Source organism: Arctopsyche grandis, chromosome 1 (assembly GCF_051622035.1).
Source record: "Arctopsyche grandis isolate Sample6627 chromosome 1, ASM5162203v2, whole genome shotgun sequence".
Lineage (NCBI taxonomy): Eukaryota > Metazoa > Arthropoda > Insecta > Trichoptera > Hydropsychidae > Arctopsyche > Arctopsyche grandis.
In genome coordinates, this window is record NC_135355.1 from 5152603 (window position 1) to 5672500 (window position 519898).

The following is a 519898-nucleotide window of genomic DNA, read 5'->3' on the forward strand; positions in this document are numbered from 1 at the left end:
TTATATTTAACAGTTTTTTAATCTTGACATTTCTGTTTTTGCGGTTCAAATCTCATCAATTTTGGACCCACTTACAACCGAGTATGACGATGAAAAATTATTTAACCCTCACCCCTTCAAAAACCTTATTTAAAATCTTAAAATCACTGTTGGATGAACAATTTGCAGACCAAATCTAATAATCGGTGACCAGCCAAGTCAACACAAACCAAATTGAACACAACATGTACAATTGTACACAAATATATCTCATAACGTAAGCAAAGCCAAATAACCAGTTGCCAGTCTAAATATTATACATCGTATTAAAACAACAGTGACTATTAACGTTTACGTGAATGTACGTGACCAACCGGGGTACGTGAACGATATGCAAAAAATATTAATAAAAACATTGTGATCGTTACTTTCATGTCCTGATAATTGGTTATTATTGTCCCTTTTCCTACATAGCCACAGTGTAGCTCACTGATAGAGTTAATGTATACCAGTAGAGGGGATTTTGAGTTTAGAGTTGAGCTTAGAATCTCCTGCTAGAGTTGCTGATTAATCCTCCTTCACCAAAGTGGGGTATACAAGTGCCCCAATTTTTCCTTTTTTCGTAATAACTATGTGGTTTTCAAAGCTATACACCCTATATTTCTTGTATTTCTATAATGAACTACAAGAAATTAATTTTAATACATTTTGTATGATTTATAAAAGGGGTACATCGTAAAAAAATACATTTATACATTTCTACGTTTCAAAGTATGGTTTAAACGCCAATAGCGATAAGTCATGTTTTTGACTGTTCGCTTGCATATTCTTGTTGATCGATGAGTCAATACGAGAGAAAGAGACAGCTTTATTTTCGTAAGCTATTGTTTTCGTCGGTTTTGGCGCGTGGCTATTGAGTCATGCAGTCGCCTGTTGGCCTTACCTATGCTTGTGCGTTTGCATGTTGATGCTTATCGTTATTTTTTAATACAAAAATAATCAAAAACATTCTATCGGAATAAAACTTTTTTTATTTTGATGTATAAAATGATTAATAAGGTATATATTGAACCCATTTGTATTAAGAAAAGCTGTATTTTGATTAAAAAATACTGGGGTCTTACTCGACCCCGGTTTGGGACACTCGTTCGATCTCGACGCTCCCTCCTTCAAAAGTTAAATGATAGATGCTTAATTATTGTGACAGATCCAATAACTCGGCATCCCTTCAGTTTCATGCAAATTTTAATTTCTAGCACTTCGAAATTGTTGATTATTTCAATTATGATATTCTTTTCAATCGAGGTCAGATAACGGGATCGAACCGATGACGTATTAACGCAACCACCGAGCCATGCTGGTGTCTAATACCAATATGTAATACAAAATGTAAAAAATTGTTTAAAAAAATGTACATTTCAATAAATAACATCCCTATAAAAATATTTAAAATTCTAATCAGTCACATTTTGACAAACTATTGCCATCATACATATATGTATAATAGCGCTATTTGTGTTTACGATAAGGCTCAATTTTTGCTTTTGCGTTTGCTACCAATATTTCCACTAGGAAAATAGTCTCACGAGCATTTAGCGCCATCTATTGAAAATTAATTTAATTAATTAATTTTTCTATTGGTTTTTTATATTTTGATATGTAAGTAGGTAGGTAGTTTTAACTTATAATACACCCTGTAATTTTTATCGGGTCTATCCAGAGAAATGTTATTATATAGAAGTGGCTTTAGGTGTCATATTGTTGTCAAGTGACGATTGTCCACAGACAATCCTAAATAATTTTAGCATCAGTCGTATTTGATGCTTGGTGCTCGACGTATGTCCGATAAAGACTTCTCTGTTTGTTTATATTACTCGCAAGATGGGCAAGCATCGGTAAAAATTGCACAATGCATTCAAAAACACACAATAAACAACATGGGATACAAGTAAATTGATCCGATTGTATTCCGTGCTTTGTAAGGGCCCTTCTATTATTATTATATTTCTCTGGGTCTATCACTTTATTACGGGTCTGTTACCGAGAGTTGGCGCGTTCTCATACTCACGCACATGCACGTGAAGGAGACAGAGCTTTTTTTTTTATTAGAACTATCACAATCTGCGACACGACCTGCAGAATTTTCACAATCTCTCACGAACGCCTCTAACTTATTTTTTTGTTTAACTATATTTTGAACAGGTATGTAAATCTGAAATATTTTCTAGGTAATAGGAAAGAAAATAATTTCACACACAAATTATTATAATTGATAATAATTAAACAAACGTATGTTTGAAGAAATCTGTCCTGAATACGCGCACTTGTTACATCTTCGATGATCAAAAGCGACTGAAAGAATTGACGCAATAGTAAAATACATTTAATGATAAGCTTGTTGTAAAAAACTAAATGTATGTAAGCTTATTGTAAATCATATTAACAATTAGACACAACATAACTTCTTATTGAATACTTATCTCGCAGATAAAACTCCGTGAAGAGATATACTTTTAGCCGTGAAATGTCAGATCTGACATATTTGGCCATAAATCAATATATATCGTGTATAACATTACATGAAGCTAGACGCCAAATTTGAAATTAATATATACATATGAGAGTTAAAACTATAAATATTTAAATATTAGAGATAACGAGAACCTATAGAGCAAATTTTATAAAATATAGAGTGAATTATAGGCGTTTAAACAATTAAAATCTGATATCGCCATATCAAGGCGAAAAGGTTGAAGATAGATTATGGTAGCTTGCCGTACCGTAATAGACGATAAAATTTGGACATTAAACGCCAAGATGTTACACAAAGTCCAATGCACTCAAATAAATCAGGAACACTGTATGCTCAGCATAACGAGGAAGGACAGGAATCGGAACACGTGGGTGAGAAGTATGAAAAGGGTATTGGATATAGTGGATAGAGTGAACAGATTGAAATGGCACTGGGCCGGCTATGTGGCTAGAAGAATGGGCGAAAAGTGGACAAAAAAAGTGCTAGAATGGTACCCGAGAGAATGCAAAAGGGTAAAAGAAAGACCGCAGGGTCAGATGGGTAGACTAAATTAGGAAAATATGTAAGGTGAGATGAATGAGAGTTGCGCAAAGCGGAAGCGTATTGGAGGGGCCTTCATCCAGCAGTGGATGGTGAACGGCTGTATTCTCGGTGATGATGATAATGATATACAATGTATTTTACTTTTACATTGTTGAGTTCTTGTCGAGTCTGGATATTTGATACGCATTGTATACGATATTTTATTTCCAACGTAATGGCAGACGATACATTAACGTATATTGATGACCAAAATGAGCAATATGGCAAAGTATGAAAACGATCGGATAAGAGATAAGAAATATAAAAAATGACCACTAACACGAAAACCATGTGAACTTAATAAGAGGTAAGTAATAATAAATCAGCTGATAACTAAAAATAATTGTATGTGATGTATGTAAGCTTATTGTAAAAAACTAAATGTATGTAAGCTTATTGTAAATCATATTAACAATTAGATACAACATAACTTATTATTGAATACTTATCACGCAGATAAAACCCAGTGAAGAGATATACTTTTAGCCGTGAAATGTCAAATCTGACATATTTGGCCAAAAATCAATATATATCGTGTATTACATTACATGAAGCTACACGCCAAATTTGAAATTTATATATACATATGAGAGTTAAAACTATAAATATTTATATATTAGAGATAACGAGAACCAATAGAGCAAATTTCATAAAATATAGAGTGAATTATAGGCGTTTAAGCAATTAAAATCTGATATTGCCATATCAAGGTGAAAAGGTTGAAGATAGATTATGGTAGCTTGCAAGACGTCACCGTAACCAAAATTGTGGATATTTGATACGCATTGTATACGATATTTTATCTCCAACGTAATGTCAGACGATACATTACCACATATATTGATGACCAAAATGAGCAATATTGCAAAGTATGAAAACGATCGGATAAGAGATATGATATATAAAAAATGACCACTAACACGAAAACCATGTGAACTTAATAAGAGGTAAGTAATAATAAAAAGGGAAGGAAAAACATTTCTGTGTGACGTCATTTGTTTCAAATAACACGCATGTTTACGGTCGCAATCAATCGGCGCGTCTCATTATCATATAAGAACAAAATTTAATTATTTTTAAATTATTAATTAATATTTTTCGAGCACGGATAATCCGCACCCGGATAGTCGAGAGTGCACTGTATATCCATTAAAATATCCACTAGTAAACATGCGTAAGATTCTCCACGGCTAATACAATAGGTAGTATTTACCGATTTCCTTGATTGTCTTATAATAACAGACGAAATAAACTGGCAGTGTTTGCACGCCAGCCGGTAATTGACTGTGAATTTGAAAATCTTTCTTCGGTAACATTTACTCTGGCACGCGCTAAAAATGAGCTATACCCGGATCTTCCACATCTTTGCATACATATATACATATATAATTTTCTTGAGTAAAAACACTCGAACTATAAAGCAAATATATTTGTCACTCTAGGTCACAATCGTCCGCGTAATATGCCTACGATTTTATTTTTTTACGACTCGAACACACTCGACGAGCCGTTTCCGCATCGGCGACTTAATCAACGGTCCGAATGCACAAAAGTGTTAACTTTAATTATCATCATTATCACGTCCGTAATCATCCTCGACTTTTGATTATAAATGTCAAATCGAATCCGATCCCGGTACGCCCAAATAATTGCCGGCTACTTCTCATATTTATAATACATGAACACATACGAGACGCCGATAAACAAATACGCCGTGTGTTTAATTAATTATTATTAAATTACTTTAACCGTTTGCTGATTTGAATATTCGTCGAAGCCGCTTGCCAGAGACGTCTCGAATGTGTTTCCAACTTCGCTAGCAAATTCTTTGGCAAATCTCGAACCGATTTGATCGCGATGACAAATTTTTACAACTGCCTTTGCCTAGGAACGAACGTTTTGGCCGAAATTTATGTTCGTTTCGGGTCATTGGTATTTCCAAAACCAGTACGAGTCAATCCGACCGCAGACCATTAAAGGCACTTTATTGATAAGACTTTGGTCGCACCTGTTCGATTCCAAAATTAATAAAGAGAAAATACGCCCGAGTATCAAAATACGCATATTAAAAGTATGACACGAGTTGAACTTCCTAAGAAAAAATCGCCATAATATTACGTTACATGAAATGATTTATAATTTTGTATTATACCATCGTTTGGACGTCTTTTTTTCGGTTCGTTTTAGTCATAAGTTTGCTGCTGTTAAATTCGAGTCACTTGATTTACGATAAGTAGAAAAGTGTCGTTGAATTATAAGCCCTACCAAACGTTAAAATTTATTTTGAATGCAAACGAGTTTATATGCAGTAACTTTATTACAAAAATGAATCACGCTCATTCTTAAATTTTAATTTATAATTAGTTCTTATATTGAAAGTTGTCGTTTTCTCATCTCCCATATGGAGGGAGGGCTTTAGCCCCCCCCCTAAATTTAAAAAATAGTAAATTTTCAGACAAAACAAAAACATACAATCAAATTTACAAATTTTAATTTTAATTCAATACCTGGGTTGAATTTTTTTTCAAAAGTAGACAGCTAAAAAAGTATAAAAACGTATGCTTGCTTTTGATAATTCGCAATATGATTAGCATATGATTAGCCAGCAGTTTGGCTTAATGGTAACGTATATTTTTAGCATAATGCGATCACTGGTTCGATCCGCCAAAACTGCTGGTAAGATTTGGGGGTTTTGTGACTCCAAATCGATCGTTTCTCTATCAGAGTTTGACAATTTTATCTGATCATTGTTGAAATGGTTCCTCAAATTGGCAAATAAATCCTTTCCTGTTGTCACAAAAAATGTTACGTATTATTGTGTATAATTTGGTAAAATTATGCACAAAATCTAAATCTATAGATTTCCCAATAACCATCTGTATTTATTCTGTATATAAATTGTAATAATTGTGCACTAAATCTAAAATCCATATGTCTCAATGGATTAATTCGGTACTTAATTAATTGTTAAAATTAATTCAATGGTCCTGGCGGCCGTATATATGCACTTATGTAAAATAAAAATGTCTGGCCGTATATTTCATGTATGGTTTCGAATTATGTAATAATTTTGTATTAAAAAATATATATAATTTCTTGATGTGTATAGTATACTCATCACATTGGAGCGATCTGTAATGACGAGTGTACAGTGATTGGTCTGTAATGACGAGTGTAGATTGATTGATTGAATAAAAAAATAAAAATAAAAAATAAAATAAACCTTTTATTTAAAACTGTATTAAAGCGCCGCAGGAGTAAAGTTTTTCAAAAAATTATAATTTGGTCCAAAAAAGTCGTAAAAAAGTCGTGAATTGAAGTTCAATACAATATTATAATCGTATGTATCATTTATATAATAGCGCTATTCTGTTTGTGTGTGTCTGCGATAACGCTAGCCGTAGTATAATAGTCGTTTCTATTCAACAGCAAAATGTACGAATCAAGAAATATATACTGTTTGCTACCAATATTTCGTCTATAAAATAGCGCTATCTATGGAAAATTAATTAATTCATTTTTCAATTGGTGTTGTATATTGTTCATATGTAGGTAGGTAGTTTTTACTTATAATACACCATGAAATTAAAAAAAAAACCAAAACCAACCGTTGAAATTTCAACGGACACAACACCAGTTCTTATATAATATTGCGGTCTCCGTGACGAGCCAGAATGTTAAATTACAGAAAACGCAAATAAACGTACATACTCACTTAATTTGCGCGAGCAGGATACAACAGAAACAAGAGGAACAGGCTTTTCCTCCCGTATTAATGTGCGCGCGCAGAATACGGGAGGAAAAGCCTGTTCCTCTTGTTCCTGTTGTACCCTGCTCGCGCAAATTAAGTGAGTATGTACCGTTTACCATGCACCCTTTTTTTTGATCTTTCGACTTAAGATCTTTGCCTTCCGATATTTGTGTTTTCTGTAATTTAACATTCTGGCTCGTCACGTGGACCCATAATATTGACATACACCGGATAATAAAAGAAATACTGGAACTCGGGATCGAAGGGCTCCCATACAAAAACTTCCGAGCAATGCCGGGCAAATGAGTTAGTCCGTTACTTAATTTGGTACCGCATCAGAACTGAAGAACATTCGATAGATAATCAATTTTGATAGAACATACATACAATGTATGTATGTAGATAATACTGTAAAGCCCTCTGAAAGTTATTTTTTTTCAACTTTCATCCGCCCGAGTAGCGCTGGGTGAAGCCCGCAAATCCCCTACAACGCCGACTAGTAATATAATGTAAATCAAATTCCGATAATAAATCGTAACCTTTCAACGATTCGGTTCATAATAATTAACAAAATCGTAAATTAAACTAAATTGGCAATATACATGTATAATTTTTTTTTTCATCTTATCTTCCTCATACGTCAGACAATAGCTAGTATTTTATTGTATATTAATTAAAAAGCATATAATTCTTTAGATACCTTGAATCTTATAATTATATAGACGCTCCATAAACGCAACAAAAATTACAGCGTGTAAATTATAAACAAGGTCATTTTTATAATTATTTATCAATAAGATAATTATTTTTTATATGATAATATGCAACGATACGCTATTTTTTGTATCACGAAAAAATCAAACTTCCCTATTCTGTGTTGAAAAATATTTTTGTTATTAAAATAGGCTAAATTTTCACAAAATCAGTTTTATCTTATCAGAAATAATGACGCGGAACCACATTTTTTTTTACACAAGTATATCCAATATTTCAACAATAGCACGACCTTTTAGCTTAATGGGTGCAGTGATTTTACAAGATGTGTTAACGCTAAGAAACACGGAATAAAAATCTCCCATTTGGTATTCATCCATTTTTTCAACATTTTATGTTACAAATTATCATACAAATCATGAGCACAATCGAATTATCGTGTTCGATTATACGCGAATCATCAGAAGATGTTATGATGGAGATCGAACAAAATAGGAAATATCACAGTCAATGTCACTCCATTGAAATTTTATGTCACTTATTTCGAATTAAAATATTCCGCGCCAAAATAAGTAGTTTTTAAACATTTATAGATTATTATTATATTGTTTATTCGACTATTACTCGAGGTATGCGTCACTGGGATGATTTAAGCATAAATTTAAATGCACAACAAGAACCGTATACAAAAATATTAACCATTCACTCCTTATTAATGTATTCTAATCGTGTTGGACAAAAATGATTATCACTGGCAATCTCTACCATTCTATGACTTCATTGAATATTATTAAACATAACCCTAAACGTTGAAGTAAGCAATACTATTTAATTAAATAGAAAATTTTATTACCTATTATGTTTTGATATACTTTCATAAATCAATATTTAAACATTTCAATTTTTTTCTTATCACGAGTTACAAAAATATCACATAAGCAACTTTTCCTATAAGCATTTATGTTCTATCTTCTATACGAACACTTCATTATATATAAATAACCACCAATAGAGTGTATGAAAGAAAAAATCTATTATATTGTATGTATATTGGAATAGATAACAATCTACACCAAAAACAATCAGTATACATAAGATTTTATATGTAAACGATTCAATTCCAATAGCATTTAAAAAAGATCTATTTTCACATAAAAATATTAGATTTAAAATTTACTTATAAACATACTTAAGATGTCTGCAGTCGCAGAGTTTGATTCTTCTTTTCCGTCATATATTCATAATAAATTATATGCATTGCCTAGACGTTTTACAAAATAATAAATAATAAATTAAGGAGGCTGTATCGTATTATTAGCCAAGGCAAAAATAAAAATATGAATATAATACGTCACATTGAAGAAATGTGTACATATACATATATAGAATACCAAATTCAAAAGGATATGTATGTACATATGTATATGAACACAGATCACCTAATGAGAACATTTAAAGAGTTTTTAGTTAAAAATAATACATGTATAAAATGTATTATTAGCATTTAAAAGAATTTTGAAAAGGTTTTTTTTTATTATTTAAAAAATAAATAAAAACAGAAGAAAATTAACGAATAATGGTAGATATGAGATATATTTGTACATAACGTATTACTAAGAATATAAATTTAAAGAAAGAGAGGCGAAAACAAAAAGGATCAATATGAATGGGAATAAGAAAAGTGAGATATATGTATGTATATAAAAAGGAATTACAGGAATAGTAGGTAGAACAGGGATTACTGTGAAATAATGAAGAATTAAAGAGGGATTTGATTGAATAGGAATAGGATCTTACTTAATAAATAACGAATATCAATTATTTAATGCAAAAAAAATCAAAAATTTTCCTCCTAAATTGTAGAGGATCATTGTGAATAAATCTGGAATTGCAGAAAGGATTCCAAACAGTACTAGCGAATTCCAGATGACTTCTTACAAATGAATTTAAAAGCAAGGCAACAGTACTATGGGATTTAAAGGGCTTGAATAGTCTAAAAATGAAACTCAAATTTCTACCTACATATGCCTTGCTTATTATTAAATCAATATGAAAACGGAAAGATAATTTATTATCGAGTTGAATGCCAAGCTTTCTCATACCATCAACCCTGAGAATTGACTTGAAAATTAAACAATATAAAGGATATACAAAAGTCTAGAGAATTTAATGTGGAAACACTTGGTAGCATTGAGAAGCAGCTGGTTATTAAGACAATAGTCAGTGAAAGAGTTCAAGTATTTTTGTAAGCTTGGACAATCTTCAATGTAAGAGATTTTTTTAATTCTATGTCAAACAGCAGAAAAGACGAGTCAAAGAAGCAGAACCTGATGTCATCAATGTAAACACGAAACAGTAAGTAGGACCTAAATGAGAACATTGAGGTACTCCCAAGGATATTTTTTTTATAAGTCGAGATATCTCCTTGAATAGTTACGACGTGAAATTAATTGTAAATATGAGAAGACATCCAATCAAAAAGCTCGCCATGAATTCCAAAATGTTTTAGTTTTTGGAATAAAACGCTGTGAGATTTTATCGAAATACTTTTCAAAAGTTAGCATATATGAGTCTGACATTTTATCTTCCATAGAACATATTACTAAATCAGTATATTTCGGAATGTCAGATTTTACTAATTTTTATATATTATAATTATAAATACTAATAGCCCTTTGATCAGTATGGACGTACATGTACGTATACACCTTTTCAATCATCTAAAATGTTCTACTTCTCTCGGTTTTGGTGTATTTGCATCGTGTTTTGTTTTATGTATAGGTGATAGTTTTCACTTACTTTTTTGTATGATTTTTTGGTTTATTTAAAGAAGGAAACATAATTTATAAGGCATAAAAATAATACATTTTTTTCAAACGTATTATTTTCCATATCTCAACATCGTAAAATATATTCCACGTGAATAATATTGAAATCTAGAGCTAAAATTATTTCAAGAGATCCTCATAAAAAAATCACCTTTTTATTTATAAACACAGTTACATACATACATATGTATGTACATATGTACTTCCCAAGCATTTCGATGAACTTTTTTCAAAGAGTCCTAAATCAATCATATAATACTGATTAAATATATCAATATTACGATTTTTTTAGATTTAGAAAAAACGAAAAGCACATACGTTTTTAAAAAAATAGGTAAAAACAACTGAATTTTAAAATTTGAATTTAAATTTGATTATACATTAATAATACAATAAATATAATTGAAATCTTCTAATTCACATAACACTCACTCCACAAAGGTTAACAAGAAAAAACTAAACATGAAATTTCAGTTCAATAAATCAAAAGGTTTCTGAGAAAAATATAAAAAAAACTCCATTCTCTAGAGAAAAAGCACTACTTCCGACTGAGGTAAAAATATTTAAAAAATATTACTGCACACAATTTATAATTTCTATTACACGTAAAAAAATTCAATCTTATCTGTAGGGAGATAATTGAATCCAAAAACTTAAAAAAAAGAGGAGATACCATTTCCGGTCAACTTAAAATTAAAAAAAAAAACTAACATCGTATCGAAATGCATTTCAGAGACCGATACTAAGTTTCAGTTCCATAGGACTATCGGTGTTCAAAAAATACCCAAAATACACAAACACACATTTTTTCAAGATCACGAAAACGAGATCAGTGATCGGGGTCTACGTGACGATACAGAATGTTAAATTACAGAAAACACAAATATCGGAAGGCAAAGATCGAAAATCGAAAGATCTTAAGTCGAAAGATCACAAAAAAAATGGTGCATGGTAAACGGTACATACTCACTTAATTTGCGCGAGCAGGATACAACAGGAACAAGAGGAACATGCTTTTCCTCCCGTATTCTGCGCGCGCACATTAATACGGGAGGAAAAGCCTGTTCCTCTTGTTCCTGTTGTACCCTGCTCGCGTAAATTAAGTGAGTATGTACCGTTTACCATGCACCCTTTTTTCGATCTTTCGACTTAAGATCTTTTATTATCTTCTGTAATTTAACATTTTGTCTCGTCACGGAGACCGCGTAAATATATAGACAATGATCAATAGCTATTATGTAGCCAAAGATGTATTTATAAATAATATAAAAAGCATTTAAATATGAAATGAAAAACTTACCTACGTATATGTAATAATCCTTTTTCGTTAACATTTTATCCAGACTTTTCCAGCTTCAAATTCGGGAGCCACTTAAATATCTATATATGTCCATTATCAAAATTTTAACCACAGTAATTTCGAATCGTACAAAACAATATAAATATATTATATAACGACCGCACAAACGTCACACGACGTGTTAATTGAACATAAATATTCGAAACAGTCGAGGAAAATTAATAAAAGTGCAAGGAACCCGCATAACGGTCAAAAGGAAATTACGTGTGTTGTGTTATTTTTTTTCTCCAGTAGCGTGCGGCCCAACACCGGTCGAATTCGAGTTTTGCCTTGTTTTTTTGTTCTTCTTCTTCTTCTTTCCTTTACACTCGTATCGATGTCTCTGCGCCAATATAAGTTAGGATCAACTATTTGCACAATCCACAATTGAACGATCGCTCGGACGCGCCACTTTGCCAAACACCTGTTTCGTTATGATGGGTGCGAATTGTGATTTCGCGTAACGCAGCCTCACGAGACGACGTGTCGACGACATTATACCCCCCTGTGATCTGTGCCATACTCTCCTAATTTTGTGATAATTATTTTGTGATTTTTTTAAGGTAGTATGATTTTTTTCTCTCTATTACTTATTCACTAATTCCCAGCTGCGACTCGTTAAAATTCACCGACATTTGATGATAGTTTATTTGCATAATCGCCCGAATGCGTGTAATTTCAAACGTGTATTTAACATGGAATGCCGAAGAATATCACGTACGCATTTTTCGGTGATTATAAAATCGATTCGCTGTACCGTTCGTGAAGATTCGGAATCGTTTGATAAATTTGTTTACATTAAATCGAGTTCTAAGTTTCGGGTCTTCGTGGCAATTTAACGGTATAATGATACATATTTGCAGTTTTGGTCAATGAGACGAGTCCAATTGAAAGTTTCTTGACATTCATAACTTGTACTAAAACATATCAAAACGATATATTTTTGTTGGTCATAATGATTCATTTTTATATTACACAAAAAATATTAATAAAATTGTGGATGTCAAAGCAATGCTTTGATTGATTTCATTTAACAAAACTATGAGTACAATCAAATCTGTATTTTTTTAACAAATTCATAACTTTCCATGTTTTATTTATTATATATAAAAAGCTAATATAAAGGTCTGTCTTTCAATGTTTAACAGTCAATATGATTATTTATAATTTGATTCATTTTATTTAAGCATTTGAAATTTTATCAAAAAATGCCATGGAAACAGTTTTATATACATACAAATGTAGATTTTAATAATTATATAATTATGACATAATTCTTTAAAAAAGAGATTTTATTTTATTACATTAAATAAAATAAAATCTCTTTTTTAAAGAATTATGATTTGTACCGAATAATAATTAAATTTAATTTTGAATAATAATTAGTAATAAATGAAGGCTTTCATCTATCAATTACAATTATTATATTGTTGTGTATTTATTTCGTATTAAACAGTATCAAAATTAAAATAATAATATGTTAGTCCTTTTGATGCTTATTTTGATTTAAATATTATTTTTATTGGCTATTATATTATACATTTTTTTATAAATGGGTTTTCTTTTCAAATGAATGCAATTAAATCGATCTTCCAAAAACAAATACAAATCAAAGATGCAGATTAAATGCCATTTTTAAATTAGGAATTAAAACAAAATGTCTCTTACAAATCGACGATCAATCTAATATATGTATATATACATATGTACATTAAAATCAGTAATACATAAATCATTTAAGCGAATTTCTTAAAAAATTAGAATTTTTGACAAATTTAATAAATAAAATTCCATAATTCCACACGAAGGCTGCGGCCTTACGTCTAATATTTTCAGACAATAGAATTTTTTAATAATTTTCTGTCTTAATATGTCAGTGCAACATTACAGATCCTTGACATATCCTAACCAATAGAATTGAATTAACGAATTTAATTTTCTTTCAAATCGAACGCATCCAAATTGTGATAATAGCAGAAAACGAGTTAATTTCAACGCACACAAAGCTCACAATAAAACGGCCGACATCAAATTTATAAAACGAAAAAGTCGTTGCACATATCTGCACCGAAAATCAACCAGTCTCTATGTGAACTGTAGTAAAAAAAAAATAGAATTAAAAAAAAAATCAAACGCTTATACGTTAAGTGCTGCTAATATACAAAGAACGCTTTCCTTGTTTACACAAAATCTAGCTCTCTTGCCTTTTTGTGTTTCGTTCTGCTTCCTTTTCGAGAAGCGTGACAATCGCTCATTTATCGGCTAATTTTCCGACACACTTTTTGTGTTTAAAATATGCACAAATTATCTGCCACATTAGGCGGCACGATAATCGTAAATAATACGCAAAATCGTATGCATCTCGTTGCCTATAATGATATGCGAGCATCGAAAATCTCAATCTAAAATTTAAATAGCGACCTCGAAACTCACCGGGAGACATTAAAAATAAAAAATAAATAAAAATTACGACAGCTTAAAATATTGACGCATTGTCTTATTTTCGTTTAGAGGCGATTTTCCCGCGTGAATCGAATGTGTTTTTCCCGATTCGAATGATGCTATAATATTTGACGCCTACGATACATTAATTTTTATAATATGAAGGTTGCAAGACGGTAGGCAATTTTTTTAAACGTCTCAATGACCGATGACCCGTCGATATCGAAAAGTGAAAAAAAAATATCTTTCAATACGAAATTAATATGAAAAGTGGACATAAATCTTTCGCCTTTGACGAACGGTACGTTTTGAATGAATAATTTAGACCAGCTGTTCTAATCCGAAATTAATAATACCCGACAAAGATATATTTAGATTGAAAAATACAAATCAAAACATTATTTATGACCTTCCTGTGATCCTAACATTGTTTATTTTCGTCTGTTTTTGTCAAACTTTTACGAGGAACTACATATTTACTGAATGGTTTAGTGAATCTCAATGCAATGCAACACAAGCAATGTTTAATGAAGAGCTTTTTACTGAACAGTTTACTGAATCTCTGAAAGGTGGTATTAAGCCAATCCAACCCAATTTATTACGTCCTTTTCAAAACTGAATATAATATTCATTTCCATATAACAATCCGTTCCAATAAAGTCAAAAAATCCACTCGAATTTAAATGAATATTTAGTATCAAATAAAATTTTAAATAATAACCGTAAAATAATTCATGTATTGAAAATTTTAATTTCATTAAATTAATTCCAATCACATGTTCAAACAATTTGTATATTTATGTAGTCACGGCCAGATTGAAATAACAGCAACTAATTAAATAACAAAAATTTTAGTGAGTGTTAAAATAAATAATAACAAAAAAATCGACCTTTTTACCAAACGTTATATTAGACAGCTTCCTATACTTACTCATTTTATGATTCAAAAATTCTTAACGCATCGAAAATTACAGTAACTGTAAAAAACTTCCCAAACTTTCTTATAAATGTTTTACGTAATGCGAAGAGGGATTGGCATGAAAGAAATATTGATGGTGCAAAAAAAGATCCCACAAAAATGTGGCGAATAATTAAAACTTTGATTTCCGGGGGAAAAAATGTTTCTTTGAATGAATTAGAAGTCGAGGGAGTAGTATATAATGATAAAGAGGATATGGTTGAAAGATTGAATGAGTTTTACATCAATAGTGTGAATGATATAGTTAATTCAATACAAACAAGGCATAATAGTGTGAATGATGATATTAATTTGGGTTTAAATAAGTTTGAAAGGTTTAAATTAGTGGAAATGGAGGGATTAAATGGTGTATTGAAGGGCATGAAATCAGTTTCTAGTATGGATGGATTGACTCTAGATATTTTAATCAACACTTGGGACATGGTTGGACCTCAGTTACTGAAATTAATAAATGAATCGTTAGAAGTGGGATCCGTCCCGGATGCATGGAAGGTGTCTACTATTGTACCGGTACCAAAGGTTACGGGCACACATAAAGCCAGTGAAATGAGGCCCATCAATATGTTACCAATTGTTGAGAAGATGCTGGAGGAAATCGTTATGATTCAATTGAAAGAGTTCATTAGTATAAATGATTGTTTGGTTGTGGAACAGTCTGGATTTAGAGTGAAACATTCAACAGAAACCGCTATCCAATTGGTGGTTTCTGATTGGATGGAGACGATGGATGAATCTAGCATGGTTGTTGGAGCAGTTTTTCTAGATTTTAAGCGAGCGTTCGAGACAGTAGATAGGAATATTTTATTACAAAAATTATATAAGTTAGGAATAAATGGTATAGTATTAAAGTGGCTTCAATCATACTTAAATAATAGAAGGCAAAGAGTAAAAATTGATAAGGTGTTATCCTCTGAATTTGTAACACCTCATGGAGTGCCGCAAGGGTCCAAATTGGGACCCTTATTATTTATATTATATATAAACGATATTGTTAAGGTAATTAAGATGTGTAAAATACATTTGTTTGCAGATGATACATTGATATATATAATTGGAAAGAATGTTGATGTAATGTCTGAGATTTTAAATATAGAATTAAATTATGTGAATGACTGGTTGTGTGAAAATAAATTAAAGTTGAATGTGAATAAAACAAAAATGATGTGGTTGAATGGTAAAAATAAAAATATATTGAATGAAATTAGAATTGATGATAAGTTAATTGAAAAAGTTGAAAATATAAAATACTTAGGTGTATACATAGATTCAGGACTAAATTTTAAAATGCACGCTGACTATATAATAAAAAAAATGGCTAGAAAAGTTGGTGTATTATGTAGATTAAGAAATATTTTAAGTAAAAAAAGTAAAATTTTAGTGTTTAATTCAATTGTCTTGCCACATGTGGTTTATTGTGCCACTGTGCTTAATTTGTTTAGTGGCCAAGATTTAGAAAAAATGCAAAAAATACAGAATAAAGCTATGAGAGCTATTTTGAATGTGAGTAGATTTAAGAGTATTGGAAGTATGTTAGATGAATTAGGATGGATGAGTATTAGAATTAGTCTAAATATTAGTACATTGTCTTTTGTTTATAAGTTAGATCATAAGTTATTACCTAAGTATTTTGATGATTATATAATAAGGAATAGAGATAAACATAGTTTTTATACTAGAAATAAGGACAAACTAGTTGTAAGTAGAGTAAGAAAGAATAAGACGGCTGGGGGTGTTTTTCACAGGGGTGTGCTCATGTATAATGCCCTCCCTGAGTGCGTCAGGTCTGCTAAAAACATGGATGCATTCCTGCGAGGTGCGAAGAGACACCTCTGTGAGGGACAGTACATATAAGTTAATTATAAATTTTAGAGTTAAGTATAATAATTAAGATGTATTTTTTTTTTTTTTTAAATTAGCTTGATAGCTAAAATATATATAAATAAATAAATAAATAAATAAAAATAAATAAAATAAAAAATAAATTCATCCCAAACTCAATCTGAAAGCATTTTTGTCAAATTTTAATAATTATAATGAAATTTAGTAGTCATTTATATAATATTAACCATTTGAAAATATAAGCAAACATTTTTCAATAGTAATATTTATAAAAATCAGTTCAAGAGGTACGCGATACAAAAAAATTCGGATGTGACCAACCCATGACTTTATCTATAATTAACTGTACAGACACATTCACACATACCGGCAGCATTATGAAATACTAATAGCTATGACAGCATTTTCGATACAAATTGAGCGCAAATGTATGGAATCTTGCACAAGACAAAAGTTCTACTTCCGGTTGTCGGATTTTGTTCAATTTTTTTTTATTACTTAAAATCACTATCAGTATTATACACAATACATATCAAGAAGATTAAAATAATTTAAATGGTCAAAATAAAATAAGGAAACATTGTTTTAAAAAAAAATACTACTTCCGGCTTACGAATTCTGACCAAAACCTTATCAGCTCTAAGTTAGCACATAAAGTATACAAATATAAAGTTTCAAATTGATACGTTTAGAGGTGTGGACAGAGTAGTGGCGACAACATTTTTGACCTTTCTAAGAGGAAAAATCCCACTTCCGGTTTATAAAATTTAATCATTTTTTTTTTATTTTCATCACATTGATACAAGAATTATACTTGAATTTTTTCGTGACGAGCATACATGTTAAAGGGGTCGAAAAAAATAGTGGAAGAAAAGGTCAGAAGCTACTAATGTGAAAAAATTTTAAACGGTCACATTTTTTAAATGCAAAATGTAATCAACAATAAATAAAATTTAAAAAAAAAATGCTTCGAAAACTAACGCCAAGTACATACATACATACAAAATGTATAATAAATAAACACATACGATTGAGAAATACAAAAAAAAATCGTTCCTCTAATCTTTTTCAAGGAAACGTCAAACGACAGACGCGAAAATATTACTCATCGTTAAAAATTTTTCACCGCAAATTAAAGGCTCAAAACTCAATTTTCCTATGCTAATTCTTTCAAATTTAATTGTATAATTAGAAACGCACATCAATAATTCATCACCACGATAATCGATTTCATTCCATCCGCGCTGATTTGATTTATGCTACAATCGGAATAAAAAAAAAGATCAATCGCCGCATCTTTCGACGCTTCGTTAAGATAACGAAAACGAACACACATGCATATATTACACATATATAACATAATAGTAATAATAACCCGCTAACTTACATACAAGATGTTGCAATAAAACGTGATTATGCCACAATATTAGTATGTCGTTAATTTATTAGACATATTATACATACAAACATGTCCTTGTTTCGTGCAATCGTGAACATTCGACGAATGCATATCACCATAAATTAAACATTTTAATTATTGATACACATACATACAATACAAACATATATACATATATAATATGAATCATCTTCAACAATTTTTCAATATAATTAATGTTTTCCTATTATCATACACATTTGATGAACGTCAATTTGCATACGAATACAAAACGATGTACTAAAATACACATTAAAATATTCAAGTCGTTAACATTGAACCCTTTATCGCTTGTGAATGTGATTTATTGAAATCGTGTATGTACTTGGAACCTTATTTTCTCTCTCGCTGTATACCTACATATATACAAAGTGTACATACGTATATATTTTTAATAAATTACAAAAAGGAAGGACTACTACATTCATTAGCGCAAACATTCGAGAATTATTCAATATTTATCCTTAATTTATTCTGATGTTTTCCTAATTTAGACTTATTGATTACACGCATAAAGGGAAATTTATAGTCAACACTTACTACTAAAACCAAAAACTAAAATAAAAATAAATAAAATACGGATATAGCAAAATCTCATTCGAAGTTCAAAATGTTCTCACAATCTGCGATCGATCGGTCCATAAAAATATCGCCTTTAAATTTACACCATCAATAATAATCACCGAAACCGGCTATTTTTATCTTCCATTGTTTACCTACTTGTAAAGGTTAAACATGTATAATTATAGGTTGAATTTAGTATCGCAAAGGTCCTTTGGTTGTGTTTATGTAAAATGTTTAAGAAAAAAATTACAATATCGAATACGTATACAATGATAAAAAAAATTTTGTTACTTCCTCTTGACCTCAGCTTCTCAAGACAATTATTGGGCAATACTGTCATTGAACCGACAGATGCTGACTGCCACTTCATAGTCAGATGACGAGTCCTTGTCGTCGTAAGGAGAGCTCGCCTAATAAATTCCGTGTTGATATAACGTGTGTGTTTTGATTTAACATTGCGTTTTTCATTAAAAAACATCATTAGTCGTCTACCGGTATTGATTTTTTCAACGTGCCTGATATATAAATATTTGACTTTGAACGACTCTATATATTATGTATATATATACATACATATATCGCTATTCAATGATGCTAACCAATGCATCATTTTTGTTTGATCCGTAAAACATGAAAGCATCAACTTGCCGGAAGAAAATAGATACAAAATTTGAGATCATTTACCTTTGACTATTTATTCAATAACAAGAAATTTTTTTTCCAATTCCATCTATGTATATATATATATATACATATTTTAGAATATTTATATAGCCATCAGTATGGCTCGATGGTTACGTTTATGTTTAACACCGAGAGGTTACCGGGATCGATCCCTTTAATACTGCTGATCAGACATGAATATTTGTGACTCCAAGTCGATCGTTTCGTATCAGAGTTTACCAATTTATCTGGTTTCATCGTTGAAACGGTTCCTCCATCAAATTGGCAAAAATCATTCTACCCGCTATGTCACAAATAACTGATTTCGTGTTCTTCAGCCTTTCGAAATTCAGCGATTTTTGTAATAAAAAGGCTGCAATGTTTGTATGTAATTGTCTAGGAAGGCGCATTGGAGTCTACCTGTTAGGCTTTCCTGGTATATATCTATATATGTAAAAATAAAAAAAATATCTGTTTCTTATTTTTTATTTATTTTATTTTATTGCTACAAATCAATATACACTCGCCATTACAGATTTGCTCCAATGCGACGGGTGTACGTTAACGAAATACAGAATACATAAACAATCAGAAATCAGAAATACAGTAATACATACATATACAATCAGAATATATAGCATATAACAATTAATCAGAAATAATAATCATAGACATCTATGGATTATTTTTTTTTTTAGATTTTTTCTTGTATACAATTTTTATAAATATGTATAATAAATACGAAATTATGTCTATAGAGATATCTATAGATTTCAGATTACTGTGTATAATTATTACAAATTATACACAGGCAGATTTTGTGACAACAGGATTAGATCCAATACCAATTTTCAGGAACCGTTTCAGCAATGATCAGATAAAATTGGCAAACACTGATAGAGAAACGATCGATTTGGAGTCACAAAACCCCCAAATCTAACCAGCAGAATGGCGAGTACTCGAACCTTTGACCTCAGTGGTGCTAAATATATACGCTACCACTAAGCCGAACTGCTGGCTAAATATGGCTTATAATAGACTTTAAACTCAATTTTTTAGAATATAAACCTTCGTGGGATTGAAATCACTGATCATTGTATTAAAATTTAATTTTTTCCCCAAACCTCGGTTTACTGCAATTTCATATGCTTATATTTATGGAAAAGATTTTGTAACCGCAAATTTTTAATTCTTCATAATTTTCTAGCTATAAATAATACTGTGTTTATTATTTTTATCGGGTCTTAAACCGCATCCGATAAATTAAAATAAAAAACAAAATATCTCGCTTATATTTTTTAATACGTACATTGTGTTATTTTATGTACAATTAATACATGAGCTATATTATAAGTAACAAAACACGATATTTAAAAGAAAAATCTTTGGATTCATCACATTTTTCCACCTTTTCCATTTACAAATTTCGCATATCAATCTACATAATATGATTTTATTTTTTTTTATTTATAAATACAATCAAGTATAGATACGTATATAAAAATGGCATCCACAGATATCTTAATTAATTCCATACAAAATATGAGAATAAAAAGATGACAATCGCCAGCATCTTTTTATATATGTAGGTAGAATGAAAAAATTGAAAGATTGGCTTCCTGTCACATAAATAGTTATAAGATTAATTTGAATATCAACACCAAGCAATCATTGTACAAAAAACATTATATACATACATATATGTACATATGTAATATTAATAAAATGCAAACGATGAGAAAACAAGTAGCGAATCTTCCTCATGACACAATTTAATCATTCTAGCGAACGCTTTAATTCGTCGTCGTGTAATTGATTAACATTTAGCGAAAATCATCGTGAAAAACAGTCGTGACACGATGAATGATTAAAACTTATTAACACGGCCATCGGAAACAGCATCAGTACGTATGTATGTATGTATATAGATAGATCCTTTCACTGCACATGACAAAACTATGTATATGTAAATCGCAAGGATTAAACGTGACGATGCATAAATACGAACTTTAACAAAACATTTAAAATTAAATAATAAATTCTTCATGTATTTTTAAATTCATGTTGATTGATTTCATATCATATTCTATTTGCGATAGCAAGTTTTATGTATAAACATACATATAATAGAAGAATGCTTCATTAAATTCGACATTTGCAATAAATTACTTTTTTGTTTGAATTTTATTTGATGATAAAATCATTTATTTTCAACCTTTAATTCATTCACGATAACAGTAATCACCATTACAGTACTCACCATTACCATTACGTGGAAAGGAGGAAGATAGCGGTGATCGGTGATTACTAATACGCCTTCCCTGCAACCCCACTCCTGTCCATTCCCACTCTCCTCATGGTCCATTATCTGATTCGGTTTGGCTTTTTTTAATGCCGCATGTATGGGTCTGGATGCGGAAGCAAACAAATCATAATATCTTAGCAGTCAACACTTATTTATTTAAGGTTAGATTATGTGAGATTAAATTGGGGTTGGTTTTTTTTTATCTAAGGTTATGTTAAATTAGGATTTGTTTTTATTTATTATACCTTTGAAAGACGGAGCGACGAGATCGAGTGTCCCGAACCGGGGTCGAGTAAGACCCCAGTATTTTTTAATCAAAATACAGCTTTTATCAATACAAATGGGTTCAATATATATCTTATTAATCATTTTATACATCAACATAAAAAAATTTCAGTCCTATAGCATGTTTTTGACTATTTTTGTATTAAAAAATAACGACAAGCATCAATATGCAAAAGCACATAGGTAAGGCCAACAGGTGACTGCATGACTCAATAGCCCCGCGCCAAAAGCGACGAAAACAATAGCTTACGAAAATATAGCTGTCTCTTTATCTCGCATTGATTCATCGATCAACAAGAATATGCAAGCGAACAGTCAAAGACATGACTTATCACTACTGCCATTAAATCACACTTTGGAACGTAGAAATGTATAAATGTATTTTTTACGATCTAACCCTTTTCTAAATCATACAAAAGCTATTAAAATATATTTCTTATAGTTCATTCTAGGAATACAAAAAATATAGGGTGTATAGCGTTGAAAACCACATAGTTATTACGAAAAATGTAAAAATTGGGGCACTTTCATACCCCACTTCGGTGAGGGATGGTTAAGATTAGGTTTTTAGGATTGGTAGTGCGTTGTAATTCAAATTCACTGACAATGAGAAGTGAAATTTCAATTCTATTTTACTCACTGGTTGAGTCAGTGAAATTATAATTTCACTGTACAATACAATAGCAGTTTCACTGTAACATACACATACAAATATGTACATACATATGTATAAGCTTTTGTTTAAATTTGAAAGATATGTGATACGGAATCGAAATCTATTTGAATTGTTTTTTTTTTTTGCCTTTCATCTTATTTCATCAAATTTGCTCGCTCAATATTAAGTATAGGATATTCGCATTGTAAATAAACAAATGTGGAACTCAAATGCGGAAATCTTATCAGTATTTTTTTTTCTCTTTATAAATTTGAACGTGCGTGGGTCAAAAATGCGTATAGTACGCGTGTGCTCGAAACCAATTAATTTAATTAAATTCATATTTATGCGGAAAAATCGAATCCTGGTCGACGGCTTCATCCTTTCTCATCAAGGTTGACATCCTGCGGCGATACCAGAAACTGGACGTGTTATAATTTAGCATTATGGGCCACCCGTGTCAAGGACTGTCGCTTTTTGAAAAAAAGTTCCTATCGTAAACAATTTTATACGGCAAAAAAAATCTAAATTTTAAAAATTAAAATCAATCTCATTAAAAATCTTTTGTATAATTTTTTTTATAAAAATAAAAATAATAATACATACATACATTCAAAAACAGAACGCACTCATTTATATGCGCTCGTATAAATTCATCCGCATCGTCCTTCGAATTGTTTTCATATTACATATCGAAAAAAAATGTTTTGTAGTGCAACCATAAAATTTTATACATTGACTGCGACGATAATAATAATTAAAAGATTTTAAAATTCGCTATTATAATACACAAATTGACATTTGAATTTTTATTACGCATCTTGTTCGCATGCCTGACATTTTGACCTTTTTCTTTATATCAACATTTCCTATTCAAAATCAACGCTCATAAGATAAACTTTTTTGATTACAAAAAGTTAAATTAAACCTCCTTTCAATAATTTGATCATAAACTTTTTATTATTATCCAAATTCCAAATCATATTTTAAAATTACCGAAACCAAAGTGGATTCGACCACTATGCATAAATATAGAACACCCTAGCTTTGACTTTCTTACTAAAAATAAAATAACAGAATTGCTGTATTACAAAAATTCTTCTATAAAATTTCCATTGTGAACATCATTAGAATATTAACAATACTTCCTATTAACACGGAACTTCATTTGATTTTTGACTTTTAAATGCTTTTTATTATTACTAAATCATGTTCACAATACATCTTATATCTATTTTAATAGCTACCGATCTACTGATCATTTTCTATTTTACAATTTTAATTTCATTTCACTAGTAATCATAGTATTATATTATTCTAATGTTAATGTACAGCATAATTGGAAAAAGAGCTCAAAAACCTATTTACAATTCTTTCGGTACGTCATTCATTTTTAGCATAGCTTGAAATCAATACAGCGGATAAGTCAACAAATTAACCAAATTACATATTATCATCTCACTCTATTCAACGATATTATTATAATTGCCATGCAGGAGATAATCTCAGATTTATAGCGATTTTAGAGGCGACACTTAACTTCTATTTTGTTCATATGCATACCGGCAAACAAACAGACGAAATGACAGCTTCATCGCGCGCGAAAATTTATTCACAAAAATTTTTATGCGTATATAAAAACACAATTTAAAATCCCAGCCGATGTGATACGACCAGAAATGTTATCATTATCCGTCATTTGCGATATTAATCAAGCATAATTTAGCATCGAATTATGCCTCCGCGTGCACGTATACAATTTTAACGATGCCCGAATGAAAAAAAAAATCAAAAGTCAATCATCGGCGATTAAATGATGTTGAAAATCATTACAGATGTCGAAACTTTTCGTGATATTTATGACCGCCTCATTTCTACTATCGTCGACCTCGGCCAAGAGCAAATACACCGACGAAACTAGACCTTACGAATTTGGCTTCAACATTGATGGACAGCAACACAGACACGAATCAAAAGGTAAATATAATAACAATCACTTATTTATTTTTATCAACAGAAACATACATTGAGATCCAAAATGTTTCTATATATTTATCTATTATATATTAACCAGCAGAATAGACTAGTGTTTAGCATATAATGCTTTGAACAACGTGGTCACGAGTTCAAATCTCACTGGTTTCTGCTGGCCAGAACTAGGATTTGTGACTCCAGGTCGATCGTTTCCTATCAGAGTTTGCCAATTTGTCTGATTTTCATAGAAACGGTTCCAACAAATTGACAACCTTATCCATTTTCTCGCAAATCTCGAGTTTTCGTCAATCTTTAATTTCGATGAATTTTGTAAAATGCTGCAGATTTGCAAATTTGACCATAAATGCCCCAGTGGATGTTAATTAGCAGAATTTCATTGAATTGCTTGAAAATTCTGCAAAGATACAAATTTGACCACACATAGATGTCTCCGTGGTAACTTTGTGTAATGCTAATAATACGTGTATGAAATGTACAATGTTTCTGGCCAGGAAGGCGCATTGGGGTTACCTGTAAGACTTTTTGGTTTAAATTAAAAAATATATATTTATATATATATTAGGTATATTAGCCCCGACTATAGGTATCACGACAGCTTGCCTAAAAGATCAAACTTTTGTACATATGTAAGTACTAAATATCATCATTAAACATAATGATTACGCACAAAACTTGTGTGGAAAACACTGCGACAACCCCCGCCACTCAACTCTTCCACTGCGGAATCCTTTATAGCAGTTCCGTCATATGTATATGCTCCTCTTCCCAATTTATAGATCAAAACTAAAAAGTCGACTGCAGTTGGCCTCAATATTACATCGTCATCGTCTTCGACTAGTCTTGCAAATATTCCATCGATGAAGTTTTTGATCTTTAAACATTGCTACATTCAGGGGCGGTTCGTGACTTTAAAAACAGGTGGGACACAAGGAGGCTAGAGCCCCCCCCCCCTGCATATATTTTTTCCAAAACAAATAAACTTTTTTTAAATTAGCATTTTATGCAAAGAAAGTTACTTTTTTTCAACAAATTATCGACCTCATTCATTATGTGCCTTGAAAAAGCAAAAATGTGTTGAAATGTCGAAAAACGTTGATGGTGTATTTTCCAAATCGTATAGAGAATGTAGACTACCGGGGCTGGCGTATTCTTCCCTAAATAGACCTTTTCGCAGCCAACTAAAAGCGACCTTCTATATATGGCAATACGGATCTTTTTTCTCTGCTTCGATTGACTATCTACACTCTACACACAGTACCACTCGCAAGTGCCAGAGTAGCGGGTTATTTGAAGCTGGCGACCACGGGACCACGGCAGATGAGCAACCGATCCTGCTAAACGCGTGGTGAGCGGGACAAACAAACATTTGAGACACCAACACTATACAAAAACGATTTTCTTGTTTGGTTAGCAGAAATATGTGTGGGGCAGTGCCCTTAAAAACGAGCCGCCACTGCCTGCGTTGTAGTTTTTAGTATTTATGTACAAGTTCGACCATAGTTGTCGCCATGGGGCAACCTGTCATGGCACCTATGATTAATATATAGAATATACAACAAAATTTATAACAACAATAACAATCATTGCCTATGTTTCAGATGAAAATGGAATCATCATGGGAGAGTTTGGCTTCATAACAGCGGATGGAGTGTACCACGTGACAGTGTATGCCACGGATGCAGACGGAAACTTCAAAATCATTTCGATGAAAAACATTCGCGTCGGAGCCAGTAATTATATTTTTAAATTAAAAACAATTTAAAATTAACATACATACATATTAGTATATATGTACGTACATATATACTCGTATGTTTACTTGTAAGCGTCTCGAGTCGGTGCATTTCAAAAGCCACACCGATATCCAATATAATATACCACAAAATATAATACACAGCTTCAGAATTGATAAGCAAATATGCTTTACCTTGATTTAACTCATCTCACACTCTTGAATTTAATTTATTTCGACTTCCGTATAATAATAACCACGTTTCACTTAGATTCGAACATTATATTATACATATTATCGATAATCCGACGAAAATAGATACCCACCACGTATTATATTTACATACACGGATTTCATTGCGAGATATGTATACATATTATATCAAAGACGACACGCTTTCAATTCGATTCGAATTCCTAAGCCTTATCTAAATATGTATTATATGTATGTATGTAAGTGCTTCTATAGTTTGTTAGCTTCTACCATGTAACGATGATTTTTAAATGCTTTTTATTATTACTAAATTATGTTCACGACACATCTTATATCTATTTTAAAAGATACTGATCTACTGATCATTTTCTATTTTACAATTTTAATTTAATTTGTTTAGTAATCATAGTATTATATTATTCTAATGTTGATGTACAGCATAATAGGAAAAAGGGCTCAAAAACCTATTTACAATTCTTATAAATACTCATAATACATCTAATACACAATATTAATTAATGACTCTCTAAAGTCAATGACCTAAAGCAAATTGTGTTTAAGTAATCTGTTTGTTATACCTGAAGGATACAGACATTTTGTTGTAATCACCGAGACTCTTTACAAGTGTGTTAGTATGGTTATTAGTGATTCTGTCATAGAATCTTCTGGTAAGTTTGTTAGTAATGTCTGTAAATATCTGAGTATTATTTATGGCATGCCGTTTTTTCAAGTTTGTATATATGGGTGTGTCAAAATGATCAAAATTAAAGTTCAATTAATTATCTAGCACCTATAGATTATAGCTCGTAGTCTATCATAGCGACTCTAACTACGATGGACTTCGTAGTCGGATACCCTATGAAAGATTTGTTAGAAAGACTTTCACCCAGTCAATTCTATAAGCGTTTAATATGTACATATGTACATACATATGTAGATGATATTGATTTTAGTATTGAGCACGCGACAAACCTTCCTAACCGTGCGAGATTAATTTTCGCACAAATCTTACGCAAACATGGTATTGTAATGCCATTTTCGTCGTCGGGCAAATTGAGACATTGCAAAAAATCAAATATTTGACTTGTAGGCCGAAAATTCAAACGTCAAACAGGACCAGTCGAATCGTCATCGAAACGGATTCTCTCCGGTGACATTTTTCGGTACCTAGAATTGACGTTTCGCAACACTCTGTTATTTTTTCAATGCCAAGTCGAAATGTCATCGGACTTGAGGTCTCCTCTCATCGTATATACATACATACATACATACAATATCTATCAGCAATATTTGAGTAAAATTTTCACGGACAATCGATCTTGTTGCAATCGTCCACTCTGCCATTACCAAATTTCACCGTTTCGTAATCACTATTGATGAATTTGTATCTATAAAAGGCGGCACCAAACGAAACGGTGTCAAATGGCTCATTTCGAACGCCACTCGATCATCTTAATTGCATCCGATGACATTCTAAAACCCATCGATGAATGAGACACTTGCAAAATTCATCGCAACCAAATAAATCACCTTTTTTCACCACATCGCATACGATTTATGTACAATATAAAAATCAAATCGTCTTTTTTTCGCACCTGCGATATGTATTTTACCGAATGCAAATCGCCAAAGCGACGAAACTACTATCGTTCTAAATTTAGTTTAAATCGCGAAGATCAAGTTCAAAGCTTGACTCGAAACAAAAAGAAACTTTATTGCATAACGCTCGTAAATTTCAAACAAACTCGTTCATTCACCGTGTTGGTTCAAGGTTTGACTAATATTTTCCGTTGAAATAGAATACATACAGTGTACTACATATATATATATATATATATATATATATATATATATATATATATATATATATATATATATATATATATATATATATATTATCCGGGTGCTGATTATCCGGTTTGTGGATTATCCGTGCTTGAAATAAATTCAATTTTTTTGTAAATTTCATTATTCTTGAATGAGATTACGTAATAATGAGTAGTTTTGGAGCATTGGTTGATCAGTGAGATTTTTTCGTTAGATACGTATGTTCAGTTATTTATTTGATTACTTTTTGCATTAAATTATAATCTCTTACAAACACGACAACATTTTACATCTATCCTGCAAAAATGCAGAAGGTCTATGTAACAAAAAGCGGAAGAAAAACTTACGTGAAAGATTCGAAAATGGGAAATCAAGGCTAACATTAAACTGTTCGAGATATATATATATATATATATATATATATATATATATATATATATATATATATATATATATATATATATATATATATATATATATATATATATATATATATATATATATATATATATATATATATATATATATATATATATATAGTAAAACAAGAAAAATAAAGTTAGAAACGTTCACAAGAGATTGTGATACTACTGCATGTCCTTCCAAACGAAATAGTACGAAATTGTCATCACACGAAGATTTGAATTCTGATTTAGAACAGCGAAACACTTTGATAATTTAAGGTGACTGAAATAAAAAATCTTCCTGTTGATTATTATAAACAAAAAGGAACATGAAATGATAGAGAGACCTTTGAAAATTGGCTCAAAACTAAATGAATTCCTGAAATGAGAGATTTTTTACATAGTAAAGGGTTGCCACTGGAAGCAATATTGTTTATAGATACATAATGCCCCTTCTCATCCGAATAAAACTGTATTAAAATTAGCGTTTTGGATGCTATTCAGAGAATAGCAAAATCTTGATCGAAATCTTTACTTATTAAAAGTAAAACAATAATAACACTGGTTTGATCATGGAGAAAGATTCTTCCTAACGTGGGAATATGTATGTGAAACATGGTATCCCGAAAAAACCGCGCGGGACAAAATCGCGGGGACAAAATCGCGGGGACAAAATCGCGCAAACCAAAATATCGCGGCGACAAAATTGCGCAACGCATATATGAACTAATATAAGCAAGAAAATAAATACAAAAACAAGTAATACGAATATGAAAAACAGGTCTAATGTATTAGAAAAAGCCGATTAAACATATTTATTATAAAATAAAAATCATTTATTTATTTTGAAAGTGTATTTCGTGAATTCGTGCTTCGAAGTAATTTTAAATTTGGGACATATAATTATGTTTAATACGTCTATTCTTGTTATTCACGTTTCGATAAAGTGTGAATAAATTCAAAAATACACTTTCAAATTTAATAAGCGGTTCTTATTTTATCATTACTGTGTTCCATCGTATTTTTCTTAAACATTAGACCTGTTTTTAATATTTATATTATTTGTTTTCTGTATTTGTTTCCTTGATAGTATTTGTTTATACATATATGCCAGCAGCATAGTTCGGTCGTTAAGCTTCTGCCTAACACCGAGAGGCACCGGGTTCGATCCCATGAGCTGCCTCGATTGAAAAGAATTTTTCTGAGTATAACTGTAGTGCTGCTGGTCAGACCTGGATATTTGTGACTCCAGGTCGATCGTTTCCTATCAGAGTTTGCCAATTTTCTCTGATTTCATTGTTTAAACGGTTCCCGATTAAAAATTGGCTAAAATCCTTCCTACCTATTATATCACCACTATTTGAGTATGATTAATGTACAATAAAATGTATGTACAATTCATAGATGTCTCGTTAATTTGCGAGTTTTCAGTGTCTCGTAATTCAGCGACTTGTATATAAAAAATGTAAGGCCTTCCTGTTATAAAATGTAATAATAAAAATAAATAAATATGCGTTGCGCGATTTTGTCGCCACGCTATATTGTTTCGCGCGACTTTGTCCCGCGCGGTTTTGTGACGACGCCGTGAAATATGCAGATTAATGGAAAATTTAAAATGTTTTGCTAAAAAATTAGAATGCTTTGCTAAAAATTTAAAATTCTAAAATGCGACGAATGGATTGATCGCGATTTGTATGAGTGTCTTGTCACTACAACAATAGAAACGATATCAAAAATCGACAGTTTGGATTATGCGTATTTTTAGATACCTCCTTTACACTTTCACTTACGATTACAATTCAGGAAAATATTTACCTCTTATCCGATCGTTTTCATACTTTGCCATATTGCTAATTTTGGTCATCAATATAATTAAATGGAGCTTCCGCCATTACGATAGAGATAAAATATCGTATAAGAAGCATTTCTGGTCCGAAGATTTTTAATCTCGGTAACAGTTGGTAGTCATTAATTTTATACATAGATGGCGGTAGTAAAAAAAAATATTGGTGTTTTTATTCAAAATAATAATTTTATATATACAAATTATACAAGAGGTATGTTTTTAAAAAACTTTTTTTTATTCCCGTTATTCATTTATCCGGTCCCGTCCTCGCTAGCATAAGCCCGGTTAATCGAGCGTACACTGTAGTTGTATCTAAAATCTATTATAGTAATTTCGAGCAGTGGCAACGACTGCTGCCATTCCCTTAATTAATCTAGACAATGTTTTTAATAATATATCTGTGTCTTTCAGCACCTGAGAAAGCACCTCCGAATGCAACACCTGTCAGCGTATTTACGACGACAACACCAGCTCCTCCACCTCCTCCTCCTCCTCCACCACCACCACCACCACCACCAACACCAGCTCCATTCTCAGGATTTACCACGAGGAAACCACTCCCAGTGGTATCCTGCTCTCATTGCAGCATCCCGGAACCGCCTGCACCACCACCACCCCCGCAACCACCAGCACAACAATACCCTCAACCCCAAACAGAGCTGCAAGTTCCTAACGACCCGTACAACCAACAACAAGCCGACCAGCCGTTCAACCAACAGAACCAATACAACCAGCAGCAGCAGCAGCAACAGTTCGGACAACAGCAACAGCAACAGTTCAATCAGCAACAGGGCTTCAATCAACAACAACAACAACAACAAGGCTTTCCTCAAGATCCCAACGCACCGTCCCAACAGCCCGGTCCATTCGACACGCCCGTCCTGATTTCAGGAAGCGTCCAGAGTGTGGATCCTTCGGCTGTTAACACTCCTCTTCGACCCGGAGAACAATTCGGCCTTCCGGCCGGTGTGACGGAAGAGAACGTGTCGGAGCTTCTGTACCGTTTCAACTACACAATCGGATTCCATGGACATCGAGAGGAGGGTTACAAGAACGGTAACAAAGTCGGCGAGTACTTCATCAACTTCCGGAACGGACTGGCGACCCGCGTCAGCTATGTGGCCAACGAAAATGGCTACTTCCCCAAGATTCAAACGGTTCGGATCAGCGAAATTGAAACCCCTCATCTGGAAACGGAGACGAATCCCGAATTCGGACTCAAAGGATACGAATTCAAGTGGTTCAACGTGCCCAGCTACAATAGATTAAACTGAAGTCGAATCTAACTATTATTATTATATAATATATTTTAGCTATACGATAACATTTATTATTTACTATTCTCAACAAACGTCTTCATATGTACATATGCAATATTATATGTAAGATGAAAGAACATTTGTAAGCCATATACTATGAGTAATTTAATTTATTATTTTTATATTGTACAAAAAATCAATAAAAATCATTAAATAATATCGAATTGCTTATTGATTTATCTATATATGTTCATATTTTTATTGTTACAAATCAATATACACTCGCCATTACAGATTTGCTCCAATGCGACGGGTGTACGTTAACGAAATACAGAATGCATAAACAATCAGAAATCACAAATACAGTAATACATACATATACAATCAGAATATATAGCATATAACAATTAATCAGAAATAATAATCATAGATTTTTTTTGTATACAATTTTTATACATATTGTTGCGTAGGGGTGGGTGGAGAATCCAAGTAAAAGGCCAACAGTCGTCTCACAGCATTTATTGATGATTAAGGAGATACACGCACTAGCAGTGCTCAGTCCAGAATGACCTGATATCGCCTACGTACCGCCTTATAAGGGATAGATCTCTCAGGACGTCTAATCTGTTTACCTACTGTATAGTCACGTATTCGGATATGTATTCCCACGGTATGAGAAGTGCAATCATTGCTTAGCTTATCTCCACTTAGCCTGTCGCTAATCCTTGAAACCACTTATACCAGTCGCACGGTGTGCACTTAGTTAATCCGTTAACAGATATCCGTTACAGATAATCCTTGAACGGTCACACAGTCTCTGGGATTCTATTCGCTTAATCGGTGGCGTACGTAACAATATAATTAATACGAAATTATAGAGATGTCTATAGAGATATCTATAGAGTTCAGATAACTGTGTATAATTATTACAAATTATACACAGGCAGATTTTGTGACAACAGGATTAGATCTAATACCAATTTTCAGGAACCGTTTCAACAATGATCAGATAAAATTGGCAAACTCTGATAGAGAAACGATCGATTTGGAGTCACAAAACCCCCAAATCTAACCAGCAGTGGCGAGGACACGAACCTTTGACCTCAGTGGTGCTAAATATATACGCTACCACTAAGCCAAACTGTTAGCTAAGGTTTGCTGTGTAGGTATATAAAATTGAATGTCTGTTTGTTTGTCTGCCTGTCTCGTACAGGCTCCTAAACCACTCAACTGATTATGATGGAACTTTCAGGATTTGTTGTATGCATTTCCGGGAAGCTTGCTGTGAAAGAAAACGGGAAAAACCTCCTAATAATAATATTCGCAATTACGATTTTACCGAGGCAAAAGTTTGAAGCACCATTGTGTAGTCGAGGAAAGTTGTTCGTTGGTAACCACGATACCAGTTGGTTTATGATGACATGGCATTGAAGAGACGTTAGTTGAGCTCCAACCATCACTTGAAACGGGAACGGGAACGGGAATTTCATGCCTTATTCTGGCATTGCAACGCATGCCGTGTTCAGCTAGTATTTTATATTTTTATGTAGGTGTATAAAATTGTGCTTTTATTTTTTTTTTTCATCAAAATAAAATGTATGGTTTGCATTAATGCTAAAATTGAAAAACAAATGTAGATACATCTAATACCACTTTTCTCGGAATTTTTTTGTGTTTCTAATGAATATTCTTTATATACAAAGTCTCTTTCCAAATTATATATTAGATATATAATATAATTTGAATATGATTTATCCTAATAAAAAACTTGACAATAAGTGAGTTTCAGCACCTTTTTAAAAAAAAAAGCCCTAGCATATTACACAGCTTTTGAGACAGTGGATCAAGGCTGTGAAGTCGGATAAAAATTTACCGACTCCGACTCCGGATTTATTTTATGATTCGACTCTGACTCCAACTTGAACGTATTTAGTAAGATGAACATTTTTCTCCAACGTATAAAATTATTGATAATAGTGATTTTCAAAAAAGGTAAATATAATATACATAATATACAGCCGTATCATAATGGTTGTGGCTATTTGCAGGTACTATATCTGCAAATTATTGGCTATTTGCAGGTAATATATCTGCGACGGGTGCAAAGCCTTCTGCGCATGCGCGTGAACTGTCACTGTCAGCGTGTTTACTGATAAATTTTTGTTTTAAACCTCGAAAAATTTAGTTCGAACTCGTAAAGTGACGTAGTATGAACGATTTATTAAACATATAATATTAAAATAATGAACGATTGATTAAACAAGTCTAGCATACATTAAATGTAAGAAATTATAATTGGATTATAAGTTCACGCGCATGCGCAGAAGGCTTTGCGCCTGTCGCAGATATAGTACCTGCAAATAGCCAATAATTCGCAGATATAGTACCTGCAAATAGCCACAACCTATCATAATTCACTGCTGGATGAAGACCTCGCCAACACGCTTCAATCCAACTCCGTATTAAACTCTCATCCATCTTACCACACACATTTTTTTTTTCTTATTTTATCCACCCAAATCGCCTATGGCCTTTCATGAACTCTTTAACATTATCTCGGATACTTCACCTCCACCTCTCATCCATTCTTCAAACTAAATCTAGTATTTTTTATTATTTAATTCCATCTAGCGTTTATCACCTGTGTACAATTGATTCTTAAATTTATCGTCAAATTTGAACAAATTTAAGCTTTTTGAATTGAACTATAGATGACACTACAAAATTTTCCAGGAAAATCAATATTTTTTTTGATTTTAAATGCTTTTTATTATTACTAAATTATGTTGACAATACGTCTTATATCTATTTTAATAGCTACTGATTTTAAATTAATTTTGTTAGTTGTCATAGTATTATCTAATCTATAATTTGGAAAGAGACTTTGTATGTATCCTTGGTCGTCGTTTTCGTCGTCGTCGTCGTCCGTAGATCGGTGACGTCATCGAACACGTGATTCGATTTTTTTTTTTTTTTCGATCCATGGGCGCCGATTTGTTTTTTTCGTTTCAATGGATTCACCCCCGCGGGGGCGCAAGGCGAGTAGTTTCATGGGGCCCCGCCAGGGGCGCCACAAGGGGCGCAGCCCCGTGGGGCCCCGAAGGGGGCCCGGGGGGCCCAGCCTCATGGGGCGCAGCCCCATGGGGCTCAAAAGGGGGCGCCACGAGGGGCGCAGCCCCGTGGGGCCCCGAAGGGGGCCCGGGGGGCCCAGCCTCATGGGGCGCAGCCCCATGGGGCTCAAAAGGGGGCGCCACGAGGGGCGCAGCCCCGTGGGGCCCCGAAGGGGGCCCGGGGGGCCCAGCCTCATGGGGCGCAGCCCCATGGGGCTCAAAAGGGGGCGCCACGAGGGGCGCCACAAGGGGCGCAGCCCCGTGGGGCCCCGAAGGGGGCCCGGGGGGCCCAGCCTCATGGGGCGCAGCCCCATGGGGCTCAAAAGGGGGCGCCACAAGGGACGCAGCCCCGTGGGGCCCCGAAGGGGGCCCGGGGGGCCCAGCCTCATGGGGCGCAGCCCCATGGGGCTCAAAAGGGGGCGCCACAAGGGGCGCAGCCCCGTGGGGCCCCGGGGGGGCCCAGCCTCATGGGGCGCAGCCCCATGGGGCTCAAAAGGGGGCGCCACATGGGGCGCAGCCCCATGGGGCTCAAAAGGGGGCGCCACAAGGGGCGCAGCCCCGTGGGGCCCCGAATGGGGGCCCGGGGGGCCCAGCCTCATGGGGCGCAGCCCCATGGGGCTCAAAAGGGGGCGCCACAAGGGGCGCAGCCCCGTGGGGCCCCGAAGGGGGCCCGGGGGGCCCAGCCTCATGGGGCGCAAGCCCTAATAGGCATTAACTAAGGGGGGCGAAGCCCTAGACGGCAATTAATCATGGGGGCGCGGATGGGCGAAGCCCTAAAAGGCAACTGATCATGGGGGCGAAGCCTTAGACGGCATTTAATCATGGGGGCGCGGAGGGGCGAAGCCCTAAAAGGCATTAACTAAGGGGGGCGAAGCCCTAAACGGCAATTAATCTTGGGGGCGCGGGGGGCGAAGCCCTAAAAGGCATTAACTAGGGGGGGCGAAGCCCTAGACGGCATTTAATCATGGGGTGCGGAGGGGCGAAGCCCTAAAAGGCATTAACTAAGGGGGGCGAAGCCCTAAACGGCAATTATGCTTGGGGGCGCGGGGGGCGAAGCCCTAAAAGGCATTAACTAAGGGGGGCGAAGCCCTAGACGGCATTTAATCATGGGGGCGCGGAGGGGCGAAGCCCTAAAAGGCAACTGATCATGGGGGCGAAGCCCTAAACGGCAATTGCTCATGGGGCGTGGAGGGGCGAAGCCCTAGAAGGCAAAGGCTCAGGGGGGTGCCGAGGGCGAAGCCCTAGAAGGCAAAAAAAAAAATTTGATTTTTTTTTTTGATTTTTTTTTTTTTTTTTATTTTATTTTTTTTTTTTTTTTTTAAATTTTTAAATTTTTTTTTTTTTTTTAATTAAATTAGCTTAGTCATGTTTAAGCGGTTTATATTATAAACACTGAGCGAAGCCGGGTAATACAGCTAGTATTATTATAATGTTAACATGTACAGCGTAATAGGAAAAATAGCTCAAAAACCTATTTACAATTCTTATAAATGCTCATAATACATCTAATACATAATATTAATTAAAGACTCTCTAAAGTCAACGATCTAAAGCAGATTGTGTTTAGGTAATCTGTGTATTATACCTGAAGGGTATAGACATTTTGTTGTAATCACCGATACTCTTTACGAGTGTGTTAGTATGGTTATTAGTGATTCTGTCATAGAATCTTCTGGTTAGTTTGTTAGTAATGTCTGTAACCAACGGAGTATTATTTATGGCATACCGTTTTTTCAAATTAGTATATTTGGGTGTGTCAAAATGATCAAAATTAAAGTTCAATTAATTAGCTAGCACCTAGTTAGTATATATGGGTGTGTTATAAATTATTTTTAGGGATTTATTTTGTACTATTTGGAGCTTGGAAAGGTATAGTATTCGAGGCTTTATTCCATACAGGTGAAGCATAGGCTAACACTGGTAATATTAGTTTAAATTTTCTTACATAGATGTCAGGACTATTTTTTTTTTTCAAATTATACATTCATCGACGCATGTGTGTAATATTGTATTATCTTCATCAGTTTTCGAAAAATACACATATGACAATTTCAAAACAATCCAAAGTGTAAAATGATTATTTTATTATTTACCATTTACATATGTAGATCCATACATATATACATACCCGCTATAACACATCGATACGAGGATAGATACCTACTGACCGACACTGACCGTTCCACTTTCTCGAGATGTGTATTTCGCGGACGCAATTTTCCTACGAAACCGTTCCATCTACGGCATCCAGGAAGCCTTAGATAGCGTTTCCCACATATTCCGAATGTTACGTAAACCCTAAAGGCCTCGATATTGGATCGGCCGGCTCGAGGTGAGGTCGGAGACCCGACGCCATCAAAACAATGGTGTCGTAGGATAGCCATCAAGGACCAGTCCGCCTGCGTGTATCGCAACTACCATTTAAGGAAGGACGAATTCAGATCTCGACGAGTCACCGTATAACTGTACTAGAAACACTCAAAATATGTACAAATGTATGTATGTATACGAGAGTTTGTGCTAATTTCGCAGTCTGCAATACGCCATGTTGGTCGACGCCGACAGTTAACCAAGCCCGTTATATGAAAATTTGAGAAAATTCGCTAGTGACGACCAGCAATTTTCCAAAGATTGAGATTTACTTCGCATTAACAGAAAGTCTTTTGAAATAGCATTTAATTTTTTTTTTGTGCAACAATTTTTAAATCAATCAAAAACCCGGTTTTCATTTTAATAACACTGAGCAATGAAAATTGACATACATACATATCTACAACTCGAACAAAAAAAGCGAATCACGAAACAGTAGTGTGTTCATTCGTAAGTCCGTTTAAAATATATGCACTAAATTGAACCAACTGATATTTATTTATTTATTTCAAGTTTAAGTTGGGACCACTATTGCATTTCAAGAGTCACAATGATCGAAAAAATACAGAGAGGTGAGAAAAATAAAAATATACACAAATATCATAACAAAAGAATAGCATTATAATAATATCAGATAAAGTAAAAATATCAAATAATAAAATAAAAAGTAGGGAATGTCTTCCACCTATAATAGCCAGCACCAATATATTATATAAGAACAAGCCGCAAATAAAAAACGTCCCTGCGAGGCCCAAATGGAAGAGCGAAGATCAAAAGTCCAATCATACGTAAGTTATGTATGAGTGGACATTCAACTGTGAAAATAATGATGAGCGCAGGCTACCAGACAAATAGGTTAAAATAATCTCCGATAACCTACGCTCACTTAGGTTATCGCTAACGATTTTATCGGATAAGTCGGATAGCTCTTGGAATGGGAGCCATTCGATAAAGAACTGTGCAAGCAGGAGGTACAACCATCAAATGATTATGTTTATCACGCACATAATTATTAGGGACAAAACTTATCACTGTATTTCGCTGAAATTAACAATCAATTAATTAACTAATCCATTGACACATCTATGGATTTTGACTTGTGCATACATTTTTACATATTGTACATAAATCAAAATCTGATATTTGTCACATCAGGTAGGATCATTTTTGCCAATTTTGAGGAACCGTTTCAACAATGAAAATCAGATAAATTGACAAAATCTGATAAGAATCGATTACAAATACCCAAGTCTAAACCAGCAGCAGGGTTGTAGAAGAGCTGGTACGGGCCGGTACGGCGCCCCGCCACCTATTATCGACATCGGCATAAAAATTTCAAAAATCAAAATACTATAAAATTTTTACCACTTTTCACCCAAGCTCGATGACAAGGAGCGCTGTCATGCATAAAAATGCCGTCAGGATCAAGGATACCACCAGACTTTATGTGAGGCACCAGAGGCACCAGATTCATGGACCCATTGACGAAATAAATGGACCCTGGACCTTTTTTTCGCTTATGACGGCTCAAACCATTGTCTATGAGGGTAGGTAGCGTTCTTGGGAGCTTCGACGACCTAACAAACGGCTTTGTGTCATGCACCGAAGGATACATTCATCACTCGAAGATTGCTTTGAGGATACACTCAATGCATTTCTTGTATAATGCAAAAAAGGTGCAAAATCGAGCGTACCGACACCTCAAAATTTAGCACTACACTGACCTGCAGTATTAAAGATTAGCACGGGATCGAACCCTGTAACCTCTAATATTTTATTTTTACATACATAGATATATACCAGGTAGGCTTTACAGGAAGACCGCAATGCGCCTTCCTGGACAATTAATTACAAACAATGCAGCATTTTATTATTACATAAATCACTGTATTTCCAGAAGCTGAAGAACACGAAATAACAATTAATTATAGAATTAATCCATTGAGACATCTATAGATTTTAGATTTGTACATAAGTTTTACAAATTGTACATACAATAAATATAGAAGATTTGTGACAGCAGGAAAGATGATTTTTTTGCCAATTTTGAGGAACCGTTTCAACAATGATTAGATAAAATTGGCAAACTCTGATAAGAAACGATCGACTTGGAGTCACAAATACCCCCAAATCTAACCAGCAGTATAGCGGATCGAACCCACTGATCACTTGGTGCTAAATATACACGCTACCATTAAGCAACAATGCTGGCTAATTTATTTATTTATTTATTTTTATTTTACATACATATTTTTACATACATATATACAAATATACCAAGAAGGCTTAGCAGGTAAACCCCAAATGCGCCTTCCTGGTCTACATAATTATTACATAGATACATTTAAATCTAAACAATATCTGACATCTATGGTCAGATATTACAAACATCGTATTAATACGATAAATAACGATGAATAACTTTCATGTAACAATACGAATTTTATATTCGATAAACAACCACAGAAATTATTAAATTTTATAAACCGGAAGTGGGATTTTTTCCTCGTAGAAAAGTCAAAAATGTTGTGCCCACTACTCTGTCCACACCCCTGAACGTATTAAGCTGAAAATTTATATTTCTATCCTTTATGTACTAACTTAGATCTGGTAGGGTTTTGGTCAGAATTCGTAAACCGGAAGTAGTATTTTTTTTTAAAACAATATTTCATTATTTCATTTTGACCTTTTAAATTGTTTTAAGCTTCTTGATATTTATTGTGTATAATAAAAATAGTGATTTTAAGTAAAAATAAAAAAAAATCACTTAATTTAATGAACCGGAAGTGGGATTTTTTTCCTCGTAGAAAGGTCAAAAATGTTGTGCCCACTACTCTGTCCACACCCCTGAACGTATTAAGCTGAAAATTTATATTTCTATCCTTTATGTACTAGCTTAGAGCTGGTAGGGTTTTGGTCAGAATTTGTAAACCGGAAGTAGTATTTTTTTTTAAAACAATATTTCATTATTTTATTTTGACCTGTAAAATTATTTTTATTTTTTTGATATTTAATGAGTATAATACTGATAGTGATTTTTAGTAATAAAAAAAATTTGAACAAAATCTGACAACCGGAAGTAGAACTTTTGTTTTGTTTCCATAAATTTCCATCAATTTGTATCGCTATCATAGTCATCAGTTCAATATCGAATTTTGTTTTGTAACCTTCTTATATTCCTCAAATACATAGATAAAGTCATGGGTTGGTCACACCCGAATTTTTTTAATTAGTGCTTAGTTCACTTCTCAGCATATGCACTTCTACACACATACATAAACATATGCATGCTAAATTCAATGAACCGTTTCTTTTTTTTTATTCTTCTTGTTTAGTTAACTTTGCCCTGTCCTTATTTGGCGCGTGGCACATAAGGATTTTACCGAAACACATTACATCATACTTTATATTATACACATGTTGTATGAACATGCATACATTCAAATTAATCAATACGAAAAGAAATGCTCACTCACTTCGCGAAAGAAAATTATATTTCCCGTTCTTATTGATTACAATGCCAACACCCAAACGAGTACAATGGCGTGTTAAGTGCACCGACAACAATTCCCACGACTAAAATATACATACATACATACATATATTGGTATTTAATAATATGGCAACAATTACGCGTTTTTGTCGTAACGCTCGTATTGTTTGGACGCTTTTTGCGCGATGCTAATCGATCGTTTTTCACCACCGCGAAATTTCAAACGACTATTCAACGTCAAAATGATTGCATTCGATGATCATTCCAACGACAAACGTTATTTTCAAGCGTCTCATTTACACTCTGGTATCGCAAAATCATCATCCAACCACATAATTGCATTCAGCGACAATTCTGCTGCATCGGAAGATTTCAATCGTACTAATACTATGAATGAATAATAATTAAATAAATACTATAGTGGAATCGCGTGTTCGGTTAATTAATTCTTATAATTATATAACTTCAGTGTCTCGCTTACTTTATTTTATTATGCATTAGATTTTTATCGAAAATTGCACTTTTTTTTGAAAAACATCCGTGACGTTCCATTTATTAATAATGCAATTTTACAATAATGATGGTCTTTTTTTGTCTTTTTGCCGACCTTCATATGAAGCATTTTGCACAACTATTATGCATGTTACGCGTTCCTAAATGAATTTTCACGTAGGAGTACAGGATATTATTTATGTATAGTGCGAAAATTATTTGAGATATCGTTTGTCTGACACATAGATTTTCCTACGCATAAAATGATTAATACAAACTTGAACGCGATTCATTCCGTAAACAAATAAAAAGCATAAAGTATAAAAAAAGTACTCGAATACAATACTCAATACATTATATTCAAAATATTAAACAAATTGTAAAAAATTGGTACTCATAATCCCAATTAACTATTCAATGTAAAAATATTGGTTTATTGCATAAATTCATGCCCTTTTTCGGCAAAAAACGTATAACGCTACCATTAAAAATCGGGAATGAACTTATATACTCCTGGAATTTGATTGAATCATATTTATTTTTATTTTATTTTATTCCAATCGGAATAAACAGATCGCTCCAAAGTGAGGAGTGTTCTTATACAGATACAACATAAAAATACTATTAATTCAAGCAGTTTTTATACAATGCGAATTTATACAAATATCATCCACAGTGACATACTATATATGGAGAATTTTTTGCAACATTTTTATTATAGAAATTGGCGAATCAGCTTCAAGACGCTGAATTACTTGAGATTTTCAAGAGAGATTGGAAAGGAAATGCCAATTTACAGGGAACGTTTCAATGAAAATCAGAAAAATTGGCTAACTCTGAAAGAAAAACGATTGACCTGGAGTCACAGACCAAGGTCTGGCCAACAGCTACTAGTGGAAATCGAGCCGTGACCACTCCGTTTGAAAGCATTAACATGCTAACCACTAGTCCACGCCGGCGTATTTTTGGACTATAGGACTCTTGAACCTTAGGCCTTTTGGAGTATAGGACTTTTGAAGCATAAGACCTTTGAACTATAGAAATGTTTGACTATAGAACTTTTGGAATATAGGAGTTTAGAACTCTAGGATTTTTGGACTACAGAACTTTTGGACTACAGAACTTTTGGACTACAGAACAGGACTTTTAGACCATATGACTTTTCAACTGTAGATCTTTTGGACTAAATATAGGACTTTTGAACCATATGACTTCAACTGTAGAACTTTTGGGCCAAATATAGGACTTTTTGGACCAAATATAGGACCATAGGAGTTTTTGACCATATGAATTTTGGACTATATGACCTTTAGACTATTGAACTTTTGGACTATATTACTTTGGAACCATAGGACTTTTGGACCATAAGACTTTTGGACTATAGGAATTGTGGACCATAGGCTTTTTGGACTATAAGACTTTTCGACTATAAAACTTTTGGACTAAATAACATTTAAACCATAGGACTTTTGAACCATAAGACTTTTGGACTATAGAAATTTTGGACCATGGGAGTTAGATTATTAGACTTTTGATCTAATATAAGGAGAAAAGTCCAAAAGTCCTATACAATTTTTTTTATTTAAAAATACGGAAGGGGAGAAGGTAGTGCAAAAATTTGTACCACAATCAATACAGGCCGAATAAAAAGAGTTATGAAAAAATTTGGTAAATTTTGTTTAAAACTTCAAAAATAATGAATGATTTTCATTTCACATAATAATATCATTGAAAAAATAATAATAAACGAAAACAAGGAATAGACTAACAAAATATTAGCATACGATAAATTAATTTCAAATATCTTTTCATATTTAATTTTCATTTTATATGAAAATTAGCCTCAAAAGCAATCTGAAGTGAATGTCTAGAAAAAAGCGTTTATAGGTATAAAAAATACACTTACAGATTAAGTATTCCGATGAATGAATATGATCTCCTACCTTTTCTGCAAAAAACAATACAATAATTTAAGAAAATTCAACAATTTTAGATAAAATAACACAAAAATCATAATACTAACCAGCTCCACATTATCTCCATAACACCAGCCTTTGTCCAAATTTCATCTTCAACTAATGTGTCACCCAAAACTAACACACACGAAGCGATACAAATACAGAATCATCACTAAAAACGCGCACACAAAAACTTTTTCTTTGTTTTGGTTGGAATCGCACTAAATTTTCGCGAAAATTAACCGTTTTGAATATTTTTTCGTTACATTTATGAATTCACACGATCTTTAATAACTAAATTTGAAGAAAAAAAACAAGTGAGTACATAAATAAATAAAAAAAAACGAATTCGATTCGATTCGATTTCAAAAGTCAATAATTAATTTAACGATTCTGGAATTTAAAAAAGATATAAACGTAGATATATTATATATGTATGTATAACAAATCCTGATGTCGTTGACCACTAATGCACAAATCCTTATAAGGAGGATACCCAATCGAAATTTTGCTAGTGTGGGCGAAACACTTGACTCCTACGTACTTTGAACGACTTTTAACATCCCTTTGCAATTTTTTAAACGCACTGTTTAAATTTGCATCACATTGGCTTATTTGCATAGAGCTGGAAATTCCAGGAACGTGAATAGCACAATGGAAAATGAATATGAAAGAAATGGATCGGCTTACATGCCAAACAATCCATCGCGAATCGTAGCACAATTTCGAAGGATTTCTATTGAAAAAAAAGGTCAATAAGGGTTTTAATATTCAATGTGCGCTTTTTCTGACATTGTCGATGCTACACGTAATCCATAAAACAAACAATATTTCGCGTAGATCAAAATGACACAACTGATTTTTTTTTATAACAGTATAACGTATGTATGTTTGTATGTGTGTATAAAGAATATGTTTCCTAACGGTGTATTATAAATCTCGGATGATTCTTTGCTTTCTGTGGGACATTCCAAAGTGACATTCATTCATCATCGGGAACTTCTTTAGTTTCTTCTTTGAGCTTATCCGGTCACTGTTCTACGAAACTGGAAAGTGAACAGTTGACAAAACTTATGTACGTCAACGACCAGCAACCAACTGCATGAGTCAGAGTTTACTCATTATACATATATACATCGTTTCTTATCAGAATTTGCCAATTTTTCTGATTTTCATTGAAACGATTCCTGTAAAATTGGCGTTTCCTTCCCAATTTTCTGTTGCGAAACTTAATTTATTGTTATATCTTAGGTTTCGCCATATTGCTCACCATATATGTCTCTGTGGTTGTTTATCGAATACAAAATTCGTATTGTTACATGAAAGTTATTCATCGTTATTTATCGTATTAATACGATGTTTGTAATATATGTATACTGACCATAGATGTCAGATATTTAGATTTACATGTATCTATGTAATAATTATGTGGACCAGGAAGGTGCATTTGGGGTTTTCCTGTTAAGCCCGCCTGGTATATTTGTATATATGTATGTAAAAATAAAAAATAATAATAAAAAAAAAAAAAATATATATATATATATATATATATATATATATATATATATATATATATATATATATATATATTTATAAAATTGTTTATAATGAAATATTAAATGGATGTTTATTTATTTTAAAACAAAAACATATTTAATAACATTTTTATTCAATATCGATACTAAAATAGTTTCCAAAACAATAAGATGAGAACTGGAGTTAATAAGATGAGAACTGGACATTCTAAAATTGGAAATAGCATAGAGTTCATACATTAAATATCTAAACAAGGGCTAAAATTTATTAAACACGTACAAATTTTATTAAATGGAGAGAAAATCTGTATAAAAAAGCTTAACAAGAAAATTTTAGATGGAATAATATATATAAAGAGACGCGAGTAAATATTTATGTATATTTGTATGTACATATATGGCAGAACGTGGGAACAGTATGGAGAACCAATCACAGCCAAGTATTCGAGACACAGGGAAGCATGGTAGTGGGGAAGTGTGTAGCGTCACTCGCATTTGTGATGTTCCGCCGACACACACACACACTTACACACGGGTGACACACGAGGGTGCCGGGGGGCAACGGCTGCGGGGGCGCTGGGGTCGCTGTAGGCGCTGGGAGCGCTGGGGGCGCTGGGGGCGCTGGGGGCGCTGGGGGCGCTGGGGGCGCTGGGGGAGCTGGGGGCGCTGGGGGCGCTGGGGGCCCTGTGGGCGCTGGGGGCGTTGGGGGCGCCGGGGGCGCTGGGGGCGCTGGGGGCGCTGGGGGCGCTGGGGGCGCTGGGGGCGCTGGGGGCGCTGGGGGCGCTGGGGGCGCTGGGGGCGCTGGGGGCGCTGGGGGCACTGAGGGGCGCCGGGGACGCCAGGGGTGGTGGGGGGGAGCGCTGAAGGCGGCGGCCCGGGAGTACCGGGGGCGATAGGGGTGGCTCCCGACTTTTGCTTCAATTCCGGTTCCCAATTTTTGCTTCAGTTCCCGATCCCAATTACTGTTTCAGTTCCGATTCCGATTAATTATTGTAACTTTATTTTAAATCATCTATCAATTTGTTTCCAAAACCACCTGTTGAAATTTCAACGGGCACAACACTAGTAATAAATAAAATAGTTACAATTATGTACATTTTAGATGATAGATTTATACTAAATAATTTTATACTAATATGTATATATTTATTTATTTATTTTTAAAAACATAAACATACAGTATTTCAATATGTTTCTACAACATTGCCACAAATAAGTTTCTATATGAGCCGTTATATTTGAAAGTGGCAGAAGTCAAATTTTTCAGTTGCAAAACACTACATATTTCTCTTTGGCTTAATTCACAAATTGCTATCACTTATAATCACTATTTATTATCACTAATTCGATGTGTCCAGAATTTCAGAAAAGCACATGAAAAGGAAGTAATGTTATATATACATCCCAAGATTTTATATTTTTATATAAAACAATTATTTTTTATACGTATAAAAAGCTTTTTTTACTATAATAATTTTTTGTTTACTATAATAATTTCCCTGCAAAACGACTCAAACTATTTTTTGTACTATATTTTTTTAAAGCCTACATATAATATATATTTTCGATTCAATGAACAAATTATCAACACGTCAAATCAATTTCCCGTTTTACAAATGCAGCGAAATTCACACAGCGAAACTACGTCGACAGTTTAGAAAATGATCCAATTCCGTCATTGCAACAGTCGTCCTTGATTTTTCACTGAGTTTTCCTGAAACGTGGGCGTTGTTACCACGATTCGATCATCGGCAAACTGGTAAGCAAGCAAGTAAGCGCCCACAGACCTCAATTACCATATGAATGTCGATCGCACGATCAAAACAAACCTATACCTTTTCCAATCCATCACACACACACACATACTGTATACAAATATAAAAAACGTATTCAATAATCTCACCTTTCCAACACAAAGCAAATGATTTAATCTATAAAAGCTTATAAAAAAACTTGGTGAAAGATCGCCCGTATCTCTGCCGCACCTGTACATGTAACAGTTGCACTTTCATTCGTGCTCGATTTGAGTAGGCATACATACGGATAGGTAAGTCCCGATAAGAATCGAAACATTGATCACATTGATTCCATTCTCACGTAGCAAAATTCCAAAACAATAACGTAAAAGGTTTTACTTTCACTGTCGATAATTTTCACATGACGTGGCATCACGTCCCATCGAATCATCGCCCAGTTTGTTAATGAAATTTTCACCGTATCCTCTTTTGTTAATATTATACATTCTTAATGCAGATGCAATCAATCACAGTGTCTGATTTCGTTCGTGTTTATCGCACAACTAATGGCATGATTGATTCGTTTCAATTTGTCTTAATGCAACACTATCTATGTAATACGTATAGCTAATCGTAACTATGTAACTGTACAATTTGTGTAGAATTCACATAAATGCATTATAATCAATCGTATAAATATAATACGTTTATAATGAAGATCAATGCAGGTGCTATTGATATACTAACTTCAAATTAAATCTTTACAAGTAGCATCAAATCAAACACTATTCGCCAAAAACTTGAACTTGCAGTCAAAACAAAATATAGGTAGAACACTTCATCGAATGATATATTACAATTTAAGCACTTTTAAATCGAGGCATTTTATTTTTCTCTCAGAAACATTAGATTGTATTAAACTGAATTTTTATATCTAGAAGCTTAAGCTTAATACTAAGTTATTTTTAATTTTATTTTACTTTATTTCATAGAACATATACACTAGCCTTTACAGATCACTCCAAAGCGATGAGTTTACTTATACGGATACAATACAATCAATTTATGTACATTAGCACTTTATACAATGCGAATCCATACAAACATCCACAGTGACATCTATGGAGAAAATTTTGCAGCATTTTATAATCAAATTGGCGAACCTCAAGACACTGAATAACTTGAGATTAGCAAGAAGAATAGGAAACGAGATTTTCAGGAACCGTTTTAATGAAAATCAGAAAAATTGGCAAACTCTGATAAGAAACGATCGACCTGGAGTCACAAACTAAGGTCTGGCCAGCAGCAAGACTCTAGTGGGACCCAAACCCGTGACCAATCTGATTGAAAGCACAATATGCTAACCACAAGTCCACGCCGCTGGTTAATATCGGTTATGTCTAATTTATTATTTTGTTTCTTGTCTTTTCTGTTATATTTTTGACCATTGTGGCGCATTAGGAATTCCTGTAATGCTACAACGGTCCAAACTTTAAATAAATAAATAAATAAATATAAAACATGTTGAATGATAGTAATGTACGAAGACCAGGTCATAAACTAATAAAATATTATTGAAAGTATGTACATAGTTTCAATGACTCAACTTCAGGTAGAGAAAACATCATAATCGCAAACCCTTTTACTTGACAACAACAAAAAAGTATTTGTAAACTCAAATATTTATACAAAATGCGTGGGAATTTCCGGAATATAATTGATTTTTCTTCGAAGGAATTGGAAGCCCTTTAAATATTGAGGCCACATACCTATGTACTTTTATTATGGTTTTGAAATGTTTGTGATATACTGTTTCTAATGAATTTGATTCCGAAATTTGCAACGGTTTGACAAGCTTTTGGATTTTTAAGCTAAAACAGATAAGTAAAAATAACTTTGAAAAAAGGAAATACTTCAACTTTGAGCCCACCTCAGAGCGAATCTCAGTAGTTCTTAATATCTTTTCACGATTCCAAAATTATAGTTTTTCTGCGAGGTTACACATTATTTGTTTAATAATATATTCTTGATAGTAGCTTATTTAAATCATTTAATTATTTGTGCGTATTTAGGATCTGCCATTTTACGGCTGTTTTATATAATACAAATTGTATTATTTGTAATAATAATATATAATAATGATCTTATGAAAGTTCTTAATGTTTATAACTCAATTTAATTTATAAAAAAACAATTTTTTTGCATAATGTAATATATATATTTTTTTTTTCGATATAAAAATTTTAAACTTAAAACAAATCTTAATTTTATAAAACCGGGGAAAGCCGGACTATCGACTTTTTATTTGTAAAAAAACCGAAAGCCGGCTTTTCCTTTGGGGCGGTTTTTTGGAACCCCTACAAATAATACATACATATGTATATATCTATGTATATATATAAAAAATAATGTCTGTGTGTATGCGTGTGTGTGTGTGTCTCGAATAGGCTGCTAAACCACTGAACCACTGAACTTTCAGGATTTGTTGTATACATGTCCGGGAAGATTACTGTGAAAAAAAAATGGGAAAAAACGGGAACGGAAACGGTAAAAACGGGAATAAGTGTCATTGCAACGCAATAATTTCAAATGTGTTCGCTACCTGCGTTTTTCCGACAAATGGGAATGGGAACGAGAACGGGAACGGGAACGAGAACGGAAATTGCATGCATTGCATTATGGCATTGCAAAGCATGCCGGGGTTCAGCTAGTCTAATATATAATTTCAAAAGAGATGTAACTATGAAACTATGGATGTAACTTTGTAACTATGTATTTAAGGTTTGATTGGGAGCATCTAAAATATACCCAATATTTAATCGCCATAGTTCTTTATCAACTCAAAATACAATAAAATTATATCGAGCGCTGATATTAACATTATCAACCTATGCTTCACCTGTATGGAATAACACCTCGAATACTAACCTTTCCAAGCTCCAAATAATACAAAATAAATCCCTAAAAATAATTAATAACACACCCATATACATAGACTAACTTGAAAAAACGGCATGCCATAAATAATAATCCGCTAGTTACAGACATTACTAACAAACTAACCAGTAGATTCTATGACAGAATCACTAATAACCATCAAGAGAATCTTGACCGATTGATTCATTTCTTCTCCTATTCTATTTTTCCAATATTTCCAATATTTTTATACTTTGGTTTGGTTATGTGGTGTGCTATTTGATCATATTATAGCTTTCATTATTTTCCTTTTCGTTTGTTTATTTTGTATTTACCTTTTTCATTTGTTTTATATTTGTAAATTTCAATTTCTTCTTATATTCTATTTTATAACCTTTTCCAAATATTTTAATACTATAGTTTAATTATGCAATGTTCTACATATTTTGTCATGCCTTTATTCTTTACTTTTTAATTTGTTTTCCTCATATTTATCTTTTTCATTTTTGTAAAAATCTATTATTGGACTCGGATGTTACATATATTATTTATTTACTATTTGTTTTTTTATACATATCTATGTACATCCTGTCTGTTGATTTTTCAATTAATAAAATAAAATAAAATAAAATAAATAAAAATACTAACACACTTGTGAAGTGTCTCGGTGATTACAACAAAATGTCTATACCCTTCAGGTATAACACACAGATTACCTAAACACAATCTGCTTTAGATCGTCGACTTTAGACAGTCTTTAATTAATATTGTGTATTAGATGTATTATGAGCATTTATAAGAATTGTAAATAGGTTTTTGAGCTCTTTTTCCTATTATGCTGTACATTAACATTAGCATAATATAATAATATGATTACTAACAAAATTAAATTAAAATTGTAAAATAGAAAATTATCAGTAGATCAGTAGCTATTAAAAAAAAAAATATATATATATATATATATATATATATATATATATGCCCTCCCTGAGTGCATCAGGTCTGCTAAAAACATGGATGCATTCCTGCGAGGTGCGAAGAGACACCTCTGTGAGGGACAGTACATATAAGTTAATTATAAATTTTAGAGTTAAGTATAATAATTAAGATATATTTTTAAATTAGCTTGATAGCTAAAATACATATAAATAAAATAATAATAAAAAGCATTAAAAAATCAAAAAAATATTACTGCGAACCTAACTGTTATAGAGCAATATTAGAGTATGCTGATTCTTAAAGGGCGAGATGTTTCTCGAATTTAAAATATAATGGCTCAATTGTTAGGAATTAAGACATATTTCAAATGTACCTTTAGAGGAATAAAAGCCTTTAAACTACCTATGTATATAGTAACGAAATAAATTCAAGTGATAATTATATGGGTGTACATATGTATAAGTAGTTAAGTAGATAGGTGTGCGAACTTAACTGTAAGGAGTATTGTTGTGCAATGAGTGATGTGTTTTAGCACTAAATCACTAATAACCATACTAACACACTCGTAAAGAGTCTCGGTGATTACAACAAAATGTCTATACCCTTCAGGTATAACACACAGATTACCTAAACACAATCTGCTTTAGATCGTCGACTTTAGACAGTCTTTAATTAATATTGTGTATTAGATGTATTATGAGCATTTATAAGAATTGTAAATAGGTTTTTGAGCTCTTTTTCCTATTATGCTGTACATTAACATTAGCATAATATAATATTATGATTACTAACAAAATTAAATTAAAATTGTAAAATAGAAAATGATCAGTAGATCGGTAGCTATTAAAATAGATATAAGATGTATTGTGAACATAATTTAGTTATAATAAAAAGTTTTTAAAAATCAAATTGTACGTAGGGTGACCACGGTTTGTAGCAGGCGATTTAGGGTGGGCGATTCGAGCGGGGGTGTCGAGATAGAATCATCGGTGAGCAGAGCAGAGTGGAGAGATCAGTCGTTGTGCAGCCGCTGCAGAAGGAGCACGCGCACCGGAACATGGTTCGGAATACGCGCCACTTCCGCCCCGGCACCCGCTACTTCCGGTCTAGTAGACCCCTGCAATGACACCGAGTGCCGCAGCCCACTGAAGCCGCCGCATCCTCGACTTCGCCCCTTCGAACGAAACCAACACCCCTCCACTTTCGGCCACTTCTACTTCTGCTTCTACCCTCGAAAGCAGCATTTGCTGAAACACATCACTCATTGCACAACAATACTCCTTACAGTTAAGTTCGCACACCTATCTACTCAACTACTTATACATATGTACACCCATATAATTATCACTTGAATTTATTTCGCTACTATATACATAGGTAGTTTAAAGGCGTTTATTCTTCTAAAGGTACATTTAAAATATGTCTTAATTCCTAACAATTGAGCCATTATATTTTAAATACGAGAAACATCTCGCCCTTTAAGAATCAGCATACTCTAATATTGCTCTATAACAGTTGATTTTTTAATGCTTTTTATTATTATTTTATTTATATATATTTTAGCTATCAAGCTAATTTAAAAATACATCTTAATTATTATACTTAACTCTAAAATTTATAGTTAACTTATATGTACTGTCCCTCACAGAGGTGTCTCTTCGCACCTCGCAGGAATGCATCCATGTTTTTAGCAGACCTGATGCACTCAGGGAGGGCATTATACATGAGCACACCCCTGTGAAAAACACCCCCAGCCGTCTTATTCTTTCTTACTCTACTTACAACTAGTTTATCTCTATTCCTTATTATATAATTATCAAAATACTTAGGTAATAAATTATGATCTAACTTATAAACAAAAGACAATTACTTATATATATTTTAATAGCTACTGATCTATTGATAATTTTCTATTTTACAATTTAATTTAATTTGGTTAGTAATCATAGTATTATATTATTCTAATGTTAATGTATGTACAGTATAATAGGAAAAAGAGCTCAAAAACCTATTTACAATTCTTATAAATGCCCATAATACATCTAATACATAATATTAATTAAAGACTGTCTAAAGTCGATGACCTAAAGCAGATTGTGTTTAGGTAATCTGTGTGTTATACCTGAAGGGTATAGACATTTTGTTGTAATCACCGAGACTCTTCACAAGTGTGTTAGTATGGTTATTAGTGATTCTGTCATAGAATCTACTGGTTAGTTTGTTAGTAATGTCTGTAACAAAGGGAATATTATAAATGGCATGCAGTTTTTTCAAGTTAGTATATATGGGTGTATTATGGAGTATGCTTCAGTCATATTACCAAACTCATATAGATCATTTAGAGAAAATTCAGAAGCGTTTTCTGCGCCATTTATCACATACGACTGGTCTTGTAAGATTATTACCAACTTATAATGACAGACTCTCTTTTTTCAAGATCGTAAGTTTGTCTCAGCGCAGAATTTCTTCATTTAGAGAAACATCTCGCCCTTTAAGAATCCGCATACTCTAATATTGCTCTGTAGCAGTTCGGTTCGCAGTAATATGGAGTATGCTTCAGTTATATTACCAAACTCATATAGATCATTTAGAGACAATTCAGAAGCGTTTTCTGCGCCATTTATCCCATAAGACTGGTCTTGTAAGATTGCTGCCAACTTATAATGACAGAAACTCTTTTTTCAAGATCGCAAGTTTGTCTCAGCGCAGATTTCTGATTTGTTACTTTTATACAATGATATCCTTAACACATCTTTTTAAACGAATTTAATTTCAACGTTAGTGCCCGATTCACCAGATTTAGAAATCTCTTCTATCCACCAATTTGTCATAACAACACTACTTTAAATAGTGCAATCGCACGTATATGCAGTCTTTACGATGGTATGGGTGATTGTCCCGACGTTTTTGCTGACTCTTTCAGTACTTTTAGGGCTAATAAGATGAAGAAGCAAATCTGTGGTTCATTTGCTTCTTCACCTTCATTGTCATTCATTGTTTATTAATTTTAATATGTTTTTGTAATTTTTCTTTTTTGTTTTCTTATATTACCATGTGGTGCTCACTCTACTTGGAATATTATATTTTCATTTATATTTTTGTCTCGCTGTAGTTTTTTCTTTTTTATATTTTATTCTGTATATATTTAAATAAGACATTAAATATATATTTTTTCGCGTTTAACAATATTTAAATATAATATTTGCCTGCAATACTTTTATTTTGCTTTTCCGAGATTCTGGACATATCGAATTAAAAGAAGTGATAATAATTTGTTAATTTAGTCAGACGGAAATAGTGTTTTTGGAACTTGGACTTTCAAGCATATACTAGTTGTTTCACCCGGCTTCGCTCAGTATTTGTAACATAAACAGCTTAAACATTCATTTGTTTTTTTATTAAATTTATTTAAAAAAAATTATATTCAACCATATCGAATCGTCGTCATAGAAACTTTGATTTGTTTTTCGATTATCAACAAACCTTACATACAAAGTCTCTTTTCAAATCATATATTAGATTCCAATGAAAATCGTCAATATATTAGTTTCATAAGTTCGTGCCCGTTAACTGCTTAGAAACGCTTAGCATTATCTATGAAAATCGGGTATGAACTTATGCAATCATACAATATATACATATTTTAATGTTTCATGTTTATTATAAGAAAAAAACTATTATTACAAGCTTTTTATTTAGTTTTATAACATCTAACATCCTTATATTGTAAGAACAATGATTTAATTTTCAATTTGACTATAAATAACGACTTATTCAGTATATCGAACTATTTAAGTTGCCCTGAAAAAAGTTATTCGACAAGAGTTTTCATATTTTTCCATTAAATTTATAGACATTTCAGTTCTAATCCAATGTTTTTTCCTTGACTATCATCATTATTATTATAATAGTGCGATTAATTTTGTTTCACAATTATTTTAACTCACTAATTTTAAGAACAACTAATTTATTCTATAAATCCATCAACAATTGCATCACGTCTAAAGTTCTTCTTTTATATTTATTACTATAGTTTTTAAAATAATTCTTCCATTCAAACTTTTCTTTGTCGATATGCGAGGAAATTTTCCGACGTTTTTAATTGAATTTTCGTAAAAGTATGTCAAAGTGAATAAAGCAATAAATTATCATGACTTTCTGATACATTTCGTAGACTCTAATGAACCTTATGTATGTTATGTAATTCAAAGGCAAATCTCAAATTGTGTCATCGTTACTCGTTTTGGACCACATTTTAGATTCATAAATTATACTTATTACAAATAATTATTAATGAATTGCACAATTTTGTATAAGACGTTGAGCATTTCATTATAAAACATAAAAGGTATGCACTTTTTGCTGTCAAAAGCATCAAATCGATTCTGTTCAATATACATACATATCAATTTTTTTTATTATTATAATACAATCCCACCAATTGTGAGTCAAAGTCGTACAAAAATTATGCTAATTCAATCGACGAAAACTTCGTCGCATTTTGCAACAAATTTCACCAAAAAAAAAAAAAGGAAAATCTTCAACGGCTATTGAAACTTTGAACTGGTTACGTTCGTTGCTAAACGATTTCGCCAATTTCATTGCCAAATGATTCAGCAAAGAAACGAATATCGGCGGCATTGAATACAATATCTTTAATTACATCACATGTGATTCGTTAAAACGCAAATAGATAATTTACCGTGGGCTCCGAACACCTACCGAAACCTACATAGGACGCCCACAGACCACGAAGGACTTTCAACACATTCTTTATTAACTTGCCAGCATTTTATCGATTCACAATAACTATTGAGTAACGACCAATTATGCATACGTGATTCACAAACAGGGAGACTTCAATTTTTTCTCATTCCCCCGTACTTTTTATCGCATTCAACACACTTCCTATTACGATTCATCATTTCCATGGCTAATAAACCGGACATGTAAACACTCCGAGCATATAATCAGTTTTTTCAGTATTCATATACAATACATATGCAAACAATATGACATGTTTTTCCCACCCTATATATTATGCATGTTCATATCACGCACCATGTGTAAGCATATATACACTGTTTCTACAATAAATAACCTCGTTTGGTAGTTCATGTTTACATTTTTTTCGTGTTTATATGTAGATATAAAAGGCACAGCCCTTGAATATGAATGAAAATCGTAGTACGTGAGCGTCAGGGTTATATTGATTCGGTTTCGAAATTCGTTCATGACTTTAAACTGGGCATTTCCATTCAGAATCTTTGGTAGATATGTAAATCTCTCGTAGGGCTTTTGACTTTTATCACAACTAAAAGGCTCTATGAATTTTTCTACATATTTTGTTCTTCGTTATAGAATTGTTTTAAAAAAAAATACATATCGCATATATAACCAATTAGCTGCTACTCAACAAGAATATTTGATCTTGAAATGTGCGCCAGCAGTTTTTAAACTAGTTGAACGTGGAATCCCGAGATAACCAAATCATCCTTTTTATTTAATTTGGAAACAAGTCTTTAAAATAACGGTGCTTTTAAAACCATTTTTAAACGGTAAATTTGTACGTTTTGGAAGAGAAATCGACGCGACTCGCCCGTGAGACGCTGGCATATAAGCAAATCAATGTGCAACTCACGGCTGAGTCGTTGGCGTAAATAGAGCTAAATAGCAAACTAGAAGCTTACTTGTGCAGTTATGATCTTGTTTTCAAGTTCTATCAAAGCACAGAATAACTATTGTTGCGTAGGGGTGGGTGGAGGATCCAAGTAAAAGGCCAACAGTAGTTTCACAGCATTTATTGATGATTAAGGAGATACACGCACTGGCAGTGCTCAGTCCAGAATGACCTGATATCGCCTACGTACCGCCTTATAAAGGGTAGATCTCTCAGGACGTCTAATCTGTTTACCTGTTGTATAGTCACGTATTCGGATATGTATTCCCACGACATTGGGTCTCCCCGTACCGATACTGAGAAAGGACTAATAACGGTCATTGTTTAGCCTAAATGCACTTAGAGTACAGATATAATCCTGGAAGTAAGTGCAAGCACTTAGTTAATCCGATAACAGATATCCGTTGGTCTAAGTGCAAGCACTTAGTTAATCCGTTAACAGATAACCCTTGAACGGTCACATAGTCTCTGGGATTCTATTCGCTTAATCCGCGGCGTACGTAACACTATTAACAAATTAATGTCCTTTTGTCAATATATTTAATTGTATGTACATATAAACGTTTTAAATTTTAATTTCTAATCACGTTACGTTCCAAAACTATGCATATGAAAAAGCATTATGAAAAATTATCATTTTTATATTTCATATACCTGATTAATTACAATTTTTGAGACTTTTCTTTAAACATCTAAACAAAAAGAATATAATTTTCGGCTATTCGATCAATTAACAAAAAAATTTTGATGTCAAAAAAAATTCGCAACGACTCACAAATTACTAGAGACTCGTCTATTACCTCCATATATGTACATATAGTATGTCAACATTTTACGTTCTATTCATATTAGCACAGCACGTACCGGCAATTGCGCGTAACCAATACTACGAAACGTATTCTTTGGTAAATAAGTGACGGCAGTAGCCCACAAAATCTATTCATACTATACAGCAGTACATGTCAACGTTACTGTGAAAATATTCACGTCATAATAGCGAGTGCACGCGTACTATTGAAAGTGCTATTAAAAGTACTATTGTGACAATATTGACTCGACGCAATATACCTATATGTATAATATGGTTAGAAACTGTCGTTCACGTGAGCTTCTGTGCTGTGCTGTAGCCGTGAACTGGTACATGGTATAAATACACCTTTATAGTCGAACCAATGTACATGCTATCGCATTCACCCCCCACTCGATCCGTAATGGCCAATTACATTTCGTTTCAATTTCCCATTGCATTTTGGTCAAGAAATACAACATTGTTCTTACGTATAGCAATCGGAAGAATTTGACTTTTATATTTTGTTAGTTTTGAGTTCGATTTTCGTATTTTAATAAAATTTTAATATAAAATACTTAAGTTGTTGATATTATTAATTTATTTATGGAATACGTATATATTTTATATTAATGGAAATTTACATTTTTAAACGATAAAAGTCAACGTCATGTTATGGTAAGCAAAAAGACCTTGCACTGAATTATATTGTAATATTCTATAGTTAAATAAGAAATAATTTAAATAATTTATTTAAAGTCCTTAAAATGTTACACGAATGTAGCAGTACCTTTCGCGCCATCGATTCTCATATACGATTTAAACAATAGTTCGTGCATTTTATTCAGCAAACAATGCAACCTTCAACGGAAAAATTTCTAATTTTTCTGTCGAATTATGCGCTGCGATTGTAAATTAATTTAATCTTTGTTGATTTTTTACAGATTCTTGAATTCGAACCGCTTCCTGCTTCTTCGCTCCGCTGCTCCTGAAGAATATATTGGAAACTATCGCCATGATTCGACACACGGTCTTCATAGCCTTAATAGTGAGTGCGAACTTCATATATTATATATTCATATACAATTTAATATCGCCAAAGTGTAAGGTCACGTTTAACGAAGCACGCTCTGAACAAACTTTCCTTTGACGCGTGACAAGCGTAACAAGCGACGAAAGCAATGTAATATACATGTACGTATGTACATATGTACACAGGTATGCACTTCTAAGAGTAATTAAACAAGTAGACTGCAATGGTCGAACCTATCCATTGCAAGATAGGAAATTAAAGTGTTGCAAAAATGTCGGTGTCGTTAATGCAACATCGGCAACGAGTTGCGCTCGTTTACTTACAAAGCGTACTGTTTGCTTTTCAACAATGGACTTTTCTCCGTGTCGAATTATCGTAAAACTGGAAATTTTGCAGACTGCATTCTTGATGTTACGTAAATTCGTTTAAAAGTGTAATCAGTCACCGGACTGCTCGACGATTTGAAAGATCAAAATATTTTGATATGATCGAAATTTCCCTTGGCGTGCAAAATTTAACCTACATTTGGTTGTAATCGCTGTCACAGTGTGGCCGTTTTGCAAAAAACTGTTAAAATATCATCGTTTTATAATGTTGAATGTTTATACTTTAAATAATTGTCAGTATAATTTTATTTGGGCGTGTCGAAAATCCGTTACAATTAATCAAACTTGTGACTCGCGATATGCAACGAAATAGATTTGTACTTGGTGCGTTTGTGACTTCCCATGTTGGAGGTCAATTGTGGTCTAATCAAAATCATTATCCATATATTTTTTAATTAAATATTACTTTAAAAGGTATGCTCTAATATATTTCATTAAAATTTTTCCAAAAATATTATTACTTTAGTAGAAATTTTGATTAGAATATCTTCTCCGTAGTTTGATATTTTTTTGTAAAAATTAAAAATTTCACGAAAGTTTTTTAAGTAGATTTTCCCTCGACTTCGCCACAATTTTATTCAATTATTAAAGTTGAACTATTCAACTATAAGAAACCAAAAAATATTCATTTTCACGTTAAACAAGCAACTTTATTTTGTCAATTGCTATACCGATAATCAAATTTTGACTTTTTTTTGTTTCAAATTTTGATCATCATTACTAAAGCCCGGACCCTGAGGGGGCTGTTTATTGTTCAAATGTTGTAAATGCATTGTGAAAGGTTTGCCGAACCTTTTTTACAAAGGATTTACAACAATTGAACAATAAACGGCACGCTTCCGGTCCTACCTCTAATCATTACACGTATGATAATTAAATATATGTCAGTTGTACTGTTTTGCAATACAAAATGCACTCTTAGAAAGTAGTGGATTAAATTTTAATTGGTGGATTTTAAAAAGTAAAGAATCTTATTTATTTATATGAGTATGAAAAACCACGTCCGATATTCCAATGATTTAGAATCAAAATTTATTATTACTATATCTATGGATTAATAATGTATATTGAAAATGAGAAAAAAATTAAAATTCAATTCTGCGTGGAAGTATACTACTTCTTCCGGTACATGGCTTTGTATTAAAATCTCACAATATTATGTATGTACTATAATTTTTGAGATACAGCATTGTTAAAACAAAATGACTAGGCATATCTGCAAATGTCCACTCTTTGCGCTGTCATCATAAAATAACCTTTATATTTACTTCTTATTAAATCTTCATTAACTAAAGTTGATTTTGATTTTTAAATGCTTTTTATTATTACGAAATTATGTTCACAATACATCTTATATCTATTTTAATAGCTACTGATCTACTGATCATTTTCTATTTTACAATTTTAATTTAATTTGGTTAGTAATCACAGTATTATATTATTCTAATGTTAATCTAAAGCATAATAGGAAAAAGAGCTCAAAAACCTATTTACAATCCTTAACTAAAGTTGATCCAGACATGCCGTACGTCGATATTTTACGATCGATACAGTTTTTATTTTATTATCACATTAACATATTCCGAAAAGTGATTAAAATCTTCAGATGGATCCGCCATTTAATATTAAATAAAAAATTTCAGAATATTATTCAGTTTTGAATCATTCAATTTAAAGAAAGACAAAAATTTCTTAAGTATATCTAGATGTTATATTAATCATTACCAAATTTTTACAATGCTTTTCATTGTTCATAAATTATGTTCACAATACATCTTAGGTCTATTCTTATATGTAGCTACTAGTCCAGTGATCTTTATCTATTTTTGTCTTGTTGGTTTATATGGTATCATCTTATTTTGATGCTAATGTATACAGCATAGTAGGAAAAAAATATGATAACCTATTTACATTATTATATTTACCTAAAATATCTTTAAAGTCAACGATCTAAAGCAAACTGTGATTAGATAATCTGTGTTTATAACTGAAACGTGTATTATATTACTTTGATTTTTAAATGCTTTTTATTATTACGAAATTATGTTCACAATACATCTTATATCTATTTTAATAGCTACTGATCTACTGATCATTTTCTATTTTACAATTTAATTTAATGTGGTTAGTAATCACAGTATTATATTATTCTAATGTTAATCTAAATCATAATAGGAAAAAGAGCTCAAAAACCTATTTACAATCCTTATAAATGTTCATAATACATCTAATACATAATAAAATTTATTATTTGAAATTTATCCATTGTATGGTAACCGAATACTTCTGAAGCGGAACAAATTCAAAAAATACCTACTTCAATTATTATTGCCAATTTGATTTTAACTGAAAATTGTTGCCATTTCAGTTGTTCTGAACTATCAATTATGAAATGTTTATATTCTATGTGAATTAACAAACAAAACCTTTAATGATTAGGTAATTCCACAATATAGAAAAATTATCTGATTTTTTACTTTATTTTGTATGTTTTTTGAAAGCCTGAACAATTACAAAAAAAAAATCTAAATCAATTAGTTCAAAATAAGAATGATTATCTGATTTTAACTAAAGGACTTTTTCATTTCCAATCATACTTTTTGATAGTCATATTATCTAATCAAACGCTGCGTTATTGAAAATGTTTTGTTAAACTTTCAGTCTCTGATTAATAATAATAATAAAAAAATATCAAAGTATAGTCAAACGAACTTGAAATGTCTTCAACGTCCGCATAGAAAAGGTTAATAAAACGCAACAATGTGTCGTAAAGTTGAGTGTTGAACTTGCGTCTTTAGATCTGAGCACAAAGCATGCCGGTAGCGTAAGTATTCAACGCGTGTTAATGAACTTACCGAAACTCTATTATTATTATATTATATATTTGTCTATTGCCGCCATTTTTCACACACTTTCATTTTCGACGGCTAAGCATACATTTTTAATAATAGTAACGAGTTGAAAATTCGCAATGCTTGTGCGACACGAAGCACGTCTTCGTTTTCCGGAAGAAATGATGCGCCATTCGTGTGCATTATGCGTTTTGAATGGATATTTAAACGTTGCCAAAAATATCATATACCAATTGCAATTTTCAATGAAAAACTTTCCAATTTTACAGTCATGCGATGAGCATGCTATTGACAAGCGTTCTATATAGAAAAATCAAATAAAAAATCATTCAAATTGCATGAAAAGACACACGAGTCCAATAGTCAAAAATATCAATATGTATATCTACCATTATTTTGTACGTTTGCGATTTCCAATATTTGGCAATACGCTTCATATCAACATTCATAAAAAGGCGTGATTCAATAATTTATCGAGTGCTAGAAAGTGATTCACACGTCGATATGCGATTATGCGAATTTTCCACAAAATTATTAAGAAATAATGACTTTCACTCATCTTGAAAAACTCGATCCTTCAGTGTTGCTTTTACAATTCGGTAATCTTTTAGCGTACGTTCAAATATACATATACATACATATAGAGTGATTAAAACCGTTGACCGCAATATCAGGAAACTGTTATCGATAACATTGTCCTTCGTAACAGGGTCATGAGATAATGTACAGCATCTCTCATTACAGAAGCGATTACATGTATTCATATCACACCGCAGAATTCCAATTAAAATTAATGCGCACTTATAAACAATATAAATGAATTTGTAGTAAACAAATAAAACTATCGGCTATGCTGTGGGTTTTACCACTTTTTTAATCAAGAACAGAGTGGGTTCCATGAAGGAACATTTGGCAAAATTTGTATATAATGACCGATTGGAAAATCCAACTTATTGCGGTCTTCCTGTAAACGATATTCGCAACTGTTTGAGTCACAACTCTCCACATAACGATCGATTTATAAACCACGTACGCTTTAATTGATCAGAAAATGTCAACCATTTATATAGAGCATAGTTTAGTCAATGATTATTATGATAAACCTTCACCAAAATGTTGCAAATTCAATATTTAAATTTATGGCATATTATATTATAAGATTTTCACTAATGATATATACATATGTAGATACGTTATTTATTATTGTAGTAAGAGTAGTTAGATATATTGTAAAGACAAAAACATTATCTCAACATATGAGTCATTCAAAAAAAGTCTCTCAAATTATATTCCATTCCTGCTTATCTTCTACAAATTATACATGACTACTGAATATCTTCTAACTTATTATAAACAATTCCAACACTTCTATTGTATAAACCTAGCCAAGTATGCGTAATTCTTTAACACTTAAACCACTATTATGATCATGCTTATCGTCCGTATACTCGTCATATTTTGAGGATATGTACATCTGTTCGCATTTTGATCATCAACTCATTCAATCTCCATTATATTTTATCTTCTATTCGTCGCAATTTGATCTTTATAATAGTTATAATTTTTCAAACTCATCAATTGACAGAAAAATAATCTGTGGATTTATTTTCCTTCTTTTGAATTGTCGGAAAGTTTCAGTCAGTAATATCATAAATACCAGTCGTGGGCCATTCCGTTGTCTGTTTGGGCTTATAAGGATAAAATTCGCGATGATGCAACAAGACATCGAATCCCTGTCATCAGTTAGTTGATGATCACTGGCCCCGAATGGTCATCGAGTGAAAGTTGAAGCCCCCAAGCCAGCAATTCCCAACCGGTTCCGGTAAAAATGTCTCACATTCAGACCCAGACGTACATAAACATATCCACACCGAGAGTACACACTCCAGTTAATTATTATTTTAAACGTCAACAGAGTCACAAGTTTAACAACCTCGTCTTTGATTTTCGGCCGTGGTCGTTGACTATCTTACATAGTGTCGGCTTCGATCTTCTGTGACGGTGACCTTAAAAAAATTGATGAAATCATTAAAAATCACCGACCGTTCAAAATTTGTACCAAGGCACTACAAAAAAGTACAAAGGTATCGCTTAGAACACTCCTCTAATATGAAATCAATATTAACACAGTAGTAAATCATCGTTTGCGAAAAGTTAAGGCTACCGAATTCGTGACTTCTTCGACCTCAAATGCGGTTAACCTTTAACGTTAACTTGTGCCCAAAAACCCTACCCTTTCTCTGTTTCTGGATCAATTCCACACCGTATAAATACCTACATACATAAATATGTATGTAAATAATATATTAGAACGCACATTCATTTCGATACTTTCTCGTTTCTATTGACGTTTACTTTCAATATGACATGTCATAGATATGTAACATTTCACCCGGTAAATAAACGACGTTTATCGAAATTAATCTCCGCGTTGTGTCATAACCGTAGTAAGATTTCATGGCTTTCTATGGGTGTCGGCTTTTTTGCGGATTATCTCTCGATTTTGTATAATTTTTGACCCACTTCTGATGGTATATATACTTACACATTATAGATAATGGAGCAACACGGTGTTTCGCAATTTAAATATTGCACTGACCAACGCCTACTCGTGACCGAGTCGGATCTACCGAGTTCACTTTCATTATCTTCAACGCAACTTTATCCAATATAAACGTATCCTATTGGAAAAATACAGTAAAATACACCATTTTCGCAATCGCCATAATGCGTATTATTTATTGACTAAAGCAAACAATGCCTATTACAATTATTGCTTCCTGGTTTTTGAATTGGGTATTATAATTTATGTGTAAGACATAAAACAATCTATAACGATTTCAAATAAGACTTTATAACATTGCATAAAATGGTATACATAAACATACAACTACTTTTGTGAAGGTTTTCGGATTTCGCGCTAGCCTACCCGTTGAGGTCTAAAAATATGTACATCAGATTATTTTTTTTATATATTTTACTTGTTCGTTGAAATCTTCGTTAAGAGGGCTGTACACTCGAAACCTTAATTTTGTTACCGTTCCTTTCTTCGATATATATATATTGAGTGTATGTATATATTGAGTGAATGCGACAATATATATCAATTTATATATTGAGTGAATGCGACAGTTGCGCTTCGACCAGATAAAACGTATTTTAAATTGAATAAATCGAGGTTTCGTATTCTCCTATTTTCTCCTCCAAAACTGGACCAACTTTTAAAAAAAATTCATCATCGGTATGAGAAAGATTCTTTCTGTGCATCTATCGGCGTATTTTTTTTTAAATCGACCGTTAAATAAGCTCGCTGCACTCGTTTCGTGGGTGTAAAAAAGAGGCGATTTTATAGATGTTTGGCGGCTTCTAGTTCCTATAAAAAAGAATTAATCAAAAAAATAAAACGATAGATGCACTCCAATGGTGGATATCCATAGCATATTAAAAAATAATTTCTCTAGTGCCATAATTGAGGAAGGGAGAAGTATAGTACGTTTGTATGGACAAGGCGCTGCGGTCCAGCCCTCTTAATATCGCTTTTAATAATGTATTGAATGAACTTTTTTATATGAATGCGCATATTATAAGCATGCAGACATTACAAGGTAGAAATTAACGGTTGAATCTTGACATAATATGTATTATTTCATAACATTTGAATCTGTTCTATATGTACTATACTATTGAATGAAAGGTTGTTACAAATATTCGCGTAATTCAAAGGCGGATTTGGACTAGATCATTGTTTGATGACAATGTGAAACTTGTAATCGTAAAAAATTAAAGATTTTAATCGCTTTTCTGGAGCCGAGCGTGATGCTCGATTTGCTGCAAGTGTTGCAACGGATTTTGCACGATCTCGACTTGAAAGATCATTAGTCTTTAGCTCGTAATGTGTACAAATCTATATATAATTTTACGAGTCCCCAAGCCGAAAAAAATGTGACAGTTTTTACTAAATGAAGTCAAGGCTTCCATCTTATTGTCGTGTCGCTTAAATGTCTTTTAAAATGTTTGTATTTTCTTTGTAAAAACGGACGCGTGCGGCCGCCTACTCGACGTTGACCTTCTTCTGCCTATTTCACTGTAAAAATGGTAATTTTTCTCGTATTTATACTTTGAAATTACATTTTCATGCCTTTGTGTACTTAAAAAGTGCCATTTTAACAACCGTATTTTTTCCACATAATTCATAAGCAGCGTCGAGCTTTTTTGCGAACGTTTATTTTATACATTATGTATGTTGAAACGTCAAGCGTTTGATTATTTTCCCATACTTAACGGAAAACATACGGCAATAAAACAATTTGTATTTTAACGCATACAATATATATACTAATGTATTGCTGACGTAAGCCGTATTCATAAAACATATAATTTTGGCTAAATTTTGCATTTAAAACACACTTTATTGATGGCACTGACCGACCTTGTTTCATTGAGGGTACCGTACGAGTTTACGCTCTTAAAGTCAATGTCTTATTAACAATCGGTGCTTCCTAGTTCACAGATATTTCTAAACAAACGGCATTGTTTGTTATAAAACACCACCAACATATCATTTTGAGGCTGCAACGACAAAAATTAATATTTCCGGATATTCACATTATCCAAATCCATCACTTTTAAACAGTCAAACGATTAAAATATGAACGTTAATTAGTTTCATTAATATATGAATTTTAAATTGAAAAAGTTGTAAATCAAATGACGCAATGATAATATTCATGTATATATCTCAGTCATAGTGGATTAGTTGTCTTTCTTTCGAATATATTCCGATACAATAGCCATGGACCAAATTATAAATTTTAATACATAAAAGTGAAGGTATAATGCTTTAGGCAAAACGTGAGTTTTTTGTTCCAAATTTGATAAAACTAATAGATATATTATAAAATATAACAATCATCTCATGATATTCATATAAAAAATCGACATTCATTCACTGATCTATAAACTACAACGCATTTACAACTACATACATATATTGATAAGAACTGGAATTATTCCTACTTACAATCTGCATACATCATAAAAATACGCTTATTGTATAATTTCATACAACATATATTTTTTTGTATCGACATATTATATTACACTTGTCACATTCGATGCAAAAACTCCAGGCCAATGCACTTGTGCCGGAAAAAGATCAAATTATAACACTCTGATACGATAGTAATAATCGGCACTTTCATCGTTGAATAACATAACACTAATCGAATTTCACGTGTGCTCAACAATAATTTCTCTCCATTTCGACAAGACAAATTCACACAAGTACAAAATTAAATAACTCAAGAGCAATCTTATGTACATCTTCAACGTCAAATTTCGTCTCGTTATATAACAACAAACGCCAACGCATCAGGAAAAATGATACTTTTTGATCATTGCATTCTCATTTTGTCTTGTTTTGACATAAAATAAATAAACGCCGATTTCAAATGGCACAATAAATTCGGATAGAATTCGCATCTATGTCACATATGTGGGTTTTATAGTCACGTAAGCGTGAAAAATTGATTTCACGCGTCAAAATCAGATCGTTCCATATCAAAATATGCTATGCATTAAGCGATAACGCTTAAATTATTACATATTCAAGTTCACCTTGATTGACTTAATTTTTGCAATAGTGTTTTGCAATTTGAATACGCGATTTTGTTGACTTTTTTTTGTTGATGCTTCTGTCAAAGTCACCTTTTTTGCTCGTGGGCGAAATTTGCTTAACATATTTAAAACCGATAAGGAAACAACGACAATTTTCAACATTATAGATGTGTCCACATTATAAAACTAATTTTGCTATTACAAAAGTTTTATTTTCTTTTTTAGAACCAAACATACATCTGTCTTGAATGATTTTAATGAGAAACTTCAGTATTGAATATATGTACATATTACAATATATGTAGATAAAAAACGTTCCTTTCGTTCTTAATATTATAAAACGTAATATCATTAGCAGAAGTATTGTAGTATTATTATTTTTTATCGATACTGCTGTTTATATAACGAGATCAATTTAAGTGATTCAATTGGCGTTGTAAATAATTTCAATTAAATGTCGTTAGTTCACCAAATTCGCTTTCATAATAGGCCAAATAGCTTGAGTAGTTATCATGAAATGTGGAAATAATTTAAGAAGCACTTTCGCTAAAGGAAAAATGGCGTGTGAAAATCTTGGTCAAAACTTTTGTACAAAAGAAATTGTCTTTTGTGTTCGCCTTGTGTATGTATGTATTCGACAAAATTCTGATTTCTCTAATTATTCCTAGAAAAAAAATCTAAATAGTTGCTTATTAACACTTTTTGTGATTTTAAATATTTTATCTATTTAATTGCACTACGTAATGACACGCCTACTGAAATAAAACTTTAAACGCTAATAACGTTTGACATAAAAACAAATTCAATCCGCTAACATTCATTACCCAACAAAATTCTTTTCCAAAGAAACTACCCATATGACCGTTAATCGAGTCACAAATCATACCAAACTTCATCTCGTTCAAAGGCTACGATTTTCACCTCTAATTACACTGTACCAAAGGTCGAAAATCGTACAATCCATCTGCCTGTACCGTATTGAAACACGCACTTCTCAACCCTCCATATAAGGCTTTACTGTATTAAGAAACAACTCGTGCAATATTACGTGGCGTTACACCATATTGGTCAACGAATGAATATTGGTAGCATAAAATTCGTATAAACCAAGCTTCAAAGTACGTATTCAACGCATACGACCAGATGTAGTATAATTAAACTGTTGTCCGTGTGGAAATGGAAATTATAAAATCGCATACAGATACATGCATGTCCGTACTTAAATACATATTGTCATTCTGCGGCATTGAAGTTGATATAATATTAATAGTTCGATGTTGAATCTTATGTATTTATACGTTCTGACAGCTGTGTGCAATGAATTTACATCAAAAATGCAATTAAATATACATCTAAACCGTCTAAAGATTAAGTCTCTCGTATAATAGGCATTGTATGTGTGTGTGTGTACATAAAAGCGAATTTTTTTTCTCACATCTAGTGAAAGTTGCGTATGCATATCGAACAACTGGACTGTTTGTAAAATAATAACGTTACAGCTATATTAATGATATTTTTAATAACACTTTTAATTGACAGTCGTATTAGAAAAATTTGTCGGGAAAAAATAATCATTCGTAGTTGAAAGTGTTCGAGTTCTAATATTTTTTTGCGATGTTGAAATTGACAATATATTTCGTAATCATTGGTCGAAATTAAATATTTAATTACAACTACACAAAAACGGTTTTTAATTATAATAATTCTTCTATTCGTCGTTTTTATTTTTATTTTTTAAAAATTAAATCGTACTTACAAATCTAAAAATACGAAAAGTAATGGACTTCGCTTCGACACCCCTCAATTCACTTACATATATAAAATTTAAATATTTCTAAACATTAGACTAATAATAAAAAAAATACTCTTAATACATATATTTAAATATAATCCATATGATATAATATAGAATGTCGTCATAGCATTCGCATATGCAATAAACAGTGCAGTTCGCGAACAACCTTAATATCATTATGCATACATTATATCACACATAAAATCTTATCGAATAAAAGTTGAAAGTAGTTAACCGAGAATCAAAATAAAAAGCCTTGACCAATTAATTATTCGATATACTTTTACACACACAAAAACCAATAGTTGCATAATTTGCTCAGTTGATTGCATTTGCAAAAAAAAAGTGCGCGGGCGTACGTGTGTGCTATTTGACAGTGGAATGAATTTCTTTCAACGAAAAGTATTTCAATACCACACATGATACATATAAAGTATTTCATTTTAAGCATAAATGCCAGTTAATTGTAACAATCTTAAATGAGCACTACGCCTACTGTTTATTTTCAAATCCACTACAAGAGTGGGCGACGGCCGTCCAAGAAAACTAAGAAAAAGCGTTGGCGTGTGATAAATTGATCTTATTTTCTTATGTAATTGACCGTCAACTACTTCATTGTCAAATCGTATATATATTATACATATATTTCTAACAAACACCAGAAGAAATCAACTAAATATTAAACAAAACGTACTTGATCGCATTGACGTTTCTACATGCATACATATGGACAATCAAATGTAATCAATTTTTGACTCATTTCAATTATACATATGTATTATACAAAAGCGAATTTTCTTCAATGGCAATATTTACAATGACAATACAATACTCTGTCAAATTTTGAAATGAATCACTCGAACAAAATTGATTCAAAAGTCTTTGAATCGTCAACGAGAATTAATATAAACTATGCTAGATAAATGGTATTTGTTTACTCGGTTGCCATATCAATTATAATCAACATTTGTCCTTGCATTTAAGTGTAAATAAATACATCGTCATATTGTTCCAATAATCAAGAAAACAAATGTATGTATGTTCACAAAGCTGTATATTCTTTTTCCCACTGTACAATCTTTTAACTGTATCTATGTACCTATAGATGAAGTGTTGTGATCATGCAAAAATTCTAACTCGAGTTTTTGACTGATTCGAACTCAGAATCGATCACAGATCACGTTTTCATAGTCTATATAAAAAATGTGTGTGTTTTTGTGTTAGTGTATTTTGGGAACTTTCGAACTGAAATTTATTATCGGTTACTGAAATGCTTATCGATACGACGTCAATTTTTAGCTTGATCGGAAATGGTACCTTTCCTTATAGGTATCCTCTTTTTTTAATGTTTGAATTCAATTATCTCCCAAATCGTGTGCTGAACTGAAACTGAGACTGATATTTTTTTTACATGTAATAGAAATTAAAAATTTTATACCCTTATATTTTTTATATTACATTTACTCTAGAGAATAGAATTTGAGTTTTTTTCAAGATCGTTCAATGTACATATTGAACCGAAATTTCAAAGCTGGAAGTTTTAGCTTAATACAAAGTAACAAATGAAATTTAGTAAAATTCCGTCAACCGAAAGTGGCAGTTTACTCTTGTTCGATTTTTTCTACTATCTTTTTTCGACCCTTTAAATATATGTGCTCTTCATGAAAAAAATCCACTATAATTATTGTATTAATGTGATTAAAATAAAATAAAAATTACTAAATTCAAAAAATAGGAAGTGGGAATATTTCCTCATAGGAAAATCAAAAATTCTGTGACCAAACGATTATTTCTACACTACTGAACGTATCAAACTGAAAATTCATATTTGTATTATTTATTGACTTAATCATATTTGGTAAGGTTTTAGTTAGAATTAATATACCGAAAGTAGTAATATTTTTTATACAATAATTCATTATTTTATTTTGAAATTTTAAATTATTTCTATCTTCTTGATATTTCATGTTTATAATATGTATATAGATGTTAAGTAATAAAACAAAAATGAACAAATTCCGACATCCGGAAGTAGAGCTTTTGTATTGTGTGAGTTTCCCTATATGAGCGCTCAATATTGTATCGAAAATCCTCTCAAAGCCTTCATTAACTTCATTATTGATTTTGTTTTTAATACTTCTTATTTTCCTCGGATACATACATATATAGTCATGGGTTGGTCACATTCGAATTTGTTTTCTTATGATCAAAGTCAAAATTTGGTTGCAATTACGAGTAGACACAAATGTATATTTAGGAAGGATACTCATAGATGTTCAATGATTCATGGTAGGTGTTGAAGTTACGAAATAAATACACTGTGTGCATACAGGTATGTTACTCATCTAATTGTGTATAATTTCGCGTAACACTTGAGGTAATACGTTACAGGCTATTGAAGTAATGAACGACATAATGGTTGTTTGCAACCTTGCGACATGACATTGAAATGAAGCCCGTGAGTAAAAAATGGGTGCGATTCTATGGAATTGTGCAAATGTTACACGCCAAATATTACGCACGAACGATCATTAGGCCTTTCAGCAATACCAAAATCCAACTCTAAGGCAATTTTGCGGTCTGTGGACCATCCATTTTATGAAAAAAAATCGGGAACCCAATATAAAAGCATAATTTTATGAAATTTCATTATTGATCCTTTGATTGTTTGATAAAAAGGATATGTTCATTGTTGATATGGTCACCAAGTAAACAGTTATTACATATATATCGAATATATTATACATATTATAGGTTCTTTTTTTATTTATTTTTTATTGTTACAAATCAATATACACTCGCCATTACAGATTTGCTCCAATGCGACGGGTGTACGTTAACGAAATACAGAATAGATAAACAATCAGAAATCAGAAATACAGTAATACATACATATACAATCATAATATATAGCATATAACAATTAATCAGAAATAATAATCATAGAGACATCTATGGATTATTTTTAGATTTTTTTTTGTATACAATTTTTATACATATAATAAATACGAAATTATAGAAATGTCTATAGAGATATCTATAGATTTCAGATTACTGTGTATAATTATTACAAATTATACACAGACAGATTTTGTGACAACAGGATTAGATCTAATACTAATTTTCAGGAAACGTTTCAGCAATGATCAGATAAAATTGGCAAACTCTGATAGAGAAACGATCGATTTGGAGTCACAAAACCCCCAAATCTAACCAGCAGATGGCGAGGACTCGAACCTTTGACCTCAGTGGTGCTAAATATATACGCTACCACTAAGCCAAACTGCTGGCTATTAATTCTAGCTTACGATTCGAATACTTTGTAAAGATCTTTTTAATGGAGTTGTTACCTCTATTGTTTTATTGCAGTAAGTTATTGTCAGTTTTTACTATAAGAAGGATAGTTTTATTTTCTTTAAATTTACATGTGTATATAGAATGTTTGTTTCAATGTTAGAAAACTTTATTTTTAGATCTAATTCTACATTCCCCTAGTTTTTGATTTTACATATAAAAAGCCTCTTCACACAAGGAAATAAAAAATGGAAATAAATTTTTATTTAAAAGCTCAGCCAAATTTTAATCAAATACAGTTTTTTCTGATATACGTATATATATATTATACCAAAATGAAGTTTCAATAATATGTCATAAAACAGATTAAATCATTACCCCAAACTTTAACCATCAATAACATTTTTTTTTCAAATCGATATCTAATTAAGTTTTTGCTAAAATAAGAACATAGAAAATAGTTTCTGAAAATTAAAACAATCAATACAAATTTTTCTTGATTCAATAGATCCTCCGAAATTGTTTCATGGACCTCAATTTAAGAAACGATGATCTAAGAAATCTGAAAATAATACGAATCATCCAGATGTAATGATAATAATAATTTTTATTCCAGACGACAGGGAGAGTAGTGCATTCCCTATTGATCATATAAACAGTATATAGATTATACAAATAAAAAAATAAATATATAGTTAATTAATCAATTGTCAAATAATTAATGGTGGTCGGTGTAACAGTTTCATCGATCGAATATATCTATACAGTGATGAATGGAAATGAGTAGTCGCGACAGCAAGAATACAAGAATTTTGACAATACAGAGACACGATAATGTAGGGAGGCCGCTCTCGTCCTGAGAATGACCCCCAAGTGAGGCACTTGCCCTTCTGCAATGCGCTTAGTATCCCAAAGAGATCACGGTAGCAGTTATTGTATTGTACTTTTATCCTCTTCATTGTCTCCTGCTTGTATTTCGTCAATAGTTCTCCATTATGATTAACCAACAGCGTGGTCTAGTAGTGAGTATTGAATTATTTCGTGCTTCATGTCACGGGTTCGATTCCCACTAAGAGTCTCGTTGTTGGCCAAACCTTGGTTTGTCGATGTCGAACGTTTCTTATCAGAATTTGCCAATTTTTCTGATTTTCATTGAAACGGTTCCAGTAAAATTGGCTTTTCCTTCCCAATTTTCTGTTGCAAACCTTGAGTTGTTGTTATGTGTCAGGTTTCGCCAGATTTCTCACCATATATGTCACTGTGGTTGTTTATCGAATGTAAAAATTCGTATTGTTATATGAAAAATGTTATTAATCGTATTTATACGATTTTAGTAATATCTGACCATAGATTTTTACGATTTTCCTAGATCAATTGCTGTGACGCATCCAATAAACTGGTAGTTTCTCGCAAATTCGAATTATTATCATGTCGAATTTGATGAATCTTATAAACTCTACCTACACAATGTATTTCTCGCAAATTTTTTGTGTATCAAATTTTTTTGATTGTCCATAGATTTCTCTATTTGCATTCTATGTACTGTTATGTTTGAAAAATTGTTAGTACTTATGTTCACAAATTAATCTATCGATATGTATCGCCTTATTTCTGTCATGGCACATGTATATGATGTATGTAAAAAATACTATAATATAATACCAATAAAATATGATGAGATCAATAGAAAAATCGTTCGGGATTGACTGGTTGACTGTTACTGTTCTATAGCAATAAATAACCCTCAACATTATAATAAATTGTAAATCTCAATAACAAACTACGCATAATCTTCATACGCTTTGATAATATTAATACTAATAGATAAGTATTCAGATCACAGATCAAACAGCTTACACACGTCAGTTCGACTTTAAAAGCGATTACAGATTAACGTCACTTTTTTATAGTATAAAATAATAAAAAAAAACCAAAAGGATACCATACATCCATCCATCCATCCATTGCTATCTTGATTGACGCTTTAGTTTAGATATTCGGAATAGATCGTGATCTGTATCATTGACGCATTTATTTACAATCGTCAGACTGTGCATTTATCTCATAATTTATTCGTAAATATGAGCAATAGAAGGCCGACCCTATAATACTTGTCACATTGTTTTCATGAGAACGTGCTAAGCTTTCTTAATCAATGTGTGTTGTATTGTTAGACGGAACATGTCAAAATATGACTACCGATACGATTGTTTGTACTTAAAAAAATAGCTATTTCTAGACGACAAATTCGTTTAATTTCACTTGACCTTTTTTTAATCGTTTTCAAATGCAATATCAGATAGAAAACATCGATCAACGAGATGCGACTTGAAAATCCAGTGCCTTATATGCATTCGCTTTCGATACGATTTAATAGAAAATCTTCAACACCATTTCGGTCACAACATTATCTGAAATCGTTTCCTTTGACATTTTTATGGGAAACTTTCAATGAAAAACACTTTCCATATACGAAAAACATGCCTGGAATTTCACAAAACAATTTCACTCGCCCTAAAGTAAAATCGTTCCGACAACCAAGACATTTCGATGAAACGCTGTTCAAAAAATTCGAATGTGACCAACCCATTTCTTTATTTATATTATGCATTTGAGGAATATTATATGTATAAAAAATAAAATTCGATAATTACGCACACATACCGGCTATGACAGCATTTTCGATACAAGTTTGAGCGCTAATGTAGGAAATCTCGCACAAGACAAAACAAATTACTTCCGGTTGTCAGATTTTGTTAAATTTTTTTTTATAACTTAAAATTACTATCAATATTATAAACATAAAATATCAAAAAGATAGAAATAATTTGAAAGGTCAAAATAAAATAATGAAATATTGTTAAATAAAATTACTACCTCCGGTGTATACATTCTAACTTAAACCTTACCAACTCTAATTTAGTACGTAAAGAAAACAAATATAAAATTTCTGTTTGATACGTTCAGTAGTGTAGAAAAAATCGTATAGTGATAATTTTTTTATTTATTTAACGTTTTTTGACCAATATGGCATTACAGGAAGAACCTAATGCGCCACAATGGCCTACATACACAATAAAATAATAAAACAAAAATAAAATAAGAGAGGAGAAAACAAAAAATAAAATAAAAAATTAATAAATACAACAAAAAGCAAAAGCAACAAATTAAGATAAAAAAATTTAAAAAAATAATACAGCATTTAACACAATCATAAAAAACATTATAGTAATTTTTGATTTTCTAGGAGGAAAAAATCCCACTTCCAGTTTATTGAATTTAGTGATTTTTATTTTATTTTAATCACATTACTACAAGAATTATAGTTGATTTTTTTCATGAAGAGCACATATGTAGGTCGAAAAAAGATAGTAAACTGCATAGATAGAATAAGAGTAAACTGCCACTTCCGGTTGATGGAACCTTACTAAATTGTATTTATTACTTTGTATTAAGCTAAAGCTTTCAGCTATGAAATTTCAGTTTGATGCGTACATTTGAACGATTTCGGAGAAAAACTCAAAAAACTTCGTTCGTACATTGAACACTTCTCTAGAGTACTACTTCCGGTCGTGCTAAAAATATTTAAAAAAAATAATACTATATTTTATTTAAATAATAATAGTTTTAGTCTTATTTGTTGAATGGCTTAGGAGATAATTAAATCCAAAAACTAAAAAAAGACAATAGGACAAAAACATTAATAAGGGGAGGTACCACTTCCGGTCAACTTAAAGACGTGAAAAAAAATTACGTCATATCGCTAAGCAATTCAGTAACCGACATTAAGTTTCAGTTCAATATGACTAACGGTATTCAAAAAATCCCCAAAACACACAGACACATTCTTTTTAGATCATGAAAACGTGATCAGTGATCGATTCTGAATTTGAATCGGTCAAAATCTCGAGTTCGAATTTTCGCATGATCCCAAAACTTTATATATAGTTACTACGTACATATATAAAGTATTATTGAATATCTTAAGCATTTTTTACCGTAATTCATTATTGAAAATATTCATTATAATCCTTTGAAACGTGACAGCGCTCGCGTTGCATTCTTATAACATCAATTTATTATTTTTTTTTCTATACATTATAAAGTGCATTGTTTGCAAGTGTCAAACTAATAGCTTTTTGCTTCAGTAACTGGCAGATTGACACAAAATATCGTAAATTAAAAACTGTGGTGTAATCTCGTGGCCGTCATGGTCACAAGGCGCATAGCACGTTGTAAAATCAAACGATGAACAATGAACGACGGAAAATTGCAATTTATATATATTTTTTTCAAAATGTACAACATAAACATTGATAAAAATGCAATTTAACACAGCTGAAACGTGTCAGCCCGATATTCTTTCCATTATACGTACATATTTGGTGAATCATTGTGTCACACTGTACTCAAATATGTGCCTTGAATCTTAACTATGTTGAATACCATTCGAAAAGTATGTGTGTTTATTCACTTTCTAGTATAGCGATGATATCATGCCTTAATTTACACTTAAAGTGATTTCAAAAAAATATATATCAGATCGTTTTTTTACTATTATTCGACTGATCATGACATTCAAATAAAACCTCAAAGCAAATTCGTGTTGTGTAACTAAAATAAATAACATTCATGGGCGATCTTTTACAATGATTCATACTAAAATGAATTATTTCATATTTTACCGAATCCTAGCAGTTGGTATATGGCTCGTAAATCACAAACGATATTTATTCAACTGTGAATTACAAATCTATATTTTTTGTTGACAAGTCATACTAAACTATTTGAGGTCATTTGAATCGTTCAACCGATGTGATAATGGGTGTCCAGTCAAAAGCGCTCGGTACATAAGCGCCCCGACATAACCGCCCCGACATTACCACGCGGCGACAAAACCGCGCCAGATTATATGAAAAAATTAAAATATCAATTTCGTTTTCGAATTATAATTCATTAGTGATTTCTCACTTTCGTACGTAAGACGTACACTCTTGTATCCTACAAGCTGTGCAACAAAAAAAAATCCACTGCACGCCACTGATACATACTGCATACATACATAGATACATTTACCAAAACAATATTTGTTTTTATTTCTCAAGCTTTTACATTAAAATAATATTGTAGAAATATAATAATATGTACATATGTATATAAACTTAATCCTATAAATTTTAAAATGTGTATTACAAAAATATTTATTTTTAATTTAACGACAAAAAATCACGTAAAATTTATGGAATCAGTGTACATATGTATGTTCACTGGGAGCAACCTATTTCTTAGAATAATATTTTATTCTGAACATTCGCACGAAACTGAAAGTCGAAATTGATTTTTTAATTTTTCCATTAATTCTGGTGTGGTTTTGTGGATGAGCGCTTTTTGCTGGGGTGGTTATATCGGCGCGCGGTTTTGTCGCCACGCGGTAATGTCGAGGCGCTTTTGTCAACTGGGCGCACAGACAACTCAGTGCACAACAACTCGGCGGATGACAATTCAGCGCACGGACTATTCAGCGCACCGACAATTCAGCGCAAAATCAAGAATAATTTTTTGCGGCCTTAGTTAAGAAATATTTCGTGGACCCCAGTGAGAAAATCATAAAGGCACAAATAGTATCAAATAAATTTATTCGTATTTTATGAAATTATTATGTAGATATGGCCGACAATTTCAATATAGTAATTAATTTCGAAAACGCATTTAAAACTTTTTAAAAAAAAATGATTTTGCGCTGAATTGTCGGTGCGCCGAGTTGTCGGCGCTTAGTTGACGTGCGCCGTGTTGTCGGGATACCAAATAATACTTTAATGTACAATTTTGACCATAGATGTCATGTTAATAAAATAAAAATGTGTACACCTGTATAAATAAATTTAAAAAAAATGACATTGCTACATTGTGATAGACTCTCCGTACGACAAATTTCTCAAAAATGTTGCATCATATTTGCATGCAACTTAACTTATAAAACAGTCCATTATTCATTAATATTTTGAGCCATTGAAAGACAGCGAACAACTCAATTAGAATCACTCGATTGATTATGTATGATGTTGCGAGCTAAAGCCCTATATTTCAACAGTTATTTTTTATTTATTTATTTTTATTTTATTCTAAACAGACCATTGTGGCATAACAGGAATTCCTAAAGTCAAAAAATATAACACAAAAAAAAACAAAATAACAATCAAACATAAATTAATACATAACGAAAATAATATACTCATCAATTATACATAAAAAAATACATTTGAACATAAACATATATACATCCATACATAAACATAAAAAATAGCATTTAATAATAACAGATTAAGTAAAAATATCAAATAAAAAATATAGCATAAGGAATGCCTTGCACCTACAGCCAGTTCCAATTAATATGTAAGAAAAAACTACAAATACAAAACATCCCTGTAAGGCCCAAATGGAAGAGAGTTAATCAAAATTTCACTCATAAATCACAATCAATCATGAAAACAATGATGAGCGCAGACTACCAGATAAATGGGTTAGAGTAATTTCCGACAATTTACGCTCACTAAGGTGGAAAATATCACATTCAGTCTCGGCAGCAACGATTTCATTAAGAAGTCGAATAGCTCATGGAATAGGAGCCATTCGAAAAAGAACTGTGCGGGCAGGAGGTACAGCCAGCAAATGATGATGTCTACCACGCACATAGTGATTAGGGACATAAAGTCCCAACTGCTCCAGCAACAACGGGCATGACGTATTACCACGTAAGAGCAGGAGAACGAAACAAATTAATGAGAAGTTTCTCCGAAGTTCAAGGGAATTATACCCAAGCATGTTATGTTGCTAGTACCTGATAAATCACTAGAAACTGCTGATATTGCTGGAAAATCAACTTCCGGCAAACTGTTGGCCACCTTTAGTATGCCAAACTTTTAATACGCGCGCTTATCAAATATTCAGTCACGTACTTGGGCATCATTGATCTGCTCCTATTTTCATTGGCACACTTAGAATCCGATGACGTAGATGACTTTGACCATCCCGAGCAATGCAAAGTGCTAGAAATAATCACGGTCGTCGCGATTATTAAGAAGCAATTATTCCACGAGCGCATCCGGTGACCATTTGTGTCAACTGCGCATTGTATTTTTCATTTTCGCTTTCTCACGAACGACACAAGCATTTTCATTTGTCAATTTTGTTTCAGGGATTCGTCCTGAATGCTGCATCCGGATCCCAGTCTAGCTGGTCCGGCAATCCCAACGGACAGTTCCACATACAGACGGATGAAGGACCTGAAAGATATTTCAAATACCAAACGGAAAGTGGACAATACCGGAAAGAGAAGAGACTTCAAGATGGAACTGTAATTGGTATGAATTGGAAAACACATATTTTTATATGATTATAATATAATATACAACACACCTGAATATCATTTCATATTTAGAGCTGTGAAATAATATCAAATACACAAACAAGTACATCAAAGGTGACCATGCGGGCTGTTTTTTGGGGGTAATTGGATTATTGGTCACATGGCGATCGCCCAAAAGACAATTTTTGCCATGAAAATCGCGAATACGGAATACGCTATCGTTAGTATGATGGACTTTTCGGCTGCCAGATGTTCCGTTATAGAGATTTTGGTGACTTTTGGGCGAGCGCTTTGTGACCAATAATCACCGAACCGTTTTTGGGCCTAGTTAATTTTTCCAATATTATTCTATTGCCCTATTTTGTCCATAGATACAGCTGACAGGGGCTTTCATTATAAAATATAATATGTATTTTAATAAAATAAATAAACAAGTACTATGTATTGTAACAAAATAAATCAATAACAATGTAAATATTTTAGATAAGATACGTCGTTTCCTTTTTCTCTTTACCAGGGAGGTCTTTATATACTTTTGTATTTGATTGGCACTTGCATTTAATGACAGCAGTAATAAATATTATTTCCTGTTTTTAATTATTCGGCTCCTTTGAGAGTATTTTAAAATAAAATGAACATCCTTTCTGGTAGCTAAATAATATTTTGCTTAGAGAAAAAAATATTTAGTTAACAGTAATTTCATACAAAAATAGTCTCAATGAACGGGCATAGCAGGTACTTATATACTTATCTAATATATAATTTCGAAAGAGACTTTGTAAGTATGTAATGTTGGTTGGTAACATTGACAAATTAAATTTTCTATGATGACGATTCGAAATGGTTTCAATTCGATATACATATGTACATATGTATATATTTGTCAATTTAAATAAAACACTGAGCGAAGCCGGGTAAAACAACTAGTATAGTATTTATATAAGTACCTGCTATGTCCGTTCATTGAGACTATATGATAATGAATAATTATAGTATATAATATATACCATAAGTATTCATTGCAGTTATTTCCTTTCAAAAGATGCGAGAATAATATCAATTTCTCGACTGGTTTTCTTCCTTGATAAGTCGAAAAAAAAGTTCACACCCAAAATTTATCCTACGGCCAAAAACAGCTCGCGTGGCCACCTCTGATGTACATGGTCTTATTTGTGAAGCTACATATGTATGTATCATACCAATTTTAACAATTGCCTTTGAGGTCGGTTTGTATCGTGCATAATAATAATACTTGGTAAAAATGTATGAAATTTTGTATGACCGTAATAAAAGACACTATTGTTGATTCCAATAATGTTCACAAAGCTAATGTACAAGACAATGGTAACAACGATGAAACAAACGAATCTTTGCAAAAAAGCAACTCCGGTTTCTTACTCTATTATATAATTCGCAAATGGCCATTTTCAGATTTGTCTCGACTTGAAATTTTAATTTCACGCTTTTCATTTCAAGGCTCACTATCAAAAATTATGTAGATTTCATAGCCAAGACTTCTTAAAACACTCTTGAAGTGAATAAATTACATATATTAGCTAGTAGTTCAGCTCGGTGGTTGCGTTGATGCCAACAACCTAGAGGTACCCGGGTTCAATCTCTAGATTGACCTCAATTGAAATAAATTTATTTAGAGTATTTCTGCAGGGCTGCTAGTCAGACTTGGATATTTGTGAATCCAAGTCGATCTTTTCCTATCAGAGTTTGCCAATTTATCTGATTTCATTGTTAAAACGGCTCCTCATCAAATTGACAAAACCATCTTACTATTTGTCACCAATATTTGAATATGATTTCAAACTTAATGTGTACAAGTTTAATTCCATATTTTTCGCTGAGAAGTAAAGCCCATGGTGAAATATCAATTTTATAAAAGATAAAATAGATGTATATATGTATGTATGTAATATGTTTTGAGATAAAAACTGAAGATATGTTCTTAAATTACTTTTATAATACATAAAAAAAAAATTATTAAATTAAAAACACAAAAAATAAAGATTCAAAATATGGAAGAACTTTCTGATACCAATACTATAGTTTCGTAATTAATTAATTCCTATGATCCTAAAGGTTCCTATGGATGGATTGATGCTGATGGATTCCTTCGTCTGAGAGACTACATTGCTGACAATGCTGGCTATAGGATACTTAAATCCAAAACGGTCTTCGTCGGTCAAAATCGTCCAATTCAGGTATTTATAGTCTGCATTGTTTTACAAACAAGTACTGTGAATCATATCATGCATTAATGGACTTTCGTTGAATGTCCGTGTTCAAAATATTCTAGCCACATCAGTCTGAGAGTGGATTATATTTTAGTTTGGAAGATTATTTCCCGCTAGATTTTTAAAAATGATATAGAAAATCAATTCTTGAAAACGTAAAAAAATATAAAACTGGCCCAATAAATTCATGGGAAAAAATGTATAAAAAATATATATTTTTGGCTTTTAAAATTCAATAAATAATCAATTATTGGTAATTTAAAGGAATAAAAAATTACAATCAATAGAAAAAAAATCCGACTATTGATTCCAGTACCCGTTTTTGCCAAATCAATACAAGATTTTGATTTACAAACTGCAAAAGCCATAAAATTTTGATTTTTGTTAGCTTCCTCTCGTTTATGAGATAGGAGCATTTTGCAGTCTTTAACTCAAAATCTAGTATTGCTGTACCAAAATTGAGTATTGGAATCAATAGTCAAATGTATTTTCTATTGATTGTGATTTATTTTTGCTTTATAATTTATATAATTAATTATATAACGAATTTTAAAATTCAAAAATATGCTTTTTTACATACCTCCTTTACGTTTCACTTACGATTACAATCCAGGAAAAAGTTTGCCTCTTATCCGATCGTGTTCATACTATTCCATATTGCTCATTTTGGTCATCAATATAAGTAAATGGATCCTCCGCCATTACGTTGGTGCAAAAATATCGTGTAAGACGCGTTTCAAATCTGCCCGGCGAGATAGTCGTTGACGTTTATCCGCCGTTTGTTTATTAGTTTTAATTACACATTTTTAGTTATTTTGTTTCTATTAGGCTAGTTTTATATTTCACTGCGTTTACAAGAACTGTTTTTCAATATCAATATTTTTATCGAAACCTACTAATTCGAGCGGTTAATGATTCGTAAATGTAAATGTTAAATGTTAAATGTTCATCTGATCCACCGCTGGTGATTGATTATGAAGACTCAAAAGTGTATATGATCTCAACGAACACTTCCATTCATTTGCTATAACAATATTTAAAATGTGATTCCAATTTAAATTTCAGGATGCAATCAAATCGAGCAAGAACGCTCCACCACAATCTGGAATTCTAGTCAAACCAGGATCATCTGCCAGACCAGCGATTGCTGTCAAAGAAGCTGTCGTCACTCCAGCACCTAACTTCGTCTCCTATCTACCTCCAACGAGCACTCCAGCTCCTGCCTCTTACTTACCACCATCAAGCACATATGCACCACCAACAAGCACCTACTTGCCACCATCTACACCGGACGTCTACGTATCCCACAACTCGATAGAAAGCAGTACTGAAACGCCACGTTTCGACTTCAGACCCACCGTAGCTCCAATTGCAGCAAATTCCATAACTCAAAGCCCTCTACCTTCATATTCTTCAACGCCTTCACCATTCTATTCCACATCGGAAGAGTCGCCATCGTCAACTCCAGCTCCGATCTACATATCCTCAACGCCAGCACCAGTCGTAGCCATAACTTCCAACGTCCTGCGAGAATTCAACAGGAAGTATTCCACACCCAAACCCGACATTCAACAATACTACGACAACAGGGATTACAGCACCAACAGTCTGAACTTGGACCCTTACAGTGCTGACAGTGCTCCAGTTGATCGCGTGGATCAGTACAGAATCAACAAATACCAATCTGTGTCTCCGAGCAGATACCGGACCAGTGTTAATCCTGCAAATTACTACGGAAACTATCTAGGCAACGGATACGATCCTCAATATCCGCAATACGACGGAGTATCAGTGACCAACAACGGCTTCAGATACTACCTGCCCAGACAGTACCACGAGGAGGAGAATTCCGGAAGTGACACCAGAACCGGAAGCTTCGGATACGTAGACCCGTTCGGAATCAGAAGAGTCATCTACTACAACACTTCGCCTGGTTCTGGATTCGTTCACAGGAAGAACAACAGATACGTGGGCTTGAATGCGACACCGTACGATCCGAGACCTTTGTAGACGTCGTCGCCTACTTGTACGAGACAAAAGTGGAATAGCTGATAGCCTCCTTGACATTGCGAAACACCGACGCAAATATTCCGCGAATGAACTCGATTTATTAAAAATTTAGTGTATCGAAAGATTGTATCTGACTGATTTAGCTCGTAGGACTGAGACCTTTAGAACGATAGCGTTTGTTTTACCAATGTGTTAATATCCGGATCACGGAGTCCAGTCTGCGAGGGTGGGCGTATAAATTGGACCAGAAAAAGACATGCATTATCAGTGAATAAAATACTCACTGACGTTTGTTTGTACGTTGGTCTATATATGGCACTCCAAGGCTAGTTCGAGTATGTGGGAGGACCAGAGAATGCTAGTCTTGGTCCAACTCCATATAAAGCTGAGGACAGTGACGCTATGACTTAATCAATCATCCTTATCAATTACTTTTAATACCATTGTTGTATATACTATTTAACGAATTGTGATTTTTTTTAAATACATTCATATTTAAATAACGTGTCTCACCATTTAAATAATTATTAGCGATGTACAATTTATAAATACTAATTTATTTTATATGATAATGATAGTGACTCGCACGAAATCATATTTTCAATACATATTACTAACTTTTCTACGTATACCTATTTTTAATTATTTATTTATTGTTCACTTTGTGCCATTTGTTTCTCTTTGTTTTTGTTCTTTCGCCATTTTTCGTTCGTGTAATGAATGTCAAATATGAATATTGTCCTCTTACACGTTCTCATGATTCATTAACAATGTTTGTAATCGACTTAATTAGGATTATATTATTTACAGTGTGATTTTGTCAATAATTTTTCATTGTTTTACATATTAAACAAAATATGAATCGATCAAAGTGTAACTTCAATGAATCCTTGTTACGAAATCTTTATTTATATACGTATAATATGTGCCCTGTTTAGTATACTGAAATAATAAATATTTTTAAAAAATTTCTCCCGTTCGCTTTATTTAAATAAATATTTATTTACAAATAACTGCTAACTTAGCGAATTGTTGTTTTAATATCAATAAGGCTCAACATACCAGTTTCATTCATTAATTGATTGATTTGACGTCTACGTGTATGTATACTTCTCAGAATGATAAATTAGTGGTATTCATTAAATTTTACGGAATTGAAATGAAAGGTTTCAAGGTTTTTCATAATTAGAATTCTCGTTAAGCGTTCGTCAATGGATGCGTTTAAGTTTTAAATACATAAGTTGACTTTTGATTAATATTATATGGCTTGAAAACTGTGAAAAAGTCAAAAACAAATTCCTAGTAGATATATGTGTATATGGGAAATGTTTTAGCATTTTTCATACTATGTACATATGCATTTAAGAGTATGTATCAGTAGCGTGCCGTCACAGGGACTAGGCTAGTCCCCTAAAATATTTTTATTAAAATTTAAAATTATCAACAATTCAATTACAATAAATTCAGATCGATGTTCATATTGTTATTTTTCACTCGGATTATCGAAGTTCAGAAACTGGAATCTTCCCTACCTGAATTAGTAGCAGTGGTGGTGAATTGTTATGGTATGGTCCGCCGCGTCGTTTACTTGCACGGACTCGCCGTCTCAATTCTGTTCCCTTCACGATACTGACGAATACAGGCGTTCCGTCGAAGACAAAGCATTTATTAATGTACTCGTATCTTCAAGCATTTACTAATAATATTTTAATTTGTGTCTATCAATCATCATTCTGAACTACTTTTTTGTTAAAATAACACATATTTAAACAGAACTTCTTGAGTACAAATGTCTCGACTCGGTTCACGAAACGATTCCCTCAGAGCATATCAGTGTGGAATGCGCGGAAACAAATATACTTGGCTTAGAATGGTGCATTCTTGATCGATTGTTTGACAAATCATTCAGAAAATTAAATTTTGAAGACAAACAATATACTATTAAGAAAGGTAGGCTACTTAGGATATTTCTGTTAGTACAAAAATGAAATGTTATACACATCGCTTTATTATAGGCAGATTATTATAATTCAAAAAATAAAATATTTATTTAATATGTATATATTTTTTATCCATACCTAGTCCCCTGTTTTAAAAGTCACGGCACGCCACTGGTATATATGCATGTGTATGACATCCAAGAATATCTTAACTGATACATATAGATCTGTCTATAGTGATAAAATTAGAAAGATTCAACGAAAATGGACTACAATAATTAATTGTACTCGGTTTTTACTACATAGACTGACAAAGTTTCCTTATAATACCAATAATGGCTTAATAAGAATTCAAAATATTTTCAGTTTTTATTTAATAATATATTAAAATTAAATGCGTAGAACTATCTGATTCAGTATTTTTTTAATTCTTTGCGAATTGATAGACATATTCCTAAAGAGAAGATTAATTTATATCTGCTTTTATTTTTAAACATATGAAAATTCAGAGAAATATCATAACCATATTACATACATACATTACCGTAAGTGAAAATTTCCAAATTTGATTTTATGATATACCTAAATATTCTTTTAAGAAAGGCTGATTTTTTTACCAACCCATTGTCAAATGTATGTACGTCAACTGGTGGTTTCGCCAACAATGGTATTCCATAATTACTATCATTAATTGATTAGAGGCTTTCGATTAGAATTCTTTACATTTTTGCATATTTTTATCTATAAAAATGTGTATAATATATATAGGTAATAAGATGAATCGACATGTATACTGCTTCTATATTTATATAATGTCAAAAGATCAAAATGCTCATAAGTATTGTAATATTGCATAAGTTCATGCCCGTTTTTATTCAACTTTTTCAATGGTACACGGGCATGAATTTTTGCATTCAATAATATATGTATGTACCTACAAACATATACGTAAATATGTACATATGTAGCTTTGCAATGAATCTAAAAGTACTGGTTAGAGACTACGCAAGAAAATCTGATTATTTTTCAATGGCCATCACTTAATGTCGGATGAACTTGTAGAAAAAACTAGATATGTAACATATGTATATACGCCATCTTTGGTTATTAGATCAAACTTTCACAGTGATAGTTTCTTTCCATCAGGTTTTCTAAATATAAGCTATTTTAAATATTTATATAGTTATATACTATAAACGTTTTCGTGAATATTACATAATAACGACATCATTATAAATTTACCATCGTCATCAAAGATACCCCACCGATGCAAGCAATTAGCGAAAATTTCATAACATACAATTAATCGTCAAAGAATACGGAAGCAGATATCGATCAAATCGATTGTCCCTTCGGGGATAGTAGTATATATATGTATATATATACGTACATTTGTGCCACAACAGCTTCATAATTCTTATTGTGAGTTTATGATCAGTCAGCAAATATGGTGAGTTTCCATAGCTTATATCATAGCATATATCTATAATATTATAGAATAGCATCCATCCATAGATGTGTTTAAAATTATTTCAGAGGGTGCTAGTTTTACTAGCACTATTGGCTGTGGCCGTTCAGGCCGCGCAGAAGGGGACGGAAGCTTCACCTAAAATCAAAGTTAGTCGTAAAACTAGAGATGCTCCTTATGCACCAGCGCTTGAACTTAAGCCAAATCTACCAACTGTTGAATTGAAGCCTTATGCCCCAGCAAAAGAATATGGTCCACCCCCAACAGTTAAGGCTGTGCCACCACCCCCTGCGCCATTAAAACCGTATCCACCGGCCCCTAAGGTAGTGCCACCACCACCACCCCCACCTCCTCCACCACCACCACCTCCTCCACCACCACCAAAACCAAAATTGGTATATGGAGCACCCCCTGTAGTATCCAAACCTTATCCTCCAGCGCCTAAAATAGCTCCTCCACCTCCACCACCACCACCCCCACCACCACCACCACCACCACCTCCACCACCACCACCACCAAAACCAAAACTGGTATATGGACCACCCCCTGTTATATCCAAACCATATCCTCCAGCGCCTAAAATAGCTCCTCCACCACCACCACCACCGCCACCGCCACCACCTCCACCACCACCCCCACCACCACCACCACCACCACCAAAACCAAAACTGGTATATGGACCACCGCCTGTTATATCCAAACCATATCCCCCAGCGCCTAAAATAGCTCCTCCACCACCACCACCACCGCCACCGCCACCACCTCCACCACCACCCCCACCACCACCACCACCACCACCAAAACCAAAACTGGTATATGGACCACCGCCTGTTATATCCAAACCATATCCCCCAGCGCCTAAAATAGCTCCACCACCACCACCATCACCACCACCACCACCTCCACCACCACCACCACCTCCACCACCACCACCACCAAAACCAAAACTGGTATATGGAGCACCCCCTGTTATATCCAAACCATATCCTCCAGCGCCTAAAATAGCTCCTCCACCACCACCACCACCACCACCTCCACCACCACCACCACCTCCACCACCACCACCACCAAAACCAAAACTGGTATATGGACCACCCCCTGTTATATCCAAACCATATCCTCCAGCGCCTAAAATAGCTCCTCCACCACCACCACCACCGCCACCACCACCACCTCCTCCACCACCACCACCACCACCACCACCACCACCACCACCACCACCACCAAAACCAAAACTGGTATATGGACCACCCCCTGTTATATCCAAACCATATCCTCCAGCGCCTAAAATAGCTCCACCACCACCTCCACCTCCACCACCACCTCCTCCACCACCACCACCAAAACCAAAACTGGTATATGGACCACCCCCTGTTATATCCAAACCATATCCTCCAGCGCCTAAAATAGCTCCACCACCACCTCCACCTCCACCACCACCTCCTCCACCACCACCACCAAAACCAAAACTAGTATATGGACCACCCCCTGTTATATCCAAACCATATCCTCCAGCGCCTAAAATAGCTCCACCACCACCTCCACCTCCACCACCACCTCCTCCACCACCACCACCAAAACCAAAATTGGTATATGGACCACCCCCTGTTATATCCAAACCATATCCTCCATCGCCTAAAATAGCTCCACCACCACCACCACCACCACCACCACCACCTCCACCACTACCTCCACCACCACCTCCACCACCAACACCTAAATTGGTAACAAAGCCCTATCCTCCACCACCTAAAATTGAGGCAAGACCGCCACCACCCCCAACACCAGTGGTATTGAAGCCATATCCTCCAGCACCAAAGCTGGTGACACCACCGCCGAAGCCATTCACTACATACGGTGAACCAAAGCCTTATCCCGCAGCATTATAAGCTAAAAATATATTGAAAATAATTCAATATTTTAGGCACGTGTACTTGTTTAATGAAACGGTACTAAAGCCATCGTTTTTAATGTATTTTATTATTATTTATATAAATATTAATAAGTCAATTTGTAATAAACATTAAATATAAATAATTGTATTTATTTTTAAATTTTTTGTATTTATAACCACACATATAGGCATTAAATTATAATTATATTCATACATGTATATTATAATAAGTGAACATAATACGGGTGATGATAAATGTGTACATACATATATAATATATCAGTGGCGTGCCATGAGTTTTAAAACAGGAGACTAAGTATCGACAGAAAAAATATTCTAATTGTGATGAGTATGATATTTCATTTCTGTGCCAACATAAATATCCTAAGAAGCCTACCTTTCTTAATAAAAACTTGTTTGTCTTCAAAATTTAATCTTCTGAATAGCTTGTCGAACAATCGATCGAGAATACAACACTCCAAGGCCCCGTTATTTGTTTCCGAGCATTCCACACTGATATGTTCTGAGGGAATCGTTTGGTGAGTCGAGTCCTTTGCCACACTTTAACTCAAAAAGTTTTAAATAGTTCCCAATGATGTTTGATAGACACAAATCAGAATATTCCTAGTAAAAATTCCATAAATACTAGAAAAGATAAATAAATTAAAAAATATTTTGTTTTCAACAAAACGCCCATACGTAACAATTCTCCAGTACCCCGAAGGGAACAGAATTGAGACGACGAGTCCATGCAAGTAAACGACGTGGCGGATCATACTATAATAATTCACTATATCAGGTAGGGCCGATTCCGGTTATCTGAACAATATCAATATGGACAATTTGAAAGATACGTTTTAAAAAAATAATCTACTATATCTTTGATATGTTCCATCACACTATAATGAGTCCAACTAATCTAAGAAAATTAATAATATTTATATAATTATGTATATCTAACGATAAGATTAAAAAAATGGGATTTTTTTTTAATTTAAAACATTGTATGCAGGAAACGGAGATTACACATATTAGTCTTTAGCGTATTGTTGCTTGACAGCGGGAGACTGTAATCTCCGTTTGTGTCCATGCTCTCCGACTGTTATTTCCGTGGACATGGATAGGTACCTAACCTTTTTTTTATACAGCAAATGCTAAAATATTCTCATCGTCTTAAGATATTTTTATTTTATTTAATATATAATATATTCTGCTTTAATAAAAAAAAATATTTTGAGTCACAGCCCTATTTATTCTAATTTAAAAACTCGAAGATCATAGCACGCCGCGATTCACAGTTTGAAAGCTAATAAACTAGATTAATTATTCAAATACAGGTTAATGAGGCATTTTCGTTTCAAAACGACATTATTTTAAAGTGATGGATAATTACATTGCATATTTGCAATCATTAATAAGGTCATCCTTTACTTCACACTTCAAAATTTTCGCTGTCGAAACATTTCTTTATACTAAATTTAATGATATAATATTGCACAATAATATATTATTATATGTAAAGTATATTATAACTTCTAGTAGTTGAATCGTAAAAGAAAAATATTATATATAATAGATATTATGAGTGCCTCTCAAACCAAACTATGTATGCAATTTTGAACACTGTTCATGTGCACTCTGACAGACTCAGGCATGTCAACCCTCTATGACCTATGATGACTTCACAGCGGGAATTAGTCGACCTTTATTCGATTCTACATACACATGCTCGTTTGTACGCAGACGGCCAGGTGATCCTGCAGGCTGTGCAGACCAAAATCATTAGCAACACTAGCGACTATAGCCTCCGGTGTGGTTCTTATATTAATTCTTTTCCAAAACCATGCGTTGAAATATCAACGGGCACAACACTAGTATCATCATCATTAGAGGTAGGATCGGATGCGTGCTTTTTCCAGGAAACAGGGCATGTTGGGTTTTTTTCCCAGGAAATGGAGCAAACTACAAAGCTAGAGTGCAAAAAAACGTTCATCATAAAAATGATCATTGCACGGCGAACAATAAACAAAGAACGGCACGCTTCCGGTCCTACCTCTAATCATCATCATCTACAACCGCTCACCATCCACTGCTGAATGAAGGCCTATCCAACATGGTTCCACTCGTCTCTGTTTTGTGCAACTCTCATCCATCTCATCCCACACACTTTCCTGATGTCGTCTACCCATCTTCCCTGCGGTCTTCCTTTTACCCTTTTGCATTGTCTGGGGTACCATTCTAGTACTTATTTTGTCCACCTTTCGTTCATTCTTCTAGCCACGTGGCCCGCCATTGATATTTCAATCTCTTCACACTATCCACTATATCTACTAATTTTGTCATACTTCTCACCCACGTATTCCGTTTCCTGGCTTTCTTCATTGTGCCAAGCATACAGCGTTCCATACTTTCTTCAACACTAGTGTATACATATATAATACGCCCATTTATACAATCCCAAAAAAATATTCTGTAAATATAGTATTTTTGAAAAACTAGCATCATAGCTTGGTGCGTGTTGTTAACCCTTTGAGTGCTGAAGGCTTTTCTGTTGAAAACCCGCCACACTGAAAACTGCGCGAACATTTCCAACTAGAATTATCTAGAAAGTCAATAGAAAGCCGGTATAAAAATTGTGGCTAATCCTAACAAACCCTAGATAACTACCCCAGATAACAACCGCTGAGGATTTCGAGTTTTGTAAAGGTGTGTTTAGACTCTCTAATATAATACATCTTGGAACAATATAAAATAAACAAAATAAGTCCAAATAAATAAAACTACATATTTCCATCTTCTTTATAGTTCTTTATGTTAAAATGTAATGCTCACAATATATGTACATAAATGCCAAGCCACAATCTAAAACACTCAGCAGTTAGGGATTTTCATCGGGAAATTCTGGTATGGATATAAATTCAAAAATTCCGGTGTAAACCAGTCTTTATACACATTAACACGGATTAAACGACCCATGTTCAATGCATTTTTTTTTCAATGCTACCTGGAAAGGCTTAGTGGGTAATATTCTTGTTTAGTTTGTATATGCTCAAAATACAACGCCTTTCGGCATTTTAAAGGCCCATGGACTTGTTGGAAAAACACCGATTGGCGTTGATCAGCATTCAAAGGGTTAATGTTTGAGTAACCTATAGTGGTTACGTCAATGCTTACCACCGAGAGCTTGCCGGGTTCGATCCCGTGAGTTGACCTCGATTTAAAATAATTTATTCCGAGTATTATCTGTAGTGCTGCTGGCCATACTTGACTATTTCCTACTTCAAGTCGATCAGAGTTTGCCAATTTATCTGATTTCATTGAAACGGTTCCAACCAATTGACATCCCTGACCTGTCTCTCTCACAAAAATTCGACTATTCAGCATCTCGATTTTCGCTGATTTGTATAAATGCTGCAAATTTATCCATACATATCTCTGTGGGTGTTAATCGTTGTTTGTAAGTATTTACCTTGTACAATACTGTTACGTACGCCGTGGATTGAGCGAATTGTACTTAGACCAACGGATATCTGTTATCGGTTAACTAAATGCATGCACTTACTTCCAAAGATTATATCTGGACTCTAAGTGCATTTAGGCTAAACAATGACCGTTATTAGTTATTTCTCAGAATCGGTACGGGAAGACCCAATGTCTTGGAAATACATATCCGAATACGTGACTATACAACAGGTAAACAGATTAGGCGTCCTGAGAGATCTACCCTTTATAAGGCGGTACGTAGGCGATATAATTCATTCTGGACTTAACACTAGCAATACGTGTAACTCCTTAATCATCAATAAATGCTGTGAAACGACTGTTGGCCTTTTACTTGGATCCTCCACCCACCCCTACGCAACAATACTTTCTGTTCAATTTTTATATAATAAATAATTATGTATATATTATCAACAATTCTTAATCTGTATAGCACACTCGTCGCATTGGAACAATCTGTTAAGACGAGTACGCATAATTGATTGAATAATATAAATTAAAAAAGAAATTTTAAACTTTCTTTAGAAAATTGTTTTAAAAATATTTCATACTAAAAATCAACTTTAACATACATATATCTATGAAGATTTACATAATAATTTAAAACCCTACGGCAATTTGTGAAATAGTTTCGTATTGCATTCAAATTATTGGTATCATACTTACTCACGTTGAATTCTTTATTTGTAACTTTGCAAAACTTACAAAGTTTCACAATAATATGACTTATATTTCTTTATATCCTCAGGCACCATATTTTAATATATAAATACCACGTATTCCAACATGACCTCATTCACAAATAGGTTGTTGTAAAATTCATCCACAATGGTAAGTAGCATTTTCATATTATATTATTAAATAATTTTAAATGTAACCTATTTCCCTTGCATAAAATGTTTTCGGATACGTATAGTATTATAAATTAGTGCCTTATTTTGAGATAATAATTCACTGTGGTATCTCTAGCTACGACAGTCGTCGTAGCTATAGAAGCTACAACAGAACATAACAAGTATCACCCAAAAGAATTTTTTGTGATCAAAAGCGTTATGTGTTGAGCCATGACATAAACTTGCTAGAGATCCCTATGTGTATGTCCACTTTAGGGCGAAAACACACAGCGATGCACGTGGCACGTGATTTTTTTTAGGTACTTTTAAACATGCGAAAAAAATGGCCCGTGCCTTGCACATATTCATGGAACGCCCAGCACGCCCCACCCCAAAATGACCCTCTGGGGTGTTTTCCGTAAAATTGTATCCTTGTATTTATCCTTACTTGACAGTGATCGATAACGGTGTATCCCATATTTGAATAAATGTAGGAGACCACCCACAGCCATGCCGTTCTTTACTGTGTGATTTCGCCCTTAAGCGTTGTAGGAAGGATACTAATATTTTCATTATTTTACAGAAAGTAATTTTGGTGCTAGCTCTGCTAGCATTAGGAGCACAAGCCATCCAAAAGGGTACCGAAGCACCACCCCCTAAGCCACCACCACCACCACCGGCGATCACATTCTTCCGTCACAGAAGGGATGCTCCATATCCTGGTGCTATCTTGAAGCCATACCCACCAGCTGTTGAAACCAAACCTTACCCTCCACATGTTGAAAGCAAACCTTACCCACCAGCACTACCTCCAGCACCACCCCCGCCACCACCACCACCACCACCACCAAAACAACCAGAAATTGTTTATGGACCACCACCAACTCAACCACCACCACCTCCACCACCACCTCCACCACCACCTCCACCACCACCACCACCACCCCCACCCCCACCACCCTCACCACCAAAAGTAATTTATGGACCACCGAAACCAGAAGTGGTTTATGGACCACCAAAAACTTACTATCCACCACCTCCACCACCACCACCTCCACCACCACCACCACCTCCACCACCACCACCACCTCCACCACCACCACCACCTCCACCACCACCACCACCGAAAGTAATCTATGGACCACCAAAACCAGAAGTAGTTTATGGACCACCAAAAACTTACTATCCACCACCTCCACCACCTCCACCTCCACCACCACCACCACCACCACCACCACCCCCACCACCACCGCCACCAAAAGTAATATATGGACCACCAAAGCCGGAGGTTGTTTATGGACCACCACAAACTTACTACCCACCACCTCCACCACCTCCACCTCCACCACCACCACCTCCACCACCACCACCTCCACCACCACCACCGCCAGTCGACACATACGGACCACCTGGACCATATCCAGCAGCAATTTAAACATAAGTTACATTATTTGTAAATAAGCTATGAATTAACAAATGTATGTGTAAAATGCAAATGCTGTTCATTTGTCATTTTGTTTATAATAAAACCACAAATACTTAATAAACTAGTTTTATAATTACACTAAACCCAGAAGACACTAAACATTGCGCAGTAAATAAAACTTTTTAGACACCGATTCGATTTTTTTTTTTACATTTTATACCAGGAAGGCCTTACAGGTAAACCCCAATGCTGCTTCCTGGCCAATTACAAACAATACAGCATTTTTATTTATTATACAAGTCGCTGACTTACGACACACTGACTTAAACTCGCAATTTAACGAGACATCTATGAATTGTACATACATTTTATTGTACAATAATCATACTCAAATAGTGGTGACATAGTAGGTAGGAAGGATTTTTAGGCAATTTTTAATCGGGAACCGTTTCAACAATGAAATCAGAGACAATTGGCAAACTCTGATAGGAAACGATCTGGTCAGCTGCATTACAGATATAGCTCATGGGATCGAACCCGGCGCCTCTTGGTGTTAAGCAGAAGCTTAACGACCGAGCTATGCTGCTGGCTATTTTATGTTTGTGTTTACTGTTTAGTGTCAACCTTTGACACTACCTCTTGCATATATAACAAACTAATGTAAAATAGTAACTTTTTTAATTTTCATTAGTATCACATGATATTTTTAGATGTCACTGTGAAGAAACCAAAATTAATTTCGAATCATAGTCTTAAACAGGAAAGAGCGCGCACCGGTGTGCGCTTGGCGATTTAGTGGTTAATCGCTTTTTGCCTGATATATGCACATGTATGTACATATGTATGTATGTAGGTCAGTGGCGGCTCGTGAGAATTCATAGGGGGGGGGCTGCAGAGATTAATCGAGCTGTAGTACCGGTGATCAAATGCAGACAAAAATAGCATGCATATGTACTATACTGGGAGGGCTGTAGCCCCGCAGCCCATATAGAGGAACCGCCACTGATTTAAATAAATATACCATTCACCATCCACTGCTGAATGAAGGCCTCTCCAACAACACGCTTCCATTCGTCTCTGTTTTGCGCAACTTTCATCCATCTCAACCAGCACATTTTCTTCTTCTCCCATCTTCCATGCGGTCTTCCTTTTACCCTTTTACATACATTCTCTCGAGTACCACTCTGGCACTTATTTTTTCCACTTTTCGTCCATTCATCTAGCTATGTGACCCACCTATTACCATTTCATTTCACTCTCTCCACTATATACACTAACCCTGTCATACTTTTCACCCAAGTATTCCACTTTCTGTCTTTACTCGTTATGCCGAGCATGCATCGTTCCATACTGTTTTGAGTGCATTGGAGTTTGTGTAACTTCTTGGCGTTCAATGTTCAAGATTCACAACCATACGTTTTCACTGGCAAAACACTTCTGTCAATTATTTAATTCATCATTCTTTATTACCGGATATGTCTATAGGTATTATTTTTACACTTTATATAATTTCATCAAAATCTAAAACATAACATTTGTTTTAATGTTGATTTAAATATTATATAATAGGTACTAAAAATTTGGCAACATTTCCTGTACAGCGCGTTCTATTCATGAAAGACTAACTACAATTAAAGGCAACGTGCACGGACTTTTGACCAAATAGATACTTGGCCGACGGACGCTTGGCCGACGGACTTTTGACCCAACGGACATTTGTTCGAACGGACATTGGGCCAACGGACTATTGACCCAACGGACATTTGTCCGGGTGGACATTAGGCCGACGGACGTTTGACCAAACGGACATTTGGCTTATTGGCTTATAATTAATCAACACTCACTGAAAGCAGGTTCATAAATCACCTCGACCTCATTTAAGTTTGATATTTTTGATACATTCAAATAATTGATAATTTCATTCGGCTAAATTTCCATCGGCCTCGTGTCCATCGGCCAAGTGTCCAATCGGTCAATAGTCCGTCAACCAAAGGCAAACAATAAATTAATTGATAAAACACTTCATTTTGGTTTTTTACTTTTTATTATACTACATACATACAATACTACGTACAATATTTATTTCAAGTTTAGACCATTATAGCATTATAGGAATTCCTAATGCGCCACAATGGTCAAAAATATAACAAAAAAGAAATGAAACACAATAATAACTTAGACTATTAATATATATTTGCAAATATACGTACAAATGTATATGTACTTTTTTAGTATTTTAAAACCACACATTATCTTCACGTCACTGATAATCTTCATAATAAATTTCAATACAATTAATCCCTCAGCTGGAACTTCAATTTAAGAGGACTATCCGGCTTATTAATCATGACAGTTTTGACACCCAAATCCCCGCCTATCCAAGATATCTTGAAATTTCTTACCAGCTGAAAAATTATCTCCATTTAAACACATGCATATACAATCACAGAAATTTCAATTCAACTGAACCAAGCAAACAAACCTTCAAAATCGTAATATGAATATTTTGTTCGGCCAATCTCCTGGCAATGCACATACGAGAACCATGCCCAAAAGGTATGCTCAAAAAGGGATGATGCTGTCTGTAATTTGCATCACCTCTCAACCACCTTTCGGGCATATATTCTGTGGACCTTTCGAAATACTTATCCAGCATGGAAACAACTTGGTTATGCGTCACGAGGCTAATCTGTAACAATTTCCAAATGAATACAATCACCTCCGACAACACCATATTGCGTTTATTTAATGATTTCTCTATACCCCTTTTGGTATTCTGTAACCAGATAAAGCAATGTCTTGAGTTAATGTGCGGCCTACACCGATTGAAACTGGATGTGTTCTGAGTGACTCCTTCAAACAGACCTTCAAATAGTTTGCCTTGGTTAAAATTTCGTCAGTGATGACTCCCTGGGGATTTGGAAGGAGTTCCAAAGCTTCCTTATACAACTTCTCTTGAACTCGAGGATTTTTCGCTATGTTGTACAAAGCGAAAGAGGTCGTAAATGAAGTCTGAAAATATTATATACATATAAAAATGGTACAAAAAATAGTATTACACAAAGTGCATAGACATAGGACATTGAGTATACGAAACATCAACATAAATATGATAAAATCAAATTATTTATTCATACCATTTACATTAATTCAATCTATTCTGAAATTAAAGGGAATAATTTAAATGCACATTAAAAATAAATAATTGTAACGCGACGTTCTCCCCATCGTCCCATAGGGCAACACTCGCCCTTTATTTCGAGTGGCCACACAGGAAAAAGCCTTATAGGCGCGCGCGCATGGAGAGCGACTCTCTCACCCGCCATCCATCGAGGAAGAAAGATCTCTCCTGTGCACGTCTCCAGGGGGAGACGGGGCCCAGAGATCCACCATCTTGCTGAAGAACCGCTGTGAGGTCGAGTGCAGCATCACTACCTCCCCTGAGTTCCAGCACAACGTCCCCTGTATTCCTCACGCCGTTTTCGGGGAAACATCAGCCGTGAGAGGACCCGACCACGAGGAATCTGTTATCAACGAGACGATTTGCAGTCAGGAACCTCCCCGACTATATATAACTGTATCCCAAGGTTAGTCCACGTTTCCATATAACCCGACCCTTGGAAGAAGAACGACGTTATCCGCCATCTGGACCTCCCACCGCGAGATCAGATAAGCGCGCGTAAAACCGTTCGTTACATAATGAAATATTGTTTTAAAAAAATACTACTTCCGGTTTACGAATTCTGACCAAAACCTTATCAGCTCTAAGTTAGTACTTAAAGAATGCAAATATAAATTTTCAGCTTGATACGTTGGGGGCTGTGGACAGAATAGTCGGCACAATATTTTTGATCCTTCTAAGAGGAAAAAATCCTACTTCCGGTTTATTAAATTTAGTGATTTTTTTTTTATTTTCATCACATTGATACAAAAATTATTCTTGATTTTTTTCGTGAAGAACACACATGTTTAAGGAGTCGAAAAAAATAGTGGAAGAAAAATCGAACAAGAGTAAACTGCCACTTCCGGTTGATGAATGCTTACCAGATTTTATACATAGTTTTTTAATAGGCTTAAACTTGTAGATATGAAATTTCAGTTCAATAAATTAAAATTTTTCTGAGAAAATCAGAAAAAACCTTGATTCTCTAGAGTAAAAGTACTACTTCCGGTTCAGATAAAAATATTTAAAAAAACATTAGGTTTAATTTAAAAATTTATAAATTTATAAACATTTAAAAATTTATAATTTATATTACATGTAAAAAAAATTCAGTCCGATTTAGTTTGCGGTTGGGGAGATAATTGAATTCAAAAACTTAAAAAAAGACGACACCTATAAGGGGAGGTACCATTTCCAGTCAACTTAAAAATTTGAAAAAAATTTACGTCGTGTCGATAAGAATTTCAGTAACTGATACTAAGTTTCAGTTTGATAGGACTAACGGTGTTTAAAAAATCCCCAAAATACACAGACACACACACATTTTTTCTAGATCATGAAAACGTGATCAGTAATCGATTCTGGGTTCGAATCAGTCAAAATCTCGAGTTCCAATTTTCGTAACATTACAAAACTTCATCTATTGTTACTACATATGTACATAGATAAAGTAAAAATAATAAATCACCGTATCAATGCCCCCCAAAATCAAATCAACACTCATTGCCGTCACGTCCTTCAAATTCATATCAGGATTTGCAAAATAAGTCTCCAACAACGATAGTTCTTCTTTTTCGAGTTGATTTTTATCCATATTTTTAAATATTTGCAATTTTTTCCATATCAAACTCATCGTTATTCTGAAAATTATTAAAATTTAATCAATATGTGGATGGTGAGTACATAGATGAACCAAAGAAAGTGTATAAATCCAGAAGAACAAGGTCGCGAAAATAGGTTGCATTTCAGACTGAAAATGATGATTATGATAGCATAACGCTGTTATATATGTATGTATGTATAATGTAATATTTTCAAAGAGAAGAATATTTCCACTGACCCTTCGAGGTATTCCAAATTTTTACGAACTCTTTTGTAGAGTGGTAGCTCTACATATTTCAATAGATTCGATACAGTATCCAGCGGTAACATTTGCTTATTTATATATTCGGTACATTTTATGGTTTTCGACGAAACCGAATCTTCCAACATTTCCTCATCGGAAAAACTATCGATCTTTTCGTCGAATGCTATGGTCAATATCACTGCAAAAATCAATAGATGTAAAAAAAAACCCACCCCGAAAATGATAATTCAAGATCAACTTATCTCACGTTGTAAATTGAGCCTTTCCAAATCGTGCAAAAAATCGATCGGGTCTTTCTGCAAGTAAATTCTCTTTATTCGATCGATAAAATCTGATGTCAGAGAATCAGTAGTTCCTAAATAAGCTCTGGCACTTTTAGGGCTTGACATTGGCTTCTGAAACTTTCTCCTGACTTCCCACCACTCAGGTCCATTTCTGAAAATAATGCAAAATTAATCTAAACAGCCCAAATAACATAGTATTTCTATACGGGTGATGATTGATTGGGTTCTGTCACAAAGCCGCAAACTTTATTGAAATTATTTAGGGGACCGAAAAGTAATCAAAATAATATTTCCAATTTCCCTGTCTATGCAATTTTCCTATACGATAAAGATGATCCTGAACTATAGACCATGGACAGCCAATATTTAACGATAATTCCTCGATGGTTTGATGAGGATCTGATTCCACCATTGACGTCATGATATCATCGTCTAATTTTTGAACTCTTCTTTTCATGCGATCTCCTTGATGTCCCTATTCCCATTTTTAAATTGCTTATACCACCGATGACACTTGTTTAGTTTCAGAATATCTCCGTAAGTATCGGTGATTTTTTTCACCGCTTCGTTTGTCTTCATTACTCGGTCTAACATAAACAACATAAAATGACGCAAGTGCCCTTCTGTATTATTGGTATCGATATTCTGCCTCGGGTAGATTTTATTTGTATTAAACAAAAAAAAATTACAACTTCAACATAATAACAAAACTTAAGTGTTTGATGGACCGTGTCTCGACACAAACTGACTGCGAAAGAGCTCGTCGAAAAAACTTTGATTACTTTTCAGTCCCCCTAATATTTATTTATTTATTTATTTATTCACACTTAATTGAAACTTGAATAACAAGAATAGACATATTAAATATATTTATATGTCCAAAATTAAAAATAATATCAAAGAATCAACACAAATTCATAAGTACACTTTCAAAATAAATAAACGATTCTTATTGTATCATAACCGTGTTCTATCGGATTTTTCTTATAGATTAGACTTGTTTTTAATATTTATATTACTTGTTTTTGTATATGTTTTCTTGCTAATATTTGTTTATATATACGTTGCGCGATTTTTTCACTGCGCGTTTCGTCCAAGCAATTTTGTCCAGCGCGGTTTTATCGGGACATCAATTAATTGTACTTGGTTGAACGAAAAATAAATTATTCAACATAAAATAAATAATATCAACATTCAACAAACAAATTACACGTGAGATTATCACTTGTATAAATTTATTTGAATTTAAAAACGGATATTTTGTAAAACATTGTAGTAAATCCGGCAGAGTTTTTGCTACAATGTTTGCTACTGCTCCTGCGATAGTAAAATGCGACATATAAAAGGTGGTTCGGTGATTACTGGTCACAAATTACTCGTCACAAAGTCACTAAAATCTCTATAACGGAACATCTGGCAGCCGAAAAGTCCATCATACTAACGATAACTATCATAGTAACGAGAACTTGAGTGCCAAATATTGTGTATTCGCGATTTTCATGGCAAAAATTGCCTTTGTGACCACCCCAATGTGACGAATAGTCATAAAAGGCTGTTTTTCTTAAGGTTTGTTTTTTGAATTGGCAACATTTTTTTCAACAACAGCTAATTTGACAGCTGATAGCTGATTTGTGCTTAATTTAATTTTCCATTTTATCACAAATAGACTTACGCTAGAACAACACTTGCAAATTGTGCAAATTTATTTCGAAAATCGTGATTCTCGAAACTTACCGTGCGCTACGTCCATTTTACAGTTGTAAATTGGCCTCCAAGATAGTATAGTTTAACACTTTTGGATTCTTTTCTGTAGGGATATGTGAAGTCGCTAGTCTACACCGATAGACCAGAGACGATGGACGACTTGGAAGCCTTCGCCACGTTATTGTCAACTGTTCGAAAAATTTGTCGAAAATTGGACTTCCAGATTGCACTGTATTCGAACCAGCCCAGCATATGCCCGATATCATATTGAAACACCAACGGCATAACATTATATTCCAATATAGCAATTACCACGATTTTTGTGTTTTATTTAATTTTAAAGTTCTGTATCCCTAAAAAACACCCTTTATTTATATTTGCTCTAAATTAATTGATTTATTTATACTGTACCATTTATAGAAGATACATATAAGATGGACAATCTACAATTATTATTCAAAAATTGAAAAGAAACATACTTCACAACTGACATACATATGCAACAGACTTAAAAAAAAAGTTACAAATATAACAAAAGCAATTTTTAAGTCGTATCTTTTTCTTTCATGATTTCCTTATAAAATTAGTCTGTAAACAATCACATGTATTTATGACCCTTAATAACTCAATTCTAAACATAAACTACATCATCTTCTCCAAAAATATCTTAAAACATTAAATTTCCAACTGAAAACTATTCAACTAAAAGTTTGTGATACTATGACAGAATTATCTATGTATGTAAGTATTGGAATTAAAGTTAAGATATTCCAAGTATAAGATATTCGAAATAAATTGAAGCTGTGCCAAGTGAATAGTATCTAATTTTAAGTGCAAAATACTCGAATTAAAGTTCAAAGTATGTGCTTAGTGAATACAATCAAAAACAAATTTCAATTATATATTCCCTTTTACATACTCATCCAGATATTATTTTAAATACGTACATATGTCAAACATACATATATATGAGTATAATTTAGAAATATTTTCTTGATTAAAAAAAAATGGTATGTACGTCTAAAGTACACATTCTATTGGAAACTCGTTGTTACGAAAATTGGATGACACCGCTGCGAGCCCCCACAGAAACTCTTGTCTTACTATTTTATTAATATTAAAAATATGTATTCATTACGTGGTCAAAACACCTCCATTGCCGTAGATCTCTCTTTTAGTATTACGGTAAAATTTCATTGCCAAGTGTGAAGACCTTTCAGGAAATTTGCCACTGTGCCTATACACAGTTTCAATGTCGTTCGGATCGTACACATGTAGTATAGTTATTTTACCAACTAGTTTCTCCTTGACGAGTGGTCCAAAACTGTTATATCTTTTCCAAGCGGCGTCCAACAGATAGTCAAAGCTATATTCACCTGAAAATAATATAGACACGTGGTTACATATGAACAATCTCAAATAACCTAACCAGTAAAGGTAAAGGTGTCATAAAAAATATACATGTTATCAATATATTGATAAAAAAAATACTATATGCCCTTCATGCAATTGAAATAATGTTCTAAAAGTAACACAAGTACATATTTCAAAAGTATTATATATAAATGAAATTACTCCATTTTTGAACCTTAAAACATAAATTTATCGACATTGTATACAAATATTATATTATAGTACATGACAAAAATATATCAACTGACCTATTTTTTAAAATTGAGATACCAATGCCATTATGTGTAATTTTCATTATTTACCAGGGATCTGGAGCGGAGCGTGGAACAGGAGAACGGAGCAGTGGAGCAACGAGTTTGGAGCACGAAAATGTGTAGTGCTCCACTGCTCCGATATTTAAAAATTAAATTAATGCTTTTTTTATTTGTTTTTCAATTTATGACAAATTCAATATTTGATGGTGTAACGTGGCGTCCTTCCAATCGTCCCGTCAGTTGGCAGCGGTTGTCAGTTTTTTCGAATGGCAACCCCAGGCAGAGAACTCCTGCCGCGGGAAAGCAGACGCGCGCCTCCCAATTCGTACTCCGACCGTCAAGGGACACAAACGTCCCCCCCCCCCCTATCTCTCCCGAGCCATCTCCATCGCAGACGCGCCCAGAGATCGTCAGCCATATTTGTTGTTGAGCCATGGGACGGTTGAGTTTATCATCACTCCCTCCCGTGTGCTCCAACCAGTTCCTCTCCTGTATCTTCCACGCAGCTTCCTAGCCACGTGCGGTTTTAATTTTCCGTGGTAGCCGCCGGCTCCGAAAAGCCCTAGAAGCATCAGCCGCTGGAAGACAGACCAGGTGACCTGATAGCCAGCTTCACAACAGCTGCACGCCATCTATAGACGACGAGGTGCGCTGACCAGGAACCTTACGACAAATACACGACAGCCGGTAAAATGGTTTAAAACATTATTTATTACTCAGAGAGTCACAATGAGCTAAGCTTTCGTTAAGCGTCACATGCACAAGATGACAACTTCACAATTCTTCAACTCATGCATGCCAACGTAATCATTCATACATGCATTCTTCTTGGCTAGAAAACCAAATCCCACATATATATAAAAAAACGGAAGGAATGTGTGTGAATGTTAATTGATATGTATTTACTGAATTATGCTGAATTGTTTAAAAATGCTGCAAATTTACAAATTTGATCATAGATGTCTCTGTGGATGTTAATTGGTATGTGTTTAGTTTGTATAATACTAAAGAGTGGACCAAGTTTGCGCCGTTCATTGTTCATTGTTCGCAGTGCATTGTTCATTTTTATGATGAACCTTTTTTTTGCACTCTAGCTTTGTAGTTTGTCCTGTTTCCTGGAAAACAGACCCAAAACGCCTTGTTTCCTGGAAAAACACGCTTCCGGTCCTACCTCTATATAATAATAATAATACTTGTATCAAATGTACAATGTTTCTGGCCAGGAAGGCGCATTAGGGTTAGCTGTTAGGCCTTCCTGGTATAAATCAAAAAAATAAATAAATAAATTCCTTTCCTAAACCACCCATTCATACATCAACGGGCACAACGCAAGTTTATACATAATACTCTTACACATATTTAGAATACAATTACTAAAAAGTTTTATTATAAAAAATATACCCGATTTTGTATCATACATACAACCATATATTTGATTTACTATGCAATAAAAAAACCGGCATAAATTCTGCTTATCAATCCACTTACGAGAACATCGCATTGAATTTCGATAACGTAGACGAATTAATACAATTCAAATATACAAACGTATATCTCGAAAATATGCTAAAATCGGCACAAATTATCATAAATGAATGACAAGTATTCTAATGCATAATTTGCTATCGCATCTAAATATTTATTATGGGCATGATTGTTGTATATGTATAATAATAATAAACATATATGTTTCATATTATAGATTATTAAAAACACAATCTAAGTATTATTATATGGTTTTAGATAACCATGGATTGTTGCAATCAATTTTCTACCCACTCAGGTCTAGTCAATTTACTTGACAATTTATTATTTTTATCAAAATATGAGAGTAATAGGAGCTACATATTATAAAAATTTTATCCCTTGGCTTGGTTACCATATCAATCAATCAACATTTAAGAAAGTATATATTTATGTGAATAGTCATGCTGTCCAATAGTTGACCATGTTTGCATTTATGTACACTCCGGCCGAGTCGGTAGCGGCTCTATATAAATACAACTACACACCCGGTCGACTCCCTCCGACCTAAAGACCATTTTCACAGCGGAAATTCCCTAACGCGTGTATCTAAATTAGTCTATAGCTTTAAGATCTGAATTATCTTTCCTATTCTAAATAAATAAATCTTTCCTCGTTCTTAGATCATTATTATTGACGTGTAAACTTCTACATGCACAATTTGGCGCGAAACTATTACGGAATTATCAACGAAACGCACGTGCTGTTTCAAGCATCTAGAAATTTCATCTGTATTTTTTGCAGTCTTTTCCCTCCGCTGACACACAAATCATCCCCCGTTTATCTTTTATCACTACAGGTATACATAGTTTAGAATAAGGGCGAAAAGAATTAAATTACGGTGTGGTTTATGCACGCTTTTTAAGTTGTGGTAGTCACCAACATTAAATCGACTCTCGACAATATTTGACATACGGAATATCTGGCACTTGAACTCTCGTTAGCGTACAAGTTCGCGTATGTGACTCTCGGTAGGTAGAGTTTTCGAGAGTCAGATATTCCGTGATCGAGATTTTAGTGACGTGTGCGAAATTGCAATGTGAGAAATAATCACCGAACCGGTCCCAACTCACAGGACCAAACCAAATCCAAACTCGACCATGACCTCTCTAGCACGATTTCATTCATCTCCGTTATGAACAAAACTCATCATTCAAACGCACATTTATTCATTTATTTATGGTTTTGGACCAATGTGGCATTACAGGAAGAACCTAATGCGCCACAATGGTCTACATAATAAAACAAGGAAAGAAAGAAAATATCAAAAGCAGAAAAACATTATAAAAAAACAAAATAAAACATAAAATACATGAAAAAAATATCAAATAAACAGAATACATAGTAGAGAATGTCTTGCATCCAGAGCTACGATATATGTATGAGGGACTCCTGTTATGCCACATGATCCAAACTTAAATAAATAAATAAATAAAAACCAACCTTAAATACAAAACATCCCCACGAGGCCCAAATGGAAGAGAAAAGATCAAAATTCCACTCATACATCACATAATTATGAAAATAATTATGAGCGTAGGCTACCAGACAAATTAGTTCAAATAATCTCCGTTAACCTACGCTCACTGAGGTGGAAAATATACGGCACCAACTTCATTAAGAAGTCGGATAGCTGTTGGAATAGGAGCCATCCGATAAAGACCTGTGCGGGCAGGAGGTACAGCCATCAAATGATGAAATCTACTACGTACATAATTAATAGAGACATAAAGTCCAGCAACGACGGATATGATGTATTACAAATGGAACTTCATACTGCATACTCATTTCAATTGAATTTTGACTGTTTGCATTTCAGCATGAACGAAAGACGAGATATTCATGAGGTTGCGCAGATGACATTTCGATGTACATACATTGATGATTGGCAATTCTTAAAATGGAGTTGGATCTTTCTGGCAAGTTTAAAATGGCAAAAGTATGAAATGAGTATGCGGCCGTATGGTTTGCAACCATTTGAGCGCAGCGATTACCACGTAGAAGTTGGAGAACAAAATACATTAATGAGAAGTTTCTCCGAAGTTCAGGAGTTATGTCAAGCATACAATGTTCTAAAGATCTCAGATCATTATTGACCAAAGATAACTCACCTCCTGAGAAATGATCGTAATGTACAGTGTTCTAGAAACGCGAAATGTTTATATTCAAAATCGACTTTAATGGGGCAAAAATACAGAAGATTGTGAATTAATCGATGGCATTGTAAAAATATGATTCGTGTTACCGAAATATGGTACATATTTATGAAGGTTTCCTATGATCGGCAACGGCTTCGGTCCAGGAATGTCCCGGAAGTCCTTCAAGGGACCATCGTCGACCTGGCCTGGGATCCTCTGGTTGGCCATCGCATCCTGGACGACAGTGCACATTCCTCTGATGTCATTGCAAGTGAACTTGCACTTGGCAATCATCGACAAGGCCTTATCGTACATGGTGAAACGCTGACACGTCTGTACCCAGTCACTGCACAGATACACTGTTTATGTAAACGCATGCAAATGCAACTCAAGCAGGGATATTCAGTTTGTTTCTCTACGGCATGAATAATTCTGATTCATTTCAAATTCGAGCAAATCACCATTCGGGAGACAGGATATTTGTCGTTTTATTGCCAGGCGTGTGTCTAGGAAGTGAGTTTCATTCTATTTTAAGATTCTAAATAATATATGTAACTTTTCCCCATTGGGTTTACTTTCGAGTACTAATATTATGGTAAACGGACTACTAATCATATGTAAACCAGTCCCAGGACAACCGGTCGCTCTAGATCGGTCACACATGATCACCCGTCATACTAAAACTGGTCACGAGAAAACTGGTCACACCCTAAAATCGGTCACAAGAAAACTGGTTGACCGATTTTAGGGTGTGACCAGTTTTATTGTGACGAGTGATCACGTGTGACCATTGATGTATAATACACATAGATGGGCCCTGACGTGTGATTTTGGTCGGAGATCTTGTCTTCACTAACTGAGGGGTGCGGGGGGTTTAACTAGCGGGGAAGTTGGGAAAAAAATGGTTTTTTTCCCTACGACGCAGAGGTACCTACCTACCTACTAAGAGAAACTGTGCATGCGCCATGTATTTTGCATGCGCCAAAAGGGAGACCAGTATAAGACGTGAGGGCGGATCTAGTGTATTATACATCAATGCGTGTGACCGATCTAGAGTGACCGGTTCACATTTGACTAGTAATCACCCAACCTAATATTATACAAGGTGCTGCATATGTGCCCATAATTATGAAAGTGGTCTAAGTCAAGAAAAAAAATTTAATCAATTACATATTACAATATAAACAATAAAATCAACTTACAAAAAAATAAATTTTTTCTTGACTTGACCACTTTCATAATTATGGGCACATATACATACATACAGTCCCTGACCAGAATATTACGCCACCCCTCTCGAGATGCGTTTGGGTAAATTTGTCACGGTCGTAAATAACTCATTATGGGAACTTTTGGCCTCATTTTTTTTGTGATCTTATCCTTAAATGCAACTCTATTCACTAGCAAAAAATATCGGCGACCCCACACTCAAGTACTGTTGACGTAGATATTTCACGTTTTCGTCCTTTAATTGTTGTTGAATATATTTTTTTGTAATAAATCGATTCTTGGGAACAAGCCTGGCGATTTTTCGATCCACACGAGGGCCAAATTTTTTTTTAGTACCACTATTAGCTCGCCGCTTGAGTGTGGGGTCGCAATCAGTCTCCAGATTTTGTTTTATTTTTCTAATAAACGCCCTACTAACACCCGCCATTGTCGCGATTTTGTTTTGAGAAAACTTTCCTGTATTTAATAATGATGTAATGCTTGCAATTTTTTCTTTAGAAAGATCTGATTTTCTACCCATCTAAAGAAATCCAATAAAAGTTTTACAAGCAATTTAAATCATAAAACAAAGTAAAATTTCGAGATATTAAATACCAACTTACCTTAGAAATATGATAAAGTTGCAGTAAAAGAGAAAAAAACAGTGCTTTTCACAAAATAATGAATGATTTTAACGGAAACGCACGTCAATATTGAACAAAATTCAGACGCAAACCGATTTCAAACATCTTTCTTTTGTTTTTGAAGACCTTTTGAGGGATAATCCACCGATATTTTTTGCTAGTGAATAGAGTTGCATTTAAGGATAAGATCACAAAAAAAATGAGGCCAAAAGCTCCCATAATGAGTTATTTACGACCGTGACAAATTTACCCAAACGCATCTCGAGAGGGGTGGCGTAATATTCTGGTCAGGGACTGTATGTACTTACATTAGGGATTCCAAAAAACCACCCGAAAGAAAAAGCCGGTTTTCGGTTTTTTACAAATAAAAAGCCGGCTGACCGGCTTTCACGGTTTTCAGAAAATTAAGGTTTTTTTTTTAAGTTTATAATTTTTATATCGAAAAAAAAATGTAAGCATATCTGATTTCATTGTTGAAACGGTTCTTCAGCCTCTCGAAATACAGCGATTTATGTAATAAAAATTGCTGCAATGTTTGTAATTAATTGTCCAGGAAGGCGCGTTGGGTTTACCTGTTGGGCCTTCTTGGTACATATCTATGTAAAATAAAATAAAAATAAAATATAATTAGCTGTAAATCATTGTCTTCAAATTAAACAATTTTTTTAATGTTATGTTATGCATTTTTTATTTATGAATGCTCAAATTTCAGTTACCGGTAAACGGAAAATAATTTCTCCCGTTACCGGTTATCCATCAAATGAAAAAAAAACAACGTGGATGATGGTTACTTTCCTAAAAACGTCAACCTCAATTGAACCGTAAATAATCAAAAATAAATCTCAAGTGAATAATGTCATATAAATACATTATGTCCATTCGTAATAAATAATGGAAATAATTATCTGATTGCATTTATTACGACTGGGCTGGTCTGTGTTGCCACTCTTAAGCATGCATCGGTGTAGCCACCCTTACGAATGCATCAGAGGTGCTACAAAACAACTGTCAGAATGACAGAAGGCTCGCTATAACTTTTTACAATGAGAAACTATTACTATGTTACCACTGTACATAAGAGAAATATGATCAGCTTACTGTCTTAAATACCTCTTATTTATGCTGCTCAAAATTACTACCTAATCCATAATACGCCATTTACATCGATTTTTAATGCAACAATATTAGGGATTGCAATACCGTTATACCGGTAAAGGTCTGTTCATACCTAGTCAGCACGTACCGACTTCAGCAGGTATCCGGCCGTACGAAAAGTATTCTTTGGTACATTTTGTATGGGTATATTCATACTAACCGTCACGTTTACGCCACAGCAGGCTTACAGCAGTACCCGACATTTCCTGCTCATACCTTACAGTCAACGTATTGTATCCGTTTTTTAGGCCATCGTGGAAATATACACGCGAATTACGTGCCATGAGTTTGCCGCTTTGCTGTTTGAAATTTACGAATTTACTTTAATGCATTTGTATGACATAATTCGCCTGAGATTTATTTTTAATTATTTATGATTCAATTTAGGTTCACGTTTTAAGGAAAGGTCGCAGCGACATACAGTTATCTAATTCCCGAAAGAAGTTATTTTTCATTTACCGGTACATTCCGGTAAATCGATAGCAGGCGAAATCATTAACCGTTTACCGGTTTATGAAATTTGACGGTAAATTGCAATCCCTAAACAACATCATATATTATATCTGCAGAAGCACCCGGTAATGCAATCCCTAGTGTGTATTCATTTAAATCCAAAAATTCAGATTTAAGTCCCAATGGAGATCAAGTAGGGTTGAATTTGGTAATTTAGCCCCTAAGATGATTTTTCACAAAATCGAGATGATATTTTCAGACCTGAAAATGGTATATCGCAAAATTTCATACAAGCTCGTTTTATAGCATAAGAAAATGCTACGATGAAAAAAATTAAAACACCCTTTTATAAATACTCAGTTCAGTTTATTTGCGTGTAAATTTAGAATTAAAAAAATTAATAATGTATTATATAATGTCGATATATACAACAAGCCATGTGAATGAGCTGTTCTTATTACATACATAATAATATGTAGATCAGAGTTTCTCAAACCGATCACCGCCAGAAAGCAATATAAATTTAAAATACAATAAAAAAAAACTGCTATAAATCTTAATTTTATAACCGTACAACTTTAAATTCTCTGATCAAAACTATTTTTATTATTATATTATACATACATAATAGGTTTAAGAAACGCTGACGCAGATGAAACACTAATAAGGGTGAAGCATTTAAAAACCAGACTGAATGCATATAGATATATATTATTATATATATGATTGAACGCTGTTGTCTGGGGAAAAACGATCGCCCACCCCTAAATCTAATCATATACACGGATGATTATGTACGATTATATAACAAATGCATAAAGTCTTATAAATTACTCTTTCATAATCAAACTCGTGAATTTAGGCCTCACTGGAATAAATTCATCGACAACCGAGACGTAGGAGAGCGCGTTAAAATAATTTCGGCAAGAGCTACGCAATTATTATTACGATTCCATACAAATATTTTAATATTATACCGTATAATATAATGTCTTAATAAAAAATCTCTCAACTAAAAACGATACGTATAACATGTCTTGATTTTTTTCTTTTATAGAATGGTTTCACAAACAAACAAACAAAAAAGAATGATGTTTCAAAAACAAATAAGACAATAACAACATTTGATGACTGTTAATTTGAACGAATACAAATTTTTTTGTAGTATTATATATATGTATATAATTAATATAAAATATAATTTTATTTTTCATCACTTTAGGTGCGCGCATAAGCAATGAAAGATGATTTACTAAGATAACAAATACTATTCTTAAGTGGAATAATACAATCAATGTGAATAATAATAAAAATGACGAATGATTCCTTGGGCAGTGGTGCAAAATAATATTACGTATATCATGCATGCAATTTCTGATTCCTTATGATAACCTACACAGTATAATTTTAAATTATCATGTGATATGCTGTTACATATAATACATATATAACGAAGACTTGGAAGCAAATTTGAGCTTTAACTTTTGTGTTGTTACTCTTTAAACAGGGACACGATTCGCAAAAATCTCATCTCAAAATGATTTACACTCGTTTACGAATTTACGACAGAGAGGAAATGTGTATATATTATTATCTTATAAAATATTTTTCAACTGATAAAGCGTCCCTTGAACATTGAGAGGGTTGGATATTGAATTTTAATCGGCGGCTTCTTGTTCGCTTCGGATGAGTTCTTCCGATGGTGTCGTATTTTTCTCTTCGTCGGCCTCTTCCTCGGCAGCCTCTCCGTCGTCGACAACTTCTTCGTCGACCGCAACTTCGGCGCCGTTCGTCTTCTTCTCCGACTCGACGGAAGGTTCTCGCGAACTCGCAATGCCATTTGTTTCGATTTTTTCCACACTGTCGTCTACATTATTTACAAGTTCATTTTCTGCAACTTGCGTCTAAACAAAACAATACAAAGTAATTAGAAATATAAACTAACCAAATTTAATCAAAAAATAATACAGCACGGCAGAAACAATTAGACAATCAACACTTTGATTAGAAAGTAATCACTTACTAGGGCAAAATAGGGCATTTTTCTTATATGTATTTCAAATGTCTCTAGCTAAAATAATATTACAGTATATATTTTTCTATGAATTAAAATACATAGGCAATGAACATATGACAACAATAAATAGTAATATAATAATTACTAGACAATCGTCTTGCTTCTATGATGGGATGGTACCTGCCGGTGTGGACAATACGACTTTTTTTAGTATGTCGTCCGAAATTTCTTCAAACCATACATTTTCAACAGTTTTTTTAACTCATAATTTGCCCCAGGGTGTTGTTTTTATTCCCTTTGCTTTTTAATAGCCCATAAATATTCGATAGGTTGTAAGTCGGGGCTATTGTCTGGTCATTTTAGTGACCCTAAGCCCTTGTTAACGGCAGTTATATGGAAAAAGCTGGTTTTACTGCGAAAAATTCCACAAAATTTGGACTTAAGATGATTGGGAGAATGTAATCTTTACTGACGAGAGCAAGTTTAATATTGGCGACTCCGACAGAATAAATTGGATGAGGAGAAAGCCGAACGAACATTTCAGTTATCAGTGTGTTACTAGAATAGTTGAAAACCGGGCGGCCAAATGATTTGGGGATGTTTTTCGTATTACGGCATGGAAGTGCTACGTTTTTTCAATGGTACAGTGAAGACTATAGACTATGAAAAAAATTTGGGAATTTATTTCCGTCTTTTATTGAACAACATCTTTCAAAGTCAACCGACTTCAAAATTTCAGGCCGATTTTGCAAATTATCATCGGGCACAAATGATATTTATTGTATTTAAAATAAGTGATTGATATCATCAAACAAATTTAATAGCATTTTATTAAGTTTGGACGGCTATTTTTTTTACAAATAAAAAAATACAAAGAGAAAGTAGATATTCATCACTAAAATGACCAGACAATAGCCCCGACTTACAACCTATCGAATATTTATGGGCTATTATAAAGCAAAGGGAATAAAAACAACACCCTGGGGCAAATTATGAGTTAAAAAAACTGTTGAAAATGTATGGTTTGAAGAAATTTCGGACGACATACTAAAAAAAGTCGTATCGTCCCCGCCGGCAGGTACCATCCCATCATAGAAGCAAGACGATTGTCTAGTAATTATTATATTACTATTTATTGTTGTCATATGTTCATTGCCTATGTATTTTAATTCATAGAAAAATATATACTGTAATATTATTTTAGCTAGAGACATTTGAAATACATATAAGAAAAATGCCCTATTTTGCATGTTTTTTTAAATTCGTATCTCGCCTTAATTTAAAAATATAAATAATCTTTTTTAATCGTAAAACATGTTAAATAGTTGAAATCAAATAATAAAACCAAAAAAACTTGTGTATAGCTTCATGTAATTAAAAAAAATCGAAAACATCGAACAATTGAAAGTGATGCGATTTCTCTGCATGTTACTGTACATGCAGGGTTGGAATTGAACGAAAGGCTGATGTATGGGCTATGGCTGAGAAAGAGTATGTTACGACTGATTGTTAGAAGGGGATGAAAAGGGGTAGAGATGTAACGGTTAGTCGCAGTTGGACCTGTGCTCCGCGCGGTTGGTCACTAAGCATCCGCACGCATCATATTAATAAACAACGTGACTGAAAACGCACGTGTTTGGTCTTCACCTCAACCACTACATCCTAACTGTGGTCCATGAACAGCGACATCTGTCAGGATTCTTTCCGATATTTTCCTCACCACTGAACCTCACGATATTTTCCTCACCACTGAACCTATCAACTTGAAATTTTATATTTGTATTATTCATGTACTAACTGAGAGTCGACAAAGTTTTGGCACGAATTCGCAAACCGGAAGTAGTGATTTTTTTTAAAACAACAATTCATTATTTTATTTGGACCTTTTAAATTATTGCCATCTTCTTGATATTTTATGTTTACAATATTTAAAGTAATGTCAAGTGAGAAAAAAAATTTAAACAAAATCCGACAACCGGAAGCAGAACTTTTGTCTTGTGTAAGTTTCCCTACATTTGCGCTCAATTTGTATTGAAAATGCTGTCATAGCCAGTATGTGTGAACGTGTATGTATGTTTAATTATCGAATTTTGTTTTGTAGCCTTCTTATATTCCTCAAATACATAGACAAAGTCATGGATTGGTTACATTCGTATTTTTATTCAATTGAAGTGTTAATTTTCCTGTTAATAATCGTCCAATTGTTTCCACCCCCTTCTGTATATTAATTCAATATAAAACAATAATAGCATGTAATATTAATTACAATAAACAGAATACCTTTGATTGTGCTTCTTGGATTACATTATTAGATTCGTCATTGTCATTTGAATTCGGTACTTCGACTCTTAAAAACTGCTCCAATTTATCAATCTCATTAGCCAGATCGAATTGGTCATAGTCCTGAAAATATTTTAAAGAACTGTCTGATAATCAAACTTCAAAGAATACATGCGCGTTTATAAGTTTAACATTTGTTAAGCCATATTGATCAGACAACGAAGAGATAAGTATTTGCTTCCCGTATAAAATTGAACGCTTGCCAAATAACATCTAAACATCACAAATATCTCTCAACAACTACGAGAGCTCTTTTGCAAGGACAAATCTTCAAATCATTAATTATTCGATTTTAATGAACCATATGCATGTGGATTAATTACCCCACAGTAGTCTCGATCGTTGAATATTTGAGGTGGCAAGGGATGTCTCGGACTAGTGTCGCTCACTGTACACCCCAAAGATGTTGAATTAGTCTGCATGAAATCCTTCTCGTCTTCTTTTCCTGGTTCGGTGATGTCGACGGCGACGAACGGCACATTTTTCGATTCCAATATCATGAACACACGCTGTTGTCTCTTTTTCACCTGAAAACAAACACGACAACGTTTTAAATATGCACATTCAACGCGAGCGAACTTAACTAGACTGTAAAATTCAAAGTAAAAATCAGAACGAAAAGATGCTTTCGAGTGTGACAAATTAATTAGTATTTTGATTCATTCGCATATTAATGTGCGCATAAAAAACTGCTCTACAATTTTTGAGACGTAGAAAAATTAATAGTGGAAGTTAGACCGGTCGGGTTGATAGATAAATTTTGATTTAATAGTTCAACATCCTCATTATCAGTGCGATGACACTCGAGCTTCATAACACCGTATATATATATTTATAAATTTAGATACATATGTATGTTAAACTATTGCAATAAGTCACTCTTTTAATTTCGCAAATAGATATAATCAATTGAAACGATGGGGGGGAGAAATGACCGATCGGCGTTTTGCCAACAAGTCCGTGACATTGAAATACGCCGATAGGCGTTGTATTTTGAGTGTGTAAAAGATAAACAAGACTACTACCCGCTAAGCCTTTCAAGGTAGCATTGAAAAATGTTTATAAAGACTGGTTTACACCGCAACTTAAAAATTTATAACCATAGCAGAATTTCTCGATGAAAATACCTAACTGCCGAGTATTTTAGATTGTGAGCATTACATTTTAACAACAGATTGAAAGAAGATGGAACTAGTTTTGGAAAAATACATACATTAACCGTTTGCCCGCGGCCGTCTTCTATGGAAGCTTTGCGCGACAAGTCTGTAGCGCGGCTGTCTTCCATAGAATTTCTGAACTTTGCACGGGATTTTGAGGCTTATATGCGCCTATTTCAACTGTTTTAAGGTTCAAATTTGGTTGAATATATTACTGAGAGTTGAATGCCATCTATTCAATTTGCTTAAAATGAATATATACCAGTCAAAAATTAGTTTTTTGTGGAACCATACTGAAGCCTCGTCTATGTGACGTCACGTCTTCATACAATTATGAAGAATAATTATTTGACAATTAATCCAAAACTACGAGACATATTATGTATTTTATTGTTTAAAATAATACTTCATGTGTTAATTAACATATCTGGTTACTTGAGTAAATATTAAAATCTGTATTTTAAGTCGAAAACTCGATTTCCAAATTCGCGAAAAAGGTGCCGCGTACAGGGCTTGTTCGCTATATTTATTGCTGTGGGCAAAGGGTTAATAGATAGGTTAATAGTTGTGGCTATTTGCAGGTAGTTTCTGCGAATTATTGGCTATTTGCAGGTACTATATCTACGACAGGCGCAAAGCCTTCTGCGCATGCGCGTGAATCCGATTATAATTTCTTACATTTAATGTATGCTAGGCTTGATTGAATTAATAATATAACTAATTTGGATTATATTTTATACTCTGCGTCACTTTACGAGTTCGAACTAAATTTTAAGAGGTTTAAAACAAAATTTTAGCAGTAAACAAGCAGAAAGCTTTGCGCCTGTCGCAGATATAGTACCTGCAAATAGCCAATAATTTGCAGATATAGTACCTACAGATAGCCACAACCTATTTTATATTGTTGCAAGATATATTAGAGTCTAAACACACCTTTACAAAACTCGGAAATCCTCAGCGGTAGTTATCTAGGGTTTGTTTGGATTAGCTACAATTTTTACACCTGCTTTCTAATGGATTTCTAAATAAATCTAGTTGGAAATGTTGGCGAAGTTTTCAGCGTGGCGGTCTTTCAACAGAACCGTCGTCACCACTCAAAGGGTTAATATGATTCAACATCATCAAAGCGTGTACATGAAATTTGAATCTGATTTGCATTAAAAGTAAGCATTTGCATTGTGAATAATGTCACTGTCACCGTCACCGTCGCGACCACAGTTTACGTATGACTAAACTTGAATTAAATTATAAATACCTACATAAATGGTTTTTAGCATTATATGTATTATTTAGTGAATGTTTTACAATTAATGATAATCAAACATTGTTTAATAATCCCTACTGTGAAAGCAAGCAGTGTGGTTTAAATTATTTTGATGAATATAATGTTTTATCAGAATAAAAGTGATTGCTTTATCTTCATTTTCTTTATTGTCATTTTCTAGATTTATCAGACTAAAGTTTTAATTTTCTGATATAATTTCAAAAACATCACCTGATATAATTTCTCTTGGTAGATTTGCTTTTAAGTAAAACACCTGAAGTTAAAAAAAAAAAACACACATGAAAACCACTTGTTGTCAGAATTAGAATCTTTTAGAATGCTGATTTGTTTAATAATTTGCAATCGAACAAAATTAAAGAGTGCAGTGCTTTTCTAAGAGAACTCTCTAGAAACTTCTCTGACGAATCACCGATTGGAAATCCAAAATCCGCTGTACATATGTAAAAATCGCTGTACACAATTAACAATCCATTAATTAATTAGTCCATAGAGACATCTAGGGATTAAGACTTGAACATAAATTTTTACATATTGTACTTAGATATCAAATTCAGATATTGGTGACATAGCAGGTAGGATGGTGTTTGCCAATTTGATAGAGGAACCGTTTCAACAATGAAATCAGATAAATTGGCAAACTCTGATAGGAAACGATTGACTCGGAGTCGCAAACATCCAAGTGTGACCAGCAGCATTAAAGATTAGCACGGGATCGAACCCGCATCCACCGAGCCATACCATTTACATATGTACATACATATATGCAGCACTTTGTATTAGTACATCAGAGATATTCGAAAGTAAACCCAATGGGGAATTTTATTTAGAAATTTATTTATTTAGAACTAGCTGAACCCGGCAAGCGTTGCAATGCCACAATATATTTGTTAACGTGGGCCATCCGCTGTGTGTTTGTGGTAAAGCCCCGATTGGTCAGTACATTCGAGTGCGAGGTAGGCGTGGCGCGATTATTGTCACGCTGGCGGCGTGATGCGTTGAAGGCGGGATAGCTTTACTTTCGCGTCAGTAAAATCGTAATTACGATTATCATTAACAGGTTTTTTCCCGTTTTTTTTTACAGTAATCTTCCCAGACATGCATACAACAAATGCTGAAAGTTCCATCGTAATCGGTTCAGTGGTTTAGGAGCCTATTCGATACACACAGACAGACATTCATTTTTATATATATAAATTTTAAATTAAAATGAAACTCACTCCAATACACGGCAATAAAACAACAAATATCCTGTCCCACGAATGGTGATTTGATCGAATTTGAAATGAATCAGAATTATTCACGCCGTAGAGCAACAAACTGAATATCTCTGCTTGAGTTGCATTTGAATGCGTTTACATAAACAGTGTTTCTGTGCAGTTACTGGGTAAAGACGTGTCAGCGTTTCGCTATGTACGATAAAGGTCTGACCGCACTATGCGTCAACCGAACGATACGACGCGACCAAATATTGATTGTATGAAATTGCATGAGACATAACGCACTACGCGACAACCGCATGACTTGCGACAATTATTAAGTTCAAAAGTAAATTAAGCTTCCTTAAGCCGTGGCAAAAGTTTATGGTATTCTCCTTCATATCGTGACTTTGAAATAGCATGTAGCCATAATCTTTTGGTTTTTCTCGACTGTTCTCCTTCCTCGCATATCAAAGATACTATAGTAGCGTCCGTTTCGTTCATCTTGCTCCGAGGTACCGAACGAATGATTGACATAATTTACTGCGTAGTGTTCAAATGCGGCACACGAAACAGTGTGCGCTAATATTGTCGCACACTGTTTCGTCGGGTCGTATCGTTGGGTTGACGCATAGTGCGGTCAGACCTTAAGAGGGCTGGACACCAGCGCCTTGTACATACAAACGTATTACACTTCTCCCTTCCTCAATTATGGCACTAGAGAATTTTTTTTAATATGCTACGGATATCCACCATTGAGATGCATCTATCGTTTTATTTTTTTGATTAGTTATTTTTTATAGGAGCTAGGAGCCGCCAAACATCTATAAAATCGCCTCTTTTTTACACCCACGAAACGAGTCCAGCGTGCTTATTTAACGGTCGATTTTAAAAATTAATTTTCTCCTCCGAAACTGGACCAATTTAAAAAAAAATTCATCATCGGTATAAGAAAGATATTTACTATGTTTGTGTGGTCGTATTTTTTTAAAAATCAACTGTTAAATAAACACGCTGAATTATTTTCGTAGGGGTAAAAAACAGACGATTTTATAGATGTTTGGCGGTTCCTAACTCATATAAAAAATAACTAATCAAAAAAATAAAACCACAGAAACATGCCAATGGTGGATATCCATAGCATATTAAAAAATAATTACTCTAGTGCCATTATTGAGGAAGAGACGTGTAATACGTTTGTATGGACAAGGCGCTGGTGTACAGCCCTCTTAAGAGGGCTGGACAGCAGCGCCTTGTCCATATAAACGTACTATACTTCTCCCTTCCTCAATTATGGCACTAGAGAAATTATTTTTTAATATGCTATGGATATCCACCATTGGGGTGCATCTATCGTTTTATTTTTTTGATTTATTATTTTTTATATGAGCTAGGAGCCGCCAAACATCTATAAAATCGCCTCTTTTTTACACCCACGAAACGAGTCCAGCGTGCTTATTTAACGGTCGATTTTAAAAAAAATATACCGATAGATGCACAAAAATTATCTTTCTCATACCGATGATGAAATTTTTTTAAAAATTGGTCCAGCTTTGGAGGTGAAAATAGTAGAATACGAAACCTCGATTTTGTCAATTTAAAATACGTTTTATCTGGTCGAAGCGCAACTGTCGCATTCACTCAATATATATATATATTAATATATATTGTCGCATTCACTCAATATATACATACACTCAATATATATATCGAAGAAAGGAACGGTAACAAAATTAAGGTTTCAGGTTTACAGCCCTCTTAAGGCCTCGCCTGACCAGCAGCATTAAATATTATCACGGGATCGAACCCGGCAACCTCTCGGTGCTAAACATAAACGCAACCACCGATCTGCTGATGCTGCTGGCTTTTGAAATCCAAACGGCCAACGAGTGTAGAAATCGCATGTGGTGAGGGGTAGAGGGGCAGACAGGACACGTAGCATAGCAGGTAGCACTGCAATAAACAAATACAAACATGGCCGCTGTCTACGGTGTTACGTCCGACACACACAATCTGACAGGAGCGGGGAGTGCAATCAATCGCACGATGATGTCAACCGAGAGGGTGTGACTCGGAAGCCTGGGAACGCGAAAGCGCGGCGGGTGGGTGGGGGGGGAGGAGATGGTAATGATGAAGATGGTGATGATGAGCAGGCAGGAAAGAGACGACGAGGAGGTGTGTCAGTTGCGAGTGACAGGTGTGTGTGGGCGTGTGCGTGTGTGTGTGTGTGTTGGGTAATGCGAGCCGGCGGTCGCGGTGTAAATCGGGAAGTGACAGCCGGAGCCCGGGTGAGGGACGAGTGCGGGGTGGGTGTGGGTGTGGGGTGGGAAACAAACCTCCTTGTTGCCGGAGATGCCGCTGACGTAGACCTTGACCCCCATATTTGCGGCGAGCCGAAGCCGGCTATTCGTGTCGCGACTCGCGACTCGCGACCTGCCGTCGTACAACCAGCACTAGCCAACTCCCTCTCGCACACTGACTCCCCGCTCCCGTCCTCGCACTTTTATCTAGCGTCTTTCGTCTCGCTCGCACTCGCGCACCGCGACGCTCTGCCCGTCTCGCTCTGTCTCGCGGTCGCAGAAGCTCTTCCGCCAGCCAGGGAATGTCAATCTACGCGTCGTCTTCGCGAATATATGAATATGTCAACACTAGTATATACAACACTAGTATCATATAATATGATACGGTCTCCGTGACAAGACAGAATGTTAAATTACAGAAAACGCAAATATCGGAAGGCAATGATTAAAAAAAAATGGTGCATGGTAAACGGTACATACTCACTTAATTTGCGCGAGCAGGATATTAATGAAATAAAAACAGCAATAGAGAAAAATGATGATGAGATTATGAAACAAAAGAACACAAAAAAATTGTTTCTTTAAATATAATATTTGTACGCTTAAAAAAATAAAATAAGAAATAAGACTAAAACCCTCTAATAAATAAAAAAAAAAAAGCTTGATCATTTGAAAAACAACAAATCCATTGTTTTAATTTGGTCAGCATTTTAATATCACATGCTGTGATAAGTTACTTTTACAACGGAGAAATATAAAGCAATCTAAATGAATGAAATATGCGCATTAACGCATTCTATATGCGCATCTCGCATATATATTCACGTCTCTCTAGCGTTATAAGGTCTGTTCATGCCTAGTCAGCACGTACCGACTTCAGCAGGTATCCGGCCGTACGAAAAGTATTCTTTGGTACATTTTGTATGGGTATATTCATACCAACCGTCACATTTACGCCACGGCAGGCTTACAGCAGTGCCCGACATTTCCCGTTTATATCTTACAGCAACATCCGTCAACGTATCGTATCCGTTTTTTGCCATCGTGGAAATATACACGCGAATTACGTGCCATGAGTCTGCCGCTTTGCTGTTTTGGACCAATTATCGATAGTGACAGTTGACAGCTGTTCAATCTTTCGACATAGTTTTGGCGCAAATATTTAAAAAAAATATATTTTTTTACGGAAATATTTAAAAAAAAAATTGTCCATCATCCACAAGCTCCTTATACAGTGTCCAAAACTCCTTCGGTTTTTCTATTTTTTAACATGGGATGCACATCAAAACGCCTCCGTGCTTTTTTATTGCCTTCTTGATCTTCTTCTTCCGATTCTCGGAAACTCGATTATACATAATTTTTCGTTCGATAAACGCCGAAACATTTTTGCTGACTTGTATTCTGACGCGTAGCTACGAATGCACGTGTATGCATTCATATTGTAAGTACTCGAAAATACGACGTAAGCAATATTGTGCCGTATCGTCATGGCCTGTAATGTATAAGTAAGCCAATTTTGCCTTGCACTCGGTCTAATTGCTGTAAGCGTGACGTGACCGCGACGTGTAGGTAGATATGAATAGAAATGTAAAAAAATGACATATTTGAAACGGAGTCGTGCAGTGCTGTTAAGTATGAACAGACCTTTAATGTGCGCGCGCAGAATACGGGAGGAAAAACATGTTCTTCTTGTTCCTGTTGTATCCTGCTCGCGCAAATTAAGTGAGTATGTACCGTTTACCATTTCTCCGTTGTTTATTGTGTGTTTTTGAATGCATTGTGCAATTTTTCTACATACCTTCGATTCCCCGCTAAGTCTCGTTGCTGGCCAGACCTTGATTTGTATAGGTCGATCGTTTCTTATCACAATTTGCCAATTTTTCTGATTTTCATTGAAACGATCCCTGTAAAATTGTCGTTTCCTTCCCAATTTTCTGTTGCGAACCTTTAGTTATTGTTATATCTTAGGTTTCGCCATATTGCTCACCATAGATGTCTCTGTGGATGTTAATCGAATATAAAATTCGTATTGTTACATGAAAGTTATTCATCGTTATTTATCGTACTAATACGATGTTGTAATATATGTATACTGACCATAGATGTCAGATATTTAGATTTACATGTATCTATGTAATAATTATGTGGACCAGGAAGGCGCATTTGGGGTTTACCTGTTAAGCCTTCCTGGTATATTTGTATATATGTATGTAAAAATAAAATAAAATAAATAAATACCTCCTTTACGTTTCACTTACGACTGCAATTCAGGAAAAAGTTTGCCTCTTATCCGATCGTTTTATACTTTGCCATATTGCTCATTTTGGTCGTCAATATAAGTAAACTAGTGAATAGATGAAATATCATCGCATGGGTATAAAATTATTATATACCCGTATAAAACTAAAAAAAAATCTGGAACCGGAACCGTTATTTTCGTAGACTCTCATAGATAGTTTTCAATTCTTTATTTGTAATAATTTTCAATTCTTACAGTTAACGTTAACAAAATGTTAATTAAAGTTAACAAAATGTAATATTTTCCGATTATACACAAACGGTCATTGACCTCGTAACGTTGAATATTATTATTACACATAACAAATTACGTGCATATACATATGATGTGTATTTACAACACGTATTCTGGGCGAGGATATGGCGTGCGGTGCGGGCTCGTGAGAACATTTCGTTTGGATCGGAGGGTCCGAGGTTCGATTCCCAGCGCCCGCGGTAAATGAAATAATTTTTTTTCTCGAATATCGTCAAAATATAAATAATTTAAATTTAAATATAAATAATTTAAATTTAATTAAAAATAAATCTATAAAAAAATAGTTCAAAACCTCGCTAAATGAAATTATTAAAATTACGTATTTTATATGGCGAGAAGGAATATTTCAATAAATGTTTAAAAAAAAAGGCGAAATGAAGAATTGGATTTGGCGTGATGTACGTGACCATTAGCTCAATTTAGACCTATATTCCGGCTATTTAGGGTGATTGGTTCGAGTCGCGACAAAGTCGTCTCGTCGAAAAATGAATTTATCGATTTTTATCGATTCGTTCATTATGTTCGGCGAGAGATAGGACACACACACACACCCACACACACAGATTACCGTCTTTATATATATGATGATGGCGCAAAAATATCGTGTAAGACGCGTTTGAAATTTGAATTTCTGAAAAGTGACTGACGTCTATCCAGTTCTTAGTTTTAAACATAGATAGCGGTATTAAAATAAAATTATTGGTATTCAAAATTATAATTTTATATTCAAATTATAGAAGAGGTATGTTTTTAAAAACTGGTTTTTTTTACCGATGTTTGCCCATCTTGCGAGTATTATAAACAAACAAATAATACATACGTCGAGTACCAAGCATCAAATACGACTGATGCTACAATTATTTAGGATTGTCTGTGGACAATCGTCACTTGACAACGATATGACGCCTAAATCCACTTCTATTAATATACTAACATTTCTCTGGTTGTACCCGATGATGGTCCGGTGATTACTGGTCACAAAGCGCTCGCCCAAAAGTCACTAAAATCTCTAACGGAACATCTGGCAGCCGAAAAGTCCATCATACTGACGATAACTAACATACTAACGAGAACTCGAGTGCCAAATATTCCGTATTCGCGATTTTCATGGCAAAAATTGTCTTTTGGCCGATCGTGATGTGACTAATAATCCAATTACCCCCGATGACATGTCATCGCATACGTGTTGGCATATTTCTGATATATAATTTCGAAAGATACTTAACTAGTCTATTTTATAAATTAACTAGTTGTTTTACCCGGCTTCGCTCAGTATTTGTAATATAAACAGCTTAAAGATGGTGAATCTAATAGTAAATATTCATTTGTTTTTTTTTTAATTTATTTTAATCGAAAAAAATAACCAAGTTAGGCAATTATTTCTTAATTTGACGTAACATAAATAAGAGCTCTTAAAAATGTATATTTTAGATCTCTACGACCAATAAACTGAACATATTACCTCTTATCTGACTGAATCAAGCAACAATTTTTATTTATTACCGTAATATACGGGTTTGGTGCAAACGATCGACAAGCGCCAGACAGACTGAACCACAGATCAACTGGATGGCTGCTTTAAACGCAATTCTCGACTTCACGAATGATAGATTGCACATCAGATGACGAGTAACCTTTCGATGTGCACAGATGCAATTATTAAAATTGAGTTGGATCTTTCTGGCGAGTTAAATAAGGCAAAATTCGGAACTAAAGTATCAGAAGCACAGAACGTATACAGGGTAGGTACGTCGGGACTTCGGGTAGATTTCGCTTAGTGTACGTGCGAGCAGTGCGCACGCATAAGGTACACGCACAGTTAATCTGTGGTTCAGTCTGTCTGGCGCTTGTCGATCGTTTATCGTCTATCAGTTTTTTTTCAGACTTGTCAGGAGTCAATAGCATTGAAGTATAATGTATAGAATAGTCATTCCTAACAAAAGTATCGCTTAAAAGCGAGCCATCGAAGAGAGAGACGGAAAGTCAGAAGAGAGACAAGAGAGTGAGGAAAAAAAATTCGTGGAAGTGATCATCCCTTACAACAACTGGACAAAACAGCTGACATCTCCGGGCACACGGATTTTTTGTGGCAACATTTTTAGGGGCTGAGAGCAATTCTATGCATACTACTTCAATGTAGATAAAGTAATAATTAAAGGGCGGATAGAGAGCGTGCTTTTTCTTGGAATCACGGCGTTTTGGGTCTATTCACAAAGCTAGAGTGCAAAAAAAAAAAGGTTCGGTGAACCTTTAACAAAGGTTCATCATAAAAATGAACAATGCACAACGAACAATAAACAAAGAACGGCACGCTTCCGGTCCTACCTCTAGTAATAATAACGTTTTTCAATGAGTGAGGCTGGTCCGAACATCTAGCACGTGCACATACAGATGTTCGGACTTTGTCGAACTAATACTACCACACAATTTCACTAGTAGAGCCTATTTCAAAGAGATCCTACTGCTACAGAGCTTAACAAACAACTGAGCAAAACAGCCGAAATCTCCGTCTGCACGGAGTTTTTGTAGCAACATTTTTGGAAGCTGAGAGCGCTTCTACCCATTCTACTTCTATGGTCAAGAGATATAAAATTAAACTTGAGTCTTTATTGTGGACCAAGTCATGAATGCCATTTGGCATTCATGACTTGAAAATGAAAACATTGAAACTGAAAGTATATTTCATAAATTTATCATTTAAAAACAAAATATTTAATCTAGAATTAAAAGTTTTGAATATAATCATTTTGATTCAGTAAAAATGTTCAAACAATACACAAATTTCTTAGAATATGTAATCGATATTTTTCCAAATTATATTAGATGAGGTAAACTAATTTTCAAACAAAATCAAACGGGGAAATCCTGTTTTGTTCGTTGATATGTTATCAAGCGCTCTTTCACAGTCACAATGAAAAATCCAATCTTTGATATACAAATACATAACATTGTATACTTAGTGTCGAACCAAACACCACATAGTACGTGACTTCTTCGCAACTACTATACGTATGAGTACTTTCTTATTATTTTATAACATTACAGTTATGTACATTCTAAGTTTGATTTGGTATTTTGGCTTATTCCTACACTAATACCAAAATAATTTAATTTTTATATATATTTGTACATACATAATAGATAAACGTCAACGTCCAGAAGCCTAGTGCCGATCCCAAAACCCAAATTAAAAATGTGGGCTATCTCATTACTGCACTCAAATCTACAAAAGAGAACGTAATTTTTCTAAATTAATTAATTTACACACTTTATAAACCGAATCCAGAGAAGAATGGCCGTGTTTTTGTTTAAATTGTTAGATTTCTCGCTAAGAGATTACCAAAGTTCCGCTTCGATCAACTGCAATTTTTTTCACCGCTCGTTAACAGCTAGTGCAATATGCGCTAAGAGGTCACCAACCTTTTTCCCTCCGTGTGATTCACCTTAGCTATAAATATTTCCAATGACATTTGTTAAGAAGTCATACAGACACGCGGCATTAAAACCAAATGCCATTTTGCAGTCATAAATAAATTGTAACCTCAAATTATCATAAACGAGAGCCAAAGATAAACTAAATTCTGGTTTTCATTGCTCGTTATCGAGCCTTATCTGTAAGCAAATTCGTGATTAATTTCACCGTTTGATAACAAACACTTGTATCACTTGATAAAAAAACATAAAAATTATGTACATTTCTTGCAGTGTTCAGATAATACTGTATATTAACCTATTAAAATAAATGTAAATATAAAAATATTTATATAATAGTATTGCAAACTTTAGATAAAAATGTGTATTATAAAATAACCAGTCCTACTTACTGGCTATCGTGTAAATAATGCAATCAAATCCTTGTGTCGGTTCTGAAATGAAAAATCGTTTATTGCACATACTGTCAACGAGCAAATATAAAAAGAGGATTATCGTTGAAATTAAAAATATATTTCGCAAACAAATAAACTCTGAGAGAAGACTTGAAGTCATTGACAATCCAACTGATTTAATATGTATATTAGAAAAAAGGAATTGTTTCACTTTTAATCATCTGAATGTGTTTGTGGATTTGATACATTTCTTCAATATTAATGATTTAGATACGGTCCATCTAACGGAACACAATGAAACTGACAATGGTAAAATTTATATTGCTGCAGGTTTTTCATTCCAAATTTACCCTTTTTATTCTTTTCAATGTCAATTTGGAATGAAAAACCTATATGAATTCATATGTACACTTAACTGTAATAATCTATTAATTGTGTTATAAAAAAATGATTTATGTTCGGACATATTCTATGTTTAGATCACAACAATCCAATTGCGAACAATACTGAAAATCCTGCAGTCAGGAATGATATGGACAAGAAGAAAAAAGTTTACGATTTGCTGAAAAACGAAATAGGCGACCATTGGAGTGAGTTCGCAAGATGTCTCTCAGTTCAAGAATCGGAAATCGATCGTTTATCGTCTCAGCATTCTAATTGTGCACACCTGATCGTTCCTGATATTATGAAGATTTACGAAGAAACTTCAGAGCCATCGAAATGGCATATAAATATAATGAAAGCTTTAGAAAAGTGTCGTAGAAATAATTTGAAATATAAAGTTAATGAGATTCTAACGTGGAATACATAAAATTAAATCGCACACACAATACAGGTGCAACTGAATATTTATTTATACTCATTCTAATATTTATAAAAAATGTTTAATTACAATTTGTTCTTCACAAAATTTCCTTTTAGAAGAAAACAGTAATAAATAAGCTTTGCAATATTTGTTAACAATTTATTTCCAATTATATTAATTCCAGATTGTATTTCTTTCCATATTGTATATACATAATCAATATCAAACCAAATTATTCAGATAACAAATACTCCAATAAATTTTACAGAGAAACATTCATGTTCCAATTTTCAAATTGAATATAAATAAAAACACATTTACTTACGGCATTAAATTTGAAATTTAAAAAGTAAAATATTTAGCTAGTTATTGCACTAAATTATTTGCAAATACTACTTACACTATTTGAATGAATTTAATTATTAATTATTATTTTGAATAAAAATACCAATAATTTTATTTTACTACCGCCATCTATGTATAAAACTAAAGACTACAAGACGTCACCCAGATTTCAAATTTGCAAACTTGAAACGCGTCTTAAATGATATTTTATCTCTATCGTAATGGCGGAGGATCCATTTACTTATATTGATGACCAAAATGAGCAATATGGCAAAGTATGAAAACGAACGGATAAGAGGCAAAAAAGGCCCGTGAGGTAGACCCGTACTTTTATTGAATAGTGGCAAATAAAAGTTCCTACACACATTATTGTTAAGCATTAATAATAATATTTTTTATTCCAGACGATAGGGAGAATAGTGCAATCCATATAAATAATATATAGATAATTCAAATGAATGATAAAATAAATAAATATAATATAATGATAATAAGTAATAAATAATAATAATAAGAAAGCCAATTTATGACAGTCGGCGGAGTAGCTTCATTCACCGAACATGCAGAGAAGAGCTGAAATAAGAAGACGCGGCAATTTGCGCGGCAAAATAATATGACGATACAAATACACGACGACGTAGGGAGCCCGCTCTCATCCTAAGAATGGCCTCAAAGTAAGGCACGTGCCCTTCTACAAACATCTGAGACACGCTGCAAGCCCTCAGTAGCCCGGTAGCAGTTATTTTATTGTACATTTTTCCAATTCAAGGCTAGTACAACAGAACATTAAGAGGGCTGGACACCAGCGCCTTGTCCATACAAACGTATTACACTTCTCCCTTCCTCAATTATGGCACTAGAGAAGTTATTTTTTAATATGCTATGGATATCCACCATTGGGTTGCATCTATCGTTTTATTTTTTTGATTATTTATTTTTTAAAGGAGCTAGGAGCCGCCAAAAATCTATAAAATCGCCTCTTTTTTACACCCACGAAAAGAGTCCAGCGTGGTTATTTAACGGTCGATTTAAAAAAAAATAAGCGCATAGTTGCACAGAAAATATCATTCTTATACCGATGATGAAGTTTTTTTAAAACGTGGTCCAGTTTCGGAGGAGAAAACAGGAGACTACGAAACCTCGATTTTGTCAATTTAAAATACGTTTTATCTGGTCGAAGCGCAACTGTCGCATTCACTCAATATATATATTGATATATATTGTCGTATTCACTCAATATATACATACATTCACTCAATATATACATATATCGAAGAAAGGAATGGCAAAAAAATTAAGGTTTCGGGTGAAAGGCCTTTTAATAATTGTCTCTTAACCTTTATACTGGAGTGGTAAAACCGTCTCGCTAGCATATTTATTCTAACATGAATTGCTCTTCTTTGCATTTCGATGACACTGTCATCGGAGATATTCTCCGCTAGCAGGTGTCCCAGGTACTTGGCATTATCCATCCAAAATTATGTTGGGAACAAAATGAGGACCTAGACCATTTTGGAGACCATTAAAATCTATCTTTTCAAAATTTGTTCCCATTTTTTTTATTATTAAAGCATTTCTTCGCCACATCAATATTATTCAAAGATATTATAAGATGCGTAATGAGTTTAAAATACGGTTCGGTGATTACTAGTCAAATGTGAACCAGTCACAGGACAACCGGTCGCTCTAGATCGGTCACACGCAATGGCGGATTATCGAACAGCAAAATTGGCGCATATTTGTGGCCTCTAAATTTAAGGGACCTCCAAATCGTTCTGAGAAAAATTATAATTCGGAAATTCCTATACATTTTTCCATAAAATAATGGAGTTTACGACTACTTTTTTTATTTTAAGTACAAAGCTTTGCGATAAATTTCACTGCTATAAAATAATTCGCTAATTAATTACATTATAAATGGCAGAAAATCGGAACAACTTGAAGAACCGAAGAGCAGCTCCCTGAAAGGAACGAAGACTAACGTCTTGAAAGGACCGAAAAGCAGCCCTATAGAAGAACTAAAGAGCAGGCTCTCTGAAAGGAATGAATATCAACTACTGAAAAGGATCGAAACGCAGCCCTGTAGAAGAACTGAGGAATAATTAATGAGCAGCATCCTACAACGTCTGAAGAACAGACTCCTGAAAGTACTGAAGAACAGTTTTCTGAAAAAGAAAATGAGGAAGAGAGTAAAGGTGAAAATGATACTGTAATGGCTCCCAATGATTTTCCTATGGATTAAGCATTGTGGCCAGAGCATATATCTGAAAAAATTATTCTTATTTTTAATAAATAAACCGTGGAATACTGGAGACGTAAAAAAATAAAAGTAGAGTATACATAGAGAAACCGAACATATTATAGAAATATCTATGAATCAAAATTAAATTGTGTAAAAGCAAATGGTAATAAAGAACTCTGACACAGGTTGATATTTTCAGAAAAAAGCAAATCCATTTATTGTTATGTATGTAAACTATTTTCACAAGCTAAAACTAAATTGTTAACAGGATTTAAAGATTGGAAAAACATAACACGTAGTTTAAAAGAACACGAATCTTTGCCAGCTCATTTCAAATCGATGTTAACTTTCCAAAAACGGTTATCAATTAATGGGCGTATAGATACAAACTTAGAAAAACAAATAGATTCAGAAAGGAGATATTGGTGATCTGTTTTTTATCTTTGTTTGTTTTCATCTGTTTTTGATCAAATTTGTATGTTTTGTTTTCATCATCGACTTGACGATGGAATATATTTTTTTAAGTAATATTTTGAATAACCGATATTTAAAAATAATAAATAGTACGCGATGAGCGTTTAGAGCAAAGGTTGTTTTTGCTTTAAAATCAAAATATTAAAGAAGCCTTATTTAAAAATCTTATGGGAAAACTGGAGGCAAAAAAATTGGCAGTTTATTTCGAATGATATGAGACTGCATTACAAATTACTTTGTGGGATAAATTGTTACAGCACATCAATGCTACAAATAAATCTTTACAAAATATGTAGCACAATTTGTTGTTAGGAACAAGATTGATAAAATCCCTTTCAGAATTTATTCAAAATACGAGAAATGAATTCAGTGAAATTGAAAAATATGCTAATACTCTTACTGAAAATCATAAATATAAAGATACTAGACGTAAAAAATGAAAATTGCAATTTGGAGAGATATGCGATCAAATATAATAAATATTCATAATATTATCTGCGATGCATTAATTTCAGAAATATCAAGAAGGGGCTCAATTTATGATAGTTTACTTAAAGATTTTCAATTATTTTTTAATTTTGAAATAAGTCAAATGTGTTGAAAGAATAATTTCAAAATATATCAATGATATTGGCACATATCAAAAGCGAAATTATTAATTGTTTCAGCGTTTCCAAATGTTGAAACAATTTTAAAAATATTTCTAACGCTTCCTTTAAGTAATGCAAGTGGCGAACGTTCGTTTTCAGTTTTAAAACGAGTTAAAAATATTTTAAGGAATTCGTTAAATCAAAACAATTTAAATAATTTATCGATGATGTTTATTGAAAGTGATGTGGTGCATTTATTAGATTTTGATAACATAATAGATAGATTTGCGGCATCAAAAGCTCGAAAATTACCAATTTAAAATGTTTTCCTTATTTTCTTGATTGTTTGTAAATAGATATTTGTTTATATAATTGTATAATATATAATTTTTTGTTTGTATAAGTGTGTAAATAGATTTATATTATTTTATAAATAATTGTAAATATAAAATAACACTCGCTTTTTTATAACGTACATACCTACAATTCACAATTGAAAAATAAAATCACTTTATGATTAGTGGGGGGGGGGGGGGCTCTAAATTACGTTGCGCATGTGGCCTCCGAAACGCTTAATCCGCCACTGGTCACACGTGATCACCCGTCAAACTAAAACTAGTCACGAGAAAACTGGTCACACCCTAAAATCGGTCACGAGAACTGGTTGACCGATTTTCGGGTGTGACCAGTTTTAAGGTGTGACCAGTTTTAGTGTGACGGGTGATCACGTGTGACCGATCTAGAGCGACCGGTTGTCCTGTGACTGGTTCACATATGACTAGTAGTCCGTTTACCGAAAACACTTATTATTTTTAAATATTACCATGGCTGTATATATCGTTGTTAGGGCATTTCGGTGTCTGTCAGTTTGACAGCTGTTTGCAATATGGTTTCAGATTTACAACGCTATGAATCGTTAAAAAATATCATACTTAACTATCTTACGACTGCCGCAAATGAAATGCAAGTAATAAATTGGATAAAAGAGAAACACAAAATGTGTATTTGTTTCGATAGAAGATCAGAAGACATAAAAACGTCTCTGTCGCTGTTACGCATTTTAGAAAAGAGAAACTGCCTCTCTGCACACTTCACCAAACCATTGGAATGTATCATAGTTTTGTTAAATAATCCCACTGAACTGTTAAATAGTATTCAAAGTTACAATGCAACCGTTTGTAGTTCTAGGAAAAATATAATGTGTAAAGGTTACTATTTTTTTTTTTTGTTATATTGTTTAATTCAATTTGATCAAATATTAATTATTACGTTATTCTTTTAGATCAACACGCTCTTCCAAATTACTCAGAATTTACAAAAAGCAAAAAGCAAAAAATCCACGAATTACTCTCGGAAGAATTGGGCAAAAGTTGGAGAAATTTAGCAAGGAGTTTGTCGATCAAAGAAGCCGATATTGATATGTTAAACGAACGACATCCCACAGATGTGAAACTGAAAATTTTAGACATGTTGAAACTATTTGAGAATCAAACAGACCCGATGAGATGGCTTAAAGTTTTATGCGACGGACTAAAGGAATCCCGCAGAACCGATTTGAAAACAAAAATAATAAACATTCACAATTCTTAAACATAAATGAGTGTGTAAAAATAAATGAATAAAAAAACAGCTGTCTTCGAATGACTTTTATTTCTTTTTTTGTAAAAACAACTTATAAAATGAAAAATATGCATGTACATATGTATATTAGCTTAATACAATTTGAAATATAGAAAGAATACTTTCAACTATGACTGTACATTTAAATAAATAAATATATATATATATATATATATATATATATATATATATATATATATATATATATATATATATATATATATATATATATATGTACATATGTATATAGTATTAAGATAAGTTACCTTACACTGAAATATAATAAATAATTAATTGGAACTATACATAAAGCTTACTTTATTTTGGCTCCATAATTTTAATGGTAAACGAAAGTTCATACATACATTTTTATTCATATTGGCATTTTTATCTTTTTATTCATTTTATTTTGGATTTCTGACATCCTTAATGATAATTAGTCATTATTTAATATAGAGAATTGAAAAAAATACTATGCAATTTCCTAACTTACATATTACATACTTGATTTTGACTCGCTTCTCATATGTTATCATATTCGGATACGATTTGTACATAAATTTGTGTGTATATACATATAAATCGATGCGGTGCAAACGATCGACAAGCGCCAGACAGACTGAAGCACAGATTAACTGTACGTGTACCTTATGCGTGCGCACTGCTCGCACTTACACTAAGCGAAATCTACCCAAAGTCCCGACATACACCTACCCTGTATACATTCTGTACTTCTGATACTTTAGTTCCGAATTTTGCCTTATTAAACTCGCCAGAAAGATCCAGCTCAATTTTAATAATTGCATCTGTGCACATCGAAAGGTTACTCGTCATCTTATGTGCAATCTATCATTCGTGAAGTCGAGAATTGCGCTTAAAGCAACCACCCAGTTAATCTGTGGTCTGCAGTCTGTCTGGCGCTTGTCGATCGTTTGCACCAAACCCATATAAATACATATGTATATATGAAACAATGGTTGTGCTACATATGTATATTAAACGGTTACCTGACAACTCGTTCACAGATTATCCGTAAACCGAGGATGCTCTCCAGGCATTACGTATACGGCCATCTCTTTCTCACCCCGTCTGTTCACCAAGATCTCGTTTACTATGCCATTACGTATGCAGCCATCTCTTTCACAGACCGTCTGCTATCAGTGAACAGACGGTCTGTGAAAAATATGGCCGCATTCGTAATGGCATAGTAAACGAGATCTTGGTGAACAGACGGGGTGAGAAAGAGATGGCCGTATACGTAATGCCTGGAGCGCATCCTCGGTTTACGGAAAATCTGTGAACGAGTTGTTGTGTCACCATATTAAACATATAGGAGAAAATCATATTGTACATGTAAAATAAAATTTGAAGTATAAATAAAATAAAACAAAAATAATATATATATATATTTTTTTTTTACTTCACCTGAACTATTTCAGTTTAGTTTTTATAATAAATAAACGTATGCACGTATGTACATAAAAACATTCTAAAAAAAATCAAATAAATCTGTATATATGTAATTGTTTTTCTTATTTTTTAAATATACTCTATTACCGTATTAACTTCAGTCTTATGAAAATTATTACAATTGCTACAGGTACCTACAGTGTCTATTAACCGTATCGTTAATCTCTTTAACCATATAAAACTATTTTAGCTGCATACAAATATACGTACAAATGTTGTTTCTTTCGTTTAATAATTATCATTGAGAAAAATATACAGACCCTACATACATCTGCATTATATAATAATTTAACGATAAATATACAAACACCTACAGTTGGCACTTGACGGTTAATACTTTCGTTCCAGCTGGAGCCCAAAATTACATCACAAAATTCGCGCAATTGAATAACAAACGAACAATTTAAGACAAGTCATTCTTTGGTATACAAAACTAGGAATCGTGCAGCCTGACTTGTAACATTTAAACTAAGACCAAATTCAACAAAACAGATGCCAATATTATTACCAAATTAAAATCTCAACAAACTAAATATAATATATGTATAAACAAGAAAATAGGAATTCTTGAAAAGAATACTATCCTAAGATAATATATTTTGTGCTGGTGTTAATTATCTTATGCGAATTATTCGACTATTCCTTTAAAAATAAAATGGAAACTAATATTTTTGTGCTGTCACAAACGAACAGAAACATTCTACAGCATTTGATCGACAAAATGCATGTCAAAAAACTAATCGAACAACCAAAATTACAGCGTAACCCTTTCCGAGCGTGAGGTTTCCCTGGTTCACCATTTCCCTTACGGTACCATATTGTACTGTTGATTTTCAACTTCAGATATGCAATACAGACAATTATGCATCTGCTTATTTTAAGCCACATTGAGACAATGGAAATTTAAAACGGTATCAAAGCGAATTTTTAATTTTCGCACACTTAACTATGTATTTATTATATTCAATGCCTAGTTTATAATCATTCATTTAATAATAATGATGAAATCCTAATTTAAGTTAACTAATTTCGTTCGGAAAGGGCTAACATAGAGTTACCATAGCTCTCTTTTCAAAATAGACATATCCTCTGTTTGTGGTCTATTTTGACTTTACGCGCTTAATTAAGGCTAAAAAAAAATGGTTGTGGTTATTTGCAGGTACTATATCCGCAAATTATTGGATATTTGCAGGTACTATATCTGTGAATTATTGGCTATTTGCAGGTACTATACCTGCGACAGGCGCAAAGCCTTGTGCGCATGAACTGTCACTGTCAGCGTGTTCACTGTTAAAATTTTGTTTTAAGCCTCTTAAAATTTAGTTCGAACTCGTAAAGTGACGTAGAGTAAAAAATATAATCCAAATTAGTTAATATTATTAATTGTTAGAAAATTATTATCATATTGTACAACGTATAGTACCTATATACGAGTACAATCCGCGAACTAGCTAAATGATATAAATCTTTTATAATAACGTGCGAAATTTATTTGCCTCGTGTATAATGAACGATTGATTAAACAAGTCTAGCATACGTTAAATGTAAGAAATCATAATTGGATTTTAAGTTCATGCGCATGCGCAGAAGGCTTTGCGCCTGTTGCAGATATAGTACCTGCAAATAGCCAATAATTCGCAGATTAAGTACCTGCAAATAGCCACAACCTAAAAAAATTGATGATTTAAATTTATTTAACAGACAAATCAATCGAATCAATTGAATTGAACCTGAAACAAATCGGTAAAAGTGAGAGTGCTCGACAGGAAAAGCGGGGCTAGATGTTGGTTGCCATTATGCCGGTGCCAGACATGAGTTCAAAGAAGTGATCACTTCTTTGAATTCTTCGCACAGTGTGGCAGGCACACAAACATTTGGACTTTTATACCTTTGATGTGCGCTAAAAAACCGACACGGAACGGCAAAGCGCACTTAAGTGATCAAAATATGTGACAAAATAGTATCGAATGCCCGTGCCACACATGTGAACACATATTTGATCACATCTTTGAACACATGTCTGGCGCCGGCATAATGGCAACCGACATCTAGCCCCGCTTTTCCTGTCGAGCGTTCTCACTTTTACCAACAAATCATGCCGTCATCAATAAAACAATTTACTACTTTTACTTTCGGCGTTGTATGGTAACTCTATTTAATATAAATATATATATATTTTTTTTAAATATGTATATACATAAGAATTTCACGTAAAAGTACATAGTAACAAAATGTAATCATGTAAACAATTGGCCCATTAAAAATAAAATATTTACTTCAGTCAAATAATAATACAAATAAAATTCCCAAAACATAATAAATAAATTAAAATAATATGCGTTACGCATTTTATAAATATAACTTTTTGCTTTCCTTAAAGCTAGTTTTTATATATGTATATATATCACTAGGAAATTTTGTCGCTTCTCTTTATTTTCGGTTATATTGAGCATCGTTAATTAACACAGTCAATCATTATTAAATAACAAATTGGCGAACTAATGTCAATCAATCGTCTTTCTTTAGCGTGTCGGCGTTCGCCGACACGTGAAACACTTTATCGAGTTGACACCCAGCATCGGTGCAATAGTGAAGGTGGTGGACCGAGTCGTCGACGGACGCTTGAACATCCTTGTCGGACGATTCGTTCCGATAGCCCTGCGTCTTCTCCATATTCGATCTGTCGGCTGCGCTTAAATTCCTCTTTAAGTTATCTAACATTCGAGCTACAGAAAAATCAACCATAGCCGCTTGTTGGCTCAAGGAATTACCTGCAAATCGTACGACGGACGTTTCGCTCAAGTCACGGAACATCTGTACGATCCACGCTTTCATCACGTACAAAAGCGTCAACGGACTTTCATACTCGTTCGGCACTATTCCGTCCACTTCGCTTTCGAAAAACGACAACAACGGAAACCATATCCGGGTCCTGAAACAGAAACACCCATTAAATATCACCACACTCTTATTACACATTACGACATCGATAGCAACAACAAACAATCTATCCATGTCAAAAAGGGCATTGGCAAAATAATAAATGCACAAACAGCTAAAATTATAACAGTACATGTTGTGATAACATTCATCTGACCTGGCGACTTGCAGTCAGTTTGAAGTATTGTGCAAAAAAATTATGAAATGTTCCATAAATGAATACTGATTTTTACTCCCCGTACTTTTATTCTAAGTATACATACATAATTTATAGTGAAGATTAACCTATACATACCTCAGAGAGTCCCCTTGCATGAGAGCTTGATTGTTGGATAAGGTGTGATAGTACAAGAACAGACGAGACGTAATGTAAAACGCGATAAACACGTCTATCGAGTAGTGCTCGTGAGCGGCCAGTATGAAAAATATGCCAAACATATTCATCAACCACGTTACTATATGCAAAACGTACAAACTCCTCGACGTATCTGAAAAATACGTTCAAATCAAATACACAATAATAACAAATAGCATCGGCAATTGTATGTCAATGTGAATAATGCATTATATAATCCTTCGATAGTCCTGTTGTACCGAAACATCAATTTCTCATCCATGATGTGCTCGACTATCTTTATGTGTAGTACAATTTTAGACGTGAAAATATGGATGATTAGGTTCAATTAAACTGAAAATCACGTTTTTCACTTACCGGAGCGGAGACCAATCAATCGTGACTAAGTTTAATCCACTTAATTCGAATATGACAATGAATTTTGTTGGTTTCCTCTCGATTATGACATGTAAGCGATTAAAAAAATGCGCAATTTTTACAGATTGTAGGCTTTTGAAGTATTTAACTCGAAATCTAGTATTGCTGTGCCAGGAGTGAGTATTGAAATCAATAGTGACATGTTTTTTTCTAATGTCTATCAATATTCAAATTTTTTATTGGTCTAAAATACGTATAATTATCCAAGTAAAAAAAACGTAGTGAGATATAAAACTGGCCCAATGGATAGATAATAGCTTGAGAAAAAAATATGTAAATAAAAAAAAAAAAATATATATATATATGTAGGGTTGGAATTGAACGAAAGGCTGATGTATGGGCTATGGCTGAGAAAGGGTATGTTACGACTGATTGTGAGAAGGGGGTGGAAAGGGGTAGAGATGTAACGGTTAGTCTCAGTTGAACCTGTGCTCCGCGCGGTTGGTCGCTAAACCTCCGCACGTATCGTCTTAATAAACAACATGACTGAAAACGCACGTGTTTGATCTTCACCTCAACCGCCACATCCCAACCGTGGTCCTGAACAGCGTCATCTGTCAGGAATCTCTACCACATATATATATTTTTTTTTTACTTAAAAAATTCGCTAGATAATTAATTATGCGTATTTTAGACCAATAAAAAATCACAATCAATAGAAAAAACATCTGACTATTGATTTCAATACTGACTTTTGGCACAGCAATACTAGATTTTGAGTTAAAGTCTGCAAAAGTCAAAATTGCGCATTTTGTTTAAACGTTCATATCTCATAAACGAGATCATTGTCATATTCGAATTCAGTGTTTCAAACTTAATAAAGATTGATTAGTCTCCGGTCTTTTTCTTGCCCAATGCTATGGGTAGTTGAATATAATAATAGAGTTTATGCAAACAATACTTTGTAGACAGCTCTATACGTACATATCAGTGGCGGGCGGTGACTTTTCAAACAAGGGATGCTGTCCCTTGTTTGAAAAAAAAAACCGACCAATTTATTTTTTAAAATTTAATTTTATTCTTCGTTCCTTTTTACAAAATTCATCGATAACCGCATCATAGAATTTTTTATTGTTTTTTAAATTTGACATTATTTTCTTTTCGATTGCAATTAAAGCAAGACCAGAGAGTCTTTCTTCACTTTGACTACTTCTGGTGAACGTTTTAATTCTTTTCATAGTCGAAAATGATCGTTCAGCCGATGCGCTCGTGGAAGGTATCGTACAAATTAATTGTATTAAACTAAATACTTGTTCCAAAACGTCTATTAGATCATCTTTCACAATTAATTCCTTTACGTCATTTATAGATTTCAAATGAAAATCTTGCGTTGAGTACATGTAAATTAATTCGCTTTTTAATTTCATAAAATCAAAGTATTTTCCATAAGTTAGGTGGAGTGATTTAAATAGGAAATCTGGAAAATTATTTTCATATTCTTTAAATTTTTTGACGTTAAAAAATTCGAGAAATTTTAAATTTTCGATATCTCGAAATCGATTGGTTGTATTTACTGAAAGAGTTTCTAAAATTTCAGAATAGTGAAGTTTATACGTTGTTTTCACATCTTCTTCACATTCAGCATATTTTCTTTTTCTATTAAAATTTTTAGTTATTACTTTGTTCCACAATGAATCAAAATCGTCTTTTTTGTTATCTAAATATTTTACAAATTTTTTAATTTCACTTACGCAATACGATATGTCAAAGGTTTTTTTTTTGTAAAATTTCAAATAAAAAATCTGCCGAATTAAATATTGCAGAAAATAAATGCAAATTGAAATTGAATTCAAACTCTTTTAAATAACGATGAAGGACTTCAGCATTTATGACAGCATCAGTATCCCATTCGTCTTCATCATTAATTATTTGATTAAATATTTCCATTAATTCTGTTTGATATTCTAATATCATATTTAAAATTTTGCTATTGTAGTTCCATCGTGTAGGGGCAGCAGTGGGAAATCGTTTTTTTATTTGACAATCGAGAAGGGAAATTCTTCTTGAAGACTTACAAAAAAAAGTTGAAAATGACAACATACGGCTGAAAAAACGTTTGCATCCGGATATATGTTTAACAGATTGCGACAAAACTAAATTCAATCTGTGAGCGTAACAATGGACAAATAAAGAATTAGGACAAATATCTCGAATTTTTCGTTGCACTCCATTATGCTCCCCGGACATTACAGCCGCTCCATCGTACGTTTGTGCAATTAATTTGTCCAAACAACCAAATTCTTCCAAGGTCTCGCGTATGTGCTGAAAAAGAGCATTAGCTGTTCTATTGGGACTAACATCGACAAATCCAACAAATCTCTCCTGAATTTCATTGTTTTCATCTACATATCTAAAAATAGTAGATAGCTGAGCTTTGCGACTGATATCTGTAGATTCGTCCACAATTATGGAAACAAATTTTGATGCACGTATTTCAGTTTTAATCTCATCTAGCAAGACTTTTGATATTGCGGATACCAAGTCATTTTGTATATGGTTCGATAGTCCAGTAAACACCGTAGAGTTATCTAAATGAGTTTTCAATTTTATGTCTGATTCACTCAACAGATACAGCAACTCAATATAATTCCCTCTATTTTCCGATTCCTGGTGTTCAAAATGTCCTCGTAAAGGTTGTTCTTGTTTTGCTAAAAAACAGATCGCGCTTATTAATTTCGACAAAATGTATCTATTTGCAGTAACTTCTTTGTTGTGCATTTCAATATTTGCTTTAAATTGAGCACTTAAAAAATTTTCTATACGAGGTCCCTTTCCAAATTTTTTAAATTGAGCAGCAGAACATATGTGAGCTTGAGAACATTCATGTCTCTTGCGCGATTTACTTAAATTGTTTAGGTCAGAAAATCCAAATTTACTCCAGACATTCACTTCTTGAGAAAATAAAATACATGGCCAACAGAATAATTTCGTTAAGTGAGCACATCCACAAATCCATGAAATTTTTTCGTATGTTTCTGTGTTAAAATACCTTTTAAATGTTTTTGTTTTAGACTGAATATTTAATATTGGTGTGGGTTTGGGGCTCTTAACAATAATCTCCTTTTCATTAAATGGGAGAGAAGCAAATCTTTTTTCAGCACATTTTCAATTAAACAATTGCAATTATTATTGATCTCGACGACAAGTCCACTCTCATTGTTATTTTCGATATCCATATTAAAGGCAATAATGAAAACTCGTAAGTAGTGGAACAGTAAACTAAAAATAAAGTTAGACGAAACTAATTTAAATGAAAACTTAATTCAAAAGTAAAAAATAACCAACTTACAGTATAAATGATTAACTTCGTCTAAAGAAATGAATCGGCTAGCTTTTTGATAAATAACTTGGGGCGTAGCGTGCGGAAATATCGATCAACAGCGGCTTCCAAGTGAAACTCAATAGATAAGCAAACAGAGAAACCGAATCCACCGTAGAGGTTAAACAAGTGTCAACGCGTCCGCGCGAATAAGACAGCCTCATAGTGCGCATGCGCAAATGGGATCGGTCGCGACTCCGAATCCATGACGCGCGCGCACTTCACTCAGCGTCTACTCGCCAGCGTCACTCGCCTGTGGCCGGCCTATGCGAATGCGGCCTATGCGAATCCTTAATAAAAATTATCAAAAGATCCTATATAATGCATCATGTAACAAAAAACACGTGATATGTGAAATATATATCATATACTACATCATAATCACGTACATCACTAAGAATACATCGAAGCGAAATTCAAATATTTATTAAAAATACTCTTGGCTTTTTAAAGTTATAGGGGATGCGCCGCATCCACCGCATCCATGGACCGCACGCCACTGGTACATATGTATAATACATAAATGATATTTGTATTATATATATATATATATATATATATATATATATATATATATATATATATATATATATGTGTGTGTGTGTATCTACGTTAAAGCACCCTAAACAAACACTGTTCATGTACTCCGATATAACTATTAAAAATTGAATGATAAGATAAATTTTTCGATATTGGCAAACCACTTATATCATTATAATCACCAATATCGTTACTTAACGGTAAAAGTTAAGATCTATGTAAATATTTACACTTAGCTCACAAAAAAAAAAAAAAACGATACCTGTTTTTATAAGCTACAAACGAAATCTATACAAAAACATAATTACATAAATGCATATTTTGCAAAATCAGCATTTGTGAAAAAAATCACTATTTCAATACTACTTTTTGTTCATAAATACAATCGAACATTGTAAATATAAAACAAACAATCTACTCAGCCTATCAACACGTGTATTTTTAGTGCCAACTAAATTGAGATTGAATATTTCTGTATTTTCAAATATTTTTTTATCATAGTGACGTATTGGGAAAGCTTGAAATGACTCAATTTAAAGACACATTCGGCACTTATAGGTTATATGGGCGAATCCGAAAAATAGACCAATAGGATCAAAAAGACCTCGCTTGCCCACCTCCGAAATACACAGTAAGTAGTTACATAAATGGCCTCTAGGTGTTGCAAACAGTTTTAGTAAAGTGACAGTATAATTATGATAAAACATCGTGGTAGGGCTCGTAAACACATGGAAAGTTATTTTGCAGATTTTATGTGGCGGCATATAATACGAAAGCAAGATCAATTGAAAAAATTCTACTTGCAATAAGACAGTACTGACCTCCACCAGAACATACATACATATGTAAAATTCATAGACTAGTGGTTAGCATATAATGCTTTGAACAAATCGGTCACGGGTTCAAATCCCACAGTTTTCTGCTGGCCAGACCTTGGATTTGTGACTCCAGGTCAATCGTTTCCTTTCAGAGTTTGCCAATTTATCTGATTTTCATTGAAACGGTCCCAACAAATTGGCAACCCATTTTCTCGCAAATCCCGAGCTTTCAGCAATCTCGAATTTCAATGAATTGTTTAAAAGGCTGCAAATTTACAAATTTGACCATAGATGTCTCTGTGGATGTTAATTGATATGTATTTATGCGTTTTCAATTTTTATCAATATTGTTCGATGTAACATCGATCATTGGTTGTGTACTGTCACTTTACTAAAACTGTTTGCGACACCTAGAGGTCATTCATCTAACTGCCGTGTATTTGTATGTCTAAGTGTGTATACTGGATGCTCGGATGCGCCCTTATAACCAATAAGTACTGTTACGTACACTCGGATTAGGCCGAGTAATTGTGCGACCGTTACAATTGGTTTCGAGGATTATCTCCCCCGAATGCACTTAGCAAGGGTAGCGGTAACTCGGGGTCACATTCCGGTAAAGTTCTCGGAACCCACAGCGGTAGCGTGGGACATCTAGTACGTGACCATAACAATAGGCAAGCAAATCGGACGTTGAAGATGCCCTGAGAGACCTATCCGATATCAAGACATTCTGGACAGAGCACTGCCAGTGCGTGTATCTCCTTAATCACCAATAAATGATGTGACACGACGTTGGCCTTTTACTTGGATCCTCCACCCACCCCTACGCAACAGTACCATAAATTCGAATACTCTTATGAGGAAAAAGTCTAAATCCATCAAGTCTTCAACTACATATTGTACATATAACAAGCTCACTATCTTGATATTACAAATGAAAAACCATATTATGAAGAAGCACTGCCAGTTCCTTGGAGTTCGACATAACCTAACTCACTCAATCTTTATCTTATTCAAATTCTTTTCACATTTCATTGCCGTAATACCTTCAGAATTGGAGTGATAACCTTCTCAAACACTAGGAGTGTTTGTTTAGCCAAAACACAATATAAATTTACATACTATTACTTATATATAAAACACTTACATTCAGTAATGAAAAAATTAAGCAACGTCAGGGCCACCGTATGGCCGGAGAACATATAATCACCGCACGTCCTCACACCACGTACAGACATCCCGGCCCCCGTCCAGATGGCGTATGCTTGGCTTAGCCGTCTGCTCCAATTCGAATACAGCTCCACGTCCGACGGATAGCTTCGCGGAGCACACTTGAGATGTCCACCAGGCACACTCAGTGATGTGATCAACATGGTGATGCACCTGAGCAGGAACACGGTACCTGACAGCGCGAAGAAACGCCTCAGCAGAATGAATCTAAAACCAAACCAAGGAAATCGAAAATGTCTTTTAGAACTACAGAATGTATTGGTCAGAGAAATGTTACTATATTAATAGAAACGCCTTTAAGAATAAATACATTGTTTCAATAGTACGCGGTACGTCTCCATAACTACGATAAAACGCAAGGAATACAATCAGGCTCATCACTTATTCACTACATAAATTAAAGTTTTATTTTGATATAGATTTATTTACAATTTAAGTTGGGCGTTGTAGGCCAATCCGTTTCTTTTCTCAGTTGGCGGATTATTTATATCCACTTTTTTTAAATGGCAGTCAGTAATAAAATACTTAGGAGTAACGTTCGATGAAAGAATGAGATGGGCGCCTCACATTGAAGGAGCGAAATGCAAGGCGATGCGGGGTATATCCTCAATATATCCAATATATAATCGCCATAGTTCTTTATCAACTCAAAATAAAATAAAATTATATCGCGCGCTCATATTACCTGTATGGAATAACGCCTCGAATACTAACCTTTCCAAGCTCCAAGTAATACAAAATAAATCCCTAAAAATAATTTATAATACACCCATATATACTAACTTGAAAAAACTGCATGCCATAAATAATATTTCATTTGTTACAGACATTACTAACAAACTAACCAGTGGATTCTATGACAGAATCACTAATAACCATACTAACTCACTTGTGAAGAGTCTCGGTGATTACAACAAAATGTCTATACCCTTCAGGTTTAAAACACAGATTACCTAAACACAAACTGCTTTAGGTCATCGACTTTAGAGAGTCTTTAATTAATATTATGTATTAGACGTATTATGAGCATTTATAAGAATTGTAAATAGGTTTTTGAGCTCTTGTTCCTATTATGCTGTACATTAACATTAGAATAATATAATACTATGATTACTAACCAAATTAAATTAAATTGTAAAATAGAAAATGATCAGTAGATCAGTAGCTATTAAAATAGATATAAGATGTATTGTGTCAAAAAAATATATATATATCCACTTTTTTGTCCATATATATATATCTGTCCTTGGGAACTCTTAAATTAACGTGTAATGTATAGTTTCAACAAAAATATGTATAATATAAAATGAACGATGTTTATATTAATTAAACTTAAATAATTGCCCATTAATACAATTGAGTATTCGACGCCACCAAGAGAAATATGTAAAAATATTTTTTAAATTTCTTTGGTGCCACCCCTGATAGTTATGTAGAATGCAGACGATCGCCATGACACTTTTAAAAACTGTCAAACTACGATGTTAATTGTACAATATGTTACTTAAATGATCAATTTACTTATAAAAATGTATCCCATGTTGTTTATTGTGTGTTTTTGAATGCATCGTGCAATTTTTAACGCTGCCCTTGCCCAGAGAATTTTTTTATCGCACATAATTCGACCACCAAGCATAAAATACGACTGATGCTAAAATTATTTAGGATTGTCTGTGGACAATCGTCACTTGACAACGATATAACGACTAAAGCCACTTCTATTATTATAACATTGATATATTTTTTTATTGAAAACCATCGCTATGGTAATCGGATGACACCACTAAATACAACAAATATAAAAAAGGGTGTAAACCTGTGTTTATGAAACAGCAAAACGACCATCCATATGGCCATGAGGATCGATCCGGTGATTTCGCACATGTCGAATGCCCACGGTATGTGGGGAACGTTGTCGAGGAAAAGATCAGGCAGCGGTGGATATTTCTTCATGTCGGGAACTTTATCGTGGACGATCACCATCACGACGGCCGTCACCCAAGTTACCAGAAACACATAGCCTGTGGAAAATATAAGCAAAAATTGACATTGGATTTTATATAAACGGTTATAATTATACAATTGGTATGATATTATACATAATAGTAATCTAATCGAACTTAACCCCGATATATGTAAGTACATGCATACATACTGATCATTTATTTAAAAAAAATATTGACGGAATACGTTCGCCCTTGATTATATAAACATGTATATCGCGAACATCACTTATTCACACTTGGAATGCAAATATGACATTATTCAGTTTGATTGAGAATTTAAAGACACAACGGTATATTTTATTTTCAAGTTAGCAACTCGGAAAGGAGTTGAAAATAAAGATGGTCAGCATTAATTGCATTTTTAATAAGAATTCAGAATTATTAATATATGTATAAAGCAATTAAATAAAAAAAAAACGTAAGCATTAAAACGGCAAATAAAGATTAGGATACATATAAACCGTAGAGGTCATTGAAATTTCAATCATTTTTAATTTAATTACTAACGTAACATATTTCTCTTAATCTCCTTTACACTATTTATCGCTTTATGTTCTTTTACAGCATAGTTAGATTTATTGTATAAATAAAAATTTACAAATAATATGGTTCATTATCTCAGAAAATTGCGAGGCCAAGAGCATTTGATATTTTTGAGCCCCCCCCCCCCCCCCCATTTTATATATTATATATATTTTAAAAATTAAAATAATTTTTTTTTATATATTTATTTTCTTAGAAAAATCATTTAACACAAAATAGCTAAAATTATATAAATAAATAAATGAAAGCTTTTCGTATTTAAGCACCAGCAAAATCAGATGTCATTTCAGAATAAACTTTTTTTTAGATATTTACATATAGCCAGCAGTTTGGCTTAGTGGTAGCGTATATATTTAGCACCACTGAGGTCAAAGGTTCGAGTCCTCGCCACTGCTGGTTAGATTTGGGGGTTTTGTGACTCCAAATCGATCGTTTCTTTATCAGAGTTTGCCAATTTTATCTGATCATTGCTGAAAGGGTTCCTGAAAATTGGTATTAGATCTAATCCTGTTGTCACAAAATCTGCCTGTGTATAATTTGTAATAATTATACACAGTAATCTGAAATCTATAGATATTTCTATAATTTCGTATTTATTATATGTATTAAAATTGTGTACAAAAAAAAATCTAAAAATAATCCATAGATGTCTCTATGATTATTATTTCTGATTAATTGTTATATGCTATATATTCTGATTGTATATGTATGTATTTCTGATTTCTGATTGTTTATGTATTCTGTATTTCGTTAACGTACATCCCTCGCATTGGAGCAAATCTGTAATGGCGAGTGTATATTGATTTGTAACAATAAAATAAAAAAATAAAATATGTACATATGTTCTACTTGCAAGTTATGTATTTTTTAGAATTTAAAATTGGTGCCCCTAAAATCGTGAAAATTGTTAGGAACTGCCCCCCCCATTTGACATGGCCTGCATCCCGGCCACTGACAGGATGTTTTAGGGGGGGGGGCTGAAGCACGTTTGAATACCCCCAAGCCTTTTTTTAAACGAAATTTTTTTAAAACATTTAAAAGAAATATTTATCTAGAGAATTAATACGACTAGAATATCAAGTTTAATAGAATAATCGGTCTTTCGTTATTTTTATAAATTTTTCGGCGTTTTAATACGAAAAAAAAATACGTTTGCGGCGCTTTAATACGGTTACTTACTTACTCAATAAAATACCTGCGTTAAATTCAAGACGCAAAGAATTCATTTACGATCGTGTGATATACATATAATTCTCTAAATTATAATGTATAATTTTTTTTATTTGGGGGGCTAGCATCTTCATAGCCCCCCTGGCTACGGCCAAATAAAATAACTTAAAATAATTCTACAGCATTCACATTTATAACCATAACCAGCAGCGTGGACTATTGGTTAGCATATTATGCTTCCGAGCGGAGTGGTCACGGTTCGATTCCCACCAGTAGTTGTCGGCCAGACCTCGTTTTGTGACTCCGGGTCGATCGTTTCCTTTCAGAGTTTGTCAATTTTTCTGATTTTCATTGAAACAGTTCCTGTAAATTGGCATTTACTTTCCAAACTCTCAAATTATCCAGCGTCTTGAGGTTCGCCAATTTCTGCAATAAAATTCTGCAAAAATTTCTACATAAATTTCACTGTGGATGATGTTTGTGTGAACTCGCATTGTATAATAATGCTCGTATTAATTGCATCGTATCTGTATTAGTACACTCGTCGCTTTGGAGCGATCTGTAAAGGCGAGTTTACATGTTGGATTGAAATAAAAAAATAATAATAATTGTCTTCTTGTCAATCGGCAACAACAACAAAAAAAAATAACAATACTCGGATGACAATTAGCGATAATTTATGTTTGGTGAATTTTATCTTTTCGTGTAAATCTATATTAAAAATAAATAAATAACGATCGAGTTCACTAATGACTTGAATTTTGACCCCCCCTCAGATTTTTTATCGCATCTCTTCCATGCAATCTCCGTTATGTAACTTTTAAACTATGCACATAATCGTCCACTTCGAAGAATAGAAATCTGCACATACAAAGCTTATAACAGTATTTGTTTACGTTTGCATTTCGATGCGAAAACAAAAACAAAACTGTGTACATAATAGATTACGTTATCGTAGTCGTCAAGTTTCCGTTTATTTTAACAAATATTTTTACTTTGAAAATATTTGCAAGAATATACTTATCAAAGTAGACCATTCAATGCTCGACAATATTATACATGTCAATGCCTAGTGACGGCATTCATATATAATATATACACATAAATGCAATGAATGTCAACATTTTCGCGCCGTTGACTATTATTTAACGTGTCATAACTAAAAGACGCCAAATTTCAATAAATCAATTTATAAAAACACCGCAACGGAACAACGGTAAATGATTATTTCGAAATAACACATAACATGAGACTGCCAATATAAGAAGTTAATCAACTGAGCGTTCAAGGTGAGTTCTATTCGATTTTAGCCGATTAAAAGTATTATTTTGAGCATAGGTTCGTCACCGGTTCTAGTTTTCCTGGAATCTATTAATAATATCCCAGGGCATTTTTACAGCGTCCATTTCCTTGACAATGGACCGTAATTTGCCTCTCATCATCATACATATAACATCGCTATTCTGTCTGTATGTGTAAGATACTATAGTCGTTTCGATTCGATGTCACAGCTAAACCACTGTCAACAATACGTATATTAATATAATAACAAAAGAAAAAAACTTCTATATATGTATACATGAAGGATTGAAATATATGTAAGCTCAAGAATAACCTTCCGCACACATTTTATGCTATTGTTACGTACGCCGCGGATTAAGCGAATAGAATCCCAGAGACTGTGTGACCGTTCAAGGGTTATCTGTTAACGGATTAACTAAGTGCTTGCACTTAGACCAACGGAAATCTGTTATCGGATTAACTAAATGCTTGCACTTACTTCTAGGATTATATCTTACTTCTAGGATTATTACTATTTAGGCTAAACAATGACCGTTATTAGTGCTTTCTCAGAATCGGTACGGGGAGACCCAATGTCGTGGAAATACATTTATTTAATTTAATTTAATTTATTATTTTAAAATAATAACAACAATAAAATGACCAGTGTGACCTGACAGGTTGCCCCAAAGCGTCACACCGGTCTTACAAAAAAAAAAAGAAAAATACAAAGAAAAAGCAATAAAAATTCCAATCATTCATCTCATTAAAATTTGAATAGTCTCGTATTGAATCTCAAGAAACTAACCAGCTCATCAACATGACAGTTGAACAGGTCAAAATGCTCACCAATCAAATTAAGGAACCGGATAGCTTCCACCAGTGACGAGTTCTTGAAAGTAGACGTTCTTGCAAAGATAGGTTGAAAGAGTCGTCGATTACGCAGCGCTCTACCGGTCTCACGAGCCCAAAACTTAAGCTCTGATAAAATCGAAGGATTGTCAACAACTCCATTTAAAACTCCAAAGAAGTATTTGGAAATGGCAACAATCCTTCTAGAAGCCAAAGAATTAAAGCCCAAGGTACCTTGCAGAAACGCTGTGGGAAATAAATACGGATAATACCCATACTTTTTCAAGTATAGGTATCGTAGAAATTTCTTCTGGACTCTCTCTATCAATAGAGATAATTTAATTTCAGTAGGACTCCAAAATACAGACCCAAACTCCAATATGCTCCGGACAAGCGAACAATAAATAAAATACATATCCGAATACGTGACTATACAACAGGTAAACAGATAAGACGTCCTGAGAGATCTACCCTTTATAAGGCGGTACGTAGGCGATATCATGTCATTCTGGACTGAGCACTGCCAGTGCGTGCATCTCCTTAATCATCAATAAATGCTGTGAAACGACTGTTGGGCTTTTACTTGGATCCTCCACCCATCCCTACGTAACACTATCATCAATTCGTACTTGGAAAATATAATTTTCCGAGTAAAACACCAGAAGGACTACTCTAAATTTCACGAGATCAAAGCTGGAGTACCACAGGGATCTGTAATGGGACCAGTACTATATACATTATGGGTGACCGTCACACCGCACCGAATGTTAAAAAGTCGAAAATGTTCGTTTACATATGAAAAGCGGTTAGTATACATATCAGTGGCGTGCGGTAAAAGTCTCTCTCCCCCCGTCGTACATCCTCACTTAATTTGCGCGAGCAGGATACAACAGGAACAGGCTTTTTCTCCCGAATCCTGCGCGCGCACACTAAACAAGGCTGTATGACAAAAAGAGAGATAATTTCACCGCATGCCACTCATACATATTATATATACATAGTACCGTTTACCATGCACCCTTTTTTTTTGATCTTTCAACTTAAGATCTTTCGATTTTCGATCTTTGCCTTCCGATATTTGCGTTTTCGGGCTTTTCACTTTCGGTCCCGTGAGGTAGACCCCAAGAAAAAACGCGACGAACTTAATCTAAGAACTAAAAATATGCACTGGCTGATAAGTGGAAACTCAATCATCATTAAACCGATATGGACCTATGGAATACAACTCTGGGGCTCTGCTAGCAGTTCCAACATTGAAATCTTACAACGGTTCCAGAATAAAACTTTGCGAACAATAGCTTGAGCCACGTGGTTCACAAAAAATACTGATATACACGAGTATCTCAATACCCCAACCATCAAGGAAGTAGCCGCGAAACTTAACATCGGTTATGGGAAGCTTCTTGCGTGCCACTCAAATCCATTGGCGTATGGTGTGCCAAAGGAGAAATCTATGAAAAGATTAAAAAGAAGCAGCCTTTGATAAATAATAATTAATTCCTTATAAAGGACGACATCTCCCATTGGATGAAATGAAGCAACATCAATCAAACAAACTAATAAAAGTCGAAGACTGATCTTAGTTATATTTAAAAATATATACATATATATATACTGTTTGCTACCAAATATTTCCTCTAGGCAAATAAATATTTTTATTATAATTCGTGTATCAATTCCTTTCCAAAACCACCCGTTGAAATGAACATTAGTATTCAATGTTGATTATTTTCATACGATAAATACGGACAATAGTTATCATATTGTTTTACAATATGTATTAAAAAAAATTGCAAAATTATCATCAGTCATCGATTATAATTAACACAAAATGTAATCATTTTAGTCAATTTTCACCGTTGACCTCATTTGTCTTTTAATTAGGAATTTTTTTTTTTTATAAATAATCATCAATGATAACATGTGTTTGTTTTTGATATAATCTGTTGAAAATTAAATTTTTAAAATGATATTATTCCAGCTTCAATGTATTCGACAATACAATACATAATTAGTCAGACAAATGTGACCTCACCGTCGGTTAATTTCTTTCTGCTACTTTTTAATGGTATATTACATGTGGTATTCCATATGCAATGTTATGAATCAGTATCATTGTACAGTTATATCTAACCGAATAAAATAAATAGCATCACCATACATGACGAACGTCAAAACCGTACAAATTAGAAAATCTCAGCAAAAGTATAACAGTCGGTGACCTCCTATGGTGGCTAAAAGTTTCTAAAAATTCCACAGTCGATTTTGCGGAAAATGTTTTTCACGATGACTATTTTTACAGAACTTAAATTACTATATTTTAATTTGATTTGTACAATTCTATGAATTTTTCGTGTGATAGGCCAAGTTCCGCTTGTCATGATTAATATATACACAAATAAAAGGAAAACTTGAGTCACCGACCAAAGTCGGGAATATTTCAAATACTTGTAAATAACGAAGAAGACAAAAAGCATACACTTTGTAAGACAACACAGAAAATTAAACTCAAAATAACCTATTATTCTTTAATATATTTTATACAACATATGTATACTTTCACTTCATATCCTGGAATTTTGTTGAATGAAGTATTTTTCAACTTTATTTACATACATATTTAGCATTGATAGATGAAAGTTTATGATTATGCGATCACTGATTGCGTTTCCATGGTTTTTAAAAAACGTGTGTTTGTATATTTCATAGATAATTCGAACACCGTTAATCCTATCACACTGAAACTTAGTATCAGTATTCATACTGAAATGTTTACCTGCTACGTTGTAAATAAAGTCAACCGGAAAGTGGTATTTCTTCTTATACGTCCTCTCTTTTTATATATGTAAGTCTTAGGATTCAGAACATAATCTCTACGTTAAAGAAATTATGAACAAAATTCAACAGCGATAAGTAAACTTTCTTCTATTGAAGATCCAAAATGAGCAAATTTTCCTACATCAGCGGTCAAATGTGTATCGAGGACGTTATATGTTTTTCGACGGTCTCCGTCACGAGCCAGAATGTTAAATTACAGAAAACACAAATATCGGAGGGCAAAGATCGAAAAATCTTAAGTCGAAAGATCAAAAAAAAAAGGGTGCATGGTAAACGGTACATCTTTCGATTTTCGATCTTTATTTTTTTTTTTTTTTATATATATTTTAGCTATCAAGCTAATTTAAAAATACATCTTAATTATTATACTTAACTCTAAAATTTATAATTAACTTATATGTACTGTCCCTCACAGAGGTGTCTCTTCGCACCTCGCAGGAATGCATCCATGTTTTTAGCAGACCTGACGCACTCAGGGAGGGCATTATACATGAGCACACCCCTGTGAAAAACACCCCCAGCCGTCTTATTCTTTCTTACTCTACTTACAACTAGTTTGTCCTTATTTCTAGTATAAAAACTATGTTTATCTCTATTCCTTATTATATAATCATCAAAATACTTAGGTAATAACTTATGATCTAACTTATAAACAAAAGACAATGTACTAATATTTAGAATAAATTCTAATACTCATCCATCCTAATTCATCTAACATACTTCCAATACTCTTAAATCTACTCACATTCAAAATAGCTCTCATAGCTTTATTCTGTATTTTTTCTAAATATTGGCCACTAAACAAATTAAGCACAGTGGCACAATAAACCACATGTGGCAAGACAATTGAATTAAACACTAAAATTATACTTTTTTTACTTAAAATATTTCTTAATCTACATAAAACACCAACTTTTCTAGCCATTTTTTTTATTATATAGTCAGCGTGCATTTTAAAATTTAGTCCTGAATCTATGTATACACCTAAGTATTTTATATTTTCAACTTTTTCAATTAACTTATCATCAATTCTAATTTCATTCAATATATTTTTATTTTTACCATTCAACCACATCATTTTTATTTTATTCACATTCAACTTTAATTTATTTTCACACAACCAGTCATTCACATAATTTAATTCTATATTTAAAATCTCAGACATTACCTCAACATTCTTTCCAATTATATATATATATATATATATATATATATATATATATATATATATATATATATATATATATATATATCAATGTATCATCTGCAAACAAATGTATTTTACACATCTTAATTACCTTAACAATATCATTTATATATAATATAAATAATAAGCCTTTGCCTTTCAATATTTGTGTTTTCTGTAATTTAACATTCTGGCTCGTCACGTAGACCCGTTTTTCGAATATGTATATCATGGCACCATTTTCGCAATAGTACAAAACTCCGTACCAACCAACAGGTGTACTTAGTAGTGAAATTATTTAAGTCGACTTACGATCTCGATTCGAAACGGTGAACGGGCTCTAAACATGCAATCACAATTAGTGGCAAATTTCTAAATATTGAGTATACTTCCGTTGTGCCGTTGGGTCGACTGGAACGAGGCCTAATTCTAAAATAGACACATGAATGAAAAGTAGGTCGCATGGCAGAATTGGCTTACAGAGGCTGAGGAACGCCTTCCAGACTTCGGGCTTGAGTCGGGAGGCCGTGCCTTCGAAGCGGGAACGCACTTCCGGTTCCGGTTCGTCCGAATGTGCGACGTGGAGGTTCGTGCGGTTGTGGTGATGGTGGTGGTGGTGGTGGTGGCGGGAAGACGAGGCTATACGAGGGCAGGAGCAGGATCTGGAACGGGAACGGGAGCGGGAATGGGAATGGGAGCAGGTGTGGGTGCGGGTGCGGGTGCGGGTGCACTCGAAGTTGAAGTTGCAGTTGCAGTTGCAGTTGCAGTCGCAGTGAAGAGTGGAGGTGGAGGTGGAGGTGCAGGTGGTGGTGGTGGTGGAGGAGGAGAGATGGTGGAGAGCGCGGAGGCTGACAGCGAGGCGCTTCCTCTCGGAGAAGGAGCAGCGCGAGAAGGGCTCGTGGCGCAGATCCGCTTCCGTGACGGCCAGCAGGGAGGCGCCCTCCAGGCCGTCCAGCATGCGAACAACCTCGGCGGAGAAGCCAGCCGAGTTGGCCCACGCGCTCACTTCACCCGCGCTCCAATCCTCCGTCGACGATGACGCTGACGCCGTCGCCATGGCTACGCGCCGACGCTAGCGACCAGTTCGCGCGTAGATCAGCACGCGACTGACAGCTCAGACTTGCACTGACACAAAGCCGAGGGCGCCCGTCGCCGAGCGGCGCGCTCCGCAACCCGCATTACTCACCGCTTTACATTGTCTCACCGCTCTTGACACGGGTCCAACTGTTACGAAATTCCAGAGGTCACCCTCGTGCGACGTTTACGGTCACCGATCGCCCGATCGCATTTCAGACGATTTCGGTCGCCTTTTTTTCGACTTCTATAAATATCGATGCGGACATGTGTATGACACGATTATTTATATCTCTAGGAATACTTTGTACGATCTATGTATGTTATTCTTAGAAATTCTCGATACAATTTGTAAGACAGGGAAGGTATGTTGACCGTATCCCGGTCTAACGAAACACGTGTTGTGTAGTTTGAAAGAGGATCGTTTATTTTTATTCAATTGGTACAATGGTTATTGTATGTACGAAGAGGTTTCTTCGGAGATGTGATCTAGTTGAACTCTAGAGGCTCACTCTGCCGGTGGAGGTTGCTGCGTTGCTTTATAAACGTTTTGGGTTCAAGTGTGTCGTGTGCACATCTTTTGTTCTTGGTACTCGCGCTGCCCTAGTTATGCTGCGAGCGTGGTTTTATGGGTTCATACGCCTGGACGTAGTTCGTGGTTTTTATGGGTTCAGTGTGTTCTTCCTTTGTTTCCCAGATACGTGTATAGAAACACGTGTCGACCTTTTGACGAGGCGAGCGTGTGCCATGCGTTAATGACTTTCCTAGATATGTGTCGCAGTGACCTGATGAGATCATTTCAGGTGTACTATATACCTACAAATTTATTCTCAAAAACGACGTACGACATCCTCAGTACTCTAGGACAGTGGTTCTTAGCCTTGTTGGAGTAGGGTTGCCAGATGGTATCCAAAAGGAGGACATGTCCTCCCGTCCTCCCTTACCTACTGTAAGTCCTCCTTTTTGCTAAACATCGGGCGGGACTAACGTAGGGTTGCCAGATGGTATCCAAAAGGAGGACATGTCCTCCTTTTCCATGTTTTGCCCTCCCGTCCTCCCTTAACTACTGTAAGTCCTCCTTTTTACTTAACATCGGGCGGGCCTGACGGGAGGCGAAAAAGGGTGTAGAGATTGACGATGTTAAGCTACACGATCAATTTTGTAACTTGATTTCATTTCTTAAATCAAAATCAGATGAAGATGAAGCATATTATGATTTGAAGTTGCACGAGCAGTGGACAATCTACTTCAAAAGTGCTAAAAATATTGAATGTCTCTCAGAACTGCTCAAGATCTGCGAGTTTTATTTTTGTATAAGCGCACATAACGCAAATGTGGAAAGAGTTTTTTCATTGATTAATACTCAGTGGAGCAAAGAGAGGAATAGACTAAGTGTGCAGTCAGTTAAATCTTTAATTCTTACTCAATACAACTTCAAAAACATGACATGGGAAATTTTTATTATACTTCTTTCCAAAATTGGCAGCTCAGCTAAATATGATTAAAATAAAGTAAAATAATATAAAAAATTCGTTTAATTTCTGAATGTCCTCCTTTTTTACAAAAAATCCTCCTTTTTAGACCCATCTGCCCTCCTTTATCAAATTATCATCTGGCAACCCTATGTTGGAGGTACTGAACCCCACCAGTTTCATATGCGCATTCACCGAACCCCTCTTAATTGGAAAAATAAAATATGTTTTTTTTTTCAAATTCAAAACATAGGTATATATTTTACTGGTGCACAAAATGAACCGTGCATCAACATCACTCTGTTCAAAGAATAATACCATTGAAACATGATTTTCACACAAAAACAAAAACATAATAATGAATATTTACTGCAAATCAGTGTGACTTCTGCTGTTGCCTTTCAGAGATCAGTTCAGAAATGCGAGGCTTTACCTTGGCAAGTGCCACTCTCATGTTATTTTCGCAACAAAATCTGTTCCTTTTCTTCGTTTTTATGTCCAGCATCCTCGAAAAAGAGTGCTCGTAAAGATATGTTGTAACAAACGGTATGAAAATCTCCAAAGCTTTCTTAGCAATAACAGGGTACGTTACCATTTTGTTAACACCAAAACGTTGAGAGCGAGCGTTGTTGTTCTGAAGAGTTGCTGTGGAACCTGACTCTGCTGAATTTCCGCCGAACCCCTGAGATTGACTCACCGAACCCCTGGAGTTCAATCGAACCCAAGTTAAGAACCACTGCTCTAGGAATATAGCACATCGCGTCATCGGCGGCTTATCATGCATTGAAAATAAGCACGTGCTTGAGGCCCCCCAAACTTGGGGGGCTCATATAGTAAGTACATATAGTAAATAAGTTTAAAAAATATGGTTTTGTAATAAATGAAAAACCATATACAAAAAAGCATGGCAAAAAATGATGATAACATTTTTTTTAGCCTCAAATTCAAAATGCGCCTGAGGCCCCCCCATTTACTTGATCCGCCACTGCATCACGTACTAGCCCGTATCAAGGTCAATGAACACATAGAGGCCGTCGACACCAACAATATTACTTACAATATTTTCCATATCCAGTTCTTATTTTCCGACCACAGGCTATGAACTGGCAAATCTCAGTAAATGCTTTTTATACGAGATTTGGGCAGTTTTGAGCAATATTTGGGCAGTTTTCCTATGCGACGAATTTTCGTGTGTCAGGAGATTCGCGCGAGCGATATTCGTAGCGGCGGTTATCCTGGTAGCCATTCACATTTGGGATGTAATCACTGAACTACATTAAACGTATATCAGCGAAATGAGATTTAAGGTCTATTCATACTTAACAGCACTGCACGGCTTCAGCACTGCACGACTCCGTTTCAAATATGTCATTTTATTACATTTATATTCATATCTACCTACACGTCACGGTCACGTCAAGTTTACAGCACTTTGGCTGAGTGCAAAGCAAAATCGGCTTACTTATACATTACAGGCCATGACGATACGGCGCAATATTGCTTAAGTCGTATTGTCGAGTACTTACAATATGAATGCATACACGTGTATTCGTAGCTACGCGTCAGAATTCAAGTCATTCAAATTGTTTCGGCGTTTATCGAACGAAAAATTATGTATAATCGCGCTGTTGTTGGAAAAAGAAGCTCAAGAAGGCAATAAAAATTGGTTGATTACACTGAGCAACAAAAAAAAATACCAGAGCGGAGACTAACCAATTTTTACTAAGTTTGACCCACTGAATTCGAATATGATATTGATTTTTGTTGGTGGGTGATCGTTTACGAGATATGAGCGTTTAAAAAAATCCGCGATTTTTACAGTTTTTTAGCTTTTGCGGTCTTTAACTCAAAATTTAGGATTGTTACGCTCAAAGTGAGTATTGGAATCAATAGTCAGATATTTTTCCTATTATTTGTTATATTTCATTGCTTTAAAATACTTCTAATTAATTGTCTAGCGAATTTTAAAAGTCAAAAATATATTTTTTTTTTACGGATTTTTTTTCCGTGCTATTTTTCATTTATTTGGCAAATTTTTTATTTCACCACGTTTATAAGGATTGGTTTTCTATCTCAATATTTTTTTTTTATCAAAACGTACTAACTCAAGCGGTAATTGCAATTTAAATGCTTTTACATGTTACACCGAATCCGTGAAATTGTCTATTACACGCATTCGGCAAGAGAATTGCCGAATGCGTGAAAATGCAAGCACGTTGCCCAGTTCACGGATTTGGCAAATTCTTTGGCGAATGCGTGTATTCGGCAAGAATTTGTCTGCTCAAAGCATGGAGTCGGCAAATAGACAGCAGCGCTCCGGTGTTGTTTTTTAGAACTGGACAGCGTGGACAAATGCCAAAGTGACGAAGCTGAATGAGGATGTTTAATTTAGTTTAATTTACATATTATTATTATGTATAATATGACTACATACATATGTTTAGATCATCTCATATGACTTATGCCATTTATAAATTAATGCCATTTTTATACATTTTGATCAATATTTTAACAGTGAAACATATGTATGTAGTCATATTATACATAATAATATGTAAATTAAACATCCTTATTCAGCTGTCATTTTGACACTTGGTTATAATATAACACGCTGTCCAGTTCACGCATTCGGCAAAGAATTTACGGAATCCGTGAACTGGGCAACGTGCTTACATTTTTCACGCATTCGGAAATTCTCTTGCCGAATGCTTGTAATAGACAATTTCATGGATTCGGTGTAACAGGCATGTAGTCCGACCGCTGTACTGTGTGAGGTGGTTTATTAGTACTGGCGATTCTACATAGCTCTATCATTCTTTAACTTTTTTTTCGTTACGCTATATATCCGTAACAATTTTTCAATTCACCTGTCGCTACAGAAATTTTGCATTTGATAAACTTAATTTTTTATACGTATCACGTACATTTGACTTTGACAAAGAATAAAAACAAAAATTTTAATATTTGATTAAATGGCCGCGAAAACTATTGTTAGGTTCTATTAAAAGTGCGATCGCGTGTCACTCGTCTGTCACTTTATCCAGAGTGAAGTCTTCGGCGTGCGAATACTCTTGTGCAAAAACAACAATAATAAAAATTGAACAAGATGGTCGCCAGCAGCGGAGGAGTGACTGCTTTATTCAGTGAATTGCACAAATATGGCCTGGCCGGCGAATACGAGCGTGCTCTTAAAACATGCAACAAAAGTATGAGCAATTCGTTCCATATGCCATCCAATTTCAAATTATACAGCACATTTTATATTTTTTCACTTTTTTAAGTATGTGTACTTCAATGTGTTAATTTTGCTCTTTTATATTGTTTTTGTTTTATACAGTAATACAATTGATACCGGATGATGCCAAAGCCTTGCACTGCAAGGTGGTGTGTTTGATTCAACTGTCCAGTTTTAAAGATGCGTTGAATTTGTTGAACAACTCCAAATATTCTTCGGTGACGTCTGTATTTCATTTTGAAAAAGCTTATGTGCAATACAGGCTGAACTTCCTGAAAGAAGCTCTGAAAACTGTCGACGCTGCACCGGAACTGTCTCCGGCTCTTAAAGAACTGAGGTATTCACCTTTTGAATTTTATTTAATAATGTGTATGTGTATTATAAATAAACAAAAACAAATGTTTCGATTTCAGAGCTCAAATATTATATCGCTTAGAGCAATATCAAGATTGTTTCAAACTATATCGCGACATCGTTAAAAATACCAACGATGAATACGAAGATGAACGGCAAACCAACATGTCAGCTGTGAATGCCTATCTTACCGAAAAAGAAATGGTAATATGATTGTTTTCATTTTGAAATGAGTTCAATATAAACTTTGTATTAGATTCGTGTGTTTTTTTTCACTAGCCTGGATCTCAATCTTGGTCCAAAGTCACAAAATATGAAATCGTTTATAATGCTGCGTGCCGTGAGGCTTTGCAAGGCCGCGTGCCGGAAGCTGCTCGCCTGCTTCAACAAGCCGAATCAGCAGCCGAGGAATATATCAAAGAAGACGGCGGCGGAGATGAAGAACTCGCCGAAGAAACTGCCATAATAAAGTATAATAATCAATTTTTTTTATTATTTACAGGTAAAAAAAATAGCTTTGCTCCATAAAACGAATCATTTGCGCATTAGAATAAAAGAAATTTCGCATTAAATATTACAAATGTTACATTGAGCAATATTTTAATATGATTAATTAATTAATTATTATTGTTTGTTATTCAATGTTACTATTGTACAACATTATTATTATTTTTGTCATTTTTTTTTTATTATTCAATATTATTAAATCATTGTATATACATATACATACATTCATACATATAAGTATATTGCATTTGATATCTGTATGTTATTTATATTGACGATGGGGATTGCACTATTCTCCCTATGTCTGGAATAAAAAAGTTATTATTATTTGTAGTATGAAATAAAAAAAATGTTTCGATCGTTTAAAAATTAAAAAGCAGTTAAAGGTCTTTAACATTGAAGTATAATGTATAGAATAGTCATTCCTAACAAAAGTATCGCTTAAAAGCGAGCCATCGAAGAGAGAGACGGAAAGTCAGAAGAGAGACAAAAGAGTGAGGAAAAAAAAATTCGTGGAAGTTATCGTCCCTTGACGTTCAGGGACGCACGGGCACATACAGATGTTCGGACTTTGTCGAACTAATACTACCACACAATTTCACTAGTAGAGCCTATTTCAAAGAGATCCTACTGCTATAGAGTTTAACAATCAACTGAGCAAAACAGCCGAAATCTCCGTTTGCACGGAGTTTTTGTTGCAACATTTTTGGAAGCTGAGAGCGCTTCTACCCATTCTACTTCAATGGTCTTTAATGATCAGCGTTAATGCGCATTTCTTTCATTTTAGGTTGCTTTATATTTTTTACATACCTCTTTTATACTACAATTCAGGAAAATATTTGCCTCTTATCCGATCGTTTTCATACTTTGCCATATTGCTCATTTTGGTCATCAATATAAGTAAATGTATCCTCCGCCATTACGATGGAGAAAAAATATCGTTTTAGACGCGTTTGAAATTTCAATTTCTGAAAAGTGCCTGCCGTTTATCCAGTTTTTAGTTTTAAACATAGATGGCGGTAGTAAAATTAAATTATCGGTATTTTTATTCAAAATAATAATTTTATATACAAATTTTTGAAGTTTTTAAAAAAGTATACAAATATCATTTTAGAGAAACATATTTTTATTTTATAATCTAATCATCATTTTTTTTATATTACTGTTTTTTCTTTAATATATTAGAAAATGTTTTTAAATTCTACATTTATATTTTTAAATGATACAATATTTTTTTTAATTCACACAAATTTTATGAAATGTTTACGATGAATGCGCATTTAAGTTGTCCCCATTAATTACATACAAAATTGTAAAAGTAACAAATTCATCTCAATTTCAGAGTACAGAGAGCGTATTGTTTGCAAATGCAAGGAAGAGAGAAAGAAGCATCGTCATTATATCAAGCCGTTTTAAAAAACAAACCTTCCGATCAAGCCTTAGTCGCCATAGCCAGTAACAATTTGGTGGTTATCAACAAGTGCGTATGATTTAATTTGCGTTACTTCTTAATTTTATCAACACACACATATGTATATGTAGGATCCTGGATGCAGAGGATTCCAAATGATACTCATGGAGTAGCTTAGACAGTGTTTGTTTATACGTCTTAACGGCAGACAAGCCTTACGGCAAGTGTCTCCATACACGCTCGTCAACCACACACTCGCAAGTTCAAAAATCTTTCCTACATATATGAATCTTATACATTTTTACAGGGAAGCAAACGTATTCGACTCGAGAAAGCGTATGAAAGCCGCTACCCAAGACGGTTTAGAACACAAATTAACATCGAGACAGAGGCGTTCCATTCTATACAATCAAGCCTTATTGTCCGTTTATTCAAATCAGGTACGTAATCCACATCATATGTTACTTGAAATACATATGTACATACCATAGATATAGAATACATAGATACTCTAAGCCGATCACCCTGTTGGTGCATGCACACACAAAAAAAAGTACAGTGCATGCACACTCTCTCTCAGTAGCTAGTTAGCTTCTAAGTCGGAAGGTCGATTGACATTTTTCGAAAATGCCAACGTATTCAGTGAAATTGTGTTACAATTCAACTCAAGAAAACATAAAAAGGCGGATGGCATCACAATATAAGAATTAATATATAATGTCTTCAATTATAGTAGTATTTTAACATATAATGAAATATCGGCTCGATGTATGTAGTGTTATATTTTATTTTATTTAAAAAAAATCAATACCACAGAGACTTGACAGGTTGCCCCAAAGTGTCAATGTGATTATAATACAAATAATAAAAAATCATAAAAATTATAAAAAAAAACATCATAAAAAAATAATAAAAATCAAGTAAAAAATATGTACACAAAATAAAAACAAAGAAATAAGATTGAAAAATTTATATCGTGCTATTTAGGATGTGTTCCACCAACTCAACATAACTGGCATTGAAGAGGTCCAAGTAATGTGCCAGTAAGTTAAGGAGTCGAACAGCTCTCGAGAGGGGGGAGTTCATGAGCACGTTTGATTTAGTCCTAATTGGCAAAAATATATCACGTTTTCTTAAAACTCTATGATTTTCCGGGGGCCAGAATTTTAGTTTCTCCAGGATAGCGGGATTGTGAATCTCTCCTCTAAGTAATTTTACGAAATGTTTCCCAAGAAATAAATCTCTTCTCTTTGCCAGGGAGTTGAAACCCAAAGATCCCAAGACAAAGGCACTTGTATGTAGAGGTCGGAATCTGAAGGGGCTGGAAACGTGCCGCCTATTGTTCAATTGTTGTAAATGCTTTGTAAAAAAGGTTCGGCAAACCTTTAACAATGCATTTACAATCTTTGAACAATAAACAGCCCCGTCAGATTCCGGGCTCTAGTTATATGCAGTGATGGAACAGCGGTCGACAACCTCTGCCACAGGTGTTTCTAAATGCCCGCGTATATCTTGTTGGCACTGAAGGAAATTCAGAAATCGACATTAAGTTTAAAACTGCAAACAATGAACTAAATATTAAAGTGTCAGCTTTAAAATTGATCCTTGTGGAAGTTACTAATGTTTAAATATTGTAATAGTTAATGATGGTTTTATTATAGTAACATACATTTGTAGTTTAATATAGTGTGTATAGCTAAATATTTTTTTATTAATATGGCTTTATTAATTTGGTTTACTGTCGCGCGGAGTGTCCAATAAAATAAAGTTATAAATAAAATAAAACTTCAGTGCATGTACATATGTACAAAAACTGGTTGCTGACCACTGCCGACCGCTGCGTTCCTTCTTTTTTTTCACCACTTCCCCGCTAGTTAAACCCCCCACATCCCTTAGTTAGTGGCGACAAGATCTCCAACGAAATTTGTATGTAAAGGCATATCTAGGTTATTCTACATCTATGGTACATATAAATTAGTAAATATGTCATTTGAACATATTTCAGGGCGAATTGTGTCGACAATTGTGCACGAAGCTTAACAAAGAATTCGGCTTGGAGAAGGAGGCTGTTCTGATCGAGTCGTCGTGTTTGGCACGAGACGGAAAACTACAGCAAGCTGTCAATCTGATCATGAAACGTCCCGAGTTGAAATTAGCAGCTGTGCATTTGCTACTTTCGCAGGTTCTAATCATTACGAAGTGTGTGTTATTTGAAATAAAAATGGCTTGTCTAGACGCTACTCACTTTGTAGGGAGACCGCAAGGGTGCCATTAAAATGCTCGAAAGTCCCGAATTGAAGTTCAAACCTGGTATTATCGGCACGCTGGTCACACTCTACCTGGCTGATAACAATCGTGAGGCCGTTACAAAGTTGTTCGAAGAAGCGATGGGTCACTTCAAAGGAAACAAAGTAGGAAATATTTCAGCCGTGTCTAATTGAAATGTGCCGAGCGTGGACTAATCGATTGCTTTGGTTTTAGGAAGGGGGATCAGTCGAAGAAGCGTGGCGTGCCAGGCATGGAGGTCCAGGTGGTCCTGCTGGAATACGAGCTCTCGCTAGACTCGTCGTCGCCAACGCTGGTACAGATCCTAGCAAAGCTCTGGAACTGGCCGCAGACTTACCGCCGATGAAACAATCTGAAGTATGACATGTGGTATTTACATACAATAACAAAGGTTCAATTAAAACGTATTTTATTATTAAACTATGTATGTATTATAGGGTGTCGTTGATGTTGATACATTAGAAACGTCAAATTGGATGATGGGAGCTAAAGTTGTCAAGAAATCGACTCGCCAAGAACAATCTCCAGGGTAAGATTAATCAGCTAGTGTGTTAAGGTGATGATTGAAGGAATTTATTTAACGGTGATTATTTTCGTAGAACACCGAGAGTGGAGAAGAAGAAGAAGAGTTCTCGGAAGCGTAAAACGAAACTGCCGGCAAATGTAGATCTTGCGGTAGCGCCCGATCCCGAAAGGTATTGCTTCAATTGGTTTGCCGTATTCGCTGGTTTGTATTGGTTTGGTTTATCGAATGTGTGAAATTTTAGATGGTTGCCGAGATATGAAAGGACAGCGTTCAGGAAGAGGCGTCAACGGGGCCCTCGTGAAGTGATCAAGGGCAGTCAGGGCATGACCACGAGCGCTACCGACCAATAGTGAGTGTTTGCGATCTGTTGTATGCACATATTTAGTCTATGATGATTTTATTCAGGGAGAAATTTAACGGCTTAAGTAGAAAAAAATAGCTTTGCTCCGTAGAAAGAATCATTTGTGCATTAGAATAAAAGAAATTGCGCATTAATAAATATATTTCTGTTTAATAAAAAGTATTACGTTGAGCAATATTTTATTTGTAGTGTGAAATAAAGAAAATGCTTCGATCATTTAACAATTGAAAAATGTGCAGTAAAAAAATATGAAATTATTAATGAAATAATGGCGCTTTATCATTATAGGTCTGTTCATACTTAACAGCACTGCACGGCTTCAGCACTGCACGACTCCGTTTCAAATATGTCATTTTATTACATTTCTATTCATATCTACCTACACGTCGCGGTCACGTCACGTTTACAGCAATTTGGCCGAGTGCAAGGCAAAATCGGCTTACTTATACATTAGAGGCCATGACGATACGGCGCAATATTGCTTACGTCGTATTGTCGAGTACTTGCAATATGAATGCATACACGTGCATTCGTAGCTACGCGTCAGAATACAAGTCAGCAAAAATGTTTCGACGTTTATCGAACGAAAAATTATGTATAATCGCGCTGTTGTTCGAAGAAGAAGCTCAAGAAGGCAATAAAAAAGCACGGAGGCGTTTTGATGTGCATCCCATGTTAAAAAATAGAAAAACCGAAGGAGAGTTTTGGACATTGTATAAGGAGCTTGTGGATTATGGACAAAATTTTTTGAAATAATTCCGTAAAAACCATATCGAAAGATTGAACGGCTGTCAACTGTCACTATCGATAATTGGTCCAAAACAGCAAAGCGGCAAACTCATGGCACGTAATTCGCGTGTATATTTCCACGATGGCCAAAAAAACGGATACAATACGTTGACGGATGATGCTGTAAGGTATGAACTGGAAATGTCGGGTACTGCTGTAAGCCTGCCGTGGCGTAAACGTGACGGTTGGTATGAATATACCCATACAAAATGTACCACAGAATACTTTTCGTACGGCCGGATACCTGCTGAAGTCGGTACGTGCTGACTAGGTATGAACAGACCTTATAACGCTAGAGAGACGTGAATGTATATATGCGAGATGCGCATATAGAATGCGTTAATGCGCATATTTCATTCATTTAGATTGCTTTATATTTCTCCGTTGTAAAAGTAACTTATCACAGCATGTGATATTAAAATGCTGACCAAATTAAAACAATGGATTTGTTTTGTTTTTCAAATGATCAAGCCTTTTTTTATTTTTTATTTATTTATTAGAGGGTTTTAATATTATATTTAAAGAAACAATTTTTTTGTGTTCTTTTGTTTTATAATCTCATCATCATTTTTCTCTATTGCTGTTTTTATTTCATTAATATATTAGAAACTTCTAAATGTATTTTTAACCGTTTGCCCGCGGCCGTCTTCTATGGAAGCTTTGGGCGACAAGTCTGTAGCGCGGCTGTCTTCCATAGAATTTATGAACTTTGCACGGGATTTTGAGCCTTATATGCGCCTATTTCAACTGTTTTAAGGTTCAAAATTGGTTGAATATATTACTGAGAGTTGAATGCCATGTATTCAATTTGCTTAAAATGAATATATACCAGTCAAAAATTAGTTTTTTGTGGAACCATACTGAAACCTCGTTTATGTGACGTCACGTCTTCATACAATTATGAAGAATGATTATTTGACAATCAATCCAAAACTACGAGATATATTATGTGTTTTATTGTTTAAAATAATACTTTATGTGTTAATTAACATATCTGGTTACTTGAGTAAATATTAAAATCTATATTTAAGGTCGAAAACTCGATTGCCAAATTCGCGAAAAAGGTGCCGCCGCGTACAGGGCTTTTTCGCTATATTTATTGCCGCGGGCAAAGGGTTAAATGATATAATATAATATATGAAACGGTTACGATAAATGCGCATTTAAATTGTCTCTTTTTATTTATTGCGTTTTATAATTTCAGCGATATGACGAAGCAACAGGGTAATCCCACTAAGAGTCCACGTGTTGTAGAAAAATTACCTCCGCAAAGTGAGCCTGGTTGGCAGAAAAATAAACAGCAGAAGAAGAAACGCAAGGGTGGAAAGTGGTAGTTGAATTTAAAATGGATTCTGTCATTGTTTTGTAAGATTACACAGAAGGTATAAAATAAAATTAATAAACAGAAATAAATAAAATTTTGCATATTATGATGAATTTTTATTTTATTCCACAATCTTTTGAAAGCCTTTCTTAATTTAACAATATATTTTCAATGAAAATATAATTAAAACTAAATCACTTAATCGTACACTTATTTCATACATCATAAGTAAGTATATTTATGAACAAGTAAATTAAAATTACCTCATTCATTTTATATATATGTATGCATACATACACATGTCTTAAATAATTTAACATATTTACGGTATACATAAATGGCAACTAGGAATTGGCCTTAAATTAAATTAAATATTGTTAAAAATTACAGTATCGTCAAAGTAAAACCAAAAAATACATTCATTGCATGAAACATTGATGATAAAAAAATTAAAATAGTCTAGTGTAATAAAATATGGAGCATTTTTCTATAATAATAATCTCGTGGTGAATAATTCTTAAATTGTAAAAATATATACATAATTTTCAACATGATTTGATAGAATTTAAATACAAACTAAAATATGCTCTACCCAAATAAAAAAAATCACTTTTTTATCCGTAACGTTAATAAGATTTCAAGCAATACATCAATTCTCACTGTATGTATGTGCGTTAATACATTTCTTTGGTATAGATGTTTTATAATCTACATAAGTATATAATCAGACAAATAAGTAAATAATTAAAGCAAAATAAGTAACACCAGGCCTGGCAAGAGAGGTGACTGGTGCCTGCTATGAAGTTAAGGCTGAAATTCGAAGAATTCATTCGACGCAGTCATATATTATCAAATGTGAGAAAGGGGGAATGATGCAACAGCCCCAGACATCAAATCAATGAATGAAATAAAAGTGTAGATTTGCTGATATAAAGAGTCTATATGTATTATATAAATTTTTTTGGGGCGTATGTACAAATGAAGAGTTGGCCCTGGGCAAAAACAATTTCTGAAGTTTAACTAATTCCGAGTATTAACGATGCAGATCTCAAACTTTCCTTGTTTGTTTTTTTTTTTGTAAGATATCTATCTATAAATATATCTATAAGATGTTTTCCTTTAGTTGGTTATAGAGCCCGGGAACATTTTTTCGCGGGGCCCCGGATTTCTCTTGGCCGGCTTGGGTATTACGAGTGTTTGTCGAGTACTTGTTGAAACTGGAAAAGTAAAACACCGGAAGGAAAACCAGAAACAGGAACATCGCCATTGAAATGATGGGTGCGTAGACCATCCACGCCGTCGAAATGATTAAGATCGTAGCGCAACTCGACATACCCAAATTGATGAAGAATCTTCCATGAGTACGGAGACGGGGAGACACCCACTTGCAGTTCAACAGCAAAGCAAACCAGTCCGGATGGAGACTCATAGCAGCGGCGAACATCTGAAACCAACCCACGGCTCTGTAACGCCACGCTATCCTTCTAGCCTCTTGGAACTCGAGGGCCAACATGTCCTCAGCCGAGTATCTTCCCTTGCGTAACAGAATTAACGGCTGGCTTGAGATTTCAGTGATGTACGGTTGAATCGTCAACTTATCCAATACTCCGATCACCGAATAATCATCGTTATTCCGGCCCGCATACGAGAAGAGAATCCTCAAATCGCCCACCTCGTGTACCAAAGGATCGGCACCGTGATAGTAAGCTCCCGAGTGCAATTTGATATCGTGCCGGTCGGGTCGTTCATCCGAAGTGATATCGCTATAGTCTGAAAATTTCCTCTTGGCTTCGATTCCCAAGAAGACGTTACCGATTTTCACGTTCTCAGCTATGTATGTCTGTCCGGATATGGACATGTCTTTAGGATTGTGGTGTCCCGGAGACATGTAAAACAAATTGGAGTCGACCAAGTAATCCAACCAATCTGTGAAATACGAGTAAGATTTGGAGTTCGAGTCAAAATCCATGCTGTTAGCGAAGTCATCTTTCTCTGTAGCTTCTTCGATCCATTGAAACATTTGGACTCGTTTCTTCAGCTTGACTGACAACACTTGAATATTATAGTCGGGCTCGGTGAGGGGTTCCATTATTTGTATCGGACCCACCAGGTGAACCAGTTGGCCTTCGAAGTCAGCATCCAAATTGGGCGAATTAGGGTTCAAGCTGACTACCAAATTGGTACCTTGTTCCATTGCTAGGGAAATGACTATCGCTTGAATCTCATTCCAAAGTAATAAATAAATAACAGAACAAAATAACAAACTACTAAACGTGGTTGTGAGCCATGTAGCTTTAAATTGGTTATACACTGTATTAGCCATTACCAAAATTTTGATACACTACTAAATATACGAAGCAATGAACAACAGCTTTAAGTCAAACGAAAAACTGTTCTAACCGTTGTGCAATTTGACAGATATCACAACGCACACATACTACAGCCATTATCTAAATATATGCAAATTCATTTCTGAAAACATTACTCACATTTTCACGTACAATATTACTACTATTTCAATGCATTTTGTGGTTTTATAAATGATATATGGAGATCTACACAAATAAATGTATTATTAACAGGGGCGTCATTTGTGGGGGGGGAGCCCCCCACTTATATTTGAACGGGACTAGAAATTTTTATTTTATTTAAGCTAATCATGCACACTCGCCTAATAGATTGCTCCAAAGTGGCGAGTGTGCTAAACCGATTAAGACTCGAGAAATTATATATTACATATACTAAATACATAATTATTACATCTATGGTCAGACATTACAAAAATCGTAAACAATACGATTGTAAGACAGGGAAGGTATGTTGACCGTATCCCGGTCTAACGAAACACATGTTGTGTAGTTTGAAAGAGGATTGTTTATTTTCGTTCAATTTGGTACAATGGTAATTGTATGTACGAAGAGGTTTCTTCGGAGAAGTGATCTGTATGAACTCCAGAGGCTCACTCTGCCAGTGGAGGTTGCTGCGTTGGTTTATAAACGTTTTGAGTTGGAGTGTGTCGTGTGCACTATCCTTTGTTCTTGGTACTCACGCTGACCTATTTATGCTGCGAGCGTGGTTTTATGAATTCATACGCCTGGACGTAGTTCGTGGTTTTTATGGGTTCAGTGTGTTCTTCCTTTGTTTCCAAGACACGTGTATAGAAACACGTGTCGACCTTTTTACGAGGCGAGCGTGTGCCATGCGTTAATGACTTTCCTAGATATGTGTCGCAGTGACCTGATGAGATCATTTCAGTTGTACTATATGCCTACAAATTTATTCTCAAAAACGACGTACGACATCCTCAGTACTCTAGGACAGTGGTTCTTAGCCTTGTTGGAGTAGGGTTGCCAGATGGTATCCTAAAGGAGGAGATGTCCTCCTTTTCCATGTTTTGCCCTCCCGTCCTCCCTTACCTACTGTAAGTCCTCCTTTTTACTTAACATCGGGCGGGCCTGACGGGAGGCGAAAAAGGGTGTAGAGATTGATGATGTTAAGCTATGCTGTATACTCGGTTAACATAAGAATTTTGTGATTTTATATCATGGAATAATAATCTAAAAAAACAATATATGAAAATAAAAAGAAAAGATGTTACGCTACCCCGATTTTTTTGTTGTTTCATTTACAAAAATTTTCACTACAAATTTTTCCCTGTCCAAAATATATTGACGCTAAAAATATTCTTGCAAATCCTTGAAACATTTTGCATAGCACTATCCAAGGTTACTTCCCATTAGTTGAAGGTTATTACAAACGCTGTTATGACAAATGTCTTAATATTAAGTGAGGTTATGTTCTGTGTTGACCGCGTGTCAGCTGTCACTCTAGTCAATTCACAACAAACAATATGTCCAGAAGACCTGAACATTCTGCTCCTCCAGAAATTGTAAGTGATCATTTTCAACATTATTTCAAGTTACGATTTACATTTTTACAAACCTCTTCTATGTTTTTAACACATTTTAATTTTGCAGTTTTATAATGAACAAGAAGCTCGAAAATATACTCAAAAGTAAGTAATTTTTAGCAAACATTTCGATGTATCTCATATCGAATTAACAGAGCTATGTATTTTTATTTTTCTTATCTATTGCTTATTTGATACATACCATATAATTAATTCTTCCAGTTCAAGAATGATTGACATACAATGTTCTATGGCAGACCGGTGCATTGAGCTTTTAGTACTGCCTGAAAATACTTCGTGCTACCTTTTAGACATTGGCTGTGGGTCTGGATTGTCCGGAAGTGTACTAGAAGACCAGGGGCATACTTGGGTAGGATTCGATATTTCGCCTGCTATGCTGTGTAAGTAATTGTCATTATATACGTCGAAGCAGTTTCGTTAATTTTTTATTTGAATTAAATGACCGTTTTAGGTGTAGCTCTAGAACGAGAAACTAAAGGAGGTTTAATTCTGTCAGACATGGGACAAGGAGTTCCGTTCAAAGCTGGCTCGTTCGACGGAGCCATTTCAGTGAGCGCCCTTCAATGGCTATGCAATGCAGATAAATCACACCATAAACCTGTCCAACGACTATATAAATTCTTCTCTACATTATTTGCTAGCTTGGTAATAATATACATACGTCCTGTATTTAAAATACTTGACTCGAAGTTGTGTATCACTCGTATATATTTAAATTCTTTTCTTTTTACTTATTAGTCAAACTTTTGTGTATTTTTAGAGTAGAAACGCCCGTGCCGTGTTTCAATTCTATCCTGAAAATTCTGAACAAATGGAGTTGGTTACTTCGCAAGCGATGAAAGCAGGATTTTATGGAGGTGTACTAGTCGACTTTCCCAACTCCACTAAAGCTAAGAAGTATTTCTTAGTATTGATGACCGGAGGGGCAATGCCCATGCCGAAAGCCTTAGGTAATCTTCTGTATAAAACTAATAATGTGTCATGTGTTGGCTGCAGTTTTATCTATCATATCCCAATCCAAGTTTAAAATGCTTAACCGTTTGCCCGCGGCCGTCTTCTATGGAAGCTTTGGGCGACAAGTCTGTAGCACGGCTGTCTTCCATAGAATTTCTGAACTTTGCACGGGATTTTGAGCCTTATATACGCCTATTTCAACTGTTTTAACGTTCAAAATTGGTTGTATATATTACTGAGAGTTGAATTCCATCTATTCAATTTGCTTAAAATGAATATATACCAGTCAAAATTAGTTTTTTGTGGAACCATACTGAAACCTCGTTTATGTGACGTCACGTCTGTTGAACAATGGCGACGATACGTCTCAATTGTATGAAGAATGATTATTTGACAATTAAGCCAAAACTACGAGATATATTATGTATTTTATTTTTTAAAATAATACTTTATGTGTTAATTAACATATCTGGTTACTTGAGTAAATATTAAAATCTGTATTTAAGGTCGAAAACTCGATTGCCAAATTCGCGAAAGAGGATCCGCGTACAGAGCTTGTTCGCTATATTTATTGCCGCGGGCAAAGAACGAGAATAAGAACGTTTAAAATAAAAACGGTTTTTTAATTATTATGTTTTATTACTGTCAAAAGTAATAGCCATCAAATTAAATAAAAATCGTCATCATCACATTATTTGATTATCGGTAAACAGTTGCAATGTATTTAAGAAATTTGACGAAAAGGTCTGGAACATTCTTGTTCTCGAAGCGCCAACAGTATTCATCTAAATGTGATTGCAGCATGTCTGGTAGAGTACCCCATCATCTTTTTCATTATCTTGATCTTGGCATCTAACCAGCGTGTAGACTGCACGCCAAATCATGGTAGATTACAAGAAGCAGGTAGACCGCATGCTAAACCAGCACCATTTGATTTATGTACAATTGTGTACAAGTCTAATTAATTGTTAATTTCGTTCGTCAGCCCCTCGAAATACAGCGATTTATGTTATAAAAAATGCTGCAATGTTTGTAATTAACAGTCCAGGAAGGCGCATTGTGGCTTACCTGTTAGACCTTCCTGGTATATCTATGTTAAATATGATAATGAGTCCGCTATAATCTTATAACTCTTCATTGCAGGTACAGATCTCACCGAAGCCGGAGACCATGTCGCGTATGCAGGAAGAGAATTCAAAAGAAAAGAAAAGAAAGTGAAACACTTAAAAAAGTCTAAAAATTGGATACTGGAAAAGAAAGCGAGGAGACGTCGACAGGGAAAAGAAACTAGAGTAGACACAAAATACACAGGAAGAAAACGAAGTGGAAGATTTTAATACAAAAACAATTGTAAATCTTACAGAAAATATATATTATTGTACTAATTACATAATCGTTTCATTCGGTAACACCACACCGTGTCAACACCCTCCCCAATAACCGCATCCGGCTCCATTTTGCTGAGGGGAAACCTGCAGGCGAGAATGCGGGCTCCGTCGGCCACTTCATTCTGCAGCTTCGTCTCGAATTGCTCCATCATTTCCTCGACTCCGAATATGGCAATTGTATTGTAGGGTCGCAGATCGAATTTCCACAGGTCGCGTCGAAAGAAAGACGTTCTGCTGTGGACTCGGTTGGCTATCGCGCTCATCCTTGAATAGTGAACTAACCAAGGATTCAGCTCCACACCGTGAGCTGTGAAATTCTTTTTAGCCGCTGCGATGACGAGTCTGCCGTCTCCCGATCCAATGTCCAGAAAAGTGCCCGAACAGGATTTCAGAGCCAGAGAGATATTCTTCACCTGGCAGTCGGTGGCTGGAACGAAGGGTAGACATACTTTCCTGAGAGCCGGAGATACGAATGGGAAGCAGACGATGGACAGGCCTACGGCTAGGCCACCAGTCAATCCTATCAGAACTTTCCCTCCACTCAATGATGGTTTTAATTGAACATCTTCGCTCGGATTCAGCGTTGCCGCCATCTGTCAGATCAGCTGGTGATCTGACGTTTCCCTCTATTATTCGAAATTCGAATTGGTCATTTACAATAATTTATATGTAGATTATATTTTTGGTAAACGGACTACTAGTCATATGTGAACCAGTCACAGGACAACCGGTCACACGTGATCACCCGTCACACTAAAACTGGTCACACCCTAAAATCGGTCACGATAAAACTGGTTAACCGATTTTAGGGTGTGACCAGTTTTAGTGTGATGGGTGATCACGTGTGACCGATCTAGAGCGACCGATTGTCCTGTGACCGGTTCACATTTGACTAGTAATCAACGAACCATATTTTTATTACATACCTCCTTTACGTTTCACTTACGATTACAATTCAGGAAAAAGTTTGCCTCTTATCCGATCGTTTTCATACTTTGCCATATTGCTCATTTTGGTCATCAATACAAATAAATGGATCCTCCGCCATTACGATAGAGATAAAATATCGCTTAAGAAGCGAAACAAGTCCGAACATTTTTAATCTCGGTGACATCTCGTAGTCATTAATTTTATACATAGATGGCGGTAGTAAAATAAAATTATTGGCATTTTTATTCAAAATAATAATTTGACGCTTCTATAGCATTAGGTTCGGCGACTATTGCGCACAAAGCGATCTCGCACACGGCACTAAAATCTCGATCGCGGAACATCTGGATCCCGAAATTCCATTCGCCGAGATTTATCCACGCGAACTATCTTACTAACGAGAACTCAAGTACCAGATATTTTGGGGCTTGGTGCATCCGCTCTAAAATCGCCAGACAAACGAACGACACATTAACAGAACGGCAGCTTTAAACGTAATTCTCGTTTTATCGAATGATCAGATGACGAGTAACCTTTCGATGTGCACAGATGCAATTATTAAAATTGAGTTGGATCTTTCTGGCGAGTTTAATAAGGCAAGATTCGGAACTTATCGAATCTTGCCTTATTAAACTCGCCTGAAAGATCCAACTCAATTTTAATAATTACCATTTTAAGAATTGCATCTGTGCACATCGAAAGGTTACCCGTTATCTGATGTGCAATATATCATTCGAGAAGACGAGAATTGCATTTAAAGCAGCCGTCCGTTAATCTTTCGTTCAATTTGTTTGGCGATTTTAGAGCGGATGCACCGCATCCAATATTTTGTTTTCGTGGTAACGATTGTCGTGTGCGTAGTCGCAATGTGCGAAATAATCCGTTTACCATAGGATTGCATCGCAACTGCCCAAACGATTGCAATGCGCCCGACTGACTGAACCAGCCATTAATTGGATTCGCCATTTGGACCCAATTCTCTGGAGGGTCTATTAATTATTAGTCAAAAGACAATTTTGCCATGGACAAATTTTGCCAAAAGACATTTGCATTTTCGTTCAGTTCGCTTGCACCAACGCTATCTTGCGTACGCTCACGGGAACTGAACCGAGTCTTTCTAACGCAATTACCGATCGAGTTAGTACGTTTAGATAAAAAAAATATTAATATAGAAAACCAATCCTTATGAACGTGGTGAAATAAAAAAACTGACCAAATAAACGCAAAATAGCACGGAGAAAAAATCCGTAAAAATATTCAATTTTGACTTTTAAAATTCGCTAGACAATCAATTATAAGTATTTTAAAACAATAAAAAATCACAATCAATAGAAAAAACATCTGACTATTGATACCAATACTCACTTTGAGCACATCAATACTAGACTTTGAGTTAAAGACCGCAAAAGTCAAAAAACGGTAAAAATCGCGCATTTTTTTAAACGCTCATATCTCGTAAACGACCACTAACCAACAAAAATCATTATCATATTCAAATTCAGTGGGTTAAACTTAGTAAAGATTGGTCAGTCTTCGCTCTGGTAATTTTTTTTGTTGCTCAGTGTAATCACATAACATAGTATGGCGAGCGTTATCTTACACAAATACACACAAAATAGCGATATTATATATACGATACTTCATTACTGCACTAGAAAATTACTAGAATAAAATCGTTGATAAATATGATTAATATGTTACTATAAATTGACCATCTACTTAAAATTTCTGAAATTAAATTTCGAAAATGCAATTATGAGTGTTAATGACAAAATTTTGCTTTAGAGTAAAATTCATTTCATCATAAGTTTCCCCAAATAAGTTTAATTTGTTTCTGATTTCTCTACATGTGTGGTTTTTAGTTAGTAAAATGGCACCCATTTCAGTTTCATTAAAATTGTTCCTAGCATTCATGACTAATTCAGAAAGATTTATTCATAATAATAACTTTTTTGCATGTTTTGTAATGATTTACTACTACCATTTATTATTAATGCCCTTTTATTTAAATTTCATATCAAATGACAATTTCTTTGCCTTCAATACTCATATGAAAACGAAAAATGTCATAACGTCTGTGCATTAATCCGCCATCGGATATATTCTGTATGGAATATATTTACATATTTAATTTTAAATCCATCATTTATAATTATTTATAGATTTTATTCACATTAAATTGAATATGTATGTACATGTAAAATATTGTAAGATTATCGTTAAATAATATTATTCATATCTTCAATTTCTAAGGCTACATCCAAAACTCTCGACCGGAACATGAGCTTTTGAGCGTTTGTGTATTCCTGTACGATCGGCAGTAATGAAACGAAAAAAGACATGTCAGCATCTTCTGGACTAGTTGAGGAACTCGGTTTATTTACAAAGTCTAATACCCGCTTCTCAAATTCCGAATCATCGTGCCTTCTCTTTTTAATTTGCTGGTTTTTAGCCGGCTTACAATCCTCCGCGTGGTCTTCATCGGAGTTATTACTTTCTTTAGACAGTGACGATTGCAATTGATCCATCGAGTCCAGATTTGTGCAATCGGTTGTTCCGTCTAAGAAGCCCATCAATTTAGAGTAGATATACACGAATGTGGACTCTGTTTTTCTAGTCTTAACGTATGCATCACGGGCACTTTTCCACCTTTGCTGTATGCCTTTCACTGAAAAATTAATAACACTTTAAACATTTTAAATAAATAATACTCAGTATTTGATAAGAAAGCGATGTAAAATATACCAAAAACTATAAATACAAATACAGCATCAACATACAATAAAAATAAATCAACTGGAATTTTATATGAATTGAGTTCAAGTGAAATAAATAGTCACGTTTATTTTTAATTTCTTAACAAGTGTTTTTTTTTCATTTGAATATAAATAATAAATGATTCAATTCAATTTCAGTTACGATTAAAAAATAAAGTAAAAAATTGAAGGCAACATGAAATGGGTTTTATTACATAGCAAATCTGATTAAAAAATCCTCACATCCCCGATATGAAAAGTTACGATGAATGTATGATGAAATGCATGTACTCAATTTTATTTTAAATCAACTAATCATGCACACTCGCCTAACAGATTGCTTCAAAGCGACGAGTGTGCTAAACAGATTAAGAACAGAAGAAAAAATACATGAATTACAGAAGAAAAAAATAGATGACATTAAAAATTCTTACAATAAATAAAAATATAACAGCCAAGTCAATAATTAAAATTGTCAACTATTAACTGCTCTAGTTGGTCGCGACCCCCGTAACCGATGAAGCGGTGCAGCGAATGAAAAGAGATATGAAGCGGTGCAGCGAATGAAGAGATGTGAATTTAAGAAACGGAGGCCTCGAGGAATGGGATAATTAAAATATGCCAAAACTCTTGCCAGACGAATATGTAATAGGGGACGATGGCACGTCCAGATCAATTTCTCCGGACCATGAAGGCCAATCTCCGCCAGAATATACTGACACGAGATAAAACCTCTAAATTTAGAAAACAAGAACTTGATGAGGGCAATATTCCTACTGTGTTCAAAAGAAGTGTAGCTGACCATAACCATGACAAATCTTGAAGGAAATAAATATGGGTAAATCCCATATTGCTCCATAAAAAGAAACCGGAGAAAGCGTCTTTGGATAAGTTCAAGTTTAAAAGATTAAGTTTTGACTGAAGGACTCCAGATCATAGAGGCGTACTCCATAATACTTCTCACCAGAGCATTGTATAACAGCCTCAGAACAATGGGATTGAGGAAATGTCAAACAGAACAAACCCTAGCATCCTTGAAGCTGAGCAACACACAGAATCAATGTGATTGGAGAACCTTAGGTCACTCTGGAAAGCAACCCCAAGATCAACAGTAAATTCAACCCAGTTCAATTCAGAGTTACCAGTAAGATAAGGAAAAGTACGACCGGGGATAGATCTAGATCTAGATTAACACATTACCTTACATTTGGAGACATTAAAAAGCAAACAGTTAGTTAACGACCAAGCATGAAGAGCATTTAAATCCCCTTGTAAAAGCTTGCAAGAATGTTCAGAATCTATACTCAATTGGAGCTTTAAATCATCCGCAAGAATTGTAAATAGGTTTTTGAGCTCTTTTTCCTATTATGCTGTACATTAACATTAGAATAATATAATACTATGATTACTAACCAAATTAAATTAAATTGTAAAATAGAAAATGAAATAGCTATTAAAATAGATATAAGATGTATTGTGAATATAATTTTGAAATAATAAAAAGCATTTGAAAATCAAAAATCAAAATCATCCACATAGTGAGAAACCATAATTGACCAAGTGCCTTTTGAATGTACCAAGTAACTTTTTTGCATATTTAATTATTAAATTAAATATGTAAAAAAAAAACACTGCAACTTGAAAGAATATTGGGAAAAATTTATATGCAAAGAAAAAAAACAGACTCAAAGTGCTATGGCATCAAAAAAGTTAGATATTTTAAATCCCAAACAATGAATTTCTTATCAATATCTACAAACATAAAATATTCAAAAAAATGATTACATGCTGACAATGGATTTTCGTTATTTGGCAACAATGTTTAAAACAAATCATATTTCCATTCATGAGTTTAAAATACAAATTTAATATCTTTAAATCCCCCTTTCATATAAAAAATAATAACATATAAAAAAAATCACCAATTTTAGACAATGTTTAAATTTTGACTCTGGAATAAAAACAAATTAAACTTCAATATTATATACATATTTTTCTCTGCTCATTTGTGTCCTTATCGTGATAATCATCAACCAACTGTTCAGCAATGTCCAGCCAGGTCTGCTTGCGGACTTCCGTATTTTTATAATCTTCGTGAAAATGATCCCATAAGTTTCGCTTTTGTCGCACAAGTCCGATTATCTTTTGAGTGTCGAGTCGGTTCATATCCGCGTCTCATCCGCTCAGACGTCAAAACGACGCGGATGAGCGGATCGACGGATCCGCACGCGGCTGTCATCTGCCAAGTGCCAAACTGTCAACGCTCATCCCTTTCAGCCTCTCACACATTTCTTCAAATATTTACTTCGATGCAAATAAATCGCCGTTATGTCTATTATAACGTGCGAATTAATTTTTGCATTATTTTTCATGTATATTGACTTGTTAATGGACTTGCGGTGAGTAATGGCTGATAATACAAACAGGGGGCTGGGGGAATGCGGTCTCCCTCACAGGACTGAAAGTGAAACGCCCGAAAACGCAAATATCGGAAGGCAAAGATCGAAAATCGAAAGATCTTAAGTCGAAAGATCAAAAAAAAGGGTGCATGGTAAACGGTACTATGTATATATAATATATATACAGTGGCGGACTGGCCATACAAGCGAACATGCCCGATGGCATGTGGGCCCCACTATCTGTTAGAAAATATGGGCCCTCAGTAAAATTAAACAACTTTTTAACTATTTATAGGATATTGCAACTTTGGGACCTAAAGTTTGGGTATTTCAACAAAACAAATTTCTTACGATATACACAAACAACTAATACCTGCTTTAACAGCCCAAGGATCGGTTAACTTTTTTTATTAGGCTCGAAATGTAAGTTTCAACATTTGCGTGGGCCCTTTTGCCGGGCCCATATCCAACGTCAATATTATGTATATACCAATACCTATGTAACAACTAACTACTGAAATAAAAATGGGAATAAACAAATTTTCGTGAATAATATAAACAGAATTGCTTAAAACAATTTTGATAGGACGATTCATCATCAACCAGCGATTTAAATTTACTTCATACTTTCAAAATAACATTTGATTATATGTACTTCAATGATATAGTAAGATTTAAATACACAATTTTAAACAGTTTCCGAATATAAAATCTATTCCTAATCTAGACACATCCATGTAAATAGAAATATAGGATAGGGCCCCCCTCCCCAAAATCCCGATTTTCGATTAACATTAATTGAAAATATTATGAATTTTTCTCAGGGACGAAATTTGGGGGGGGGGCCATAGGGGGGCACTCGCCCCCCTAAACTAAGGAATAGTGTGAATTTAGACAATTTAATGATTATGAATTTAATGATTAATGAGATACTATGGATCTATGAATGCTACGTTTATTTCTTATGTATGTATGTTACTTTTGGGTCACTAATAAAATAATTGCTGCTATGTGCTTTGAAGAAAAACAAAACAAAACTTTATCTATTGTTATTACGTACATGTACATAGATAAAGTGAAAAGACAGTTGGTAGAAATTAAGTTAATTGATAGTTTTTTGATGACTCAGTTTGATGGTCGATTAATGTTGACCATGTGAAGATTTGTGGAAAAAAAAAAAAAAAAAAAAAAAAAAAAAAATATATATATATATATATATATATATATATATATATATATACATATATATATATATATATATATATATGAGTGGCATGCGGTGAAATTATCTCTCTTTTTTTCATACAGCCTTGTTTAATGTGCGCACGCAGAATACGGGAGGAAAAGCCTGTTCCTCTTGTTCCTGTTGTATAATGCTCGCGCAAATTAAGTGAGTATGTACGGCGGGGGTTGAGACCAGTGGCGTGGCGAAGGGGGGGGTCCGGGGGGTCTGGACCCCCCCCTTGGCGGATCGCGGTCGGCAGCAAAATATCCCACTCCTGTCGCAATTGATCGTTTGTACCATTTTTGGATAGTTTTTTTCATCACAAATACATGATAGACTTTTAGGACATAAACATATATAATACTTGAAAATTTCCAATGTTTGCTTCCTGATGGAAAAAGCTCTCAACCATCAAGTGTTTTAAAAAATAAGAAAAAGACTTTTGGGGAAATTTACAACCAAGATATATTTTGTGGGCCTTGCATTCTATCTGGAGAGTTGGAAATGTGGTGACAATATATAAATACTAGTGAAAATCGACCAAAAAACGTACTAGCTGCAATTGCAATTTGTAATCCTTTAATATTCCCCAATATTTACATACTTCTAAAAATTCTAGCAACACTTCAGGTGACAACAGCCACAAGTGAACGGAGCTTTTCCAACCTACATACTTGCTTTATTAAATATTCATAGGGATATAAATTTTAGTGCAGAAAAAATATCAGATATGTTTACAATAAAGACGCGAAGATTGGATCTGTGAATTTCGTAATTTTTTAAAGTATTCATTATTTTTATTTTATTTGAATTTTGTTCATACTATATTTTTATTACGTATTTACTTTATTTTTATATGTTGTGATTTTATATTAATTAACTTATTTTGCCTTTTTCCTGTCAAACACCCCCACCCCCATTGACAAAATCCTGGCTACGCCACTGGTTGAGACCTTTTTTTTATCTTTCGACTTAAGATCTGTCGATTTTCGATCTTTGCCATCCGATATTTGCGTTTTCGGGCGTTTCACTTTCGATCCCGTGAGGTAGACCCCAATTAATCAGTACAAAAATAATAATCATAGAGACATCTATGGATTATTTTTAGATTTTTGTGTACAATTATTATTATATTTTTTATACATATAATAAACACGAAATTATAGAGATGTCTATAGAGATATCTATAGATTTCAGATTACTGTGCATAATTTTTACAAATTATACACACAGATTTTGTGACAACAGGAAATGATCTAATACCAATTTTCAGGAACCGTTTCAACAATGATCAGATAAAATTGGCAAACTCTGATAGAGAAACGATCGATTTGGAGTCACAAAACCCCCGAACCTAACCAGCAGCTCGACGAGGACTCAAACCTTCGACCTCAGTGGTGCTAAATATATACGCTACCATTAAGCCAAACTGCTGGCTATAAGTTTAAAACTATCTAAAAAAAACATCCTACGTACAACATCCCGCATCCCGCGCTGTGTGTTACCGCTCCAATGAATAGACGGTCCCATATATGTATATACCACACGATACCACGTATATGACAGCCGTCTAACATGTTTTTTTTTTGTATGTTTAAAATTATCTAAAAAATATATCCCACGTACAATATACCGCATCCCTCGCTGTGTGTTCGCGCCCTTACGCGTGCGCAAGACGCGGTCGTCGTTTGTCTTATGGTGCGTACGCACCAAGCCAACGAATGGCCCACAGGCCAACTTTTAAAACCAGTAGCGTACAAAATATCGAAATAAAAATTAAATTTAAAAATTGAAATTAAATATCAAAATTAAAACTATTATTATTATATTAAAATTAAATTCAAGTATCAAAATAAAATTATAATCATTATATTAAAATTAAAATTAAATATTGAAAGTTAAAACAGAACATGCACAATTTAAATAAATTTTCGAGATTGACCTAAAATTAGATCATCAACAATCACATACAGGTAATCCTCGACTTTTGTTTGTCGAAGATGTTTTGACTTACGAAGATACGCACTAAGATCGAAAAAAAATCAAAGAATTATTATTTTTACTTCCCCGTAATGCGCAGTTACTGAGAATATATCATGTATTAGTATGGGTGATCCAACGATTTTTGCTAACCCGGGGTGTTGTCGGTCACATCAAACGGATTTTTTTATTCTTCAATTGTTTCTCTCGTCGAAATAAATCAAGTAATTAAATCATTTCAGAGGTAAAATTTATCGGATAATGTGTGATTATTAATTTTATTTCGACGAAATAAAAAAAACCCTTTGACAAATCACCGACATCCGACACCGCGTTTTTTTATGAATTGTTTTTTTTTATCGATCATCCACGTGGAAATACAGTAACATCTCGTGACGACTTTAACAATATTTTTTTTCGCTCGTATGCAGAGAAATTATAATATTTCTCTGGTTTTAAATGCGGTATCGTCCTAATACAAAACATTGCTGTAATTCAAAACATCAACGATGATCTAATTTTAGCTCAATCTCGCTCTTTAGCTTGATTTTGATATTTAATTTCAATTTTAAAATTTAATTTTTATTTCGATATTTCGTCGTTGGTTTAGTCCGTAAGCACCATGAAACGAATTTCAATGGTGTAAAGCGTCTCATGGTGTAAAGATCGGGAGCTCAGACTGCTTCAATGCTTTCAAGCAGAGCCAATAATATGGCAGTCCAAACATAAGGACCATCAAAATAAAAATATATGGTCCATGATGCTTGGATTGAATGCAAGAAAAAAAATGAGTCGCTTATGTCCAGCTATAGAACCTATAAAAAAAAAGTGAGAGATTCCATCCACAGTGGTGCAGGCTCGAGTGAGGTCTATAAAACCATATGGTTTGCTTACGATGTGGTGGACTCATTTCTTGAGGAAGACGTACATTGCAAGGAAGTGATAAATTCTGTAGGTATATTTATCTATTTATTGCGTGTGAGTGTGTGTGTGCGTTTCGCACTACGCGGCGTTCCTCGTTTTTCGCGGGGAACGCCGTGATCCAGGGGCGTAGCTAGCATTTAGCTGAGTGAGTTGCGTAGTTAGCTAGTATTGCGCATATTAAGTTGGACTTTACGACAGAAAGAGAAAGAATTTCACCGCACGCCACTGTATAAAGCTAAGTAGGCGTGTCAATAACAAATCGGGCATGTGGTGTTGGATCGTATATATGAGAATGTGAGTAAATTACGAAATTCATACGAAGAAATAAAATCTGAAGCGAACAAACTGGTCAGGAAGTGGGGAGAAATTTTTGCATCAGGGCCCAAAATTTCTATCTACGCCACTGGCGCGAACAAAGTAAGTAAAAATATGTCACCACACTCGCTGATTCGCGGCGCGAGTTCACGCCGTGTTCGCACGCGAGTGAAGAGCCCGCTTTACACATGCGTATTCAGCTGATCGTAAAATAAATGAAATAAAAAAAATCCCTGGGTTTTCGCTCAAACGTGTATCGAAAACGCTCTCACAGCCGCTATATAATTCTGTGTCTGCATTTGTTTCATTAAATAAATATTCTTTTTTAATACTCTTTATATTCATCAAATATGTATGTATGTATGTACATGTGTAGATAAAATAATATGATATATTCGGACATTTCTATTTTTTTATGTTTTCTAAAAACTCTAGCTAAAAATTAATTATTCAAACATTTGCTTCATCCCATCTTATTTCAACAATAAACTTACAAATAAAATGGCCATGAGATATTTTATTTATAGTTCAGTAATTCATGTTCAAGCTAATTAAATAAGTATACGGTAATAAAATTAGTATATCAGCAAAAATTAGATAATTCATACATATACTAAAGCAAAAATTCACTCATACCATAATAAACAACATTTTTAAATGTAACATTGTATGTATTTATGTAGATACACATATAAAATAGATTTCCACCATATTTTGATAAGTTTATTTTAATTGATATTGGAAGCAGTAATAATTTTATGGCCTAAAATTAAATATGTAGATACAGAAGCATTTTGGACAGAGATATTATTCAAAATAATATACTGTCTGATGAGATTAGAAATTCTGGTATTATTAAAAAATGTCTTAAAGTCCTACTAGTAAAACAATATGTACATTTACATTAGTACAATACATATTATGTTGTGTTATAAGTTGGATATATGTACATATTTAAATATGTATTTTTTGCTTAACATATAATTTTTTTTGTTTTTTGTAACTTTGCAGACGTTCAAAATCACATATTATTCAGTGATTATAAAATTCAATTTGAAATGTAAAATTCAGCGTACTTTTCTCATTACAAAATTCTTATCCAAAATATAATATTTATGGATTTCACTCCCTGAAAATCTTCATGAAGTGTTCTTCATGAGAACAAAAAAATTCTATGGGAATAAATTATCCCCGTGGATCATTTTGGCCCGCGAATCTTAATTTGAAGATCCCTGGTGTACATAATAACGATGAATAATCTCCAATCAAGTGGCTATTAAACAGTCAATCAGTAATAGGAATACTAGTTGGTTGAAGACATCTTCAACAACGATTCATCACCACCACTGAAAAGATATACCTGTGTTTCAAAATGACTACAACACCTGTAGATATTAGTAAAATGACCGACATACTTCCGGATTTCCCTGATGGTCCGTTAACACCTTACCGACGGCAAGCATCATTCGATTGGAGGAAGATGAAATTGTCCATCTACGATGAAGGGTCTTTACGCTATATTGTAATATTATTTTTATTAATCTTGTAGATAAAATAATTCGAATTTATTCATCGTTAAAATAATTTTACAGCACGATGTGTGGTCTTTTATTGAACACAATGAACTATTTCACACGTCACCGTTGACTTTGAGTTTTGACGAACACCGTCATTTGACTTTCAAGAGAATGAAAGCAATGAAGGCCTCTGGACTTGTACTACCGATGGACAGAGTATGTATAAATAAATCAATTAATTAAAATTAAAATTAAAACAAACGAATAAAAAGCATTTAAAAAAGTCCCTAACAACCTAATCATAAATGAATAGGGCCAACCCTAACTTAACCTAACCTAACCGGACCCTTAAATAAATAAGTGTTGCTAAGATCTAAGATGCGCTAAGCGCTATCATACAACTGTCAAAAATTATAATTTATTTGGTTTTACTTATCATTAGAGACACGTATTTTGGGCATCTATTTTTGTCAATTTTAGCATTTTCATTTTGCATTTGCATTAAAAATGTTCAATTTAGCATGTATTTTTATGAATACTTTAAATTTAAATAATAAAAATGACGAATTTTAACAAAATTTATATATGTACATATATACATACAATTTAAAGACAACACAACAATTAAAAAATAATAGAAAAATTCAAAAATGTTTTGGAATTAAAATTACATTGAAAAAAACATGAATATAAAAATACAAAGACAAAAAATATGAATATAAAAATATTAATTATGAATTAAAATTTATTAAAACTCAACATGGAGCATATTTCTACAGTTTCTTTTTGAGATTCGTGCGACGATCGGTAACATTTTTGTATTTATGGAAATACCTTTCAGCATCCACATTTCGAAACCAAGCAGTTGCTTGGTTTCGACAGGAAAAACACCGTCTATGGTAAACTGCAAGCTCTGTTTTATCCCCTCAATTTCTTCACATAATAAATGGGATATGAAGACCATTCTAAACTTTCTATTAATTTTTAGTTGATCATTTTAGTTATTTTTAACCTACCAAATAATTAGTTCCCTAAATTTAATCCCAGACTTTGAATTCATAACTTTGACTTGATGTAGGTACTTCAAAATCCCAGAATCGCATGGGCTTGTGCCGAAACAATGTTCTTGTTTGATGCTGCCATCGGTGTGAAACTCGCTCTGTCATATTTAGCTTTCCACAATGTCATACAAAGTGTGGGAACGGAGAAACACCAAAAATACATCGAGCAATCGGAGAACGATGAGATTATAGGATGTTTTGCACTCACCGAAGTAGCTCACGGATCGAACGCAAAGAGAATGATGACAACGGCCACTTACGACGTGAAAACTAAACAATTCATAATAAATTCGTCGTCGTTCGAAGCTGCCAAGTTCTGGGTCGGGGGTTTAGGTTTGTTAGACCATTTTGTGTTCATTCAACCGGGTCCGTACTGATTTTGTTGGAAATAATGTGATGTTTTGTTGTCGACAGGTCAGATGGCCACTCACGCCATTGTCTATGCCAAGTTAATAACTGCAGATGGCAAAGATCAGGGATTGCATACATTCCTAATTCCAATAAGGTGTACAAAAACGATGCTACCTTTCGCTGGAGTCATCGTTGGAGACATCGGTGAAAAAATCGGTCTCAATGGAATTGACAATGGGTATAAACCTATTTAATTAAAAAAAAATAAAGTATTATAACGAACGGTTTGCGCGCGCTTATACTGATCTCGCGGTGGGAGATGCAGAGGGCGGATACGTCGTCGTCCTTCCAGGAATCGCGTTATTAGGAACTTGGACTTACCTGGGATACAGTATAATTATCGGGAAGGGTCCTGATTGCTGGCTCGTCTCGTCGATAACAGCTTTCCTCGAGGGCTGGAAAACTGGCTCTCGGGTCACCTGTTCAGTCCTCCCACGGCTGACGCTTCTCTGGAAGCTGCGTGAAGATGCAGGTGACGTGGTGTTGGAACTCAGGGGAGGGAGTGATGATCCACTCAACCTCACAGCGGTTCTTCAACAATGGCGGCTGATCTCTGGGCCCCGTCTTCCCTGGAGACGGACTGGAGAGGTCGCAGGGGAAAGTCCTTCCCCGGTGGTGGTCGGTGGGCGAGAGAGGAACTCGGGATTAGGGTTGCCAGATGGTATCCAAAAGGAGGACATGTCCTCCTTTTCCATGTTTTGTCCTCCCGTCCTCCCTTACCTACTGTAAGTCCTCCTTTTTGCTAAACATCGGGCGGGACTTATTTATGATGATTTAGTTTCATGCATTGAGTTCTTGAACATCAGAGGTGTAGAGATTGACGATGTTAAGCTACACGATCAATTTTGTAACTTGATTTCATGTCTTAAATCAAAATCAGATGAAGATGAAGCATATTATGATTTGAAGTTGCACGAGCAGTGGACAATCTACTTCAAAGTGTTAAAAACATTGAATGTTTCTCAGAACTGCTCAAGATCTGCGAGTTTTATTTTTGTATAAGCGCACATAATGCAAATGTGGAAAGAGTTTTTTCACTGATTAATTAATACTCAGTGGAGCAAAGAGAGGAATAGACTAAGTGTGCAGTCAGTTAAATCTTTAATTCTTACTCAATACAACTTCAAAAACATGATATGTGAAGATTTTTATAATTATTTGTTAAAAAACCAAGAACTTCTTTCCAAAATTGGCAGCTCAGCTAAATATGATTCAAATAAAGTAAAATAATTTAAAAAATTCGTTTAATTTCTGAATGTCCTCCTTTTTTACAGAAAATCCTCCTTTTTAGACCCATCTGCCCTCCTTTATCAAATTATCATCTGGCAACCATACTCGGGATCCGCTCGCCAGGGCCTACCCTTTTTGGCGCGGCAGTGTGCGAATCTGCAAATTTTTACTTGGTTTCGAATATAATATCATATTTACAACACAAATTTTTGTTTCATAATTTTAATACTCATTACCCGGTCAAACGGTTTTTTATTTGTAGAAAAGTAAAAAAACCGGCTTTTTCTTTCGGGCGGTTTTTTGGAACCCCTACTACCTCATGACACCTATAGTTAAAATATGTAATTTAAATATATATATTTTTTAATTACTAATTTCAGATTCGTGATGTTTAATTCATATCGAATATCAAAGGATTGTCTGTTGAACAAGTTAGGGGGTGTCGACGATGATGGCAAATACGCCAGTCCAATTCGCGATCCGAACAGGCGATTTGGAGCAACACTCGGTACATTGTCAACAGCCAGAATTCTAATAGTAGGGATGTCCGCCAACAATATTCTGAAAGCCGTAACAATTGCCATCCGCTATTCGGCCGTTCGCAAGCAGTTCGGTCCCGAGGATTCAAACGAAGAATTGGCCATCATCGAATACCAACAGCAAGTCAGTCTTACTCATAAAATCAATCAACCAGTAGTTATACTGTTTTCCAAAGTGGGTGATTCTTTGGGCACTGAGGGGGGGGGGGGCTTTGGAGAGAATGGGGGGGCTTTAACTATTTGAAACTTGAAAATACATACACATTATATAAATATTCTAGTGAAATTTAAAAATTACAAACTTAATTATACTTAAAATTTTATTTTTAATTGATATGGTTTTCCTGAGGGGTGTGGTGAAAAATTTTTTATCGCTCATCATCAAATTGAGAACATTAAACTTTTACATATTTTTTCAGCAATTTCGACTGATTCCGTACATTGCCGTCACATACGTAGTCCGTATATTTCACAGTTGGTTGGCACAAGTTCATATTTTAGTTTTAGCTGATATTGTTGCAGGTATTGTTGATAATCATCTGGTAAATACGTTATTTAAAAAAATTAACCATGATTGCGTTTTAAATATAGGAAATATGACGAACGAAGTTGTAGCTAAGAATTTAGAAATACATGCAATTGCATCGGCTGCGAAACCGATCACCACATGGACAGCCAGAAATGGTATTCAAGAGTGCAGGGAAGCTTGCGGTGGGCATGGTTATCTTCAAGGTATTATAAACTGCCAATAATTGTGTCCTGGATAAATAATAGTACCGTTACTGTGTATTGTATTTAAACGATTATTTTCAGCTTCTGGAATTGGAAAAATTCGCAATGACAACGACGCAAATTGTACATACGAAGGGGAAAATACTGTGCTCATACAGCAAACGAGCAATTGGCTACTTTCACTCATGAGAAAACTGGAAAAGGGAAACAAAATAAATACTCCTTATAAGTCGGCTAATTTCATCAATGATTTTGATACAATACTTAAATCCAAACGTAATGTGTCCTCGTGGCAAGAGGCCATCGATCTTAAAGGTGTGTATATATGTACATAAAGCGTTGTTTTTTAGAGCTTTGTTTTTTGAATTGGCAACACGTTTTTCAGCGACAGTCAATTTGACAGCTGACAGCTGATTTGTGCTTAATTTGATTTCCCATTTTATAACGCTTTCTGATTTTAAATTTAATTTCAAAATCATGGTTCAGTTAGCGAAACTTACCTTCCGCTACATCCATTTTACGGTCGACATATTCATCCCTCCGAGCAAGTCATTCTCGAATAACCGTGGATTGTTTTCGCACTACACATACTCTAAGGGCGAAAGACACTGAGTGGTACGTGGTTCGTGTTTTTTACTTTTAAACATGCGAAAAAACGCAGCACCCTTTGCCATATACGTATATGATACAATAGCGGGAAACCAAGGATGATGGCCCATACCACTCAGTGTGTTTTTGCCATAGATATAGAATAACATAGATGAGCCATTACGTACATTTTTGGTCGGAGATGTTGTCGCCACCAACTGAGAAGAGGGGGGGGGGGGGGTTTAACTAGCGGGGAAGTGGTGAAAAAAAGGTCGACGCAGTGGTCAGCAACCGGTTTATGTACATATGTACATGCACTTTATTTATAACTTTATTTTATAAGACACTCCGTGTGACAGTAAACCAAACTAATAAATCTATATTAAGAAAAAAATATTTAGCTATACACACTATTAAACTACAAATATATGTTACCATCATTAACTATTACAATATTTAAATATTAGTAACTTCCACAAGGATCAATTTTAAAGCTGACACTTTAATATTTAGTTCATTGTTTGTAGTTTTAAACTTAATGTCGATTTCTGAATTTCCTTCAGTGCCAACAAGATATGCGCGTGCATTTAGAGACATCTGTGGCAGAGGTTGTCGACCGCTGTTCAATCACTGCATACAAAACTACATACATCGCGCCGATATTTCATTAAATGTTAAAATACTACAATAATTGAAGACATTATATATTAATTCTTACATATGATATGTATCTTTTTATGTTTTCTTGAGTAATTGTAACACAATTTCAATGAACACATTGGCATTTTCGAAAAATGTCAATCGACCTTCCTACTTAGAAGCTAACTAGCTATTGAGAGTTGGACCATACACTACTTTGTTTGTGCATGGTTCAACAGGGTGACCGGCTTAGAGTGTAAGGGCGTTTCTATGGTTATTCTATATCTATGGTTTTTGCCCTAATTGATAATAAGCATCCGCAGACGTCCTACAGTGCGCACCCAAAAAACTGTTGCTGCTATCTAGCATAGTATTCAGAAGGATCCGAATGAGTCGATTCGCCATTGTGCACAACAATTGGAGCTGTATCCACCTTCTTCGTTGAAGATTTTGGTTTACGAGTTTGGTACGTGCAAGAATTGAAACCGATTGGCCATCGTCAGTACGCGCCATAATCAATTTATTAAAGGAAACATTCGATGAGACCTTCGACGTGAAAATTGGCCTCCAAGATCGTGCGATCTAACAGAAAATAACTTTTGGTTATTTTCTGGGGGGATATGTGAAGTCTACGCCGATAAACCAGAGACGATGAACGACTTGGAAACCAACATTCACCGCGTTATTGCCGATATACAGCCCAAGCTGCTCGAAAAAGTGGTCAAAAGCTCGACTCACAGATTTTGCTTTATTCACACTAACCACGGAGACCATAAGTCCGATATCATATTTAAACACTAATGACATAACATTATCTTGCAATCAAGTCAATACCATGGTCATTACCACGATTTTTATGTACTTTATTTCTAAAAAAACATCCTATACATTCATATGTCATTACGAATTTGTAAATTGAACTAAATGGTTATCAGCGATTGTTTAAATCAACGGTTTTCAATATAAAAAGTCGTTCCATTACATCTCTTTCGCGCTCATTGTAAAAGTCTACTCTCCTCTCATTCATGTCAATTAGGGCGCGATCACACAGCGAGGGAGCGGTATGCTGTACGCGGGATATATTTTTTTAGATAGTTTTAAACACATACAAAAAATAGGGTCATACCCGGTATGATACGCCGGATCTTGCGGGATCGTGCGGGATCGGAGTGGTCTCGTTGAAATTCTATAGAATTGTTTATACTAACTTGACGGTGATATATACCAATTCGTCGACCCTCGGACGACGCTTGACAGTGATCGATAACGGTGTATCCCATATTATACTAGATAATTAGAAACGGAAAAGTATTCCGTTTTTAGATGACAATGGAGTTTTTTTGGTAACATATGTGCATTGTTGCACTTGTTGCACGTGCACGTGCAAGAAGAAGTACGAAGAAGCATGCAACAGAGATCGATGCAACAGAGAGAGAGCTTCATTGCGAATGTTTTGGTCCTTATATTTTACGGATCTGACGTCTATTAATTTTTCTGACATTATGAACTGCGATGTACCGATATTATGAACTGCAATGTACCGAGCTCAAAAGACGAACTGTTTGTGATGTTAAACACAAAACTGCAATTGCAGTCACCACTTTCTTGAGTATAAAAAGTATAAATAAAAAATACTTTGTTCTTGATATAAAATAAAGTAAAAATGGGCTCTCTTTAAACGAACATGTTATTGTATCGACATGTACATACATTCATACGGAAATGCATTCAGTATCAATTAGTTACAGTCCATATTGAGTGCACTATAGCCCTTTACGTAAAAAACATCTTTGTTCGTTTATCTGTCAATGGTATTAGGGATTTAAGTACGTATTTAGTTTTTGTACCAAAAAACTTGAGTCCATTGTCTAGTCATTTCTGTTTATTTAGTAACAATTGGTTTCGGTAAACAATTAGTGTACTACATAAAACCCTTTATGCTGAATACATCTTTGTCCGTGATCGCAGAGTTTGTTTATGAATGTATCGAATGAGTATTTAATTCTTAAACCTACCCGGAAATATTAGTCAATTGTTGTTATAAACCGGACACTTGTTTGTCTATTTTTGTTAATTGTTTACTAATTAAGTTTAAAACTGAATTATTAAACAATAAAAGCTTGAAATCCTTAATGTAATTTGTATTTTCTATAATCTTATTATTCCGACAAGTTCTGCTATATTTTTTTGCAAATATGGGATACACCGTTATCGATCACTGTCAAGCGTCGTCCAAGGGTCGACGAATTGGTATATATCACCGTCAAGTTAGTATAAACAATTCTATAGAATTTCAACGAGACCGCTCCGATCCCGCACGATCCCGCAAGATCCGGCGTATCATACCGGGTATGACCCTATTTTTTGTATGTGTTTAAAACTATCTAAAAAAAAATATCCCGCGTACAGCATACCACTCCCTCGCTGTGTGATCGCGCCCTTAGTGGCGTCACTACCACCAAGAATAGTTTCACTTTTATCGTACGTACCGTCACCCATATAAAAACCAGTGGTGGCTCGTCTATGTGGTCTGCGGAGCTGCAGCCTGCCAGTATAGTAAATATGCATGATATTTTTGTCGTTCATATGGTCTGCGGGGCTGCAGCCCTACTGGTTTAATACATATACATGCAATTTTTGTTTGCATTTCATCAACGGTATTATCACGAGATACTACAGCCCGAATCATCTATGCAGCCCCCCCACTGGGAAATCTGAGAGAGCCGCCACTGATACAAACACATCCAAAAATGTGAAAATTCGACATATTACCTTATTGATATGTATATTTCAGGATTGCTAAACGCATACAAGTGGTTAGTGTGCTACATGTTGAAGTTGACTTATGATAAAACAAAACGATTATCTAAAGAAGGACTCGATAGTTTCAGTGTAAAAAACGACAGCCAAACTTATCACTCTGTAATATTATCTACCGTATTTGCCGAGGTATTCTTTATTATCTGAGATTTAAGTAATTAATCAAATTATTATATGTGTGTTGATCTTGTTTTGAATTGAAATCGATTAATTTACAGCACACCATCCTGGAAAAATGTTGCGATTTTTTGTTGGAAGTTCAAGATAGAAATTGCAAAGAAGTTTTGACGAAGCTCGCTTCTTTGTATGGAGCGTGGAGTCTGGAGAAACACTTGACCAATTTATACGTGGTATTGTTTTAAAATATACGTAACTAGTTTTTTGCCCGTTCAAATGAATGGTTTAGGAAAATATTTGTTTAACACATATGGATACGTACGTGTTAAACAAATATTACTTTCTGCGTGAGTATACCGATGTATGTCTTATATGTATTGTTTACATTACATTTATATGTAACATTTGAGTACTGAGCGCTCTATCTTCTGAGTTGTACAGACGTACTGTTGCGTAGAGGTGAGTTCAGGATCCAAATGAAAGACCACAGCATTTATTCAACGATTCAGGAGGTCCACACGGAACCACCAATCACTCCAGAATCTCTCATCTACCTCGCGTACCTCCTTATAAAGTCCAAGTTGCACAGAATAGCTTCTCCGATTTGTTAGTTTGTATATTATCTAGGCACTTAAAGGTCTATCCTGGCGTATCTATTGTTTCCACGCACGAACTCGCCCATATCTGTGAGAACTCCAACGTATCCTTTGTTCGGGCACTTACTGAGTTCCCTTAGCCTGATGCGGGGTATCTATTGTCCTATTGTATATTGTCCTCTCTTATGTTCCCACATTGCAGTACATTGTACACTGTACAGTATACATAATTGTAAATCATATCCTTTTGAGACGACAATAAATGATGATTTTGCAGGGAGGTTACTTTATTGGCGAAGCCGGGCAGTTGCTTAGAGATGGAATCATAAACTTGTGTAAAACATTGAAGCCGGAAGCCGTTGCACTGGTGGACACTTTAGCTCCACCAGATTTCATACTCAACTCTGTTCTAGGAAACAGTGATGGATGTGTACGTATATTATATTTCATTTTTAATGTGTTCAATATACAAAGAAATGTAATAATAATAGAAGCGGCAAGTGTTGTAAGAATGCAGTATGGCTATCACCATACTTAATTATTTTCCGCGACATTCGTGTTTGGTTTTTGATGTTCGATATATACATATACATACATATATCTAATAAACATCTGTTCATATTACTCACAAGATTTGGAAGTGCATCGTTATAAATTGCACAGTGCACATCAAACACGACTGTCGCGAAAACTAATTAAGTATGGCGATAGCCATACCGCAATCCCACAACACCATGACGCCTAAAGGAAATTCGGCAATAATTATTTAATTTATTGTATAAAGGTTTATCAAAGAATGCAGTCCACCATATTTTCAAATCCTGGAGCTTTAACGAGACCGAATTGGTGGAAAGACATAATAACACGGAAAATCAACAAGCAATCTAAATTATAACAACATTGTAAAGAAATATATAATATTTTAAAAACAGAGTTGAGGATTATTTGAGTAACTTATTTTGAATATGGTTTTGGAAAGAATTTTTTTTGTACAAATTGAGTTTTTTTTAATTATTTATATATTAAATTAATAAATGAAAGGCATAAATGTACTCACATGTATTTGAATATTTGAAAAAAACTTATGTTTACATTATTATACACTATGTAGTGTTTATTCCCGGCTTCGCTCGGTATTTGTGATATAAACAGCTTAAATATCTAATTGTAAAAAAAATATTAAATTTATTTGAATAGTTTTATTTTATTTATTTTATTTTATTTTCTTAATAAATTTAACGACACGGATTCTACGAATCAAAACTTGCATACATACATACAAAGTCTCTTTCGAAATTATATACCGTAGCGGTCAATGAAAAAGTGTCTACCTTAAAAATGCGCATTTTTACATTTATTTGCTCTAAATAATTTATATCCAACAATTTTGAATGACAAGTGTTACATAAATATATTTTCGATGATTTGAAGTTTTTGTAAAATTGTGTTTTTTAAAAGATTTAGTTGTCTATAGAAAAAAATGTTTTTTGGCATAAAATCTATTTATTTATTAATTTTTTTTTTACTTTAATTATATCTATATATATGTATAATACTTATAACAAACACTTATATCTTATATTGTGCAACCCTTCCTTTATTTCATATCACTTCTCTCATTCTCGAAGGCATCGATTCCACCAATATTTTTAAACATTCGCCTGTAATATCATCATACCACACTTTTTCTAATGTTTGTATAAGCTGGTATTTATAAATAGGCTTATTGCTATTCACTTTTACCCCATTATGCCCCATAAGTTCTCAATCAAGCTTAAGTCATGACTATTACCCAGCCACTCCAGCGTCAAAATTCCATGGTTTTTTAAATAAAGTATCTCTCCTAAATATCATAAAATTTAATCTGTACAAAATTTTTGCATTTAAAATATTGCCTAGGATATAAAGTATTTAAAAAATATATAAACATACAGATTTAGCGCGATAAGACGGTGCAGAATTGTCCTGGAAAAGCTCTGTGTTCCATACGCGCAATGCATTTCAATAGATGGGAACAGGTTCATTGTTCATATATTTTTGTAAGCTTCTGCGTTTACCGTTCCGTCAATAAAAGCCAACTGGCCCACCCAAAAGTAAAAGAAAGACCCCAGACCATCTATCCTGCAGGATACTTCACCGTTGGCAAAAAGCATTCGTCACTTAGACGTTCCCCCGTTCTGCGTCTCACACACCGCATTTAATCGGACCCGAATAAATTTAATTTACTCTCATCCGAGAAGATCATATTCTGCCAATCACTTAGGGTCCAATTTTCATATTTTTACAAACCTATTTTTTGGCCCATTCCAGACGCTGCAGCCGCATCTTTTTTAGTGTGAAATAGATTTGTTGTTGGTCTTCTTGCAAAAAAACCCCATTTACGAAGGTAATGTCACGTAGTTTCTAGGCTTATTTCAGAACTACTAGCCGCTATAAACTCCGATCTGATATCCACGGTAGTTCTGAAGACAGGAACACTTCAAAAGTTGATCTTCAGCAATTGTGGTCTTTTTCGGTCTTCCTGGACGTTTTTATCGTTCTGGAGGTGTAGGATTTGATTTCATCTTGATATATTTGAGCACTGATGTCTTGTTGCATCCAAATTGACTAGCTATAGATCGGGAGTTGACGTGTTTGACAGCCAAAGCCGAAATTTTGAGTTTTGTTGCCCATGTAAATTTTTTTTATAGTTTTAACACTGAAAAAATATATACAAGAATAAGATAATTCTCAGTTTTATGTACGTTTTATGTAAGATAATTCTCAGTTTTAGTTAAGTCATTTTTTGAATAATCTTTTAATTTAATTTCTATGTTTTTTCTTATGTTAATTTGAAATTTTATGTATGATTACGTGTGTGTTTTAGTTTATTACTACTAGCGGAAACCTATAATTGGTCTTTTGTTATGTACTTTATTGCTTGCTCTGTTTTGAAATTAATAAATTAAAACATTCCAGGGGTGATTTTTGACCCGGATGCCATAGCATAGATCAGGCATGCTAGTATTTTTACTTTATCTATATACGTAGTAACAATAGATGAAGTTTTGTGATCATGCGAAAATTCAAACTCGAGATTTTGACGGATTCGGACTCAGAATCGATCACTGATCACGTTTTCATGATCTAGAAAAAATGCGTGTGCCTGTGTGTCTGTGTATTTGAACACCGCTAGTCCTATCAAACTGAAACTTGGTATTGATGACTGAAATTCTATTCGACACGACGTAATTTTTTTTCAAAATTTTAAATTGACCGGAAATGGTACCTCCCCTTATAGGTGTCCTCTTTTTTTTTAAGCTTTTGAATCCAATTATCTCCAAAACCGCTAACTCAATCGGACTGAAATTTTTTTATATGTAATAGAAATTATAAATTTTATTAAGTAATATATTTTTTAATATTTTTACCTGAACCGGAAGTAGTACTTTTACTCTGGAGAATGCAGGTTTTTATGTTTTTCTCAGAAACCTTTTAGTTTATTGAACTGAAATTTCATATCTACAAGTTTAAGCTTAATAACAAGTTATGTATAAAATTTGGTAGGCATCCGTCAACCGGAAGTGGCATTTTACTCAAGTTCGATTTTTCTCCCACTATTTTTTTCGACCCCTTCAACATGTGTGTTATTTACGAAAAAATTTAAGTATTGAAGAGTATTCAGAGGTAAGTGGAGTCAGGTCGAGGTACAAGAAAACACGCAGGCAGATTCCAAGTCTTTATTAGCTGCTCGTCAGGTGGAGGCCAGGATCCGAATGCCACCGTTCAAGAGCGCACCATACTTATAAATACTCAGCGCTCAGCGCATACACGTATTACATGTGTATAGTCATTGGTTAAGGAGTCTGGCGCAGCCATTGGCCGCAACGCCCGACTCCACCATTGGTTGGCGTCACCATGACGTCACCGGTCTACGGGCGTCTCTCTTAATAACTTTACAGTATAATAGTTGTATTAATGTGATGAAAATAAAAAAAATCACTTAATTCAATAGACCGGAAGTGAGATTTTTTTCCTCTTAAAAAGGTCAAAAATGTTGTGGCCACTATCCTGTCCACACCCCTAGATGTATCAAGCTGAAAGTTTATATTTCTATTCTCTATGTACTAAATTAGAGCTGATAAGTTTTTGATCAGAATTCGTAAACCGGAAGTAGTATTTTTTTTTAAAACAATATTTCATTAATTTAAGTTGACCTTTTAAATTATTTTAATCTTCTTGATATTTATTTTGTATAATACTGATAGTGATTTTAAGTAATAACAAAAATTTCAACAAAATCCGACAACCGGAAGTAGAACATTTGTCTTGTGGAAGTTTCCATACATTTGCACTCAATTTGTATCGAAAATGCTATCACAGCTATTAGTATTTCATAATGCTGCCGGTATGTGTGAATGCGTCTGTACGGTTCAATATCGAATTTTGTTTTGTGACCTTATATTCCTCATATACATACATAGATAAAGTTGTGGGCTGGTCACATCCGTTTATTTTGTAATATACATACATATGTGTAAACTATCTAAAAAAAAAACCTCTCTGTGTGTCTGTACTTTAAGCGCCAGTATTCAAAAGTAAATTTGGAAATGTGCTGTTGATCAATTTTTTATTTTAAAACGATAAATGCGTGTACTAATCATGTTCAAAATCACTTATCGTTTAAAATATCATTTAGAAATCACATATTTTACGAAATTATGTATTTCCTTTACGAAAATAGCAAAAGAATATTTAGCAACAATATTTTTTAGTGTTTCTTTCAATTGACGTTTAAAACTGATTGAACTAATCATACGTAATCTGCAATTGAGAGTCGCTCGGTATACTATGTACATATAATATCATAGTTAGTCATTGTCGGTTTCACGTAGGAATAGTACATAGCTAGAAGAGATCTCCATTATAGTTTCAGATATATCCGTGTTTCAGAATGTCATCAACATCTGTAAATACTAGAAATATAGCTGATATACTTCCTGATTTCCCTGTGGGTCCATTAACATCTTACCGACAGCAAGCATCATTCGATTGGAGGACAATGAAATTGTCGATCTACGATGAAGAATGCTTACGCTATATTGTAATACTATTTTTATTATTTACATGTGTAAATTAATTTGAATTCATTTATCGTTAAAAAAAATGTTTCAGTATGATATGTGGTCGTTCTTTGAAAACAATGAACTGTTTTGCAAGACTTCGTCTACTCTGAGTTTTGACGAACAACGACACTTGTCTGTTAAGAGAATGAAAGCGATCAAGATCTTTGGAGGTGCATTACCGATGGACAGGGTATGTCCCGAATATATTTCGAAAATCGAAAGATCTTAAGTCGAAAGATAAAAAAAGGGTCTCTCCCCCCTTCGTACATACTCACTTAATTTGCGTGAGCAGGTTACAACAAGAACAAGAGGAACAGGCTTTTCCTCCCGTATTCTACGCGCGCACATTAAGCAAGGCTGTATGACAAAAAGAGAGATAATTTCACCGCATTCCACTCATATATATATTATATATACATAGTACCGTTTACCATGCACCTTTTTTTTTTTTGATCTTTCGACTTAAGATCTTTCGATTTTCGATCTTTGCCTTCCGATATTTGCGTTTTCAGGCGTATCACTTTCGGTCCCGCGAGGGAGAACGGTTTCAAAGCCCCAGATACATTTTTTAACTTCTGCAGTAGAGTTTCTGACCCGGCTCGACCCGGGACAGACATTCCCGGGAATTTGCGGAATTTTTGTTGTCCCGTGTCCCGGGAATTTTTATCTCGAATCCCGGAAATTGGATTTAAAAAAATCTTGAAAACATACAACATTTTCACGACTACACGAAGGGAAATAATAAATCAAATACACAAGGAATCGTAAAATATTCGAAAAAGAAGCCTAAAACTGATTTTTTTAACACAAATTTTAAATAATTCTTATTTTATACCGAACAAAACATTCTTTAAATGTTGTAATAAAAGCGAATGTATGTATATCCTACGGTAAAACTATTATGAAGCGAGTATATCCTTCTTGTATTGACGATTCCACATTGGAAGAAACTCTTTTATATTCGGATGAAGATGAAACAATCGTGTGTTTGACGATGAATGAAGAATTAAATAAAGAGTTATCAAAGACGAATATACAAAATAACGTAAATAAAAATAGCCTCGACTTTAAAAAGGAAATTAAAACATACATGCTGACAGGAGAATAAACCGATAATTTAAAAGTTTTTTCCATAGCTGGAAATTTTCGTTGGATTGGAAAACTGGATTCTCATTTAAATATTTTAGTATTATTAAGAAGCTACTTTAAATAAGTTTACCTTTATAATAAATTTTTTTCGAGTTAATAGATACATATATTATGTATTGTTTTGTAAATAAATAAATATGTTTTTAATAAAAAATATATTAAATTGAAAAAAAAGTTTTTTTAAAAGTGTCCCAGGATTCCGGGAATCCCGGGAACGATCCAGGGCTCCGTCCCGTGTCCCGGGAATTGAAAAAGTCCGGGAAATCAGAAACCCTACTCTGCAGTCGGGAAATGGTATATCAACCGTTTGAGTCTTCATCAACGCAGAGTTTATGCCGCAAGGGCCACCACAATCTTTTATCTGCTCTGCTATTGTCTCGTCACATTCAGACCTGTCTCGACCAGCTCGGACAGGTTTCCACTCGTCTTGATTTGTGCAGATGTTTCGATATGATCAATAACTATTTTGACTTGTAGATATTTCAAAATCCCGGAATCATGTCGGCTTGGATCGAAGCTTTATTCTCTTTCGATGTCGACACCGGTTTGAGGATCACTTTGGCATATATGTCTTTCGGCACCGTCCTACAAAGCATGGGGACGAAGAAACACTACAAATATGTCGAGCAGTTAGAGAACGATGAGATTATAGGATGTTTTGCACTCACCGAAATAGCTCACGGATCGAATGCAAAGGGAATAATGACAACAGCAACTTACGATGTGAAATCTAAACAATTCATAATGAATTCGCCCTCTTTCGAAGCTGCAAAGTGTTGGATCGGATGTTTGGGTTAGTTCTACTTCTTTCTAGTGCATTTAACTGCGTTGGTTTTGTCTTAAATAACATATGCTGTTTTGTTATCAACAGGTCAGACAGCCACTCACGCTATTGTCTACGCCAAGTTGATCACAGCAGATGGCAAAAATCAGGGTTTGCATACGTTCATCGTTCCAATAAGGTGTACGAAAACGATACTACCTTTCGCTGGAGTCATCGTCGGAGACATGGGTGAAAAAATTGGCCTCAATGGACTCGACAATGGGTATGAATGTAAATAATATAATACATACATGTAGGATCTGGTTGTTAGAAGACATTGTTAGAAGAAGGTGGTGTGAAACGAGACTCAATGGGCGGTTTATAACATCGTTTATTTGACGGAGAGCCACAGCGAACTGATCGCTCGCTTAATTTCCGTTCGTGTTTAAAAGAAAATAAACCTCAATCAAATAATTAAAGATCGTAAGCCCCCCAAACAACTTCAGTGGTGGCAGCGTGTAAATCATACGCACAGATAGTCATCACCAGACTTCGACGGCCTAGATGCTTTAGCCCCAAAAAATGGTTCACTATTATCCTATAAAGCAAGAAAGCAAAAAAAAAGTTGACAATGGTGAACCATTTTTTGTGGGTTAAAGCATCCTAGCTGCCAAATTCTGTTCAACACACGTTTATTAAAAATAAAAAATAATATATATTTATTTTAGAGTTCTGACATTTTATTATCACTTTCAGATTTGTCATGTTCAATTCATATCGAATATCAAAGGATTGTCTGTTGAATAAGTTGGGAGATGTCAACGATGATGGCAAATACGTCAGTCCCATTCGAGATCCGAACAGGCGATTTGGAGCATCCGTCGGTTTATTGTCAGGAGGCAGAATGATAGTTATGGGGATGGCTGTCAACAACCTTCAGAAAGCTATCGCCATAGCCGTCCGCTATTCGGCCGTTCGCAAACAGTTCAGTCCTGATGATTCCAGTGAAGAACTGGCCGTCATTGAATACCAACAGCAAGTAAGTCTTACGTAAGACCGTCATTGATTACCAACAGCAAGTAACCACTGATTCCCAAAGTAATTGAAGCCGCTTCTCCATGTGTACTAGAGGGGGGCTCGGAGGATGTATCGTCCTGTTGGGATAATGGATTAGGGCCGGGCCGCACCGTGCGACTTGCGAGCGACTTGGTTGAGGGCGACCAGACCAATGCATGCAGGTAGATGGGACATGCTACACCCGTCAACTTGTTTATCGCACACATTTCCATACATTTTTTCGTGTCGGTCGACAAAGTTGCACGGTGCGGCCCGGCCCTTAGCAAATAGGAAATAACAAAACGCCATAAGCCTCCAAATTGGGGTGCTTCAGTCTGCTAAAAATAATCTGTTTTTTGCATGCTTCTGAATGAAGATTATATTTAAATCGTAATAAAATTTCCATATGAGAATATTAAAAAACAGTCAACGGCACATTTTTTTAATGCAGAGTAATATAAAGGCTAATAATTTTTAAATAATTTTAAATTAAATGATAAATAACAACTTATGTATATATATATATATATATATATATATATATATATATATATATATATATATATATATATATATATATATATATATATATATATATATATATCTTCTATTTGTAATATATTTTAACAAGTGGAAACATATTCCATTTAACCTGGCACCAACTACCGTTATAGTTGAAGTGTATTTTCAGTTTTAATATATTTTGACTAGTTGGAATATATTCCGTCTGACCCACGTAAGATGATTCATATGGCGAATTACATTCCAACTGATCAAAATATATTACAAATGAAAATGCAGTTTAACTATGAGCTGGTACCAGGTTAGATGGAGAGGTTAGGTTTTCGTGAAAACGTCACTCGACTAGTAAATTGGGTTGCAAAGTCTTTTTTTTTAACACATTCTTAAAGTTATCGTTATACGGTACTCTTTATTTGTATCTTTATTTGTAATACCTAGCAAATATTAACCCATTATTGAATTCTAAAGCATGCGTAAAAACATCAGAGCTGTCAAAACTCAACTGTTATATTACATCTGGTGCACATTTTTAAAGTACATTTGCGCTTGTAGATATATAATTTACAAATTTAATTGTAAATTTGACCTAAAACTTCGGCCAAATGTCCGTTCGGCCTAATGTCCGTTCGGCCAAGTGTCCATCCGGCCAAGTGTTCATTCGGCCAAGTCTCCATTTGGCCAATAATCCATCAACCATTTTCTATGCATTAATCGATCACATATTTTTTTAACATTAAACATATTTTTACAGCAATTCCGACTGATTCCATACATTGCCGTCGCGTACGTATTTCGGGTATTCCACATTTGGTTTGCAAAAATCCACACTTTATTTTTAGCTGATAGTTTCGCAAGTATGTCTGATTAATAATATGGTAAAAACGAAATTTAATTAAAAAAAATAAACTATGATTACGGTTTAAATATAGAAAATATGACAAACGAAGAAAGTGTAGCTAAAAGTTTGGAAATACATGCAATTGCATCGGCTTCGAAACCGATCACCACTTGGACAGTCAGAGATGGTATTCAAGAGTGCAGGGAAGCTTGCGGTGGGCATGGTTATCTTCAAGGTATTATAAACTGCCAATAATTGTGTCCTGCATAAATAATGGTACCGTTACTGTGTATTGTATTCAAATGATTGTTTTCAGCTGCTGGAATTGGAAAAATTCGCAATGAAAACGACGCAAATTGTACATACGAAGGGGAAAATACTGTGCTCATACAGCAAACGAGCAATTGGCTACTTTCACTCATGAGCCAATTGGAAAAGGGCAACAAGATTAACACTTTTTACAACTCGGCTAATTTCATCAACGATTTTGATACAATACTTAAATCCAAACGTAAAGTGTCCTCGTGGCAAGAGGCCATCGATCTTAAAGGTGTGTACTTACCAGTGGCGTGCGGTGAAATTCTCCCTGTTTTTGTCGCACAGCCTTACATACGTGTGTGCTAGCAGAATACAAGGGGACGGATCATGACGTCACCTAGTCCCCTTGTATCCTGCTCGCACTCACGTAAGTAAGACTATAAGATTTTTTTCACGGCACGCCACTACCATTTCACGATAAGAATTTGTAAATTGCACTACATGGCTAGTCAGCGAAAAGTCGTTCCATTACATCTCTTTCGCACTCCTTGTAAAAGTCTCCTCTCCTTCCATTTATGTCAATTAGTGGCGACGCACACTGATCGAAATTGACAATCTAGGTGTGCAAAAGTCTAAAACGAAGTAGATATTAATTCTAATAATTGTTGCATTTCTCAGTATAGAATTAATAAGTGGTTCCTGAGAGAGCATTATTATTGTTGTCTGCCCAATAAATAAAATACACATCGCTCACAAAAAAAGTTTTTGTATCGGCAATATTTGTCACCTGAATCTCGTCTCGTTTAAACGTTGAAGTGAACACACTGCTTTCAAAGTTCTTAAGAGAGCTGTACACCCGAAAGCTTAATTTTGTTGCCGTTCCTTTCTTCGATATATATATTGAGTTGAAAGTATATTGAGTGAATGCGATAATATATATCAATATATATATTGAGTGAATGCGACAGTTGCGTTTCGACCAGATAATACGTATTTTAAATCGACAAAATCGAGGTTTCGTAGTCTCCTGTTTTCTCCTCCGAAACTGGACCAATTTTTAAAAATATTTCATCATCGGTATGAGAAAGATACTTTATGTGCATCTATGCGCGTATTTTTTTTTAAATCGACCGTTAAATAAGCACGCTGTACTCTTTTCGTGGGGGTAAAAAAGAGGCGATTTTATAGATGTTTGGCGGCTCCTAGCTCCTTTAAAAAACAATTAATCAAAAAAATAAAACGATAAATGCACCCCAATGGTGGATATCCATAGCATATTAAAAAATAATTTCTCTAGTGCCATAATTGAGGAAGGGAGAAGTGTAATACGTTTGTATGGACAAGGCACTGGTGTCCAGCCCGTTGTTTTAAAACTATGGAATTATTATCTACAGGTATGTATAGAATCATCTACAGGTATGTATAGATTCAATGTACAGCTTAGATTCATGCGGTCATGGAAAGTTTTGGCCCAATAAAAAACAAAATATCTAAAATTATTTATAAAAATGACTAACTTTGTATTAAAAATACTACTACTAAACAGTTATTAATATTAAACTTAAGTTATGCAAAAAAATAGTACATACCTTTAGATAAAAATTCCGTAATTTTAAAACAAAATATTCACTTAAGAACTTTGAAAGCAGTGTTTTCACTTTAACATTTAAAACGAGACTAATTCAGGTGACAAATATTGCCGTAACAAAAACTTTTTTTGTGAGCGATGTGTATTTTATTTATTGAGCAGAAAACAATAATAATGATCTCTCAGGAACCACTTATTTATTCTATACTGAGAAATGCAACAATTATTACTTCGTTTTAGACTTTTGCACACCTAGATTGTCAATTTCGACTAGTGTGCGTCGCCACCAACACGAATAGTTTCACTTTTATCGTACGTAGCGTCACCTACATATATACAAGTACATCCAAAAATGTGAAAATTCGACATATTACGTTATTTATATGTATATTTCAGGATTGCTAAACGCATACGAGTGGTTAGTGTGCTCCATGTTGAAGTTGACGTATGCTAAAACAAAACGTTTGTCTAAAGAAGGACTCGATAGTTTCAGTGTAAAAAACGACAGCCAAACTTATCACTCTGTAACATTATCTACTGTATTTGCCGAGGTATTCCTTATTGTCTGAGATTGAAATTATTAATCAAATTATTATATGTTGATCTTGTTTTGAAATTAAATCGACTAATTTTCAGCACACAATACTGAAAAATTTTTGCAATTTTTTGTTGGAAGTTCAAGATAGAAATTGCAAAGAAATTTTGAAGACGCTTGCTTCTTTGTATGGAGCGTGGTCTCTGGAGAAGCACTTGACTAATTTATACATGGTATTGTTTAGTATTGTTATTATATATTTACGTATGTAACTCGTTTTATGTCTGTTCAAATTGAATTCATGGTTTAGGCAAAGGTTTGTTTAACACATATAGGTAGGTATACTTGCTGCGCGAGTATGTGGGATCTACATTTGGGGGATGTACCCATATGTGGGATTTACATCACGGCATCGAAAGGTCGAAAGATCGAAAATCGAAAGATTTTAAGTTGAAAGATCAAAAAGAATGTATGCATGGTAAACGGTACTATTTATATATAATATATACGTACGTATCAGTGGCATGCGGTGAAATTATCTATTTTTGTCATACAGCCTTTGCTTTATGTGCGCGGGCAGGATACGGGAGGAAAAGCCTGTTCCTCTTGTTCCTGTTGTATCCTGCTCACGCAAATTACATAAGTGAGTATGTACGACGGGGGGAGAGACCCTTTTTTATCTTTCGACTTGAGATCTTTCGATTTTTGATCTTTGCCTTCCGATATTTGCGTTTTCGGGCGTTTCACTTTCGGTCCCGTGAGGTAGACCCCCTTTTGAGACTACAATAAATGATGATTTTGCAGGGAGGTTACTTTATTGGCGAAGCCGGGCAGTTGCTTAGAGATGGAATCATAAACTTGTGTAAAACATTGAAGCCGGAAGCCGTTGCACTGGTGGACACTTTAGCTCCACCAGATTTCATAATCAACTCTGTTCTAGGAAAGAGTGATGGATATGTACGTATATTTTATTTCATTTTTAATGTATTCAATATACAAAGAAATGTAATAATAATAGAAGCGGCAGTGTTGTAAGAGTGCAATATGGCTATCACCATACTTATGTAATTATTTTCCGCGACAGTCGTGTTTGGTGTTTGATGTTCGATATATACTGATATACATATATCTAATAAACATCTGTTAATGTTACTCACAAGGTGGGGAAGTGCATTGTTATAAATTGCACAATTCATATCAAACACGACTGTGACGAAAAATTAATTAAGTATGGCGATAGCCATACCGCAATCCCACAAAACGATGACGCCTAAAGGGACTTCTATAATTTTTACATTTATCTGTTTAATCACGTTTACAGCATTGATTATTTTGTTTATTATCTAAAGGTATATCAAAATATGCAGTCTACCATATTTTCTCATCCTGGAGCTTTCACGAGACCGAATTGGTGGCAAGATATAATAACATGGCAATTAAACAAGCAATCTAAACTATAACAATTTAAAACATATTTTATGAACAAAGTTGGGGATTATTTTATTGTTGAAGGTGGTTATGGGAAGATGAAATTTATTGCTAAATAAAAGGATTGTTTCTAGCTATGCACTTGATTTTTGGGTAAATCTGAGTGATGATATTTTGTTGTGAAAACGCCTTATTAAATGGCAAGCAAGTTGCTAATCGTTAAAAAGGTCTTCTCCGTATATTCTTTTTGAAGTTGGTTTGGGTGAATACACTGAACAACAAAAAAAATTACCGGAGTAGAGGTTAAACATCCTCACTAAGTTTCACCCTCAAAATTCGAATATAACAATGATTTTTGTTGCTTTTTTTGTTTGTTAGATATTATCGTTTAAAAAAATGCCCAATTTTTACAGTTTTTTGGCTTTAACTCAAAATGTAGTATTGCAATGCCAAAAATGAGTATTAGAATCAATAGTCATTCGTTTTTCCTATTGATTGTGACTTTTTAAAGTCACAATCAATATTATTTTAATACTTATAATTGATTATCTAGCGAATTTTAAAAGACAAAAATTTACCTTTTTTACACATTTTTTTCGTGATGTAATGACTTTTCTAACTAACTTTTCACTTTACCACGTTAATAAAGATTGGTTTTCATTCTCAATAATTTTTTATCTAAACAAACCAATTCAAGCGGTTAGTGTCTTTTAAATTTCAATAATGTGTAATAAGTGAATTTAAAATTCTAAATTTTGTATGCTACTAGTTTATAATAAATTATATAAACTTATAAAGCATTTTTTATTTTATAAAATAATTTTTTATTTTCTCCAAAATAATATGGTCACCGTAGGTATAGTACAAGTTAAGCTGTATTCCTACAGGTGTAAATCAAATGTTATTTTTAAAGTATGAAGTAAATTTAGATCCCTGCTTGATAATGAATCGACCTATCAAAATTGTTTTAAGCAATTCTGTCGCGAATTGCTTAAAATAATTTTGATAGGATTGGCGTTTTATATTGTTTATATTGTAAAGTTATTGGCAGCGTTAACACTAGCGGTAGATACCGCGTTATTTGACGGCGTGGAAACATACAGCGTGTTCCAATTTTTCACCAATCCGCGAGCCACACGACGCCCCTCCATAACTCGGGCAGTACCCATAGGATTGCCTTGGGGGGATGTCGTCGATATTTCAGAGAGCGTGTCGCCAACATATTTACGACATTTGCTCGGCTCATTACTTTATTCAATTATCTTTCTATTTACCCGGCTTCGCTCGGTATTTGTAATATAAACCGCTTAAACATGGCCAATCTAATGTGGTAAACCAACGTGTGATACCGCTTCTTCTGTCATAACAAAATGCAGTGCATACCATCACCTCATAACCACTTTATTGTTCAATTATCGTACTCTACTCATAACTGGTCATCTAAACACGCAACTTTTATTGTTCGCAGCACACCCACACCCACACCCACACCACAGCCTTCTACCAATCGAAACTCCAAGCGAGATGACATGACGAAACTACACCGTCACTTCTCTCGCCCTTCTCCATATATATGTACATATATACATATATGGGGGTGGTATATGAGTACAAATATATATATATATATATATATATATATATATATATATATATATATATATTGATTAGGTAATATCGGACCATTTACAGAAGATAGAATATGTAAAATCAAAATTGTTTTATTTTAAAAAACGGACAGATTTATAGAATTCACAAATATCAAAATGTCAATATTGAAGTACCTACCTAGTTCGTTTTGTGACCCTCATTTATTAAAAAATGTTGCTAATTTATTGAAAAATGTGATTTTCAGGAAAGAGTTGAAAAAAATAGAGCAATCTAAAAGGTCGGGCTGCGAAGCTGATGAGATATATACATATACCATCTTCCTCGACATTTCACGAACTGAGCTTTTTGGCCAACGTAGAAAAACCCGTGCTGACTATGGTAATCATCTTGATTATATTACTACTTTTGGAAAATAATTTATTTATTAGGTACTATTCGACCACATCAACTTTAGTCTCGGCCCGATGATCAAGAAGTATATAAAGGTAAAAATAAAAACCAAAGTAATATAAAAACTTTATTTATATTACTTATTATATAGTAAACATTTTACATAAACAAAAAAACAAATTATAATGAAATACAATAATAAAGGAGGTATGTAAAAAATAAATGATGACTAGATGATTATGTTTATGTGTGATGTTGTTTGATGTTTTATAAAATTTTTTGAAGCCAACCCTTCTGTTATTCATATACCCGGATTGTATTTAATATTTTTAGGAATGTGGATAATTGGCGGACGTTTGGTAATGTGTGTTGATGGTTCCAACCCTTCTATTACTTGTATTTTGGGTGAATTGAAGCTAGTATTCTCGGGTATGTGGATAACATGTGGCGATGAGTTTGATAAAGATGTGAGAGATAATGAATTATTAATTTCAGTATAATACAAATTTTTCGTTTGAGCTTCATATATTATATTGTTTATGGCATGTGCTTTATCTAATTTTAGTTTCGGATTTAAGCCTTTTAAACTCTCAATCCAGGACGCACACATTAGATCGAAAGAAGTTTGGGGAGATTCAACAATGGGCCGAGACAGTATAGTGCATGCTTGTGCAAGCAGCTCATTTTTTTTGTTCGGCCTATTCTTTGTTATTTTCGGCACCTTCATCGTCATCATTAAGAGACGAATATATCAAAGACTCTTTTTGTACTACTTCATTTTGGTGTTGTTGAGAATAATCTTCCTGAAAAAAAAAAAAAATTAATTTAAAATTTTTCAGATGCCAACAACAGATGCAGAATGAATCGAAATCGCAAATGAATTTGGAAAACTTTACAATTTCCCCAGATGCATTGGAAGTCTAGATGGCAAACACATTGAAATTATTAAACCTCGAATTTCAGGTCCCTCATACTACAATTATAAAGGCTTTTATAGCATTGTCCTCATGGCTTTGGTTAATGCGAGAAAAGAGTTCATCATGATTGATGTAGGAACAAACGGAAAAATCTCAGATGGTGGAGTTTTATTCTATACGAAATTTTGGGAACTCTATGAACAACGCAAATTAAATTTGCCAGAGCCATGTCCATTGCCCAACACCACGACGAATTTTCCATATGTATTAGTAGCTGATGATATTGCATTAGAAGAAGACAAAGACACAATAACTAGCCTTTCCACTTCTTTTAATCGAAATGCTAAGTCAGATGCAAAAACAGTCACAGACGAGTTTCGACAGTATTTCTTCGATGAGAAAAGAAGAACAGCCTTGTAACCTTGTAGACACCGTGGTAGGTCAACCTATATAATTATCATTATTATTTACTTGTTTTTTTACTATACATATTTCTTTCTTGCTTTTTATTTTTTTACTATCTTTGTTATTCTTTTTTATGTATATTTGTATTATATTGATTTTTTTAAATAAAATAATTTCATTTGTGATCCGTAATTATTATTTACCGTAATAATTTTTCATATTGCTATGCTACATTATATTTATATACATATATTCAAAGACATGGTTATATCTAGTCACCGGACCCAGAAGGTGCCGCGTATTGTTCAAAGGTTGTAAATGCATTGTTAAAGGTTTGCGGAACCTTTTTTACAAAGGATTTACAACAATGTATAGCACTGTGACTATCCTACCTCTAGTTATATCGCACTATCATCGAAAATCACCATAAGCTAGGGTTGCCAAGTGTCATGGACAAAAAAAGAGAACATTTAACAAAAAAATGTTTATTTTACAATTTTCTTTATAATTGTGCGGGAAAAGATTATATCTATAAGGCCGGTCATACAGTGAGTATGTACCGTTTACCATGCACCCTCTTTTTTTGATATTTCGACTTAAGATCTTTCGATTTTCGATCTTTGCGTTTTCGGTAATATCAGATTCCGGCTCGTCACGTAGACCCCCATAAGGCTAAGGTATCACAATAATTTTTAAAACAAATTTACACAAAAGTCCAATTATCTCAAAGGAAATATTATATGACTTATTCCACTTTCATAATAACCGGAATATACATATGTAGTTAGGAACTTAAAAAGTGCGCTTAAAAATTAATTGTTGAATTTAATCATCTTCATTCTCACTCAATTTCATCACCTCTGTTGCTATATTTATTTATACACTGCTAATTTGATTCAAAAGTTTCTTATTTTCTTTATAAAATTCTAAACTATCCCATGTACGCGTTCGATGAATGCCACGTTTTTTCTATATGTATCTAAAAAAACCACGTCCCACATTCACCGCTGTCTGATTTCGCCCTCATGCCATCTTCATGGTGTTTAATGTTGTTTTCAGTCCATTGTCGAATTACTATCATCGGGCCGAGACTAAAGTTGATGTGGTCGAATAGTACCTAATAAATAAATTATTTTCCAAAAGTAGTAATATAATCAAGATGATTACCATAGTCAGCACGGGTTTTTCTACGTTGGCCAAAAAGCTCAGTTCGTGAAATGTCGAGGAAGATGGTATATGTATATATCTCATCAGCTCCGCAGCCCGACCTTTTAGATTGCTCTATTTTTTTCAACTCTTTCCTGAAAATCACATTTTTCAATAAATTAGCAACATTTTTTAATAAATGAGGGTCACAAAACGAACTAGGTAGGTACTTCAATATTGACATTTTGATATTTGTGAATTCTATAAATCTGTCCGTTTTTTAAAATAAAACAATTTTGATTTTACATATTCTATCTTCTGTAAATGGTCCGATATTACCTAATCAATATATATAAATATATATATATATATATATATATATATATATATATATATATATATATATATATTTGTACTCATATACCACCCCCATATATGTATATATGTACATATATATGGAGAAGGGCGAGAGAAGTGACGGTGTAGTTTCGTCATGTCATCTCGCTTGGAGTTTCGATTGGTAGAAGGCTGTGGTGTGGGTGTGCTGCGAACAATAAAAGTTGCGTGTTTAGATGACCAGTTATGAGTAGAGTACGATAATTGAACAATAAAGTGGTTATGAGGTGATGGTTATGCACTGCATTTTGTTATGACAGAAGAAGCGGTATCACACGTTGGTTTACGGCCAGTACCTGGGGAGCTGCCACATTAGATTGGCCATGTTTAAGCGGTTTATATTACAAATACCGAGCGAAGCCGGGTAAATAGAAAGATAATTGAATAAAGTAATGAGCCGAGCAAATGTCGTAAATATGTTCGCGACACGCTCTCTGAAATATCGACGACATCCCCCCAAGGCAATCCTATGGGTTCTGCCCGAGTTATGGAGGGGCGTCGTGTGGCTCGCGGATTGGTGAAAAATTGGAACACGCTGTATGTTTCCACGCCGTCAAATAACGCGGTATCTACCGCTAGTGTTAACGCTGCCATTAAGAGAGACGTCCGTAGACTAGGGTTGCCATACGTCCCAGTTTACGGTGACATGTCCCCGTTTTGAGGCTTGCGTCCCAGTGTCCCCTTCAGAAGGATATTTGTCCCAGGTTTTCCATATATATTATTTAAAAATATATATTTCCGATAATATATAATTAAGTGCGTTTGCACAATGGTAACACACGGCTAGTGGCTATATTTGTCAAATGGTAATACTGTATTCCCCATTGGTACGCCCAATGGTACGCCCATTCTTCGGACATGGATTGCATCATAATATGCCATTTTGTCAAAGTCGGACGGGAGCTCGATGTTTTCACCTATTTGCGTTGTGATTCGGGAAGACACTAGGTTTTTCCAATTTTCTCTTCGAGACACCAGGTTACCCACTTATTCATTTCATAATATAGGTGATTCATTAAACTTGAAAAATTTTTACAACCATGGGAAAATAAAGTATCATTTTTCTGACGAAAACACAAAGGAGTGGTCATGTATTAAAAAAAGGAAGGAATGAATACGAAGCACACTGTTAAATTTGCAATACTGTTATATCAATTCAATATAGTGGAAAATTCAGCATAAAAGAGCATATTAAATCCGAAACTCATAATTCAAGATTGGTATCTGTATCGTCCGCCAAAAATATTTCTTCTTATTTGATTAAGCAAAATCCCAGGAATATCTTTTGATATCTGCTTTCAATTGACACAGTAGAAAGCATAATTCAGTGCGTTTTGAATTATAAAATGTCATGCATCGAATTTTATAATTATGTAAAAGGGAAAAGGAACTCCTTCAAAAAGCGAAAAAGTCAGAAAAGTATGATTGGGCAACAAAGAGCAATGCAGATCAAGTTCAAGAAGTTGGGGAAGAGTGAAGACAAGAAAGAATGAGTAAAATTAAATTAAATTAAACATGATTCAATTACAATCTGTTAATATTATACATAATTAAACATGATTCAATTTCTTATAATTTAACTATCAAAAAATATAATAAATTATTTTTATTGGGGGGGGGGGGTGTCCCCGTGCTATGGTCCGACAATTATGGCAACCCTACCGTAGACCGATGACGTCATGGTGACGCCGACCAATGGTGGAGTCGGGCGTTGCGGCCAATCGCTGCGCCAGACTCCTCGACCTGTAATGTAATACGTGTATGCGCTGAGCGCTTTATGATATAAGTATGGTACGCTCTCGATCGGTGGCATTTGGATCCTGGCCTCCACCTGACGAGCAGCTAATAAAGACTTGGAACCTGATTGCGTGTTTTCTTGTACCTCGACCTGACTCCACTTACCTCTGTATGTAGGTGGGTAGGCAGTTTTTACAAATTTTTTTTCATACTACACAATTAAATATAAATATTAAATTTAATATATTTCAAAGGTATTTGAAAAAAATACGACCACGTGCGGATCGAACACAGGACTGACACATTTCTTTTATTTAATAACTTGATATGCCATAACCCATTCGATGATATTTTATCGGGCACATCACTAGTTTCGATAGAAAGACGAAGTATGCGAATGCGATGCAAATGAATTGGTAATTGGATTATTAGTCACATTGCGATCGCCCAAAAGACAATTTTGCCATAAAAATAGCGAATACGGAATAAATTCGCATTGAGTCAATGCCATTGACAAATGCAACACTTGAATGCATCTACACATTTTCATGTAGTGGCAGTACTGTAAATTTCCAGTTTGTGTTTGAGTCGGATGCTTTACGTAAATAGCCGATTGTTACGTTGAGGTGGGTGGAGGATCCAAGTAAAAGGCCAAAGTCGTATCACAGCATCTATTGATGATTAAGGAGATACACGCACTGGCAGTGCTCCGTCCAGAATGTCTTGATATCGCCCAAGTACCGCCTTATAAGGGGCAGGTTGCTCAAAGCATCTTCAACGTCCGGTTTGCTTGCCTATTGTTATGGTCACGTACTAGATGTCTCACGCTACCGGTGTGGGTTCTAAGAACTCCACGGGAATGCGACCGAGTACCGCTATCGCAGCTAAGTGCACTCGGGGGAGATAATCCTCGAAACCAATTATAACGGTCGCACAGTGTCAGGGATGCGCCTCGGCTTAATCCGATTGCACTTAACCGGCGGCTCTTTTTAGTATACCTAACACTATTAATTATTATCGCTTGTTCGAAATACGCGGTTTGCAAGTGGCAACTACGACGGTCTCGGAATTTAGATTCCGAGATAAAGAGTCATCTTAATTTGGATATAAAGAGTTTTCATCCAAGGTTATAAATTATTTTCAATATCATTTGGTTTCATTCGTTCAAAAATATAATTCTATTATTTATTCATATTTTCATCCCACTAGAAAATAGAACGACCAAAATCAACAGTTTGGAATCACTTTAAAAGAATCCGGAACAAGTAAGAAGTTTGTAGCTGTATGTAGATATTGTGAAACGAAATATAACTTTCCAAATGCTACAAAAATGACAAATCATTTATCTACGTGCGCTTAGTATCGAGAAAATAGAGAAAAAATTACGTAGTTGAGACGTCACTTTTAATGGATACCGATATTATTGACTTATGTAGATGCAATAGATCAGCCCACTACTTCTGAATCTTCATGCCTTGCATCTACTGCACGTTTACCTAGCATAAGACGTAGGCGAATAGAATCATATTATGACAATATTACTGGTTCTGAATGTCATCAACTTGATAGAGCATTTGCTAAAGTAATATATACACCAAACTGTCCTTTATCTATTGTTGAAATATAAAACATAAAATTTTCAATGTTAAAGAGGATTTTGTAATATATTAAATGTATTGTATGAATAAATATTATATTTGCAAACCAAATAATTTTATAAAAACTTTCTTTAATTATTACCTATGTACTAAAATATGTTGTATTATTTTGGTCAATCTCAAATACAGTTTTATGTCAAAATAAAAACTCCAATTTTCCCAGTTTCCGGTTTTTACAAACCTCCTTTATTTCCCCAATTTTTCGTTTCATTCCCAGGTTTTTTCCCGTTCGTTCAAAATTCCCATTTTTGCCCATCTCTATTTGTGACCAATAATCACCATACCAAATGCAAGGGTGACCGTCACCACACCGACAGTCAAAAGATCGAAAATGTTCGTTTACCATGCATAACTATGAAAAACGGTTAGTATATGTATATATATTAGTGGCGTGCGGTAAAACTCTCTCTCCACCCCGTCGTACATCCTCACTTAATTTGCGCGAGCAGGATACAACAGGAACAAGAGGAACAGGCTTTTCCTCCCGAATCCTGCGCGCGCACATTATACAAGGCTGTATGACATTAAGAGAGATAATTTCACCACATGCCACTCATATATATTATATATACATAGTACCGTTTACCATGCACCCTTTTTTTTTTGATCTTTCGACTTCTTATATAAATCTAACATAATACTTCTATGGTGACCAGTTATCATACGACCAATTTTTAATTTTTGGGTGAGGCCAGTTTTCTCGTGAAGGGTGATCACGTGTGACCGATCTAGAGCGACCGTTTATCCTGTGAATGGTTTACATATGACTAGTAGTCCGTTTACCCACAACTTCTTTGGTACGAGTTGTCAGTGAGCAGTTTCACATTTACCAGTAAGTTGGTATAACTAGTACCAAAATTTAGACAACAAATGTCTAAAATGGCTGTTGCTGTCAGAGTCAATGCAAGGACGATGGAGTGCAGGCTTTGTCTTGGACCAGCTCCTCCCGAGTCTTCCGTCTCCATCTTCGGCGATCCTCATCCACAGCGTCTGGAGCAACGCATTCGGACCTGCTGTCAAATTTATGTCGGTTGCTGATTACAGGTTACAATTATTGTGGACCCCATTGGTTAATTCTTCTCTTAATCCTACTCTTTCACCTGCAGGTTAAAAGAGGCGACGGGTTGCCGGATACGGTGTGTCTTTCGTGTAAGACTAATCTGGAATTGTTAATCAGCTTTCGAGAGGCTTGTTTTCGAACCAACGAAACGTCTCAACTGAGGTTAGATGATTGTTCGAAGATCAAGACTGAAGAAGTTTTTTTGGAAGATATAATATGGGACGATGAGCCTTCACTACCGACAATTCACCGAGAGAATAATGAAATTTGTTCAAAGCCATTTCGTAAACCTAGCCTCGAGGCACATAAAAAATTGCATACTGGGATACAACCGTTCAAATGTGACACTTGTTTAAAATCATTTATTCATAAAGATCAACTTGTGTTACATTTAAAATCTCACACGGGGGAAAAGCCTTACAATTGTGAAATTTGTTTAAAATCATATTCTAAAAAATTTTACCTTAGAAGACATAACAAAATGCATACTGGGATAAAATCATACAAGTGTGAAATTTGTCTAAAATCATTTACTCAACAATCTTACCTTAGAAGACATAACAAATTGCATACTGGGATAAAATCATACAAATGTGACATTTGTTTAAAATCATTTATTCATAAAATTGAACTTGTGTTACATTTAAGATCTCACACAGGGGAAAAGCCTTACAAGTGTGAAATTTGTCTAAAATCATTTTCTATACAATCTAACCTTAGAAGACATAACAAATTGCATACTGGGATAAAATCATACAAATGTGACATTTGTTTAAAATCATTTATTCAAAAAATTGAACTTGTGTCACATTTAAGATCTCACACAGGGGAAAAGCCTTACAAGTGTGAAATTTGTTTAAAATCATATTCTAAAAAATCTAGCCTTGTGACACATGCAAAACAGCATACTGGGATAAAACCACACAAAATATTGCATACTAGGATAAAAAAACTACACAAATGTGAAATTTGTTTAAAATCATTTTTTCGTAAATCTAGACTTGTGATACATCTAAGATCTCACACAGGGGAAAAGCCTTACAAGTGTGAAATTTGTTTAAAATCATATTCTAAAAAAATTTACCTTAGAAGACATAACAAAATGCATACTGGGATAAAATCATACAAGTGTGAAATTTGTCTAAAATCATTTACTCAACAATCTTACCTTAGAAGACATAACAAATTGCATACTGGGATAAAATCATACAAATGTGACATTTGTTTAAAATCATTTATTCATAAAATTGAACTTGTGTTACATTTAAGATCTCACACAGGGGAAAAGCCTTACAAGTGTGAAATTTGTCTAAAATCATTTTCTATACAATCTAACCTTAGAAGACATAACAAATTGCATACTGGGATATAATCATACAAATGTGACATTTGTTTAAAATCATTTATTCAAAAAATTGAACTTGTGTCACATTTAAGATCTCACACAGGGGAAAAGCCTTACAAGTGTGAAATTTGTTTAAAATCATATTCTAAAAAATCTAGCCTTGTGACACATGCAAAACAGCATACTGGGATAAAACCACACAAAATATTGCATACTAGGATAAAAAAACTACACAAATGTGAAATCATTTTTTCGTAAATCTAGACTTGTGATACATCTAAGATCTCACACAGGGGAAAAGCCTTAGAAGTGTGAAATTTGTCTAAAATCATTTACTCATCAATCTTACCTTAGAAGACATAACAAAATGCATACTGGGATAAAATCATACAAATGTGACATTTGTTTAAAATCATTTAGACATAAATATAAACTTGTGTTACATTTAAGATCCCACACGGGGGAAAAGCAGTGATGTGCTGTAAAAATTCTATTAACCGACTTGCACGTTGGCAAACACCCTCCCACCCCCATTTTTATACAATTTTCTTTTCAAATTGTAAATAAAAAATTTCATACATTACAAAAAAAAAGTTGTTTTTATTTTTATCATACATTACAAAATTATTTATTTACCTTAAATAAATTATACATTACATAAATTCATTCCATATAGTATTTTGATTGTCATTCGAAATTTTAACTGTGACTGGTCTTATTCGTCTATCACAGTGATGGAGAACCTATGACAAGGAGCCTTTTGAATAACCCACGTGTTGACGCGTGAAAATTAAAATAAAAAATACCAATAACGTTGAAGTGAAATGTACTAGTCTTGACATTTTTAAAGAATTCAATAATACATTTAAAGAAATGGATATCAACTTACAGAACATTGTTTCTGTGATGACGGTGCTCCCAATATGGTGGGAAAAAATATTGGTTTTATTCAGCAGCTTCAGCAAACTCTTAGACATTCTCTGATTGAATTTCATTTTATAATACATCAGCTAGTTCTATGTGCGAAGCAAGGTTTATAAACATTTTCCAATATAATGCCAGTTGTAATAATATTCATCAACTTCATAAATGCAAGAGGTCTTAATTTACATTTTTGACGTTGACCTTCATTTTTTGCTCTTCACTTGTAAAAGTACAAAAAAAAAAAAAAGTAAACGTAAACCTTTTGGAGGATCAACTGTTGAACTTTTCTGTTAACAAATTTTAGGATTTCCAAATATATTAGTATTGCTGCGTGGACGTTAGGCGGGTTTCGGGGATCGGAGAGAAAAACGCAGTTGGGTTGTAGAAGTTGTTTATTTTTGTTTTTGAGGTAAGTGAGAAGCTTTAGATGTGATGCCAAGATTTACTGATAACTCGGGACTCGTGGTGGTGACCGAGTGTCTCGAAAACCTCGACATCACTCGGGAGTTCACTTTATGTCGTACAAAGGCATTTGCGCATTACATTGGTTAATCATTACATTACATTGCAAGTTTGTCTCAGCGTAGAAGGGTTTCTGATTTGTTCATTTTATATAAGATTGCTAATGGTATTCTTGACACATCTGTTTTAAGCGAGATTAATTTTAACGTTAATGCCCGATTCACCAGATGCACAAATCTTTTTTATCCACCAATTTGTCAAAGCAACACCTCTTTCAATAGTGCAATCGTTCGTTTATGCCGTATTTACGATAGCTTAGATGATTGTCCTGACGTCTTTAGTGACTCTTTTAGTATTTTTAGGACAAAGGTGAAGAAAATAATATGTGGTTGATTTGCTTCCTCACCCTTATAGTCTTTCTTTTTTACTTTATCTGTTTCTTTTCTTTTTTTTTAAATCTTGATGTTTTTGTAATTTTACTTTTTTATATCACCATGTAAATGGAATATTATATTTTTATTTATGTTTATTATTATTTTTTGTCTCATTATACAACTTTCTTTTTATATTTTATTCTGTATGTGTGCCTATTTAAATAAAATAAAATAAAAAATCTCTAACTTTCTCTATAAGGACGTGGTCATACATCACGATGTTCAGTTTATTCAAAGTGATTTGGTTCGTGTTGCTGACCAACAACCTCTTGTTGAGCCGTCTCGGCCTCCCTTTGGTAACTCTTACTTGCCATTAAATAATGTGGCAAGATTAGTGCAGGCCTCATGGAATCAAGGTAATGGTAATATTTTCAATTCCGATTATGCAGGTATTCAATATTGTGCTATGGTGCTTGCCAATATTGTCAGAGATGCCTTTCTGCATGCTATTTTAAACAATTTAATAAATAAAACACATGAATATTCAAATAAATTTAATAAAATGTTCAACCAGATCAATAAAAACAAATTTAACTTAAAACTAACAAAAATGAGCTTATGGACATAAACGTCAATTGACACCAACAAAAACCTTAATTGTTTTTCAGAGTTCAAATAACTTTTTAAATTTAAATTTCTACGAATTTTTCTAATATATTACGTGAATGTTATAATATTTAAAATATTTATGTATGTGTATAAATCCACTAGCTTTTAAATTTGAATTCAATAGTGCAATTTGATATTTTTGCGTTGCTTTTCTGACATTTAAAGATCTGTTCATACCAGTGGCGGCTCGTCCTAATGGGCTGCCGGGCTGCAGCCCCTCCTATAAAATTCTAAGATATATATTTAATAATACATTTAATATTTTATTTATTAATGATATTTTTTTTATTAGTTGGATGGACTTAACTATTGGGGCCTTCGACAGAGTAAATATTACTTACAATATCACCCATATCCAAAAGGGTGATATTGTAAGTAATGTTGACCGTTTTGAAGACCCCACTAACTTGTATGGTGACAGATGAATTAAAATGTTGCTGTACTGGCTGTAAAGTGTTACAGCGCCGAGCTGAACGCTGCCCAGCCCGGAGTTTCGGAACGAGAAAGAGAAAGAGCTATTTGCAACTGCAGATAGCTCTTTCTCTTTCACTCACTCTTCCGTTTTGGGCTGGACAGTCGGCAGCCTTCGCCTGTTAAACGACATTCATCTGTCAGTTTGTTTAAGATTTCGCGCGCTTGATCTTACATTTGATTAGTTGAATCGCACGATCACAGCTTAATTCGTTTTCGTTACTCTTAATTGGTTGCGTACGAGCCCTCATCAAATCTTCGGTGAGTCGTTTTCATTTTGATAACAGCAAACTTTTTTCCAATCCGTTTAACTTTTTCTCGTAATTTTTATTTAAATATATTAAGATTTTTTTTCTTTTAAAAATGGAAGAACAAAAGAATTCAGTAAAATATTTACAAAATTTGCACTTTTCGCGACTAGAACTTACCGAAAAAGTCGCTATAAAAGCATTAGGCTGCCTCACGCCCAATTTAATTATTTCACAGCCTGCAACTAGTAGATCTTTTAGTTACTCGCGAAAATTTAATCCAGACATTTATAAAAAATACAATTGGTTAACGAGATGTACAGAAAAAAACGCGTTATTTTGTTATCCGTGTCTTTTGTTTGGAGGCGAGTCGCCAGGCGAAGCATCTTGGACGAAAACAGGAGTTATTGACTTAAAACATTTAAACGATAAATTTAAAAACACGAGGGAAGTGTCGAACACTTAAAAAATGTGTGTAATCTCACGATTTTGGGAAGCTTGTCGGCGGGAAATAGATAAGCATAACGAAAACGTCAAAAAAAAATCGGGATGCTTTATTTAAAATTATTGATTGCGTTAAATTTTGCGGTAACTTCTTCGGTTTTTAAAGGGACATCAAAAACTATTCAAAATTAACTTTTAGATTGTATTTTGAACGTGTGTAGGGAACAAATAAGTGCTGAAATAAAAAAAAAACAACTTATCTAGCTGTTATGGCAGATGAAACAACCGATGTATCGATGCATTGTCAACAGGTTAATGTTTTTCGTTACGAATTAGGGGGTTAAGTATTTGAAAGGTTTTGGGGTTTTTTTTAATCCGCGTCGCGAAACCAGCAAGAACGAATTTTTTTAACAATCTTACTGGAGTACCAGCGTATTTTTCGAAATCTTCATTGCGTTTGGACGCACCCCTTTAATGGGTGGTGAATTTTGCTAGTTTTTTTTTCAATAATACTTAAATCCACATGTAAGTGGTCGTACGCCAAAAATTGTGCTTATTTTGTCCTGTTATGACATGATAGAATAATTATGGTGACATTTTTTACACATATTTTCAGTGCAGCCCCGCCACTAAAAATTATCACGAGCCGCCACTGGTTCATAGCTAGTCAGCACGTACCGACTTCAGCAGGTATCCGGCCGTACGAAAAGTATTCTTTGGTACATTTTGTATGGGTATATTCATACCAACCGTCACGTTGACGCCACGGCAGGCTTACAGCAGTACCCGACATTTCCTGTTCATACCTTACAGCAACATCCGTCAACGTATCGTATCCGTTTTTTGGCCATCGTGGAAATATACACGCGAATTACGTGCCATGAGTCTGCCGCTTTGCTGTTTTGGACCAATTATCGACAGTGACAGTTGACAGCCGTTCAATCTTTCGACATGGCTTTGGTGCAAATATTTAAAAAAAAAAAAAAATTTTTTACGGAAATATTTAAAAAAAATTTGTCCATCATCCATAAGCTCCTTATACAGTGTCCAAAACTCTCCTTCGGTTTTTCTATTTTTTAACATGGGATGCACATCAAAACGCCTCCGTGCTTTTTGATTGCCTTCTTGAGCTTCTTCTTCCAACAACAACGCGATTATACATGATTTTTTCCATGCCATGTTGTTTATCATGAGAGCCGTTTTTAACAAATTCATATTTAAAATCGGCGTCGAGATAGAACAAGCCAGAAAGTTCGACGATCTTGTCTTTTTGCGAGAAGAAGGAGAAAAGCAAACCAGTCGCTGTTTGCAATTGGGAACACAATGCGACTGGGAAGAAGAAGATCGACTCGATGAGTTTACTAACTGGTGACGATAGCGATTTTAGTATCGTCAAATACTTTTTCGCTTACAAAGATATGGTAGGAGACGATTACTTCAAGGGGATAGAACAGGAAGATCTCGTCGTATACACCAACATCCCGTTAGATATGGAAAGCAGTATAGGTCTATATTAATTTTGTAAATAAGCAAAATATACCTATGTATATTTTGGCCTGATACTCATTTTATATCAACGAAAGTTGTTGGTGCTCGAAAGGTTGTGATTTGGGGTTTCCGGTCGCGATTTGGGAAAGTTTCAGGCGCGGGTTGTTTCCGCGGAGTGGTACGGAAACGGTTGATAAGATTTTGATTGCTATTCTACCTATGTTTACATATACGATACGAACGGAAATCAAGCACCTGGTTAGGTAGTGACTTGTCAAAGTCATTGACATTTTGGTTGGCTAAATATTTGGCTTCACGATATAAGTCGTCATCTGATAATTGAATGAGATTTTTACTTTGTAGGAAGGCGAACTTTGAAATAATATCGTTAAAAGATGTAAAATGAACCTTCAATTGCATCAAGGCTACGTCTAGTGCCGCATTAAAAATTGTTATTTGAAACTTTTTCAATGAATCTTGGAATCGTGTATCATTACTAAGTTCATCGAAGTGCTTTTTGACAAAAGATTGACGATTCGATGTCAATTTTGGCTCCAAACCCCATTATGTTGCAATCGTTACAAATTCTTCAAATGGATTCCTTACACGATTGAGATTGTCGTATGCATTTTTGATCATCGACTGAGCACTGATAACATCGACGTTTTTTGATTGTAGGAGCTTTGATACAAAGTTGAGAGGCTGAAGAATGTTATCAAAAAGCATCAGTAGGAGAATAAATTAGAAACTTTCCATTTTCTTTTTTAGTCCCTTTGCTTTTGATTGTTCTTCCTTTCTTTTACTTTTTAAAATTATTTCTGTAAGACATTTTAAAACATCTGTATATGAATATCGAAGTGCATTAATGGAATCTAGTCTTGAAGACCAACGATTAGGGTTCAATCTTTTTAAAGGTTCGATTACATCGGTATTGCTCAAATGAGAGCTAGGTTGTTTTTCTGATAAAACTGCTGGAGAACTTAATTCCACTATGTCACTAGAGGCTTTGAAAAATTTGTGGATTTTAGTCATTTTCGATGAACTCGCGATTTGAGTATTTTTTCGCTTTCGAGATTCTGCTCCACTGAACTTTTTCTTAAAACTACTCATATTAAAAAAATATATGTATCGCGAAAGATTTCTCAACTACGGGGATAACACAATGGTACACTTCACGTCACTTTACCCTGAGCAATGAGTTCGTTTTTATATACAATGATCAAACACGTTTCGGGAGCTAGTTTAATTATAATCAATCACGATCCGATTCCAGAGCGTGTTCAAAATCAACTGAAGAAAAGTCTGAACGAACACAATGATTTTTTGAGTAAAGTTGTAAAATTGACATATTTTGGTCGCGTTCTATGATTTATTAATGGAAAGACGTTATACTTATGTTGCAAAAAAGGTCGACCCAATATAAAACTACAAAAAATCCTACAAGAGTAGGAGAGAATTCTCAAATATATGTATATATTCATCAGAGATGCGAATAGGTTGAAAAATAAAGTAGTGTTTAAAAAATTGTCACAAAATAATTAAAAGAAAAAGTTAAAAAATCAGTGAAAAAGACACGCATTGCGGGGTCTGCGGGCGCGGTAGTTACGCCACTGTCTCAGATTAAACAAATTGTGTAATATTAAACTAGGTGAATGAAAATGAAAAAAACTACAAAATTTTTTTTCTAGAATTTATTATATTCAACAGGTAAATAAAAATAATAATCTGTAATAACATATATAGAACATTTGTTATAAACACAATTCATATTTTATTGAATTATCGAAAAAAAAAACAAATGAAACCAGCAAGTTATAAATAAAAAAGTTATTTGGAATTAATCATATTATTATAGATGTGGCGACCCCATAGAAGAGGGTGGCAGCACCGGTCGCCATGGTTACGGCAGTGGAGCTGTCATTCGACCATTCGGCCCTAACTCGTGGGGGAGGAACTACCCTGTTCCCCCGAGACCCACATATTATACAATATATGTATCCATAAAAACACAAAAAATAAAATAAAACTTATACTTACATGTAAACAATAAAAAGCAAATATCGGAAGGCAAAGATCGAAAATCGAAAGATCTTAAGTCAAAAGATCAAAAAAAAGGGTGCATGGTAAACGGTACTATGTATATATAATATATATGAGTGGCATGTGGTGAAATTATCTCTCTTTATGTCATACAGCCTTGTTAAATGTGCGCGCGCAGGCTTCGGGAGGAAAAGCCTGTTCCTCTTGTTCCTGTTGTATCCTGCTCACGCAAATAAGTGAAGATGTACGACGGGGGGGGGGGAGAGAGAATTTTAACGCACGCCACTGATATATATATATATATATATATATATATATATATATATATATATATATATATATATATATATATATATATATATATATATATATATATACTAACCGTTTTTCATATGTATGCATGGTAAATGAACATTTTTGACTTTTTAACATTCGGTGCGTGACCCGTAAAATATATACCTACATGTTTTGAATTTGAAAAAATTCTATTTTATTTTTCGAATTAAGAAGATATGAAACTGGTGGGGTTCAGTATCTCCAATAAGGTTAAGAACCACTGGTCTAGTCGATAATAATACAAATTTTGTAAATAAAAAGTATTTGCGAATTTTTTTTTTTGTGTGACCAGCATAGAAGTAGAATGCATAGAATCGCTTTTAGCCTCCAAAAATGTCGCTACAAAAACTCTGCTCGGCAGAGTTTGTTCATTGTTTGCTAAACGTCTCTCTCTCTCTCTCTCTCTCTTGTCTCTCTTCTAACTTTCCATCTCTGTCTTCGATGGCTCGCTTTTAGACGATACTTTTGTTAACAATGACCATTCTATGCATTCTACTTCTATGGTGACCAGTTATCATACGACCAATTTTTAATTTTTGGGTGTGGCCAGTTTTCTCGTGACCAGTTTTAGTGTGAAGGGTGATCACGTGTGACCGATCTAGAGCGACCGTTTATCCTGTGAATGGTTTACATATGACTAGTAGTCCGTTTACCCACAACTTCTTTGGTACGAGTTGTCAGTGAGCAGTTTCCCATTTACCTGTAAGTTGGTATAACTAGTACCAAAATTTAGACAACAAATGTCTAAAATGGCTGTTGCTGTCAGAGTCAATGCAAGGACGATGGAGTGCAGGCTTTGTCTTGGACCAGCTCCTCCCGAGTCTTCCGTCTCCATCTTCGGCGATCCTCATCCACAGCGTCTGGAGCAACGCATTCGGACCTGCTGTCAAATTTATGTCGGTTGCTGATTACAGGTTACAATTATTGTGGACCCCATTGGTTAATTCTTCTCTTAATCCTACTCTTTCACCTGCAGGTTAAAAGAGGCGACGGGTTGCCGGATACGGTGTGTCTTTCGTGTAAGACTAATCTGGAATTGTTAATCAGCTTTCGAGAGGCTTGTTTTCGAACCAACGAAACGTCTCAACTGAGGTTAGATGATTGTTCGAAGATCAAGACTGAAGAAGTTTTTTTGGAAGATATAATATGGGACGATGAGCCTTCACTACCGACAATTCACCAAGAGAATAATGAAATTTGTTCAAAGCCATTTCGTAAACCTAGCCGCGAGGCACATAAAAAATTGCATACTGGGATACAACCGTTCAAATGTGACACTTGTTTAAAATCATTTATTCATAAAGATCAACTTGTGTTACATTTAAAATCTCACACGGGGGAAAAGCCTTACAAGTGTGAAATTTGTTTAAAATCATATTCTAAAAAATCTAGCCTTGTGACACATGCAAAAAAGCGTACTGGGATAAAACCGCACAAATGCGAAATTTGTTTAAAATCATTTTTTCAAAACTATGGACTTGTGATACATTTAAGATCTCACATGGGAGAAAATCCTTACAAGTGTGAAATTTGTCTAAAATCATTTACTCAACAATCTTACCTTAGAAGACATAACAAATTGCATACTGGGATAAAATCATACAAATGTGACATTTGTTTAAAATCATTTATTCATAAAAATAAACTTGTGTTACATTTAAGATCTCACACAGGGGAAAAGCCTTACAAGTGTAAAATTTGTCTAAAATCATTTTCTATACAATCTAACCTTAGAAGACATAACAAATTGCATACTGGGATAAAATCATACAAATGTGACATTTGTTTAAAATCATTTATTCAAAAAACTGAACTTGTGTTACATTTAAGATCTCACACAGGGGAAAAGCCTTACAAGTGTGAAATTTGTTTAAAATCATATTCTAAAAAATTTTACTTTAGAAGACATAACAAAATGCATACTGGGATAAAATCATACAAGTGTGAAATTTGTCTAAAATCATTTACTCAACAATCTTACCTTAGAAGACATAACAAATTGCATACTGGGATAAAATCATACAAATGTGACATTTGTTTAAAATCATTTATTCATAAAATTGAACTTGTGGTACATTTAAGATCTCACACAGGGGAAAAGCCTTACAAGTGTGAAATTTGTCTAAAATCATTTTCTATACAATCTAACCTTAGAAGACATAACAAATTCCATAGTGGGATAAAATCATACAAGTGTGATATTTGTTTAAAGTCATTTATTCAAAAAACTGAACTTGTGTTACATTTAAGATCTCACACAGGGGAAAAGCCTTACAAGTGTGAAATTTGTTTAAAATCATATTCTAAAAAAATTTACCTTAGAAGACATAACAAAATGCATACTGGGATAAAATCATACAAGTGTGAAATTTGTCTAAAATCATTTACTCAACAATCTTACCTTAGAAGACATAACAAATTGCATACTGGGATAAAATCATACAAATGTGACATTTGTTTAAAATCATTTATTCATAAAAATCAACTTGTGTTACATTTAAAATCTCACACGGGGGAAAAGCCTTACAATTGTGAAATTTGTTTAAAATCATATTCTAAAAAATCTAGCCTTGTGACACATGCAAAAAAGCGTACTGGGATAAAACCGCACAAATGCGAAATTTGTTTAAAATCATTTACTCAACAATCTTACCTTAGAAGACATAACAAATTGCATACTGGGATAAAATCATACAAATGTGACATTTGTTTAAAATCATTTATTCATAAAATTAAACTTGTGTTACATTTAAGATCTCACACAGGGGAAAAGCCTTACAAGTGTAAAATTTGTCTAAAATCATTTTCTATACAATCTAACCTTAGAAGACATAACAAATTGCATACTGGGATAAAATCATACAAATGTGACATTTGTTTAAAATCATTTATTCAAAAAACTGAACTTGTGTTACATTTAAGATCTCACACAGGGGAAAAGCCTTACAAGTGTGAAATTTGTTTAAAATCATATTCTAAAAAATTTTACTTTAGAAGACATAACAAAATGCATACTGGGATAAAATCATACAAGTGTGAAATTTGTCTAAAATCATTTACTCAACAATCTTACCTTAGAAGACATAACAAATTGCATACTGGGATAAAATCATACAAATGTGACATTTGTTTAAAATCATTTATTCATAAAGATCAACTTGTGTTACATTTAAAATCTCACACGGGGGAAAAGCCTTACAATTGTGAAATTTGTTTAAAATCATATTCTAAAAAATCTAGCCTTGTGACACATGCAAAAAAGCGTACTGGGATAAAACCGCACAAATGCGAAATTTGTTTAAAATCATTTACTCAACAATCTTACCTTAGAAGACATAACAAATTGCATACTGGGATAAAATCATACAAATGTGACATTTGTTTAAAATCATTTATTCATAAAATTAAACTTGTGTTACATTTAAGATCTCACACAGGGGAAAAGCCTTACAAATGTAAAATTTGTCTAAAATCATTTTCTTTACAATCTAACCTTAGAAGACATAACAAATTGCATACTGGGATAAAATCATACAAATGTGACATTTGTTTAAAATCATTTATTCAAAAAACTGAACTTGTGTTACATTTAAGATCTCACACAGGGGAAAAGCCTTACAAGTGTGAAATTTGTTTAAAATCATATTCTAAAAAATTTTACTTTAGAAGACATAACAAAATGCATACTGGGATAAAATCATACAAGTGTGAAATTTGTCTAAAATCATTTACTCAACAATCTTACCTTAGAAGACATAACAAATTGCATACTGGGATAAAATCATACAAATGTGACATTTGTTTAAAATCATTTATTCATAAAATTGAACTTGTGTCACATTTAAGATCTCACACAGGGGAAAAGCCTTACAAGTGTGAAATTTGTCTAAAATCATTTTCTATACAATCTAACCTTAAAAGACATAACAAAATGCATACTGGGATAAAATCATACAAGTGTGATATTTGTTTAAAGTCATTTATTCAAAAAACTGAACTTGTGTTACATTTAAGATCTCACACAGGGGAAAAGCCTTACAAGTGTGAAATTTGTTTAAAATCATATTCTAAAAAATTTTACCTTAGAAGACATAACAAAATGCATACTGGGATAAAATCATACAAGTGTGAAATTTGTCTAAAATCATTTACTCAACAATCTTACCTTAGAAGACATAACAAATTGCATACTGGGATAAAATCATACAAATGTGACATTTGTTTAAAATCATTTAGACATAAATATAAACTTGTGTTACATTTAAGATCCCACACGGGGGAAAAGCAGTGATGTGCTGTAAAAATTCTATTAACCGACTTGCACGTTGGCGAACACCCTCCCACCCCCATTTTTATACAATTATCTAATTGTAAATAAAAAATTTTATACATTACAAAAGAAAAGTTGTTTTTTTTTTATCATACATTACAAAATTATTTATTTACCTTAAATAAATTATACATTACATAAATTCATTCCATATAGTATTTTGATTGTCATTCGAAACTTTAATTGTGACTGGTCTTATTCGTCTATCACAGTGATGGAGAACCTATGACAAGGAGCCTTTTGAATAACCCACGTGTTGACGCGTGAAAATTAAAATAAAAAATACCAATAACGTTGAAGTGAAATGTACTAGTCTTGACATTTTTAAAGAATTCAATAATACATTTAAAGAAATGGATATCAACTTACAGAACATTGTTTCTGTGATGACGGTGCTCCCAATATGGTGGGAAAAAATATTGGTTTTATTCAGCAGCTTCAGCAAACTCTTAGACATTCTCTGATTGAATCTCATTTTATAATACATCAGCTAGTTCTATGTGCGAAGCAAGGTTTATAAACATTTTCCAATATAATGCCAGTTGTAATAATAGTCATCAACTTCATAAATGCAAGAGGTCTTAATATACATTTTTGACGTTGACCTTCATTTTTTGCTCTTCACTTGTAAAAGTACAAAAAAGAAAACGTAAACCTTTTGGAGGATCAACTGTTGAACTTTTCTGTTAACAAATTTTAGGATTTCCAAATTTATTAGTATTGCTGCGTGGACGTTAAGGCGGGTTTCGGGGATCGGAGAGAAAATCGCAGTTGGGTTGTAGAAGTTGTTTATTTTTATTTTTGAGGTAAGTGAGAAGCTTTAGATGTGATGCCAAGATTTACTGATAACTCGGGACTCGTGGTGGTGACCGAGTGTCTCGAAAACCTCGACATCACTCGGGAGTTCACTATATGTCATACAAAGGCATTTGCGCATTACATTGGTTAATCATTACATTACATTGCAAGTTTGTCTCAGCGTAGAAGGGTTTCTGATTTGTTCATTTTATATAAGATTGCTAATGGTATTCTTGACACTGTGGCGGCTCGCTTATACGACATGGTCGAGTTTGGTTGCCTTCCTGCGAGTGGGGACCAACCCGGCTGGGTTCGGAGAGCTGCTACCCACTCCGTCTTCAGCTGTCATATAATAAACACGTGCATTAACATGCCAGTCGTCTCATTCGTTCATCCCCTATACTGGTGACCCCGACGTCCCAGTTATGGAGAGCAGGCGATTGATTGAAACGCGGTGTTCGGCTTCGGGAAACCATGTTTATTGGTTCAGGTACAGCGAGTGTGGGAGACGAGAGAGGTGTTGTCGGTTGCGAGGTCCGAAGGGAAGAGATAGCTTCCCGTCGCGCGCTGACCGCCCTCGGGGCGAAAACACCTCCGTTTACGGCCAGCCTTTGGGGTTGCCACAATACTCCCCCCTTAGCCTTGGCGATACCACTTAGCTGGTACCCCAGCGTTACAGACGAAATAATGTCTTACAGTTACAGAAGCAAAATAATATTAGTTACTTCCGACCTCTCTCGTGTCCTTTCTCTTGGTATCACACAAGTATATCAAAAAAATGCATGTGGACCACGAATGTACACACATAAGTAAACTAAAATACACATCAATACAACATAAGTAAATCGAATACACATCAGTACAACATAAGTAAACTAAAGTACACATCAGTACAACATAAGTAAACTAAAATACACATCAGTACAACATAAGTATATCGAATACACATCAGTGCAACATAAGTAAACTAAAATACACATCAGTACAACATAAGTAAATCGAATACCCATACTTTCCACGGAAAGGTAAACATAGAACATATGACAGCTGGATGTGGAGTCATGCGCGATCCACTACACATAGAACGGTCATCCAGCACCACAAGACATACACCACCTCAGCACCATCATCATCATCATCATCATCAAGGCCCCGTCCGTCCCCACGAGCGTCGTCACGCCGAGACGGGCGGTAGCGCTACAACACCTCCACGAGCCACAACGACTCACAGTCCAGCTCGGAGTATCATCAACCATATCGATGCCCCTGCCACCCCTGCCGCCCCCGCCGCCCCACCAACCGACATCAGCCTCGGAAGAGCGGCGCCGCCGCAGCATCGCATTGATCGGCGCGACCATCGGACCACCCACCGTCCTGCTCGCGACGTTACCGCCCTCGAATGTACCGACCATTCAGGGCGGTACACCTACATAGCGGATGACCCACGTCAACAATTTTTTTTCTCCCCACGTAATAATTTTTTCTCTTTGTGTAACAATAATTTTTTTCTTTTGTAAAATTTGTTTCTTTGTAATTTTGGTATCGCTGATGCTGGGGGGGGAGTGATGTGGCGGCTCGCTTATACGACATGGTCGAGTTTGGTTGCCTTCCTGCGAGTGGGGACCAACCCGGCTGGGTTCGGAGAGCTGCTACCCACTCCGTCTTCAGCTGTCATATAATAAACACGTGCATTAACATGCCAGTCGTCTCATTCGTTCATCCCCTATAACACATCTGTTTTAAGCGAGATTAATTTTAACGTTAATGCCCGATTTACCAGATGCACAAATCTTTTTTATCCACCAATTTGTCAAAGCAACACCTCTTTCAATAGTGCAATCGTTCGTATATGCCGTATTTACGATAGCTTATATGATTGTCCTGACGTCTTTAATGACTCTTTTAGTATTTTTAGGACAAAGGTGAAGAAAATCATATGTGGTTGATTTGCTTCCTCACCCTTATAGTCTTTCTTTTTCTTTTTTACTTTATCTGTTTCTTTTCTTTTTTTTTAAATCTTGATGTTTTTGTAATTTTACTTTTTTATATCACCATGTGGTGCTCACTGTAAATGGAATATTATATTTTTATTTATGTTTATTATTATTTTTTGTCTCATTATACAACTTTCTTTTTATATTTTATTCCGTATGTGTGCCTATTTAAATAAAATAAAATAAAAAATCTCTAACTTTCTCTATAAGGACGTGGTCATACATCACGATGTTCAGTTTCTTCAAAGTGATTTGGTTCGTGTTGCTGACCAACAACCTCTTGCTGAGCCGTCTCAGCCTCCCTTTGGTAACTCTTACTTGCCATTAAATAATGTGGCAAGATTAGTGCATGCCTCATGGAATCAAGGTAATGGTAATATTTTCAATTCCGATTTTGCAGGTATTCAATATTGTGCTATGGTGCTTGCCAATATTGTCAGAGATGCCTTTCTGCATGCTATTGTAAGACAGGGAAGGTACGTGATTCACTGTAAGTTCGCCTAATGCAATTCACCTAATTCGAGTATACCTAAGCGAGTTGGTCGAATATCAACATACCGAACGACGACCATACCTAATGTCATACATACCTAACTGCAGTTTACCTAAATACAAATTGATCGAATGAAGGTTGTTTTACGTTGACGGATAGATGGCACTTTTGCATTGATAATTTCAAGATTATTCAAATCAAAATAAAATATTAAGTTTTATTTTAAAATTTATATTTTATTAATAGATGAAGTCGATCACTGGCACGTATTTATTGTTTTTAAAAAATGTGCGTGTTTGGCTGTGTATTTTAGTGATAATTCAAACACCATTAAATATCTTTGAAACTGAATCACTGAAACTTTTTACTGCGTAATAAAATTTTAATCGTTGCGCTATAATTTTTTTTTTCATTTTCAAATCTGCCGGAAGTAGCATTATTTTTCTTTGAATTATTATATATCCTAGACCGTGTCTCGAACTGAAATTTTATATCTATAACTTGTATTAACTTGTACGCTCGAACTTACATTATTTTTTGGACTTATTAATTAAATGTCTACTCTTATCGAAAAAATATAATCCTTCAATTAATATTACATAAATAATAAATAATCATTAAGTTTTATAAACCGGAAACGAGCCTTTTATTACATCCAAATCTCAAAAATGATGCGACTGCTGCTGCCGATGCTGCTGATTTTTTCGAATTCTATTGGATACTCACATTAAACTAATAGTTGATAGTGTCATGCCGACTCGAATTGCAAGTCAAGTGCCGTTTTATCAAGTGATAAGCAATACTGTGTTACATTCATTGAAAGCCTAGGTTCTATAAATCATATTCATTAAGTAGATAGAAGAAACGGAATTCAGCGAAGAAATGTCATACGATGAACACTTACCAGTTTACATATTGACTAATTCCGATAAGTCATATTTTAAATCCATTGTCATATGAAATAATTATTATATATGGGATAGATGAAACATATTGTGACTAATCAGAATATATTACAACAGGTAAATACACTTTTACTATACATATGTACTCTGTTAATATTTTTCTTATATAGATATATACTTTTTACCCGAACACTAGTAAATACACTTTTACTATACATATGTACTCTGTTAATATTTTTCTTATATAGATATATACTTTTTACCCGAACACTAGAAAAAGTCAAAGATTTGTGGAAACATTGTGTTTCATTTGATACTTACTCTAGAGAACAGCTGACATTGTTATCATTAACAATCTTTGAGTTTTACTGAACAACATTTCAAATCTATTTTCAAACAAGAAATCGAACGGAAATAAACTAGAAAATATATATCACTCTTTATCTTCCGGCGACAATTCGTCTTAGATTGTAGATGACAAGAGTCTCCACTTGCTGAAGTTGAAAATTATAAAGAAAAAGTAAATATATATTAATTATTTAAATAATGGGAATAAAAAGTACACAGTAAAATTTTTAAAATTGAAAGAAATAGAGTCTTTTGAAATTTTTTTAATACACAATAGTTATGATAAATATTAATAAACACGAAAACACAGTATTTAATGAATGGTCTGGTACACAAATATTTAAAATATAAAAAAAACTCATAGGGTGGTGATTTATTGGCAGTCTTTTCACTACACAATAACCATGAGCGGTGACACATCACTTGCAAAACTTGATTTTAAGTGGCAGTCGTTACATAACAATTCATTCCACAATAACAACAATTCAAAACATATCAATTCGGAAATCAACGAAAACACAGTATTTAATCATTGGTCTGGTATACAAATATTTAAAATATAAAAAAAACTCATGGGGTGGCGATTTATGCAATAGTATTAAAGCTAATCAGTCTTTTCACTACACAATAACCATGAGCGGTGACACATTTAATGAAATACAAATAGAGCAGTCACTAAGTGGAATACAATCCAGCAATCACATCACTTGCAAAACTTGATTTTACCACAATAACAACAATTCAAAACAACATATCCCAACAATCAACGAAAATACAGACTAAAATGATAAATTGTGAGCAACCCCACGTAAATAATCGAGAACGCTGGAGTTGCTCCTATAATTCTCGACCAACCTCGACAGTCTCTCCGCACAATCTCGATATACTCTACGTGGGTTGCTGGATTGTATTCCACTTAGTGACTGCTCTATTTGAATTTCACTAAATCTTTGTTCCCTCTTAAGGGCAGAAACGAACTTCCAAATATTAGGATGGTCAGCCGACATCTGTGTATGAAAACGGCGATGCCAGCCTTCTAAAAAATTGTTTGTTTTTGGAAGCCCATCTTGCACACCTGCAAAGCAGTTCCACATTTCGTGTGCGAAATATGGCGGACGCCGCTGATGTCCTGATTGCGGGCGGCCGATCCACGTATCTTCGAAATAGTCGACGACACGCTGGATCTCTTCGGGGAATGTCGATATATTGACTAAATACTCGAAAGTGGGAACTACTTCGTTTGCCGGAACGAACGCCAAAGCCGGTAGCATTTTGAGAGTCAGTGCGAGCTCTGGATCTTCTCGGTATCTTATTTGTAGGCCACTTTCTTGTATCCATCGGAATATGCACTGACTGAAATGGAAGAAGCAGCCACGATGCACTGTGAGTGGTAGCTCGGTTCGGATGGCATTTATGACTGCTACTTCAAAATCAGTCATTATTGTTCTTGGTGACGGATTTGACACCGGAAGCAATTTCTTCACTTCTTTGAACAATGTGGCGTACGTCTGTTGCGTTTTATTTGGCAATAATGCATATACTAATGGTATCGCCACATTGTTTTCCATCCCGTGTATTGTGAATAACTGCTCAAAAAGTGATGGTACAACTTTAAATGTGCCATCTCCGTACCAATGTATCGACATTCCCAGCAAATTTAAATTTCTAATTGTAGAAAAGATCATTATTCTGTTTTGAACGGGCCCAGAGTCAAACATTAGGAAATTTTCCCCAGGTTCGGTGATTGTGTATTCATGTGGCAAGACAATTTCTTCTCTAGTAGCCGGGTTCGTTGGAGCAACCTTTAGAAAAAATGCAAAAAATACAGTATAAATAAATACAGTATATATAATAAATATATATAGAATAAGCAAAGATTTAGAAAAAATACAGAATAAAGCTATGGTAGGTATTTTGAATGTGAGTAGATTTAAGAGTATTGGAAGTATGTTAGATGAATTAGGATGGATGAGTATTAGAATTAGTCTAAATATTTGTACATTGTCTTTTGTTTATAAATTAGATCATAAGTTATTGCCTAAGTATTTTGATGATTATATGATAAGGAATAGAGATAAACATAGTTTTTATACTAGAAATAAGGACACACTAGTTGTAAGTAGTGTAAGAAAAAATAAGACAGCTGGAAGTGTTTTTCACAGAGGTGTGCTCATGTATAATGCCCTCCCTGAGTGCATCAGGTCTGCTAAGACCATGGATGCATTCTTGTGAGGTGCGAAGAGACACCTCTGTGAGGGATAATATATAAATAAATAAATAAACCTCTTTTCTGGTCCGCACGTTTCTAATTGTCCTTTTCATATTTGATATGGACGGCAATTGAGCTGCCACTGCATTTCCCACGCCAGAAAAAGCTTGAGACAGCAGGAAATGGGGTGGATCTCTGGTGTTGTAGCTTACAGACAAAGCGAGCTTAACAGTGAACTGAGTTTCAATTTCATGACCAGGAAGCTTTTATAGTAATCCTAATACGGCAGGGGTTCCCAAACTTTTTCTGCAATATAACACTTCGCAAAACCGGAAATTTTTACGGAAACATTTATTTTTTGGGTAATTATAATAGTAAAAAAATACGAATAAAATATGTTATTAAAACAATTATTATTTATTTTATAACTATTTTCAAAACATATTAGAATTAAAATACGAGTAAATAAAGCTCGTAATGACAAACGATTTTGAACCGTATAAAAATGATTGTATTTCATAATATTTGTTATTGTAAGTGTTATTATATAGTGCTAGTAGTTTTACCCGGCTTCGCTCGGTATTTGTAATATAAACCGCTTAAACATGGCTAATCTAATAGTAAACATTTTATTAAATGTATTTGAATAGTTTTATCTAATTTAAATTTATTTGAATATTCATTTGTTTTTTTATTAAATTGAACGTCACGGACTCTACGAACCAAACAAACATACATACATAGTACATACATATATACAAAGTCTCTTTCAAAATTATATACTATTATCTACTATTTCTTCATACTTATATTACTGATAAATGGTTTTAATAAAAATACAAAATTACAAAGTACATAAAATATATTTTCTTTGAATTAAATCTCATTACAAAATAAATTTGATGAAATTCTTGTGCTTGTTTCAAGGAACGTTTTTTAAAATTCGGTTCAAATGATGCGAGATATACCCTTAAGTCTGGAGCTGCATTCAATTATGTATTTCTATGTCTTTTATTAAACGATATCGGTTGCCGGATTTTCAATCATCGACTGTACATATTGACATCGTATATGATTAATTAAGATAATGTTTATTAATTATATAAAATATTTCTATTTATGATTCATTCAAGTGATACACGTACCACGGGTTGGGAACCGCTGCTCTAGGTTGTTAAAAAGCGCTGTTGTAAACAAAATGTCGAAAAATTTGGTTTTGAATTCCATTATTGCATCAGTGGACTCATGGGACGATGGCTCCTCGGCTCCTCGTCAATTAAATTCTCTTTTGGATCCGATTATTTGAATTGGGACTGAAATCGTCAGTTAAATCCGCATCTATTACGAGAACTTTTTTACAATTTCAATAGCTCCTTTCACTACATCAATTTATATTAGAATCTTTATACAAAATATCGATAACGTGGACTCTCATAGAAAGTTTATTTCTTATCGAACCGGGTTCTTGAATTACAAGAAGAAATATAGTACCGCAAAATCGCAAGCATTTTTTTGCCATTCTACACGTCACGGGCACGAGAAGGAGATGATGGAAATTATAAACACAATTTTGATATCCTTATATTATACTAGTGGTTTTATTTGAAACACACGTCTTTATAATTATCAACATTATTGTATGTTTTCAAGTAGTGATAATTGTCAACCCCACATGGTACTTTATTGCGAACGCATGGGTCGTTCCAGATTTAAAGTTCTTAATTTCCACTAGATACATAATGTTTTAACCCCACATATTATAACAGTAACTTGTGATTAAACTGTTATACTAGTAGTATATAACTTATAAGTTTATGGGTGTTTCGAATAAACATATGTTTGCAATATTGTACGTGGGGTTAATTGCTTGGGAGTCATTCACATAACAATCACATATATTCCAACATCTGGCACGAACGAACGCATTTAGAAAGATTTCTTCTATTATGAGAAATTGTAAACAATTTTGTCGTTCAATTCTACAAAACCTTCCAAGAAGTACATACCTATGCATATTCTGAAACATCAAATACGGACCGCGCCCTTTGTCTTGGAGCGATATAGCACAAAGACTGTGAGAACCTTTTAAAAACATTCGTACAAATTTAATGTTAATACTAAAAAAAATGCACTTTAATAGTTATCGAAATTCTGCAATACAATACAGTGCAAAAAGTGAAACTTCGAAATATTTTTAATCAGTGTTGAATACTTAAAAAAAATATCCCGAAGTATTTACAGAATTTCATTATTTCGTAATGCGATTATATTGCTGTCGGTTCCCTCATCACTGAGGATCGTGACTATGATGTGCGGTCAACCAGCTGCCTCCATTCAGTTCTAAATTCGGCCAGGCGAAGACTTGCTACCGTGGAAGCGCCCGTCGCTGCAGATACTTGGTCAGTCCAGCGTGCGGGGGATCTGCCTCTGGCTCTTCTGCCTTCGACGCTACCAACCACAACCAACCGCTCCAGGCTCTCCTCACCTCTTCGTGCAATGTGGCCGAAGAACTGCAATATACGTTTCAGGCATATTGTTGACAATCTATCCTTGATTTTCAATTCTTCAAGAATAGACACATTCGTGCGTTTGTCGGTCCAAGGCACGCGCAGTAGCCGTCTCCAGGACCACATCTCGAAGGCATCGATTCTCCGTCTATCCGCCGCCTTCATGGTCCACGTCTCGACACCATAAAGGCAGACAGAAAAAACGAGACTCTTCACGAGACGGATTTTGACAGCAGTTGTAATGGCTCTATTCTTCCAAATCTTCGTTAGTTGTGACATTGCCGATTTTGCTAATGTAATCCGGCGCCGTATTTCCAATTCGCTGCCGCCGTTGTTAGATATGAGTGACCCCAGATAGACAAAATTATCAACCACATCTATACCGTTTAAAGCTGAGTTGTTGTTTTGCAGCTGTTGGTGACGGTCAATTATCATAATTTTTGTTTTGGGGCGGTTTATCTGGAGGCCAAGCACATTACTCTCTGTCTCAACACGACGGATCAGTTCGGCCATTTCTTCATGATTATTAGCTATGAGCGTTGTGTCATCCGCATACCGAAGATTGGATAGTTTTTTTCCACCAATGGACACTCCACCCTTCCAACCATCCAGTGCTCTACGCATTATATACTCTCCATATATATTAAATAGGTCTGGAGATAATATACACCCTTGCCTTACTCCACGTTGTACTCGAAAATTTGTCGAGTTTAGCGAATTGATTCGAACTACTGCATTGTTATCATTATACAAGTTATGTATTATCTTTACAAGATGCATGGGGACTCCCATGTCCAGTAGAACTTTCCACAGATAGTCCCAGTTCACAAAGTCAAAAGCTTTTTTATAGTCTATAAAACAAAGAACGGCTGGAGTTTGAAACTCCCGACATTTTTCAATGAGTTGACGTATATTCAGTATTTGTTCCCTCGTCCCTTTGCCTTTTACAAACCCTGCTTGTTCGTTCGGTATTTGCCATCCAAGGTAACTGCTCAAACGATCTTTAATTATATACAGCAATACTTTACTAGAGTGCGATATTAAGGCTAAGGTCCTGTAATTCTCGCATTTTTTTGTAGATCCTTTCTTGTGTAAGGGAATGAATATTGAATTGACCCAATCTTTCGGCCATACTCCGTTTACCCAGATCTTGTTGCACATATTACATAGCGCCTTTATCGCAGTTTCACCAAGCTCTTTCAGAAGTTCAGCTTGTATACCATCGCTGCCAGGAGACTTTTTACATTTCAGTTTCTTTATGGCATTTACAACTTCAGATGTCAAGATGTCAGGCTCCCTGACATCATCAATTAGGGAAACAATTGAGGTCGACGAACTACCACTGTACAATTCCGAACAGTATTCTTTCCATCGGTTGAGTATCACATCAATATCTGTAAGCGTGTTTCCAAATTGATCATCTATTGTCCAAGGTTTGGGTGAAAATTTTTGAGTGACGATTTTTACTTTGTGAAAAATATCCCTTGCCTGATTCTTTAATGCGTGTTTTTCTATCTCCTCACATATGTCATTTATATATTTAGCTTTATCCCGCCTACAACTCCTTTGAATATCTTTATGTAATATTGCATACCTTTCAAGATATTCTGTCGATGTTATGCCAGTTTGTTTAAGTCTTTTACGTTCTTTTATCTTAACCCAAGTTGAATCAGAGATAAAAGACTTACGATGTTCATTTTGCGGTGTTTGATGTTTTCTGGCATACCGAATTATGAGATCTTTAAAAATTTTCCAAGACTCTTCTACATCTACATTAGGATTTATTTGGAATTCTGCATCTTTTTCTCTGATTACATTGCCAAAATTAATTACATCATCATTGGTGAGTTTAATTGCTTTATTTTGATGTCTTTTAATCATTTTCAATTTCAGTCGAAATTTAGCAACAAGTAAGTTATGGTCCGATCCGCAATCTGCACCTGGATATGTTTTGACGTTATGTATCGATGATTTCCATCTAGAATTTATTAATACATAATCGATTTGGTTGCGGTGACGATCCCCAGGAGATATCCAAGTGTACAATCGCCTAGGATGATGTTGAAACCAAGTATTCATAATGGACATTTTATTTTCAATGCAGAAACTTATAAGTTTCTCTCCTCTCTCATTTTGAATACCCAATCCATATTTACCTACTATGTTATCAATGTTGCTATTATTACCGACTTTGGCATTAAAATCACCAAGAATGATGGTCATTTCTTTGTTTGAGATATTTGACAATGTATCGAGTAGTGAAGCATAGAACGCATTTATTTTAATATCTTCGGCATCTGCAGTAGGAGCATATATTTGAAGGATGTTTAGTTTATACGGATGCGTGTTGAGTTTTAAGTGTATAAGTCTGTCACTTATGGGGTTGTAGCCAATTAGTGCACTGGTTAATTTAGATGCTAAGATCACCGCGACACCGCTATGTGACGAATCTTGGTTACCAGAAAAATATATCGTATTTCCATTTGAAGTTTTATAATGGCCGTTGTTCTTCCAGTGCGTTTCCGAGATTCCGAGTATATCTAGCCCATGACTGTACATCTCTTTCTCAACAACCAGTGTTTTCCCAGGATTCAGGAGTCCTCTAACGTTCCAAGTACCTATTTTGGATTTGTTCCGTAAAGTTTCTCCAGTCGCATATTTTCCACATGATGCCTGGTGAGTCACATGCATGTGGCCAGTAGCCAATTTCACACCGTGAGACCTGGAACCTCGAAGGCGCCGGGTGTCAGCCGGAGAGTCAGACTTCTTCACACTTTTATTTTTGTACATCATAGTTATCTTGGGAGAATACTGCAGTGGATTCCCACTTCCTTCTACAGCGCAGTAAATGTTTTGACATCTTATACTGGCAGAGCTGCTGCCCACTACCAGGGATTTATTATAGAGTTTCCTTCTCTGTCAAAGATGATACGGTACCTTCGAAAACCGGGTTGTGCTTTTGTTAAGCGGCGGCACTTACTCGCCGCTGACCTGAGACCGTCATAGTGTTGTGTGACATTTTATAGAGTGAAACTTACCACGGATTCACTCATCACCACTCTTATCTCAGCGCTCCTTGTCCAGGACCACCATGTCGCCATGGCAGTTGACTGCAAGAGTCGTTCCCCTATTTGCAACTTGGGGACCTGAGCGGTTGCATGGAGCTCTGCTCTGAGCTTATTAATTACTCCGTGCGGACGGACGTGTGTTTCCATTTATGATATATTTACATATATAGACAGTTTATTCACAATCATAATATTTATGAAATTAGTACCAAACAATAACGTTAACGTTGAGTACAAGTATCCAATATCAAATATTAAATTATCAAAACTAAATATTAAATAATTCAACACTCAATATTAAATAATCAATTATGAAATAATTCAACACTCAACATTAAATAATCAATTATGAAATAATTCAACATTAAATATCAAACCATTCACTCAATATTAAATATGAAATAATTCAACGTTAAATATTATCAATACTATCATTAATAAATCAATCGTAAAGTAAATTATTATCAAAAGAAATGTGATCGAATTAATAGTAAATTATTATCAAAAGAAATGTGATCGAAATTATGTGGGTAATTATGTAAATATGAAAATATTATAAATTTAAATTCCATTTAAAAAATATGAAATCAAGCATAGGTAATGATTCTGAATATGTACTAACTTGCGAGGCGCCAGAAGAGCTACATACTCATCCCAGCACCTCCTCTTTAGCTCCAATTTAACACAAAATTCTACATACTTATCGGGAACAACACACAAACACACGTCCGCACCGAGCTCGCTCAACCCGCGTAATGCGATTAGGTATCTCAAAAACTAAAGGTAAGAGTTAAAATAATACCTAATAAACATTTTCGTCACATCTATCATATATGGTAAGTTTCATTAAATGGTAAGAAATGAGGTCGAATTTATTAAATAGTGTACTTAGGGGGATTTTGAAAAAACCTATTGCTGAAGATGGCGGATTAAATGCATTAAGTGCTTCCGCATTCAAAATAATACATATGAACACACAATATTTAAGAACTTATGAGCTTAAAATCAAACCGCTAAGTGGATACCGAACTATATTAATTTCATTTGAATTTATATTTTTTAATTTTTAGCCCTATTTTATTACAATTCAAAATAAGATGGTTACGTATTTTCGAGGAATTTTTATATTTTACGACCCCCGTATTGTGTGTACATATGTATTGTTTTGAATGCTGGAGAAAACTTGGTATCAGCTAGTTTGGTTTGTGCGTATATCCATTTAGCGGTGCGTTTGAATCCCAGGTCATAAAGATGTCGAGCCGACATTGGGCACCCTTTAAACTTGAGCCGCCAAGTACAAATTCGCATAAATTTGAAAATGGTCAAATTAGCCCCGAGACTGTTTTTGAGTGCATATACCTACATACATATATTGATTTACAACTGCCTATTTGCGAGCTTGGAATTTGATTTTAAGCTCACGCCTGAAGGCATGTTTGTACGTGAATACGGAGCTTTGCGGATCATTTATACAAAATTCAAATGTTTTACATGATTTCATCCGAAACGAGGTTGAATCGTAACGAAGATGGCAATTTATTTTCAACTGTTTCATCAAGTAATAATATTTATGAATTTAATTATATTTAACATGATCGATTGCAAGACATTTTCAAAGAAATCAGTAGCCTCTTGCAGTTGCCTGTGCATTTGAAAAGGTTCCTATATTTCTTTTACGTATGTATGTATGTATGTTTATATTAACGGCAAATTACAGTAAAAAGTCGATGGGCGATAAGAGTGACGAATAGTAAATCTTACCTACGTTTTATCAGTGGCGTAGCTAGAAATTTTGGGCCCTGATGCAAAAATAGCGAAAAGGCCCTTGATATATTTTTTTTAAATACGAAATTAAATAAGTTTATGCACATATTTGACATAATAAATGTACTAACTTAAAGTTGGTAAGGTTTTGGTCAGAATTTGTTAACCGGAAGTAGTAACAATATTTATTTTAACTCTTTGACCTATTTAACTATTTTTATCCTATTGATATTTAATATGTATAATATTTATAGTGATTTTAATTAACAAAAAAAAAAAATTGAACAAAATCCGACGACCGGAAGTAGAACTTTTGTCTAGTGTAAGATTCCTTATACATATGTAGCTGTTTTTGTCGAACCTACGACTCTGCAATCGGACGAGGTAACATTACGAGAACTCTCCACACCGTCAACTGAATGTAACAATACTACAGTACATAAACAAACACCTGTCAGTTGCCCGTATGACGTTATAGCGGCATCCTCTACCGTTTCACCTCCGCCTTATTCAGCTTCAACTTCACTCGCGTCTGCTTTAGCTTCAGCATCTACTCCTGGGTGTGCTACTGTTTCTGCTTCTACTGTTTCTGTTTCTGCTTCTCCTCTTTCTACTATAAAACCTGCGAAATCTTACAGTCAGGTCGCAGCGCTTTCTTCTTCTACTTCACCTCTGCCATCTTCAGCTTCAGCTACACTTACATCAGCTTCTGCTTCAACATCTGATTGTGTTCCTGTCTCTTGTGCTACTGCTTTTGCTTCTACTGTAGATCCTTCAAATTCGTTCAGTCAGGTCGCTGGGACTTCTTCCGGGAGACTGCCATATACTCGTGGATCTGGTGCACCTGATAAAACTTTACAGGTGGCCACTATTCCGAAATTGAAGAATGTACATGTTTTTAATCTGGCAAATAACTGCACTTGTGATACTGTGAAACAGTTCATATTAAATAAAATTAAAAATAAAAGAATCAACGTTTCTCAGGTTGCTAAAACTGACATGTGCACGTCATTTAAAATTAGTGTAGATATTGAAACTTTTAATAAAATTATCAATCCTGAATTTTGGCCTATGGGTACTGGCATAAGAGAATGGTTATTTCTCAAAAAAATCTCTACTTCCTCGAAACCAATTGCCCAAACCCGTGACCCGTAACATTAAACTTTATTATCAAAATGTGCGGGGTTTAAATACAAAACTCAAGGAATTCTACAACAACACCGCTTCTAGATCTATTGACGTCCTTGCTATTACTGAAACATGGCTAAACTCATCTGTACATGATGCCGAAGTACTTGACAGCAGTTTCAATATATATCGCCATGATAGATCTGCCAGAGGTGGTGGTGTTCTTCTAGCAGTTAAAAATGCAAATATTATTTCGGTTGAAAGACTTAGTCATCTAGAGGACATTCATGAATGTGTATGGCTGAAACTAAGATTTGTTAACATTCCTTTTTTTATATATATATGTACTATTTATTTTCCACCAAGATCTCCACCAAATATTTATAAGCGATTTTTTGATTTAATTATATTTAATTATTCACATTTAAGTAATGGTCGCATTTTTATATCTGGAGATTTTAATCTGAATTCTTCTAACTGTTTTCCTGATGACCTTAATTTTTTTATATCTTTATTCAACTTAAAACAAATTAATACTATTCGAAACTCTTTTAATAATTCCATGTTGGATTTTCTATTAACAAATTTAGATTGTCAGAATATTATTATTTCAAATTCAGTTGATTCCTTGGTTCCTGAAGACAGCTATCATCCTGCTCTTGATATTCATTTAAATTTAACTATAACTTATTCCTCACTTCGTTTAATAAATAACTGTCTTAATACCTCTGTTCTAAATGGATGGTTATTTACAAATGTTGATTTCAAATATTTAAATGATATTCTTTGTAATTGTCAATGGGAGCGAGTTTATGAGTGCAAAGATGTTAATTTGGCCCTCTCTAATTTCTATGACATTATATATTCTATTTTTAATGATTGTTTTCGGATGAAGGGATTAGTGACGAGTAAAAGGATTTATCCGCCTTGGTTTACTAAAGAAATTATTAATCTTTTAAAAAGTAAATATCTAACACATAAACTCTGGAAGAAATCGAGCAATCCTCTTATCTTAAATAATTTCCGTATTTTACGTACGGAAATTAAGAAATTAATTAATAATGCATATAATGTTTATGTAGCTGATTGTGAAAGTTCCATAGTTAAAAACCCTAAGAAATTCTGGAACTTCATCAATTCTAAACGTGTAAATCGTGTAAAGTCGACTATTATGTACAATGATTCTGGATTGTTAGAGGGTGATCAAAACATTGCTAATGGATTTGCCGATTTTTTTAAATCAGTTTTCAATAATTCTATTGATTCCACGGAACCTACCAATGACTCGGAATTTACTTTCCCCACTTTAGCGATTAATCATCTTGACTCTTCCGATTTGAAATATGGCTTTCTAAAGTTAAAAAATATTTATTCTTCCGGTCCTGACTCCATCCCTAATTACATCCTAAAAGGATGTGAGGTTAGTCTCTTAGAACCTTTAAAATTCATTTTTAACTTAATTCTAAAGAACTCTTCATTCCCCAATTTATGGAAATGCTCTAAAGTAACTCCTATTCATAAGAAGGACGATAAATCTTGTGTAAGGAACTACAGACCAATTACTATCTTGTCAGCGCCAGCCAAAATGTTTGAGGTAATATTACACAGATACATTTTTAATCACTTTCAAAATACGCTCATTGATCAGCAGCATGGCTTTCGTCCGGCCAGATCAGCTATTACCAATTTGCTATGTTTCTCTAGTGACATAACCAGCACTTTGGATTGTAATTATCAAATGGATGTAATATATACTGATTTTGAGAAGGCGTTTGATAAAGTTGATCATAAAATTTTAGTTAGTAAATTAAGTTTTATTGGATTTACTAATAATCTTGTTAGTCTTTTTATTTCTTATTAACAGGATCGACGTCAATTCGTTAAATTTGGGAGTTGCTTTTCTTATGAGTATGTTGCCACTACTGGGATTCCCCAAGGATCAAATCTTGGCCCTTTATTATTCGTAATATTTATCAACGATATTCAATCTTCTATTCTAAATCATTCTAAATTTTTATTATATGCGGATGACTTGAAAATCTATAAGAGAATAATTGATTTACCTGACGCTCTTTATTTACAAGAGGATTTGAATTCTATTTATGAATGGGCTAATGTTAATAAACTTCCCTTCAATATCCTAAAGTGTCGGATCATTTCTTACTCTCGTTCTCGTTCTCCTATTAAATATCCGTATAAATTTCATGATTCTCTTCTTCAGAGAGAATTATTTATATCTGATCTGGGAATAGTCTTCGAAAATAGTTGGAGTTTCAACATTCACATTGAGAATATCTGTGATAGGGCAACAAAAATCCTTGGATTCGTAATCCGTAATTCGTCCGAACTAGGGCTCACTGCAATTCGTCTCTTATATTGTACATTAGTTCGCAGTGTGCTCGAGTTTGGCTCCATTATATGGTCTCCCTATCAACTTCGTTACTCTCTAATGTTGGAACGAGTCCAAAGGAAATTCCTTAGATTTTTAAATCTGAAGACATTTGGATTTTATCCATATCTGTTCCCTAGTGCCTTTGTCTTGGGATCTTTGGGTTTCAACTCCCTGGCAAAGAGAAGAGATTTATTTCTAGGGAAACATTTCGTAAAATTACTTAGAGGAGAGATTCACAATCCCGCTATCCTGGAGAAACTAAAATTCTGGGCCCCGGAAAATCATAGAGTTTTAAGAAAACATGATATATTTTTGCCAATTAGGGCTAAATCAAACGTGCTCATGAACTCCCCCCTCTCGAGAGCTGTTCGACTCCTTAACTTACTGGCACATTACTTGGACCTATTCGATGCCAGTTATGTTGAGTTAGTGGAACACATCCTAAATAGCACGATATAAATTTTTCAATCTTATTTCTTTGTTTTTTTTTTGTGTTCATATTTTTTACTTGATTTTTATTATTTTTTTATGATGTTTTTTTTTATTTATGATTTTTATTATTTTTTATGATGTTTTTTTTATAATTTTTATGATTTTTATTATTTGTATTATAATCACATTGACGCTTTGGGGCAACCTGTCAAGTCTCTGTGGTATTGATTTTTTTTAAATAAAATAAAATAAAAATAAAATATTTGCGCTCAAATTCTATCGTAAAATGATAAAAATATTAATTATAAATTCGATTATAATTAATATGTAGAGATATAGCACGACTTGTGATATCACCTATTTCCCTCATCGAACTTAATCTGTACAAATGACATCATCGTGTCCTCTTCTCGTACACGAAAGTTAGCCGTGGCCGAAATACTTCGTCCAGCTTACCCATAAAGGCGATTCGACTCGCTCCAGATACGCAATCACGAGTACACGGGAAATCCCAAGGAGCTACGCAACTACGCATCAAACATCGAACACAAAGGAAGACCTCGACCCCGTCGGAATCTTCCAGAACGTGATCTCACCAGCCCAGCTACGCGTTGCTCAAGCAACACCTTTATAAACCAGTGCATCGTCCCCAGATGCCAGTGAGCTTCAGGAACTCGACCTAGCTCGTTCCAGTGAATCCTTTACCTACTTCGCTGTACATACAAATACACCTGTATTAATCGAGTAATAAAGATCCTCTTCAAAATTCAACTGAATTTCCATAGGCTGGGAAATGGTCCAAAACCTTCAACCCCCCTATACTTACATGTAAACACTAAAAAGCAAATATCGGAAGGCAAAGATCGAAAATCGAAAGATCTTAAGTCGAAAAATCAAAAAAAAGGTGCATGGTAAACGGTACTATGTATATATAATATATATGAGTGGCATGTGGTGAAATTATCTCTCTTTATGTCATACAGCCTTGTTAAATGTGCGCGCGCAGGATTCGGGAGGAAAAGCCTGTTCCTCTTGTTCCTGTTGTATCCTGCTCGCGCAATTATGTGAATATGTACGACGGGGGGGGGAGAGAGAATTTTACCGCACGCCACTGATATAAAGATATATACTAACCGTTTTTCATATGTATGCATGGTAAATTTTCGAATTTTTAACATTCGGTGCGGTTTTTAACATCATATTTTATTTTTCGAATTGAGAAGGGTTCGGTGAATGCGCATATGAAACTGGTGGGGTTCAGTACCTCCAATAAGGTTAAGAACCACTGGTCTAGTCGATAATAATACAAATTTTGTAAATAAAAAGTATTTGCGAATAATTTTTTTTGTGTGACCAGCATAGAAATAGAATGCATAGAATCGAGCAGTTTCACATTTACCAGTAAGTTGGTATAACTAGTACCAAAATTTAGACAACAAATGTCTAAAATGGCTGTTGCTGTCAGAGTCAATGCAAGGACGATGGAGTGCAGGCTTTGTCTTGGACCAGCTCCTCCCGAGTCTTCCGTCTCCATCTTCGGCGATCCTCATCCACAGCGTCTGGAGCAACGCATTCGGACCTGCTGTCAAATTTATGTCGGTTGCTGATTACAGGTTACAATTATTGTGGACCCCATTGGTTAATTCTTCTCTTAATCCTACTCTTTCACCTGCAGGTTAAAAGAGGCGACGGGTTGCCGGATACGGTGTGTCTTTCGTGTAAGACTAATCTGGAATTGTTAATCAGCTTTCGAGAGGCTTGTTTTCGAACCAACGAAACGTCTCAACTGAGGTTAGATGATTGTTCGAAGATCAAGACTGAAGAAGTTTTTTTGGAAGATATAATATGGGACGATGAGCCTTCACTACCGACAATTCACCAAGAGAATAATGAAATTTGTTCAAAGCCATTTCGTAAACCTAGCCTCGAGGCACATAAAAAATTGCATACTGGGATACAACCGTTCAAATGTGACACTTGTTTAAAATCATTTGTTCATAAAGATCAACTTGTGTTACATTTAAAATCTCACACGGGGGAAAAGCCTTACAAGTGTGAAATTTGTTTAAAATCATATTCTAAAAAATCTAGCCTTGTGACACATGCAAGACAGCATACTGGGATAAAACCGCACAAATGCGAAATTTGTTTAAAATCATTTTCTCGTAAATCTAACCTCAGGTCACATAAAATATTGCATACTGGAATTAAACCACACAAATGTGATATTTGCTTAAAATCATTTAGTCAACAATCTAACCTTAGAAAACATAACAAATTGCATACTGGGATAAAACCATACAAATGTGACATTTGTTTAAAATCATTTATTCAAAAAATTGAACTTGTGTCACATTTAAGATCTCACACAGGGGAAAAGCCTTACAAGTGTGAAATTTGTTTAAAATCATATTCTAAAAAATCTAGCCTTGTGACACATGCAAAACAGCATGCTGGGATAAAACCACACAAATGCGAAATTTGTTCAAAATCATTTTTTCGTAAATCTAACCTCGGATTACACAAAATATTGCATACTGGGATAACAACACTTCACAAATGTGAAATTTGTTTAAAATCATTTTCTCGTAAATCTAACCTCAGGTCACATAAAATATTGCATACTGGAATTAAACCACACAAATGTGATATTTGCTTAAAATCATTTAGTCAACAATCTTACCTTAGAAAACATAACAAATTGCATACTGGGATAAAATCATATAAATGTGACATTTGTTTAAAATCATTTATTCATAAAATTGAACTTGTGTCACATTTAAGATCTCACACAGGGGAAAAGTCTTACAAGTGTGAAATTTGTTTAAAATCATATTCTAAAAAATCTAGCCTTGTGACACATGCAAAACAGCATACTGGGATAAAACCACACAAAATATTGCATACTAGGATAAAAAAACTACACAAATGTGAAATTTGTTTAAAATCATTTTTTCGTAAATCTAGACTTGTGATACATCTAAGATCTCACACAGGGGAAAAGCCTTAGAAGTGTGAAATTTGTCTAAAATCATTTACTCATCAATCTTACCTTAGAAGACATAACAAAATGCATACTGGGATAAAATCATACAAATGTGACATTTGTTTAAAATCATTTAGACATAAATATAAACTTATAAAAATATAAACTTTATAAACCAATAACGTTGAAGTGAAATGTACTAGTCTTGACATTTTTAAAGAATTCAATAATACATTTAAAGAAATGGATATCAACTTACAGAACAGTGTTTCTGTGATGACGGTGCTCCCAATATGGTGGGAAAAAATATTGGTTTTATTCAGCAGCTTCAGCAAACTCTTAGACATTCTCTGATTGAATTTCATTTTATAATACATCAGCTAGTTCTATGTGCGAAGCAAGGTTTATAAACATTTTCCAGTATAATGCCAGTTGTAATAATAGTCATCAACTTCATAAATGCAAGAGGTCTTAATATACATTTTTGACGTTGACCTTCATTTTTTGCTCTTCACTTGTAAAAGTACAAAAAAAAAAAAAAAGTAAACGTAAACCATTTGGAGGATCAACTGTTGAACTTTTCTGTTAACAAATTTTAGGATTTCCAAATTTATTAGTATTGCTGCGTGGACGTTAAGGCGGGTTTCGGGGATCGGAGAGAAAAACGCAGTTGGGTTGTAGAAGTTGTTTTTTTTTATTTTTGAGGTAAGTGAGAAGCTTTAGATATGATTCCAAGATTTACTGATAACTCGGGACTCGTGGTGGTGACCGAGTGTTTCGAAAACCTTGACATCACTCGGGAGTTCACTATATGTCGTACAAAGGCATTTAGCGCATTACATTGGTTAATCTCTAACAACTTTTTTCTATAAGGACGTGGTCATACATCACGATGTTCAGTTTATTCAAAGTGATTTGGTTCGTGTTGCTGACCAACAACCTCTTGTTGAGCCGTCTCAGCCTCCCTTTGGTAACTCTTACTTGCCATTAAATAATGTGGCAAGATTAGTGCAGGCCTCATGGAATCAAGGTAATGGTAATATTTTCAATTCCGATTTTGCAGGTATTCAATATTGTGCTATGGTGCTTGCCAATATTGTCAGAGATGCCTTTCTGCATGCTATTTTAAACAATTTAAGGGGGTATTCTAGTCTAGAAATTTGAAAATATCGATTTTTTTTTTGTTTCATATTTTCAAAGTTTAAACCTTTAAAAATATGTCCTTAAGAGGATTTTTCAAAATTCAAATTATTTTCGGAGATATAGCTGTTTTAGTGACGTGGCATCCAACCGGCGCGTAACGTTACCCGAAACTTTAAACGCGTTTTTCTCGAAACTACTTTTTCCAACGAGTTTGACATGATATCTCAAGTTCTAAAGGGCCAATTAACTTAAAATTTGGCGTGGTTCTTTTTTATATATCCCTCTATAGTCCGTACTAGAATTATGTAAAAATATTGTTTTTTAATATTTTTAAAAAATTCAAAACTGAAAAAAAAGGCCAAAAAATGACTTTTTTTTATTTTTTTCCGAGGTACGGACCATAGCGACACTCTTATTAATTAAGAATTTTTTTTTCGGATGACTAGAAGGGTTGGAATCGTGTCAAGATGGAGGCACCCTTCTTTTTACCTCCCCCACTTTACGAGCCTGTAATTTTTTCAATTTTTAATGTTTTTTTTTTTCATTTTTGTTATGTATTATTGGGTAATTGGACTATTCGTCACATTGGGGTGGTCACAAAGACAATTTTTGCCATGAAAATCGCGAATACACAATATTTGGCACTCAAGTTCTCGTTACTATGATAGTTATCGTTAGTATGATGGACTTTTCGGCTGCCAGATGTTCCGTTATAGAGATTTTAGTGACTTTGTGACGAGTAATCACCGAACCGTATTATTGAAATATTAATAAACATATTATAAAAAAATGCATATCAAAAATGTTGTTAGTTTTTGTTTTATTGAATTTTAAAAAACGCCCAAAATTTGTCCCTCTAGACTAGAATACCCCCTTAATAAATAAAACATATGAATATTCAAATAAATTTAATAAAATTGAAAAATAAAACAGCACATTGATGAATAATGGCTTAAGTACTTACGGCCGAACGTTTAAAACTTATCTCGATCAAATTAAGGAACTACAAATTAGATTGCTGAAATATTTGGTAGACAAAAAATCTAAAAATAATTGTAAGAAGGAACATGATAAACTATTTCTTCTTTGTAAAATACTACCCGTACATAGAAAAGTAATTTACTCTATAGCTATTGAACAATATTATGGTAATGACCACAAAACACTGGTTGTGCAAAATTATTTTACTCGACAGGAAGGTAAACTTTATCAGCCAAAACATAATAATTATTATGGACAAAGAATACGAAAATATGTAGTGCCTAAAATATTTAACAGGATACCATTATTAAAAGAAACCAAAAAATTAAAAGGGCTGGACAGCTGCACCTTGTCCATACAAACGTACTATACTTCTCCCTTCCTCAATTATGGCACTAGAGAAATTATTTTTTAATATGCTATGGATATCCACCATTGGGGTGCATCTATCGTTTTATTTTTTTGATTAATTATTTTTTAAAGGAGCTAGGAGCCGCCAAAAATCTATAGAAATCGCCTCTTTTTTACACCCACGAAACGAGTCCAGCGTGCTTATTTAACGGTCGATTTTTAAAAAAATACGCCGATAGATGCACAGAAAGTTTTTTTCTCATACCGATGATGAAATTTTTTTAAAAATTGGTCCAGTTTTGGAGGAGAAAATAGTAGAATACGAAACCTCGATTTTGTCAATTTAAAATACGTTTTATTTGGTCGAAGCGCAACTGTCGCATTCACTCAATATTAGGTGGGCTGAAAAGTTCGTAGGCTGACACATAGATAGCGCTACTAGTATTAAATCCATATGATTTTTAGTTAGCCCTAACCTTAAAAAGACACGTGTATAAATTTGACAGCTGTCGTACTTATAGTTTGTGAGTAATAGCATTTTGAGTGAAGCAACTTTTATTAGTTTGAAAAAATGGATAAAAAAGAATTTCGTGTGTTAATAAAGCATTGTTTTTCGGCGAAAAAAAATACTATTGAAGCCAAGGTTTGGCTTGATAAACATTATTCGGACCTTGCACCAGGAAAATCAACCGTTGAGAAGTGGTTTGCTAAGTTTTAACGAGGCGAAATGAGAACCGAGGACGATGCACGCAGTGGACGCCCCAAAGAGGCTGTTACCAACGAAAACATTAAAAAAGTCCACAAAATAATTTTGGATAACCGTAAAGTGAAATTGATTGAGATAGCTGAGATCCTAAAGATATCAAAGGAACGTGTTGGACATATCGTGAAAGAATATTTGGGTATGCGAAAGCTCTGTTCAAAGTGGGTGCCGCGCGAGCTCACAATCGACCAAAAACAACAACGAATTGATGATTTTGAGCAGTGTTTGGAGCTGTTCAATTGTAATAAACCCGAATTTTTGAGGCGATATGTGACAATGGATGAAACATGGCTCCATCATTTTACACCGGAGTCCAATCGACAGTCAGCCGAGTGGACTGCACGTGATGAAGTGACTCCAAAGCGTGGAAAGACGCAAAAGTCGGCTGGCAAGGTTATGGCATCAGTATTTTGGGATGCGCATGGTATAATATTCATCGAATATCTTAAAAAGGGAAAAACCATAAACAGCGACTTTTACGTAGCGTTATTGGAGCGTTTGAAGGACGAAATCGCGGTAAAACGGCCCCATTTGAAGAAGAAGAAAGTGCTGTTTCATCAAGACAATGCACCGTGTCACAAATCAATGAAAACGATGGTAAAATTGCATGAATCGGGCTTCGAATTGCTTCTGCATCCACCGTATTCTCCAGATATATATTGTCATATATTATTGATATATATTGTCGCATTCACTCAATATATACATACTTCTTCTTCTTTTTGTTAATGCCTTGTCCGCATCCGGACGGTGGCGACCACCTCGTCGATTATTTGAATATATCCGCATCGGTCTTCAGCGGCTCGGAACACCCTTCGGCGCTCATATCGGTCCACATGCGCATGTTTCGAAGCCAAGATAACTTTTTCCTGCCAATCCATTTTTCCTTCTATTTTCCCCCATGGTTATCAAACGGAGAAATTCGTATTTTGGACCCCGTATCATGTGTCCGAGGTACTCCATCTTTCTCCGCTTGATGACAGAAACAAGTTCCCTGCCTCTCCCCATCATGCCGAGGACAGCTTCGTTTGATATCTTTTTGGTCCACGGAATCTTCAGCATACGCCTATAGACCCACATCTCAAAAGCTTCAATGCGGCTGATCATCTTGGTTTTCAGAGTCCACGTCTCACATCCGTGTAGTAATACTGTCCAGACGTAGCTCTTCGTGAATCTCAACCGCGTATGAAGATTGAGATGCTTGTTTGTAAGCGCCGCCTTCATTTTTACAAATGCTGTTCTAGCCATCTCGATGCGGATTCTTAGATCTTCATCTGGGTCCATCTCTTCATTCAGCCAGGTACCCAGGTATTTGAATCTTTTTACTCTTTCTATCACCTCTCCATCCAAGGTTAGATTCCCGGTGTCTGTTTGCATTCTATATACTATCATAAATTTTGTCTTCTTTAGATTTATGCGCAGACCTCTTCGATTGCTTTCTTGATGTACACGGTCTAGTGATCTTTGCAGGTCTGCTAAATTTTCAGCGACTAGTGCCGTGTCATCAGCATATCTTATATTGGTGATCGTCTCGCCGCCCACCTTGATGCCCTCCGCCTCTTGGAGAGCATCGTGGAAGATGGATTCGGTGTAGGTGTTAAAAAGAGTAGGTGATAGGATGCATCCTTGCCTGACACCCCGTTCTATAGGAATCTCATCAGTGAATTGATCATCGACACGTACTACTGCAGTCTGATTCCAATAAATATTTCGTAGCAATCTGACATCTCTGTCATCCAGGCCAATATTTTTTAATGTTTCCATCAGGCGAGCGTGTTGGACACGGTCAAAGGCCTTTTCAAAGTCTATAAAGCAGATGTACACAGGTTTACGGACTTCCCTGCATCTTTGGAGTAGTGTTTTCATACAGAAAAGGGCCTCTCGGGTACCCAAGCCTTGTCTGAACCCAAACTGCTCTCTGCTAATCGCCTCTTCACACCGTGAGTAAATTCTGCCCTGTATTATCTTTAGTAGGATCTTCAATGTGTGACTCATTAGGCTAATTATTCTGAAGTCGCTACACGTCCTCGCGTTACTCTTTTTGGGCAACGGGATAAATATGTTGTATCCTGCTCGGGCAAATAAGTGTAGATGCTCGGGCAAATAAGATGCAAATAAGTATAGATGAAAAGCAAACGCACACTCACACACACACATTCACAGAATATAATATAAAAAAATAAATAAATAAATCAACACATAAATGCTTTTGCAATTAAGTGGAGTAGTAGCATCCAGGGGAACACAGCTTCCCAAAGCATTCCGCGAACTTTTAGAAAGCTCTAAACGATGCTTTACTCATTATTAGATCCCCATGATGTAGGGGGCCAATGAGAGAACCCCTGACGCTGTCCAGCAAAACTGAAACGAAAAATAAAGCGGTATAAAGCATATGTATGTAGGTAGAATATTTGTCAGTGCATCGGAAATTCCTATAACGGAGACGGTCGCGGTCGCGGTCGGTTTTATTACATTCAACAGGTTAATATAAATAATAATCTGTAATAACATATATAGAACATTTGTTATAAACACAATTCATATTTTATTGAATTATCGAATAAAATAATAACAAATGAAACCAGCATGTTTAAAATAAAAAAGTTATTTGGAAATTAATCGTATTATTATATTATACAATATATGTATCCATAAAAACACAAAACATAAAATAAAACTGTAACGCGACGTTCTCCCGAGTGTCCCTTCAGTTGGTAGCGGTATTAATCTTTAGGTTGGCACCAGTTACTTTACCGCGCCAAACACCATACCCCTCTCGAGAAGTATCGAGACGCGCTCTCTCGACCGCCAGCCGCCATCCGGGAAGGACCTGCCTCCAGCATCTCCGCCGAGCGTCTTCAGAGACGCCCAGAGATCACCATCTTGTGTCCACACGAGGCAGTACGGAGTTTGTCTCCTGCCTCCCCCCTCCCGCTGCTGTGACCCGACCAGCTGTGTTTCAACGAGAAGGCGACCGCAGAGCCAGTTTCCAGAGCCAGGAAGCTGTTATCAACGCAGACGACTTGCAGTCAGGAACCTCCCCGACTATATACTTATATATATAACCAGTGGCGGACTGGGACTGAAATCAGTGCATGCCAGGAGTCAAAGGGGGCCCCCGGGGTTACAAAAATCTTCACATGGTCAACAAAATAAATAGACCATCAAACTGAGTCACTAAAAAACTATCAATTAACTTAATTTCTACCGATTGTCTTTTCACTTTACCTATGTACATATGTACGTAATAACAACAAGCGAAAATTCGAACTCAGAATCGATCACTGATCACTAGTCACCGGAGCCAGAAGGTGCGGCGTATTGTTCAAAGGTTGTAAATGCTGTGGCGGCTCGCTTATACGACATGGTCGAGTTTGGTTAAAGGTTTGCCGAACCTTTTTTACAAAGGATTTACAACAATGGAACAATGGATAGCACTGTGACTATCCTACCTCTACTGATCACGTTTACATAATATAGAAAAATGCGGCTCTGTGTGTCTGAATGTGTGTTTCTGTATCTTTTTATTATTTTATATATGTATTCGTATATATAAAATTATTTTTATCTCAACCGGAAGTAGTACTTTTACCCTATAAGATCGAGGTATTTTTATTTTTTTCTCGGAAACTTTTCGACGTATTGAACTGACATTTCATATCTATAATTATAAACCTAATGCTTGATATATAAAATTTCGTGAACACCCGTTGACTGAAAGTGACATTTTACTCCTGTTGGCAGTTTACCGGATTTTTCTTCCACTATTTAAAATTGTGTATTTAAATCTTACTATATCGTCGAAGTATGTATAATCAAATGTTATTTTGAAAGTATGAAGTAAATTTAAATCGCTGGTTGATAATGAATTGTCCTATCAAAATTGATTTAAGCAATTCAGTTTATATTATTCACAGAAATTCGTTTATTCCCATTTTTATTTCAGTAGGTAGTCGTTACATAGATATTGGTATATACATAATCTTGAGGTTGGAAATGGGCCCGGCAAAAGGGCCCACGTAAATGTTGAAACTTACATTTCGAGCCTAATAAAAAAAGTTAACCGATCCTTGCGCTGTTAAAGCTGGTATTAGTTGTTTGTGTATGTCGTAAGACATTTGTTTTGTTGAAATACCCAAACTTTATGTCCCAAAGTGCAATATCCTATAAATTTTTACACACGTGAAGTAGTTAAAAAGTTATTTAATTTTACTGAGGGCCCATATTTTCTAAAAGATAGTGGGGCCCCCATGCCATCGGGCATGTTCGCTTGTATGGCCAGTCCGCCACTGTATATAACTATCCCAAGGTTAGTCCACGTTTCTACATAACTCGACTCTTGGAAGAATAACGACGTATAACGCCCTCTGCATCAGACGCGCGTAAATCCGTTCATTACAAAACTTATACTTACATGTAAACACTAAAAAGCAAATATCGGAAGGCAAAGATCGAAAATCGAAAGATCTTAAGTCGAAAGATCAAAAAAAAGGGTGCATGGTAAACGGTACTATGTATATATAATATATATTAGTGGCATGTGGTGAAATTATCTCTCTTTATGTCATACAGCCTTGTTAAATGTGCGCGCGCAGGATTCGGGAGGAAAAGCCTGTTCCTCTTGTTCCTGTTGTATCCTGCTCGCGCAAATAAGTAAAGATGTACGACGGGGGGGGGGGGGAGAGAGAATTTTAACGCACGCCACTGATATATAGATATATACTAACCGTTTTTCATATGTATGCATGGTAAATGAACATTTTCGAATTTTTAACATTCGGTGCGGTTTTTAACATCATATTTTATTTTTCGAATTGAGAAGGGTTCGGTGAATGCGCATATGAAACTGGTGGGGTTCAGTACCTCCAATAAGGTTAAGAGCCACTGGTCTAGTCGATAATAATACAAATTTTGTAAATAAAAAGTATTTGCGATATTTTTTTTTGTGTGACCAGCATAGAAGTAGAATGCATAGAATCGCTTTTAGCCTCCTAAAATGTTGCTACAAAAACTCTGCTCGGCAGAGTTTGTTCATTGTTTGCTAAACTTCGTCTCTCTCTCTCTCTCTTCTGACTTTCCATCTCTGTCTTCGATGGCTCGCTTTTAGACGATACTTTTGTTAACAATGACCATTCTATGCATTCTACTTCTATGGTGACCAGTTATCATACGACCAATTTTTAATTTTTGGGTGTGGCCAGTTTTCTCGTGACCAGTTTTAGTGTGAAGGGTGATCACGTGTGACCGATCTAGAGCGACCGTTTATCCTGTGAATGGTTTACATATGACTAGTAGTCCGTTTACCCACAACTTCTTTGGTACGAGTTGTCAGTGAGCAGTTTCCCATTTACCTGTAAGTTGGTATAACTAGTACCAAAATTTAGACAACAAATGTCTAAAATTGCTGTTGCTGTCAGAGTCAATGCAAGGACGATGGAGTGCAGGCTTTGTCTTGGACCAGCTCCTCCCGAGTCTTCCGTCTCCATCTTCGGCGATCCTCATCCACAGCGTCTGGAGCAACGCATTCGGACCTGCTGTCAAATTTATGTCGGTTGCTGATTACAGGTTACAATTATTGTGGACCCCATTGGTTAATTCTTCTCTTAATCCTACTCTTTCACCTGCAGGTTAAAAGAGGCGACGGGTTGCCGGATACGGTGTGTCTTTCGTGTAAGACTAATCTGGAATTGTTAATCAGCTTTCGAGAGGCTTGTTTTCGAACCAACGAAACGTCTCAACTGAGGTTAGATGATTGTTCGAAGATCAAGACTGAAGAAGTTTTTTTGGAAGATATAATATGGGACGATGAGCCTTCACTACCGACAATTCACCGAGAGAATAATGGAATTTGTTCAAAGCCATTTCGTAAACCTAGCCTCGAGGCACATAAAAAATTGCATACTGGGATACAACCGTTCAAATGTGACACTTGTTTAAAATCATTTATTCATAAAGATCAACTTGTGTTACATTTAAAATCTCACACGGGGGAAAAGCCTTACAATTGTGAAATTTGTTTAAAATCATATTCTAAAAAATTTTACCTTAGAAGACATAACAAAATGCATACTGGGATAAAATCATACAAGTGTGAAATTTGTCTAAAATCATTTACTCAACAATCTTACCTTAGAAGACATAACAAATTGCATACTGGGATAAAATCATACAAATGTGACATTTGTTTAAAATCATTTATTCATAAAATTGAACTTGTGTCACATTTAAGATCTCACACAGGGGAAAAGCCTTACAAGTGTAAAATTTGTCTAAAATCATTTTCTATACAATCTAACCTTAGAAGACATAACAAATTGCATACTGGGATAAAATCATACAAATGTGACATTTGTTTAAAATCATTTATTCAAAAAATTGAACTTGTGTCACATTTAAGATCTCACACAGGGGAAAAGCCTTACAAGTGTGAAATTTGTTTAAAATCATATTCTAAAAAATCTAGCCTTGTGACACATGCAAAACAGCATACTGGGATAAAACCACACAAAATATTGCATACTAGGATAAAAAAACTACACAAATGTGAAATCATTTTTTCGTAAATCTAGACTTGTGATACATCTAAGATCTCACACAGGGGAAAAGCCTTAGAAGTGTGAAATTTGTCTAAAATCATTTACTCATCAATCTTACCTTAGAAGACATAACAAAATGCATACTGGGATAAAATCATACAAATGTGACATTTGTTTAAAATAATTTAGACATAAATATAAACTTGTGTTACATTTAAGATCCCACACGGGGGAAAAGCAGTGATGTGCTGTAAAAATTCTATTAACCGACTTGCACGTTGGCAAACACCCTCCCACCCCCATTTTTATACAATTTTCTTTTCAAATTGTAAATAAAAAATTTCATACATTACAAAAAAAAAGTTGTTTTTATTTTTATCATACATTACAAAATTATTTATTTACCTTAAATAAATTATACATTACATAAATTCATTCCATATAGTATTTTGATTGTCATTCGAAATTTTAACTGTGACTGGTCTTATTCGTCTATCACAGTGATGGAGAACCTATGACAAGGAGCCTTTTGAATAACCCACGTGTTGACGCGTGAAAATTAAAATAAAAAATACCAATAACGTTGAAGTGAAATGTACTAGTCTTGACATTTTTAAAGAATTCAATAATACATTTAAAGAAATGGATATCAACTTACAGAACATTGTTTCTGTGATGACGGTGCTCCCAATATGGTGGGAAAAAATATTGGTTTTATTCAGCAGCTTCAGCAAACTCTTAGACATTCTCTGATTGAATTTCATTTTATAATACATCAGCTAGTTCTATGTGCGAAGCAAGGTTTATAAACATTTTCCAATATAATGCCAGTTGTAATAATATTCATCAACTTCATAAATGCAAGAGGTCTTAATTTACATTTTTGACGTTGACCTTCATTTTTTGCTCTTCACTTGTAAAAGTACAAAAAAAAAAAAAAAGTAAACGTAAACCTTTTGGAGGATCAACTGTTGAACTTTTCTGTTAACAAATTTTAGGATTTCCAAATTTATTAGTATTGCTGTGTGGACGTTAGGCGGGTTTCGGGGATCGGAGAGAAAAACGCAGTTGGGTTGTAGAAGTTGTTTATTTTTGTTTTTGAGGTAAGTGAGAAGCTTTAGATGTGATGCCAAGATTTACTGATAACTCGGGACTCGTGGTGGTGACCGAGTGTCTCGAAAACCTCGACATCACTCGGGAGTTCACTTTATGTCGTACAAAGGCATTTGCGCATTACATTGGTTAATCATTACATTACATTGCAAGTTTGTCTCAGCGTAGAAGGGTTTCTGATTTGTTCATTTTATATAAGATTGCTAATGGTATTCTTGACACATCTGTTTTAAGCGAGATTAATTTTAACGTTAATGCCCGATTCACCAGATGCACAAATCTTTTTTATCCACCAATTTGTCAAAGCAACACCTCTTTCAATAGTGCAATCGTTCGTTTATGCCGTATTTACGATAGCTTAGATGATTGTCCTGACGCCTTTAGTGACTCTTTTAGTATTTTTAGGACAAAGGTGAAGAAAATAATATGTGGTTGATTTGCTTCCTCACCCTTATAGTCTTTCTTTTTCTTTTTTACTTTATCTGTTTCTTTTCTTTTTTTTTTAAATCTTGATGTTTTTGTAATTTTACTTTTTTATATCACCATGTGGTGCTCACTGTAAATGGAATATTATATTTTTATTTATGTTTATTATTATTTTTTGTCTCATTATACAACTTTCTTTTTATATTTTATTCTGTATGTGTGCCTATTTAAATAAAATAAAATAAAAAATCTCTAACTTTCTCTATAAGGACGTGGTCATACATCACGATGTTCAGTTTCTTCAAAGTGATTTGGTTCGTGTTGCTGACCAACAACCTCTTGTTGAGCCGTCTCAGCCTCCCTTTGGTAACTCTTACTTGCCATTAAATAATGTGGCAAGATTAGTGCAGGCCTCATGGAATCAAGGTAATGGTAATATTTTCAATTCCGATTATGCAGGTATTCAATATTGTGCTATGGTGCTTGCCAATATTGTCAGAGATGCCTTTCTGCATGCTATTTTAAACAATTTAATAAATAAAACACATGAATATTCAAATAAATTTAATAAAATGTCCAACCAGTTCAATAAAAACAAATTAAACTTAAAACTAACAAAGTTTAGCTTAACAAAAATGAGCTTATGGACACAAACGTCAATTGACACTAACAAAAACCTTAATTGTTTTTCAGAGTTCAAATAACTTTTTAAATTTAAATTTCTACGTAATTTTTCTTATATATTACGTGAATGTTATAATATTTAAAATAATTATATATGTGTATAAATCCACTAGCTTTTAAATTTGAATTCAATAGTGCAATTTGATATTTTTGCGTTGCTTTTCTGACATTTAAAGGTCTGTTCATAGCTAGTCAGCACGTACCGACTTCAGCAGGTATCCGGCCGTACGAAAAGTATTCTTTGGTACATTTTGTATGGGTATATTCATACCAACCGTCACGTTGACGCCACGGCAGGCTTACAGCAGTACCCGACATTTCCTGTTCATACCTTACAGCAACATCCGTCAACGTATCGTATCCGTTTTTTGGCCATCGTGGAAATATACACGCGAATTACGTGCCATGAGTTTGCCGCTTTGCTGTTTTGGACCAATTATCGGCAGTGACAGTTGACAGCTGTTCAATCTTTCGACTTGGTTTGGCGCAAATATTTAAAAAAAAATTAAATTTTTTTCGGAAATATTTAAAAAAAATTTGTCCATCATCCACAAGCTCCTTATACAGTGTCCAAAACTCTTCTTCGGTTTTTCTATTTTTTAACATGGGATGCACATCAAAACGCCTCCGTGCTTTTTTATTGCCTTCTTGAGCTTCTTCTTCCAACAACAACGCGATTATACATGATTTTTCGTTCGATAAACGCCGAAACATTTTTGCTGACTTGTATTCTGACGCATAGCTACGAATGCACGTGTATGCATTCATATTGTAAGTACTCGAAAATACGACGTAAGCAATATTGCGCCGTATCGTCATGGCCTGTAATGTATAAGTAAGCCGATTTTGCCTTGCACTCGGCCAAAGTGACCTGACCGCGACGTGTAGGTAGATATGAATAGAAATGTAATAAAATGACATATTTGAAACGGAGTGGTGCAGTGCTGAAGCCGAGCAGTGCTGTTAAGTATGAACAGACCTTAATTGTTAATGAATTTAAGAATGATATTTTAATGTATAAAATTACATACATATGTACGTATTAATTTATAATATTTCAAAACCTATTATTTTTAAGTAGTAATAAAATATAAAATTCGGTGGTTACTTAATTAGTAAAATATAAAAATTTAAAACAAAATAAAATTTAGAACTGAGAGCACCGTGCGGGAAACTCAAATTAAGTATTAAGATTACGGAAATCTGAGATACATAAACATAAAATCATGCAATTAGCATATGTATATAACACAATGATATAATAAAAACAACAAAACGCCAAAATGAAAGCACAATAGATCAATAGGTAAATAATAATTAACAATGGAAAAATAACATGCAATACAACTTACAGATAATTAATTCTCCTTCCCAAACACTATATTATACTATTATGAAAATAAAGTCTAACAATTCAATCGAATAAAACCGAAATAAAAAAAACACGCGGGTTTCGAATTTCGACAAAGAAAATTTGCACGTGTTTGAAAAAAATTGGTCTTCAGCTTTCTTTGGGTGTTAAACGATGCATAAAATAAAATTTACGACTTTTCTAGGAAGGAAGAATGATTCCCATGATTTCTCTTTACGTGCTATGTAATCTACTCCGACTTTTTCGAAAACAATTTTCAAGATTTGTTTCACGCGTTCGGCAATTCTCTTGCCGAATGCGTGTCATAGACAATTTCACGGATTCGGTGTAACATATATATCACATTTAATTTAATTTATTTTCACACAACTAATCACCTACATAATTCAATTATTTATTTAAAAGCGGTTAAAGTATTGGACATCACATCAACATTACTACCTATGATTTACATATATTAGAATATCATCTGCAAAAAGATGATACTCTTTCGTCTCGAATGCTCGTTTATAATCCAAGAAGACTGCTCCAACAAGCTTACCCGATTTATCCATCGTCTCCATCCAATTAGAAACAACCAACTGGATAGCGGTTTCTGTTGAATGTCTGTCTCTAAATCCAGACTGTTCCACAATCGATCATTCACATAGATGAACTCATATCAACTGAATCATCACGATTTACTCCAGAATCTTCTCAACAATTTGCAATGCATTGATGGGCCTCATTTCATTGGCTTTGTGTGTACCAGGAATCTTTGGTACAGGTCATTGATGTATAATAAACTAGATGGGCCCAGACGTGTTATTTTGGTCGGAGATCTTGTCTTCACTAACTGAGGGGTGCGGGGGGTTTAACTACCGGGGAAGTTGGGCTTTTTTCCCTACGACGCAGCGGTACCTACCTACCTACTAAGATAAACTGTGCATGCGCCACGTATTTTGCATGCGCCAAAAGGGAGACCTGTATAAGACGTGATCTAGTGTATTTTACATCAATAGTATGTACCGTTTACGATGGTAATTGGACTATTCGTCAAATTGGGGTGGACACAAAGACAATTTTTGCCATAAAAATCGCGAATACACAATATTTGGCAATCAAGTTCTCGTTACTATGATAGTTATTGTTAGTATGATGGACTTTTCGGCTGCCAGATGTTCCGTTATTATAGAGATTTTAGTGACTTTGTGACGAGTAATTTGTGACCAGTAATCACCGAACCGTTTACGATGCACCCTTTTTTTTTTGACTTAAGATCTTTCAATTTTCGATATTTGCGTTTTCTGCAATTTAACATTCTGGCTCGTCACGGAGACCGGACTGGTTCACATATGACTAGTAGTCCGTTTACCAACTGGTCACAAATTACTCGTCACAAAGTCACTAAAATCTCTATAACGGAACATCTGGCAGCCGAAAAGTCCATCATACTAACGATAACTATCATAGTAACGAGAACTTGAGTGCCAAATATTGTGTATTCGCGATTTTCATGGCAAAAATTGTCTTTGTGACCGCCCCCAATGTGACGAATAGTCCAATTATTACCAACGCAACACCGTTGAAGAGTAGTGGCGTGCAGGTGTGAGGTGTGCGAGCGTGTAGCCGCGCAACATGGCGGCTTGTCGAAGTCAGAGACGTATCCAGTAGTCGGTGCTCGACGTCCGTGTCACACCGATCAGCTGTTCCGCGTCGGCTCACGGCCACGCCTCGTACATCTCCTGAAGAGTCGACGAGCCAGTGAACGGCATGGCGGCCACCAGGAGGCTGCAGAAGGTCACTTCACTCTCGCCTCTGACTCCCGTCTCCGACTCCCGACTGCCGACTACCGACTCCGACTCCGACTCTGACTCGGTTCTCCTGCCCCACCCCCACTCCCACTCCCACTCCCACCTCCTAACCTGCCGATTCTCTGCTTGTACCCAATTCCAGACCACTACAATCCGGGAACAAGCAGAACATCCGATTTTGCAATATGTCGTTCGACATTGTTCTTTCATCATGACATTGTTCTTTTTCAATACACACACATACGCACGTACCTCGCCCATTGCGACAAGTGTCACAATTCACAATGTGTCATCTTGGAAACGCTTTCCTTCAAAATATTCGGGAATTTGATTGTGTCCAATAATATATTTTCTCAAAAATTTTGACCCGTCACACTTATCGCAAATCGCAATTGACTGCAATTTCCCTATCAATTGTAAAAAAAAAATGGTATATTCTAAATATAAACGTATCGATTAATTGATCGGGATTGTTCCATTTCAATTAGCCTGTGCTTGTTCATGTCTTGTGATGAATGATTGCTGTTTATATGAAAGTTTTGCTTCTATGATTATTGCAAGGTTCCCACACAATGAAAAAGCCCTGTTTCGCGAATTTGGCAATCGAGTTTTCGACCTTAAATACAGATTTTAATATTTACTCAAGTAACCAGATATGTTAATTAACACATAAAGTATTATTTTAAACAATAAAATACATAATATATCTCGTAGTTTTGGCTTAATTGTCAAATAATCATTCTTCATACAATTGAGACGTATCGTCGCCATTGTTCAACAGACGTGACGTCACATAAACGAGGTTTCAATATGGTTCCACAAAAAACTAAATTTGACTGGTATATATTCATTTTAAGCAAATTGAATAGATGGCATTCAATTCACAGTAATATATTCAACCAATTTTGAACCTTAAAACAGTTGAAATAGGCGCATATAAGGCTCAAAATCCCATGCAAAGTTCAGAAATTCTATGGAAGACAGCCGCGCTACAGACTTGTCGCTCAAAGCTTCCATAGAAGACGGCCGCGGGCAAACGGTTAAGCATTTTAAACTTGGATTGGTATATGATAGATAAAACTGCAGCTAATACATGACACATTATTAGATTTATACAGAAGATTACTTAAGGCTTTCGGCATGGGCATTGCCCCTCCGGTCATCAATACTAAGAAATACTTATTAGCTTTAGTAGAGTTGAGAAAGTCGACTAGTACACCTCCATAAAATCCTGCTTTCATCGCTTGCGAAGTAACCAACTCTATTTGTTCAGAATTTTCAGGATAGAATTGAAACACGGCACGGGCGTTTCTACTCTAAAAATACACAAAAGTTTGACTAATAAGTAAAACGAAAAGATTTTAAATATATACGAGTTCTCAAATTCAATAAACCGAACGGAAGAATTGTGTAGTGACTAACTGCAGAAGACTTTCAATCCAATCCGCGTGATTAACTTGAGTACAAATCGGGTATATTATCTCATTTAGCCCTAGACGGATCGGGCTCGGAGCTGGGAATTGAAGTTGCCTCATTCAAAAACGTACTGATAATGCTGTAAAATACGTCTTGGTGCCGTAATTCAGATCATAAACATCTTTTTAAAGCGCTCAGAACCTGGGATCGAAGAGCTTCCATACAAAAACACCCTAGCAACATCAGACAAGTGTGTTTGTTTATCTGACATTATTCAAGCAGTTGAGAATCAATTTTCAATATGCTTCAGACTTCAGACGGTTTCGTTCTCCTCATTTTCATTCGCTTGAGTAGCATCGAGCAGCATATTTAAATAAAATAACAATTCCAATGTTCGTAATCAAGTTTGCCCTCCTTACATTTATTGTATATTATATTAAATTTTGTTGGAAAAAATTAAATCATTTTCTTCAAATTGAAATTCCACACAACACTGATTAAAATTATACTTGCATAGTAATTATCAGAAATTTTAACGTTTATGCAATCACATATTGTTCATCAAAAAGTCGTTTGGCAGGTGCATTTATTTGTTCCTGGCAAACAGAGGCAGTACTTTTTTGCTGAAGGCTTTGAATATTTCAATACATCCATTGGATCGAAAGCGTGTACTGGTTTTACCAGTACGAATGGTCACCTTAGTTAATAATAATGTACGTATAGAAAAAACCAGGACTTGTATCGATTTGATTCTTATATGTAGTGGCGTTGTTAGGGGTGGGGTCACTTATAAAATATTTTTTTATTAATCAGTAATATTAGTTCATTGTTATGACTTACGAGAGAGAGAGAAGCTAAATTCATACGTTGTTTCTAGATTTGCATCTCCGTCTGACTGAATCAGTTGACCTTCTTACCTTTAGGTACATACATGCACTGATTTCTCAGGAATTCGAGCAAAAGCAAAAAAAAACCAATTAATTATGCCTCATATTTGATGCTCTATATAGCTGCACCGGACGGATTTCGTGGTAGCTGTATAAATACAGAAAGCTGTATATATACAGAAGGTTGTATATTTATATTTATTTTATATATATACCAGGAAGGCCTTACAGGTAAATCCCAATGCGCCTTCCTGGCCAATTACAAATACAAATGCAGCATTTTTATTATAAGTCGTTGAATTGCGAGACACTGAAAAAACTCGCAAATTAACGAGACCTGTATGAATTGTACATAAATTTTTATTGTACATCAATCAAATTTCAAATAGTGGTGACATAGTAGGTAGGAAGGATTTCTAGCCAATTTTTTTTCCGGGAACCGTTTCAACAATGAAATCAGAGAAAATTGGCAAACTCTGATAGGAAACGATCAACCTGGAGTCACAAATCCAGGTCTGACCAACAGCATACTCTGAAAAATTCATTTTCATTCAGGGATAGAACCTGGCACCTTCTTGACGGTAAGCAGAATCTTAACGTCCGAGCTATGCTGCTGGCTATATATATACAGAAGGCTGTATATATACAGAAGGCTGTATATATACAGAAATTGCAATGAGGCGTTTAGCCGCTTGAAAAATATGTTGAATTATCGTTTTTCAATTTGAACCATTTGGTGTCACCCGGTGCAGACCGCAAAAAGTGCAAAAAGCATTTCTTCATTTTCTATATAAGAAATATTATGGGTACTACCCATATCTCTACCGTACTCATTTCCTTTTGGGCATGCTTGGGTATAATTATTGAGTATCCTCCCTAAAGTACTACGCAATGCTTCATGTCTCTTGTTTGCAGACGATGTTAAATTATTATTTGCTGTTAAGGATGAGAGGCAAGCCTCTCTCCTTTAAGCGGATATTAACGCCGTTTTAGAGTTCAGTTCCAGTTTAGGGCTTGAACTGAATACTAGTAAATGTGCCATTATGAGTTATGGACGTGCGAATCCGCTCTATTGTCACGGATATTCCATTGGATCCGTATTGTTGAAGCGTGTGGAATCTATGGTCGACTTGGGTATCACTTTTGATCCTCAATTCACCTTTCACAACCACACCAAGACAGTCGCCGATGTTTCCTTTCGTCGACTTGGATTTGTCTTGAGATATGCTAGGTTATTCTCCAACCCCTTGTCCTCTCGCTTGCTTTTCAACTCGCTTGTTAGATGTAAGCCAGAGTATAATGCGATTGTGTGGAATCCGCATGAAGCAAACTACTCTCTTATTATCGAAAAAGTGCAAAAAGCATTTCTTCGTTTTCTATATAAGAAAGAGTATGGGTATTACCCATATCTCTACCCTACTCCTTTCCCTTTGGGCATGCTTTGGTATAATTCCCTTGAACTTCGGAGAAACTTCTCGTTAATTCGTTTCGTTCTCCAGCTACTGCGTGGTAATACGTCATGCCCGTTGTTGCTGGAACAGTTGGGACTTTATGTCCCTAATATCTATGTGCGTGGTAGACATCATCATTTGATGGTTGTTATGTACCTCCTGCTCGTACAGTTCTTTTTCGAATGGCTCCTATTCCAAGAGCTACTCGACTTCTCAATGAAATCGTTGCTGCCGTGCCTGAATGCGATATTTTCCACCTAAGTGAGTGTAGATTATCGGACATTATATTAACATATTTATCTGGTAACCTACGCTCATCATTATTCTCTTAATTTGAATGTGATGTATGTATGTATGTGTGGAATCTTAATCTACTCTCTTCCATTTGGGATGGAAGATCCGCAGGGATGTTTTGTATTTGTAGCTTGTTCTTTTGAGTTTCAATTTCGATAATCTTACCGAATAGATTAAATTATTTATCAGATTTGTTGAAGTGCTTCTAAATTTATTTTTCTTAATGAAACTTTTGGGTTTTTGTCAGAAGCATATAGTAAAGGCTTGAAATAGTAAAAATTGTCATCGATGAGTCACTGCTACATTATGCTGAATCATGTTGATTCGTTATGTATCATTCTTTTCTTATGTTGACGGCTCAAGTGAGTGGCCATGGTATTGCAATGCAAGCTATTTTGTGCAAAAAAATAATATATGATACATTTCATTTTTTTTTCTCTATATATTATACAGAATTGTTTTGCTAATCGTTACATATTTTATAACACAGGAATTAGGAGACATTAGACAATCCGGCCTCAAGTCATTTAGAGATATCCAAGTAGACGAGACTAATATATTGACATGGCAAGGACTTATTGTACCGGTGAGTTTCCATCGACACGATAATAATGATTGTTTTTATATGACCGAATGATTTTTTTGTTGTTGTTGTTGTTGTTATTTCAGGATAATCCCCCCTATAATAAAGGTGCTTTTCGAATTGAGATAAATTTTCCTGCCGAGTATCCGTTTAAACCGCCTAAAATAAGTTTCAAAACAAAAATTTACCATCCCAACATCGATGAAAAGGGTCAAGTCTGCCTGCCGATCATTAGCACTGAAAATTGGAAACCGGCCACGCGAATAGATCAAGGTATCATTTCACACCTGAATATCGTTTTATGATAAAAAAAATCGATCTGTACATTATTTATTTACTTTCAAATGCATATCATCCGGTAAGTATCGACTGAATGTGTACATAGAAGTGTGTGAAAACATCATATTGAACAGATGTGTCGAGTTTTATATTGTGTTTTACGCGCTCTAATTTTTGATGAATTGGAAATTATGTCTTTTTTTGATGTACATAATACTACTACGTCATTTTTCGAGGATAAAAGTCACTTAAATGACCTTAATGTCCTGTCGGACCATTTCGTTGAATATATGTATGTAGACTCTGATGTTATCCTTCAATTTCTAGGTAGTCTTGAGGTGGTCATGAATATGTATTTTCTTCAAAGAATTTCTCCACCTGAAGAAATCGCAGGTCTTGTCTTAACATATAGGAGTAGCTTGCATTCTGCAGCATACTAAATACAGGCTTGAAATCAAGTTGCAAAAGTAATTCAACCCTTCAAATACGTTTCGAGACTCATTTCGTTTGAAATTTTAAACCGGTAATAGGAGCATTTAAAAGTTTCGACAAAATCGTTTGTCTAGTGTTCTTAGTTTTAGTTACAAGTTTAATAGTGTAGGATCTGTACGTATATACCAGGAAGGCCAAACAGGTAAACCCCAATGCGCCTTCCTGGCCAATTATGTACAAATAAACAGTTTATAAAGTAATTTTACAGAACGTCATAGAGACATCTATGGATGAATTTGCATTTTTCCAAGAAACAGGGCTATTTGTTGGAACGGTTTCAATGACAGCAGATAAATTGGCAAACTCGATCGATTTGGGGTCACACATCCAAGGTCTGGCCAGCAGCACAGCCACGGATCGAACCCGTGGCCACACAATTGAAAGCATTACACCATTGATGTATAATATAATAAATCCGCCCTCATGTGTTATTTTATTTTATTTATTGAAAAATCAACAGACAGGATGTATATAGATATGTATAAAAAAACAAATAGTAAATAAATAATATATGTAACATCCGAGTCCAATAATAGATTTTTACAAAAATGAAAAAGATAAATATAGGGAAAACAAATTAAAAAGTAAAGAATAAAGGCATGACAAAATATGTAGAACATTGCATAAGTAAACTATAGTATTAAAATATTTGGAAAAGGTTATAAAATAAAATATAAGAAGAAATTTAAATTTACAAATATAAAACAAATGAAAAAGGTAAATACAAAATAAACAAATGAAAAGGAAAATAATGAAAGCTATAGTATGATTAAATAGCACATTACATAACTAAACTAAAGTATAAAAATATTGGAAATATTGGAAAAATAGAATAGGAGAAGAAATGAATCAATCGGTCAAGATTCTCTTGATGTTAGACCTGAATTGATGTAGGGAAATACCAAATAGATCAACCTCGTTCAGCTCTCCGTTAAACATACGATAAACGCGCTGCAGATAAGAATATTTTTGGGAATTAGTATTGAAAGGATCAAGTGAAAAGAGTGCAACGCGTCTAGAGTACCGAACTGGGATTCTGAAATTAACCTTATTCAGTAAATCAGAACAATCAAGGAAACCATTTATGAGCTTAAATATAAGAATATAGCATCAGTATGTCGTCGCCTGACAGAAAGACTTATACTTGTCTCCCTTTTGGGGCATGCAAAATACATGGCGCATGCACAGTTTCTCTCAGTAGGTAGGTAGGTACCGCTGCGTCGTAGGGGAAAAAACCCAACGTCCCCGGTAGTTAAACCCCCAGCACCCCTCAGTTAGTGAAGACAAGATCTCCGACCAAAATAACACGTCTGGGCCCATCTAGTGTATTATACATCGATGCATTACACGCTATCCGTTGATCTATGCTGCTGGCTGATTGGTTGTCAGGAGAGGAGGATATGTAGGAGGCGGTAGAGTAAAATGAGACTCGTTGTGCGGTTTAAAACATTGTTTATTAGGCGGAGTGCCCCAACGGACTAAGAGTACGTTAGGGGCGAAAACACGTTGTACGTGTTTTTTGTTTTTTTTTTTTTTTTAGATACTGTTACACATGCGAAAAAACGCAGCACTCCTAGCCCCTATACATGGTACGGTTACGCGACAATTGGTTCAACGACAAAATGTACCCGACAATTGGTGCACTGGCAAAATGTACCCGCGACAAAATGTCCACGGACGTTCATTGTCCCCGGATTTTTTCGCGTGAACGTAATAACGTTCAAAGATAATATTGGATACGGTTGAGAACCCCTAACATTTAAACTAATTCAGTGAAATCCGCGATAGATATATATTATTAAAGAGCGGACCCAGAGCGCGCTGTTCATTGTTCACATGTTGTAAATGCATTGTAAAAGGTTTGCCGAACCTTTTTTACAAAGCATTTACAATAATGGAACAATAGACGGCGCGTTTCCGGTCCTTCCTCTATATATTATACAATAAAAAGTTACTTTTTTCATTAAAATAGGAAAATTTAGGACTTTTGAACATTTTGTCGCTTGAACGTTATTTCTGTGGCCATTTTATCGCGGGTACATTTTGTCAGTGCACTAATTGTTGGGTACATTTTGTCGTTGAACCAATTGTCGCGTCCCCACATGGTGCACAGTCCCAAAAATCACCCCCTGTAGTGTTTTTGGTGATATTTTATTCTTGTATTTATTTTTACTTGACAGTGATTTTGATTTTTAAATGCTTTTTATTATTACGAAATTATGTTCACAATACATCTTATATCTATTTTAATAGCTACTGATCTACTGATCATTTTCTATTTTACAATTTTAATTTAATTTGGTTAGTAATCACAGTATTATATTATTCTAATGTTAATCTAAAGCATAATAGGAAAAAGAGCTCAAAAACCTATTTACAATCCTTCCTTGACAGTGATCGATAATTTGTTGGTACCCATATATGTAGGGGAAACTTGTTGGTTGCATACAGGTATGCATACACGTGCCCTCTCCCAAACATATGCATTCTGCACGTGCAAGTACACTCGAATTCGGTTTGGGGAACACCCACTGTCTACGGTCACAGCGGGAAGCCAAGGACACGTGACGTTCCATACCACTCAGTGTGTTTTCGCCCTAAGCGTCACATGTACAAGATGACAACTTGACCATCCTTCAACTCAGGCATGCCAACCTTATCCTCTAAAACTAACACCCACAAAATAGTATGAGATGATGCTAAGGAAAATTTTGGATTGTGGTTTGTTTGATCTCGTTTAGGTGAAATTATCTTCGAAATATGATTGGTATACTACATATGTACATGTGTATACTTTTTTTGCTAAAAATATATTCATGTCACTCTCTGTTTATTCATGTTGTCTACGTTTTGATTGGTTTTGTATTTTGCAGTGATACAAGCTTTAGTCGCTCTGGTAAACGATCCCGAACCGGAACATCCATTGAGGGCAGAGTTAGCCGAAGAATTTTTGAAAGACCGTAAAAAATTTACGAAGAACGCTGAGGAATTTACAAAAAAGAACAGCGAGAAAAGGCCCTCGGATTAATAAAATAAATTAAATTCAACTAATAAATTCCAGCTTTTCGTAAATAAAATTATACATGTGTGTGTGTGTGTGTGTGTGTGTGTGCAGTTTTGAGCGGCGAGAAAAATCAACCCGGAAGATGTATATTTTCGTATCAGCGCGCGCGTATGTGAAAATGCAAACATAAACTGGAAAGCAGAGATCGGATTTAAAATGTAAAAAAAAAAAAAAAATGGATCAGTTAGTTGTTCCGCATACAGAATGTTTAGATTATGTCCAAAAAAATAAAATAAAAAAGCAAATTACGACAGTAATTACATTATAAAATACTACTAGCTTTTGCTCATATTTTTGTTATTTGTATTTTGCTACATTAAATGTACTGCATTCCCTATATCGGAACAATAGTTCACTTTTCATGTTGATGATTCAAGTTTGAACTTTAATTTGAAAAATTTATGATTAACTACTAGTGCAATAAAGTACTGTAAAATTTCACGATTCAATTCGGTTTAGATTTAGTCGGGTGTTAAATAATGGTTTTTTTTTTTATTTTTTATTAATTTTGCACCTTTCAATCAGTATGTTGTATGTTTGTTTCTGATTAAAAAACATTTATTTATCCAAATATGAATACTATATACATATATATATATATATATATATATATATATATATATATATATATATATATATATATATATATATATATATATACATGCTTATATTTCGCCGTGTGGGTTTTAATGCTGGCTCATTGAAAAACATTGAAAGTAATTTCAACAGTATTCCGTTTCCCGCCAATCTATAAAAATGTCAATAACGGGTAGTACATATTATACATAATATTTGCGAATCGCTTCGGTGTATTATAATATTTCGTTGCTTAAATTGTTTTCAAATTCACGCATGTGATGTTATTTATGTATGTACCTCAATTTGACCTGAAAACTGAAATTTTTTATTCACTCATTAAAATTTAAGTTATAATAATAAACAAAAATCACAGTGAAACGAATTCCTGCCGTCTTTTATTTGTGTTATTGTGTGACCTGGTTTTACATCTTCATTTTTGTATGAAGATATGTATATTTTAACCCTTTCGGTGCTGAACAAGTCCAAGGGCCTGAAGAATGCCGATGTGCTTTATACATTTTGCATGTATAAAGCACTGCTAAGCCTTTCCAGGTAGCATTGAAAAAAAATGCGTTGAACATGAGTCGTGTAATGTTTATAAAGGCTCGTTTACACCGGAATTTCTGAATTTATTACCATAGCAGACTTACCTGATGGAAATCCCTAACTGCTTAGTGTTTTAGATTGTGGGTTGGTCTTTTGTTGCACATGGGAACGATCAGATTGAACTGAAGAGGTGATTATTAGAAGAAGCAACCCTTTGCCCGCGGAAATAAATATAGCGAACAAGCCCTGTACACAGCACCTTTTTCGCGAATTTGGCATTCGAGTTTTCGACCTTATATACAGATTTTAATATTTACTCAAGTAACCAAATATGTTAATTAACACAAAGTATTATTTTAAACAATAAAATACATAATATATCTCGTATTTTTGGCTTAATTGTCAAATAATCATTCTTCATACAATTGAGACGTATCGTCGCCATTGTTCAACAGACGTGACGTCACATAAACGAGGTTTCAGTATGGTTCCACAAAAAACTAATTTTGACTGGTATATATTCATTTTAAGCAAATTGAATAGATGGCATTCAACTCTCAGTAATATATTCAACCAATTTTGAACCTTAAAACAGTTGAAATAGGCGCATATAAGGCTCAAAATCCCGTGCAAAGTTCAGAAATTCTATGGAAGACAGCCGCGCTACAGACATATTATTAGATTATTATAGACATTACAGACATTATATTATATTATTAGACATTATTACATATCTGCCAGTATTTTCTCAATACATGTCACACAATCGATTTTTATACATTTTTAGAGCATTACATTTCAACAATGAAGAAGATGGAATTAGTTTTTGGAAAGATACATTCATTAACCCTTTGAATGCTGATCAACGCCGATTGGCGATTTGCTGACAAGTTCATGAGCCTGAAATACGCCGATGGGCATTGCATTTTGAGTATGTGCAAAGTAAACAAGAATACTATCTGCTAAGCCTTTAAAGATAGCATTGGACATGGGTCGTGTAATCCCTGTCATTTATTTGTCAACGTTTATAAAGACTGGTTTACGCCGGAATTTCTGAATTTATAACCATAGCAGAACTACCTGATGGAAATCCCCAACTGTCGAGTATTTTAGATTGTGAGCATTACATTTTAACAACAATGAAGAAGATGGAACTAGTCATGGAAAAATACATTCATTAATACTTTTTTTGTTAATTTTATATTGTTGCATTTTTTGTTTATTTTATAAGATATATTAGAGAGTCTAAACACACCTTTACTAAACTCGAAATCCTCGGCAGTAGTTATCTAAGGTTTGTTTGGATCAGCTACAATTTTTATACCTGCTTTCTATCGGTTTTCTAAATAATCCTAGTTGGAAATGCTGGCGAAATTTCTAACATGACCGGCTTTCAACAGAAGTGACTTCAGCACTCAAAGGGTTAATTGTGGTAAATGTATTTAAGCTCCGTCGATTCAGAAAATGTTTGTATTCAAGTGAAATGTCCTGGACAAAACATTTTAATCAAAACTTAACACGCCTGGAGACCACTAGTATAGTATATTTATAAGTAAAAATCATATGTTATAATATGCTTACATTTTTAACATCTGGTTTTGATTAATCGTCAATTTCAACGTACACATGCTAAAAACAAGCAATAGAGAATATCAAATGATCTTGTACATACAAACCAACTCTTTTTCCTTGTCAAAATAGCATGGCGAGGTCTTGAAGCATCACCGATCGTCTAGTGGAGCGTTCAGTCGAAACGCAATCATCAATTTATCGAATGATTTTTACTTCTGTATACATAAAATCAATCTCAGATCAGTTTGGAGTATTTGTTCGCTGTTGAATCATAGTGTAAGTATATAAAATCTTTTTATAATAAGAGCAATATATCGCATGTTGGACTTGAAAATTATTTTTTAAATGCAGTATAATAATATAGCAGCTATGTTTAATGTTGTTTTGGACATTGTGTGTCAAATTTAAATTGACAAAGACGGCCTATCATTAAACTTTGCATATATTTACATATTTATTCATCTACAAGGCTTTACGGTGTGTTCTATGATACCAAATAATCTTTTTGCAAAATAAATAATATCGCTATAACAATATTATAATCGTAAAGCATCGAGAAGATACAAAAAAACAAGATGTTAAAATAGAATACTGTTACTATAGTATCTAAGAATACTACCACTTCCGACTGGCAGACCGTAACCAACGCCTAATCTACTCTAAGATAGTATGTATGAACGCCGATAAGCCATTTTAAGGTGTAAGGTGATGGCTTTAAAGGATCTTGTATTATAATATAAATATAAAACATTTTTGGATTTTTTCCTGTTTAAATCAAAACCATATAAAATTAATTTAAAATACATTAAATGAAAAATGTAATTGTTGAATATTGTATTAGATTGTTTTTTTTTTATCTTCCTCTTAAGTTTTATGCTCTTCACGAGAAAATTATGTTATAATCCTTCTACCAATTTCATGTAAATAAATAATAAAAAAAATCCTGTGGGACTTTTTCCTCAAAGATAGTAAAAAAATTATTTTTACTTTATTTACATAGATTCATACACATATGTAAGTATCAATAAATGAAAAATTATTTTCAGCATTAAGAGGGCTGGACACCAGCGCCTTGTCCATACAAACGTATTACACTTCTCCCTTCCTCAATTATGGCACTAGAGAAACTATTTTTTAATATGCTATGGATATCCACCATTGGGATGCATCTATCGTTTTATTTTTTTGATTAGTTATTGTTTATAGGAGCTGGGAGCCGCCAAACATCTATAAAATCGCCTCTTTTTTACACCCACGAAAAGAGTCCAGCGTGCTTATTTAACGGTCGATTTAAAAAAAAAATACGCGCATAGTTGCACAGAAAATATCTTTCTCATACCGATGATGAATTTTTTTTTAAATTGGTCCAGTTTCGGAGGAGAAAATAGGAGAATACGAAACCTCGATTTTGTCGATTTAAAATACGTTTTATCTGGTCGAAGCGCAACTGTCGCATTCACTCAATATATATATTGATATATATTGTCGCATTCACTCAATATATATATTGATATATATTGTCGCATTCACTCAATATATACATTCACTCATTATATATATCGAAGAAAGGAACGGCAACAAAATTAAGGTTTCGGGTGTACAGCCCTCTTAATTTCGATCTTAAATTTTTTTCCACAATGATGTCATGATTTGGTGACTTTTTATGAAGAAAAAGATCTTCGATTAATATGTTTTGCCAATGATGACGTATGGATGTGAAACTTGGTAATTGGACTATTCGTCACATTGGGGTGGTCACAAAGACAATTTTTGCCATGAAAATCGCGAATACACAATATTTGGCACTCAAGTTCTCGTTACTATGATAGTTATCGTTAGTATGATGGACTTTTCGGCTGCCAGATGTTCCGTTATAGAGATTTTAGTGACTTTGTGACGAGTAATTTGTGACCAGTAATCACCGAACCGTGAAACTTGGATATTGAACGCTAAGATGTTACACAAAGTCCAATACACAAATATGTGTAAAATTGTATGCTCGGCGTAACTAGGAGAGATAAGAAAGGGAATGCGTGGGTGAGAAGTATGACAAGAGTAGTGGATATAGTGAAGAAATTGAAATGGCAATGAGCGGGACGCGTTTCTAGAGGAATGGACAAAGAAGTGCCAGAATGGTAACCGAGAGAATGTAAAAGGGTTATAGGAAGACCGTAAATAAGATGGGTACAACGAAATTCTAAACATGTATGTGGTGAGTTGCGCAAAACAAAGACGAACGAAAGCATATTGGAGAGGTCTTCGTCCAGCAATGGATGGTGAATAGCTGTAAATGATGATGTATGAAGAAAACTAGGGGCGTCATTTCAGCTTTTCCCAGAGGGGGGGGGGGCAAAATTTTTGACCAGTAAGGAATGACTTTATAGGGGGGAGATTTCATAATAATAGAAGGGCCCTTACGAATAAATAATTATTGTCAATATTACGCGGTACGTCTCTATAAATACGCTACAACGCACGGAATACAATCTAATAAATTTACTTATAAAAATGTATCCCATGTTGTTTATTGTGTGTTTTTGAATGCATTGTGCAATTTTTACCGATGCTTGCCCATCTTGCGAGTAATATAAACAAACAGAGAAGATTTTATCGGACATTCGTCGAGCACCTCAGCATCAAATACGACTGATGCTAAAATTATTCAGGATTGTCTGTGGACAATCGTCACTTGACAACAATATGACGCCTAAAGCCACTTCTATTAATATGAAATTTCTCTGGGGGGAGGTGTATTATACTAACAAAATGAGTGTATATAAAGCACAAAATAATCTCATGAAAATCTTTCAAAGCAAGACAGACAACAAAACAAAATATATTTGGGAGTTGACATTTCTTTACTGGGAAAAGTCGACGCGTCTATACCTGACAGTGTTCTAAAGAATTTCAATGTTCTTTTTTGTCTATGTTGTATTTATGTTATTTTGATTCAAATTCATAATGACAAAGAGAAGAGATTTATTTATTGGGAAAAATTTTGTAAAATTACTTGAAGGAGAGATTCACAATCCCGCTATCCTGGAGAGACTAAAATTCTGGGCTCCGGCAAATCATAGAGTTTTGCGAAAGCATGATATGTTTTTGCCAATTAGGGCTAAATCAAATGTGCTCATGAACTCCCCCCTCTCGAGAGCTGTTCGACTCCTTAACTTACTGGCACTTTACTTAGACCTCTTCAATGCCAGTTATGTTGAGTTGATGGATCCTAAATAGCACGATATAATTTTTCAATCTTCTTTCTGTGTTTTTATTTTGTGTACATATTTCTTACTTGATTTTTATTATTTTTTATGATGTTTTTTTATGATTTTTATTATTTGTATTATAACCACATTGACGCTGTGGGGCAACCTCTCAAGTCTCTGTGGTATTGATTTTTTTTAAATAAAATAATAATATATTAAACAACGTTGATAGTCCCCTTCAAATCTAGGGGGTGGCTAAGAACCCCCCCCCCCCCCGATGAAAACAATAAATTTTCGGTTTGGTGATTACTAGTCAAATGTGAACCGGGCACAGGACAACCGGTCGCTCTAGATCGGTCACACCCTAAAACTGGTCACGAAAAAACTAGTCACACCCAAAAATTAAAAATTGGTCGAATCTCCAGTTGTCCTGTGACTGGTTCACATATGACTAGTAGTCCGTTCACCAAATTTTCAATGCGGAAGGAACACAATAAAAAAATTTTACAAAAGACCGATTCACGAATTAAACTAATACTCAAAATATGATTCAATTAAGGAACAGGGGGGGTTGAAAATTTTCTCTCGCCGTTTCCATATTTCTAAAATGTGCACCATTGTTGAAATTGTTTAGTATTTGATATGATATTTGATGTTGAGAATGTTGAGAATTTGACAAACACAAAAAATACAGAGTGGTGAGAGGCGAAAGAGTGCACTTATGTAATTGATTGTGTGCGCAAGTTCGCGGGCACCCTGTACCCGGGAAAGCTGTCGGGAAAAGTGAGTTTGCGCAGTGGAGTTCAGGCGAAGGAGACGATCAGTCGAGGGCGCAAACCCTCAAACCCAACTGCCAGGTATTCCATCACCACAGACCAGTTCTTATCGTCCATATCGTCTCCCAATCCACCCATCACATCATCCAAATCGTCTCGTCTCGAGAGCTTTCATTCAAAACAAAGCCAATCAAAAAAGTGCTTTGTTTGAGAAAATCTCATATTGACCATTTTCATACACACACACACACACACACACACACACACACACACACACCTGTAAATATTTACATTAAAAAAGGTTTTAGAGTCGATCTAAAATACACTTTATAGGAGCGGGGGCTTTTTTTAGGAAATTGGAACGTCCAAACATAGATATCTGTGACGAGTTTCGCCGAAAATACGTTGTCACATATATGTTTAATATACAAATAGTGAATATGTGTATTTGTACAGTGATTTTTAAACTTGTTTCGCCTTGACACAACCGGTATCAGTTTGAATGGCAAAAATATACATGTTTTAATTCATAATATATATGTATATGTATGTATTTTTCAAACAAATAACGTCTATCGTCAACAATCGATACATATCTACATATGGTATAAGAAACAAGGGGTTATCCGACCCTCTTGAAGCTAAGCAGATTGTAAATTCCATTCATAGTCCGGTCATAAGGAATACAAAATGAAATACGTTTGGATTTACAGCATTTTTATCTCACAAAAGCTTATAATTGAACATGTTTTATATATATAAATATAAAAACCCAAAAAACTGTACTAGTAATTAATGTTATAATTATTTAAAAACTTATACCTACAATAAGAACGTTTATGGAGACTTTTACGAAAGGAAAATTCATCTCTTTTTTTATTATTCACAAGCTTATTTTTTTATTTTTTTTAATCGTCATTACAGATCGCTCCAATGCGACGAGTGTACGATAACGGTCAGAAATACAATAATACATATACAATCAGAATACATAGCATATAACAATTAATCAGTACAGAAATAATAATCATAGAGACATCTATGGATTATTTTTAGATTTTTGTGTACAATTATCGTTACAATTTTTATACATATAATAAATATAGAGATATCTATAGATTTCAGATTACTGTGCATAATTATTACAAATTATACACACAGATTTTGTGACAACAGGAAATGATCTAATACCAATTTTCAGGAACCGTTTCAACAATGATCAGATAAAATTGATCAGACAGATAGAGAAACGATCGATTTGGAGTCACAAAACCCCCAAACCTAACCAGCAGTTTGACGAGTTATAAATCGTAAGATAAACTACGCCGATGAAAATATGTAAATTTGGTCATATTAAAAATATAAGCAACTATTTAACATTCTTCCCCTCTTCAATATTTCAAATAACACTGCTAATATACGTCCCATTATTTTTTAGGGATGATAATATACAAAAATAATAAGGACACGGAATTTTCATTACAGCGTGTAATATCGGTAGATATTAACTTAGATTGTAACAGAAAACCTCCTCACTAATTCTCTGCCTCCTCACTAATAACTTGCCACAACCTCCTCACTAATTCTCACTTACTGAATCATTAAATATTAATTTTATGTAAAAATGTCATCGTCCTTATGATAAACTTAAGCTCATAAATTTCATTTTTAAACTTGACAACATTGCAAATAAATGGTGGAAGTAAAATTGCAAAAACTACAATTTAAAAAGTAAAAGTTAGAAAACAAATACATTTTAATGAACAAAAAAAGCTGAAGATGGGGTCATGACTGTGAGTGGTACCGTTACCTTTTGTATAATCGATTTTTAATTCTCAAGTGGGTTTAACGTTCTAGTTATGTATAGTGAAATATTCAAGAACTACTAATATCAAAACGTAAAATAAAACGCATATAAAAAGATCGCTAATTTACCAAAAATATCGCTTTTATTATATACTAGTGTTTTTACCCGGCTTCGCTCGGTATTTGTAATATAAACCGCTTAAACATGGCCAATCTAATAGTAAACTTTTTTTATTAAATTTATATGAATAGTTTTATTTTATTTAAATTTATTTGAATATTCATTTGTTTTTCTACGAACCAACAATAGTTACATACAAAATCTCTTTTGAAATTATATATTAGACTAGTGTTGTACCCGATGAAATATCATCGCATGGGTTATGACATATTAAATTATTAAATAAAAAAAAATGAAAAGAAATGTGTCAGTGCTGTGTTCAATCCGCAAGCGGTCGAATTTTTTCCAAATACTTTTTAAATATATTTAATTTAATATGAAAAAAGGTAAAAACTACCTACCCACCTACACATAAACAATATAAAACATCAATAAAAAAATGAATTAAATAAATTTTCAATATAGATACTTGCCTAGAGGAAACATTGATAGTAAACAGTATATATAGAAGTTTTTTTCTTTCGATATTATATTCGTACATTTTATTGGCAGTGGTTTAGCTGTGACGTACGTACATATGTATATCGAATCGAAACGACTATTATACATAGTACGGCGAGCGTTATCTTACACAGATACACACACATATTAGCGATATTATATGTATATAGATAACCAGCAGCATAAATAAATGGTTAGCATGTACTGCTTTCAATTGTGTAGTCACAGGCTCTATTCTTGGTGTATGCTGCTGGTCAGACCTTAGATATGTGACTCAAAGTCGATAATTACCTATCAGATTTTGCTAATTTATTTGATTTGATTTAAACGGTTCCAGCCAGAGAAATGTTATATTAATAGAAGTGGCTTTAGGCGTCATATTGTTGTCAAGGGACGATTGTCCACAGACAATCCTATGTAAATAATTTTAGCATCAGTCGTATTTGATACTTGGTGCTCGGCGTATGTCCGATAAAACTTCTCTGTTTGTTTATATTACTCGCAAGATGGGCAAGCATCGGTAAAAATTGCACAATGCATTCAAAAACACACAATAAACAACATGGGATACATTTTTATAAGTAAATTGATCCGATTGTATTCCGTGCGTTGTAGCGTATTTACAGAGACGTACCGCGTAATATTTACAACAATTAATTATTCGTAAGGGTCCTTCTATTATTACTAAATTTCTTTGTTTCCAACATATTTACATCCCTGTCCTGTCTCTTGCAAAAATTCGAGTTATTCGACATCTCGATTTTCACTGATTTGTATAAAATACCGCAAATTTTTCACGTATGGATGTCATTGTGGATGTTAATCGTAATTTGTATTTGCCTTGTATAATACTTACAATACTTCTGTACAATGTTTGACGATAGATGCGTGTTTAATGAAAATTTATAATTAATAATTCTTAGTCGCATTATATGATTGATTGAATACAATAAAAATATACGAAATATTGTATGTACTAGTGGCGTGCCGTAAAAATCTCCCTGTTTTTGTCGCACAGCAAGGGGACTCGGTATGACGTCATCCAGTCCCCTGGTTTCCTGCTCGTTCACACGCAAGTAAGGCTGTGCGTTATAAAATAGAGAGATTTTCATGGCACGCCACTGGTATGTACATATATGTACATATATATTATATATATTTAGATAATTATTTGCGCGAGCAGGATACAACAGGAACAAGAGGAACATGCTTTTCCTCCCGTATTCTGCGCGCGCACATTAACACGGGAGGAAAAATTTGCTCACGCAAATTAAGTGAGTATGTACGTGAGTATGTACCGTTTACCATGCACCATTTTTTTTTGATCTTTCGACTTAAGATCTTTCGATTTTAGATCTTTGCATTCTGATATTTGCGTTTTCTGTAATTTAACATTCTGTTAAATCACGGAGACCGCATACTTATATACAGTTTCAATTTTTTTTTTTTTTTTTGGACAACACATACCAGGAAGTCATTACAGGCAACCCAATGTGCCTTCCTGGCCAATTAGAAATATTGCAGCATTTTTCATTATATAAGTTACTGAATTACGAGACACTGAAAAACTCGCAAATCAATGAGACATCTATCAAATCGTACACAAACTTATTTATTGCACATTAATCAAATACAAATTATTGGTGACATATTGTATACATATATAGGAAGGATTTTGGCCAATTTTTACCGGGAACCGTTTCAACAATGAAATCGGAGAAAATTGGCAAACTATGATAGGAAACGATCAACCTGGAGTCACAAATCCAGGTCTAACCAGCAGCATACTCTGAAAAATTCATTTTCACTCGATCCCCGACCCTGGGATCGAACCTGGCACCTCACGACGCTAAGCAGAAGCTTAACAACCGAGCTATGCTGCTGGCTTTTTTTTATTTAAATTTAAAACAGTTACCCTGAACAATTTTCCATTGAGGAGATATCGCCTTTGTGTTTCAATTCCATGATAAATAATATAATATACATAGTGACATAAAAGATATAACTATCGTACGATTATATGATATTTCCCATTAATTATGATTATCGCTTGATATTATATTACATACTACCTACCTGCTCGCAAGGAATTAGGAATCGTATTATATTGATTTGTTCATTTTTCAAACACATGACGCGAATTATATTTGTACCTACATACATATTTGTTTTTAGGGTTACGGAATATTATTACCACATGTTGAATTTCCTTATCGTTAAATTTGAATTGAACCATTGAACATGCAAACTGTTAGTTTTGTCGATAAGGCATCATACATAGAATCGGATTTCAAAAATGTTATTGTATATGGTAGTATGTATTTGCATGAAATTCGAACTTAACGATGTAGTTCCGGTGTCAGTTTAGATCTATTTAGATATTAATTGTAAAACGTACAAAGCGAGCCAAATGAATAAAACACTATGCGCCGTGTCCTTTATTCATTCCCATCATTTAATATTAATAGTTAAAAATGAACTTTGCAACATTGCTGAGAAACTTTTGTAACCTCGATTGCGTTCGTGTTATTTGCTGACTTGTGGTAATCTAATCTATAATTTGGAAAGAGACTTTGTATGTATCCTTGGTCATCGTCGTCGTCGTCGTCGTCCGTAGATCGGTGACGTCATCGAACACGTGATTCGATTTTTTTTTTTTTTTCGATCCATGGGCGCCGATTTGTTTTTTTCGATTCAATGGATTCACCCCCGCGGGGGCGCAAGGCGAGTAGCTTCATGGGGTCCCGCCAGGGGCGCCACAAGGGGCGCAGCCCCGTGGGGCCCCGAAGGGGGCCCGGGGGGCCCAGCCTCATGGGGCGCAGCCCCATGGGGCTCAAAAGGGGGCGCCACGAGGGGCGCAGCCCCGTGGGGCCCCGGGGGGGCCCAGCCTCATGGGGCGCAGCCCCATGGGGCTCAAAAGGGGGCGCCACAAGGGACGCAGCCCCGTGGGGCCCCGAAGGGGGCCCGGGGGGCCCAGCCTCATGGGGCGCAGCCCCATGGGGCTCAAAAGGGGGCGCCACAAGGGACGCAGCCCCGTGGGGCCCAGAAGGGGGCCCGGGGGGCCCAGCCTCATGGGGCGCAGCCCCATGGGGCTCAAAAGGGGGCGCCACAAGGGGCGCAGCCCCGTGGGGCCCCGGGGGGGCCCAGCCTCATGGGGCGCAGCCCCATGGGGCTCAAAAGGGGGCGCCACATGGGGCGCAGCCCCGTGGGGCCCCAGCCTCATGGGGCGCATAGGCATTAACTAAGGGGGGCGAAGCCCTAGACGGCAATTAATCATGGGGGCGCGGAGGGGCGAAGCCCTAAAAGGCAACTGATCATGGGGGCGAAGCCTTAGACGGCATTTAATCATGGGGGCGCGGAGGGGCGAAGCCCTAAAAGGCATTAACTAAGGGGGGCGAAGCCCTAAACGGCAATTAATCTTGGGGGCGCGGGGGGCGAAGCCCTAAAAGGCATTAACTAGGGGGGGCGAAGCCCTAGACGGCATTTAATCATGGGGGTGCGGAGGGGCGAAGCCCTAAAAGGCATTAACTAAGGGGGGCGAAGCCCGAAACGGCAATTAATCTTGGGGGCGCGGGGGGCGAAGCCCTAAAAGGCATTAACTAAGGGGGGCGAAGCCCTAGACGGCTTTGAATCATGGGGGCGCGGAGGGGCGAAGCCCTAAAAGGCAACTGATCATGGGGGCGAAGCCCTAAACGGCAATTGCTCATGGGGCGTGGAGGGGCGAAGCCCTAGAAGGCAAAGGCTCAGGGGGGTGCCGAGGGCGAAGCCCTAGAAGGCAAAAAAAAAATTTGATTTTTTTTTTTTGATTTTTTTAAATTTTTTTTTTATTTTTTTTTTTATTTTTTTTTTTATTTTTTTTTATTTTTTTTTTTATTTTTTTTTTAAATTTTTAATTTTTTTTTTTTTTTTTAATTAAATTAGCTTAGTCATGTTTAAGCGGTTTATATTATAAACACTGAGCGAAGCCGGGTAATACAGCTAGTTCTCAATAATGTTACTTATTGTTCGGGTTGTTGTTTCTACGCCTGAAATCTAAGTGGCCAATAACTATACACTGGCTATCAACTGAAGCGTTAAATCAAAAGAATAAGTACCTACATACGTATACAATTCTGAAATTTCGTCTCTACCATGTGTGTATTTATCCAGGGCCGCGCCTACCATATGTACAAATGTGTGCAACGCTCACAGGCGGCCCAAATATAAAGGCGGCCGAAAGAAATGAGAGTCGAAAAAATTATATTCCTTAAAAAATACGAAACGACATCGTACTTTTTACAATTAGCATTTATTATAGTTACAAGTTATGAGTAGAGGTAGGATAGTCACAGTGCTATCCATTGTTCGGCAAACATTTAACAATGCATTTACAACCTTTGAACAATACGCGGCCCCCTCAGGCTCCGGTGACTAGTTATGAGTCTAGACTGCGGATAGACACCGTGCTTTTTCCAGGGATCGGGGCGGTTTAGCTCTATTTATAAAGCTAGAGTCCAAAAATAAACGTTCGGCGAACCTTTAACAATGCATTTACAACAATTGAACAAAACGCGGCATCCTCTGGGTCTGGGCTTTAATAGAACATTAAAGAGTTGCTCTATGCGGACCGAAGCTATACCTGCTATCCCGTTATTTCCCCGAATTATAGTTCGGGTGTTTTACAAGTCATAAGTTATGACTAGACTGCGGATAGAGACCGTGCTTTTTCCAGGAATCGGGGCGGTTTAGCTCTGTTTACAAAGATAGCGTACAAAAAAAAAGGTTGGGCAAACCTTTTACAACAATTGAACAATTAACTGCGCTCCGGCCACTAGTTATGACTAGAGGTAGGATAGCCAAGGTGCCGCTCATTGTTCCATTGTTGTAAATCCTTTGTAAAAAAGGTTCGGCAAACCTTTAACAATGCATTTACAACATTTGAACAATACGCGGCACCTTCTGGGTCCGGGCTTTAGTTATGACTCGTAAAACACCCGAACTCTAATTCGGGGAAATAACGGGATGGCAGGTATAGCTTCGGTCCGCATAGAGCTAGGTATTTTATGTTCTATTATCATTGCGACTGCCAGATGTATTTCTTTAAGGATGTCGAGTATTGGTTGGTCATCGAAAGAGCAATGTCCAAGATGTGAGATTGGAGGTAAAAACACTATATTTTCATGAATGAACTTGAAAACAATCAGTCTCTCTTGTCGTCTGGTCCTGTTCAGAAGTAAACGTATTGGTTTTCTGTTAATTTTAATTGTGATTAAAACTTTCAACACCATATTTCTCACCCAATATTTATGCACTATTCGCATGCACTTCATTTAAAAAAAATTTTAATGTGATTGATACAAATGCTGATAAAATTAAAGAGCGACCGATTTAAGTTTACACACAGGCGGCCGAACTCCTAGGCGCAGCCCTGTTTTTATTTCCTTATTTTTTTATTCCAAGACATTAAACCGTGTTAAAGTTCCTTTAAAATTATGAATTCTACTCGGGGAAACACTCTTCGAAGCACACGTCATGCTAAAAAGCTATAAAAAAGTCCTGCTGACGTTCACTGGCTCATTACGTTCCTGTAATTTCTAGATAATATTTAAAACTTAATCGCTATCTATATATGTATTTGTAAAATAAAAATTTTGGTTAGTTAATAATTCATTATTTAGCTTGATCTAAACTTCTAAACTACAAAATTGACTAGAATAAATCGAAATGTAGTTTATCTACATAGGGTTGTCAGGCGTCCCGATTAATTGTGATTGTCACCAGTTTTAAGTCTCGTGTCCCAGTGTCCCGAACAAACCTCTCAAATGTCCCGGTTTACTACTTTTTAACTTCCTACAGAAGTTTTTAACTGAGAATTAACATAAACTATAAACAAAAAGTCGATGTCTGGACCAGACATCGACTGGTAATCACTGCAGAAATACATGACAATGAACTATTTGTCTCTATACTTTCTGGAGAACTGTGTGTAGAAAGGAGACAAAAAATGTGTATCAGGCATCAATCAATTTATCTTGAATCGATAATTTTCTCACACTCAGAATGATTCATCACACGCAGACGCGGAATAGACACCGTCAGAACAGAAAGACTAAAAGATTTCTGTGATTTTGTTAATATTGAATATAAAAATCTACCCTCAAATTCAAAAACTAGGTGGCTATCACTTTTACCTGCAATAGAACGCACTCTAAAGCTATTTGAAGCTTTAAAAGCTTTTTTCTTAACCGAATAAAAAGCACCAAAAACCGTATTAGATTTTTTCACTTATCCTCTCAGTGAAGTCTATCTTTAGTTTCTTCGTTGTAATTGTAGCACATTTCATTTACATATATTAAAAATAGAAAGGGAAAAAAATTATTATAGATATTCTAAATATTATCATTTGGATTGAAAATATATCTATGGAAAAGTCAAAGATATGATTGTTTTGGGGGGAGAAGGTGTCCCGGTTTGACTTGCATGAAATCTGACAACCCTATGTTTATCTCCAAATTAGAAATTTCATAAAAGCTAAAAGATAAATATTTTTATATTAAAATTTTAAGAATGTTGATTTCAAATAAATTCACTTATTTATGAAAAAAAAATACGTATAACAATTCAAAGCAGTCGACAAAATATGTATTAATTTGTGTCATTCCGGTTCGTTACTTTTTTCCATTTCGGCTCGTTACATTTGCCATTTCGAGACAAGCGAGAGCTTTTCAGCGACTGTGGCAACGTTGAATTTGAATTCAAAAGATCCTGTATAATTTAAAGACTTTGTGTGATGCGAAAACTGAAAATGAAATTCTGAAAATATTGCAATTTAAAACAATTGATAAAAAAAAAAGCTTTTTTGCTTGTTTAATAAATGTACATATTTAAAAAAAATCGTACATGGAATCACAAGATCGTTCTTCTAATAATAAATAATTTGCGTGAATTAAAATGTTATCCACCACTGTTATATTATATAAGCAATGATTTATACATACAGCAAGCTAAGAAATGAAACTTTCAGAATAAATTGGTTGTTGTATCGAGCGTACATTGTCGCGTGATTGCGTGTACACTGTTTGCAACCAGCTTCGTGTTTTGTCGATACATTCTCGACTTAAAATACTCATTTTGTGGATTTTTGGATACGAAGCTATAAAATAATAGCAAAGTCACTGCAAATATATGGGGTAAACATAAAAAAATTTCATTTAAACATTCTGCGTTAAATTTTGTAATAAAATATACAATATAATATGTCTATAGGTAATGGAGAACATATTCTAACTTGGGTACCATATCGAATAGAAATATCAATAATAAGGCTGATGCGCCAAAGTATTATTAATAATTTAATGCAATAATATATAAATTACTAGTGTTGTGCCCGATGGAATATCACTGCATTGCTATGGCATATTAAGCTATTAATTAAAAAAAAATTACAAGAAATTTGTCGGTTTTATGCTCGATCCGCACGCGGTCGTATTTTTACTATTTTTTACATACCTCCTTTACGTTTCACTTACGATTACAATTCAGGAAAAAGTTTGCCTCTTATCCGATCGCTTTCATACTTTGGTCATCAATATAAGTAAATGGATCCTCCGCCAATTACGATGGTGCAAAAATATCGTGTAAGACGCGTTTTAAATATGCCCGGCGAGATAGTCGTTGACGTTTGTTTATTAGTTTTAAACATAGATGGCGGTAGTAAAATAAAATTATTGATATTTTTATTCAAAATAGTAATTTTATATAGAAATTATAGAAGAGGTATGTTTTTAAAAAACTTTTTTTTATATATAGGTGTTTTTTTAAATACCTTTTAAATATATTTAATTGCTTAGTATGAAAAAATGATAAAAACTACCTACCTACATATAAATAATATAAAACACCAATAGAAAAATTAATTAATTAAATCAATTTTCAATAGATGGCGCTAAATGCTCAGAGATTAATTTGCCTAGAGGGAACATTGGTAGCAAACAGTATATATATAAAAGTTTTTTGTTGATCTGTAATTATGTTAGTATTATATACATACGTTTTGTTAGCAGTGTTTTAACTGTGACGTACGGGTCTACCTCACGGCACCGAAAGTGAAAAGGTCGAAAAAACAAATATTGGAAGGCAAAGATCGAAAATCGAAAGATCTTAAGCCGAAAGATAAAAAAAAAGGTTGCATGGTAAACGGTACTATGTATATATAATATATATATCAGTGGCATGCGGTGAAACTATCTCTCATTTTGTCATACAGCCTTGTTTAATGTGCGCGCGCAGGATACGGGAGGAAAAGCCTGTTCCTCTTGTTCCTGTTGTATCCTGCTCGCACAAATTAAGTGAGGATGTACGACGGGGGGAGAGACAGTTTTACGGCACGCCACTGATATATATGTATATATTATCCGTTTTTCATATGTATGCATGATAAACGAACATTTTCGACTTTTTCATTGTCGACTTCATACTTATGTGTACATATGTACATAGTTATTTCTGCGGCTTAAGCATGTTGTTTTTATGTATGAGATGACCAAATTCAGTATTTTAAATTCAACTTTACGCCCTAAGGATGCGATATACATACATTCATCTAAAAATAATGTTTGTATACTATGTAAATATTAATGTTTTTTTTGTCCACTATGCAAGTCCGCAGTTTTCAATCAAGAACCACTAGATTTGCTATGATTGTCCTGAGTAATGACGGATAATTTGGCTTGTAAATGTATACATTTTAGTTTAAAAGATAAAACCAAATTTGAAAGATATGTAGTTTGTAAAGTCTGCCGTCAAATCCTTAGGGGCTGATCCATTCCAGTCACTCTAGTGCCTCTGGATCTCTTCCAGCCCTCGAGAGGCAAAAATATAAAAGGCAACTCTCAGAGACATGCTCCATCGTCTGCATCTCAATATGCTCACAAAATAAGCTTCAGAAAACCCCCACCTGTGCATATATGAAGAATCTATACCGTGACTACATTGAAAGTTATTCAACTTGCGCAGTAGATCTCTTGGATTTTTTTTTATTTGCTACCATTCTCATCACTTTAATGAAATATTTATTAGTTATATTATCTTCTTATTTTTCTTAATGCCTTGTCCACAAGCGGACGTTGGAGACCACCTCGTCGATTATTTGCAGATATCCGCATCGGTCTTCAGCAGCTCGGAACAACTCTTCGGCGCTCATATCGGTCCACATGCGCATGTTTCGAAGACAACTTCTTCCTGTCAATCCATTTTCTACCTTCTATTTTTCCTACGGAGAAATTCGTATTTTGGACCCCGTATCTGTGTGTCTGAGGTACTCCATCTTTCTCCACTGGATGACTGAAACTTGATCCCTGCCTCCCCCTATCATGCTGAGGACAGCTTCATTTGAGACTTTTTTGGTCCATGGCCCATGGGATCTTCAGCATACGACCCACATTATCAAGTCTTCATCTGGGTCGATCTCTTCATTTAATCATGTACCCAGATATTTAAATCTTTTAACTCTTTCTAACACCTCTCCATCCAATGTTAGATCACCGGTGCTTGTTTGCATTTCGTCGACTACCATATATTTCGTCTTCTTTATATTTATGCGCCTTCGGCGTTGAAATCTCACATTACCTATATAATGTTAACATCATGCTTTTTCGTATATGTTATCAATTCTTTGATTTGTTGATAAAGTTCTTCAATTTCGTTTTCTTGTTCATCGAAAGTGGGGACATACATTTGTATTATGTTAACATTTATAGGTTTTCCTGCTAATTGCATCATCGTGACATATTCAGATAACGGAATAAAGTTTCTCACACTTTTTACTTACATATGTATATGGGATACATGAATGTGTGCGGGAGGATATTCAAAGTCAAAGTCTTTACGCAACTCGTTTAATGAGTTCGCTTCGGGCTCGACCATTGCTCGAGTGACGCGCAAAGCGACGCCAGGCCTGCCAACTTAAAATATTCTCATTCATACCAATCCCACTGTATATCGTCTTCCAGAATCATAGCAACGCCTTTCTTTTGAGTGCCGTCAAATGATCTAGAATATTAAGTCGTATTTCAATTCCTCATTTTTCCTGCTGAAGGCCATCTAGCTTCGCTTATGCCGAGCATCTGTATTTGATGTTTTTTTTATATAATATTATGCAATCCCTATTATATTTAAAATCATGGGTAAACAATTGAATGAATTACATTAAAAAGCCAAACAGTAATCGATCAAACAAAAGTTTTTCATCGTCGGCACACACATTTTCCACTATTGCTAACTTTTGCACGGTTTTTTAGCTTTAACATTGTGGGCAGCTACTATATAGCCCAGACTAATTACTGCAGTATTTCCCTAGCAGTGTAATTAGGTACTCCATTTACGGAATGAGATTTATAATATTTAACTATTATCTAAATTACAATATCAAAGTTCTTTTTGTATGGAACTGGTGTACTATACACAGATAATTCGTGTTTACAAATAATAATAATGAACGATGTAATCACACAAAGAAAAAGATCGATTGCCACATGAAATTGTAATAGCTATGTATGTAGTTGCAATGAAAGAATTAATCACCAATCGATATATGTACATATGTTAATAGTTGGAGTTGACTTAAAAAATAACTAATCAATATTAGAGCTGTATAACATGAGGTCCAAATGAAATTAAAAGACACTAATACAAAAATAAAATGATATTTTAATTTCTGATGTTGCATGTTAGTATTTTTGCATATGAAACTACTTAAAAGGAATATTATAGTATACCTACATACGTTTGTGATATGACCTTCCTCTTTAGTATGTGACCTACCTTTGAACATTAACTACATAGCTAACGTTGGCCTGTAATTTATTTTCTACCAACGTATCAGAGGTTGTTTATGATGTTTCGATATTAAAATAAACACACATTGAGATTGGCTAAAGATTAATAATAATCAACTTGGTAATTGGATCCCATGTATGTTGCAAAATCGTTTAACCTTTTGAGTGCTGACGTCTTTTCTGTTGAAAGCCCGCCACGCTGAAAATTTCGCCAACATTTCCAACTAGATTTTTTTTGAAATCTATTGGATTGGAACGCAGGTATAAACATTGTAGCTAATCCAAACGGTTCCCGGGAAGATGCACAAATTTTATTGAATAGTAGCGCAGTTTCGAGAAGTCATAATTTTCAAAGGCGCTTAAAAAGCACTTGCGCAATAGAATTCCACAAAAAAAGGTTAGCACCCTTAGGTTAGACGCTTTTTTGTGGAATTCTATTGCGTTAGTTCTCCTTGAGCATATTTGAAAGTTTGGATGTATCGAGAGTGCAAATATCTTGAGTGCATTTTTCCGGTCACCAATCCAAACAAACCTTAGATCAATACCCTAGATAACTACCGCCGAGGATTTCGAGTTTTGTAAAGGTGTGTTTAGACTCTCTAATAAATCTTCCAAAAATATAAAATAAAAAAAAGTCTATTAATGAATGTATTTTTCCAAAACTCGTTCCATCATCTTCCACTCTAGCGGGTAGTATTCTTGTTTATTTTTTACATACCTCTTTTATACTTCGATTATTACATACTCAAAATACAACGCCTATTGGCGTTTTTCAGGCTCATGGACTTGTTGGCAAAACGCCGATCGGCGTTCGTCAGCATTCAAAAGGTTAATGAATGTATATACTTCTCCAAAACTACTTCATTGTTGTTAAAATGTAATGTTCACAATCGAAATGCCAAGCCACAATCTAAAATACTTGGCTATGGTTATAAATTCGAAAATTCCGGTGTAAACCAGTCTTTATAAACGTTGACAAATGAATGACATGGATTATAAGACCTATATTTAGAGACCCGTATTTTGGGCATCTATTTTTGTCAATTTTCATTTTGCATTTTAGCGTTTTTGATCAGTAAAAATTTTTTTTTATGAAGAGTTTAATTTTAAATAATAAAATATTTCGATGAATTTTAATAAAATTTATATACATATATACAATTTAAAGACAACACAACAATTAAAAAATAATAGAAAAATTCAAAAATGTTTTGGAATTAAAATTTCAATGAAAAAAGCATAAATATAAAAATATAATACAAATTAAAATTTATTAAAACTCAACATGGAGCATGTTTCTACAGATTCTTTTTTGAGATTTGTGCGACGATCGGTAACAATTATATTGTATTTACTAAAATACCTTTCAGCATCCACACTTTTGCCTTCTACATATTTTCAGTAGTAGAGGAAAGCAGTTGCTTGCTTTCGACAGGAAAAATACCGTCTATGGTAAACTGCAAGCTCTGTTTTATCCCCTCAATTTATTCACACAATAAATGGGCAAAGGCATAAGAAGACCCTTCTAAATTGTCTATTAATTTTATAAATTTAATACAAATTTCGCTTTTGTTCGTTATTTTAGCATATATTCGCATATTATTTACGAATTTAGCATCAATTAAACATTAATAGCAAAGTGCCCAAAATACGTGTCTCTACCCATGATCCATGGCGGTCTCCGTGACGAGCCGGAATGTTAAATTACCGAAAACGCAAATATCGGAAGGCAAAGATCGATAAAAAAGGGTGCATGGTAAACGGTACATACTCACTTAATTTGCGCGAGCAGGATACAACAGGAACAAGAGGAACAGGCTTTTCCTCCCGTATTAATGTGCGCGCGCAGAATACGGGATGAAAAGCCTGTTCCTCTTGTTCCTGTTGTATCCTGCTCGCGCAAATAAAGTGAGTATGTACCGTTTACCATGCAACCTTTTTTTTTTATCTTTCGACTTAAGATCTTTGCCTTCCGATATTTGCGATTTCGGTAATTTAACATTCCGGCTCGTCACGTAGACCCGTTCCATGCATATTTTTTCAATGCTACCCGGAAAGGCATAGCGGGTAGTATTCTTGTTTACTTTGTGCATGCTCAAAATACAACGCCTATCGGCGTTGGACAACATTCAAAGGGTTATAAAACACCGAACTAAATTTCAAAGTTTGTTATATGTACTTTTTATATTTTGGCAGTGCAAAATTTACATACATATTATTATTCTGCCTGTTCTAAGATAACAATGCATATTAATTTTTATGTTTATAATGTTTGTCTTTTACATAGATAAGGAAACATGAGTGGTGGGTGATGGCTAGTTTTGAATTAGCGACATGGGGGTGTCGCGGTGGCGAGTGGCTGCTCTGGTCGGTCTTTTGGCACTCTACTTGGCCGCAGCACTTCTTCTCTCTTCCGTAGCATTGCATGAGCCACGTCCTTTAAACAGTCTTCATTCCAGCAAAGTGAGTGAAATCTTATCTCTACCGTAAACATTAAAAAATTGAACACCCCGCAAGCAAATATCATAATATTAAACTTTCACATTGAAAACTATCCCACAATTCCATTTGTAAATGAAACACATGTACTAATAGTCAAATTTTTCACATTTCAGCTATCCGGCATAAATGGAATCGGTATGGGAATGAGATTGGGAAGCATCGGAAGTGGACGAGCTCGACGTAGCCGACCGAGATGGTGTAGACCACTTCGTTACCTGACCGATCCAAAGCCACCTGTAGCTTTAGTCTCATTTCCAGGCAGTGGAAACACTTGGCTTCGTTATCTACTACAGCAAGCTACAGGTATAGTGGAAATAGAGAAACAAATAGATAATCACTATATCAACTGACTGACTGACACCATTTTTGAAAAATGATTTTGTGACAAAAGGCTATATATTATAGTTTGATTTTATTTACTTTTCAATGTAAGTGTTCATTTCTCAAGATATTCATCATCTGTTTTTGCCCCATCTGTATTATGCATTTGAAAATGAATGAAAGATTACACTAAATCCTAGTTTTACCTCCCGGAGGGGGGAATAATCAATCTTTGCTAAGTTTGACCCATTGAATTCAAAAATGACAATATTTTTTGCTGGCGTACTCCAGTTTAAGAGATATGAGCGTTTCAATTTTTACAGATTTTTAGTTGTGGCAGTCATTAATTCAAAATCTAGTATAACTGTGCCAAAAGTAAGTATTGAAATCAATAGTCACATATTTTTTCTATAGATTGTAATTTTGTATGTCATTAAAACACTTATAATTAATTATCTAGCGAATTATAAGTCAGAATTTTTTTCCTTAATATTATGAGCTAATTTCGGAAATTTTTCACTTTATTACGTTTATAAGGGTTGGTTGTCAATCTCAATATATTTTTTTATTTTATCCGAACGTACTAATTCGAGTGGTTGATGATTTTAAATTATAATATCAAATGTAGGTATATAGCACAACTTGTGCTATTACGAATCAAAAACAGTGATCTCATACATTTCACACCAATCATCATCGCTCCTGTAAAAACATGCATAACTCGAGGACAACGTTCCCTTTGACCATTCCAGAAGAAAGAGTTCATCGCTCGATTGTAAAACAAACGATGCCATGGCTATAAAACACGTGTCCCGAAAACACGTGCCTCGAAAACAGGTCAACACGTGTCCTGGAAACGAAGACAAAGTATCTGCACACGGCATGCTTCAAGCCAGAACGTATATAAAGTGACGCACCAGCTCCCAACACCAGAGTGAACCTCTGGAGTTCAACCAGCTCACTTCTCCGAAGCTCACTTTTCGTACATATAATAACCGTTTTAACAATTGAACAAAAATAAAAGATCTTCTTCCAAACTCAACTGAGTTTCCATAGGCCGGGAAACGGTCGAAACCTTTAACCCGCCCTATACAAATGTTCTAGGCTCATCGCTCTTCCTTTGTATGTGAGATTGAGCGAACGTGAGCGAGTGAGATGGAGTGATGCGCTCTCCATTCTTCATCGCTCTCTTGTATCATCTATTTGTAGCCAGCAGTATGGCTCGAGAGATTACTGGGTTCGATCCCGTGCTACTCTTTAATACTACTGGTTAGACTTGGATATTTGTCACTCCAAGTCGATTGTTTATTATCAGAGTTTTCCAATTTATCTGATTTTCATTGTTGAAACGGTTCCACAAATTGGCAAAAATCATCCTACCTGTTGTCACAAATATTTGAATTTGATTTATGTATAATATAATATGTAAAAATGTATATACTAGTCTAAATACATAGATGTCTCGATGGATTAATTCAATAATTAATTGTTAAATTCGTGTTCTTCAGCCTCTCTAAAAATACAGTGATTTATGTAATTAAAATGCTGCAATGTTTGTAATTAATTGTCTAGGAAGACGCATTTAAGTATTGCACCTGTTAGGCCTTCCTGGTATCTATGTAAAAATAAAATTAAATAAATAAAAATAAAATTTATTTTTGTGCATGTTTAAACTCAGTTCAAGATCATTTACCGTTTCGATAAATCAAAAAATATTGACATTAAAAACCAATCCTTATAAACGAGATAAAGTGAAAAATTAGCTCATAATATTACGGAAAAAAATGTGTAGAAATAAAGAATATTTTCTTAAACGAGAGAAAGCCAACAAAAATCATTGTCAAAATTATCAAAGATTGATGAGTTTCCACTCGGGTATTTTTTTTTTATTGTTCAATGTTATTGCTACAATGAATTATTATTATCGTTAGGTATTCATACGGGTTCAGTTTACAAAGACTACGGCTTGCTGAAGAATGGATTCCCCGCTGAAGCAGTCTCCAATGGATCCGTGCTTGTGGTGAAGACTCACGAATGGGGCACATCCGCTCGAGCGTCTTTCAGCCGAGCTGTTTTGTTGCTTAGAGCTCCGGAACAAGCCATTCAGGTAAACGTCTGCCATTTTTTTTGCATCACATAAACAGCAACAACTCTCAAAATACAAATTGGTTCAATTTTTCAGGCCGAGTTTAATAGACAAAGCGGCGGACATGTTGGGTTTGCATCACCTGATCGCTACCGTCGAACGAAGGGAAAATGTAAATATTTTCACTATACATAAAGAAGTACTTATTTATACGTATTAGGATGTTTGAAATGTAAAAAAAAACCAATCTAATACTATTGTATAAAACATTCTAACGTTGATGGTGTCTATTTGTTTGTAGATTGGCAAAAGTTTGTGGCGGAAAAGCTGGTCGCTTGGAGGCAGACTAATCTAGATTGGCTTATGAACTTCACAGGTCCAATACATATCATATATTATGACGATTTAGTCGCAAACGTCGAGGAGACGTTGAGAAAGCTATTGAAATTTTTTAATATAACTGTAGATGAGGTAAGCTTAGTTGATATGTAATTTACAGCTTGAAAGGGACGGAATATATCTGCTATTTACTAAATCCAAACAATAAACAATGACATATTATCGAAACTTGGACATTGAATGTCAAAATGTTGCATTAAATTCAATGCGCATAGCAATGTGTGTACGATTTTATGCTTGGTATAACTAAATGTACATATGTGAGAGGTATGACAAGAGTAGGGCTGCCATACATGTCCCAATTTTTGGATCTGTGTCCCCGTGTCCCAGTCCACGATTCGGTTGTCCCGGTATTCTATTTATCTAAAAACTACTAAAGAAAAACAAGTAAATGTGAGAATGAAAGGTGAAAGAACTGCAAGGTTCAAGGAAAAGTGTGAATTTGGAGACTCTGCACAATCGTTTCACCATGTGACCTGCAATTACTTAATCGTATACACTGAGTGGTGCGAATGGAGCAACAGTCGCAGGCTTCAAAATCTAGGGGCGCCAAAATCGCCATTACAAATTTTAAATGAATGCTACAAAATCTCAAATCTTTAAGACAAATAATAAATACAATGATATATTTCCACCTTTTGAAAAGAAAACATTGACCATTTTAAAGTTCCTTTATTAATTGATAAATTTAGTTTGGCAGAAAATTAACTGAGTAACTAGAGTAACTGAGATAGAGGAGCAGGTGAAAATAATGAAATGGCGATATGTCCAGATGAATGGATAAAAGATGTACAAGAAAAGTGCTCAAAAGTCTAAGAAAACACCGTTTGTGTTTGTAAGAGGATCGTTTATTTTTGTTCAATTGTTACAATGGTTATTGTATATACGAAGAAGTTGAGCTTCGGAGAAGTGAGCTGGTTGAACTCCAGAGGTTCACTCTGATGATTGGAGCTGGTGCGTCGCTTTATATACGTTCTGACTTGAAGCGTGCCATGTGCAGATGCTTTGTCTTCGTCACAAGGACACGTGTTTTATCCGTGTGTTGAGCTGTTTTCGAGGCACGTGTTTTCAAGACACATGTGTTGACCTGTTTTCGGGGCGCGTGTTTTATGGGTATGGCATCGTTTGTTTTATAGCTATGGGGTCAGCGCCAGGACGTCGTTCATTTAAGAACGCGGTCGTGTGCCACGTGTAAACGTTTTTCAGGACACGTGTTATAGTTTCCTGATGACATCACTGTTGTGTTTCGTTCGTTTTACGATCGAGCGATGAACTCATTCTTCTGGAATGGTCAAAGGAAACGTTGTTCTCGAGTTATGCATGTTTGTACAGGAGCGATGATGATTGGTGTGAAATGTATGAGATCACTGGTTTTGATTCGTAATAGCACAAGTTGTGCTATATTCCTACAAGACTACAAGTGAGACGGATGAACAAAGAAAGGAAAGTATTTGAGGTTAAGTGTATGAGTATTGCTTAAAACAAATAATAAAAGTCTTCAACTAGATATGGACAGTGAATGACTATAATTATACTACATTCTTTAGCTTTAATTATGCATTGTATTTGCCATTTATAAAGTGTATTTAACGTTTTAGCAAATGTTGTTGTGTGCGTTGGAGCGCCGAGAAGGCATTTACAGACGGAAAAAGAGACTGATGAGTTTCGATCCATTCACACCCAATATGCGAAACGCTTTAATCGAAGAACAAGACAAGGTGTATCGGGTCATCAAGCAGAATCATCGGCTTCCGACGCCTCAATCGACCGCATCGACCAGATAACACAACTCCAATATGGCAAAAGTTGAAGCAATCTCGAAAAGTATTTAATTTATAAGTCTAAATGTATCAAACTGAAAAACTTAAACAGCAAAGCCTAGTTAGGTATACATAGAATATATAAATTGATCACATTAAGTTCACTATATGCACTCTCAACGGCGAGTAATTTGACTGCATAAACGGTGCACGGCCAACTGACACGTTTTAGAACGCTCTTCCATCCGAAAATATGTAGTTTAAGATGAATTTCGTGAGACATCAAAGACCAACCGAAAGTATGCGGGTTAGTGTTCATGCAACATTGTGGAAATCAATGAATTGAGTTATTGTCGAAGCATTTCCATTTCCTCAAACTGTGTCAGTTTATTTCGTATCATCCTGTTTGTTGTTATTAACGATGTTGAATATTTTTATACGTTATTTTATTCGCTTTAAAGCACAACGAATGACATTCGACGCTGCGATATACATATGATTATGGAATTCCATATGTGCAGTATTATTTGCATACTCTTCCACTCGTTAGGGTTTAATTGTATATATATATATACATATACGTATGTATGTAGGTAAATTAAGTACGTATTAAGAAATACTGGAAACATACAGGTATTTCATCCGGATTATATAAATCTCTGTATCTATATGTGTGTGTATTACGGGATTAAGTTACAGTTGCTCCAATCCCGCATTTATGGAATATGTGTATTATATTCAAAAACAATTTGTAGTTAAATACATATACATATTTATAAACTAGTCATATGCATTGTATGCATACTTGTTTCAATGATTTGAAATGTGATCTACATATGTAGTTAGTGGAAGCTGAACAATGACATGTGTTATTTTATTTACACGTGAATGATTTGTTTATTGATGTGCAAAAAAAAGGTATCATTGCGAATAAGACGACACACATTTGTGTGTACACTGTACATTCCCCGACAATAATCAAAGAAGACGGCATCAAAACGGCCTAATTTGTAACGGTTTTAATCAGAGTGAAGCTCTTTCAACAGTTAAAGTTGCAACGTAATCTCAAATATTTACGTATGTCTGTATATCGAACAGTAATTACTCACATAAGACATTCTGTATTATATTATTAAGTATTTACATAACCATATTGTATTTAAAAAGTTGAAATGTAAACAAAGGGTTGTAATTGTTATTATACTAAAACGTATTTAAAAAAAAAAAAACCTGTATTTACTCAAAATTACTGTATAAGAAAAATCTCAAGTTGATAAAATAAACTTTTATTAAGATTTTAATTTACATTTCATATAATTCACTATAATATTATATATGAGAAGAGAAGATACAAAATATAATGTATAGATAAAGACTACGAATACTATCGTACAACAAACTAGACACAATCACGGCTCATTTAAGAAATTGATGATTATTTGGTATTTACCGAACAGAACAGAGACGAAAGAAAATTAGTAAATATCCTAGGAACTGTTCACAGAAATTTACACAACTTGTACGTGTATGGAAGAGACTTTTTGTGCACTAATAAATATATTTATATAAATTAAACAATATCATTTTCCACTAAAAATAAATCAGTCTAGAATGTTGTCAAAATATGAGTGTGAATTATATTATTATTACTTTAAAATAAATTTACACAACATGAAATATATAAAAAAAAGTACAAAAAATACAAAAAGGACGCTTCACACATTGTATTGAGTAATAAAATAAAAAAACACCATACGAGCACAAAATTCACGAGTATGGGATTCATTCCATACAGAACTTCAAATTATTAGTGTAAAACGAGCCGAAATCAATAATTAAAACATCTGTATAAAAAATTAAATCACTAACTAAACTAATTACTTAATTAAATAATATACTTTTACTCGTCATCAATTAGTTTACAGACGAATATAAAACGCCAAGTCCTTAACAGCGCGCAAAGAGATCTACGAGAAAAGGGAAATACATACATATATTCGAGATTGGCGTTTCCAAATTTTTATTTAATTTCCAAATTTCAATCACCACATTAAAAAATAATGAACCGGCCAATTAAAATTCGATTTTTAATTAGCCATACAAACACACACACACACACACCATTCAATTAAATTTATAAACGTTGTTCATGATTCGCAGTCAATGAATTAGTATTAGTGTTTAATAAAAATAACTTGATACAAATATTCCTATTCCTCGCCCCTTATTGAACGATATTGTCGGAGGAAAAAATCCTAAATATTTATATTGCATTAACAATATTGCACGGGGGGGGGGGGGGGGAAATCATGCTTGTCCTTGCTGTTTCTGTAGACTCATCTGTCGCTGCATCTGATCGAGCATCTCTTGCATGCGACGAAGCTCGGCGTCCTTCTCCTGCAGAGCCTTATCGCTGTCGACACTGTCGACGGAACTGCAATGCAAACATTAATTACATATCTGTGACAAAGTACATACATACATACATACATAAAATAATAGTACTATTTCCCAAAATTATTGTAAGAGCATTCAAAGATTTGATACACTGTATTGTTAGCTTGATTTCATAACTTAAAATAAATTCGAATGTGACCGACCCACTACTTTATCTATGTATGTATTTGAGGAATATACAATAAAGTATAAATAAAAATAAAATTCGATAGTGAAACATAAATATATGTTCACACATGAGAGCATTTTCAATGTAAATTGAACGCAAATTCCGGCTGTCGGATTTTGTTCAAAAAAATTTTTTATTACTTTATATTACAATAAATATTATAAACATAAAATATCACGAAGAAAGAAATAATTTAAAACGTTAAAATAAAATAATGAAATATTGTTTTTAAATAGAATTACTACTTCCCATTTATGTCTTCCAGCCAAAACCTTATCAACTCTGACATAGTACATAAAGAATACAAATATAAATTTTGCGGTCAAATAAAATCGTGTGGTCACCACATTTTTGATTTTTCTAAAAGAAAAAATCCCACTTCCGGTTTTTTATGGTTGATTTAATGATTTTTTTTTTATTTTCATCACATTGATACAAGGATTATACTTTTTTAGGATTATAATTTTCTCGTGAAGAGCCCACACAGAAGACAAATCGAACAAGAGTAAACTGGCATTCATCAAATGTTCACCGAACCATGTTCACTAAATTTTATATAATACTTGGTATTAACCTTAACGTATTCTATGGAAGCTTTGGGCGACAAGTCTGTAGCGCGGCAGTCTTCCATAGAATTTCTGAACTTTGCACGGGATTTTGAGCCTTATATGCGCCTATTTCAACTGTTTTAAGGTTCAAAATTGGTTGGATATATTACTGAGAGTTGAATGCCATCTATTCAATTTGCTTAAAATGAATATATACCAGTAAAAATCAGTTTTTTGTGGAACCATATTGAAACCTCGTTTATGTGACGTCACGTCTGTTGAACAATGGCGACGATACGTCTCAATTGTATGAAGAATGATTATTTGACAATTAAGCCAAAACTACGAGATATATTATGTATTTTACTGTTTAAAATAATATTTTATGTGTTAATTAACATATCTGGTTACTTGAGTAAATATTAAAATCTGTATTTAAGATCGAAAACTCGATTGCCAAATTCACGAAAAAGGTGCGGCGTACAGGGCTTGTTCGCTATATTTATTGCCGCGGGCAAAGGGTTAAACGTCTAAATATGAAATTTAACTTCAATACACTAAAAGGTTTCTGAGAAAAACATAAAAAGCTTCGATTCTCTGGGGTAAAAGTATTACTTCCGGTTGGTTCCGCGACAAATCGCTCACGCGACAAATCATTCACAGGACAAAACTTTCACGCGAAAATCGCTCACAGAATAATTCGTACGTAAAAAAACGTTTTTTTTGTGCTAAAATTTTTTTGCGAACATGAAAAATTGTAATGCTTGAATAAATGCTCTGCAATCGAATCGAATATCAATTTATAATTATTAATTAATTGTCATGTCTAATTTTAAAATTAAAACATGACGAAATCCAGTTTTTATATTAAAGTACATTAAAGTTTTCATAATTACTTGCTCTGAAGTTTGGTAACATGATACACAAAATTTATCAAACGTTTGTATAAAACAGACAAAACTTTTCAAACGTATTCATCACATTCATGTTAAGGTAAGTTATTTAATTTAAATATTTACATGTCACAAAGGTTCGGTTAGCGGTGTGGGAGATAATTTAATTAAAAAACTTAAAAAAAAAAAAGAACAACTATAAGGGGAGGTGCTATTTCCGGTCAACTTAAAAATTTGAAACAAATTAACGTCGTATCGATAAGCATTTTAGCAACCGGTACCAAGTTTCAGTTCGATAGGACGATTGAACGGTGTTCAAAAAATCCCCAAAATACACACATCATGAAATCGTGATCAGTGATCGATTCCTCGTTTGAATCAGTCAAAATCTCGAGTTCAAATTTTCTATTGTTACTACATTAAAAATACGTACGCGTTTCTTTTCGGCATGGGAGTGCCTTTGGCCAGACGTTCCGATCGATAGTTTTCATAGTGAACCTCCTGGGTGACTTCTTGAAGATCTTGCATATGAGTACTGAAATCGGCATTTGAAAAACATCAATTATTATTCATCGAATACGACAACATGTACGTACGTACTACTTATCCGAAGAAATTCAAACATGCCGATCAGACACTTTTGGAAGTGACACAGAATTAGCATTCCACACACGGACCAGTATTGACCTCTATTCGACAAACACACTGTTTGCGATCGTCATTCAATTCGACACGACGAATAGAAATACTGCTTATATATATATATATATATATATATATATATACATGTAAATAGATAAAAATAATAACATGAGCATCGTCCTAAGCTTGATGAAATCACAATGTTCAGGATTTTCAACTTCGACAACGCCCCAAGGATAGAGACGACCTCTCACACGGCGACCTTTCACCTCTAAGAGTGCCGTCGCTCCGCAGACAGCAAAAGGCACAGCATCTCTGAGTTGTCTCATCTAAAAAGAAAAAAAAGAGAAACAATACAAAAACGATATACTTTAAGATTAAAAATAAATCAACAGAAAAATCATCCAACCTGCTCCTTGTATTCTTCATCTTCGTCACTATCACAATCCGGTAGGGGATAAATTTTAATACCGTTCTCCTTAATTTCGCCCATAACTCTATCTTTCAACCGTTGCATTTCCTTTTTGGTGAGCACATCTGCTTTAGCAATTACCGGTACAATATTAACTTTATTATGAAGCTGTTTCATGAATTCAATATCCAAAGGTTTCAATCTAAACAGATGAATAGAGATGTTGGTGTGTCAAAGGTTAATTGTTTTCAGTTACTAAACAAAAACAAAAACGAGACAAACCCATGTCCAGTCGGTGAAATGAAGTAAAAACAGCAGTGAATTCGATTGTCTACAATGTTGCGGCGATTCAGACCACTCTCGTCTCGTAGAAACCGTTCAAACTGATCGTCTATATACTGAATGATGGACTGTGAAGATAAAAATCGTAATAAATTAAACATCGCACAAAATCCAATGAAACATTCGACGAATAAATTCAAACCTGAAAGCAATCGGTGTTATCGATAGCGTCTCCGTAACCTGGCGTATCCACAACGGTGAGTCTCAGTTTAACGCCGCGCTCTTCGATTTCCACAGTAGACGCGTCCAATTTCACAGTCTGGTTAGTCTTTTCTACAACAAAAAAGAGTCGGTTGAAATTTAAAAACATCTTTTACTATCCAATTTTACATATTCCATTTGTACGTACCGACTGCGTCCGGAATGACTCTCTCCGGATACAGATCCGTTAAGAATAGAGAGTTCACAAGGGTCGACTTTCCCAGGCCGCTCTCTCCGACCACCATCAGAGTGAATTCGAAGCCTTTCTTTACAGACTTTCGATGCACTTGATTGGGCAAGTTGGCAAACCCAACATATCCCGGGGTCTCCAAACCTGAAAACTAAATAAAAAACCAATACATAATACTTTCGACTGAAATTGAAAAAAGTCCTAAACACACGTGATCTCAGTATAGCACTTCTACGATGCTACGTTTTCAGCATCCTTGTATGTATGGGACAGAAGCATGGACCCTGACGGATGCCACATGCAAGAAACAAGAGGCATTTGAGATGTGGACATACAGAAGGATGCTGAGAATCTCATGGATGGCGCGTCGTACCAATGCCGAGGTGCTTGCCCTGATGGGAAAACATGACGGAGTGCTCAAAAGTGTGAAAAGGCGTAAATTGGAGTACTTCGGCCATGTGATGCGGAACGAAAAATACGATCTCCTGCGCCTAATAATCCAGGGGAAATCGTAGACCAACGCAGTCGGAAAACATCATGGCTAAAGAATCTTCGGCAGTGGTACGGCCTCAGCATCCGAGCAGCAATGGACAAAATAAGAATGGGACATCTTGTTGCCGACGTTCTAGGAGGACATGGCACATGAAGAAGAAGATAATACAAAGACTACTATTTTAATATTTTAATATTAATTTAATTTCTTTACTACTACAAAGATTTAACGGTGCATTTAAAAAAATTTGCTTTGCTACTTAAAATGAATCATTTGCGCATTAGAATAAAAGAAATTTCGCATTAAATAAATATAATTTCTGTTAAATAAATGTTACATTGAACAATATTGCATTTGTAGTAGGAAATAAATAATGTTTCGATCATTTGACAATTAAAAAACATGAAATGATAAATGAAAAATATGGTGCTTGGTCATTATAACGCTCGAGTAAGTGAATATATGCATATTTCGTTCATTTTAGATTGCTTTATATTCTTCTGTCGTAAAAGAAAATATGCTGACCTAATTAAAACAATGTATTTGTAGTCTTTCAAATGATTAAGTTTATTTTATTTATTATTTACTAGTGATTTTTTCGTTCGGTATTTGTAAAATAATTTGTAATATAATAACCGCTTAAACATGGTTAATCTAATAGTAAACATTAATTTGTTTTTTTAATAAATGATAGTAAACACAAAGAAACATATGATTTTATTTTTTCTAAAATTTTAACTGATATACAATTATAAACCGTCTAATTCCAAAGTCGTACAAACGATAACAAAGAATAATGAGAACATTTATAAAGATCTAATTATAGATCACGGGCTTTTAACCTGAAGTTCTTTGACCTTTCGGAGATCTCCACAAAGCATACAGATGTATGCTTTGTGGAGGCTTTCTTCAGATACATAACTAACTAAACCTGCTCGCTTTTCTTCGTCGCCATACACAGCTAAAGTAACATTTATAGCTAAATAAACAACAAATCCAAATAAAGATTAGGTCAGAACTTTATCTATATATAAATTTATGTAAAATAAAATAATATTACAACAGTAAAACCTGTATTTATAAAAAATTTCAATTATAATTTGCTATTATATATATATATATATATATATATATATATATATATATATATATATATATATATATATATATATATATATATATATATATATATATATCAGGGTTGTGGAGTTGTTAAAAAATACGACTCTAACTCCAAATTTCGCATATCTATGGAGTGTTAATACATATGTATAGTGAGTTGATGGAAATCATTAACTTTTTCCTTTCAATATTTATACTAAATATATTATCTAAAAATATGAGAAAAAGATAATGCAACTCAAATCGGCAAACATTAATTACCGGTGAGTCACTTTTAGTTGGTAGTTCAATGTTCATATACATTAGTGAGTAAGAAAATATTCGACTCCAATTCCAACCAAATATACAAAAGAAAATTCTCAACAATTCATTAATGGTTTTTTTTTTTAAGTATTTTTGCAATGATTTTGAATCCTTCATTTGGCATAGCAGGATGTATTTAATTGATTGAAAGAATCATATGATAATTTGACGTGATGTTGGTGAAACATAACGGCAAGGATGCGATGGAAAGGTCGATCTAGATCGCATTTTTGGAGATCGGAAGTCGAAGAAAGTGGGGCGAGGCTCGGAGAACGGACGCGTCGGAATGCGATGACGTTAAGCCGCTTACGTTTTTGAGCGATTCGCTGGCCATCTTGCGCTTCTTTCTCGGTCGTCGTTCCAACACTATATCCTGAGGATCCCCGAGGCGAAGTAGCGCTGATCTGCGATGGCGAGGACACGCAGGAGACGAAGGCGAGGAAAGCGAGTCAGACCACAGACCGCACCGGTATAACGAACGAACCGTACCTATTATACTATGCTGTCTGCTCTATAGTGGGCCGTCTCCGCCCACCACTGCTGCCACCGCAACCATACTTTGCTGCAAATGTCAAATTTCTTTCAAAATGATTTATTTTCTTTTCATTCTGCTTTTGATACGGTATACCAGTATACGGCCCTCATTCGAGGCTCGTTTTTCAAAATATCCACGCCAAAAAAGTACACAAGTAAACGAATAAAAATAATTAAATCATCCGAGGGAAAACATTGAGTACAGCCTCTTGAATCCAAATATTTATGGGAACTAGTCTTATTGTGAAGGTCTTCTTCACCACCAGTCCGCCATGTATTGTAGACAGATTCGTCTGTGTTCGGTATTAATACAACTATATGTTGAATGTGGTATTTATTTGGTAGTAACACGTATACACAAGTATGGTTAATTGTTTGTAAAAGTATGTCGTTCAGAGGTCTCTGGATGTGGTAGAGTGTCGCTGGCTCGGCATTCGGCTATGTCCGGCTAGTCTCTGGATACGGTAGAGTGTCGCTGGCTCGGCATTCGGCTATGTTCAGCAAGTCTCTGAATACGGCAGTGTGTTGCTGGCTCGGTCGGCTGGTTGATCTTCCAAGTCCGTGTAGTGAAGTGGTGGCTGGTCAGGAGCTGTATGTCGACGCTTGCTGCTGTGGGTCGACTCTTGCTGCTGTGGGTCGACTGGCGTTGTTTGGGTTGTACCTCCTTTTATAGTGTTTCTGGAATCGCCTGACCGATGGTGGTGGTTTGTTGATGCGTAAGAAAGGAATGCACTGTTGTCGAGGCGTAGAATTTTCTGGAACGCTTGATGGAAGTGGTTATTGATGCGTGCAAGCATTTAGTTGTTGATGCGTACAAGAGGAATGCTTTCGTCGAGGCGTAGTATTTTCTGGAATGCTTGGCGCTGTTCCGCTCGATGTATTTTGTTGTTGCGGAATATTCTCGAAGGTTTCGATGACGATGACGACGACGAGATTCCTACATATTTATTTATTTATTTATATATATTTTAGCTATCAAGCTAATTTAAAAATACATCTTAATTATTATACTTAACTCTAAAATTTATAATTAACTTATATGTACTGTCCCTCACAGACGTGTCTCTTCGCACCTCACAGGAATGCATCCATGTTTTTAGCAGACCTGACGCACTCAGGGAGGGCATTATACATGAGCACACCCCTGTGAAAAACACCCCCAGCCGTCTTATTCTTTCTTACTCTACTTACAACTAGTTTGTCCTTATTTCTAGTATAAAAACTATGTTTATCTCTATTCCTTATTATATAATCATCAAAATACTTAGGTAATAACTTATGATCTAACTTATAAACAAAAGATAATGTACTAATATTTAGACTAATTCTAATACTCATCCATCCTAATTCATCTAACATACTTCCAATACTCTTAAATCTACTCACATTCAAAATAGCTCTCATAGCTTTATTCTGTATTTTTTGAATTTTTTCTAAATCTTGGCCACTAAACAAATTAAGCACAGTGGCACAATAAACCACATGTGGCAAGACAATTGAATTAAATATGTAATATAAATACAGTAAAAATGTTATATACTACGGTATTATAGAAAGGTTTAAGGTCTGTTCATACTTAACAGCACTGCACGACTCCGTTTCAAATATGTCATTTTATTACATTTCTATTCATATCTACCTACACGTCGCGATCACGTCACGCTTACAGCACTTTGGCCGAGTGAAAGGCAAAATCGGCTTACTTATACATCATAGGCCATGACGATACGGCGCAATATTGCTTACGTCGTATTGTCGAGTACTTGCAATATGAATGCATACACGTGCATTCGTAACTACGCGTCAGAATACAAGTCAGCAAAAATGTTTCCATGTTTATCGAACGAAAAATTATGTATAATCGCGCTGTCCGAGCCAAAAACCCTCATGGCCGTTGGTTGTCCTCTTACGGCTTCGGCTTTTGTTTGCTCTCTTTTTACACCGACCATCTGTCAGTCGCTCTAGATTCTCCCGTGGGTCCGGCGCCCGGTGATCCCGGCGCGGACCGCCAGATGCAGCGTCCCTCGTAAAAGCCGGCCTCGAATTAAGCCCCGAACTCTGGCCCCGTGATCCACCCAAGCGATCACGGCGAGCGCTCATTGGCATCATAGAAGCCCTCCATAATAGAAGGAGTATGGCTTCTTCCATAGTCGTACCACACCGACTATACTCGACCACGTGTTCGACCCAAGCCTCGAACACGGCGAGCTCTCAGACGCTCGTGAGACTCCGACCGAGAAGGTCTTGGCGTGGCTGGTCTACCCTTCCTGACCAGCCACAGCCTACTCGATCCACAGGCTCCGCCATAAAGGGGCACAGGCGCCGAGAAACTCCCCGGCGCGCCATCTATTCATCAATAAAAACGAGATCATAACCGTTACTCTTTTGTATAATTCCCCCACCCCGCACCGTTCCAGAGCAAGCTGATCGAGACGACGACACACACACTCACACACAGCCGCTGGTCACCCATACATATACACACATTACAGCTGCTGCAGCTATCGTTCACCAGTTATGATTGATTTGCACTTGTAGGGATATGGCACGACTTGTACCATACGAAACTAGGCCGATGATATTTCCCTCATCGAACTTAACCCTTTGTGTCCCAGTGGTACCGTGGAATGACCACAATTTCATTATTTTTCCCTAGTGTCCCAGTGGTTCGATTTCGACACCACTTTGATTTTAGCGTTACCAGAGAAAAAAAGAAAAAAGAGGTTGGGCCACAAAGGGTTAATCTGTACAAATGACATCATTGCGTCCTGTTCTCGTACAAGAAAGTCAGCCTTGGCCGAAATACTTCGTCCAGCTTACCCATAAAGCGATTCGACTCGCTCCATATATGCAATCACGAGTACACGGGAAATCCCAAGGAGCTACGCAACTACGCATCAAACATAGAACACGAAGGAAGACTTCAACCCTGTTGAAATCTTCCAGAACGTGATCTCACCAGCCCAGTTACATGTTGCTCAAGCAACACCTTTATAAACCAGCGCATCGTCTTCAGATGCCAGTGAGCTTCAGAAACTCGACCCGGCTCGTTCCATCGAATCCCCTACCTACTTCGCTGTACATACAAATTCAAAATACTGTATTAATCGAGTAATAAAGATCCTCTTCAAAATACAACTGAACTTCCACAGGCCAGGAAACGGTCCAAACCTATACACTTATAGGACAAGTTGTAGATTTCGACCGTTTCCCGGCCTATGGAAACTCAGTTGAGTTTGAAAGAGGATCGCTTATTTTTGTTAAATTGTTACAATGGTTATTGTATGTACGAAGAGGTTGGGCTTCGGATAAGTTATCTGGTTGGACTCCAGAAGTTCATTCTGGTGTTGGGAGCTGTTGCGTCGCTTTATATACGTTCTGGGTTGCAGCGTGCCGCGTGTAAATGCTTTGTCTTCGTTTCCAGGACACGTGTGTTGGGAACACAATAGGTGTTGACCTATTTTCGAGGCGCGTGCTCGGCACACGTGTGGTTTATGGGGTCAGCGTCAGGACTTCGTTCGTTTGAGAATGCGGTCGTGCCACGAGTAAACGACTTTTTAGGACACGTGTTAGTTTCCTGATGACATCACTGTTCGTTTTACGATCGAGCGATGAACTCTTTCTTCTGGAATGGTCGAAGGGGACGTTGCCCTTGAGTTATGCATGTTTGTACGGGATCGATGATGAGATCACTGGTTTTGTTTCGTAATAGCACAAGTCGTGCTAGATTCCTACACACTCATGTAAAGAGGACCATAGACGCTCCGGATTATCGGACCGGAATTCGTTGCGAGAAATCGTGCAATTTTTCGTACGATAGAACTGAAATGGTAGGGGCCCATACACGCTCCGGCCGCGTCTCCGGAATGCGTGCGATGTTATGAATTTAACGTCAATTCTCAGTAGTGATTGTGCGGTGCGAGCAGCGGCATGGCGACAACGACAAAAGACGACGCTCTCGCTATTGTCGGTTTAGTGGTAGCTCTGAGGTACACCAAAGAAAAAACCCATCGAAAAATTTGGTCTAAATAATGGTTACTAAAAATAAAGAAGTATTCACATATAAACTTGATGAATGAACTTAGATTCATGCCAAAAGATTGGCATAATTATATGAGGATGGACGAGGATACTTACCTTAAGCTTTTATCGTTAGTGGCACCAATCATTGAGAAGAAAGACCATAATGAGAACAGCAATTTCACCTCACGAAAGATTAAGCGCCACGTTGCGATTTCTAGCTACAGGAAGAAGCTACGAAGATTTGAAACTTTCAACTATTATATCACATCAGTCTCTCGGCTCTATTGTTCCAGAAACCTGTGACGCTATTTACAGAGTTTCATAGAAGGTCAGCAACAACAATAGTAAAAAAAAAGAGGTATGTAATAAAAAACAAATCACGCACGCTGGGCTGGGCTGGGAGAGGGGGTATCCACCGTCCGGCGACAATACAGAATTTCGTTCGACGTCCGGCCAGCTGAAAAAGTTTCAATCTGACGATGAATTCACCTACAAACGTTCCGGCCTGCGTCGACATCGATCGCCGGACCGACGGCCGGTCCAATAATCCGGAGCGTCTATGGCACCCTTAAGGTTTTGATATTTATGATTCTGAACGATAGCTTCAGCAGCTGTAATGTGTGTATATGTATAGGTGACCAGCGGCTGTGTGTGTGTGTGTCGTCGTCTCGATCAGCTTGCTCTGGAACGGTGCGGGGTGGGGGAATTATACAAAAGAGTAACGGTTATGATCTCGTTTTTATTGATGAATAGATGGCGCGCCGGGGAGTTTCTCGGCGCCTGTGCCCCTTTATGGCGGAGGCTGTGGATCGAGTAGGCTGTGGCTGGTCAGGAAGGGTAGACCAGCCACGCCAACACCTTCTCGGTCGGAGTCTCACGAGCGTCTGAGAGCTCGCCGTGTTCGAGGCTTGGGTCGAACACGTGGTCGAGTATAGTCGGTAGACATAGTCGGTGAGGCACGACTATGGAAGAAGCCATACTCCTCGGAGGGCTTCTATGATGCCAATGAGCGCTCGCCGTTATAGGGAGGTTGAAGGTTTTGGACCGTTTCCCAGCCTATGGAAATTCAGTTGAATTTTGAAGAGGATCTTTATTACTCGATTAATACAGGTGTATTTGTATGTACAGCGAAGTAGGTAAAGGATTCACTGGAACGAGCTAGGTCTAGTTCCTGAAGCTCACTGGCATCTGGGGACGATGCACTGGTTTATAAAGGTGTTGCTTGAGCAACGCGTAGCTGGGCTGGTGAGATCACGTTCTGGAAGATTCTGACGGGGTCGAGGTCTTCCTTTGTGTTCGATGTTTGATGCGTAGTTGCGTAGCTCCTTGGGATTTCCCGTGTACTCGTGATTGCGTATCTGGAGCGAGTCGAATCGCCTTTATGGGTAAGCTGGACGAAGTATTTCGGCCACGGCTAACTTTCGTGCACGAGAAGAGGACACGATGATGTCATTTGTACAGATTAAGTTCGATGAGGGAAATAGGTGATATCACAAGTCGTGCTATATCTCTACACCGTGATCGCTTGGGCGGATCACGGGGCCAGCCTGCCTTAGTTCGAGGCCGGCTTTTAAGAGGGACGCTGCATCTGGCGGTCCGCGCCGGGATCACCGGGCGCCGGACCCACACGGGAGAATCTAGCACGACTGACAGATGATCAGAGTAAAAGAGAGAAAACAAAAGCCGAAGCCGTAAGAGGACAACCAACGGCCATGAGGGTTTTTGGCTCGGACAGCACCCTTAGACTGGCCGCGCACTAGGCAGCCAGGCTGCCGCAGCCAATCTAACATACGGTGGTTCATTGGAGCCCGCGCACTAGGCAGCCAAGAATTCCTGGCTGCGGCAGCCAATAGATCGCGTACGATTGCACGGCAGCCAGCTGGCTGCACGCAGCCAGAGCCTGCAAGGTAGAATGTATGTGGCTAGTATGTGGCTGCCTTCAGTCTCCGCGCACTTGACGTAGCAGCCAGAAGTTTTACGCCGCGGATAGCGAATAGAATCCCAGAGACTGTGTGACCTTTCAAGGATTATCTGTAACGGATATCTGTTAACGGATTAAATCGTAAGGCAATATGGGATATGTCTTCAGAAGAATATAGTGATCGAGATGTGAAAAGACGAAGATGGTAGGAAATCACAAATACAGAGTGTGAGGAAAGCTTGGTTTTATTAATCTTACATATATGTTTACCATCGATGGCACCAATGCAATTGGGAAAATTTGCATTTTTATTGAAACCATTTGCTATCTCAATCCATCTTTCTCCATTCAATTCTGGAAACGCTGTTTGTTTGAATGAATGAATCCAAAATCTTCTCTTTGCTTTGCGTTTCTTACGAAACAAGAGGTAAAGAATTATTTCTTCTACGCTTGACGGAAAGGTGACTACTGGCCGTCGACTCTGGCTGCCGAAACTGGCTGCTCAACATTTTGGCTGCGGCAGCCTGGCTGCCTAGTGCGCGGCCAGCCTTAGTGCACGGCCTGAGTGCACGCTCGACTGGGCGGAACGTGCAGCGTTCGTGTCAAACACATATAAACAGATGCGAGCGTCCTGAGTGGCAGGTCAGCGGCGCGGCGGCAACAGCATGCGTGTTTGCACGCAACGCTAAACGCTCCGCTGCACGCTTTTCACTCAGGCCGTGCACTAAGTGCACGGCCTTGAGGTTTTGATATTTATGATTCCTTACATTTACAAATATTGAAATTAAGTAAAAAAAAAAAAAAAAGCAAAGCAAACCACCACATACGCGATAGTACACCCAGATCTGTTCTAGACGGTAAATAGAAAAGTATGGCGAAGGCGCAATGCTTATACGTGCCATTTCGAGCGATTCGATCCAAATGTGATCTTTATAATTCGAATCGACAATGGTCGAAGTGGGGTGCGTTAGGAGCAGTTGCGGTGTGTCGCGCCCGCTCGGAGGGAGTGTCAGTTGAGTCTGCTTTGGTGCAGATCTGCATCGGTGTGAGCTGTGAGCTGTGAGCTGTGAGCTGCGACCTGCGACCTGCGACCTGCTGCTGCCTAATCAAACCCAGCGCCAGCCAGAAGCCAGCGCCGGTGATGGCCCGCGTCGAGTCGGACGCCGACAGCGGAAGCACCAGCTCCGGCGGAGACTCTGGCGGCGACGAGCACTCCAGCCTCGAGCACAAACTCGCCTCCACTCACGCTCACTCTCACTCTCACCCTCACTCGCCCCCCTCACCCCCCTCGCTCTCGCCCTCGCCCTCCAACGTAAGTCCAGCTCCTTGTCTTGAGCACTCACCCCAACACACCCACTCACCGTCTGCACTGTTTCAGGACGAGTCCATCACTTCGTCCGAGTCCGAGTCCGAGGATGACGCCACGCTGGAGCAGAGCGTGGCCGAGGCTGAGGAGAAGATCACCAAAAACCCATACGTCTACGTCGACCACGTCCGGTTGCTGACCTTCCTGCAGTCAGTCCCTCCCCCGAACCCTACTCACCCACACACCTAGCACGCCAATCGAATATCGATTGTGTAATTCCTTCTTCAGTATCGATACAACGTCACGGGACTGAAAAGGAGAAACGCCCTTTGGGCGGGGTCACTTTGTATATACACTTCTGAAAAGTTAGCCGTGAACGCGAACACTAACACTTCGTTTCCATACCGACTGGCATACACATTTTACAGAAAGAAATTTATTGCAATTCCCTTTTATTTACTTATTTACTTATAATCACACACACACACATATGTAGGAGTTTGCGCAACAGGTATGTGCATGTGCAGAACCGCGCCCCGTGTGCATTGCACATGAGCGGACGATTTTAAGGGCGGCGGCCAAAACCTACAATAACACTATGATGACATATGTATGTCTTATATAAATACGACGTGAATAAATCACTTGCATACCCTTTATATTGTTTATATACCCTTTCACCACAAATACGGAATAAACATTAATCGGCCTCGTCGACATTAACTCTCCTTTGTTCTACGATGCTAAGTTTCTTATTGAAAGCAACATTTTCTTCTACACAAACAACTTTTTATACATCTTTACAGAAATACGATCAACTTAAACTCGTTAGTTTAAATATCTACCGCATAGGAATGAAGAAGTTTATGAAATGTGAACGCATTTCTTTCTCTATGGTTTAAACCGATATTTCCGCGGTCTGATTTTATAAATCGATAAATCAATAGGGTGGGGCCTAAATATATATTAATATACACAGGCGTGGCCCAACATATGTGCATAACATGGTTATTTATTCAACAATTTCAATCCTTATTATATTTGTCGCATCGCATTCAGATATTTATATGTTTTTAGGCGTGGCCTCACACATATGTCCGTAACTTGATTATTTATTCAACGATTTCATTCCTCGATAGTTCATTAGACGGATCACATTCACGTTTTTTTATCGCGGCAGTCATATTTCTAGGCGTGGCCCCCCCCCCCCCCCCCCGATATGTGTATAATTAATATTATTTTGATTATTGTTTTATTTATACACGATTGAAATATCATCGAGCATAATATATATATATACGGCTTGTGGCTTATGTACTGTTTTGTGTTATTTTAGCAAACTCGGTGACGTGTCTCGCATGAGGAATGCGTACGAGCGGCTCAGCGGCTTGTGTCCCATGTCTCCGTCCCAGTGGCTTCATTGGTTGAAGATCGAAGTGGCCACTTCGTCCAGTCTGGAAGAGAGGAGGCAATCGCAAAAGCTGTTCAAGCGGGCCTTCATCGACTGCTATTGTGAGTGTTCAATACTGACCGAGAGTAGGAATAGGTTGATTCGACGTACATATAAAATGCGTTTCTATCGGCTTGCAGCGATCCACATCTACACCGAGTGGTGTGCAATGAGCTTGAGCAACGGAGAGGGAGAAAAAGACGCCAGGTCAATCCTCAACGATGCACTCCGCTTAGCCGGTTCTGATCCGATCGACGGCGCCATGCTGTGGGATACTGCCAGAGAATTTGAGCTCGCACTGTTGTATGTTATGGAGTAAGTGCGATACATTTTTTTTCAAAATTTGACTTAAATGGGTAGACTTTGAAGAAATCGAATTTAATATGTATATAAAATTTTTTTTTAAAGTACATCTTCTGAAAATTATGGATCGCAAGTGATGAGAATATTCGACATCTTTAATAAGCAACTATCAAGACCTTTGTTGCAAGCTGAAAAGACAGTAGAAGAGTTTAGACGTTTTGTGGAGATTATGGAGCCGTATATTCCTAATTCTGTGGAACTCGCTAAAAATGTTAATTCATACGTATATAGTAATGTGATTGTTTATGGGAACGATTTAAACGTCTATTTTATAAATAAAATGTGCATTAAAAAACGCAATTTGAACAAATTTTTGTATATTAGAAAAAGTTTTGTGCATTTCTAAATGACGGATACAGATTGCATTAGAAAGTTTGCTTTGATCATTGAAAAAAATATTTGCTACTTAAAAAGTAGATGAAATGTGCATTAAAAAAAGCAATTTAAACTAATTTTTGTACATTTTGTACAAAAAGTTTTGTGCATTTCTAAATGACGGATACAGATTGCGTTAGAAAGTTTGCTTAGATTATTGAAAAAAATATTTGCAACTTAAAAAGTAGATGAAATGTGCATTAAAAAAAGCAATTTAAACAAATTTTTGTACATTTTGTACAAAAAGTTTTGTGCATTTCTAAATGAATGATACAGATTGCATTACAAAGTTTGCTTTGATCATTGAAAAAAATATTTGCTACTTAAAAAGTAGATGAAATGTGCATTAAAATGATAGATGAAATGTCATTTTAATGCACATTTCAACGTCAACGTCACGAATACTAAAATGCAAACCAACGTTTGGTTAGGTTTTATTTATTTATGGTTTGGTTAGGGTTGGTTTTATTTATTTAAGATTACATTTCAATAGTGAGAAACAAGAGTAAACACTTTTGACAGTTGACAATTGTCAGTAGTGAAAGACTGCAATGTTGCCATTTTTTGTATCTATTCTAATGCTAAAATCGATATTTTCGATCGATCGTTTCATACTGTTGCGTACGGGTGGGTGGAGGATCCAAGTAAAAGGCCAACAGTCGTATCACAGCATTTATTGATGATTCAGGAGATACACGCATTGCCAGTGCTCAGTCCAGAATGACCTGATATCGCCTACGTACCGCCTTATAAGGGGTAGATCTCGGATACGTATTCGGATATGTATTCCCACGGTATGAGAAGTGCAATCATTGTTTCATGCACTTAGCTTGTCGCTAATCCTTAAAACCACTTACCCCGGTCACACGGTCTCTCAGGACGCTACCCGGCCTAATCCGATCGCAATTACTCGGCGGCTCTGTTTACGTCACAATACTTTATAATGCCAAAATATTTTATTCAATGCTCACTACGAGATTGTTTAATGCAGATTTTTAATGCACAAACATTTTTTTTAAGATACAAAGTATTTTTCTCAATGTACAGTTAAATCGTACCCATTATTTATCTTTGATTTTATAATGGATTATGGTTTTTTTTTTTGTTTTACAGGTTGAAGACGCACATACTCTATCAGAAAAAATTTTAAAAAAATTGTTGAAATATGAAAACGAACTGGAATATACCGAATCTAACGAAACAAAGTAAGCAAAATGAGTAATTACTCATTAGAATCATTTCATAATGGTGACATCCTCGTTGTTTTGTAATTTTTACGAATGCTTTTCACAAATAGCGAATTGTTCTAGGGTGGTGTCGCAAAAGAATGAAACGTACCTCAGCTATATATCGTATGTGAAGTCGTTGTCGGGCGACGACACGCTGAAGGATTGTGATATTATTAGTCTCTTGGGAGTTTTGTACGATAGGATAACATCCGAGTGTTTCGCTCCGTGTTGTCGGGGCGAAGCTATGCTGCCGAGCAATGCAGAAAAATTTTGTCTGGAATATGTCGACTATGCGAGAGAATACGGATCAGACGAGTATTGCTTGAATGTTATTGAAAAGGTCATCCGCAGATATCACAGGAATAGCACTTTGTGGATGTTGAAGTTGCAAGAGCTTGAAAGATTAGGTAGAGATTTTAAGGAGGTAACGTTTGCTATGTTTAATGTCAGAAATGCTTCTTTGTTTTAAATGTTTTGTTAATCTTTTTCGAAACTGATTGTCGATTATGTTAGATTAAGACAGAGTTTGAGGCTTCGTTGGTTAACGGATTCGACACCGCCGAAGATTATGTGGCGCTATGGTTATGTTACTTAGAAATTTTAAGAAGAAAGACAGATTTTAGCTCGTCGGAACAGATTGAAGTTTTGCGCAAAACATTCAGGCTTTCTTGGGATAGTTTGAGTCAGGTGTGTATTCATCATTATATTAACCCTTTGCCCGCGGCAATAAATATAGCGAACAAGCCCTGTACGCGGCACCTTTTTCGCGAATTTGGCAATCGAGTTTTCGACCTTAAATACAGATTTTAATATTTACTCAAGTAACCAGATATGTTAATTAACACATAAAATATTATTTTAAACAGTAAAATACATAATATATCTCGTAGTTTTGGCTTAATTGTCAAATAATCATTCTTCATACAATTGAGACGTGTCGTCGCCATTGTTCAACAGACGTGACGTCACATAAACGAGGTTTCAATATGGTTCCACAAAAAACTAATTTTGACTGGTATATATTCATTTTAAGCAAATTGAATAGATGGCATTCAACTGTCAGTAATATATTCAACCAATTTTGAACCTTAAAACAGTTGAAATAGGCGCATATAAGGCTCAAAATCCCGTGCAAAGTTCAGAAATTCTATGGAAGACAGCCGCGCTACAGACTTGTCGCGCAAAGCTTCCATAGAAGACGGCCGCGGGCAAACGGTTAACTATACTAATATACATCCAGAATATTAATTTTTTATGTAAATGTATCAGATGTGGGGCGACGAGGCTGACAAAGAATTCACAATATTGCAATACTGGGCCAGAGTTGAGTATCATCGCTCAAAAGATTACAAATATGGCGAAGAGCTATTTAAAGAAATTCTCGGTACGCACGAGCTATTTATGAATTTGTTGCTTTAAGTGTGTATGAATTTGTTTGAATATTTTTGATCAATTGATAGATTACGGCGATAATAAACTGCGCGGAGGCCTGTGGATGGAGTATATGCGGCTCGAGCTTCACAGAGGCGGTGAGAGTCGAGCTAGAGCCGTGTTCAGGAGTGCGGTGAAAAGCAGTCCCGATCCGAGACTACAACACGCTTGGCTTGCGCTCGAACGGGATTTCGGAACTTTAGATACGCTCGTCGAGTGTAATAAAACGTGTTCGGTAAATTAACACAACCATCGGTTTGATGTTTTTGAATGATCGTAGATTTTATGTTGTTGTTGTTGTGAACTTTCAGGCGAAAGCGGAAGAATGGTCTGAGACTCAATCCAAAAATAAAGCGTACTCTAATACTAAGTATAAGTCAAATAACTTTAAGGGCAACGCCACAAATAGCGATTCATTCAATAGAAATAAAAGCAAGAAGAAGGGATACAATGCCGACGAGAATGATAATAAAAAGTCCATGAAAAGACGACACGATGATGACGATCAAGTGTCGGACGCACACGAAAGGAATTCCAGTGCTAAAGTTAGGGTTTCAAATCCGAAACAAAGTGTAGAAAATAGTTTTAATCATAGTAAGTCTCAGATGGAACCAAGGCAAAATTTGAAAAGGAAATGCGATTCCTCCGAAGGTAAATAACTGTTTATTATTTTTTGTCCTAATGAATAAAATATTCACTTTGAACTTTAATTTTAGATTCGGCTCAATCTCCCGTCAAAAAGTCGAAAGATAGTCAACCGTTCGACAGTGAATCGTCAAAAACAAACGATTATCAAGACGAAGAGAAAAATAGCCGCACTGTCTTTATAAGCAATCTCGGATTCAAGTTAGTTTTCTTTGTGTTATTTATTATTTATTTAAACCTCGTCTACCTCACGGTACCGAAAGTGAAAAGGTCGAAAAAGCAAATATCGGAAGGCAAAGATCTTAAGTCGAAAGATAAAAAAAAAAGGCTGCATGGTAAACGGTACTATGTATATATATAATATATATCTGTGGCATGCGATGAAATTATCTCTCTTTTTGTCATACAGCCTTGTTTAATGTGCGCGCGCAGGATACGGGAGGAAAAGCCTGTTCCTGTTGTATCCTGCTCGCGCAAATTAAGTGAGGATGTACCAAGAATGCCTAACAGGTAAACCCCAATGCGCCTTCCTGGCCAATCACAAACAATGCAGCATTTTTATTTATTACATAAGTCACTCAAAAACTCGAAATTAACGAGTCATCTATGAATCTTGTACATAACTTTTATTGTACATAAGTCATACTCAAATAGTGGGTAGGAACAATGTTATCAGAAAAATTGACAAACTCTGATAGGAGACGATCGACTCGGAGTCACAAATATCCGAGTCTGACCAGCAGCATTACAGATAATAAACTCGGAATAAATTATTTTCAATTGACGGGATTTCACAGGATCGAACCCAAAAGCACAACCACTGAGCCTTACTGTTGGCTAAAACTTAGTTGTATATATTTGGAAAATGTATGGTTTTATGCTTTCAGAGTCGACGAAGCTGAATTGAAGGAGAAGTTAAATGAATACGGATCGATAGTGGAGTTGCGACTCATCAGCGGCGTTAAATCCTACGGGAGCATCTGCTACGGAGTATATACCGATATCGTTCGTATTCAATACTTGTTCGTATTGTCTTTAACCTTTCCCTTACGGTGCTAAAAAATTACGCGTGCAGCGGTGATGTCGACTCAGTCGTTCTAGAAATTCGTGATTTTAAAGTCTGATAAATATTAATATTTAACCATTTTTCCTTCTATTCATGACTATAGTAATAGTCCGTATCTATATAAATGAATATATATGTATCAATATTGGTAATATACTGCTAAAAACGATCTAAAAAGCATGAAATTGAAGACGCGTGAACGACAATCCAAGAGGGCCGCCCATCTCCAAGTGAGGACGAACACTAGGCCCCCACTCCGCGACTCGCTGATCAGTGATCACGCCACATCCGCCAGAATTACGCGATGATTCAAAACCTATGCGTAAAAATATATTCAATTTTTTCATCAAATAAAATAAAATATGTTTATATGTACTTTTCATGTATTTATTTTCACAATAATAATTTTAATACACAAATACATAAATTGATAAAAAAAAATGAGAAGTAAACGTAAATAAAAAAAATATAAGACAATAAGAAAACGTTGAAAATTAATTGATAAATATAAGTATTCATCCTTGCTATAATACAAGTAGACAATTACAAAAATTACAAAATTCACATGAATGATAAAAATATAAATTGTATGTAAATGTAAGTAAAGAACAATAGCATGAAAAATGTACGAAAACCGAATAACAATAAAATTAAATATTTGTGTCCATTACATAACAATCAGAGCATGAAATAATTTTTTGTTCAATTCTGTGCGTTATACAAACAGGCTTTTGACAAATATGTCACAATAGCCGAGTTCTTTTTTTTATCATTGGATAAGGGCAGAATCTACAGTTTCTCGTTTGCACTCTAGAAATGGTAGATGTATTCTCCGATATGCCTTCTTGCGGAATGTTAGTGGAATGTGCTTCTAGTGATTGTCGATCATACTGCGATATAACCATATCAATAGCATCCTGTTGTTGTTTATGGAATTTTACTGTACTTTTTTTTCTCCTTACAATATTGGGCATAGCTAATTCCAAACTAAGTTCTCTAATAAATAATTTTCGTCGACTTCTGTTATTCGCCTTCCATTCTGGATATTTCTGCGCCCATAGCAAATATGCATTTAGCGCAGCTATATCCAGCATCTCCATAAACACTCTAAAAGGCCATCTTCTTGTTGATCTTGCACAAGAATACTCACTTGTCATTTTATCGCCGGTATCTACTGCGCCTTTTGTTTTATTATAAAACATTATTATTTCCGGCTTCTTTTCTTCATGACTACTCACTTCACTGTCATGAAATTGAGTAGACAATAGCAAAACTGCTTTATTTTTTTTTGGCACATACGAAACTAATGTCTTGGTTGATGTAAAACCAAACAAGCTACTGTGTAAAAGTCTATGTTTCGATGGTAAAAATTCTTTGGGAATTTCCCGTTTATTTTTACGTAGGGTACCAGTTAGAGTTAGCCCTTTATCTAAAAGGCTATCAGCTAATGCCACCGAAGTAAAAAAGTTGTCCGTTGTTACACCTCTATTGGTGCCATATTGCGGTTGAACTAAATCCATCACTACACGATTCCCTTGATTTATCTCTCGGCAATTATTAACCATACCTGTATAAACCTGTATATTTAATATATATGCTGTTGAAGAGTCAGCCGATACCCACATTTTTATTCCATATCTACCGGGTTTCGACTTCATATACACGCGGAATGGGCAATTGCCTCTATAGGTAGCCAAACGTTCATCCACAGTAATGTTGCAACTTGGAGAATAATTACGTTTACATTCTTCTACAAATTCATTAAAAATTGTCCTGATAGGTTCTAATTTATCAGACGACACGTGTATTCTTTCTTGTCTAGTTTCTTTGTCGTCAAAACGAATTTGACTGAAAATTGTGATGAACCTATCCCGAGACATAGATGCCGTAAAAAATGGTTGGCAAAAAGCGCTGTCATTAGTCCACAATTCATTTAAGCTTAATTTTCGGGTCCTGTTTCTGCCAGACGCAAGCATTATTCCAATGAATGCAAGCAATTCTTCTGCCAATATCGGCTCGATAATTTTCGTGGATGTACGATGTAACTGACGATTCGTTTGTTCACATATTTCTCTCACCATATTTGAATTTATAAACAAAGAGAACATTTCTCTAATAGTATTTACAGTAGTGCTACCATTTATAAGTCCTGAATTTTCGGTAACAATATTGCACTCTCTACGTCTTGAGGATGATGGTGGTAATGAATTCCATTGGAATCCATGATTCGATGTATATACTTCTTCGTCTTCATTTTCACTGGCCTCTAATTCCGAATCTGTATCTTCCATATCTTCAATAAAATCTTCCGTATCAGTAAAATTATCATTTATTTCAAAATCGAGATCGCTATCATATTCCTCTTCATTCATCAAATTTCTTTCAGACATTTTTTTCTAAAATTAAAATTGTCTTTGAAAATATAAATATAATATACAATGTAGCATAGCAAATTAAAAAAAAATAACATTAAATAATTATTACCGTATTTAATATATAATAATCAAGAAACACAAATAAAGTGCTGGTCCACACGGTACAAAAAAGCTCCGAAACGAAAAAAACAACACGCGCGCACCGAGAACGGGACACGACTGAAAGAAAAAACGTAATAACACACACTGCATTTGCGCATTATGCCCGATTCTTCGATAAAATATTTTTTTCTGTTGCGTCAGATAAATACGTGTATATTATAATAATTCTATCTAATACATTAATGTATTGCTGAGGAATACCCAAAATATGAACTCTGTATTTAGTATATTTACAGAGATATTCACACAATTAGAGTAAATGTCGACTATGTTTCTATCACCGGTAAGGAAAGGTTAAAATCGATGTGTAGCCGTTAAAAAATGAAATCCGTTTGCTTTTCAGAATTCAGTCGACGTGGCGCTGGCGCACGATCGAACCCTCTTCAACGATCGACCGATGTTCATATCCCGCTACTGCGACAAAGACAACCGAAAGAAGCACTTTTCGTATTCTACAGGCATCGAAAAGAATAAATTGTTCGTCAAGAACATTTCATTCGAACATTGCAAAGACGAAAGCCTCCGGGAAATATTTGGAAAATGCGGAGAACTAAAAGACATAAGAATCGTCACCCACAAGTGTGTATTGATAATGTAACCACTGATCAAACATCCACGTATTATGTATATATATATAATTTGACAATTATTCTTTGGACAGAACTGGTAAACCGAAAGGTCTCGCTTACGTCGAATATACCAATGCTCAAAGTGCTGCTGCGGCCGTAACATCCATAGACGGAATGGAGCTAGGTGGTCGCTGCCTCAACGTCTCTCTGAGTGCTCCACCTCCAAAGAAATTGTCCTTGCCCGAAGTCAATCCAACCACTTCGACTACGTACGCCTCATTACTTGATTGTCTGCGAATAAATAAATAAAAAAGAACTCGAATGATCATCGTTATTTGTTTTAGGAGGACTCACGCTCGTACGCAGCTGTTCATACCGGCTGTCATACAAAAGTCAGCTCCGTCGAAGAGCTCAATACCCGATCTCGGCGAGTCTAACACATCTAAATCGAAATTAACCAACAATGACTTCAAAAATATGCTATTGGGTACTAAATAGCATATTTATTAATTGACAAATTATGTTTCGGTACCTGTTTTACTTTTTGGTTTTATATTTTTGGTAATTGTACATAAAGAAGTGCCTGGAGGCATCGAGCAATTGAAATACGTATATTTTCTTTTTTGTTTTTGTTTAATTTCATTTTCTTTTGATTCGTTGTGATCTTATTGTTATAATTCCTCATTTTTTATGTTCCGTTTAGTATGTATTGAAATATTGTTTCCTTTTTTTTTTAACTACACAATATTGTGTAAATTGATTTTAAAGCAGCTAGTGTTCGATAAAAATGGCAATTAAAAGTGCCGCAATTAATAGATATAAATTATTGGCGATTTGATAGTTTACATTCACCAAAAAGTTGTATAATGTATGTATATAATAATATATATATATTGTTTTCGATTGAAGATTTAAAGAAAAAAAAAAACAATTGAATATTATTTTTGTCCAATAATAATATGTAATTATTAACCTACATATAATAGTTGATATTTGTATGTGTAAACATTGATTACACTTTAGTTCATTTTTGCAGCTGATCAAGATTACATAATTGTAATGTCATTTGAATTTAATAGTCTTACTGAAGTGTACGTTGTAAAACGCTACGCCTAGTCGTCTCATACATATTAAAAATAATCATAATTGAGTAGCATCCAGACAAGATGAAGTTTTCACTTCTGTAAAAACTTGATATAATATTATAATACTGGAATAGTTTTTCTTGTTTATACAAAATGTCTATGATACTTGTGACCGCCAATATACTTACTCATCTCCGTGTTTATATGACCCTATAAATGTGAATTCGTTTCCAACATTTAAAAAATTATGCTGTTATTTTATTAAATAAAAATAAAAGTCGTTTGAAAATTTTTTATATTGAATTTTATTTAAAAAAAGAAATGAGAATAATATGAAGATATAATTCTTTATATTACAGTAAAACCTTGATTATCCGGACTAATTGGGGATGAAGGTAGTCCGTATATAGTCGAAAAAATCACAATGGATGGGGAAAGACGAGTACATTCAGTATGAATAATTTGTATTTGTCTACATTTACATTTAATATATAATTTCGAAAGACTTTGTAAGTATGAAGACAATTCAATTGGTTGAATATTATATTTTTTCGATTCAAATAAATTTAATAAAACAAAAAATGAATATTTACTAATAGATTCGCCATGTTGCTGTTTATATTACAAATACTGAGCGAAGCCGGGTAAAACAACTAGTATATAATAACATGAAGATCAATATTAAATTATTCTTTACTAGTGGTTTTACCCGGCTTCGCTCGGTATTTGTAATATAACCGCTTAAATATGGTTAATCTAATAGTAAACATTCATTTGTTTTTTTATTAAATTTATTTGAAACAATAAAAAAATATATTTAATGACAGCCAATTAGAAATTACACACAACTGATGGTTTTTTTTATACATAAGGAAACCGGAACTGAAGAAATAATCATGATCCAGAACTGAAACAGGAATCCTGATCCGGAACTGAATAAGGAATCCAGAACAGGAACTGAAAAAGGAATCGATATCGATGTTATAGAAAATTAGATTTTTTCTGATAATGTCACGGATTGTACCACCCAAACCTTACATAATTACATACAAAGTCTCTTTCGAAATTATATATTAGATTGAGTAATTTCATTTTGAAAAACAAACGTCCTTTGAGTATTGAATTTTGAAGACTCATTTCTATGTCTTATTTTCGAATTTTTATGTTATGCATTTATGATTCATGCTCCGTTTTTTCTTATGCCATCACAAACGTAAACATTTGAAAGCAATTTCAATTCGTCACATGCAAAGCAGCAAAATGGTAAAATTTGTGTTCGTTTTTAACAATCCGGATAATCGAGGTTCTAATGTATACTTGATGACTACATATCAGGACTGTGGAGTCGCTTCAATATGTACCGACTCCAACTGTGACCTGAACGATTTTAGTAAGATCGACTCTTCTTCTGCCAACGAATATACATAATTGTTGATGATTAAAATAATAGCGATTTTCAAAATATAAAAAATTAAAGGAATCAAAAAAATAATGACTAAAATTCGACATGTAACCCAATTTATTGAATTATTAGTAATGAAATAAATAGGTATAAATAAAAAGTACATTCATAGTGTGTTTATTAATTTCATACACAAACAAATCAATTTATAATAAACACAAATTAGAACAAAAAAGAGTATAAGACAGAGGAAATAGTTGGTTTTGGCCACAACACATCAAAATACAAACATGCAATTCAAAGATTTAATGTAATTTCAATTAATTAGTAGATTTACTTCATCAAATTGGAGACTAGTTGACGCATGACATAATACTATTCATTAAAAAAGAGGAGTTGGAGTCATTTGATTTTTTACGTTTCCGACTCTGGCTCCACAGCCGTAAAATATACATACATATGCGTACAATGAAAATTCGTTAACTGAGATATCTTGCGAATGTTTTATGATTGATATTAGTGGTTGTTAAATATATTCTAACAAAGAAGCAATACCAGATTTCAATAAATTCAAGATACTCTGTTTGTTTGCTGCTGGTTATTTCAAACAACTTCGTTTTATACTATTGGATGAAAAACCTATAAAAAATAATGATTTTTAGTCACCGATCTACATGTGTAAAAAGGTCAAAAGTCATTGATCTATATTCAAGTGGAATACATCATCTTCCACTCAATAATTGAAGTGTATGATAAAGTTCCTCAAAGCAATGGTTCATACAATTAATGGATTTTCATTGTATGCTAATGTACATACTTAAAATCATTTCTAAGCTTTCACCACACAACAGACACTTTGGGAAATGATCGTCACACAGTATTTATTTTCTATTATAATATTTCCCTTTCCTTGGTTTACGGAATCCATTTTTCGGCAGATTCTTGTGTGTGATTACTGTGAGATTACTGTGAGCTGAAGACTCTGAAACTTTATAACTGTTATGAAAGACACTCCACAGTGTTTCACCATCATTTTTATTACCAACAATATCGACAATCTCCGTCTGCAAAAAAAAATCACACATCAATACAAAAAAAAAAAACTCTATATAACGCAAAGAAAACGTTTACACACCTTCGAAAGTTTGATAATATCATTCAAACTGATGCCTTTATTCATTATTCTAGCGACATTCTTCGAATTGACACCAGGTAACTTCAACATGAAGTCGTATATTCCAGGATCATAGCGTTCAATGGAAAGACTGTCCACCGAAGCGTCCTCTCCCAGAGCTGCTGCAGCTGAACTGCTCGGTTGAGGTCTTCCTTGCTATGAACAATTTATTACAAATGCTATATTTGATTTATTAATATAATAAATACATTATATAAATATATAGATAATAATAATAACGAGATAATGACCATTGTGACCTGACAGGTTGCCCTAATGCGTCACACCAGTCTTACAAAAAAAAAAAAAACAATAAAAATTGGCAATCATTCATCGCATTCAAACTCGTGTTGAATCTCATGAAACTGACCAGTTCATCAACATCACAATCAAACAGGTCCAAATGTTCACCTATTACATTAAGGAACCGGATAGCCTTTACAAGAGACGAGTTATTGAAAGCACACGTTTTCGCAGCAATAGATTGGAAAAGTAAACAATAACGCAAAGCTCTACCGCATTCAGGCGCCTAAAATTTAAGTTCCGATAAAATCGAAGGGTTGTCAATACTTCCCTTTAATACTCCAAAGAAGTATTTGGAATTGGCAATAATTCTATCTCGAAGATAATGAGTCAAAGCCTAGAACACCTTGTAAAAAGGCAGTGGGAAATAAATAGGGGTATTTCCTCATATAAAGGTGTAAGAATATAGCACGACTTGTGCTATTACGAATCAAAACCAGTGATTTCATCATCGATCCTGTACAAACATGCATAACTCAAGGGCATCGACCCCTTCGACCATTCCAGAAGAAAGAGTTCATCGCTCGATCGTAAAACGAACGAAACCCAACAGTGATGTCATCAGGATACCGTAACACGTGTCTTAAAAATACATTTACTCGTGGCACGACCCCATTCTCAAACGAACGACATCCTGGCGCTGACCCCAAGCTATAAAGCACGCGCCTCGAAAATAGGTCAACACGTGTCCTGGAAACGAAAACAAAGCATCTGCACACGGCACGCCTCAAGCCAGAACGTATATAAAGCGACGCACCAGCTCCCAACACCAGAGTGAACCTCTGGAGTTCAACCAGATCACTTCTCCGAAGCTCAACTTCTTCGTACATACAATAACCATTGTAACAATTGAACAAAAATAAACGATCCTCTTACAAACACAAACGGTGTTTTCTTAGACCGGGACACGGTCAACACATCTGTCCCGCGTACTAAAAAGGTATCAAAGAAACTTTTTTTGAACTCTTTCTATCTAGAGAGAGAATTTAATTTCAGTGGGACTCCAAATTATAGATCCAAACTCTAATATGCTCCGGACAAGCGAACAATAAATCAATACGGTTATACTTGGATGTTGGAAGTAGTGAGCATTGCGCAAAAAAAATCAAAGCATTTTGGTGCCCTACAGCACATATCTTAAATATGAGTCGAAAATTTGAAGCCACTCCTAAACAGTATGCCAAGATCCACAGTTGAGCCCGTTCGCAATAACTGATAGTTCTGAAGGCTATAGGGGACAGAGAATTTGAAAAGGAAACAACATGGCAATATTCAAATAGCTTCGTAACGAAAATCAAACGTACCTTCAACTCTAGAAATAGTTCTGCAGTGGCGTATGGACTCGGCGACCATACAAGTTTGAGACGAGGAAAGTGCAACGTTAACAATTGTAATTTCTGACGTATGTCTGCACCCGGAGTTGCATCATTGGATAGCATATATTGCCCCTAAAGAAATCCTCTTATTTAGTACATATGTACATACACAATACAAGGCAAAATAATTCAGTGTGCAATATAACTCATCAAAGTTACATAATCTTTAAATAAAAATGACTTTTACTTCTATTTAGCTAGTGAATATTTACAAGTGAATCAAAATTTGGTACAAACTTGTAATTGGAAAGGCCTGCTCTGATCGAATTCAATTAATAGCATGGGTCTAGCATAGTTTCGGCACATTTGGGTGCACTGTGTGTAAAGTCGACCCGAATTCAACGAGCCTATAAGATCTGATAGGGATTTACGCTCCACACATATGTCCGGAGTCAGGATGTAATCGCCAATCTGCAAATGCGAATTGAAAGAAACGAAAACATTTAGCACAATAGTACCGTAGATGTTTACCCACCGTTATCGTGACAGGATCTATGTGGATGCCCTTTTTGTGCAACAGAGCCGGAAGATCTGATCGAAACTCCCGCATGTTGACGATGACTATTTGCTTTACGGGAACCACCGCTCCTGATTCCTGTCCGCCTACATTGTGATTGTTTTATTTATATTACATAAATACATCATATAGAGAACAGACTAGTGGTTAGTATATAATGCTTCATAACCATCATCATCATTATATATACATCATAGCCAGCAGATTAAACTAGTGGTTAGCATATAATGCTTTGAACAAAGTGGTCACAGGTTCAAACCTCACTGGTTTCTGCTGGCCAGACCTTGGATTTGTGACTCCAACTCGATCGTTTCCTATCAGAGTTTGCCAATTTATCTGATTTACATTGAAACTGTTCCAACAAATTGACAACCTTACCCACTTTCTCGCAAAATCTCGAGTTTTCAGCAATCTCAAATTTCGCTGAATTGTTTAAAATACTGCAAATTTACAAATTTGACCATAGATGTCTCTGTGGATATTAATTGATATGTATTTATGTACTTTGTATAATACTAATAATATTCGTATCAAATGTACAATGTTTCTAGCCTGCAAGGCGTATTGGGGTTACCTGTTAGGCCTTCCTGGTATAAATTAAAGATAAAAATAAAAATATGTGCCATGACAAGAATTACTTCAAGGCGACACATATGGTTATATTATTTTTATAATTAAGTAAGTATTAACATTTTTCAAACACAACAGTATGTACATAGAATACAATAGAGAATCAACATTTTTTTAATATAAAGTAAATTCGCGAAATACATTATGTATGTAGGTAGCATATTTTTATAAGATTCAACAAATTCGAGACGCTAATAACTCGAATTTGCGAGAAACTGAGGGGGAGAATGTCGATTTATTGGATCCGTCACAACAATTAAGCTATAAAATCACAATCATTAACAGGATCAGTGTTTTTAACAATCACATGATCTCGCCAGCAGCGAATTTGGCCGGAACTTGAATCCACAACCTCTCGACTGGTATGCAATAACTCTACCAGTGCACTACGCTGTGGCTTATATGTTTTTATTTTTTATTATTATTATACACACTCGTCTAACAGATTGCTCCAAAGCGACGAGTGTGCTAAAAAGATTAAGAAAGGATAAAAGGAAAAAAGTACATGAAATTTTACAATTAAAAATACTTAAATAAAGAAAAGATAACTAAATAAAACATGACATAGAAAAAAAGAATTCTTAATAAATTCATAATTAAATAAACTAACTCAACCTTTCTAAATGGTCGCGACTTCCGTAACTTAGGAAGTGGTGCAGAGAATGAAGAGAGATGTGACAAATTTCAATGGCACTATCCAGTGAATTTAAGAAACAGAGGCCACGAGGAATGGGATAATAGCTGAAAGCCACAGTTCTAGCCAGAGTAGTGTGAAAAAGGGGACGATGGCGGGTCCATATCATACTCTCCGGAGCATGAAGGCCCAACTCAGCCAGGATAGACGAACAGGAGATATAGCCTCTAAATATGGAAAACAAGAACTTGATGAGGGCAACACTCCTCCTGTGGTCAAGAGAAGTGTAGCCGACCATACCCATGACGAATTGTGAAGGAAATAAGTATGGGTAAATCCCATATTGCTCCTTATAAAGCAGTCAGAAAAATTGTATCAGTTAAACAATAATTAATTAATTCGATGAAGCTCTTCACCTGCTTTTCTCATATTTGTTTCTAGAATTGGTTCAGTGATTTCCATATGTGAAGCCATTTCTGATTTTCCATCTTGATACGTCGGAATCACCATAGTCTACAAATCAAAATTGTTATTAGTTTCAATAAGAATACCTCGCGTTCAAACAAGATTTTGCGAATTTATTATATTTCTTCAAACGATTCCAAATGAAAACTGTTAAAACCGTCGTTTCAAAAGCCAACATTTATCGGAATACCCGCGTATATATGTAATTTAATTATATTAATATAAAATCTGATATTACACTTTTAGCTTGTATCAAAAGTTCAAAGGACTCCTTTTCACGTCTCAGAGATGTCAAGTAGGCCTGCTGCTCGGTAGTCTGGGCATGCATCAGAAAATAAACAGGGAGTGGACGTTCATTGCGATCCTTTCTTCGAGCCTCGTACAGTTCCAATTGCCTCATGGCAGTTATTTCAGAATGGTACATTACGACAAAGCTCGGCTTTAACACATGCAGCGTATTCTCTATACAGATTCCATCACTGAGGTTTTTAAAAGTTTGTATATGAACGGACGGAGTACCGAAATCTACTTGCGTCAAGTCCATATTTTCCATCTAAACAGATCAATGTTTAAAACAACAATACAAATTCATTTCATTTAACGGATTAAAAATGAAAAATTCATATTGCAAGTCGAGTTTACCTGAGTGAAAGACTCGAAACATGTCTCATCTGCATTTGTAGATTTATCACTCGTAGCGGTTATATTATCCATAATCGCTTGAGACATTGTTAGAATGTAATTATCTTTGTGTTCACTCTCTTCGTCTGCATTGTCGTCATTTACTAGCGTTTGTTCAGATTCTTTTAACGTTTCGGATGATTTTTGAATATCAGCGTCAGACTTGAAAGATTTATACAAGTCGGAAAGCAGAGGTATTTGTACTTCATCGCGTATCGCAGAGTAATACAAACACTTCTGAGGACCCATCGTTAGATAATCTTTCAATTGGAGGCAAGTTTTTGTATCCTGGCATAAAATTAGTATCTTAATATTCCGCTCCGAGTTTTTCAAGCGCTTCTGATCGGCTGGTATTAACACTGTAAGTATTTGGGTGATGCATTTCCATTTCGAAGAGAATTCCGGTTCAAATTCTGAAGAAAATTTATAATATCTACGATTAAGAAGTGTAATTATAAGTGAATATGCAAATGTTTATATGACTAACCCCGTTTAGAATTGAATACTCGATTTTTAGCATGTTTGAACAGTTTTTTTGCAGAATCTAATAGAATCCAACCGGAATTGACTTTGGCGTATTCCGGTGTTCTGTATTTACTGAGAAGCCCATAAAAACTGACCGCATTGTGGTGTATTAAATTTCTATAACATTAACGTTAAATTAAATCGCTTGAATTTCGCAGTATTGTTTAAAATTACATACATGCATAGATATAGAATACCATGGATACGCCCTGACGCTCTAAGCCGATCACCCTTTTGGACCATGCACACACAAAAAAAAGTACAGATCATGCACACTCTCTCTCAGTAGCTAGTTAGCTTCTAAGTAGGAAGGTCGATTGACATTTTTCGAAAATGCCAACGTGTTCAGTGAAATTGTGTTACAATTACTCAAGAAAACATAAAAAGGCGGATGGCATCACATATTATAAGTAAGAATTAATATATAATGTCTTCAATTATAGTAGTATTTTAACATATAATGAAATATCGGCGCGATATATGTAGTGTTGTATGCAGTGATTGAACAGTGGTCGACAACCTCTGCCACAGGTGTAAATGCACGCTTATATTTTGTTGGCACTGAAGGAAATTCAGAAATCGACATTAAGTTTAAAACTACAAACAATGAACTAAATATTAAAGTGTCAGCTTTAAAATTGATCCTTGTGGAAGTTACTAATGTTTAAATATTGTAATAGTTAATGATGGTTTTATAATTGGGCCTCGCTGTGATTTTATTTTTTATTCATATTTTGTTTTATTTATTTTACTTTTTCTTTCTCCTTTGTACATTTTTATGTACTATTTTAATTGTATTATTATTTTATTTTACCATGTTTTCTGCTTTTTAATTTTTCTGTTTTTTACTAATTTTACTTGTATTTATATCTTTATTAAATGTAGGCCATTGTGGCGCATTAGGTTCTTCCTGTAATGCCACAATGGTCCAAAACTATTAATAAAATAAAATAAAATAAAATTATAGTAACATACATTTGTAGTTTAATATAGTGTGTATAACTAAATATTTTTTTCTTAATATGGCTTTATTAGTTTGGTTTACTGTCACACGGAATGTCCAATAAAATAAAGTTATAAATAAAATAAAACTTCAGTGCATGTAAATATACATAAACTGGTTGCTGACCACTGCCGACCGCTGCGTTTCTTCCTTTTTTTACCACTTCCCCGCTAGTTAAACCACCTGCACCCCTCAGTTAGTGGCGACAAGATCTCCAACGAAATTTGTATGTAATGGCATATCTAGGTTATTCTACATCTATGCATACATAGTTTTAGATTGATGATTACGTTAACAGGTTCCGCATTATCCGTAAATCTTGAACCAATTCTTTTGTTCTAGTGCTGAGCTGGTGCCAAATGCAGTCCAGTTGCGATTGAAGAATCTTATGAAAGTTTTTAGTAATGCAATTCTCTACTGTTATTTCCTACAATTTGAAACAAAAAATACAAATACTCTGTTTATACAAATATTTATGTACAAATGAAGAAGAACTTCACCTGTAAATCCAAAGTAGGATTGATTTTTTTCAACTCCTTAGTAGTATAATTCATAATGTCTAAAAGACATGTCTCCATGAGGGTCGCTTTATACGATAACGGCACATGAAATTCCAGAACTGTTGGCGGATGAGGATTCAAACATTGACTAATTAAACTATGAAATCTGCAAATTTAATAATACATTTTAATACTCACTAATTATCAAGATACACGTCAAATATTTGTAATAAGTATAACCTGGGCCATAAAAAGAGATCTTTGAGAAATAGCGATTTCATCACTTTTTCAACGTGAGCAAAACCAAATGTGAAACACTGCGGTGTGTGAGAGAATGCTTTGATGAAACCGGTCTAAAAATAAACATAGTTTTTATTTAATATTATATAACCAATACATCAGTAGTAATGATTTTTGCTAACTTTATTGCTTTGCCTATATAGTCGTAGAGCGAAAGCTTCTTGACAGCTTTCCAATATTGTGTGGGCTCTTAATACAATAACACCTGTAATATGCTCGACGGGTACTCTACTTTTCAACAAATCAACAACCAATATTCGTGTTGAAACGAAATGTACCCCACCTTCCAAATAAGTCTTTTCTCTAAAAAAGCAATTGATTTGTATTTATCATACGAACGAATGTGCATATAAAACTACCTTAAAACAAACCTTTCTGTAATGAGATTGGGTAGACTTTTCAATTTTAACAAATCCATATAATATTTTTCTTCGGCGTCTGAGCTGTTGACAACGATAACTAAATTTGAAGGGTCATTATGGGCTCGTAGAATGTTCTGCACGACGATACTTTCATTCAGTCCCCTTAAAAATATAAAAACTATTGAATTTTAATATATTGTACGTCTGATACCAATGATGAAAGTGTAGTAGAAGACGTACTTGGCAGTGATGAGCAATCCATCGCAATCAATGATGTCGGTGAACATTTGACGTTCAAAATCAAGCATAGGGAAAGGTTTGTTTGTAAAATCCACGGAATCATTTTTTATTTGATCGTCACCAGCATTTGTTTGACTATCCATCGCAGACCTAATTTCCCGCCAAATCTTATTATATATTGTCAACTGGTTTCGCTGTCACTTTGACAGTTCATTTGATTGAAACGAAATCTTTTCCAACCATGGCTTATTTGCCCAGCTTTAAGAGGGCCGAACACCAGCGCCTTGTCCATACAAACGTATTACACTTCTTCCTTCCTCAATTATGGCACTAGAGAAATTATTTTTCAATATGCTATGGATATACACCATTGGCATGCATCTGTGCCTTTATTTTTTTGATTAGTTATTTTTTATAGGAGCTAGGAAGCGCCAAACATCTATAAAATCACCTCTTTTTTACACCCACAAAAATAGTCCAGCCTGCTTATTTAACGGTCGATTTAAAAAAAAAATACGCGCACAGTTGCATATAAAATATTTTCCTCATACCGATGATGAATTTTTTTTTAAAATTGGTCCAGTTTCGGAGGAGAAAATTGGAGAATACGAAACCTCGATTTTGTCGATTTAAAATACGTATTATCTGGTCGAAGCGCAACTGTCGCATTCACTCAATATATATATTGATATATATTGTCGCATTCACTAAAAATATACATTCACTCAATATATATATCGAAGAAAGGAACGGCAACAAAATTAAGGTTTCGAGTGTACAGCCCTCTTAAGATTTTAAAGCTAAACATATGTCGTATTCATAGAAGTAGAATGCATAGAATCGCTCTCAGCCTCCAAAAATGTTGCCACAAAAAATCTGCGTGGCAGAGTTTGTTCATCGTTTGCTAAACTTCGTCTCTTTCTCTCTTGTCTCTCTTCTGACTTTCTGTCTCTCTCTTCGATGGCTCGCTTTTAGACGATACTTCTGTTAACAAAGACCATTCTATGCATTCTCATTCTATGATTGTATTTAAATAGATTGACACATCTTGACAAAATCCTTTCCTTTGAGTTCAAAAAGTTCTTATTTAGAGCTAAAAAAAATTATTTCTATAAAGAGCTTTGAAATTTACAAAATGTAGGTACTCTAAAGTTATGGTAATTAATTTCTGAATTGTCCAATTTATTATTCATGTTTTTCGATCCATACCAATCGAGGATTTTCTCGAGTGTCATCAGCGATGAATTATGCTTCAGTTATATTTATCAAATCGAAGTAGAAATTGAAATTTTTTTATGTATTCTGGCGCAGTTTTGTCGTCTACCCCTTTTTGCTGGGGCGGTTTTGTCGGGGCGCTTATATACCGAGGTTTTGACTGGACAGCAATAAAAATACCTTTAAATTTGCGTTTTAATATCTAAATTTAAATTAACAATTATAGAATAGTCCAGAGAAACGCTACAACTGTTGGCTAAGACATAGGTATCAGTCACTCTAACGAAAACAATACACTACGGCTGTAGCCAGGATTATTAAGGGGGGGCTGAAGCAGCTTTTTATAAGTTTTTAATCAGCTATAATTTATTGAAAATTAGGGCTAGTATATATAAATATTAAGTAAATATTATTAATACTCTTTTGAAGTGTCTATTTATTGATAAAAAATTCAGCGAGGCATTAAATAAAAAATTTTCAAGTTGATTGCTATTTTTCTAATTTTGTAGTATTTTTTTAATTTAGGGTGGAGGGAGGTTGGTGCCTCCATAGCTTCCTCCCCTAGTTACGTCCATGTAGCGTTACCTTAATGTCGTCTGCAGACATTCCCACGCCTGTTTTTAACATTTTTAAAATTAATTTAACATTTTAAGGGGTGAAAACCAGACTGGTTCAAGTGACATTTTTAAAAAAATCTGGTTTAATTGCTTAAATAATAGCATATATGAAATGCTATTATTTTACCACTTAAACCAGCTTTTTTTTTAAATTTCACTTGTACCAGTCTGGTTTTCAGTCCGTTATTTTGAAGTAGGTTTTTTAACAAAAAATCAGTAATACTTTTTTTAAATTATTTCAAATATATATTTCAAAAAATAATTATTTATTTGTTTATAATAATTGGTCCCAATCAATTGAATCAATTTAAGAAATAAAAAATATATTTATATTATATATAATACAATACATAATATTTTATTTATTTTTATTTTATTTTTTTATTTTATTAATTGAAAAATCAACAGACAGGATGTACAGAGATAGGTATAAAAAAAACAAAAAGTAAATAAATAATATATGTAACATCCGAGTCCAATAATAGATTTTTACAAAAATGAAAAAGATAAATATAAGGAAAACAAATTAAAAAGTAAAGAATAAAGGCATGACAAAATATGTAGTACATTGCATAATTAAACTATAGTATTAAAATATTTGGAAAAGGTTATAAGATAGAATATAAGAAAAAATTGAAATTTACAAATATAAAAAACAAATGAAAAAGGTAAATACAAAATAAACAAATGAAAAGGAAAAGAATGAAAGCTATAATATGATTAAATAGCACATTACATAACTAAACTAAAGTATAAAAATAATGGAAATATTGGAAAAATAGAATAGGAGAAAAAATGAATCAATCGGTCAAGATTCTCTTGATGTTACATATGATATGTATATTTAAACGAAAAAAATGACATTAAAATATAGTTGCAACTGCTAGGCACTACCATTCCAGATTATCAGGAAGTCCACCGGGATAGTCACCTGTTAAACAAGCAGTACAATGTCCACCCGCTCCTCCACCAGGAACTTTCATATGATATCTTACAGCACTAACCAAACCTTCCACACTCAAATATTTTAAGCTATCAGCACCTGCAATTATAATAGACGATATACACAGATATTCGACACAATAAAACAGTTACATACGCACACAAACAAAACACTACTGACCGACATGTTTAGCTAATTTCTCGGGACTCATCTTATTAGCTATCAGTTCTTCACGTGTTGGAATGTTGATGCCCATATAGCATGGATATTGCAAAGGCGGACTAGCAATTCTCACATGCACCTGAAAAATAAACAGTACACTTACATACACATATTTATTTTAAGATGTGCTATGAATATTTTAAGACAAGAACCTCCTTTGCCCCTGCATCACGCAGCAGCTTGATAATTGGGCCTATGGTATTGCCGCGAACAATCGAGTCATCGATCAATACAAGTCTTTCACCAGCAACATTGGCTGAAAGTGCACCAAATTTCTTCGCTACACCTAATTGACGTAGTCTTGTGGACGGCTGTATAAATGTTCGTCCGACGTATCGATTTTTGCATAATACTTCAACAAAAGGAATTCCAGACTATAAACATCAAAAGTATATTAATTAATTATTAACCTATGCTTCACCTGTATGGAATAACGCCTCGAATACTAAACTTTCCAAGCTCCAAGTAATACAAAATAAATCCCTAAAAATAATTTATAATACACCCGTATATACTAACTTGAAAAAACTGCATGCTATATATAATATTCCGTTTGTTACAGACATTACTAACAAACTAACCAGTAGATTCTATGACAGAATCACTAATAACCATACTAACACACTTGTGAAGAGTCTCGGTGATTACAACAAAATGTCTATACCCTTCAGGTATAAACACAGATTACCTAAACACAAGCTGCTTTAGGTCATCGACTTTAGAGAGTCTTTAATTAATAATATGTATTAGATGTATTATGAGCATTTATAAGAATTTTAAATAGGTTTTTGAGCTCTTTTTCCTATTACGCTGTACATATTAACATTATAATAATATAATACTATGATTACTAACAAAATTCATTTAAAATTGTAAAATACAAAATGATCAGTAGATCAGAAGCTATTAAAATAGATATAAGATGTATTGTGAACATAATTTAGTAATAATAAAAAGATCCAATCGAAAGGAAACCACAAGATTCTGACGATATTACCCAGCCATCGGAACCACTTGATTGGCCTAGAAAATATTAAATATATAAATATGTAAATATATAATGTCACATATTGGACAATATTCTACTCACCCATTGGTAATATTCTACCCAGACACAAAGGTCGGTTCCCGTACGGGTCCCTAACTCCGTAAATTCTGTCTTTGAGCATGATCACCAAGGAATACGACAAAGGAGCTAGTCTCATTAAATTTCGAATTCTAGCAGGCCAGTTCGGTCCGTTGAGTCCGCCTTCTTCTGCTGGACTTACACATAAGGCCTGAGTAATTAGCTCTGAGTCTGAATGAGTCGAAAGCCCGACACCCTCGTTGTTTTGTAATTTTTACGAATGCTTTTCACAAATAGCGAATTGTTCTAGGGTGGTGTCGCAAAAGAATGAAACGTACCTCAGCTATATATCGTATGTGAAGTCGTTGTCGGGCGACGACACGCTGAAGGATTGTGATATTATTAGTCTCTTGGGAGTTTTGTACGATAGGATAACATCCGAGTGTTTCGCTCCGTGTTGTCGGGGCGAGGCTATGCTGCCGAGCAATGCAGAAAAATTTTGTCTGGAATATGTCGACTATGCGAGAGAATACGGATCAGACGAGTATTGCTTGAATGTTATTGAAAAGGTCATCCGCAGATATCACAGGAATAGCACTTTGTGGATGTTGAAGTTGCAAGAGCTTGAAAGATTAGGTAGAGATTTTAAGGAGGTAACGTTTGCTATGTTTAATGTCAGAAATGCTTCTTTGTTTTAAATGTTTTGTTAATCTTTTTCGAAACTGATTGTCGATTATGTTAGATTAAGACAGAGTTTGAGGCTTCGTTGGTTAACGGATTCGACACCGCCGAAGATTATGTGGCGCTATGGTTATGTTACTTAGAAATTTTAAGAAGAAAGACAGATTTTAGCTCGTCGGAACAGATTGAAGTTTTGCGCAAAACATTCAGGCTTTCTTGGGATAGTTTGAGTCAGGTGTGTATTCATCATTATATTAACCCTTTGCCCGCGGCAATAAATATAGCGAACAAGCCCTGTACGCGGCACCTTTTTCGCGAATTTGGCAATCGAGTTTTCGACCTTAAATACAGATTTTAATATTTACTCGAGTAACCAGATATGTTAATTAACACATAAAGTATTATTTTAAACAGTAAAATACATAATATATCTCGTAGTTTTGGCTTAATTGTCAAATAATCATTCTTCATACAATTGAGACGTGTCGTCGCCATTGTTCAACAGACGTGACGTCACATAAACGAGGTTTCAATATGGTTCCACAAAAAACTAATTTTGACTGGTATATATTCATTTTAAGCAAATTGAATAGATGGCATTCAACTGTCAGTAATATATTCGACCAATTTTGAACCTTAAAACAGTTGAAATAGGCGCATATAAGGCTCAAAATCCCGTGCAAAGTTCAGAAATTCTATGGAAGACAGCCGTGCTACAGACTTGTCGCGCAAAGCTTCCATAGAAGACGGCCGCGGGCAAACGGTTAACTATACTAATATACATCCAGAATATTAATTTTTTATGTAAATGTATCAGATGTGGGGCGACGAGGCTGACAAAGAATTCACAATATTGCAATACTGGGCCAGAGTTGAGTATCATCGCTCAAAAGATTACAAATATGGCGAAGAGCTATTTAAAGAGATTCTCGGTACGCACGAACGGGATTTCGGAACTTTAGATACGCTCGTCGAGTGTAATAAAACGTGTTCGGTAAATTAACACAACCATCGGTTTGATGTTTTTGAATGATCGTAGATTTTATGTTGTTGTTGTTGTGAACTTTCAGGCGAAAGCGGAAGAATGGTCTGAGACTCAATCCAAAAATAAAGCGTACTCTAATACTAAGTATAAGTCAAATAACTTTAAGGGCAACGCCACAAATAGCGATTCATTCAATAGAAATAAAAGCAAGAAGAAGGGATACAATGCCGACGAGAATGATAATAAAAAGTCCATGAAAAGACGACACGATGATGACGATCAAGTGTCGGACGCACACGAAAGGAATTCCAGTGCTAAAGTTAGGGTTTCAAATCCGAAACAAAGTGTAGAAAATAGTTTTAATCATAGTAAGTCTCAGATGGAACCAAGGCAAAATTTGAAAAGGAAATGCGATTCCTCCGAAGGTAAATAACTGTTTATTATTTTTTGTCCTAATGAATAAAATATTCACTTTGAACTTTAATTTTAGATTCGGCTCAATCTCCCGTCAAAAAGTCGAAAGATAGTCAACCGTTCGACAGTGAATCGTCAAAAACAAACGATTATCAAGACGAAGAGAAAAATAGCCGCACTGTCTTTATAAGCAATCTCGGATTCAAGTTAGTTTTCTTTGTGTTATTTATTATTTATTTAAACCTCGTCTACCTCACGGTACCGAAAGTGAAAAGGTCGAAAAAGCAAATATCGGAAGGCAAAGATCTTAAGTCGAAAGATCAAAAAAAAAGGCTGCATGGTAAACGGTACTATGTATATATATAATATATATCTGTGGCATGCGATGAAATTATCTCTCTTTTTGTCATACAGCCTTGTTTAATGTGCGCGCGCAGGATACGGGAGGAAAAGCCTGTTCCTGTTGTATCCTGCTCGCGCAAATTAAGTGAGGATGTACCAAGAATGCCTAACAGGTAAACCCCAATGCGCCTTCCTGGCCAATCACAAACAATGCAGCATTTTTATTTATTACATAAGTCACTCAAAAACTCGAAATTAACGAGTCATCTATGAATCTTGTACATAACTTTTATTGTACATAAGTCATACTCAAATAGTGGGTAGGAACAATGTTATCAGAAAAATTGACAAACTCTGATAGGAGACGATCGACTCGGAGTCACAAATATCCGAGTCTGACCAGCAGCATTACAGATAATAAACTCGGAATAAATTATTTTCAATTGACGGGATTTCACAGGATCGAACCCAAAAGCACAACCACTGAGCCTTACTGTTGGCTAAAACTTAGTTGTATATATTTGGAAAATGTATGGTTTTATGCTTTCAGAGTCGACGAAGCTGAATTGAAGGAGAAGTTAAATGAATACGGATCGATAGTGGAGTTGCGACTCATCAGCGGCGTTAAATCCTACGGGAGCATCTGCTACGGAGTATATACCGATATCGTTCGTATTCAATACTTGTTCGTATTGTCTTTAAAATCGATGTGTAGCCGTTGAAAAATGAAATCCGTTTGCTTTTCAGAATTCAGTCGACGTGGCGCTGGCGCACGATCGAACCCTCTTCAACGATCGACCGATGTTCATATCCCGCTACTGCGACAAAGACAACCGAAAGAAGCACTTTTCGTATTCTACAGGCATCGAAAAGAATAAATTGTTCGTCAAGAACATTTCATTCGAACATTGCAAAGACGAAAGCCTCCGGGAAATATTTGGAAAATGCGGAGAACTAAAAGACATAAGAATCGTCACCCACAAGTGTGTATTGATAATGTAACCACTGATCAAACATCCACGTATTATGTATATATATAATTTGACAATTATTCTTTGGACAGAACTGGTAAACCGAAAGGTCTCGCTTACGTCGAATATACCAATGCTCAAAGGGCCGCTGCGGCCGTAACATCCATAGACGGAATGGAGCTAGGTGGTCGCTGCCTCAACGTCTCTCTGAGTGCTCCACCTCCAAAGAAATTGTCCTTGCCCGAAGTCAATCCAACCACTTCGACTACGTACGTCTCATTACTTGATTGTCTGCAAATAAATAAATAAGAAAGAACTCGAATGATCATTGTTATTTGTTTTAGGAGGACTCACGCTCGTACGCAGCTGTTCATACCGGCTGTCATACAAAAGTCAGCTCCGTCGAAGAGCTCAATACCCGATCTCGGCGAGTCTAACACATCTAAATCGAAATTAACCAACAATGACTTCAAAAATATGCTATTGGGTACTAAATAGCATATTTATTAATTGACAAATTATGTTTCGGTACCTGTTTTACTTTTTGGTTTTATATTTTTGGTAATTGTACATAAAGAAGTGCCTGGAGGCATCGAGCAATTGAAATACGTATATTTTCTTTTTTGTTTTTGTTTAATTTCATTTTCTTTTGATTCGTTGTGATCTTATTGTTATAATTCCTCATTTTTTATGTTCCGTTTAGTATGTATTGAAATATTGTTTCCTTTTTTTTTTAACTACACAATATTGTGTAAATTGATTTTAAAGCAGCTAGTGTTCGATGAAAAATGGCAATTAAAAGTGCCGCAATTAATAGATATAAATTATTGGCGATTTGATAGTTTACATTCACCAAAAAGTTGTATAATGTATGTATATAATAATATATATATATTGTTTTCGATTGAAGATTTAAAGAAAAAAAAAAACAATTGAATATTATTTTTGTCCAATAATAATATGTAATTATTAACCTACATATAATAGTTGATATTTGTATGTGTAAACATTGATTACACTTTAGTTCATTTTTGCAGCTGATCAAGATTACATAATTGTAATGTCATTTGAATTTAATAGTCTTACTGAAGTGTACGTTGTAAAACGCTACGCCTAGTCGTCTCATACATATTAAAAATAATCATAATTGAGTAGCATCCAGACAAGATGAAGTTTTCACTTCTGTAAAAACTTGATATAATATTATAATACTGGAATAGTTTTTCTTGTTTATACAAAATGTCTATGATACTTGTGACCGCCAATATACTTACTCATCTCCGTGTTTATATGACCCTATAAATGTGAATTCGTTTCCAACATTTAAAAAATTATGCTGTTATTTTATTAAATAAAAATAAAAGTCGTTTGAAAATTTTTATATTGAATTTTATTTAAAAAAAAAAATGAGAATAATATGAAGATATAATTCTTTATATTACAGTAAAACCTTGATTATCCGGACTAATTGGGGATGAAGGTAGTCTGTATATAGTCGAAAAAATCACAATGGACGGGGAAAGACGAGTACATTCAGTATGAATAATTTGTATTTGCCTACATTTACATTTAATATATAATTTCGAAAGACTTTGTAAGTATGATGACAATTCAATTGGTTGAATATTATATTTTTTTCGATTCAAATAATTTTAATAAAACAACAAATGAATATTTACTATTAGATTCGCCATGTTGCTGTTTATATTACAAATACTGAGCGAAGCCGGTTTAAACAACTAGTATATAATAACATGAAGATCAATATTAAATTATTCTTTACTAGTGGTTTTACCTGGCTTCGCTCGGTATTTGTAATATAGCCGCTTAAATATGGTTAATCTAATAGTAAACATTCATTTGTTTTTTTATTAAATTTATTTGAAACAAAAAAATATATTTAATGACAGCCAATTAGAAATTACACACAATTTATGGTTTTTTTTATACATAAGGAAACCGGAACTGAAGAAATAATCATGATCCAGAACTGAAACAGGAATCCTGATCCGGAACTGAATAAGGAATCCAGAACAGGAACTGAAAAAAGAATCGATATCGATGTTGTCATAGAAAATTAGATTTTTTCTGATAACGTCACGGATTGTACCACCCAAACCTTACATAATTACATACAAAGTCTCTTTCGAAATTATATTTTAGATTGAGTAATTTCATTTTGAAGAAACAAACGTCCTTTGAGTATTGAATTTTGAACTCATTTCTATGTCTTATTTTCGAATTTTTATGTTATGCATTTATGATTCATGCTCCGTTTTATCTTATGCCATCACGAACGTAAAAATTTGAAAGCAATTTCAATTCGTCACATTGCAAAGCAGCAAAATGGTAAAATTTGTGTTCGTTTTTAACAATCCGGATAATCGAGGTTCTAATGTATACTTGATGACTACATATCAGGACTGTGGAGTCGCTTCAAAATGTACCGACTCCAACTGTGACCTGAACGATTTTAGTAAGATCGACTCTTCTTCTGCCAACGTATATACATAATTGTTGATAATTAAAATAATAGCGATTTTCAAAATATAAAAAATTAAAGGAATCAAAAAAAAATGACTAAAATTCGACATGTATCCGAATTTATTGAATTATTAGTAATTAAATAAATAGGTATAAATAAAAAGTACATTCATACTGTGTGTTTATTAATTTCATACACAAACAAATCAATTTATAATAAACACAAATTAGAACAAAAAAGAGTATAAGACAGAGAAAATAGTTGGTTTTGGCCACAAAACATCAAAATACAAACATGCAATTCAAAGATTTAATGTAATTTCAATTAATTAGTGGATTTACTTCATTAAATTGGAGACTTTAGTTGACGCATGCCATAATACTATTCATTAAAAAAGAGGAGTTGGAGTCAGTTGATTTTTAACGTCTCCGACTCTGACTCCACAGCCGTAAAATATACATACATATGCGTACAATGAAAATTCGTTAACTGAGATATCTTGCGAATGTTTTATGATTGATATTAGTGTTGTTAAATATATTCTAACAAAGAAGCAATACCAGATTTCAATAAATTCAAGATACTCTGTTTTAGCACTTTGTTTGCTGCTGGTTATTTCAAACAACTTCGTTTTATACTATTGGATGCAAAAGCTATAAAAAATAATGATTTTTAGTCACCGATCTACATGTGTAAAAAGGTCAAAAGTCATTGATCTATATTCAAGTGGAATACATCATCTTCCACTCAATAATTGAAGTGTATGATAAAGTTCCTCAAAGCAATGGTTCATTCAATTAATGGATTTTCATTGTATGCTAATGTACATACTTAAAATCATTTCTAAGCTTTCACCACACAACAGACACTTTGGGAAATGATCGTCACACAGTATTTATTTTCTATTATAATATTTCCCTTTCATTGGTTTACCGAATCGATTTTTCGGCAGATTCTTACTGTGACCTGAAGACTCTGAAACTTTATAACTGTTATGAAAGACACTCCACAGTGTTTCACCATCATTTTTATTACCAACAATATCGACAATCTCCGTCTGTAAAAAAATCACACATCAATGCAAAAAAAAAAACTCTATATAACGCAAAGAAAACGTTCACACACCTTCGAAAGTTTGATAATATCATTCAAACTGATGCCTTTATTCATTATTCTAGCGACATTCTTCGAATTGACACCAGGTAACTTCAACATGAAGTCGTATATTCCAGGATCATAGCGTTCAATGGAAAGACTGTCCACCGAAGCGTCCTCTCCCAGAGCTGCTGCAGCCGAACTGCTCGGTTGAGGTCTTCCTTGCTATGAAAAATTTATTACAAATGCTATATTTGATTTATTATTATAATAAATACATTATATAAATGGATAGATAATAATAATAACAAGATAATGACCAATGTGACCTGACAGGTTGCTCTAATGCGTCATACCAGTCTTACAAAAAAAAAGAACAATAAAAATTGGCAATCATTCATCGCATTCAAACTCGTGTTGAATCTCATGAAACTGACCAGTTCATCAACATCACAATCAAACAGGTCCAAATGTTCACCTATTACATTAAGGAACCGGATAGCCTTTACAAGAGACGAGTTATTGAAAGCACACGTTTTCGCAGCAATAGATTGGAAAAGTAAACAATAACGCAAAGCTCTACCGCATTCAAGCGCCTGAAATTTAAGTTCCGATAAAATCGAAGGGTTGTCAATACTTCCCTTTAATACTCCAAAGAAGTATTTGGAATTGGCAATAATTCTATCTCGAAGATAATGAGTCAAAGCCTAGAACACCTTGTAAAAAGGCAGTGGGAAATAAATAGGGGTATTTCCTCATATAAAGGTGTAAAAATATAGCACGACTTGTGCTATTACGAATCAAAACCAGTGATTTCATCATCGATCCTGTACAAACATGCATAACTCAAGGGCATCGACCCCTTCGACCATTCCAGAAGAAAGAATTCATCGCTCGATCGTAAAACGAACGAAACCCAACAGTGATGTCATCAGGATACCGTAACACGTGTCTTAAAAATACATTTACTCGTGGCAAGACCCCATTCTCAAACGAACGACATCCTGGCGCTGACCCCAAAGCTATAAAGCACGCGCCTCGAAAATAGGTCAACACGTGTCCTGGAAACGAAGACAAAGCATCTGCACACGGCACGCCTCAAGCCAGAACGTATATAAAGCGACGCACCAGCTCCCAACACCAGAGTGAACCTCTGGAGTTCAACCAGATCACTTCTCTGAAGCTCAACCTCTTCGTACATACAATAACCATTGTAACAATTGAACAAAAATAAACGATCCTCTTACAAACACAAACGGTGTTTTCTTAGACCGGGACACGGTCAACACATCTGTCCCGCGTACTAAAAAGGTATCAAAGAAACTTTTTTTGAACTCTTTCTATCTAGAGAGAGAATTTAATTTCAGTGGGACTCCAAATTATAGATCCAAACTCTAATATGCTCCGGACAAGCGAACAATAAATCAATACCGTTATACTTGGATCTTGGAAGTAGTGAGCATTGCGCAAAAAAAAATCAAAGCATTTTGGTGCCCTACAGCACATATCTTAAATATGAGTCGAAAATTTGAAGTCACTCCTAAACAGTATGCCAAGATCCACAGTTGAGTTCGTTCGCAATAACTGATAGTTCTGAAGGCTATAGGGGACAGAGACTTTGAAAAGGAAACAACATGGCAATATTCAAATAGCATGGTATTATTCAAATAGCTTCGTAACGAAAATCAAACGTACCTTCAACTCTAGAAATAGTTCTGCAGTGGCGTATGGACTCGGCGACCATACAAGTTTGAGACGAGGAAAGTGCAACGTTAACAATTGTAATTTCTGACGTATGTCTGCACCCGGAGTTGCATCATTGGATAGCATATATTGCCCCTAAAGAAATCCATTTATTTAGTACATACATACACAATACAAGGCAAAATAATTCAATGTGCAATAGAACTCGTCAAAGTTACATAATCTTTAAATAAAAATGACTTTTACTTCTATTTAGCTAGTGAATATTTACAAGTGAATCAAAATTTGGTACAAACTTGTAATTGGAAAGGCCTGCTCTGATCGAATTCAATTAATAGCATGGGTCTAGCATAGTTTCGGCACATTTGGGTGCACTGTGTGTAAAGTCGACCCGAATTCAACGAGCCTATAAGATCTGATAGGGACTTACGCTCCACACATATGTCCGGAGTCAGGATGTAATCGCCAATCTGCAAATGCGAATTGAAAGAAACGAAAACATTTAGCACAATAGTACCGTAGATGTTTACCCACCGTTATCGTGACAGGATCTATGTGGATGCCCTTTTTGTGCAACAGAGCCGGAAGATCTGATCGAAACTCCCGCATGTCGACGATGACTATTTGCTTTACGGGAACCACCGCTCCTGATTCCTGTCCGCCTACATTGTGATTATTTTATTTATATTACATAAATACATCATATAGAGAACAGACTAGTGGTTAGTATATAATGCTTCATAACCATCATCATATATACATCATAGCCAGCAGATCAAACTAGTGGTTAGCATATAATGCTTTGAACAAAATGGTCACAGGTTCAAACCTCACTGGTTTCTGCTGGCCAGACCTTGGATTTGTGACTCCAGCTCGATCGTTTCCTATCAGAGTTTGCCAATTTATCTGATTTACATTGAAACGGTTCCAACAAATTGGCAACCTTACCCACTTTCTCACAAAATCTCGAGTTTTCAGCAATCTCAAATTTCGCTGAATTGTTTAAAATACTGCAAATTTACAAATTTGACCATAGATGTCTCTGTGGATATTAATTGATATGTATTTATGTACTTTGTATAATACTAATAATTTTTGTATCAAATGTACAATGTTTCTGGTCTGGAAGGCGTATTGGGGTTACCTGTTAGGCCTTCCTGGTATAAATTAAAGATAAAAATAAAAATATGTGCCATGACAAGAATTACTTCAAGGCGACACATATGGTTATATTATTTTTATAATTAAGTAAGTATTAACATTTTTCAAACACAACAGTATGTACATAGAATACAATAGAGAATCAACAATTTTTGAATACAAAAGAAATTCGCGAGATACATTATGTATGTAGGTAGCATATTTTTATAAGATTCAACAAATTCGAGACGCTAATAACTCGAATTTGCGAGAAACTGAGGGGGAGAATGTCGATTTATTGGATCCGTCACAACAATTAAGCTATAAAATCACAATCATTAACAGGATCAGTGTTTTTAACAATCACATGATCTCGCCAGCAACGAATTTGGCCGGGACTTGAACCCACAACCTCTCTACTGGAATGCAATAACTCTACCAGTGCACTACGCTGTGGCTTATATGTTTTTATTTTTTATTATTATTATACAACATCAATTAATCAAGCACACCCGTGTAACAGATTGCTCCAAAGCGACGAGTGTGCTAAAAAGATTAAGAAAGGACAAAAGGAAAAAAGTATATGAAATTTTACAATTAAAAATACTTAAATAAAGAAAAGATAACTAAATAAAACATGACATAGAAAAAAAGAATTCTTAATAAATTCATAATTAAATAAACTAACTCAACCTTTCTAAATGGTCGCGACTTCGGTAACTTAGGAAGTGGTGCAGAGAATGAAGAGAGATGTGACAAATGTCAATGGCACCATCCAGTGAATTTAAGAAACGGAGGCCACGAGGAATGGGAGAATAACTAAAAGCCACAGTTCTAGCCAGAGGAGTGTGAAAAAGGGGACGATGGCGGGTCCATATCACACTCTCCGGAGCATGAAGGCCCAACTCAGCCAGGATAAACGAACAGGAGATATAGCCTCTAAATATGGAAAACAAGAACTTGATGACGGCAACACTCCTCATGTGGTCAAGAGAAGTGTAGCCGACCATACCCATGACGAATTGTAAAGGAAATAAGTATGGGTAAATCCCATATTGCTCCTTATAAAGCAGTCGGAGAAATTGTATCAGTTAAACAATAATTAATAAATTCGATGAAACTCTTCACCTGCTTTTCTCGTATTTGTTTCTAGAATTGGTTCAGTGATTTCCATATGTGAAGCCATTTCTGATTTTCCATCTTGATACGTCGGAATCACCATAGTCTACAAATCAAAATTGTTTTTAGTTTCAATAAGAATACCTCGCGTTCAAACAAGATTTTGCGAATTTATTATATTTCTTCAAACGATTCCAAATGAAAACTGTTAAAACCGTCGTTTCAAAAGCCAACATTCATCGGAATATCCGCGTATATAATTTAATTATATTAATATAAAATCTGATATTACACTTTTAGCTTGTATCAAAAGTTCAAAGGACTCCTTTTCACGTCTCAGAGATGTCAAGTAGGCCTGCTCCTCGGTAGTCTGGGCATGCATCAGAAAATAAACAGTGAGTGGACGTTCATTGCGATCCTTTCTTCGAGCCTCGTACAGTTCCAATTGCCTCGTGGCAGTTATTTCAGAATGGTACATTACGACATAGCTCGGCTTTAACACATGCAGCGTATTCTCTATACAGATTCCATCACTGAGGTTTTTAAAAGTTTGTATATGAACGGACGGAGTACCGAAATCTACTTGCGTCAAGTCCATATTTTCCATCTAAACAGATCAATGTTTAAAACAACAATACAAATTCATTTCATTTAACGGATTAAAAATGAAAAATTCATATTGCAAGTCGAGTTTACCTGAGTGAAAGACTCGAAACATGTCTCATCTGCATTTGTAGATTTATCACTCGTAGCGGTTATATTATCCATAATCGCTTGAGACATTGTTAGAATGTAATTATCTTTGTGTTCACTCTCTTCGTCTGCATTGTCGTCATTTACTAGCGTTTGTTCAGATTCTTTTAACGTTTCGGATGATTTTTGAATATCAGCGTCAGACTTGAAAGATTTATACAAGTCGGAAAGCAGAGGTATTTGTACTTCATCGCGTATCGCAGAGTAATACAAACACTTCTGAGGACCCATCGTTAGATAATCTTTCAATTGGAGGCAAGTTTTTGTATCCTGGCATAAAATTAGTATCTTAATATTCCGCTCCGAGTTTTTCAAGCGCTTCTGATCGGCTGGTATCTCCACTGTAAGTATTTCGGTGATGCATTTCCATTTCGAAGAGAATTCCGGTTCAAATTCTGAAGAAAATTTATAATATCTACGATTAAGAAGTGTAATTATAAGTGTATATGCAAATGTTTATATGACTAACCCTGTTTAGAATTGAATACTCGATTTTTAGCATGTTTGAACAGTTGTTCTGCAGAATCTAATAGAATCCAACCGGAATTGACTTTGGCGTATTCCGGTGTTCTGTATTTACTGAGAAGCCCATAAAAACTGACCGCATTGTGGTGTATTAAATTTCTATAACATTAACGTTAAATTAAATCGCTTGAATTTCGCAGTATTGTTTTAAATTACATACATGCATTGATATAGAATACCATAGATACGCCCTGACGCTCTAAGCCGATCACCCTGTTGGACCATGCACACACAAAAAAAAGTACAGATCATGCACACTCTCTCTCAGTAGCTAGTTAGTTTCTAAGTAGGAAGGTCGATTGACATTTTTCGAAAATGCCAACGTGTTCAGTGAAATTGTGTTACAATTACTCAAGAAAACAAAAAAAGGCGGATGGCATCACATATTATAAGTAAGAATTAATATATAATGTCTTCAATTATAGTAGTATTTTAACATATAATGAAATATCGGCGCGATATATGTAGTGTTGTATGCAGTGATTGAACAGTGGTCGACAACCTCTGCCACAGGTGTCACTAAATGCACGCTTATATCTTGTTGGCACTGAAGGAAATTCAGAAATCGACATTAAGTTTAAAACTACAAACAATGAACTAAATATTAAAGTGTCAGCTTTAAAATTGATCCTTGTGGAAGTTACTAATGTTTAAATATTGTAATATTTAATGATGGTTTTATTATTGGGCCTCGCTGTGATTTTATTTTTTATTCATATTTTGTTTTATTTATTTTACTTTTTCTTTCTCCTTTGTACATTTTTATGTACTATTTTAATTGTATTATTATTTTATTTTACCATGTTTTCTGCTTTTTAATTTTTCTGTTTTTTACTAATTTTACTTGTATTTATATCTTTATTAAATGTAGGCCATTGTGGCGCATTAGGTTCTTCCTGTAATGCCACAATGGTCCAAAACTATTAATAAAATAAAATTATAGTAACATACATTTGTAGTTTAATATAGTGTGTATAGCTAAATATTTTTTTCTTAATATGGCTTTATTGGTTTGGTTTACTGTCACACGGAATGTCCAATAAAATAAAGTTATAAATAAAATAAAACTTCAGTGCATGTAAATATACATAAACTGGTTGCTGACCACTGCCGACCGCTGCGTTTCTTCCTTTTTTACCACTTCCCCGCTAGTTAAACCCCCCGCACCCCTCAGTTAGTGGCGACAAGATCTCCAACGAAATTTGTATGTAATGGCATATCTAGGTTATTCTACATCTATGCATACATAGTTTTAGATTGATGATTACGTTAACAGGTTCCGCATTATCCGTAAATCTTGAACCAATTCTTTTGTTCTAGTGCTGAGCTGGTGCCAAATGCAGTCCAGTTGCGATTGAAGAATCTTATGAAAGTTTTTGGTAATGCAATTCTCTACTGTTATTTCCTACAATTTGAAACAAAAAATACAAATACTCTGTTTATACAAATATTTATGTACAAATGAAGAAGAACTTCACCTGTAAATCCAAAGTAGGATTGATTTTTTTCAACTCCTTAGTAGTATAATTCATAATGTCTAAAAGACATGTCTGCATGAGGGTCGCTTTATACGATAACGGCACATGCAATTCCATAACTGTTGGCGGATGAGGATTCAAACATTGACTAATTAAACTATGAAATCTGCAAATTTAATAATACATTTTAATACTCACTAATTATCAAGATACACGTCAAATATTTGTAATAAGTATAACCTGGGCCATAAAAAGAGATCTTTGAGAAATAGTGATTTCATCACTTTTTCAACGTGAGCAAAACCAAATGTGAAACACTGCGGTGTGTGAGAGAATGCTTTGATGAAACCGGTCTAAAAATAAACATAGTTTTTATTTAATATTATATAACCAATACATCAGTAGTAATGATTTTTGCTAACTTTATTGCTTTGCCTATATAGTCGTAGAGCGAAAGCTTCTTGACAGCTTTCCAATATTGTGTGGGCTCTTAATACAATAACACCTGTAATATGCTCGACAGGTACTCTACTTTTCAACAAATCCACAACCAATATTCGTGTTGAAACGAAATGTACCCCACCTTCCAAATAAGTCTTTTCTCTAAAAAAGCAATTGATTTGTATTTATCATACGAACGAATGTGCATATAAAACTACCTTAAAACAAACCTTTCTGTAATGAGATTGGGTAAACTTTTCAATTTTAGCAAATCCATATAATATTTTTCTTCGGCGTCTGAGCTGTTGACAACGATAACTAAATTTGAAGGGTCATTATGGGCTCGTAGAATGTTCTGCACGACGATACTTTCATTCAGTCCCCTTAAAAATATAAAAACTATTGAATTTTAATATATTGTACGTCTGATACCAATGATGAAAGTGTAATAGAAGACGTACTTGGCAGTGATGAGCAATCCATCGCAATCAATGATGTCGGTGAACATTTGACGTTCAAAATCAAGCATAGGGAAAGGTTTGTTTGTAAAATCCACGGAATCATTTTTTATTTGATCGTCACCAGCATTTGTTTGACTATCCATCGCAGACCTAATTTCCCGCCAAATCTTATTATATATTGTCAACTGGTTTCGCTGTCACTTTGACAGTTCATTTGATTGAAACGAAATCTTTTCCAACCATGGCTTATTTGCCCAGCTTTAAGAGGGCCGAACACCAGCGCCGTGTCCATACAAACGTATTACACTTCTTCCTTCCTCAATTATGGCACTAGAGAAATTATTTTTTAATATGCTATGGATATACACCATTGGCATGCATCTGTGCCTTTATTTTTTTGATTAGTTATTTTTTATAGGAGCTAGGAAGCGCCAAACATCTATAAAATCACCTCTTTTTTACACCCACGAAAATAGTCCAGCGTGCTTATTTAACGGTCGATTTAAAAAAAAATACGCGCACAGTTGCATAGAAAATATCTTTCTCATACCGATGATGAATTTTTTTTTTAAATTGGTCCAGTTTCGGAGGAGAAAATTGGAGAATACGAAACCTCGATTTTGTCGATTTAAAATACGTATTATCTGGTCGAAGCGCAACTGTCGCATTCACTCAATATATATATTGATATATATTGTCGCATTCACTAAAAATATACATTCACTCAATATATATATCGAAGAAAGGAACGGCAACAAAATTAAGGTTTCGAGTGTACAGCCCTCTTAAGATTTTAAAGCTAAACATATGTCGTATTCATAGAAGTAGAATGCATAGAATCGCTCTCAGCCTCCAAAAATGTTGCCACAAAAAATCTGCGTGGCAGAGTTTGTTCATCGTTTGCTAAACTTCGTCTCTTTCTCTCTTGTCTCTCTTCTGACTTTCTGTCTCTCTCTTCGATGGCTCGCTTTTAGACGATACAAAGACCATTCTATGCATTCTCATTCTATGATCGTATTTAAATAGATTGACACATCTTGACAAAATCCTTTCCTTTGAGTTCAAAAAGTTCTTATTTAGAGCTAAAAAAAATTATTTCTATAAAGAGCTTTGAAATTTACAAAATGTAGGTACTCTAAAGTTATGGTAATTAACTTCTGAATTGTCCAATTTATTATTCATGTTTTTCGATCCATACCAATCGAGGATTTTCTCGAGTGTCATCAGCGATGAATTATGCTTCAGTTATATTTATCAAATCGAAGTAGAAATTGAAATTTTTTTATGTATTCTGGCGCAGTTTTGTCGTCTACCCCTTTTTGCTGGGGCGGTTTTGTCGGGGCGCTTATATACCGAGGTTTTGACTGGACAGCAATAAAAATACCTTTAAATTTGCGTTTTAATATCTAAATTTAAATTAACAATTATAGAATAGTCCAGGGAAACGCTACAACTGTTGGCTAAGACATCGGTATCAGTCACTCTAACGAAAACAATACACTACGGCCGTAGCCAGGATTATTAAGGGGGGGCTGAAGCAGCTTTTTATAAGTTTTTAATCATCTATAATTTGTTGAAAATTAGGGCTAGTATATATAAATATTAAGTACATATTATTAATACTCTTTTTAAGTGTCTATTTATTGATAATAAATTCAGCGAGGCATTAAATAAAAAATTTTCAAGTTGATTGCTGTTTTTCTAATTTTCTAGTATTTTTTTAATTTAGGGGGGAGGGAGGTTGGCGCCTCCATAGCTTCCTCCCCTAGTTACGTCCATGTAGCGTTACCTTAATGTCGTCTGCAGACATTCCCACGCCTGTTTTTAACATTTTTAAAAATAATTTAACATTATAAGGGCTGAAAACCAGACTGGTACAAGTGACATTTTTAAAAAAATCTGGTTTAATTGCTTAAATAATAGCATATATGAAATGCTATTATTTTACCACTTAAACCAGCTTTTTTTTAAATTTCACTTGTACCAGTCTGGTTTTCAGTCCGTCATTTTGAAGTAGGTTTTTTAACAAAAAATCAGTAATACATTTTTAAAATTATTTCAAATATATATTTCAAAAAATAATTATTTATTCGTTTATAATAATTGGTCCCAATCAATTGAATCAATTTAAGAAATAAAAAATATATTTATATTATATATAATACAATACATAATATACATATGATATGTATATTTAAACGAAAAAAATGACATTAAAATATAGTTGCAACTGCTAGGCACTACCATTCCAGATTATCAGGAAGTCCACCGGGATAGTCACCTGTTAAACAAGCAGTACAATGTCCACCCGCTCCTCCACCAGGAACTTTCATATGATATCTTACAGCACTAACCAAACCTTCCACACTCAAATATTTTAAGCTATCAGCACCTGCAATTATAATAGACGATATACACAGATATTCGACACAATAAAACAGTTACATACGCACACAAACAAAACACTACTGACCGACATGTTTAGCTAATTTCTCGGGACTCATCTTATTAGCTATCAGTTCTTCACGTGTTGGAATGTTGATGCCCATATAGCATGGATATTGCAAAGGCGGACTAGCAATTCTCACATGCACCTGAAAAATAAACAGTACACTTACATACACATATTTATTTTAAGATGTGTTATGAATATTTTAAGACAAGAACCTCCTTTGCCCCTGCATCACGCAGCAGCTTGATAATTGGGCCTATGGTATTGCCGCGAACAATCGAGTCATCGATCAATACAAGTCTTTCACCAGCAACATTGGCTGAAAGTGCACCAAATTTCTTCGCTACACCTAATTGACGTAGTCTTGTGGACGGCTGTATAAATGTTCGTCCGACGTATCGATTTTTGCATAATACTTCAACAAAAGGAATTCCAGACTATAAACATCAAAAGTATATTAATTAATTATTAACCTATGCTTCACCTGTATGGAATAACGCCTCGAATACTAAACTTTCCAAGCTCCAAGTAATACAAAATAAATCCCTAAAAATAATTTATAATACACCCGTATATACTAACTTGAAAAAACTGCATGCTATATATAATATTCCGTTTGTTACAGACATTACTAACAAACTAACCAGTAGATTCTATGACAGAATCACTAATAACCATACTAACACACTTGTGAAGAGTCTCGGTGATTACAACAAAATGTCTATACCCTTCAGGTATAAACACAGATTACCTAAACACAAGCTGCTTTAGGTCATCGACTTTAGAGAGTCTTTAATTAATAATATGTATTAGATGTATTATGAGCATTTATAAGAATTTTAAATAGGTTTTTGAGCTCTTTTTCCTATTACGCTGTACATATTAACATTATAATAATATAATACTATGATTACTAACAAAATTCATTTAAAATTGTAAAATACAAAATGATCAGTAGATCAGAAGCTATTAAAATAGATATAAGATGTATTGTGAACGTAATTTAGTAATAATAAAAAGAATATAAAAATCAAAATCAAATATTAATTAAAAAAGTATATTAAACAAGAATTTTAAATAATTATGCTAATGAAGATTAAAACTTTATATTTTTCATATATGTATGTATGTACTTCAAATCATACAATTGTTAGTTTTCAATATCATATTTGTGCTCAATCGGTTTGAATAAGTAAAGACTTTAGATTTCAGCGCAAGGGTTTATCCACTACTATCCAAAATATCTAATTTGATTGCGATATATATCAATTCAGAGTAAAATTTGTACACACTTGTCTGGCATATCCATGGGCAGCAGCCGTGCCAGACTCGGGAACTGAACTAACTATATCGGCATCTACTGGAGCTTCCCTCGCCAATTCCCTACCGCATTGAAGACGGACAGAATAAACCATTTGACCTGTACAATAAATTAGTTTTTAGACAGATACAATATGAGAAGATATGTATATGTGGTTATATGTATTACCTTCAAACAAACTGTCACTTCTTGCAAAATACACATATTCAAATATACAAAACGCTTGATAAGTATCTGCTGGTAAATGCACTCGATCGATGGAACGAATGCCACTGTTCGATAATTCCACAATTTCACCAGGTAATACTTCACGTTCATATCTCGCTCCAATCGAAAGGAAACCACACGATTCTGACGATATTACCCAGCCATCGGAACCACTTGATTGGCCTAGAAAATATTAAATATATAAATATGTAAATATATAATGTCACATATTGGACAATATTCTACTCACCCATTGGTAATATTCTACCCAGACACAAAGGTCGGTTCCCGTACGGGTCCCTAACTCCGTAAATTCTGTCTTTGAGCATGATCACCAAGGAATACGACAAAGGAGCTAGTCTCATTAAATTTCGAATTCTAGCAGGCCAGTTCGGTCCGTTGAGTCCGTCTTCTTCTGCTGGACTTACACATAAGGCCTGAGTAATTAGCTCTGAGTCTGAATGAGTCGAAAGCCCGACACCCCGAGCCAAAACCTTAAATATGCAAAAAAAAAATATCGAATTAAAACCCAAAGAAAATAAACTAAAATATAATATAATATAGTAAAATATATGCTGTAAATTTGATCCTTACCACTTTCCGTAAGCTATCACAATTGACTAGCTGTCCATTGTGAGCGAGTGCGAGAACACCGTGAGCTGTATGAACCACAAACGGTTGACAATTAACCTCCTCTGATGCTGCCGATGTAGAATACCTGCAGTATAGTACAATGCCTCAGACCCTACATTCCCAAAATATTATATGATAAATGGCGTATGTAATGTCGTGGTTATATATTAGGGAAAAAAACGGTGCCATTAAATGATACTGCAAATTTTCAATGATACCTTGTGTGACCGATACCAAGATTTCCCTTCAATTTTCTAATTGCGTCATCATTGAAAATGTTACTTATAAGGCCCATTCCTTTGTGAATGTGAAAACTCTGATTGCACGTCCCTTCCGATGTTACCATACCGGCTGACTCTTGACCTCTAGAATTGTAGTAAATATCAGAATAAAGTTGGTCGAGCTTGATTAAAAGTTAGTATAATTACACTGTTTGACAAATGACGACTTTTTTTTTGGTTCAGAGACGAGATATGACTTTTCTTATAGATCTATCTATGCCCGGTGAACACGAATCTGGTAATAAAAAATTTTGATTGGCTCGAGATTCGGAGATATACGTGTATAAACGAAAACAAAAAATAGTGTGGCCAGAACACTATCTCAATACACATTTTTCAATAGAAAATACTCAATATAAAATAGTATTAACAGTGGGAAAAAATCCCAAGTGAAAATACGTACTTTCGAATTTTGATTTGAACTGGACAACTACTTAGAGAGATTTGAAAGCTGAAAAGTACTACAAATGAAAGATAAAATACCTGACTATAGATTCCAATATTCATTTTGAACAGGAAATTGACAGATTTTGAGACATCGACCGAACAACATCAAGATGTAGAAAAATCGCGCGATTTAAAAAACACATATATCTCCGAATCTCGAGCCAATCAACATTTTTTTATTTCCAGATTCGTGTTTACTGAGCATAGATCTATAAGAAAAGTCATATCTCGTCTCTGAACCATTTTTCGTGTCGAATAGTGTTATTAATACCTGTGTTGTTCGAATAGTGTTATTAATACCTGTGTTGTAGAGCCACGAGACCCAAGCAGACGATTTGAGCGATATCCACCTGAGTGGGCCATTCTCCTCCACCGATAGCGCCAAAAACTCCACATTCGTGTGTTAAGCCTTCATTTAAGTACATAAAAAGAAAACAAACTTTAAATATGTATAAAATCTTACATAGAATTTTCCCAGCTTTCTTTTTGAGATTAAAATTTAAATGGGTACAGGAAAATAAAGCTAAATAATATAAACAAAGTGCGTACATATGCAGGGCCGAGCCTAGAAGTTCGGCCGCTCTTTAATTTTACCAGCATTTGTATAAATCATATTAATTCGAGGTATAGTGTTGAAATTAACCAGAAAAACGAACAGAAAACCAAAACGTTTAGTTCTCAACAGGACCAGACGACAAGAGAGACTGAACGTTTTCAAGTTTATTCATAAGAATATAGTGTTTTTACCCCCATTCCCACATCTAGGACATTGTTCTTTCGATGACCAACCAATATCCTTGAAGAAATACATCTGGCAGTCGCAAAGATAGTTTTTATTTTATTTTAATCTTTTTAATTTATACCAGGAAGGCCTAAAAGGTAGCCCCAATGCGCCTTCCTGGCCAGAAACATTGTACATTTGATACAAATATAATTAGTGTTATACAAAGTAAATAAATTAATATTCACAGAGACAACTATGATCAAATTTGTAAATTTGCAGCATTTTATACAATTCAGCGAAATTCGAGATTGCTGAAAACTCAAGATTTTGCGATAAAATGGGTAAGGTTGCCAATTTGTTGGAACCGTTTCAATGAAAATCAGATAAATTGGCAAACTCTGATAGGAAACCATCGACCTGGAGTCACAAATCCAAGGTCTGGCCAGCAGAAACCAGCGGGATTTGAACCACTCTGTTCAAAGCATTATATGCTAACCACTAGTCTATTCTGCTGGTTATAGAACATAAAAGACCTAGCTCCATGCCAGTGGTTCTTAACCTTGTTGGAGGTACTGACCCCTACCAGTTTCATATGCGCATTCACCGAACCCTTTGCCCGCGGCAATAAATATAGCGAACAAGCCCTGTACGTGGCACCTTTTTCGCGAATTCGGCAATCGAGTTTTCGACCTTAAATACAGATTTTAATATTTACTCAAGTAACCAGATATGTTAATTAACACAAAAAGTATTATTTTAAATAATAAAATACATAATATATCTCGTAGTTTTGACTTAATTGTCAAATAATCATTCTTCATAATTGTATGAAGACGTGACGTCACATAAACGAGGTTTCAGTATGGTTCCACAAAAAACTAATTTTTGACTGGTATATATTCATTTTAACCAAATTGAAAAGATGGCATTCAACTCTTAGTAATATATTCAACCAATTTTGAACCTTAAAACAGTTGAAATAGGCGCATATAAAGGCTCAAAATCCCGTGCAAAGTTCAGAAATTCTATGGAATACAGCCACGCTACAGACTTGTCGCGCAAAGCTTCCATAGAAGACGGCCGCGGGCAAACGGTTAATTGGAATCCTTTTTAATTGGCACCCGAATCATATGAGTCGGGTGTGTGTCTTGACTTCAGCCGAACCCCTGAGACTGACTCACCGAACCCAGGTTAAGAACCACTGCTCTATACCTGCTACCACCGAAGCTATACCTGCTATCCCGTTATTCCCCTCTCATTTCTTCCGCCCGCCTGTTTGCGTCGCACACATTTGTACATATGGTAGGCTCTTCGGTATTCAAGTTTGTATGTTTTAACCAAAAAACCTTGGATAAACATTAACGATATATTGGATGTCCCATTTCTAATGACTAGAATAATGTAACCCTGCATAATGATCGAGGTTGAGATAAAAGGATGTAAATACTAAATTATTTAAAAAAAATACAATGTATACAAATCTAATAATTGTACTAATAAACTGTAAATAATAATAGTCCATGATATATCTAAGATATGGGAAGATAAAAGCGCAACAACATTTATGTATGCACCTTAACCTTGGTGACCCGGGATTATTTTTCAAACAACTAAGGTCATATTCCTATAAGTAGATTAATAGCAAAAGATGAAATAAATCAATAACACATTTTACAATATTTCGTAATCACCTGTAGAATCCAAATCCTTTGTTAAAATACCACCTCCTTTGTCGTCCTCTGCAGTCGTTGTCGATGATGCAACTTTGATTATTTTATCGTTGGATGTTTTGATATTGTTACAGACATCATCACTATCGACGTTAACGTGGTCCATTTTGATACTTCACTATGAGTTTAATCTGCAATTTTAAGAAGACCCGTGATAAGAAACCAGAAATTTAGATGTTTTTGTATTGTGCAAGCACCGCATGTATGTATTTCAAACGATCAATCTGTTAACAAACATCATTCTGCACTGAAATGACGTCTTTTATTATGTTTACGATAAATGGAATAAACAATATTTATTGCGTTAGCAAATCTATACATGAAAAATAATCAATACTTAAAAAAATATCAATCGTCATACTGAGTCATGATTGTGATGAAAAACATTTTGAATTTATAATTTTGTTGATTATATCTAGTGTTAAAGAAATGTGTATTTTTAGTACACATTTAAATACGGATTTCAATACCATTTCAAAAATAAATATTCCATTGAATGTTTCAAAAGCGAGGTGTGAAAATATTTCATAACAAAAACTCGGAAAAAATATGCACACTAGATGAAATTATAAATCTATAAAACTATTGAAAATAATTGACAAATCAAGTAGTGATATAAATAAATAGTGTAAAAAATGCTTACAACTATATAATAACACATTGCATAGGCTAAATAGTATACAATAAGCAATTAAACAACTAATACCATATAATAATTGGACGACATCGGAGAATGTTCCTACATGTTTAAAACATTTATGGATCGTTGATATTAAATTATGTAATAATTAAAAAATGGGTTCAAATTACTTACATCCTTTTAAAAAATCAAACATATTGAAAAACTTTAGTAATTAATTCATTAATATATGTATATATATTATATATAGGGCTTAAAATGAAGTATGATACAGGTTTTTCATTCTAAATTGACCCTTTTTCATTTCAAATTGATTCAATGTCAATTTGAAATGAAAAAGGTTTAATTTGAAATGAAACGGGGTCAATTTTGAATGAAAAACTTATAGACTAAACATATACATATGTAATTTCAATTTTATATGACTTATAATCAGTGGTGTCACAATAATGGTTTCCATGGGTTTCCGGAAACCCGTTGCTGAAAATCAAAAGATTCCAGAAACCCGTTATTTGTTCTAAAAATTCATATAATATTTGTCAAATATTATACAAACCTTGAAAATTTAATGAACTGTCGTGTATCAGTGCCTTGTTATTATATTTTTTCAAAATAATTTCATTGAAAACAAATTTGGAAACCCGTTGTTCCAAAATTTGGGTAACACCACTCCTTTTCTACGTTTTTTATATCTGATTTATTGTTAAAAATGTATTTATCTGACCATAATGACAACTTGTAATGTCACTATGGCCTAATTTTAAATTAAAAATATGTAAAAGTAGGTATACAATAAATTAGATAAATATTTATATATACTTTTTAATATTGTTACAAACGAAATTAACAAATACATACATACATAATTGTAATCGAATGATGCATAAAAATATTACAACAAAATAAACGATAATATATCCTTTATATTTGGAAAAGATAATGAAGCATCTGCACGGATGAAATTTTATATTAAAAATCAGGCAATTAAAACTTATAAAAAGATTAGCGTCTATTATCAACATGGACGACTGACTAAGAAGAAAAGAAGCTACATTCCGAGAAGGATTGAAATATGGCGGAATACACGATCAAATTTATATTGCAGTTAGAGAAAAAAAAATGGCTAAAAGTCGTTCGAACCAAAAAACTGCCAGACAAGCTTGCAATACAGAGATCGCTCGCAACGCATATTAAAAAATAGTAATAATCGCATTACATTACAAGTTGGATTACACAGTGGACGATAGAGCGGTCCAAATTAGTATTGGATTCGAGTTTAATGAATGAGGAATATATGAATGAATGGTTAGGAACTCACGTGTTGCAAAGTTGTGGAATAAAGTGGTGCTAGTGACGAACGGCGAGCGAGTCAAGCGCACGGCCACACTCTGCTGGAAACTATTGAGAAAGAGAATGCCATCTGCTGGTGCCACAACTATACACGTTCAAGTAGCTAGCTTACGTTCACTTGCACAACATTAGTTCCTAAATATTCCATTCGTATTCCGACTTCTGCGGAAAACTATTGACCCGAAGATCACGTAGATTAAATTTATTCTCCTATGTAAATATGTTATACTAGTGTTATTCCTAATGTGACCATTTATTTTTGTCCTCAAAACGGGACATCTACCAATTTTTACGTAATCAGTGCCGCATTTTAATATCACATGCTGTGATAAGTTACTTTTACAACGGAGAAATATAAAGCAATCTAAATGAATGAAATATGCGCATTAACGCATTCTATATGCGCATCTCGCATATATATTCACGTCTCTCTAGCGTTATAAGGTCTGTTCATGCCTAGTCAGCACGTACCGACTTCAGCAGGTATCCGGCCGTACGAAAAGTATTCTTTGGTACATTTTGTATGGGTATATTCATACCAACCGTCACGTTTACGCCACGGCAGGCTTACAGCAGGACCCGACATTTCCTGTTCATACCTTACAGCAACATCCGTCAACGTATTGTATCCGTTTTTTTGGCCATCGTGGAAATATACACGCGAATTACGTGCCATGAGTCTGCCGCTTTGCTGTTTTGGACCAATTTTCGATAGTGATAGTTGACAGCTGTTCAATCTTTCGACATGGTTTTGGCGCAAATATTTAAAAAAAAAATTAATTCTTTACGGAAATATTTAAAAAAAATTTGTCCATCATCCACAAGCTCCTTATACAGTGTCCAAAACTTTCCTTCGGTTTTTCTATTTTTTAACATGAGATGCACATCAAAACGCCTCCGTGCTTTTTTATTGCCTTCTTGAGCTTCTTCTTCCAACAACAACGCGATTATACATAATTTTTCGTTCGATAAACGCCGAAACATTTTTGCTGACTTGTATTCTGACGCGTAGCTACGAATGCACGTGTATGCATTCATATTGCAAGTACTCGACAATACGACGTAAGCAATATTGCGCCGTATCGTCATGGTCTCTAATGTATAAGTAAGCCGATTTTGCCTTGCACTCGGCCAAATTGCTGTAAACGTGACGTGACCGCGACGTGTAGGTAGATATGAATAGAAATGTAATAAAATGACATATTTGAAACGGAGTCGTGCAGTGCTGAAGCCGTGCAGTGCTGTTAAGTATGAACAGACCTTTACTGGGTTTGCTTTTTAGTAAGAATGAAATTCTGGGCAGCATTTCTTAAAATTGATTTTAATTAACAACATCGCTTTAAGAACTGCGACTTGCAATTGCGTTTTTTCGGTCGTCCACAACTTGTTCATCTGTGAAAAGACTCTTTCTACGGGTGCATTAGTTCCGGGCAGGCATAAAATGTATTCAATAATTATACGAAAGTTTTTATGATTTAAATTATTGGTGTGAAAGTGTTGGAACAATTCTACCCAACGACTATCGATTGAAACGTTCCCAATGTTCCATTCTGTCACTTTTTGCGGTGTAATATATTATAGTTAGTAATAAGTGAATATTCATCAAATACTTCTGTATCTTGGTTACAAATAATAAATCCCTTTTGAATCAATACATCCATTACACCTTGAATTTCTTCTCACGTAGGTATTTTGGTTAAATCCACCCATTCAAATATTTCTAATTCTTCAAAGAACAAATCCCACTGCTCCAAATATTCTTTGCTTATTTTATAGAACTCAGCAGTTTATAGTTTGTATTTGTTCTTGTGCCATATGCACCGATACACACTGTATGCAGATACACGGTAATTGGACTATTCGTCACATTGGGGTGGTCGCAAAGACAATTTTTGCCATGAAAATCGCGAATACACAATATTTGGCACTCAAGTTCTCGTTACTATGATAGTTATCGTTAGTATGATGGACTTTTCGGCTGCCAGATGTTCCGTTATAGAGATTTTAGTGACTTTGTGACGAGTAATTTGTGACCAGTAATCACCGAACCCAGATACACACTGTATCATGCTAGTCGATTTTTTGCACTTTTTTTTAAATTGCTACCGTGTGTTGCTCTCTTTTTGAAAACAGTTGCACAGTTGCACAGGTCGCACGTGATCACCCGTCACACTAAAACTGGTCACACCCTAAAACTGGTCACACCCGAAAATTGGTCACGAAAAAACTGGTCACACCCAAAAATTAAAAATTGGCCGAATTTTTGGGTGTGACCAGTTTTTCGTGACCAATTTTCGGGTGTGCCCAGTTTTAGGGTGTAACCAGTTTTCTCGTGACCAGTTTTAGTGTGACGGGTGATCACTTGTGAACGATCTAGAGCGACCGGTTGTCCTGTGACTGGTTCACATATGATTAGTAGTCCGTTTACCATAAAAACCATGTGCCGCGTTCCTTCCTGTGTGATTTCGCCCTTATTCTCTACTGACAGATAGCGATATATTAATTTACCAATAATGATTGGCGTTGATGTATAAGTCGAAACCAAACGACCAACGACTAGTATTTCCCCTACGGACTAAGCCCAGAATAAAAATAATCATCGAGGCAGACGAGTAGCAAAACACGTGTGAACGTTCGTCGCAATGATTAGTGCTACGTACAAAGTATCTACATTCGAATACGTAGAACAATTTACGCATGTGTTTGACGAAACACGTGGTTGATCGAGCGTCGCTTTGCCTTTGCCTTTGCCTCTTAGTTGACTCTCGGTTGTGGTTGTGTACGCCTAAACTTTTGCTCCTGACCAGTTACCATGTCTCGACCAACTACAGGTATTTGGACTACATTCCTACACGTATAGAAAAAGTATTCTCATATTTAGGCAATTCAATTATGTATATCATATTGACTACACCGCAACTACGTACCAGGCAATGCAGTCACTCGCTTTGTTTTCGTTACTGTCTACAATTTACCATAAAAAACGTTTATATATTTTTTGCTTTTATGTAATACTATATGTATATGTGAATATTCGATTTTTGTATGGAATGTTAAACCTGTCTACAGCTATGGGGTATCTTATTAAACTGTCCAATTATATACATATGTACATACATGTGTATATAAATTATGAATAGGGATTTTTCCAGGACCACACTAATGCATGTATCGTATAAAAAAGTATTTAAATTTATAATATATTGACCTTGAAAGTTAGTTGAACTTGCGCGATTTTCTTTCTACATACATATACTTACTTAAAGATTGTAATAAAAAAAAATAATAAAACAGAACATACAATGTAGTTTTTACTTTATTTATGTACGTATAACAATATTTTTACGTAGCAACCATTTTTGTACAATGTGTATTAAATTATTTAATTGATTTTAAATGCTTTTTATTATTACGAAATTATATTCACAATACATCTTATATATATTTTAATAGCTACTGATCTACTGATCATTTTCTATTTTACAATTTAATTTAATTTGGTTAGTAATCTTAGTATTATAATATTCTAATGTTAATCTACAGCATAATAGGAAAAAGAGATCAAAAACCTATTAAATTATTTAATGTTTTACATGAGATATACCACATATTTTTGCTACGGTACTATTTTTTTTTACTTTATCTATGTACGTAGTACAGAGAGATGTAATAAGAATAGAGGGGCCCTTACGAATAAATAATTGTTGTCAATTTTACGCGGTACGTCTCTATAAATACGCTACATCGCACGGAATACAATCGGATCAATTTACAAATGTATCCCATGTTGTTTATTGTGTGTTTTTGAATGTATTGTGCAATTTTTACCGATGCTTGCCCATCTTGCGAGTAATATAAACAAACAGAGAAGTTTTTATCGGACATACGACGAGCACCAAGCGTCAAATACGACTGATGCTAAAATTATTTAGATCTGTCCGTGGACAGAATGTCACTTGACAACAATATAACACCTAAAGCCACTTCTATTAATATTACATTTCTGACGTAGTAGAAGATTTGTTAAATTGGAACTCGATATTTTGACTGATTCGAGATCAAAATCGATCACTGATCACGTTTTCATGATCTAGAAAAAATGTGTGTATGTATTATATTTTGGTGATTATTTTAACATTGTTAGTCCTATCGAACTGAGACTTAGTATCGGCTACTGAAGCTCTTATCGATACGACGTAATTTTTTGGTAAATTTGGAAATGGTATCTCCCTTTATGTACATATGTTTCCCCTTTTTTAAGTTTTCCGATTAATTGCATCTGTGCACATCGAAAGGTTACCCGTTATCTGATGTGCAATCTATCATTCTAGAAGACGAGAATTGCATTTAAAGCAGCCGTCCGTTAATCTGGATAAGCGGATGCACCGCATCCGCTTTTAGTGTATAAATGTGGGATTAAATATACTGCATTTAGTTTCAATAGTAAAGTTTTGTCCATCACTATTATATCAAGTCATTAAGAGGGCTGAACACCAACGCCTTGTCCATACAAACGTATTAGACTTCTCCCTTCCTCAATTATGGCACTAGATAAATTATTTTTTAATATGCTATGGATATCCACCATTGGGATGCATCTATCGTTTTATTTTTTTGATTAGTTATTTTTTATAGGAGCTAGGAGCCGCCAAACATCTATAAAATCGCCTCTTTTTTACACCCACGAAACGAGTCCGGTGTGCTTATTTAACGGTCGATTTAAAAAAAAGTACCCGCATAGTTGCACAGAAAATATCTTTCTCATACCGATGATGATTTTTTTTTTAAATTGGTCCAGTTTTGGAGTAGAGAATAGGAGAATACGAAACCTCGATTTTGTCGATTTAAAATACGTATTATCTGGTTGAAGCGAAACTGTCGCATTCACTCAGTATATACATTCACTCAATATATATATCGAAGAAAGGAACGGCAACAAAATTAAGGTTTCAGGTGTACAGCCCACTTAAGAAATAGTAAAAAGTTTACTATATTTACCAAAATTTAAGTATTCAAAATAAATAATTTAAATATGTAATTCACTCTTTTACCGATTAGCCTCTGTTAGTATTCCAATGCGAACCCTCTATTTTTATATCCACACGTATCAAAGGATTTCAAAGATTACTTACTATTTATTCCTTTGATAAAAATCTTATCTTTTACATTATAATGTGAAAACCTTCACTGAATGTTCAACATTTAAAATATTTTTCTATACTCATTTTTGAATTGGAATCCAATATCTTTATTAAGGTTTTCCATAAGTATTTTTTCTGCTGCTGTCGAAACGTGGAGTACCAGCTCGTTTTTGTTCCCTTTTTTTCGCCCCACTGATAGGTTAAAATCGTTTTTTCTGCTTTCTCCACAATCGTTTTTGACAACTTTAAAGCAAATTCGAAATCTAGTGAAAGCGTCTGATATTTTAGTTATTTCCCAAAGGCTTCAGATCCAAAATCTATGTACATCTAATATTATATTGTACAATAACAATTTCGCTGTAATCTCTCACATGTATTCCCTTGATGATTTAATTTTTATTTTTGATGATGAATGCAATAACATATTTTACAATTACAAATTGTGTTTTGAAATACATGTTTTTACCCTATTTATGGGAGTCACATTCAAAAACATGTTTTGATCTGCTCATTATAAATAAAATACATGATAAAATATACTCTGTGTAGGTCTTTCGAATTGACCCTTTGTTTTGTTACAATATGTATGTATAACATGTACAGACATATGTACATATGCACGTACAAATTTATTGATAATTTTTTACTGCTCATAATAAAATTAACTAACTTTTAGGTCAAAAGTAATATAAACTTACGAATAACGAAAGCTTTGTGATTTTTTTTTTATAAATGTATAGATTTGAACATAATGTTTTATTTTATACAGTTTTTTGTGAATTATTTGTTACTGTGAAAAGAGAAAATTGAGATAAGGGTACATTCTTCAGTGCCGCCTTATCAAAGGCTAACAAATAGGTCGAATGTCAAACATAGGTTCCAGACAAGAATATATTTTTATAAAAGAATTCTCGTCAAAACAAACAGGAAATATGACGATAAATTTCTTGGTATTTATTATATTCCATTGATTTGTAATTTATTTTTTATTACAGTCGGTGATTATGTCCTCGGATCACTTATCATCGAGGGTAAAACGAAGCAGGTTTTCGACTTGAAAGATCATCCCGACTTATGCATGCTAATCAGCAAAGATAGAATCACAGCTGGAGATGGAGTCAAAGCTCACGACTTAGAAGGAAAAGCTGCCATTTCTAATCAGACTAACTGTAAAGTTTTTGACATTCTGAATTCTGTAGGTGTGTTATTGTACAATCGAGTTACATATTCTAAATAATATTCTTAGTATATTTCTTTGACTAAAACAATCTTTAAACACAGGAATAAAGACAGCATTCGTTTCCACGGCAAGTGCAAATGCTTTCGTATCACGAAAATGTGCAATGGTTCCGATAGAATGGGTAACTCGCCGGTTAGCTACTGGATCATTCTTAAAACGAAATGTTGGAGTACCAGAAGGCTATAGATTTTATCCACCGAAACAAGTAAAGAACTATTTTATTTGTAGTTCGATTTCTTTTAATATTGATTAAATTTTAACTTTGGATCTTTTTAGGAAACATTTTTCAAGGATGATGCGAATCACGATCCTCAATGGTCAGAAGAGCAAATCATTTCCGCCAAGTTTAATTTCAATGGACTCACCATTGGTTTGTATAGTTCAAATTATTTTATTTTTATTTTTATTTTATTGTTACAATCAATATACACTCGTCATTACAAATCGCTCCAATGCGACGTCAGAAATATAATAATACATATATACAATCAGAATACATAGCATATAACAATTAATCAGTACAGAAATAATAATCATAGAGACATCTATGGATTATTTTTAGATTTTTGTGTACAATTTTTATGCATATAATAAATACGAAATTATAGAGATGTCTATAGAGATATCTATAGATTACACACAGATTTTGTGACAACAGGAAATGATCTAATACCAATTTTCAGGAAATTTTTCAACAATGATCAGATAAAATTGGCAAACTCTGATAGAGAAACGATCAATTTGGAGTCACAAAACCCCCAAACCTAACCAGCAGTTTGACGAGGACTCCAACCTTCGACCTCAGTGGCGCTAAATATATACGCTACCATTAAGTCAAACTGCTGGTTAATTAAAAATTATGAATGTGTATGTATAATCAATTATGAAAATCTGATTCTCATTTGATTTTTAATATTCTAGGTAAAAACGAAGTCGATATAATGCGCCGCACTACAATTCTTGTATTCGAAGTCTTGGAGAAGGCTTGGTCGCTTCGCAACTGTGCTTTGATTGACATGAAAATTGAGTTTGGAGTGGATACAAATGGTATTTTTGGTTCTTAAGTTTTTCAAAATTACTTAAAAAGAAAATGGAACACTTGTATTAATTAATTATGCGGGTTTTTTTATAGAAATTGAATAGATATTTTACATGAATTCGGATCAACTTAATTTTGACTATGATCGACATTTTTCGTGGTTAACCATTCAATGGGATACCAGTATTTTAACTACAAGATAATAGTATTTTGATTTTTAAATGCTTTTTATTATTACGAAATTATGTTCACAATACATCTTATATATATTTTAATAGCTACTGATCTACTGATCATTTTGTATTTTACAATTTAATTTAATTTGGTTAGTAATCATAGTATTATATTATTCTAATGTTAATCTACAGCATAATAGGAAAAAGAGCTCAAAAACCTATTTACAATCCTTATAAATGTTCATAATACATCTAATACATAATATTAATTAAAGACTCTCTAAAGTCGATGACCTAAAGCAGATAATAGTATAAATAGCCATCTAGGACCCAATATTGACAAATTTTTTTAAATAAAGATGTATATTTCTAATTTTATTTCAAATAATAATGCTTCAACTTCTGGATTTCATTTCAAAATAGCTACTCATTGTTTTGCAGCTTCGAATGATGATTACTTGCACTACCTATTATTTATTGCAATATTATAACTAGTAGTTTAGAAATTGAGCTCAGTAGCTAGAGCTTTCAAATAAAAGTTGAAACCAAAATTCACATTTTAATATAAAAACTGGAACCATTTTCTTACATATACATATTTTGCAATAAAACAACATTTTTTTAAATTCTTATATGTAACATTACAGGAAATATACTAGTAGCTGATGTTATTGATTCCGATTCTTGGCGATTATGGCCGTCTGGCGACAAGAGGCTCATGGTGGATAAACAGGTATTGAAAATTTTCATTTTATATGCAAACATTTGATTAAATTTACTATGCATTCATGATTTAATTCATTTAGGTGTACAGAAATTTAACAAGCGTCACTCAAAGTGATCTAGACGTTGTCAAAAGAAACTTCACTTGGGTGAGAGATCAACTGGATTTCTTAAAACCAGAAGTGCCACATTTGGTCGCGGTGATGATGGGTTCACCGTCAGACAAGGAGCACTGTCAAAAGATTGCAAAATGTTTGTTCAAATTCGATACATTGAAATTATACTTAAATATGTATAGTGTATTAAAGTTTGCTTTTGATTCGACTGTTTAGACTGTCGCCAGTTTGGTCTTAATGTGGAACTTCGCGTCACATCAGCTCATAAAGGTACCGAAGACACCTTGTCTGTATTACGAGAGCTAGAACAAAGGCAAGGATCATTAGTTCTCATAGCCGTAGCCGGACGTTCTAACGGTCTGGGGCCAGTTCTCGGTGCTAATGCTTCTTGTCCAGTCATCAACTGTCCTCCACCATCAACATCCATGTCCCAAGTAAGTATAGAAAACTTAATTGTGTTTATATTTAATATTATCTTTTCTGTAATAAAATGGTTATATGTATGTACTTTCAGGATATTTGGTCTAGCTTATCGTTGCCATCAGGAGTAGGATGCAGTACGGTGATATATCCTGAAGCAGCTGCTCTATCCGCTGCCCAAATCATTGGGCAACAAGATTATATGGTTTGGTCTCGTTTACGCGTAGCTCAATTGGAGCACATACGCACACTCAAGAAAGCTGATGTCGAAGCTCAGATCAATTTTTAGAATATTTTATTATATATGTTGCATTCCGATTATGTTAAACTATAGCGAATAAGTAATTGCCTTTGCTAAAACTTTATTTTTTTAATAATTTAGACCCACTGTCGCAAATATAATAAGAAAATGATTTTTTTTTCATTTTAGTATTGAATTTATTAAAAAATACTGTGCTAATACGACTTCTTGTGTACATTTAAAAATATAATAAAAAAATATACTTAACATGTGACTAATCGAATTGGAATAAAATTAATAACTGTGACTAATCGAATTGAAGTGAAATAAAAAGTATTTTGTGACTTTCAATTGATCTTGATGATTGATTGAAAGCATTTTACGCTATACATGACAGTGGTTGTGAGACTTTATGGACTCGCACGATTAAAAGCTTTAAATTGCAACTTGTAAAGTGCCATATAGAAGAAACTACATTTAATTCAGCAGTACTTGACCTTTTCTTAGGCAGGGAAAACTATTGATTGTGTCTTGTAAGAATTATTATCTCAAAGAAAAAATTATCCTTGGCAAGAAAATACTCACTAATTGTATAACAGTTCAATATTTAATATGTCTATATCGGGAAAATCTTATCATATTTTTAATCAGTGGGTTTTAATCATTAGGGGAACCGAAAAGTAATCAAAAAAATATTCCCAAATTCCCTATCTGTGCAATTTTCCTATGCGACAAAGATGACCATGGACAGCCAATCTTCAACGATAATTCCTCGGTGGTTTGACGAGGATCTGATTCCACCATTGACGTCAGGATATCGTCATCTAATTTTTGAGCTCTTCTTTTTGTGCCATCTCCTCGATGTCCATATTCCCATTTTTAAATTGTTTATACCACCGATGACACTTGTTTAGTTTCAGAATATCCCCGTAAGTATCGGTGATTTTTTTCACTGCTTCGTTTGCTTTCCTTCTTCGTCCTTCTTCTAATATTGGTCTCGACATCCTTCCTCAGGTAGTAAATTTTATTTAACAGAAACAATAAAAAAGTGTTTACTGGACCGTGTCTCGACACAAACTGACTGCGAAGAGCTCGTCGAAAGGCTTTGATTACTTTTCGGTCCCCTAATAGTAAAGATTTTAGACATATGATATAGTGAAAATTATATTTTGATATTTTTTCTTTTGTATGTTGAATTATCTCATTCTTTTTGTATAATTTTACATTGAAGTAAAAATATATATTTTTCACAAAAAAACTATTTTTGTTGTAATTTTTTTATCTTGCTTTAATAACTGCGAAGCCTGAACATTTAATAAAAAAATAATCAATCTGCGATTTGGCTCAAATTATAAATCAATCATCAGATATCAAACCTTATCTTAACTATCATAAAACTTGTAAACATTCTATCCACTGCTTGTAGAAGAGTTTTAAAGCTTAATTAATTAATTAATTAAAAAAATGTATAGCTTCATAATCGATGCGGTGCAAACGATCGACAAGCGACAGACAGACTGAACCACAGATTAACGAGACGTATACCTTATACGTGCGCACTGCTCGCACTTACACTAAACGAAATCTACCCAAAGTCCCGACATACCTACCCTGTATACGTTCTGTGCTTCTGATACATTAGTTCCGAATTTTGCCTTATTAAACTTGCCAGAAAGATCCAACTCAATTTTAATAATTGCATCTGTGCACATCGAAAGGTTACTCTTCATCTGATGTGCAATCTATCATTCGTGAAGTCGAGAATTGTGTTTAAAGCAGCCATCCAGTTAATCTGTGGTTCAGTCTGTCTGGCGCTTGTCGATCGTTTGCACCAAACCCGTATATAAGTGTATTCACACTCAACACCAAGTGTTAAAAATGGACTTGAAAACGTTGTAGAAGCTCTGACACAACGGTACATTGCAACACCTTGTTTGGAAAGCAGACGTTGCGAAAGCAGTAACCGATGCTGCGATCTTGGAGTTGGCAGGCGCCTGCTGCCATTTTATTTCTAAATGCAGGTAACTCCACGATGTGCCTAGTTGTTTTGAGCAATGGAGTATGTACGTTAACGACGAAGACATTGACCTCTATTGTAATCTTATCAAATGTTAAGGCCACGACCGCATATTTTAGCATACATATGTACACAAACAAATATCAAATGTCAACTAAATTTATATTCATCAGTGAGAGCCATGTCGAGTATTCACACCGTGAATCAATTAGAGGTCCACGAGATGCCAATGTCGGCGATCACCAGACCTCTGCCGCCGTCGGTCGACGAGGATAAAGTACAATCCATAATGAACACGTTGAAGGTTGAAAAAAAAATCAATAATTTCAGTCACGAATTGTTCCAAAGTGAAAATTTTCAATGTCGTGCGTTTCTAGGATCCGAGCTTGCAGAATGAAGTGCCGCCGATCGATATCTTATGGATCACTGGAAGACTCGGCGGAGACTACTATTACAGCTTCGGTGGCTGCCACAGATACGAAGCCCATCGGAGACTTGACAGGGAGACCATCAGAGCGAAACTCGTCAAGTCTACCGTTGCCGATCTCAAAGTGTATTTGGGAGCGAGTGTTCCCGATTTAAAGTGACTGAAAAACAGATGTAAAGATATATTCTTTTTATTTTTTAAATAAATTTCTAAATATGTTATATACATACATACATATATGTAATCAATCTTTCTTTTTTTTTAACATTTATTACATTTATAAAAATACATATTAGGCTTTATGCAATGATCGTAAACACATGTACACACATCTATAATATATTTATATTTATTCATTAAGTAATTTCCCAAATTTGATTTCATCATTAAAGGGAATATCTTAGGGATGTTAACATTCAATACCAAATATATATATTACAGCACTTAATAATGTTTAAAATTTGCTAAAATTGATTTTATAGTGAATTTCATAATTTTAAATGGGAACAATTTAAACGTCCATTTTATAAAATAAATGTGCATTTAAAATTTTTTTGTACATTACAAAAAAATTGTGTGCATTTCTAAATGACGGAAACAGATTGCATTAGAAACTTTGTTTTGATCATTGAGAAAAATATTTGCTACTTAAAAAGCGTATTACAATGACCAAATTACGAACCGACAACGACCAACGCTTCTCTCTACTGAATTCCTTGTTTTTTACTCTTCGGCTTGCGACCTTGGCTTCGACTCTACGACCTGGCATCATTATTCATATTCATACCTAATACGTTAACTAAAGTATACACACTTGTGACAGTTGACAGTTGTGAATAGTGGAAGACTGCAACGTTGTCACTTTTTGCATCTATTCTAATGCTAAAATATATTTTTTCGAATGATCGTTTCATATTTTTTAATGGTCACTTAATAATGCCAAAATATTTTATTCGATGCACAATACGAGATTGTTTAATGCACAAACATTCTTTTTAAGATACAAAGTATTTTTCTCAATGTACAGTTAAGTCGTAACCATTTTAAATTGATTACATCTCATTAAAACGGGCATTGCATTCGTCGAAACACGATTCCCCAAACTATGCAGACGTTTATTTTCGAATTAATATGTATTATACTATATATGGTATAATACATCATTAAGTTATTCTGCTACTTAGACACAAGTTTTTCAGGGAGTTGATTTTCGGGGAAACACAGCAATACAGTAAATGTGAAAAAACAGGATAGTGTTGCACAATTTAAACACACATGCATGCAAATCACGACACAGTATTGGTAATGTCGAAAGAGAAACGAAACAATGTCTTAAAATACACACTAATCATATCGTTACCTGCATACCATACGATAAAAGTTTTCCATTCGTTGTTTATCAATTACAGTCAAATTCTATTCAAAGCTTATACCATCACATAGTTAAATAAAAACAGTTTGCTTATCGATATGAATATCTCCATCTTGGAAATTAATTCAGACATTAGTTTAAACAAAAAAAATATATACACACCGATGTCTCAAGCAAGTGTTATATTAAAAATATTATAGAGCTAATAACCAAGACTAATGTCTATTTTGAATCGGCAAATACTACTTTATGCAGTACGGATTGAACAGCAGCTCTCGGAATAAATTTAAAGACCAATCTCAACAAATTTATACTCAACATATATTTTAATAAAAGTCCCGTCAACGACGGTAGAATATAACCTAATACTAGAATTGATTGTACTAATATATTGGACAAATGTTTATCAGATATGCATTACATATCTACTTGCTTGAGATATCTCGTATATAATATTGTATTAGTTAATAAAAAATAATGTCCTTACATTTTACCAACAATACATCTATTTAAAGCATTTTTACTTTATTTTTCATCAAACTGGAAATTTTTATTTTGAGAAAAGGGCAATATTGAAACAAGTGTATTTATTACAGTGAATGTAAAACAACATACATACATATATGTATGTAATATACGACTAAATCACTAACATACTGACAGAATTCATTCAATATATATGTATTTCGATTTTAGTAGCACTATGTATATAATAGAAGTAGAATAATCATTGTTTAAATCTTTCAAAGTCAGCAAAATAATTTCGAAACTAAAGATCAAAAAACATTTAACGGAGCAGACTATTAAATTTTTATTAAGTTTGACTCACTGAATTAGAATACGACAATGGTTTTTACAGATTTTTGGCTTTTGCATTATGAAATGTTCTAGGAGGGTAAAAAAATTGAATCATTTACTACTCGAATTAGTCAGTTCAGATAAAATAAAAAATTTTGGATTGAAAATCAATCCTTGTAAATGTAGCAAAATATAAAACTGGCCCAATGGATACATAATAGCTTGAGAAAAAAATGTGTAAAAAAAAAGAAAAGCTAAAACGCGATGAAGAATGGCGAGCGCATCACTCCATCTCACTCGCTCAATCTCACTTATGAAGGATGAGCGATGATGAGCCTAGAACATTTCATATTGTAATTTAAAATCATTAACCGCTCGAATAAGTACATTCAGATGAAATAAAAACATTAAGATTGAAAACCAATCCTTGTAAACGTAGTGAAATATAAAACTCTAGAAAAGAATGTGTAAAAAAAAAAGTAAATTTTGACATAAATTCGCTAGATAATTAATCATACATATTTTAAAGCAATAAAAAATCACCATCAATAGAAAAAACTTCCGACTATTGATTCCAATACTCACTTTTGGCACAACAATATTGGACTTTGAGTTAAAGACCACAAAAGCTGAAAACGTGTAAACACTGTGCATTATTTTAAAAAGTTATATTTTTAATAAACAAGAGGAAACCAACAAAAATCATTGTCATATTTGAATTTAGTGGGTCAAACTTAGTAAAGATTGATAAGTCTACCCTTTGGTAAGTAAAAAACATGATTTTTTGTGTTATAGGACAATATTATTTTAGTGGCAACAATTTTTTTTTTTGAAATTCTATCCCATTAAATATATCTGTTAACACTTAAGAGTTTAGAACATTAAACATGGATTTAAATCCTCATTTAAGGATCTAATTATGGCTTGTATTACATGCTATTGTGTTTATTGTAAGAGAAGAGTTTTAAGAACGCATTTTTAACTGTCAAGAGTATACGATTTTAACAATAAAAAAAAAACAAACATTCGTAAATATTTCACAAGGAAGACAAGATATAAAATAATTGTTTCTATATAGAAACCTAAATAAAGCTTTCATTACAATTCGGTGTTTATTTTTTTTACAAAAATAAATTTAAACTTTTAAAACTGTGTATGTATGTATTTGTTTAGCACCATCGTACATATATATTTCTACATTACCACTATGAAATAACTATGCATTCACTATAAAATTTCAATAAGCATTTTTATATTCATTTAACCAGTGAAAATTATCAACGAATAATATACAGTAATACCTCACTAAATAAAAGCCCAATATCTTCTACTATACAAAGGTGAATGTGCTATTTTTCACTAAGAAAATCTAGTTTTCAATTTGGTATCACCAAATTTAATATAAAATCTCATGGCACTTGCAACTTAGTCCGCAGACAGTTTTTGAAAGGGGCCAGACCCTTGGTCGAGGACCCCACACAAAATCCTGGGAAAGTTTCACAACTTTCAACCGCCCAAGTAATGCTGGGCATTTTGGGCAGTAAATGCTACCATACATGATCAGTTTCGCTTTCAGTTAGGCATGACTCGATGGAAATCCGTACTATTTTTGCCATGGTAGTGACTGGAGCGATTCAATTAGATCCGACTGACCGGATTGTGTGGCCAAACTCTTCAGGCCGTGCTCGAGCAGCAACCATGTCGTACAGCAACAAGCCCTGTACGCGGCACCTTTTTCGCGAATTTGGCAATCGAGTTTTCGACCTTAAATACAGATTTTAATATTTACTCAAGTAACCAGATATGTTAATTAACACATAAAGTATTATTTTAAACAATAAAATACATAATATTTCTCCTAGTTTTGGTTTAATTGTCAAATAATCATTCTTCATACAATTGAGACGTATCGTCGCCATTGTTCAACAGACGTGACGTCACATAAACGAGGTTTCAGTATGGTTCCACAAAAAACTAATTTTGACCGGTATATATTCATTTTAAGCAAATTAAATAGATGGCATTCAACTCTCAGTAATATATTCAACCAATTTTGAACCTTAAAACAGTTGAAATAGGCGCATATAAGGCTCAAAATCCCGTGCAAAGTTCAGAAATTCTATGGAAGACAGCTGTGCTACAGACTTGTCGCGCAAAGGTTCCATAGAAGACGCGTACAGGGCTTGTTCACTATATTTATTGCTGCGGGCAAAGGGTTAAAAGTCGATCTTACTAAAATCGTTCAAGTTGGAGTCGATAAATGTTGAACCGACTCCACAATCCTGCTTGTAACTCAATAGGTCACTTTTATCCATAGGCGCGTTCACTCCTTGCAGATCAGTCAGAACTGAAGCAAAGAGTGAACGCATTCATCCGTTCAGGACAAATTGAAGCAGTTAGGCCTTTCTATATATGGTGGCCTTAAAAAATATAAAATATATATACACATATTGACAGATAAAATATTTCTTTCATGAAAATTTTCCACTGACCGCAACGGTACCATTTTTACGGTTATGTGAAATGTTTCTATTCCTCATATATGTAGACAAAGTCATGAAAAGAATGGCGTTTGTAAACACTTGACACAAAATCTTAAAACATAGAGTTAGGTATTACTGTACAAGTACATACACATATGTTGAGCCGAATGAATACAGATTAACAGTATGGAGCATTAAAAAAATACGAATAGACTTGTGGGTTGATTGAAAATAATTTGTCACATATTATATATTACACATAAATATAAACAACGCACATTATAAACTACAAAAGATTAAGACAACAAGATAAATGAAAATAAAATCTTTGGTATAACATACAGACACATCAGCCGAGTGCATCTTAATAATTGTTACAGATGATATGTGTGTGTGTGTGTGTGTGTGGTGTAATATACTCTAAAGACCAGAAGCACACCCAAGATTTAGAATTGAAGACATATTTCTTCTCAAAAGATGATTCAATGCTTTCTTAAAATCATCTTATAACTTTTATATATTGAATTGAATTGTTATGAAACAGTGCCATTACAAAATGCTCCTTTCGTTTACAATTTTTCTTTAAATTACATATAATCAGTGTTTTAAAGAACACCTTCAACCCTTGAGTATGTACCCGGTTATATAACACACAAGATACAATTACAGTTAACACGAGAAAAGTTAATTATTATAACATCGTTTAAAACACATATCTTTTGAGAGTTTAAAAATTTACACACAACATTTTTTTATACACAACATTATCTTATACATTTGTTCTAAATATAATATCCTAATAATGTACAAATACACAAACAAAAAAAAAATTAGAAGAGAGTTACTTTAGGTAAGATTGACCAGTCAAAAATATCAGTTCTATATAATTATACTTTCAGTGCATTAAAGAGTGAAAGTGCGAAAGCCTTTATAGAAAAAAAAAACTTACAATTAAACAGGTAGCAGATTTACACATTGGAATGCCTACATTGGTTGCATAAGAAAATAAATATATATAGCGCTAATTGTTACGAACAAAATATTTAAATGCACTGCATTCAAACTCTTGGCATAAATAGGAAAATGTTGGGTTTTTGTTTTTTACCACCAACAAATAGCAGCCTCAGGTACCAACAAGTCATAATCCCGATAGTCGTAACAACCACAAATCTCAGTTCCCAGATGATACATGCCGATTCGGAATCCAAAACATTGCGACTATCGGCATATACAGCCCGAGCCTAGCAGTCTCGAGTAATTATCATGCATAGAATTCAATCACAAGGAAAAAAGTCATCAGTACGTTGAAAAAGTTACAAGCCAGTTGCAAAGTAAAGGTTTCATCGGATTATCTAATTATTACCTACGAAAATCTTGTGCTATTTCGCTTAATCGGCTGGATATTGAATTAAAACAACGTTAAAATTAATTCGTCAATCGATAAATTCTCCACATTACATACAATTAAATCAGTCACAATTAGGTCTACGAGTGCACATTGAAACAAGCTGCGAGCACTTCTACCGATATATTAAAATTGTTTTATATTTAACAGCCGCGTCCACTACGCATTAAGTTCAAAGAACCACAGAATAGTCACAATCATTTGCTATTTAGAAGAAAAATACAAGTTCATACAATTTATAAAAATAAATATACATATATAGTGTCAAAAGTACAACAGAATAAAAAATTTTTCTTTTTAAATCAATACATATTTAATACTTATTTTTCAGCATTTGATAGAAAAATAAAACACGCTTTTATATTCTCCCTATCGTTCTATCCTTTTTTTGGCACAAGCACATTGGTGAATTTGTAAATACAACTATTTCTTCTACTAGATAGAAGATCACTTTTTTTGTTAATCACTATGGAAGATCATACATACGAGAAATAATCAGTTGATAAAATTAAACGTTAAAAATTGTATTCAACGGTGCCCCGGTTAAAGTCATCAAGTTTTCAAATTGATGAAAGCATCATCAAACTTCATTTAAAACACAATTAAGAGGATATGGAAATTGAGATTGGTTTGTATATATATAAAATAAAATAATAATATAAATGGGGCATGCGAGAAAGTACATAGTTAACAATATTAAAAATGAATACAACGTATTATAAACAGACGTATGTATGCATAAATGTAAATTTCGATTTTTCATAGCACTCAAGTACATATTCATTAAACGAGTCGCACCTATATGTAATGGAGGGTATCTGATCATTAAACAAAACGCTGACCGACGTTATGTCAAAAATTATATATAACAATATTATTTCTTCATTAAAAACTGGAATAATTAACAAACTATGCAGTATTGGTGAATATCACGTGTCATGACAGGAGGAGTACATAATTGAATTCTTAAAAACAAACATAACAACAATGCACATTCAATTCACAAGAATATACACGAATTATTATATACATACATATATATATATATATAAAATACACCAACATATTTATAATAATCAGTGATTTATCAAAATAAATATATATATATATATATATATATTACATATATATATATTACATATATATATAATACTAAAACAATCGTACAAAATATATCTACAAGACCCATTAATCCAAATTGCCCAAAAATTCAGGATCTTCTCGGACACAGTCTTTGGGGAAGAAACCCGATTGAAAATCTGAATGCTGAAAATTTACCAAAAAAATACGTTTATTAATTGATTAATAATAATATAATAGGCACAGTTGAACTTGGTTGATATGAGAAAAAAATTAAAATTAAAATTAAATCCGCTAATAAATTGAAATCTAAACATTTCTTTATAAAAATCATGAATTTAAATTACATACATAACAAATAAAATCGTTGAATTTGATGTGTTGTGACCAAAAACCGATTGTTTTTACTGACATTTTTATATGAAATTAATCTTTTTGTATATGAAACTCATAAACACACACTATGTATTTAATTTTTATCTATACCTATTTCATTAACCAATAATTCAATAAATTGGGTTACACGTCAATTTTTAGTGATTTTTATTCCTTTAATTAATTTTATTTTATTTGCCGGACCGATAAATTGTACCCGGCAAATAAAAAGAATGCCCCTCTAAGATAGATAACACGACAGATTCGGTTTTTGTCCAGCAAATCAAACGTCAAATGGGTAAAAAAATAACAAAAATAAATGCCGACCCTAACAACCTAATCTTAAATGAATAGGGCCAACCCTAACCCTTAAATAAATAAGTGTTGGCTTCTAAGATATTACAATTCCTTAGTGAAAATGTAACTGTTTAAGATTTCAATGAAAAGTCAAATTTTATTTTTGTTACTGGCAACCCGTTTGACGTTCGATTAGCCGGGCGGACGCTCATTCTGTCGTGGGAGCTATTTTAGAGATGTTAATTTGACATTTGGCGTGTAATTTATTTTACAGCCGTGCCAAAAATATTATCCCACTTTCTACGTGACCAAGAAAAGTCGATCTTATTAAAATCGTTCAAGTTGAAGTCAAGAGTCGAAACATGATAAAGTCGGAGTCAATTTTAATTAATATTGTAGCGTATGCTAAAAGGAGCCGCCATTATAATTGGTTTCGAGGATTATCTCCAGGCTTAAGTACAAGTTGGCTAACAATGAGAGACCCCCAAATGCACTTAGCTGCGGTGACGGCACTCGGTCGCATTCCCGTGGACTTCTTAGAACTGACAACGCCAAAGCGTGGGACTGCATATCCGAGTACGTGACTAAACAATGGGGAAGGAACCGGACGTCGAAGACCTGTCCTTTATAAGGAGGTACTGAGACCATATCAAGACATTCTGGACAGAGCACTGGTGGTGCGTGGATCTCCTTAATCGTCAATAAATGCTGTGACACGACTTTGGCCTTTTACTTGGATCCTCCACCCACCCCTACGCAACAATATTATTGTAAAATGGATTCATAAAAAATAGCCAGCTCCTCATAAGAGATACTACAGAATACAAATTTGCAAAATCATATCTGAAAAATGGTAGACTTCAACCGAAGCAAAGAACACTTTATTTTTCAAAGTGTGCAAAAAGTTATTACATATTTAAATATAAATATTATGTTTGTTATTATGTGTGAGTTGCGGTTTATACAATCGAACACAATTAAATGCGGTTTTATCAAAATGTGGGCATGGAAACGGAATAAACAAAAACGATGTAATTCATACAGATATTACGATAAAATAGCGGTCTCAACTAATCTCGTTACAAACAAGTTCCAATGTAGTAAAAAATGTACCCTATCAAGCGGACGACCTTTCCACCAGCCACGAGAATCACCCTCCTTACTCAGCACTAAAATCTTAGATCCGGTTCGCAGCGGCAGTTGACCGCCCTCCGAAGGACGAAAATCGTGAGTTGCCGTAGCCACAACCCTACGAAACGGCCACCGCAGTATTACATTCAACCTGAAAAGCCAATCAATGTAATTCAAATGTATACACAAAACCAACACACAAAAAAAAAACATTACACACCCTACAAAATTTTCAACTAGACTCGTCTTCTCGTAATAAGAAACCAGCTCTATAACGCTACGGAAAAACCTCGACTCGGACAGATAATAGTGTTGAACAGAATCGATGGGTCGTTTGCACACCCTCATGTGTTTGACCGTATTATCGGTCCTGCAAACAGAATACATATAAAATTGCAATTCAGCGTAAAATCAAATACCAATACACTAATGAAAGAAGATATATATATATATATATACTTTAAACTAAGTGCGTAGTGAGTCTCGTGCGCTCCTTGAGTAGGGTTTGGTCGCACTCTCAACAAGAACGTTCCGTCAAGTCTCCGTTCCAATCGAGTCGTAGCCACGTCCCGACCCATCTCACCCACAAACCTGAATACAAACAGTTTATTTATACATCCGAATGAAACTTCGTAATGACGTCAAAAACATACGTAAGACGGACCACATGTAATAGTGCAAGGCGTGATCGGGCGATTGAGGGTTGGCGAGAGCTGGAGGTAGCGGCGGTGGTGCTGGAGGTGGGATCCCGCACCGTCCCGACAGAACGATGCACGCTTTATGAACGCTGCTTCCGCACACTGTGCACAGGTAGCCCTGAATCGACACAACAACAACTATGCAATGGTGAAACACCTTCGATATCACATTGTATGTTTGTAAACATTACCTGGAAAATTCTACCCTTGAGAAATTTCGAACAGTGGTGACAGGTCACAGGTTTTTCGAACGTGTGAAGGACGAATTTATGATCGGTGCTTCGACATCCCGCCGGCTCCATATTGTCTCTATTTATAATATAGTAAAGCATTACAAATTTGAAATAGTGTTTCATTAGCAGTGTATAATTTATTATAAAGATTTATATCATTTAGCTGGTTCGCGGCTTGTACTTGTATGTAGGTGTTATACGTAGTATATGATAATAATTTTCTAACAATTAATAATATTAACTAATTTGGATTATATTTTTCACTCTACGTCACTTAACGAGTTCGAACAAAATTTTAAGAGGTTTAAAACAAATTTTAACAGTAAACAAGCTGACAGTGACAGTTCACGCGCATGCGCAGATGGCTTTGCGCCTGTCGCGGATATAGTACCTGCAAATAGCCACAACCTTTATTTATTTAACATACTTCATTGGAAGAGTGCGCCATACTTGATTATGCGAGTGAAATGCACTAGATATGGATGCCTATCAGGATTTTCTTTTGAAATCTACTATTATCACAGTATATACATAAGTGTAATACATTTAAAGTGGGTGTTGGTAGCTCTCTCTATCTCTCTCTCTTTTTCGCAGTTGCTGGTACGAGCGAGCGAGTGAGACAATTTATAATCATGTGATCTATTTTAAACGCGTATTGTCAACATTTGGTATGCATTTTATTTATTATTTGGTATAGCATTTAACTACACGACGGCTCCTGACCTCTATAATAGAAAACGGTTTTATATTGTTTTTGTAATTATTCTTTACTAGTGTTGTGCCCGATGGAGTATCATCGCATGGGTTATGGCATATTAAGTTATTAAAAAATGAAAAGAATTGTGTCGGCTGTTTGTTCGATCCGCACACGGTCGTATTTTTTTCAAATATATTTAATTGTTTAGTATAAAAAAAAAAAATGGTAAAAACGGTCGTATTTTTTTCAAATATCTTTTAAATATATTTAATTGTTTAGTATAAAAAAAAAAATGGTAAAAACGGTCGTATTTTTTTCAAATATCTTTTAAATATATTTAATTGTTTAGTATAAAAAAAAAAATGGTAAAAACTAACTACCTACCAACATAAAAACGATGTAAAACACCAATAGAAAAATTAAATTATTAAATTTTCAATGGATGGCGATAAATGCTCAAGAGACCAATTTGCCTTGAGGAAACATTGGTAGCAAACAGTATATATCTATATATATATAAACCATTCGTTTAGCATTCAAAGGGTTAATGTGAATTTAATGAAAATCTGAAAGATAATCTTTGAATCTTTTGAACTCATCTATGTACAATATTTTTTTTATGTATTTGCATATATTAATTGTTTAAAAATGCATTACAGGGCTTCCGTGACTGCCGCGATCCAGCGCCGTCGTGCATCATCATTCCGCGCATACAATGTGAAGGCACCGCCTTGAGAGCGATGCACTAAAAACCATCGAGCCGACCAGCGACCTCCACCGCCGACGTCTCCCACTCTTCCGTCTTCTTCCACCCTCCACTCGCTCAATTTGATCACAGTCCTAAAGGAATATTGATTTTCCTAAAATAAAACGGAGAGAAGAAACAATTAGAATTAAATGAAAATGTGAACACACATAATCATCTACAGACACTCACTTTAACAGTTTTACACAAAACCATCACTTTGTCAAAGACAAAGACGTATCGAGAGCGTAGTTTTTGATCGTCGTGCGCTCTCACTCGAAGCTCTCCGTCTAATAGAAGACGTCCATAATCCGCCAAACGAGCTCCCATAGGTAGTTCCCAATCTTGAATACTGTCCTAATGCACAAATAGAACGTTTCACTTTAATGCTAAATTTTATATCAAACCAAAACTGACATATTCTTTGTAAAATTAAGTGATTTACATATGAACATATTCAGATTCAGATTGAATCCATTTTCTTGTATTTAAATAATATATAAGTGACAAAATTAAAATTTCATTACATGTAAAGCTAACTCATAATTTTTTAAATGCAGTAAAGACTTTTCATTATGTGTCTGCGAAATTTGACTACCTGTACGTTGCCTAGTAAGACGAGAACTTCGCTATCTCTTTTCACTTCGTTTATATATTGTGCAACGTCAACCATAGCTTCTTTTGCTCTTTCGAGACTTCGGAAATCTTCATGATTCTTAAAAAAAAAATCGAAATATGATAGCGTTAGTAATAACAAACATTTACAAAACATCATTTCAATGATGAGAAATCAGATACCGGTTGGGTTTCGTGTACGAGCTTATCTAGAAGAAGGTGATACTTTAGTATTCTTTGCATTGGTACTGATAAAATATCCCGCAATTGGATACGACCATCGCTGTGTTCCTTTTGGCATTTCTGCAAAACATTCAAAATGGTTCAATCAGACACAAATGTTGAATATTGTATTTTATTTTTGTTTCCGTTTCCATGCATACAGTTAATTTTTTTGAGAAAACGTCATCTTTTTGGGATAGGAATTTCAACGAATCTTGGGCGGCGGTGAGATTACTGCAATAGTCGCCGTATAATAAGAATCGCTCTCGCCACGACAGAAAGACGTCGCCGAGTCGAGGAATTCCTAAACCGCTGTTGGAGCTGATACCTCCTCCAGCCGTCGCCTGTTGCAATTGGGTCACAAACCCAGAGTGAATATCGCAAAGTTCCTGCAAACCAAAAAAATTACATAGTAAATCTGGGCCGTCCAAATTTAGATAAGATGAAAATGTACTACAGTTTTAAATATAATAATGAGTCAACGATATTACATTTCCTTTATGCAATTTCGGATGTACACCGACAAAACGTTTTGATAAAAAAGCTTTTGATTAACCGCGATAAAGACAAAACGAGCTCAATATTTCGAGTTATATTATGTAGAGTGACAAATCATATCGTATCGTGAACCAAAAAACCTTATCTGTTGACGGACAAGTTGCTGAATCTTTGAGAAACCGCTGCGGCAGAATATCTGCTGTTTATTGACAAATATCTACCTTAACAATATAAACCAGCAGTTTTTATTTGCGTGTTCACTTATCAAAGTCTTCCTGAATAGTTTTTTGTGATTAGTGTTTTATTTCTTCAGGCATAAAAGTCAGACAGGTCACACAAATGGTTTTATAGACTGCATTTCATACATACATTATGGAAATTTAAGATTAGAATTCAAATTTAATACAACAAGTGAAAATTTATTCTTGAATTTGAAAATCCAAGTAAGATGGATCGCATATGAATATAATAAATATCAATTTGAAGACATCGAGACACTAAGAAATGAAGATAGAGTCTGGCGAACTCGATGCTAGCGCATTTGTGAGAGATTAGATTTGTACAATTATAAATTAGATAAAATATAAATATCACCTTAATTCCGTAGAATATGACTTGAACGTCGTGCAATTTCATAATCGGCGAGAGAACTTTGATGAAGTATTTGTCGATTTTTCCCAACACGTCGACGTAATTCGTCTCGGTGTCCACCAACTCTCTTATAACATAATCCCTCTTCTCCAAACTATGTGTAGACGTCGCCAACTAAAATCGCAACACAACCAATCATAAATTCGTTCGACGGATTGCATGCAAAATATCGAAACATTTCTGAAATGAGCGTGCCTACGTGTTAAAATGTCTACTTTAGCTACGCATGCTTTAAATAAAATAAAAGTAAATTAAAAAATATATATATAAAACATACAGATAAGGTCGCTTCTCTCGAAGCAGAGAACATGTGAACCCCACGGTGATCTGAGTGGTGAGTGTTTTGTCTAGCGGTCGGTTTCGCTGAACTTTTGACGGAACAGAGATCATGATAAATCTCTTCATCTCTGATACGAGCACAGTAACTTGTATATTCGGTCAGATCCTCTTCGTGAGGGTCAGCTATGTTCTTTTTGGGCCTAGGAGGTGCTCCTCTAGTACGGTGATACAAATGATATATAAAATTAATAAAAATAACACTAAAAAAATGGTAGAATCTTTTGTTGCATACAAATGAATAAAGAAAAATATAATAATATATGAAATATTACAATCTAATTAAAAAAGAAGAAAAAAAAAACGCAGGCAAATAAAAATCATCGTACGACAAACACATATGAATGAATTAATTCTGTTAAAAGGGAAAACCTCGGTTCTAATTGCGGGTACGTGGACGTAACACAGATCCTCGTAAATAGCTTCCACTCGCTCTTGGAACGGGACCGCGTTCGGTATTTTAAATTGTACCCATGGTGAATCCCCCGCTATCGTAGATACCATCGTATCTTCGTCGGGTGATAGCAAAGCTAACGTATCCTCGTCTGCGTTAAAGCTGATAATTCACACACAACATACACGTCCATCAGTATTACAATACAGTATCTTATTACCGACCACACTACAACGAACGACCACACAACAACAGTTTAAAAGATCGAGTATCGATAGAATAATAAGAGAGTTACTTACATGGACTGTAGATCTTTGTAAATGTCTTCTTGAGATTGGGTACGGTGCGCCGAGAAACTTCTGAAATGACAATTTTAAGTAAAACATGAATCTAAATTTGGTCAGATTTAATGTGCGAATGTCTGAGCGATCCATTTTAATATGTATGTTATACGGACGCAAAATTTTACCATACGTATCCGCCGGACGCTCTCGATATATATTCAAGGACTACTCGGTGAAAATTTCAGCTATTTATTTCATCTCCCACATGACTTTGACTTAATGAGAATCAATATTTTGCATACAATAAATGTTTCGAGTGAAAAATATATCATGCTTCAGTTGTTTGAGTGACAACACAGACAATATTCGCATCGCCCATACATTAAAATCGCGATCAAACTACTTCCTCGATGTTTCCCCAATCAATACTTTCAAAGCATTTTAAATTTTCTGCATATTTCAAGTATATATCACTTGCCTTGATCTCTTTAAAAATCCGATAAAACTATTTCCACGTCCGGAAGAATCTATCTCCGTGTTCAAACCAGTGTTATTGGTTTTACTTTTGAGCAAGATTTTGCAATTCTGTATATAGCATCCATTACACTCATTATTTCCCTAGAAACTGATCAACTTATTGTCTTCTTCACTGATAGTTTTGATAAGACCAGCACGGTAGAGCCGTTTCATTGATGATATGATACTTTGATTCATGGGTTGTGAATTAGACTTGTGGATACGCGTTTCGGCGGTAAAAATTTGCCTATCATAAGACCGTTTTTTGATTTTAATATACGATAGTTTCATTCGGATAAGAAAAAAAAAATTATCCATTGACAGTACTGCTTTTTGTGGCAAACCTTTTCTTTTTAAAAAGTGTCACTTTAGTCTTGAATAAATCTTTGGAGATATCTCTATTCATCATGCTCCTTTTTGGATATAATAATCAACAGGAAGATTTTTAATTTCAGTCCCTTCAAATGGTTCCGCGATAAATTACTAACGGACTTTACATTTGTATTAAGTGTGTTAACTAGTCACGATGCGTTTAATTGAGTTGTGGAATAATTATTGTGTAAAAAATAATGTTTTTGTACGCTATTTTAATAATTCCGTGAGCGAAATGTCGCGTAAGTGATTTATCTGTGGGTGTAATGTCCGTGAGTGATTTATCGTGACACCCCTCAAATGATCCAATGGATTTTTTTGGTTTTTCAATTAACAAAGGTTTAATTTTATGAATTTATTTCAAGCATGTATAATCTGCATCTGGACAATAGAGAGTACATTATATTTCCAATTGACAATCGGTAACAATTACAAAATATTACAAAAAGTGATAGTATTTCTATACATTTTACTTGTATAAAGAATCAGCTTATTTTAACAAGGCTTTTATTATTGTACTTTGTATTTATATTTTAATTGAAAAATATTTGTACAAAGACATTCGTAAAAATATGTTAGCTTAGTTTTCTATTCTTCATCCAACGAAACCTCCCAGGGAAAGTTTAACCCTCACGAATTTAACGAAGCGTTAAAATCATATTCTGGTAAATCATCTCATATTTGTGTGGGGTATTCTATTTACAATATTCGGTAAAAAGCTTTCGAGGACTGTCGGGAATATTTCGATTAAGAAGCAACCCTAATATGGAATATAAATAGCGACTATATACATATATATTAAACATACGGTAGATCATTCGTAAGTTATTCGCATTATTCTACTCTTTCATTCCCATTCGGGTGTATATATGTATGTGAAATGAGCGTCGGACGAATAAAATTTAGAATCAGAATAACCGATAAATATGTATTTATATTTATATGGGTGTGATAAAAACTGGTATCGTCTGCGATTCTCATACATCTCATTACAGCTAGCTTAGCATAGAGTAAAAAAAAAAAACAAAAAGTGATTCTTATCGATCAGATTTTCTTAGCAATATGTAGTGGGTTAGCATATGTCAGAGGTTCGTAATAGTTTATCTCGATCGATACGAATCGAAATGAATCGTCTGACACGTTTTGCACAATTATTTATTTGTACATATTATATACTAGTGGTATTAGCAGGCTTCGCTCGGTATTTTTTAATATGAACCGTTCAAAAACATGGCTAATTGAATAGTGAACATTTGAATTGAAATAAATTTGAATATTCATTTGTTTGGAGTACTCACTTGATGTTCTTGGCCAGCGCTTTGGGGCATTGGCTGAGCTTGGCCAGCGTGCAGAGGACGCGGTGGAAGTTGCTGAGGTCGAAGAGCATCGACGGGTCGAAGAGGTCGGCCTCCCGCAGCTGCAGCTTCTCGTGGCAGGCGCGCAGGAATACCCGGATGTTTCTCAGGCAGAGGAACTGTGCACACATATGTGTCAGTGAGGCGAGTTCATATGATGGTGCGTACGCACCAAGCCAACGAACGGCCCACAGGCCAACTTTTAAAACCAGTAGCGTACAAAATATCGAAATAAAAATTAAATTTAAAAATTGAAATTAAAACTATTATTATTATATTAACCCTTTGGCTGCTACGAGGTTTTTCAATGTCCAAGCGAAAAATGCTAACATTTGTAATTATTTTGAAAAAAAATAAATATAATATTTTTTTTTACATACTTACTTCGCCGAACACTCGTAATTTTTATAATACTTTATATACATTTTTAAGAAGCAGTCGTGGACTCGTGCTCTCTCTTTCTGTCTTGCTTTTACATGCGTGCGTGCGAAAGAGATACCTACATATATACACTAAATAAGTTTTGACGATTGTTTTCCGAGGCTTTATTCTTTTCAATAATCTATTTTTAGATATCGATGTATCCTTACAACATGCGATATATTCGAAACAGGTAGCGGTCTCTCTCTCTTTCTTTCTTGGTTTTAATTGTGTACGTGTGAGCAAGACACACAAGGATGCGAAGTTTCTAATAATCAAATAATTTTTCAACATGTATCATAAACATTTTGTATGCATTTCAGTTGCATTTGATTGATTGCATGAATTCGTGACGTCTCGTGACCTATATAATTGAAAGCGGATTTCTATTGTTTTTTGCCATTTATTTTAACTCTGCAAAATGATATCGGACAGTGAAAGTGATGAAAGCGAAATAATAGCTCCTCGCCGAGGAACTCGACAAATCAGCAGCTCTACTGATTCTGAAAATGAATTTATCGATAATAATCAATTCCCAAGTAATAACTCCTTATATGACATTGACAACGAACCCGAAATTTACTTTGATGATGAACCCGAAATTGAAGAGCTTTTATTTAAAAAATTGATAAATATTTATAAAGCTTGATTGAAAAATAAATATAAATACGTATATAAAAAAAATGTTTCGTGCCACTGATGCGCTGGTGGCTCAAAGAAAGTATTGAAATACGACAATTAATGACGTCAACAACGATCGTCGTAGCAATCTTCGCCGATTTCAAAACAACGATTTATCGTTGTTGTAGCGGTCAAAGGGTTAAAATTAAATTCAAGTATCAAAATAAAATTATAATCATTATATTAAAATTAAAATTAAATATCGAAAGTTGAAACAGAACATGCACAATTTAAATAAATTTTCGAGATTGAAGCACTAAGAAGATTGAAAAAAAATCAAAGAATTATTATTTTTACTTCCCCGTAATGCGCAGTTACCGAGAATATATCATGTATTAGTATGGGTGATCCAACGATTTTCGCTAACCTGGGGGGTGTTGTCGGTCACATCAAACGGATTTTTTTATTCTTCAATTGTTTCTCTCGTCGAAATAAATCAAGTAATTAAATCATTTCAGAGGTAAAATTTATCGGATAATGCGCGATTATTAATTTTATTTCGACGAAAGAAAAAAAACCCTTTGACAAATCACCGACATCCGACACGGCGTTTTTTTATGAATTGTTTTTTTTTTATCGATCATCCACGTGGAAATACAGTAACATCTCGTGACGACTTTGACAATATGTTTTTTCGCTCGTACGCAGAGAAATTATAATATTTCTCTGGTTTTAAATGCGGTATCGTCGTAATTCAAAACATCAACGATGATCTAATTTTAGCTCAATCTCGCGCTCTTTAACTTGATTTTGATATTTAATTTAAATTTTAAAATTTAATTTTTATTTCGATATTTTGTACGCTACTGCTGGTTAAAAAGCGTCGTTGGTTTGGTCCGTAAGCAGCATGAGATGGAAGTGGTGTGTAGTGTGCTAGTGTAAGTGGAGTAGTCACCTGGGCCATCTGCGGCCGCTGGTTGACGTCCTTCATGTCGAGCGTGTGCGGGTCGAGGACGTTGAGCAGGTTGCAGAGCAGCACGCCGTCGCGCAGGGTGTGCGCCAGGTCGTGGATGGAGCTGGAGGGCCAGTTGGCGCGGTGGTCTCGCCGCAGCATGCCGGTGCGCGTCAGCCACAGAGCGCACTCCCGCCACAGGTCGCCCCCCACACCCCCCACACCCCCCACACTCCCCGCACCCGCACCCGCACCCGCACCCGCCAGCGCCTCGCTCGTCCCCGCCGCCCCCGCACTCGCTGCGCCACCACCGCCGCCGCCGCCGCCGCCGCCGCTCGCCATCTCGCCGCTGCCCGACTCCGACTGCTACTGCCACTGCAACTTCGACTTCAACTGTGGCTCCGCTTCTGCCAACATTGCCACTTGACAATTGCGCATTTACGCCACCCCACCCCACTGCGTATTGAGACAGAATGTTCAATTACAGTGTAAGACAGGGAAGGTATGTCGACCGTATCCCGGTCTAACGAAACACATGTTGTGTACTTTGAAAGAGGATCGTTTATTTGCGTTCGATTGGTACAATGGTTATATTGTATGTATGTATGTACGAATCCGTTTTTTTCGGAGAAGTGATGTCCGAGCCAAAAACCCCCATGGCCGTTGGTTGTCCTCTTACGGCTTCGGCTTTTGTTTTCTCTCTTTTACTCTGATCTAGGCTTGGGCATAGTAGTTCGCAACTGAGATCGCTCAGTTTAGTTCGCCGCTCCTAAACGAACTAGTTCGCTCTTCTAGTTCGTCAGCTCCCGGATCGAATCATATTCATGAACAACCGTCTCGTTCTCCGACGAAAGGGTCTCTTGGACTGTATTCGTCGGGGGGGGGGGGGGGGGGTGGTGGCCTCATGTTGAGGGCTTTTAAGGGTCAAATTCCGTGACCTTTAAAGCGGGCTTAGTATCGAATCAGTGAAAGGCAGATCGTTCGCTCGTTCGTTCGCTCGTTTTGGCTCGATGACAGAATAACACATGACGCAAAAAATAATCAAATTTTTTTTATTTTTTTAGAAATAATCAACAATTATATTACTTTTAGGTACTGGTTAGTTCTTATAGAAAATATCACTTACACTTATAAAGTTGTTACCTAACAATTAAACATAATGACTTGTTTGAGTGAGATCGTATGTATAAAAAAAATGAAATAGAAAAAAAATATTACATATTACTGTAGGCGGGGGGGTACATGTGTGTTGACCGTATCCCAGCCTAACGAAAAACTGTTGTGCTTGTTTTAATAAAGTTTTATTGTTTGCCTAAATATTGTACAAAGGTATTAGAATATTTGGGCAAAAGAATGTCGTTCAGCGGTCTCTGGATATGGCTATGTTCAGAAGGTCTCTGGATGCGGCAGTGTGTTGCTGGCTCGTTGTTCGGCTATGTTCAGAAGGTCTCTGGATGCGGCAGTGTGTTGCTGGCTCGTTGTTCGGCTATGTTCAGAAGGTCTCTGGATGCGGCAGTGTGTTGCTGGCTCGTTGTTCGGCTATGTTCGGAAGGTCTCTGGATACGGCAGTGTGTTGCTGGCTCGTTCGGCTGGTTGATCTTCCAAGTCCGCGTAGTGTAGTGGTGGCAGGTCAGGAGCTGGATGTCGACTCTCTGCTGCTGTGTGTCGGCGCTTGCCGCTGTGGTTCGACTGGCGTTGTTTGGGTTGTACCTCCTTTTATAGTGTTTCTGGTTGCTGGCTGTTGTTGATGCGTATGCGAGGAATGTGTTTTTGTCGATGGGGTAGACTTTTCTGGAACGATTGGCACCGTTCCACTCGATGTAGTTTAATGGCTGCAGGTGTGCTTCGACTGGTTTGTTTCCGCTCTACTGGTAGGGGTGGAGCTTTCTCGAAGGTTTTGGCACCGTTCCGCTTGAGTTTAGTTTAATAGCTGCAGGTGTGCTTCGACTGGTTTGTTTCCGCTCTACTGGTAGGGGTGGAGCTTTCTCGAAGGTTTTGACACCGTTCCGCTTGAGTTTAGTTTAACAGACACGTGTATAGAAACACGTGTCGACCTTTTTACGAGGCGAGCGTGTGCCATGCGTTAATGACTTTCCTGGATATGTGTCGCAGTGACCTGATGAGATCATTTCAGTTGTACTATATGCTTACAACAGAAAACGCAAATATCGAAAATCGAAAGATCTGTAGGAATCTCGTCACCGCAATCGAAACATCTATTGCGACGGAGAATACATTTCTCACGCTCAACCATTGACGTCATCTCGAGTCGAGAAACTTCCACCCCAACAAATCAAGCAGTACGACGCGAAGTTGAAGAACACCTGCATCCATTAAAGTGCACAAATAACAACTACGTAAGGTATGAACAGGAAATGTCGGGTACTGCTGTAAGCCTGCCGTGGCGTAAACGTGACGGTTGGTATGAATATACCCATACAAAATGTACCAAAGAATACTTTTCGTACGGCCGGATACCTGCTGAAGTCGGTACGTGCTGACTAGGTATGAACAGACCTAAAATGTGCGCGCGCAGAATACGGGAGGAAAAGCATGTTCCTCTTGTTCCTGTTGTACCCTGCTCGCGTAAATTAAGTGAGTATGTACCGTTTACCATGCACCCTTTTTATCTTTCGATTTTAGATCTTTACCTTCCAATATTTGTGTTTTCTGTAATTTAACATTCTGTCTCGTCACGTAGACCCAAGTAGAATGCATAGAATGGTCATTGTTAACAAAAATATCGTCTAAAAGCGAGCCATCGAAGAGAGCGACGGAAAGTCAGAAGAGAGACGAGAGAGAGAGAGAGAGGAGGCGAAGTTTAGCAAACAATGAACAAACTCTGCCGCGCAGAATTTTTGTGGCAACATTTTTGGAGGCTGAGAGCGATTCTACATTACTTTTACGTCATTAGTCTGTAGGCATATAGTACAACTCAAACGATCTCATCATCGATCCTGTCCAAACACGCATAAACTCAAGGGCAACGATCCCTGTGAACGTGCCCAAAGAACACAAAGGAAGAACACGTGACACACGCTCGCCTCGTAAAAAGGTCGACACGTGCTTCTATACGCGTGTCTTTGAAACAAAGGAAGAACACACTGAACCCATAAAACCACGAACTACGTCCAGGCGTATGAACCCATAAAACCACGCTCGCAGCATAACTAGGTCAGCGCGAGTACCCAAGGACAAAGGATATGCACACGACTCGCTCCAACCCAAAACGTTTATAAAGCAACGCAGCAACTCTCACTGGCAGAGTGAGCCTCTGGAGTTCAAACAGATCATTTCTCCGAAGAAATCTCTTCGTACATACAATAACCATTGTACCAATTGAACGAAAATAAACGACCCTCTTTCAAACTCAACTGAATTTCCATAGGCCGGGAAACGGTCGAAACATTTCACTCGTCCTATAAGTCTACAACCAGTTTTAGGTTTGACCCGTTTTAGCGTGTGACCAATTTTCTCGTGACCAGTTTTAGTGTGACGGGTGATCACGTGTGACCGATCTAGAGCGACCGGTTCATATTTGACTAGTAATCACCGAACCGAACGTTATATGTATGTAGAGTTTGTGTCCTTTTGATTTTTGTATGTTGTCGATTTTATATGCTGAAAAAATCAATTCACTATATTAAAAAAAAATTATACTTTCTTGAGAATTCTCGAGAATCTCGAAAAACAAAAAAGAAAATCTCGATTTCTGGAGATTCAAATATTTCGAGAAAATAAGATTCTCAAATCTCGAGATTCAAACATTCCGAGAAAATGAGATTCTCGAATCTCGAGAATCAAAAAAAGTCGAGAAATCACAACCTCTAGTAATCACCGAACCAATCATTTTATACAAATACGCGATCGAGGCGCATGGCCATAGTCCAAGTTTAATTTCGACCAATTTTCGATCGGTGTTTACTCGGCTTAGTAAATATCGTTAGTTGATTCTAGCGAGTGGACCGCCTCACTCGTTTCGTACACTTCAACCGGTGTGAGCGTTTTTGACGTTTCGTACGCCGTGATAGAATTACAACGCCAATACACGATTCCACAGAATATTCAAGATGACCCTCGAAGTGGAGCTTCCGCCGACGACTCCAGTCAAAGACGGTTCGGAATTGGATCCGAAAAATGTGGTCAAAAATCGGGAACTACTATACAGACTCATCATCAGGTGATTATCCTCATGTCGACCATATGCTATATTAATTATATAGGCCATGGGCTATATTCATTTGCGAGGCAAACACGTTGTTTCAATTTATTTGATGATTGCATTTTATTCCAGTCAGTTATACTATGATGGCCATCAGACCATAGCAGCCGGCTTATCATCGGCGGTCCACGCAGATCCACCGTGCCCTCCCAGCGACAGGTAATTACTTACATCTACTGTTCGTTCATTCAGTACGGAAGACGTTTAGCATTCAACTAATTTTCCTTTGCAGACTTCTCCACGTGATGTTAGTTGGCCTTCAAAACGAGCCAGACGTGAGAGAAAAACAGAATTCAGGAGCCGGAGAGCATCTGCTAGGTGCAGCCGGTTTAGGTAATTCACTTATTTCACCGTAGATATTTATTTATTGAAAAATCAACGGACAACATATGTAGAAATGCATAAATATAAAGAATAAATGTAAGAAAATAACATCCGAGCCCAATTATAGATTTTTTTGCCTTCTAGGGCTTCGCCCTCGGCATCCCCTAAGCCTTTTGCCGTCTATGGCTTCGCCCTCATCGCCTTTTGCCGTCTATGGCTTCGCCCTCGGCGCCCCCTGAGCCTTTGTCTTCTAGGTCTTCGCCCTCGGCACCCCTCTGAGCTTCGCCCCCGGCACCGCCTGAGCCTTTGCCTTCTAGGTCTTCGCCCTCGGCACCCCCCTGAGCTTCGCCCTTGGCACTCCTTGAGCCTTTTGCCGGTTAGGCCTTCGTCCTTGGCGCCCCCTAAGCCTTTTGCCGTCAATGGCTTCGCCCTTGGCGCCCTCTGAGCTTTGCCTTCCAGGGCTTCGCCCTCGGTGCTACCCTGAGCCTTTTGCCGTCTATGGCTTCGCCCTCGGCGCCACCTGAACTTTTGAATTCTAGGACTTCGCGCTCGGCGCCCCGATGAGCCTTTGCCTTCTAGAACTTTGCCCTCGGCGCTCCCCTGAGCCTTTGCCGTCTATGGCTTCGCCCTCGGCGCCCCCTGATCTTTTGCTTTCTAGAGCTTCGCCCTCGGCGCCCCTCGAGCCTTTGCTTTCTAGAGCTTCGCCTTCAGCGCCCCCTGAGCCTTTTGCCGTCTATGGCTTCGCCCTCAGCACTCCCTTGAGCCTTTGCCTTTTAGGGCTTCACCCTCGGCGCCTCCCTGAGCCTTTGCCCTTAACAAAATAAATCGAATCAGCACCAGAATTAATCGAATCATTTGTTCGATGACGGCTGCGTCTCAAGGGGCTGCGCCCCCTATGGGGGAAAAAAATTCGAATCATTTGTTCGATAACGTCACGGATCTAGGAACGAACCAAGGATACATACATACATACATACCTACAAAGTCTCTTTCCAAATTATATATTAGATGAAGGAAATATGTTCAAAGTAAACGAATTTGTTATTAAGTATTACGCTAATACTTAATAACAAATGGATGTACATATGTAGGATGGAAGATAAATATATTTACCGTGTGTGTGTGTTATGATTTCAAATGAGTGTATGTAAACGTTTGGTAGATTTGGAATTCGAGTCCGACGCATCCAGCTTGGCGCCGGAACCAGCTCTATATGAGACCGCATACGTGACTTCACACAAACAGGCTTGCAGGGCCGGTGCATTCAGCAGCGACGGTCAACTCGTGGCCACTGGCAGCGTGGACGCAAGTATCAAGGTATGCTTGTGGGAACATGGTAGTGTACGGCATTAAGGATTCGGAAGTAGTTTCATTACGATATGTCTCTTTTTTAAGATTTTAGATGTCGAGCGTATGTTGGCGAAATCTGCTCCCGATGAGATCGATCCTGGCCGAGAGACGCAAGGACATCCCGTCATCAGAACACTGTATATTTGACAAGCTACACATATGTAAAATTGATTTATTATTCACTGCATGATTCAATACCATTTTATATGTTATTTTAGGTACGATCATACAGATGAAGTAACCTGTCTTGATTTTCATCCAAAAGAACAGATTTTAGTGAGCGGATCGAAAGACAATACTATAAAACTGTTCGATATTACAAAAGCGTCAGTGAAGAAAGCGTACAGGACGATAACTGTAAGTAATATCTCAATTGTTACATATTTACATCTATTTTTATTGATATAATCATCATCATTTTTTTTTAATTATTAGGATGCAGAGTCCGTGAGATGCGTATCTTTTCATCCCTTGGGAAATCATATAATAACATCGACAACACATCCAGTAATACGTCTGTACGATGTAACGACCGGTCAATGTTTCGTATGTCCAATACCTTCACATCAACATACGAAAACTGTCAATTGCTTGAAGTATGTTTTATTTTTCATATATTTATTTACACTTGTGAGAAAGGCGGCATGGCTGATAGAACCAAATTTATATTTTCACATGATGCCGTCATCGGGTTGCCCCTGAGCGACATCTATGGTATTAAATTTGTACATATGTATATAAATTTTGAAATCATATTCAAACAGTGGTGACATAGTGGGTAGGATGGTTTTTTTTTGCCAAACTCTGATGGGAAACGATCGACTTGGAGTCACAAATATCCAAGTCTGTCTAATTTTTATTATTAGACTCTTAACCGTTTGCCCGCGGTCGTCTTCTATGGAAGCTTTGGGCGACAAGTCTGTAGCGCGGCTGTCTTCCATAGAATTTCTGAACTTTGCACGGGATTTTAAGGCTTATATGCGCCTATTTCAACTGTTTTAAGGTTCAAAATTGGTTGAATATATTACTTAGAGTTGAATGCCATCTATTCAATTTGCTTAAAATGAATATATATCAGTCAAAAATTAGTTTTTTATGGAACCATACTGAAACCTCGTTTATGTGACGTCACGTCTTCATACAATTATGAAGAATGATTATTTGACAATTAATCCAAAACTACGAGATATATTATGTATTTTATTGTTTAAAATAATACTTTGTGTTAATTAACATATCTGGTTACTTGAGTAAATATTAAAATCTGTATTTAAGGTCGAAAACTCGATTGCCAAATTCGCGCTAAAGGTGCCGCGTACAGGGCTTGTTCGCTATATTTATTGCCGCGGGCAAAGTGTTAAGTAGACACTTCGTCGTAGAACCATATTAAAAAGATCAGGAGACAGTATGCATCCCTGTCGGACGCCTTTTTGGCCTCGAAATTTTTCCGAAAGAAACTCGTTTATTCTTACTGTTCCCTTAATATGTACATTTATATAAATTACTATAGATATTACTCGAGGTCAACCCACGGAAAAGAACCCGGCAACCTCTCGCTGGTTAGCATTAACGTAACCACCAAGCCATGCTGCTGGATCTATATTTAATTAACATCATTTTGTGTTTTTCATTGAGAAATTTTTCTATATAGGTGGTCGTTAAATGGCAAATTGTTTGCGAGTGCCGGATCTGATGGACACATTAAGCTTTGGGACGGCGTCTCCAACCGTTGCATCAATACTTTCACTGCTGCACATGACGGAGCTGAAATATCGTCAGTTTGTTTTACAAGGAACAGCAAGGTAATTTACGTTACAATCGGAAATTGGACTGATAATAGATCGAGTTATTTACATAAGTGTCATGTTTTTTTTTTTAGTATTTACTATCGTCTGGGAAAGACTCGATGATAAAACTGTGGGAATTGACAACTAGCCGGTGCTTAATAGCTTACACGGGCGCAGGAACGACAGGTAAATTTTCATATACATATACGTTTATTGAAAATTACAATACAAAAGTGATTTACATAGATTATTTATTTTAATAGGAAAACAAGACCACCTCGCTCAAGCTGTGTTTAATCACACGGAAGATTTCGTCATCTTCCCTGATGAAGCTACGACTTCTCTATGCGCATGGAATTCGAGGAACGCTTCGAGAGCTCAACTTATGAATTTGGGGCACAACGGCCCTGTCAGGTGAACAAAAAAATATACATGATTCATCACAATGCCTTCAAAATAATTGCAAAGCTGGTAACTAATTTATGAATTTGATGTTTTCAGGTATATTATTCATTCGACGACGGCTCCAGCATTCCTCACGTGCAGTGACGATTATCGTGCACGTTTCTGGTATAGAAGATCGGCTACGCATTAAGTAATTAATTGTATTGCAATCGATTTAATTAAAATAAATATTTAGTACATTTAAATTGGTTGTCTTTCATTTAATTGATACTTTTAAAAATTATGCATGTTTCATTTTATTTAGCTTTATGATAATTCTTCAAGTAATTTTGAGAAATTTGAGATTCTAAATGAGCTAACTGTTTGACGGTGGGAGCCATCTGACTGACGTGATCCTGCAAAATAATTAATTAAATTATCAATGACGTAATGTGTTTGTAATCTGATCACATTTAAAAATTCGAATTACTTGATATCCAGATCCGGCATTGAGTTTTTTCTGTCCGTAGGTGACTTTTCCGTCAAACTCATCGCAAGGTATTTTCAAATCTTTTTCCACCTGTTGTATGGTCACATTCAAATGCTCTTCAATTTCACTCAAATACTGTAAATAATAAAAATCATCAGAAAGATATATCGCCATTTGTACCGCACACGTAATGCAACACTAACCCGTGGTTCATTGTACCACATGCAGCATCCTTTAACATCAGTCAATTGGGTGTTTCTACAGTTTTTACCCCTCGAAGAGCACCATTCACCGTGATACCAGACCTAATGGAGAAGTTATCATTTTCGAACAATTTCAAACTATACTTACGATTGCGTATATATTTTTATCATACCTTTTCTGGCACACTTGATACGAGACTGATAGCTAACCCCATTCTTTCGGCACGGCCGACTCTTCCAATGCGGTGAACGTAGTTGGATTTCTCATCAGGCAGAGTGATATTGATCACTGAAAAGTTATATACGTAACATTAATCACTGGTATTAAGCATGTGTAGAGACCCATATTTTGGGCATCTATTTTTGTCAATTTTAGCATTTTCATTTTGCATTTTAGCGTTTTAGGGCATTAAAAATGTTCAATTTAGCATCTATTTTTATGAAGAGTTTAATTTTAAATAATAAAAAATTTCGATGAATTTTAATAAAATTTATATACATATGTATATACAATTTAAAGACAACACAACCATTAAAAAATAATAGAAAAATTCAAAAATATTTTGAAATTAAAATTACAATAAAAAAACATGAATATAAAAATACAAAGACAAAAAATATGAATATAAAAATATAATACCAATTAAAATTGATCAAAACATAACATGGAGCATATTTCCACAGATTCTTTTTTGAGATTCGTGCGACGATCAATTATATTGTATTTACTAAAATACCTTTCAGCATCCACACTATTAACGGGACACCAAATAGATTTTAGAGCGGCACAATCAAACTCTTCATATTTAATTTTTGTTGCCATCAATAATAGCAATATATCCGGCGTGGATTAACTTTTGTATTCTCTATTAATTGTCTAAAAAGTGCTGATATCCTTCCAAACATTGAGCCTCTGTTAATACATTAAACAATGGCAGGTTTCTAAAAAACAAAACTGTTTCTTTAACATTAATATAAGATTTTGTACCTGCCACAGATGGTTTGAATAGTTAACTAAATGTTCGGAGGAATAGATTTGTCTCATTTAGTCTTGAGTCTAGTTTTAAGACACTTTTTTGAGCAGCCTTTTGGATACACAGCTCCAACTGTCTTCTTTTATTTACAGTAGTAGACAAAAGCAGTTGCTTGGTTTCGACACGAAAAACACTGTCTATGGTAAACTGCAAGCTCTGTTTTATCCCCTCAATTTCTTCACATAATAAATGGGCAAAGACCCTTCTAAATTGTCAATTAATTTTATAAATTTCATGCAAATTTCACTTTTGTTTGTTATTTTAACATCTATTCGCATATTTTACGAATTTAGCATCTATTCCGAATTTTAGCATCAATTAAGCATTAATAGCAAAGTGCCCAAAATACGGGTCTCTAAGCATGTGTAATAAACGAGTGTGCAAAAATGATCCAACATACTGAACGGTAATCCGGTGATGTCTAAGCCGCGAGCAGCAACATCAGTACATATGAGAAACTTGGCCTTTTCTTCCTTGAACGTTTGGAGGTTGGCTTTTCTCTCTTGTGGCTTTCGATCGCCATGCAAACAAACGCACGAGTATTCTTTTCCACCGACAGTTTGGAAATACCGCTCCAAATTATCGCAATCTTGTTTAGTTCGGCAAAAGATTATTGCCCTGAAATGGATATGTGTATTATATATAATCGCAAATAGCATATGTATTCATTCTATTCAAAAAATGAAATATATTCATAGCACACACCTATCCATCTTGTGTTCGTCTATTGCTCTGATGCAATAATCAGCTTTCAATATTTTAACTGCTTCTGATAGACATTCTGCACTATTGATACCGGGACGAACGTTGTCTGCTGCGTGGACACCATCTGTTGTTATGTGTCTATAAATTAAATGTTAATTAATTACAGATTTGTATTCATACAACAAGATTGAGAAGCTCTGCGCAATGAAAAATCACGTTTTTTACTTAATGGAGCAGAGACTAATCAATCGTTTACTAAGTTTGAACCACTGAATTCGAATATGACAATGATTTTTGCGGATTTCCTATCGTTAATGAGATACGAGCGTTTAAAAAATGTGTAATTTTTACAGATTTTTAGCTTTTGCGGTCTTTAACTCAAAATCTAGTATTTTTGTGCCAAAAGTGAGTATTGAAATCAATAGTGCGATGTTTTTTCTATTGACTGTAATTTTTTATTGCTTTAAAATATGTATGATTAATTATCCAGCGAATTTATGTCAAAAATTAACTTTTTTTTTACACATACTTTTTTCGAGCTATTTGTTATGTATTCATTGGGCCAGTTTTATATTTCACTACGTTTAAAAGGATTGGTTTTCAATCTAAATATTTTTATTTTATCTGAACGTACTAATTCGAGCGGTAAATGATTTTAAATTACAATATGAAATGTTCCAGGCTCATCGTTTATCCTTCGTAAGTGAGATTGAGCGTGTGAGATGGAGTGATGCGCTCTCCATTCTTCATCGTGATCTTGCTTTTCTTATTTTTTTACACATTTTTTTCTCAAGCTATTATGAATCCATTGGGCCATCGACATTTATTGAATTAAAATAAGTATAATTAATTATCTAGCGAATTTAAAAGTCAAAAATAAACTTTTTTTTCTCGAGCTACATATTTATTATGTATCCATTGGGCCAGTTTTATATTTCACTACGTTTACCAGCTTTGGTTTTCAATCTCAATGTTTATTTTTGGGTCTATCTACCGCTCTAATTAGTAAGATAAAAAAATATTGAGATTTAAAACCAATCCCTGTAAACGTAGTGAAATATAAAACTGAATACGTAATAGCTCGAAAAAAATGTATATTTTTGACTTTTAAAATTCGCTAGATAATTAATTATAAGTATTTTAAAGCAATAAAAAATTAGTCAATTGAAAAAATATCTGACTATTGATTTCAATACTCACTTTTGGCACAGCAATACTAGATTTTGAGTTAAAGACTGCAAAAGCCAAAAATCTGTAAAAATTGCTCATTTTTTTAAACGCTCATCTCACAACCGAGAGGAAACCAACAAAAATCATTGTCATAATCGAATTCAGTAGGTCAAACTTAGTAGATATTGATATGTCTCCGCTCCGGTAATTTTTTTTTTTGTAGCTCAATGTTATTAACACTGGTGGCCGTAAATCATATATGTACCAGCGGCCACTAAGCGTTGTGCACCCAACATGATACAAATATGAGTCAAAGGCCGTCATCTTGTTAATGCTTGAGATTTGGCTCTAGTATCTTATATCTTATACACATATGTACATGTTTCAACGTATTTACCTCTTGGCATTTTCCCAACTACGATCCTTCTGAGGGTCTACCATAACAACGCAATGATGGACAGTTTCTGGTACAGCGTCCTCTCCTTTCAGATCCACCCATGTTGGGAAATGCATCAACTTTTCCTAGAAATTAGAACTAAGTGAAAAACACAAATCGTCTAATTGTTTCATCGGCCTGTATACGAGTATTCCAATATGAATTACGTATATGTATGTATAACGTGTAGTATTATATACGTGAAGAGACACTCACTGCCATTTTCTTCACTTCGAACGCATGCAACGTGGCCGAACACACAATCATCTGCAGACGACGGCCGTCTGATGTAATTTTTGGTATTTGTCTATGCAAACGATCTATCATATCGGTATAGCCTTGCTTCAACAAGCCGTCGGCTTCGTCGAGTACAAAGAATCGGCAATGTGTAAGCGCCAAATAACCTGTAAAATTAACGTTCAATTACAATGTTACCGACTAAATATATGATGCAGATATCCATCGGTTACTACCTCCTTGAATGAGGTCTTCTAATCGGCCAGGTGTTGCGACTACTATATCGACACCTGCATTCAATGTTGCAATTTGGTCTTTTACATTCACTCCCCCGATAACGAGCAGTTCCCTCACAACGGGTGCTTCCAAGTATTTTTTGAATTTGACGATTTGATTAAAAGTCTGTTCAGCGAGTTCCCGAGACGGCTGGAGATTATAAAAAAAAATAACAGTTAATGAATTTTAGTCATATGTCGATGATATTATATTATGAAACAAAACATTCGATAAACTTCTAACAAAGTCACACCTCAATGATGATAGCTTGTGGAGCATTATTAACAGGCTTATTAGAAGTCTTTGAACCTGCAGAATTTACAGCGTTCACTTTTATATTACTTTTTTTAGTTTCATTTACAGAAATGTAACCGGAAGGCGGTGGATGCTGGAACGAAAGATTAATTAGAGACACACTTATATATTTTCATAAAAATTAATGCTATTTTTTTAACACACAGGATACCGTGCGCACAAATTTGTGCGTTTGAAAAACTTCCTTTGGCTACCGTGTGCACAAATTTGTGCGTTGCGTCACTCCTACTTCATATAAAGAAAAAACACGTTGAACCTTGTATGTCGTTGGTGATATTTAACTAAAATAATTTAAAAAAAGTCGATATTGAAAAATCCAGAAGGTTAGAAACTGGACTATAGCAAATGTACCAAATATTTCTTTAAATTTACAAAATATTTCTTTGGTTATGCCGAAGATGTCTCAAATTTTATTTTATTTAACTAAAGCGTATAGGAGGTTTGTAAAAATAATAGAACAGATCGTCATGACCTTCTCAGAGGTTCGAAACCAGCGAAAATTTCATTAGTGTATGAATTTCATATTGTGTTTAAATAACGTGTATGTGTGTAATTAATAAAAATATGTAATACCAGCAAAAACCATTAAGTGAGTTTATCGATAATATATTATAATATAAAGGAAACTTTTAAATAAATATTGTGTAAATATCTACCAATCAATCAAATGTGAATATCTACATAAGGGGTGCAGTTTGCTGGGTGAATGCTTTTTTTGTGTTTTTAGTTGAATAAATATGTTTGATTTTTTTTATATTCATGTTCTGAAGAAAATATCACCATTGTTTACTATGTGCCCTTTTATATTTCTTCGGTAATTTATTGCCTACACTTGACTCCTGGTTACTAACCACTGCACTAGGTAATAAACACATTTTGGGGGGACCTTTTTTTTTCTCACATCTGTTTTATGTTCCTCTTAGATTTTGCCAATGTCCTAAAATTCTCTCACTGATATTGTTATTTATGACGAAAGAGGATTAGCCTTGTTCGATGTCGGCAATTCCAAAGCGCATATGGAATTGCATCTGACTGCATTGTATTTATAGGTTTCAAATAACGACATTTGTTGTTTTTGTTACACAAAGGTTCACTGCTGCTAGATTTTTTTTGTTTATTTATAAAATATGTATATTTGCCATATTTATACACATTTTAATTATTTATTTTATTAGTACGCGACTCACAGTTTGACTTTTACTGATTTTACAATTACGAAATTTTAAGATAGTCCATACGAAACTGCATTTCAAATTTCACTTTTATACGTTTACTGGTAAAAGAGATATGACATTTTAAACAGTTACAGTTTTATGCAAAGATTAGCGCAAATTCTCCCCGCCGCACGCCTGTTTCTTTAGCAATAGCCCGTGGTATCCTATGTGTTAATATGTACCTTAAATGGTGTTGCTCCAAAGTTGAAAAGCATTTCGGCATTCTTCAGAACGAGAGCTGGAAAATATGCATTGGCTCTTTGTTGCGGCGATAGTGCAAAGGCTGTCCCTAAGTCGACACCATTTTTAGTATATTTAATTTCTCCCGAGTTTAAATTGAGCAGACATCCTAAAACGTTAATGTTGTTATTAGTCGGATGATGCATTTGAGATGATTACGTGTGGATATGCATTTACCTATGACATCGTGCATTCCGAAAGGTTCACCAAAGTCGTCAAATTGCTTGTTATTGGATTTCTTTCCTGTTCCACCGAATCCGTAGCCGAACTGGTCTGTGCCCAAGTCAAGATTCGCCTAAAAGATTAAATGTAAAAACGTGAAATTAAACGGTTTTATAAATAAAATAAAATATTTGCCAGATAAATATATAAATATTGTAACGTAGAGATTAGGTGAGTGGCGCTCGTGGACGGATGGTTTACTAGCGCAGATCACCTGATCTCTCGTTCCCGCCAAAATGGCCTCTACGTATGACTGAGCCGTATGCAACGGCCAATGGGATCGTCCGACTCATTGACCAATAGTTGTTGAGCCCAAATATGTATAAATATGGGACGCTCTCGAATTGGAAACGATTCCGACTTGGAGCGCCGACGAGAGCAGACGAATAAACCGCTTCTACAACCCTCCTGCATCTTTCTCTCCGATCCTGGAAGCCCCCTCTTCACGTCCACGCAACAATATTTTATCAATTGACTAAGTTTTGAATCGAGAAAAGGCTTCAAGAGATATGTATGAACATAGCACAGCTTGCATGATCCCAAATTGTGGTCGATGATCCTATCTATTTCCCCATAAAACAAAAGTCGCACGATTGTATTATTGCGTTCCTGTTCGAGCATGCAGAGCAGACCTTGCCTGACATATCTTTTTTCACATAAGGGCAGACACAATTCGACTCGTTTCACATAAACAACCTCGGGCCTATATAGACCGCCCGAGAGCATGATCTCATTATACAACTACGCATCAAACAACCTCGAGCCTGTAGGAAACCCCCGAGAGCATGATCTCACTAAGCTACGCATTGCACAACCGACCAGGATATAAACTAGCGCACCAGTAACAGACGCCAGTGAGCCAATGGAGTTCAGCCGGCCCACTCCTCCAAAGTCGAGTATCTACCTCATTCGCCATACAAACAATACTTGTATACTGAACATAAATAAAGATCCTCCTAAAAATTAAACCGAGTTTTATAGGCTGGGACGCGAACAAAACATAAACCTTCCCTGCCTACAGCTACATAATTAAAGTGGAACTATCGATTTATCAACTGAAATGTGTATTCGATAGTACTAAGGACAGATTAATACTTAACCTAATTTCACTAAACTTGGCAGTAGTAAAAAGAATATACGATTCTTATTGGTTAAGTAGGATGCTCTGACTGGTAATAATGACTGGGATATCTGACATAAGAGCTGTTAAATAAATATAATGTGGCTTGAATGGACAGAAGCATTTGAATGGTAGCTTAGAGGTGTGATAGGCCATCGAAATATGCCAAATACATATGAATTTGAAAAATATGTATATATATATTTGTAAACCTAATTTGAATGAACGAGTGTTGCCTAGAATAAATAAGAATGGAAGCACATTGGAGAGACACATAGAAAGAGGACGGAGCTGAAGCTTCAGTATATGAATTACTCTATAGTACCAGGTTCGTTATTTCATGCATACTGAAAATTGTGCAAAAGATTTAGTCAGTTTAAAGAAATTATTAATCTTGATGTAACCTGTTGGGTGGACCAGCCGACCCTGCAGAGGCCCTCATCGGTGACAGTGGCTTCATAATAGTAGGCTCCGTTGCCATGGACGGCTTTAGTGGCTCTGCACCCGTGCCATTCTTTGAAGTGTCGAGACTGGCAGCGGAGGCCATCGGGGGCCACGGCCAGAGCCTCGCCGCGGTCCAGATAACTCATTGTCCACGAACTGGAGTAATCGCTGGAGCTGGAAGTGGAAGAGCTAGTTTTCCCCGAAGCCACTTCTCTCAAAGTCTCCCACACGATCTGCAGAATGGGAAGACAGAAAGCGCCGGTCTTTCCGCTGCCGGTTTCGGCCGCCATCAGAACGTCTCCTCCCCCGAGGATAAGAGGAACGGCTTCTGCCTGGACATCCGTCGGCAGATTCCATTCCAGCTCGTCCACGGCTCGTCCCAACTCTGGAAGCACGCCGAACTCTTCGAAAGCTGTCATTTCGTATGACGTTTAACGTTCTTCTACCACTGCTACGAATACCAACCCATTCACTCTAAAATATTATACATGTGGAGTGTTTTGCCATCAGATGAGGAATTTTGTCTGATGGAAGACAAAATTATTAGAGGATTTGGATTAGAACATTTTTAAATCACTCCACTCCATTTCAATAAGCTTTATTCATCGTTGTTATTATTCTATAAAATATAATGGCTAATAGCAATTATCCTTCATCCTTTGCCTTTTTTTATTAAAATTAATTTCAGAGTAGAAAATAGTAGCTTAACACTTAATGCAATTCGATGTGCAGCTTTTATAGCATTTATATGATTTTAAGAGTGAAATTTTCATAATTCATTAACAATTTGGTATTTAATAATAAATATATAATATTAAAATAAAAACTTTCTGTGCTCTGGTTCCGTTTTTGTTCCGGATAAAACCTTTTTGTTTTACAGTTTCGTGCTCCAGCTCCAAGTTCCTCTCCAAACCTCTGAGAATATTATTTCTACAATAATTGCAGCAACAATTCAGAAACATATTTATTATTGTATTGTTTAAATTATAAGGGGGTGTATAGGTTTTTTCAAAATTTGTTATATCAGAAAAGCAAAAGAACTTATTGTATAAACATATGAATACCAGAAGTACAAAAGGATCTAAGTGCCATTTTTAAATTTTTAGATACATACAGCTTTTGTTAATGCATTGTACAACAATTTTTTATTTTATTTATTTATTTATATATATTTTAGCTTTCAAGCTAATTTAAAAATACATCTTAATTATTATACTTAACTCTAAAATTTATAATTAACTTATATGTACTGTCCCTCACAGAGGTGTCTCTTCGCACCTCGCAGGAATGCATCTATGTTTTTAGCAGACCTGACGCACTCAGGGAGGGCATTATACATGAGCACACCCCTGTGAAAAACACCCCCAGCCGTCTTATTCTTTCTTACTCTACTTACAACTAGTTTGTCCTTATTTCTAGTATAAAAACTATGTTTATCTCTATTCCTTATTATATAATCATCAAAATGAGCAATACAAATTTGCTATTGATATTATGGAGGATGAACGAATGAGACGACTGGCATGTTAATGCACGTGTTTATTATATGACAGCTGAAGACAGAGTGAGTAGTAGCTCTCCGAACCCAGCCGAGTTGGTTCCCACTCGCAGGAAGGCAACCAAACTCGACCATGTCGTATAAGCGAGCCGCCACAATATTTTTAAAATACGTTTTTGGAGATTTAAGGTCTGTTCATACCTAGTCAGCACGTACCGACTTCAGCAGGTATCCGGCCGTACGAAAAGTATTCTTTGGTACATTTTGTATGGGTATATTCATACCAACCGTCACGTTTACGCCACGGCAGGCTTACAGCAGTACCCAACATTTCTTGTTCATACCTTACAGCAACATCCGTCAACGTATCGTATCCGTTTTTTTGGCCATCGTGGAAATATACACGCGAATTACGTGCCATGAGTCTGCCGCTTTGCTGTTTTGGACCAATTATCGATAGTGATAGTTGACAGCTGTTCAATCTTTCGACATGGTTTTGGCGCAAATATTTAAAAAAAAATTTAATTCTTTACGGAAATATTTAAAAAAAATTTGTCCATCATCCACAAGCTCCTTATACAGTGTCCAAAACTTTCCTTCAGTTTTTCTATTTTTTAGCATGGGATGCACATCAAAACGCCTCCGTGCTTTTTTATTGCCTTCTTGAGCTTCTTCTTCCAACAACAACGCGATTATACATAATTTTTCGTTCGATAAACGCCGAAACATTTTTGCTGACTTGTATTATGACGCGTAGCTACGAATGCACGTGTATGCATTCATATTGTAAGTACTCGACAATACAATACGACGTAAGCAATATTGCGCCGTATCGTCATGGCCTGTAATGTAAAAGTAAGCTGATTTTGCCTTGCCCTCGGCCAAAGTGCTGTGAACGTGACGTGACCGCGACGTGTAGGTAGATATGAATAGAAATGTAATAAAATGACATATTTGAAACGGAGTCGTGCAGTGCTGAAGCCGTGCAGTGCTGTTAAGTATGAACAGACCTTTATTTTTAAACATTGTCGCTGGCATATAGAACATATTTTTGGCATAACACTGATTTTGCATTTTTTGACACTTACGCTCTTTTTTTTTATTCACGGTTTTCATATATTAAACAAAATTACATAGTCCGAAATATAGACACTGTATATGGAATATACATAAAAATGTACATCTATTGTTATTAATGTTACAGTACACTCGAAGAATTTGTTTGCAAAGTAAAATTTCATTAAATAGAGATTGCACAATAATTACAATTAATCGAAGCTAACATAAGAAGCCAACAAACATATTTAACATCACCCAATCAACCTATTATTTGGATCCCCAAACGACAAACATTTGACGAAGCAGGGAAGTGGCAATTTATTGGTAAATATGGCACTGGCAAGCTGACTGGCAGTTTGGCATACGAGAGCCGAGAGCCAACGTTCACTCAAGAGAGCGAACAGTTCCACGAGTGTTGTACTCTTGCGCTCACGTGTCTCGCTCGTCCGCTTGTTTGTTATTGTTCAATCGATCATACATATATATTTCCCGTATGTATATATTAAGTGTGTTGAAATTTGAGAACTTCCCACTAATGGTTATTTTTAGTCACCAAATCCTTAACCTTACTAGTCATACATATGTACGATATGATACATATATTTTGCGCTAATCTTTCCCTAACGCCGCGCCGTGTTTGTATACTATCACTTTCCGTTAAACCGTTTTTTTTTTTTTTTGTAATTATTCAAGTACGTATTTTGCCGTTAAATTATTTTTTGAACAGAATACATCTTATTCTATTATATTGTATAAAATAAATTAATCAAAAAAATGAAGAAATATACGCAAATTCTATTTTATAATTCAATATACATAATACGTATGTCTATCTGCGTCTTTCGTAGGATAAGACAGGAGAGAATCAATACGTTACGCCCATTTTCCCAGGTCTCAAACGATTGGCATTTTATTTCAGCGGTCGATAGATGAGGTCATCATTAAAATAACAGTCACTTCTATCGTAATTCCTCATGTCATTGCTTCAAAATAATAACTGAGTTTTTAATAGCTTGTTTGAATTTCAGTGCTAAAATGGAGGCGGGTGTCGAAGCTGAAGAGACCATTGTGATGACTCCGAAGAGTAGGTCAGCTCAAGCGACTTGTCTCATAGTCGAGAGACGGGCCCAGCCTGTGAAGTCGGATGATGGTGGACGGGTCCACGTAGCTGGAGGACATCACACCGGCATCATCATCAACAAGGATCAGCTGCAGAGTGAGTTTGTTATTTGAACTGATGCATCATTTCGAGTGGGTGTATATTATATATGATGTTATATTGTGTTTGAACAGGTTTTCCAAATGTGACTTTATATTTATAGATAACGGACTAGCATTTTATATGCAAAATCTTCAATTCATAAATTGTGCAGCGGTCTAGGTCAAAATCTTGAGCTAAATTGCATACCGTTAATAATGATCTTTTTCTAACTTAATATATAAACTTAAACTCTGTGTTCTATACACATTTTACATTCAGTTGTTGCATTTTGTTTAATTACATATGTATGTATGTAGATAAATTTTATTAATTTGGTTCATCATGTATATATGTAAGTACTTCTTCATATACATATGTATATTATTGTATGTACATAGATAGTGCAAAACATTATTTTTGTATTTAAATGCTTTTGCAGTCGTAATCGACTGTAAACATTAGAAGAGTTTATTGAATAATTCCTACGGATAGAAGATTATCTATTTATTATCTAATTACCGAATTTAACACTTATCCATTTTTTATGAACTCTACAGTAAACAGTACATGTAAAATTTTATGATTCATTTATTTATTTGGTCAGTATTTTTTTAATAAATGATCAGTATATTATGTGTACCAAGGTTAGGTTAATAATAATACAAATTGCTGTTTAAAAAGTTCCAAATATGTGTTGACTGAAGGTTATCATTGACTAGTATTTGGCAATCTTTCGAGTGGTTGGGTAATTTTCACAATTTTTTTTACTTGATTATTTTTACTTTATCTATAGTAAAAATAAATTAAGTTTTGTGATCATGCAAAAATTCGAAATCGAGATTTTTTTTAATATGGACACTAAAAGATTTATTTTTAAAAATTAAATGTATACAGCGTATAATTTTTATATTCGTTAAGTAATCAATCGATAGTCGCCAAAAAATAAACAATTTTAAGAGCAAAACATTGCTTTAATTTATTTAGTTACAATTAAATTAAGGTTGTGGCTATTTGCAGGTACTATATCTGCAAATTATTGGCTATTTGCAGGTACTATATCTGCGAATTATTGGCTATTTGCCGGTACTACATCTGCGAATTATTGGCTATTTGCAGGTACTATATCTGCGACAGGCACAAAGCCTTCTGCGTATTGGAGAGGCTTTCATCCAGCAGTGGATGGTGAATGGCTGTAAATGATGATGAAACAGAAAGCAATTCAGTACATTTACAATACTTAATAGGCCAATAAAAATTATGTGGCGGGTGACTAATTGACCTGCAGGTCGTAGGTTACCGATCATTGTAACATAGAAAGCTTCTTGTTCGATAATTTACTGGCACGATCGAAATTTGATACCTTTTTTCAAGGGCTTGTAGAATATATTGAATTAATCAATATTTTTGGTAAACGTGTAAAGTCGCTTCTACACGATACCTTTTAACCCTTTAAGCGCTGAAGTCTTTTCTGTTGAAAGCCGGCCACGCTGAAAATTTCGCCAACATTTCCAACTAGAATTATTTAGAAATCCAATAGAAAGCTGGTATAAAAATTATAGCTAATCCAAACAAACCCTAGATAACTACCGCCGAGGATTTCGAGTTTTGTAAAGGTGTGTTTAGACTGTCTGTTATATCTTGCAGCGATATAAAATAAATAAGTCTTTTAATTTATGTATTTTTCCAAAACTAGTTTCATCTACTTCATTGTTGTTAAATGTAATGCTCACAATCTAAATGCCAAGTCACAATCTAAAATTCAGCAGTTAGGGATTTCCATCGGGTAATTCTGCTATGGTTATAAATTCAGAAATTCCGGTGTAAACCAGTCTTTATAAACGTTGACAAATTAATGACACGGATTACACGACCCATTTTTAATGCATTTTAGGCTTAGCGGTAGTGGTGTAGTCGGGCCAGGTCGTCGACCTGGTAGTTCTTTTTGAGCCAGGTCGCCGCCCTGGCAATTTGATTGATATAAACATTGTTTTTCGAGTACAATTAAAAGATATTTTGACTAAAATTTCATATAAAATTTTGTATTCCAAATATTGTGAGCAGACTCTCGTTCTAACACTCGATGGCCACAATCGAATAGTAATCTGAGCACATTCACAACTTAAAAAACGTTTAATGAACTTTATTGGATTTTTTTTATCTAAAACCACCCAAAATTTCGAAAGAAAACATTCTTTGAACTATTGACCATACGCACTTGAGGATAGATAAAATGAGGGGACTCAGTTTAAATGAATAGTCATCTCTAAATTCACATGTTAAAATTTGATAGTTTTTTGACATATGTATGTACATGGTTTTAGCAAATGTTGCTCTTGACACACAAACACGGGTTTGCAAACTTTTTGCAAAATCAAAGAAGTTGAAGAGGATGCATTATGGAAGTTTTTATAAAATACATCATAATTTCAAGAAGTAAGAATATTTGTTAATTATTATTTGATTTTTTTTATTAATATTTGGACTACCAATATTAGGATACAACTTTTTTTTTAGTAAGGAAAAATGAGGGGGGGGGGGTAGTAAAATTAAACACCGACCTGTTTCTTTTTTATTACATACCTCCTTTACGTTTCACTTACGATTACAATTCAGGAAAAAGTTTGCCTCTTATCCGATCGTTTTCATACTTTGCCATATTGTTCATTTTGGTCATCAATATAAATAAATGGATCCTCCGCCATTACGATGGTGCAAATATATCGTGTAAGACGCGTTTGATATCTGCCCGGCGAGATAGTCGTTGACGATTATCCATCGTTTGTTTATTATTTAGCACTACACCACTGCTTAGCGGGTAGTATTCTAGTTAACTTTGTACATTCTCAAAATGCAACGCCTATCGGCGTTTTTCCAAACCGATGGACTTGTTGGCAAAACTCCGATCGGCGTTGGTCAGCATTCAACGGGTTAACCTGCCTCTCTACTTGCAACATTTATTAGATCAGCGCTTTAGCTCGCAAAAGTGATCACGCAACCTAGAAAATATTAATGATCGTGTTTACTATGATTACCGTATCTTTCTTTCCTATCTTTTACGACCTTGCACAGGAAGCGTGCCATTTACTTAAGGTTGCGTTGCACAAACCGATCAACGAATGTAACCGAACCGATTACATACTTAACTAATTCCGTGCCGGTTTTTCTAATTTGATGTGTGGTCACATTTGCAACTACCTGTTTGTGTACATGTGTACATATATATTTTGTATTGTGATCAAACAATGAAATTAAACCGTTCCCCCTTCGCATACATAATATCGATGATGCGGGCTTTAACTGGGTAATGATGGTCTAAAATTGACGTGTAAACGAATTGTTGTCTGCACCGGATTTTACATACATATGTAGTACATGCACCGAATCCTGACCTCTTGCCTGGTGAATCATCACTTATCGCGAAGGAAGAAAGCGATGCAAATTCTGTATTTAGATACTTACGTGTGTATGTATGTATGTAGAGAAGCACTGGAAATTTTCGATTAACTCATCCATGACTCATTGGAACCAGTTCAAAGGCATATATGAGCTTTACAAAAGACTGTGAATGTTATATAAATATTTTGGTATGACATACATATTTACAAACGTATAAGTTTACTCTTTTCGCTATGCAAATATTAATTTTCCTTAACGCGCGCTTATTGTCTTAATTTTTCGTAAAATATTTTTTTTACAAACTTATCTTGTAAAACCAACAGTGAATATTAATAGATTTCAACCATTGCATTGTGTTGACCTTTAATTCGAGTGTGCTTTGTTTTTTGTCACACAAATCGCCAACCTTTTTAGTGTACTTTAAAATTTGCTATTGAAGATGCATGCCAGAATTGAATGAAAATGGGTTACAAATACATACATATGTACATAGTATGTATATAAAGGAGATAAACAGTCCTTTGATTGTAGATTAATATGACGTAAATATTTTTTAAAAGAATGCAATGAAATAAATTAGCACTTTGTTAATAAATAACTTCTATTTAAGAAAATATTTTGAAAATTTACATTCTTCAATAATTTTTTTTTTTACAAGGAAGTAAAAAGTATTTAAATTAGCACAATGTACAATCATCATCGCCAACATATTTTGCTTGTTAAGTCGCGAAGTTTTTACAAAGTTATGTAAATATGGTTGTTGGTCAGTGCATAGTTTAAAAAAAGAGCTTAAAACACCAATTTTGTTTTAGTGATTTAGGAATAAATGTTATAAAACCTGTTATATTTACTACCGTTTAAAAATTAAAATAAGTGCAAATGAATACGAGTGGGTTTTTATGATATAATTTAATCTCAGATAAGTATGGTAGATAATCTGTGAAAAATCAGCGTATCGCAATTGATTCATTATCGGTTGATTATTTTACTTTAACGGGTTAAATTAAAACAGTGAAAATGCGAAAATGTTTAAAATATTATACATATACCAGTAAGGCCTAACAGGTAGACCCCAATGCGCCTTCCTGGACAATTAATTACAAACATTGCAGCATTTTTATTACATAAATCGCTGTATTTCGAGAGGCTGAAGTACACGAAATTAGCAATTAATTGGTTAATAGAGACACCAATGGATTTAAACTTATACACACATTTTTACATATTGTACATAAATCAAATTCAGATATTGTGACATAGCGGGTAGGATGATTTTTGCCAATTTGAAGAAGGAAACGTTTCAATAATGAAATTAGGTAAATTGGCAAATTCTGATAGGAAACGATCCAAGTCTGACAAGTAGTACTAAAGATTAGCACGGGATCGAACTCAACCACCGAACCATACTGCTGGCTATGAATGGAATATAGACAAAGAGGCTCATACGGCTCGTATGCCGCAGGTTTTAGTATCGCTGTATGCAATATGTGCCCAAAATAACGGTACATACTAGTGTTAGCTGATGATAGCCTTTGACTTTTAACTGTTTGTTTCAACATTAAACACTCGATGGTCTCTTTTTTCTCTTTATATTCAGATTATGTTTCTAAATTTAACTACATACATTCGCATGTGCACCACATGCTGAAATTGACCTTCGATTCATCTTTTTATCGCCGCTAAAAAGTCACTCTTCTTTCATTTAATTCGAGATCATTAATATTTTCAGCAATTGCAATCAAATCAATGGGCATTTAGAACGGTTCGTTACTGTTTTTTTTACAACTCAAATTAGCGTAGAAGCATCGTATCACATCACTCTTAAGGAATTTAGAACGTAACGTTAATGCCTTAAGGTCGGAGCAATACGAACGCATGCCTTTCGGACCAAGTCTGTAGACGCGATTTTGCGTCATTTGTCAAATTTCAAACAGTTGTCACCATATCGAACTAAGTTGATAATAATGAGCCATAATGAGTATATGTACGTCTTCAATTTTGTCGACAATTCGTCATGTCATCATCGTTTATTAGGTGGAGACGATTTTGAAAAGATCCATTAAGTCTGCCGTTGTCATTAGTCTTAATTTCTTCCGGTGCTGTGTGGGACGATTGACGTGAAATAACATTTTTCCGGAAATATCGATTAGTCTCCGTTTTTGGAATTTCGCTACCGCCATATATCTGAAATTTACGGTACCAGTCACCACTAACCTGTAATATACTTTCCGTACCACAATTGCGATTGCGTGACGATTTTATATAAGTTAACGGTATAGTTATTTTTTTTGCGAATCGAAATAACTATAAGATGAAATAGCAGCATGGCTCGGTGGTTGGGCTTTTTGCCTAGCACCGAGAGTCGCCGGGTTCGATCCCGTGAGTTGACCTCGATTGAAAATAATTTATTCTATGTATATATGTATGTAATACTATCGAGTATATATGTATGTAATACTGCTGGTCAGACTTGGATATTTGTGACTCCAGGTCGATCGTTTCCTATTAGAGTTTGCCAATTTTTCTGATTTCATTGTTGAAACGGTACCTCGATTAAATTGGCTAAAAAACCTTCCTACCTGCCATATCACCACTATTTGAGTATGATTAATGTACAATAAAATGTATGTACAAGTTAAAATTCATAGATGTCTCGTTAATTTCGAGTGTCCAGTGTCTCGGCGACATATATAATAAAAATGCTGCATTTTTAGTAATTGGCCAGGAAGGCGCATTGGGGTTTATCTGTTAGGCCTTCCTGGTATACATATATGTATGTATTTAATAAAATAAATAAGAAATAATACAATAAAACTTACTTGAATCCGAGATTGCTTACAAAGACAGTGCGGCTATTTTTCTCTTCTTCTTGACAATCGTTTGTTTTCATAGAAGTAGAATGCATAGAATCGCTCTCAGACTCCAAAAATGTTGCTACAAAAAGTTTGCTACAAAGAGTTTGTTCATTGTTTGCTAAACTTCGTCTCTCTCTCTCTCTCTTGTCTCTCTTCTGACTTTCCGTCTTTAACAATTAACAATGACCATTCTATGCATTCTACTTCTATGTTTGTTTTTGATGATTCAATGAAAATTAATCTGCTTTTCGATTTCGAAAGATAAAATTAGATTTGCGATTGCAGCTTTTGTAACTTTTTTCTTAAATACATAAATATGAATAACCAATGTAGCATAGATGTATATTCTCATTTACTGATTATTGTATTGATTTATTATATAATATACTGGAGCAGACAACATAGCCCAGGGGAATTGTGTTAGAATGGTTGATAGGGCTTTGGAACTACATATTAAATTAGCTCGCTCAAAATCACAGATATGCTCACAAATATGTATACGAAGTATATGCACTATGATGCATCCTATAATACTCCAACCCAGCTGAAAATAGACGTGGAAATGTTAGCTTAGTTGAGACCCGCTTTATGTCCAATTAGATGATGTGTCCGGTCACTTAACGGTCTCTCTAACCTGGGAAATATCAGTTTATAGGGATGTTATTATTAGATACTTAGATTTATTTGTATGTATTTTTTTATTTATATTTGGATATATGACCCAAAACTAAGTCAATGACAATGCTAATTGATAGAACTAACATATCAAGAGTTGCAATATATATTTTTAATACTATCTGGTTTTTGTACTACTACTACTTGAAAAACCTTAGATGGATGTGTTCCAGGAAAATATAATTGCGTGGAATTCGTCTGTGACTAAACTTTACAGACATGTGGTTTTATCATGCCCATAAAAAATACTTCGTTACAGTTATTCGCTACAGTTTTTGACAACATAATGTGCTTTAAACGATAAGAAAAATGTATGTATGTATGTACTTAGGGGTTCCAAAAAGCCATCCGAAAGAAAAAGCCGGTTTTCGGTTTTTTTACAAAAGCCGGTTGACCGGATTTCATCGGTTTCCATTTTTTTGAAGTTTTAAATTTTATATCGAAAAAAAGAATTGTAAATATATATTTTATTATGCAAAAAAATAATTGATTATAAATTAAAATGAGTTATAAACGTTATGAACTTTCATAATATCATTATTACATTATTATTGTTACAAATATCACAGCAGTAAAATGGCAGATCCTGAATACGCACAAATAATTAAATGATTTAAATAAGCTACTATCAAGAAGAAGAACGCGCAAAAACTACAAATGATGGAAAACCCAATTTGCCGAAATTCTGAAAGGCCTTGTGTAGGTTTTTGAAACTACTTTCAATAATTATATTTTATTGGTTTATGACCTGGTATTCGTCCATTACTATATATCAAAGCCACCGCTAAGTGCCGTACCTTTTTTTGTTGTTCAAAGAAATATACGCTTATTCCCTGAGAAAGTTTGGATCCAATACACATTTTTTTTGATTCTTCATAAAAATTTGAAATTCGTAATTGTTCGTTTTGAGGAAAAAAACATTAATCAAAAGGAAACCTTAAAAAGCCGATTGATCCAGCCAAAAACGTGGTTTTCGGTTTTTTGAAAGATGGTCAAAAAGCCGGTTTTCCGGTTTCTGTTTAAGCCGGCTTGGAAGCCCTATTATGTACTTATGTACTAAATAATGGGGATTCTGCAAAAACTTAATAAAAATGTTAGTTAATTTTATAATATTCATTTGTACCGTCAGAAAAAAAATCAGCCTGCGGCTCACAAACATCGAATATTATATAACTTTTTTTATCTTGTATATATTTTCCTTTTAGGTACACAATTGTACATTCTGAATAAAATATATATAATTCCTTGACTTTGTTAATAGTTATTTGAGGGAAAAATTATAAAATTATAAAACACATCTTTTTTATATAGGGGAGGGACAATTATTTTGTGGAGCATCCCGTTTTGAGTCCTGGGAAATATGGTCACTCTGTATTTAACCTAAAAAAATTACAGATCCTATGGTCAATTTGAGTATCATTGATGATCTCGTAACGTGGATCTGTAGATAGCTTTTCGAATAAATACAAGTTTCATTCCATTCGAGTATACTTAGACTAGTAATGCGAAGGACGTTCCGTATTCGGAATAAATTATTCGCTAATTTCAAAGAGATGTGTAGAAAAACCCGCCATTCAGCTTCTGGTTGCAGTTTCTATCGAATTCACCTTGAGGCAGCTGACTCGTGATGACCCAAATGGGTTACATTGATATCACTAGAACCTGTCAATGTTACTGTATACATACGTCATCTCTATTATAAAGTCTGCGATCCTTCTGGAAAACGGATATGACGTTATGTCGCGACTTCGTGGAAATATGATTCAAATTTATCTTCCGCTTCGATTACATTGAAAAAAACAATGGGTGTAACAACACAGTAACATGTTGTCAACATGCCAAATTCGACCTAAATGTTCCAATTGATGCCATATTTGATTTCACATGTAAACGATATGGGCTACAGACATATTTTATACTATTATCGTACAATTTCGTCGTAGAACAGCAACAGTTGGTTCATTAAGTAAATTTGACCACTTATATACCAGTACTTATTAAATAATAATCGTTCGAAACTAGGTTTTAGGTTTGTTTCAATAGAATTCTCAGCGTTTCGCAAATTGAGTCAATTCGAAGCCGTCACGACAGAATGACTGTTCTACAATACTATACCGTAAAGCAGTTAACAATCAACTGTGTAATCTGACTAAATTGACGTTATAATTTGTTGTAAAAAGTATCGTCGTCTACAAAAATTTTCTTCATATCGACAGCTGGTGTTTGAGTCCGTTTTTACATATGTTTTTGGCGGTTCGATGATTACTGGTCACAAATTACCAAATTAATTATGGTTAAAGTGTAATGCTCACAATCTAAATGCCAAGCCACAATCTAAAATACTCAGCAATTAGGGATTTCCATCGGGAAATTCGGCTATGGTTATAAATTCAGAAATTCCAGTGTAAACCAGTCTTTTTAAACATTGACACGGATTATACGACCCATGCTCAATGCATTTTTTTTTCAATGCTACCTGGAAAGGCTTCGTGGGTAGTATTCATGTTTATTTTTTACATGCTCAAAATACAACGCCTATCGGCGTATTTCAGGCTCATGGACTTGTTGGCAAAACACCGATCGGCGTTGGTCAGCATTCAAAGGGCTAAGTACAGAGAATGTTATAATAATAGAAGCGCCCTTTCGAATACATTTCTTGTTTCAATAACACGCGTACCGTTTCCATAACTACGCAATATTGCTATTGCCGAATGCTACTGTCGCCATATCGCTTTCATGAAAACTTTCATATACGATGTTAATTGGATAATATGTTACTTAAATGATCAATTTACTTATAAAACTGTATCCCATGTTGTTTATTGTGTGTTTTTGAATGCATCGTGTAATTTTTAACGATGCACTTGCCCATTGCCCTTGCCCAGAGAAGTTTTTATCGGACATATGTCGACCACCGAGCATCAAATACGACTGGTGCTATAATTATTTAGGATTGTCTGTGGACAATCGTCACTTGACAACAATATAACGCCTAAAGCCACTTCTATTATTATAACATTTCTCTGGTTAAGTAAATATTCGTAATTTTGGGATCTACCAAGGAGCACATCAGGATTGATGGTTTATATGTATAATACATATGTAAATTGTAGGTCTGTAGGGGATTCAATGTTCATGATTTTTAATTACAAAGTACAGTTCTGTAGCAGGTTGATGCTATCAATAAAAATGGTGGTCGGTGAAAGGAGTTGAGTGTGCATTCTGATTTTGTTGAAATTGCGTAATGACCTAGTCATGCTGATGACGACAACATAATGCACAAGAACAACACCAGTGGAATGACGTCATGAGGTTCCCCATTGTTTATTACCCAGACACTAGGAAGTAAAAAAATCTCTTTTATACTACATTTAGATTACACAAATGTAAGTCCGTGACAAAGACCTTTTACCAACACCGAGTTCAAGTTAAACGAAAAGAATAAAAGAGCTTCTTTTGTTTAATTTACCTTTTGAATTTGGCATAGGTGTTATATTTAATAGCATGAGTTTTTAATGATTTGTTTTTGCATATTTCAGATGATACTGAAGTGGGTCCATGGCATGCGAGTGTGGAGTTTGTGGTCTATTTGGTGGAAGGTGGTAGCGGGAAACACACTCGAGAAGCCAGAGGTCTTCGGTCCTGGTTCAAAGCATCCTTGCCTGAACATCAGCGACATCCCACTGCTCAGGATTTTTTTAGAGACTTGGTTACGCAAGACTTCCCCAAAGGTATTTATTACATACTAATTCATTTTTATCATAATTCAACATTTTCCTTCATTTTGAAAGAAGTAAAGGAAAAATTCCAATAAAATTAGTAAGCTATAATATTGAATAATTAGTTCTCTCGTATAATTCATTGCAGATTTTGTATTGGATCATATAAATTCTAATTCTAGTTAATGAGCAAATGTTACCTTTAATATGTAATTACATATTTTCAGATTATGTTGGATTCATAAAGAAGATAATGAAATTAATGCAACACACTTATACTACACTTCAACGATTAGAAGTGGAATTAAGACAGTTAGAAGAAGGACCATCTCCTCCTCCAAGACCTCGTAAATATGATCTTTTCTTTATGAAACTCATACCGATACAAATTGTAGGAAATTGACAAAGGATTTAATTGAAATATTCACACTTATTTTATATATTTTATTGGTGTCAAAAGCTGGCAGTTACAAAATCATTCATCTGAGCAAAGTGAATAGCAACAAATCAGCAAGTATATATATGTATATGTCGTCTGATGTTTGAGTTATTATTTTTTTTTTTTTTTGAGCTAACAACACGTACTTCTGTGTTTGTCTAAACATCTTTTTTGTTGGAGCTGAATATTAAAATGTAGCAGAATCCATAAATTGATATCGAAAATGGCATATCTGAATTACATCTTTTCATCTTGAAATTGCCAGTACCGATTGTTACGGGTCATATAAAACGCTCTTGATTGTTAATTTGCTTTCTTCAATTACTTGATGTCTGATGGGAATTCGCAAAATTAGAATTAGTCATGTTGCAAAGTACTCATTTAGTATCATTAAGTTTTAATTACATATATTTTGCTCTTAAAATAGGTATATACACACCCATTTTGATTCCAGTATTGTTTCCATTTTAAATATTGATATAATTGATTTAAATTCTATTTTAGAATTCGGACAAATTAAACAGGTTTTCAACCAGTATATGTTCTTACATACATATGTATGTATGTACATAGTATTGCTATATGTTTATGCGTATGTACATTACATACATTTTAATGGTCCTCATTTTGCTGAAAGAATATAAAAATGAACTATTTTCTTATTTCTAGATTTCAAAAGTTTATAAATCCCTTCAAATTATGTCATTTAAGATAAGCATAAATATTTATTGTCCTGAAAATACTTTAAAATGGTGATTATTTAGAATTTAGACATCAGAAAGAATTATGCTTATTCTATGTATATTCCAAAAAGAACTCCAACTTGCATATACTCATACTCATTGCTGTTTAAGAAAATATTTTGGTATCAACTCAAACATAATGATAAAGTAATTTGTAAGATGGTCGTCAAACCTAATAATGACTACAATTTTGTCACATTTGATTAATATTATACTAACAAGTAATTAATCATTCTTCGGCATGCGTTTTTCTTACACAATAGCTACATAATCACATTAAAACAATAAAAGCATGATTTGTTATACTTTTTAATTGTCTCACGTTAGATTAGGTCTTATAGTTGGAGACAAGCTCTTCGTTTTTCTCATATTGGTTTTACTGGAGGAAAAATTATACCAGTATTAGAGCGGATCAATAGAGCTCTAAGACCTTTCCTTTAGAGACTATAATAAAATTCAAACAAGTGATACCTTCCTTCAAGAGTTGTTATTATATATTTATAAGGTAATTCTTACGAATAGTGAAAATAGGATTCTGAAAAATCATTGATTGATTCTTGAAATTGGGTAGCACTTCATTGAGGCTATATAATATATGAGTTTACTATTATATGTCAGTGAAATCTATAGAGTGTGTCAATATATATTGTAAATACATGTGTATATTCGTACTTACAAGCTAAATTCAATGCTAATAGCAGCCACAATAATTTGAAATAATTGTATTATTTATTTTCAGTGTCTTCAGATGAAAGCACTCTTGGTCTATTGATCATCATAACAACGAAAAAAGTTTTAGAATTAATAGAAGCCTCATATCCGAATCCTATAACGCCTCAAGAGATGGCTAGGTAAAGTAAATATCACACATCAATAGACTTTTCGTTAGGATTTTGTGAATAAAAACAAATTGTAATTTCAGTGCTCATGGTTGGTCAGAAGAAGAAGTGAACGAATGTTTTCAACAGCTCGTTCAAAGTGGAGAAATCAAGGCCGTGGAACACGGTGCTTACACGAGACACCACGAGACCGACACGCACATTCAGGTAACATCCAATTTCCATTTCCTTTTATGTGAAATTTCTCATTATGTTCAATTCTTTGAATGCCTATTTTTAACTTCAGGTTGTTAAGCAAATGCCAACAATGATATCGGCAAAGCAACCCAGCATCGCCATCATTACTGCCCTGTACTGCGAGAAACTGGCCGTAGACGCAATGGTTGACAATAAGGAGACCTTCGTCAGATACACAACAGTCGGTAAGATTCATTTACACACGAATACCAAAATAGACATTGACAGTCAAAAGTATTTGTATGAATGTATAAATTTACATAATTTTGGAATCAATGAATCTTGATTGAATTTCGTTTCGAACATCCAATTGCCTGTATTTGCTGTTGGTATACATATGTAGAGGTTCCCTCAAACACTACGGTATTTATAAAGTCATACACAATCAGGGCCGTCGAGGGAAATCCCCGGGCCCTGGGAAAAAATAATACCAAGCCCTATGACAAACTAAAATAAAGATTTTTAACACGTTCAACCTGGCGTGTACCTATAATTTTAAGTAGTAGCAGACTATAATTTTACGGTTCCACTTCATTGAGCAACCCAACACTAAAATTCCTATAAAATTCTAAAGATTTAGGGTAAAGTTATATAATGCCGTCACGCGTAATTGGGTGCCGATACGCGTGACATTGCCACCACAAGGGCAAATGTATGAAAGCATGCGCCAGGCTGAATGTGTTAATATGCGAAAAATCCTATCAGAACCATTAGAAAATACCTATATATTGGTTGTTTTATTTTAAATAATTGAATAAGAAAATTTGATATAACAGGTACGATTTCCGACACGGGGCCCTTTGTGTAGTCCGGGCCCTGGAACTTTACCCCGGCTCCCACCCCTTTCATCGGCCCTGTATACAATCAATCACTTGTGAAAATCCAAGTTTTTTTTTTCAGTTTTCATGATATAATTTTTTATATGACTCAAGATTACAAATCAAACTATTAGCCACTACCATATATTTGATATGTGTAATGGTTTGCTAATTTTACTTTATTTACAAATGTATAAAAAGTAACAATGGATAAAGTATTGGTTTTTTACTCGTTGACGGTGTTTCTCGTTAAGAAGGCTGGACACCAGCGCCTTGTCCGTACAAACGTATTACACTTCTCCCTTCCTCAATTATGGCACAAGAGAAATTATTTTTTAATATGCTATGGATATCCACCATTGGCATGCATCTGTGCTTTTATTTTTTATAGGAGCTAGGAGCCGTCAAACATTTATAAAATCGCCTCTTTTTTACACCCACGAAAAGAGTTCAGCGTGCTTATTTAACGGTCGATTTAAAAAAAAATACGCGCACAGTTGCATAGAAAATATCTTTCTCATACCGATGATGAAATTTTTTTAAAAATTGGTCCGGTTTCGGAGGAGAAAATTGGAGAATACGAAACCTCGATTTTGTCGATTTAAAATACGTATTATCTGGTTGAAGCGCAACTTTCGCATTCACTCAATATATATATATATATATATATATATATATATATATATATATATATTGTCGCATTCTCTCAATATATATATATCGAAGAAAGGAACGGCAACAAAATGAAGGTTTTGGGTGTACAGCCCTCTTAAGCCTTAACTATCAATAAAACAAAGTGAAAAAGGTTAATTTGTATATTAAAAAATATACTTATGTATCTCTTCGATAATTAACGGACATTTTAAATAACTCATAATTTATAGATCTTACAATATAATACACACGTTACAAATTATCTTATCATAGAGCAGTCTTTAATTTTTCGAACAATATTCATGTTCGCACTATTACATCAATATGCAATTTTATTTTATAGTAAATGCAGGAATCATACTTTTCAATAATATTAATTTGAATAAATATTTAAACATCAACATACGGATTTTTGCAAACGTGCAAACGATTTACGCAAATGTAATTTTCATAGAATCGATTTTTTCGATGCCATCCCATATTTGTAAATATTTAACGTCTTGTATAGGAATCTTGTGATCAAAGACGTCTATATTGTTCTCCTTGAAGTAGGTGTATATGGCGTCCTTATCGATGAATAGACTGATTTGAAAGTGTTCACCTGGAATATACGCTGGTGAAAATTTTTGTTAAAAATATATATTATAAATAACACCACCGACATGCATCATCGTAAAATAGTACGGATCATACCTGGTAATAGTTCTACTTCGTCTTTAACCTCTTCCTCTTGCCAAGTTCCCTCAATTTTGGCATTGGATATTGTTTTCATTTGTGAAAAGTGAACTTTGTAGTGGTAAGCGATATTGTGCGGTTTCTCTGTTTGATTGTGATGGCATACCAAATTTATTGAAAATCTGAAATTGATGTATAGATACTACTTATTCAACCTGTATTATTAATAATAAGAATATTAACAGTATGCAGGCATTTAATCATTAAGCAAATAAATAGTTGTCTTACACTTCGGCGTCGTCGGCTAATTTTCCTTCTATTTCTATTTTATCTCCAACATTCAGTTCTCTCGGCAAATTTGCTGAAAAGGGCCACATATTGCTGACACTTTCTGTGACGTGTTGACTATTCGGTTGTTCCCGTGGCACTGTCAATACACGCACTCTGCAATCATATATAAAATTGAAATAAAACAATAAGACATTTATGATAATTTTACAATATACAATTTATAAATTTAAAGAGGAATATGTAAGCAAAACATTACTCATTGCATTACAGAATAGTAATCATACAAATTTTTTAATATTACTCATTCCAAGACGGTAGCCAGGGGGTATATGGGGGGGGGCGTCAGCCCTCTTAATTAAAAAATAGTACTTTTTTTACATCTATTTTTGATAATCGTAATATGATCCATAAACTTTTATAAAATTGTTTTCAAAAAAAATAGCATGATTAATTAATTTGATAATTTGGTCCAAAAAAAGTCATAAAGTTATCGAAAAGTCGATTATTATATTCAACTTGACATATTCAGTGGATAAATATTTCTTTAAATTGTGCCGAAAAATATGTAAGTACCTAATATTTATACACTACCCCTAATTTACCACGAATTCTAGGAACGTATAAAAGCTTCGTTTTTTTTTGGAAAACGCTTGGAGGGGGGGGGGGTGGGGTGTTTGTTCAGTGAATAAAAAAATAATACTGTGTTTTTACTTGAAAAAAGCTGTTCAATATAACAGGAATGTTTTAAATTTTTGTATAGGAAACATTTACGTATGTTTACATTCAAAATGCATCAGTGATGAATTTGAAATGAATAAAAAGGGTAAATTTGAAATAAAAAAGGGCCGATTTGAAATAAAAAAGGGTCGATATGAAATGAAAAAGGGTCAATTGGAAAATAAAAAATGGTCAATTTGATATAAAAAAGTGTCAATTTGGAATGAAAAGCCTATATTATATACATCTTGATAGAGAAAATACGCCATAACAAGATTAAAACAAGGGTTATAGTTTCAAGGGCAGGGCTTTTTTTGAAAAAAAGGTGCGGAACGCACTACTTATTAAGCTTTTACCAAAGAAAATTATATTTAAATGAAATTTAAGGCAGCTTTTCATATACCACTAAAACATAAAAAATTAAACAAAATTGTAAAATTATATCATATTGTTAAAATTGTATACTGTAAAATTATAAAATTTTCACGCGCCAAATTCAAATTCATCCATATTTCGTCCTCTTCATAAGGACACCGTATTTTATCATTTTGGCTGACTATATAAATATGGACTGTGATTAATTGAATATTGTTTCGTCTAATAAAAATATATCTTAGCTGCCAACACCTATTTATTTAACCGCTTAGCTGCCCAAAGCGCCTTAAGGCGCAAACAGCCGTATTTATTATACGCTCAGCGCGTCGGCTGGGCGTCTAAGCGGTTGAGGGTCAGGTTAGGTTAGGTTAAGTTAGGGTTGGGCTAAACTAACTCGTTCAACTTTTCAAGTCATTTTGAATGATGATTAATGAATTTTTTACCAACCCAATTGACAAAAAAAAAATGGAAAGTGAATGGAATGTTCTATTTTCTAATAATACCTGTACACATTGAAAGCGTACTGTATTGTGAAACACTAAATTCCGAATAATATTTTATTGAACAAGTATTTATAGGTACCTGATAGGAATGCGATCACGCGTGGTAATAGTGTGATAAAATTGGTTCACTTGCACTGGAATTCGATAACATATGTAAATAAATTGCAAAAACTCGTTAGTTACACAGATCTCAATGCCGGATCATGTTCATTGACCGACTGAACGACCGGATTCGTTCACCGGGTTATTTATTGAACTTGGCTCGTCAATGACGCATTCTCTGAGCATACCAAACCGTGGTGCGCGTAATACACATGCCTAGTATTATAAATCGGCGACGACCCAGACGATACTAGACTGTACATATGTACATACAGATACTAGACTGAGTTTCAAGTGGCAGATACCATGCGAAAAGGGTCGTGGACTAAAAATCAATACCTACATACATACAATGTCTATGCATGTATGGACTTGCCTTAGAATTTCTCAGAATTGCTTATTCGGTTGATTCTCGAGGTTAGGGAGCACTGTATCTGTATCCTATTATATACTGTGGCGTTACTGAGAATTATTAAGATTTGGCATTATTTATTTTCATCTGACTAACCGGCAATTTCTCATCGCTTCACGCAATATCTGATCTGACATTCGAATAATTGTCAATTAACCCTCGGACTTTCGCGAATGACTGTTGAAAGTTAAATCACTCTGTCGCAGTGTTTCTTATATTGTATAGTCTATATACATATATATAAAAATGAATGTCTGTGTGTGTGTGTCTCGAATAGGCTCCTAAGCCACTGAAGCGATTACGATGGAACTTTCAGGATTTGTTGTATGCATGTCCGGGAAGATTACTGTGAAAAAAAAACGGGAAAAACGGGAATGAGTGTCATTCGCTATAATTTCAAATGTTTTCGCGTCGCGACCATGGTGTTCACTGCCTGCGTTGTTCCGAAAAATGGGAACGGGAAAAGGAACGGGAACAGGAACGGGAACGGGAATTGCATGCGTTTTTGTGGCATTGCAACGCATGCAGGGTTCAGCTAGTATATGTATTATACATATGTAGTATATTTGTAGCGGTATAATTTCAAATCAAAGCTATTTGCGCAAATATAAATGTAGGTATATATGTACTTCAATGGTTATTTCATGCCTGATAGCATCCCATTAGATGATAAACCAGTAGACGTAGTAAATAATTGTTTATATCTAGGTCAAATAATTGACATGTCTGGTAGTAAAGATGAAGAGATAAAGAGACGTATGAAATTAGGATGGAGTGCATTTGGACGGATTAATGCTGTTTTTAAATAAAAAATGCCACTCTGCCTGAAGAAAAAGATCTTCGATCAATGCGTTTTGCCAGTGATGACGTATGGATGTAAAACTTGGACACTGAACGCCAAGATGCTACATAAAATCCAATGGACTCAAAGAAGTATGGAACGTTGTATGCTTGGCATAACGAGGAAGGACAGGAAGCGGAACACGTGGGTGAGAATCATGACAAGGGTAGTGGACACAGTGGATAGAGTGAAGAGATTAAAATGGCAATGGGCGGGCCACGTGGCTAGAAGAATGGACGAAAGGTGGACAAAATAAGTGCTTGAATGGTACCCGAGAGAATGCAAAAGAGTAAAAGGAAGACCGTAGGGAAGATGGGTGGACGAAATTAGGAAAATGTGCGGGGTGAGATGGATGATAGTTGCGCAAAACAGAGACGAGTGGAAGCGTGTTGGAGAGGCCTTCATCCAGCAGTGGATGGTGAATGGCTGTAAATGATGATGATATACTTCAACAATTTTAAAATAAATATTTAAATATGTATGTATATCTGCACTGATACATAGCTATTACAAGATATGTATGTGTCTAAAAATCAAGGTTTTGTTATTATGAAACTTTTCTTTGTGAATAATTTGTTACAACGAAAAAAGTGCGCCGCATATAAAATTGTTTTGCAAAGTATATATGCATTTTATTGTTCCACGTGCAATATGCACCGCAAGTAATTTTTATAAGGAAACTAGTGGTGCTACCCGGCTTCGCTCTGTATATGGAAATTAAATGAAAACCATGATAAAAATCTTCATTTGTATTTTTATTAAATTTATTTGAATCGAAAAAAAATAATATTATTTAATGACCGACCAGTCGCAAACGTCTTTGACCAATATAGCCAATCAGAAACGAGTTACAGACGCCGTTTCGGTTTTATATGTAAGAATATAAGATAAAATCTTTAGAAAAAAAAAAAGAATTAAGGCCTAAAACCTTTACAAATTTTACACATTGAATTCGAATATGACAATAATTTTTGTTGGCTTGATGTCGTGTGAGAGGAATGAGCGTTTTTAGGTTAGGTTTTTGGCTTTTGCAGTATTTTATTTGAAATGTAGTATTTATGTGCTAAAAGTGAGTATTGAAATCAATGGTTTTTCTATTGATTGTGATTTTTTATTCTTTAAAACATTTATAATTAATGATCTAGCAAATTTTAAAAGTAAAAAAAATATATATATTTTTTAAACATGTAATACTATGAGCTAACTGCGCTAATTTTTATTCTTTTTGACACTAAATACTAGAAACATTTTTGTTTATTATTATTACAATTATGTATTTAACAAGTTGCAACGGTTGCACGTGGTCTGAAGATTGAGTATCGCTGTATCGATAATCTCATACTGTTTACGGTCTATTTATAGTAAATTTTTCAAATAGCTAATATAATGAACTTTTTTTTTAAACGAGGATGCGTCAAACGGCTCACACGTCATCACACATTACACTTTAATAGTATTGTTTGTAAATTGGATATACAAGTAATACATTTCAGGATATCCGGCATATATGTACATACAGTGGCGGACTGGGACTGAAATCAGTGCATGCCAGGAGTCAAAGGGGGCCCCCACCCAGGGTTAAAAAAATTTGTCCCCCCCCCCCCATATGACAAAATTTTCTTCTTTCGATCACGCTAAAAATCAAGGGCAAAAAATAAATAAAATTTTCAAAAATGGGAATAAACAAATTTAGGTACAAGAAAAATGGCAAAAGCAAAATAGATCCATAAATTACATTGTATATTTCGTTTTAATCCTTATCATATAATGCATCATAAAAGAATGCGGCATAAAAGCGGCTTTTACTTTCGGTAGAAAACAATCAGGGACGTCATTTCAGCTTTTTCTTGGGGGGGCAGGCAAAGATTGGTCAAATTGAGTTTTTTTTCAAAAAATCTTTTTTATATCGGAATAAAAATGGAAAATATAAAATATGAAAAAATTAAGCTTATTTTTGAAAAAATAATTAGAAAAAAATATTATGTAAAAAGTCAAAAAAGCGCCGCAGGCGAAAATTTTTTTCCAAAAATCTTCACATGGTTAACAAACATCGACCATCAAAATGTATCACTATATCAAAAAATATACGAACATTCGGAAAAATAAACGATACATATCTGTTTTTGAGACAAAATAAAGTAAAGGGGACCTTTCTAACGATTCGCTCCATGGGATGAACAATTTCTAAGAATGTTACTAATGGCATACCACTTAAAAACCAAAATATACTTGCTTCAAAATAATAAAATCTTTTTTTTTTCAAAGCACATAGCAGCGATTATTTTATTAGTTACCCAAAAGTAACATATGTACATAAGAAATAAACGCAGCATTCATAGATCCATAGTATCCCATTAATCATTAAATCCATAATATTTTCTAAATTCACACTATTCCTTAATTTAGGGGGGCGAGTGCCCCCCCAAATTATCCCTGAAAACAAAAAATGCATAATATTTTCAATTAATGTTAATCGAAAATCAGGATTTTGGGGAGGGGGCCCCTATCCTATGTTTCTATATACATGGATTTGTCTAGATTAGGAATAGATTTAATATTCGGAAACTGTTTAAAATTGTGTATTTAAATCTTACTATATCGTCGAAGTATAATCAAATGTTATTTTGAAAGTATGTATGAAGTAAATTTAAATCGCTGGTTGATGATGAATCGTCCTATCAAAATTGTTTTAAGCAATTCAGTTTATATTATTCAGGGAAATTTGTTTATTCCCATTTTTATTTCAGTAGGTAGTTGTTACATAGGTATTGGTATATGCATAATATTGAGGTTGGAAATGGGCCCAGTAAAAGGGCCCACGCAAATGTTGAAACTTACATTTCAAGCCTAATAAAAAAAGTTAACCGATCCTTGGGCTGTTAAAGCAGGCATTAGTTGTTTGTGTATATCGTAAGAAATTTGTTTTGTTGAAATACCCAAACTCTAGGTCCCAAAGTGCAATATCCTATAAATTTTTACACACGTGAAATAGTTAAATTAAAAAGTTATTTAATTTTACTGAGGGCCCATATTTTCTAACGGATAGTGGGGCCCACATGCCATCGGGCATGTACGCTTGTATGGCCAGTCCGCCACTGTGTACATACGTATATGAATGCATTTTAGATTAGATTTATCTATATACAACAGTGCGATTAGTAGATAAAATATTAAGGAAAATATATTTCGTAGAATCACAATATGTATCATATGAATTACATTTAACATAAACTCGGCCAATATTTACTTGAGACGTAAAGTAAATATTGGCGAGTTTTATTTTATTACTTAACTAAAAGTATTCTCAAAAAATTTAAAAAACTTTTGAAACATTTTCCATCAACGAATTTGTAATGTTAAACTTTCCATGTATTATACATTGTATAAAAGTATCGCTTTTGAATAGTAATGTGTGTGGTCATTGAAAACAATTCTCAGGTTATTGTGCTCCATTCGGAAAACAATGTGTTATAAATTTAATTATGTTGCTAACCACAAGATGACCACTACTATTCTTCTATTACTATAATAATCATTTCCCGGTACATCCTTGACTATTTTCATATTACTAAATTTAGCACTATTGTAATGTAGGCGAAAATTAAGTGGTGTTTGCTTTTTGACAGTTTCTTCAAAATATGTAGTTTCATGACGCGGTTTACCTGGAATAGAATAGTATCTAGTTACTCATTCATTTTCATACTACGACTATGACAATTGAATAGATAACAAAATCTAAAATGGAAGTCCCCTATTTTTATCGAATAAGGGGACAATTTAAATGCGCATTTATCGTGAGCATTTCATATAATTTGTGTGAATTAAAAAAATATTATACCATTTGAAAATGTAAATGTACAATTTAGAAATAATTTCGCACATATTAAAAAATAGTAAAGAATCATAATTAGATTATAAGACTTAAGACCTCTAGTAAATAGTTTTATAGCGGGCATTTGATAAGCTACTTTCACAACAGAAAAAATATAAAGCAACCTAAAATGAATGAAATGCGCATTGACGCTGAGCATTAAAAATCTCGCATACACATAACATATGTAGGATCGTTAACGTCTCAACTGGCAACCGTCCAAATAGCCCCACTTTGTACATATGTATATAATAGGTAACTCGCGAGCTAAGAATTTGTGAATTCAACTGCAAATTTGCTGTAGTTAAAAATCACGAGAGTTTTTCAATTCTAACTTTATCTGCGGACTTTTTAATTGTTTAATGATCGATTTTTTTTATTTCATACTACAAATGAAATATTGCTCAATGTAACATTTTTTGTTTAACAGTAATATATTTATTAAATGCGCAATTTCTTTTATTCTAATGCGCAAATGATTCGTTCTAAGGAGCAAAGTTTTTTTTAAATGCACAATTAAATCGTACCCAGTGTACATATAATAATAAGAATACGTGTGTTTTGTTATTTGTTGACGTTCGATCGATGCATAATTGTAAAGAAAATGATGAAGAATTGAATATTTCAAATTCATATCCTTTACAGTATAGGCTATAAATACTACATATATTTACATATGTACATAATTGTGGAATTTTTGAATCTTAATCATGAAAACATGCATCGAAATGCTCAAGGATAATGCTACATTGATGCCATTAGCAAACATATGATGATGCAGTTTGCATTATATAAGACTGAGTAATTAATCTATTTATAGTTTATTGAACTATAAAACAACTGCGAAGGCAAACCAGAATTCAATCAATGTGATAACAATATGTTTTGATTGCTTCCATGCATTTTTTTATTTGGGAGGCGTTGAATAATGACCGGTAAAAGGGGGGGGGGGGGGTTAATTGAGTCAGTAGGACTAAGAAACACTGGTTTGATTGATTTGAAGTGATTTTCGGGATTCATTAATAACTTAAGAAATTGAGATTGTCCTGATTTATCAACTTCCGAGCCAACTCGTTCTCTTGCCAAAAGTTTGACGAAAGTGTGGTTATTATATTTCAAGAGTATAAAATTGCTTCGATGAAGATGAAATCATATGGAGTTTTTTCATATTTGAAAATATCTACCAGTTCTATTGTCGATTTTTTGCTTTAAAAATCCAACAGATGCGACTGGGCCCGGTGTGTATTCAGATGTATTAAAGTGTAACCAATATGTAGATGTTGTAATTACATTTTATTGGACAATAATTCAACTACTATGTATACAAATGTATTAACATTTTACATGTATATTACTATAATTATATACCATTTAATGAACTCACATAGCGCTGGCTTTGTTTCCCATGTTCACCAGCTTGATCAGGAGCGATGCTACAGTCAAACACAAACTTCCTCCAGCAGAAGTACGCAAATTCCTCGAATTCTGCGGAAAAAAAGTAAAAACATGAATTTAAAATGCGTTAACGCCACCGATAACAATCATCGTTGACTAATCTCCGAGTCACGCATATGGTTTTGGATTATGCGCCTTTCAAGATAAGAAGACTTCAGTTACAAAACTTCAGCGCACGAGTAAAAATTCATTCCATTAAATTTTCCAAATAACTGATAGGTCATGCAAGTCTTGGTTATGAAGTCTGAGAGAAAGACAACGAGAAGGGGTGTGAAGAGATGCGTAGAATTTGTCTATATTTGGATACCACTAATTATTCTTATTGTGAAACAATTATTTTCTTCTGTGAAAATGGTTTCGACTAGTGTGCATATAGTGAAGCGATAAGAACAATTTACATACAATATATTATGTACATATGTACATTAGATTGACCCTGAAAAAGTCTTTTTTTTTAATCTTGCCTTTTCAAGCTTAAAAGGGCTGGACACCAGCGCCTTGTCCATACAAACGTATTACACTTCTCCCTTCCTCAATTATGGCACTAGAGAAATTATTTTTTAATATGCTATGGATATTCACCATTGGCATGCATCTGTGTTTTTATTTTTTTATGTTATTTTTTATAGGAGCTAGGAGTCGCCAAACATCTATAAAATCGCCTCTTTTTTACACCCACGAAAAGAGTGCAGCGTGCTTATTTAAAGGTCGATTTAAAAAAAAATACGCCCATAGTTGCACAGAAAATATCTTTCTCATACCGATGATGATTTTTTTTTAAAAATTGGTCCAGTTTTGGAGGAGAAAATAGGAGAATACGAAACCTCGATTTGGTCGATTTAAAATACGCATTATCTGGTCGAAGCGAAACTGTCGCATTCACTCAATATATATATATTGATATATATTGTCGCATTCACTCAATATATATATCGAAGAAAAGAACGGCAACAAAATTAAGGTTTCGGGTGTACAGCCCTCTTAAGACAGATTTTTTTTTATTATTATTCCGCATACTATGGTGGAACGATAGTTTCCTTAATCGAAAAGAGCATCAGAACTTACATATATCCGAATAGTTGTAAATCTCCGCCCAGATCAAGCGTCCACGTCTGATTGGTCGATGAGTGTTGATCGCTTATTGGCCGAAATGCGCCGCTCGTTCATAGGCCGTTAAGCATCGATCGTTGATTGGTCGATAAGCACTGTTCGTCCGATAGATGCGTATATCCAATTATACGACAAAAATATTTCATCGCAATTGGATAATCGAAAATATTAAATCAAAAATAAACGCAAAATTAAAAGCTGCTTCATCGTCATCGATTTTTGTTCGTCATTTTGGATTTTTTTTAATAGCTCTATTATTATCAAAGCGGATCCGTCGTCTCGTTGATGGGTTGACCATAATATTATATACACATGTTATAGATAACTATCTATAAAAAACATAACGAGATCCTTTTTAGTTTTTTTTATCTTCAGATATTTTTTATGTTTTATTTATTTTTTTGTTTTAATATCGCAAGGTTCTACAAGTGTCTCGAACGGTGGCGAAGTGTCCAGATCTACCAGATTTGGTAAGCAGTTACCGCACCAACGCAAATCAACGTTTCTTGTGTCATCACATTTTTGGTTTCAAATTGACATCTTATGCACACATATGAATCACGCTTTTTTTTTCGAGTTTTTGTCATTTTGCGATATAATTATTTGTGTTTTGCATTATAAATGCATATATTCAAGTTGGATTTTTTAATTGTATATCATACATGTCATTTGTTTTGGATAATTTTGTGCTTATTTTCGTGGTGGAGGAATTGTTTTGTTTGTTTCGTTTGTTACTGTGAAAGATTTTACATACAAAAACTTTGTCGATTTACAACGATACTTCCCATTCATGTTAAATATACTAAATATTGACGTAACTTACACGGGTATACAAATTTTGTCAAGGTCTGTTATCATCACCTGTGTTTTTAGACGATAAATACGTGTATTGTCTTGACCTCGCTGATGTCACGCCTTCGACATCATCACCTTAGTCTTCATTTTTGTATAATATAATAGATCTCGCCAACTGTAAACGTCGACTCGTAATGGTTTTGACGATACCAGAATAGTTATACAGAAATGCCATTAAAGCAAAATGTATTTTTCATTACTTATGCACTTACGCAATTGACCTTCTTGATTATGCAACATACTTTTACACACATTTGCATTCTCTGCTCTACTGACTTGCAATTTGAATTTGTATTTTATGCACCGATTGATATTCACGCGTGATTTATTGATAGTGTGCTTCTTTCCTTATAGCTCGTTTTATAAAAAAAAATACACGATTCCTATTGGTCAGCCATAATATTATGGCGATTACGATCGCGTATGCTAGATTCATAATAATGCTCATCGACCTATAAGAATCAAAAGAATCATGACGTATGTATTGTTAGATTTCTAAAGCTTGATAGTTTATTATTAGATGTAGAACCTGAGAGTTTGCTAGTGGAATAACAGAGCCACATTTTGTTCATTTACATATTATTCAAGTAGAACATATTAAACTATGTGGTAATAAATACGACAGCTATTGATACAATAACAGTTATACATATTTTATATAAGATATGACACTAGTCATTGTCACTTGGATTAAAATAATATACATAAGTACATTTAACATTAATTGACATTAAATTAATACTTATATTGCTATCAGTTAGTAGTGAACAGTAATATCATTGAGGGCAAAAATGATACTCACTCAGTACTCAGTATTGTTACAGGGTTTTTATTTTTTAACTTTAAAATCCAAGTGGTTAACGATTTTAATGTTTTCCATAGTCTAGTTTATTTTCCAGGTCGAAACTATTCTACATATAATGTTTTATTAAATACTATGATTTGCGGACGAAAAATGGGATGGGATATCTTTAACTCATCATATTTATTTGTTATCGCGTTTTTGTTGCTTCTTCAGGGATCAATAGCCAGAGAGATGTAATAAGAATAGAGGGGCCCTTACGAATAAATAATTGTTGTCAATTTTACGCGGTACGTCTCTATAAATACGCTACATCGCACGGAATATAATCGGATCAATTTACTTATAAAAATGTATCCCATGTTGTTTATTGTGTGTTTTTGAATGTATTATGCAATTTTTACCGATGCTTGTCCATCTTGCGAGTAATATAAACAAACAGAGAAGTTTTTATCGGACATACGTCGAGCACCAAGAGTAAAATACGCTGATGCTAAAATTATTTAGATCTGTCCGTGGTCAGAATGTCACTTGACAACAATATAACACCTAAAGCCACTTCTATTAATATTACATTTCTCTGTCAATAGCAGATTTTTTGTGGATTTGGATAAAAATAGGAGCATGTATGGAATGAGTAAACATGTCATAGATGTTTTCAGAGGAGATGATTATGTTACAGTTGAATTTTTGACTTTAGATATCTACGGTACGTGAGTCATCTCGGAATGCTTGGCGCTTACGTATATACATACAAAGATTGTTTATTTATTTGAATACCTACATATTCGTAATTCGACGTGGCGTTTAAAATGTGCGTGGGAGTGTTGAATTGTGGAATCGGTGAATTGTTCGTACCTGATGTGGTGGATTGACGTACATGAAATGGTGGCGTGGCGTGCAAGTGCAAGTTCAAGATGTGCTATTCGAGACGTTCCAAACAGATGACTGCCAAATGCCAGCTACTCGGCTGTTCTGCTGCTAGCTGCTCTGTTGTTAGAACCGGCACTTGGAGGGGAGCGCAAAAGCCTACATTTATTAGATATATCCATCTATGTAGAAATTCTGAACCAGTTTTTATTAAATGCTTCGAGCCGTGCTATCTCTTTCACGCTAGTCTTGTTCGCTTCCACTTATGAGACTTTTGCTACTTTATTTTTATAACAATTCGCAAAGACGTTTTATTTTGTAAGGAAGGTTTGTCCATCCACAGTCCTGATGCAATATTTTATTTTATTGTTACAATCAATATACACTCGTCATTACAGATCGCTCCAATGCGACGTCAGAAATACAATAATACATATATACAATCAGAATACATAGCATATAACAATTAATCAGTACAGAAATAATAATCATAGAGACATCTATGGATTATTTTTAGATTTTTGTGTACAATTTTTATACATATAATAAACACGAAATTATAGAGATGTCTATAGAGATATCTATAGATTTCAGATTACTGTGCATAATTTTTACAAATTATACACACAGATTTTGTGACAACAGGAAATGATCTAATACCAATTTTCAGGAACCGTTTCAACAATGATCAGATAAAATTGGCAAACTCTGATAGAGAAACGATCGATTTGGAGTCACAAAACCCCCAAACCTAACCAGCAGTTTGTCGAGGACTCCAAGCTTCGACCTCAGTGGTGCTAAATATATACGCTACCATTAAGCCAAACTGCTGGCTTAAGTAGGTTAACTCAAAAATCATCGTCGCTAAATATAGCTAAGAGATCATTGAAGAGTCTTAACACTACCTGCTGGATATGGTATTTGGAAAAGAATTTTCACTTAATTCCCTCCCTACAGCAATGCTATATATTTTTATCCTTGAATCTTTAACATATTTAATTCTAGGAATGATTAGTCTTATTCATATGCACAAAAAACAAGTCTCACTTAGCTGAAAAAAATTTTAACTAGTTAACAAAAATTTTAACACTGCTATTTTTATTTGTTATGTTAACTAGTTTAAATTTTTTTCAGCGAATCAGTCAACGAATTTTGTACTTATGTATATTTTACAGTCGAAGTGTATTTTCAGCGCTCCGCTACAAATGCGGCTGCATGCTCATTTCGCTGCATTCATACTTTTGTCTCGATTTTTGCCTTTTTAAACTTGCCAGAAAGATCCAACTCAATTTTAATAATTGCCAATCATCAATGCACATCGAAATGTCATCTGCGCAAACCAATGAATATCTCGTCTTTCGTACATGCTTAAATTAAAACAGTCGCGAATTTCGTCGAGACGTCAAATACCGAAGTACAGCCGCGTCGTTTGCAGCGATTTGTAGCAAACCCATTTTCAGTTGTAGTATATTTATTCCAACTAACGTTTTAGGTCATTCACATTCGAATACAATTCAACTAGTAAATTATATCTCTACAAGCGCAAATACACTTTCAACAGTGTGCGTCAGTTGTAATATAACCAGTGCCAGCCTTACACCCGATGGCGCCCTCGGGCAATTTTTTCTAAACACCCTTAGAAAGAACTTTCGCCTTTGGCGCTCTAATCTAAAATTTTTAATGGCTTTTGGCGTTCTAATTTTAAATTTTAAAGCGCCTTTAGCGCATCGTTTGGCGCCCTCGGGCGCCGCCCGACCTAGCCCCCCCTAAAACCGGCACTGAATATAACAGTCGAGTTTTAACAGTTCTAATGTTTTACGAATGCTTAATAATTCAATAATGCGTTAATATTTACTAGGTATTACGAACAAAGGTAGTGAGTAAAGTGACTTTCCAATACAATTTACTAATTGAGTGATGTTTTCACAAAAACCTAACCTCTCCATCTAACCTGGTACCAACTTATAGTTGAATTGTATTTTCAGTTGTAATATATTTTGATCAGTTGAAATGTAATTCGCTATATGAATCAATTTACGTGGGTTAGACGGAATATATTCCAACTAGTCAAAATCGATGCGGTGCAAACGATCGACAAGCGCCAGACAGACTGAACCACAGATTAACGACACGTGTACCTTATACGTGCGCACTGCTCGCACTTACACTAAGCGAAATCTACTCGAAGTCCCGACATACACCTACCCTGTATACGTTCTGTGCTTCTGATACTTTAGTTCCGAATTTTGCCTTATTAAACTCGCCAGAAAGATCCAACTCAATTTTAATAATTGCGTCTGTGCACATCGAAAGGTTACTCGTCATCTGATGTGCAATCTATCATTCGTGAAGTCGACAATTGCGTTTAAAGCAGCCATCCAGTTAATCTGTGGTTCAGTCTATCTGGCGCGTGTTGATCGTTTGCACCAAACCCGTAAATTGTAGGTCTGTAAGGGATTCAATGTTCATGATTTTTAATTACAAAGTATAGTTCTGTAGCAGGTTGATAACCAATAACCAAACTCAGTCAAAATATATTACAACTGGATGATACACATCAACTGTAACAATTGTACATTTGTACACTTCAACTGTAACAACAAAAAAATTGTTTTCAGCAAAGAGGTCGCTCTAATTTATATGCAAATTTATTTCTTATAGTTTTAAAAATGAGTTTACCAACAATATCCAAACATATTTCAGTCTTTCTTATCCTAACTCAAGTGTGATATAAATCATTCTTAATACAAAATGTATTTCTTAATAAAATTTATCATTTTATCCAGCTGTTTTGTTGCAGACATTTAGGTATAATAAATATTGCACATAGCACAGACTTTCATTTAAATGTTATCTCATTCGTTATCATGTGTAATGCTTTTATTCGTTGTGTTGTCTAACTTAAGGAATCTTTTCTTATACATTGTTTGTAGACGGTGTGTATGTACATACATATACATATATACTATATGAATTAATCTAAAAATTACATTCTATCATTACAGGTGAATCCAATGTGTATACTCTTGGAAATATCGGAGCACACAGAGTCGTCAGCACTAAATTACCTTCAGTCGGCCATACGAGAGAAGCTATGACTGCTGCCGGCAACACCACTACACGTTTACTGGGGACATTCCAAAAGGTACAATATATTTAATTGTTCAACAACGTTTATATGGATGTATATGCAGACATACTTGAATTGATTTTATCGTAGGTGGATCACGTTTTCTTAGTGGGAGTAGCAGGTGGTGTTCCACATTATACAGACTATGCCCGTCACGTGCGATTGGGAGATGTTGTTGTTTCGACATCCGATCCCACCAACAAGTAAATACTTCTTTTATATTGAATATTTAGTTATTGTATTAATGTTCGTTTATCTAATGATCTTACTTTTTATTACAGATATGTCTATGTATATTGCGAAAAAGCCAAACAGAATTCTTTGGGTGGTTACGACTTCGAGACCAGACCATATAAGCCCAAAGATGATAGTTTGCTACATTTAGCGAAGAGATTATGCTCTCAGGTTGAACAACCTTGGGTGAAATATTTAGAAGACGGTATGTATTTGTCTATACTATTTAAATCTATGTGTATTAATTGATATATGAATTTAATTTATGTGCAGGCGCAAGTACGTTGGGAGTGGAAGCTCCCGGAATTGAAACAGACAAATTATATGTTTCATTGGGTGACCAGGGACTTATAGAAGTAGCTCATCCAACGCCAGCTCATAATAATAACATAAGGTTTAATTTTTATTTCTAAGATAACTAAAAATTTTCGTTATATTATATTACTTATATATTAAATTCTATACCCATTTAGAGACGGAAATAGCAGAGTTCAATTGGGACCTTTAGTCGGCGTTGGAAGTATAGCTGCTGCAGCTCGAGGATCGTTAACTAATCATTGCAATGCTGTAGCACTTACAGCTCCATTACATCCGGTTTTAGATAGTGTTATTGGGAATTGCCGAGATTCATTTATTTGCATAAGAGGTTAAATTGCCAAAATAAGATATGTAAAATATTTGGGTTCAATATTTACATATGTTAATACGAATTTTATTGATTTTTTATAGGTATATCAGATTATCAAGATGGAAGCAGAGGTAAAGAATGGCAACCTTATTCATCCCTAGTTGCAGCTGCCGTAATGAAATCTCTCATTTGTGCCATGGATCCACCTTCTAATGATTAATTATTGTGCCTACACTTTTTATACCATCAACTATCTAAATATATGTAGATTCATGTCCCTATTAATTTTTGTATTTCTCAGTTTTTCAAAAATAATTTTTAGTTGAATATAATATATATTGAAATAATAATCATTTTTTAAATGATATTTCACTGTGTGTCTGGATATATCTATATATGCGATTGCCCTCAAATATTAAGCAAACAAATAAATGATTTAAACGATAAATTTTGAACACCAAAGTTATGCACTATTACATATGTACATATTTGTTGTGTGTATGTATCTCAATAATTGTTATACATAAGATAGTGTCTTAAAAAGTATGTACCTACTTATTATGTGTATTTACGATTTGGAATGTAATACAAACCAAAGAATTTATAATCAAGAGAAAATTTACATATATTATACATGTATAGGGGTGCTCGTCTGATTTACATAGAGTAATATTAAATAGTCTATCTTACATTTCCAATCCATTAAACATCTCAAACTATTTTAAGTAAAGTGTACCCAGTTTATTAACCGTTTGCCCGCGGCCGTCTTCTATGGAAGCTTTGGGCGACAAGGCTGTAGCGCGGCTGTCTTCCATAGAATTTCTGAACTTTGCACGGGATTTTGAGCCTTATATGCGCCTATTTCAACTGTTTTAAGGTTCAAAATTGGTTGAATATATTACTGAGAGTTGAATGCCATGTATTCAATTTGCTTAAAATGAATATATACCAGTCAAAAATCAGTTTTTTGTGGAACCATACTGAAACGTCGTTTATGTGACGTCATGTCTTCATACAATTATGAAGAATGATTATTTGACAATTAATCCAAAACTACGAGATATATTATGTATTTTATTGTTTAAAATAATACTTAATGTGTTAATTAACATATCTGGTTACTTGAGTAGATATTAAAATTTGTATTTAAGGTCGAAAACTCGATTGCCAAATTCGCGAAAAAGGTGCCGCGTACAGAGCTTTTTCGCTATATTTATTGCCGCGGGCAAAGGGTTAAAAAAAAATGCTATTTAGAAATGAATAGTAGGAAAATTTTTATAAATAAGCGTTAATAAATCTTTATGTCTTGGTAAACAATATGAAATTGTAATTGAATTAATTTCAATTATTTTACGAAGAGAATGTGTTCACTAGTATGTTGTAATATTGTTGAAATCGGCAATATTTTTATGTACAAATTCTTTATTAGAAATTTATAAATCCATGCTGCATATCAGACTTGTACTCACCTGTGATATGGAAAACCATGTTCTTGGAGAGTTCCTCATTTTTTATTGTTGTGATTTTATACATACATATGTATATGCATCTAAAATATATTCGGTGAATCATAAATGACCATTGTAAGCAAATTGCTGTGTGTTATAATAATTTATGATGATATTTGGTGAAAAACTCGCATTTGAAAACCTGACAATTCTTGCTTCAATTTTCTTATTTGATAGATAAAATTGTAATTACATACATATATAACTGTTGAAGTGTGCATTTATATATTATAATAGATAAATTTTATCTCAGATATTAATATAATATAAACAATATGAGAAATATAATAATTATAAATATATACGTACATATATTATGTAATAGGTAGTTATACTATAATACGTATCCCAATAGAATCTTCGATTCGTGAGCTTCAGTAATATTAATTCCACTTCGATTTGCAAATGTTTGACGTCTACCCATTCTTTTATCCAGTTTTGGTGGGCGCTTATAAATTCCAATACTTAATTGTATGTACATATAATGATTTACATATTTGTTTATGTTTAACACTTCACTACTAAGTCATTACATAAGGATTATTTATTTTTTATTTGTAGTTTTAATGTTAATTAATATATGTTCAATCATTAACCGTAATCTCTGTGAAAAGATTCTCCTTATTGTTTTAATACATTTTGTGAAACATAAGCTTATAGTTTTAAATTTTTTAAGTTTAATAGTTTTCATTCTATTACTCCTTCTTACATCCACTATTTATTAATGATAATATTGACTTATTATCTTTGCAAAACATAATATATGCCACATACCCAATGTAAGATTTATATTATTAATATATTTTTAATAATTCCCCTCCTGTCCAATAAAATAAGGTGAACCATTAAGAAAAAAAAATGGCTATAAAAAATAAACCGTATGAATACATAATATACTGTTATGTACACCGCCGAGTAGTTACAATCGGATTAGGCCGAGTAGCATCCCAGAGACTGTGTGACCGTTATAATTGGTTTCAAGGATCATATCTAGACTCAGATAAGTGCATGTAGGCTAAACAATGGCCACCGAAGTGGCCCTTCGCAGAAGTGACCGATACCGTGGGACTGGGTGTCGTGGGAATACATCCAGGTACATGCTTAAACAATAGGGAAGTAATAGCCTTGAGCAACCGACCCGTTATAAGGCGGTACTTAGGCGATATCAAGACATTCTGGACGGAGCACTGCCAGTGCGTGTATCTCCTTAATCATCAATAAATGCTGTGACACGACATTGGCCTTTTACTTGGATCCTCCACCCACCCCTACGCAACAATGCGATATATCTCATTCACATATGAAATGGATGTATCATATTTGTTTATTTTTCATATGAACCCTTTGGAAATATTCGGAGATCATTTGTGGCCAAGTATAGCTGCCATATTGCTGAAGATAAACATATTTCGCTATTCGAAAATACGTAGATGTATGTTTCTTTCCTGTTCTCTGGCATACATGGGTTTCTGTCGTCTCTACCTTTACAAATTATTTTACTTATTCTATAAATGCTTTATACACTTTTAATACAATATGAGAAATTAATGAGCCCGATACTTTGAATAAATATTATCAGTTACCGAAAATCGTAAAATGATGGTTAATCTCATAGCTATATGTATTAATTTTCGCATAACAGTTTCATTTATTTTTTAATCTTTAATCACATTATAAAAATTAAAACTTGGAAATCAAAGTTGGATATCCTTGTAAAATTTTCATTTTTCATTGTCATTTTTCGAGTCTTCATCAACCCGGAGTTTGTGCCGTAAGGTGGACCCATTGGATTACAATAGTTAAATGCAGGGCTTTTTTTCCCATGTTCCGGCACCTTTTTGTCTCAGCATTTATATTTCAAACGAATATTCTATATTTCTATTGTATATAATATAATTTGAATATAATCTTCTCCAATAAAAAACTTGACAAGAGTGAGTTGCAGCACCATTTAAAAAAAAAAAAAAATAGCCCTGATTAAATGGATTCAAACTATATCAGATCGTTATTATCATACAAGGCGAAAACATGACGGAAATATTTTAGGCGCCTGTGTGCAGTGGTTCTGATTGCCTGTAATAATCCTAGCGCTAATAATAAACGCGGAATATTTTCACGGCAATTTGGTCATGAAACCCGGCAACATAGCTGGTGTGACTGTATGTTGTCAACTATTACAACCATATTGCTCGCTGTATGAAAATGCGCGGCAATACATGTTTCATTGGCTACGTTTACACTACCGATATTTACACCTGATCCACCCGATATTTAGGAATTTTTCCATAACCAGTTCCTAAATAGCAACCACAGGTTGCAATATGGGAACTGGATATGGAAAAATTCCTAAATATCGGGTGTAGATACCGGTAGTATAAACGTAGCCATTCTTGTTCTCTCACATACGCGGGTCAGCTGGTGCATTTGTTCCTGATAAACGGAAACAACATTTGACTAATTTGCCAATATTTTTGAAAGATTTTGTATATTTATCCATCTATTAGATAAAAAATTGGTTCGGTGATTACATCCCAAATGTGAATCGCTATCAGGATAAGGCTACGAAAATCGCTCGCGCGGATCTTCTATCGCACGAAAATTCGTCGCACAGGAAAATTGCCATACAGAAAACTGCCCAAATCTCATATCAAAAACCATTTAGCTAGCAGTATAGCTCGGTCGTTAAGCTTCTGCTTAGCGTCAAGAAGGTGCCGGGTTCAATCCCTGAATGAAAATGAATTTTTCAGAGTATGCTGTTGGTCAGATTTAGAGAGAGTTGGTCATTACGGAACGTGGGTCACATCGAGTGGAACGAATAAATGCCTGTGAGGACCGACGTGCAACACGCCGCACTTTCCCACGCGAAAGCCACCGCATTAATGCATATCTTTTTTATTGTTTCAGGTTTTTGTGGATACTCCGCTACAACCGCAGTAAAAAAATGATCTTATTTATGAACATTCCTCGAATACAGAGTTTGAAAAAAAGATTAAGTTGCTTTCTATCTCATTGAAAACAGTCAGGCGTTGGACAGATGGTTGAATATGAACCCCTTGACAACTCTAAATTCATCAAAAAAGCATATACTGTAGGACTGCCATACGTATGTATGTGTGATATGTGTCCTTGAATCAGTTGTCCCAGTATTTCATTTAGCTAGTTAAACTGCTAAAGAGAAACGATTAAATGTGAGAAAGAAAGGTGAAAAGACCGCAAGGGTTCAAGTACAAGTGCGAATTTTGAGTCGAATGAGAGTCGCCAGGGCTAACCTCGTACTTGCACTTAGTTTACGGTCATTTCACCGTGTGACCTTTCTACCGTTTCGCCTTTTCACCAAGCAACTTGCAATTACTTAATCGTACTTTTTCGCAATTTGCAATTACTTACACAGAGCCGTGTGAAAGACGTAACGGTCCCGGGATCTTCAAAAATCTAGGGTCGTTTAAAAAATTTACATTAAAATTTTCATTGCATTTTTAATACAAATTTTAAGTGAACGCGACAAATTTCCGAATTTTTAAATGAAATAATAAATACACAGGCATCGTTTGAACTTTTGAAAGAAAACTTTAAAAAAAAATAACCATTTAGAAGTTCTTTTATTAATTGATAGATTTAATTAGACAGCAAATTATAAAAAAATTAAGAATTTGAATTTCTTAGCACCCACCGAATCAGTTAAATTATATTTTAGTACAAATTTTTAAGATATTCAATGGATCAGGGTTTCAACTTTACAACTTTCATTAAATTCTGAAATGAACCGATGAGTATCTCGACAATTATAGCAGCCCTAATCTACATATTTACTGTCCAAAGTACAGTTGGTACCTAACATTTAGTCGTTTTGAATTAAAGAGTCATTCATCCAAGCTGGTTTTGATTTGTGCATATTGTGGACTAACAGATAATTAAGATATTTTTATTTGCGCAATTACACTTTCATTGCTCGTCACTAAAAGATCAATAGATTTTTATTTATGTAGATTCGAATGCGTCATCTCGCGTATATTTAAAAGGGGCGTGCACAATATTAAGCGATTTGTTTATCTGAGGATACGGCACGTGTCGGACCATCATGATAGCTGTGGAATAAACAAATTGCTATAATATCATAGTCCCCGGAGCATGGGATAGTATTGGGGGGATGGGATAAAGATACATTGGCGTCGGCATCCAACAGAGACATGGCGTCCGTCTGTCCGTGTGTAGACTATCGACGACGAACTCTACCATTAACCCTGAAGGTTGTGACTAATTTTCAGACAATTTCGTCTGCGTAAATTCATGAATTCGGTGATTTGCCTAATTCACCCCGTTTGTTTGTCGGTTGTTTTGATGAATTCAATGGGAAAGTATATACATACATATATGGCCGAGATGCGTCGAAATTTATCTGCGTCGCTTTCCAAATTGCGAAATCTAGGGGATTGGAAAGGGATTCGAAAGGGCCAGCAAATTTCAGGGCCGCTAAGTCGCCCTGATACCGGTGTTAGGCCGACGGGTTACAATGCCTCCACAATGGGAAATCGTCTTAAACCTTTCCTCGCAACTAACTCCAAATGTTGGGACCCTTCGTTCGATATCAAAAGCGAACAAAGGATCTCGCGGTCGCATTGTGTTCATCGCGAGCCATTTGCGAGCGTTTACCTCGTGTTTTCATACTTTTTCACACGGCCACTACATAAACCCTTTTTTAGACGATTGTGAAAATTGCCCACTTTGTACGTACGTTAGCTACGTTTCAAAATATCAAAGTGTAATCATCGTATACCATATCGTTTTCAGAAGTACAGAGCATGGTCAGTATGCTGTTGGTCGTACCTGGATTTGTAACTCCAGGTTGATCGTTTGGACAGGCTTTTGCGGTCTTTAACTCAAAATTTAGTATTTTCGTGCTCAAATTGAGTATTGGAATCAATAGTCGGATGTTTTTTCTATTGATTGTTATTTTTTATTGATTTAAAATACTTAGCCAGCAGCATAGCTCGGTCGTTAAGCTTCTGCTTAGCGTCGAGAGGCGCCGGGTTCGATCCCATGAGCTGACCTCGATTGAAAAGAGTATATCTGTAGTGCTGCTGGTCAGACCTGGATATTTGTGACTCCAGGTCGATCGTTTGATCCCGGAAAAAAAATTGGCTAAAAATCCTTCCTACCTACTATGTCACCACTATTTGAAGTTTGATTGGTTCGGTGATTACTAGTCAAATGTGAACCGGTCACAGGACAACCGGTCGCTTTAGATCGGTCACACGTGATCACCCGTCACACTAAAACTGTTCACGCGAAAACTGGTCACGAGAAAACCGATCACACCCTAAAATCGGTCACGAGAAAACTGATTGACCGATTTTAGGATGTGACCAGTTTTCTCGTGACCAGTTATAGGGTGTGACCAGTTTTAGTGTGACGGTTGATCACGTGTGACCGATCTAGAGCGACCGGTTGTCCTGTGACTGGTTTACATATGACTAGTAGTCCGTTTACCGTTTGATTGATGTACAATAAAATTTATGTACAATTCATAGATGTCTCGTTAATTTGCGAGTTTTTCAGTGTCTCGCAATTCAACGACTTGTAATAAATATTGTTGCGTAGGGGTGGGTGGAGGATTCAAGTAAAAGGCCAACAGTCGTCTCACAGCATTTATTGATGATTAAGGAGATACACGTATTGCCACTGCTCAGTCCAGAATGAATTATATCGCCTACGTACCGCCTTATAAAGGGTAGATCTCTCAGGACGCCTAATCTGTTTACCTGTTGTATAGTCACGTATTCGGATATGTATTTCCAAGACATTGGGTCTTCCCGTACCGATTCTGAGAAATAACTAATAACGGTCATTGTTTAGCCTAAATGCACTTAGAGTCCAGATATAATCTTTGGATGTAAGTGCATGCATTTAGTTAACCGATAACAGATATCCGTTGGTCTAAGTACAATTCGCTCAATCCACGGCGTACGTAACAATATGCTGCATTTGTATTTGTAATTGGCCAGGAAGGCGCATTGTGATTTACCTGTAAGGCCTTCCTGGTATATATTTTAATAAATAAATAAATTTATTGAGCAATATTTGGGCCGTTTTCTGTACGGCAATTTTCGTAGCGGCGGTTATCCTGGTAGCGATTCACATTTGAGATGTAACCCGTTTACCAAAAAATTCTATTACATAAAAAAATGTACCGGTTAAATCTCACGACTTACCAGGTCAGATAGCCAAAAAACCAGTACTGCGCTGGTAAAGTCACCTTAGTTTACAGGCCCTTTCACAACTTTACTAAGCGAAGTTCAAGAAAAGCATGGCCATAGTTATCGATGTTAAGACTAGCATTGACAGACGTGTCGGTATCGCAGTGACAGCGCGGCTCGGTGCGTGAAAGCCGCGGGGTGAAGACTGAGGGTTGCCGGAGCAGTTGGCTCATTCGCGATGTTTCGCAATCCGACCCTGTTGCAATCTCTCTGGTGGGTGTGGTGTCTCTGTTGGGTCACCAACGTCTCCGTCTCCGGCTACTCCATCACCGTGGACGCTCATGCCGAGGAATGCTTCTTCGACCACGTTGAAGCCGGCACCAAAATGGGTACGCCCAACACATGCATACCAATTCATTCATAGATTCGACTTTTGGAACAAAAAGAAAAATGCATATGCATATATAATGTAATTTTTTATTCAGCTGCTTATTTCTTATGATTCAATTGGTCCGTATGCTTTTATATCCACTACACTCAATATCTTTTAGATTCATTCCATAGGGATTTTGGGTATTCACATTAGTTATCCACATGGAGTTGGTTCAATAAGGATATTGACTTGCACCCCTCTTTGTCTTGTTTCCCCACCTTGATAATGCCTACATTCAATTTGTGATAGCTATAAAATTTAAATTGCGATTTTGTATGTGCTCTTTATTTAAAAAAAATAGCATTTACTTGCTATTGTAATATTATCTCCTTATTGATTATTTAACCGTTTGCCCGCGGCCGTCTTCTATGAAAGCTTTGGGCGACGAGTCTGTAGCGCGGCTGTCTTCCATAGAATTTCTGAACTTTGCACGGGATTTTGAGCCTTATATGCGCCTATTTCAACTGTTTTAAGGTTCAAAATTGGTTGAATATATTACTGAGAGTTGAATGCCATCTATTCAATTTGCTTAAAATGAATATATACCAGTAAAAATCAGTTTTTTGTGGAACCATACTGAAACCTCGTTTATGTGACGTCACATCTTCATACAATTATGAAGAATGATTATTTGACAATTAATCCAAAACTACGATATATATTATGTATTTTATTGTTTAAAATAATACTTTATGTGTTAATTAACATATCTGGTTACTTGAGTAAATATTGAAATCTGTATTTAAGGTCGAAAACTCGATTGCCAAATTCGCTTGTTCGCTATATTTATTGCCGCGGGCAAATTTTTAAGTTACTATCCAGATATTAATGAAATATTTACTGTATATAATTTCAGGCCTGGTATTCGAAATTGCTGAAGGTGGATTCTTAGATATAGATGTGAAAATATTGGATCCCGCAGGGAATATAATATATCAAGGTGAAAGAGAGTCTTCTGGTAAATATACCTTTGCCGCTCATACAGAAGGCAAATACACATATTGCTTTAGTAACAAAATGTCGACAATGACACCTAAGGTAAATTCGCGAATGTGCTATTTGGAGTTACAATAAAATATGTCTAAAATTAATTAATAATATTTTATGCATCAGGTTGTGATGTTTAATATGGACATTGGAGAGAGTCCTAATCGAGCGCCAGGTGCTGAAAAAGAAGATGAAGCTGGTCATACTAAGTTAGAGGATATGATCAGAGAACTTTCTGGTACTTTGACCGGAGTCAAGCATGAACAAGAATACATGCAGGTATGAAAATACATGTGTATTATTTTTTATTTTGTTCCAAGTGGAAGTTTGAGTTGCCTTTTGTTTATATGTTATACTTTTTTTTTTTTGTAGGTCAGAGACAGGATTCATCGGGCGATAAACGAAAGTACGAATTCTCGTGTTGTTATGTGGTCAGTTTTCGAAGCGACCGTTTTAGTCGCAATGACTCTTGGGCAGGTGTATTATCTCAAACGTTTCTTCGAAGTTAGGCGTGTTGTATAGCGAATAAGAGTTTTATATAGTAAATTTAATGTCCATCGATTTGTAATAATTATATATCAAAATAAATTTAATTGAAACATTGTTTCTTTAACATGTGATTTATTTTCATTTGGAAATGTTCAGGAGAATCAGACCCCTCCTTTTATAATACTAAAGTTGATTTTTGGTTAACCCTTTGCCCGCGGCAATAAATATAGCGAACAAGCCCTGTTTCGCGAATTTGGCAATCGAGTTTTCGACCTTAAATACAGATTTTAATATTTACTCAAGTAACCAGATATGTTAATTAACACATAAAGTATTATTTTAAACAATGAAATACATTATATAACTCGTAGTTTAGGCTTAATTGTCAAATAATCATTCTTCATACAATTGAGACGTATCGTCGCCATTGTTCAACAGACGTGACGTCACATAAACGAGGTTTCAGTATGGTTCCAAAAAAACAGATTTTTGACTGGTATTGATTCATTTTAAGCAAATTGAATAGATGGCATTCAACTCTCAGTAATATATTCAACCAATTTTGAACCTTAAAACAGTTGAAATAGGCGCATATAAGGCTCAAAATCCCGTGCAAAGTTCATAAATTCTATGGAAGACAGCCGCGCTACAGACTTGTCGGCCAAATCTTCCATAGAAGACGGCCGCGGGTAAACGGTTAATGATTTGGTAGGGCAACTATAACGAGGTGTATTTTTAGGCGTAGTTCATTTTTCCAGTATTACAGTTGACAGGGGTTTTTAATATATAATGTGTATTTAAAAAAAAAAATATAAGTACTACATATGTATTGCAATAAAATAAATCAATAACAATGTAAATATTTAAATAAGATCCATCGTTTCCTTTTCCTCTTTGCCGGGGAGGCTTATACCTACTTTCGTATTTAGGCCTGTACTTAGATTTAACCACATTGGTCTGTCCGTTCATAGTAGACATTATTTCCTGTTTTTAACTATTCGGCCCTTTTGAGAGTATTCTTTTTAAATAAAATGAACATCCCTGTTGCAGTTAAGTTATGTATTGCTTAGAGAAAAAGTATTTAGTTAACAGTAATTTCATACAAAAATAGTCTCAATGAACTGGTATAGTAGGTACTAACTACTAATATACCATAAGTATTCATTGCAGCTATTTCCTTTCAAAAGATGCGAGAAAAATATCACTTTCTTGACTGGTATTCGTCCTTTATTAGTCGAAATAAAGCCCTGATGTCAAGGTTCTATCCGTTTACATATATCAATGGGGTCTACGTGACGAGACAGAATGTTAAATTACAGAAAACACAAATATCGGAAGGCAAAGATCGAAAATCGAAAGATAAAAAAAAATGGTGCATGGTAAACGGTACATACTCACTTAATTTGCGCGAGCAGGATACAACAGGAACAAGAGGAACATGCTTTTCCTCCCGTATTAATGTGCGCGCGCAGAATACGGGAGGAAAAGCCTGTTCCTCTTGTTCCTGTTGTATCCTGCTCGCGCAAATTAAGTGAGTATGTACCGTTTACCATGAACCATTTTTTTTTGATCTTTCGATTTTCGATCTTTGCCTTCCGATATTTGCGTTTTCTGTAATTTAAAATTCTGTCTCGTCACAGAGACCGATATCAATGGTAAACATATTTGGCAAATTTAATATTTTTGGTAAATTCTGATTTGATTTATCATCCAGTAATACATCTAGCAAATTTAGCAACTAGTTTCGGCTTGGAGGATGCCTGGTATATATGTATGGTTGTGCAAAATTTATAATTCTTTAAAAAATTGTTCAGAAGCGAAAAACTTGTTAAAGCTTAAAATGAAAAAAATCATTTAAATTTATTTATAAATTGATTTATAAAATTTAACAATATTTTTAACAAGGTAGTCTCAATGTTTACAAATTTAACAATAAATTTCCCACACCGAGTAAATTAAAATATTTATTTTATTTACATTTTTATTTTATATATGTATGTACATACATACTTAAGAGGGGCTGAAAAGCCGATAGACCCATGGGGTTTGTCTTATATTGAGAAAAATTAACAATAATAAGAAATTAGTAAATAATAATTAATAACAATGAATAGAAAAAAATAGTAAGAATAGTATAAAATAAAACAGAAAATGAAAATAACAATTTTAGTCAAACAATGTCATATTATATCAGCTCCATATATGGACCATTTTTGATTCACATCAAAAATAAAAGACAGGAACTCACCCAGCGGCTACACAAAATGAACTGGTTGATAGGAAGAAAATCCAGTCTAACATTAGAGAATAAAATTTTAGTATATAAGTCAATCCTAAAGCCAGTCTGGACATATGGTATCCAAATATGGGGAACGAGTAGTAACTCTAACGTGGAAATCTTACAACGATTCCACAATAAAGCCCTTAGAATAATAACAAATGCCCCATGGTTTGCGAGAAACACTGAAATTCATCAACATGTATCTATACCATCAATTAAAACGGAAATAGAAAGTTATACAAAAAACTACAAGCGTAGACTCGAAACCCACTCAAACGAGCTGGCAAAAGCTCTTATAAAGTCTAGTGCAAAAGACACTAGACTAAAGCGCCGCAGAGTGCTCGAGTAATGGATAAAAAGTTGGCAATTAATGAATTGCCAAATCTTCAGATAAATAAATTGTTATAAAATCTGCTTAAGACCGACGGCTCAATTGCAAATATCTTAAATAAAAAAAATATATGGACCATTGAGGCCCAATGTCTTATTTGATCTACATGGGCCAAAATACGTCAGCCGATGTTGATTGGGGCCGATTCTACATAATATACTATGTTGAGCACCAATGGACCATTTGTATAGCTGACATTACATATGTCAGCAATACAATTAATTCAACAATATGGCAGATACGATTGTTCCTTTCAGTAAAAACGCAGCTTCTTTTGAGCTTGGTAATTCAATGAGAATATTGGCTCCCGAGGAGTTCATCAATCGACTACTTATCTGAATAATAGAAATATGTAACAATTAATATTTAAATCGAATACATATTAGAAAATATGAATAAATAATGTTCGAATAATTACCTGATTTCCCGTTATAGTAGCTGTAGGGCATACACGCTCTTTGGAGTAACGCATCATAGCCCTGGCGTAGTGTGGCCGAGGATCAAGCGGCACATCTTCATCGAGTTCGACATTGATTCTGGTCAGTTCGTATTTGTCGTGACCCATCCAGTACATCAGAGCGGGCACGACCAACAGATTGCATGTCACGAACGCTGATACGGGATTACCAGGCAGGGCGAATATGTACTTTCGTCGTTTTTGATACATGCAAGTAGCAAAAGTCGACGGCTTTCCAGGCCTCATGTTTAAACGACCGAACACAATGTCGGCGTTGAATTCCTTCAGCAGAATTGGTTTCAGTAGATCCCTGTCGCCCATCGAAACGCTACCAGTTGTGATGAGGATGTCGGATATTTGAAACGCGTGGTTCAAAGTTTCGACAATTGCTGTTGATTCGTCGTGGACAATACCCAAGTCGGTGCATTTGATGTTATATTTGCTAATATAAAATTAAACGAATTACACTTAATATTAAAATATGGGTGAATAAAATAATATGTATGAAAACGGACGCAATGTATGTACATATGTGGGTATGTATGTACGTATGTGGTGGACGCGTCGACCAGTGTGTAGATTTCAAAAAAAATAATTTTAAAATGCCAGCAGAATATGTTGTGCCTAGAGATATTTAATACATATAAATACACGCGAACAAAGCGCACAACCAATCAGCGTGAATTGACAAAATCGTTTGACCAATTAGAGCAGAGGATACGCTTAGAAGCATATAGCACCATATAGATCTAACGCGTGCAAGTGAGGTTTGCGTGGCTCTGGATTAGAGCAACTACGATACATTCTGACAATGGGTGCATTTAAAACATCCGCTATAGGTATGTGGTGTGACGACCGATCGTGTAGAGGGGAAGTGGGAGGTGTGGAGCGTCTGACATGTGCTCCTGATATTAAGCACCCGAGATGGAACGGGTGACGTCGGCGTCAGATGTGCTGCGCACATACACACAACCACGAAGACACGTGCCTAGAGATCTATTATATAATTTCGAAAGAGACTTTGTATGTAAGTATTGTTGGTTGGGAATTTCGTAAATAAGTGAAAATTAATATGACGGTGAGTCGATTTTTTTGAGTCGATGAATATTCACTAATAGATTCGCCATGTTTAAGCTGTTTATATTACAAATACTGAGCGAAGCCGGGTAAAACAACTAGTATTTAATAAAATAAATAAACACGCACAACCAATCAGCGTGAAGTGGTCCACGTGGACTAAAACGTTTGACCAATTGGAGCAACGACGATACATTCTGACCAATGGGTGCATTTTAAACGATTCGGTGATTATCGGTCACAAAGCGCTCGCCCAAAAGTCACTAAAATCTCTATAACGGAACATCTGGCAGCCGAAAAGTCCATCATACTAACGAGAACTCGAGTGCCAAATATTCAGTATTCGCGATTTTCATGACAAAACTTGTCTTTTGGCTGATCGCAATGTGACTAATAAATAATAATCCAATTACCGTTTAAAACATCCGCTATAGGGATGTGGCGTGACGACCAATCGTATCGAGGAGACGCGGGGAAGTGGGGGTGGAGCGTCTGACATGTGCTCCTGATATTGGGCAACCGACTTGGAACGGGTAACGTCAGCGGCAGATGCGCTGCGCGGGAGCGCACACACATACACACATCCACGAAGACACATTCATTCATCATTTCGAACGGGTGAACGGGTTGATCGGCGAGCGTGTAATGCGCGCATACAACATTTTACTAATAACTTTGTTTTAATTCGTGAATCAATTCCTTTCTGAAATCAATGGGCACAACACTAGTATAATATAATGTTATACCTTAATAAATTCATGAGCATGATTTTATTAGAATCTCGTATGTGTCCAGTCTCCAGATTGGCAGTGGTGAACGGTTGAAGTTCGTTTCCGGTGGATAATATTCCAATGCTCGGCTTTAGGTAAACTTTGAGTAGCGATACTCCGACGGTGGCCAGTAAGCCCATCTCAACTGGGCCGATACATGTTCCTCTGCAGACGACTATTTCATCCTTTTTAATATCCGAACCAATCTGTCTAATATCTTGTCCTAATTTTGGCTCGACCAATATTTCAATATCTGTTTCGACGCCGTCGGCTGTTTTATTGAACACCTTAGTATCCTCAATCTGAAATTGCATATAAGAATAAGTAATATCTCAAACAGGAAAGAAATATACAACTACTATTTTGTTTGTTGAAGAATTTTACGCTTCTTTAGACACATAGTGTGATGGTTTTAGAACAATTAATGTTTTGATATTGTACTGAGAAATAATACAAAATAGCCAAGAAACGTGGGGAGTACAAGTATATCATCAATGGTGTACATATATTGAGTTCAAAATATTATTTCTAACTTACTTGTACAACGCAGTTAGCGTGCATCGGAATCGGAGCACCGGTGTTGATAAACACACATTCGCCCCTCTTCAGACTGCCGGATGGACTGTCTCCAGCTGCTACATCTCCACAAACCTTCCGTGGTCCTTTCCCATCTTCCATCCAGCAGGCATACCCATCCTTTATGGAAGCCTCGAATGGTGGAAACGGTTCTTTAGCTACTATATCTTCAGCCGCAATCAAACCCAAAGAGTTTATCACGGGAACAGTGGTCGTCGACCAAACCGAGTGTTGTTTCAACACGTTTGAAATACTGTTCATTGCTTGGGCTACTTCAATCATCGGATACGGTGACTCTCGTACGCGGGCTTTGTCTGACGTGTTGGGCTTGTGATGATTGCATGAATTAACAGAGCCTTGAATCATGTCGTGGGTCCGTTTGATGCAATCTTTGCTGTCAGATAGTAATTCGATTGAGTGTGGGATAATTGTGCGCACGATGGCATAGCACTCTCGAACGGCTTTCAGACTGCCGGGAAAGTTGATGATCAGCGTTGATTTTCTGATACCGCTGACAAGTCTCGACATCATGGCCATCTGTGTAACTTTGAGGCTCTCCATTAATATGGCTGTTTCGATTCCGTTGGCTCGCCGTTGAATGACTTTACGAGTGGCTTCAGGGGTGACATCCCGTTGTGCGAATCCAGTTCCACCGGTGGTCAAAATAAGACTGGCTTTGATGACATCACAGTTGTAAATGAGTGACTTTGAGATTGTTTCTTCGTCATCTGGTACTATGTGAGATTGGATTGAGGAATTTGGAAAGTCTTGTTCTAAACTGCTTACTAAGAAAGGGCCCGATTTATCTTCATTTGTTCCTGAGCTACAGGTGTCACTTACCGTTATAATGACAAATTTTTTATCATCCATGGTTAGAAATAGTTGTTCTGAAGAAGATACATGAAGAATCATTATTAATGAAAATTGAGAAAATTTGATGATATATAAAACTAAGTTAGTGCATTTTTTAGTATTTTATTTGATTTTTATAGAATTAATACTTACAAAAAAAGTTATCAAATTCGAACTCTCTGAACATCAAAAATGATCAGCTGTCAAAAGCATTTTTTGGTCTAAACAATTTTATTTACAGGTTGGTGACGGAAATTTTAATTTGTTATATATATAAAACGAGGCTCGGTGATTATACGAATGTTTCCCAAAGTAGGGCATACGCCCCAACTGTTCGGTGATAACTAGTCAAATGTGAACCGGTCACAGGACAACCGGTCGCTCTAGATCGGTCACACGTGATCACCCGTCACACTAAAACTGGTCACGAGAAAACTGGACACACCCAAAAAACGGTCAACCAGTTTTCTCGTGACCGATTTTAGGGTGTGATCAGTTTAAGTGTGACGGGTGATCACGTGTGACCGATCTAGAGCGACCAGTTGTCCTGTGACTGGTTCACATACGACTAGTAATCCGTTTACCGCCCCAACGGTAGGAAAAATCATTAATATTGTAACGTTACATAGAGAGACGCCCCGTAGACCGGTGACGTCATGGTGACGCCGACCAATGGTGGAGTCGGGCGTTGCGGCCAATGGCTACACCCGACTCCTTGACCAATGACTATACGGGTCATAACGTGCATGCGCTGAGCGCTGAATATTTATAAGTATGGTGCGCTCTCGAACGGTGGCATTCGGATCCTGACCTCCACCGGACGAGCAGCAATAAAGACCTGGAACCTGCCTGCGTGTTTTCTTGTACCTCGACCTGACTCCACTTACCTTTGAATACTCTTCACTGGTGTCAGAAGTGGGATCTACATGGTTGAGACAAGGAGCCACAAAGGTGCGGATTCGGGGTCTTCATCGCTGCCGGAAGAAATGGAGCCGAATCGAGAACAAAGCCCTGGGGAGCTGAGCAACGGAGGACGGAGACGGGAGGAGCAGAGGAGCCGGGTGTCGAGGAGCCGGGTGCCAAGGACACCGGAGCCGAGCTACAAGGAGCTAAGCCAGGGAATGGCGAGCTGCCAAGAGCAGGTCCAGTCCCTGCAAAACACCTTCGCCACGTTTTTGCAGTCCTGGGAGAAGTCTGCGACACCAACGCAGCCGAAAGCCGACGTACATCCAGAACCACCGAGGAGATCAGAGGTATGTTACGAGGACAGGCGGACCACACAGCGAGACACGTACGGGGTGCGGCAACATTCCCACCGGTACGACTACACCACGTTCGACGGTACTGAACGGTGGAAGGACTTCCTCAACCACTTCGAGTTTGCTGCACGGCTGAACAAGGAGACGACGAACCTGGAGGACCGACTGTGCTGCCAACTCCGAGGTGCGGCCGCCATTTTCGCCAGTCAGCTGCCATCGACGCTGAGCTACGACGAATTGACGGAAGAGCTGGCACAACGTTTCAGACGACAGGGCACACCGATTGCATGCCATGCGGCAGCGGAACAGAGAAGATGGAGTGCGGAAGAACCAGCCGCGGACCACGTAGACGCGATACGAGCCCTCTGCGAAGACATGCTGGAGGGCGTCCACACGAACGCCGAAGCAGTCGAACGCATGACCGTGTGCATAGCGGCGAACTCCTTCACGTACCCCAGTCTACGGGCCAAACTTGGCGCGCTCCGGATCACCCCGACTACAGCGGACGTGATAACCAGAGCCGACGCTACACGACAAGCCGTCATCTTCGAAGCGAAGGAACAACGGTCGGCACAACCAACGTCGAGAACAGTACGTCCCGACGCGGGAGCGTTCAGACCATCTCGACCGGCCGTGCGACCCCCACGATGGGTGTCATCGGACCAGACAGCGCGACCAGCCACTACTACTCCAACGTGTTGGAACTGCGGACAAACGGGACACATTAGCCGGTTGTGCCGCAAGAAGAGGGTCCGGAAGCTGGAGCCAACGAACGACGAGGATGAAGACGACGAGGAGGAGGCGGCTGATCGGTCTGACCTGTTACGGGTCAGACCGATCACCGGTGCACGCAAAACACCCGGAGTGAACAAACTGGACGCCAGCGGCACGGCCGGCTCGTTTGTCGTGAAAGGAGAGATCGGAGGCGTGCCGTGTCGAATGGTGGGGGACACCGGGGCGTGCATCACGGTGATCAACCTGGAACTGTTCGCGAAGATCTCTCCTAAAGATTACACCGTCGTGAAGGGCCATTATAGCAGAGCGCGGCAAGCGGCGGGCCAAACCATCAAGATCCACCGATGGATACGGGTGACCCTTAATCTGCAGGGTGAAAAGTTTCCGTGGAACGTAGCGGTGGCGGATATCCAGGATCCCATATTGTTGGGACTGGACGCACTGAGACATGTCCGAGCTACGTTCGAGTTGGGCGGAGAGGAGAAGTGTATCATCAGGGGCGTGCAACGCGAGAAAGGGAAGAAAAACGCACCTGCTGTCAAGAGCATCCGCGGGGAAGTACCCCACCCGAAGATCACGGCGTTACTCGAGAGGGCCGATATTCTGCCAGAAGAGAAACGGCGCCTCGAGACCATGATTCGGGAAAATCAGAAAGCGTTCGCCCGGGACGAGAAGGACCAAGGAAGGACCACCAAGGCGGTCCACACCATCGACGTGGGAGACGCGAAGCCGATGAAACAGCCGCCGAGAAGGATACCGCTAGCACGGAAAGAGGAAGTACGCGCTATGATCGACGACTTACTGAAGCAGGGCGCGATAGAACCGGGGCACGGGCCGTGGGCGTCACCGGTAGTTCCGGTCGCCAAAAAGGACGGGTCGCTAAGGATGTGCGTGGACTACCGGAAACTGAACACCGTCACCAAAATAGACTCACACCCCATCCCGAGGATCGACGACACTTTCGACCAGTTGAACGGAGCGAGCTACTTCAGCACACTGGATCTGCAGAGCGGATTCTGGCAGGTACCGGTCGCCCCGGAAGACCGCGAGAAGACAGCGTTCGTAACAGAGTTCGGTCTGTTTCAGTTCAAAGTGATGCCATTCGGGTTGTGTAACGCGCCAGCGACGTTCGTACGGTTAATGACAAAAGTGGTCGGTGACATAAGCAATGTCCTCGTGTATCTAGACGACATTATCGTGCACAGCAAAACTTACGACGAACACTTGGTGCATTTAAACAATGTGTTCGAACGGATACAGGCAGCCGGCCTTAAATTGAATGCAGACAAGTGTCGATTGTGCTGCCGCGAGGTCGAATTTCTGGGACACCGAGTGTCAGCCGAAGGAATTGCGACAGATCCGAAGAAAGTCCAAACCGTGCGGGACTGGACGACTCCGAAAACACAAACCCAAATGCGCAGCTTCCTGGGACTGGCCACGTACTACCGAAAATTTGTGCGCAATTTCGCCGAGATCGCGAAACCACTCCATCAGCTAACGGAAAAAGGGCGCGAGTTCAAGTGGACACCGACGTGCGAACAAGCGTTCGAAAAGTTGAAAGAAGCGCTGACTACCACGCCAATTATGTCGTATCCCCAGCCGGGAGAGCGATATGTGTTGGACACCGACGCCAGTCAACATAGCATCGGTGCAGTTTTGTCTCAAGTTCAAGGGGGGGTGGAGAAAGTGATCGGGTATTTCATCCGGACAATGAACAAACCCGAACAAAACTATTGCGTGACCCGAAAAGAACTATTGGCGGCAATTAAAGCCATTCAACACTTCCACCACTACCTATCGGGCTCGAAGTTCACGTTACGAACCGACCACTCAGCGTTAACGTGGCTGAAGAACTTCAAAAGACCGGAGGGCCAGTTGGCGAGGTGGCTGGAAATTCTGGGCCAGTACAACGTGACCATCATTCATCGACCGGGGATAAAGCACGGGAACGCGGACGCACTATCGCGAAGGCCGTGTACGGAAGAGTGTCCCAAATGCTCACGCGCAGAGACAACCGATCAAGAAAACGACTCGGCCCGAACGGAACCAGTAGAACCCGCAGAACCGGAAGCACGAGTTGCCCTCGTAGGGATCTTGCCCAACGAGATGACAAACTCGACGATCGACAAAATCGTTGAGTGGAAGAACGCCGGAACGAGACCACCGTGGGAAACAGTATCTGCTGAGGAGCAGGAACTTAAAATACTGTGGACCCAATGGGACGCATTGGAGGTGGAAGGCGGTAAGCTGTACCGGAGATGGGAGAACACCGCGGGAACACGTCACACAAAGCAGCTGGTGGTGCCGACTGAGAAGATACCCGAAATCATGTGGGAGATGCACAACGCGCCCACGGGGGGCCACTTCGGTATCAATAAAACGTACCGAAACGTGCGCCAAAAATATTACTGGCCGACGTGTCGAATCGACGTCACCCAGTGGTGCGAACGATGCGCACAGTGCGGGGCCCACAACGGACCACACCGAAGGAATCGCGGGGCACTTCAACCGTACCTTTCGGGGACGCCACTACAACGAATGGCAGTCGACATTCTGGGTCCACTCCCGGCCACCGAACGAGGAAACCGATACATACTGGTGGCCATGGACTACTTCACGAAGTGGCCGGAAGCGATTCCACTACCAAACCAGGAGGCAGAGACCGTAGCAGACGCCCTGGTAGAACAAGTGTTCACGCGGCTAGGCGTCCCGAACGAGCTGCACTCTGACCAGGGACGAAACTTCGAGTCGAAGTTGTTCCGTCAGGCACTGGACCGGCTGGGCGTACACAAAACGAGAACAACACCATACCGACCTCAGTCCGATGGAATGGTCGAGCGACTCAATCGAACCATGCGGGCGCACTTGACGAAGTTCGTCAACGACGAGCAGGACGACTGGGACACGCTGGTTCCGCACTTCCTCATGGCATATAGAGCGGCCCAACACGATGCGACAGGAGCATCACCAGCAGCCATGATGTACGGACGAGAACTGCGCATGCCGGCGGACCTACTATATGGGGGCCCTCCACCAGACAGCGAACCTCAGGATCCACACCGATATACCACGAAGTTGACCGAAGACATGGCCAAGGTACATCGGTTCGCCAGAGCCCACCTCCGGATGCAGAATAGCCGTATGAAGACGCGATACGACGTCCGCAGAACCGAACCGGCGTACGAAACAGGTGACCGAGTATGGCTGTACAACCCTGCCAAGACTCCAGGGCTTTCACCAAAGCTGCAATCGCTGTGGGAAGGACCGTACACCATAGTGACCAAACTTAGTGACGTAGTTTATAGGATACGCAGGGAATTCGACGGCTCAAACCGATTAATGGTGGTGCACCTGGATAGACTCGCAAGGTATAAGGCCGTCGAATATTGACTGTAATTATGTGTAACTGATTTGAAATTGTAATTAATTGGAGGGAGCCGTTTTGTTCTTGTAATTATATACGTAATCTTAACTGTAGTTATAACTAAGTGCAACTGTAATTGTATGTAACTATTTTGTAATTGTTTAAAGTGTAAATTAATGGGTCGATCGGGACGATCTCTCTTAAGAAGGGGGTTATGTAACGTTACATAGAGAGACGCCCCGTAGACCGGTGACGTCATGGTGACGCCGACCAATGGTGGAGTCGGGCGTTGCGGCCAATGGCTACACCCGACTCCTTGACCAATGACTATACGGGTCATAACGTGCATGCGCTGAGCGCTGAATATTTATAAGTATGGTGCGCTCTCGAACGGTGGCATTCGGATCCTGACCTCCACCGGACGAGCAGCAATAAAGACCTGGAACCTGCCTGCGTGTTTTCTTGTACCTCGACCTGACTCCACTTACCTTTGAATACTCTTCAATATCTGTTACATATTTATATATCGAGGCCCCCAAATTAAAAATAAATAATATATTATAATTATGAGAATTATTTCTTATATTATATATTTTATATCTAACATATAATTTAGAAAGAGACTGTATGTATATTTGATTGGTTCGTAGAATCCATGACGTTCAATTTAATAAAAAAACAAATTAATATTGTAACAAACGTATTTTACGCGGGAATACAACTCTCTCGCGGAAAGAGTTACGGGGAGTTACGTTCGTTCTTCCAGGTGCGATCGTTCCGTGGTAGGGGTCAAAGGGAACAGATTGACTGACCTGGGATGTCGTGTATTTGTCGTTAAGGTTCCTGATCAGAAGTCCTCGTTGTCTATAGATGCGCGCACAGCTGTTGTGAAGCTGGCTATCAGGTCACCTGGTCTGTCTTCCAGCGGCTGATGCTTCTATGGGCTTTCCGGAGCGCTTGGCTACCACGGAAAGGTTAACCCGCACGTCGGTATGAAGCTGCGTGGAAGATACAGGAGACGAACTGGTGGAACTCAGGGGAGGGAGTGATGATAAACTAAACCGTCCCACGGTTCAACAACAGAGGGATGGTCTCTGGGCGCGTTCACGATGGGAATGGCTCGGGAGAGATACGGGGGGGGGGGGGGGCTCTCGTCTTATTTTCCCCGCGGCAGGAGTTCTCGGGGCTGCCATTCGAAAAAACAGGCTACTGCTGCCAACTGACGGGACGGCTGGGAGGACGTCACGTTACAATATTCAAATAAATTTAACAAAATGTTTACTATTAGATTGGCCATGTTTAAGCGGTTTATATTACAAATAAAAACATTAGTATATTATAATTATGAGAAGCTATATCACACCGTCGTGAATGAATTATTTTCGCCTTGAATTTAGCAAACATATTTTATTTATTTTATTAAAGAAACAAGAAAACCGTATTTTAGACGTAATTTCTTTTTCCAAAAAATAACAAAATTTATTGGATAATTTGGTTCAAAAAAGTGAATGAATTAAATTCCCTGGATAAATATTTCTTTTAAATTTGCGGAAGAATATGTAACTAGTATTTATATACACTAACCTTAATTTTTCATGAATTCTAGAAACGGACAAAAGCTTATAAAAAATTTCGTTTTTTAAATTTTTAATCACTTAGGGAGAGGGGAGGAGATGTGTTTGTGTTTTAGCCCCCCCCCCCTTAAAAAAATCTTGGCAACAGCCGTGTTCCTAGCCCCCGTGCGCAAAACTGAGAAATAAAAACAAGAAAAAAGTTCGTCAGCACTCGGACGATTATTTAAAATTCGGATTTATATCGGTCAATCATGATGTTCATTGTGAACACTGTTTGACCAACGAAATTATAAAAAAAAATTTAATTAATTAATTTAAGAATTTAAAAGAGGAATTTTTAAAAATATCAACAATAAAGTCATTGTTTTCTGCACGAAATGCAAGCAAAAATCGTATTCTTGAAGCTAATTTTGATATTTTATTATGATATGGAGCATGAAGATTTGATAGGATAGGAATTGAATTGGGACGTGGCTCAAAAATGTAGGGAAGCACTGCTAAACACGATATGCGAAACTCAACAAGTACCGAAACATGTATGATGTATCGAATCCATTTCAATTTCACACACAGAATATCAGTGGGCATAATAATAATATATTTATTATAAATATATTCAATAATAATTAAAAATACTCAATAATACTTTTATTAAAATCATAATTTTTATAATATTTCAATAAATGCATGTGAAACTTGTAATTGGTTTTCTGAAATAATGAAAAAAAATATCTTCTTTTAATTTTTCTTTATTTATTTTCAATAAATTTTCATATTTGTTTACACAATTTTACAAAATATGATATGTATATATTCAAAATATGATAAATCACGTTAATCCAGTTTACGATGTGATTGTAATATCAGAACATGTTCTGAAGTGTTCTTGAGGGCCACATCCTTTTGCTGTCGTACCATCTTCACAAGTACCCCAGGTATTTCCTAAAAAGAAGATTTTCCAATATACATATGTAGGTTTGAATAAAAATAAACTATACAAATATAATCGGATACATACCAGCGACATAAGTCCATTGTAATATGCAATGTTCGCAGGTCAAACCACCTGGAAGTTTTATGGATAAATTGTGATCACCCAAATGCGATTCGATAGCGAATTTGTCATCACCATTAGGCATGAGAACGTGAATATCTTCGAAACATTCCTCTGATTCCGTTTTGAATTTGTCTAGATTACATAGCCTGAATTTGAAAAAACCTAGATGATTTGCTGTGATACGAGCCTGCACGGGCACTATACTTCCTTGTTGGTAACTGAAACGACACATTTCATTGTTAGAATAAGTATACCTCAGCTGAAATACAAATACTGTAGATTTATAAAAAATTAAACCTTTTGACAATCACATGGCCGAATTCTCCATCATATTCGTGAGCTCTTGGAGTAGCGTCAATATAATTATCTCCACAGAAACCACATTTTCCGTCGTTAGACAACCATTGTTGCTATAACCATTTTTTTTTCAATATGAGTACTACTGATGAAAGATAAATTTATTATATTCTGAATGCATTATAGAACTTACTGCAAATCCTCCACAGAATAGTTGATTGTCGTCATAGTCCTGAGGAGCTGTTGGATCATATCTCCACCTGGAGGCTCTGTTCACGGGATCCAAAAGCATCCCATGACCCCGGACATGAAGTGGCACAGCCACAAGGAAACTCAACGCTACTACAAATTTCAACATTGTTTATATCAATCAAAGTTCAAAATGCGAGATTCAAGTCCTTTTATAGTGGAATGATTACATTTACAGTGTAATCTTACAATATCAAATGCGAATCTTGTAGTTCATGATTCTTCTATTGAGATAGAGTGCTGATTCTTGTTTTGCTCTGTTAGATAACATCATCAAAACAAATTTTTAAATTGAATTAGTTTAGAGCAAAATTGATCTTTTTAATTAAATTTTACATTTAGGATAATCTACCATAAAATAAGATTCTATCTATTAGTAATAATGTGTACTCATAAATAGAGGAAGATATGAATGAAATATTACATGGTGATATTATATTGTATTTCACCAATGGATAGTAAAAAGTCTGAATAATCTTTAATATACATACATATGTACATAATATACAATGTTAAATGAAAATCACATTTAAAATCCACATAATCATCTCAAGAATAGGTAAATATATTTTTTTATAAATGTTAAATTATCCATATAAAAATATATTGCTTAAGTATGACAAACTGCATACATTATTTTGAAATTAAAAACATTGATAAGAAATCGTAAAGATTATCGGCGGTACAATATTTGAAATCTCATCTCTATTTAAGATCAAAAAGATCAAAAATTATTCAATATAAAAGAGCATTTTTCATCTAATTCTGAATCACTCAGTGTGAATTGAACGCGTCAAAATGATGAAATTTGCTCTCGTTCTGAGTTTCTTGGTGGCTGCACCACTCTATGTAAATGGTCATGGAATGGTGATGGACCCTGTTAACAGGGCATCCAGGTGGAGGGTTGACTCTTCAGCTCCTGTTAACTATGACGACAATCAGCTCTATTGTGGAAGCTTTGGGGTAAGTTTTTCACTACATATTACTTTTGTAATGAAATTATTTAACCTTTAATCGTTGCAACAACTTTAGGCTTTTATGTAATGCGTGTAAACATAATAATATTTAAATAGTAACTTTTTTAATAAGTTTTCAGTTCATTTTTGTGGCAACAAATTGTGAATAGAACATTAATATTTCCCTCCTAATATAACGAATCAATTATCATACTATGTATTGCCACATTAAAAAATTCTTCAATTATATTTTTTTGATTTTTAAATGCTTTTTATTATTACGAAATTATGTTCACAATACATCTTATATCTATTTTAATAGCTACTGATATACTTATCATTTTCTATTTTACAATTTAATTTAATTTGGTTAGTAATCACAGTATTATGTTATTCTAATGTTAATGTACAGCATAATAGGAAAAAGAGCTCAAAAACCTATTTACAATTCTTCTTCTATTATATGAACTAGATTAATTGCTGTACATATTACAAATTTTATTAAAATAAACTAATTGCTTTTAAAATTTTATAACAGTTCATATTAGCTAATCTGAGCAATATTTATGATTTTTATTGAATTGGCATACAATATGAAAATTCATTTTTACGAATGGCAACATTAATATAGAAATTGTATGCTCAATTGTGATATTTAAAAGTTATGTACCGAGATATGTATTTTGTATTGTAAATAATAGAACTCTAATTTGGATTGTAAAGATTACATTATTATTTAATAGCAACAATGGGTAAACAACGGTGGAAAATGTGGATTCTGTGGTGATAACTATGCTGATGCCCAACCTAGAAAACACGAAATAGGCGGTAAATATGGACAAGGAGTCATTGTAAAGAGGTAAAAAAAAAAGTTAAAGCACACATACGTACATTTATAATATAATAAAATAAAATTGAATGATAATGATGAACAATTTGCAAATATTACAGCTATAAACAGGGAAGCGATATGCAAGTTCAAGTTCAAATTGACGCCAACCACAGAGGATTCTTCCAGTTCAAGGTATGCAACTTGGATACATTCAAAACCGAATCAGAAGAGTGCTATGACAGTGTGTTGCTGACGCTGCCCAGCGGTGAAACCAAATACTACCTCGAGTATATTCTTGGGAAACATGACGTGACTTTGAAACTTCCGTCTGGTCTCACTTGCAAACACTGTGTCCTTCAATGGACTTACACCACAGGTATGCTCTTATTTACATAGCGAATGTATTGCCTTTGCAATTATTTTATTGATCGGTGGATTTCATTTGTCATCAGCCAATTCTTGGGGAACCTGCGAGGATGGAACCGCGGCACAAGGTTGTGGTCCACAAGAATGGTTCAGAACTTGCTCTGACATTGCCATCACAGCATGAAGAAATTACATACTTTGACTAAAATCTCTGTACAAATGCTTATTATATTTTACTGTAGAAATTTATAATAAAAACCCAAGCACCTAATATTTATTTTACTATAAAAACATACTAAAATTTAAATTAAACAGAAATACAAATCTAAATAAGAGAACAAAGGAAATCTTCCTCTTTGGCATGATATACATGTATATGTAGAAATGGTAATAAAACATAACTATCAGAGGAAATATAAACATTTAAATGAGAAACGCTTTAATTTGGTACATATCGGTACATACCAGTGGCGTGCCGTGGAGTTCTCCTTGTTTTTGTCGCACAGCCTTACTTACTTGTGCGCGAGCAGGATATGCAAGATTAGGTGACGTCATACCGAGTCCCCTTGTATCCTTCTCACGCACACGTAAATAAGGCGGTGCGACAAAACCAGGGTGATTTTCACAGCACGTCACTGGTACATACTTACATATATAAACATGTCACCTCTCCCAAGTATTTAAATATATTAAAATATTTCGTGGTTGAAGCAAAAAAATATTTGCGTGAAAAACATCAAAGTAATACTGAATACTTATGACGACGATAAAAATACTTCATTGTGTTCAATGAATTGTTTAGAATTCCCAAATCCTTTCATAGATGTTCATATTTTGTACTAAAAGGCTACATATATCTAATGTATAATATTTACAAAAACACTTCCTCATTTTTTTATTTACATCTTTATCTTTTTAATTGTATCTATAATGAAATATAATCTGTAAATTGTATCTATAATGAAAATCAGAGTTTTTTGATTTATAACGTCATCGATCTTTATCTATATCATTTTGCTATCTTTGACCTGTGAAATTGATTATTTCATAATAAATAATCAATCAAATTGCGTGCTGGAATTTCTTTTGTTGTTGTTTAGTGCGATTACAATTAATCGTCAAAATCAGTTGAAAATCAAATCTTTTAACTTTCAGATATTAGTGTGATTAGTTTATTTTTCATCTTAAAAGTTCATATAAATACATTCCCATTGTTAATTTTTGTATATGTTTATTTTATCGAACTAAGCCAGTTATCAATAGAATTTTTGTTATTAATCCACAAGAATAGTCAAAATATGATTTTTCTGTGGAATTCTCATATAAAGACAATTTAATATATTATCCCTATTAATGCAATTCAGATTCGTGTAAATACGAGTACGAGCTTTAAGCTCGCAATTTTACCGATTTAAAATTCAGCACACTTCCAATTAACCCTTTTAAACGAAAACAAAAAATAGTATGGCCAGAACACTATCTCAATAAACATGTTTCAATAGAAAATACTCAATATAAAATAGTGTTGACAGTGGGAAAAAATCCCAAGTGAAAATACGTACTTTTGACTTTTGATTTGAACTGGACGACTACTTAGAGAGATTTGAAAGCTGAAATGTACTACAAATGAAAGATAAAATACCCGACTATAGATTCTCACATTCATTTTGAACAGGAAATTGACAGATTTTGAGACATCGACTAAACAACACCAAGATATAGAAAAATCGCGCGATTTAAAAAAAAACACATATATCTCCGAATATCGAACCAATCAACATTTTTTACTACCAGATTCGTGTTTACTGGACATAGATCTATAATAAAAGTCATATCTCGTCTCTGAACCAACAAAAAGTCGTCATTTGTCGAACAGTGCTATTAGGTAGTCGAAAAAATATGAAATATAGTGACGATCTATCTACATATTTCGATATTCCGCTTATTCGAATAAAGATTTTTAACATCATGTATGGGCTCTACGAATTGGTTAAGTTTTGGACCATCCTGTGGGTTGGGACCTTTAATTACTTCCTTGTACTTTACTTCCTTCCCGCCCGCCATATTAAATAGTGTGTCTACAACAATTCCGTCGTTTCATTCTAACCGTCCCCCATAATCACATATTTATATTATATTATACTATTGTATATGTATGTATGTACGTAATGTATGGAAATTTAAAAGAAAAGTTCCCGTCTGTTCATTAAAATATGTATTTTGAACTACATTTGAGAATTTTTAGTTATGAACTAAATAGCCCTAGAAAAATAAAAAATACTGATTTGTCTTTAAAATCAGATCAAACGAAAATTTTAAACTAACATATCCCCAATAAATCACTTCGTTTTAATTAAGATTTGTGGGTTTTGAGCGTTTTGTGAAGCGCTTATTAAATTTTTCCACTATTATAGTTGTTTCAAAGTAATTTATTTATTTATTGAAAAATCAACAGACAACAGATGTAGAAATGTTTAAAAATAAAGAATAAATGTAACGAAATAAAATAACATCTGAGCCCAATTATAGATTTTTACAAATGACATAAAATGGTACATAGAGACAAACAAATGAAAAAGAAAAGAATAAAAACAAAAACATGAGTAAACTATGACTTAATAGAACAGTACATAACTAAACATAAAGTGATATAATATTGAATAAAGATTATATAATAGAAATAGAAATAATAGTTTCTCTTGATGGCAGTTCTGATTGATGCAAGGAAATACCGAATAGATCAACGTCATTCAGTTCCCCGTTAATCATACGATAAACACACTGTAGATAGGAATATTTTAGGGAATTGGTTTAGAAAGTATTAAGTGAAAAGAGTGCAATGTGTCTAGTATACCTAATTACTCAGTAAATTGGGACAATCAAAGAAACCATTTAGGAGCTTAAAAAGGAATGTAGCATCAGTGAGTCTTCGCCTGACAGACATATTGTAATACCTATATTATGTATTTGTATTCTTAGAATACATATATAATTCTTTCTAGTTGTTATCAATAAATTATGTAAATTGATCACATAGAAACTAAAGCAATTCTATTATTTAAATTTATTATTTAAAAAATATAGGAAGTTATACAGTATGTATGTATTTTATTTTAAGCAGAGATGGAAATATCAGAACACGTTCTGTAATTTTCACGAGTGTTGTCTGAAAAAGAAAAAAATCATTATGTACAATTTTATGATTGAAACTACTGAAAAAAGTAGACTAAATATCTTACGGGCAAAGTAAGTCCATTGCAATATGCAATGTTGGCATATAAGTCCACTAGGAAGTCTCAAATTAAAATAATGATTGCCGAGATAGTCCTCGAAGGTATGTTTTATTTCTCCACTAGGTGATGCCAAGAGAATGTCATTGAAACAGGCGTCAGATTCTGCTCCATACCTGTCCTTGTTACAGATTCTGAATTCGAACCAGCCGCGGTGGTTCGCCGTCACTCTGACTTCTACATTTATCACACTGCCTGGTTGATATCTAGAAAACGACATGTATAAGAATTCAAAACATAATACAAATCGATTAAATTGAAAGTGAATCCTACTTCTTAACGATTACACCTTGTCCATATTTTCCACCAAGCTCGTGGGTTCTAGGTGTAGCCATAGCAAAGTTGTCGCCGCACATTCCGCATTTTCCACCGTTATTTTGCAAGGCCTACAAAAGCTTGATTAATTTTTGTGTCACGATAAGACATACATATCATCAAGTGTTAATTTACCCCGGCGCCACCACACCAAAGCTGATTATCGCCGTAATTGGGAGGCGCTGATGAGTCTACTCTCCATCTTGAAGCTCTGTTGACTGGATCAAGTACCATTCCATGTCCTTGGACATAGAGGGGCGCAGCCACCAAAAAGCAAATAGCTAGAGTGTATTTCAACATATTGAATAAGAAACAATATAGAAATGACGTGTAACTAATCCCCTGTATCTCTTTTATATGGAGAAAATCAATCTTATATCATAGGCACATCTCCAAACACAAATACAATTTCAGATCTTGACATTGATAGCAATCTTAAATCATATTCGACTTTTATTTAAAAAAATGAATGCATCCTAAACAATACATCCAGCTTCCATTGATAGCAGTAAAATATTAATTAAATAATATTACAATAATTGATTATCAATATTGATTCGTTGATAATTTTTTAAGTGTATAAAAAATGTTCTTTTTAATCCTGATTAATCACAACGATAATAACTTTATAGATATTATATTCGATATGAGAAATTCTCAATATAAAAGGTATTTTCGATTGACACGGGTCATTCGCTCGTGTTTTGGACGTGCAAACTTTCTCAAAAATGAAATTTGTACTAGCACTGTGTTTCTTGGTAGCTGTGCCCCTTTATGTTCAGGGGCATGGCATGGTGATGGACCCTGTCAACAGGGCATCCAGATGGAGAGTTGACCCATCAGCCCCAGCCAATTATGAAGACAACCAAATGTGGTGTGGAGGAGTAAGTCTATAAAACAATATCAAACAACACATTCCAACTTCAAAATACAAATTAACATCTTCTATCTTCATCACAAAGGGAACTATGGGTGCTGGAAGACAGTGTGGAATGTGCGGCGATGGATACTCAAATCCAACACCGAGAGCTCATGAACTCGGTGGCAGATATGGGCAAGGCGTTATCGTCAAAAGGTAATACTGATTTACATATGTATATACAAAAAATATCAATGAAATTTAATATTGATGACTATATTTAATATCCTAGCTATACCCCAGGAAGTAAAATAACAGTTGAAGTGCGTATCACTGCCAATCACAAAGGTTACTTTTACTTCCAACTGTGCAATTTAGACAAATATGGAGGTCGTGAATCTGATCAGTGCTACAATGAACTCAGACTGAAGACAGCTAGCGGAGAAGATACGCACACGATAGGTCTGCATTTAGGAAATCACGACATTGATCTTCAGCTCCCAGCCGGTCTCACTTGCAAGCACTGTGTGCTCCAGTGGACTTACGTTGCAGGTATTTTTAAGATATTTTCAACTATTTTGATTTATTTATTTATTATATTCTTGCTATAACTAATTGCTATATTTGAATCAGCTAATATCTGGGGAACATGCCCTGATGGAACCACTCAATTGGGCTGTGGACCACAAGAAAACTACAGGACTTGCTCTGACATCACAATTCAATGAAATAACTTTAATTAATACCTACATAAATAATACATGTATAAAAAAATTAAATAATCTCATTAAACATTATGAATAATTTATTTTCTTTCCTTATTATCGTAATACCATTTTCTTATATACAAAATAAATCCCTAAAAATAATTTATAATACACCCATATATACTAAATTGAAAAAAATGCATGCCATATATAATATTCCGTTTGTTACAGACATTACTAACAAACTAACCAGTAGATTCTATGACAGAATCACTAATAACCATACTAACACACTTGTGAAGAGTCTTGGTGATTACAATAAAATGTCTATACTCTTCAGGTATATACACAGATTACCTAAACACACTTTAGGTCATCGACTTTATAGAGACTTTAACTAATATTATGTATTAGATGTATTATGAGCATTTATAAGAATTGTCAATAGGTTTTTGAGCTCTTTTTCCTATTATGCTGTACATTAACATTAGAATAATATAATACTATGATTACTAACCAAATAAAATAAAATTGTAAAATAGAAAATGATCAGTAGATCAGTAGCTATTAAAATAGATATAAGATGTATTGTGAACATAATTTCGTAATAATAAAAAGCATTTAAAAATCAAAAAAATTTTCTTATGATTAACAAAAGATTTTTGTTAATCAGAAGCGTTGACTTCAACACCCCACCCCCCACATATTACCTTTTAAACTACAAATTTTGGTTTCTTCTTTGATATATCAACGCCGCCAAGAAGGGAGATTGGATTACATGTTGCTAGGAATATTTACTGATTAGTAAGATCGAATAATAAATGGCGACTTAGTCGATTATCTGGTTATATTGTCATGATAATGTAACCAGATAATCGACTTATATTAAAAATATTATAATAAACGATATTATATTAAAAAGTTGAACTTCCAGTGTATAATTTGTGATTTTTTGGGTGACTTTTAAAGCATTTGAAGTTCCATGAATTTGTTAGATAGTCATTTTGTAAAAACATTATAGTATAACGTGAAAGAATGGAGACTTTTAAGTAACTTTATGGAGATCTATAGATTTGCCAAATTTGATTTGTTTTATGGTATATCGCAAACTCCCAAGTGAGTGATACGATATGTTTAATATGTTTCCGTGATCGTAGCAAATCTGTTGATACGTTGCTTAAAATGAGATAACTCAGACAGCAAACTACACACAGGGGTGGCCAGGGTTTTTTTAGGGGAGGGGGCTGAAACACAAGCCCCCAAGCCAAGCGTTTTCTCGAGAGAATAAGTGAAAGTAAGAAGAGGTTAGTAAAAAATTAAACTTTTTTAAATTTTCAAACAGTTTTTGAATCATATTGCGAATTATTAAAAAAAAGCTCACGGTTTTTAAATTTTGTAAGTGAATTACATAAAATAAAAAATTAATTAACTTTTATTTCATGCTTTTTTTTCTAAATATGTACTATTTTTTAAATTTAGGGTAGGGTTGACGCCCCCATAGTCCTCCCCCCCCCCTGCAACTACAAATTATATTATACAAACATAGATTCAGCTTGTAATATTTTAATATGTATTAAATATTAACATTAATATTTTTATTCTCTAAATGCTATAAAATAAAAAATAAGTTTTCATTGCGAACAAACAAACAAACAAATCTTTAAACGATAATTTGAATTGCAAAGATTGAGTTTGGATTATTAATTGATTGTCACAAAATAAATAAAAACGACATGTTGCTAAAACTTGTCCAATTTAATCAAATGGTAAAATTCGACTTTGTGAGGAAAAAACACTGCACTACATTCTGAATAGCAATTAAAAAAAAGTTTGTTTGTATGTAATATTACAATAAATAAATATTTAGACTGTTATTAACCTTTAAATAGAGTTAAAATCATGTACATATACAATGTATATAAAATTTAATCAACACAAATAATTTAAAAATAAAAAAGGGAAACAATAAGCATATTGATTGTTGTTGATTTTATTTATTCAAATATTTGATTTTTAAATCTATAAATCAGTAATTGCCAACTAAAAATAAAAAATAGGTCATTTATGCAATGGTGATGTCAGAGCATGTTCGGTATCTTTCTCCAGTGTTACCTGAAAAAGGAAAATCTTTGAACAAAGTGTTGAAATTAAATTTATAGGCAAAGAATAGAATGAAAATCTTACGTGCGAAGTAAGTCCACTGCAAGATACAATGGTTGCAAGTGAACCCAGCAGGAAGTCTTAGATTAAATTCGTGGTCTCCGAGGTAATCTGGGAAGGTATGTTGGGTCTCACCAGTAGTTGATGTCAGTAAAACATTATCGAAACAAGCATCTGATTCTCCACCATATCTATCCCTGTTACACACTTTGAATTCGAAATAGCCTCGGTGGTTAGCTGTAATTTTCACCACCACTTTAATTGTACTTCCTTGTTGGTACCTTTAAACCAAAAAACAAAAAAAAATAAACCGATTCTTAATTAAAACTGAAACTAAACTTGCAAATAGTACTGACCTCTTAACGATGACACCTTGTCCATATCTGCCACCCAGTTCGTGTTGTCTTGGAGCCGGGGAAGCAAAGTTATCTCCACAAAATCCACATCTTCCACCATTTTGCGTCAGCGGCTACAACATCACATCAAATTGGAATATTATTTGCACTTAATTTTATATGCATAAGACAAAATTGTTAAAGTTGAATTTACTCCAATGCCTCCGCAAAAGAGCTCGTTGTCGTTGTAATTAGCTGGTGCTGATGAGTCGACTCTCCATCTCGAAGCTCTGTTGATGGGATCCATCACCATGCCATGTCCTTGGACATAGAGGGGCACAGCGACCAAGAAGCAAATAACGACGAATTTCAACATCTTGAATTATTTGTAAACACCCGTAGAGTGACATAAAATTTACAATTCGAATTCCTTTTATATATAAATCACACTATGATAACAATAGAATATTCTTATCATTATTAATTAGATTGTGATAATCATAGATTCTAAACAAATTATCACACAGCATCTTTCTATAAAAAAAATATTAAAAATAATCGTAGTAAATAGACAGTATTCATCGACATTTAATGATCTCTCGTTGAATTACCGGGCGTTCGGTTTAATGTTTGTGGAATTATACAAATTTGATTTTTAAATGCTTTTTATTATTACTAAATTATGTTCACAATACATCTTATATCTATTTTATTTAATAGCTACTGATCTACTGATCATTTTCTATTTTACAATTTTAAATTAATTTTGTTAGTAATCATAGTATTATATTATTATAATGTTAATATGTACAGCGTAATAGGAAAAAGAGCACAAAAACCTATTTACAATATTCTTATAAATGCTCATAATACATCTAATACATAATATTAATTAAAGACTCTCTAAAGTGGATGACCTAAAGCAGATTGTGTTTAGGTAATCTGTGTTTATACCTGAAGAGTATAGACTAATTATACAAATAGCTTTGTGCTCCTTGATGAATATCTTTCAATATCAAATTATAATAATTGTGGTGCAGGAAAGTTGATATTTAAAATTTTAAATGTTAATAAAACTTATTTTAAGTTTTTTGAAATTTGGATTGGATTGTGAACATTAAAAAAAAAAATACAGATATTTTTAAGACTTGAAAAAACTATTGAATGAAAATAGTGCAAATACAGAACTGCAAATTTAAAGAATTTTACATTGCTACCCTGAATGTTGCCATGTGGTAATTTTTCCTATAGTACTCAACACATCCCAAATTAACAAAAAAATACGTGCAATTCAACGATTTTATTTATAACTAGCTGAACCCCGGCATGCGTTGCAATGCCATAATAACGCATGCAATTCCCGTTCCCGTTCTCGTTTCCGTTCCCGTTCCCATTTGTCGGAAAAACGCAGGTAGCGAACTATGTAAAGTTCTATGTAATATAGTTTATTCACTATGCAAATTTATAGGATTCAATTTAGAACCACCAAATTTGGCATTTTATCACATGCTGTCTTAAAAACTACGCAAATCAAAAAAAAATCTGAAAAATTCCATTAATATATGTACAATATTTTTCATACTTATCATATGTATATATGTATGTACATACATATTATATATGTACATATTTTGTTTGAGTCCTTCTAAAAATTATGAACGATATACGTAATAGACATTATATTCAAATATTTTTTTGTTTATCATCAACTGAAACATATTGTGGAAATTTTTTTATGATACATATTTGAGTGCACTATTACTACATATTAATCAATCATGAAATGACAAAAAAATAAAAGCATTTAAACAAATATTTTAATCAAAGTGTGCAATCATTTAATTCTATTGTTTTGATTCTATAATTCCATCGAGATAAAATATAAGCAATTAACAGTTTCCTAAAATATTATGAGCATACATACATATGAGTGTGCGTAGGATCATTTTTTTTATTATACAGGTTTTTCAAAAGACAAATCATTTGTACATATATAGGTTTTTCATTTAAAATTGACCCCTTTAGACTGTCAATTTGAAATGAAATCAATATGAAATGAAAAAGGTTTAATTTGAAATAGAAAAGGGTCAATTTGAAATGAAAAAGGGTCAATTTGGAAGGAAAAACCTATATAAAAATGATTTGTCTTTCCGCTTTATAGTTTTCTTGATCGTTCAAATAAAGTTTTATTAGATTTTGAGAATACTTTTTTCGTTAATTATTTCAATTTAGTTTATTTAAAAAATAAAACATATCCAGAATAATTTATTCTTTACTATAATATTTTTGAGGTTAATCATATCTATCGTTTTCTTCCATAGTCCTCCCTTTTGGACATTTTGGTACTGTTACTTACTTTTGGACATTCTTAAATAATGTAATATAATATTTGTAATAAAAATGAACGGCTAAATAGACATTGGACAAACGATTTTAGAGAATTTGTAGAATACAAATGCTTGGAAAGAATTTGAAAGATGAATTATTAACATAACTGAGCGTCTAATGTAAATAAAATGTCTGCATTAGTAATAAATTAAAGATCTTCAAACTTTCTTTGTCTTTGTAGAATTTTTATTTTACATTTAATTATAATGAAATGTTAAGTGATTACATCATATCGACGATAAGATGACTATTATCGCTGATCAATCTCAAATTAAAATCCCTGTCGTAAAGAGATTAAGAATATTAAAATCAATCGATATAAAAGGGAGACCAAGAGTAATATTTTGTAATCACTTGTTGGTTGTAGAGTTGTTCAACATGATGAAGTGCATTGTCGCTCTCTGCTTCTTGGCAATTGTACCCCTCGGGGTACTGGGTCATGGAATGGTCATGGACCCAGTCAATAGAGGCTCCAGATGGAGGGTAGACCCATCAGCGCCAGCTGATTACAGTGATAATCAACAATGGTGTGGAGGAATTGGGGTAAATATTGATTGCTTGTCTCTTGTAAACTTGACCTATGATCAGTTTAAATGAGTTGAATTTTTGTTTTCAGGGAATCCTAAGCAATAATGGTAAGTGTGGATTCTGCGGAAACAATTTTGCTGATCCTACACCCAGAAATCACGAGCTTGGAGGCAAATTTGGACAAGGAGTTATTGTCAAAAAGTATATTTATTTTTTGAATTGATATAATCTAAAATTTAAAAACAAACACAATGAATTAAGTATCGATTTCTCGATTTCAGTTATCAAGCAGGCTCGTTGATTCCCATCAAAGTCAGAATAACTGCCAACCACAAAGGATTCTTCCAGTTTAGGCTGTGCAACATTGATAGATACGGTCGGGAAACAGATGAGTGCTTCAACAATGGACTCATGATGAATGCAAACGGTGAAGACAGACACACAATTGAATTGTTCCTCGGAGATCATGACGTTACCTTCAGACTGCCAGCTGGTGTTACTTGCAAACACTGTGTATTGCAATGGACCTACACTGCTGGTATAGCATATTTATTCTAATATTGACAGTGTTGAATATTTGCGGTTGACTCCTTAATGTATTTACATGGGTTTATTATTGCAGCTAATATTTGGGGAACATGCGCTGATGGAACCGCTGCTTTGGGCTGTGGACCTCAAGAAAATTACAAATCGTGCTCTGACATCAGTATCTCGTAATCAACTATTGCAACTTAGACAAAATTCCACTGATAGATGAAATTTTAATGTATAATAATTAGCAATATTTAAATTTACCATTAAAAGAAATTTATCATCATGTTTTCGTTTTATTTAAGATGTTTATTAAGAGGGCTGTACACCCGAAACCTTAATTTTGTTGCCGTTCCTTTCTTCGATATATATAATGAGTGAATGTATATATTGAGTGAATGCTACAATATATATCAATATATATATATATATATATATATATATTGAGTGAATGCGACAGTTGCGCTTCGACCAGATAATACGTTGTTTAAATCGACAAAATCGAGGTTTCGTATTCTTCTATTTTCTCCTCCAAAACTGGACCAATTTTTAAAAAAGTTTCATCATTGGTATGAGAAAGATATTTTCTGTGCAACTATGTGCGTATTTTTTTAAAAATCGATCGTTAAATAAGCACGCTGGACTCTTTTCGTGGGTGTAAAAACGAGGCGATTTTATAGATTTTTGGTGGCTCCTAGCTCATATAAAAAATAACGAATAAAAAAAAATAAAACGATAGATGCATCCCAATGGTGGATATCCATAGCATAATAAAAAATAATTTCTCTAGTGCCATAATTGAGGAAGGGAGAAGTGTAATACGTTTGTATGGACAAGGCGCTGGTGTCCAGCCCTCTTAAGTACATGTTTTGAATAATAAAAATAATTACACATGTATGCCCACGATAAATTAATAAATTATGAAAATAACTATATATATATTTCGTTATTAATTACTCAGTATTCATATTTAAACAATAACTATTAATAATATTTATAATATAATAAAAATATAGTAAAAAGAATATTTGAATACTTACTTGATATTCAACTACATACACACATTTATTTACATACAAATGTATATATGTAATTCAACGACGAAAATTTACTATTCATAATAAATTTAATAATTCACAAATACTATACAATTTCATGTGATTAATTAATTCGTTTTTGATTATATTTTTTGAAACATGACATCTTTATTTTATTTGATTTTACTGAGATATTAAATGGTATAAACATCCCTATTGTGTTTAAAAATACGTATGCAATATCTAGCAATTATTCTTTATGTGGATATTTCGTTCATACGAGACACTCGGATAAATTTTCTTCTTTAAACAGTTTGTGGATATGGAAATTATTTTATCTTATGAATATACATAGGTATATTTTATATCATGATACGCACTAGTAAAAGAGGCGTATATTCTTCCTTCGAATAAAATATCGTTAAATGTTACCAATAAATAATAAACATTTCTTAAAAAACATTTGCAAGTACAATTCATGTTTCCAAATGACATCGTTCGGTGCAACAAATATCGTGCGTGATAATTACATACCAAAATTTTAAGTGCAAGGGCAAATTTATCATTGTGCAGGATCACTACTACCAATGCCAAACTTAGATCACAAATTTCTTCAAATTTATTTCATGGGAAACACTGAAGAAATACTGTGAAAAAAAACGTCCAAAAACATAAGCAGAAACGGGATAAACGGGAATGACTGTCATTGCAACGCAATAATTTAAAATGTGTTCGCTAACTGCGTTTTTCCAACAAACAGGAACGGGAACGGGAACGAGAATGGGAACGGGAACGGGAACGAGACGGGAACGAGAACAGAAACGGGAATTGCATGCGTTATTGTGGCATTGCAACGCATGCCGGGTTCAGCTAGTACATATGTACATATATAAGATATTTACAATTATTGATCATTGTATCGTATTTGTTTATAATACATATTTTTAAAACCAGCAATTTTTTTTAAATATAATACATATTTGATATATCTTAATTATCATTTACAAGTTAAGTTATTGCACTTACATATTACGCAAACGAAATTAAAATAATATCTGCGTATCACAGATCTATATCTAAAATTCATTTTCATGAAAATCAAGGATTTCTATCAATCATTGATTATTGTTATGATCATTGATCTTTGCCAGCATCCATCAATCACGTTCCTAAAAGAATTGATAGTGATTAATGTTATTGTAATCCTTGAAAATAATTATTTTGTGATGTTTTCACAATAAAAATAATTTCTTCAACGTCATTTATTAATCTAAAATTTAACCAAATCTTCTAAAAGTGAGTATTGGAATTAGGGATTGCAAAAATATCGGAATTTTCGATACTGGTATTATCTAAATATGATATCGAAAACGGTATTTTTTTTAATTAATTAATAGTAAAAAAAATATTAGTTCTAATATCCTGAGCACCACTTGCATGTTTCAACATGTTTATTGAAAAATACGCCAAACCCAAATATTCAAATATAGGATATTCAGGTACAAAACTGTGAAGTAGGTACGTCCTAGGTATAAAGGATTATAATATTTCATAGAAACTTGTGCTTTTTTTGTGTGATTTATTGCAATTCCGATTTAAGATTATCAGATACCCAATCATCGCTCACTGGAGATGCAAACGAAGAGTCAACCATCAGCTGGGGAATTAGTTGTTGTTGAAAGACAAATTATATACTTTTTCCATACACCAATAAGAAAAATAGTCCCTGTCGTGTCATCATTGTATATGTAGGTATATATCGTGCTGAAAAATGTACCAAATAATATTTTTTTATCCATTTTCAATGTATGTATGTACGTAATTAAAAAAAATCAGCACTTTATAGTAAACGTTTTCTTATTCAAATTAAAATTCAAAAGGTTTGCGAACGTGAGACACATTGTGAGAGGGCCGCGGTACCGAAAATGTTACCAAACATTGTATTTAACGATATGTATCGGAAAACAGTAAAAATTAAACAATTGTACAGACATGCGGCGTGATACAATAAAGAGATATCGAAAACAATTTATAAAATAACAACTCGCTCAACATCATAAATTCAAAATATATACGCATCGGTCGTTTTCGTAGTTTTTAGCCATGGAGATACCATTTTCAACAAATAAAATGTATGAATTTGAAAAAATCGATAATATCGGTATTTATTTTTGAATACCGGTATTAACAAAGGCTTATTTTCCGTCAAATTCCGATAATACCGGTATCGGTAATTTCGGTATTGCAATCCCTATTTGGAATTAATAGTCAGATTTTTTTTCTATTGATATTGTTGCGTAGGGGTGGGTGGAGGATCCAAGTGAAAGGCCAAAGTCATGTCACAGCATTTATTGATGATTAAGGAGATACACACACTGGCAGTACTCAGTCCAGAATGTCTTAATATCGCCTAAGTATCGCCTTATAAGGGATAGGTCTCTCAGGACATCTTTGACTTCCGATTTGTTTACCTATTATTATTGTCACGTACTCGGATATGTCTTCCCACGACATTCGGTCCCACGGTACCATGGTATAGGTCAATTCTGAGAAGGGACCAATAACAGCCAACTCGGTCGCCATTGTTTAGCCTACATGCACTTAGGGTCTAGATATAATCCTTGAAACCAATTATAATGGTCACACAGTCTCTGGGATGCTACCCGGCCTAATCCGATTGCAACTAACCGGCGGCTCTTTTTAGTATACGTAACAATATGGTGATATTTTAATTAATATAGAATTATATTAATATTGAATTGTGATATTTTATTTTGAGTTAAATACTGTATAAGCCAAAAAACTGTAAAATTACTTGTAATAGAATTTTAAATAGGTTTTTCAGGTCTTTTTCCTATTACGCTGTACATATTATTTACATTATAATCATATAATACTATGATTACTAACAAAATTAATTTAAAATTGTTAAATAGAAAATGATCAGTAGATCAGTAGCTATTAAAATATGTATAAGATGTATTATGAACATAATTTAGTAATAATAAAAAGCATTTAAAAATCAAAACCAAAATTACTTTCGATTGTAAAATAAAAGTTTTTATCTCATAAACGAGAGCAAACCAACAAAAATCATTATCATATTCGAAATTAGTAGGTATATCTTTGTAACGATTAATAAGTATTTTAAATCAACCGCTCCGGTAACTTAAAAACGAGATTTTTTCTTGCTCAGTGTAATTAATCATATTTTAAATTATTTTTATATTAATTTAAGATTAGCTTACATAATTTGTTTACAAAAAGCTATTCTAATTTTCGTTAGTGAATATTAGAGTATAGTTTAATATATATGTAAACATGCCTTAAAAATTAAATCTGTGTAAGTATGTATACATATATAATACCCCATGTAAATCATCTTATTAAAAGGATGATATCAAGAACTGATTAATAGTACCAAATAGAATATTGAAAATTCAATTGTGACGTTCATACATACATGTCACGAATTAATCTCTGGTGATAAAAATTTGCAAATATTATCTTCAAAAATCTCATTAGCAGCCACATTCTAAATCAAAGATACGAGATACAGAGAAAATCGGACAATATAAAAGCGGCCATTGGATAAAAAATCATCGGGTTCGCTTGTTTGTGTGTTTTAAACGAGTCGTTCAAAATGTTCAAGTTTGTCTTGGTACTTTGCTTCTTGGTGGCCGTGCACGGTCATGGCATGGTCATGGATCCAGTCAACAGAGCTTCCAGATGGAGGGTTGACTCTTCGGCACCGGCTAATTATGATGATAATCAGTTGTGGTGCGGCGGTGCTGGGGTAAATTCTAAGAACGGTGATTGCATATGATCATACGCTTTTTTTAAATATTTTTGTTCATTATATTGTTGATCTTAACAGGCATTGGTGAGCAATGGCAGAAAATGCGGAATGTGTGGAGACAACTTCGCAAATCCTACACCTAGAATGCATGAGCTTGGAGGCAGATATGGACAAGGAGTCATCGTCAAAAGGTATTATTGAACTTTTTATGGAGCTTATTTGTCATACTGCACGTTTTATTTTACAATGTAAACTTAATTACATTTGAAATAGAAATATGAATGCTCAGTAGGTTTGAATTTTGTTTTCATCCAGGGTATTTCACACTCTAATAAATATTTATCTGTATATATATAGGTACATATAAAATTATAAATGCATTTTTATGTTTATTGGAGGTAAAATGATAACTCATCTTAAGAGGGCAGGACACCAGCGCCTTGTCCATACAAACGTATTACACTTCTCCCTTCCTCAATTATGGCACTAGACAAATTATTTTTTAATATGCTATGGATATCCACCATTGGGATGCATCTATCGTTTTATTTTTTTTGATTATTTATTTTTTATGGGAGCTAGGAGCCGCCAAACATCTATAAAATCGCCTCTTTTTTACACCCACGAAAAGAGTCAAGCGTGCTTATTTAACGGTCGATTTAAAAAAAAATACGCACATAGTTGCACAGGAAATATCTTTCTCATACCGATGATGAATTTTTTTTTTAAATTAGTGCAGTTTTGGAGGAGAAAATAGGAGAATACGAAACCTTGATTTTGTCGATTTAAAATACGTATTATCTAGTCGAAGCGAAACTGTCGCATTCACTCAATATATATATATTGATATATATTGTCGCATTCACTCAATATATATATCGAAGAAAGGAACGGCAACAAAATTAAGATTTCGGATGTACAGCCCTCTTAAGCCCAACATATTAAATAGATACCAGGATTAATTATAATCCTGGTTTCATAGAATGGTTTATGTTAATGTACCTTGAAATAGTATAGCAAATTTGGTGGTTATAAACTGAAAACTGTTCTTATATCTATCTTTTATATATATTATGGATAGTATAATACTTAAAATTCCCTTATTAAATCAATGTTTTTTCCACAGCTACCGACAAGGTGCCAATATTCCAATCACTGTGAGGATATCCGCCAACCACCGAGGCTACTTCCAATTCAGAATGTGCAATTTGGACAGATATGGTTCAGAATCCGACGCATGCTACGATAATATTCTGCTGTTGACATCAACCGGTGAAGATAGACATCCGATCGCTTCTCATCTTGGCAACCACGAACTCGTTCTCAGATTGCCATCCGGAGTCACTTGCAAACACTGTGTGCTTCAATGGACTTATTATGCAGGTAAATATTTGGCAGAATTTTATTTCAAATAAATCTCGAGTATATTTATGTAATATGTGTGTATTTATTTTTTTAGCAAACACCGGAGAGAACTACAGAACGTGCTCTGACATTTCAATCAATTAAATTAAATTGTCTATGTAACAATTCAAATTTGTATAAATAAAATATTTTCAAATACAATTTCTGCTTTTATTTATATATTTATATTTATTTGAAATAATATTCTGAATGCAGTGAAAAGATAAACACATTATATTATGAATGCAGTGAAAAGATAAACACATCCTTTAATAAGAATTTGATTTATTCGATATATAATAATCGACGATTACGGTGATATATAAAACAATAGCAAATAAACATAAAAATTAATACTATGGTTAAGTACTATGGAACAATTGTTTTATGATACATGATAAAGAAGTCATAATACCACGTTTATCAAAAAATCCTACATACATACACACATACAAGTTTTTCATATGAAATAATAATAATTAAATTTACCAGAACATATCACAAGAGTGCAAAGTGATAAATTATATACGTATAATTTAGATTAAAGTGATGAAATTCATTCCAAATTCATTCCACAGTTTTAGAAAGGGGCAGTTTCTATATATCTTAATCTGAATTTTGTTAGCATCAATTATAAGAATCAATCTAAATAAAATAAACATAAATTTTCTATATATTTTTATTCTAAACAACAACAATTATGTTAGTTGGATAATATATTAATAAATAATAAAGATTAAAATTTAATTATTATTCTCTACTTTTATATCTTAGCATTATTTTCACACATAATACAAATTCCTTAAATTATAAAAGCTTATCAACCAATTGTACAAAATATTGTACGCATACGTATGTGCTTTTGAAATATATATATATATATATATATATATATATATATATATATATATATATATATATATATATATATATATATATATATATATATATATATATATATATATATGAATGTTACGAAAATCTATTGTTGTTTTCGAATGTTGATAGAAAATATTTCGAAATACATTAACATTAATGAAATTTCTTACTGAAAATAGTTTAAATACAAAGGACTTCAATATAAAAAAAATAGTTATATAAAAGTTAGGTAGAATAGTTGGATATATGCAAAGGAAACAATTTAAATATAAAAAAAATATGGGTCTACGTGACGAGCCAGAATGTTAAATTACAGAAAACACAAATATCGGAAGGCAAACATCGAAAATCGAAAGATCTTAAACGGTACAACAGGAACAAGAGGAACAGGCTTTTCCTCACGTATTCTGCGCGCGCACATTAATACGGGAGGAAAAGCCTGTTCCTCTTTTTCCTGTTGTATCCTGCTCGCGCAAATTAAGTGAGTATGTACCGTTTTCCATGCACCCTTTTTTTTGATCTTTCGACTTAAGATCTTTCGATTTTCGATCTTTGCCTTCCGATATTTGCGTTTTCTGTAATTTAACATTCTGGCTCGTCACGGAGACCGCTCCTCCTTATATGTAAGTGTCCTCTTTTTAAGTTTTTGGATTCAATTATCTCCCAAACCGCTCAATGGATTTTTGATGGACAGACCAATTTTTTTTACATGTAATAGAAATTATTATAAACTAATATTTTTTAAATATTTTTATCTCAACCGGAAGTAGTACTTACACTCTAGAGAATTTATATTGAAGAAATTCTTAAAAAAGTCAATGTATTGTTACGTATTGTTACCTAACGTATTGTTAAGTACACTCGGATTAGGCCGAATAAGTGCAATCGGATTAGGCCGAGTAGCATCCCAGAGATTGTGTGACCGTTATAATTGGTTTCGAGGATTATCTCCCCCGAATGCACTTGGCGGGGGTAGCGGTAACTCGGTCGCATTCCCTGAGAGTTCTCAGAACCAACAGCGGTAGCGTGGGACACTTCCGTGGCACATCTAGTACGTGACCATAACAATAGGTAAACAAATCGGACGTCGAAGATGCCCTGAGAGACCTGCCCCTTATAAGGCGGTACTTATAAGGGGCGATATCAAGACATTCTGGACGGAGCACTGTCAGTGCGTGTATCTCCTTGATCATCAATAAATGCTGTGACACGACTTTGGCCTTTTACTTGGATCCTCCACCCACCCCTACGCAACAGTATCAAGACAACACTTAATGTATCAAGCTGAAAATTTATATTTGCATTCTTTATATGCTATCTTAGAGTTGATAAGGTTTTGGTTAGAATTCGTAAACCGGAAGTAATATTTTTTTTAAAAACAATATTTCATTATTTTATTTTGATCTTTAAAATTATTTTTATCTTCATGATATTTTAATTTTATAATATACATATATAGTGATGTTAAGTAATATTTTTTTTAAAAAAATCCGACAGTCGGAAGTAGAACAGAATCTTGTATAAGTTTCTCTACATTTACGCTTAACTTGTATCGAAAATGCTCTTATAGACGGTATGTGTGTACGTGTATGTACGTATTTGACAATATCAAATTTTGTTTTTGTACTTCTTATATTCCTCAAATACAGAGATGTTGGTTGGTCACATCCGAATTTTTTTACAGGGTTTTTCAAATTTTAGTTGCACTAATGAATATTTTCCTAGCAAGTCTAGCAAGGATACACAAACTTTTTCTTATTAATGCGTACTTTGAATATATTCTTAGGGAGGCTTTAGAAAACTGTCGATGAACTTGATTAACGATGATTTTCACAGTAATCTAATTATGTACATATGTCTATCACTGTTGGTAGATTTGGATTATTATAAAATCCAGGTCAACGGTCTCCTGTCAATACACTGGTTTTATTTGACAATAATTGTCGACACACAAAATTGGAACAAGATAAATAATCGTCTTTCTAGTAATTTAACTCCCATTTATTATTCTTTCCGTTCCAGAAGGCAAATGAGAAACTATTGAAGATATCTTTCTCAATAGTACTTCATTACATGTTAAATGGCGCAAATGCTTAACACAAAGAAATATGCTATGTTCGGAATCCAGTATAAGAGAAATATATACACATATAAAAAAAATAAAGGAAAATAAATTTTTATAAGATTCTGACAAAAAAGTTAATACTATATACATATATACATATGTACATACTAATAAAATATCCAAGTCGCAAAAAAATCTTACATTTCGACCGATTAATTTGTTTTGAATTCCGTTGGATCTAATTAATCTCTTTGTAAAAAGGATCAATTGAATGATCAACATGAGGAATTTGATATTAGTGCGATTAACAGCATATGTAATTAATCAATCTGATAAGAGTTTGCACACGTTTTTCGAGATGCGAATTTTTCTCAAATCAAAAAGATACTGATCTCATATATAAAGAGCATTGTCGGACATTCGCTAGGTCACTCGTTGGTTGTTGGACAAAAGTTCAAAATGAAATACTTGATTGTATTCGCTCTTTTGGCGGTGGTCCCCATTGTATGGGGTCACGGAATGGTGATGGACCCTGTTAACAGGGCTTCCAGATGGAGGTTCAACAATTCAGCCCCGGCTAACTGGGATGATAATCAACTCTACTGCGGAAGCTACGGAGTAACTATCTCTTTTCTTTATATTAGTAACAGTATCCTATTTTTAAAGTTCTTCATATATTTTGCTTAAAGTATAATTAATATATGTACCTAGATGTCTTAAGGAGCATTATAGGTATTCATTAAACTTTGAAAAACAATTTCCATAAAATCAATAAATTTATATGAAAGTATGTTAAAGATATGAATTGAATAATAATATTAAAAGTGCAATCTTATGAAATAAATTTTATTGTATGCATCGATTTCAGATTTAATTATTATATGTTATAAGTATGCTTAAAAAGTTTGCAATCTTTTTCTACTTTTTTTTTAACACACATATAAAGATGAATGTTCGTTTGTTAGTTTATCTACTGTTCCAAAACCTTTCTACTATACCAAAACATTTCATGGTACTCTAACTTTGATTTTTAAATGCTTTTGATTATTAATAAATTATGTTTAATAGCTACTGATCTACTGATCATTTTCTATTTTACAATTCTATTTTATTTGGTTAGTAATCATAATATTATATTATTCTAATGATAATGTACAGCATAATAGGAAAAAGAGCTCAAAAACCTATTTACAATATACTCTAACTTATGTACATTGTAGAATAGGGAATTTCACGAAAAAGTTAAATTTTTCTTCCAAATTTTCTAGTTACAAACAATTCTAGTTAGTATTAACTATTTTTTTTTTACTTTAATTATTAGACACAATGGGTTCTACACAATGGAAAATGCGGAATGTGCGGCGATAGCTACTCTCTAGCACCACCTAGGCCCCATGAAATCGGAGGCAAATATGGAGAAGGTGTCATCGTCAAAAGGTTATATTTTGCATAATTTCTAGTATAATTGATCATTGGAAAAAATAGTCGTAGATTGGAAATGTGTTTTCGAAAAGACTTTTCGAAGGGAAGAAACCACGCCCCTTTTACTATCTTTTATTATCTATGATAAAAAAATACTATTATATTCACATGTGCGAATTAAATTGTATATCTGATAAATTATATCACCTTGTGAAGATATAATCTTACATTAATCAATAATTCAATAGTAATAAATCTATTCGGCGTTGCTTTAATCAAAATATTCTTAAATGCCATCCAATCTCTCGTTTTATATCCACTTCTTTATATATTTCAATATACAACTATAACATTTTTACTTCTCTTCTATTTCTTCTTTGGTTATACAGCTTTATAATGTTTTTATTAATATTGCATATGTATAAAGTTTTTTGTTAATATTGCAGCTACCGATCCGGAGCTACTATTCCAGTTGTGGCCCGTATTGTTGCTAACCACAATGGCTACTTCGAATTCCACTTGTGCAACTTGGACCGATTCGGCATGGAGACTGAGGAATGTTACAGCAGCAGCCAGTTGTTGTTCGCCAGCGGCAGTAACCAACAAGCAATCGGCTCTCAACTCGGAGATCATAACTTGAGTATCAGACTTCCAGCTGGTGTAACATGCAAGCACTGTGTACTCAGATGGTCATACACTGCCGGTACGAATAGAACTTTGCGAATAAATTTATTGAACATATGTATATATATATAATTGGATTTGAAATATATTATTATATCGTGTCGTTTCAGGAAACATCTGGGGAAATTGCCCTGATGGAACGTCCAAACCAGGCTGCGGACCACAAGAAACATACAAAACCTGTTCCGACATCACAATTACCGCTTAAAATAATCTAATCATTTATCTGTTAATATAATTTAATACTTAATAAAAATATATATGATATAAGTCGTTCTTATCTTTCACCTATAAAAAAAAACCGGTCACAATCATTATAATGCAATTTCTACGAAGGTAATAAGTTAAGAATATGACTCATACAATTAATTTAATCGCAGTTTAAACTTTTCAACCTCTTTTAACACATTCAGCCCGGCGCATGATTTCATACATTTGCCCATGTGGTGGCACTGTCACGCGTATCGGCACCCAATTACGCGTGACGGCATTAAATCACTTTATACAATGAGTTGTCCCTAAATCTTTAGAATTTTAGTGTTGGGGTGCTCAATGAAGTGGAACCGTAAAATTATAGTCTGCTATAGCACTATCCGCGTGGCCACCGGTGGTACACGCCGGGTTGAACGTGTTAATATACTCAAAATCTTCGAATTTTCCACAGGGTTTTTCACATATTTTGAATACTAATTATTTTTGACTATTATTAGTGCAATAACTGAAAATTCTACTAATTTTCATTTACAAAGTGTAGGAATATAGTACAACTTGTGCTATTACGAATCAAAACCAGTGATCTCATCATCGATCCTGTAGAAACATGCATAACTCATGGGCAACGTCCCCTTCGACCATTCCAGAAGAAAGAGTTCATCGCTCGATCGTAAAACGAACGAAACCCAACAGTGATGTCATCAGGCAACCGTAAACACGTGGCAAGCGCTTACGCGTAGCACACGACCCAATTATCAAACGAGCGACGTCCTGGCGCTGACCCCAGAGCTATAAACCAAACGTGTACCGAAGACACGTGCCTCGAAAACAGATCAACACGTGTTCCCAACACACGTGTCTTGGAAACGAAGACAAAGCGTCTGCATACGGCACGCTTCAAGCCAGAACGTATATAAAGCGACGCACCAGCTCCCAACACCAGAGTGAACCTCTGGAGTTCAACCAGATCACTTCTCCGAAGCTCAACCTCTTCGTACATACAATAACCATTGTAACAATTGAACAGAAATAAACGATTCTCTTACAAACTACACAATATGTATTTCGTTAGGCCGGGATACGGTCAACATACCTTCCCTGCCTTACAAAAGCATTAGTACAAATAAATAAAAATAGTATTAAACAATATATTCATAATTGTTAAATGAATTACATATTAACATTTATATTATCATAATCAAATTGACTTCAGCATTCAGACTAGATTCCCTCGTTCAGTTCTTCCACTGAAAGCCAGCTCTACGTTCTAGCAGTTGTTGTTAAACTATAGTAATATCTGAGCATGTTCTGAAATGCTCTTGAGCTCCACATCCTTGTTGAATGGTACCGTCGTCACATTCACCGTGTGAATTACCTACATTTTCAATTAAAAATTTAGTTTGTGCAACATAAGACAGCATGATATATGTACATAAGTAGATAATACTAATTTATACCAGTTCTCCATGTCCACTGTAGAACACAGTGATTACACGTAAGATCTTCGGGTAACATTAGTGGAATGTGGAAATCTGCTACTTGATCACTAATCGTGAATTTATCATCACCGTTGGTCAACTTCAGTAAAATGTCGTCAAAGCACTCGTCAGACTCTATTTCGTACTTATCTAAGTTGCATATCCTGAATATGAAGTAACCCAGGTGGTTGGCCGTTACTCGCACTGTCACTGTTATAGCACTTCCTTTTGGGTAACTGAAATATAAATTTATTTTATATTACTAAAAAGAATGAACTTAAAAAGTTTCCTTCGATGGAATCATCTGAATATTCAACTCTTTATGTATAATTTAGATTTTTTTTGTACTACCTATATAATCTAATAGATTTACGGGATTTAATATAAACATTGTTTGCAAATATAAATGTTTGCACTGACATAAACTATGTATATACATACCTATATAATATAAAAAAACTTATATAACGTATCTTTATTTGTCCCACCTTCAATGTAATACAAATAAATAATATTTTTTTTACTACCGCCATCTATGTATAAAATTAATGACTACCAAACGTCACCGAGATTAAAAATTTTCGGACTTGAAAAGCTTCATAAGTGATATTTTATTTGTATCGTAATGGCGGAGGATCCATTTACTTATATTGATGACCAAAATGAGCAATATGGCAAAGTATGAAAACGATCGGATAAGAGGCAAACTTTTTCCTGAATTGTAATCGTAAGAGAAACGTAAAGGAGGTATGTAATAATAAAAAACATGGACGATCAAGCCCAAATTATTTTAAAATATACATATATAATTTATATAATAAAATTATTCATTTATTTTAATATGCACTACTGTAATTAGTATTAAGAAATATCATTAGAAATAATATTTGAATTTTGGGAATGAAAAATAGACATATTGACTTATAAACAGGTGTGGCTGATGCATAGGGACTGAGGTACTGCTGTGCATCAACTAAACCTAATTTTGTATGAAGAAACTATTGTAAAACAATGTCCACGAGCCGCTACTGTCTATAAATACAGTACAGATATTGCCTATTGCTTGTTGGTGAATTTATAATAACCAATAAAAATCTTGATTCGATATGTGCACATAATATGCACATATAAACGGATTTTAGAAATCAATTTGATCTACCTCACTGGTCGCCACGTGGGCTATTTTTGTATTATATAGTATAATAGTATTAGCCTATTCTTTCTATAGATGCAGTCGACAGGGGCTTTGAATATAAAATATACTATGTATTTTAATAAAATAAATTTAGATAAGATCCGTCATTTCCTTTTTCTCTTTGTCGGAGAGGTTTATACCTACTTTTGTATTTAGGCTTGCACTTACATACATTTAAGGTCATTTAAGATCCATCCGTTTGCAATAAACATTATTTCCTGTTTTGAACTATTCGGCTCTTTCGTTTACGTAATATTGTTGAAATTGTTACGAATTCTTCAAATTTATTTCTAAAATTACTGATATCGCAATATGCATTTCTAATCATAGACTGAGCACTTATCATATCAGTGTTTTTTGATCGAAGGAGCTTTGAAACAAAGTTGGGAGGCCGAAGAATTTAAAAAAAAACACGTATAGGAGAATAAATTCGAAACGTTCCATTTTCTTTTTTAGTCACTTTGCTTCTGATTGTTCATCATTTCTTTTACTTTTTAAAATTGTTTCTGTAAGAAATTTTAAAACATCTGTACGTATATGTATGTACCTATATATCGAATTGCATTAATAGTGTCCAATCTAGACGACCAACAAGCAATGCACAATTTGTTTTAAAGTAACAGATGGTGAATTTTCCCTAAAACTTCGCACCTGTTAATGTTGACAGCGAAAAATTTATAAATTTGTAATTTTTTTTTTGTTTTTCACGCCTCATATAATTTTATTTTATTGTTTCAAACACTGAAAAAATATATACACGATTTTCGTGCCCTTGCTTACAATTACCTTTCAACGATGATGCCTTCTCCAAAAATTTTATCACCCAATTCATTAGATCTTGGTGTATTATCGGCGTAATTGTCGCCGCACAAACCGCATTTTCCATTATTTTCATTCCATTGAACCTGAAATATAACAATATCATACATTTTTGTGTGGAAAATTGAAATAAAAGAATATAATTAAAAATAGTATGTAACACCTGAAATGATATATAAATGTAAGATTGGATTAATCTTATCTTACGCACTTATTTTAATGCTTCGTGACAAGTTAAATTGTCCAAAATAAATTGAGAATTATTAGATGTGTACTATTTATATTGTTGTTGGTTAATAGAAGTTAATTCACAAAGTATTACCTCACGACCACCACAGAAATATCCATTGTCGTTATAATTCTTAGGAGCAGTGTTGTTGGTTCTCCAACGAGAAGCTCTATTCACAGGATCTAGGACCATGCCATGACCAACTACATATGAGGCCACTAGGCTGAAGACAGTCAACAAAATTATAAACTTGAACATTTCAAACGAAGATATTCACTGAACAGTAGTAGAGTTGAGATACGACCGATATTCCTTCTAGTACACAAATAAATATATACTAAACGAATGTCTATTGCGTTATTGAACGGTTTTTTGAAGCTCTAATCACGATTGTGATGTTTAAGCTTATCTTTTAGATTTTACCATGAATCACAATAAAGAGGAACCACTTTGATTGAATGAAGAAAAAACTGTTCAATGCTAATAGATAAGAATACACTATAAGTAGAAATATAACATATTTGTACAAAGATTGATTAAAATAATTATTTATCTATTAATATAACAAAATAAATCCATTTAAATAATCATAGTTTTCATATGTATGTGATACTTTAAAATATTAATTTAACTTTCTTGAAACTAGCGATTACAATTGAAACGATTCATAATCTAAGCAAAAAAAAAACTTGCCACATTTGTCAGATTTTTAAATTTATTATCTGATTACATCTTAAATATACTGTGGAAATATTTATAATTTTTATTAGTGAAATACAAAATTTATTTTTAAGATTATGCAAGGTTTCAAACAATAAAAACTTATATTGAAATTATCATTAAAATAATTTATTATTGTATTGTTCTAAGAAACAGAATTGTATTATAGAATTGAAGAAGATTGTTCTACAATATTCTTATGTATGAAAAATACTTAATACGTAAGTATTATTCTATACTATTCTACGAAGAAAATATTTTAAAAAATCGAATCAATGAATAGTCTGAAAAGAATGCTGTAAACATATTATGACACAGATAAATATTTCAATCAATTTATTGTTGACTCAATACTGAAATAAATAATATATAAACATATCGTAAATAATTGTTCCACATCAAATTAATACAAAATTCCATTTAAAATTAATAATTAATTAATTAATAATTCCATTTAATTTCTAACAATCAACGCGAAAAATTTATACATCAATAAAAAATTAAATTAAATTTTAATAAAAAACGACAATAAACTTATTTAATTGTGATAGTATGTCAAAAATTGATAGTGGGGTTCGATTTTGACAACAATGAAAAGACAATATGTAATATGATGCCCCAATTATCCATATATTGATCAAGATTAAATCGTATTAGACTCTTCAAGGATAATCGAATTCACTTGAATGTTTCAACAATTTATTATGTAACTTTTACACATGCTTTTAAGTGTGAACTTTTGTAAATAACATACATAATTGAGGATGCAATTTGTACTGTTGATAATAGTTAGATGTATTAAATTATATGGTATTAGTTTTTCTTCCATTATTTAACACTGTTCTGCTGTGTATGTAATTTATTATTTTTAATTTGGATACCACTTTACTATATTATGTATGTACATAGTCGAATTTTTCAGCATATTTTTAATTTTTGCATATAATACAATCTTTCATCTTGGCGCACGACTACTGTATTGTGTAAATATAGCATAAGATCATATCGCCAATTTACCCATAGATCCATCAATATAATCTTTCGATTTTCGAAAGAACAAAATACATATATCAGTTGAGTCGTATATGATCGATTGTTTAAAACTACAGATTATTTCGTCGATAATGGCTGCCTTTTACGCATGAAATTAATTGTATTACTATTCAAAATGGGCCAATAAAAATAACACTGTTCTACAAATGACGACTTTTTTTGGTTCAGAGACGAGATATGACTTTTCTTATAGATCTATGTCCAGTAAATACGAATCTGGTAATAAAAAATGTTGATTGGCTCGAGATTCGGAGATATATGTGTTTTTTAAATCGTGCGATTTTTCTATATCTTGGTGTTGTTCGGTTGATGTCTTAAAATCTGTCAATTTCCTGTTCAAAATGAATATTGCAATCTATAGTCGGGTATTTTATCTTTCATTTGTAGTACTTTTCAGCTTTCAAATCTCTCTAAGTAGTCAAATCAAAAGTCAGTCCAGTTCAAATCAAAAGTCAAAAGTGCGTATTTTCACTTGAGATTTTTTCCCACTGTTAATACTAATTTATATTGTGTTTTTTTCTATTGAAACATGTTTATTGAAATAGTGTTCTGGCCACACTATTTTTTGTTTTCGTTAAAAAAGGTTAATTGGAAGTGTGCTGAATTTTAAATCGGTAAAATTGCGAGCTAAAAGCTCGTACTAGTATTTACTCACCGCGTTATTGTTTGATAATCAAACTCCTCCACTATAGTATAAAATTTAATTAACGTTTCATTTTTAAATATTGACTTCATCCATCATTCGCTTGAAGATCGATTAATTCTAAACACTTTTAAATTACTCTTAAAATCTATAAATCGATCTTCAAACACTTTCTGTAATAATTTAATACTGTAAATACAGTTTTCGTTCGGAAAATTCTCAATAGGTATAGTTTAAGGCAAATTATCAGTACAAGGAAAATAAATGATGAACGTTCCTCAAAGAATCCCAAAAAGATATTGTACAAAATATGACGATCAGGTCAAAAATATTAATAATCTTAAAAATTTTACATTTTATATTAGTTTATAAAAATCAGGTGAATTTTTTTCTTGGGCCGGATGAAAATCTCTCGCGTGCCGTAGGTTTGGTGACCACTGGTGTAATTGCATTCGTGGGTGAACAATAGAGACCCTGGATTAAGTGCCCGAACAAAGTATACGCTGGAGTTCTCATAGATGCGTGTGAGTGTGTGCATAAACTATGGACTCACCACGGTAGACCTTTACGTGCCTAGACAATAGATACATAAATGGATCGGGGAAGCTGTGGTGTATAACTTGTCCTATTTATAAGAAGGTACACATGGTAGATCAGATTATTCTGGAGTGAGCGGTGGATCGGTGTGGACCTTTTGAATCGTTGAATAAATGCTGTGAAGCGACTTTGTCCTTTCATTTGGATCCTGAACCCACCCCTACGCAACAATATCATTGTTTTCTAAGAAGGTTTTAAATGTGTCTTACGGATAACGCAGTATGGATGTTAAACTTGGATGCTTGGTGTTAAAATCAGGGGTGCGGAGTCGTTAAAAAAAATATAAACAAATAACAATTTTCATGACTAGGATTATATAACTTGTATTCAGCGTTATCTATATGTGAAAAATAAAACCAATATTGGGATTTGGAATTTGAAAAAATTATCAAGTCAAGATTTGTTGGTTTTAAATATGCTTTATTAAGTAAGGAAAAAAGACAAACATGTTAAAAATAACGTAAGCAAATGAAGTTCAAAAAAATTACATAAATCAAATGAAAAGAAATCAATGTTAATTACATTTTAGATTATTATTGAACAAAAAAAACATTTTAAATAGAGAATGTTACATTAAATTAAACACAAATAGCAAAACTTCAAATGAGACTGAAAACATAGAGTATATAAAGAAATGTCTTTAATATTAAATGAATGTTTAATTGGGCTAGATTGTGGCTTATTCCTTTCAAATATATTTCTAGGCTTTGCCTATCCGACCAAACAACTGTAATGCTTTTTATTCTGTCTGCCAGTCGAATGTACTGAATTCGATTCTGCGATGAGCTTCTCTGTGTCCGCTTGAAAACCTTGTAGGCATTTTTAAAAATTTCCATAAGTTTGGATACTGAGCTCCGATCGAATGCAAAAGAACTGGGATAAACCCAGTTCTTTAATTTTTTTTCATCATGTTTTGCTGTAGATGGAAAAAACAGCTCGTTATTTGAGCATTTACAAGAAATGATATATTTTATTTTGTGTTTTCTATGAGTGGCAGTTTTATTGCATGAGGAAAGATAAGACGACAAACAAATACGAAATTTGACTACCTGCTATGTATGTTTGTATGAAATTCAATAATGTATGTCCGGTATTATCTAGCGAAATTAGCGATTAGTTTTTCATTCGACCGGAGCTCAGTATCCAAATTTATGGAAATTCATGATATGTCGAACTTGGTATTTATCCGTGATATAAATTGTCTTATTAATATTAAGTAAATAATTTTTAACAAAATTGTTCAAATTTGTAATCTTGTTGATGTGAGATATTGTTAGAGATTTTAGATGATCGGCTTTCGTTTCGGAAATTATCGAATCTTGTTGGGAATTCAACGGTTCTAATATTGGACAAACTTCGAGTGCCTCAGTTTTCTGCCGCATAGATACAGCTTGGCGAATCAGACTTTCCGATAATGATTGTAATTTAGAAACATCATTGCGACATTCCTGAAAAGAAGCATATTACTTTTAGCATGTCAAGTAAAATAATAAATTGACTAATGAGTAGTGAGCGCACCCAAAGCGTGCCGTTCATTGCTCAATTGTTCACCGTACATTGATAAAGGTTCGGTCAAAACCTTTTTTTTGCACTCTAGCTTTGTAAATAGAGCCAAACCGCCCCGATTCCTGGAGCAAGCACGCTTCCGGTCCTACCTCTACTAATGACTTGTTGAAAAAAAAAATATATATATATATATATGTATATATATATATATATATATATATATATATATATAAACATGAAAGATCATTATTTATATTAAACGGCCAGTATTCAAGTGGTCAGTATAAATAATAAAATATCAGTATTTATATTAAATGGTCAATATTTAAACATAAACGGTCAGTATTAATGTTAAATGGTAAGTTTTATTTTGACGAATGGCCAGTAATACTTTTTGGTCGGTATCACCACAAGGTTGATATGATCTTGATACACAATGCCATCCAAAAGGTATTGCTATTTGTTCCGGCGAATGTGCGTGTGAATTTTTATACTGTCCATTTGTTATTTATACTCACATTTAATAATATAATACTGACCATTTTGTTAATAAAATAATGGCCGAAAACTGATCTATATACTACTTACCGAAATTGATTAATATACTGGCCATTTAATTTGTTGCCATTTGTTAATAAGTCTTGAAGATGAGAAAAACAATAAATTTCATTACAATTTGTCAAACAAAAATAGCTAAAATAATACGAGCATAAGTGTTTTTGAATGTGAAATACCTCTAGATACAAAACGCATATTTCAAAGTCTCACTTTTGTCAGTGATGTTCGATGCAGTTGAACAGTTCTCGCATTGTAAGATATGTTATGCCGGGCGTCTCCAAATACCCGAACATCGTGAAAATCTTACCAGCTCCTGTACCTCCGTAGACGAATACGGAGCAATTGTAACCCTCCATGAGCGAGGTGATGATGTATTTGGTGCTCTCGTTGAAGACGTCTACATACATTCGTCGCTTGGACGCCGAAGACAGTGTCAAACATGAATTGCATTTCCTTGTTGGGTTTTTTTGAGATAGTTGTGCGACGGCTGCTGCACTTTATGGTAGAATAATGGCTCTGCCTCTACTTTGGGGTCGAAGATTAGCATCCTCAAATCGATGGGTTTGACGACAATACGTCTCCCCGTGTCGACTTCCCATTGGTTAGGAGGTCGGATTCGTACGCACACCTTCATGTTAGTCGCTGTTGAAGTACTAAAGTGGGAAGGTTTGGGCAGTTGTAAAGAATCCATGGTCTATACTTTTGGACGTAGCCGAAGAACCCTGGGTGAGTAAGCTGCCTTCGGAGACTTTTTCAGCGACGATATGATGTCCTCGTTTGGTTCGACTCTTCACAAAATAGTTGCTGACTTCGAAAGCACTCAAGAACAACGATGACCAGCTTCACCCGCCCGTTGCCGTTGACTGTTCACAGCAGAGAAATTTATTTATTTATTTATTTATATATATTTTAGCTATCAAGCTAATTTAAAAAAAATACATCTTAATTATTATACTTAACTCTAAAATTTATAATTAACTTATATGTACTGTCCCTCACAGACGTGTCTCTTCGCACCTCGCAGGAATGCATCCATGTTTTTAGCAGACCTGACGCACTCAGGGAGGGCATTATACATGAGCACACCCCTGTGAAAAACACCCCCAGCCGTCTTATTCTTTCTTACTCTACTTACAACTAGTTTGTCCTTATTTCTAGTATAAAAACTATGTTTATCTCTATTCCTTATTATATAATCATCAAAATACTTAGGTAATAACTTATGATCTAACTTATAAACAAAAGACAATGTACTAATATTTAGACTAATTCTAATACTCATCCATCCTAATTCATCTAACATACTTCCAATACTCTTAAACCTACTCACATTCAAAATAGCTCTCATAGCTTTATTCTGTATTTTTTGCATTTTTTCTAAATCTTGGCCACTAAACAAATTAAGCACAGTGGCACAATAAACCACACGTGGCAAGACAATTGAATTAAACACTAAAATTTTACTTTTTTTACTTAAAATATTTCTTAATCTACATAATACACCAACTTTTCTAGCCATTTTTTTTTATTATATAGTCAGCGTGCATTTTAAAATTTAGTCCTGAATCTATGTATACACCTAAGTATTTTATATTTTCAACTTTTTCAATTAACTTATCATCAATTCTAATTTCATTCAATATATTTTTATTTTTACCATTCAACCACATCATTTTTGTTTTATTCACATTCAACTTTAATTTATTTTCACACAACCAGTCATTCACATAATTTAATTCTATATTTAAAATCTCAGACATTACATCAACATTCTTTCCAATTATATATATCAATGTATCATCTGCAAACAAATGTATTTTACACATCTTAATTACCTTAACAATATCGTTTATATATAATATAAATAATAAGGGTCCCAATTTGGACCCTTGCGGCACTCCATGAGGTGTTACAAATTCAGAGGATAACACCTTATCAATTTTTACTATTTGCCTTCTATTATTCAAGTATGATTGAAGCCACTTTAATACTATACCATTTATTCCTAACTTATATAATTTTTGTAATAAAATATTCCTATCTACTGTCTCGAACGCTCGCTTAAAATCTAGAAAAACTGCTCCAACAACCATGCTAGATTCATCCATCGCCTCCATCCAATCAGAAACCACCAATTGGATAGCGGTTTCTGTTGAATGTTTCACTCTAAATCCAGACTGTTCCACAACCAAACAATCATTTATACTAATGAACTCTTTCAATTGAATCATAACGATTTCCTCCAGCATCTTCTCAACAATTGGTAACATATTGATGGGCCTCATTTCACTGGCTTTATGTGTGCCAGTAACCTTTGGTACCGGTACAATAGTAGACACCTTCCATGCATCCGGGACGGATCCCACTTCTAACGATTCATTTATTAATTTCAGTAACTGAGGTCCAACCATGTCCCAAGTGTTGATTAAAATATCTAGAGTCAATCCATCAATACTAGAAACTGATTTCATACCCTTCAATACACCATTTAATCCCCCCATTTCCACTAATTTAAACCTATCAAACTTATTTAAACCCAAATTAATATCATCATTCACACTATTATGCCTTGTTTGAATTGAATTAACTATATCATTCACACTATTGATGTAAAACTCATTCAATCTTTCAACCATATCCTCTTTATCATTATATACTACCCCCTCGACTTCTAATTCATTCAAAGAAAGATTTTTTCCCCCGGAAATCAAAGTTTTAATTATTCGCCACATTTTTGTGGGATCTTTTTTTGCACCATCTATATTTCTTTCATGCCAATCCCTCTTCGCATTGCGCAAAACATTCACACATTTATTCCTCTTTCTTTTATAATCTAACCAAGCATTTTCTAATTGGATTCCATCCATAGCCTTAATAATTTTATATCTTTTATAACTAACATTCTTATCAACTAAGCTTTCCTTTACTTCCTTGGTAAACCAAGGTTTCAGCTTATGCTTATGCATGATTCTTGTGGATTTTACGCATTTACTTTTAGAATATGTTATATTACGATACATTATCTCCCACATTTCATTCACACTATCACCATCCTTTCCCCATACACACTTCTTTAACAATTCATTCATCAATTGATAATCAATGTTTTCTCTTTCAGTCACCTGCATACTTTTAAGTCCTCCGTTACTAAACCGCTGTCCCAAAAACATGTTGACAATAGAATGGTCTCCTATTTTCGGTACATCCTTCACCTCACACCGCAAATCCATTATATTTGTTATAACCAAATCAATGAGAGAGCTTGATAAATTATTCACTCTCGTTGCTTCCGTCACTTTTTGTTTAAAACCCAATTCATTTACCCAATTTCTCAACTTTTTTACATAAAATTCTTCTGTCTGTAACCAATTAAAATTCCAGTCCCCAAACATAATTATATTTTTACTCACATCTATACTTCTTTCACTCAATTCTTCTAAAAATGTTATAATAATTGAAGTGCTCTTACAAATAAATAAATTGTGTCAATAATACGCGGTACGTACAATGTTTTCACACTACAAAATACGTTGTGACAATAATACGAATTATTTATATTTTAATTCTTTAACGCTTTCGCGGAAACTTCAAACTTATTTACATCTCTCCTGGGACACTAATTAATTAATGTTTGTAATTAATTGTCTAGGAAGGCGCATTAGGGTCTACCTGTTAGGCCTTCCTGGTATATATTGTTCTAACACCAATCACCCAAGTATTACATCACTAACCAACAAAAATCATTATCATATTCAAATTTAGTAAAGATTGGTTTGTCTCCACTCTGGTATTTTTTTTTTGTTGCTCAGTGTTATCGATGCAATTCATGAAAATTAAAACATAGTAAAACCATAACTAAAACCATAGTTAAACAATAACAAATATGTAGAATCTACATACATATGCATTTGACATTGTAAATGAGTCTAGCTCAAATTTGGGAAGAATGATTGTTAGTGAAATAAAATTTTTAAGAAATCAAATGTAATCAAAAATTTATTTTTCCAAATTTTAATAACAATATTCACAAATATATCAGTATTAATTAAAAAAAAAATGATACAAAATAAATAATTTTTGCGAAAGACTTCATTGATTAAAATAAAATCAAAATTACGACAATATCACACATTGATAATAATTATACTTACAACTATCATACAAAAGGAGAATGATATATTAGCTCATGGAAGCTCATGGATATAAACACTATTGTATATCATCATTGAAATAATTATAAAATTAGCAAAATCACTAGAATAATAACAACCGGCTCGCAGATTTAAAGCTTTACGGCTTGAATGTCGTGATACAAAATTCGACTCGATCACATTTATTTGTACTACATTAGCCTTTTTGTATTTATTAAATAGAAAAATTATAAAAAAAAAAAAAACAGTAAATTGAAGTTTTAAGTGTATATTGCTTTCAAAATTGGCATAAATCTCACTAAGACACACTAGATTCTCCTCAAATTTTAAAAATTATCTAACGGCTGAGTCATCTCTCCGTAAACGCCGAGAAGTCCTCGACATGAAAGCGCAAACTCTCTCACAGCTTCCAAAACGCGACGTTTGTGAGCATAGTTCCTATAAAATAAACAATATATGTAATAAAATCATATTAATCCCGAGCATAATCGATATTCTGTGTTGATTATTCACTTGATGAAGGCATTGATGAATTTGTCCTTGACTTGAGGGGTCGCCAAGTCCGTCGGGAAACCAGGCTCTTGAAGCGAATCTCTCAGCCAAGTAGACATGTGCGCCGGACCTTGAATGGGTGCTGCCTCAGAGCCCGAAGCCTCAGTCCATTGGATGCGGCCAAGCTTCCACAGCAGGTCGGCGAACGGATCTATTTGATTTCGAGGTGCTAAGGTTCCTGGTTGAAAAATTCAGAATATTAATATTTTTATTTATTTATTACAATCAATGTACACTCGTCATTACAGATCGCTCCAATGCAACGAGTGTATGAGAACGGTCAGACAACGTATACAGTACGTTCAATAAATTATCAAGTACAGAAATAATAATCATATAGACATCGATGGATTATTTTTAGATTTTGTGCACAATTATTATTACAATTTTTATACACATAATAAACACGAAATTATAGAAATATCTATATGTTTCAGATTTCTGTGCATAATTTCTACAAATTATACACACAGATTTTTGTGACAACAGGAAATTATCTATTACCAATTTTCAGAAATCGTTTCAACAATGATTGGATAAAATTGGCAAACTCTGATAGAGAAACGATCGATTTGGAGTCACAAAACCCCCAAATCTAACCAGCAGTTTGGTGAGTCGAACCATCGATCGCAGTGGTGCTAAATATATACGCTACCATTAAGCCAAACTGCTGGCTAGCAGTATAATAATATTTCATGATGAATTTTGAACGTCCAGTCTGTAGGAATACATTTGCATTGTATAAACTGAACACCTAAAGGAGTGACCTCTAGACCAGATCATCGTAACCTCTGGATATTCGCGGCACACATTGTTTACGACTCTATGACTTACGACGATATGTACTTTATCGGCAGTCGCTAGTTATTCCGTATATGCATAGGGACAAAACACTAACTAACATTGGTTTTCTACCTCACACGCGATCTCACTCGCATGCATTAGGCCGAAGTGCTGTTCGGGGAACACATATTACCGCGGTGCACAGGTTACGATGCTCTGCTCTAGACACACGACCCTACACCTGGCGGAAATGATAAATCACACAACTGCACAGAGAATAACCTCCAGACAACAACCTCTAAACACGCGTTAAGCGATCCGGAACACGCAAAGGTACAAAAATAACATAACAAGAATAACATCACGTAATTGCACAGCGAACGACCCTTATAAACTGACCCCATCGCACAGCTGCATCGTGCAACCTCCAGACAATGACATCAGCACACAGCTACGTATCGAATTGAAGTATTGTATCGTGGATGTGTAGAGGCGTTTCCAAGATCGGAGTGATCGCCTTTTTGACGCGAACGCGAGATGAGGTGATCAGCGCTAGTAAACTAGAGCTGATGTGTGTATGTTTGTATATTTGTCATTTGTGTGTGTGCTTATGTATGCATATACATACATGTATGTTTACTTGAAGTGTGCGTGCATTCGCACGGCACATTTCAGGGATTCATTCCTAACGCATGTGCGCTTTATGTGTTCATGCGTTGTTGTTTATTTTGTATTTGGTTATGTACATTGTGATTTTTTTATTAGAGCAGTGATGCGCGGTTGTTCTTGTGCGATATTCATGAACAACCGTCTCGTTCTCCGACGAAAGGGTCTCTTAGACTGTATTCGTTGGGGGGGGGGGGTGGCCTCATGTTGAGGGCTTTAAGGGTCAAATTCCTTGAACTTTAAAGCGGGTTTATTTATGTAGTGAACTAGTAGTTGACAATCGCCACTCACCTAATCTCTAAGTTTCAGTATATTTTATTTTATTTCATAGAACATAAACAATCGCCATTATAGATCGCTCCAAAGCGACGAGTGCACTTTAAACAGATACATATGTACAGTCAATCAATCAATATAATATATTATATGTATAAGCATTTTATATAATGCGAATTCATACAAAAATCCACAGTGACATGAGAAATTTTTGCAGCATTTTATAGCCAAATTGGCGAACCTCAAGACGCTGAATAACTTGAGATTGGCAAGAGAGATAGAAAAGGAGATGTCAATTTTACAGTAACCGTTTCAATGAAAATCAGAAAAATTCGCAAACTCTGATAAGAAACGAACGACCTCAAGTCACAAACCAAGGTCTGGCCAGCAGCGAGACCCTAGTGGGAATCGAACCCGTGACACTCTGCTCGAAAGCAAAATATGCTAATCACTAGTCCACGCCGCTGGTAATAATAAAAACCAGTGCATCATCCCCAGACGCTAGTAATCATCTGGAGTTCAGCGCGCCCACTCCTTCCGTGTCGAGCAACTAGCTCCTTCACCGTAAATACAATAAATACTGAACAATAAGGAATACTGTTCCAAACACAAACGTATTTCAATAGACTGGGACAATGGTAAACACACCTCCCTGCCCAAAATTCTTACCTATACAATGAATCGAGTTGCGCATCAAGGCAGGCACGTGCGGTAACAAATCGGTAGGATGCACACGTGCTAAATTTCCGAAGAAGCAACATGCTGATTTGGACGGACCTTGTTCTGGCAGACAAAGCGTCAATAGTCCTGACAGAAATTAAAAAAAAAAAAAATGATAAAACCAACATATGAATAATATAAAAAATAAATCAATAATGAAATTGTACCTAATTGTATGACGTCTTGCATCTGATGTTCCAAATATTGAAAAATCTGTGATTTTTTACTTAATATGGTACCCAATGACGAATATAAAGTGTCTAACTGTGGTGCATGCATAGACAAAGGTTGACCCTGGCTGACGGCTTCGCCGCACAACTTCAAGACGGACGCCACAGCAATTCTGAACGCATCACCTCCGATATCCGTAAACATTAATGATATCTGACCACAAAAAATATATATCAGTAAAGACAATTCTACTTATGTATAAATACAATGTATAAACTTCAAATCGTACCAATTTACAAACTTCAATAGTCGTAGGATGAGGCTCTATTTCCAAACTAGTGCTGGTAGCACGAATTAAATCAGGTAAAAGTGGTATACAGTCGTCCTGTAGCCTAGTTATCACTAATTTTATTAATTTAAATAACGGCTGAAAGTATTCGAAAAATATATTATAACAGCATGATAGATTTGCAATATTATTAATAAAAAAATTTTTTTTTGCTTAATTACTTCAGTTAGTTTCGGATGTTGAACTAAATAAGGAAAAGTCGGCAAGATGAGAGAAAGTGGTGTATAAACGTGTTTTGCGTCTGATTTGGTCAATGAACCCAACAATGCTGATGCTTGTTGTAGAGCTGCAGTACACAACTGCACCTTTCGAGGACTTAGCTGAAGCAATAACAAATATTATATATGTATGATACAAAAGTGTCGATCGATTCAAATGGATAGTCTATGTACTTGTGGTTTTTGTGCGATTTGCAACTTTTCAACTATGGGTGTGACGAGATTCGTTAAATACGGCGCGGCTTCGGAGACGGGAAGAGTCGAAGCGGTACAACCGGCAGCCATCATCACTTGCGGTGCTACAATCGGTGACCATTTTCCCTGTCCTGCCTATATGATTTAATGATACATTTAGCAAAACATTATACAATATGTTGAGCAGCATTAGACTTATATCGTTATCAAAATGAAAAACCTCCTGGTTTTGTACTAACTTGAATTGCTTGTAAGAGTTGTTGTGCATGGGGTCTCAAGTATTTGTTACACTCTTGACAGAGAGCTTTGAGAGCCAGTACACCGAGGGACGTCAGTTCTTTCTTTTCGATGGCCGTCCATGTTACGCTCAAAGCTCTACCGACGATTTCCTCAGCTGCCGAATCTTCAACGTTGCCCAACCAATCCGCATAAGCCACTATGAAGACAAAAAAAAATGCAATAAAATAAAGATAAAACATTGAGTCAATACATACGACTCACTGAGCACAAATATGATGACTAAATTTATCCATTTAGTACATCAAGTTTCGAGAAATTATTGAATTGTTGAATATTGTGCAATCTATGTAACTAAAAGTCACATTAATCTTTTTTTTTTTATATTATTAATTACATGAATGACTGAATCAAAAGAAAAATCACAAAAAAAATTCGGATGTGACTAACCCACAATTTTATCTATGTATTTGAATAATATAAGGATAAAAAACAAAATTCTATAATAAGGCTATGAGAAATATATGTATATATAAAAAGGCTATGAGAGCATTTTCGATACAAATTGAGCGCAAATGTAGGGAAACTTACACAAGACAAAAATTCTACTTCCGGTTGTCGAATTTTGTTCGAAAATTTTTTATTACTTAAAATCACTATAATTATTATGCACATTAAATATCAAGAAAATAAAAATAATTTAAAAGGTCAAAATAAAATAATGAAATATTGTTTTAAAAAAAATACAACTTCCGGTTTACATATTCTGACTAAAACCTTATTAGCTCTACATAAAAAATATAAATATAAATTTTCAGCTTGATACGTGCAGTGGTGTGGAAAGAATCACGGTCGGAACATTTTTGATTTTTCTAAGAGGAAAAATCTGACTTCCGGTTTAATAAATTTAGTTTTTTTTTTTTTTCAGCGCATTGATACAAAAATTATGCTTGAATTTTTTCGTGAAGAGCCCCTATATGTTTAAGCGGTCGAAAAAAATAGTGGAAGAAAAATCGAACAAGAGTAAACTGCCACTTCTGGTCGACGGATGCTTACCAAATTTTATACATAACTTGGTATTAAGCTTAAACTTGTAGATATGAAATTTCAGTTCAATAAACCAAAAGGTATCTGAGAAAAACATAAAAAACCTCGATTCTCTAGAGTAAACGTACTACTTCCGGTCGAGGTAAAAATATTCAAAAAATATTAGGGTATAAAATTTATAATTTCTATTACATGTAAAAAATTTCATTCCGACTCACTTAGCGGTTTGGGAGATAGTTGAATTCAAAAACTTAAAAAAAAGAGGACAACTATAAGTTGATTGTTTACAGTAGTAGACAAAAGCAGTTGCTTGGTTTCGACAGGAAAAACACCATCTATGGTAAACTGCAAGCTCTGTTTTATCCCCTCAATTTCTTCACACAATAAATGGGCGAAGGGATAGGAAGACCCTTCTAAATTGTCTATTAATTTTATAAATTTTATGCAAATTTCACTTTTGTTTGTTATTTTAGCATCTATTCGCATATTGTACGAATTTAGCATCTATTCCGAATTTTAGCATTAATAGCAAAATGCCCAAAATACGTGTCTCTAGTGATCAGTGATCGATGCCAATTTCGAATTAGTCAAAATCTCGAGTTCAAATTTTCGCATGATCACAAAACTTCATCTATTGTTACTATGTATATGTAGGTACATAGATAAAGTAAAAACGAATATTCATACTCGATACTCATACCTGATTAGTAAGTATTTGTGTTAAAATTAAAAATTGTCACCCAATGTAATCAGAGAATGCTTACCAAAGCATCCTAAAGCCGTTATCAGAACCTGCTGGTTCAGATCATCGTACGGCAGTTCAACAAGCACCCTCATCAGCCCAAACAGTGATTGGGACACAGTCGGGTTGACAAATTCAGCCAATGCCAAGAAGGCGTGAAGTACAGCTTCGAGAGTACACCCCCCATCCGACAGACAATTCTCTACGAGACTCCGCATCAGGTTTTCCAATTGCAATATCAACCCGTTGCCCAAAACAGTATGACAATATACCTAAAAAAAAGTGTCACCGTCAACGAAACGCAACTTTTTCCACAAGAGAACACATTTATACTGTGATAAAACTGACTAGAGTGTCGGCTATGTCTTGCCGGTAACATCTCATAAGCTCGTCGTCCACCGCAGATAGGTCGGAAGATGCAGGGATCGTAGACTTCCTCAAAAGTATACCTACCAATTGTTCGTACCATATGTGCAAGGCGCGCTTAACTTTAGCATAACTATCCGAATTTTCTTCCCCGCAATACAATCCCTCGTCCTAAAAGCAATATGAAAACTTGAATCACAATAAATAAAATTATTCATGCTCTGATATGTATACTTATTTACTTAGTACAGGTTTCCGGAAACTTAGTTCAAAATTTAAAATTTCCGGAAACCTATGTATTATTAGTGGTATAGGTTTCCGGGTTCAAGCCCTGGGTTGATCGCGATTAAAAATAATTTATTCGAAAGTATTTCTAAGGTAGTGCTGGTCTTGGACTTGGAAAGTTTGCCAATTTATCTGATTTTATTGCTGAAACAGTTCCTCATCAAATTGGAAAAACCATCCTACACACTAGGTCACCACATTTTTGAATATGATTTCAAATATATAATCTTTATATACAAATTTACAAGTTAAATACTATAAATATCACTCAGGGGCAACCCGTAATGGCATTATGGTAAAATATAAATTTGAAAAAAAAATGTCTTCATAGAAAAACTCTCACTAGCTTCAAATGTGTTTTTGAATTATTGGTAATGAAATATTTTTGAGAAAAGATAAATGCAAATTAAATAGTAGTGTGTTTTTGGATCTCAATGGCATATTTGAATCTTTAATGTTCAATGCTTGAATGCTTGAAACGACTTGTACTGTAGTCATTTATATACAGTAGAAATGATTATACAAACAAATGTTTTAAATTGGATCCGATGAGAACCGAATCTTACCAGGAATATTTCCATTTTATTATAATATATGCATACTATATATGTACATACATAGTATATATTAAAGTATGCAATTATAGCTTTGAATCATATTTTGTGTCATTGTATGTTTGTCTTGTAATATATTCACAAAATAAGTATAATAATGAAAAAATATTATATCTATTTCTGAAAGGTTACGATGAAGCACTGAGCAACAACAACAAAAAAAAAGCGGAGACTTATCAATCAAAACTAAGTTTGACCCACTGAATTCGAATATGACAAGATTTTTGGCATTTACTGGCCCAATGGTAACATATCAGATTGAAAAAAAATATTTAAAAATTCGCTAGATAACTAATTATAGGTACTTTAAAGCAATAAAAAATCACAATCGATAGAAAAAAGCATCTGACTATTGATTCCAATACCCACTTTTGGCACAGCAATAGTAGATTTCGAGTTAAAAACTGCAAAAGTAAAAAACATTTTTGCCCACGGCCGTCTTCTATGGAAGCTTTGCGCGACAAGTCTGTAGCGCAGCTGTCTTCCATAGCATTTCTGAACTTTGCACGGGATTTTGAGCCTTATATGCGCCTATTTCAACTGTTTTAAGGTTCAAAATTGGTTGAATATATTACTGAGAGTTGAATGCCATCTATTCAATTTGCTTAAAATGAATATATACCAGTAAAAATAAGTTTTGTTGTGGAACCATACTGAAACCTCGTTTATGTGACGTCACGTCTGTTGAACAATGGCGACGATACGTCTCAATTGTATGAAGAATGATTATTCGACAATTAAGCCAAAACTACGAGACATATTATGTATTTTATTGTTTAAAATAATACTTTATGTGTTAATTAACATATCTGGTTACTTGAGTAAATATTAAAATCTGTATTTAAGGTCGAAAACTCGATTACCAAATTCACGAAAAAGGTGCCACTTAAGGTACAGGGCTTGTTTGCTATATTTATTTCATAAACGAAAGTAAACCCAAAACAATCAAGGTCATATTCGAATTAGTCTTCAGTCTGGTAAGTAGAAAGCGTGATTGTATGTTACACAGTGTAATTTATGGTTGAAAGAATGGTTTTTGTAACTATTGAATATACCTGCAGCGTAAACCAAAAGCTGAACGATAGCTTCGAATGAGTTTCTTGAATGGGGTATATTCCAGCAGTTCCCGAACAGCACAAAAGTAATTTTAATATATCATTAGCACATCGGGCGCTCTCTCGCTTTTCTTGCCTATCTGCATCCGTTGATGAATTGAGATCTATCTGATCGTTCGGCTCCTCGTCACGAATCGCCAAAGCAATCCAGCGTACGTGAAACTCTCCGGCAGCGACCAGAGTGTTGTATACAGCGACTACGAGATCCTACACATTAGACATGCATATATGTAAATTACTGTGTAAACGATGAAAGGTTACATTTAAGTGTGATTTAACCTCGTTTAAAGTGTGCAGCGTATCCTCAACTTGTAGAATTGGTTCGGCGATATCGAGCAATGTCCGTAAGAGGTGACGGCACGAAACAGGATGTCGACCAGCATCCGGCTGGGTGAGAGCTGCTCCGGCCACGTTCAACGCAGCTTCACACGCCTCAATATCCGGCTGACTCAACTCACCCCGTCCCCCCTCGTCCGTTGGGGTTAAACCTCTGCAATTATTTGAATAATATTTTGATTATTATTGAAATATAATCATTGAAACAAGAAAACATGTACGGAGAAAATGGTAAATATATGGAAAACAAATATATTTAATCTTGATTGAAACGTATACAATATGTACAATCACTCGGACTCGCTATCTGTCGTATGCTCAAGTTTCGTTAGTTTTTTTCAGGGACCCGAACCGGAACCGAAAACCGAAATAACCGTTACTTTTGCCGGAACGAAAACCGAAACCGAACCAATTTTTGTACGGTTCTGTAAATTAATTGGTGGCCGTCACTGCAAGGAAAGTGACTTAATGGAAAAAATTTAAATCGATTCATCGACTCGTCGTTAGCGTAGGTCGGGGCTAGAGATTTGAAAGATCTTTACCATGTGCCAGGGTTACATTATGATGAAAGAGATACTAAGCCTGCTTTAAAGGTCAAGGAATTTGATCCTTAAAGCCCTCAACATGAGGCCACCACCCCCCCAACGAATACAGTCTAAGAGACCCTTTCGTCGGAGAACGAGACGGTTGTTCATGAATATCGCACAAGAACAACCGCACATCACTGTTTTA

The 519898-nt window shown here is 34.7% G+C and overlaps 47 protein-coding genes and 1 long non-coding RNA gene across 74 annotated transcripts in view; 26 read left to right on the forward strand and 22 right to left on the reverse strand.

Annotated features, from left to right (window-relative positions):
* Window positions 1–12178: 12178 nt before the first annotated feature.
* l(3)mbn (lethal (3) malignant blood neoplasm) lies at window positions 12179–32362 on the forward strand. The gene is made up of 4 exons (XM_077427065.1): window positions 12179–12289; window positions 24732–24873; window positions 26490–26621; window positions 31325–32362. The coding sequence occupies exons 2-4, from the start codon at window positions 24732–24734 to the stop codon at window positions 32185–32187; spliced, it is 1137 nt and encodes a 378-aa protein (XP_077283191.1). The 5' UTR covers window positions 12179–12289; the 3' UTR covers window positions 32188–32362.
* A 19369-nt stretch (window positions 32363–51731) lies between these two features.
* LOC143914148 (uncharacterized) lies at window positions 51732–84758 on the forward strand. 2 transcript variants are annotated; one of them, XM_077434241.1, is made up of 5 exons: window positions 51732–52007; window positions 58133–58236; window positions 79360–79525; window positions 81622–81743; window positions 82842–84758. In XM_077434241.1, the coding sequence occupies exons 2-5, from the start codon at window positions 58204–58206 to the stop codon at window positions 83784–83786; spliced, it is 1266 nt and encodes a 421-aa protein (XP_077290367.1). In that variant the 5' UTR covers window positions 51732–52007; window positions 58133–58203; the 3' UTR covers window positions 83787–84758. The 2 variants fall into 2 exon arrangements, with proteins under 2 accessions (XP_077290367.1, XP_077290373.1); XM_077434247.1 differs by lacking the exon at window positions 51732–52007 and having other exon boundaries at window positions 58059–58236.
* A 12137-nt stretch (window positions 84759–96895) lies between these two features.
* Window positions 96896–107568, reverse strand: dib (Cytochrome P450 302a1, mitochondrial). Its single transcript, XM_077435261.1, has 8 exons — window positions 107303–107568; window positions 103005–103242; window positions 100126–100313; window positions 99852–100056; window positions 99480–99651; window positions 97612–97860; window positions 97331–97537; window positions 96896–97253 (listed from the first exon to the last, which is right to left on the reverse strand). The coding sequence occupies exons 1-8, from the start codon at window positions 107508–107510 to the stop codon at window positions 97143–97145; spliced, it is 1578 nt and encodes a 525-aa protein (XP_077291387.1). The 5' UTR covers window positions 107511–107568; the 3' UTR covers window positions 96896–97142.
* A 4249-nt stretch (window positions 107569–111817) lies between these two features.
* Sh3beta (SH3 domain binding glutamate rich protein Sh3beta) lies at window positions 111818–121221 on the reverse strand. The gene is made up of 4 exons (XM_077435823.1): window positions 120988–121221; window positions 115337–115540; window positions 114954–115076; window positions 111818–112560 (listed from the first exon to the last, which is right to left on the reverse strand). Exons 1-4 carry the CDS (start codon window positions 121030–121032, stop codon window positions 112315–112317), a joined length of 618 nt encoding a protein of 205 aa, XP_077291949.1. The 5' UTR covers window positions 121033–121221; the 3' UTR covers window positions 111818–112314.
* Window positions 121222–127193: 5972 nt separating this feature from the next.
* Window positions 127194–128326, forward strand: LOC143915252 (uncharacterized). The gene is made up of 2 exons (XM_077435812.1): window positions 127194–127641; window positions 127812–128326. The coding sequence occupies exons 1-2, from the start codon at window positions 127347–127349 to the stop codon at window positions 128141–128143; spliced, it is 627 nt and encodes a 208-aa protein (XP_077291938.1). The 5' UTR covers window positions 127194–127346; the 3' UTR covers window positions 128144–128326.
* Window positions 128327–132639: 4313 nt separating this feature from the next.
* LOC143915198 (fas-associated death domain protein-like) lies at window positions 132640–364336 on the forward strand. Of its 2 annotated transcripts, XR_013260884.1 has the most exons (4): window positions 132655–132996; window positions 133071–133388; window positions 267225–267445; window positions 364093–364336. XR_013260884.1 is itself a non-coding variant. In XM_077435700.1 (2 exons), exons 1-2 carry the CDS (start codon window positions 132675–132677, stop codon window positions 133376–133378), a joined length of 630 nt encoding a protein of 209 aa, XP_077291826.1. In that variant the 5' UTR covers window positions 132640–132674; the 3' UTR covers window positions 133379–133431. The 2 variants fall into 2 exon arrangements, 1 of the variants encoding a protein (XP_077291826.1); XM_077435700.1 differs by lacking the exons at window positions 267225–267445; window positions 364093–364336 and having other exon boundaries at window positions 132640–132996; window positions 133071–133431.
* LOC143914826 (sphingomyelin synthase-related protein 1-like) lies at window positions 137062–155500 on the reverse strand. Of its 3 annotated transcripts, none has more exons than XM_077435199.1 (6): window positions 154854–155500; window positions 146314–146518; window positions 144415–144704; window positions 138114–138306; window positions 137650–137810; window positions 137138–137565 (listed from the first exon to the last, which is right to left on the reverse strand). In XM_077435199.1, exons 1-6 carry the CDS (start codon window positions 155428–155430, stop codon window positions 137387–137389), a joined length of 1605 nt encoding a protein of 534 aa, XP_077291325.1. In that variant the 5' UTR covers window positions 155431–155500; the 3' UTR covers window positions 137138–137386. The 3 variants fall into 3 exon arrangements, with proteins under 3 accessions (XP_077291317.1, XP_077291325.1, XP_077291333.1); XM_077435207.1 differs by having other exon boundaries at window positions 137306–137570; XM_077435191.1 differs by having other exon boundaries at window positions 137062–137810.
* On the reverse strand, window positions 139625–142040 carry LOC143915080 (zinc finger MYM-type protein 1-like). The gene is made up of 2 exons (XM_077435511.1): window positions 141880–142040; window positions 139625–141809 (listed from the first exon to the last, which is right to left on the reverse strand). Exon 2 carries the CDS (start codon window positions 141306–141308, stop codon window positions 140295–140297), a length of 1014 nt encoding a protein of 337 aa, XP_077291637.1. The 5' UTR covers window positions 141309–141809; window positions 141880–142040; the 3' UTR covers window positions 139625–140294.
* On the forward strand, window positions 159907–168436 carry Srp72 (signal recognition particle 72). The gene is made up of 13 exons (XM_077435147.1): window positions 159907–160125; window positions 160257–160491; window positions 160568–160712; window positions 160788–160978; window positions 162358–162495; window positions 162734–162866; window positions 164432–164608; window positions 164679–164837; window positions 164908–165069; window positions 165150–165241; window positions 165312–165407; window positions 165480–165587; window positions 167593–168436. Exons 1-13 carry the CDS (start codon window positions 160026–160028, stop codon window positions 167720–167722), a joined length of 1866 nt encoding a protein of 621 aa, XP_077291273.1. The 5' UTR covers window positions 159907–160025; the 3' UTR covers window positions 167723–168436.
* On the reverse strand, window positions 167805–170136 carry Tmem43 (Transmembrane protein 43). The gene has a single exon (XM_077435383.1). It carries the CDS (start codon window positions 170033–170035, stop codon window positions 168815–168817), a length of 1221 nt encoding a protein of 406 aa, XP_077291509.1. The 5' UTR covers window positions 170036–170136; the 3' UTR covers window positions 167805–168814.
* On the forward strand, window positions 171474–173984 carry LOC143909079 (18S rRNA (guanine-N(7))-methyltransferase). Of its 2 annotated transcripts, none has more exons than XM_077426982.1 (6): window positions 171474–171601; window positions 171690–171727; window positions 171845–172023; window positions 172095–172288; window positions 172404–172593; window positions 173741–173984. In XM_077426982.1, the coding sequence occupies exons 1-6, from the start codon at window positions 171563–171565 to the stop codon at window positions 173932–173934; spliced, it is 834 nt and encodes a 277-aa protein (XP_077283108.1). In that variant the 5' UTR covers window positions 171474–171562; the 3' UTR covers window positions 173935–173984. The 2 variants fall into 2 exon arrangements, with proteins under 2 accessions (XP_077283108.1, XP_077283115.1); XM_077426989.1 differs by having other exon boundaries at window positions 173747–173984.
* LOC143909093 (ATP synthase subunit C lysine N-methyltransferase) lies at window positions 173979–174578 on the reverse strand. Its single transcript, XM_077426997.1, has one exon. It carries the CDS (start codon window positions 174576–174578, stop codon window positions 173979–173981), a length of 600 nt encoding a protein of 199 aa, XP_077283123.1.
* On the reverse strand, window positions 176908–179927 carry LOC143913558 (uncharacterized). Its single transcript, XM_077433430.1, has 2 exons — window positions 179660–179927; window positions 176908–177583 (listed from the first exon to the last, which is right to left on the reverse strand). Exons 1-2 carry the CDS (start codon window positions 179835–179837, stop codon window positions 177135–177137), a joined length of 627 nt encoding a protein of 208 aa, XP_077289556.1. The 5' UTR covers window positions 179838–179927; the 3' UTR covers window positions 176908–177134.
* On the forward strand, window positions 185887–195659 carry LOC143916547 (peroxisomal acyl-coenzyme A oxidase 3-like). Its single transcript, XM_077437692.1, has 15 exons — window positions 185887–186036; window positions 186107–186247; window positions 187110–187425; window positions 187507–187681; window positions 189114–189447; window positions 189692–189794; window positions 189864–190004; window positions 190086–190319; window positions 194026–194180; window positions 194270–194401; window positions 194458–194515; window positions 194610–194627; window positions 194678–194868; window positions 195042–195194; window positions 195549–195659. The coding sequence occupies exons 1-15, from the start codon at window positions 185887–185889 to the stop codon at window positions 195657–195659; spliced, it is 2412 nt and encodes an 803-aa protein (XP_077293818.1).
* Window positions 199698–208038, forward strand: LOC143916556 (peroxisomal acyl-coenzyme A oxidase 3-like). The gene is made up of 13 exons (XM_077437702.1): window positions 199698–199847; window positions 199919–200059; window positions 201331–201432; window positions 201496–201811; window positions 201890–202064; window positions 202538–202820; window positions 202858–202879; window positions 204289–204432; window positions 204514–204747; window positions 206440–206594; window positions 206680–206811; window positions 207383–207535; window positions 207928–208038. Exons 1-13 carry the CDS (start codon window positions 199698–199700, stop codon window positions 208036–208038), a joined length of 2118 nt encoding a protein of 705 aa, XP_077293828.1.
* On the reverse strand, window positions 210124–213141 carry LOC143915764 (uncharacterized). The gene is made up of 3 exons (XR_013260930.1): window positions 212892–213141; window positions 212497–212630; window positions 210124–210810 (listed from the first exon to the last, which is right to left on the reverse strand). It is a non-coding gene; the product is annotated as an uncharacterized LOC143915764 (long non-coding RNA).
* LOC143919861 (uncharacterized) lies at window positions 216958–219828 on the forward strand. Of its 2 annotated transcripts, XR_013261280.1 has the most exons (4): window positions 216958–217292; window positions 217373–218171; window positions 218372–218454; window positions 218979–219255. XR_013261280.1 is itself a non-coding variant. In XM_077442416.1 (2 exons), the coding sequence occupies exons 1-2, from the start codon at window positions 217137–217139 to the stop codon at window positions 218696–218698; spliced, it is 1482 nt and encodes a 493-aa protein (XP_077298542.1). In that variant the 5' UTR covers window positions 216960–217136; the 3' UTR covers window positions 218699–219828. The 2 variants fall into 2 exon arrangements, 1 of the variants encoding a protein (XP_077298542.1); XM_077442416.1 differs by having other exon boundaries at window positions 216960–217292; window positions 217373–219828.
* On the forward strand, window positions 226691–230553 carry LOC143919873 (uncharacterized). 4 transcript variants are annotated; one of them, XM_077442455.1, is made up of 4 exons: window positions 226837–227023; window positions 227104–227607; window positions 228957–229498; window positions 230254–230522. In XM_077442455.1, exons 1-3 carry the CDS (start codon window positions 226868–226870, stop codon window positions 228960–228962), a joined length of 666 nt encoding a protein of 221 aa, XP_077298581.1. In that variant the 5' UTR covers window positions 226837–226867; the 3' UTR covers window positions 228963–229498; window positions 230254–230522. The 4 variants fall into 4 exon arrangements, with proteins under 4 accessions (XP_077298556.1, XP_077298581.1, XP_077298573.1 ...); XM_077442447.1 differs by lacking the exon at window positions 228957–229498 and adding an exon at window positions 228450–228751 and having other exon boundaries at window positions 226861–227023; window positions 227104–228195; window positions 229565–230522; XM_077442438.1 differs by lacking the exon at window positions 230254–230522 and having other exon boundaries at window positions 226861–227023; window positions 227104–228195; window positions 228450–229406; window positions 229461–229741.
* Window positions 249881–253914, forward strand: LOC143914909 (uncharacterized). The gene is made up of 2 exons (XM_077435314.1): window positions 249881–250090; window positions 250171–253914. Exons 1-2 carry the CDS (start codon window positions 249935–249937, stop codon window positions 251503–251505), a joined length of 1491 nt encoding a protein of 496 aa, XP_077291440.1. The 5' UTR covers window positions 249881–249934; the 3' UTR covers window positions 251506–253914.
* LOC143915050 (uncharacterized) lies at window positions 259739–261608 on the forward strand. Its single transcript, XM_077435465.1, has 2 exons — window positions 259739–260266; window positions 260347–261608. The coding sequence occupies exons 1-2, from the start codon at window positions 260111–260113 to the stop codon at window positions 261280–261282; spliced, it is 1092 nt and encodes a 363-aa protein (XP_077291591.1). The 5' UTR covers window positions 259739–260110; the 3' UTR covers window positions 261283–261608.
* Window positions 266394–276063, forward strand: Ubc10 (ubiquitin conjugating enzyme 10). The gene is made up of 4 exons (XM_077435846.1): window positions 266394–266629; window positions 271182–271277; window positions 271361–271547; window positions 274919–276063. The coding sequence occupies exons 1-4, from the start codon at window positions 266603–266605 to the stop codon at window positions 275071–275073; spliced, it is 465 nt and encodes a 154-aa protein (XP_077291972.1). The 5' UTR covers window positions 266394–266602; the 3' UTR covers window positions 275074–276063.
* LOC143915120 (WSCD family member AGAP003962) lies at window positions 281766–303397 on the forward strand. 2 transcript variants are annotated; one of them, XM_077435564.1, is made up of 7 exons: window positions 281766–281869; window positions 297318–297493; window positions 297646–297835; window positions 299785–299960; window positions 300036–300111; window positions 300241–300410; window positions 301937–303397. In XM_077435564.1, the coding sequence occupies exons 2-7, from the start codon at window positions 297365–297367 to the stop codon at window positions 302120–302122; spliced, it is 927 nt and encodes a 308-aa protein (XP_077291690.1). In that variant the 5' UTR covers window positions 281766–281869; window positions 297318–297364; the 3' UTR covers window positions 302123–303397. The 2 variants fall into 2 exon arrangements, with proteins under 2 accessions (XP_077291690.1, XP_077291697.1); XM_077435571.1 differs by lacking the exon at window positions 281766–281869 and adding an exon at window positions 291259–291385.
* Window positions 303371–310399, reverse strand: Septin1 (Septin 1). The gene is made up of 8 exons (XM_077435461.1): window positions 310181–310399; window positions 307911–308103; window positions 307704–307834; window positions 307502–307629; window positions 307217–307421; window positions 306976–307136; window positions 306599–306700; window positions 303371–304532 (listed from the first exon to the last, which is right to left on the reverse strand). The coding sequence occupies exons 1-8, from the start codon at window positions 310202–310204 to the stop codon at window positions 304406–304408; spliced, it is 1071 nt and encodes a 356-aa protein (XP_077291587.1). The 5' UTR covers window positions 310205–310399; the 3' UTR covers window positions 303371–304405.
* On the forward strand, window positions 317113–328697 carry LOC143914638 (spliceosome associated factor 3, U4/U6 recycling protein-like). Of its 2 annotated transcripts, XM_077434936.1 has the most exons (18): window positions 317324–317375; window positions 317413–317660; window positions 317727–317863; window positions 318991–319166; window positions 319245–319419; window positions 319513–319678; window positions 320956–321047; window positions 321153–321495; window positions 321585–321758; window positions 322341–322455; window positions 322532–322737; window positions 322814–323153; window positions 323219–323348; window positions 324035–324152; window positions 327094–327329; window positions 327412–327588; window positions 327664–327806; window positions 328356–328697. In XM_077434936.1, exons 2-18 carry the CDS (start codon window positions 317490–317492, stop codon window positions 328433–328435), a joined length of 2979 nt encoding a protein of 992 aa, XP_077291062.1. In that variant the 5' UTR covers window positions 317324–317375; window positions 317413–317489; the 3' UTR covers window positions 328436–328697. The 2 variants fall into 2 exon arrangements, with proteins under 2 accessions (XP_077291056.1, XP_077291062.1); XM_077434930.1 differs by having other exon boundaries at window positions 317113–317660.
* On the reverse strand, window positions 329906–338753 carry LOC143914687 (DNA repair endonuclease XPF-like). Its single transcript, XM_077434983.1, has 15 exons — window positions 338517–338753; window positions 338286–338438; window positions 338037–338217; window positions 337855–337967; window positions 337615–337780; window positions 337405–337541; window positions 336074–336228; window positions 335548–335999; window positions 335144–335458; window positions 334857–334953; window positions 333135–333262; window positions 332897–333070; window positions 332588–332731; window positions 330942–331136; window positions 329906–330870 (listed from the first exon to the last, which is right to left on the reverse strand). The coding sequence occupies exons 1-15, from the start codon at window positions 338657–338659 to the stop codon at window positions 330688–330690; spliced, it is 2736 nt and encodes a 911-aa protein (XP_077291109.1). The 5' UTR covers window positions 338660–338753; the 3' UTR covers window positions 329906–330687.
* On the reverse strand, window positions 340739–342844 carry LOC143916566 (amidophosphoribosyltransferase-like; the record flags this gene model as incomplete). Its single annotated transcript, XM_077437714.1, has 5 exons — window positions 340739–341390; window positions 341472–341592; window positions 341666–341887; window positions 342466–342536; window positions 342604–342844. Coding segments are annotated over 5 exons (807 nt in total), but the record flags the coding sequence as incomplete, so codon positions are not given.
* Window positions 343053–347362, forward strand: LOC143916574 (spliceosome associated factor 3, U4/U6 recycling protein-like). Its single transcript, XM_077437725.1, has 9 exons — window positions 343053–343232; window positions 343322–343495; window positions 344078–344254; window positions 344331–344670; window positions 344736–344865; window positions 345552–345669; window positions 345749–345984; window positions 346065–346241; window positions 346317–347362. Exons 1-9 carry the CDS (start codon window positions 343053–343055, stop codon window positions 346468–346470), a joined length of 1686 nt encoding a protein of 561 aa, XP_077293851.1. The 3' UTR covers window positions 346471–347362.
* LOC143914693 (DNA repair endonuclease XPF-like) lies at window positions 347925–357404 on the reverse strand. The gene is made up of 15 exons (XM_077434995.1): window positions 357174–357404; window positions 356943–357095; window positions 356694–356874; window positions 356512–356624; window positions 356272–356437; window positions 356062–356198; window positions 354738–354892; window positions 354212–354663; window positions 353808–354122; window positions 353525–353621; window positions 351791–351918; window positions 351553–351726; window positions 351248–351391; window positions 349583–349777; window positions 347925–349514 (listed from the first exon to the last, which is right to left on the reverse strand). Exons 1-15 carry the CDS (start codon window positions 357314–357316, stop codon window positions 349353–349355), a joined length of 2715 nt encoding a protein of 904 aa, XP_077291121.1. The 5' UTR covers window positions 357317–357404; the 3' UTR covers window positions 347925–349352.
* LOC143914860 (amidophosphoribosyltransferase-like) lies at window positions 358804–367017 on the reverse strand. 2 transcript variants are annotated; one of them, XM_077435241.1, is made up of 12 exons: window positions 366927–366998; window positions 364930–365099; window positions 362815–362923; window positions 362005–362151; window positions 361748–361871; window positions 361404–361647; window positions 361115–361336; window positions 360918–361045; window positions 359841–360062; window positions 359647–359767; window positions 359455–359565; window positions 358804–358991 (listed from the first exon to the last, which is right to left on the reverse strand). In XM_077435241.1, the coding sequence occupies exons 2-12, from the start codon at window positions 365072–365074 to the stop codon at window positions 358939–358941; spliced, it is 1626 nt and encodes a 541-aa protein (XP_077291367.1). In that variant the 5' UTR covers window positions 365075–365099; window positions 366927–366998; the 3' UTR covers window positions 358804–358938. The 2 variants fall into 2 exon arrangements, with proteins under 2 accessions (XP_077291367.1, XP_077291375.1); XM_077435249.1 differs by lacking the exon at window positions 358804–358991 and having other exon boundaries at window positions 359233–359565; window positions 366927–367017.
* Window positions 367018–369296: 2279 nt separating this feature from the next.
* Window positions 369297–377368, forward strand: Paics (PAICS bifunctional enzyme). Its single transcript, XM_077435368.1, has 9 exons — window positions 369297–369789; window positions 373095–373298; window positions 373381–373544; window positions 373616–373709; window positions 374261–374386; window positions 375202–375287; window positions 375361–375529; window positions 375610–375827; window positions 375908–377368. The coding sequence occupies exons 1-9, from the start codon at window positions 369771–369773 to the stop codon at window positions 376100–376102; spliced, it is 1275 nt and encodes a 424-aa protein (XP_077291494.1). The 5' UTR covers window positions 369297–369770; the 3' UTR covers window positions 376103–377368.
* Window positions 377369–377900: 532 nt separating this feature from the next.
* Window positions 377901–384980, forward strand: Srx (sulfiredoxin). Of its 2 annotated transcripts, XM_077441416.1 has the most exons (3): window positions 377901–378075; window positions 378245–378375; window positions 378449–384980. In XM_077441416.1, exons 1-3 carry the CDS (start codon window positions 378021–378023, stop codon window positions 378656–378658), a joined length of 396 nt encoding a protein of 131 aa, XP_077297542.1. In that variant the 5' UTR covers window positions 377901–378020; the 3' UTR covers window positions 378659–384980. The 2 variants fall into 2 exon arrangements, with proteins under 2 accessions (XP_077297542.1, XP_077297536.1); XM_077441410.1 differs by having other exon boundaries at window positions 377901–378375.
* A 764-nt stretch (window positions 384981–385744) lies between these two features.
* On the reverse strand, window positions 385745–397445 carry Vav (Vav guanine nucleotide exchange factor). The gene is made up of 16 exons (XM_077441425.1): window positions 397052–397445; window positions 394999–395174; window positions 392828–392887; window positions 392076–392292; window positions 391742–391912; window positions 390811–391038; window positions 390611–390730; window positions 390411–390527; window positions 390005–390169; window positions 389725–389927; window positions 388329–388446; window positions 388104–388255; window positions 387899–388030; window positions 387660–387809; window positions 387422–387590; window positions 385745–385822 (listed from the first exon to the last, which is right to left on the reverse strand). The coding sequence occupies exons 1-16, from the start codon at window positions 397388–397390 to the stop codon at window positions 385745–385747; spliced, it is 2595 nt and encodes an 864-aa protein (XP_077297551.1). The 5' UTR covers window positions 397391–397445.
* Window positions 397446–400949: 3504 nt separating this feature from the next.
* CstF50 (cleavage stimulation factor subunit 1 Cst50) lies at window positions 400950–405378 on the forward strand. 2 transcript variants are annotated; one of them, XM_077441445.1, is made up of 11 exons: window positions 400950–401228; window positions 401343–401429; window positions 401503–401603; window positions 402757–402911; window positions 402990–403081; window positions 403163–403301; window positions 403380–403540; window positions 404596–404746; window positions 404824–404917; window positions 404995–405145; window positions 405233–405378. In XM_077441445.1, exons 1-11 carry the CDS (start codon window positions 401119–401121, stop codon window positions 405324–405326), a joined length of 1335 nt encoding a protein of 444 aa, XP_077297571.1. In that variant the 5' UTR covers window positions 400950–401118; the 3' UTR covers window positions 405327–405378. The 2 variants fall into 2 exon arrangements, with proteins under 2 accessions (XP_077297571.1, XP_077297576.1); XM_077441450.1 differs by having other exon boundaries at window positions 400994–401228; window positions 401503–401597.
* On the reverse strand, window positions 404923–413713 carry Ddx1 (ATP-dependent RNA helicase Ddx1). The gene is made up of 13 exons (XM_077441435.1): window positions 413182–413713; window positions 411613–411730; window positions 411378–411544; window positions 409920–410054; window positions 409627–409816; window positions 409370–409557; window positions 409115–409239; window positions 407548–407685; window positions 407243–407460; window positions 405982–406097; window positions 405809–405910; window positions 405606–405740; window positions 404923–405531 (listed from the first exon to the last, which is right to left on the reverse strand). The coding sequence occupies exons 1-13, from the start codon at window positions 413638–413640 to the stop codon at window positions 405433–405435; spliced, it is 2190 nt and encodes a 729-aa protein (XP_077297561.1). The 5' UTR covers window positions 413641–413713; the 3' UTR covers window positions 404923–405432.
* Window positions 413714–416151: 2438 nt separating this feature from the next.
* On the forward strand, window positions 416152–449814 carry LOC143914814 (uncharacterized). 2 transcript variants are annotated; one of them, XM_077435171.1, is made up of 14 exons: window positions 416152–416269; window positions 416807–416994; window positions 427445–427636; window positions 427852–427971; window positions 429546–429657; window positions 429729–429852; window positions 429932–430067; window positions 442126–442176; window positions 447239–447378; window positions 447454–447566; window positions 447645–447802; window positions 447871–447991; window positions 448071–448243; window positions 448327–449814. In XM_077435171.1, exons 2-14 carry the CDS (start codon window positions 416814–416816, stop codon window positions 448443–448445), a joined length of 1740 nt encoding a protein of 579 aa, XP_077291297.1. In that variant the 5' UTR covers window positions 416152–416269; window positions 416807–416813; the 3' UTR covers window positions 448446–449814. The 2 variants fall into 2 exon arrangements, with proteins under 2 accessions (XP_077291297.1, XP_077291307.1); XM_077435181.1 differs by lacking the exon at window positions 442126–442176 and having other exon boundaries at window positions 416157–416269.
* On the reverse strand, window positions 428074–444512 carry LOC143915211 (galectin-2). 12 transcript variants are annotated; one of them, XR_013260885.1, is made up of 7 exons: window positions 444222–444373; window positions 440526–440626; window positions 432318–432473; window positions 432048–432211; window positions 431761–431967; window positions 428503–428693; window positions 428074–428395 (listed from the first exon to the last, which is right to left on the reverse strand). XR_013260885.1 is itself a non-coding variant. In XM_077435747.1 (6 exons), exons 1-5 carry the CDS (start codon window positions 444243–444245, stop codon window positions 431786–431788), a joined length of 615 nt encoding a protein of 204 aa, XP_077291873.1. In that variant the 5' UTR covers window positions 444246–444368; the 3' UTR covers window positions 428074–428693; window positions 431761–431785. The 12 variants fall into 12 exon arrangements, 9 of the variants coding, with proteins under 9 accessions (XP_077291873.1, XP_077291926.1, XP_077291847.1 ...); XR_013260886.1 differs by having other exon boundaries at window positions 431761–431955; window positions 444222–444368; XR_013260890.1 differs by having other exon boundaries at window positions 431761–431955; window positions 444244–444340.
* A 6229-nt stretch (window positions 449815–456043) lies between the features above and the next one.
* LOC143915176 (transmembrane emp24 domain-containing protein 2-like) lies at window positions 456044–459018 on the forward strand. The gene is made up of 4 exons (XM_077435661.1): window positions 456044–456316; window positions 457217–457398; window positions 457474–457626; window positions 457720–459018. The coding sequence occupies exons 1-4, from the start codon at window positions 456166–456168 to the stop codon at window positions 457867–457869; spliced, it is 636 nt and encodes a 211-aa protein (XP_077291787.1). The 5' UTR covers window positions 456044–456165; the 3' UTR covers window positions 457870–459018.
* A 691-nt stretch (window positions 459019–459709) lies between these two features.
* On the reverse strand, window positions 459710–464467 carry cin (Molybdenum cofactor synthesis protein cinnamon). Its single transcript, XM_077435159.1, has 5 exons — window positions 464394–464467; window positions 463350–464275; window positions 462789–463114; window positions 460927–461407; window positions 459710–460843 (listed from the first exon to the last, which is right to left on the reverse strand). The coding sequence occupies exons 2-5, from the start codon at window positions 464256–464258 to the stop codon at window positions 460727–460729; spliced, it is 1833 nt and encodes a 610-aa protein (XP_077291285.1). The 5' UTR covers window positions 464259–464275; window positions 464394–464467; the 3' UTR covers window positions 459710–460726.
* A 7339-nt stretch (window positions 464468–471806) lies between these two features.
* LOC143915189 (uncharacterized) lies at window positions 471807–472909 on the reverse strand. Its single transcript, XM_077435689.1, has 4 exons — window positions 472720–472909; window positions 472527–472639; window positions 472191–472447; window positions 471807–472114 (listed from the first exon to the last, which is right to left on the reverse strand). The coding sequence occupies exons 1-4, from the start codon at window positions 472882–472884 to the stop codon at window positions 472017–472019; spliced, it is 633 nt and encodes a 210-aa protein (XP_077291815.1). The 5' UTR covers window positions 472885–472909; the 3' UTR covers window positions 471807–472016.
* A 290-nt stretch (window positions 472910–473199) lies between these two features.
* Window positions 473200–476144, forward strand: LOC143915185 (uncharacterized). Its single transcript, XM_077435674.1, has 5 exons — window positions 473200–473334; window positions 473490–473738; window positions 474475–474590; window positions 474683–474939; window positions 475016–476144. Exons 2-5 carry the CDS (start codon window positions 473574–473576, stop codon window positions 475111–475113), a joined length of 636 nt encoding a protein of 211 aa, XP_077291800.1. The 5' UTR covers window positions 473200–473334; window positions 473490–473573; the 3' UTR covers window positions 475114–476144.
* Window positions 476145–477338: 1194 nt separating this feature from the next.
* On the reverse strand, window positions 477339–478885 carry LOC143914057 (uncharacterized). Its single transcript, XM_077434150.1, has 4 exons — window positions 478670–478885; window positions 478493–478605; window positions 478169–478425; window positions 477339–478095 (listed from the first exon to the last, which is right to left on the reverse strand). The coding sequence occupies exons 1-4, from the start codon at window positions 478832–478834 to the stop codon at window positions 478043–478045; spliced, it is 588 nt and encodes a 195-aa protein (XP_077290276.1). The 5' UTR covers window positions 478835–478885; the 3' UTR covers window positions 477339–478042.
* A 292-nt stretch (window positions 478886–479177) lies between these two features.
* On the forward strand, window positions 479178–480199 carry LOC143913299 (uncharacterized). Its single transcript, XM_077433000.1, has 4 exons — window positions 479178–479418; window positions 479497–479609; window positions 479686–479945; window positions 480027–480199. Exons 1-4 carry the CDS (start codon window positions 479263–479265, stop codon window positions 480119–480121), a joined length of 624 nt encoding a protein of 207 aa, XP_077289126.1. The 5' UTR covers window positions 479178–479262; the 3' UTR covers window positions 480122–480199.
* A 1450-nt stretch (window positions 480200–481649) lies between these two features.
* Window positions 481650–483023, reverse strand: LOC143913076 (uncharacterized). Its single transcript, XM_077432670.1, has 4 exons — window positions 482810–483023; window positions 482617–482729; window positions 482285–482541; window positions 481650–482212 (listed from the first exon to the last, which is right to left on the reverse strand). Exons 1-4 carry the CDS (start codon window positions 482969–482971, stop codon window positions 482163–482165), a joined length of 582 nt encoding a protein of 193 aa, XP_077288796.1. The 5' UTR covers window positions 482972–483023; the 3' UTR covers window positions 481650–482162.
* A 2290-nt stretch (window positions 483024–485313) lies between these two features.
* Window positions 485314–487241, forward strand: LOC143920638 (uncharacterized). Its single transcript, XM_077443598.1, has 4 exons — window positions 485314–485526; window positions 485600–485712; window positions 485793–486049; window positions 486134–487241. The coding sequence occupies exons 1-4, from the start codon at window positions 485362–485364 to the stop codon at window positions 486226–486228; spliced, it is 630 nt and encodes a 209-aa protein (XP_077299724.1). The 5' UTR covers window positions 485314–485361; the 3' UTR covers window positions 486229–487241.
* A 3358-nt stretch (window positions 487242–490599) lies between these two features.
* On the forward strand, window positions 490600–492443 carry LOC143913663 (uncharacterized). Its single transcript, XM_077433594.1, has 4 exons — window positions 490600–490875; window positions 490957–491069; window positions 492005–492261; window positions 492338–492443. The coding sequence occupies exons 1-4, from the start codon at window positions 490723–490725 to the stop codon at window positions 492385–492387; spliced, it is 573 nt and encodes a 190-aa protein (XP_077289720.1). The 5' UTR covers window positions 490600–490722; the 3' UTR covers window positions 492388–492443.
* Window positions 492444–495506: 3063 nt separating this feature from the next.
* On the forward strand, window positions 495507–497600 carry LOC143916588 (uncharacterized). Its single transcript, XM_077437751.1, has 5 exons — window positions 495507–495542; window positions 495632–495844; window positions 496548–496663; window positions 497095–497351; window positions 497443–497600. The coding sequence occupies exons 1-5, from the start codon at window positions 495507–495509 to the stop codon at window positions 497538–497540; spliced, it is 720 nt and encodes a 239-aa protein (XP_077293877.1). The 3' UTR covers window positions 497541–497600.
* A 984-nt stretch (window positions 497601–498584) lies between these two features.
* LOC143913732 (uncharacterized) lies at window positions 498585–501726 on the reverse strand. Its single transcript, XM_077433712.1, has 4 exons — window positions 501360–501726; window positions 501005–501123; window positions 499003–499259; window positions 498585–498920 (listed from the first exon to the last, which is right to left on the reverse strand). The coding sequence occupies exons 1-4, from the start codon at window positions 501522–501524 to the stop codon at window positions 498826–498828; spliced, it is 636 nt and encodes a 211-aa protein (XP_077289838.1). The 5' UTR covers window positions 501525–501726; the 3' UTR covers window positions 498585–498825.
* An 8589-nt stretch (window positions 501727–510315) lies between these two features.
* The window catches only part of cdm (importin-13-like protein cdm), a 15235-nt gene continuing 5652 nt past the window's right edge, over window positions 510316–519898 (reverse strand). Inside the window, exons 6-17 of the mRNA XM_077442468.1 lie at window positions 519110–519320; window positions 518771–519037; window positions 516799–516987; window positions 516473–516722; window positions 514664–514860; window positions 514404–514559; window positions 514173–514331; window positions 513952–514089; window positions 513659–513875; window positions 513441–513578; window positions 511008–511224; window positions 510316–510932 (exon numbers count right to left, since the gene is read on the reverse strand). Coding sequence (XP_077298594.1) covers window positions 510821–510932; window positions 511008–511224; window positions 513441–513578; window positions 513659–513875; window positions 513952–514089; window positions 514173–514331; window positions 514404–514559; window positions 514664–514860; window positions 516473–516722; window positions 516799–516987; window positions 518771–519037; window positions 519110–519320 — 2251 coding nt within the window. The 3' untranslated portion in view covers window positions 510316–510820. The remainder of the gene's footprint in view (window positions 510933–511007; window positions 511225–513440; window positions 513579–513658; window positions 513876–513951; window positions 514090–514172; window positions 514332–514403; window positions 514560–514663; window positions 514861–516472; window positions 516723–516798; window positions 516988–518770; window positions 519038–519109; window positions 519321–519898) is intronic.

Excerpts from the sequence above, each read along its gene's own strand:
- LOC143915176 (XM_077435661.1), top strand. The coding sequence starts at position 456,166 with ATGTTTCGCAATCCGACCCTGTTGCAATCTCTCTGGTGGGTGTGGTGT. Across the intron at positions 456,317-457,216 it reads TGAAGCCGGCACCAAAATGG|GCCTGGTATTCGAAATTGCT; the intron begins GTACGCCCAACA and ends ATATAATTTCAG. Across the intron at positions 457,627-457,719 it reads ATGAACAAGAATACATGCAG|GTCAGAGACAGGATTCATCG; the intron begins GTATGAAAATAC and ends TTTTTTTTGTAG.
- LOC143915120 (XM_077435564.1), top strand. The coding sequence starts at position 297,365 with ATGGGGGTGTCGCGGTGGCGAGTGGCTGCTCTGGTCGGTCTTTTGGCA. Across the intron at positions 299,961-300,035 it reads CTCCGGAACAAGCCATTCAG|GCCGAGTTTAATAGACAAAG; the intron begins GTAAACGTCTGC and ends TCAATTTTTCAG. Across the intron at positions 300,112-300,240 it reads CCGTCGAACGAAGGGAAAAT|ATTGGCAAAAGTTTGTGGCG; the intron begins GTAAATATTTTC and ends ATTTGTTTGTAG.
- LOC143913299 (XM_077433000.1), top strand. The coding sequence starts at position 479,263 with ATGAAATTTGTACTAGCACTGTGTTTCTTGGTAGCTGTGCCCCTTTAT. Across the intron at positions 479,419-479,496 it reads ACCAAATGTGGTGTGGAGGA|GGAACTATGGGTGCTGGAAG; the intron begins GTAAGTCTATAA and ends TTCATCACAAAG. Across the intron at positions 479,610-479,685 it reads CAAGGCGTTATCGTCAAAAG|CTATACCCCAGGAAGTAAAA; the intron begins GTAATACTGATT and ends TTAATATCCTAG.
- LOC143919861 (XM_077442416.1), top strand. The coding sequence starts at position 217,137 with ATGTCTAAAATGGCTGTTGCTGTCAGAGTCAATGCAAGGACGATGGAG. Across the intron at positions 217,293-217,372 it reads GGACCTGCTGTCAAATTTAT|GTTAAAAGAGGCGACGGGTT; the intron begins GTCGGTTGCTGA and ends TTTCACCTGCAG.
- LOC143913663 (XM_077433594.1), top strand. The coding sequence starts at position 490,723 with ATGTTCAAGTTTGTCTTGGTACTTTGCTTCTTGGTGGCCGTGCACGGT. Across the intron at positions 491,070-492,004 it reads CAAGGAGTCATCGTCAAAAG|CTACCGACAAGGTGCCAATA; the intron begins GTATTATTGAAC and ends TTTTTTCCACAG. Across the intron at positions 492,262-492,337 it reads TCAATGGACTTATTATGCAG|CAAACACCGGAGAGAACTAC; the intron begins GTAAATATTTGG and ends TTATTTTTTTAG.
- LOC143914148 (XM_077434241.1), top strand. The coding sequence starts at position 58,204 with ATGATTCGACACACGGTCTTCATAGCCTTAATA. Across the intron at positions 79,526-81,621 it reads TCAAGATGGAACTGTAATTG|GTTCCTATGGATGGATTGAT; the intron begins GTATGAATTGGA and ends ATGATCCTAAAG. Across the intron at positions 81,744-82,841 it reads GTCAAAATCGTCCAATTCAG|GATGCAATCAAATCGAGCAA; the intron begins GTATTTATAGTC and ends TTTAAATTTCAG.
- Ddx1 (XM_077441435.1), bottom strand. The coding sequence starts at position 413,640 with ATGACAGCTTTCGAAGAGTTCGGCGTGCTTCCAGAGTTGGGACGAGCC. Across the intron at positions 407,686-409,114 it reads AGTTGGGAAAATGCCAAGAG|ACACATAACAACAGATGGTG; the intron begins GTAAATACGTTG and ends TTTAATTTATAG. Across the intron at positions 405,741-405,808 it reads TGTGGTACAATGAACCACGG|TATTTGAGTGAAATTGAAGA; the intron begins GTTAGTGTTGCA and ends TATTATTTACAG.
- cin (XM_077435159.1), bottom strand. The coding sequence starts at position 464,258 with ATGGATGATAAAAAATTTGTCATTATAACGGTAAGTGACACCTGTAGC. Across the intron at positions 463,115-463,349 it reads ACGCTAACTGCGTTGTACAA|ATTGAGGATACTAAGGTGTT; the intron begins GTAAGTTAGAAA and ends ATGCAATTTCAG. Across the intron at positions 460,844-460,926 it reads CTACTATAACGGGAAATCAG|ATAAGTAGTCGATTGATGAA; the intron begins GTAATTATTCGA and ends TCTATTATTCAG.
- LOC143916547 (XM_077437692.1), top strand. The coding sequence starts at position 185,887 with ATGACTACAACACCTGTAGATATTAGTAAAATGACCGACATACTTCCG. Across the intron at positions 186,248-187,109 it reads TTGTACTACCGATGGACAGA|GTACTTCAAAATCCCAGAAT; the intron begins GTATGTATAAAT and ends GACTTGATGTAG. Across the intron at positions 187,426-187,506 it reads GTTCTGGGTCGGGGGTTTAG|GTCAGATGGCCACTCACGCC; the intron begins GTTTGTTAGACC and ends TGTTGTCGACAG.
- LOC143914814 (XM_077435171.1), top strand. The coding sequence starts at position 416,814 with ATGGAGGCGGGTGTCGAAGCTGAAGAGACCATTGTGATGACTCCGAAG. Across the intron at positions 416,995-427,444 it reads CAACAAGGATCAGCTGCAGA|ATGATACTGAAGTGGGTCCA; the intron begins GTGAGTTTGTTA and ends TGCATATTTCAG. Across the intron at positions 447,992-448,070 it reads GCTCATAATAATAACATAAG|AGACGGAAATAGCAGAGTTC; the intron begins GTTTAATTTTTA and ends ATACCCATTTAG.
- LOC143914057 (XM_077434150.1), bottom strand. The coding sequence starts at position 478,834 with ATGTTGAAATACACTCTAGCTATTTGCTTTTTGGTGGCTGCGCCCCTC. Across the intron at positions 478,606-478,669 it reads TTTGGTGTGGTGGCGCCGGG|GCCTTGCAAAATAACGGTGG; the intron begins GTAAATTAACAC and ends AAGCTTTTGTAG. Across the intron at positions 478,096-478,168 it reads GCAATGGACTTACTTTGCCC|ACAACACTCGTGAAAATTAC; the intron begins GTAAGATATTTA and ends TTTCTTTTTCAG.
- Srx (XM_077441410.1), top strand. The coding sequence starts at position 378,163 with ATGTTAAGGCCACGACCGCATATTTTAGCATACATATGTACACAAACA. Across the intron at positions 378,376-378,448 it reads CCATAATGAACACGTTGAAG|GATCCGAGCTTGCAGAATGA; the intron begins GTTGAAAAAAAA and ends GTGCGTTTCTAG.
- LOC143915211 (XM_077435721.1), bottom strand. The coding sequence starts at position 444,245 with ATGTACGTCAATCCACCACATCAG. Across the intron at positions 432,474-440,525 it reads GGAAACAAAGCCAGCGCTAT|AGTGCGTGTATTGACAGTGC; the intron begins GTGAGTTCATTA and ends ATATGATTGCAG. Across the intron at positions 432,212-432,317 it reads TTAGCCGACGACGCCGAAGT|ATTTTCAATAAATTTGGTAT; the intron begins GTAAGACAACTA and ends CATCAATTTCAG.
- LOC143909079 (XM_077426982.1), top strand. The coding sequence starts at position 171,563 with ATGTCCAGAAGACCTGAACATTCTGCTCCTCCAGAAATT. Across the intron at positions 171,602-171,689 it reads ATTCTGCTCCTCCAGAAATT|TTTTATAATGAACAAGAAGC; the intron begins GTAAGTGATCAT and ends TTAATTTTGCAG. Across the intron at positions 172,024-172,094 it reads TATTTCGCCTGCTATGCTGT|GTGTAGCTCTAGAACGAGAA; the intron begins GTAAGTAATTGT and ends TGACCGTTTTAG.
- LOC143915185 (XM_077435674.1), top strand. The coding sequence starts at position 473,574 with ATGATGAAATTTGCTCTCGTTCTGAGTTTCTTGGTGGCTGCACCACTC. Across the intron at positions 474,591-474,682 it reads CAAGGAGTCATTGTAAAGAG|CTATAAACAGGGAAGCGATA; the intron begins GTAAAAAAAAAA and ends CAAATATTACAG. Across the intron at positions 474,940-475,015 it reads TCAATGGACTTACACCACAG|CCAATTCTTGGGGAACCTGC; the intron begins GTATGCTCTTAT and ends ATTTGTCATCAG.
- Tmem43 (XM_077435383.1), bottom strand. The coding sequence starts at position 170,035 with ATGGCTAATACAGTGTATAACCAATTTAAAGCTACATGGCTCACAACC.
- LOC143914638 (XM_077434930.1), top strand. The coding sequence starts at position 317,490 with ATGGCCCGCGTCGAGTCGGACGCCGACAGCGGAAGCACCAGCTCCGGC. Across the intron at positions 317,864-318,990 it reads CGGTTGCTGACCTTCCTGCA|CAAACTCGGTGACGTGTCTC; the intron begins GTCAGTCCCTCC and ends GTGTTATTTTAG. Across the intron at positions 321,496-321,584 it reads TAGGTAGAGATTTTAAGGAG|ATTAAGACAGAGTTTGAGGC; the intron begins GTAACGTTTGCT and ends CGATTATGTTAG.
- LOC143914687 (XM_077434983.1), bottom strand. The coding sequence starts at position 338,659 with ATGGATAGTCAAACAAATGCTGGTGACGATCAAATAAAAAATGATTCC. Across the intron at positions 337,542-337,614 it reads ATCCTACTTTGGATTTACAG|GAAATAACAGTAGAGAATTG; the intron begins GTGAAGTTCTTC and ends TTCAAATTGTAG. Across the intron at positions 333,263-334,856 it reads AACAAATATGAGAAAAGCAG|GCGGACAGGAATCAGGAGCG; the intron begins GTGAAGAGCTTC and ends ATCACAATGTAG.
- LOC143915050 (XM_077435465.1), top strand. The coding sequence starts at position 260,111 with ATGTCTAAAATTGCTGTTGCTGTCAGAGTCAATGCAAGGACGATGGAG. Across the intron at positions 260,267-260,346 it reads GGACCTGCTGTCAAATTTAT|GTTAAAAGAGGCGACGGGTT; the intron begins GTCGGTTGCTGA and ends TTTCACCTGCAG.
- Ubc10 (XM_077435846.1), top strand. The coding sequence starts at position 266,603 with ATGGCGGCCACCAGGAGGCTGCAGAAG. Across the intron at positions 266,630-271,181 it reads CCACCAGGAGGCTGCAGAAG|GAATTAGGAGACATTAGACA; the intron begins GTCACTTCACTC and ends TTTATAACACAG. Across the intron at positions 271,548-274,918 it reads GGCCACGCGAATAGATCAAG|TGATACAAGCTTTAGTCGCT; the intron begins GTATCATTTCAC and ends TGTATTTTGCAG.
- LOC143916588 (XM_077437751.1), top strand. The coding sequence starts at position 495,507 with ATGAGGAATTTGATATTAGTGCGATTAACAGCATAT. Across the intron at positions 495,543-495,631 it reads TAGTGCGATTAACAGCATAT|AGCATTGTCGGACATTCGCT; the intron begins GTAATTAATCAA and ends TCATATATAAAG. Across the intron at positions 496,664-497,094 it reads GAAGGTGTCATCGTCAAAAG|CTACCGATCCGGAGCTACTA; the intron begins GTTATATTTTGC and ends TTAATATTGCAG.
- LOC143919873 (XM_077442430.1), top strand. The coding sequence starts at position 226,868 with ATGTCTAAAATGGCTGTTGCTGTCAGAGTCAATGCAAGGACGATGGAG. Across the intron at positions 227,024-227,103 it reads GGACCTGCTGTCAAATTTAT|GTTAAAAGAGGCGACGGGTT; the intron begins GTCGGTTGCTGA and ends TTTCACCTGCAG.
- dib (XM_077435261.1), bottom strand. The coding sequence starts at position 107,510 with ATGTACGATAAGGCCTTGTCGATGATTGCCAAGTGCAAGTTCACTTGC. Across the intron at positions 97,538-97,611 it reads GTTACAGAATACCAAAAGGG|ATTAGCCTCGTGACGCATAA; the intron begins GTATAGAGAAAT and ends AAATTGTTACAG. Across the intron at positions 97,254-97,330 it reads TTCATATTACGATTTTGAAG|CTGGTAAGAAATTTCAAGAT; the intron begins GTTTGTTTGCTT and ends ATAATTTTTCAG.
- LOC143915189 (XM_077435689.1), bottom strand. The coding sequence starts at position 472,884 with ATGTTGAAATTTGTAGTAGCGTTGAGTTTCCTTGTGGCTGTGCCACTT. Across the intron at positions 472,448-472,526 it reads GGCCATGTGATTGTCAAAAG|TTACCAACAAGGAAGTATAG; the intron begins GTTTAATTTTTT and ends GTGTCGTTTCAG. Across the intron at positions 472,115-472,190 it reads ACAATGGACTTATGTCGCTG|GAAATACCTGGGGTACTTGT; the intron begins GTATGTATCCGA and ends TCTTCTTTTTAG.
- CstF50 (XM_077441445.1), top strand. The coding sequence starts at position 401,119 with ATGACCCTCGAAGTGGAGCTTCCGCCGACGACTCCAGTCAAAGACGGT. Across the intron at positions 403,541-404,595 it reads AAAACTGTCAATTGCTTGAA|GTGGTCGTTAAATGGCAAAT; the intron begins GTATGTTTTATT and ends TTTTCTATATAG. Across the intron at positions 404,918-404,994 it reads CACGGGCGCAGGAACGACAG|GAAAACAAGACCACCTCGCT; the intron begins GTAAATTTTCAT and ends TTATTTTAATAG.
- LOC143913732 (XM_077433712.1), bottom strand. The coding sequence starts at position 501,524 with ATGTTCAAGTTTATAATTTTGTTGACTGTCTTCAGCCTAGTGGCCTCA. Across the intron at positions 501,124-501,359 it reads ATTTCTGTGGTGGTCGTGAG|GTTCAATGGAATGAAAATAA; the intron begins GTAATACTTTGT and ends GTTATATTTCAG. Across the intron at positions 498,921-499,002 it reads ACAGTGGACATGGAGAACTG|GTAATTCACACGGTGAATGT; the intron begins GTATAAATTAGT and ends TTGAAAATGTAG.
- LOC143913076 (XM_077432670.1), bottom strand. The coding sequence starts at position 482,971 with ATGTTGAAATTCGTCGTTATTTGCTTCTTGGTCGCTGTGCCCCTCTAT. Across the intron at positions 482,730-482,809 it reads TCTTTTGCGGAGGCATTGGA|CCGCTGACGCAAAATGGTGG; the intron begins GTAAATTCAACT and ends GTGATGTTGTAG. Across the intron at positions 482,542-482,616 it reads CAAGGTGTCATCGTTAAGAG|GTACCAACAAGGAAGTACAA; the intron begins GTCAGTACTATT and ends TTTGGTTTAAAG.
- Srp72 (XM_077435147.1), top strand. The coding sequence starts at position 160,026 with ATGGTCGCCAGCAGCGGAGGAGTGACTGCTTTATTCAGTGAATTGCAC. Across the intron at positions 162,496-162,733 it reads AATTTGGTGGTTATCAACAA|GGAAGCAAACGTATTCGACT; the intron begins GTGCGTATGATT and ends ACATTTTTACAG. Across the intron at positions 165,588-167,592 it reads ACGAGCGCTACCGACCAATA|CGATATGACGAAGCAACAGG; the intron begins GTGAGTGTTTGC and ends TTATAATTTCAG.
- Septin1 (XM_077435461.1), bottom strand. The coding sequence starts at position 310,204 with ATGGCCAGCGAATCGCTCAAAAAC. Across the intron at positions 307,422-307,501 it reads ATTTCACCGACTGGACATGG|ATTGAAACCTTTGGATATTG; the intron begins GTTTGTCTCGTT and ends TCATCTGTTTAG. Across the intron at positions 307,137-307,216 it reads ATGAAGAATACAAGGAGCAG|ATGAGACAACTCAGAGATGC; the intron begins GTTGGATGATTT and ends TTTTCTTTTTAG.
- LOC143914826 (XM_077435191.1), bottom strand. The coding sequence starts at position 155,430 with ATGGCGACGGCGTCAGCGTCATCGTCGACGGAGGATTGGAGCGCGGGT. Across the intron at positions 144,705-146,313 it reads TTGCTGTTTCATAAACACAG|ATTCATTCTGCTGAGGCGTT; the intron begins GTTTACACCCTT and ends GTTTGGTTTTAG. Across the intron at positions 137,811-138,113 it reads ATGCAAGGGGACTCTCTGAG|GACCCGGATATGGTTTCCGT; the intron begins GTATGTATAGGT and ends TTTCTGTTTCAG.
- LOC143909093 (XM_077426997.1), bottom strand. The coding sequence starts at position 174,578 with ATGGCGGCAACGCTGAATCCGAGCGAAGATGTTCAATTAAAACCATCA.
- LOC143914860 (XM_077435241.1), bottom strand. The coding sequence starts at position 365,074 with ATGGACCACGTTAACGTCGATAGTGATGATGTCTGTAACAATATCAAA. Across the intron at positions 362,152-362,814 it reads CTCGTGGCTCTACAACACAG|AGGTCAAGAGTCAGCCGGTA; the intron begins GTATTAATAACA and ends CTACAATTCTAG. Across the intron at positions 361,872-362,004 it reads CTTGGTATCGGTCACACAAG|GTATTCTACATCGGCAGCAT; the intron begins GTATCATTGAAA and ends ACTATACTGCAG.
- Paics (XM_077435368.1), top strand. Across the intron at positions 373,545-373,615 it reads GATTTTATCCACCGAAACAA|GAAACATTTTTCAAGGATGA; the intron begins GTAAAGAACTAT and ends GGATCTTTTTAG. Across the intron at positions 375,828-375,907 it reads CATCAACATCCATGTCCCAA|GATATTTGGTCTAGCTTATC; the intron begins GTAAGTATAGAA and ends ATGTACTTTCAG.
- LOC143920638 (XM_077443598.1), top strand. The coding sequence starts at position 485,362 with ATGATGAAGTGCATTGTCGCTCTCTGCTTCTTGGCAATTGTACCCCTC. Across the intron at positions 485,527-485,599 it reads AATGGTGTGGAGGAATTGGG|GGAATCCTAAGCAATAATGG; the intron begins GTAAATATTGAT and ends TTTTGTTTTCAG. Across the intron at positions 486,050-486,133 it reads GCAATGGACCTACACTGCTG|CTAATATTTGGGGAACATGC; the intron begins GTATAGCATATT and ends TTATTATTGCAG.
- LOC143916574 (XM_077437725.1), top strand. The coding sequence starts at position 343,053 with ATGCTGCCGAGCAATGCAGAAAAATTTTGTCTGGAATATGTCGACTAT. Across the intron at positions 344,866-345,551 it reads ATAAGCAATCTCGGATTCAA|AGTCGACGAAGCTGAATTGA; the intron begins GTTAGTTTTCTT and ends TTATGCTTTCAG. Across the intron at positions 345,985-346,064 it reads ATAAGAATCGTCACCCACAA|AACTGGTAAACCGAAAGGTC; the intron begins GTGTGTATTGAT and ends TTCTTTGGACAG.
- LOC143915198 (XM_077435700.1), top strand. The coding sequence starts at position 132,675 with ATGGTTTCAGATTTACAACGCTATGAATCGTTAAAAAATATCATACTT. Across the intron at positions 132,997-133,070 it reads GAAAAATATAATGTGTAAAG|ATCAACACGCTCTTCCAAAT; the intron begins GTTACTATTTTT and ends TTATTCTTTTAG.
- LOC143914693 (XM_077434995.1), bottom strand. The coding sequence starts at position 357,316 with ATGGATAGTCAAACAAATGCTGGTGACGATCAAATAAAAAATGATTCC. Across the intron at positions 354,893-356,061 it reads ATAATGCGGAACCTGTTAAC|AAATTTAATACACCACAATG; the intron begins GTAATCATCAAT and ends TTAATGTTATAG. Across the intron at positions 354,123-354,211 it reads GTTTCGAGTCTTTCACTCAG|ATGGAAAATATGGACTTGAC; the intron begins GTAAACTCGACT and ends TGATCTGTTTAG.
- LOC143913558 (XM_077433430.1), bottom strand. The coding sequence starts at position 179,837 with ATGAACCGACTCGACACTCAAAAGATAATCGGACTTGTGCGACAAAAG. Across the intron at positions 177,584-179,659 it reads AAATGAGCAGAGAAAAATAT|TGAAAGGCATACAGCAAAGG; the intron begins GTATATAATATT and ends TTAATTTTTCAG.
- LOC143915252 (XM_077435812.1), top strand. The coding sequence starts at position 127,347 with ATGCAATCAAATCCTTGTGTCGGTTCTGAAATGAAAAATCGTTTATTG. Across the intron at positions 127,642-127,811 it reads ACACAATGAAACTGACAATG|ATCACAACAATCCAATTGCG; the intron begins GTAAAATTTATA and ends TTCTATGTTTAG.
- Vav (XM_077441425.1), bottom strand. The coding sequence starts at position 397,390 with ATGGCGAGCGGCGGCGGCGGCGGCGGCGGCGGTGGTGGCGCAGCGAGT. Across the intron at positions 388,256-388,328 it reads TCAAGGGTAGAATTTTCCAG|GGCTACCTGTGCACAGTGTG; the intron begins GTAATGTTTACA and ends GTGTCGATTCAG. Across the intron at positions 388,031-388,103 it reads GCCTTGCACTATTACATGTG|GTTTGTGGGTGAGATGGGTC; the intron begins GTCCGTCTTACG and ends GTTTGTATTCAG.
- LOC143916556 (XM_077437702.1), top strand. The coding sequence starts at position 199,698 with ATGTCATCAACATCTGTAAATACTAGAAATATAGCTGATATACTTCCT. Across the intron at positions 202,821-202,857 it reads TCATTGAATACCAACAGCAA|CAAGTAACCACTGATTCCCA; the intron begins GTAAGTCTTACG and ends GATTACCAACAG. Across the intron at positions 206,595-206,679 it reads TATCTACTGTATTTGCCGAG|CACACAATACTGAAAAATTT; the intron begins GTATTCCTTATT and ends ACTAATTTTCAG.
- Sh3beta (XM_077435823.1), bottom strand. The coding sequence starts at position 121,032 with ATGGGGGTCAAGGTCTACGTCAGCGGCATCTCCGGCAACAAGGAG. Across the intron at positions 115,077-115,336 it reads ACGATCGAGACTACTGTGGG|GACTATGACCAATTCGATCT; the intron begins GTAATTAATCCA and ends AAATATTTTCAG. Across the intron at positions 112,561-114,953 it reads TCCAAGAAGCACAATCAAAG|ACGCAAGTTGCAGAAAATGA; the intron begins GTATTCTGTTTA and ends TGTTTTGTTTAG.
- LOC143914909 (XM_077435314.1), top strand. The coding sequence starts at position 249,935 with ATGTCTAAAATGGCTGTTGCTGTCAGAGTCAATGCAAGGACGATGGAG. Across the intron at positions 250,091-250,170 it reads GGACCTGCTGTCAAATTTAT|GTTAAAAGAGGCGACGGGTT; the intron begins GTCGGTTGCTGA and ends TTTCACCTGCAG.
- LOC143915080 (XM_077435511.1), bottom strand. The coding sequence starts at position 141,308 with ATGCACAACAAAGAAGTTACTGCAAATAGATACATTTTGTCGAAATTA.